General features: G+C 41.2%; 5 protein-coding genes across 12 annotated transcripts; all 5 read left to right on the top strand.

Annotated features, from left to right (window-relative positions):
- The first annotated feature begins 32588 nt into the window (after positions 1-32588).
- On the top strand, positions 32589-36082 carry LOC133059150 (actin-binding protein WASF1-like). 3 transcript variants are annotated; one of them, XR_009693485.1, is made up of 4 exons: positions 32589-32850; positions 33319-33447; positions 34022-34226; positions 35420-36082. XR_009693485.1 is itself a non-coding variant. In XM_061146185.1 (2 exons), exons 1-2 carry the CDS (start codon positions 33936-33938, stop codon positions 35660-35662), a joined length of 534 nt encoding a protein of 177 aa, XP_061002168.1. In that variant the 5' UTR covers positions 33854-33935; the 3' UTR covers positions 35663-36082. The 3 variants fall into 3 exon arrangements, 2 of the variants coding, with proteins under 2 accessions (XP_061002168.1, XP_061002169.1); XM_061146185.1 differs by lacking the exons at positions 32589-32850; positions 33319-33447 and having other exon boundaries at positions 33854-34226; XM_061146186.1 differs by lacking the exons at positions 32589-32850; positions 33319-33447; positions 35420-36082 and adding an exon at positions 34855-34930 and having other exon boundaries at positions 33854-34226.
- A 15128-nt stretch (positions 36083-51210) lies between these two features.
- Positions 51211-52417, top strand: LOC133059149 (PRELI domain-containing protein 1, mitochondrial). Its single transcript, XM_061146184.1, has one exon. The coding sequence runs from the start codon at positions 51375-51377 to the stop codon at positions 52032-52034; it is 660 nt and encodes a 219-aa protein (XP_061002167.1). The 5' UTR covers positions 51211-51374; the 3' UTR covers positions 52035-52417.
- A 42800-nt stretch (positions 52418-95217) lies between these two features.
- On the top strand, positions 95218-95748 carry LOC133059148 (large ribosomal subunit protein uL24). Its single transcript, XM_061146183.1, has one exon. The coding sequence runs from the start codon at positions 95258-95260 to the stop codon at positions 95693-95695; it is 438 nt and encodes a 145-aa protein (XP_061002166.1). The 5' UTR covers positions 95218-95257; the 3' UTR covers positions 95696-95748.
- An 18343-nt stretch (positions 95749-114091) lies between these two features.
- On the top strand, positions 114092-417843 carry CARMIL1 (capping protein regulator and myosin 1 linker 1). Of its 4 annotated transcripts, none has more exons than XM_061147460.1 (38): positions 114092-114491; positions 118582-118679; positions 244270-244320; positions 249469-249528; positions 257734-257855; positions 265244-265341; positions 265683-265753; positions 265995-266068; positions 281481-281556; positions 287183-287271; positions 288644-288738; positions 299033-299119; positions 308905-309008; positions 311431-311508; positions 311644-311720; positions 314692-314796; positions 320252-320321; positions 326256-326337; positions 327206-327305; positions 327408-327462; positions 332640-332812; positions 334388-334456; positions 337321-337414; positions 343738-343836; positions 356134-356262; positions 357146-357277; positions 364753-364928; positions 368455-368542; positions 371350-371499; positions 389381-389447; positions 389672-389868; positions 398213-398325; positions 403181-403616; positions 405359-405440; positions 407110-407313; positions 408491-408631; positions 411047-411193; positions 416826-417843. In XM_061147460.1, the coding sequence occupies exons 1-38, from the start codon at positions 114452-114454 to the stop codon at positions 416960-416962; spliced, it is 4266 nt and encodes a 1421-aa protein (XP_061003443.1). In that variant the 5' UTR covers positions 114092-114451; the 3' UTR covers positions 416963-417843. The 4 variants fall into 4 exon arrangements, with proteins under 4 accessions (XP_061003443.1, XP_061003442.1, XP_061003444.1 ...); XM_061147459.1 differs by having other exon boundaries at positions 411044-411193; XM_061147461.1 differs by lacking the exon at positions 411047-411193.
- Positions 417844-445766: 27923 nt separating this feature from the next.
- On the top strand, positions 445767-499433 carry SCGN (secretagogin, EF-hand calcium binding protein). Of its 3 annotated transcripts, none has more exons than XR_009693484.1 (11): positions 445767-446097; positions 447000-447070; positions 457408-457500; positions 463238-463327; positions 474462-474518; positions 474945-475022; positions 487586-487641; positions 491651-491722; positions 491944-492003; positions 493102-493170; positions 498888-499024. XR_009693484.1 is itself a non-coding variant. In XM_061146181.1 (11 exons), exons 1-11 carry the CDS (start codon positions 446016-446018, stop codon positions 499014-499016), a joined length of 777 nt encoding a protein of 258 aa, XP_061002164.1. In that variant the 5' UTR covers positions 445768-446015; the 3' UTR covers positions 499017-499433. The 3 variants fall into 3 exon arrangements, 2 of the variants coding, with proteins under 2 accessions (XP_061002164.1, XP_061002163.1); XM_061146181.1 differs by having other exon boundaries at positions 445768-446097; positions 463292-463327; positions 491651-491696; positions 498888-499433; XM_061146180.1 differs by having other exon boundaries at positions 445771-446097; positions 491651-491696; positions 498888-499433.
- Positions 499434-504999: the final 5566 nt, after the last annotated feature.

Genomic DNA, 504999 nt, shown 5'->3' with positions numbered 1-504999 from the left:
ACCCTCTAGGGTTCATGTTTTATTGCTGGAGGTTGCACGGTTGTGTATTTATTACATGCTTAATAAATTCTATATAAGCCTCACTTACGGAAAGGAGGCAGGAAACCACCAGAAGAAACTGAACATGACATGCACAATTGCTGAGGGAAACCACACCAACTGCCAAGAGGAAATTACATTCCTGTTTAGAAAAAAAGAGAGAGATCAAGAACAGTGGGGAAAAGTCAGCTGTCAGAAAAAAATAACAAATTGAGCAATTAGAGCAAAGATATCTCTCCCCAAGGTGGATTTTGTAAGAGAAACAAGAAAGGGCTTACACCTTTTTCATTAGTATGTTGAGGCACAAAATTGTCAGTTTAACAGCAGTGTCAACTTAAAAAATATTCACAACCTAGAAGTTGAGAGTTAGACTTTCTTCAGTGAGAATTTTTAGGATTTCAATCCCAGGAGGCAGCATCTCAAGTAACCCTAGGAGGACTGCTCTGAGGACGTGATGGGAGAATCAGATTATACAGAAGTTTTGCAGCAAAGGTGTGGTAGTCTGAACATCGAAAGATATTGTTAATTAAAGGAAAACCAAATATCTCAAGTTGAGGGATTAGCACTTTTCTATGTATGGGAAGGTGCAAGAGTCTGGGCTTACTGAAGTCATTCCTCTGATACGTACCTCACCCATCTGGAGCCAGTATCCTGTGTTTTCACATCCTGAGTTTCCTCAGGGCTCACTGTGGAGTGTGGTTGCAGTCTGATGGCTGCTAGATGGCAGGTATTCTTTCCTTCCTGAGTCTCCTCAGGGCTCACCAACTCACCATCAGTGGTGGCTACTATGGCTAATGACTGTAACATCCAATGTTTACTGACATGGCAGGAAATATTCATATATCATCAGGAACCTGAATTCGATCCACTGAATATTCTTAAGGAGAGAACAGATTTGTTGTATTGTATTGTATTATTCAGTCACTAAGTCATGACCAAGTGGCTGAATGACTGAACAACAACAAAACTTCAGTCAGTAAGTCATCTCTGACTCTCTGCAACCCCACGGACTGCAGAACAGGCTCCTCTGTCCTCCACTATCTCCTGGAGTTTGCTCAAATTCCGATCCATTGAGTCAGTTATGCTATCTAACCATCACGTCCTCTGTCACCACCTTCTCCTCCCACCTTCAAGCTTTGCCAGCATCAAGGTCTTTTCCAGTGAGCCAGTTCTTCCCATCAGGTGACCAAAGTACTGGAGCTTCAGTTTCAGCATCAGACCTTCCAGTGAATATTCAGGGTTGATTTCCTTTAGGATTGACTGGTTTGAGCTCCTTGCAGTCCAAGGAAGTCTCAAGAGTCTTCTCCAGCACCACAATTCAAAGGCATCACTTTTTCAGCGCTCAGCCTTTGTTTTGGTCCAACTCTCACATCCATACATGACTACTGGAAAAACCATAGCTTTGACTATATGGACCTTTGTCAGTAAAGTGGTGTCTCTGTTTTTAAATACCCTGTCTAGGTTTGTCATAGCTTTCCTTCCAAGGAGCAAGCGTCTTTGAATTTCATAGCTGCAGTCAACATCCACAGTGATTTTGGAGCCTAAGAAAAGAAAGTCTGTCACTGCTTCCACTTTCCCCCCATCTGTTTGCCATGAGGTGATGGGACTGGATGCCATGATCTTAGTTTTTTAATACTGAGTTTTAAGCCAGCTTTTTCACTCTCTTCTTTCACCCTCATTAAGAGACTCTTTAGTTCCTCTTCCCTTTCTGCCATTCAGTTCAGTTCAGTTCAGTTGCTCAGTTGTGTCCAACTCTTTGCGACCCCATGGACTACAGCATGCCAGGCCTTGCTGTCCATCACCAACTCCCAGAGTTGACCCAAACTCATGCCCATTGAGTCGGTGATGCCACCCAGCCATCTCATCCTCTGTCATCCCCTTCTCCTCCTGCCTTCAATCTTTCCCAGCATCAGGGTCTTTTCCAATGAGTCAGTTCTTCGCATGAGGTGGCCAAAGTATTGTAGCTTCAGCTTCAGCATCAGTCCTTCCAATGAATATTCAGGACTGATTTCCTTTAGGGTGGACTGGTTGGATCTCTTTGCAGTCCAAGAGACTCTCAAGAGTCTTCTCCAAGATCACAGTTCAAAAGCATCAATCTGCATATCTGATGTGATAGTTCTCCTGGCAATCTGAATCCCAGCTTGTGATTGATCCAGTCTTGCATTTCACATGATATACTCTGCAAAGAAGTTAAATAATCAGAGTGATAATATACAACTTTCTCATATTCCTTTCCCAATTTTGAGCCAATCAGCTGTTCCATGTCCTGTTCTAACTGTTGCTTCTTGACCCACATACAGGTTTCTCAAGAGACAGGTAAGGTGGTCTTGTACTCCCATCTTTTTAAGAATTTCCCACAGTTTGTTGTGATCTACACAGTCAAAGGCTTTAGCATTGTCAACAAAGCAGAAGTAGAGGTATTTTTGGAACTCCCTTGATCTTTCTACAATCCAACAAATGTTGGAAATCTGATCTTTGGCTCCTCTGCCTTTTCTAAATCCAGCTTGTACATTTGGAAGTTCTCAGTTCACATACTGTGGAAGCTTAGCTTGAAGGATTTTGAGCATTACCTTGGTAGCACGTGAAATGAGCACAATTGTATGGTAGTTTGAACATTCTTTGGCATTGCCTTTCTTTGGGACTGAAATGAAAACTGATCTTTTCCAGTCCTGTGGCCACTGCTGGGTTTTCCAAATTTGCTGACATAGTGAGTACAACATTTTAACAGGATCATCTTTTAGGATTTTAAATAGCTCAGCTTTGTTGGTAGTAAATTCTGTAAGGCTTCCAAAGGCCCACTTGACTTCACACTCCAGGATGTCTGGTTCTAGATAAGTGACCACACCATCGTGGTTATCCAGGTCATTGAGACATTTTTTGTATAGTTCTTTGGTGTATTCTTGCCACCTCTTCTTAATCTCTTCTGCTTCCGTTAATGTCCTTACTGTTTCTGTCCTTTATTGTGCTCACCCCTGCAAGAAATGTTCCCTTGATATCTCCAGTTTTCTTGAAGAGATCTCTAGTCTTTCCCATTCTATTGTCTTCCCCTATTTCTTTGCACTGTTCACTTATGAAGGGTTTCTTACCTCTCCTTGCTATTCTCTGGAACTCTGCATTCAGTTGGATATAGTCTTTCCCTTTCTTTCTTGCTTTTCACTTCTCTTCTTTCCCCAGCTATTTATAAAGCCTCCTCAGACAACCACCTTGCCTTCTTGCATTTCTTTTCCTTTAGGAAGGTTTTGGTCACTGCCTCCTGCATAATATTACAAACCTTTGTCCATAGTTGTTCAGGCACTCTGCATACCAGATCGAATCCCTTGAATCTATTCATCACTTCCACTGTATGATCATAAGGGGTTTGATTTAGGTTTGGCACAGGTTGTAACAGGTTTGGCAACACTTTTTTCACTTATGTATTGACAAAGAAACAAAGGAAAAAAGGATACAAAAGAAGGAAATTCTTCGACTTTGTTATTTTGGAGAATGCTCAGATCCTTAAAAGAAAAGTAATTCTATTTTTTTCTCAACAAAAAAATAATACACTTATTGGAGAAAATTCAGAAATTACAGATAAAAAAAAAGAAAATTAAAGCCACTGATAAATTTCACTACCCAGAGTCAAATGACATTAACATTCTGATATATATTCTTTTCTCTTTCTATGTGTTGATATATATCTATATATGTATATAAGTATATGAATGTATGTGTATACATATGTATTTCTACATATAATAAGAAAGATCATATCACTTACCCTATTTGTAACCTGATTTTTCTCCTAACACTATTTCCTGAACATTGTGCTATATCATTAAATGATGTTCCCCAATTAAAAAAAGAAAGAAGTTCTTAAACTAACACAAACAAGTGGTGAACGTGGGTGGTAATAAGAGAGACAGGATGGTGGGGGTCATTCAGGAGGACATGACCATCTGTTGATTCTCAAGCTGGATGGGCAAAGGAAGTTCATCGCCCCTTCCCTGCCTTGAATACATATTTGCCCACCGTCCCCTCAGTGGGAGCTGTTTCAAGTCTGTAGCCTCAAGACCATCTGGACTAATGTTGAGACCATCTGGGCTAATATATGACTGAACCCAGTCATATTGGTTTGATGAAAACCCCCTGTAACAGAACACTTTATTCCCCAAAGAAGCCCTCTAGCGTTCTGTAGTGGAAGATTCATAATCTGCCGGCACTCACTCACACAATACCCTTTGTCTTTATACATACTTTAGATTTCCGGTGGGCATGTTTGGAGACCTACTCATCAGGTATGGAATTGGGAGTTAGACTTTTTATTTAATCTGCAAGGACAGGGTGACATTCAGGAAGATGAGTAAATGAAACAGGAGGTATGAAAAAAGAGGGGCAATAGAGAACAAAAAGTTCAAAAATAAATAAAACCATGAGTGTTCAAACAAAACAAAATCAGTAGTGATCTGAAGTAACAGCATAATATGACAAAAACCAAATCTAAAATCTGTGACAGAGGAAATCAATTTAAGGCATCTAAAATAACAACAACAGAGAAGAGAGTGAAAGGGAATGAGAAAGCGAGAGAGAAAAAATATGAAAAAATATGAGGAAGAAAAACCAATGATAACTAATTTCTGTATAGCAGTAAGTCCAGGAGAAAAGACAATAAACGAAGAAGAAATAATCAAGGAAAGAATAGAACTTCTCTGAACTGAAGAAAAAGTTGATTTCATATTTAAAGAATCTAACGATTTCAGGAATACTGAAAAAAGGCATCCTATAGATAATCTGATGAAATTTACAAACGATTAAAAAAAAAATACTTAAATCCCACAAGCTTCCATGCCATGCCCCTACCCTACCCTACTCCCTCCACCAAAAGTCACTCCCAAATTAAGAAGCAGACAAGGGAAAAGAAACCTGCTGACATCCGTCCTTTCATTTGTAAACTGAATGCCTGGGGACCACCTGGAAGCATATTTACACAATTTTGAGGGAGAATTCTACAGCCTATCTGTAATCCAAGCAAGGTGATAAAATAGAGCTTTTTTCAAACTTACAAGGACTTAGAATACTCATTTTTCAACTACGCCTTCAGAAAATCAGTTCCACAGTACCCTAGTTCTCACAGCCTCAAACTCTTTGGTGAAAATCTCCTTTAACAGAACACTCCATTCCCTAAAGAAGACCTCCAGCCTTCTCTAGTGGAAGATTCGTTATCTCCCGGAGCTCACCCACAACAACACCCTTTGTCTCTAGGCCTCTAGTCACTGTCCTAATAAAAGCCTCCCTGGGATGTCCCTAGTGGTTCAGTAGCTAAGACTCCTCACTCCCAGTACAGAAAGCCCAGGTTCTATCCCTGGCCCGGGAACGAGATCGCACATGCCAAAACAAAGAGTTTGCATGCTGCAACTACAGACCCCGTGTGCCACAAATAAGACCCAGTGCAGCCAAATAAATAAATGAATGTTCAAAACAAAACAAAAACAAATCAAAAAAAAAAAAAAAAAAAAAAAACCACCTCCCTGAGATGATAACATCTTTCACCAACTATCCTCTCTCTTTCTCCCCATCTGCCAAGTTTCTTGCTACCCTTCTTTCTCCTCTCAGTTCTCTAACTTTATTCTTCCCCCATGCCATCTGGCTTTTCCCACCAATCCACTAGGACAAAGACCATCAGTAGCTTCCACACTGTGAAGGGTAACGAGCAGTTGTCAGTCCTTATTTCATTACTACCTTGACCTCATTATTACACCCAGTACTGCTGCCTACCCCCTTCTTGAAACTTTACTATTCTCTAGAAATCTGAGAATGAAATACATACTCTCCTGGGTCTCCACTGCACTCTGCTTTTGTTTTGTTCTAGCTCTTTGGTTTGGTTTGTTTTTCTCCTTCTTTTCTACCTGACCTTAAATGCCCCTGTTTTCCAGGCTCCCTTACCTTACTGACCTCATTACAGAGACTGTCTGCCTCATTCATTTGTTTCCAGACAGCAAAACCTCAAGTAGAAGGGGGGGATTTGCTGTGAGGATCCAGCAAATCTCAAAGAACCCTTCTTCTCATGTCAGGATAGGGGAAAACACATGTCCCACTTCTTGTGTTTCCATGGCATACAAGAGAAGGGAAAAAGACTAATCTGAACAACCAGATACTGGCATTTACAGGATCAAGTTCATGAGTGGGCAAGACCACCGAGGAATGGTCCAGTGATGAGGGGAGGCCTGGGGTCCTTTTCTAGCCTACTGGCTGGACTCAGAATCCCCTCCGCAAGACCAGTAATATCTCTGCAGACACACTGGGATGTGTGAGTCCTCCAGCAGAAATCTAGGATGGAAGACTAAGGACCCTGCATATATACGCCTCTGTCCTCAGACATGTTCTGCAATCTGGCTTTTATCAAAAAAAGTCTATACTGGGATTTATAGAGTACTTGTACTGAGTAATAAAATCGTTCTTTCTCCCCTTTTCCAAGGAGGTCCTTATGTGTATGCCCCATTTGCTAGAACCTAAAGAACTCTCTCCCCGAATAGTATCAGTGAAACTTGAATTCATTCTAAGACTGTGAGCATTCTAGATTATGAGCTCCAAAAGTCAAGCAGTATCTTTTTTTTATTTCCCATATATGGAAAGAAGAACCTAGGCCAGGGGCACCCTGTAAATTTTAATAATACTGGTTCAACAAACAGATCCTCAGAATATTCCCTTCTTAGAAGTATTAACTAGTTTGCTTCTGTAACCAAATCCATATGTCTTTTTCATCCTGCTTCCATTTCCCCTTCCTACAAAACACTAAAGCGTCACTTCCATCTCCTTTTCTCATTCCTGGGAGAAAGTCACATAAATATCAAACATTTTGAAATTTCAGGAAAACAAATAAATATGGGATAACATTTGCTCATCAATGTTAATGGCATCCCTGCCAGTAGAGAAGAATCATGCTAATGTAATTGCTTCACTTGAATTAGTTTAACGTCTCAGTTTGTACAAGATGTAAGAGAAAATGTATGGAGGAACATTAGAGGTCAGCTATTTGTTGTTCTGTTCATAGTCTGAGCAAACAGCTATATCCCAGTGGTGAAAACAGGACTCCAAAGGAGCAAGCATTGTTGCTTTTCCTAACGATTCCTGTGCAATCCTGCTGTTAGATTGTTCTCCTTTTCTGGACCTAGGAGAAAACCAAGATGGAGGGAGTTATTTTTATTTTTATTTTTTTATTTTTTAGCTATTTTTTATTTTTATTTTATTTTATTTTTTAGCTATTTTTTATTTTTATTTTTTAGCTATTCTTGATTTGTATGTAATAGATTGCATACAAATAGGTTTTTATTTTTTTATTTTTTAGCTATTTTTTATTTTATTTTTATTTTTTTATTTTTTAGCTATTTTTTATTTTTATTTTTTAGCTATTCTTGATTTGTATGTAATAGGTTGCTCTTGATCTCCCCTTGATTAATTTCAGCTGAGGCCTTCCCATCAGATATAAACCCAAATTATTAGCCTCATAACTGGCCAGACAACTCTGCCATTCCACAGCTCTCAGTCATTTAAAAAAATCTATTTCAAAAACCCACTCTCAAGTTGATCCCAATCCTTTAAGTGTCAAGGCGTTTAGTCTGCACCCTTAAAGGAAAACATCTATGGTCTTCCTACCACAAAGGACTCACAGTTGAGCTAAACACGCACAGGGCAACTTTGGACTGAGTGCTGGAGATAGAAAATCAAGGAAGGGAAATTCCCTGGCAGTCCAGTGGTTAAGACTCCTCACTTTCACTGCCAAGGGCATTGGTTCAATCCCTGGTCAGGGAACTAAGATCCCACTAAATGCAGCCAAAAAAAGAAACAAACAAAGAAGGCACATCCCCTGATTTTCAGGAGATCACAGCCTAGTGAAGGAGACAGACATCTAATCGGAAAATGTCAGCAAAGTTTGACAAGTGACCAACCTCTCCACCTTGGCTCCAGAATTCCTCCTGCAATCCATAATCCCAGGAACCTTTGGCTTTGTCCCTTTCTTTCCTAACCCTTCCACTCTCCCCTCTACCTGCTACTCCATTTATGTATATTTATGTATATACAAGGCTTCCCTGATGGCTCAAGTGGTAAGGAATCCACATGCAATGCAGGAGACTGGGGTTCGATCCCTGGGCGGGGAAGATCCCCTGGAGGAGGAAGTGGCAACCCACTCCAGTGTTCTTGCCTGAAAAATCCCATGGACAGAGGAGCCTGGTGGGCTGTGGTCCATAGTGTAACTAGTCTGACTCTGCAAAGAGTCAGACACGACTGAGCACAAGCACCTACATACACATGTATATGCAAGCCTCTCCTAGTTTGAAGTGTCCGTTCTTAACTCACCAGTATCTCCCAGCAATGAGTCTTTCTCTTCCCTTTCACAGCCAAAACAGTGAAAAATAGTAGTCACTCACTGTTTCTGATCCTCCTTTCTCTTTACTTTCCATTGGCCCCTTGAGCCACCCCATATGAATTTTACCCCCTTCACTCTACCTTAAGGCAGCAATATCTTCCACATCATGAAATCCAAACAATGCTTTTTAGTCATCCCTTTACTGGATAGCTCAGCTCCAACTGACAGTGTTCTCCTGTTTGAAACACGCTGCTCTCCTTAGGGCCTTCACAGAATCACTCTTGCCTTTTTGCCCTCCCTCCTCCCTCGATTTCTAAGAAACATCAAGGCCTGTCACCTCCAAATGAACAGAATGCCCTGGTCCAACCCCATATCATTCTCATCCAACTGCAGCAGGAACATCCTAACTGAGCTTTCTGCCTCTTCTCTTGCCAACCTGCCTTCAACTTACTTGCTACATTACAGCCAAAAGAGCTTTGTAAATGTCAGATTTAATCTTCTTTTCTGTCTTAAACTCTCAATGATTTACAACTTCCTTGAGGGTAAAGTCCAAAATACTTAGTATGACTAATGAGTTGCATCCTGGTCAGACTTGTGCCTGCCTCTCCCATCTTTTCTCCTACCACTCTCTTCCCTCTCTCCACTCTGGCCAGTGTAACCTTATTGTTCTTCTAACGTTCAGGGGACATTTTCCCTTTCAACTGTTTCTTCTGCTTGAATGTCCTCCTTCATCATCTTTGCCTAACTCTAACTCAGATTTCACCTTAAATGTCACTTCATCTAGAAATTTCTGATACCCACAGGTTCAGTTAAAAGCCCATATTACATCCTACAGTGGGACTTCCCTGGTGGTCCAGGGATTAAGAATCCACCTGCCTGCAGGGGACATGGGTTTCATCCCTGGTTGGGGAAGATCCCACATGACTTAGGGCAGCCAAGCCAGGGTATTACAACTGAACCCACACGCTGCAACTACTGAAGCCTAGAGCCCGTGCTCTGCAACAAGAGAAGCCACTGCAATGAGAAGCCCATGAATGGTAACTGGAGAGCAGCCCCTGCTCACCACAACTAGAGAACGCCTGCACACAGCAAGGAAGACTCAGCGTAGCCCTCCCCAAATTAAATAAATAAATAATAATTGAAAAAAAAAAGATCCTATAACATGCAGAACTTTGCATTTCTCCTTAATATCCAGCACACCTATTATTATTTATTCAAAAATCTGTCTTCATCCCTAGACATTAAGCTAAGTGGAAGCAGGGGTCATGCTTGTCTGTCCATTGCTATATCCCTAACATCTAGAATGGTGCATATTTTTGAATGAATGAACCGATACACTGAATGCTGTAAAAATAACAAAGAGGGACACTAAGCCTGTCTTCAGAGGGAAATGAGGGCCAGTTCAGTTCAGTTGCTCAGTCATGTCTGACTCTGCGACCTCATGGACTGCAGCACGCCAGGTTTCCCTGTCCATCACCAACTCGCAGAGCTTGCTCAAACTCATGTCCATTGAGTCAGTGATATGATCCAACCATTTCATCCTCTGTCATTCCCTTCTCCTCCTGCCTTCAATCTTTCCCAGCATCAGGGTCTTTTCCAATGAGTCAGTTCTTAGCATCAGGTGGCGAAACTATTAGAGCTTCAGCTTCAACATCAGTCCTTCCAATGAATATTCAGGACTGATTTCCTTTAGGATTGACAGGTTTGATCTCCTTGCAGTCCAAGGGACTATCAAGAGTTTTCTCTAACACCACAGTTCAAAACCATCAATTCTTCAGCACTCAGCATTCTTTATGATCCAACTTTCACATCCATACATGACTACTGGAAAAACCATAGCTTTGACTAGACAGAGCTTTGTCGGCAAAGTAACGTCTCTATTTTTTAATATGCTGTCTAGGTTTGTCCTCAGAGGGAAATGAGGGCCAAGACACTTCTAAATCTATATTACTATAATTTCTAGGGGAAATTCACTCAAAACCAGAAGAAGTCACTTCTGGTTTCTAGAAACAGCTGGATGTTTGTGAAGGGTGAGTATATTTGTGGAAAACCGTTAAGGAGTGCAAATGGTTTTAAGAAATCGATTGTTATTCTGAAGTTTTATAATATGAAATACATCTCCAGTGTGGCAATATCCTATAACTCTGGCCAGTAGTATGGTTCATATCCTGAGGGTATATTTGTTATATTATATAAACTCAGGGCACATATTTTGAGCTAAACAGATGTATGACAGGACAGACATAAACAAGAGTTTCCGGGATGAAAAAAAAAAGAAAAAGAATTTCTGCGATGAGACATTTGGCGTTAGTTCATTCCACAAATCTACCAAGCCTGGACCTATTAATAGAATCAAGGCGTTATATAAAAATTTGATCTAGAGAAAAAGAAATCTACAAAAGTTAAAAAATCATAGATGCTTAGAGCTGAAAGAGACCTTACAGTATCCAGTTCAACCCTCCTGCTCTTCTCCCTCCCATGCTGGATGGGGTTAAGTCACTTTCCTAAAGTTTGGTGCACAGTTAGTGGCAAACTTGGTAATGGAAACCCAGTTTCTATATCCATGAAACTGAGTTCTTTTTCTGATTCTTGACTCAGAAAAACTCTAATGTTATGGAATTTATAAGCCTTCTCGAGACTATGTCCTGAAAAAGGTTTTCTGGAAACCCTTGCCTTCCTCTAACCTGATCCTGATTCTCCAAGTAGCATCCCCTGCATAGAGAGACCTATTAGGTCACCTCACCACCCATACTGCTGAAAGACTCAAGAGATGGTAAGAGGAGTCACTGAAGAACTCTGAGGAACTCCTCGACATCACGTCATAAAGGAGAACTCAAGGAGTAAGTCCTCTATGGCGTTCTATGACATTGTTCTCATCTTTCTTTTCTGAGTGCTGGGACAATCAGTTTCCTTGCCATCACAGAATATTTGGAGAACATCTCGTGTTTTAAAAACCTATGATCCAGCAACTCAGTTCACAGGTATACATCCAAACAGCAGGGATTCACACAGATACTTATATACTAATGTTCTTAGCAGCATTATTCATAATAACCACAAGGTGGAAACTACCCCAGAGTTCATCCACAGATGAGCTGATAAGGAGAAGGTGGTATATATACAATGCAATATTATTCAGTCATTAAAAAGGAATGAAATTCTGATACATGCAACCACTTGCAAGAACTTGAAAACATTATGCTAAGTGAAATAAGCCAGACACAAAAGGACACGTATTGTACAATTTCACTTAGATGAAACACTGTAAAACAGAGGTTCCAAAGGCTGGAGGGTAGGAAGTTATTGTTTAATGGGTACATAGCTTCTGTTTGAGTTGATGAAAAAGATATTGCTTAATGAATACATAGTTTCTGTTTGGGTTAATAAAAATGTTCCGGAATAGTAGTGGTGGTTACACAACCCTGCAGATGTACTTAATGCCACTGAGTGTACACTTAGAAATGGTTAAGATTGTGAATTTTATGTTTTACATGTGTTTTACCACAATAGAAAAATTATTCAATGAAGCTCTCAGTTCCAGTCAAGATGAAATCTAAAACATGTCCAAGCAACAAAAGGAAGGTACACAATGAGAAAGCAAGGAACAAAAAAGAGAGGAAACAAACAAAACAAAAACTAGAATGCAATATAGAAGCTCTAACAAGTTAATCATTACTTTTGGGACTTCCCGGCAGTCCACAGGTTGGGACTCCGCGCTTACACTGCGCGGTGCACAGGTTCAGGGGGCAAGGTTCTAACCCTGCTTGGGGAAGTAAGATCCCACAAGCCACGTGGGTGGCACAGCCAAACAAACAAGCAAAAAACACACAAACAAGAAACACAAACAAATTAAAAACAATTACCTTAAATATAAGTAGTTCAAATACAGTAATCATAAGACAGAAATTGGCAAAGGGAATAAAAAGCCATGAATCAACAATATGCTGTCTGTAAGAAATTCATTTCAGATACAATACAGGAGAGGTTTCCCTGGTGGCTCGTGGTAGAGAATCTGCTTGCCAAAGCAGGAGATGCAGGTTTGATCCCTCATCTGGGAAGATCTCCTGGACAAGGAAATGGCAACCCACTCCAGTATTCCTGCCTGGGAAATGCCACGGATGGAAGAGCCTAGTGGGCCATACTCCATGGGGTTGCAAGAGCCAGACACAACGTAGGGACTACACAGCTACAATACAGGAAGGTGGAAAATAAAAGGACAGGAAAAGATATATTACTACTCGTTAAACAAAAAGAGCAAGAGCTGACTATGTTAATGTTGATGTAACCAGTAATCATAAGTTTTGAGCCATACCTTAAGTATTCAACCTGTGGATTAAAAAAGTTAAAACTTAAGGCTAAATGGATTCCTATTCCTATTTTTCAAACAAGCCAACATCAATAAAGCATATTACCTTATTCAGTTTCCCTCTTAATAAAGCACCAGGGGTGCCCTCTTCCCGTGATGGATGCATCAAGATTGAAACATACTTGGAAGAGGACACACATTCTCTTCCTCTGTTGTGACACCTGACTTCTGAGAAGTTGAATGCTGCTATATTGAGCTCTACTAGCTACACGCACACTTTGCTGGCAGCTGCAGGCTGGCCAGAATTGACTGGATCATCATCACTGTGTGTGCTGGGGAATGGAGCTAGACAGTACCTTAAAGGAGAGTGATGACACAGACCTGCCCTGCTGTTGATGGAGTGAAGGGCAAGTTGAAAGAAATCATCTTTTTTTAAGTTGCAGAACTGTAGCCCTAAAGAGCAGAAGTTTGCAGTTAGTTCTTTGAGCTCCTCTTCTCCTTCAAGTTCAAGACCAGAGTTTCTTGAACTGACCCCCTGATCTGATGCATAGGGCCAGGGGCATCTGGCACATGAAGATAAGAGCACTCTTTCTCAGGTCTGAGAACGTAGGCTCCTCCCCCTTGATGCTGTGAAGACTGTGGCTCTGGGTTTTATCTCCATTCCTTCTGAGGCCTGTTTCATTTCTACTTTCCAAACTGCCTAGAACTGAATTTCTTATGTAAATATGGAGAAGCAGGATTTTCTGTTTGAAAAGGGTAGATGTTGTATACTGTAACTATATTTTCCAGGATCAGAAACTCAAGTCAAGTTATAAGGGGGGAGAAAAAAAACCAAAAACCTGATGCATACATTCTTTCAGAACTAAACTGAATGAAGAATATGTGACACTGACTACTACTTAAACAATACCACTTGCAAGAAATGTGCCTATCCTATTCAACCGGTTGGGTTTTGCATCAGATTTGACCTCGCTTGTAGCCACTCATCTTCCTGGTGACCATCCTAAGTACTGAGAAAGTACCAAGAGGAATATATTAACTTTATGTAGAGTCAGATTTCGGTCAGTAAAGGTCATAATAAATATAAGGGAAATCATTTTTCTTAAGATGTTTACTTTCAGGGCAGCTACAATAAATGAAAGATATATGATTAAATAGTTACTAGAACTAGACTCTAGGGAGATAAATGTGTGATCCCCCCATCGTTTCAGCAGGTCCAATCTTCTATTACATTTTTGGGGGGTGTACGTGGCCAAGTCTTTGCTGCCCTGTGGACTTAGCCCACCAGGCTCCTCTGTCCATGGGATTCCTAAGCAAGAATCCTGGAGTGGGTTGCCATGCTCTCTTCCAATGGATCTTCCCAACCCCGGGATAGAACCTGTGTCTTGTCTCTTACGTCTCCAGCATTGGCAGATAGGTTCTTTACCACTAGCATCACCTGGGAAGCCCATATTACATTTTTCTGTGTGTGTGGGAAATATCTGACCAAGTATCTTCCAGTTTGGAAACTGAAAGAATGAGTTTCCAGGAATTAGGGAAAGTGGTACGTTTGTATTTCCGAAGATGACAGCATCTTCCCACGTGGCTGTTCTCACAAGGTGATTGACATTCCTCTCACGGAGATTCGTGTTCCCTCTGGTGGCATCTGGGTGGGAGCTTGGGACTGCTCCAAACAACAGAGCACATGACAGATCGGTGCTTCGTGGCTTCTGAAGCTGGATCTAAAATCCTACAGCTGCCACCTGGCCCACTCCTTGGAGCCTGTCCTTGGAAGCCAGTAACCATGTTAGGAAGAAGCCTGGGCCACATGAAGGAACCACATGCAGTATCTGGCCACTCTAGCTGAGGACTCAGGCTCCATCCACCCTGGGCATGTGAAGGAGTGAGCTTTCCAAGGGCTCCATCCCCCCATCCCACCGCTGCTCAAGTCTTCCAGCTGGGCTCCAGACATCATGTTGCAGAAAAAGCCCCTGCCGCTGTGCCCTGAGAATGCCTGACCACAGAGCCTGACCTATAGGCTCTGTGAGCATAACAAATGATTGTTTTCATTACTGGGGAAAAAAAGTACTCAAGTGATGCTTAAATTAAGTTTCTGTTAGGAAAATATTACAGATCTTGTCAGGCTAGGAGGCTACAGACACACAGCAATAGCCCCACACAGTCCAGTTAGAGAAAATTTATACAGAAGAAATAAAACACATGGAATCCCCCAACTCTCACTGGGGGGACTACCTGGGCCAGGTAGAGACGGTCTGCACCCACCACAGCCAACATGCAGCCAAGAAGGGCCAGCCTCTGAGAGCAGTCTGGATTCACAAAAGAAAGGACTTGACCTCACACCAAAGATGTATCCACATGACACATTTAGGTTGTTGCAAATATAGGTTAACCTATGGAATACTTGGGTTCTCTCGACAATGGGAAATGAATGACAGGATTTCTAGGTCCAAGAAGCAGAATAGGGAGAATGCATGCTGAGGGCCTGGGTCCACACTGAAGGTCAAAGTCTGCACGTGGAAGGCCCTGGAACAATCTTGAAGTGCTTCTGTATACCCAGAATGCTAGCATCAGCCAAAAGCCGTGCTGCCCCTTTGCAGATGGCTCTGGTCAGCTCGGCCTGGCAGAAGGAGATGGGTACCCAGGCCATCCAGATTTGTCTCCCAACAGATTTAAAGAGAAGAAAGGGAAAATCTCCCCTAACCTTCTCCTCTGCCCTCCTCCCATCAATTAAAACAAGATTAAGTTATTTCTCACTCTTTAGTTTGACAGAATTTTATTTTTTTATCATTTATTTTTATTAGTTGGAGGCTAATTACTTTACAATATTGTAGTGGTTTTTGCCATACATTGACATGAATCAGCCATGGATTTACATGTGTTCCCCATCCCTATCCCCCCTCCCGCCTCCCTCCCCATCCGATCCCTCTGGGTCTTCCCAGTGCATCAGCCCCGAGCACTTGTCTCATGCATCCCACCTGGGCTGGTGATCTGTTTCACCCTTGATAGTATACTTGTTTCAATGCTATTCTCTCAGAACATCCCACCCTCGCCTTCTCCCACAGAGTCTAAAAGTCTGTTCTGTACATCTGTGTCTCTTTTTCTGTTTTGCATATAGGGTTATCATTACCATCTTTTAAAATTCCATATATATGCGTTAGTATACTGTATTGGTCTTTATCTTTCTGGCTTACTTCACTCTGTATAATGGGCTCCAGTTTCATCCATCTCATTAGAACGGATTCAAATGAATTCTTTTTAATGGCTGAGTAATATTCCATTGTGTATATGTACCACAGCTTCCTTATCCATTCATCTGCTGATGGGCATCTAGGTTGCTTCCATGTCCTGGCAGTTATAAACAGTGCTGTGATGAACATTGGGGTGCACGTGTCTCTTTCAGATCTAGTTTCCTCAGTGTATATGCCCAGGAGTGGAATTGCTGGGTCATATGGAAGTTCTATTTCCAGTTTTTTAAGGAATCTCCACACTTTGACAGAATTTTAAAGATGAATATTATTCACTGTTGATGAGCACCTTGGGAAAGGTGTATGCACATAATAGTCACAAGGATATAAACTGGTAGCTTTGGGAGGAAATTTGACAGTATCTAGCAAATTTTAAATGTGAGTATCCTTTGATTCAGCAATCCTGCTTCAAGTATGATTTTGTTTTAAGAAGTGCTTTAGCATTTGTACAAAAAAATGTCTGTTGAAAACAAAATATTAAAAATACCCATAGAGGAATGAGCAAATAAATTAGGGCACATCCTTCTGTGAATATGGCAATTAGACATAAAGTAGATTTATGGGTGGGGCTTCCCAGGTGGCCCTAGTGATAAAGAACTCACCTGCCAATACAGGAGATGTAAGAGATGCGGGTTTGATCCCTGGGTCAGGAAGATCCCCTACAGGGGAGCATGGTAACCCACTTCACTATTCTTGCCTGGAGAATCTTAGGGACAGAGGAGCCTGGCAGGCTACAGTTCATAGGGTCGCAAAGAGTCAGACACGACTGAAGCAACTTAGCACCCACACGCATGCTGATTTATGGGTACCAACATAAATAGGGCTGTACAATACATTGTTCCTTTACTTCTTTTGATTTGGAGTGTGCAAAAAAATCCTACTTGTAATTCAGTTCAGTTCAGTTCAGTCACTCAGTCATATCCGACTCTTTGCAACCCCATGGACTGCAGCATGCCAGGCCTCCCTGTCCATCATCAACTCCCCGAGCTTACTCAAACTCATGTCCATTGAGTCAGTGATGCCATCCGACCAGCTCATCCTCTGTCATCCCCTTCTCCTCCCGCCTTCAATCTTTCCCAGCATTAGGGTCTTTTCCAATGAGTCGGTTCTTCACATCAGGTAGCCAAAGTATTGGAGCTTCAGCTTCAGCATCAGTCCTTCCAATGAATATTCAGGACTGATTTCCTTTAGGATGGACTGGTTGGATCTGCTTGCAGCTCAGGGGAGATCACCAATACCACAGTTCAAAAGCATCAATTCTTCAGCACTCAGCACTCTTTATAGTCCAACTCTCACAATTACTTTGCTTTAACATTAGTATCCACTTTATTAATGCTACAAAATTGCTACACTATTGCTGGGAGTGAAATATGTTTGCTCACCACCAGAGGAAGCCTGGAACATATTGATTACATTTGAATTTCCAGAAGCTCTTTCAATCTAGTACATTATAGTTACTCAAGAACTGTTTAATCAGTGAATGAAACAGTCAGGCCAGCAGCACCAAGGTTCCTCCCAGATCCAGTTACTTCCTGGATTCTACCTAGAGAAAAAACTGTTTTTATAAAGTGGTCATGATAATACCTACCTAAAAGAGCTACCATGCTGAGAAACAAAATGTGCAAAATTGAGTCCTAAGTTGTAATTTGCTGTACAAATTCCAGGAGCTATTTTGTGGTTGGTCTTCACTGGATAAAAATTACTTCTCTGTCAAGTTCAGAGTCACTCTGGGAAGTTGCAGAGAGCCTTATTTCAATTGTTTATGTAAGAAGAGAGAAGGGGCATGAAGGAGTAGGAGGAAGGATCAAACAGTAAAAACAGTGGACAGTTGAGGATGAAGAGGAGGCTGATGACAAATGCCAAGTCTGAATGCTAGTTATGTAAAAAAAAGAAAAAAAGTAATGGTAATAGTCAGGAAAGGCTTTATATATGTATAAAGCATTAAGCATACACTGCATTTAATCCTCATCACCAGGAAACTCTTGAAGTTGAGCGGGGCCCCCAGAGATCTTCTATGGCAGTTCTCTCACCTGACTGGTTGGTTTAGTTGCTAAGTCGTGTCCAACTCTAGTGACCCCATGGACTCTAGACTGCCAGGCTCCTGTGTCCATGGGATTTCCCAGGCAAGAATACTGAAGTGGGTTGCCACTTCCTTCTCATCTCACCTGATTGTTATTTCTTAATTATGCCTGAAGGGAAACAATGGCAGGCTTTTCAAAATTATTGGAGCAGAAAGAGTCTCCAAATTTGGTTATGAGCTTCTTAGAGCTGTCATAACTAAGCATGCTAAACTGGGTAGCTTAGGATAACAGAAATGTATGCTTTCACAGGTCTAGAAGCCAGAAGTCTTAAATTAAGGTATTAACAGGTAGGTTCCTTCTGAGGGCTGTAAGAAGAATCTGTTCCTGCCTCTTAGCTTCGGTGCTGACAATCCTTGGCAGTTCCTGGCTCATAGATTGTCCCTTCAGTCTCTGCCTCCATCTTTAAATTACCTTCTTCTCTGTTTCTCCTCTTCTTGTTGTGTGCTTTCCTGTTTTATAAAGACATCTGCCATTGGGTTCAGAGTCAGGTCTACCCAGACAACCCAGGATAATCTCACCTTAAAATTCGTAACTTAATTGTATCAACAAAAACCCTTTTCCCAAATAAAGTCACATTCAGAGGTTCCAACTAGACATATCTTTGTGGGACAACCAACTCACCACAGTGTGTTTGTGTGATTTTACTTTTGGAAGAAGACTTCTAGAAGAGAAATATATTCCAAAGGGCAGTAAAAGCTAAAGCTTTTTTTAAAAATTCACTTTTCCTAGGCAGTTCCTAGAAGACGGATGTAAATGGTTTGCAGTATTCTCTTCAAAATGTTGCAATGTTCTCTTTCAAAACTGGTCCCAGCTAAAAATTACTAAAACAGTTACCACATGCTAAAGCCTTTCACCATCCCAACTTCTCTTTATGAAAATCATACAAATTTTCTCAATTGTAGTGTCCTGAGAAATATAAATACTTGAGAGGGAAGAATGCATAAATGAGCAGCCTAACAGAGTTTGATGTGCTACCCACTAAATTTAGAGTCTCTTTCCAGTGAGGTGGTGAGTTAAATACTGAAAGTACCCTCCTGCTGAAAACAACTAAAAACAGATAAAAACCTTAAAAGAGTCAATGAGCTGTCACAGAAGAAGTAAGTGCTTCTCAAAGCAAGGACTGAGTGATATAGAGGGAGCACTCCAGCCATTTACCAGACAAGAAGGGAAGGGGAAACGAAGATTCAGCTTTGAAGTCATAGCCTCAAAAAGGCTCTAGAGACACAGCCCAGAGCCTGCCCAACCTGAGGGATCTAATACATCTTCTCCCCAAAAGTTGGTATCCCAGTGGGTTAAACCATCAATTTAGAAAGGAGAAAAAAATAAAGAACTCAACTTTCATCAACATTTTCAGCCTGAATTCACACTACCTGGGAGAACTGGAGAATAATTTAATTTTCAGTGATCCTAGACTAGAAGTTCTCATAAACCTGGAAGAAGCAAATGAAGACCCTCTGGAGAGGACTCCACTTCTAATCCAACTGAAGACGATTCCTTCAGGTAAAATTCCAAAGTATAGAACAGCTCGTAGTACAAAAGAACTCACCTTTCAAAGCACGATAAGCCAACGCAACACCATAAAAAAGGTCCATAGTAGTATCATTAATTCAATTCTATGAACTGAAACATGTCTTTTCCCATACTTACACATATGTCACCTACGCCTCAAAGAGGTATCAGGCAAATTCTAACCAAGAGAAAACGGACAGAGCCACACTGACAATAGAAAAAGAGTAGTTTAAGCAATAAACATTGCCAGAGATATAAGGATAAACGGTTCATCAGAAACCGTCTGAGCCTCCAGGGAAGCCCCTTCAGAAATCTTAGTTAGCTTAAATTTGCATGCACTCCTAACAGCCTCAAGAATACTGACAAATTCTGAGGAAAAAGCAAGTTCAAAATCAAAATAGACGTGTAAATACTTCCTCAGCAACTGAGAGCATAAGCAGATAAAGAAATATATTTTAGCGGTTAGTCGCGAGTGCGCAGGCGCAGCCGGCGGCGCGCTGAGGGCTCTGACGCGCCGGCAGCCGGCGAGCGAGCGAGGCCTCACCTGTGGCACCTGACGAAGGGTGTGCGGGAGGCGGGCGGGGGGCCTGAGCGGAGGCGCCCCCGGAGACGCAGGCACAGCAAGAGTCTGGCTGCACTCGGAGGGGCGGGAGGGAGAGGCACCAGAGTCGAGGGAAGAGAAAATAGGCTCCCCCAGAGAGAGGTGCCTGGCTGGGGACCGCGTGGGGACAGGGGGTACCTTGTGGGCGCGGCCCAGGCGGCAGGACCTGGTCCTCGCGAACGGTGCCTGCCGTCCCGTTACCTCGGGAAAGGCTCCTCCCCGCCGCGTCACCGGCTCCTGACGGCTCGAGGACATCTGGGAACCCGCCCCGCACCCTCCGCTCAGGCGGACGGTCCCCCGGGCCTTCGGCGCGCGCGGGGCGCTCCCTGCCCCCACTCTCTCTCCACCCGGACTCTCGGGGCAGCTCCCTCGCGGGGCTTCTTTTCCCTCGAGGGGTAGCGGGAACTTAGCTCCGGGCATGGCTGGTCTTCAGAAAGAATTTTATCCTAATGATGGTTCCTGTGCAGCTTCCAGACTCTCTAGAGCCACGGTCAGAACACTGGTAGCCTCCGAAGGTACATGTTGGGGTATGTCAGGGGGGAAAGTTAGTAAGGATGAGGAGGGTTTGAATAGTGCAATTTAGAAACCTGACCTAATGGATGTATATACCTACATATGGCCAGTGAGCACGTGGAAAAGTACCCAGGATCATTCGGTATCAGAGAAATATGAATTAAAACCCCAAACGAGTAGGAGATGAAAGTATCAAAAATGATTCATGTAATTCCACTTTTGGTCAAGATGGAATAGTAGGGACCGGGTTTACCCTCTTGTTTGAAACAATCAAAAAATAAAAAATAATTGATATATACATGTACACATATATACAGATGTATATCCTCTATAGCATATATAATGTGATACTTTAGATATTATATATATTATTGTATGCAATGTCTCTATTCATATATAATGCTGCTATATCATGTATAACATATACAAGATGCTACATATTATTTATGATATATAATACATAATTTTATATATTGCCTCTATATGATATGTATAACATGTATCATTTATAACACACCACTCAACAACTAAACAATACACATTATTTTCCTGCACATTTGTTACAGTTACCTAGATGATTATACACAGGTTGAATGTCAGCTAATTTCAAAGGGATAATATTACACAGAGAAATAATATTGCATATATTATAATACAACCTAGGTCAGAATCAAAACAAAAACATTAAGTAGTAAAATTTACTTTTGGAAATTAAATATTAAAACAAATTGTGTGCTATACTGAAGTGAAGTGAAAAGTATAAGTGTTAGTCACTCAGTCATGTCCGGGTCTTTGCCATCCCATGGGCTGTAGCCTGCCAGGCTCCTCCATCCATGGAATTCCAGGCAAGAATACTAAAGTGGGTTGCCATTTCCTTCTCCAGAGGATTTTCCTGACCCAGGGCTGGAACCCAGGTTTTCTGCATTGCAGGCAGATTCTTTACCATCTGAGCCACAAGGGAAGCCCCCTGGCGCTACGTTGGTCAAAAGTAAATCATAATAGATGAGAAAATATTTAGAACTAGATTCTAATGAAAATATACACAACAAACCTGCAGGATTCATTGAAGCAATATTTAAAGGTAAATGTTGACAGTGGAAAAGAAGAAAGTCTGAAATATAATGAGCTAAATATGAATTCCAGAAAGAAAAAGAACTGCTAAATAAACAGGGAAAAAAAGAGAAAATAAAGAGCAGAATTTAATAAGATAGAAAATTAACATACAATTGAGATAACCTATTCAAAATAATCTATTCAGAAATTAATTCTTTGAAAAGATCAAAACAAAATTCAAAAATATCTAGTAATATTATTGGTCAAGAAAAAAGAAAAGACATAACTCACCATTATAGGTAAGAAAGAGGATATACTATAGATACTGAAGACGTTAAAAAGATAGCATAATATACAAATCTTTGGGGCTCCCCTGATGCCTCAATATTAAAGAATCTGCTGCCAATGCAGGAGACATGGGTTCAATCCCATGTCCAGGAAGAGCCCACATACCACGGAGCAACTAAGCCCGTGTGCCATAACTATTGAGCCTGCACTCTAGAGGCCAGGAACCACAACTGTTGAGTCCACACACTTCAGTTACTGAAGCCTACAGGCCCTAGAGCTCATGCTCTGCAGCAGGGGAAGCCTCCTCAATGAGTAGACTGTGCACCACGACTAGACAGTAGCTCCCACTTGCCACAAGGAAAGACAAGCCTGCATAGCAACAAAGACCGGCACAGTGAAAAATAAAGTAAATAAAATTATTAAAATCTTTGTACCAATAAATATAAATGTATAGATTCAATGGATAAAGTCCTAGAATGATATTACATCCAGTATATTCCATCAAAACTTAATTATGAACACTAAAATAGCAAGGGTAGGAAGACTCAGTTTTTAAGGTATCAATTCTCCCAACTGATCTGTTGATGCAATAGATTTGATGCATTTCCAGTGTCAGTCTCATTACAGTTTTGTGTAGGAATTGACAAGTTTATTGTAAGATGTATATGGAAATACCAACAACCTAAATAGCCAAAGCAATCTTGAAAAAGAAGAATAAAGTTGGAGGACTTAGACTGTTTGACTTCAAAGCCTTCAATTAAGCTCCAGAATCAAGACCAGTGCTAGTAAAGGACTGAGAGATTAGGTTGATGGAACACAATGGAAGCCATTTGTTATCTTTCAACAAATGGCACTGAAAGAGCTGAGTGCTCAAGTGTGCTAAGTAGCTTAAGTCATGTCCAACTCTTTATGACCCTGTGGACAGAAGCCCTCCAGTCTCCTCTATCCATGGGATTCTCCAGGCAAGAATACTGGAGTGGTTTGCCATGCCCTGCTCCAGGGGATCTTCCTGACCCAGGGATTGAACTCATGTCTCTTAACATCTCCTGCATTGGGTTCTTTAACACAAGCACCAACTGAGAAGCCCGGAGTGCTCATATGAGGGAAAAAATTAACCTTTATCCCTACCTCACATCATACACACAAATTAATTTGAAATGAAACATAGACCTAATCTTAATAAACTATGAAAGCACAGAAAATAAGTTTAGGACTTGGAAGTACACAAAGATTTCTTAGAAATGGCACAGAAAGCATAACCATATGAAAAAGAAATTAACAAATTAGACTTTATCAAAAAATTTTAAACTTCTGCTTGAAAAGATAAGGAACCCAATTAAAAAGAAAAAAACAGGCAAAAGATTTGAATGGACATTTCATCAAAAAAGATAAATCAAGGGCCAATGAGCACATGAAATAGTGCCTGACATCACAAGTCATCAGAGAAAGGCGAATTAAAACCAAAAATGAATAAGAAACAAAAGCATCAAGAATGTCTCATATATTTCCACTTCTGGAAGATGAAGTAATAGGAACCAGATTTACTCTCTTGTTTGAAATGATCAAAAGTAAAGGATAAAATATATGAAAGAACAATCAGATAACAAAGAATGGTGATCTCCAAGAAAGAATAAACAGACAATGTAAGTCAAATGACTTCTCCAGCTTATTAGTCAGAGAATTTCCTGGTCACAGAGAAGGAAAGGGACACCTTTTCAAAAGTCTCCCAGTGTTGGGGAAACAGCTGTGGGTCTGGAGAGTTTGGGGCAGTATTCCAAACCTTAGCACTTAGAAGGTTTCCAAAAATGTCCGTGGAATTGAACTGCTAACTTTCAGTAATACATTTCAACAGGTCAGAGTCAACTGTGTACCAAGCACTTGGAGCCATTAATGTCCCCTGACCCCCTTCCCTCCACCGTCCCATCCCATAGACAAAGTGTTACTTAGGAAAAGTTTAACTGTTAACCTCTCTGTAGTCTTCAAAAGCTCACCACCATTTCCAACACTGCCCACCCCAGCCCCAACAACTCTCCCCAAGCCCCATCCCCACCAGCTTCAATGTGCTCCTCCTAGCCTGCCATCCCCAAGTCCTGAGGTTTTTCCTTACCGCTGTGTTAGTCGCTCACTCTTTGCAACCCCATGGACTGTAGCCAACCAGGCTCCTCTGTCCAGTGGGATTTTCCAGACAAGAATACTGGAGTGGGTTGCCATTCCCTTCTCCGGGGGATCTTCCCAACCAAAGGATCAAACCTGAGTCTCCCACATTGCAGGCAGATTCTTTACCATCTGAGTCACCAGGAAAACCCAATATATGATAAGCTATGAATAAAGTGCTTTTATCCCTGGAGCTCTCTCCAACATCCTTCCTCTCTTGGTATAATGTATTTTGTCTGGTAATTGAAATTTCCTGAAGACACATCTTAACCCAAGAAGAGCTGCAGTGGTAGAAATTGCTACCATTCGTGGACACAGAGAGGAAGAGTTTGGAGCAAGCAAATCCTGACCATGCTTCTTAAATCTCAACTTCTTTTTTCTCTATGTAGGGCCCACCCCTGAGAAGACTCTTAAATTGAATATTCAGAGCATCTCAGAGAGTATTTCAGCAAGGTAAAATCCCCAGTGTGTTTGGGGAAGGAATGATAGGAAGCAGGTGAGAATACAGAGATTTCATTCAGCAAATATTAATTGATTCCTACCTACTGGGTGCTGTTCTAGGTTTTGGGGATAAAGCAGTGAACAAATGTTTTTGTTCCCTTTACATTTAGTTCAGATCAATTCAGTTCAGTCGCTCAGTTGTGTCCGACTATTTGTGACCCCATGAATCGCAGCATGCCAGGCCTCCCTGTCCATCACAAACTCCTGGAGTTTACTCAAACTCATGCCCATCGAGTCGGTGATGCCATCCAGCCATCTTATCCTCTGTTGTCCCCTTCTCCTTCTGCCCCCAATCCCTCCCAGCATCAGGGTCTTTTCCAATGAGTTAACTCTTCGCATAAGGTGGCGAAGTGTACTGGAGTTTCAGCTTCAGCATCAGTCCTTCCAATGAACACCCAGGACTGATCTCCTTTAGGATGGACTGGTTGGATCTTCTTGCAGTCCAAGGAACTCTCAAGAGTCTTCTCCAACACCACAGTTCAAAAGCATCAATTTTTCTGTGCTCAGCTTTCTTCACAGTCCAACTCTCACATCCATACATGACCACTGGAAAAACCATAGCCTTGACTAGACAGACATTTGTTGGCAAAGTAATGTCTCTGCTTTTTAATATGCTATCTAGGTTGGTCATAACTTTCCTTCCAAGGAGTAAGCGTCTTCTAATTTCATGGCTGCAATCACCATCTGCAGTGATTTTGGAGCCCAAAAAAATAAAGTCAGCCACTGTTTCCACTGTTTTCCCATCTATTTGCCATGAAATGATGGGACCAGATGCCATGATCTTACTTTTCTGAATGTTGAGCTTTAAGCCACTTTTTCACTCTCCTCTTTCACTTTCATCAGGAGGCTTTTTAGTTCCTATTCACTGTCTGCCATAAGGGTGGTGTCATCTGCATTTCTGAGGTTATTGATATTTCTCCTGGCAATCTTGATTCCAGCTTGTGCTTCTTCCAGCCCACCGTTTCTCATGATGTACTCTGGATATAAGTTAAATAAGCAGGGTGACAATATACAGCCTTGACGTACTCCTTTTCCTATTTGGAACCAGTCTGTTGTTCCATGTCCAGTTCTAACTGTTGCTTCCTGACCTGCATACAGGTTTCTCAAGAGGCAGGTCAGGTGGTCTGGTATTCTCATCTCTTTCAGAATTTTTCACAGTTTATTGTGATCCACACAGTCAAAGGTTTTGCCTTTACATTAGTGGCCCTCAAAATTTCCCCACCATAGAAATAATTTACCCTGGAACTTTGAGTTTATGCTCTCAACAAGATCCCCAGATTATTTTGATTATCAGCTACTTTGACGAAACACTATTGAAGCAGCAAGTTGAGATGGTCCTTATTAATTAAAAGAAAGCAACCTGTACAATCCCCTGCTGTTGACTTTTAGAAAACAGTTTTGTTAACTATTTAGGTGCTACTCTTTCTTCACATGTTACACATGCATCCAGGATCTGCCTCAGGCAAATGTGAGGTGGATGATGTTGGCCTTTACTGTCCTCCCAATTCCTCCCCAAACACCCAGAGGTCTCCTGATACACCCATGACTTGTGTAATCAGGTGCCACCTGCAAATTCCCAGTGTTTATTTACCCCCTCATGACCTGACCCTCAATTATATTTGAGACTATATCATGTATCAAGGACTTTTGATAAACCAACGTGTTCTTACTGATTTACAAATATTTTACTATGTAATCATAAAAACTACACTATACAGTAGGTGTGATTATCTTTGTTTTGTAGATGAAGAAAGAGACCCAGGGATAGCATACAACATGGCCATTGGTAAAAGAGAGAGGTCATTTTTCCATCTTAATGAGGCTTGCCATCTCTCTACTGTGCCTCCATTATAATGGTTAAGATCCCAAAGTTTAAAACTGGGGAGGGGGGGGATGGGAAGGGACAGGAGGGGAGTTGGGGAAGAAAGAGGAGGTTCAAATCTTCTGTTTCCACTTTATTCACTGAAGGACCTTCACCTCTTTTTTTTTTAATTTATTAATTTTTAATTGAAGGATAATTGCTTTACAGTATTGTGTTGGTTGCTGCCAAACAGCAACATGAATCAGCCATAGGTGTACCTATGTCCCAGACCTTCATCACTTTAAGCCTCAGTTTCCACATCTGTGGGCTTCTCGGATAGCTCAGTTGGTAAAGAAGCCACCTGCAATATAGGAGACCCTGGTTCAACTCCCGGGTCAGGAAGATCCGCTGGAGAAGGGAAAGGCTACCCACTCAAGTATTCTTGGGCTTCCCTTGTGGCTCAGGTGGTAAAGAATCTGCCTGTAATGCGAGAGACCTGGGTTCAATCCCTGAGTTGGCAAGATCCCCTAGAGAAGGGAAAGGCTACCTGCTCCAGTATTCTGGCCTGGAGAATTCTGTACAACTCATGGGTCGCAAAGAGTTGGACACGACTAAGCTTTTCTACATCTGTAACAGTGAAATATTCTACCATGCCTGCTTCACATAGATTGTGGAGTTACTGAGCTTATGGATACAAAGCTCCTACTATTGCATTTGCCACAGAGTAACCTTTTAATATGTGATCATCAGTAGCACTCCCATAGCGATCTACATACCCTGCTTTGTTTTTCTTCAAAATGTATATCAGTATTTGACATTATATGTTTGTATATTATTATCTCTCTATCCCACTAGATCATAAACTCCTTAACAGAAGGAATTCTGCTTTGTTCACCTCTCTCCACAGGATTTATAATAACACTTGGCTCCTAGGAAGCACCACAAATATTTATTGAAAGAATGGTTGTTATGGCTATAATTACCTCTGTCACATCTCACTGCACACACAGTAGCTGCCCTTTAAATGCTTGCTAAGGGGTTTGCGGCAAACAGAAACAAAAGCGTTTACCATCATACTATATTGCCTCCCACCACAGGTAAATTGAACGAATAAATGACCTCCTGAATGAGATAACATATTTGAAGACACAGATCACAAAAACAAAGGGAGACTCTTATATAAATTTGTCACAAATTATGTTGTGTGCTTTCTACCCTGGCTTCTATCAACAAAAGTTAAATGCCACAGGCATGCAAGAAAGCGTAAGTAACATAAGCACATTTTTTTTACCCCCTTAATTTGTTATATGGTGTCCCCAATCCCTGTTAGATCTGGCCATTTGGACAAGTAAATTATAGAGCCTCTGAGTGGGTGGGGAGTCTCTGGCTCTAGTCCTTGACTTGGTTTCCCCTGGCTCTACACTCATTTTCTAAAGTCAATTTATGCCTCATTAATATGAACTATTTGATTTTGTATATGACTCAGAAATATATCATCACAAGGCTTCAAAAAATGCATCAGAATTTTACATGTCAAAACATATGATGCTCTTTCATTTCAGTGACTGTTATAAAAATGCTTTTGCTACTTTAAGAACTGGGTATTTTTGATCATCTGAGTTAAGTTAATAGACACAAAAAGAAATTTTTTTTCTTAAACTTTATATAATATAAAAGTACATACATATTTATTGTTAAAAGAAAAGACTGTAAGATTATTTAAGAAGAAATCAAATCTCCTCTGCTCCATCCTTGTCATTCTATCGCTAGAGGCAGCCACCAATGACCATTTGGTATTTATCTTTCTAAACATTGTGAAAAACAGACTTGCCTTGATCTACTCTCCTCCTTTGTGAGATGTGACACTAAAGAGCCACTTAAAAATTATAACCATTCTTTTTAAAAATGTTCTACCACTGAGAATCTCAAATACACACAATAGTAGACAAAATAATATGACCTCTCATGTACCCATTACCTAGCACAACCATCAACCCACAGCCAACCCAGGGCCCCAGCCAAACTCCCGTTCATTTCTCTCTACCCAGTATTTTTTTAAAATAAATCCCTTATATCCATGTATTTATATATAAATCTCTAAAAGCAATGACCCTTTTTAAACAAAACTGTATGCTGATACTACATCTGAAATATTCCTCACTAGTATTAAGTAGTTAGTGTTCAAATTTCCAATTGTCTCGTAACTGTCATAAATGGAGATTTTTTAGCATTAAAAAATTTCAGGATCTAAACAAGCTTCCCGTGTTATGATTGGCTGATGTATCTTTTAAGTCTCTTTTCATTAGTAGACTCCCTTCAGTTTCCTTTCCCCTAAATATGTGTTTGTAGAAGAAACTATGTTTTTTGATCCTCAGAGTTTTACACCATCTGAATCTTGCAGATTGTATCCCCATGGAAAAATTTAACATGTCCCTCTGCCTTCTTATGTATTTCCTCTAGTTGATTCTAGAGACTTGATTAGGTTCAAGTTCAGTGTTTCTCTTGAGTGTTCCATAAGGTAAAGCTTTGTTTCTTCTATCAGGATGCCCATGATGTCAGACTTGCTTTTTTTTCATTGTTTATTGAAGGAATTTAATATACTAATATGCACTATGAATCATCAAGAAAGAAAGGATACTGTGTTCCACATTCCCCAAGCTTATTTAAGATGAAAATAATTTTTGGCATCACAGCTAATAGAGACAGAATTTAACACAACACACTTTGAGAAATGTTGCGCTATATTAACTGATGAAAGCTTTTTCCCTCTGGAGAAGTTAGGCTCTGTCTTTTTGTAATGTCTCCAACCTTTGATGTTTGGTTTGGAGAAGGAATAGGCAACCTACTCCAGTATTCTTTCCTGTGAAATCCAATGGACAGAGGAGCCTGGAATGTTACAGTCCGTGGGGCCGCAAGAGTCAGACACAACTTAGTGACTAAACCACCACCACTGTGGTTCATTATTTTATTAGGATGTTCAAGATGGAGACCTGTTATTCCTTTTTTAAAATAAATTAACTATAATCCTTTTGTAAGATGTTTCCCTTTATTGACTAGTTACCTAACTGTATAGTTTGTAAATGAAAGGGAGGATAAATGCTTGATTCTTTCCCCAATCCTCCAATTTCTTTTTAGTACCATTTGAATTCATTGAGTTAACATATTTGATGAATTTTAATCCACACCATTAATCTTAATGCTCAAATAAGTTCATTTTGGCCAGTGGGACTCTCTTCAGATTGACTTCTGTGAGTCATTTTGAGATGATCCCAATGATATTTGACAGCTCCTTGCCTCTTGTATGATAAGATATTCCACATTTATCTGGTGGTTTTCCTGCTCCAAATTTCAAATCTGCTATTTCTCCTAAAAGCTTTGGCTTCTTTTGTTGGAAATAAATGTCTGGAAACCACAATTCAGGTGCTAGAGCTATGACCACCTTTAAAAGATGTCAATTTGCTCACATGTTTTGGATGTTGCAAAGAACTTTCTGCAAGCCGTATATAGTCCTAAAAACACTTGCTTGTTTAAGAATAAATTATCTGATAGAAAAAAAAAGAATTTTTTAATTAAATAAAAAAGGAAGAAATGAATTATCTGAATCTCCTGCTTCTTTTTTTTAAGATATAGCTCTTTTATTTTATTTTTAACTTTTTATTTTATATTGCAATATAGCTGATTTACAATGTTGTGATAGTTTCAGATGTACAGCAAAGTGATTCAGTTATACATATATATGTATCTATTCTTTTTCAAATTCTGTTCCTATTTAGGTTGTTACATAATATTGAATGGCATTCCTTGTGCTATACAGTAGATCCTTGTTGGTTATCCATTTTGCTTATTTTTGAAATAATTTTATTTGTTTATTTAATTTTTACTATGCTGGGTCTTTTGCTCCTTGGGCTTTTCTCCAGTTGCAGGCAGCAGGGGCTACTCTCTAGTTGTGGTACATGAGCTTCTCATTGCGATGACTTTTCTTGTTGTGGAGCACGGTTTCTAGAGCACAGGCTCAATAGTTGAGGCACACGGGTTTAGTTACTCCACAGCACGTGGGATTTTTCTGGACCACGGATCAAACCCATGTCTACTATATTTGCATGCAGGTTCTTTACCACTGAGCCACCAGGGAAGCCCTATCCATTTTAAATATAGCAGTGTGTACATGTTAATCACAAACTCCCTAACTATCCCCTCCCCCATTGCTTCTTATAATTGCTTAATGTATCTGTGTCCTTTCTGAAGCTAACAGTTTTAGAACCATAACTGGTCTCAGACCCAAAGTTTGTAGCATCCTAGAAGGCAATGGCAACCCACTCCAGTACTCTTGCCTGGAAAATCCCATGGGCAGAGGAGCCTGGTGGGCTGCAGTCCATGGGGTTGTGAAGAGTCGGACACGGCTGAGTGACTTCACTTTCACTTTTCACTTTCACGCATTGGAGAAGGAAATAGCAAAAAAAAAAAAAAAGAAGAAGAAGAAGGAGAAGAAGGAAATGGCAGCCCACTCCATTGTTCTTGCCTGGAGAACCCCAGGGACGGCGGAGCCTGGTGGGCTGCCGTCTATGGGGTCGCACAGAGTCAGATACGACTGAAGCAACTTAGCAGCAGCAGCAGCAGCAGTCACTCAGAATATATACATTGAATGAGAAAAATCAGGCTTTAAGTGCTGAAAGAAACTACCAAAAATGAGTTTCAGAAATCTGAGGAGATATAGGTACATCATTAGATAACTCAGTAGTCTCTGAAGTCATGATTTTAATAGGTTTAATTTTCTTGGATGTTTGAGTTCATGTCAGTTCAGTCATTCAGTTGTGTCTGACTCTGCAACCCCATGGACTGCAGCACACAGGCTTCCGTGTCCATCACCAACTCCCAGAGCTTACTCAAACTCATGTCCATTGAGTCGGTGATGCCATCCAACCATCTCATCCTCTGTCATCCCCTTCTCCTCCTGCCTTCAATCTTTCCCAACATCAGGGCCTTTTCCAGTTAGTCAGTTCTTCGCATCAGCTGGCCAAAGTATTGGAGCTTCAGCATCAGTCCTTCCAATGAATATTCAGGACTGATTTCCTTTGAGATTGACTGGTTGGATCTCCCTGCAGTCCAAGGGACTCTCAAGAGTCTTCTCCAACATCACAGCTCAAAAGCACCAATTCTTCAGCTCTCAGCTTTGTTTATAGTCCAGCTCTGACATCCAGACATGACTACTGGAAAAACCATAGCTTTGACTAGACAGAACTTTGTTGATAATGTCTCTGCTTTTTTCTTTTTAATTTATGTATTTTTATTGAAGGATAATTGCTTTACAGAATTTTCTGTTTTCTGTCAAACCTCAACATGAATCAGCCATAGGTGTGTGTGTGTGTGTATATATATATATATATATATATATATCCCGTTTTGAAGCTCCTTCCCATCTCCCTCCCCATCCCACCCCTCTAGGTTAATACAGAGCCCCTGTTTGAGTTTCCTGAGCCATACAGAAAATTCTGTTGGCTCTCTATTTTACATATGGTAATGTGAGTTTCCATGTTACTCTTTCCATACATCTCACCCTCTCCTTCTCTCTCCCCATGTCCATAAGTCTATTCTCTATATCTGTTTCTCCATTGTTGCCCTGTAAATAAATTCTTCAGTACCATTTTTCTAGATTGTGTATATATGCGTGCAAGAAGGAATTCATAGGGCCTGGACTCCATCTTAGGCCTGTTCATGCTGATCGTGCTCGGCCACCTCTCCAGTGGACTCTGAACTCTGTGTTCAGTGCCTATGGAAACGACAACAGAAGGATAAGACCCGCTCTGGACACGGGAACCTTGAAGATCGTATCCAGGTTATTCATCACCTAAGAGAAAACATACTCTAATCACCCCTGCCTCTGGATAGGTCATAAATTGTTTCTGTATCTATCGGAATGTAATCACAGGCTTATCAATTATTAACTGGTTGGAATGTAACCACGGGCTTATTGATTATTAACTGTTTGAACACATAACACATGATTAATGCGGTTATTGTGATTGTATTTACCCTTCTTTTGTTTATGTAAGTCTCAAGGAATTTGGGATGGTCGGTTCAGACGTCCGGGGTACTCCATACCCCACCCACGTACACATGGGGTATAAAAGATTTTCACAAATGCTGGTCGGGGTCCTTGGCTAAGAGGAGACTCTACCTTGGGCCCGCCGGTGTAATAAACTGCACTCCACTATCTGCATTGTCCTTCTGTGAGTTTGTTTCCCAGAACGCGTGGCTACAACATTTGGTGCATTGGCTGGGAAACTCCTCACTTTGAAGAGACAGGTCTCATTTGAGGCCACCCCTAGGCTTTGTGGCTTGAATCTCCTAGAGGGGAGAAGGCGCCTTGCCCCTCTGGAAGAATTCAGCCTTTCAACACCCGGTTTCTTCACTTTGGCAGGTAATGAACAGCAGAGGAACTGAGCGCTCAGGTGGGGAGGAGCCCACCCAGCAGGATGGAAGAGGGGGTCTGATCACCCCCCTGGGAGGGACTAGAAGGAGCGGGGACCCACAGGAGCCTGGAATAGGCAGGTGGCGATTGCTTGGTACACAGGTCGACGAGCGTGCTAGGGTTTAGGAAGGAAATTTGTGAAGGACATTTAGGAGGTATGTCCACGCCATCTCGGAGAAAATTATTACCATACCAGCGATCACCAGGGGATTTTTTAGGATAGGAAACTGGTCCTTGTATGCTCATATTCTGCCCTCCCCCAGGAGGTGTCCCGTCTGCTGTGAAATTCTTGACCCCCTCGAAATTGTTAGGCTAGAAGGAGGGGGATACATAAGTGAGTATGAACTGGCTTTTCCGGAGATGGCCTGGGACATGGGATATTTAACCCATCTGTGTTTTTGTCCGCACCTGATCAAGCCCACCAAGGCAGAATGGACTTTGAAAGTTAAGGGAGAAACAGTCTTGGACCATGTGGTGTTCTGGTTCGGCCATGCTGACTGGCAGGTGAAGACACGCCGATTCCCCTTCTCCCTCTGGGATCTGGAGGTAAGGCTCTTCTCACCCCAATTAGAAAGGAGGCACAATCGCAATTTAAGTGTCATTGAGTGGAAGTATCAGAAGTACATAGGGTACTGAGAACTTCGTAGACAGAATGAAAAGGAAAAGTAGAAGAAGGTCCGAAAAAGTAAGCAAGATGGGGTGAAGTGAATCTAAGGCAACTGTATTGGAGTGCATGATTAAAAAGTTTAAAAAGGGATTAGGAGGAGACTATGGGGTGAAGATAAAGCCTAACCGCCTGCACATACTCTGTGAGGTCGAATGGCCCCCTATGGGAGTAGGATGGCCACTAGAGAAGACCATGAACTTAAAAATAGTGGAAGCAGTCTATACAGTAGTCACAGGAGAGCCAGGTCACCTGGATCAATATCCATATATTGACTCATGGCTAGGGTTAGCTCAAGACCCTCCTACTTGGACAAGGTTCTGTATCCAGAAGGGAAAGGGAAAAATATTAATGGCACAAAAATTGACTGATGATAAAAAAGGAAATTCAACAGGATTTGGATGGGGATGACCTGACCCGTCCCCCATGCTGGTTAATGACGCGCCCGCCTCCCAGTGCTCCACCAGGACCGGAGGCCGCCTTAAGGCCAGATCCAGGGCCAGGTGAAGTTCCTGCAGCAGCCGCTGCTCTTCCGCCAGCTCTCCCGGAGTTCGTAGAGCCGCTGTTTTGGCAGGCTCCCGTCCTGGTGACAGAAGCCTCTGGCCAACATTTTCAGGATCCGGGTCCAGCCGAACCCCCCAAGCTATACCGGCTTCTCCCGGTGAGTATTGACAAGAAGGGGAGGGAGACGTTGGAATTAAGCATAGACTGCGCTCTGCCAGAGAGCCGGAGGGAACGAAAGAGAACAGAGACTTAGAGTGCTAGCTGCTGCTCTGGGAAAGCCTATCTCGGGCCCTCCGGAAAACCTCCTCTGCCCCAGGGGCAGGACAGTCCTTCAACCAGTCCCAATGGAGGCCCCGGGCCCTGTTACAGCCAAACCAGTGTGCCCGGTGCCGAGCTTTTGGCCACTGGAAGACTGAATACCCTAAGGCAAAGAAGGAAGAGGAAGCTCCCGCAGTTGTGGGGCTTGCTGACTTGAAAATTAAATAGGGCTGCTGGGGCTCAGAGATATCAGGTCCCTGAGAGCCCATGGTAACCTTAAAATTGGGGGACCAAAACATTGACTTCATGGTGGATACAGGAGCAGAACTGTCGGTAGTAACAAAACCTGTGGCACCACTGTCCAAAAAGACTACCGCTGTAACTGGGGTATCGGGAGAAGACACGTTTAAATCGTTTTGCCAGCCCAGAAAATGTCAGATGGGGGGGGCACCAAGTGATTCATGAATCCCTCTACATTTCTGAGTGCCCAGTACCCCTATTGGGAAGACACTTGATCTCCAAACTAGGAGCACCAGTGACTTTCTCCCCTGAGGAGAGGCCCACCTTCTGGATGGACACTATGACTTATTTGCTGTCTCTCTCAATACCACCCCAAGGTGAGTGGAGGTTGCATGAGCCTCCAAAGGAAGAACCAGGTAGGCCGAAAGAGCATGAGAGAGAGCTAACTCAATTGTTCCCTGAGGTCTGGGCGGAAGACACCCCCCCCCACCCCGGGCTGGCTAAACATCAAGCCCCAGTGATAATAAAACTCAAACCAGGCACCATCCCAGTTAGAAAGCGCCAGTGCCCGCTACCAATAGAGGCCTGGGCTGGCATACTGCCCCACGTCAATAGATTGAAACAAGTGGGCAAAAAAAAAAAAAAAGAAACAAGTGGGCATTCTAGTAGAGTGCCAGTCGGCTTGGAATACGCCGATCCTGCCAGTCAAAAAAGAAGGAGGACAGGACTATAGGCCTGTACAAGAGCTCAGGCTAGTCAACCAGGCTACTGTGACTGTACACCCCACTGTTCCAAACCCCTACACCTTACTTAGCCTCCTCCCGCCGAGGACTAAAGTTTATACTTGCCTAGATCTCAAGGATGCCTTCTTCTGCGTACGCTGCACCCCAGTGTCACAGCCCATCTTTGCCTTTGAATGGGAAGATCCAGTCAGGAGCACCAAACAACAGCTCATCTGGACTCCCCCACAAGGGTTTAAGAACTCCCCAGCCATCTTTGGGGAAGCCTTGGCTTCTGACCTGGACTCATTTCATCCGGAAGGGTATGGATGTTGGCTCCTACAATGCGGGTATGAGACCTGCTGCTGGCTGCTGAGAAAAATGCTGGAAAGGGACAAAAGCACTGCTCCAGCTGCTGATGGAAGCAGGTTACCAGGTGTCGAAGAAGGCGCAGATCTGCAAGGAGGAGGTAAGGTATCTGGGTTTTGTTTTAAAGAAGGGCTCAAGGTTCCAGACCCTAACTGGGTCCTATATACTGATGGCACTAGCCTGATGAAACAAGGACAATGGCTGTCAGGTTAGCCAAAGCGGAAAGGGCCATCAAGACTGAAAAGAGATGATGGGAAGTGCCAAGTGGCAAATTACTGGTACTGACAAACGCACCAAGCGACCCACCTAGGCCATGCTGCCTGCTCACAGGTTAATGCTGCCTCTCAGGTATTCAGACAAAAACCTCCGGGTATTCAGCTGAAAGGTACGCTGCCCTTTAAACACCTGGGAGTGGACTTCACTGAAATGAAACCTCACCGACAGTACCGTTACCTGCTGGTCATGGTATGTACATTCTTGGGATGGGTCGAAGCTTTTCCTACCTGGACTGAAAGAGCATCAGAGGTAGCCCGGTGCCTGCTTAGGGAAATAGTTCCCAAATTGGACTTCCTACCAGCATTGGTTCAGGCAATGGCCCGGCTTTTGTAGCTGATTTAGTACCACAAGTAAGCAAAACTTTAAACATCAAATGGAAACTGCACACTGCATATAGACCCAGAGTTCTGAGATGGTGGAATGAACCAACCAGACACTTAAAGAGACTCTCCAAGTGGATCATAGAGACTGACTGTTCCTGGGTGGACTTGCTTCCGACAGCTCTGCTCAGACTCAGAATGACCCCACAGTCCCAAGGCTATTCTCCATACGAAATTGTGTATGGGAGGCCCCCTCCCATAATAAAACAGGTGTCAACAAATTTGCCTCAGGTAAGGGGGAGATAAGATTTCACAGCAGATGGGACTGGGTAAGGTAATAAATCCAGTAACTAAGTTTGTACAAGAAAAGGTGCTGTTCACCCTTGGGGAACAGATTCATGAGTTTACGCTTGGTGACCAAGTATGGGTCAAAGATTAGAAACAAGATTCGCTAGCCCCTCAGTAAAAGGGCCCTTATGTTATTCTAACTACCCCTACTGCAGTTAAAGTTGCAGGTATTGTCCCTTAGATCCATCGTACAAGGGTAAAGAAAACATACCACACAGACCCAAAAAAAACCCTGAGTGGACTGCACAGAAGGACCCCACTGACCCTCGAGAGACTAAGACCATCCTTAAGAAAAAGGAAAAAAAGATCCCAGAAGAGCCCCTTCAGGATGAAGCTGCACAATCAACTCCTGCTGCTTGGCCTCATCAACGTGATTTTGAATTTAACTTCTGTTTCAACTCAGGACAATGTTTTCATCTCATGGGCACATTCCTACGCAGACTTTCACAACACTTCCAACTGCTGGTTACTTGGGGCTATGCCTCTGTCAGTGATGGATGGACTTCCTTGGTGGGTGTCACCACTCTGCCAAGGAGATTTTAAACCACTCTGCTCTTTTCTAGGATGACAAAAGGAGACTTTCCTCTCTCTTGTCAATCATAACCTCTCCTTGCTCTCTTGGTGTATGACCTACAGTCAACAGTCTCGGGTCATGGGGTTACATTTGATATAAATGCCAGTGTAACAAAAGCCTAACCTACAACAAGCCCCGGTAAATCTACCTTATTTACATGCTAGGTGGACAAGATCTGTCTTTCAATGGTATAAGTATATTGCTGCCTTATTCGTACCCTCTATAGGGACAACATATATTATGATTAAAATAGAGGCCTTGACTAATTTCACAAAACAGACCCTCCTAGATAGAACAAAAGCCACCCAAGCCTTAAATGAAGAACAAATTCAAATGAAAAAAGCAGTAATTTATAATAGAATGGCTTTGAACATACTCACAGCTGCTCAAGGGGGGATCTGTGCTATAATTAAGGTTGAATGTTGTGTATGCATTCCTGACATATCTGGCAATGTATTGACTGCTTTAGAGGACAGGTAAAACCAGGTAAAAGGAATGTTAGATGAAAACATTCCTTTCTAGACTTCAGTCCTATCTTGGGTGAAGGGCGATTTGTGAAAAACTATTTTACCACTGTTATAGTTGCCTTGATAGTTCTGCTTTGTGGGCCCTGCTTCTTACAATGCCTTGTGAATTTTGTAACCCAGAGGTTGACAGTGTTCTCTCATGTGGGTGGCTGGAGGGCTAGGGTACAATATATAGCTCAATAAATGATGCTTGTTACAGAAACTAAGAGGGAAGAATAAAGAAGGAATTCACAGGGCCTGGACTCCATCTGAGGCCTGTCCATGCTGATCATGCTCGGCTACCTCTCCAATGGACTCTGAACTCTGGGCTTAGTGCCTATGGAAATGACAACAGAAGGATAAGACCCCCTCTGGACAGGGGAACCTTGAAGATCATATCCAGGTTGCTCATCGCCTAAGAGAAAACATACTCTAATCACCCCTGCCTAATTTTTTCTGTATCTATCGGAATGTAATCACAGGCTTATCAGTTATTAACAGGTTGGAATGTAACCATGGGCTTATTGATTATTAACTGTTTGAACACATAACACATGATTAATGGGGTTATTGTGATTGTATTTACCCTTCCTTTGTTTATGTAAGTCTCAAGGAATTTGGGGTGGTGGGTTCGGACATGTACACATGGGGTATAAAAGATTTTCACAAATGCTGGTCGGGGTCCTTAGCTAAGAGGAGACTCTGCCTTGGGCCCGCCAGTATTGTTAACTGCACTCCACTATCTGCATTGTCCTTCTGAATTTGTTTCCCGGAACACGTGGTTACAACAGCATTAGAATACGGTATTTATCTTTCTCCTTCTGACTCACTTCACTCTGCATAATAGGTGCTATGTTCATCCACCTCAGTAGAACTGACTCAAATGCATTCTTTCTATGATTATTACTCAGCCAAAAAAATGTCTCTGCTTTTTAATATGTTGTCTAGGTTTGTCATAGTATGTTTGTTTAAAAAGCAACCACTTGTCAGGCCTAGATTCTGTTTTTAAAGGAGCACTTCTGCGAAAAGATACAAGTCTTAATTTCCTACTTCAGGTCATCTTCACCTGAATATGTCAACCTAAAATAATTGTCCAATAGAGACAAACAAGGGTGAGGCAGGTCTGAGGGCTTGGCAGGGGTGGGGCAGGGATGGAATGACTGGTTGGTTGATGGGTGGGGAAACACATGCAAGGGATGTGCCTGTGAAGTTGCAGATAGGCCCTGGGCAGTTTGGAGGGGTAGGATCTGAAGTACAGGCCACAGTAAGAAGCTGGTTCAGTTGAGAGGTGGATCTGGCTGTTGCTGGGACAGGGAAGGGATGTAAAAAATTTAGCCTTTCTTCCTTTGTCTCCCCCTCCTTCCTCTTGTACCTTTCTGCTGAATTTTGCTCCCTCAAGCCCCATCTTTCTCTGTTTCCTACAAAGCTTCTTTCTCCAAGAATCTTTAAGCAATCATCATTTGGAATAAAAGAATGAAAATTTTTGCTTGCTAATGGGAAAACCCAACACTGGCTACCTCCACCAAATGAGCTATTGTGAAGAAATGGATAGCTCTGCAAATCAATAAGAAGCTAAGAGAACTTGCCTTGGAAGTTGGCAGGATCCTAGGTAGCTCTGGGAGCAAAAAAGAACTAAAGGATCTGTTTCCTGGCAGGAATGCTCTTCCAGGATGTCTGGGATAAGCCAGTTGTCAGAATCTCAAAAGAGAGTTTGCTCTGCCAAGGTCATGAGAGAAAGTTAGAGACAGCCCACTGGACTTACTCTCCCATCAAGGCTACACATGATGGGGGAGAAGTGCTTGAAATTGGCTGTCCTGTTAGGAAGAGGGAATGAATGCTAGTCAGTCAAAAAAAAAGATGACTTTTTAAACTCAAAGATATTGACTTATTATCATTTCTTTGAAAAATGAATATGAAAAGTGTTAATATTATATCCACACTATCAGGCTGCAGTTTTTGTTGTTGTTGTTGTTAGCTAGTTTCTTTTTTTTTTTAATTGGAAGATATCTGAGTTACAAGGTTGTGTAACTGCCAACTGATATCTGCCATGCAACAACTCGGATCAGTCATAACTATTACTTTTAATCTATGTGCCAAGAATTATGCCATTCATCGTCAATGTTTCTATTTTTTACAGCAAAGCTGTAAGTTTGGCAAGATGTTCTGCCTGTAACTGATACTCAGAGAGGTTAAATGTGACATTACATCTAGCAACTGGCAGAGAGGAGATTTGGATCCAGACCTACTGACCAAACAAATCACTGTTTCATGCTGTTTGACACTCCCACCCAGATCAGGAGTAATTTCTCTCTCCTTTAATCTTTAAGATCAATTTTGACATCACTTTATTTACCACTATTTGCAACATTAATTTTTCATACTGTTCTTGGGTTTCTCAAGGCAAAAATACTGAAATGGTTTGCCATTCCCTTCTCCAGTGGACCACATTTTGTCAGAACTCTCCACCATGACCTATCTTGGGTGGCCCTACACAGCATGGCTCATAGTTTCATTGAGTTAGACAAGGCTGTGGTCCATGTGATCAGATTGGTTAGTTTTCTGTGACTGTGGTTTTCAGTCTGCTGCCCTCTGATTGAGAAGGATAGGAGGCTTATGGAAGCTTCCTGATGAGAGAGACTGACTGAGGGTGTAACTGGGTCTTGTTCTAATGAGCTGAGCCATGCTCAGTAAATCTTTAATTCAATTTTCTGTTGATGGGTGGAGCTGTGTTCCCTCCCTGTTATTTACCTGGGGCCAAACTATGGTGGAGGTAATGAAGATAATAGCGACCTCCTTCAAAAAGTCCCATGCATGTACTGCTACACTCAGTGCCCTCAACTGTGCAGCAGGCCACCACTGACCCACACCTCCACCTGACCTGCTTCTTGACATATCTGCATGCAGGTCAGGAAGCAACAGTCAGAACTAGACATGGAACAACAGACTGGTTCCAAATCAGGAAAGGAGTACGTCAAGTCTGTATATTGTCACCCTGCTTATTTAACTTCTATGAAGAGTACATCACGAGAAATGCTGGGCTGGATGAAGCACAAGCTGGAATCAAGATTGCCAGGAGAAATATCAATAACCTCAGATAGCAGATGACACCACCCTTATGGCAGAAAGCAAAGAAGAACTAAAGAGCCTCTTGGTGAAAGTGAAAGAGAAGAGTGAAAAAGTTGGCTTAAAACTCAGCATTCAGAAAACTAAGATCATGGCATCTGGTCCCATCACTTCATGGCAAATAGATGGGGAAACAATGACAGACTTTATTTTTTGGGGCTCCAAAATCACTGCACATGGTGATGGCAGCCATGCTTGCTCCTTGGAAGCAAACATTCTTGCTCCTTAGAAGAAAAGCTATAACCAACCTAGACAGCATATTAAAAAGCAGAGACATTACTTTGCCATCAAAGGTCCATCTAGTCAAAGCTATGGTTTTTCCAGTAGTCATGTATGGATGTGAAAGTTGGACTATAGAGAAAGCTGAGCCCAAAGAATTGATGCTTTTGAACTGTGGTGTTGGAGAAGACTCATGAGAGTCCCTTGGACAGCAAGGACATCCAACCAGTTCATCCTAAAGAAAATCAGCCCTGAATATTCATTGGAAGGACTGATGCTGAAGCTGAAACTCCAATACTTTGACCACCTGATGCGAAGAGCTGACTCATTGGAAAAGACCCTGATGCTGGGAAAGACCAAAGGCGGGAGGAGAAAATGATGAGATGGTTGGATGGCATCACCAACTCGATGGACATGAATCTGAGTAAACTCCGGGAGTTGGTGATGGACAGGGAGGACTGGCGTGCTGCAGTCCATGGGGTCTCAAAGAGTTGGACATGACTGAGCGACTGAACTGACTGACTGCAATATTAATTTGGGCATGTTTATTTCTCATTCATTGTTATTACTGCAGATTCTTATTCAAATTTTGTGACTTCTTTCTTGAATTTTTAAAGGCAATGCTTTCTCTTTATTTAAAAGAAATCTTTTAAAATTAAAAGCTTATGTCCTGGTTTGCTTTCATTTCCTCCCATGAGTCAGTGCCCTTAAAAATAAAAAGTTCCGGCGGGGAGCGCCGGCGCCGTTGGCTGCAGGGCCGAGGGGACGCGCGGGCCGTGGCGTCGCCATGTCGCACGGCCACAGCCACGACGGGGGCGGCTGCTGCACCGCCGCACTAAAAAAAAAAAAAAAAAGAATAAAAAGTCCCATTCCCTTGGACTAAGGCCAGGGGAATAAAATTCCATTATTAGTACCAATCAACTCTGATAAAGTGCCCTTTTCTCACCCTACATCCTTTCACAACTTCTTTCTGCCTCCACAGGCATAATCAGTCATCAAGGCCTAGTTGTTTTTTCAACTTCTCACAGAAAATTTCACAATATACAAAAGTAGAAAGAATGATACCATCAACTCCCTTAATCCAATTTATATAATTTATTCACACACCCTCACACATGCACATTTATAGGCAATTCTTTAAAAAAAAATTTTTTTTTTAATTGAAGGGTAATTGCTTTACAGAATTTTGTGGTTTTCTGTCATACATCAACAAGAATCAGCCTTAGGTGCACACTGTCCCCTCCCTTTTGAACCTCCTTCCCATCTCCCTCCCCATCCCACTCTTCGTCCTGTCACAGAGTCCGTGTTTGAGTTCCCTGAGTCATCCAGCAAATTCCCATTGGCTACCTATGTTACATATGGTATTGTAAATTTCCGTGTTACTCTCTCCATACATCTTACCTTCTCCCTCCTCCCCTCCCCCATGTCCATAGATTTGTTCTCTATGTCTGTTTCTCCATTCCTGCCCTGAAAATAAATTTATTGGTACCATCTTTCTAGATTCCATATATATGCATTAGTATATGATATTTATATTTCTCTTTCTGACTTACTTCACTCAGTATAATAGGCTCTAGATTTGTCCACCTCATTAGAACTGACTCAGATGTGTTCCTTTTTATGGCTGAATGGTATTCCATTGTATATATGTACCACAACTTCTTTATCCATTCATCTGTTGATGAACATCTAGGTTGCTTCCATGTTCTAGATATTGTAAAGAGTGCTGCAGTGAACATTGTGGTACATGTGTTTTTTTCCATTTTCGTTTCCTCAGTGTATGTGTCTAGGAGTGGGATTACTGGGTTCATATGGTGGTTTTATTCCTAGCTTTTTAAGGAATCTCTATACTGTCTTCTATAGCAGCTGTACCAATTTGCAATCCCACCAACAGTGTAAAAAGGTTCCCTTTTCTCCACACCCTTTCCAGGATTTATTGTTGGTAGACTTTTTGATGATGGCCATTCTGACTAGTATGAGGTGGTATCTCATTGTAGTTTTGATTTGCATTTCTCTAATAATGAGTGATGTTGAGCATCTTTTCATGTGCTTGTCAGCCATCTGTATGTCTTCTTTGGAGAAATGTCTGTTTAAGTCTTTTTCCCACTTTTTTGATTGGGTTGTTTGTTTTTCTGATATTGAGTTGTATGAGCTGCTTGTATATTTTGGAAATTAATTCTTTGTCAGTTGTTTCCTTTGCTATTATTTTCTCCCATTCTGAGGATTGTCTATTTACCTTGTTTGTAGTTTCCTTTGCTGTGCAAAAAGCTTTTAAGTTTAATTAGGTCCCACTTGTTTATTTTTGTTTTTATTCCCATTACCCTAGGAGGTGGGTCATAGATCTTAAGATCTTGGTTTGATTTACGTCATCAAGTTTTCTGCCTATGTTTTCCTCTAAGAGTTTTATAGTTTCTGGTCTACATTTAGTTCTTTAATCCATTTTGAGTTTATCTTTGTGTGTGGTGTTATGAAGTGTTTTAATTTCATTCTTTTGCACATAGCTTTCTAGTTTTGCCAGCACCACTTATCAAAGAGACTATCATTGCCCCATTGTATATTCTTATATAGACAATTCTTTCCTCCCCAGCTGAATGATTCTGAAGCTAACTCCAGACATCATGATTTTATCTTCGAGGATCTCAGTGTGTATCTCTGAAACTTGAGGATTCTAATCAACATAATTATAACATCATGACCAAATCTAATGCATTTGTTTAAAATCCTTTAATATCAAGTATCCAGTTGGTAGTCAAATTCCCCCAGTTGTCTCATATATATTCTGGGTCAAATCAGGATCCAAACCAGGCCAAATTTTTAAGGAGACATCAATCACTGTACAACCTTTTACAATCTCAATTTTGTTTGAACACAGCCTTTTCACTTCAGTTTTCTTTTAGAAATCAGATTCTGATTGGCTGGTAGTCTAAGCTTGCCTAACCTTGAAGTTGCTCCTGGAGGCAAGTTGCATGAGTCAAGCTCTCTCAGCCCACATCTCCAGGTTAAGTAAGTCTAACTCTCAATTTAGGTAAGAGAAAAAAGCCAGACTTTTCTTTATTTATTTTCCCCCTTTTCATGCTTTTATCATTTCTCCTAATGTAGTGAAGAAAGCAGGAACCGTTCTCTAAAATGTAGCATTCACTGGGACTTCGCTGGCAGTCCAGTGGTAAAGACACCACACTGACAATGCAGGGTCACAGGTTTGATCCTTGATTGGAGAACTGGGATCCCACATGCTGTATGGTGCAGCGAAAAGACTTCTTAAAAATTTTTAAATAAAATGTAGAATTTACTTATGGGAACCCTGTCTATAATAACTTCGCTTTACACCTAATCCAAATGTTCATTAGAAGGGGCTTGGTTAAACAGGCTAAGGCATGTCCAAACAATGGGAAGCCAACTCTCATTTTAAAATATGAGGTTGCCCTACATGGAATGACATGGAAATGCCAAGTGCCAAGATATATTAGTGAATGAACATGAAACAATATGGGTAATGTGATCCACTTTTTCTTTCAAATTGTGTATGTCTATATATGCATAAAGAAACCTAAAAGAATAAGCACAGATCTTGGAGGGAAGATGCAAAATTATGGAGGAACTTCACTCTCTATTTTTTATATTTTTCTATCATTTAAATACTCTTAACAGTGTGTATTAGCTTTATAATGTGAAAAAAATATAAGTTGAAATATCATATATGTATCTTATGTACATATTTTGAAAGTGAAAGTGCAAGTTACTCAGTGGTGTCCAACTCTTTGCAAGCCCACAGACCCATCAGGCCCCTCTGTCCATGGAATTCTCCTGGCAAGAATACTGGAGTGGGTTGCCATGCCCTTCTCCAAGGGATCCTCCCAATCCAGGGGTCGAACCTGGATCTCCTGCACTGCAGGCAGATTCTTTACTGTTTCAGCCACCTGGAAAACCCATACATATTGTGAATATTTTCTATTCATAATGTATGAAATATGAACATTATGAAATATAATGCATATATTTTATATAAGATAATATATAAGTATAGTTCCTTCTTTCTGTAATCTTTCTTCAATAATCAGGAATAATTTAGATTTTTCTCTACCATAGATATGCTATGTTTTCAACTAGAAGAATATTTGAAGATACAACTCAGTACTGTCTTCCTTTAATCACAGCAACAGTATTGAATTATGATTCTGTGCCAAATACAGAAGTAAGTTTTAGACACATTATCTCATTTAATCTCTGGAGTAATTATTTGGTGTAAATATTGTTATCTACATTTTACATGCAAAGATAGTGAAACTTTAATTGGCAAAGTTACTTGCTCAAGTCATAGTTGGGCTCCTTATCTCATGCTTTTCCATTCTAAGGTCTATAACTTTACCCCCTAGAGCACATTGATCTTACCTTAATAAGTGTAATAAATATAAAGACGATGGCAATTCTCCAAAATGCAAGACCATCATCTTCTCATGCTCCTCTTATACTTTTCTTTTTATCTATTTATTTGGCTGCGCTGATCTTCGTTGCTACGCATGGGCTCTCTCTAGTTGCAGAAGTGGGGATGCCCTCAGTTGAGGTGCGTGGGCGTTTCGTTGTGGTGGCGTCTCTTGTTGCCGAGCATGCACTCTAGGATGCTTCAGCAGGTGGGTTCAGTAGTTAAGGCACACGGGCTTCGTTGCCCCAAGGCATATGGGATCTTCCCAGACCAGGGATCAAACCTGGGTCCCCTGCATTGGCAGGCAGATTCTTAACCACTGGACCACCAGGGAAGTCCCTCATGCTTCTTTAAATAAGCCCAATAGATCTTCCAACTGTGTTGGAAGATTTCAAGACCATGCCCAGATTTGATAATTTGTTAGGAGGACTACAAGACTCGGCATATATTCGACCTTCTGGCTATGGTTTATTACAGTGAAAGAAGGCAAAGGAAGATCAGCAAAAGAAAAAGGTATGTGAGGGGACGTCCAAGGGGACCAGGCACAAGCTTTCAGTCCTCTCTCAAGGCAGTCCCTTAGGATGCACTTAATACCCCCAGCAGCAAGCTGTGATGACACAGATAACTGTTCCCAAACAAGAAAGCTTATTAGAGAGTCAGCACCCAGGGTTTTTATTGGAGGCCAGTCACATAGGTACCCCCTGTTTGGTATATGGCCAGATTCCTGACTCCCAGAAGAAAATCAGGTGTTTGATGTAAACCATACTGTTTGTACAAATGATTTGGGCTCAGTGAGCCCATCTTACCAGTTAACCATGGGAACCCTTCCCAAATTTAAATTCCCAATTGCTAGCCAAGAGCCAGCCTCATAAGTCAGCTTGTCAAAAGACGCTATTCAGACTTGTTAATTCTATTCTGCACAGCCATGAAACAATTAGGAGTCAAATGCCCAATAAGAATAAAGTTACATCAGCAACCTCCAGTCTACTTTTATGATGAAAATGGAGAGGCCGATCAATACCTCTTTTCAGGAAATCACATTTTCCCTCCAGAAACCTGAGAATACAGTGCAAAACCCTAGTATCACATGCCAGACAGCCCTTTGACATCCACTTTCTGTGGACAAAGGCACGGAAGTTCTTATCCCTTTCTTCACTTTCCACATTTTTCTTCATCTTCCAAGAAATTTTAGAAAGAATTTTCCCTGTAACTATAGGAGTACCCATTCAATTGCTCAACACAAGGAAGGTCTTTGAAAAGCGCTTTGTTTTTGAGCGTCTTAGTCACTATTATAATCTCTTCAACAGCCACTTCCAAATCAGGTGACATGTACAAAGAATGCAGGCTGAAAAAGAACCTAGCCAAGTACCTGTTCACTCAGAAGGTACTGTCCCTCTCAGGTTAGTTTGCCATACACACTAGGGAAACTCTAACTTTACTTTTAGGGTAACTTTTGCCCTATTTTTTTTTTACATGAATTATTACACTTTATACATCCAGGTACTCGAGATATTATGGATGGTGTCAATTAAGGATATGCTATCGTATGTAGGTCATGTGTTCAGAGTTCAGCAATTTGAGGACTGTCTAAGACTAGAACAATTTGTCCTGTCCGAATGGAGCTCTTTCCTTGTTTACAATTCAGTCTCCACTGAAAATGATGGAAATGGAGGGTTGGGAGACTGCTGCGGTTATAAAATCTGAGTTGAAAACTTTTAAATTCAGCTCAGTTCTGGTATCATTTATGCATGTTTTACTTAGATACATGGAAGGCTATATTTCCTTCTTCACACTCAAACCAACTTGTTATAGCCATAACAAGTCAGATATTTGCCTCTTTGGGTTTGGAAATCATTGAAGTTACACATCTGCTAGTATATCCCTTCCAAGTGATATAACTCTGAATAACATAATATTTGCGTAAAAATAAACAATACATTTGGGGGCTTTCTGTGCTTTTGTGAATTCCCCCAAAGGGAAATTTTAGCAAATATGTTAGACAATGTTCTTTCTCTCTGTTTTAAAGTGTATATAATATATCTGAACTTGCATTGAATCAAAGATATTCAACTACATTCACTAGGTATGTAATTTCTACCTATGAGTAACTGGGAACTAGCATATCAAAAATTTTCCATAAAAACTTAGAGGATTTTGTCTACTGTTTTCTGATTCATTCTGTGATCACATAGTGCTTATGACATCTCTTTAACTAACTAATAGTTTACCTCCTCCATTTTTGTTTAACACATCAGACCTTTGTCTGTTCTCCATCAAAGTTCCCTGAAAGGGACTTCCCTGACGGTCCAGTGGTTAAGACTTTGCCATCACTGGAAGGCAGTGTGGGTTTGATCCTTGGTCACGCAGTTATGATCCCACATGCCTTGCGGCCAAAAAATCAAAACATAAAACTGAAGCAATATTGTAACAAATTCAATAAAGACTTAAAAAATAGTCCACAACAACAAAAATCCCCCTATAAGCAATGACTATATTTTTATTAATCTCTGTATTGAGCCAGGTATGGGAAAGATAGCTGGTACTTATTAACCTTTTATTGACCGGGTGAATGCGTAAATAAATGAATAGGTTGTAAACGCCTGAAGAATATGAGCTACCTTTTCCAGTATCTTCCCATAGTGTTTACTAGATAAATATTTGTGATCCTGAAGGGGAATCTGAGTACTGTTGCAAAACCAGACAAGTGGATGTGCCTTGCTGCTTCTCCAAAACTGAAAATTCGCAAGTAATACTCATTTCTTGGAGATACATGCCAAAAGATTTATGAATGAAAAGACTTGGTGTTTATGACTTGCTTCAAAATAATCAGGGAAAATGGGGCACAACACACAACTAAAACAAGATTAACCAAGAATTGATATAAAGTTGAAGTTTAGCATATGTCTGAAGGTTTTCATAATAAAGTTTCATAGTGAACTTTGCCTGAACTTTGCCTGAGATACGGCTAACATGTTTATGTATCCATTCCAGTTTGCTAATTTTTTTCTGGGAAAAAGAGATTCTATTTACTGATTACCTAGATAGCAAATCTTTGTCAAGCTTTCTGGCAACTTTTTAGCATCTTTAATTTATTTGGATAATTCCCCACCATTTGAATCCTTGACTTCCCCGCATAGAAACCAGAACTCACTTTTCCAGCCTCCTTTGTGGCTGGGATACACACACACACACACACACACACACACGCGCGCGCGCGCGCACACATAGGACTTAGAGTCTGTCAGTCAGGAATACCCAGAAAAATCACCAGTTTAGAAGAGTGACATGAATAAGGAGATTCCAGAAAGAATTGTTTCTGATGAGAGTGGTGTGGAGGCATTCAGCCTACAGAGGCAGAACTGACCAGGAGTCCAGCAGTTGCATCTTCTCTCCAGAACTGTGTCCAGTCTTTGACGTGTTCAGCATTATAATCTGGGCATTGTTACTGGTTCCTTAACCTCCATGTCTGACTTTCTGGCCCTGCTAGACACTAATATGTTTTAACAAATTTCTGTACTGCTTGCACTAACTAAAGTAGGTTTGCAACTAAATTCTCCAACTGAAATATCTACCTTATATTAGGTATTCGATATCTGGTATCTTATTGAAGTTGGAAGCTACCTATTGAAATTTGAAAAGAGGGTAGGGGAATATTATGAAAAACCTGTTGGAATGTATCAGATATACAAAGGGAGCCCTTAAATGTCACTTAGAAAAGGAAGAGGGGGAGCTATAAGGTCAGTGGAGGATAGTTTGAATTTTCTCAGGACTTTTTCAACCAACATAGAGGAAGCAAAAAAGAGTGGCAGCTGTGGCCAAGCACAATTATTCTAGAATGCCTCTGCAAAGTATAAACAACCTACCTTTGGCTACCAGTGGGCATGGCTAGCTCAGGTCCCTATCTCTCCCTAATGAGCAGTTTCTGTGTGAGCAGGCCCAGCCCACCTACACAAAAATCAAGAGTCAACACTCCCCTTTCTCATGGTAGAAATACATCTACAGACCACTATGGAAAGTCACACCAGCCACCTACACTCATCAACCTTAAATGTAGATGAGCTTTCATTTTAAACATAAATGAGCCCCTGTGGGAGGCAGAATAATGACCCCCAAACATATTTATGTTCTAATCCCCCTGAGGAACTATGAATAAATTCATTTCTATGGCAAAGGGAGGGCCTTCCCTGGTGGCTCAATGATAATCTACTTGCCAGTGTAGGAGACACTGGTTCAAAATCTGGGTCAGGAAGATCCCCTCGATAAGGAAATAGCAAGCCACTCCTGTCTTCTTGCCTGGAAAATCCCATGGACAGAGGAGCCTGGTGGGCTACGGTCTGTGGGGTCACAAAAGAGTTGGACACGACTTAGCAACGGAACAACAACAAATGGCAAAAGGGAACTAAAGTTGCAGATGAAATTAAGGTCCATCAACCTTAAGATAGGGCAATTATTCTAAATTGTCCAGGTGGGTTCAGTGGACTCACAAGGATCCGTAAATATGGAAGAAGGAGGCAGAAGGGGAGTCCAGAGTGATGGGATGTGAGGTGAACTTTACAAGCTGTTGCTGGCTTTGCTGAAAGAGGAAAGGGCCATGAGCCAAGAAATGTGGGGCAATCTCTGAAGCTAGAAAAAGCAAAGGAACAGATTCTCTTTCAGAGCCTTAAGAAAGGAACACAGTCATAAAAAAAAAAAAAAAAAATAGAAAGGAACACAGTCTTGCTAACAGCTGGATTTTATTCCAGGGAGCCTCATGCTGTACTTCTAACCTACAAAACTGTAGTAAATCTGTGTTGTTTTAAGCTACTAAATTTGTGTTAACTTGTTACACCAACCAAAGACATGTAATATAGCCCCCAAGGATGAAAACCATGAGTGTGGGAGACCTAGCGTGATCAATAAACAAATGCCCACTTAAAGAATTCTGATCTGAGAGATAGACATGTAAGAAGTGCCCCTGACTGATGAGTATGGATACTAACAAGCACAAAACCCAGCTCAGAAAAGACCTGGCATGGACACTTAACAGGTTATGAGATCTTAGATTACCAGCCTCTCCAAATAAAGGATTGGTTTCACCCGAAAAGATTCAAAGGGAACTTCAATAGCTAAAATAATCCAGGAATAAATTTCCTATTGTTCACACCAATAATGCTAGAAGACTGGGAGGAAATTAATAATAAATATAATAAAAATCTTTTGTAATATCATTCATACCTCTAGCATGCTACAGGAGGATTTTGGTAAATTTTTTTAAAGCCAGACTTAAGAAGTGGAACTAGTCTGTTTAGGCCTCAAGAGGTCAAATGAGGCAAAAATTCTCTGCCAAAAGTCCTGTATTTGGTGAGAGTTTAGACGAAAAGCCATGATGGAATCTATAAGAGGAGTTGGAGCCATTACAAAACCAACCTCTGTATGTGGTCTTCATTATCCACAGGAAAAGCAGAGGAGGGAATTAAGATGGTTCGATTAGTGTTTTGCCCCTATAGCCAGGTCAGATGACCGATTTACACATCAGTGCTGCTACGGACCTCCAGCAGAGTTTCCTCTGGCTTCGCCCTGTCCAGTCATAGTTCACCATCTTTCGGGTCCTTTAAAGATGGCTTAAAACTTAACAGTCAAAAAATGAAGATCATGGAATCCGGTCCCATCACTTCATGGCAAATAGATGGGGGAAAAAATGGAAACAGTGACAGACTTTATTTTCTTGGGCTCCAAAATCAATGCGGACAATGACTGCAGCCATGATATTAAAAGACGCTTGCAAATTCCTCATGGCGGCGGGGGTGGCGGCGGCTGGTTGGGTGCGGCGCTGCAGCGACTGATCTGCTGCTAGCCTGGCGGCCGAGCGTCGAGCTCCAGCCCGGTCTCCGCGTGCCCCTCGGGCTCCGCACCCCTGATGCTGCTCGGGCGCTGAGCCCGCCCCGGCCGGGACGATGGTGAAGTATTTCCTGGGCCAGAGCGTGCTACGGAGTTCCTGGGACCAAGTGTTCGCTGCCTTCTGGCAGAGGTACCCGAATCCCTATAGCAAACATGTCTTGACGGAAGACATAGTGCACCGAGAGGTGACCTCTGACCAGAAGCTCCTGTCCCGACGACTCCTGACCAAGACGAACAGGATGCCCCGCTGGGCTGAGCGACTGTTTCCTGCCAATGTTGCTCACTCAGTGTACATCCTGGAGGATTCTATTGTGGACCCACAAAACCAGACCATGACCACCTTCACCTGGAACATCAACCACGCCCGGCTGATGATGGTGGAGGAACGATGTGTTTACCGTGTGAACTCTGATAACAGCGGCTGGACCGAAATCCGCCGGGAAGCCTGGGTCTCCTCTAGCTTATTTGGTGTCTCCAGAGCTGTCCAGGAATTTGGTCTCGCGCGGTTCAAAAGCAACGTGACCAAGACTATGAAGGGTTTTGAATACATCTTGGCCAAGCTGCAAGGTGAGGCCCCTCCCAAAACCCTTGTTGAAACAGCTAAGGAAGCCAAGGAGAAGGCCAAGGAGACGGCACTGGCAGCTACGGAGAAGGCCAAGGACCTTGCCAGCAAGGCAGCCACGAAGAAGCAGCAGCAGCAGCAGCAGTTCGTGTAGCCGGCCCAGGCCCCGAGGCAGCAGCCTAGCAGACTACCGGCGCCAGTCCGTGCCCCCGCCTCCTGTACTTTATCATTAAAAGCCAGCTTCTAGCCCTCTCGACTGTCTGGGTGGTGGGCTGAGGGCAGGGGCCTTGTTTGGCATCTCCAGCACAGCCGGCCAGTTCCCTGTGTCTGAGCTGGGCCTCCCTACTCCTGCATCGGGTGGCCGAGGACAGAGGCAGTGACTTGCCCAGGGTCACTGCATCCAGATGAAGTGGTCGTAAATGCTAGACTGGGAGCTCCATGAGGGCAGGGACCGTTGTTTTATCCTCTGATGTGTCCCAAGTATCTGAAACAAAATCTTGCGTGTAACAGGCACTCAATAAATACTTGTTGAATTCAGTCGGACCCCCCCAAAAAAAAATAAATAAAAAAAAATAATAAAAGACACTTGCTCCTTGGAAGAAAACTATGACAAACCTAGACAGCATATTAAAAAGCAGAGACATCACTTTGCCAACAAACGTCTGTATAGTCAAGGCTATGGTTTTTCCAGTAGTCATGTATGGATGTGAGAGTTGGATACTATAAAGAAATCTGAGTGCCAAAGAATTGATGCTTTCGAACTGTGGTGCTGGTGAAGACTCTTGAGAGTCCCTTGAATAGCACGGAGATCAAATCAGTCAATCCTAAAGGAAATCCTTCCTCCTACTCCTTCATGCCCCTTCTCTCTTCTTACATAAACAATTGAAATAAGGCTCTCTGCAACTTCCCAGAGTGACTCTGAACTTGACAGAGAAGTTAATTTTTATCCAGTGAAGACCAACCACAAAATAGCTCCTGGAATTTGTACAGCAAATTATAACTTAGGACTCAATTTTGCACATTTTGTTTCTCAGCATGGTAGCTCTTTTAGGTAGGTATTATCATGACCACTTTATAAGAACAGTTTTTTCTCTAGGTAGAATCCAAGAATTAACTGGATCTGGGAGAAACCTTGGTGCTGCTGGCCTGACTGTTTCATTCACTGATTAAACAGTTCTTGAGTAACTATAATGTACTAGATTGAAAGAGTTTCTGGAAATTCAAATGTAATCAATATGTTCCAGGCTTCCTCTGGTGGTGAGCAAACATATTTCACTCCCAGCAATAGTGTAGCAATTTTGTGGCATTAATAAAGTGGATACTAATTTTAAAGCAAAGTAATTGTAAGAGTTGGACTATAAAGAGAGCTGAGTGCTGAAGAATTGATGCTTTTGAACTGTGGTGTTGGAGAAGCCTCTTGAGAGTCCCTTGGACTGTAAGGAGATCCAACCAGTCCATCCTAAAGGAAAACAGTCTTGAATATTCATTGGAAGGATGGATTCTGAAACTGAAGCTCTAGTACTTTGGATACCTGATGCGAAGAACTGACTCATTGGAAAAGACCCAGATGCTGAGAAAGATTGAGGGCAGGAGGAGAAGGGGATGACAGAGGATAAGATGGTTGGATGGCATCATTGATTCAATGGACATGAGTTTGAGCAAACTCTGGGACATAGTGAGGGACAGGGAGGCCTGGCATGCTGCAGTCCATGGGGTCACAAAGAGTTGGACATGACTGAGCAACTATACAACAACAACTTGCAATAAGAAATTTGGAATGTGGTTCAGTGGCTCCTCCCATGACCTCACAGGAAAGTTTTCAGTGAGTTTCTTGCTTTTCATCAGCTAAAAATAATACAAATCAAACAACAAGAAAAGTTTTGCAAGAAAAGAATGAGCTGTGCTGGGAAGAGGTTACTTTTTCTAAGTTTTTTACCACTGAGATGGAAAATGGACATAGCCTATGTCAGCCAGCTCCTGGACGTGACACTGATGGTGTTTTCCTTCTTTCTTTTCCTCTTTCTTCCCAGCTCTTTTCCTCTCTCCATTTCTTGTCTTCCTACCTTTCTTTTTTCCCTTGTCTTCCTTCCTCCCTTTCTCTTAGTTCTTGGTCCAGGGATTGAACCCAGGCCGTGGCAGTGAAAGCGCTGAGTCCTAATCACTGTACTGCCAGGGAATTCCCCTCCCTTCCTTTCTCAGTGAAGAAACTCAGCATTCTATCAAACATTAGAACTCAGATCAAGCCCAGTCATCTTACCTGGGAAGTTTTTTTAGCACCTGGTGACTTAGCACACGTGATGCATGCATCCATCTCTATCAAGTGTCTCAGTGGTAAAGAATCTACCTTCAATGCAAGAGATGCAGGTTCAATCCCTGGGTAGGGAAATCCCCTGGAGCATGAACTGGCAACCCATTCCAGTATTCTTGCCTGGGAAATCCCATGGACTGAGGAACCTGGTGGGCTACGGTCCATGAGGTCACAAAGAGCTGGACACAACTGAGCACTTATGTACGCAGGCACGAAAGCAGTAATTGGCAAGATAATACTATGCCAAGTAGGAATGGTAATGACCTAAAACATGAGTCAATTGGTCCAGCTGAGGAAATAAACCAGATGCTTTCTGGAGATCATGTAAGGTTCTTTCCATTCTATAATAATGGTGACTCAGACAGGAGTAGGAAAAATGTAAACCTCGATTTTTAAGATATCAAACATATACAGTGTAATAAGGAATTTTTCTGAACTGACTTTCTAGTGAAGATGTCATCTGTTGACATTAAAGGAAATCCTGACTTGCGTCCAAGATTCTTTTTTTTTTTTTAATTGAAGGATAATGGCTTTACAGAATTTTGTTGTTTTCTGTCAAACCTCAGCATTCAGCCATAGGTACACACATATCCCCTCCCTCTTGAACTTCCTTCCTACCTCCCTCCCCATCCCACCCCCCTAGGTTGACACAGAGCCCCTGTCTGACTTTCCTGAGTCACACATCAAATTCCCATTGGCTATCTATTTTACATATGGTAATATAAGTTTCCATGTTACTCTTTCCATACATCTCACCCTCTCCTCTCTCCCCATGTCCATAAGTCTATTCTCTATGTCAGTTTCTCCATTGCTGCCCTGTAAATAAATTCTTCAGTACCATTCTTCTAGATTCTGTCTATGTGCATTTGAATACAAAATTTTCTTTCTCTTTCTGACTTACTTCACTCTGTATAAAAGAGTCTAGGTTCATCCACCTCATCAGACCTGACTCAAATGCATTCCTTTTTATGGCTGAGTAATATTCCATTGTGTATATGTACCACAACTTCTTTATCCATTCATCTGTCAATGGACATCTAGGTTGCTTCCATGTTCTAGCTATTGTAAAGAGTGCTGCAGTGAAAAATGGGATAGATGTGTCTTTTTCAATTTTGGTTTCCTCAGGGTATATGCCTGGGAGTGGGATTGCTGGATTATATGGTAGTTTTATTCCTATATTTTTAAGGAATCTCCATGCCATCTTCTATAGTGTTGTACCAATTTATATTCCCACCAACAGTGCAAGAGCGTTACCTTTTCTCCACACCCTCTCCAGCATTTATTGTTTGTAGACTTATTGATGATGGGCATTCTGGCCGGTGTAAGGTGATATCTCATTGTGGTTTTGATTTGCCTTTCTCTAATAATGAGCAATGTTGAGCATCTTTTCATGTGTTTGTTAGCCATCTGTATGTCTTCTTTGGAGAAATGTCTGTTTAGGTCTTTTTCCCACTTTTTGATTGGATTTGTTTTTTTGGCATTGAGTTGTGTGAGCAGCTTGTATATTTTGGAAATTAATTCTTTGTCAGTTGTTTCATTTGCTATTATTGTCTCCCATTCTGAGGGTTGTCTTTTCACCTTGCTTATAGTTTCCTTTTCTGTGCAAATGCTTTGAAGTTTAATCAGGTCCCACTTGTTTACTTTTGTTTTTATTTCCATTACTCTAGCAGGTGGGTCATAGAGGATCTTGCTTTGATTTATGTCATCGAGTGTTCTGCATATGTTTTCCTCTAAGAGTTTTATATTTCCTGGTCTACATTTAGGTCTTTAATCCATTTTGAGTTTGTCTTTGTGTATGGGGTTAGGAAGTGTTCTAATTTCATTATTTTACATATAGCTGTCCAGTTTCCCCAGCACCATTTATTGAAGAGGCTGTCTTTGCCCCATTGTATATGCTTGCCTCCTTTGTCAAAAATAAGGTACCCATAGGTGCATGGGTTTATTTCTGGGCTTTCCATCTTGTTCCATTGATCTATATTTTTGTTTTTGTGCCAGTACCATACTGTCTTGATGACTGTAGCTTTGTAGTATAATCTGAAGTCAGGAAGGTTGATTCCTCCCACTCCATTCTTCTTTCTCAAGGCTGCTTTGGCTATTCGGGATCTTTTGTGTTTCCATATGAATTCTGAAATTTTTTGTTCTAGTTCTGTGAAAAATTCCATTGGTAATTTGATAGGGATTACATTGAATCTGTAGATTGCATTAGGTAGTACAGTCATTTTCACAATATTGATTCTTCCTACCCAAGAACATGGAATATCTCTCCATCTGTTTATGTAGTCTTTGATTTCTTTCATCAGTGTCTTATAATTTTCTGTGTATAGTTCTTTTGTCTCCTTAGGTAAGTTTATTCCTGATATTTAATTCTTTTTGTTGCAATGGTGAATGGGATTGATTCCTTAATTTCTCTTTCTGATTTTTCATTGTTAGTTTATAGAAATGCAAGTGATTTCTCTGTATTGATCCTGCAACTTTGCTAAATTTACTGATTAGCTCTAATAATTTTCTGATACTATCTTTAGGGTTTTCTATGTACAGTATTATATCATCTGCCTACAGTGAGAGCTTTATTTCTTTTCTGATCTGGATTCCTTTTATTTCTTTTTCTTCTCTGATTGCTGTAGCTAGGACTTCCAAAACTATGTTGAATAATAGTGGTGAAAGTGGACACCCTTGTCTTGTTCCTGATCTTAAGGGGAATGCTTTAAGTTTTTTACCATTTTGAGAATAATGTTTGCTGTAGGCTTATCATATATAGCCTTTACTATGTTGAGGTAGTTTCCTTCTATGCCCATTTTTTGAAGAGTTTTAATCATAAATGGGTGCTGAATTTTGTCAAAAGCTTTTTCTGCATCTATTGAGATGATCATATGGTTTTTATCTTTCAATTTGTTAATATGGTGTATCACAGTGATTGATTTGGGTATACTGAAGAATCCTTGCATTCCTGGAATAAACCCACTTCATCATTGTGTATGAGCTTTTGATGGGTCATTTTTTGTATCCATTCATGCAGTCTGTGTCTTTTGGTTGGAGCATTTAATCCATTTACATTTAAAGTAATTATTGATATATGTGTTCCTATTGCCATTTTCTTAATTGTTTGGGGTTGATTTTGTAGATCTTTTTTCTTCTCTTGTATTTCTTGACTATTTAAGTCCATTTAACATTTGTTTTAAAGCTGGTTTGGTGGTACTGAATTCTCTTAACTTTTACTTGTTTGAAAAGCTTTTTATTTCTCTATCAATTTTGAATGAGATCCTTGCCAGGTACAGTCATCTTGATTGTAGATTTTCCCCTTTGAGTACTTTGAATATATCCTGCCATTCTCTTCTGGCCTGCAGAGTTTCTGCTGAAAGATCAGCTGTTGAGCATATGGGGTTTCCCTTGTATGTTACTTGTTGCTTTTCCCTTGCTGATTTTAATATTCTTTCTTTGTGTTTAGTCTTTGTTAGTTTGATTAGTATGTGTCTTGATGTGTTTCTCCTTGGGTTTATCCTGTATGGGACTCTTTGTGTCTCTTGGACTTGATTGACTATTTCCTTTTCCATGTTGGGGAAATTTTCAACTATAATCTCTTCAAACATTATCTCATACACTTTCTTTTTCTCTTCTTCTTCTGGGACCCCTATAATTTGAATGTTGGTGCATTTGATATTGTCCCAGAGTTCTCTGAGACTATCCTCTGTTCTTTTCATCTTATTACTTTATTCTGCTTTTCAGAAGTTATTTCCACCATTTTATCTTCCACCTCAATGATTCGTTCTTCTGCTTCAGATATTCTGCTATTGATTCTTTCTAGAGTATTTTTAGTTTCAGTAATTGTGTTTGTCTCTGCATGTTTATTTAATTCTTCTAGGTCTTGGTTCATTGGTTCTTGCATTTTCTCCATTTTGTCTTCAAGGTTTTGATAATCTTTATTATCATTATTCTGAATTCTTTTTCAGGTAGTTTGCCTATTTCCTCTTCATTTATTTGGACTTCTAGGGTTTCTAGTTTCTTCCTTCACTTGTGTGGTATTTCTCTGCCTTTTCATTATTTTTTTTAACTTATTGTGTTTGAGGTCTCCTTTTCCCAGGCTTCAAGGTTGAGTTCTTTCTTCCTTTTGGTTTCTGTCCTCCTAAGTTTGGTCCGGGCTTCCCTGGTGACTCAGAGGTTAAAGCGCCTGCCTGCAATTCGGGAGACCTGGATTCAATCCCTGGGTCTGGAGAAGGAAATGGCAACCCACTCCAGTATTCTTGCCTGGAGAATCCCATGGACAGAGGAGCCTGGTGGGCTACAGTCCATGGGGTCGCAAAGAGTCGGACACGACTGAGCGACTTCACTTTCAGGGTGAGATTTGTGCTGAGTTTTTGTTTGCTTGTTTTTCCTCTGATGGGCAAGGCTGAGTGAGGTGGTAGTCCTGTCTGATGATGATTGGGTTCGTATTTTTGTTTTATTTGTTGTTTGGATGAGGTGTCTGCACAGGGTGCTACTGGTGGTTGGGTGATGCTGGGTCTTGTATTCCAGTGATTTCCTTTGTGTGAGTTCTCACCATTTGATACCCCCTAGGGTTAGTTCTCTGGTAGTCTAGGGTCTTGGAGTCAGCGCTCCCACTCCAAAGGCTCAAGGCTTGATCTCTGCTTCCTAATGTAGTGGCAGGGGCTTCCCAGGTGGCTCAGCAGGAAAGAATCTGCCTGCCAGTCAAACATCTCCGCAGAGAATATGAGGCTCTTCCCCCACAAGTCCTTGAGCAGTCTCTCCAGTGGCCCCAAGCATCCCAGCTGCTATCTGTCTCTTCATCTGAATAAGTGTTTCTTAAGGTCTCTAAGGGCTTCCTTGAACAAAATAGCCATAGCACAATAGTCTTTATCCACTCCTGAAAGTTTATATTAGGGTGCATGTGTCCTTTGGAATTAAGCACAGGAAACTCGGCTCAGCTGCTCTGTGATGACCCAGAGGGGTGGATGGGAGGTGGGGGTGGGGGGATGAAGGTCCAAGGGGGAGGGGATACATGCACACCTAGAGCGGATTCACTTCACTGTACAGCAGAAACTGTTACTGAGTCCAGGCTGACTCAGCTCACTGCAGGACAGGCCAGCAAATCCGAGAGATGAGGGGTTGAGGCAAGGAACAGATTTTAATTGGGGAGCCGGCTGACAAAGATGCTAGGCTAGTGCCTCAAAATAACCATCTTATCAGGGCCTCGTTGCCAGGTTCTTTCATACAGCAGAGATGGGGGCCAAGATTCTTTTTATAAGTGTACCTTCATGTGCTCAGATCATCAGCAACAACAATCTTTGAGCCTCAAGACGAGCTGCAGGATAGCTAGTTCAGCTAGCACCAAAAAGGTGGGACAGCAGCACTGATTCAGAAAATGAGGCAGAAAAAAGTTCATGGCAGGCTTGCAGATTGGCTGTCTAACCAGTCCTTGCCTTTCTGTTGTCTCCAGCAAGACCTACAACAGCCTTTCAGACTTCCACAGCACGAATCAGAATTTCCCTGCAAATCTAAGTTTAAAGCTCTGCCTTCTATGTTGATGTTTGGCAGAAACCAACACAATTCTGTAACACTATTACCCTTCAACTAAAAAATAAATTAATTAAAAGAAACAAGTAGAATTAAAAAAAAAACAACTATGCTTTCTACACCGAACTTATTCTCTGAAATCAGTCCATGTTACCCCAGCATTCTAAGTTTAGCCCACTGGAATTTCCTGTAGGAAGTTTTGAACCATCACCCAACTTCTAACTAACAAGATTTTGTCCATTGCTTGTAGGTTTCTATATACTATTGGATCATGACATATCATTATTAGATATATTATTAGATCAGTCATTAGATCATTGACTAGGATCATTAGATCACTGTCATGTCATGACATGTCGACCATATCATTAGATCAGTGCCAGCCAGAAACTCAACTTCAGACTCACCAACATTTAAAAGGTTTCAAACAGGAGGAGTTTTCAGTGAAACATATCTAGCTGAATTAAATAGTGTAAATAACGCACAGTCATGCTCAGACTATCACTAAGGATAGTCTGACACATCACACTTTAACTGTCACACATTTTCAGTCTCTATTATCCATCAGAGATCAGGCATTTTCCAGAATAATATCCAGTGAATGTCTCTTGCTCCAAACCCAATTTTCATCTCAGCTTTGGAATGCTGCTTAAGTAAGATTGCAAAGTGATAAAACTGAATGTTTGATGCCAAGAAGTTTAAAGGGAGGCATTGATATACCCTGCTTTTATTGTCATTCCAAACCAAACTGTAATTTTTGATCTTAAAAGACAATTCAAAAAATCTAGTATGTATGTTGTTGTTGTTGTGTTAATTGCTCAGTTGTGTTCAACTCTTTGTGACCCCATGGACTGTAGCCCACCAGGCTCCTCTGTCCATGGGATTCTCTAGGCAAGAACACTGGAGTGGGTAGCCATTCCCTTCTCCATGGGATCTTTCTGGCCCAGAGATCTGGCCAGAGATCTGGCCCTGGGTCTCCTGAATTGCAGGCAGATTTTTCACCATCTGAGACACCAGGAAGTCCCTAATAGAAATACATCAGTATTAAAATAGAAACTGTGCTGCCTCAAATAGTAATATACTGCATTTCACCTTATTCTGAGCATCACATCGTATGACTTTTTTTTTTTTGAGAGGAAAAATGAGCATGTCAGATGCCTCTAAATAAGACAAAATTTTCTCTTTTATTTCAAAATTTTCTCAAATTTAAATTTGTTGTATCAGACTAATGTCCCTTCCCACTCCTTCAGTACAAATATTTTGTCACTTCTGCTATAGTTCATCTTTGACCCATGAATATTTGGGAATTCAGTTCATCTTTGACCCATGAATATTTGGGAATTCAGTTTTAAGTTTCCAAACATTTAGACTATATCATCTTTTTATTGTTTATTTTCTGATGTTATTAATGCAATATGACCAGATAATATGGTTTATATAACTTAAAATTCTCAAAATTATGACTTCTTGGTTGTAAGTTCTCTTTTGCCTAGTTCTAATTTGACAGGCCTTTTTCTTTCTTTCTTTTTCTTTCTTTTTCTTGTTCTTTAAAATCCCATTCTCTTTTCATTCCCATTTTAGTACATTTTCTGGCTAAATTCACTTAGCTCTTAAAGAAGCATGTCTAGTTCTGAGATCAAAGCTTTTCTTATTCTGAGGATCCTCTAAGTTCCTCTGAGGATGCATTTTTCTTCTGACTGCTCAAAGCACAAGAAGCTCTTCTTTTACTTTCTTCCTCAAGGAATCGTGTGTGTGTGCTATGCTCAGTCATGTCCAGCTCTTTGCAGCCCCATGGACTGTAGGTTCCTCTGTCCATGGCATTTCCCAGGCAAGAATCTGGAGTAGATTGCCATTTCCTTCTCCAGGGGATCTTCCTAACCCAGGGATCGAACCCTGTCTCCTGCATGGACAGGCAGTTTCTTTACCACTGCTCCACCGGGGAAGCCCCAAGGAAGTGTATGCTTTCCCAATATCTTCTCCCAAGTCTGTGCTGAAGAAAACCCAGAATGTCTGCAGCTCTGTACTCACAGGGTGTCAGTCCGGAGCCATATTGTAGGGGCGGGGGTGGGGGTCCAGGGAACCAGAGAGTGAGGGATAGATAACGTTTAAGGAAATAACATAAGTCATAAGATCAATAATTTTTGACCAAAGTAGGCAAGAAAAACCATAGGAAGAGTCAGAAGAAAATACAATTGTCATCATCACGATTTTGAAAAAATTGCTCAAGTTGCTTAAATAAAACTGGTACCAAAGGATCCTACCTTCCCCCTTTGTTATCACCAAGGTAAGCATGGTCCAAAGTGAGCTGAAAACCCACCAAGGGTGACTCTCCATGCCACGGGGGCTCCTGCACCGGCTCATCACTTGTTTCCCAGGATTTCAAAACAAAGCCCCGGAACCGAGCTCTCATCAGTCAGCCCCCAGGCTGTCCTGCTCTATGAGCCCTTAACCGTGGATCAGTGCTGCCTCCCACTGCTCTGCTTCCAGAACTTACTGACAGCACTGCTGGAGAGAAGTCCAGCCATGGGAATTAGCTTTTTCACAGATGTATAATTGTTCGTCTCATCAGCTCAGTTCAGTTGCTCAGTCGTGTCTGACTCTTCACGACCCCATGGACTGCAGCACGCCAGGCTTCCCTGTCCATCACCAACTCGCAGAGCTTGCTCAAACTCATGTCCATCGAGGCAGTGATGCCATCCAACCACCTCATCCTCTATCGTCCCCTTCTCCTCCTGCCTTCAATCTTTCCCAGAATCAGGGTCTTTTCCAAGGAGTCAGTTCTTTGCATCAGGTGGCCAAAGTATTGGAGCTTCAGTTTCAGCATCAGTCCTTCCAATGAATATTCAGTGTTGATTTCCTTTAGGATTGACTGGTTTGATCTCCTTGAAGTCCAAGGAACTCTCAAGAGTCTTCTCCAACACCACAGTACAAAAGCATCAATTCTTGAGCGCTTAGCTTTCTTTATGGTCCATCTCTCACATCCATACATGACTACTGGAAAAACCATAGCTTTGACTAGAGCCTTTGTTGGCAAAGTAATGTCTCTGCTTTTTAATACACTGTCTAGGTTTGTCATAACTTTTTCTCCAAGGAGCAAGTGTCTTTTAGTTTCATGGCAGAATTCTCAGTTCAGCTTGTCCAGTCCCTTTCCCTAAGAATCTCTCTTTCTCTCTGTCTCCCTTTCTCTCTCCCTCTCCATCCCCCTCAGGCCAGTATCCCCAAAACTTCTTCAGCTCTCTGTCTCTCCTAGAATATCTCAGTCCCACAGAAACTATTGAGTCCGCAAATCTTCATTTCCTCTCGCTCCCATCCCACCCTGCATAAATATGCTCCAGCCCGTAAAGGCTCATCTTCATTCTCACGTATTCTCACCTCCTGCCCCACAAATGATAAGAAATAAGGCAGCTGCCCTCCCATCTCCTCCAAGTGTCTCCCAGCACTTCACTCCATGTCTACATCTCTGCATCCCTATAAACCCTCAATCCCCAGATCGCTAATGTAATGGGATAGAGAATAGTTGGATCCTCTTAGCAAATGGCCTGAAAGTTCCTGTTGAGAATTTGTTAGAAAAATCAGTGGATAAGCCCATAGTGGCTGCAGCTGAGACTTACAGGGGATTGACTGTGGGAGCATTGCTCTGCTCTAGACGAACAAAGTCGTTCCTTGCTCTAAAGGAAAAGGAGCAAATTGGGGCGGGGAGAGGAGGAGTCAGCTGGATGACAGAAGGCACAGATTTGCAGTTAAGCCCGAGGGAACACCTCCAATTTTCTTGTAAGTTTTTTAACTTATGATCTTTTGATTATATAGATTACTAGTAATGGGAATATGTGTTATCTCTGTCGAAACTGGGGAAAGGGCTAAGATTTCCAGTGAGGTGACATGGGATAGACCTGAGACCACATGTATGGATGTGCAGGTGGACAGAAGTATGAAGGAGCAAGCTCTCAGGTCACTGAAATCAGGGCAGGGAGCCCTGGGCCATGGCCTTGGACCAGGTTTATCTAAGTCTCTCAGAGGCTGGGAGGTCCCAGCCAACGTTAACTTGTTCACGTTTCTCCCTTTCGAAACAAAAGCCTCTTCTCCCTGAGCTCTTTGTAGCTCCTTTTTTTCCTCTTTCTCCTTCTCTCCTTATCCAGTCTTTTGGAGATATGGTCTGTTTGTGATGGCAGCTTCGCCATCTTCCGTTAACTTCTCAACCCTGTGCTCTCTGGAAATGTTCTAACCAAGGTTGTAGATGATGTCCTCGTGGAGAACATTCTCAGTGCTTAGCTTACAGGACATCTCTTCCACAGGAGGAACCACTGATAACTTTCTTGGTACCTGCTGTCATTTTCTGACCTTTCCTCTGGCCTTCTCCATGGGCTGCTCTTCTTCTTTATAGCTTAAATGTTGGCCTTGGCGTCTGAGGGGCTGCAGTTCAACCAGCACCCAGAAGGATTCTTATGTTGCTCCATTAGTTGATGGGGAAGGAGTCTGTTGAGTTGAATTTGACCACAATTCAGTCATAAAGTGGATTGTGTGAAAAAGAAAGGAAAAGTTTATGGAACCCAATAAGCATTAGAAAAGGGGATCAAGAATATTATTTTCTAATATTTATTTTTATTTATTTCTTGGTTGCACAGTCTTAGTTGCAGCACATGGAATCTTCATGGTGGCATGTTGGGTATTTAGTTTAGTTGCAGTACGTGGGATCTAGTTCCCTGACCAGGGATCAAACCCAGGCCCCCTGCATTGGGAGTGCAGATTCTTAGCCCCTGGACCACCAGGGAAGTCCCCTGTTGAGGATATTCTTGAGAATACTATTCTAAAAATGCAAGGATGCAAAGTAGGTATGGAACCCAAATTGCAATACATACAGAGAAGGTGATATTGTGAGAGAGAAGATGCAAGTGTTCAGAGACAGGAGAAATAATGTTATAAAAATGAAACTGTATTTGGATAATTTAATAGAAGGTAACATAGCTGCTTGACAAGAAAGAAAAATGGGAAGCACTGTGCTATATAAATTCTATTTGGAATGTGTTATGCAGCCATTTATCATAACCCATCAGGATCATTGAGGTACAAACGGTGTCCTTTTTATTAGCTCTGGTAGGCTTCACCTTCAAAAAACATTCAGATTGTGTTGGCACTACAGCCTAACAGGAAAATCAATCAGTTCACTAGATGAACATTAGCAGTGAAACACAGTAGAGTTGCCAGGTGTAAAACGTACCTGGTTTGTTAGACCAGATTTTCCTCCCTTGTAGATATATGACTCTTTTTTGGGGAAAGGTCTGTCCTTATTCGGCTTTCATTCATTCGACTACAGTAGCGTTTCACTGCAATCCTATTTGTTCTCAGAATTTAGGGTCAAAAGTTCCATCTTGCGATATGTTCAAGAAAATGAGTCAAGAAACTGCCAGAAGAACGAAATGACAACATTTTCATTCCTGTTCTAAAGCCCCATGCTCTCCAGTATGGAAGCCATAGCCAGTGTGTCTATTTAAATGTAAATTAATTAAACTTTAATAAAATAAAAAAATTCAGTTCCCCAGTTGTACCAGCCACCCTTCAAGTGTTCAGTTGTCACATGTGACCGCTTTATTGAAGAATACAGATATAGAGCATTTTATTATTGCAGAAAATTCTACCGGGCAGTATTGCCCTAGACACACAAACACACACCATAGTTATCAGTCAAGACAGCAAAGCCAAGAGACCCCGGACCCAGGAGAAGCACCACCACCCTGGTACCCCAGGTGGTAAAGCCAACGACGCCAGGAGCAGCAGGGCACCCACGACGCTGGAGACACAAGCAGCGATGAGGAGGTGGTGGACTGTGGAAGTGTTGACTCGCGATAATAAGGAGGCAGCGCAGGGAAGAGAAAGACAGAACGTGTGCTGTAGCATCACCTGCTGGAGAACAAAAGAAAGGCGTCTAATTTCTAACGATTAGAATCAAGTAATATTAAAAAAAAAAAATCCTTACCGCTACTGGTGAAGAACCTGCTGCCAATGCGAGAAACATTTAGAAAGATGGTAACGATGACCCTATATGCGAGACAGCAGAAGAGACACAGATGTAAAGAACAGACTTTGGGACTCGGTGGGAGAAGGTGAGGGTGGGATGATTGGAGAGAACAGCATTGAAACATGTATATTACCATATGTGAAATAGATCGCCAGTCCAGGTTCGATGCCCGAGACAGGGCGCTCAGGGCCGGTGCGCTGAGATGACCCTGAGGGATGGGATGGGGAGGGAGGTGGGAGGGGGTTTCAGGATGGGGAACACATGTGCACCCATGGCTGATTCATGTGAATGTATGGCAAAACCACTACAATATTGTAAAGTAATGAGCCTCCAATTAAAATTAATAAATTAATTTGAAAAAACAAGACAACAACAACAAAAAACAAGTCAGCTCACTGTGGTATAGCAGGAAAAACACATCATTTTCTCTTCCTGTTAAGAAAGAAAGGGAAAAGTTCTTAAAAATGAGTGGCATTTCATGCAGACAGGCACAAACAGTAGCCTGTCACATGTACATCACATCCTTTTGGCATCACTGGGGTTTATGTCTGTCAATTTTCAATCACAAGGAAAAAACGCAATAGATCTTTTTATATAAACCACAAAATGTGTAGAAGTGAGGGGAATAAAGCTGTTGACATTAAAAAAAAAAAAGAAAAGTAAGAGATACAGGCTTGAACCCTGGGTCAAGAAGACCCCCCTGGAATAAGAAATGGCAACGAACTCCAGTGTTCTTGCCTGGAGACTCCCATGGACAGAGGAGCCCAGAGGGCTACAGTCCATAGGGTCGCAAAGAATGGGGCACAACTGAAGCGTGCTTTTACTGCTGAGGCCTGGGTTGGAGAACTAAGATTCCACAAATTGTGTAGTGTGGCCAAAAAAGAAAAAAAAGGAAAGGCATTCACTACTTCAAATGTGCTGGCAGAGAAACAACTCATCAAGCATCATCAAGAACCACAGTAAGAGTGTATCACAAAAAAGAAAATGATGATTTTCTAGAAACCAAACTTAAGGTCACAGAATGTTGTGATCTATCTGAGATTTCAAAATAGCTGTCATGAAGAAACTCGACAAGCTACAGGAAAACTCAGGAAGGCAGTTCAGTGAGTGCGGGAATGAAATTAATGAACAGAAGAACTACTTTACCAAAGTGATTGAAACTAAAAAAGAACCAACAGAAATTCTGGAGTTGAAGAACTCAACAAGATGAAAAATGCATTAGAAAGTTTTGGAAACAAAACAGATGATATGGAAGAGAGAATTGGCAAGCTCAAAGATAGAAATCTTAAAGCGATACAGGTAGAAGAGGAAAGAGAACCGAGATCCAAAAAAGTAAGGAAATTCTACGGGAACGATCCAAGTCTTTTAGGGCAGTATTAGGATAATTGGTATTCAGAGACGAGAGGGAGAAGGGTGCAGAGAATTTATTTAAAGAAATAATCACTGAGGACTTCCCAAACCTAGAGAAGGAACAGGATATATAAGTTCATGAAGCTAAAAGAACAACTAGTTACCTCAATGCAAAAAGACCTTCTCCAAGACAAATTATATCAAAACTGTCAAAAGTCAATGACCAAGAATGAATTTTAAAGGCAGCTGGGGGAAAGGGTGATAACCTACAAAGGAACCCCAGTTAGGCTCTATGCAGATTTCTTAGCAGAAACTCCATAAGCCAGGAGAGGATGAAGTGACCTTCTCAAAATACAGAAAGATCCTGGAAACCAACAGAAATCCAGGAACCCAAACCCAGGACAGAATAATTCCCTTGACCACATCTAGTGGAGAACAAGTATTTATCGCTAGAACGTGCTGCGTGTAATTCATGCTTGAGTTAAGAGTTTAGGAAATTGTACCTAGTTCTCCTCCCATGATATATGTTCACTGTCAGTGAATGGCAGTAACATAAAATTTATGAAATCCTGAATTAAGGAGCACTCCCTTTCTGACTAGTAAGAACCATGACCTGCTCAGCTGACAGTAGTTGGAATTCTAGTGCCTAGAATGCGCAGACTAGTCAAACGGCATAAACCCACTTAAGCACCTACTTAAATCAGAATCATCTGGGGAGCTTGTTAGACACACAAATCTTAAGGACCCATTCCACAGCCGCTGAGTCTGGGTTTAAGGATCTGCTTGTCAGCGACTTCCCCAGGTGGCTGAGAGACAAACAACCCCGTGGGTAGGGCTTATATTTCATAACAAGTAAACAAGAGCATCCCCTCTAAAAAAGATCCTAGATTCCTGACCTTCCTAAAAGGGATGCGCAGGAGCCTCTGCCCTGGATCCTGCCCTCAAGGCTCCAAGAGCCCCAGAGCTGATCTCTGAAGGTCTAGGTCTTAAGCTAGACCCTGGGTTTTCCCAAATAGGTGGAAGAAAACATGCTTCCACCAGGACCTTGGCATGACCACATGGAGGCCCCAAGAGCTCCAGTCTTCAGATTTTAGCCCCACCCCCAGGAAGAAACTCCATGGCTAGAATGCTGGGGAGATGGCCCGGGCCTCCCCACCACCCTGCATGATGGGAATGCCCTCTGAGACCCTAAATAACCCTCCAGATGTATTACTGAAAATGCTCGGGGATGGAAGGACCTACTTCAAATGCCGGGGAACAAGGCTTCCTATGGAGTTCTTTCTCTTTTGTTGTTTTTTTAACTTATTTATTTGACTGTACCAGGTCTTAGTTGTGGCACTCAGGAGTTTAGTTGCTGCATGTGGGATCTAGTTCCCTGACCAGGGATCAAATCTGGACCCCCTGCATTGGGGGGCTCTGAATCTTATCCACTGGACCACCAGGGAATCCCTGTAGTTCATTCTTTAGAACGGATATGACAGGAGCATCTAATTAACTGCCTTTTCTATCTCCTTGAGGGAGCCACTGGCCTGCACCCCCTCAGACATCTGAAACCTCAAATGTGTGTTGAATGTTTTTATAGTAAAGAAAATAGTTAAACATTTTAGTTAAAAATAAACAGATAATAAGCCAATGTTAGTTTCTTAGTTTTGACAAATACTCTAGGTGTAGGGTCAGGCCACCCAAGATGGCTGTTCTTTTGCTCTCTGTACATCCCCTGCCCAACCAGCACCTGCTTCACCGACACTCCATTCACTTGACTGACCTTTCTACACACTTGCCCCAGTCCCAGCTAATGGCTGTTCTAGCTTTAGATCAGAGCTCTCCACTATGCTTATCAAAGGGATGATGAGGTGAGGGGCGTGCCCCTCTGCTGGTTTCTCTGGTAACTGATGAGCCAAGATGACGTCAGTTCCTCCCTATAACTGGTAACCTCCCCCACCACCCCACACCAAGACTACTACCACGTCCTTTCCAGCCATCCTCTACACACGATGGGGTATTGCTCGAGGACTTTGCTCCACTAAACCAGTGATGTTTCTGTTGTTCACTCTGGGCTCTGTCTTTGGTCTTGAAGTTGGGCAAGTACAGGGCTTGTAAGCCTGGGTTGGTGCATGGCAGCCCAGCACCGTAGTAATGTAAGATGTCAACAGTGAGGGGAAATGGGTGAGAGGTATAGGAGAACTCTCTCCCTTTGCAGTTTTAAATTATTCTAAAATAAAACTTTGAAAAAAATAAATAAAAATAAAAGTTTGTTAAAAATAGATGGAAACCACCTGCTAGAGCCTGCAGGGCTCCATTTGGGCCTGTCTTAGATCCCAGCCCTTCTGCAGGGTCTGGCATCTCTGACGGAGGCTCAGCTTCCATGACCTGGGTTTCTCTTATTCCATCATCCCTTAGGGTGGTGTCTCAGCCCTGCTCTCCTCATGGACTGGGTGGAACGTCTTAAAAAAACCTCTACTAAATCCTTGCTACCAGCCCATCCAAGCCACATCCAGCAGTTTCTTCCAACCCGGCACCCCGAGCCCGATCTCCTGGGAAACTACTATATTATTTCCATCTAGCTGAGATCATAAGGTTGAAATGGTGTGGAATTAATTTACCTGCATCTAAGATTTGGCTTGAAATGTATTTCCTCTATTGATATTCCTTGCATATGTACCTCCTATAAAAATGACATGAGACACTGTAAGTGGGAATGGAAAAGAAAATTGGGAGGGTTCATCAACTTTACTTGAAATACTTTTAAAGGGCACATTTTAACTTGTAGGGAGTGGCCAGGGATGAGAGTGGATTTTTTAAAAATCATGCTCCAGCATGCTTATTTTAGGCGGTAACTCTTCAGAGGGACAATTTTGAAAAAATTTACAGTGAGCATTGGGCCCTTTTGAAACTCTCAGTTATAAGAATATGAAGAAAGTAGGGGGAAATATTCTCTTTGTGAGGTACTCTGAATGGAATGCATTGTGTGAGGCAAAAAGAAAACTTCATTTGGGTAAGATTCTAATTGTATTCTTCCTTATCACCCAGGAGAAGCTGACAACCTGTATTTTACTCCTCAAAAAAGAAAATAAAAGGCTTAACTCATTCAGGTGGGTAACTCAGGAGTGTCTAAAAGCACAGTGTAATGAAATGTTTCCTTTTTATTTTCTCTTTTGAAAACATTAACCCATTGTTTATTCCAAAAGTGTGATGTGGCCTGCAGGATCCTGGAACACTGACTGACCATTTATTTATCAGATATATTAAGCATGCAAAGCTAGGAACTGTTCTCGCCTGGAGCTTTGCAAGGTGTGGCCCTTGCAATGTTCCATCTAGAAGCATGGCACGAATTAACATACCTTCAGAATGAGGCAGTGGTTCTCAGTTGAGGGTAATTTTTCTTTCCACCGCCCCCCCCACCCCCACCAGACGTTTGGTCGTGTCTGGAGGCAATTTTGATAGTCCAAGCTGCAGGTGGGGATGGGGATGGGGAATGAAGCTGCTGGCTCTAGTGTATAGAGGTTAGGGATGCTGCTAAACAGCCTACCATACATGAAACAGCCCCAACGGCAAAGTATCCCGTCCGCAATGTCAATAGTGCCAGGGTAGAGGTGGTGTAGTGGTAAGGAACCCGCCTGACAATGCCCAGAGACACAGGAGATGCGGGTTTGATCCCTGGGTTGGGAAGATACCCCTGGAGGAAATGGCAACCCCCTCCAGTATTCTTGCCTGGGAAATTCCATGGACAGAGGAGCCTGGCGGGCTATAGTCCATGGGGTCAGAAAGAGTCAAACACAACTGAGCACTCACATGCACAGAGCAATGCAAAAGTTTCTTCAAGGTGGAAAAAATATTATAATTACATTATAGTGGTATTAGTCTAGAGCTCTGAGTCAGATACTAGTCAGGTGCTCCAGAGGAGCAAAGAAGGAAAGATCAGGTCCACTTGGGGTGATCAGAGAAGGTTTCAAGCCTTCAAGTGGATTTTCTGTGGTTCAGGGTACCTCATTTCTCCTGTCTTTGGACCATCTAGAGTCCCTAAATCTTGTATTTCTGTATTTCAGGCAATAAGTACCTGGCAAAAAATCCTTGCCTGGCCAAATAATTTGATTCTCTGTGCTGGAAAGTGACAGGATTCATTCAGAAGCCCCAAGCTTCCTCCTGGCTTGAAGTAAGTGACAATTCTTTCTCTGACTCTCTACTTGGTGACCCCAAACCCCATAAAATATGATTCTCTGTCTTCTGTGGTTAATGTGTTCCTGTATCTGTCTCTCCCAGCATGGAAATACAGCATTTTGTTTATAATTTCGAGGGATCCAGAGGTCCCCAGAAACACATCTCTGAACCTAAGGGTGCATGGGACCCAGAATAAAATATTTTGCCCCAAAGTTTACTGAGCAACAAAATCTACTGGGTCTGTGAGAGCCCTTGGAACCTGAGCTAGCTGTATTTCCAAAATCGACAAGCTCTTTCTCACATGCCACACTCATCTGTCTCTTGTTTTTCTATCATTGAATTATGTTTGATTTTGCTACTGCTGCTTCATTAAAGTCACTTTAGCTCATCTCATGACTTGTCAAAATCCAACTCCCATAGGAGATGTTCTAACCCACAAGGATGGCTTTCTCTCAATCCTAGAGAATATTTCTGGTGGGTTCCCTTAAGATAAGGGAACTGCTAGTGAGTGTGTCTGTGAAGTCCTAGAGGAGGGGATCTTTGCTTGAAGGAGCTTAAGAAAGACCACCAGCAAAGTCTGTGGTCAATACACAAAATATTGCTTCAGGGTGAACAAAAAATAGCCTGACTCTACCCAGAAGAGAGGTGCCAGGCTCTGCGTTGCTACCGTGAACATGCCTGAAGACCCAGCTGATGGGTCAGCGGCAGTGCATGCGTGCTCGGTGGTGTCCGACTCTTTGCAACCCCAGGGACTCAATGGACGTGAGTTTGCACAAACTCCAGGAGATAGTGAAGGACCCAGAAGTCTGGCAAAGCAGCAGACAGGACTGTGACTGAACAATATCAAAGGTAGTCAGGCGTGACTATTGAACTTTGAAATATGGCTAGTCCAGGGGACTCTTTACCCGCCTCTCAGTGTCGATGCTAGGAGCTTTGTACTTTCCTCCTCTTCAATAAATCCTGTTCGCTTGCTACCATGAGTGTCTGCATGTTTGTGGATTCCATTCTTCTGCTCCACGAGCAAGAACTCCGATTCCAGTCTCCAGAGCAGCCCTGAAATATGCACTGAGCTGAAATATCGCCTTCCAAAGGACCTGTGTGTTGTTCTGCTGCCAGGAGATGGGGAAGGCTGGTGCCCTCCAGTCTGCTGGGGAACCCAGAGCCCCACACATCCTCAGCTGGGTGGGGAGAGCCTGACAACGTGTTGGGCATCAGAAAATAATTCGTCAAAGAGAAACCGGTTCCCTCTCTCTGAAATATGGCTAGTCCGTAACAAGATGTGCTGTCAGTTTAAAATATCTCCAGATTGTGAAAATACAGTATAAACCAGAGATATAAATATTTCATTAATAATTTTATGATGATTACATGTTGAAATCATGATATGTGGTATATATTGGGTGAAATGAAATAGATTATTATAGTTAATTTCACCTATTTCTTTTTACTTTTTAAATGTGGGCTTCTTTAAAACCTCCTTGAGATTGCATTTGAGAGTCTCTTTAGAGTTTACATCAGGATTTCTTTTTTTTAAATTTTTATTGGAGTAGAGTTGCTTTACAATGTTGTATTAGGTTCTACTGTACAGCTAAGTGAATCAGTTTTACGTATATATATATCCCCTCTTTTTTAGGTTTTCTTCCTATTGAGGTCACCACAGAGCATTGAGTTGAGTCCCCTTTGCTATACTGAAATGTGGCTTTTAAGAAATTTCATATTATGCTTGTGTATCAGATTTAGGTCTGTATTATGTTTCTATCAAACCCTGCTGCTCTAGAACCTCATGTACTTCCTGAAGGCCAGTTTTAACCTCTGTGGATTCCTTTTCTATCAGACTAAATGACCTGTTGAAGGGCTGGTACATGACCCTGAAGAACCAGCTCAGATCCCTGGAATTCCTTAGATTAGGCTAGACTCTAAGGTCTAGAATATAATTTTAATTGTTTAGTACATGGTCTCTTAATGGGTGCTGTAGATTGAATATTTGTGTCCCCCTCAAAATTCATACCATTGCAACTTAATACCTAACATGATGGTGTTAGGAGTTGAGGCCTTTGGGAGGTGTTGAGGTCTTGAGGATGGAGCCCTCATGAGTGGGATTAATATGCTTATAAAAGAGACCCCCCACAGAGCTCCCTCAACCCCTCAACTATGTGCATGCGTGGGTGCTCAGTTGTGTCCTACTCTTTGTGACCTCATGGACCTTAGCCTGCCAGGCTCCTCTGTTCATGGGATTATCCTGGCAAGAATACTGGAATGGGTTGCCATTTCCTGCTCCAGGGGATCTTCCCAGCCAGGGATTGAACCCGAGTCTCCTGAATCTCCTGCATTGGCAGGTGGATTCTTTACCACCGAGCTGCCTGGGAAGCCCTCTCTACTATGTGAAGACACAGCAAAAAGATAGTCATCTGTGAGGAAGTGGGCACTTCAGTTCAGTTCAGTCACTCAGTCATGTCCGACTCTCTGCAACCCAATGGACCACAGCATGCCAGGCCTCCCTGTCCATCACCAACTCCCGGAGTTTACCCAAACTCATGTCCATTGAGTTGGTGATGCCATCCAACCATCTCATCCTCTATTGTCCCCCTCTCCTCCCACCTTCAATCTTTCCCAGCATCAGGGTCTTTTCAAATGAGTCAGTTGTTCGCATCAGGTGGCCAAAGTATTAGAGCCTCAGTTTCAGTATCAGTCCTTCCAGTGAATATTCAGGACTGATTTTATTTAGGAAGGACTGGTTGGATCTTCTTGCAGTCCAATGGTTCAAAAACATCAATTTTTCAGTGCTCAGCTTTCTTTATAGTCCAACTCTCACATGACTACTGGAGAAATCATAGCTTTGACTAGACAGATCTTTGTTGGCAAAGTAATGTCTCTGCTTTTTAATATGCTGTCTAGGTTGGTCATAGCTTTTCTTCCAAGGAGCAAGCGTCTTTTAATTTCATGGCTGCAATCACCATCTGCAGTGACTTTGGAGCCCAAAAAAATAAAGTCTGTCGCTGTTTCCATTGTTTCCCCATCTATCTGCCATGAAGTGATGGGACCAGATGCCATGATATGAGTTTTCTGAATGTTGAGTTTTAAGCCAGCTTTTTCACTCTCCTCTTTCACTTTCATCTAGAGGCTCTTTAGTTCTTCTTCACTTTCTCCCATACGGGTGGTGTCATCTGCGTATCTGAGGTTATTGATATTTCTCCCAGCAATCTTGATTCCAGCTTGTGCTTCATCAAGCCCAGCATTTCACATGATGTACTCTGCATATAAGTTAAATAAGCAGGGTGACAATATGCAGCCTTGATGTACTCCTTTCCCAATTTGGAAGCAGTCTGTTGTTCCATGTCCAGTTCTAACTGTTGCTTCTTGACCTACATACAGATTTCTCAGGAGGCAGGTCAGGTGGTCTGGTATTCCCATCTCTTTCAGAATTTTCTACAGTTTATTGTGATTTACACAGTCAAAGGCTTTGGTGTAGTCAATAAAGCAAAAGTAGATGTTTTTCTGGAACTCTCTTGCTTTTTCGATGATCCTGTGGATGTTGACAATTTGATCTTTGATTCCTCTGCCTTTTCTAAATAAAATCAACTTTTATTATTAGCCATGTTGATCCTCAGCAATTCACGCTCAGTGGTGGAAATACACAGGCTGAGACTCTGGGGTTCTCAGCAAAGAATGAGACTGATTTCCTTGGGAATGCCTAACTTTTCCCTACTGATTTTCATGCAAAGAAAACCTGTACATATAATGAGCAGAAACCAAAATATTTTGTAGGAAGATACTCTGAGGCTATGTAAATGTCAGTTTTTTAACCTGTTATTTTACCATTCATTGACATTTCTTGGCTCATTTCATTATTATTTACATGGTTGCCAAATGGTGATTTTTCAATTCCAACATTCCTTCTATTTACTAGTTGGAATTCTACTGTAAGGAAAACTTTGTCTCTATATTTATTTATAGTAGTATGGACTCTTGGGTTACAACTTGTTACTACCATTTATTTTGAAGGTCAAATCATCCCAGATTTCACCAGTAAAAGCCCCAGAATCTTGTTGCACAGCTGCCCCAGCTGTGGAGTCAGCCACTTACCTGTGAGGCCCTGGCTCATTTTAGTGAAGAGTGGTATTTGAATACCAAGGTCTCGGCACTAGTGTTCTCATAGGTTTTGGGGTATTGCTGCTGTTTCTAGGATCTCTCAGTGACAGAGCTAAGGAATATATGTGTGCATCCATAGAATACATACTGACATCTTTATTTCTAGGTACAGCCAAATGTATTTTGAAAACCATACATTCACGCTAACTACAGGTTCTATCCAATAGCACAGGGTTCACTCTAGTTTTCTACCTTTTTCATATTTATAACTCCCTTCTCCCACAGTGAGAAACTTGGCTCCCATTATACTATATTTTGGGTTGGCAAAAAAAGCTCATTTGGGTTTTCTGTAAAATGTTATGGAAAAACTGAAATGTACTTTTTGACCAACCCAACATTTACTTATTCCCCTACTGTCCCTGCTACACTCCTAATCTCCCATTGGTGCTACGACCACGATTCCCCAGTCTCATATGGAAACTGAAAGTTAAAGTTGCTCAGTCCTGTCCAACTCTTTGCCACTGTGTAGTCCATGGAATTCTCCAGGCCAGAATACTGGAGTGGGTAGCCTTTCCCTTCTCCAGGGGATCTTCCCAACCCAGGGATCAAAGCCAGGTCTGCTGCATTGCAGGCAGATTCTTTACCAGCTGAGCCACGACCTCCTAAACCCAGGAGGGCTCTACCAGCCTGTGTGAGGCCACTGCCACACCCCCATGTCGGTGTTCTCCTCACCCCTCATTGGCTCTGAGACCCCACACTGGGCTGCTAGTGAGATCACCACACCCAGACACAGAGGCCTTGCTCCTACTAGTCTGCTGCCCATCCCCATGCAAAGGCCTGCCTCACTCTGCCATCCAGGTGACTTGACTAAATTATTCAGGAAGGCAGGCAAGCAGGCAGGCCTGAGTCAGTTAAAATATCTGAAACAATTTGGAGCATAAGCTAGCCTGTTATATAGCTCTTTAGGACAGCCTACAACATTCTTTACAATCTCATCTGGTCTATTTAGAGTAGACTCAGGTGAAGACATTGTAAGAGTGTGGTCTTAATGCACAAGTATATACTTTTAATTTGCAAGAGATACCCTCCTTGAGGGCTCCTTGAGGGCTGTCTCTAGAAGCAGAATATTTACTGTCATGTTGATTTATAGTCTTGTGAAAAGGAACCTTCTCTGTTTGTTAAAGTCAACGTGATGTTTGATATCAGGGGTAAATTTCTTCTCAATGAAATCTCAAATAACCTGAGTTCAAATCAGAATAAAGACTGATGAATCTTGCCAAGACGGCCCATGATATTGTAGAGGAGCAGCTGGGTAGAAAATATCCTTTCTCTGGCATGAACTACAAGATGAGGCAACACCACATCTAATAGAAAAACACTGTAAAAGAGTCTCAAAGCACTACTAACACATGGAAAGTGTTAGTCAAATGGAAAGATATAAGAACGAAGAATTAGAAGTCTAAGTGGCAATGCATGAAACTATTTCAAGATAATGCATATAATCATTTATGACAATGGGTCCCCACCATATACGTAGACTGAGCAAAAAATATAAATAACATGTGCATATGTATATCCTCCACAATGCATAGAAACAATATTTTGAACATTCACTTACTTAAATTAAGAGACATTACATTAAAAACAATAGTTGTGAATTTCTTGTTGAAGTATAGTTGATTTACAATGTTGTGTTAATTTCAGTTGTACAGCAAAGGGATTTAGTTTTATATATATATATATATAATTTTTAGATTCTTTTCCTTATAGCTTATTACAAGGTGTTGAATATAGTTCCTGTGCTGTAGGTCCTTGTTGTTTATCTATGTTATACATAGTAGTATGTACTGTTAATCCCAAACTCCTAATTTATTCCCCTCTCCCCCTTTGGATACCATAAGTTTGTTTTCTATGTCTGTGAGTCTATTTTGTAAATAAATTCATTTGTATCTTTTTTTAAGATTTAGATAGTGATGTCATATATTTGCCTTTCTCTGTCTGACTTCAGTTAGTATTATAATCTGTGAGTCCATCCATGTTGCTGCACATGGTATGATTTCATTCTTTTACGGCTGAGTAATATTCCATTGATGCTAGGACGGATTGGGGGCCGGAGAAGAAGGGGACGACAGAGGATGAGACGGTTGGATGGCATCACTGACTCGATGGACACGGGTTTGAGTAAACTCCGGGAGTTGGTGATGGATAGGGAGGCCTGGCATGCTGCGATTCATGGGGTCGCAAAGAGTTGGACACGACTGAGCAACTGAACCGAACTGAACTGAATATTCCATCGTATACGTATACCACATATTTATCCATTCATCTGTTGATGAACATTTAGGTTGTTCCCATATCTTGGTTATTATAAATAGTGCTGCAATGAACACTGGGGTGCATGTATCTTTTAATTACAGTTTCCCTCTTTTCCAGATAGATGTCCAGGAGTAGGGTTTTTGAGTCATGTGATAATCATCTATTTTTAGGTTTTAAAGGAACCTCCATACTGTTCTCCATAGTAGCTATGCCAATTTACATTCCCACCAACAGTGTAGGAGGGCTCTTATGGGTTTTTCCCTGGTTATCCAAGTGACATATATTCACTGTAGAGAATATAGTAGAGCACAAAGAAAATAGCAGCACTTACCTGTGTAACTACCACTCAGCCTTGTGGTTTAGTTGCTAAATCGTGTCTGACTCTTGCGACCACATGGACTATAGTCCGCCAGACTCCTCTGTCCATGAGATTTTTCAGGCAAGAATGCTGGAGTGGGTTGCTATTTCCTTATCCAGGGGATCTTCCAGACCCAGGAATTGAACCTGGGTCTTCCGCATTGCAGGTGAATTCCCGCATTGCAGGTGGATTCTTTACCAACTGAGCTACGAGGGAAGCCCTACCACTCAGGTTTATCTCTTTATTAATATTTTGGTATATTTCCTTTAGATCATATTGTTTGTTTTTAAAATGGGATCATACTATACACACTTGTATTTTTTCACAATGATATATGTCACAAACATTTTCCCATAACATTGATACTTCATGACATAAATTTTTCTTTTTTAATTTATTGAAGGATAATTGCTTTACAGAATTTTGTTGTTTTCTGTCAAACGTCAACATGAATCAGCCATAGGTATGTGTATATCCCCTCCCTTCTGAACCTCCCTCCCATCTCTTTCCCCATCCCACCCCTCTGGCTTATGTAATATTTTGTTGTACAGAAGCACCATAATTTATTTGACCACTTTCTGTTGTTGGGTATTATAGTGGTTTTCAATTTTGGCTCTTAGGTATAATGCTGTAATTAACATTTGTATCTAAGTATTTTCTCACATCTATGATTATATCTTGAGGCTAAACTTTTAGAAGTGGAAATTGAGTTGCTGGAGAAAAGTGTTATACAAAATTATGTTGCTATCATAATTTAAATTACATATAAATCAATAGGATATGAAGAAAAGAATAATATACTTTCATGAAATATGTGAGAGATTCTTACAAATTTAATTGACATATTTTTTTTAGCATTTTGGTTGGACTGTGTGCTTAATAATCCCTGGGAAAATTAAAGAACAAACTGTCCCTCAACAGTCTCAGAAAAGCAGAATTTGCTAGTTCGATCCTAGTTCCAAAATCTTCCGTTAGGCTTTTTGTGGTAATGAAGGAATTGCTGCCTCATATCACACCGGCAGAGCAAAGAGTAAAATATTTATTTTGAAATATCTTCTTTCTATCTGGCAGGGATTTGGAATTTTAAAATCTTCTCTCAAATATTTCAGAACTACAAAATACAATAAGCTTCGAATTAAGAATTAATTGGACTTTTGTTTCCCCTACTGTTTGTTCAATTTTTAAGAGCAAAAAAAAAAAAAAAAAAAAATGCTGCACAGAATACAATTAACTCTTAGCCTCGAATCATTTTAATGTGTGCTGCTGCCTAAAAGTTGGGGAATGGACCAGATGACTTCTTGAGATCTTTTTCGGCTCACTATATAAATCCAACTTTTATATTCAATGAGCTTTATCTTGGAGAACTTATCACCCCCTGCTCAGCCAACCCCTCTCCTCTTTACCACACATTTTCTTGGTGCTCTAATTTCCCTTTTATGCTCACAGAGGGTGTCTGCCAACCACCATTGTTGTAATTATAGCAATGTTTTTACATGAGCATTAATTGAACAATGAAGGCGAAATGCACAGAATACCAAGTTCAGCAATGCTTATACAATCATGAGCATGGAACATTCTTAGAACATTAACAAAGATGTTGAAGTATTGATTTAAGATCTGATGTAATACGATTATACTTGAGAGTACAAGTATAATGCTCAAAAGCATAATCCTTGAAGTGCAAAGGAAAGTCAGTGCTCTTTTTTATACAAGCCCTTCAACAGGAAAGATGAAAGAAAACCCATCACAATGTTATATGTTATTTATCCTCTTTGGTCCACTAAACTATAGTTTTGCAATTTAGCACAGTTTTTGTCTTCAATGTGAATCTCTTGCTCTAAAATACTCTGTAAATGATTTATGTTCATTCCTTTGGTTAAGCTTTTAGTTGCTGCTAGCTGAGGTGTGTGTGTCTGTGTGAGAATCTGTGTTGAGTATTGTGGTGATCACCTGTTGGCTGACCCCCCAGTACCCATGCCCCACTGAATCTTTTCCAATAGTCCCCACGTCCACTGGAGATCCATCGTTACCTTCAAATATCTTTCTTCAGGGCTGGAACAAATGACATGTACTGACCCAAAGAGGACATTCTCTCATACTGACTACATTGATTAGATCAGAGATGGCCTTAGCCTTTGTCTTGGCCTATAGCAAATTTCAGAACTATTACTGGTACTTCTGAAACTCATTTCTTTCTTTTGTTGTAGTGTAGGATGTAAAGTTAGGGGTTTTTTTTCTTTTTTTGGTGGGGGGGAAGGTAACTAGTTCCAGGTACAAACTCCCGGATAGCAGCAGGTATGCTGCTGCTGCTGCTGCTAAGTCATATCAGTCGTGTCCGACTCTGTGTGACCCCATAGATGGCAGCCCACCAGGCTCCCCTGTCCCTGGGATTCTCCAGGCAAGAACACTGGAGTAGGTTGCCATTTCCTTCTCCAATGCATGAAAGTGAAAAATGAAAGTGAAGTCGCTCAGTCGTGTCCGACTCTTAGCAGCCTAAGCAGGCTCCTCTCTGTCCATGGGATTTTCCAGGCAAGAGTACTGGAGTTGGGTGTAAAGTTAGGGTTTTATTGTTACTTTGCCAACATGTAACATGCTAACCTCACAATCAATCCAACACACCAAGAAGGGAAAACTGAGAAAAATTAGAGAACTGTAATTATGATTGGGCCACACCTTAACGAATGTGTTACCTTTGTTGTGTGATCCAGTTTGAATTTCTGTTACTTGCAACTGAAAATGCCCTAACTGATGCAGAATCTCTTAAGTGGTTATGGCCTTGGGGACCATGTAGGAAGCCAAATGGTTCTGTCCTTCTTCTAGAACCCACTGGTTAAAGAAAAGATTAAAAGGAAGTATGGAGAGATAAGAAATCAACCCACTGTGATGGTTAGTTTATGTGATGACTTGATTGGGCTAAGGAATTTCCAGATGGCTGGTAAAGCATTGTTACTGGGCCTGTCTGTGAGGGTGTTTCTGGAAGAGATTAACATTTGACTTGGTAGACTGAGTAAAGTGCTGCTGCCGCTGCTAAGTCGCTTCAGTTGTGTCCTACTCTGTGTGACCCCATAGACGGCAGCCCACCAGGCTCCCCCGTCCCTGGGATTCTCCAGGCAAGAACAATGGAGTGGGTTGCCATTTCCTTCTCCAATGCATGAAAGTGAAAAGTGAAAGTGAAGTCACTCAGTCGTGTCCGACTCTTAGCGACCCCATGGACTGCAGCCTAGCAGGCTCCTCTCTGTCCATGGGATTTTCCAGGCAAGAGTACTGGAGTGGGGTGCCATGGCCTTCTCCGCTCACCAGTGCAGACGGGCCTTATCCAATTTGTTGGGGGCCCGAGCAGAGCAAAGCGTGGAGGAAGGATGAATTTGCTCTCTTTGCCTGAGCTTGGACATCCCTTTTGTCCTGCCCTCAGACACTGGCAATCCTGGCTCCTGGACCTTCAGACTTGGACCAGGACTTGTGCCATTAACCCCTAACCCCTGATTCTTGAACCCTTTGGATTCAGACTGATACTTGTACCATCGGCTCCCTTGGTTTTCAGATCTCTGAACTCAGACTGAATCACACCATTGGCTGGTTCTCCAGCTTGTAGATGGCTGACCAGGGATCTTCTTGGCCCCCATAATTGTATAAGCCAATTCCCATGATAAATCTCTCTCTCTACACACACTCATACAAAGGCTAGGTCTGCTGTGGCTCATCCCTTGTCCTTAGACATGTTTCTACGTGGCTTTTGATTAAGAGCCTGGCAGTCTTTTTCTCCTTAGTCCTGAAACAGAGCAGTTCATTCTGCTCTGCTGTTTGGAGATTCTGAGCTCACCTGTTTAGCGTCCTTCTCTTGAAAGCTGCCAAGTGTAGAAGATATCTTGAAGGGGAGACCAGCTCTAGAGTTAAGATGGGCTCCTTTCCTCCAGCAGGAGTTTTCCTCCTTGATATGTGGAATGTAGGCGACTTCATTCTGCTGGTCCAAACCCACTCCCTGCTTCCTTCACACAACCCCAGACTCAACAGATGTCTCCTGGGGAAACCAGCCACATTGCTGCTCCTCAAATTTTCAACCTGTCATGCCAGCTGTGCACAAAACTTCCCTGGTTTCTTTCCTCCAGCAGTAGACCCACTGTACAGGCTAAACCCAATCATCTGGTCTGTATTGGTCTCACAGCTCTCTGGTAACTAAAAAAACATGCTTTTGTCATTTTTTCAGGTTTTCTGATGCTGCCCAGAAACACTGCGCAGCCATGACCTATTTCATTTCTACTCGAAAGTGGAAGACGGCTTGTGGATAACATCTTAATGTATTTAAGGTGGGAGCTCAAGAAGCGGTCCTTGAATTTCTGTCCTAGTAGCTACTTGACCTTGGCAAATTCACTTAACATCTCTTAGGGATGATAATGGCTACTTCTTTGGATTCTCACATGGATCAAGAGAAATAATATTTATCCAAAACACTTTTAAGGAAAAAACGTGCCTTAAATAAAAGGCAGTCTTTTAAAAATTCATTTATACATTCATTCAAAGACATTTATTGAATACTTAATACTTTCCAGACATTCTGCTAGGAGCAGGTGGGGGAAAATGAATGAGTTGGACTTGGAAACATGGTCTCACAATAAGTTCACAATTCTAGTGGGGCAAGTGATTATGCAATAATTCAGTAACAGAACTGTATCACACAGTTATAGACATAAGCATAAGATAAAATGACCTAGAGAAAGGAATAATTTATTATACTCTGCAAAGATAGAGACTTCCTAATGAAAGACTTGCCAGAGAATGTGAGGTTTTAACTGAGTTCTTATGTTCACTAATAGTTTACAGAAAGAAAAAGAATATATCTCACTTGGCTCTTGTGTTGTTGCCTCTTATAAAGTCATTACTCAAAAGCAGTTAGAAGATTATATAATAATTGATTTAAACTAATTTTAAGTAATGATTTTTAAAATGTCAAGTCTATCAGTCCATACAGAAATTGAGTGCAGTGCAAATGTTAAGATTTTAAAACAGTGGAAAGGACTGTGGAAATGAGACTATCATCTTCCGTTAGTTCCAGAGCATACTGGCAATATTGATTGCAGTTGCATTGAGAGGCTTTGCGTATTAAAGAATATTTTGTTATCCAAAATCGCTTGAAATAAATGATTCCCAGAAAGACATCTCTTCAAAAAAAATTTTTTAAGCTATATCATGAAACTGTCAATGAAATATAGTAGTCTACCTCACAGCAAATTTGAAAAATATGTGAAATTCCCTTGCTGAAATGTCTAATGCTGTTTAAGAATTCTTTGCCCTTAAGCAATTCTTCATATTGCACAAGAATATGCCTTGTATTCTTATGAAGAAAAATGACAGTCATTACCAGAAACAACAAACAGCAAATGCTGTTAATTTGCCTGAGATTGTGTTTTACAAGAAAACATTTAAATGTGTGTGGTTCTTATGTTGAAGTCTTCTAAATGTTTTTAAAGTAAATAATAAATATTAATATTTTGTTCACAGAGGCATTAGGTAAGCAAAATATCATAATTATTAATAATCTAATATATCATATCAATAACTGTTAAAAATAAAAACCATCATATTTCTGACCTGATATAAAACATCCATGACATCAGGGTTGTACATTCATATAGAATGCTGTGGCTGAAATTAATTTCACACAGTTTATACTCAACTAATTTTGGTTTCTCTGATTTTCTCCAGAATCAACAAGTCATAAATGTGTATCAGTGTGAAATAGGTGAAAAATTCCTTTGCAGATGCTTAACTTGAAACATTTATGAATTTAGCTGACTTTTTTACTCACTATTTTACTCTATGCAGATCTCTAATATCTTTAGTTCTGTATCAGTAGTTTCTTTTTTTGATTAGATTCACGATGTATAACTTCTGCTTTTTTAAAAAACGTTTATATGGAAGAACATTATCTGCACAGGAAGATCTCCATGGTATATTAAGGAGAATTATTGGGCTCTGAGCTTATTTTGTGAAATATATTATGTGAATGTGGAAAAGAAGTCTAGGGCAGATACTAGTTGCACAGAATAAATCACCTGGGGAAACTTTCAAAAACATCCAGTGACCAGACCCCACTTCAGTATGATTAATTCAGAATCTCTGGGTGGGGATCCCAGAGCATCTACTCCAAAACTCCCCAAGTGATCCTAATATACAGCCAAGAAGTTGAGAGGTACTGATTTAGACACACACACACGCTTGAAGCAGAGCTACCCCATGTGGATTTGGGAAACTGTATATTCTTCTTTTGCTTATCTGTGTTGTCTGCAATAAATATGTACATTTTCTACAATAAACATGTAATTGGATAAATGTAACTTTGAAAAGCAATAAAAATTGGATGGAATGATGGATAAAGGAAGGATGAGAGGAAGCAGGTGGAGAAAGAGAAAAAGGAAGGAGGAAAGAAGGGAGGGAGGGAGGAAAGTTTTTAAATTGAACTTAACCCTGCTTCGACACGGCAATGACTCGGGGCAACAGGGAGGCAAAAGACCTGGTGTCCTTCTGCTGTCATCACAAGTGGCTAAAAACGCTTCAGGAGCATAAGAGTGAGTGGAAGAAGGAGCTGTCATCTGCTGAGTGTCATGTGTCAGTGCTTTATTTTTTATCCCATTTAATCTCAGACCTACCCTGCAGGGTTGATACATCGTCCTTCTTTCACAGATGGGAACATTGGCTCTCAGAGAGGTGACATGTTGCACTGAGTCTTGTATTTGAATACTGGGCGAGCCCAAGCCACTTTCCTGCTCAAGCCCAGCTTCTGCAATGAGGAAGAGAAGATAGTTGAACACAAGATAGTTTTCCTTCATTTGTCTGAGAGCAATGACTCTTGTTTCTTTACTTCTGCGGGGAATTGATAGCTGTTCAAAGCTTTTTAGGTGTCACTTCTGCCAAGTCCCACCTCCCATTGCTTACTCTTAGATGACCACAAATGCTTCACTGGGTGGAGCTTGACAAATGGCTTTGTTAGACAAACTGTCCTGACCTTCTACTGAAGAACAGTTGGTGCCATTTCATAATTATGCCCCAACAATACATTAAAAAACCCACCAGCTTTCTCTGTAAACATGACTGGGCCATGTGTCACTGTGTGCACAATAATTTGGTTTCCAGCTAGCAGGATTTGACAACTGCCAGCAGTAGATGATAAACAACAAAAAGAAAAAGAGGATCTAAGTGGAGAAAGTTACAGAAGCCAGAGAGTCGCACAAGAGAAAGATATAATTTAGATATGACAGCTCTAATAAGTAAATTAGTCATGTAAAATAGTATGCCTATCAAGTTTTTAAAATGAATGAACCCATGGAACTCAACTCTCATTTTCACATGCTTTCTAATGCCAGTGCTACACACATCTACATTTCACTATTGTGTATTTTTGATTAAAAGAAAATGTTCATGTTTAAAATGAGAGCATTCTAATTTCCTCCTGTGTTCTTCATTGCCTCAAGTTTCCATTAGACAAAATCAAATACAATTAAAATTCACCATATTTATTAGCTTGCTTTTTTACTGGTTGGTAACCCCAAGTAACTTCAGAGCACAGTAAAAGTAAAAGTAGAAGTCGGTCAGTCATGTCTGACTCTTTGTGACCCCATGGACTGTAGCCTGCCAGGCTTCTCTGTCCGTGGAACTCTCCAGGCAAGAATGCTAAAGTGAGTTGCCATTCACTCCTCCAGGGGATCTTCCCTGACCCAGGGATCAAACATAGGGGTAGCCCACATAACATCAAACAATCCCAAATGCTCAAGATAGTGTCTGGTATTTTGGGTGTAAGCATCTTCATTGTAGACATCTTTGCTGCAAGGATTTTTGCTGCATAACACTGGCCATGAGGCAATTTTGTCACAAAAGGTAAAATAAAAAATAGAAGGGCATTGAAAAGGACATAATGAAACATGAAAAATGAATAACAAAATGTAAAAGACTTTATTCAAATATAAGACATTTGAGTACCTTTAAAATGTGTGTTGATTCATGGCAATACCATACAAATAACTGATTTGATTTTGTGGGTTATTCCTAAGCATTTATCTTCCAAGTCTTTTATCCAGAGTAATTATCATATATATATATATGATATATATATCATATATATATATATTTGGCTGGTTGAATTTTTTCTCTCATTCTGAACTGTCCATTTTCATTTTCACTAAAATTTCTTCTTTCTTTAAGAGAGGTGTAAGTTTCCAAACACTAGGATGCATATCTAACTGAGATTTGTATTGTGTTGTGAAAATAGCTACATTATTGTTTGTTCTTTGTTTATTGTCACATGTCCATTGAGAGGCATTCCAAAGTTTTATGAGAAATGTGGGTTCATTCGATTCTGCACCTTTTGAGGTTCTCAGCTTCTTTCTCCCCCAAAACAGTGTTTCAAAATAAACAAATTTGGGGGCAAACCATTAACATCTGCCTGTTCAATAAAGCTGTCAATGCATTTCAACTAGTTGAAACCAAACTGCCAAACCAAACTGTTAATCACTTATTTATTTAATCTTTTATGGCAAAACTGACCTCTGGCAAATTAGTTACATGGCTAAAATGTTTGCAGCAAAAATGCTTGGGGCAAAGATGTCTACAGCAAAAATGCTTATGGGGAAGGTACCTAGAACCACTTGATAGTGTCCTCAATCAATTGACCTTCCCTCTGAGCACACTTGACATGTGTCTTCCAAGTGGTTTTTCTTGAACAGGATGCAATGAAAGTATGTGTCACTCAGTCATGTCTGACTCTTTGCAACCACATGGACTATAACCCACCAGGCTCCTCTCTGTTCATGGGATTTCCCAGGCAAGAATACTGGAGGGGGTAGCCATTCCCTTCTCCAGAGGATCTTCCTGACCCAGGGATCAAACCCAGGTCTCCTGAACTGCAGGCGGATTCTTTACCATCTAAGCCACCAGGGAAGTCCATGGAATGAACAAGAGAATATTAATAGCTCGGGAGTCAAGTGTTCTGAGTTCGAATGCTTTCGTTGTTTAGTTGCTCAGTCTTGTCCGACTCTTTGTGACCATCATTGACTGCAGCAGACCAGGCCTCCCTGTCCTTCACTATCTCCCAGAATTTGCTCAAACTCATGTCCTTTGAATTGGTGATACCATCCAAGTATCTCATCCTCTCTCATCCCCTTCTCCTCCTGCCTTCAATCTTTCCTAGCATTAAGGTCTTTTCCAATGAGTTTGCTCTTCCCATCGGGTGGCCAAACTACTGGAGCTTCAGCTTCAGTATCAGTCCTCCCAATGAATATTCAGAGTTGATTTCCTTTAGGATTAACTGGTTTGATGTCCTTGCTGTCCAAGGGACTCTCGATAGTCTTACACAGCACCACAGTTCAAAAACATCAATTCTGCAGCACTCAGTCTTTTTTATGATCCAGCTCTCATATCTGCACATGACTACTGGAAAAACCATAGCTTTGACTATACTGAACTCTGTCATCAAAGTAATGTCTCTGCTTTTTACAATGGTTCCTAGGTTTGTCATAGCTTTACTTCCAAGGAGCAAGCGTCTTTTAATTTCATGGCTGCAATCACCATCTGCAGTGATTTTGAAGCCCAAGAAAATAAAGTCTGTCACTGTTTACATTGTTTTCCCATCTATTTGCTATGAACTGATGGGACAGGATGCCATGATCTTTGTTTTTTGAATGCTGAGTTTTAAGTCAGCTTTTTCACTCTCCTCTTTCACCTTCATCAAGAAGCTCTTTAGTTCCTCTTTGTTTTCTGTCATTAGTGTGATATCATCTGCATATCTGAGGTTATTGATATTTCTCCTGGCAGCCGATTGATTCCAGCTTGTGATTCATCCAGCCATGCACTTGGTATGATATACTCTATATAAGTTAAATAAGCAGGTGACAATATACAGCCTTGACATACTCCTTTCCCAATTTTGAAGCAGTCCATTGTTCCATGTCCAGTTCCAACTGTTGCTTCTTGACCTGCATACAGGTTTCTTAGGAGGCAGGTAAGGTGGTTTAGGATTCCCATCTCTTGAAGAATTTTCCACGGTTTGTTGGAATCCACACAGTCAAAGCCTTTTGTGTAGTCAATGAAGCAGATGTTTTTCTGCAATTCCGTTGCTTTTTCTATTATCCAACAGATGTTGGCAATTTGATCTCTGGTTCCTCTGACTTTTCTAAACTCAGCTTGTACATCTGGAAGTTCTTGGTTCATGTACTGTTGAAGCCTAGCTTGAAGGATTTTGAGCATTACCTTGCTAGCATGTGAAATGAGTGCAATTGTGCAGTAGTTTGAGCATTCTTTGGCATTGTCCTTCTTTGGGATTGGAATGAAAACTGACTTTTTCCAGTCCTGTGGCCACTGTTGGGTTTTCTAAATTTGCTGGCATATTGAATGCAGCACTTTAACAGCATCCTCTTTTAGAATTTTAAATAGCTCAACTGGAATTCCATCACCTCACCTAGCTTTGTTCATAGTAGTGCTTTTTAAGCCCCACTTGACTTCATTCTCCAAGGTGTCTGGCTCTAGGTGAGTGATCACACCATTGTGGTTATCTGAGTCATTAAGACCTTTTTTGTATAGTTCTTCTGGAGGACATGGTTTAATAGCCTCCAGAATGCTATCATTACTATTTATTGACTATGTGAGCTTGATAAAGTTGTCTAGTTGCTGTGAGGCTTAGTGTCTGTATTTTCAAAGTTGGGATAAAATGTTCCCCATGTTCCTCTTAGGAAAGTTTCAACAGTGAGTACCTATCAAGTTCCTGACCTAGTACTTAATACAGGATAGGCTCTTAACAAATTTTAGCTCATACCCACATTTGATTATTACTAACATTGCCTCCAACCCACTCCAGCCTATAGAATATTATTATCATCATGTTGATTCTCTCTGAATATTATACCATGTCTTCCAGGAACCTACATGCTCACTGGAAGTGGGGACAATGCCCAGTCTTTTATAAAGATCCCATAAGCATGAACTCCAATGATGGACAGTAACCAAAGTTCTTGACTAACCAGTCTTTCAACCAGGTGTAATTTGGGTGTATGACTAGGACAGGTTTATCAATATCAGTTGGCTATTGATACACTGTGTTCAGTAAACCTGGTGATGGCTATTAACATTTTTTAGTTCTAGCCAGATATTTTCCAATATTCATTAAAAGCATAGAATTTTAAACCCGTTGAAATCAATACACACTATGAAGCAACATTTGAAAATATACATTCTGTTAAGACAGAACATTACTTAAGAAAGATTGTTGATCTCTTATTTGTAAACACACAAGCCCAGGCTATGCTTCAGGAAAGTGTCATGTGGCCCATCTGTAGATAAGACCATATCAGTTTTGAAAATGCATTTTTTTCCAATAAAACTTTATTTACAAAAACAAGCAACAAGCTGGATTTGGTTCATGAGCCATACTTGACTGACCCCTTCAACCCTCCACCAGTCCTAGATTATCTCTTTGTTTACAAAATATTTCTTCAAAAGGATTCAATATTATTGTTTTTTCTACTAACTAAATCTTAATTATGTTCAAGTTTACCCTCCCTTAGTTTGCACCCAGAGCACCATGATGAGAATTTGGGATCTTTCTAAAGCTCCAAGCCACAGAAAATCTCTTGGCTTACTACCATAGGTGCTTGTCAGGTCCATTGTGCAGAATTCTGTGTCATTAAAAAAATGTCTGATGCTTTCTTGGATGGGATCCAAGACAAACATGCCTTAGAGTCTGTTGCCCCCTGAGTCTCACAGTCTTCCAGATACAATATGTTGTTTTGCAGTCTTTGAGATAATTCTTGAAATATCTGTCACCTGAAAATATTCCCTGATCTATCATATAAAGCAGTGTGTGCCTTGAGGAGATCATTCCTTATTCATCTCAGCAGCCTTTGCAGATCAGAGTATACAGTACTGTGAATTCAGTAGGCGCTGAGTAACTGTGGGTTGATACTGAACGAATTAGAGCAAGTATGTTTCAGGGAAGGAAAAATTAATGGACTGAAGAAATACTTTACTTCTCACATTTTGATTTTTAGAAGTGATTCTCGTCGCCTTACTGTAGCTGAGAGCCAGTCCTGAGCACTAGCTGATCTCTTTCATGGCTGGGATAATTTCTACCAGTTAGAAAGCTTGTTAACTATGTGTGGAGCTTTGGATAGAGTTGTGCATATTTCAAGTCAAATTTCTCCTAAATATTCTTGCCTGTGAATATTTCTCCCCCAATTACTTCTTCAGTTTCAAACACTTCAAAATATTAATACCAACAGAGTTTAAATCAAGCTGCAAAACCATAGACTATAAACTAGCATTTGGAAAAGACAGGCTTCTTCATTTAGGCGTCAAAATAATGGAATCATTAAATAACATTCCAAATGGGAGTCATCACCTGTTGTAAATTAGATCACTTTAAGATGTTTGCCAAAAAAAAAAAAAAAGAAGTTTGCCAAACATCTCATTTAGTGGACTAGTCAAGAGGTAAATTAGATACATTGCTAATTACTATGTTATCCTATAGCTGGAAAAAATAAAAGCCACAAGTGAGGGAACCATTACTGCCTGTTGAATTAAAGGGAAAATCTAAAAAGCTGTGATATTGAATGCCAGTAGAGTTTCAGTAAAACTGGCATTCTCGGGCACTGCTGACAGCAATAAAAATGATACGTTTCTGGAAAGCAATTTGGGAAGCCACAAAAAGAGTTCCTAGCTTCTGATCCAAACTTCTGGGATTTTATCCTGAGAAACTTATCCAAACATGAAGAAAAGTGATCTGCATGAACATGTCCACTGCAGTGTGATTCATACTGAAAGGAAATGAGAAGTGACAATAACGCAATGTTGAAGGAAGTCACAGGCTATCTCCTCTGCGGAATGACAATTTTTAGAACAATTATGGAACCCATAGCAATATCCAAAAAATGCTTGGAGAATGTTGAATTAGAAAAAAAAATTGTAGGGACTTCCCTGGCAATCCAGTGGCTAAGACTTAGCACTTCCACTGCATGGGGCACAGGTTCCATCCCTTATTGGGGGAATTAAGATCTCACATGTGGCAAGGTGCAGCCAAAAAAGAAGAGAAAATTGTAAAATATGAAGTCTCATTGTGGTATAGCAACAGCTATGTAACAAGAGCACATATTCCAAAAAGAGTAGCCATAGATACACCAAAAGTAGTGACAGTTGCTTTGTTAGAAATATAGCACTATGAGAATGTAGACAATTTATAAGTATTTTCTATTTCTTGAATACCTATTGTGGTTGCAGTTAATAAATTAAAAATACGAAATGAGATCTTCAGAGATGAAAATTATAGTTTCCTTTTTCTCCTTCCAGTAAGTAATAAACTTAGGTGTCAGTAAGATCTTCCTTAAATTCAACCCATATTTCCCATGCTGTCACTTCAGTATATATATATATATATTTGTTTGAATTAAGATTTCCATCCTCTGTATTTGTTATTTTAGTCAAGGGCACTGTAGTTCCATGGTTAAATTGTTTCAGTTATTTCTACTTCCTTGAGGTTACTTATACATGTATTTGGAAAAGGAAGTTTAGACCATAAATGTATATGTGTGTGTGTGTGTGTGAATACTGAGTCCCTCAGTCATGTCCAATTCTTTGTGACCCAGTGGAGCCTGCCTGGCTCCTCCGACCATAGAATTTTCCAGGCAAGAATACTGGAGAGGATTGCCATTTCCTTCTCCATGAGATCTTCCCAACCCAGGGCTCAAATCCACATCTCTTTCTTGGCTGGTGGGTTCTTTACCACTGCACCATCTGGAAAGTCCACATACATGTATGTTTAATCTAATGAAAGACTTTCATTTTAAAATCTTATTCAACTATCAGCTGGTTTAGCTGCAGTTGAATGGCTGTTCATTGTAATTCTAAAATTACGTGGTTGTTCTCTACTCTCTTTCAGGGCTTATTATTCTAAAGAGGAAATTACAAAATAGTTCCCTTCAAGAGTAAACCAGGGGCATGGTCTTTCTTGTACTGGAGTGCCCTTTCTAGTTCCAAGAAAAAGAAACTGATGTTACTTCAGCTTTCCTCATGTGAATTTAAAAAATTCAAACTTTTATGGTTGTACACAAGAATGTCACCAAGCTCCCTCTTGCCTTTTGAGTTGTGAAAACTTGAGCTATGTTTGAACACAACTCAAATATCTAAGACTTATCCTTTGGGGACCTATCCCAATAGTGGCATTTGCTATGTTGTCCATGGATGTCTCTTCTGCTCTGCAGAAAAATGTATCTGACAATGATGGTTCAAGATGTGTTCTTCAGTTGTCACATGTGCACTTACATTGTATAATTAAGAACCCAGGATCAAGTACTAGTTCTTTCACTTACTAAATAGATGTATTGTTGTTCAGTTCCTCAGTCATGTCCAAATCTTTGCGACCCCATGGACTATGGCCCGCCAGGCTTCTCTGTCCACAGAATTTCCCAGGCAAGAATACTGGAGTGAGTTGCCATTTCCTTGTCCAGAGGATCTTTCTGACCCAGGGATCGAACCCATGTATCTTGCTTGGGAGGCAGGTTCTTTACCACTGAGCTACCTGGAAAGCCAAATAGATGTGTACTCTTTATCAAACAAAACAAAAAGCTCTCATTTCCCCTCTCTCGTTAGTCAAAATGAATAGATTATCTAAGGAAAACAAAGATTACCTAAGGAGGGTGATTTTTTTTAAGTGTGATAATAGGTTTTGGTGCTTTTTTAAAAAGTTTATGATGAAGTGTTCTATGATATAAAATGTATTATGTAAATCCTATGTTATATTAGTGTGTGTATCCAAGACGTGAATAAAAAGATGATGGTTATACAATCAATTGTCAGGGACATATGCTGGTTCAGCCTCACTATGAAACAGCCACAAGTCTTAAACATCTTAACAATTGCTGGCTATGAGTCTGTGGGGTCATAGAAATTGTATGGTCGGTTGTTGTTTGTTTTTGACTGCGGTGAATCTTTGATGCTGCATGCGGGCTTTCTCTACTTGTGATGAACAAGGGCTACTGTTCATTGCAGTATGTGGGCTTCTCATTGTGGTGGCTGCTCTTGTTGCAGAGTACGGGCGCTGGGGCTCACGGGCTTCAGTAGTTGGAGTGCAGGGGCTCAGTAGCTGCAGCTCCTTAGCTCTAGTGTGGATTCAGTAGTTGTGATGCACAGGCTTAATTGCTCCGCAGCATGTGGGATCTTTCTGGTGCAGGGATCAAACCTGTGTTCCCTGCATTGGCAGGTGGACTCTCAACCACTGGGCCACCAGGAAGGCCCTGAAGGGTGTTTATCTCATTTCTTTCTTGAATGGTATTTATAAAGTCATAAGAACACTTAGCCTAGAGAATCTCAACTATCACCCAGTGAATAGATATTAAGTATATTAACATCTTGATCCCCTTAGCTCTCAGGGCAGCCAGGCAGGGCCTGGGAATGTGCTGGAGGCCCCAGAAAGACCCCTTTCTGTTGAGAGCTGGCTTATCTGTTCATGCAAGTGTGCAGGATAAATACAATCATTTTCTATGTGTGCATATCAGGAAAAGGGTCAGGAAGCCTGTGATAGAGCGTGGTCTCATTTGAGATCATTTGTGCATTTAAGTGTATACTTCTGTGACTTGGCTTGACTCTGGAGCAACAAAGTAGGGACAGCTAGAAGGGAAACTAATACAAATTATTTATTCTTTTCTGCACAAATACTGCTGCTTTTTCTAAATGTGGGGTGTCCAAGGACTGGAACACCCGTTAAGAAGCAGCAAGTTTCCTGGAAATGTCTGAATCTGCCTGGAGGCATCATAAAACGACCTTAGATCTATGACCTAGAGCTAGACGAGACAAGAAGGAAAAGTCGAATCCACACCAATTTCATTTAGGAAACGTGGAAATTTTTCAGGAGAAAATTAAGCTAATCAAATAATGAAACAATCTCAATGGACTTACCCAACTGAACCAGGCTCGACACTGTATAAAGCGTCCCTTGGTCTCATTGGACTTGGGATGTGAGTGGATCCCATATAGACAACAAAACTCAGACACTAACTTACGTAACCTTCACAGTGTCCAGCATGTAATCAAAGATTCTCAGGCAAAGAAGCAAGAGAATGTGACCCAAAAAGCAGTAATCAAAAGAAAAGCGTGTGTGTGCACGTGTGTGTGTGTATCACAAGTGCATCTAAGCAAAACAAAAACAACAAAAAAGCAAGCAAATGATAAATCTCATATTTAGCATCAAGCTATCCTTGGAGGGAAAGGCAGTAAGATGGGATAAGAAAGAAACGTTAAGGTAGATATATTTACTAGTTGTATTCTGGCCCTGGGTTGGCTTATGTCCATCGTTTTATTAAATAAGCAATGCTGTGACTGGATCAATGATGGTGGTATGTACTCAACCAGAAGTTATGATTAAGCTGATTCTATGCACTTGTAGCCCAGTGAGGGAAGTAAAACAGTAGGAAAAGAAAATGACACAGGATGTAAGAAGGTTCTAGGGCAGGAAATGATATAACTTTCTAGAAAATAGAAAGGGCCAATCTGATTGATACATTGAAAATCAACAAGATATATCTCTCAGAGTACATTCTCATTGACCTGTCCTACAGAAGGATGTGTTTAAACAAGAATTCAGTTCAGTTAAACAAGAATGCTCATTTATGAAATCATGATGTGAAATACAACAGTCATAAGATCTGGAATGCTTAGCCCATTTATAGCAGGGGTGGGAAGGGGGAGGAAAGAACATATAGCAGCACTCATTAACTGTCAGTTCACATCCCCTTTATAACTATAAAGTTCTGTATAAGGCAGTAGATATTAGTATTTGCTTTTCATTGGGAGAAATCACATAGAACAAGAATGATATTGTGAAAGAACCCTTAAATGAGAGTCCTAGCTCTGCTGAGTGATATTAAGCAAATTGTTCTCACTCAGTTATTGTTATCTGTAATAACTGCATATGGAATATTGGCACTTTCCAAATTGAGTTCCACAGAAGACTAACATTCCTTGAGACATCAACAGGAGCTTAATGTGAAAGACTTCTGTAGTCAAGTACATTTGGGAAGTGCTGGATTCTATATTTCCTCTTATAGAAAACCGTCAGGCACAGTAGCATATTAATTACTCTGAGAAGTTCTACAGTGAGGTAACCAATGAAACTTCATTTATTTGCATTGTTTCTGAAACTTATTTGCCTATGAAACATTCTTTTATCACCATCTTTTGCAACAGGACTTAAAAACTAGTCAGGAGCTCTTCCCTTCTGTGGCCATCGCTGAAGCGCCGGCGGCCAAAATGAAGTTCAATCCCTTTGTGACTTCTGACCGAAGCAAGAATCGAAAGAGGCATTTCAATGCGCCTTCCCACATTCGCAGGAAAATTATGTCTTCTCCTCTTTCTAAAGAGCTAAGACAGAAGTACAACGTTCGATCCATGCCCATCCGAAAGGATGATGAAGTTCAGGTTGTACGAGGGCACTACAAAGGGCAGCAAATTGGCAAAGTAGTCCAGGTGTACAGGAAGAAATACGTCATCTACATTGAACGAGTGCAGCGGGAGAAGGCTAACGGAACAACTGTCCATGTGGGCATTCACCCCAGCAAGGTGGTTATCACCAGACTAAAACTGGACAAAGACCGCAAAAAGATCCTCGAACGTAAAGCCAAATCTCGCCAAGTAGGAAAGGAAAAGGGCAAATATAAGGAAGAAACAATTGAGAAGATGCAGGAATAAAGTCATCTTGTCTACAGCTTTCATTAAAAACTGTTAAAATGAAAAAAAAAAAAAAAAAAAAAAACTAGTCAGGACTTCTCAGGTTCTTTTCAGTGCTAAAACTAGATTCTTTCTGAAATCTATACAGTATAAATGGTAGAGCTGGATTTAAACATAAGAGTGAGACATAAGTGATAAGCTTGGTTAAACCAATGAAAGGAGAAATGTGTATATAAACACAGCAGTGTCATAGTTGATGGAGTGAACAGTTACAACGGTACCATGGCTTATGTGGGGGTAGTCTCCATATTCTTTCCGAGTTTGGTTATTTGCAGAGTTAAAATACAGAACTTGAGAACTTTTATTGACCAAAATTCTCCTGGAATCTCCCAGAATTCGTTTCACAAATTTTGAGTGTCTACTATGTGTCAGGCATTGTTCTAGACACCAGCATGATAGATGGCACCAGTGTGTGTCAGAATCACTTGTAAAACCATAATTCAAAAAGACATATAATCCCCAATGTCCACTGAACACTGTTAGAATAGTCAGGACATGGAAGCAACCTAAACATCCCTTGACAGATGAATGCATAAAGATGTGGTACATATATACAAAGCAATATTATCCAACCATAAAGAGGAACAAAATCGGGTCATTTGCAGAGACATGGATCATTTGTAGAGACCTAGAGACTGTCCTACGGAGTAAAGTAAGTCAGGAAGAGAAAAACAAATATCACATATTAATGCATATATGTGGAATCAAGCAAAATGATATAGACGATCTTATTTGCAAAGCAGAAATAGAGACACAGACCTAGAGAACAAATGTCTGGATACCATGGGGAATTGGGGGAATGGAAGGAATTGGAAGATTGGGATTGGCATATATACACTGTTGATACACTGTTGATACTATATAAAATAAATAACTAATGAGAACCTGCTATATAGCCCAGGAAAATACAGAATGCTCTGTGGTGACCTAAATGGGAAGGAAATCCAAAAAAGAGGGATATATTTACATGTACAGCTGCTTCACTTTGCTGTACAGGAGAAATTAACACAATATTGTAAAGCAACTATACTCCAATGAAAATTAATTAAAAAATAAAAAGAATCACTTGTGCCCATAGTTCAATTGGAGGAAGAGCAATTCAGCTAGTTGCCAGCAGATGGCAGCAGTAGTCAGCTGTTTAAGCAGTACATTGGCTTTAGGAATAAATGGAAATAACCACCTTCTTAATAATAATTAACCACCTTCTTAACCCAGCCTGTAAATCAGAACTTCTCTGTGGCGTTGATGTGTGACCTTGGGACAGTCATTTAACCTCTCTGGGGTGAAGTTTCCTTATACGAATAAGAGAGTGAGTGAAGAAATGTTCTGAGGATTGGATGAGATTTGAATTGCTCAGCATGGAGGAAGTGTGAGGGGGAAAACACTGACTGAAATTGCCCACCCTGGCCAGGCATCACAGTAACCCTTTTCATGAGTTATTTTATAACAGGAGGCCCCGGTAAGGAACGCGGAACTAACAAGCCACCACCGACCGGAAGAATTCAGGAAAGGACAAAAGGAAAAGCCATGTGTCCTACAACCTCCTAGAATCCTTCTCGCAGGAAATCATCTTGGCTGAGCAATGCATGTGCCACCAGGAAGGACCCTGAGTCAGAATGATTAATCAGAGACAACCCAGAAACTATTAACAATCACATCATCGTAAAATCCGAGACTGTAAGCCTCTTGCCAGGGCAGTCCTCCTGGGTTCCCTTACCCTCCTGCTCTCCACCTGGGCGCCCAATCCCAGTAAAGCCTCTTGCTTTGTCAGCACGTGTGTTTCCTAGGACAAATTATTTCCGAATGTCAGACAAGAGCCCACTTTCAGGCCCTGGGAAGTGTCCCCCACTTCCTGCAACAGTTCAGTCGCTCAGTCGTATCCGACTCTGCGACCCCATGGACTGCAGTACACCAGGCTTCCCTGTCCATCACCAACTCCTAGAGCTTACTCACACTCATGTCCATTGAGTCAGTGATGCCATCCAATCATCTCATCCTCTGTCATCCCCTTCTCCTCCCGCCTTCAATTGTTCCCAGCATCAGGGTCTTTTCAGATGAGTCAGTTCTTCACATCAGGTGGCCAAAGTACTGGAGTTTCAGCGTCAGCATCAGTCCTTCCAATGAATATTCAGGACTGATCTCCTTTAGAATGGACTGCTTGGAGCTCCTTTCAGTACAAGGGACTCAAGAGCCTTCTCCAACACCACGGTTCAAAAGCATCAATTCTCCAGCACTCAGCTTTCTTTATAGTACAACTCTCACATCCATACATGACCACTGGAAAAAACCATAGCTTTGACTAGATAGACCTTTGTTAGCAAAGTAATGTCACTGCTTTTTAATACACCGTCTAGGTTGGTCATAGCTTTTCTGCCAAGGAGCAAGCGTCTTTTAATTTCATGGCTGTAATCACCATCTGCAGTGATTTTGGAGCCCAAGAAAATAAAATCTCTCACTGCTTCTATTGTTTCCCCATCTATTTGCCATGATGGAACCGGATTCCATGATCTTATTTTTCTGAATGTTGAGTTTTAACGTCCTGCAACAGAAGGATTCATAAAAGTATTTATTCAGTATGGTCTATAATGTTTTCACACCACTTGACAAAATGCTGACTTATAAAATCAGATGGTTAAAAGAAGTATTTCTCCATAGAGCGATAATAATATTAACAACAGAGAAATCTTAACAATGGAGAAATAGGAGATATAAATAACTAAAGATGTAATGGGGGGGGGGGTGCAATATACACTTAAAGTAATCATTTGAAAGAAAGCCAGAAAGTGGGCAGTTACTCTAAAAGTCATCTGCGAGAAAAGCTGCACTGGGTTTTTGTTGCTGCGTGAGGGCTTTCTCTACTTCCACTGCGCAGGCTTCTCACTGCAGTGGCTTCTCTTGTTGGGCGCTCGGACTGGAGTAGCTGCAGCTCACAGGCTCAGGAGTTGTGGCACAGGGGCCCAGCTGGCCCGAGTCATGTGAAATCTTCCCCGGGCCAGGGATCAAACCCGTGTCCCCTGCACTGGCAGGCAGATTCTTCTCCACTCGACCACCAGGGAAGTCCGGGCAGATTTTCTAATTGCTGCTTTTCTCATAAAGAACTTTTAGAGTTTCTTGGTTGTCTGATAACTCCCTAGGTGTAAGAACTCAAGGCTCGGTGAGGCTGTGTGTATGTTCAGTCGTGTCTGACACTTTGCCGCCCTACAACTGTAGCCCACCAGGTTCCTCTGTCTATGGGATTTTCCAGGCAAGAATCCTGGAGTGGGTTGCCATTTTCTCCTCCAGAACTCAAAGGAGCTGTGAATTACTTGTAGATTTCCTCTTTATCTGAGGAGGCAGGAGGTAGTTGGCTTGCTGATGGAGCTCTTACCTAGATAGCCAAGGGAACCCCAGGGCTATTAGAAAGTGAACAGTTTGACTTAAGCTTATTGTTTCCTGGACAAAGGAGACAATTGTTTCAAGACCTCCAGACCTCTGGAATGACTCAGTTAGAAGGAGCCGGAATTCAGAATTGAAAAGCCTCAGAGTCAGCTTACTGCACTTCTAGAAAAGATGTGGGGGAGAAAAACTGGGGAATGAAGTCGGGTTTGAAAAGTGTGTAGGAGGGGATCCTTTTATATGCTTTTGAGAACTGCTTAAACAGCAAATGTTCCCCCAAACAGGAACAGCTATTTCTAGAGATAATCCAGATAGGCAAAGAGAGGTGTTTATTGAATGAATCCATCCATATGGAAATGATTAAGATGCTACAGAGAGGGATGATTTCCTTACAATCTCAAGAGTTCAATTAAAGAGGCAAACTGTATTTCTCCTTGCAACCCAAAATGTCCCATAATTTTTCTCACAGCAAGATTATTTTGGGAGGGAGATCTCAGCCTGAACTGATGAGCCACTGAGCAACAATAGTCTCATTTTTATGAAAATTCACATGATGAAGCTGAACAAGTGGAAAATAGAATATAAACAATGCTGATGAAATATGTCAAGGGCTTAGCATCATTAAAGGGCAGTTATTAGTACTGGTATTATCCTTTTTTTAAAGCAGACTTTATTATTTTTTTTTTTATAACAGTATTAGATTCACAGCAAAATTGCATGGAAGACACAGAGATTTCCCACATACTCCCTGCCCCCACATATGCACAACCCTTCCCATTATCAATGTCGAACACTGGAGTGGTTATTTGTTACAGTTGATGACAGACCACCACAGACCACCACAGACACATTATTGTCACCCAAGGTAACATGGTTTACCTTAGGGTTCACTTTCGGTGCTGTGCATTCTAAGGATTTGGACAAATACATGATGAAATGTATCTACCATTATAGTATCAAACAGCCTAAAAATCCTTTGAACTCTTATGCATCTCTTGTTGTTGTTGAGTGGTTGAGTCTAACTCTTTGCAACCCATGGACTGTAGACCACCAGGCTCCTCTGTCCATGAGGTTTTCCAGGCAAGGATCCAGGAGCGGGTTGCCATTTCCTTCTCCAGGGTATCTTCCCAACCTCCCTCCTCTCAAACTCCTGGCCACCATTGAGTTCTACTGTCTCCACAGGGTTGCCTTTTCCAGAATGTCATATGGTTGAAAATATACAATATGTAGCCTTTTCTGATTGGCTTCTTTCATTTGGTAATACGCATTTAAGATTGCTCCCTGTTTCTTATGGCTTGTTAACTCATTTCTTTTTAGTGCTGAATTCCATCATCCAGATGTGGTAGTTTATTTATCCATTCACGTACTTAAGGACATCTTGGTGGCTAGATTTTTTTTTTTTTTTGGCTGTGCCACAGAGCATGTGGAATATTTCCTGACCATTGAACCTGTGCCCAGAGTACAGAGTCTTAACCACCAGGGAAGTCCATTAGATTTTTTTAATTAAAAGAATTTGAAAAAAAAAGTCGCAAATGATCTTCTAACTTATTTCTTACTTCCAGTTCAAAGACCCCTTCTTGAAACACTTCTTGATATCAAGTTATCTCCAGAAGATATAAGCAAAATAAAGGCCAAGCCTGAGTACATGGATATTAACTGAAAAGAAAAAGAGTATGAAAGATACTTAAATTTGCTGATAAAAAGAGTTTGGTATCCTTACTTGACTTTGTGATGGACCAGTATGCCGGGAGGGAGAAGGCAATGGCACCCCACTCCAGTACTCTTGCCTGGGCAATCCCATGGACGGAGGGGCCTGGTAAGCTACAGTCCATGGGGTCACTAAGAGTCGGACCGACTGAGCGACTTCACTTTCACTTTTCACTTTCATGCACTGGAGAAAGAAATGGCAACCGACTCCAGTGTTCTTGCCTGGAGAATCCCAGGGCCGGGAGCCTGGTGGGCTGCTGTCTATGGGGTCGCACAGAGTCGGACACGACTGACGTGACTTAGCAGCAGCAGCAGTGTGCAGGGAGAGATATCAATCAGATACGCAGATGACACCACCCTAATGCCAGAAAGCAAAGAGGAACTAAAGAGCCTCTTGATGAAAGTGAAAGGGGAGGGTGAAGAAGCTGACTTAAAACTCAGCATTCAAAAAATGAAGATCACACTTGATAATATACATGTTTAATCCATGGCTGATTCATGTCAATGTATGGCAAAAACCACTACAATATTGTAATTAGCCTCCAACTAATAAAAGTAAATGAAAAAGAAAAAAAATGAAGATCATGGCATCTTCACCTGTCCTATCACTGCATGACAAATAGATTGGAAAAAAAAATGGAAACAGTGACAGACTTAATTTTCTTGGACTCCAAGACCACTGTGGATGGTGATTGCAACCATGAAATTCAAAGACACTTGCTCCTTGGAAGAAAAGCCATAACCTAGACAATGTATTAAAAAGCAGAGACATCACTTTGCCGACAAAAGTCTGTATAGTTAAAACTATGGTTTTTCCAGTAGTGATATATGGGTGTGAGAGTTGGACCATAAAGAAGGCTGAGCACCAAAGAATTGATGCTTTTGAACTGTGGTGTTGGAGAAGACTCTTGAGAGTCCCTTGAACTGCAAGGACATCAAACCAGTAAATCCTAAAGGAAATCAACCCTGAAATATTCTTTGGAAGGACTGATGCTGAAGCTCCAATAGTTTGGCCACCTGATGTGAAGAGCCATCTCATTGGAAAAGACCCTGATGCTGAGAAAGATTGAGGGCAGGAGGAGAAGGAGGTGACAGAGGGTTGAGATGGTTGGATGGCATCATCGACTCAATAGACATGATTTGAGCGAACTCCAGGAGATAGTGAAGGACAGGGAAGCCTGGCATGCTGCAGTCCATGGGGTCCCAAAGAGTCGGACAGGACTGAGCAACTGAAGAAACAACAACAACATGCTAAAGATAAGCTCCCCCCACACACCCCTAAGTTCAGTAAAACAAGGCAAGGTAAGACAAAACAAAAAAGAGTAGAGCCCATCCGTCTGCATCTGCAACAGACTTTGTTAAAATTTCCTCCTAATTATTTTTCTCTAAGTTTAATTCCAGCTTTATCGTGGTAGCGGAATTCTAAAATTACCCCAAATAACCCGTCCCCTTGTACATTCCCTGCCCTGGAGCGTGGAAGGACCTGAGATATGATGGGACATCACTGCCATTATTAGGGTATGTTATACAGCACAGTTGACTGAAGAAAAGGACACTGTGTTTGGTGGGCTTGATCTAATCAGGTGAGCTCTTAAAAGGAACAGGTGTCTGGGGACAAAGGAGATTTGCAACATGAGAGGGATTCAATGCCAGTGATTTTAGCTTGGCCGGCATTGAAATGGAGATGTAGCAGGGGGCACCTGCCAAGGAATGTGAACAGCTTCTAGGAGCTGAGAATGGGTCCTGGCTGATGCAACTTCTCTAGAAATGAAGACATGGGTCCTACAGCTGCCAGAAACTAATTTCTGCCAACATCCTGACTGTGCTTGGAAGCAAATCTTCCCAAGAACCTCCAGAAATGAAAATCCTAGTAGTATATTTTAAAATTCTGAGAGCTCTTTTATCTTCTCTGATTTCCAAAATAGAATCTCCGTGGACTCTTTAATTTTCATAGATGCAGTGATTTTTTTAAATATATCTGATGATGTAATTAATAGATATTTTAAGAGCTTCCCTGTTATCTCAGATGGTAAAGAATCCACTTGCAACACAAGAGACCCAGGTATAATCTCTGGGTCAGGAAGACCTCCTGGAGAAGGGAATGGCTACCCACTCCAGTATTACTGCCTGGAGAATTCCATGGACAGAGGGGCCTGGTGGGTTACCTTCCATGGAATCACAAAGATTCAGACACAACTGAGCGACTAACACTTTCAGCTTCTCACTAACAATGTATGAGAGTTTAGTTACTCTGTATCTTTACCAACACTGTCAACCTTTTTTGTTTTATCCATTCTAGTGGGTGCAGTGATATCTCAGTAGGTTTGAGTTAGCATTTCTGTGATGACTAATGTGTTTAGCTCTATTTCACATGCTCATTGGCCATCTGTATATGTCTTTGGGAAAATGTCTGTTCAAATGTTTTGCCCATTTTATTGAGTTGTGTGTTGTAAGTATTGTTTGCATATGTCATATATCATCTTTTGCCAGATGTATACGTATCAAGAAAATGTCCTTCCTTCTCATTTTTCAATAGTCATTCAAAGGGCAGTAGTTTTTAATTTTGATAAAGTTCTATTTATCATTTTTTTAATTTGATGCTTATGCTTTACATATAGTATACAAGAATTTTTTGCCTGCTTGAAAGCCATGAAGACTTTTTTTCTATCTTGTGCTCCAGGAGTTTGTATAGTTTTAACTTTTATATTTAATGTTTGATCCATGAAATTAATTTTTGTTATGGCATGAAGTAAAGGTCAATCATCATTGTTTTCCACTTGGATTGCCAGTTATTTCAGAGCTGTGTTGTGTGTGTGTGTGTGTTCAGTTGAGTCTGACTCTTTGCAGCCTCATGGATTGCAACCCACCAGGCTCCTCTGTCCATGGAATTTTCCAGGCAAAAATAGTGGGTTGCCATTTCCTACTCCAGGTTATTTCAGAATCATTCATCAAAGAAACTGCTCTTTGACCATTGAATTACCTTAGCAATTTATTTTTTAAAAAGTCAATAGATCAAGAATTTGTGTGACTATTTCTGTACTTTCTACTCTGTTCCACTGATCTGCAAGTCTATTCCTGTGCCAGTATCATACATCTTAATTATAATAGCTTTCTATTAAATCTCAAATTTAGGTAGTGTAAGTTCTACAACTTTGTTCTTCAAAATTGCTTTGGTCATCTCAGTTTCTTTGAATTTCCATAGGAATTTTAGAATCATCTTGTTCTTTCTACAGAAAATACTGGTATATTATTATTGAGGTTGCATTACCATCTCTGTTTCAATTTCAGGAGAAGTAACACCTTACTCACATCATATTCTAATCCATGGTTATTGATGTATTCTCTAATTATTTAGATCTTCTTTACTTTCAGGAATGTTTTGTAGTTTTCATTGTACATGTCTTGCACACATTTTATTAAATTTATATTTAAGCATTGGATATTTTTATACTATCATAAATGATCATTTTAAAATTTCAATTCCTAATTTTTCATTGCTGGCATATGGTAATGCAATTGATTATATATTTACCTAGTGTCCTGCAGTCTTGCTAAATTCACTTATTTCTAGTAGCTTTTTTTGTAGTTTCCTTAGGATTTTCTATGAACACAATCATGTTGTCTGCAAAGCTTTTTATTCCTTTCTGATTACCATGACTTTCATTTATTTTGATTGCCTTATTGAAATAACTAAGGCCTCTAGAAAAATATTAAATACAAGTATGAAGAGTAGATACTCTCATCTTGTTCCTAATTTTAGGGGGAAAGCAATTAGTCTTTTAGGGGGAAAGCATTAGGTATAGTTTTTTCTTTTTTTAATAGATGCCTATTATCAAATTCATGCCATACAATTGTGCTCACATCACAGGCTAGTAAGTTTATGCTCACAATCCTTTAAGCTAGATTTCAGCAGTATGTGAACCTAGAACTTTCAGATGTACAAGCTGGGTTTACAAAAGGCAGAGGAACCAGATATCAAATTGCCAAGCAAGGAAATTGCAGAAAAACATCTACTTCTGCTTCATTGACTATGCTTAAGCCTTTGACTGTGTAGATCACAACAAAATATGGAAGATTTTGAAAGAGATGGGAATACCGGACCACCTTACCTGCCTCCTGAGAAACCTGTATGCAGGTGTTTCATGTGTTTCCACTAAATTATCTAATTTATTGGCATTAAGTTGCTCTTGGGGCTTCCCTGGTGGTTCAGATCGTAAAGAATCCACCTGCAGTGAGGAAGCCTTGGGCTTGATCCCTGGCCCGGGAAGATCTCCTGGAGAAGGAAATGACAACCTGCTCTGGTATTCTTGTCTGGGAAATCTCACGGATAGAGGAGCCTGGTGGGCTACAGTCCATGGTGTGGCAAAGAGCTGTTCTTAGTATCTCCTTATTATCCTTTTAATGTTTTTAGAGAGGTCTCATCTTTAATTCCTCATATTGCTAATTTGTATCTTTTTGTCTTGGTCAATCCACCTGGAATTGTATCAGATTTATTGATTTGATTTTCAGTGCAGCTCCCTCCTCTTGGAGCTATACACGAGACAGACACCTTTGTCTCTCCAAACTCCACATCTCTTTGACCCAGTGGACTGAGTTTCGGGTCCCCCTCTTTGCATCCATCATCTACCTGTTTCTAGGAGGAAATCTGGGGGCATTCATAGTACTTACTTTGTTTCCCTTCTTTCAAGGATCACAGTTCAATGTCTGAAAAATAGCAGTTCCGTATACTTTGTACTATTTTCTAGTTTTTGAAGGAGGGAAATATCTACTCTCTGTTATTACATCAAGACCACGTCCAGAAGTTCCATCATTCTGGATTCTTAAGTTTTCTTTTGTTCTCAGACTCTTATGTTCCTTGTTAAAGATTTTTGTTTTTTTGTTTTTGGCAGCACTTCAAGGCATGTGGAAGTTCCCCAAGCAGGGTTTGAACCTGTGCCCCTGCAGTGGAAGCACAGAGTCTTAGCCAGTGGACCACCAGCGAAGCCATGTTAAGGTTTGTTTGTTTGCGTCTCTGGCTTTCATGATAGACGCTTTCCTCAAATATCAGTGTTCCTTGGATTCTGTATTAACAGTGAGGCTTAATAAAGCTGATCTGAAGCTCTACATGAATGCGTGGTTCTTATCTATTGATGGGGCTCCATTTAGGACTATGAGCGTGACCTGGTCTTTTCACTGGCAAATCCATATAGATCAGAATCCCACAGTTTTTTCTTTTAAGGATAGTCAGTGATCTAGGAGAGGAGTCTGATGCCTAGGATTATAAACCCTGATGTTAAAGACTTCTAAGAATCAAACAGAGAAAGGATTTGTGGGGGCTTTATACAGGAGGTAGATTTTTCTCTAAATCCCTCTTTTCTGTAACGGCTTCCCGTATTTATCTTCTGCTATTTCAAGCACAGGTCCTTTTGGTTCAATCTCTCCTAAATCTCCAATCTCAGGCAGTGAGTGGTTGATTGTGTGAGAGGAGGGAAACCATAGGTGTCTAACTCTTCCTTTTCAAGTCTTTACCAAGCCTCCTGTTTTTTGGTCATTCTGCACCTTTTTTTTTTTTTTTTTTTGCTTTCGGTTGCTCTGGGTCTTCATTGCTGCGCCTGGGCTTTCTCCAGTTGTGGTGAGCAGGGGTTACTCTTGGTTGCAGTGCAGGGGCTTCTCACTGCAGGGGCTTCTCTTTGTGGAGCACAGTATCTAGATGCTCAGGCTCAGTAGTTGTGGTGTGTGGGCTTAACTGGCCTGTGGCACGTGGAATCTTCCCAGACCAGGGATCGAACCGGTGTCCCCTGCATTGGCAGGCAGATTCCTATCCACTGTACCACCAGGGAAGCCTCATTTCTACACTTCTGCATTCAGAGGTCATTTGTATCTCCAGTTACTGAAATTTTTCTTGGGTTCTGCTGTAGAAATTAGCTTGCTTTTTATTTGCTGTGTCCCCTCTGGCTTAGAATCTGTGTTTCTCTGGTCTGTTAAGTCAGTTACCACTGACTTTCTCTGTTTCCAAAATGTAAAAATGTCTACTTTTCTACTCTTTCCCCTATTTTCTTTGTTCTTGTGGCTTTATGCATTTTTAATATGTTAAACTATTTTTAGAACAGTTTTGGATTTACAGAAAAATTGAATAGAAGGTACAGAGAACTTCCACAGAACCCCTCACTCTCCAGTTTCCCTTCTTATAACATCTTACTTTGGTATATTTGTTACAGTTGATAAGCCAGCATGGATATAGTGTTATTAACTAAAATCCATTGTTTACTTTTAGGGACTCTGTATTTTTTTTCCTTCTACTCTTACTGGAAAGAAGCAGAGTTATATAAATGCAAGTATTAAATCCTCAGTGCTTAATAGAAAATCCCCTATACAACCTTTTGGCTACTCCTCTAATTTTATTCTCCTTAGTTTAGTATCCCCCATTCTGGAGTTATCTGCATTTTTTCTATCCTTTTCCATCTCCTAATCACTCTTCAACCCATTGCAATTTATCTTCTTCCCCCATTATCCTACTAAAATTGATCTCTCCAAAAGCAAAGCAAACCAGTGTTTCCCTTATTGCTAAATTCAAGTACATGCTACCTTGTCACATTTGACTTTTTAGCAAAACATGACACTGTTAAACCATTTCTCCCTCTTGAAATGCTATTTTTCATGTTGTCCCAGCTTAACATCTTACCTTTCCGGTTTCCTACTACTTCTCCACTGGTTGGTCCTTCACTGACTCTTTAGTATCAATTTCCCAAGATCCCTCCAATGATCCCTACTTCTCAGTATTCGAATTTTTGTGTAGTCACCTTCCCCACTGACCTGGGATGCTTCCTTGATCCATGTAGAATACAGCAGAAATGCTGGTATTTCATTTCCAAGATTAAAGTTATAGAAGGCATTGCATTTTCTGTCTCTTCCTCTGACCCTCCTGCCCCCATCATTCACTCTGGGAGTCAGTCATTCTCCGTGAGGACACTCAAGCAGCCCTGTGTTTCCTGAGGAACGGAGACTTCAGTCAACAAAAAGTGAAAGTGAAGTCGCTCAGTCGTGTCCGACTGGTAGTGACCCCATGGGCTGCAGCCTACCAGGCTCCACCATCCATGGGATTTTCCAGGCAAGAGTACTGGAGTGAGTTGCCATTTCCTTCTTCAGGGGATCTTCCCGACCCAGGGATCGAACCCGGGTCTCCTACATCGAAGACAGACGCTTTACCGTCTGAGCCACCAGGGAAGTCCATCAGCCAACAACCAGTGAGGAACTGACATCTCGGGAAGCCCCAGTCAAGCCTTCAGTTGAACACAGACCCACCTGACAGCCTGATACCAGCCTCATGAAAGACTGAGCCAGAACCACTCACCATAGCTGCTTCCAGAGTCCTGACCCACAGAATCTTCAACACGCTAAATGTTTGTTGTTTTAAGTTGCCAAATTTTGGGGGATTTGTTACCCTGCAATAGATAACAGCTACAGTCTCCTTTGCACCTCTTCTTTACCAGATGCCTATAATTCTTGAGTTCCTTTCCTTTTCACATTCCGTACTTGCTTTCTTAGATGTCACTCATTTCCTGAGAAGAAAATTCCCTACAATAATCATGTACCCCCCTGGTTGCTCAGACGGTAAAGAAACTGCCAGCTAATGCAGGAGACTGGGGTTCAATCCCTGGGTCAGGAAGATCCCCTGGAGGAGGAAATGGCAACCCATTCCAGTATTCTTGCTTGGAGAATCCCATGGACAGAGGAGCCTGGCGGGCTACAGTCCATGGGGTCGCAAAGAATCTGACACAACTCAGCACACACAGACACCCCCCACCCACCCTGGTCATCTAATCAGAGAGGCTAGATTTTCCTACTAAATCCTATGATTTCCTAAGCCATATGTTGATGAATCTTGAGTCTACATATGAGAATGTCTCCTGAACTTCAGGCTTCCATATCCATATCCATCCTTCTAATGGACATCCCCCCTTGACTGTGCCACAGTCCCTCCACCTCTTCAGGCCAAACTTGAACCGCTCATCTTGTTTCACCACATATGCCCTCCTCCCTTTTCCAGTCAGTGACCACCACCTCCAGCCCATTCACCCACCCAGACCCCGAGCCTCCCCTTCTGCACCACCATCCTGCCACACCTGCCCACCTCACAGCTCTCAGATCTGCACATTCCCCATCACTACCCTGGCTCAGACTGCTATGCTTTTTTGTTTGTTTTGCTTCACTTATCACAACAGCCTCCTAACGTCTCAATTTCTAGCCTCCTAACTTCTGTCTCTACTTCTAACACTCTTGCTTCCCTTCCAGTCTTTTCGGTTGTTCCCAGCTAGGTAATCTTTCTAAACAAGATCTGGTTGTGACACCGCCTTACTCATAATCTCTCAAGAATCCCCCCTTGCTCCTCAGATCAATTCAGGCTCCTTTAGTGGTTCATGAGGTCCTAGGTGGTACAATCCTTTTCTCTGATCTTCTATTCCTACTCCATCTCTATTCATCAAAACCCTCTGAATTTATTTCTGCGTCTCCATGTTTTTATCTTATCTTCTGGCCTGTGCACATGCTGTTCCTGCAACGTGGAACATTTTCACTCCCTTTCTTTCCTCTGCCCACCCCCTGCACTCTCTCATTCCCATAACTCTGTTTTTTCTCACCTCAGCACTGACAGCAATTGCCTGTCTCTTTCTCTCCCTCTCCTCCTACGCCCTGCCCTGACAGATTCTCGAGGTTCCATGAAGCATCTGTTTAATTCACCATTAGGCTGCTGTTTAGTTGCTTCAGCCATGTCCGACTGTGTGTGACCCTATGGACTGTAGCCTGCCAGGCCCTTCTGTCCATGGAATTATCCAGGCAAGAGTACTGGAGTGGGTTGCCATGCCCTCCTCCATGGGATCAAACACAATCCTCTTGCATTGTAGCGGATTTTTTTTTAAACCATCGGAGCCACCAGGGAAGCCCAAGAATACTGGAGTGGGTAGCCTATCCCAGGAATCGAACTGGGGTCTCCTGCATTGCAGGCAGATTCTTCACCACCTGAGCTACCAGGGAAGCCCATTCACCATTATATCCTCTGGCAAATAGTAAGTGCTCCGCTCACACTGGGGCTTCCTTGCTGGCTCAGCTGATAAAGAATCTGTCCACGGGTCACAAAGAGTTGGGCTGAGGGCACTGAGCACTACTCACGTTTGTTGAGTGATGTTATAAAGGCAACTCTCCTCCTCCTGCTCCCTCCCCACCACCTCTATGAATTTCTCTAGCACTTATTGAACAGGTCGTTTGGCACCTACCTAGCGTATTTTGTATTTATGTTATTATTTTTTATTTTCACTTAGATTCAACTAGCTCACCACTTACTGCATGGCACTCGACTAGTTGCAGGGCAATCAAAGATCACCTGAATCTTCCTCCTGGAGGTGGAGCTCCTTGTGGGCGGGTGGGGCCCAACCTTGGCCTTCTTCACACTTTACATGGAACACAGACCAAGGGGCTGGTGAAGTGTCAGTAGTAAGGTGAACTTTGACCTGGAGATCTCAATTCTAGGTTCACCCTTTGGCTTTAATAGCTATGCAACTTAGAGCAAGTCACCCCACAAATCTGAATTTATGTCCTCATTGTTATAAAGATATAGTAATTACACTTTCTAACCCAAGGGGTCACTGGGAGCTCAAATAAGACCTAAGCTCTTATTTCCTCACTTGTCAGAGGTTGTCAACTGGTAGATGTACCAGTGATTCCATAGCAGATTTTGTATTTGTGTTGGGGGTGGGATGTGAGAAGCATGCTGTAATTGTCTGTAACAATTATAAAATACATTCTGATTTCATTATCATTAAAATGAAAAAATTGCTTCTTTGAAACACAGCTCTGTGGTGTCTGTTGAAGTGCTCTGTTCAAGTGTTCTGATTTATGGAAAGCTGTTGTGCTATGCGTTCTGTTGATAGCACACTCAGATATTTTCTGCATTAATGACTGAGTTAACTGTCTTCCTTCTCTCTTGGTCATATCTGCAAGGATTTGCTCTGATTGTGATGATAATTAAAAATTTCAACACACACATGAAAGTTAGAGCAGTGAATTCCCAGGTACTCCATTATCTAGCTACAACAAAATCAATACAAGGTCCTCCTCAGTACCCCACCCCACTTCACAAACACCCCCCTCTCCCATGGATTACTTTTCAAGCAAATATATTATATCACTTGTAAATATGTTAAAGGAATATATAGTCCAATGGAAATTTACCTCTCATTGTCTTCTACTAAAAAATAAACTAATTTTTCCTTGAGGTGTTTGCTAGTATTTCATTGTGTAGTTTCCCCGAAGGTCTAATTAACCCAGTTGAGAAACACATACCTCATTAAGAAGACCCCAAACAAATTGTAGTTGCTAATGTGGGAAGTTGGTCTGCAAGTGACTGCTTGGTTGGTGTAGTGATGTCATTGGTTCCCACATAACTGAATCTCTTCCAGTGTTAGAACCAGTTCTCAAGGCAGTAAGAAAGATCAGAAATTTATATGGGTAAATAGTGGAGTTTTTGTTGCTGTTGTTAGTTTGCTGATTTATTATTTTTTCGTTTTGTCTCCGTGAGTTTATTCTTTATATGATATGGTTCTAATGATAGTGTGTTAGACTATCATAGACATCAATAGTGTATTTTCTCACCACAGTACACTGCAAAATATACTACAGATATGAATGAATATTTCGGAACTAAAAGTATGTATAGTTTTCCAAAATAATTTTGTTCCTAAATTATTGCAATTGTGTTTAACAATTTAAAAGTATAGATACAGTAGATTCTCTGAAAAGTTGGTTTTTCAGAAAAGCTTTCTTTCTGACTAATAGATTTCAGTTCATCAGTGCTGGTTATAACACTTAAACACAGCCACATATAAAGATAAAGCTGTAGGTAATTATGTTTATAATGGCAATTAGTTTCAGGGAGTTTAACCACTCTCTTGATCAAGACCACAGGGGCAGGGGTAAACTTAAAAGTATGGAAGGTGGAGGGCAGGGGTGTGAGGAAAGTCTGCAGCGCTGGAGGGGTGGGCAGATTTCAGTCAATAAACACACACTTCAGATTTCAAAATGTATTCTCTAAGTAGACTCCCTGGTTGTCGTTTGCTGGGGACATTTACTACTTGGTGGATTTTATAAACAGTGCTTTGTGGAGTTCTTTGTTTGCTATTCTGAAGCATATTTGAGTTTTGCTCCAAATAAGTAAATGATTTTCATTTCCACAGTCAGTCATTTTTGAGTACTGAGATAGCAGATTCATTTTACTCCATGCCTTCAACGTAGGAGGTGTAGGAGTCAATCAGGATCTTATTCCAGTGAAAAAACCTGATTCTTTATTGAAACCTCAGCTGCCTTTAAAAGGCGCCAAGGAGCACTGAATTACAGAAATTCCATATAGCCTGTCCTTTACTCTCCCCACCACCCCAGGCCAAAGGGGGAAAAAGTTTTGTCTTTATTTTCACAGATACCACATGGTGTGGAACCTTCAGGGCTATTTCTGAAACTTCCTGGTAAGTGCCAGAAAAATCCTTCTAAACACACACGGTTGAATGGAAGATGGTTTTGAGATGTTAATTTCCATTTATTGCATAAAAAGATATTAACTGCGTAAAGAACAGGTCTAGCTTAAGTCGCCAGCATTTGAGAAACAGTAGGGAGTCAGGTCCAAAGCTCTAAAACCAGTCAGTCAACGAATGTTTATTTCACACAGGTCTGCTGAGACGGTTCAAAAATCTGAAATTCCCACCCTTAAATCTCCTACAGTCTAGCTGGGCAGACAAACTCAAACCCAGGGAACAATGCTGGGGTTAAAGTAGTGAAGCTAGACAAATACGCAAGTAATGAAACAAGGCGCTGTGTGTTTGGGCTTAGAAAATAATGTTTCAGCCAATAACATATTCTAGTGGTTTTGAATAGAGGGGTCACAGTGATCTGAAAAGCCCTGGAAAAGCTTCACAAAGAAGGTACACACTGGGCTGGAATTGAAAACATAGATAAGGTCTCCTGCATTGCAGGCGGATTCTTTACCGTCTGAGCCACCAGGGAAACACTAGATAAGAATCAGATAACCTAAAAAGAAGGGAAAAGCAAACAGCAATTATTAATAGTTTTGGAGAGTCAGGTTGTAAGAGTGAGGAGCTGGAGAGGTTAGAAAGGTGAGAAGGGGCCAGACGGGTGAATGTCTTCATTGCTAACTCCTGGCAGACAGGCTTAAGATGATTTTTGGGGATCCACGGTCGACAGCAGTGTTTAAAACTAGACTATCACTGCGTGGGGTTCCCTTTCTTCCTCCCTCCCCTCCTTCTGTCCTTTAAAAACAGAACCCGATGACAGGCATTCACTCCCAGCCGACCAGGCACTAAGGCAGCAATCCAGGAGCTGCAAAGCTTCTTGCCCTGAAGTTGTCTCTCCGGGGGTGGAGCCCAGGGAAAGTCGGCTAGGTCGATCAGACCAATCAGCAGGTTCATTCTGGCTTTTGTGAATTACTCTCAGCTGCCCGAAAATGCCCTGGCTTTTTAAAAGGAGGTTCCAGCGCGAGTGAAAGGGTTTTGTTTTTTTTTTTGCGTGCGCTCTCCGACTTCGAATGTCTGAGATGGCAAACGGCGGCGCGCCCGCTGAGCACACACATAAGTGTTTTCTCACCATATGGTTCGTGTTTACAGGTTTCGTCTAGCTCCTACTCCCCAGAAATGGAAAATTAATAACGTCGAGGAAACGCCAGCCTGTCACAGGGAGGGCTGAAAAAGGAAAGGGCGCAGAGAGGTCCCAGAAAGACCGGGTTTCCGCGCAGACCGGCCTGCGGAACGTGCGCGGGGTCTGCAGCCTCGCATCCCCTGGCGTCCTCGGCTCGCCGGCTGGTGGGGACGGGGAATCGGGCTGCCCAGGTCCACCCGGCCGTCCTCCCCAGCGGCCAGCAGATGGCTCTCAGGCTCCCTCGCCCCTTCTCCAGACGCAGGGCTTCGGCGGTTCGGGAGGGAGGCCGCGAGGAGCCCCCGGTGCCCGCCGCCGCAGCCTCGCGCTGCCCGGCTCTGCGGCCAGCGCCGGGGAACGCGCCGCCGGGCTTGGGAGGCCGGCCTGGGACGCGTGCGGAGGCCGGGTCTCGCGAGGTGAGGAGGAAACGCTGGAGGAGGAGAAGGAGGAGGAGGCAAAGGAGGGAGGAGGAGCCGCGCCGGAGCTGCCCCCGCCCCGCTGGAGCCCGGCTGGAGCGCGAGGACACCCTGGCCCCCCGCCCCGCGCCGCTCTCCCCGCCTCTCCCCACGCCTTCCGCCTTCACCTAGGGCCGTAGGTGCGGCGCCGGGAGCGGGCGGGAGCTGCCAGCGGCCGGAGCCGGGAGCCGCGAGCCGGAGCCAGCCCCGCAGACGCCCGCGCACCCCGCTCCCAACCCCGCCGGGTCTCCGTTCCGCCGCCGGGAACTGCAAGGAGGCGTCATGTAGCAGCAGCCGCAAACCCACCTCGGATTTGCAACTCTTTTTTTTTTTTTTCCCCCCTTTGGTGTGGCGGGGGACGCGGCCAAATTCTATCTCCGTCCCCCCAACCCCCTTCACACCTTCTCGCGTTTGCGAGCTGCATCTGCCTCTAGGAAATTGAGGGACTCGGGGGAGGGTGGGGGCCGTAAATCAGAGTTGGACCTGCAACATTCCCCGCACCTAGAGGGCCATGGCCGAGGAGAGCTCCGAGGTGCCCGGGGAGTTGATAGGTAAGAGTTGCGCGGTGGTTGATTTTCTTTCCGCCTCTGCGGCCCCCTCGCCTCCACCTCCCATCCCACCTCTCCCCTCCCGCATGTCCCCGCGCCCCTGGGGTCGGAGGGGTGTCGGGCAGGGTCGCTGGGGGGCGCCGGGAAGTTTGCTCCCGTCTGACCGCAAGAAAAGCTGTGTCCTGAGGGCCGGCTTGGGAGGAATCGGGAGCCCGGGGAGCGCTCGCCGCGGCTTTGCTGGCGGCCCCCAGCGCCTCCTCCCGCGGTGACTCGGGGTCCAGGTTGGCGGAAGAAGGGGGCGGGCTGCCTGGGTCTGGGGGGTCCTGCAAGCGAGGAGAATCCTCTACAGCGGCCGGTCCCGCGTCCCCAACTCGGGATGTCCCGGAAAGCGACACGAACGGCCGGCGAGCGCACAGTAGGTCGCCTCCGGCACGTGCCAGGAACTCCACATCCCACCCCCAACCCCGGTCCCCAGAAAACTCTCGGCCAGAGGTGCCCTTGTGACGTAGGGCTTGGGGGAGGGGGCACTGGTCGGGTATAATGACTGAGCCTGGCAAGGCGTGGTTTCGCATCGCGAACCGGGAGCGAAAGGGTTACAGGACTGACGCAAACTTGCGCCAGGAAACTGAGGGTTAATGATAGAAGCCTTACTTCGGTAATGATTAACCTGCCAATTCTCCCCATCCCGGATCTCTTAGGAAACCTGTATGTGGTACCCTGTGCAAGGTGACCCATTGTTTGGGTCCCTTGAGGGTTTTGGGGGGGGCGGGGAATGTGTGTGTGTGAATATTTTGTCCTGGGGTTTAAATTATGTGGAGGGTTAACATGGCAGGACTTAAAATGAGGTTTGGGGGAAAGAGTGTTCTGAAAACCAAGCGCTTAAGCTTGTGTGTGCCTGCGTGTGTTTGTGTGTGTGTAGCATGTTGTTCTGTAACAAGGTGTGTGTTGCTGTGTGCGTGTGTGTTTTGAGCCCCAGTGACCCGTTTCCTTACTGTATCACCCTTGGCACACTACACAGCCTACAGCTCAGAAAGATGGTGGTTAATGGGTGCTGACAAGAGTTCTAACCGCTCATGCATCTGCATTTGAGGAATCTGCCCCTCTCTTTCACCACTTAGAGGTAATACTTTGGAGGAGTTAGTGTGTGTTTCTTCCATTAGCGACTGTTAACTCAAGCAGGTGAAATTTGATGTAAAGAAGCTAGGCTAATATGGAAGATGGAAGCTTCTGGTTTTGTTGAATTAAAAAAAAAAAAAGCCAAACTCTTGACTATATTTAGGGTATAAAGGCCTTTCCTCCTCCCCCTCCTCAGTCCTGTAGAGTCCACTGGGAAGGAATGGTCCATCCAGTTCTGGGAGCAGGAGATCTTGGCAAAACCCTACTCAGAAGAGGAAACACATGCCCAGAACCTCTGAAGATGCCTCCAGAGGTCCTGAGAAAGAGAATTTAGGGGAGGGTTTGCATCGCTGGCCAGGCGATAAGGATAACTAAAGCAGGTGGCAGATACTTTTTTTATTTTATTTTATTTATTTATTTTTTTTTTCAGATACTTTTTTTAAATTGGGTATCCTTGAGCCTGGTGATGAAAAGTTTAGGTAACTAAACTTTGTTATTGCTGTTTAGTCACGAAGTCACGTCTGACTTTTTGCGGCCCCATGGACTATAGCCCTCCAGGCTCCTCTGTCCATGGGATCTTCTAAGCAAGAATACTGGAGTCGGTTACCATTTCCTTCTCCAGGGGATCTTCTCGACCCAGATATTGAGCTCCGGTCTCCTACATTACAGGTGGATTCTTTACCTCTGAGTCACCAGGGAAGCTGCAGTTAAACTTTAGGTTTAGGTAATTAGACACGAGATAAAGAGTGATGAAGGATAGGATGGTTTTCTATTGATGGTCCTCAAAATGAATTCTTTGTATATTTTAAAAGCTGAATTTAACCCTTATCTAGAGATGGAGTTTTTGTGTTTATCGAGCTGTGCCCATCTTACATGTCTCTCAAACAAGGGACACAGGTTTTTGTGATAGGCCCAATATTCTTCTGGGTTTTCAAGTGGTCTGATTAGCCTGGGTGAGGGGAAATTCCTGTGTCTGCTTTAGTCTCTTATTTCAGTGCTCACAGGGGTTCTCTTCTCATCAATTCAAAATGGCAACCTTGTGAAAACCTCAATATATTTCCTTAAGCTAATCCCCCCAAACATTTAAAAAATGTCTATCTTTCTGATTATTAAAGTAATGCAGGCTTTTTATTTAAAAGATTCAGAGAAGAATGAGAATATGTCACTCATGTTACCACTCCAAGATAGCTATTTCTGACCTATGACTATATAACTTTTCCTGTCTTTTTCTTTGCGTATATTTTAAGTCAATTTCACTTGCTCGTTTCCCACAGTCCTTCTGTAGGGGAGAGACGAGTAGCCTGTACCCGTTTTGAGTGCTGATAAGATAGGAGCTGCCTACAGAAGTCCCCAGGCAGTGAGGTCCTCCACTTGTTCCCTCCCCCTTCCAACATTCTACCTCATTGCTCTTCCCTGGACAAACTGTACTTTCTCATGTTCTCATGCTCTTCTCTCTGCTGGCAATGTCCCGTCCTCCCCTCCTTCACTCTTCTTATCTGAGTGGCTCTTAAACTCATTGTGGTGGGTTTCTAATAAGAATATTTTGATCATCCCTTAATAATACATGAATATACTTGTTGAGTTGCATGCATATTTCATTGAGTATGTGTAATCTAGAACATAACACTGAAACACAGTGTAAATAAAAGTAAAAATGCTACTGTTTTCTTCCTGCACCCCAGTGGGTTGTGTTGTACACTGCTTTGGAAACCGGTGGTCTGTTTCCTACTTCTTCAAGATTCAGGGCAGGGGTCCCCTACTCCCTGAAACCTTTGTGTGTCGTCTTGTCCACGATCTCATGGTAGTGGGTGCACATTCGTCTAGTGACATTGATCCCTGCCCTCCACTAGATTGTAAGCACCTGTGGAAGGCAGGGGTCATCTCTAGTCCAGCACCGAATAGAGTAGTTGGCCCACTAGGTATGTTTGTTGAATGTATGAATAAATCAAAATCATTACAATAGACAGCTCAGAGTGATAGGGTTATAAAGAAATTTGCTGTGCTTTGTAGAATCTAACCAGGAGGAGAAAAGGGAAAGTGTGTGCTGAGAAGTTAAGCTGGAAAAACGTGAAAGGCCTTTTGTGGTGTGCTGGAAGGTTTGGATTCATCCAAAAATGACTGTGAGTCATAGTCACTGCACAAGGGACAAGATTAAATCCGTGGCTTTGGAATGTCCACTTTGGTTCTGGGGGCTGATCGGTTAGACGTGTTGGGCTAGTCTCAGTGAGAGATGCTGAGGCCCTGAATACAGAGTGAAGAGCAGTGCTCAGGAACTGTTTCGGAGGTGGTCCTGGGAGAATAGGTGACTGACTCTCTGAGAACGGTGTGCGTGCTCAGTGGTGATCTTCCCGACCTAGGAATTGAACCCATGTCTCTTGTGTCTCCTGCATTGGCAGGCGGATTCTTTACCACTGCACCACCGGGGAAGCCCATGAGAGAACGGAGTTGGAGATAAAGAAGATTTCTAGCTTCATGAAGGGCCGGAAGAGGAGCAGGGAAAATCAAATCAAACTGACTTTGATTTGGGACCTGTTCAGTTTGGGGGTACTCAAGGAAGGTCCTGCTAGCATTCGGCTTTTCAAGCTGGGCGCTGCAGATAACCAGGCAAAAGAGAATTCTTGTGCTTATGGTCTACTCACGAATATAGTGCTCTATGCTACTACCTGACATGGCTCTTCTTTTTCTCCCTGGTGTGTGAGTATCCTCCTTGCCCAGCAAGGTTATGCCATGCCTTACTTGCGTAGACTGGTATTGTATCAGATGCTTTTATATTTGCCTCAGCATCTGAGCACACAGTCCACGGCCCAAAATAGGCGTTCATTAAATACTTGGTGATTGATTACTATCAAGCTTGTTAAAATAAGCAAAAAAGAAAAAAAATAAAAACAACCAAAAATGCTCCTTCAAATGTTCTATCCTCCCCGATGCTTTTCTCTTACTAATAAAAGAATCTAATGAAACTATTCCTTTCTTTCAGAAAGCATAAAGGATGTTCTTGGCAGAAAGATAAAGATTGCATTGAAGAAGAAAGTAAAGCTGGAAGTGAAGGGAGACAAAGTTGAAAATAGAGTGCTGGTAACTATTAACTTCTTTAAAGTTTGGAAGTGAAAATGTTTTGCCCTCTACTGTTGATTGCCTAACTTTCATGCAGTGCTCATGCTATATTTTATATTTTGTTCAAACGTTCTGATGCCCATTTTCTCCTAGGTGAGCTGGAATATTTGCCCACTGAAAGTTAAATTTTAGGGACTGAAGTTTTAAAATATATTGTCTTTCTTAAAGTTGTAAAAGTCACCCTCCTCTCAGTCATCTCCTAGAGACCATTTTCAGGTTGTTTGTTGAAAGTTGGATGTTACAGGGGGTTTGCTTTTTGCTTTTGCTGTGGCTGAGTATCTGATCCTGAGGACTTTGAAGGCGTTTTTAGAAAATTCATCTCAAGTCAGTTTAATTACTAAATTTTCTCAAATGTTATATCCATGTCCATGCAATATCTGCATCCGTTGGTTTGGGGAGCAGAGTGCCAGCTTGATCTTTGCCCTGGTTTCAATGCTTTCTTTGAGTCCTTCAGGGCTCTGATAAATGGTAATTGAGCAGATTTGCAACTGCTAAGGCCCATGGCACTTTGGATGAAATGTAGCTAAGATGAACCGTCAGCCAATATGCGAGTATCACTAGTCCAGTGTCTTAGGTATTTAGTATGTCTGCTGGTGCTGATGGAACTTGGGGGGCTCCCTTCAACTTGGGAGAGGAGTTGCTGGGGGGCTTGAGTGATCAGCCCTTGTCCAACACAGGATTGTTAGGGAGTTGTCAGCGCCTGAGTTATACCTTTAGAGAGGTGGAAAGTCTTCTGTGATGTTTTAATGGTTTCTGTGTTGAAATTGTGGCAAACCTTAAGCTTAGGTAAATAGCCCTTGTTTGTGTTTTTGTTAGAATATTCTGTTTACTCTTGTTTATCTTTCTATCATTAGAAATTGTCAAACATATGCAAAAGTAGAGAATAGTATATTGAACTTTGTATCCTTTTCATTCAGCTTCAACAGTTTTTAGTATTTCAAGAATATTGTTTTACCCTCCTCTCAGTTTTCCCCCCTTCCCACTTCTGGAGTATTTTAAAACCTCAAGCATGTGTCATTAAAAGAATATTTTTAATATTCTGTTTCTTCAGTTGAAGTTGCCACAGAATTTGAAATATCTTTCCCATAGCAGCTGTCTTAAGAATCTTTTAAAACATCTGACTGCCTTCCCCTGTAGATGGAAGGATTATGCTATTGATGGATGAGTTCTGTTTCTCTGTATACAAGTCAGGATGGCAGAGAAATTGAAGTGGAAAAACTTGATGGACTGACTTTTGCCCTGCAACAAAATGTGTTTACCCAGACTGTATAATTACGGTTATCAATAGCAGAAGTGATTGGTATCATCATTCTGCTTCAGTTTTGATAAAGAGTAAATTTCCTTAAGGTATGTTTTACTTAATATTGTTCAGCCAAAGGGTACAGGTATGTTTTGGCAGTGGTAGGGTAGAGAGAAGAAATTTTGTTCCTGCCACTTGTTGTTTTACATGTTTACTTCATAAGATGGGTTCACCTTTTTACAATTTAAATATCAAGTTGTGTTTCGTGCAACAGTCTAACATGATATGTGGTACTAGTTGGTATGGACACTATTCATCAGCATAAGAAACCCATGACCTGAGTAAAATTTGCAAAGACAAGTTTAAACATCAAAATAATGTTAGCACCCTTAAAAATTAGTTATGATTTGTACTTACTGTTAAGATTTTTTTTTGGGTGGGTGGAGTTCATCTTAACATTAGCTGGAGTTGATTAAGGTTGTAATCAAATTACAAATGTATTTGAATTTAAGCATTTATCTCCCCAAATCTGGAATCTAAGCAGTTTCTAGTAGCTTAGGGTAAACTTGTTTTAGCTATTCCTTACTTGCAGGGGCAAGAATTGTTCACTGAAGTATTCAAGGTTTGACAAGCTTCAGGTGTGAGCAAGATGGTCTACGAATTCACCTTAAGTTGTTGATTTTCTGAATTTAGAGAAATTCAGTTACTTAAAACATTGGGGGAATCCCCTTATAATTTGTATTTCTGACTTTCTCTTGGCTGTCAGTTCAATAAAATAGGGCCTACATGAATTGGCTTGACTCAGCATTTCTTGATTTTTATTTCTCATTTCTTTTCCCAGTGCCCGCCTACTCTTCGTGTCCTTCCTTCTTGTAAAGCTGAGAGTGACTTGGTTCCTTGTTTTTACATTTAGAGACTTTATGCTGTTTCCAGCTTATTTTTCATAGAGAGTTTATTTTCATCCTCCTCCTTCTCATGGTCATGATAGCTGACATTTGTACAACATGCTCTGTTGAACACTTAGTTATGCATTGCCTTATTTGCTTCCACAGTAGCCCTCTGAGGTGGGCCCTACTTACATGTGCATTTGCAGAAACTGAGATTTGGAAAAGCTAAAGGAACTCGTTTCAGGTCATCCTGCTAATGAATGACAGAGTCAGGAGTTGAACCCAGGTCTGTCTTATCCATTTCACCATTATACTAAGAAACCAAAACAAACAGTCCTTCAGCTTGTTGTTTGGTGGTTGCAAACTTTCACAAAGATTTGGACTTTAGAAGGATTAGAGCTCCCTGTGTGGATTTGGTTGGTTGATACATTATTCATTGTTTGGTTCCATACTTGCTGAGCATGAGCCAGACACATGGTATGTACAAGATTGACGTCGACTCTGACTTCATGGGATTCAGAGCTCAGAGTCTAGTTGGGGAGGTAAACATCTCAACAGGCAATACTCTGAGATGTGCTATGAGCAGGATGTCTGAAAGCACATGGAAGGAACCCCTGACCCAGGCCTGAGGGTCATGGAAGACTTCCAGAAGGAAGGCAAACGTAAGCTACCACCCAATGGATGAACAAGAGTTACTAAGCGGAGAGAGTGGAGACAGGTTCTAGACTAAGAAAACAGAACATGCCTGGAAGCCAGAGAGCTTAGTGTGTTAGAGACATATTAAGTACAGTGGGAGCGAGAGTTACGGGGTGGAAAATGGCCAAGCCTAAAGCAAATTCTTTTTCTTGAAGTTGGGATTAAGTGAAAATTCACTTCAGTTCAGTTCAGTTACTCAGTCGTGTCCAACTCTCTGCGACCCCATGAACTGCAGCACACCAGGCCTCCCTGTCCATCACCAACTCCCAGAGTCTACCCAAACCCATGTCCATCGAGTCGGTGATGCCATCCAACCACTGGTATTGTTTAAATATGTCTCTTCCTACCACCTGTTTCTAATGACCACCATGTGAACGTTATCCTTCTCTCCCTTGGGAGGCCATTGGGTCCAGCGGTTAAGGCCTTGGACCTTGAGTCACGCCTGGGTCACAGGTAGCCCAGCCACTTTATAACATTGTTCAGCCTCAGTTCCTTTCTCTGATGAAACAGGCCTTATAAAAGTATCTATTTGTAAATAGTTTCTTTTATTCTATTTTTAAATTTAAATATTACTTTTTTTTTTTTAACAATGTGTGTTAGGTGAGAAGTTGCCATGTAGCACAGGGAGCCCAGTCTGGTGCTCTGTAAATGGTTTCTTTGTAGATTAACTGGGATGGGTTTTAACACTGCTCCTTGCCGCGCCTAGTACATGATCAACAAAGGTGAAAGCAGAAGGAATCAAAGGGTTCTGCATTCTGTGTTCCCAGTGGCACAGATGATTTCAGTGCCCAATTGTTTGTGTTACCTTTAAAGCAAGATGGAAGGCAACTGATGAAACCTGAAATTCTAAAGGTGTGTGCTGGTCCAATGAAATCAGAAATGGTAAGGATATTCAGGGGGAGAGTGTCTTATGGTCAAACAAGTTTGGCAATCAAACATTTAAACAAAGATCAACCAGTGTCTTTACTGGATGACTTTGACTCAGAGACTTTGGCTCTCATGTGCATAGTAGATTTCTTCAAATGAGATGAAATATATTGTCATTCTCAAACTTACATGGCCAGAAACCCTACTGACCATATTTGGGAAACTGGGATGGAACAATTAAAGTGAACATGGAACAGACTCTCTGTCATTTGGAGTGGCCTCCTAGGGGAGAGTTCTTTGGCCTGTACTTTAATGAAGGGCTGGGCAGGTCTGCTGCAGGCCACACACTGGCACTGCGTCATCTGTTTCTGTGATACTTTCCTGTCTTGTCTTTCGAGGATGTTATTAGGAAGTGATTCTGTGTTAGATGGTCAGCCTTTTCCTCCCATCTGCTAATTGAATCTCCACCCAATTTTTCTAGTACCTGGATTTGTAAAAGTGGAATTGCATTTTTACACATTAAACTTTGCAGTTTTAGGCAACTGTAGATTTGCATGCAGTTATAGGAAGTAAGGGAGAGAGATCCTCTGTATCCATTATCCAGTCTCCTCTGTCTTGCAGAATTCTGGGACATGACCACGGGTTGCTGACAGTGATACAGGAAAATTCAGAACATTTCCATCACCATAGAGATCCCGCGTGTTGCCTCTCAGGTCCACAACTACAGACTCGCCACTGCTCTGCCTGCTGCTAGCCAGAATCTGTCTTCTGTCTCCATAAACTTGTCACTTCAAAAGTGTTCCATAAGCATAATCACACACTATATGTGTCTTTTGGGGACTGGCTCTTTTTGCTTCTACTTAATTGCCTGGACATTGACCCAAGTTGTGTGTGTCCACTGCACCTTTTCAGCTCTTGTTTCTGAGAAGAGTCTGTGGTAGGGACGTACCACGGCTTGTTTCCCCACTGACGGAGTTGTAGGCTATTTCCGGTTTGGGGCTGTTAGGAATAAAACTGGTATAAACATTTGTTTACAGATTTTGGTGTGAAAATAAGTCTCCGTTTCTCTCTTTGAAATGCCAGAGAGTGTAATTGTGGATTTGTATAGCAATTGCCTGTCTCCTTTTAGAAGAAGCTGTCATTTTTCGTTTTCCAGCACGGTTACATCATTGTGTAGTCCTGTCGGCAGTGGATGTATGATCTAGCATTTGGTATTGTCGGGGAAGCAAGGTCTCTCACACCCTTGCCCCACCCTCTTTCTGCTGTTGCTCACCTGGGGGACAGCAGTGTGCGCCTCTCTCTAGAACCGTGCCTCTGAAGCATGTGGAACGTCCATTCCTGGTCTCAGCTGTGTTTTTTCCTGTTTCACTTTGGGATTTGGGTTCAATCATCTTTGCCAGTCCCTTTTTCTACCACGTCCCTCTTAAGTGGGGACAGAAGCAGGACTTCCTTTCTTAGTAGACTGAGCAGGTTGAGGAAATGACGGGAAACTAACCGTGTTGTTTGTTCACCTGTTCCCTTGAAAACACTCCATTGGCTGTTCACTTATTTAGTCTTGAAAAGTTAACCTGGAATCTCTGTAACGTATTTTCTCTTGTTTGGCTATTTATTTACAACTTTTGAGCCTCTTAGGCTTGACTGGAATACTGTAAGTTAACTTTTAAAATGAGGAAAAGTAAAAGGACATTATTTGGGATATCGTTAAAGTATCTTGATGGCTGTGGTGTCTTTCATTAAAACATAAGCTCCACTCACTCCTGCTTATTTTAAAAAATTAAAAAAAAAAAAAAAGAATAAAGCTCACCTAAGAGTTTTGTTAGCATCTGGCCCATCTAATGAATTAATGAAAACTTCAGTCTCTGATATGGAAAGCATTGCTCTTCTACAAGAGGCCATACTCACTTTGCATGGCTAGTCTGTTTAACATTTTCCTAATTCCCCCATCTCCTAACACCTAACTTGATTCAGCAGCATGACCCATGGTGTAGTCACTTCTCAGACAAATATTCACACTGGAATTTTTGTTTTGTAGCCACTTTCAGGTGATACTAACCTTTCCAGACTTAAAAAAAAAAAAAACAAAAAAAACCCAGTTGTACCGTTTAAAAGCACATATTTTTTCATGGAGCCAATAAAATAATGCTATTTTAGGAGTTTGTTTTGCAAGTTTATCGTTTAAAATCCAGATAAATCCAAATAAACTAACAAAATCCAAATAAATCCAAAATAAATGCATTCAGTGATTTCCATGAGGCTGTTTGTTTTTTAATTTTTCCTGAGGCTGTTTTGATGAACATATCTCAGAAATAGAGGGGAGATTAAATTATGTTTTGGCTGCTTAGAATAGAAAGTGTCCCTATTTACCTGTTAAGTAGTACAAATATCACAGTTTTTATAATAGCTAACTTTTGCAATCTCAGGATGCTTTCCAAATAGAGATGGGGGTGCTTTATCCTGAAAATTTGGAAGTTGTAATCACTCAGTTGTGTCTGACTATTTGCGACCCCATGGACTGTAACCCGCCGGGCCCTTCTGTCTGGAATTCTGCAGGCAGGAATACTGGAGTGGGTTGCCATGCCCTCCTGCAGGATATCTTCCCGACCCAGGGATCGAACTTTTGTCTCTTGTCTCCTGCATTGGCAGATGGGTTCTTTACCTAGTGCCACATTTATCCTGAGCGCTGCACAAAAGTGGAATATCCTGACAGCAAACTTTACCTCATGGTTGATCGCTAATAAGTTAAATGTGGTATAGCATCAAATCACGTGTTTGTGTTTTTCTCCTAGCAGCTGTAAGAATGAAATTCATGTCAGATGTTTGTAGATTGCAGCGGCTCCTGAAGAAATGCTGTTGGAAAATCATTGTTCTTGGCCCCCGGGTTTACTTCCCTCTGCAGGAGGCTCTTATACCAGTTGTTGGGTAATTTGAACAGTTCTCTTTGTGGAACTGTTAGGAGTCTCAGCTTTTAAGGATCACTTACAATTCAGTGCACAGGTAATTTTCAAAGCACCTGGGTGAAGTTACATGCCTCTAGAAAATGGAGCTTTAGAAAATGGCAACAGCATTGCAATGATCTTCAGGAGTGGGTATCAGAGAGTGCACATGGTTGCCAAAGGTCCTGGCAAAACTTCTGGGAAACTCAAAATCAGAGAATCCGTATTTGAGTGGTTTGGAATTTACCTGGAGTCAGAGCTGGGGCTCCCGCTGATCTCTGGGCAGGGGGTTGGAGGCAGGCTCTGGCTCTGGGCATGTGTTTCCAGGAGGTAGTTCTGGCCAACTTGAACTTGTTACCTGAGCTGCGTTTACTTTCTACTTTTCTCATCTGCGTCTGCCCCAGTTTCTTTTGTAGTTGAGTTAGATGAGTCAAATGACCTTGGGCAAGAAGCTGTTGAACATACCTCAGCCTGGTGTAACTTTTCATTGTTCTACTTTCTTCCAGCCTCTGGGATTTAGACACCCTGGGAAAGGGCATTTAGGTCCACCCTGCCGGAGGGGAGAGGGGAGGGAGGAGAGGTGGTATTGGAGTCTTTTTCTTTTTTTTTTTTTTTTTTTTGGTATTGGAGTCTTGTGAAGGGGGGCACTGTGGACAAGGAGGAGCCGGGAAATCTAACCAGCATATGCAGCAAATTGGGAGAACTCCTTTTTTTCTGGTTGTGAAACAGAAAACAGAACAGGCTTTAGTGAAAGGTTACTGTAGCACCTTTATGTTTCATTTCATCAGAAACACTGTTAATATCTGTTGTTAAATGGAAAATGCAACTAAAATCTGAAGGATAGAACTTCTTTCTTTTCTGGTCACCCTCCCCTTTGATAAAAAGCTTGCTGTGTTTTAATAGAATACAAGAATTTGGATTGGGATATACGGGGCCTATTGTTGTCTGAATCTTTGTTCCTGTGCCCCAGTAGACACACACACACACACACACTCTCTCTCTCTCACTCACTCAAAATATCACTTTCCTCAACTCTTTAAGAAAAGAGGGGTAAAAGAGGAAAGAAGGATGCCTGGGGAGGTGTGTGTGTGTGTGAATGAAAGTGTTCACTTTGACTACTGTTCCTTTCCCTCACCTTGATTTTGGGAGAGCATTTTTCTTTTCTGAAAACATTATCTTTAGCTGCACGTTGGCCAGCAGCTCTCTTAGTCTCCTTAGACTTGCTAAGTGCTCAGCAAGTGCTGTTAGAGGTAGAAGCGGGGACATACAAATGCCTTGAACTGTACTGAATGACTGAAGGCGGGAGGAGAAGGGGGCGACAGAGGATGAGATAGTTGGATGGCATCATCGACTCAGTGGAAATGAGTTTGAGTAAACTCCGGGAGTTGGTGATAGACAGGGAAGCCTGGTGTACTGCAGTCCATGGGGTCGTAAAGAGTCGGACACGACTGAGCAACTGAACTATACTGTGAGAATCTCCAGTCTGTGGCAAGGGTTTGATATGACTGTGCCAAGTCCCCACTAAGGAGGCAGATGTGTGTCAATTCCTACTGATCCTGGGCTTTAGGGGCACAGGAGACAATCTGGTATGGACAGACTGGCTTAAGCTGACCCTGGGAAGTTTGTTCAAACCTGGCCCCAGAGGATCTTGAGGCTAGAGGACTCTTGGTAGCCATCTAACCAAGCACCCTGGCCTATGAGAAGTTGCCTGTGGAGCATCTCTGATGGCTGGGTATCCACTTTTTGCTTCATTATCTTGTGATGGGAAAAGCAAGAGTCTCAGAAGGCTCTTTCTTAATTTGGGCTGGAATCTGCTTCTCAATAACTTCTCTGAATTCATTCTAGTGTAGTCTACTGGAAAATCACAGGACAGTTTTGCTCCCTCCTACATGAGTGTGGGTCAGAAATTTGAAGACAGAGACCATGTTTTTCCTTGGTGTTTTAGTCCTCAAGTGAAATACTCTCACTTTCTGCAACTCTTAATCCTTGGAGAATGTTGTTTTCAGATGTTTCACTGTTCAGATCGCCTTGGTCTAGACCCATCCTACTTTATCAGTGAGTCTTTTAAACTCTAGGTGTTTGTGGATCACAAATGTTGGGCATACACTGTCAAACTGAATTAAACAACCTTTCTCAGAGTCTTCGATGGCCTTTTGTGGATTGTGCCTCTTGAAGGGGGGCATGTGGTGTGTGGCATCAAGAATCTGTTCTCCAAAAAAAAAAAAAAAAAAAAGAATCTGTTCTCCAGACCCTGTAGGAAACATTGATCTGGGTGCAGCTGACCAAGTGAAGGATACCAGCGGCACATTGCTTTGGTCAAATAAAAGTTTTCTTCTTGTTGTTTTTAAAATTTTGAAAGTATCTATGCTATTTGCTTTACTAACAAGTTATAAAATAGGAAAGGAAAACTGAAGCATCACTGTTGCTACTGCTACTGCTAAGTCACTTCAGTTGTGTCCGACTCTGTGTGACCCCACAGACGGCAGCCCACCAGGCTCCCCCATCCCTGGGATTCTCCAGGCAAGAACACTGGAGTGGGTTGCCATTTCCTTCTCCAATGCATGAAAGTGAAAAGTGAAAGTGAAGTCGCTCAGTTGTGTCCAACTCTTAGCAACCCCATGGACCGTAGCCTACCAGGCTCCTCTGTCCATGGGATTCTCCAGGCAAGAGTACTGGAGTGGGGTGCCATTGCCTTCTCCGGAAGCATCACTAGTCCTATCAATTTACATGTAATCATTGGAAAAAAAATCAGTATTTTCCACATTTTTCTATGTAATATACATCAATTATATGATCTATTTTAAAAATGGAATCATAAATCCTATTTTGTAATGTACTTTAAAATTTTACTTTTTGTGGTCAAAACTTTCCATGACAATAATACATACATATTTATGTTTTAAATTTCTGCCTGGCCCTCCATTAGCCCATAGTTAGCTAACAGTAATTATGAGCTAGTTAGGTTGCTTCCAGTATTTTGCCTTATAAATGTGCATATCCTCACATTTATTTTTCTTGGATAAATTCCTGGCAGTGGAATTGCTGGCTGACAGACTTTTTAAAGGATGTATTTTTCACCTGATTGCTATTCAGGAAGTCTCAATAGAGAATAATTCCCCCACCTCATTAGTTTTATTGTCTTTAGAAAGGTTTGCTTAGCAGAGTGGCTAGTTCTCCTTTTTTAAGGTTCTTATATTTCTTAGGCGAGGGCTTCTGAGGCAGACTTCTTCCTTGCAGTTTAGGGCCCCTTCAGGTCTGCCTGATGTTTTGTCTCCTGCTATAATATGTTTGCGGGCATGGAGTCCCTGTGGCTCTGGTATTTGCTGGTGGCGGCACATGGGGTTCTGGAGTCCCAGGTCTTGGTGGACCCTGACTTGGCTTCTGCCGAGTCAGCCACAACTTTTTCTTGGCTGAACCCCAGCTCAGTGTGAGACTGTGTTACACAATTTAGATCCTTGATCTTTGTCCTGGTTTTAAGAGTTTCTTACCTTGAGTCCTCAAGGGCTCTGATTAATGGTAGTTGAGCAGGTTTGCAACTAATAAGGCTCGGGCACTTTCATTGGATGCAATCAATATAGCCAAGAAGAACCCTAAGCCAATATGCAGGTAAGCCAATAAGTCCGGTGTCTTAGAAGGTATTTTAGTATCATAAGAAAAGCAGACATGGCTTTTTCTCTGGGACAGTTCTGAAAGCAGTTGACTTTCCCTCTGTAGCTAATAGTTCAGTTCAGTTGCTTAGTCATGTCCGATTCTTTGTGACCCCATGGACTACAGCACGCTAGGCCTCCCTGTCCATTGCCAACTCCTGGAGTTTACTCAAACTTATGTCTGTTGAGTCGGCAATACCATTCAGCCATCTCATCCTCTGTTGTCCCCTTCTCCTCTTGCCTTCAATCTTTCCCAGCATCAGGGTCTTTTCAAAAGAGTCAGTTGTTCGCATCAGGTAGCCAGAGTACTGGAGTTTCAGCTTCAGCATCAGTCCTTCCAACATCCATCTCTTAAGTGGCATGATCCTTCCCCACCCTATCCCCAGCACCTGTAGAGTAGTTCTTGCTTCTCTTCTAATTCCTCACCCTCTCTGTGTCTCCCCACCCCTGAGGAGGCATGCCCAGGTCACCAGGACCTGTGGGCTCTCCTTCAATGAGCAGCTCCTCCTGGAGCCCCATCTTCCCAGGTGAGTCCCTCCAGCGTTCAGCATTCAGCTTGCATTTCTTTCGTTTCAGTGCTGCCCTTGGGTGCCGTGTTGCCTGTGGATGTCTTTCCTTCCAAGATGGGCAGGCGGGATGAGGGTCCTCAGGGACCTCCTTATTTGCTTCTCAGAAAACAAACACATAGGACCCCTTCCATTTTCAGAGTTACATGTTCCATCCCAGTGTGAAACAGACAAGGGTAAAACAAAACAAAATCAGAGTTCTGGAAGTTCATAAGAGTTAATAATGTTAGTAAAGTTTTGCACAGTCTCTTTTAAGACCACTACTCTGCAGTTTGATTCCTGACTTCTGGTCCTAAGGGGCCCAGCAACACTCCTGTGGAGTCTGAGCTACAGTATGGCTAGTGAGGTCCAGGCTGGTTGGTTAGGTGTTACCAGGGGGCATTTTCTGTTTCCTGAATTCATCTGTCTGAAATCAGTTCTTCCTAGCAACCAAAAGAAGATGATTGGATCATCCCTCATAGGCATGAGAATGAAATGAAGACCTGGAGAGAAGCATCTGTAGTTTGTGGACAAATCAGTTTGGTACTTGGAAGACCTCAGCTCTTTGTCTTTTAAGTTGCCACCAGCCAGTTTCTGCTCTTTGCCTGTGTCCTTGGAGAAGCAAAAATGTTGCGGTCTGGGGAAACTTTTTGTACAATTTAGTTCACTGAATCACAGGTACTGCTTGTGCTGATGGAAATCAAAACCAGCCGGCAGAGAAGGCAGAGAAAGGCTGTAGTTCATTTGGCACTCAGCTTGTTTGTGTGACTGTTTCCATTTAAATCTCCTGGGCATCCTGCTCCTTATCGGAACTTCTATCCCCTCAAAATTCGTCATTGCTGAATAAACTGTGAAGTTCTGGGAGCTGTTGCCTTTTCAACAGTTTGCCTCTCTAGAAAAAACTCTTGAAGTTCAAATAGCCCTTAACCCTCCATTGTTTTATACTCCTCCAAGTGGTCTTTGTGAGGAACATGGTGGGTTGTCTTGGTTCAATATTTAATATCTCTCTTTCTTCACAAGTACTGGATGCAAGAAGTCGGTCCAGTCCTTCCCTGTCCTGTGTTGCTAGTTAACAAAGCACTTGGAGCAAAGGGGAGGCTATTAGCACTTTGTCACTTGGGGTTTAAGGGTCCTCCCACTTGTGAGCCCTCGATGCAGAGTTAAGTCTCTGCATCTGTCTTGATGCTGACAGCGTGCGGGTTGTTGGTGGAGCTGAACAAGGGTTGTCAGCGATGCTGTGTGTTCAGGGAGCCTTCCTGCCGTGTCCCTTTTGGCTGGCTCTTGTTCTCCGGGAATAGCCGGTTTCTCTATCCACCAGAGAAGGGCTCCTTATCTTCATATTCTGGAGAGCTTGTGGAGTAGTTAACCTGAAATTCAGGGATGGCTTTTTTTTCTTTTCTTTTTAAATGTCTTTGCAGACACTTTATACTTCCCACTCTGTTAGCAACTTCCTCTGTGTTAGGGCATCAGTCTGCCTGGGTTAGAATCCTAAAACTACTGTCTCTACTGTCTAATGATGGGTAAGCCATTTAACTGAAGTCTGTGCTTCACTTTTCCCATCCATAGAATGGGTGTAATAATAGAACCTACCTTGAGACTTGTTTTTCAAATTAAGTAAGACATTCCATATATAATATTTTAAATAGTGACTAGCATAAAGCAAGTCCTCCAGAAGGCTTAGCTCTGGTTACTATTGTGAGGGCTGCTACAGTGCACCATGCTGATCTGAGAACCTGGTTATATATCCACAGTCATAGATAACTTGGGTATATTTTATATAAATTTCCCCAAGGAAGTACTTCTACTTTGCCTCTTTTCCTGGCTTTGTGCAAGATAGCTATTTTGATGTTTCTTCTGCTCAGGGCTCTTTAAACCCATATCAGCTATCTCCACAAATAGGTTTAGGATTTTTTTTCACTCTGCTGCTCTTAAAGAGGGTACATGGATTTTGAAAGAAAAACTTTCAGAAAGGATTTAGGTGTGTGCATTGTTGAGATATATGTCTCTGAAGACAGGACTGTACATTTCCTGTGGATACCATTTTGGCCTCCTTTTCCCTGTGGATCTGAATGTGTTCAGAAGTATACTCAAATCTTTCTTTCACTTCCAAGTTAGATCTCAAAAGAGCCCAAAGGTCAGTCGTTGCCCCCCCGCCCCCTGTTCATCCCTGGGGGGCTGCTGTGGGCCCTGCCACCTGTTCTTGGTGCCTCACTCAGATTCCTTCCTCTGGGGTTTTGGTTCTGATGGCTTTTGTTGGATGTGAGGGGCTTTATTGGGATTCATGGGCTTCTGTAGCTCTGCTTTTCCACACTTCTGGACTCCTGGGCGTGCTGGAGACTCAGTCCTCCAGGCCATGCTGGATTCTCACTTTCTGAATAACCTTTAGATCAGGGTTTCTCAGCCTCAGCACTGTTATTGACATTTGGGACCCGATAATTCTTTGTTGTTGGGGGCTCCCTTTGTGTTCCAGGGTGTTTACCAGTGTCCCTGCCTTTACCCACTGGATACCAGCAGCTCCCCTCCCCTCCCGGTTATGCCAGTTACAAATATCTCCAGACATTTCTCAGGTGTTCTCTGGGTGGCAGAAATGCCCTCAGCTGAGAACCACTGGTTTAGATCAGCCGGTCTCCACATGGCAGAGGGCAAATGCATACCTTATCATACTTAGCTTATAAAGTTATATCGAGGTCTGAAAATTCACAGTTCTATAGTACAGCTCTGGCTAATCTACTTAAAAATCCATACGCGAATGGATTTAAAATATTTTTAAAGTATTTATTTAAAAGACTTATTTTTAGGTATTTATTTTTGAAGTATTTAGATATTTACTCTGTATCTATATATACAACAGGAAGAACAGATGGCACCAAACAGAAATTTGCCTTCAGGTATCTAATCTTAAAACCATGGGTTTGACCAGTGGTTCTCAGTGTGGTCCTGAGAATGGCAGCTTTAGCATCCCCTGGGAGCTTTTTAGAAATGCAGATTCATTAGGTCCCATTTGTTTATTTTTGCTTTTATTTCCAATATTCTGGGAGGTGGGTCATAGAGGATCCTGCTGTGATTTATGTGTTTTGCCTATGTTCTCCTCTAGGAGTTTTATAGTTTCTGGTCTTACATTTAGATCTTTAATCCATTTTGAGTTTATTTTTGTGTATGGTGTTAGAAAGTGTTCTAGTTTCATTCTTTTACAAGTGGTTGACCAGTTTTCCCAGCACCACTTGTTAAAGAGGTTGTCTTTTTTCCATTGTATATCCTTGCCTCCTTTGTCGAAGATAAGGTGTCCATAGGTTCGTGGATTTATTATCTATAGTGAAACAGATCACCAGCCCAGGTGGGATGCATGAGACAAGTGCTCGGGCCTGGTGCACTGGGAAGACCCAGAGGAATCGGGTGGAGAGGGAGGTGGGAGGGGGGATCGGGATGGGGAATACATGTAACTCCATGGCTGATTCATGTCAATGTATGACAAAACCCACTGCAATGTTGTGAAGTAATTAGCCTCCAACTAATAAAAATAAATGAAAAAAAAAAAAGAAAGAAAGGCAGATTCATGGGTGTCCCATCTAGAGCCACTGACTCAGACTCTGGGAGCGGGCCCAGCAGTCTGCTGTAACAAACCTTTCAGGTGATTGTGATGCATACTGAAATCTAAGCAACACTGAGATGTTACTGAGATGTCTCAAGTAAGCTCCAACTAAGATAACTGTAGACTATGCCCTACTGAGAAATAATCATACTCCACCATATACACAACTTTGAAATCATTGTAGGAGAATGTCTTTTACTAGGCAGGTCATGCTAGATCCCTGTTGGTCATATTGGTGCCCTCCAAGAGCTTGTCACATCCCCAGCTGCCTTTCCAGGGTTTCTTTTCCTCAGCGTCCCTGAACCAGGGGTGGCTGTTGATTGCCAAGGCAATCCTCTGAAGGTCAACCAACAGTCTATATCTCTCAGCTCCGCCCAAGAGGACTGATCTGTAATGGACAGAGATTCTTCCTCTTGGGAGTCTGAGACGTGGAGAGAAGCAAAAACAGAAGAAAGCAGAAGGCACGAGGCAGAGAAAAAACCCTGTAGAAGTAGAAGCCATGGAGTGTTAAGAGGCTGTCAATAAACCAGTCATGGCAAGAATAGTAGGAGCAGGAAGAGGCTGACAGAGCCCTGGATGGCTGCTTTCGAAGGGCGATTCCAAAAGTTGAGTAGAGGGAATCAAACTATTGATCATATCTTGGAAGAGTATTTTTCAGTTTTCTGTGAGATCCAACTGGGCAGCTATGGTTGGGGTTTCCAGTCTTGCTGGCTTCTCTATGTATCCTCATGGTAGATCATCATTTGCTGTGGCAGCTTTAATGTACATCTATTCTTTGCCACCTGGATGAGCCCAGCAAATCCATACTTGGATTAGAAGACTGGGGTGGGGAGTGGGGGGGGTGGTCTCTGCAGACTGGCTTCATGGCCTGCTGCTTCTTTGCAGCAGGGATTCAGCCTGGCTGTGCCTCAGAAGCACCCAGGTGGCCCCCACCTCTTTTAAAACACTCTCCCTTTGGGATCCCAGTAGGATCCCAGTTGAGGTTAACCTTCCAGGAAAGAATGAGTGATGGAAGCTGTCTGGTTCAGCATGTTATCTGGACTTGCCCCAAAGAAACCTGCCTGGGGAATATTTTAGGAAACCTCAGGCCTGGTTTTCACTTCCTTAGGGTGGACCACAGATGCCAGCTCCCCATAGTCATTCCAAGGATCTATTGCTTTGACTCCAACAATGTTTCCTCTTAGCATTTCCTGTGAAGGTATCTCAGCACCATCTCTTTTGAGGGATATGCCAAGATTTAGACCGTTAAACACACACACACACACACAATGGAAATTCAGGCAGTAGAAGGCTGAAATGAACCTTGTGAATAATTTTCTAAAAAATCCAGTGGACCTATAGAAATTTTCCAGTTTGAACTATTGTCATCACCCCTGTATAGTTCTAGTGTCTTCCTCATCCCCACAGTTGTCTCTTCCTCCCTCTTTCCCATTAAAACCTGGGAAAGAATACAAGTACCTTCATGTAGCAAATCCATTGGATTCTTTCACACAAATCCCTCTGGAAGGGAGTGAGTGGAGAGACAGAATATTTTACATTGTTGTCAGAAGGTTGGCTGAGTTCCCTTAGGGTAATAGATTCTGGGAATGTAGGCCAGTGCTTGTTTTCAAGTCCAGCTTAAAACATTTGGGGCCTGACCAAGAACATAATCAGGATTCTCTTATAAATTAGTATCCTTGAGGAGGTTGTCAACTGCTCCAGAGCCTAGGGCTGTTTCTGTATTGTACTTGCGTATCAAGCTCCTCTACCTCTAATAGTGATCTTTTCATGGTAGACAGAGGAGTCGCCTAGTAAAGGACCCAGGCCTGGAGCACAACTCTCAAGCCCCAACTGGTTTTCTCAAGGACTTGGTATGTGTTAAGGGCTTCCCTGATGGCTCAAGACAGTAAAGAATCTGCCTGCAATCCAAGAGACCTGGGTTCAACCCCTGGGTCAGGAGGATCCCCTGAAGAAGGAAATGGCTTCCCACTCCAGTATTCTTGTTCTTTTCATGGTAGACAGAGAATAGTCACCTAGTAAAGAGCCCAGGGGCTTCCCTGATGGCTCAGATGGTAAAGAATCTGCCTGTAATCCAAGAGACCTGGGTTTGATCCCTGGGTCAGGAAGATCCTCTGGAGAAGGGAATGGCAACCCACTCCAGTGTTCTTGCCTAGAGAATCCCATGAACAGAGGAGCCTGATGGGCTGCAGTCCATGGAGTCGCAAAGAATTGGACACAACTGAGCAACTATCTCATTCACCCACCCACATCCACCTACACACAGGACCCGGGCCTGGAGCACAAATTTCAAGTCCAAACTGGTTTTCTCAGGGACCTGGTAAGTTTCTTTAATCAGTAGCCTTATCTGATGTAGTGCGTCTTTAATTTGGCTTTGTGTGGGATGCAGGGATTAATAACAGTGTTCCATCGACGTGGCGGGGTGGGGAGGATGGTCAGCTGCAGACACTGGGACTGGACTCTGCTTTGATCAGGATGGTGAGTGCAGTCAGGAAAGTCACGGAGTGCTCCCTGCCGCAGTCACTTGAGCTCTGCTTGCCATTATGCCGAGTTCCTAACCTGGGAGATGATGCGATACTTCAAGAGAAAGGTGGTCCCAAAAGAAAGGTGGTCCTGTCTCCCTGCTCTGCTGCTGTCTTAGCAATGTGAACCTTTGTGCAGATGAGTCATGCTTTTGTTTCTGTTCCTGCACATCATGTCAGAGAAGAGTGATTTATTTCCTGTTTGTGAAGGCTTGGTTTCATCAATTACATGGGAGAGAAATTGGATGTACTTTCAACTTTTGCTGGTTACTGGCTCCTCCTTTGCCTGGAAGGATAGTCTTTCTTTCCATTGTTGAAAGTTGTTGATGCCGATTCAGTGAAAGGATTTCTTTTCTTAGGCTTTCAGAGATGACACTTCATTGCTTTTGTGTGATGAAATTATAGTGTGCGATTTTTGTTATTTTTAAACAAGTAAAACTGTCATCTGAAAGTTCACCTACAGTTGTTGGAAAAGCCAAGAAAGCATCTCATTTCCTACTGGTTCTACTAACAACCGTTTTTAGCCTATAAACCTTGTATAGCTCCAAGACTATGTTTCCTAAATTGGAGAACAAATCCTGCTCCCAAGATATGAATAAGATGTGCTGACAGTGAAATGCTGCTGCTTAAGTACTTTGACCCTGTGTTCCCCAAACCTAAACAGATTCTCTTCTCTCTCTTCTCAGAACCATTAGCATTCTTACTTAATGTACATTGTGTATTTCATGAAGTACCAATTAACATCTCATAGGGCACCAGTGTTCCAAGGAACTCAGCAAGGCTGACAACTTATTTCAATGTTTTATCTTTTACACAAAGAACCTATATGTTAGAATTTGCATATCCTTTTGGACTGTGGTCGTGTCTGCTTCTGATTCTTTACAAATTAGCCAGTTGGGGGAAAAAATGTCAAGACACATTCATCCATCCTACTTTTTAGGAAGATTATTAAAATGTTTCATTTACCAAATTATTGCATGCCATCTGTGGGTAAAGGAGCTATATTTGAAGGAAGACAATAGTGCCTTGGGGACTGATTGAGTTAAAGTCAAAGAAGGAAACACTTGTTTCAGGAATCTTCTCAATTGGGTTTGATTTGAGGAAGAGAAGTCAGGTCAAATATTGACCGCTTATTGTAAATGTTTAGGGTAATTTCAGAATACTCTGCTTTAAAACAAGTTTTGAGAAATGGGGCAGGGAAAGCTCCCTTACCCACATTAATCTCACTGATTGTGTGCAGTTTTTATTATGGGGCTGCCCTTCTCTGGAGCGCGGAGGAGCCATCACAGAGAAGAGGGCATAGGTTTGTTTCTAGTCCTGAACCGGGGGCAATGGATAAAAATGACTAGGGCCTGAGGACAGTCTTGAAACTCAAAAAAATCTCCCTAACAGTCAGAGCTGTCTGCTGATTTGTGTGGCTGGTGGAGGATTGAGTTCCTTGGAACTGGACTAGTTCAAGTGCGGATTGCTTGACTTTGTAACTGGGATCTCCTAAACGACATTCAAGTAGACAAATGTGTCCTTTGATCTACGATTCCAGGATTCAGAGTTTTCACTCCACATTTATGATCATTTATATTAGGTAGAGCTTATTAAAGATTGTAATTTTACTGTTAAAAACTGAACACTTCTTTTATTGAGGCCAGGACGAAGCAGTTGCCAGGATCCCTCAAGTCTCACCCTGCCAGGAGAGATTGGCTTCATGTTTTCGGATTAAATACCCTGTATTACTTTGAGGTTAAAATCCCGTTGGGAAGTCTGGTCCTTTGGCCTGTGGTACATTTGCTTCTTTGAGTTCCAGTAGAGTTATGAGAAGCTTTGTTGAACATGTTTAGCAGGGTTGGATTCTGGCACTTCTGTATCTTCTTCTGAGCAGAATTCTCCCCCTGATGTCATCATGGCAAGAAAACAGGGGCACCGTGTGTGTGTGTCTAGTTGGGGAAAGGTGTGGGGCACTAGCAGAGCCAGTCTTGTGGTGGGGACTTGGGGGTCCTGAGGGTTCATGCTCAGGCTTTAGAACCATCCTTAAGGCTTCCCTGGTGGCTCAGTGGTAAAGAATCTGCCTCCCAGTGCAGGAGACATGGGTTTGATCCCTGGGCCAGGAAGATCCCACGTACTGAGGAGTAACTAGGCTCGTGTGCCACAACTACTGAGCCAGTGCTCTAGAGCCTGGGAACCTCAACCACCGAAGCTCTCGAGTCCTCGAGCCTGTGCTCTGCAAGAGAGAAGCCACTTTTGTGAGAAGCCTGCACACCGCAAGTAGAGAAAAGCCCGTGCTGCGACGAAGACCAGCACAACCAGTAAATAAATAATAAGTAACTAAAAATTATTAAAGGAAGTAAACATCCTTAGCTCTGCTGTTTCAGTTAATATGTGGGGATACAAAAGCCTTCTTCCGGGAATATTGTGAGAGTAAGTGGGAAGTAGAGCTTTTAGTATTTTAGGAGAAGAGGGCCCAGATCATTTAGTTAATAATGCATGAAGAGTTTTCTCCTTTCAGAGCCCTCATTTCTTTGCTTTTCAGAAGGTAAAATAATTCACCAGTCCCCCCCCCCCCCCCCCCAAAACCGCCACACTCTCCCAACTCCCCAAGGTGAGCTCTGGCACTTTGCTCCAAGTATTATCATTGTACGTCAACTGACATTCAGTTTGCTGAGTAGTTAAAAGAAGTGGCAGGTTGATGAGGCAGTTAGTGATTCTCTCATACGACCTGCTCTTTCAGCGTTGTTGCCCTCAGCCTCAACTTTGGACTCTTAACTTTTATCTAGTGAGTTGTACGCAGTGCGGGCTGTTGATAATTTTTTATTTTAAATTTCTTCTTTTTTTTTTTTTGGTGGGTAGTACCAGCCACTGAACTGGGAGCACACGGAACAAAGCAGTATGTTTCTCTCATGAGAACTTGGAGATCATTGTCCTCTTTTGTGACTGTGTAGCTTCGTGTAGGTTACTGGCCTCTAAGATGGGAAAGGGATGCTCGTGTCTGTCTCTACCACTGGTGACATGTCCGTTGAATCGTTATATGACTCAACCATTAAAGTTTTTTTTAATTAAAAAAAAAATGGTTAAAAAGACATCACATACAACTTACCACTTTAACCATTTTAAGTGTAAAATTCAGTGGCATGAAGCATATTCACAATCTAACCATCACCATTATCCATTTTCTGAACTTTTTCATCATCCCAAACAGAAACTCTAGTATACAATAATGTCTCATTTCTTTTTTCTCTTTGCACCTGGAAACCATCATTCTACTTCCTGTGTCTATGAATTTGCCTATTTAGTTACCTCCTATAAGTAGAATTTTACAGTATTTTTCCTTTAGTGTCTGACTTATTTCACAGAACATAATGTTTTCAAGGGTCATGCACATTGTAGCATGTACTGGAGCATCATTCTTTTTTATGGCTGGGTAGTATTTCATTGTATGGATGTTCCACATTTTATTTATCCATGCATCTGTCACTGGTCACTTGGGTTGTTTCCACCTTTTTTGTGAATAACGTTGTGAATGTTGATGTACTAGCCCCTGCTTTTGGTTCTTTTGAGTATATATCTAGGAGTAAAATTGCTGCATCATATGATAATTTTATGTTTGACTCTTTGAGGAACCAGCAAACTCTCTTCTAATAGTGTCCTGGTGATTTTATTTATTTATTTTTCCTGGTGATTTTTTTTTTTTTTCCCCTGGTGATTTTAAAAGTGGCAATAGTACCTGTGTTTGTAAGAAGTGTTCTCAAATGTTTATTAATCATTTGAAACTTTAAATTAGAAAACTGAACACTTGAAGTATTTAACACTTCATGTATTTCTGTCATGGAATGTCTCGATTTGTTGCTTGACCTGAGCTGCATTTTTCTATTGATGGCCACCGTTTTGGCACTTGATATTGCCATAATTGTCTGTTGCTATGTTGATTAGATGTGCAACATACTCTAAAGTATTTTGAAAAAGAGATGAGTTTTTAAGAAACACATTGGAGGTTTTTTTGAGTTTTATTTTGCCAAAGTTAAGATTTGATATTAAAGTTCTCTTGGTTGCAGAATGGGAAGTATTCCTGATATTAACATAAATGTGCAAGAAGGTGATAAAATAGAAATATTGGGGAGGAATAGGTATGGGGGAACAGCTTCCATCAGAAACTGAAATAGTGTGGGAAAGAATATTATTTAGGGTTAGTCTAGGTCATATTAGTTTTTATTTTGTTTATTTGGCTTTTTCTTTGGCCACTCTATAGGCATCTAAATTGGGAGTTTAAAGACTTTTTTAGAGATGGGGATGGGTGGAGGATTTTGTGTGTGTGTGTTTGTGGTTATTGGTTTTGTTTTTTTTAATAGGCAAACAGAATTTTCACCTCTTGGGTCAGAATGTTATCCACGTATTTATAGCAAGCTTGTGTTGTCATGGCAGGTGACTGGATGTTGTTATTCAGACACTGATAAGACTTTCAATGAAGTAGCTCTGCAGTTATGCTCAGGCTGAAAAAAAAAAAAAAAACGACTGTGTAGATGAAAAAACTCCATATTGAACATATATTTTAATCAAAAGTAGCAGTAAAAAAAAAATAGCAGTAGCACAAAACACTGCTTTCATGACTTTAGTTTCCCTGAGCCTTTATTTCTGGTCTCTTGGTGATTAACTGCCTTTTGTAGCTGAGCCAAACTATAATTTTATAGGAATTAAGCTTAACATCAGCAGTTTGAGGTCATAGTCCGCTGTGAAGCATGACATAAGTTTGAGCAGCATGGTTTTCAATGATCCTTTCTCAGTGTGGCTGAGAAAGCTGTTATTAGCCTGATTTTAGGGGAGATGCTGTGGCGGGTGGTGGAGGGCATACTGTTGTACTGTTGGACAACTTTTAAGAACAGTAGAACAGTAAAAATCCCTTCAGTTTGTAATCAAGGGTATTGGAACCTAGGTTATTTTGTTAGTGAAGGTGGAAGATTATTTAAGAAAAACAAAGCCCACTTCCTCCTTTGGGTTTTAACCTCAGGCTGACGTGGGGTAGAAGTGTCTGCCTGAGGAGAAAGCCCATCCAGGCCTCATCATGGAGTCAATTATTAATTCACTAAATAGTCACAGAACCTCTGCCATGCATCTGGCCTTGTGCCAAAAGCCAGGGATTAAGTGTAAGGGAGATAGATGCTCCCCTGCCTTATGCAGTATAGGCCACTTCCCAGGGTTTCCCCTAGACCCGTCTGTTATTTTTTAGCTGCTTTATTAAAAATATAATCCATATACTGCGAGATGTACCCATTTGAAGTATGTGACTCAGTATTGGTGACTCAGCCGTGTCTGACTCTTTGTGATCCCATGGGCTGTAACCCGCCAGGCTCCTCTGTCCATGGAGTCTTCCAGGCAAGAATACTGGAGTGGTAGCCATTTCCTTCTCTAGGGAACTTTCCTGACCCAGGAATCAAACCCAGGTCTCCTGCATTGCAAGCAGATTCTTTACTGTCTGAGCTACTAGGGAAGCACATGTAACTCAGTGGTTATTAGCATATTCACAGAACTGAGCATCTGTCACCACCACCAATCTAAAATCGACCTATAGTTTGAGACTCTAAAAGTCTGTTACCTGCAAAAGAAACCCCATTCCTTTCAGCTCTCACCCCAATCCACCCATCCCCCTCAGCCCCTGGCAACCACTAATGTACTTTCTGTTTCTATAGGTTAGCCTCTTCAGGATATTTCACATAAAAGGATATTTATGACATTTCATGTGTGGTTTACTTCGTTTAACAATGTTTTCAAGGTTCATCCCAGCTATAGCTTGTCAGCACTTCATTCATAGTTATGGCTGAATACTAGCCCATTGTATGGATATACCACATTTTGATTAACCATTCCTCCATTATGGACATTTGGGTTGTTTTTGCTTTTTGCCTTTGTGAGTATATCTGCTATGAACATATGTGTATAAGATTTTGCATGAACACAAGTGTTCAGTTCTCTTAGATCCCCTAAATCTCCTTCCCATTCCACATATCTGTTACATCACAGAGGGGTCAGCTAATTGTGGGAGCCAGGGAAAACTTTCCCTGAGCATACGATGTTCCAAGCTGAGACCTGAAAGTATGATTAAAAATGGTTTTCAAACTGTAGGTCATGCCCCATGAGTAGATTGTGAAATCAGTTTAGTGAATCATGGCTAGAGCTTTTAAGAGCTAAACTAAATAGAGTAGGAAATATCAGAGAGCATCCCTTGTGGGAAGGGTAAATATTGTGTAAAAGTAATTTTTGTCAGCTACACGTGAATGTATAGTGAATTGTAATATAAAATGTACTCTGCTCTCTAGGTCACAGAGAAGTGTGGAAGCGTAAGGATTATTGAAAAGGGAATTAGGTTATTCATCTGGAAGTCTAAATATGATCCTACTTGAAGCTGGAAAGACACAGAGTTAGAAAAGAGGATAACCTAAAAACCTGAAGATCCTTTGAAAGTTTAAAGTTCTGTTATCTTTATGCTTTTATTTTTATTTATTTAAAAAAAATCTTTTGGCTGTGCTGCATGGCATGTCATATCTTAGTTCCCCAATCAGGGATTGAACCCAAACCCCCTGCGTTGGAAGCAAGGAGTCTTAGTCACTTGGGAAGTCTCTGCACTTTTAGCATTATTCATTTATTAAAAAACATTAAAACATCTACTGTATATTTGGACTGTGCTAGGTTCTTGGGGTATATCGTAAGTGAGGTTTGTATGATCCCTCTTCTTTTGGCTTTTAGAATCTGGCAGGGGAGACATAGAAGTAAAGAAGCAATCACAATGACTCCTGGTAAAGCATGGTGGATTGAACACGTGAATATCTCGAGTCCTTCCAAAACACCTCTAAAATGAGAAAGCAAAGGAATAAAAGAGATAGAGGGCCACACAAAGGTGGGAGACTAGGAGACCATGGCAGATAAGAGCTATCAGCAGATTTTAGGAAGGAGAAGGAGGGGTCCCTGACTTGATCGAGCAGAGGCATTGGACTTGAAGGTCTCAAAGAGGGCTGCCAATGAGAAATGAGCCAAATAGCTCCACAGAACTCAGATAGCCCCAGGGTTTGGAAGCTCTTGGTCTGGCAGCAGTGGCTAGAGGGTGTGGAACTGAAAAGAAGGACGATAGCTGAAGGTCCCCACCTCCACCCATCAGATTCAGGTGACAGCCCCTCCTCCTATGCTAAAGGAGATGCCCGGGTTATACAGTGAAGCTGTAGATCATTAGCCATCAGCCCCCACAACACACGTGAGATAAGGCACTTCCTGCAGAAACAATGACACACTTGGGCGGTGCTTCTCCAGTGGGCTTGGGGGGAGGGAGGGGAAGAGGCTAAACCCATACGGATTTGTCAGAATCTCAGAGGGGCGGGGGATGTGAAGTGTGCAAAGTCACTCCGAGGTGATTCTGAAGGCCTTGCCTTCCCTCCCACGCTTGTTTCCCCGAGTCACTGGTTTTCTTCCAGGAGGCTTTAGGCGCCCGTCAAACTCCTGGTGCGTTATATATCCCTTGGTCAGTACGACTGATTTGAACATCCCTGGTATACACTGTGTGCCTGACCATGTGATGTGTCCTGTGGAAGCCAATAAATGCAACAGCAAAATTATCCCATGCCCATAGAACTTAAAATCTTAGTTATTAGTGATTAAAACGTTCTAAGTAACACACTTAAAATATTAGAAGACGTTTTGTCAAGGTGAAGGGCAAAAACCTTTTTCTGACCTCATCCTCTCCACGCCCTTTCATTTTGGATAAGCCCAAATAAATTTCAAGGCACCAAGGATGTATAGTGCCTTTTCCAGCAGCCTCACCAAGGACTGGGCCTCTGGTTTTTAATAAACCTGCTGAAATTTTGTTCAACTACTTGACTGCTTTAATATGAGAGGATATATCCCAAAGACAAGAAACCATCAGTGGTTAAGATCCCAAAGATGATTTCCAAATTTTAGGCGTTCTTTCTCTTATTCCACCAATTTTATTTTTCCTCCTGGGAAAATAGCCAGGATGATTGCAAAACATATGCTTTTAAAAAGACAAAATTTCATGAATATAAAAACATAAATTGAGGACCACACCCATAATACATGTGGAATTTTAATTCCAAACATCTTTTTTTTCCTCTAATGTGTGATAAGTCTTTTTATTTGAGGATACATTCTTGCTTGGAAAATTAATATTCTGATGTGGAAATTTTTTAGAGTTTACTTTCTTGGGAGGGGGATGGTCATTCAGTCTTCTTATTGGGATATTCAAATGACTTATCTTCTTTTCCCTAAGAAATTACTGAAGACAGTTGTTTGAAGTGTTGCCAGGTGGTAAGGAGATTTGCATTATTTGAGGAAACGGCTGGCAGAATTCTGTTATGTCCCACCTCTGTTTGTGCCAGTGCCTGAAATTTCCTTTGCATGACTCCGTTAAAAAAAAAAAAAAAAAGTCCAAGGAGGGGAATGAGTGGGGAGGAGAAGAAATCCTTGTTTCCTGTTCTGAGTTGCCAAGAGCTTTCATTTAATTGCTCCTGTTTCCTTCAGTGAAGCACAGTCTGTGAGGATCTCAAAGAAACCCTCCTCTCAGATTGGACCTGTGAGAACCCTGCAAAAGACGGTGTGTGTGAGCTGGGCTTGCCTCCTGTATTTTCAGTTGGAAAATAATTTTTCTTTTTCTCTTCATGAATGGAGTTATTTTCCTAAGTGTGGGGATGATTAATAGGAGAGGAAACACACTGTCCTTAAATTTACAAAAGGAGTGACCTGAATATTTGCTCAGAGGGAGAGAGAGGGGTCCTTCTCTCCTCCCACCCTTCTGTGCCGCCTGTAGCCCACCTGGGGGATGGCCTTCCTCCCGGGACAGGAGTTTCTGGCCCCCCTGTCCCGCTTGCCCACAGGCCCAGTTTGGGTGGCCTAGCTTGTTTCCCTGGGACTTTTCTTTCCTTGGTCAGGTTACTTCTTTAATCATTTTGTATTTTTAGTATCAGTGTGCTCTTGGATCTCCAAGGCTGCAGAGAGAGAGAATGGATAGAAGGAGGCTGGGGTGAGGGTTCTTGGCTGAGACCCATCTGGATGCATGGTGTTTAGAATCGAAAAGGCAGGATAAGCGGTGTAGCTTGGGGATGAGGGGCTGGGCTCCTGGACCAGGAAATGAGTTAGCAGTTGAGCAGAGAGTTGAGGACAAAGACCTGCTTGTGTTCACCACCAGTGCTAACATTTCTAAGGCTTTTAGGTCGTTACCCCGGGAAAACAGTTTTTTTTTTTGTTTGTTTTTTAAGGTTGTTTGGGAGAAACCAGAAGTAGTATATTTTAAAAAAAGATGCCTTGAACTTTCAAATAAATATGCTTTAGGGCTCGCTTATCTGCAGGTTGGCCAAGTCCTTCTGATTTCTTACCTTGCAATGATTTCTTTCACTCCTCAGAATGAGCATGAGAAACCAAAGAATGTAAAGCACAGAATGAATTTCGCTAAAGTGAGCCCCAGCATAACAAGACGTGGAAAAGATGATACATTATTATTGAGTCCAATGAGATTTTTAAATTATGTGTTCAGCTATTCTATGTTTTCTTCTTAGTTGGTCTTTTTCTAATTATAGTGATTCACACACTGGAATGTTGGGAGAAATATTCTAGGTAAAAGAAATAAAGAATCCTTGAGGATTCACACTACTATATATATAGAAGTAAACAAGGCCCTGCTCTGGAGCACAGGACATATTCAGTGTCTTATAATAACCTATAATGGAAAAGAATCTGAAAAAGAACATATGTATAACAATCAATTTGCTGTACACCTCAAGCTAACACAGCCTTGTAAATCAACTATACTTCAATTCAAAGAAAAAGAATTGTAGAGGAAGTCTAAACTGTTTGACAGGTCTTTTTCTGCCCAATTTTACAGCTAGCTTATTTTTCTTTAATGTGTGTATATATATATATATTTTAATTATAGTCAAAACCATTTTTGCTACTCCTCTCTGTCAATGTCTCTGTATATCCATGCTGATATATCTGTTTTCTTAATGGAATCTTCATTTTCCTTACAGATATTTATCAGCAGTCGAGCATATACTTGGCTTTATTGTAAGACCTGGCTATGATAGAGATGGCTGTAGTGTGTACAAATGTGCCGACATAACTTAGTTTTCTGATGCTTAGATTGGACTACATATTTAAGGTTTTGCTTATGAGTTGATTTGCTTTAGAGTCAGAGAAATAGCAGCAAAGCCTTAGAGGGGACTGAAAACAATCACTGAGTCATAGGATGTTCTAGAGGGGTTGGTGCTTCAGAGACTGTGTGTGCCGTTCCCTTGTTGAATGGAGAAAAAAGAAAAATGATAGAAGCTCCCATGTATTAAAGGTTCCTATTGGAGAAGGAAATGGCAACCCACTCCAGTGTTCTTGCCTGGAGAATCCCAGGGACAGCGGAGCCTGGTGGGCTGCCTCTAAGGGGTCACACAGAGTCGGACACGACTGAAGTGACTTAGCAGCAGCAGCATATGCCTGTATTCTATAAAGTAAGTGGTTGAAACTGCTCAGTAAAAGTACGAGGTGGATTCTCTTATCTTCTCCATTGTTCAGATGAGGAAACTGAAGCCAGGGAGTAGCCGGCCTCCCACATTTGCAGAAGTCAGGGAGGAATGTGGACGAGGCCATATATCTCAGATTATAAGGACAGTGCTCATTTCCCCCGCCTGAAGGAAAATTTTCCAGTCTACCCTATCTAATTCTAGGAATCCCGTGGTGTGGTGAGGTTTTCTCCCACACATCAATTCTAGCCTTGGCCTTGATCCTTCTTGTGTTCATTGCTCACTGTTTGAGAATGATGGGTACTCTACAGTTATGAACATTCCACTTGCAGAAATAGCAGCTGGTATACTGTTGCCCCCGCCACTGTCAACCTAAGGCCTCCCCACGTACCCGCTCTGTGCTGGAGGGTGCCACACTAGGGCCCTGGCTCTCCACAGCTTTCCTGAGAAGTACCACTTCCTGCCTTCTTTCTGTCCAGCTTCTTTTTTTTTTTTTGGTGTGTGTGTTTCCTTGAAGGCATATGATTTGGTGGTACCTGCCTGCCAATGCGGGAGACATGAGATATGGATTTAATTCCTGGGTCAGGAAGATCCCCTGGAGAAGGGCATGGCAACCCACTCCAGTATTCTTGCCTGGAGAATCCCATGGACAGAGGAGCCTGGCGGGCTACAGTCCACGGGGTTGCAAAGAGTCAGACATGACTGAAGCGACTTAGCATGCATGCAGGAAATCTTGTTCTCTGACAAAATGCAGGCTTTGCTTCACACCTTTGTCATACATAGGAAGGCACCTCTTTCCATGAACTAGGGATTGCTAGGATCTGATGCATTAATTTTCTAAGCTTAGTTTTTCTCTTCTCTGTGCTCACTCAGAATTAGATACAATAAACTTAGATAAAAGCAGATTCTATCTAGTCCCTTCCTACTCAAAGTGTGGTCCATGGACCAGTGTCTTTGGCATCACCTGGGAGTTTGTTAGAACTATAGAATCCTGGCCCCTCTCAGATCTACAGAACTGGTGCCTGCAGTCTAAGTGATAATGCGCACATAATGTTTAAGAAACACTGTGAGTCCGCTCTATATTTGTTCCTTTTTTTGGAAAGAAAAAGAAGGCTAATGTTCAGCCTTGGTCATAGCTGAAAGTCTTCAGTCTCATTATTAGTAATGAAGCTGGTGCTGATGAGGTTTGTGGGTGATATTAAATTGCAGAATGTTTCTTGACACAAGCTGAGAAATGTTGGTTACAACTCAGAAGGTAGAACTGAAAGTAGCCTTAATTAATTAGTGAAATGATTGCCCTAAACCAGGTTAAAAATCCTACAGGGAGCTGTGGCTGCCAGGAAGGGCATTGTGTGGTGTCTATAGTGAGCCCGGACAAGCGCAACTCAGGCTGTTTGTGTTTGTCAGGAAACACCATCCTTGCGGTTCTCCAGCTTGATGGACAGCTGGAGCACTGCTGTCTCCCCAGGGCCCGAGAGGGTCTCAGTTTTTATTTGTCTTAATAATTCTGAAAAAAGATGGTTCATGTGCCAAAGGGCTAATTGTTAAATCCTCACTGTGGCACAACTACTGAATTGCTACTTAAAGTCAGTGTGCCTGGAGATGTGGTCCTGTTGTCCTAGGGTGGTTTTTCTAGAAGCAAGATTTATCAGTAGGCCCTTAGTTTTTAATTAGGAAATTGAGCAGAAGGGAGCGGCTTGAGGACTGTTTCTGTAATTTGCAAAGTAAAAATTGTCACTGAGGACCCTGATCATTTTATTTCTTCTGTAAGGTATATTTTGAGAATTGTTTCTGTCACAGTTGAGTTAGGAAGGTTTTTTTTTTTTTTTTTTTTTTTCAAAATATCTATTTGCTCTCTTTGATTAGAGAATGACAACCATAACTCATAATATTGTTTTCATAGTCTTCATCCTGGAAGACTAAGTTTTGTTCACTCTGTACTAAAAGCTTCTCTTATAGAGCTTCTAAATTTCACCTGTCTTTTCCTCCTTATCTTCTTAATCTTGTTTTAGTTAAAAATGTTTAAGATCTGCATTTTAAGTCATCTCGTTCTTTCTGGAAGCAGTGAGGAAATAAATATTAACTTATATTAAAAAAGAAAGAGAAAGGGAGGGAGAGAGAGGGCACGAGAGAAAGAGAGGGAAAGAGAGAGAAGCCAGGAAGCACATTGGTTTTGCTTCTGTTATTAGCTCCCTCTTGCTCAAACATCTATACGCAGGACTGGGTGTGGCATGTGTCCGGCCAGGCAGTCTCTAATTTGTTCTGTCTGAGCCGAGGAGCTGAGGGGGTGTGGGGCAGGGGAAGGGTCTGCCTGGGAGTCTGCTATGGCAGCTGTGTGCACAGTGGGTCGGCGGGGAGCAGCAGGGCACCAGTTTGACAGCCGTCTGGGTGGTCCGAGACTGGAGCATCCGCAATGGAATCGGAAAGGAGGGGATGGGGAGATGTGAAAGACCTTCTGGGGACAGAACCAGCTGATCGGGGCTACTGGATAGATGCAGAGAGTAAGGAAAAGGGAAGAAATCTGTGTGACCTTGATGATCAGGCCTTGAAGTGACCTTGAGAAAATCCTCTTCAGATTTTGGTGTTCTTTTCTCCTCTTTGGGGAGCCTGATAAACTAAGCTCCAGGCTAGCACAGTTTGCTTTTATTTTTTTTCCATTTATTTTTATTAGTTGGAGTCTAATTACTTTACAATATTGTAGTGGTTTTTGCTATACACTGACATGAATCAGCCATGGATTTACATGTATTCCCCATCCCGATCCCCCCTCCCACCTCCCTCTCCACCCGATCCTTTTTAAAATCCTTTCTGAACTGTTTTCCACAAATCCTATTGCAAGAGGTAAGAAGCGTTTGTGGAAGGCACCTCACCTTTTCTTGTCCCCTTTCTTCCACCCCATGCCTCAAGTCCTCCAGCTCAAGGAGGGGTGGGTGGCCTGAATTGCCTAAGCAAGACCTTCTTTGGGGTCCCCGTTGTGTAAAACAACCCCTTGGGCTACAGTTCCCTGTTGAGGATGAAGCCTGAGGCAGTGTTTAGGAGGCTGCCACCCAGGAGGAGTGATACTATCTGGGAGAGGTGTTCCTGCTGCCCCGGTAGCACATGGGAGGTCAGTTAAGTGGGCAGCACCCTGAAGGGCCTGGATGTCAGCCTGGTCTTAATGACCTAGAAAACCCAGTCCTGCCTCCTGAAGGCTATTGCTCACCCAGGTTTATGAGGATGCCCAACAGGGAAAGTAGGAGTACTTTTTCTTTTGACCTGAAGTAGGATCTGGATACATCCCATTATTTAGTAAAACCTTACTCAGTAAACAGCAAAATCTGAAAATTTTTTTGTTTGTCTGAGGCTGGACATGTTGACATCCATTATTAGCTCTTTACTCACAAATTAGGCCACTTAATGTAGACACTGGAAGGTAAGTCACATGGGAAAGAGTTGCTGTGTTGGAAACAGCTAAGAATGTAGACTCCTTTTTAAGGGTCCTGCGCTAGTGCTGCAGAAGCCTGAGGTTACGTGTTGAGTAAACTAATTAGACTAATTGTGAATCATTCCAATTTATTCATCAGAGGAATCCTCCGCTTCGCAGCCTGTGCTGGGCATCGCTCAGCCCACTTCTTGTTCTAATTTCTGTGGATGTTTGTGAGTAATGAAATGACTTTTTATACTTTACACTTTAAAAAATTAGTGTAATAATTCAGGTAAGGTTTTATTTAGTGGCATGCTTACTTCAAAACTGTGCCATCTGACACTGAAAGTTCTGCTAATTTCAAAGAGTTACATTTTCTTAAAAGGCAGGGAGTATATAAATCTTATAGCAGCTAATTAAGGGAGGATGGTGACTTTCAGGAGAGGAGATGCATGCAAAGCTTATCCTGTGTTTATCAGACTAACTTTCCTAGTCCTGCTGGAATATGCATGCCAACTTCATCTGTATTCATTTTTCTGGGACCCATAATTTATTAGATTTTCTAAGGAGGGGCTTACCTCCTGAAAAGTAGGAATCTAAAAAAAAAAATCTTTTTTTAAATTTAAGTATAGTTAATTTACAATATTGTGTTCATTTCACGGGTAAAGCAATTGATTCAGTTACGCACAGGTATGTGTGTATATATATTCTTTTTCAGATTCTTTTCCATTATAGGTTATTATAAAGTACTGAATATAGTTCCCTTGCTAAATAGCAGGTTCTCATTGTTTGTTTGTTTTATATATATAGCAGTGTGTCTGTGTTAATCCCAAACTTCTAATTTATCTAATAGACTAGGTAAAATGTTTTGTGGAATAACATTGCTGCAGATTTGGGAAATATTCTTTACATGTACTCACCTCTTAAAAAAAAAAAAAAAAACAATCATGACTCCCTGAGTGGGTTAGTTAATTCCTGCTTGCCTGGCATATCTATCAACAAAGCCACCTGCACATGTTATATTCAAACACTAGTCAAAGAAGATTAATTATTAAGGTCTAATCAATGAAAACAGGCAATTTTCCCTGTTTTGCCAGTCCCAAAATATACCCGGAATATGGTGTTATTTCTCCTATGCTTGTAGCATTGCTGCTAAAGAGAAAAAGCACTTCAATTTGGTGAAATGGGAGCATTCTCCCTCTTGCCAACTCCTCTCCACGATTAGAGGCAGGTTTTAGAGGAGGGGTGAGCACCACTGGATGGTTTCTATGGGGTTTAGAGGAAGCAGTACCTCCTTTATTTGTGGCATCTACATTAGCAAAGCCATTGCCCTAAACTTGCAGCGGAGGGTGAGTGCCTTAAAAAAATTAAAAAAAAATAATAATAATTTTTTTTTTCTTTTTGCCACATGGCTTGTGGGATCTTAGTTTCCCTACCAAGGATCGAACACGTGCCCCCTGCCTTGAAAGTGCAGAGTCTTAATCACTGGACTGCTAGGCAAGTCCCGAGGGTGCCCTTTTGTTTTGTTTGAGTATGATGATTCCTCAGGTCTGTGCGTTTGCTCGTGTGACTGAATAATGAATGACACGGTGGACACGTCAGAGGATCAGGAGAATAAAACTGGCACTGAAATGTCATGATTTATCTTTGTCCCAACTAAACAGAAAATGATATTAATAGCTAACAGACATCAAGTGCTGACCATCTGCTGGGAGCTGTTTCTAAGCTTTTTTACGTATCATAACCTGTTTTATCCCCCCAACAAATGGTGTGCTTTGACTAGGTCTTGTGCAGAAATAAAAAGGAAGCGAAGCGTTGCAGTCAACAGTCTCTCCCTGTGGGCTGGTCAGACATTTAAGATAACACTTCTCCCACCGCCTGCACCCCCCTGCCCCTGCACCCCACAAGGTTGTTATATTCTTGGTGAAGCCATGGAGATGCAGCAGAAGCTCTCTCAGCCTCTCTGGAGCGCAGGTGGGAGGGGTGTGATCGGCCTCTTTCTCAGACTCTCAGGAATGGGAGGAACCGTAACCTAGACCTTCCTGTGCTATGCAGTTCTGTCTCCCCTACCCCCCCCCCCCCCCCCCCCCGACAGGTACACTCCCCGTTCTACACACACTAGTTACCTGGCCTCTCCCTGTCTTTTACGGAAATGTCCAGAATGGCAGCAGTTAGAATTACCCGTGGAGGGGAGGATTTACAGCACCTGGTTGCATATAATAGAGTCACTGGTCAATAGAAATGGTCATTGACAGTGTTCCTCTCTTTATTTAGCGCCCACCTACTGGGTTGCAGGAATTTAGGAGGCTCTGTGGCAAAGCAAGAAAAAAGACATTTGTACTCAATTTGTTACCAGACCTATGGAGGGTCAGGCGATCTAGGAGCTCTGGAGGTGAGATCAGAGCTCTGGTAGAGGCCACACCGAATGTTTGAGAAGCTTAAGGAGGGTGTGATTCAGCCTCAGTGAAACCAAGAAGGTTCCGGGGAACATGACACTTGAATGAATGAATAAATTAATGGTAAACTCGTCACCCTGTTACTGTAAACCTCAGGAATGTTCCAGCCTGGGCACTTTATGTAAACAGGAGAGGTTAAAGTGATTTTCCAAATAAAAGAACAAAGAAGCCTTCCAAAAATGAAGATAATGGAATCAACAGAACACAACCTACATGTTATGTTACATTTAGATATTATTCAGGAAAAGAAATTTAAGTATTTAATACTGTTTTAAGCCTTTCATTTCTTTCAGTTGTAAAGAAATCAGTGTTTTGATGCAAAGAAATAAATAGGATAATTGTTAAAGTGCTCTGGATTAAACACGCACATGCACACATACTGTTCAGGTGACATAAATGTGTGTGCAGGTTGGTGAATGCTGCATATCATTTTCAGCATTCTCTCCTGCTATGGGATTTGCATATTGTTGTCTGTTGAAGTACTCACACTTGATTTCTGGGTCAGAATGTATCCCAGAGCAGCTAGGACACTTAGGAGGAGAAAGCAGGAAGCAGATGAAGAGTGGTTTTCAGGTTTGGCCGGTGAAGTTGTGAGATGTGTCTGATGGTCTGGGGAAGCTTGAGCGGCAGCGGGGCTTTCCCCAAGCTGGCTTCAGTGTTCACTGGCAACGCCGAGCTCGGGTTAGTGCTGTGCTGATGACCATTTCTCCTCCAGGAAAGTAACTGCAGTTGACTCTTGAGCAGCACAGGCTTGAGCAGCATGGATCTACTTATGTGTGTGTGCTCAGTCATATCTGACTCTTTGTGACCCCATGGACTGTAGTCCGCCAGGCTCCTCTGTCCATGGGGATTCTCCAGGCAAGAATACTGGAGTGGGTTGCCACTTCCTACTCCAGGGGAATCTTCCCGACCCAGGAATTGAACCCACGTCTCTCGCGTCTCCTGAGTCTCTTGCATTGGCAGGAGGATTCTTTACTACTGTGCCACCTGGGATCCACTTATATGGTTATAGCACGTGCTCTTTCCAGTAGTGAATACCACAGTATCACACATCTGGGGCTGTTGAACCCAAGGAGGTGGAGGAGCTGCACAGTGTATAAGGAGGCCGACTGTATGTTAGATGTAGATTTTCTACTTCCTATAACTCACATTTTGTTCAAGGGCCACTGTTCTTTCAACACAGAGGTGTTGGCATTGGTTAGTAGCACCGCTGCCTCGTCTCACGTGGGAAGGGAGTTCCCTGGTGAGGTGGGTTGACCCCTCGACTGTGGACACCCCAAAGGTGGAGCTGTTGTAACCCACAGCACTCAGCACACCGTGCGGCCCGTGGACCTTAGTAAACACGTGAGAAGTGAGTGTCGCCATCACTTCTAGTTGTGGAAACCTTTCCATGTAAGTTATCAGCTGAGAGCAGAGAGAAAGTTGTCTTATTCTCCCTAAAAGCTGCACAGGAAAATGCCAGAAGTACGGTGAAGCTGCAGTCGGCCTTATTTAACTTCTTCCTCAGCCCGCCTAGGCACTCCCTCTGAGTTGCTTGGCCACCAGAATCTCCTGTTTTTCACCATCTAGTAACCTTTATTTATTTATTTTTTCTAGTAACCTTTATTAACACAGTCTCTCCATTATAACGATTTGAAAAAATGCTACCTCTATACTGTAGTGGGAAATTCCTTGGTCCAGCTGGATTTGGACAGGAATTACCTGAGTGGTAGTCTTAGGCTGACGCCCTCTAAGGAGCAGACTTTCTGTGAAGTTCTGATAACTTACTGCTATCACGTGAACTCAGTTTTGACATCTCTCTGCCCCTTCTTATCAAAATTCAGGTAGTTCCTCTCTCTGCTAAGTGCAAAGCTAGGATCTCGTCTTTTAATAGGTCACCGTTCCACCCGGTTCAGTGCCCCATCTCTTTGGCTGGATTGCTCCATTCAGCTCCAAAGGCAACATGATGACTCGTGGTCCATGCTACTGAGGGAGGAGACTTGGGGAGAGAGAGAGAAGTAATGGTGGGATTCATTCCCCGCCCGCCCCACCGGAGCACACTCTTCCCCTCTCCCTTTGGTGTTTTGCAAATATTCCAAGTAATTCCAACTTTGTTTGGAAGTTGTCTCTCACTGTAGCCTGCTGGCTAGGTAGCTCTTGAATTCCAACAGATAGAAACAGAAATAGCAATCTGTAGATGGATAGGATTAGAAGGAATGTCTACTTTGTGGATCTGGATCAACATTTGGAAAAGTGTTGGTAGGAAAAATATATTCTGAGTGAGACAGAGAAGGAATGGGTAAAAGAATGTGAACTAAACAGTATTCCTGAAGCTTGGTTGGTTGGCTTAGTTGAAGGTGACCTTGAGGAATTTGTTAATTGTTGCAAAGATTTTTGAAAACCATGGAAGTAGATCCTGGTTATTTTTTCCAGTTTTTGGGACAGCTCATTTTATGGATAGTCACCAGAGTGTACACTGTTGGCGATGGGGACTGTTGTATTCATCTTCACATCCCTGCTTTTGTGCAAAGTACAGTTTGCTTATTTGCTTGTTTGTTTCATTCCCCGCCCCGGTCAGCTATTGTTTTCACATATAAATGATCAAGTTACAAGAGGTTAAAAGATGGCTCAGGACCTAGGGAACTTTGTTTTTCTAGCTCAGAATAGAAAGATAGAAGGGTAGTGATCAGTTGTAGGAATTAATCATCATGGTGGAAGGAAAAGAGGCACAGAGAAAAGAGAAAAGCCATGAGTATCTGCCTGGCATCCCAAGTCAGCAGTTCAGGAGTGCCTGGCTCAGATAATCCTCTAACTAGTCATGGATTGTGAAAGTTTACCTAATATAACGTCCCACCAAAGAGCTGGTCTGTAGGGATGCCTTCTGCTGTCCTCAGCTGCTGCAGAGGGTAGCAGACCCCAGACTGGGGAGTGTGGAGGAGACTTGGGTCACCTGTGGAGGGATGCTTTCCTGTTGTTACTTAAAGACCTGGGTATACCCTGACCAGCAGTGTAGCAGCCTTAATGCAAGATGCTAATTATGCTGAAGAGTGTCACGCCTCGCAATTCAATACATTCTGCGGGCCCCCTATTGGTATAGGGGCTCTCAGAGCAAAGCTGTCTTAGTAAACCCACTGGTCAGAAGAAAACAAGAGGTGAGTTTCTGGTGTTGGGAAGTTGCTGCTCACTTTCGCAGGATGCTTCCGCGTGGCACAGCCATCCTAGGAGTGTGAAGTGACATGGTTTCTCATACTGCATAGGGCTGAATGTGTCTCGCTCTTCACGTATTTAACAAACATGTCAGTGTTTACTGTAAGCCGAGGACTTTCCAGGTGTTGGGAGTACAGCAGCAAGCAAAACAAGTCTCTGAGCCCTGCATTCTAGGGGGGAAGATGGACAGTGAGTGCTTAGGTAGATCAGCACGTGATAAAACATCCGGTAGTAATAAGGAGGAGGAGGAGGAGAAGGGGACCCCGAGGTGAGAGTGTGCTGTTTTAGGGACTGTGGTGGTTGGGAACTTGAGGACATTCAGTAGAGAACTCTGTAGTAGAGACATTCCAGCTGGGGATGTGAAGGAGGCCCTGGGGTGGACGTGTGCTCGGCCTGATCAAGGAAACACCAGGGAAGCCCCGTCATCTGTAGCATTTTATAGTACATAGTGTACAAGTGTATAGTATAGCAATGTTAGGTCTGTGCCCACTGCTTTGCAACGGATCTTGAGAACTTTCTCGTCCTGCAAAACTGAAGCTTTGTACCCACTGAATAGCAACTTCCTTTTCCCTGTCCCCTCTGTTCCTGGCAGTCACCATTCTACTTTCTAAGAGTTTGACTACTTAAGATTCCTCACATAAATGGACTCAGTAAGCCTGGAGCCTGGCTTATTTCCTTCAGCATAAGGTCCTTAAGGTCCATCCATGTTGTTGTGTATGACAGGATTATCTTCAATTTTAAGGCTGAATCATATCCCACGATATGAATATACCCCATTTTCTTTGTCCATTCATCCACTGATGGTTGTTCGGTTGCTTCTGCCTGTTGTCTGTTGTTCCTGTCTTTTGAACCGTGCTTGTGTCTGGCTCCATGTTCGGTGCTGGGATGGGAAAACAACATGGCCCGGATTGGACCCTCAGGGATGTCACAGTGTAGTCAAGGAGAAGGGAAAGTGTGAAAGTCACTCAGTCGTGTCCGACTCTTTGCGACCGCATGGCCTATACAGTCCATGGAATTCTCCAGGACAGAATACTGAAGTGGGTAGCCTTTCCCTTCTTCAGGGGATCTTCCCAACTCAGGGATCAAACCCAGGTATCTTGCATTGCAGGCAGATTCTTTACCAGCTGAGCCACAAGGGAAGCCCACCAATACTGGAGTGGGTAGCCTATCCCTTCTGCAGTGGATCTTCCCCACCCAGGAATTGAACCAGGGTCTCCTGCATTGCCGGGGGATTCTTTACCAACTGAGCTATCAGGGAAGCCCAAGGAGAAGGGAGAAGTCAAGTAAATGAACTGTTTTCATGGAGTCCAGGAAGAGCAGTGGTGAGAAGCCTAGAGAGTGGCACGTGGCCCACATTTGGGACACCACACTAAGTGCTGAGGAAGAGCTAGAATTAGTCAGATTAGGAGGAGATGGCCAGTAGAGGGTTTGCTGGGCAAGGAAATGATCCGAGGGGAACTAGTGTCGTTACAGAATGATAAGAGGAAGATCCGGGGAGTGGTGAGATGTAGCTGGAAACAGCAGCTGGGAAATCAGATCAGAAAGGGCTCACGTGCCACACTGAGGAAGGCAGTTTTTCCCAAAGTCCTCTGGGAGCTGTCGGAGGGTTATAAGCAGAAATGTGATAACAGAGTTTCTTTTTAGGGGGAATATATCAGTGGCATTGTGATTCAGAATACTGCTATGTATGCCCTTAATGTATTATTTGACTTCTTCCTCAACAAATATTTGCTGTATGAACAAGCATGGGATAGGCCTTCTATCAGGGATCAGAGATGAGCAGACACTATTTGAGAGGTTAGGGGTCCAGGTTCCTTTGAGCTTTGTGATCATTTGCCTGGTTTATTACCGAGTATCTATGGAGACCAGTTCCCTGAACTGTGCCCTGAGATGAGGTTTCCATCATCCACGTAGTGGAGAATTAGTTGAAACTTGAATATTTCCCATTATATGAGGCAGGAATATATATTCCTTGAAAGGGTGTTGACATATTGTCATATGCTATGAGCTGTTTAATCTGTAAGTATTTGTAAAAGTGGCATCTGCTGTGAAGGCTGACATTTAGCTATCTTAAAGGAAAAAAAATGTACTGGAAAAGACAGTCTACTTCCAGATTTTAGGGTTCTGCCATGGGTCTGTTTTCATGGAAATGATTTGTGTTCAGCTGTATTCCTCCCCCTCAACCCCCCACCCCATGTTTCTCATAGGTATTGTTTTGACTTGTTGGGAAGATAATTAATTTGTCTTAAAGAGACTGAATCAAATAATCTGGAAAGTGGTTTGATTATGTCAGAAATTTGAAGTCATTGCCTTCTCTTATTGTGAGGTTTGTTACTTATTCATTTATCAATCTATCCAATAGAAATTTATTTGGTATGTATTATATGCATACCAGGTACTGTGCTGAATATACAGCAGATATGACAGCTATGGCTTGACTAGCTGTCTAGGCAGTGAGGCAGACAAACATATGTGTGTGATATATATATGTACACACTAATTGTGGCAAAGCTAAAAACTGTCAAAAAGGTATAGTGATAGGGAATTTGGAGTGGGGTGAGGGGTTATGTAAGGTAGCTAGACAAGACATTTTTGAGGTGGTAACATTTAAGGTAATCCCTGTATGAAAAGAGAGAACAGTCGAGAGAAGAGTGAGGGGAGGGGCTTCTGGGCAGAGTCAACAGAATGTGCAAAGGCCCTGGGGTGGCTCAAACAGTAAAGAATCTGCCTTCAGTGCAGGAAACCCAGGTTTAATTCCTGGGTCTGGAAGATCTCCTGGAGAAGGACATGGTAATCCACTCCGGTAATCCACTTCTCTGGAGAATTCCATGGACAGAGGAGCCTGGTGGGCTACAGTCCATGGGGTCACAATGAGTCAGACATGACTGAGTGACGAACACTTTCACTTTCAAACAAACACTGAAGCTAGAGAAGCCATGCTGGACCACATACACTGTGGTAACTAAGGAGTTTGGATTTGATTTTCAACTAACACAATCTGATATGTTTTAAATGGTTACTGAGCCTTCGTAAGTAGACAACAGATGAGAGGGAGGCAGGATGGTGGGACAACCAGTAATTCAGGTGTTCCTGGGTAGGGAGGGGAGAGATAATGACTGGTGTAGGATGATGGTTCTCAGAGGTGTTCTCAGGATCAGCAGCAGAATCACCTGGGAACTTATTAGTAATACAGAATCTCAGCCTTATCGCACACTTGCTGGATCAGAAACTCTGGTGGGGGACCCAGCAGTCTGTGTTTTAACAAGCCCTCCATATGGTCTGATGCACAGGAAAGTGAGAACCACGGGTCTCAGGATGGCTGTGAGGAGGTGGCCAGAGGAAGACAGATTCGGGGATGTGTTTGGAATGTAGAAGTGAAAGGACTTGCATATGAGAGCTGAGGGGGAGAAAAGAAGAATCAGTGAGTGTGAGAAACTGGATAGATGGGGACCTTACTTACAGTGATAAGGGAGACTAGTGGGGGTGGAAAAGGGCCTGATGTCAGAACACTATGAGTTTGCCATGCCTTTGAAATGTTCAAGTGAAGGCAAGCTTTGGTGGCAGTGTGAGTGTATAGCCCAGGAAAGGTTTTATCTCAAGAAAGACATTTGGAAATTTGCCTGTGTCCCAGGGAGTGTCTGAAGTCATTGGAACAGGCATGATCCCGTGTAGGAAGAAAGGAAGAGAAAAGTGGTGAATGCCCAAGCCAGGAGGTAACGTAACATTCAGAGGAGCATGGAGCCAGCAAAGGGATAGGAAGAACAGCCAGTGACAAGAGAGGAGAACCAGGAGAATGGTGATAATTTCCAGCAGCATAGAGTGGTCATCTGTGCCTAAAGCTTCTGAGAATTCACTGTAGATGAAGCTGAGATTTGTAGTACAGAAATCATAAACCAGAGGTTCTATTTGAGTCTTCAGTGAAACTGTAATGAAAATTCAAGGATCAAAAAAAAAAAAAAAAAAAAAAAAGAAAATTCAAGGATCAACTTGATTTGCATCCAGTACTTAAAATGAGAAGAAACCAGAGAAGCACAGCCCCAATTTTCTATTTACTAGTTTTCTAAACAGTTGAGTTTTCATTGAGTTCTCTGGCTCCCCTCTGGCTGCTCTTTGCTGTGTACAAACCAACTCTGAATGAGCATTTTGTAGTTCTGAAAAGGAGTAGCATATGGGCTTCAACAGCCGGTCATATTTTCTTTTATTGCTATATTTAAAGCAAACATCCAAGATTTTTGAAAAAAATTCCTGGCAACTAGCATAACAGGCGGCAATAAAAATCATCACTGGTTGTTGATGTGGGCTACTGTGTGCTTTATATTGTGTCTTTGCATCTAAATTCTTGGAATTGACAGTTCTTGAGCTAATCTGTCCCTGAGCAAATTTATATTGATGAGTAAGAAGAGGAAATTGAGATTTATAAGTTGTGTATCTCTTCCAGCTTCTATTTGGTAGGGTCAATATTTCAGAATTTTGTACTTTTGACATTTAGGGTCATAAACTATAAAATGTTAGAGATGAAGGGGGAAGGGATAAGCAGAGGTAAGTTTTTATATACAGACTTGGATAAATAAGGTCCTCTGTATAGCGCAGAAAATTATATTCAATATCCTATGATAAACCATAATGGAAAAATATTTTTAAAATGTATATATACATATAACTGAATCACTTTGCTGGATAGCAGGAATTAATACAGCCTTGTAAATAAACTATACTTCAATGCAAAAAGAATTGGGAAAAAAAAGCAATGTTGGGGCTGAGGTTGGGAGACTGTGGGGCTGGGGAGAGAAAAGAACATTTGGGCATCATTTATGTTGGAACCATTGATTGTTATTTCTTCTAATCCACACTGTGAGGTAGGTGAGATTTCTCCATTTGTGAATGAGGAAGTGAACGAATAAAGAAAATTTCTGTTTAAATCCAAGTTTAAAATGGATTTTCTGTGCCAAGTTCATGGGGACAGAGTAGTTGTGAGAACAGAGTGAGGCAGTGGGGCTCACAGAGTGTTTGTTCAAGGTAAACCAGGGGTGTCCAAAACAGATAAAGGACTAAGGAGGTGCTTTAAAGAAGACTGAGCCACGGCAAGGCATTGACATTGGGTTTCACTGGCAGGCACCTCACAGAACAGAAAGGATTCTTTAGATGCTCAGCGTCAGGCTTGGTCATTAAAGACAGATCTGGGAGGTTTCTAGATAGTCCTGTGAATCTTTATGTTAAAGCAGCTACAGACCAGGAGCTTCTCTGAGCCTTTCATAAAAATCCTCCTTTCTGTTTTGATGGCATTTCTGTCATTCTTGTGTGCCTGCTTATTTACCTTTTCTTCCCTCTAGAACTGGAAGGACTTGTTCCTTTTCTGTGGCAGTTCCATGTCTCTGAGTTCAGCTATCATAGCCTCCTCACCCTTTCTCTCTTAGTTCCACGGTATGAACTTGGGGTCATTATCTCTTTCTCTCCCAGACTTATTTTGTTTTCTCTGGGTCTTTGAAACAGTTCCTTAAGAATTCCATTTGCCTTCACCTCTCCCCTGGCTCCTGGTAGAAACTAGTTGAAGTAATTCAGCTGAAATGTGGGGGAAACTCTCCCGGAATGGTGAGCTGCACACAACTCCTGTTGATTAACATGGATGTTTTAAACCAGCTGTTCTGGAGCCTGGGACATTGGGTGTTGGGCCCAACAACTGGTGCCAGTCTTAGGCAGGTCATATGTATTTCCAGTCACAAAAGATCTTTCTGTCACATTGGAGAAGACTGAAGTTTATAAGAATCAGTGGGCCATTGAAAATGACAACGGGTAGCTTAGACTGAAAGCAGATGTCACCAGCTAGTGGGCTGCAGCCTGTTCTGCTGTGCTTTGAGTACCCAGAGTTTAAAAAAAATGAAATTGGTCACCACTATTTACAGATTGAGAGGTTTTGGTCTGACACATGTCGATTCCATCTGCTCTTCAGAACTTAGACCTTGGAATCAGGCCCATGTCTGTGCCTGACATGGATCAGAAGAGCTGGTGACTGAGTCCTTCCAGCTAAGACCAGTCTCTCTCCAGTTTGCCTCAGTCCTCAAGGTGCCCTCAAATCCAGTGTTGGCAGCCATTTTTCATTGTCCTCAATGCTGATTTTCCATCTAGCCTCTTTTGCTCTTTTACAAGGCTTCCATGTACATCTGAGTTCCCTGACCCTTATCCTAAGTTATCAGGACGTGATGTGTTTTAAAATCTGTTATCCTTGCAAAAGCATAGGATGAAGGGTGCTCTTATCTAAGAGGCATCACTCGTGTTCAGATCAAGATACAAGTAAGAGGAAGCATGTGTTTAAATGGAGCGCATAAGGGATCCTTTGGAGAAGTTGAACAAGAGATCTGATCAACTCTTTAGTCATATCTAAGTACAATCCCTTCTTGTTTCAGGATAGGACTTTTCAAAGATAATGATGATATCTTAGCGGTTCTTGTTGCCTGTGTATGTTTTGAAAGGTAATGTTGAGAAAAGCAGTGAGAAGAGAAGGGATATTTTTACCCTAAAGTTGTTCAGACTGTTCAGTGTGTATGAAGGTATTTGGAAAGATTCAATTTTGAGTCTGGGCATTAGTTCTTTAATATTAATTAATTAATCTTAATAATCAAGCAGCCATTCTTTGACATGAGTTGTTTTAATGGTGAATTTGTGAGGAGCTTGTGGTCCCTTCAGCATTGGGGATTTGTGGTTAAAATAATCCATTTGTGCACACCAAGACATACAGTTTTAGGTCAGGGCATTGAAGGTCAGATGTAGAGAGGGAGGTTGGAGAACCCATTTGTGCGCACCAAGACATACAGTTTTAGGTCAGGACATTGAAGGTCAGATGTAGAGAGGGAGGTCGGAGAAGAGACTTTGATTCAGCTGACACCAGTGGACTACCTGTGATGTTTTGGACCATGTGCTGCTACCAGGGGTGAGAAGAAAAGCAAGAGAGAAGGAACATGGCAGACTTGAACAGATAATCTCAGTCTCACGTGGTGAGAGGTGTGCCCCCAGGGCTGTGGGTGACAGATTGGCCCTTGGCTTCACTCAGAACTAGAAGGATGCTCTCCTGGGAAGCTGATGCCTGAGTTGAGCCTTGAAGGCTAAGAGTTAGCCCAGTAGCAACAAATGGGGAAAGAATTTAATGAACAATGAGTAGTTTGGGATTAGCTCATGCAGGGCTTTCCAGAAGCTTTTGAGGGGCCTTAGAAGAAGGGGACATGTCAGATTTACATTCGACCAAAGTGTGGTCATGTGAGTACAGTATGGCAGGACTGGGGGGAGACCTGGTTAGTTGGAAACAAGTCAGAAAATCCTTGGTGGTTTTAGAACACGGGTCAGGTTGGGACCTGGAATGGCCTAGGCCACAGTCTACCTGCTGCCTTAGGTGAGGCACTTCTCAGCAATGCTGGCTCTTGGCCATTTTGAAGGACTGGCTTGGATGCTCCTTTATAGACTTAGCAAAATCAAGGCTGGTTGATCAGCCTTTTCGTTTTGCTGAGCTCTTAAGTTACGGTTTGTATTTCAAGGTTTTCTTTTCCTTTTTTTAACCCCTTTAATTGGGGAGAGAGAAGAGAACTTGTTGTGATACAGTTTTGCTAAAAGTTTTGTGGCAGTGAATCATGCTTATCAAGATAAATTGTATAAGAAGGTTGTTTGATGGGAACATTGTTTCTACGGGAAATCAGTCTTCAACAAGAAGCAGCCAGCTTCCTGGGAGGAGGCAGGCAGCTTACTCCTCTGCCCATGAGGACCCTGAGGAATGAAATCTTGCCGCTACGCAGGCTCTGAGACCAGTTCATCCCAGGCCTCCTCCAGCCCCTTGCTGGCGGAACCATTCTTTTTCTGTTTATTTTCATAAAAAACTGCAAAATTCACATGTTCTCTGCTTGTGCAAGGACCTCATTAGTGGATGGGGAGTGGGGATAACCTTCTACAATATACTCTGGGGCAGGAATCCTTGGCCCTGGGGCACCGTCACTGTCCCAGATGCCTCACAGGTGCGGCTGACCTGTTGAGGCTCTAGAGATTTTGTGGGTACTGAGTCCCATTAAATTATAGCTCAGGCTGTCATCGCCAGCTCTCCAGGAAAACTTCAACAGCCTCTTAACTCCCAGCCCCACGGCCTCACTCTGATCCTTCGTCTGCACAGTTGCCCCGGTGGTTTTCTGAAATGCAGATCCAAGTGTATCGTTTCCCCCTTAAAATCATTCAACCCCTTTCCAAGGGTACTCCATGGAGGCCAGAAGCCGACAGCATTGATCGTCTATCTGACCCCATGGTCTTTACTCATTATGCTTTGTGTCTCTGCTTGGCAGGACCCACCAGCCTGGTCCCCAGGTAGTCAGAGTTGAGTCCTCTTTGTGGTTAGATTTCTAGAAAACTGACTGGCTGGACCCTCTCTGAAGAAATGCCTTCACCACTTTAATTTTTAATGTTTGTCTTTGAATTTTAGCAAAAGTTGCTATGAGAAACTGCATGTGAAGGACATGTCCATGTGTTTGGTTAGAAGAATAGTCAGTCCACTTTCCTGTTCTGTGCTTCATTAAGGTCTCGTGAATATCTTTGATGCATGGGTTCTAGGCTAAATTGCTTTTAGCTTTTAGTGCCAGGAAAAAAACTTTCTCATTTAAAAAACTTACCCGCTTCCTTTTAAAGTCAATTAATTAAAAATAATGCTGTTTGCCTTTCACCTTTGTTGCTAGGAGTTTCAGCGCTAAAAGTTTCAGTCATAATCATAAAAGCCCAGGTAGCTGTTGAACTGACAACCTACTGTTTCTGTCTGCATAGCCCAGCAGCCCTTTCTCAGTTTCTCCATTTGTTTGCAAATATTTGTTGCGTGGTTGTCCTCTGCTTTCACGCCTACTGCTTCCTGTGCCCCCGTCCCTCGACCACAGTGATTAGTCCAGAGGCAGATATAAGACCCAAGCAAGAGTCCTAACTGGGGTCTTCGGAAATACTGCCCTGGAGAGGGGGAGAGAGACGGACAGACTGTTTGGTACCCCTTCAGCTGCCTGTGTCCTGATCCTGCTACATGGAGGCAGCCCTTCTGAATAGTGGAGGGTCATGTTCCCACCCAGGAAAGCAGAGCTTTGTAGAAAGACCCCGCTTCCTGCTGGGTTGTTACTTAGACACTCAGTCGTGTGTGACTTTTTTGCAACAACTCTATGAACTGTAGTCTCTGCCAATCTCCTCTGTCCATGGGATTTCCCAGGCAAGAATACTGGAGTGGATGGCCATTTTCTTCTCCAGGGGATCTTCCCAACCCAGGGATCAAACCCACGTCTCCTGTGCCTACACATTGACAGGCAGGTTCTTTACCACTGCGCCACCTGGGAAGCCCTCCCTGCTGGTTGCTACAGTCTGTCTCTTGGAATGCCTACGTTCCAAAGTATTAAGTGAATAGAACTTTATTTGGTCCAGCAAGTTTAAAGAAAGAGGTTTCTGGATGGCAGCACTTGCTAGAGCCTTTTATATTGGATGAACTTCGTGTCTCTTCCAGAGGAGGATTAGTGCACAGTAATTGCCAGACTTATTTGACTGTGGGTTTAAAATAAAGAACACCAACACCTGTAAGTATCCCATTTACAAACGAGGCAAACGGGAGTCCCACATGGGTTAGGAGACTTCCTGATGTCGTGCAAGTCAGGGCTGGTCTGGAAGGTAAACTCAGCTTTCCTGTCTTTCATATTCATTTCACCATCATGTGTGGGCTGCTGCTGTTTTTATCTGATGAAGTATAGGGAGGCTTGTTTCTGTGAACCATATGCCAAGGTCTCAATGTGTGTTTGTGTGTTTTTTTAAATTGCAGTTTGCCTTGCAACTTGTGGTTCTGGTTCTTCTATTATTACTCAGGCCCGCTCTGTGGGTGGGCATTAATCCTCGGAAATCTTGGAAAGCATGCCATTGTATTGATTTGATTTTGTTATAAGGAATGTGTAATAACTCCAGGTTCGTGGCTTTCAGTGATAAGGATGTGTTAAATTATGAAAATAATATGCAGTCTCAGGATGGTCCATGTTCTGGACAGTGTCATTAGGCAATTTCCATTTTGATATAATGTCTGTTAAAAAGATGTATTTTCTGAGAGGACGGTTGTGCTCTTATTTTTAATCTTTGTGATTTTTCAGAAACTGTTGGACTTGTTGTAAACACTTGTTGAAAATAATAAAGGAGGGAAGTAGGATGAAGCATTTTTACTGATTCTGATATGTCTCCAGCTGAGAAGTGGTGGGCAGAGACTCAATAAGACGGAGATGAATGGCTCATTTCTAGCCTGGTTACAGAGAACCGAGCAGCGAGCGGCCACATGAGCTGTCACAGTCGGCCCTCTGTGGGGTGACAGCGTGGGGGCTGAAGCCGTGCTCTGTGGATTCATGTGAAATGCTCTTTCCCTCGCTTTGTGGTGACATCTGTGTTTCTGTTCATGATCGCTAGGTTTCCACATCACCTGCAGGTAGTTAGAGTTTTCCCTGGTATCTCAGCTGGTGAGGAATCCGCCTGCAAAGCAGGAGACCCCTGTTTGATTCCTGGATCGGGAAGATCCCCTGGAGAAGGGATAGATTACCTACTCCAATATTCTTGGGCTTCCCTGATGGCTCAGGTGGTAAAGAATCCGCCTGCAATGTGGGAGACCTGGGTTCGATCCCTGGGTTGGGAAGATTCCTTGGAGGAGGGCATGGCAACCGACTCCAGTATTCTTGTCTAGAGAATCCCCATGACAGAGGAGCCTGGTGGACTACAGTTTCTGGGGTCACAGAGTCAGACTTTACTGAGGGACTAAACACAGTGCACATGAAAGATCTGCTCATCTTTTACATGAAGACTGTGCATGTCTAAATTATTCATTCCTGGCGGATCTTCATGTTGTCGTGTTGCTATGATCACTGATCTCTTGACCATTCCTGCCACCTCTGTTAGCTCCTTATCACTTTTCTTCTGAATTACTTCTCAGCTAGCCTCCTTTCTTCCTGGTTCGCCCCACCTTCTACACATCCTCCATGTTCCCAGGAGAAAAAACCCTTCACTTAGCCCCCTCCCCGCCTATAGCTTTCAGGTACTGTTTTCTGGCCCCCACTTCCCTTTCTAGCCAAGTCTCCTGCCCCTGTTGTGTGCATCCTTCGTCCCAGCTTTAGGAACTACTTGCTCTATGGACGGGAAGAGGTTTCTTGCTTCCATGCCCCTAGGTTACACCACTCTATGCCCCGAATGCCTCCCTCTCCCCATTTCCTCCACTTCATGCTTCAGGACTGAGCTCCTGTGTGTGTGTTTTCTAGGAAGCCTTTCCAGACATAGCTTCTCCTTCCCTCTAGTCTGCGAGCAAATATAACATGATGGTGAGCCGTGTGGACTGTAGTCCCAGGTGGCCTGGGTTCAGGCCCCTGCTGTACCAGCTCCATGCGGCGTGGCGTTGGACAAGTGACCTAGTCTGTCTGCCTCAGCCCTGTCATCTGTGAGGTGGGACTGGCGATAGTACAATATTTACCTCCTAAGACTTGTTAGGATAAATGAGTTAATGTATGTAAATCACTCATGAAAGCACCTATACTTAAGTTCTATTGATTATTATTTATATTTTCCATCTAGTATTATTAGCTTTTATTAGGAGTAAAAAAAAAAGCAGTCAACAGACCATCTATTTTAGTGTTGGTCAAGTTATGTCCAGCTATGTTCCAAAAAGGATTTATTTCTTTTATTATACTATTTATTTCTTTCACTATTTCTATTTTTATAAAGGATTTATATTCTATTTCTGTTTTAGATGCACCTTTTGGGGAACAATGTATAAGTGTAAACTTTAATATCTGTATCTTCCTCAGACTCGGGAGTCATTCAGAATTGCATTTTAAAATTCTCTTCTTTCACTAAAAGATCTGAAGTCTTGGATCAGTTGCCCTCTGAAAGACAATGTCTAGATAATAATAAATATCATGTTTAAATAAACTGTATGCCTGCTCTGATAAGTGAAGTGCTTCTTTGTAGAGGGTAGTCATTGTGTTGGATTATGGTGTTACAAAATTTAAAGAGGCAAATGCTTATCATGATTTGTGCCTTTAAAAAAAATGTAGAGATATTCAAATACATTTCTCTGCTTCCTTGTTATGCATCTCTATTTCTGAGTTAATGAATGACTTGCTGTGAGTCAACCATATATCTGTTCAGAATTCAAATATTGATGAGTCAGTATCCAGTATTTGCTCCAATATATTTGCACTTGATCTTATTTCTCCAGAGATATCTAAAGCCCAAATAACATTTATGAGCTAAGGGTCTTTATTTTTTACATTTCTGTTTCTTCATTTGTAATATAGAAATTGGGCACATTCCTTCTGACCATGACGATCTCACCTCTATTTTAAGGAAGCTGGAAAGAAACTGAGATCTGGACCAGCTCTAAAAAACTGAATGTCAAGTCAATTGTCTAATCACACAATGGTATAAATAGCCAATATCCTCTAAGAGATTCCATGCTCACAATAGCATCATTGACATTTGAACTGCGTGGAGTTGTTCTCTGAAAGGTGCTGTAGAGAAAACACAAGTGTGAGGGGTGATCGTGGTAGAGATGGGTCAGAGGCTCTTCAAGTGAACTGAATGAGGCCAGCTGCGAATGAGGACCATCCAGTGAATGATCCTTTTGTTCCACGATGAAATAAAATACTAGAAAATGTTCTTGTGACAAAGAGTGTTGTTTGCCACAAGTGGACATGATGATGTAGTGAAGAGCTTTTGAAAGCTTTCATTTGGTGACTAATATTTTGACCCGGTTAAAAAAAAAAGTATATATATATATATATATAACCATTTCTTTAATCACAAGGTCTTCGTGCATAAAGAAGGTAATTATAGTTATAAATACTCAGTAATGTTCAGTGTGACAGGAGGGTGCTCCACTGGCTATGACTGCGCTGCTGTGTTCTGTCCCCAGGACTTTTGTCCCCTGGGAGACTCGATCTTGAATATGTTACTTGTCAGATCACCGTCTTTTATTCTTTATGCATAGGATGATAATAGGGGCTGGTGTAGTCCCTTGATCGTCCTTGTAGTTCTGCCTTTATTATACTAGTTTTACTGTAAAAAGGTGGCTCTTTTTTCTATTTCTTGACTGCTTTTCTTAGAGTCTATACTTTTGGTAATAGGTTTGCCATTATGTCATTACCTATGAGCAGATATAAATCATTGCACTTACTTTATAAGACCAGTTCAGAGAATTTTATTCTGAGAAAATCTTTGTATTTAGCACTTTTCCAATAAGTGGGCCATTGATTGGCCCATAACAACCATTTTGATGAATGAGTTGTTCTGTTGTGAAAGGATTTCACACTTAAATCTTATTTATTCTTCGGTTGTGCTATATTTGTCTTTTGAAAGTTACTCAAAATGAAAGGAATTAGCACATAAGTTTTCTGTGAAAGTGTTAGTTGCTCAGTCATGTCTGATTCTTTGTGACTCCATGGACTGTAGCCTGCCAGGCTCCTCTATCCATGGGATTCTCCAGACAAGAATATTGGAGTGTGTTGTGAGTCTCTTCTCCAGGGGATCTTCCCAACCCAGGGATCGAACCCAGGTTTCCCACATTGCAGGCAGATTCTTCATTAAAGGGTGATTCCATTGTTTTAGAGTTTGTGTCTCCACCAGCTTTACTCCTCCCATAGAGGGTCCCTAGTGGGTGCAGTAGTTTTAGTGGAATTTATATATTCCAGGAATGAAAAACTGCAGAATTTCCTTTCTGTGATTTTTTTCCTACCCAAGGTCCTGTTTGTTCCCCCACCAATATAAAAATAAAACCATCACAACAACCTGGAGGTGAAAATGAGGTTGCTCCTGTGATAAACAGGGGAGTCCTGCCACCTCCACTTTGCACACACCCAGGATCTCTTAAGCTTGGTCTGGGAGCGGAAAATGTTTTCCCATCCTTAGCTGTTTGAACCCTCTTGGGAAGTCATGTGAGTCTGACTGCTGGCTGCTCTCGATGCCTGGCTGGCTTCTCACTAGTATATGAAGGTGGAGTTCGGTTTTCCCCACATCCATCTCCCTCTGCTTCCCTTCACTGGGATTTATGGACTCTTCCCTGCCAGGAGGTTATTCTCTTCATGTAACATTGGGGCAGGAGACCGTTTCTCTTTTGTGCAACCTGCCTGCTGCTTTTCTGGGCTTACTTTGATTCCTATCGTGGAGTCTCTCTAGATTTCATTACTCCTCCTGGTGTGGTGGATATTTAGGTAGTAGAAATCTTTCAGATGTCCTTCCTTAAACAGATCAGCAAGTCCTAGCAGCATGGCCATAGGCAGATTGGTGGACTTTGGGACCATGGTGTCCAGTGCTGGTAAAGCCACCAAACGAAAGTTTCTGTTCTCTGCAGAGTCAGGTCTGTCTCCGGCTGACAAGTGGGTGGCCAGATGCAGGAATGTGGTGTAGATGGAGGGCAGTAATTAAGGGCATGGAAAGGCTTCGGTGTTTGAGTCCCAGCCCTGCTCTGTGCCACCTTTTGCGTGTTACTCACCCTTGTTAAACCTCAGTAACCGCTGCCATTGGGGTTTTTATAAGGATTAATGAGGTATGGCATAAATACTCTTAGCACAGTCATTCACTGGCACATGATCAGTAAATGGTGAAAGTCATCATGGTGATGTTATTAAGAAAGAATTGGCTGTAGATGCTCCTTTCCCACTTTCCAAGTTTCCAACGTCATGTCCATTTAGCCTGTGTTCTTGTCAGACTTAAGGAAACTCTCAACTTCATTTTTTGTTTAATTCCTTATTACTTTCCCTTCCTTATAAATTTATTACTTATATTTTAAAATTTATTATCTAGTCTTGCCATAGTCAGAGACCATTTTCTGAATAGTATTAAATTGGAAATTTGATTGAGTCTCTGAATCTCTTCTCAACTAACCCAGGTGGGTAGACTTGCTTTGGGGGAGTCCTTTGGTTTTAAAGCGACTTAGTAAAGAAGCCGAGGGCTTTTTCTTTCTTCTAAAGTATGTTTCCATTAAAATCTTCAGTGTTCAATGTGTAGCTTAATGTCTTTTGAAAGGATAGCTATTTTCGAACCCGTGTTTACGTTACAACCTTTTGAGTGTAGGATATTCATTATCTTACAGACCCTCCACTTGTAGGACTTTACAAACTATCAGGAACAATCTATTAGAATTTATTGCTTTTGGCTGGAGGCCAAGAATATGGGCTTGTTCGTTTATGGTATGACACTTAAAAAGGCCAAAGACCAGGGATTTAATTCCCAGATAGGCCAATTAGTGTAGCTTTGTTCCATAACTTCAGAGTGAACCTCAGACCCCAGCCATCTGTCTTTAAAATGCCTGTTGTTGACCACAAGGCACCTTGGTCACATTGGTGGAGGATTGGATGGAGCCACAGAAGACCGTGAACCAACCACTCATTACGAGGAGAGATCCAGACGCCCCCTGTGTACAAGACGGTGAGTCAGTAGACTCAGCCTCAGAAATGAATGCTGGAGAACTCTGCCAGGGGAGCTATTGTTTTAAGAAATGTTTAATAAGAATTACTAAGTGATCCATCAGAGTCCAGACATCAGGAAAGTTAGAAAACTCAGTTATTTTAATTCTTACTGTGCATTTGTAAATGATTCTTTCATAGAAGATAAGGGGAAAGTACCAGAAGGAAGACGTGTGACAATATGGTAGTTTCCCGATGAGCTTAGATCTTAAAAGGAAGTACAGAAAAGATATAGGCCTGACTCTGACAGTCAAGGGGAACCACAGTGATAGTAGCTTATGTTTGCATACGAGTGCCAGGCACAGTTCTGGGTGCTCTTGTTTGACCACACTAGGACTTTATGAGGTAGGTGCTAGTATTTGTTGCCATTTTACAGATGAGCAGATTGAAGCACTGAGCTGAATACCTAAGTATATCTGTAGACCTACAGCTAGTTAGGTAACTGGGATATGAATCTAGGTGGTCTGATTCTAGAGAAACCTGAGACTTGCAGAAGATGTTCTGGATGATAGAAAAGTTATCAAAGAAATAGAATCAGAAGAAAATAAAAGCTGCATCTGAACAGAGGTGATGGACGGTGTGTGTCAAAGTGAAAGTGTTAGGCGCTCAGTCGTGTCCAACTCTTTGAGACTCCATGGATGGTAGCCCTCCAGGCTCCTCTCTCCATGGGATTCTCCAGGCAAGAATACTGGAGTGGGTAGCCATTCCCTTCTGCAGGAGAATGTGTGTACTAATGCAGGAAAACCCTTCAACCCCTATTATCTGTCTTTTTTTTTTTTTTGGTCTTTTATATACATATTAAAAAACCCAGAATGTTAACAGTATGTTTGGAAAGTAATAAGATCTAGTTTTTCTAAAGGAATTTAAGCCTCCCAGCCTAACAGAATTCCTTTTTGACATCCTGCAGACATTTGGGATAGAGGTGGTTCATCCACCTAAAGGTGATCTTTAGGGAATGTGGAGAACAGAAATAGTGCTGGACAGGTGTGTGTGTGTCGGGGGGGCGGGGGCGCAGGTGTGGAAAAGGGTGCCAAGCTCCACATCAAAGGAACTGGCATCTTTCAATATTTAGAGCTTACTGGGTTTCCAGACTTGCTCTGAGTGAGCTCATAGTAAGAAAACTAGAGTCCGAGAAAGAATGTTGAATGGGAGAAAGTTGGATTGTCTGGAGTCCAAGTGGTTTTCCTCATTGGCTCGTGAGTCACCTGCACTTGGAAGAATTCAGGTGTAAGATGGATGAGACTTCAGTCCGGGGATGTCTCAGACGTGGTGTAACATCAAGGGCTGATGAGACTGTTAGGTTTCCTCTGACCTGTTCCTAAGAGCACAACTTTATAATAAAATGAGGCCAGAGACTCATTTGTATCTTTGGTTTTCCGTCTGTGAAGAGGTCATTTAATCTCATTTCTACCTGAGGAAACCTGGGTTGAGAGAAGAGTGACTTGCCCAGGTCAGGTTTTGGTGACAGGCAGGCTCGACACTCAGCTGGGCTCTTAACCTGACTACACCTGTCATGATACTGGGCCATCCAGAGAGTCTCTGGGTGCAGGGCAGTTTTGGGGGTTGGGCTCACCTGGGTTCAAAGCCCAGTTCTGACACTTACAGTCATCCTTCAGTATCCACAGGGGATGGTTTCTGCACCCCCTTACTTCTCTGCAAATACCGAAACCCAAGGTGCTCACTTTGCTTACGTAAAATGGCATAGTATTTGCATATAATCTATGCACACCCTCCCATTTACTTTAAATCATCTCTAGATTACTTCTAATACCTAATACAATGTGAATGCTGTATAAATAGTTGCTTTAGTGCAGGAAACTCAAGTTTTGCTTTTTGGGACTTTCTGGATTTTTTTCCCCAAGTTTTTTCAATCTGTGTTTGGTTGAATCTGCGGATGTGGAACCCTCGGATCCAGATGACCAACTGCTCTGTAGCTTTCATTACTTCTTTGACTGCTCAACCAAAGAAGTGGAATTGTTGTGCAGATCAAGCGAAAAGAACATACTTGGCATCTAGTAAGTACTGAGGATATGTCTTTGTTCTTTGTAGTTAGGCTTGAAATCTATTTATTATTACTGATAAGTTTTCTAAGATCTCTCGAGTCATGCCTATGAAGGTTCATTTTTGCCTTATTTTTTCTTTGGATAAGGTGGAATTTGATAAGGGCATTTTGTATAGTTTCTCCATATGTGAAAACTTTATATCTTCTAGGGCCCTTTGGTGAACAAGGCCTTGAGCAGTTTTTACCCTCTCTGCAAGTATGTCATGTATTCTTTTTAAAAAAGATGCCTTCTAACTTACCTCTTTCTCCAGCTATGTCTTGCTGGTTACTGTGGCAACCACTCTCTAATAATCTTGTCAGGAAATATGATGTAACTATCTGTCTAATCTTATTTTCCAGACGTAAAACAAGCACACAGCTTCCTAAAGCGATCAGGGCCCAAGCACTGTTCCTCCTTGTTCTGATGTGTTATAAGATTATACGTACTTGTGGAAGAATGCACATCTTTGGGTGTTTCCTTGACTTAGAATGTTTACAGCACCCAGTGGTCCTTTGTGTCACTGTAAAGGCTTATGTGCTTTCATGCTCATTCTCCTATTCTTGAGGAAATTTTGGGTAGTTAAAAAAAAAACAAAACCAAGATTGTGGTTTCTAGAGGATTTATATTTATTTTTGGAACCTAAAAGGATCTAAGGTATTTGCTGGGATAGTTAGATCAAGTCAGTATTTTCATGTATTATCAAGAGGCTAATTTTACCAAACATTTTCCTCCTGGTCCAGGAGTCTGTACCTTCTCAGCATCACCTCCCCCTACCTTCCTCAGCGCCCCCTAACACACTCAGCAGGGGTCAATTAGGACCTCCAGCTCTCCGCTCCTGGTGATACCCCACGTGGCCAGCCTTCCATCACTCTGCCTTCCCCATCAGGACCACTCGCATTACACTTCCTGCTCCTGTGTGTTGTCAGTCACCCTAGGAAGCCTGGACTCCCAAGGCGTCCCCTTATTCCTTTGTCTTGTCCTCGTTTGACTCTTCGATTTCAGCTTTTAAAAGCCTGCCTCTCCCTCTGGAGTCCCCTTCCCGGGCGCCCTGTGCCCTCAGGATCATCAGCAGAGCTCCCCAACCTCCTGACTTGTCTGTGACCTTCCCCTCCTCCCTCTGGCTTTTCTGGAAACCTGGGTCTCCCCTGACAATACCGCTTCTCCCTCTAAGGTGGCTGCAGGTTCTTTAACCTTTCCTTGAACCATGTAAGGGAGGGGGGAGTATCCTCTACACAGTTTCTGTACCACATCCCCTCCTTCCAAAGAGTCTCAGGTCGCTGTGTGGCCCACTGGCCCTCCTTGTCAGTCACCTGCTCCTCCCCCCAGTCACTCCCCTCACTCCCTGGAGATTTCTGTTTCGGGTTCTCTGTCACTTTCTCCAAAGTGACTCCTGCTATTCCACCATTCAGGCCAATAATCCTCCCAACCCCTTTGTCCCTCCTCTCCTCCTAAGAGTGTATCTCCCTCCTTCCTCAATGGCTCCATTGCATGGTCATGCCCTTATTCTCATTGTCTCTGATAACCTCAGTGCCTCCGTAGCTCCCTCTGGGCATCCTGCTCCGACCACCACTCCCTTCCTTCTGGCTCATTCTGTGAGGTTCCTCCAACCTCGACAGTCCTTGAACCACCAGGACCTTCAGTTCGTTGCATCTGCCACCTCTTCGTGGTTCCACCTGACATCTCCCCTTTCCCAGGTTGATCATCCACTGTCATCACTACTTGCATCCTCAACACTCTCGTTCCTCTCACACTGTCATTCTCGCTTAACTGAACCACAATTCCAGGAGAATGCATCTCTCTGCACCTATTCTGCGCCTGCACCTGTGCAGCCAGATGTGCCCGGACACAACCGCACCACCATATTCACCACCTCGCTGTCAGCTGTGATCACAGATGCCCTTGATGTCACCTGACCGTCATGTCGTGTTGCCACTGTCTGTTCCCTCCCTTGCTCTCTCAGACAACCACTGCGCACTTTACACTTGCTGTTCAAACATCCATTGTCTCCGTACTCTTTACCACTACCTTTTTCACACAAACAAAAATGAAATTGATCAAAGAGAACGTCCACACGCTCCCCACACCACACCTCCCACCTGCCCGTCTGCGTCTGCGCCCGAGCCCGCGGTTCCTGGGCGGGGGGCGACATCCTATTTCCATCTCCAAATACCTTCTCAAGGGCATTGCTCCATAAAATTTCCCCTCTCCCTCCTGTGTCATCAGTTTTCTTCTCTCTACTGGATTCCCACAGGCATACAAGTTATTATTTTTCCCATTAAATAAAAACATCCTCTTGACTCCGATTTCCCCTCCAGCTACTCACCAATTTTCTTCCTTTCCTCTTTCAACATTTGGAGTGAGTCATCTGTATTCATCACATCTAATACTGATGCCCCCCCATCTCCCGCCCCCCATTCTGTCTGGAGCCCATACCGGGATTTTTACCCCTTGCTCAGACTCCACTGAGCTCTGTCAGCTCATCAGTGACATTTCATTGCTGCAGCAATGGTCCCAGGCTCCTCTTGTTTCACCTCCAGCAGCATTTGACGTGCTTGATTTTTCTTCCCCTTGAATACATTCTCCACTTGACTGCCTGGACACACCCCTCCTGGTTTTCCCGGTTCCTCTCTGGCTGATCTTTTTCAGCCTCCCTTGCTGGTTGTTCATCTCCCCAAACTCTAAATGGAGTGCCTCTGGGCACTTGTATTTCTTCTCTATTTAGCTTACGCTTTCAAGCTTGTCTATGCGATGAAAGTTGCTACATTTTCATTGGTAGCCCAGATCTCACCTGTGGACCTGACCACCCGCTGGTCAGCACTACTCAGATGTGTCCAATAGGCATTTCAAGCACAGCCTGTGCCCGCAACCCCTTAACGGTCTGTTTCACAGTGTGATCATTTCTAGGGGAGCCCCTTCTGGGAAATTGGATCTGGGGGATCGCACAAGGATGTGTGGACAAAATTAGGGCTTCAAGAGGCAAAGCGAGGGAGAAAAGACAGGTTGGGGGCAAATTTGGCTTCATAATTGCTTGGATCTTGTCAAAGTTAATATTGCTGAGAAGCATTAATGTTTTTGAAGGGAGGGTCAGAGAAGGTTGCAGGATGTGGAGATGGGTTTTGAAAAAGGTAAATGAGTGATGAAACCTCAGGCTGATAATGCCTTTTCTGAAAGGACTTGAGGCTATATCCTGTCGGTTTATTTTTTGATGATAAATTCAGGAATACTGGAATAAAAATCAACTACTTGAAATGCACAGCTGTTTTGCTAACATCTTCTAGTGCATCGGTTTTGTTCCAACTCTGTTGGAAGTTCAGGCGAGCCAGTAGACTATAACCCGCCAGGCTCCCCTGTCCATTGGATTCCCAGGCAAGAATACTGGAGTGGGTTGCCATTTCCTACTGCAGGGGATCTTCCAGACCCAGGGATCTAGTCCATCGGGGTGCATTATAAATACATTCAAATGCCATTTCCCCATGGAGTTTGGTGGGTAAAATGTTCTGGATAACTTGATTATCTGGGTCACTGAGTGTTAGCTAGGTTTCGGTCTTACTAGTTACTCGTTTTGTGATTTACCTGTTCAGCTCTGGTTTTAGCTGTTTAATGAACTTTGGAGAAAAGTTCTTTTGTTTTTTAAATGTTTTAGTGAAAATGGTGTGGCTGTTACTTAATCATTTCGGGAAACATGTTCAGCTAGGAATGTTCACTTAGAGAAATGTGTTCAATTAAAACCTCCTTCGTGAAAAAAATCAACTGCTTGAATTTAAAACAACAATGAAAACAGCATAGCTGTCCAAAAAGAAAATCCTTGTTCTCTGCTGTCTCCAATCTGCTCCCCACCCCCACCAGTCTGCCCCACCAGACTTTCCATCTCAGTGAACAACATTCCAGTCTTCCCTTAGGACAGAACATTTGGAGTCATTCTTGAATTATCTTTCTCTCACACCCTCTCAGCAAATCCAATAGACTATACCTTCAAAATATATTCAGAATCCATTTCTAATCTCCTGACTGCTGGCATGCTGGGCCAGGCCGCCATAATTTTTCACGTGGATTAATGGAGTGTTCTAACCGGCCTCTCTGCTTCCTGCCTGATCTCCTTCAATCTGTTGTTAAACTTGCTCAGATTATGTCTTTCCTCTTTCTATCTCATTCAGAGGGAAAGCCAGTCACTCCTGCTATTTCTAAGCTGCTATGTGACCCAGGCCGCCATTACTCTCTTATTTTCCTCCATTTACTTTTTTCACTTCCTTCATCCTGGCTGTTTCTTGAATCAGTCTGGGCCTGCTTCCCACCTCAGAGCTTTTGCATTTGATGGAATTCCTTTCCCTTCCGGTCCTGTGTTCACATGGCAAGACTCCTGCACATCCCTCAGATCTTTCCTCAAATGTCACTTATCTGAGAGGCCTGTCCTGCTTTCCTGACCACCCCTCTTAGCTTTCAACACCCCTGCAACACTGTGTCTCCTTTCTCCACTTTATTGTTCCTTAGCATTCAGCAGCATCTAGCAGAATCTGTATTTACCTCATTCCTTGTCTTTTCTCCCTTCTGCTAGAACAGAATTGGCACAGGCCAGAGGTCTTTGTTCTGCTCACTGCTTATTTCCAAGACTGAGCCCATAGGTTGCTTTGTGGTAGAACCTCACAATATGTGTTAAACAAGAAGGACTCTTTCTTGCCCTGGGCATTCTTGTGGCTTAAAGTTTTTCTAAATTTGTTTGCCACAAAGCACTAATAAAACTAATTATTTTATTTCATGTCTTCTATTAAGTATATTTACTATATGTGTCACATTGATTTAAGACCATAATAATAGGAATGGCAGACAGACTGCAAATTAGAGAAGAGTTTCTACAGCCTTTCATGCTGGTTCATTTCAGTGCGTCCCATTCATGGTACAGCTGTATCTATACATTGAAAATGCGTCAGCTTGTTTATGTCTAGGTATCCTGCCTTATTACAGAAGCAAAAAAAGGCTCAGAGGGGCTGGCTGGAAATGTGATGACGTAAGGTTGTTGTAACCTAATACGTTGCTTCAAGTGCTGGGTGATGGGAAAGTCTGGCTTTGTTTATGTTAATAATCTCATTTGCAAGAGACACCAGTCACTACCTTTTGTTGCACAGTTTGCATTATTCCATGCCAGAACTTTTATTACTTCAGTTCTGCTCCTCTCGTTTGGGTAATAATGTCCGCAGTCCTCCAGTTGTAAGTTAATTTGTATTCCAAGACCAAAAAGCTATTGAGTATTTGGCAACTTTCTCAGTTCAAATCAAACTAATGATAATTACCTAAATTCAGCCATTTGTTATCTTAGTAAAAGTCATTGATTCTGTGTCCCACTGGTTACTGCACATACAGTGCAGTATGTGTTACAAAACATACAAAACAAGGGACAGAACCTGTTCTGGTGCATTTTGGGTTCTCTTAGTCTGTCCGAGTGAAGATTCAAGGCAATTCTTGTTTCTGCTTACTTGCAAGTCTAAAAACATTCCATTTTAGAAATTAATGTAATATAAATTAATACTTTGGGTGGGGTAAAATAAGTTTTTAAAAAATTTATTTGGAAATTAGGTTTATGGAAGAGTAACCAAAATAGTTTAGAGAGTTCCCATGTACCTTTACCCTGCTTTCCCTAATGTTAACAGCTTAGTTGGCTCAGAGAGTAAAGAATCTGCCTGAATGCAGGAGACTGGGGTTCCATCTGGGTCAGAAAGACCCTGGAGAAGGGAACGGCTCCCCACTCCAGTATTCTTGCCTGGAGAATTCCCTGGACAGAGAAGCCTGGTGGGCTGAGTCCATGCGGGCCGCCAAGAGTCATGACTTTGCAGCTAACACTTTTGACTGTAGTAAACTCATCAAAGCCAAGAAATGAAATGAAGGTGTAACACTATTAACTACTGACTCCATGTGGATTTTGACCAGTTTTTCCACCAATGCCCTTTAATTCCAGGATTGAATCCACGATACTATGTTTCATGTAGTCATTTTTCTTCTAGTCTCCTGTAATCAATAGCATCTCTTTCAAAGTGTACATGGATGGAGAAAGTGAGTCAAGTTAAAGCTATAGGGTAGTTGTGAGAATTACAGGTTTAAGGGACTAGGTAAAACTTTGGAGATGGTCTGATCCAGGAACTATAAAGAGGTGGCCCTGCGAATTGAACTGGGCTCATACAATACTGGAATATGATTTGACTTAGTTGCCAACATTTAATGATTAGGAGGGCTTCCCTTGTAGCTCAGTTGGTAAAAAATCGGCCCACAGTGCAGGAGACCCGGGTTTGATTCCTGGGTTGGGAAGATCCCCTGGAGAAGGGAATGGCTACCCACTCCAATATTCTTGCCTGGAGAATTCCATGGGTAGGTTTTCCAGAAAAAGTGATGTTTTTCTTTCTTTTTTTAAGAAATCAGTGGCCCCTGCCACACCAGGTCTATTGACTGACTAGGATGATGGTGTGGTCCTGAGAGGTGGCCATCCCTTCTCTATGAGCAAGTAATTCCAGTCACTTCAGATTGTGCCCTTCCTGATATTGCTCTGGGCTAAACCTGCCCTTTACATGTCCACAAGATGAGTGTTGCGCTTAGTCCACCTGTCTTGCCTTCTTAGACCAAAAAGGAGCCGGACTCTTTTTTGGTCTAAGAGCTTGCAAGGCATGGTTTTGGCTCCTCCAGAGGATGACAAAGATGAAGGCAGAAAGACAGTGCAGTATAAATACCCAGTGAGGTCTAGTCCCACTCTTGGTTTACATGCATCTTTACTTGTGTCCCACAAATACCACAGTTTGCAAACAAGTCCCCTGAGACGACATCTGATTTGCTCCCACTTCCCGTTTAGCTGTTTGTGGTCACCTATTATGAGTCACTACCAGGTAAAAGATGATGAACCTGAAAATCCAGCTTTGTGGCTTCTCTTGAGAAGCCAGGTGACCAGGCAACGCCAGGGTTGCATTTCTCACCTGGCCTGGACTCAGGGCTGTGCCCTCAGCCAGGAATAGACTCTTCTGGCCCCCGCATGTCCATTGAGGGACCCCGTGGCATTTGTAGTGTGGGTCTTATGTTATTTATTGGGTCGGAAACCAGAGGAGCCCCAGGAGTTTCCTTTCATGTTGCCTGACCTTAGTTATTTTCTTGACAAGGAGGACGTCAGTAAGTCCTCCGAGTTGTTGAGGACAAGGGCGTTTGGCACAGGGACTTGTGATCGGCTCCGAGCCTAGCTGACAGTCTAATTCTGATTCTGTCTCTTGTGCCCTGACCCCTCTCCCCAGACATGCTCTCAGCTCCTAAGGTTTAATGATGCATATCAGTGTAGAGTGTTCTGTTCAGGAGCATTTTTGTTAAAGTAGCTCGAAGTACTTATTTAAAGAACTCAGCTGGGACTTCCCTGGTGGTCCAGTGATTAAGAATCCACTATGTAGTGCAAGGGAGACAGGTTTGATCCCTTGCTCAGGGAACTTAAACCCCACATGCCGCGGAGCAAATAAGCCCGGGTGCCACAACTGGTCCGTGTGCCACAACTAGTCTATGCGCTGCAACAAAGGATCGTGCATGCCACAAATAAGACATAGAGAAGCCAAATAAATGAATGAACGGCAATTGCATAAGGTGATAATTAAAAAAGAAAAACTAAGTGGAAACTACAGTTGTGAAATTTCAAGCAGTAGCTGGCCGGTAGCCCTGTAATCTCATATTAGGAGCATACGCATGCATATGTGCTCAGTCGCTTCGGTTGAGTCCGACTCTTTGTGACGCCATGGATTGTAACCTACCAGGTTCTTCTGTCCATGGGATTCTCCAGGCAAGAATACTGGAGGAGGTTGCCACGCCTTCCTCCAAGGGATCTTCCCGACCTGGGGATTGCTCAAATCTCCCTTCATCTCCTGCATTGCAGGCAGATTCTTTGCCCATTGAGCCACCTGGGAAGCCCCCCTAGGAGCATATACTTTATTTTTAATTTATTGTTTATTTTCATTAGGAATTGCGTAAAAATTTTATTTTATTGAAATGTAGTTGATTTTATAGCATTGTGTAAGTTTCTGCTGTACAGAATATATATATATGTATATATATATCAGTGATACATATACATTCTTTTTCATATTCTTTTATATTATAGTTTGTCACAGGATGTTGAATATAGCTCCCTATGCTGTACAGAGGGCCTTGTTTTGTATCCACCCTATATATAATAGTTGGCATCTGCTTATCCTAAACTCCCGGTTCTTCCCCCTCCATCCCACCTCCTAGCACACACATATAGAAACAAGGAGAGCATTCTCTTTTCAGATCATTATAGAAACATGGGGCCAATTATTAAAGGGGTTTTGTACCTGTGTGTAACTCCGAGGGTGTATATCTGTGTGGTCCAGTACGATAGCTGTGTTATATGGGGCCCCTGATGGGCTGCAGTCCACGGGGTCACAAAGAGTCAGGCGTGATTTAGCAACTAAACAACAACGGAGCACTTGGAGTGTGCTAGTCTGAGTTGAATTGCACTGTGAGTATAAGATACACACTGAATTTTGGATATACTCTGAAAGACAGAATGTAAAATGTCTCAAATAACTTTTTATATTGTCTACATGTTTAAATGATACTGTTTTGGATAGTTAGGTTAAGTAAAATAAGTTGTTAATTTCATCTTTTTTTTTTCTTTTTTTTAACTTAAAAAAAAAAAAATATGGCCAAAAGAAAATGTAAGCTTAAGGACACAATTCCTGTTAAATTTCTGTTAGACGTAGTGACTCTAGATTTTGCTGTATTGGATGGCGAAGAAGGGTGAGCAGCCTAGTTTCTAGGCCTTGGTAAAGTCAAGTTCAAAGAATAAGTGTGGACAGAATGGAACAGTAAATTGTTTTCATACCTCTTGGCTTTAATAAAATGTGTACTTCACTGCTCTCTTCAGTATATCTGCTGCATTTGGTTGGATACCAAGTTGCACTCTTGCTTGGTTAGTTGTACTGGTGTTGTGACATTGTTGGAAGTCAGAAAGATGCTTTTTGGAATTCCAAGCTTCTCTGCTATGTCCTTGAGTCAATTGTTTAACCTCCTGAGCCTCAAAGCCCTGCCCTGAAAAATAGGGACAATGGTGATCCACCCTAGTGTGTGAAAATTAGGGAAAGTAACACATGCAGAATAATATTTTTTGCATGTATAATATTGAGGATACAGTATTAGTATAGTAAATGATATTTCTCTTTGTTTTATTTCATTATTCTTGGTTGTATGAAAAATGTCTCATTTTATCACTTCTGTGTGCTAGGAGTAAGTGTTAGTTGCTCAGTCATGTCTGACTCTTTGCGACCCCATGGACTATAGCTCACCAAGCTCCTCTGTCCATGGAATTCTCCAGGCAAGAATACTGGAGTGGGTTGCCATTTCCTTCTCCAGGGGATCTTCCCGACCCAGGGGTCGAACTCCCACATTGTAGACAGATTCTTTACTGTCTGAGCCGAGGCTGCCCCACAAATCAGAAAAAGGCACTTTCATTGATTCACCAGAAAACATTTCTACTTGAGTTTTCTTCTATTCACTCCTCTCATGACAAAGGTTTTTTATTGTAAGTTGATCCGTCTTTCCAGTTGTTGATGTTCAATATTTATGAAAACCCAGCAGTGGACAGATACTCTGTTTTAGAGAGTATTGGACACCTTAAACTTTTATAGAAGCTGGAGACATGTGGGTACAATAGAAAGGAATGCATATATTATTACATAAAAGATCCCAGACAATTGGATAAGTGAGAATGGACAGAGTGATATATCCAAAACCATACCTTGGAGAAATACATAGCTGTTCTCCATCTGGTCCTCTCCCTTTGTGGTTGTCAAGTACACACAGGAGTACTATGTGGTTTTGTTTTTGTTTTAGGTAAGGCTTAGTTTTCCAGTTCTTCATATTCTTATTATATGCCTTATGGAGCTTATTTAACTTAGTGGAAAATGAATGTGAATAACCCTGGGAGCATCTGTAGGCATTAACTGCTAGAGAAACTCTGAATGGAAGAACAGAGTACCAGGAAGAATTGGTAGTTTTGCGTGGTTTTCAATTCTTTTCTCCTTTGTTCATTAAGGAATCGGGACCCAGAAGCTAGGAGTTTGGGACTCAGAAGGCCAGTTGGTGGCCTGCTTGCAGATAAAAATGTGTAGTTTTTTTTTTTTTTTTTAAGCTTATCTATTTTCCCTTAAATCAATGAAAGATAGTGCATTCCCAGGTGGCGCTAGTGGTAAAGAAAGAAAGAAAGTGAAAGTGATGTCATGTCCAACTCTTTGCAACCCCATGGAGTATAGCCTACCAGCCTCCTCCGTCCATGGGATTTTCCAGGCAATAGTACTGAAGTGAGTTGCCGTTTCCTTCTCCAGGGGATCTTCCCAACCCAGGGATCAAACGTGGGTCTCCTGAATTGTAGACAGATGCTTTACCGTCTGAGCCACCAGGGAAGTCTGCCTGCTAATGCAGGAGACAGGGGTTCTATCCCTGGGTCAGGAAGATCCCCTGGAGGAGGGCACAGTAATCCTCTCCAGTATTCTTGCCTAGAGAATCCCCATAGATAGAGGAGCCTGGTGGGCTATAGTCCATAGGGTCGCAAAGAGTCAATTAAGTATACATGCATTTTCCCTGAAATTGGTGAAAGGTACTGCATTAATCAATCATACTTTGGCTCACGTCCATGTCTCTTGTATTATAAAGGCTTGAATCTCTCACTTCTTTCCACAGATTGGCTTTGCTTGGCAGTAACTTTTCAAATGATAAGTCAAAGTCCTTCTGGCCAGAGTAACTCTCTATTAGCTGTGGACTGGCTTGTTTCATGCAAATTCCTCAGCTAGTACATACAGAAATGCTTTGTAACCAACAACTCCTTTATGATGTTTAAGTGTTGTTATTAACTGGAGTATGACCACTGGCCAGAAAATTTACTTGAAATCATCCACAGATTCCAGCCAACCCTCCTGCCACCACCTCTTGGTAGGTATGGAGGTGCTTTCCAAGTGGTCGTCCTATTATCCCACCTGGATCTCGGGCAGTATCTCACGGCCACTAGGAGCCTGGCTTTACCCACCAACTCTGGGTTCTGGTTGTCCTGCTCAGGATCTCAGAGCCACTCTGTAACAGGAGTCCTCTGATTCCTGATGGGCAGCTTCTCTTTCCTCAATTCTTATTATATTAATATATCATCTTATAGCTATACAGTAGCAATGGAAACGAGCAATTGCTTGCCAGAGTCCAGGGGGCAGGGCTGTCAGTAAGAGGATGTCACCTCTGGGACCCCTAAGCTGTTTGGTTTTCTACCTAGGCCTTCGGAATCAGTGCACATGTCCTAGATGCTTCTGCCATCATGACCCCATGAATGAGCCCAGGAAGAACTTTTGGTGGCTTGAGCACCCCCTCCCCCCACCTTTTGTTTGCTCTTTTTTGGACAAGATGTCAGGCATCTGCCTTCAATACCTTTGTTTTCTGTCCAGTCTGCAAGTAAAGAAGTGCTTCAAAACCTTTCAGATTAATAGTTCCTGCTATCATCTTGGTTTTCCTCCTTGGCTTTCTGGGCAGTGCTGGATGCTGCTTCTGCTAAAACTATTTTTTTTTTTTCCAATTTAAAAAATTATGATTAAAAACCACATAAAAATTATTGTTCTCTCTGGAGATGCACGGTTCAGTGGTGGTCAGTATAGGGACATGGTTATGCAGCACGTCTCCAGAGCTTTTTCATCTTGTCCACTGAGCATCCTTCACTGTGAGGTAGGATGAGATGTGCCATTGTTGGTTCATTTACTGTTTGCCCTGCTGCTTGTTCCCGTCTACAAAATACAGAATTCTGTTTGAACATCTCTTTTTCATAGAAATTGTGTCTATTTCCCCCTACTCTTGCTTACTCTTGGCATATCAAGTGGAATATATTAATAATGTGCTTGAAGTAGTCAGTATGTACCAGAATTTCTTCATATTGCTAAGTGAGCTTGTGTTGTTTGATGTTTTATTTCTTGGGATAGTAATTAACACTTTTCATATCATTCAACAAATAAATGACTATGCAGTGATTTTAAAAAAAAAAATGCTCCTATGAAGGCTTATATTAGATTGGCCAACAGTTCGTTTGGGGTTTTTCCACTGTCTATGAAAAACGAGAATGAACTTTTTGGCCAAGCCAGGTTTTTGGGAAAGAGGCTTCTCTGGCCGGACTTCCTTCCCGGTGAGACCGCTGGGCCAGCCATTCAGTGAATTTGCTCAAGCTGTTGTACTATCTTTACTTGCTATCTGGGAATCTAGGTAGAGATGGGATTTGAAAAGCCAGAAGTGAAGTAAAGTGAAAGTTCCTCAGTCGTGTCCGACTTTTTGCGACCCTATGGATTGTCCATGGAATTCTCCAGGCCAGAATAATGGAGTGGGCAGCCTTTCCTTCAAAAGTCAGAGATTTAGTTTAAAGATGGGGAATACTTAGGGCAGCAAGTATTCTCAATTGATACGATAGAAACCTCACCAAATACCTCGGCTAAAAAAAAGTATTCTCCGAGTTGAGCACAAGGTCCCAGCGTGGAAAGATGTACAGAGTTGTTTTTCCTGGCACTTTTCTGTCTCCAGTATCCCAGATGGTAGCTCCCCTAGTTCTTAACGCCCCCTGGCAGCCTTGCCCTTGTCTTGCTGGGCCTGAATCACAGATGTTGGGTGCTGTTGAGTTTTGAGTTAATTGGCCTTATTGCTACTAGACTCTTGTGTGGTTTCTTGAATTCATGAATTAGTCATTAAGTTGTGTTTAGCAGAAGGACACCCTGGGAATCTGTGGTCTGTCCAGCTGACCTTCTTTTAGAAGGATGCTGTGTGTGCAGACTATAGTAAATGATGGTGGGAAAAACAGAATTCTCTTAGGCGACCCTTTAACTGCAGCCTTTTTTTTTCCAACTCCTAACTTCGCAGGTGAGTTTATGCCTTACTTGAGAGTTTTAGTGGGATTATCTATCAGGAGACTGTGTTCTGAGGCTTAGAAGCTTTTGTATTATTTTTGTGTAATACAGCCCCTGAAAAGTTGAGGGACGTCAATTGTTAGATAAATTTTCCCCAGGATGAGTCACCTCTGAAATAAATGAAATTGGATAATTGGGATTTCCTGCTTGGGGCGGTCGTTGTCAGGGTCTGTTTGTTTTTTTTTTTTTTTTTTTACGGTTGAGGAAGCACTTGAAATTTCAAGGTCACAGATGTGTGTCACAAAACAACAATCTGAAAGCACATAGATATTTATGGTTTATTATTCTAATTACTTAATCTTTAATAATCTTTGAGAAGCTGTGATTTATGGTCTATCTTGGGTAGGGATAAGTTTCCCAGCTCAGGGTAAACACCCTGTGATTATGTGGTTAATAAGTTCTAACTACTTTCTAAAGCTGAAGTCCCTTTCTAACAAGTAGCAGGTAAGTGAAATGAAAGGCACAAGAATTTCAACTTTTATTCCCTAGGGATGGACTGATGTGGTGTGGTGGGCTCATCGTCTTTTGGTACATTATGAATGCTTCAGATTTCTAGGTGTGATCATCTCAGAGTTTGAAATCACATTCTGTATGATTTATGCTAGGGCAGGATGAACCTTTTTAGTTAAGTTGAGCTGGTTGTAAGCTTTTAACCTCCTGTCTTGGACCAACTTGTCTTGTTCACCGGTTTTCTCATACAAGGGTACCAACAGTGCCTGACATCACTTAAATCTTTTTATTAACAAAAATTAGTGTTGGTTTAAAAGAAAACATCGCTAATTCAATGCATGAGCCAACCATTTCTGAACTAAATCATGAACACAACTTATGTTGTGTCTTGGCTATTGCCTTTTAAAACATCAGCAGACAGTGTCGTATTGGTTGTGAATTTTCTTCCATGAAATAAAAGACGAATTTCACTTCTGGGTGAGGCATTATAGTTGCCTCGTACTTTCATTTCTGGTTAGATTAGGCAGAAACAAAGAGGCAATATGAAGATAGGAGAGGTATTACTTTAATGTGACATGTAGAAAAATATTTTTCTGGTTTTGGGGAGTATTTGCCAGAAATAAAAAGAAATAAAAGGAAATTTATCAGATAGTATGTTACCTGTTGAATATTACATTATCTGTAAAGCATATCAAAGGCTGTATAAAGTTGGGACATACAGAGCCAATTTATATGCCTCAGTGATAGCTGGGTCATTCAGAGTCGTCGTTATAAGGAAGTGATGTATCTCTGTGGTGGGTATGAGTAGTCTCTAGCTGCTTAAATGAGAAGCCATGAATTGTTTAAGGCTGGTCCCCTAGCAAATAGTGACAATGTGTACCACGCATTTCTGAGAAATAATGCCAGGAAATGTATGGCAAAACAATGAAGCTTAGTATATAAGCAGTTTAAGAAATACGACACAAGAAGGGTCCAATGATCTGGACAGCAATCATGTGTGAGTCACATGCGATTCATGTATACTGACATTGTGCTGAGAAATGTCTTAGGATGGCAGTTTTATGATATGGTCATTGTGACCAAGAATACTGATGGCTTTACCCAGTTCGGGAAGCTCACTGTGGATGTATAATCGTGCAGAGTTTGGTTTGTTCTCTGCTGGGTGTGCACTGATCACTGAGATCATGGCTTGTCCTTTTCTGCCACAGTGGACATTGGGCATCATGGTCACAGGCTTCTTGGGTGCCACAGAGGGAAGGCTCCGTCCCGCTGGGCAGAAGCCTGTGAATGCTGTCGAGGCCATAACTGTCCCACACTGACCAGAAAGGGAAGCCGGAAGGACTTGGACTCACTGATACTTTGCTGACCTCTTTCAGACCTGCTGCTGGAAGCCTTTAATGAGCTGGTGTTTCCAAACCACGTGGCAGGGCAGGCCGCTTTCTCGTACATGCACTTCTCGGATTGCTGGCTTCCCTTAGCTCACTGAAGCTCTTGTCCAGCCAGGAGGACCTCCTGGCAGGTTTGCCGCTGGCGCCAGGAAGGCAGAAGCATCGGCCATTAGGCTGGCCCAGGGCTCAGAGATAAACATGAAGGTGCTCAAGCGAGTGAGACCTGGGGGCGGGCACACAGCCTCTTGGCTCCTTCCAGCATTTTGGGCATGTGGGTTTGTGTTTGGAATTGGTGAGGAGGTGCTCTGTTGATCCAACAGGCTTAGAGATGCAGTGGCATACTAATTTCTCCCCACCCCCACCCCCGATGCCAGGATTGCCTTCCCTTGACTGTGAGTAGAGAAAGCGAAGTGGGAATCGTTTTCCGTGAGTGCCCTGATGTGCACAGAGCGGGAACAGAAGCCCTCCTGGAGGCTTTTGCTCATTTCTGAAGCCCTGAGCCTGGCTCTTCCCTTAGGGGTATTTGGGCCAATTGTTACCGCATTTCCCACTGCGTAAATGGAAGGTTTGGGCAAGTCTGGTTGAATGGTTCAGCCTTCTACAAAAACAAAAGCACTTTTTTTTCTTAAAGTGAAAAAAGTTTAACTTGTTTTTGAACCCAGCTTTATTGACCTAAATAAGCTCAGGCAGCTCTAAGGCTACGTGGGAGCACTTTGGCCGCAGTGAGGCAGGGCCTGTCACTTTGGGCGTGCATCAGTGTACAATTGAGGGCCCCCAGATAAGCCATCAGTCAGCCTCCCTGAGGGGTGGGGGAGCAGAGTGACACAGTGCGGTCCTAGGTCATTGTCCTCCCCTTTACATTATTTTGAAAACTGCACAGCATTTAAAATTGTATTGAAAGAACATTGGATTAGGGATAGAGTACCTAGGCTTTCCCTCCTTCCATAGTGTTAAAAGGAATTTAGGAAAATCACTGTTTCCTGCGTTTAAGCAGAGGGGAGGGAAAGAAGGAGGGAAGGAGACCACTTCTCTCCCTTTGAAATCGGGGGGAAAGCAACATCTTACAGCGAGACATGAGAGTATAAAAGATACCTGAGCTCCTTGTAAGAAAACTTTCATTGACCGTTAGAGGTTTCAGTTATTCAGCAGGCAGATTTAGAAATTTTCTATTGACTTTCTTCTCTCTCATTTGTTTAGTCTGTGGGGGTCCTGAGTTCTGGAAAGAGCTCATTGGAACCTCTGCTAAAACCATAGATGCTTCTCTGTTGTTTGTCAGTTCCGGCTCAATTACTAGAAGAGATTTTTTAAATTTTTAACCAAAATACTTAATTTTTTTGCCATCTTATTTTCTTGGTCAAGAAGAAGAGACAGACAGCCAAGGCAAAAGTTGCTCAAATAATTGTAGCCAAGGGGAAAGGGGTGTTTGTGTGATGCTGCAGGGAGGGGAGAACCGCAGAGAAAGCAGGGTGGAGGGCTAGATGGACACCTGTCTGTTGACATCTTAGTTCATCTGAAGTGTTATGATTAGACCTGGCCTCTTCATATTGAGAAGTCGATGTGCCTGACAGTCGTATTCCTGCAACGGGAAGATCATTCACTGCAATGGGACGTCTAAACCATTGCTCAGTTCTACACGGCAGCCTTGAAGACCAGAAATTCTTGGGAAGCCAGGGTCTCTTGGTTAAATTGAGGTTTTATCTGAAACCCATTTGGTTTTCAGACATGTTGGGAATGTTCTTAAAATGCATGAGTGTGCCTTGGAGTGGAATGCTCAGTGAGTTCACTTTATTATCCTTTGGTGATTGAGACATTTATCCAGGAGTGAGGAGTTCATGATAAATTCTGCCTTTCCAAACCTTTACCTAGAAATGTGTATAATTGAGCTAATTTCCAAGTATGTATTCCTGAAGGGCTCTGTGTATTTTTTAAGGAACTGTAATGTTTGTTTCATATTCATTTTTCTGATAAATTTCATTCTTTTAAAAACTACTAAAAAAAAAAAAAAACTACTGTGATTAATTCCTTTAATTTTCCAGTTGGTTTATGATTCTCCAAGTTGAATATGGGTTATTTCTATAAATGGACATGCGTAATTGTAAAGCACTGTCCCTGGCCCTGAGGGACCTGTGAATTAAATGAAGCTCATTTTTGATGATTTCTGCCTCACTTTCTCTTTCTCCTTCTGTCCCTCTCTAGGATTCAGGGTTTTTACCTTTGTCTTGCCCTCATCCAAGCCTAATCTCTGACATTTGAAATTCATTTCAGCTGAAGTCGCCTTCACGAAATGACAAATTTAACTCATTCTCTCACACAGAAATAATCACAGTTAAAGCCTTTTCTTTATTTTTGGTATGAAAGGCCCTATATGCTGCTAATGGAATTTCAGGTGCTAGAGTTTTGAGTACAGATTTTTTTTAGTCATGACCTTATTCCTTATACTGATACTGTATTGTAAACTGCTGTTTTAGTTGCCACTCAGGAAGAGACAAGTTTCTGGGAAACTTTCAGAAACTTCTAGAAAGGAGCACTTTTGTTTTCTCAACTGAGACTTAAAACAAAAATAGGAATTGCTACTTCTTCTACGCCTAGAGTTGTCATCCTGGAAATTGTTCCTGCATTGAATCTAATTTAGCAAACGTTTATTGATAGCCAATTGCATGCAGTTAAAACTACTGCCCTTAGCTGTAGAAAAACCACCCATTTGTCTTCTGAAGTACATATTGGGTAAAGAAACGGGGTAGTGAGTAGCTGACTGATAATGAATGATTTTTATAATTCTAGGTCTCAGAAGTATCTCTCAGGATGCCAGCAGGTATAATAAAACGGTTTTGTGAACAAGTAAATTTGGAAAATGATGAGATAGATGAAGGGGAGTCCCCTCCCCCAACTGGAGCTCTCACAGGGGAAAATGTGTATAGTATTTCCCAAATTTACTTGATTATGAAAATTTATTAAAAAAAATATAAAAAAAGAAAATTTATAATTATTATCATTAGTAGTAGCAGTAGTATTATTAGTCCCTGGAGGGAGAGGACTAGTGTTCCTTGGTTAGGGAACAGTTTGGATAATGCTAATCTAGTCCATGAAAATAAATTTTTCTCTCTTTTTAGAGAGCTGTCTTATTTCATTCTGTTTTTTCTTTTTGGTTTGGCTGCACGTCACGACTTGTGGGATCTTAGTTCCCGATCAAGAATTGAACCCAAGCCCCCTGCAGTGAAGCATGGAGTCTTAACCACCAGACTGCCAGGGAGTTCAGAGAGCTCATTTATATTAGTGTGTATGTATTTATTATTCAGAAATAGAAAACCTGTTCTTCAAATAGTGTGGTAAATGGATTCCTGTCCGTAAGTTTTGTTATGTAAAGGGTGCCTGTATTTCCCTTGGTTACTGGTGAGGTTTTAGAGGGCTGGGTTCCAGAGATGGTGGTGGTGATAAGCTGCACGGGATGAACCCTCACAGAGGGTTCAAGGATGGTGTTGAGTATTTCTTTTGGAATCTAAATCGAGAAGTAGGAACTTGCAGTTCCCGTTTATAGATGACAGATAACTTGCCCAATATGCCGCTTAGAGAGTTTTTATAACATGCCAGCCACTTTTTTTTTAAGGTGATGAGATTTTTTTTTTTTTTAAACCACTTATTTGAGATAATTGTAGGTTCATATGCAGTTGTAAGAAATGAGACCCTGTATTCCTTTCATCCATTTCCTCCGGTGATAACATGTTGCATAACAGTGTTATAGTTTCACAATGAAGAAATTAACATTGATACAATCAGCAATCTTATTTAGATTTCCAAGCGTTTACATACACTTGTGTGTGTGTTTAGTTCTGTGCAGTTTTATCATGTGTGACAATTCATGTGACCGTCACAGTCAAGATACTGAACTTCCTTCCAAGGATCCCTTGATGTCCCCTTTCATGATCATAGCCAGCTTTCTCCCAGCCTCCCACCCTCAACCCCTGACGCGGCTGAATGACTGGTGGACCACGGTGGGCATCCGTGTGTGCCTGACCCTCAGTCCTGGCTCCTCTCATCCACCCTTGACTTTTCTCTGGGGATTCACATTCTGTTCTTTCACATACACAGTTCTCCTTTTCTTTCCTTAGTATCCAAAATTAGAGTTCTTAGGCTTTTTTCTTTTTTTTTTTTTTTTTCAAAAAATTTGTAATTTTTAAGAAAGAAAATTGGATCACACTATTATTTTGGAAGTGTGGAGATCTGTTATTTTTTCTCCCTCCAGCTCTGTTTTGAGCTTGCCTCCATTTTTGGAGACTTTTTTTGCTGACCTCCCACTACCTTGACACCAGAGCACACACAAGGAGGATGGTGGTGACTTTAGGGGATAAAGGTAGAGATTTCTGTACACCATTCCTTCAGTTCATGTAAAGACATCTTTGACCGCAGCGTCTCTGAGTGCTGTACTGGCTTTGGTTGCTGTGACGCTAAACATACTCCCAGAGCCCTTGGGATTTAACTCACTGCAGACTAGAAGCTGGCAGCGTACCTGGGGATGCAGGGAAGCACAGCACATACATGTCTATGAATCACAGTTGTGTCAGAGGCTATATACATTTCAGAGAAAACTCCAAAACTGGAGACTGAAGTCTTTTGAAATCTCTATGTGGCATACAGTTTTAAAAAAAAAAAACAAACACCAAAAAAACAGAATTATGTAACAGTTAGCCAAATGTAGATTTTTGCTCATTGAACCCTCCAAGCATACTCCTCAGGGTCTTTGAACTCGCTGTTCCCTCTCTGCCTGGAAAGCTTATTTTTTTCCCCCAGAATTACACCTGGCTTGGCTCCTTCCCTCAACCTTCCTTAGGTCTCTGAGCAACGCTACCTTTTCCCTGTAGTCTCCCTGATGTTTAAATTATAACACCCAACCCCACCCCGTTCTCCTTACTTTTTCTCCGTCCCACTTTGATCACCATCTAACATGTCCTATGTCTTATTTATGTGACTGTATTCTTTTCGCCCTGGTAGAACATGAGCCTCCTGAAGGCAGGGATTTTTGCCTGTTTTGTGCATTGCTGTATCCCTAGCATCTTACAGAATAGTGCCTGCACATATGAGATAATGGATACTCTTCAGATGCATGTTTTCAAGAGTAAAGCTTTGTTTAAGTTGTAGGACACAAAGGAATAATCGTATCTGTGCAGGCCAGCTCCTGATAAAGATGCTCATTTAAAAATGTTGAGTCAGTTTAGTACAAGTGTATACTTTCCTTGCCTACATAAAACAAGTTTCTAGCAGTGACTTTTCTGTTGGAAAATGGTTGACTTTGGGGGAGCTCTTGCAGATATAAAGGAAATTAACCAGCCGATCTAGGTAATTGAACCTTGCAAACTATCCTGGAAGTGTTTATCCTTCTGCCAAATTGAAGCCTGAGTTCAGTGTTTGCATAACCACCTGCGTAATTACTCACATTAGCACTCCAACATGTATTTGGTGAGCTACACTCTTCAATTTTGCCATGAAAGTATTTGCACATGTTGGCTGCTACTGTGCAAAAGTGGGTTTTTGTACATTCCGGAAGCCTGTGTCACTGTTTTGATCTGGGGGGTGTGGTCTAGTGGTGGAGAGCCTTTGCTTTCTGGGTGAAAAGAGAATCCATGATGGAAGTAAACTTTTGGTTTCAGTTTTTCTTTGGGGGCTGTTTCTGTTAGTTATAGGAATGGAAAAAAAATAAATATTCCTCTAAAACTGAACTGAAGTAACTCAGTCATGTCCAACTCTTCCTGACCTCATGGATTGTTGCCTGCCTGGCTCCTCCGTCCACGGGATTTTCCAGGCAAGAGTACTGGAGTGGGTTGCCATTTCCTTATCCAGGGAATCTTCCCGACCCAGGGATTGAACCCGGCTCTCCCGCATTGTAGGCAGACGCTTTACCATCAGAGCCGCCAGGGAAGTAAATATTACTCTAGGGATACTTTATATAAATATATTGTGGTTGAAAAAATACAATGTTGTTTGTACAGCAACCCTGTAGGGTAGGGTGGGGTTGGAAGCTTCTGGGCCAGATGAAGGTCTGGTGGTTTGGGGAGCAGTTTGGAGGCAGGCACTGGCTGGGGAGCAAAAAGGGGATGTAATGCGGCTGGAAAACGCCTCCTAGGGGAGCACACTGTCTCCCACTAGTGCCTGTAGGACTGGGAGCTCTTTGTGGTGTGGCTGTGTGGGTGCTTCCTGTTACCTGGCCCTATATGAGTTAAGAATATTAGGAGAAAGCAGACACACTTATTTGGAAAGTTACATGCACCCCAATGTTCACGGCAGCATTACTGACAATTGCCAATATATGGAAGCAACCTAAGTGCCCATCGACAGATGAATGGATAAAGAAGATAGAGTATGTCTACACAATGCAGTATTACTCGGCTATAAAAAAGAATGAAATAATGCAGCAATATAGATTTGCAGATGAAATTTGCAGCAATATAGATGGACATAGAGATGATCATACTAAGTACGTCAGAGAAAGACAAATACTGTGTTTTCACTTACATGCAAAATCTGAAAAAGAAATCAATTAAAGCAGACTCATGGGTACAAACTAGTGGTTACCAGAGGGGAGAGGGCTGGCAGGAGGGGCACGATGGGGGAAGAGGTACAAACTACTCGGTTTAAATAAGTTACAGGTATGTAATGTCCATCTCAGAGAATATAATCAGTATTTTATAATTATATGTGGAGGATAATCTATAAAAACGTTGAATTACTGTGTTGTGCACCTGAAACTAACATAATACTATAAGACAACAATGCTTCAGTTTAAAAAATGTCAGAATAGAAAGGTTGGAGAGGGAGGAGTTAAGGCAGCAAGAAAGTAATTCATTTTTTTGAGACAGGTGCCCGCGTGTGAACACTTGGCTCCCAAACAATTGACACTTTCCTTCATTATCCGCAGACACCCCCAAACCACCTTTCACATACTTGATTCTGACTTTTTTTTTTTTTTCTGATTCTGACTTTTCTGTGTCAGCCGAACATTAAAGAAAATTCTGAGTACAGCTGGGAGGGAAATTCAGGAAGTTCAATCATTCAGTATGCTGAAAGCACAGAGTCCTGATGTTCATTCGAGCCGACTGGAACACCTTCCCTTTGTTAGTAAAGTTATTGCTAACTTTAAATAACTAATAGGGGTCAGACACCACTTAATTAATTTCTGAGCCTAGTCAGCTAGCTGTCCTTTCCCCAAGGGAAATAAGCTCAGTTGAGTTACTTAAATCACACTTTCCCCATTTCTTGAAGTCATTTCCATTACCCTGCCCTAGAAAAAGTAGGCGGCTGCAGAGAGAAGGTTGAGACAGAATTATAAGACTATTTGCGTTTAATGAGCTCAGTACATCACTCTTTGAGATCCTTGAGCAGACAGCTAACATCTCCTAATAAGCACCGGCTGCATACAGATCAAGGTTTTCCAATGAAACCAAAGTGGGCTGTCTGTTTGTGGAGGCGAAACAGACAAGACTTGATAATCTCACAGAATACTTGACGCAAAATGACGTGGCAGAACCAGGAACATGAGAACAGTCTGATAATCTGTGAATCTTCCCACTGAAGTGTGTGAATTCTGTAGTTTTACTTTTAAGTCCTCTGCCTACCCTTCAGAAATGGTCAAAATATGTAGATGTGGAGTTAAGGAGACTTCTGCAATGTCTACAACCTTATTTCACATATGTATATCACTGTCTTTTGTCCCAGACTCCCATTTCTTAACCCAAATTTTTAATCAGCCAAAATATGTTGTATGGACCAATATGTTACATGGGATGGTACAGCTACTGGATTATAGTAAGGGATTATAATAAAGCATTCTTTTAGGAGGGTTTTAGTTTTTTTTGCCATTTTAACAAGAAAAATTTCACATGGTCCTATTTGCTAGTTATTTTGGCTGAATTTTAAAAATCCTTACAAGGATTATACATTCTTTCTATTTTTGCTACAGTGGAGGAATTCAAGTAACATAGTTTATCTGAATTTTTAGGAGCCGCTTCTTGGGCTCCAATGCCTAAGCCTGGTGTCCATACAGGGCCTTTGGGAAAGGCTGGATTTAACTATTGGGTGGGTATGTGTTGGACCCTGTTCTGGAGAACTCTTCTTGCAAGTCTCAGGTGGGGGAACTCATGACAACCAGTTTTACCCAAAAGCCAGGCCCCAGGCTTAGATGCCAGTGGAGCAGGGCTTAGAGCCTTGGGTTTTAGTTTTAGTGGATGGATCATTCTTGCCATCTACCTCACAGTGAATATCATGCTGTATTTTGACCCCCCCCACCCCCGAGTTGTTTCAGAAATTACCACAGCTGCTTCTCGGGTATTCGAATGCTTAACACTCCCATTTCCACAGGAGTTGTTAACCCCACAGCTGTCTAGGGGCAGCTTCACCCCCACCATCACCCCGTCCCATCTGCCACCTCTCACTGCTTCCTCACTTGCTATACTGGGAGGGGCACATTCCCACATGAGCCGCTGACTTCCCGCCTTTACAGGGGGCTGGGCCTTAGGTTCATAGTAACTTCTTTCACTGGAAGGACTTTCTTTGGCTGGGACCCCCACCCTGGGGCGCTGCTGCCTCTCAAGACGCGCTTTGTGCGGCGGGTGTTTATTCTTCCACCCGGCTGGGAAACTTTTGCAAGGAAACTGAAAGGTGCCTTTAGCTTAAGCAGCTGTGGCTCCCCCTCCCACTCACCCCTCATTTTTCAAACTCAGAATCTTATTAGAACATGGGAAGGTCACAGTCAGAGTTTCATCCGTCTCTGAAGGATGTGGCTCACCTTGGATGCCTGTCTTCCCAACAGTGTTTCCAGTCTCGGGCCTTTTCCAGATGGGTAGGGTCCACAGGGAGCTGTTTTATCCTGGCCACCTCTTTTAAAGCTTAGCAGACTCTCTCTCCAGTGCTCTCTCAGCAAGCTGTTACAGTAAGCAGAGAAACAAGCCCATTAAATTAAGAATCCAATGCTGAGTGTCTCTCTCCTTGCCAACCTCATTAGAAAACAGCGATAAAGTATGGATGCATATAATTACATGATGCATATAATTAAACACTTGAAATCACTTCAAGAGGGGACCTTTTTAATGCTTTTCTAACTGTGGAATTTTCATGTCAGAGTGGGGAGCTGGGTGTCTCTGTTGTACTTAATCCCTCATCTCACTGGGGGTCGGAGGGAGGAGGTAAAGGAGAGGACAGGGTTCCTTTTGACCTCAGCATCCAAGGTCCCATCAGAGTCATTTTGTTACCCATGGAGTAGACTGGAACAGACCTACTCCCCTGTAACTGTGTTTATTTTTGACCGTGTGTAGTTTGATGATGAGCTCAGTCATCAGAGAGAAAGACGTTCGTGGCCTGGCTAGTCTAAAGAAACATGGAAGATGATTGTTAACTGTGTGATGTGGTTGCTCACAGGAATGAAAAATAGGGATATTTCAGTATTTTGTACCATCCTCATGGAGTCATGTGGGCGCCTAATTTTTGAGGGATGTAAGAGCACTAGGAGATTCATCTGTCTCACAGGTCTCCCACGCTGTGGGCTCTTCTCAGGTAGGAAGTGAAAAGACTAAAGGACTAGCTAAGGGTTGAACTAGAGTTTTGGTCCATGAACCAGGTTTCATTGAGTACTTTCTAGGTGAGAGTTGTTGCTCAGTCCTGTCTGACACTTGGTGACCCCATGGACTGCAGCACACCAGGCTGTCTTTCACTATCTCCTGGAGTTTGCTCAAACTTACATTCATTGAGTCAGTGATGCCATCCAACCATCTCATCCTCTGTCATCCCCTTCTCCTCCTGCCTTCAAACTTTCCCAGGATCAGGGTCTTTTCTAGTGAGTTGGCTCTTTGCATCAGGTGGCCCAAGTTTTGGAGCTTCAGCTTCAGCATCAGTCCTTCCAAGGAATATTCAGGGTTGATTTATTGGGGCAGGCATCACTAACTGACTGATTTGATGTCCTTGCTGTCCAAGAGACTCTCAAGAGTCCTCTCCAGCACCATAGTTCAAAGGCATCAATTCTTCAGTGTTCAGTCTTTTATATTGTCCAGGTTTCACATCTGTACATGACTACTGGAAAAACCGTAACTTTGACTATATGGACCTTTGTTGGCAAATTAATGTCTCTGCTTTTTAATATGCTGTCTAGGTCTGTCATAGCTTTTCTTCCAAGGAGCAAGCATCTTTCAATTTCATGGCTGCAGTCACCATCCACGGTGATTTTGTAGCCCAGGATAAGAAAGTCTGTCACTGTTTCCACTGTTTCCCATCGACTTGCCATGAAGTGATGGGACTGGATGCCATGATCTTAATTTTCTGAATGTTGAGTTTTAAGCCAGCCTTTTCACTCTCCTCTTTCACTTTCATCAAGAGACTCTTTAATTCCTCTTCACTTTCTGCCATTAGGGTGGTGTCATCTGCTTATCTGAGGTTATTGATATTTCTCCTGGCAATCTTGATTCTAGCTTGTGCTTCATCTAGCCTGGCATTTTGCATGATGTACTCTGCATGTAAGTTAAATAAGCAGGGTGACAATATACAGCTTTGACGTACTCCTTTCCCGATTTGGAATCAGTCTTTGTTCCATGTCCAGTTCTGACTGTTGCTTCTTGACCTGCATACAGATTTCTCAGGAGGCAGGTCAAGTGGTTTGATATTCCCATGTCTTTAAGAATTTTCCACAGTTTGTTGTGATCCACACAGTCAAAGGTTTTAGTGTAGTCAATGGAGCAGAAACATGTTTTTCTGCAGTTCCCTTGCTTTTTCTATGATGCGGTGGATGTTGGCAGTTTGATCTCTGGTTTCTCTGTCTTGGTTCGCATACTGTTGAAGCCTTGCTTGGAGGATTAACTTACTAGCATGTGAATTGAGCGCAATTGTGTGGTAGTTTGAACATTCTTTAGCGTTGCTCTTCTTTGGGATTGTAATGAAAACTGACCTTTTCCAGCCCTGTGGCCACTACTGAGTTTTCTAAACTTGCTGGCATATTGAGTGCAGCACTTTCACAGCATCATCTTTTAGGATTTGAAAAATCTCAGCTGGAATTCCATTACCTCCACTAGCTTTGTTCATAGTGATGCTTCCTAAAGCCCACTTGACGTTGCATTCCAGGATGTCTGGCTTTAGGTGAGTGATCACACCATCATGGTTATCTGGGTTATGAAGTCTTTTTGGTATAGTTCTTCTGTGTATTCTTGCCACCTCTTCTTAATATCTTCTGCTTCTGTTAGGTCCATACTGTTTCTGTCCTTTATTGTGCCTATTTTTGCATGAAATATTCCCTTGGTATCTCTAATTTTTTTGAAGAGATCTCTAGTTTTTCCTATTATATTGTTTTCTTCTATTTCTTTACATTGATCACTGAGGAAGGCTTTCTTATCTCTCCTTGTTATTCTTTGGAACTCTGTATTCAGATGGGTATAGTTTTCCTTTTCTCCTATATCTTTCACTTCTCTTCTTTACTCAGCTATTTGTAAGGCCTCCTCAGACAACGGTTTTGCCTTTTTGTATTTCTTTTTCTTGGAGATGGTCTTGATCACTACCTCCTGTACAATGTTATGAACCTCTGTCCATAGTTCTTTAGGCAGTCTTTCTATCAGATCTAATCCCTTGAATCTATTTGTCACTTCCACTGTATAATCGTAAGGGATTTGATTTAGATCATACCTGAATGATCTAGCGGTTTTCCCTACTTTGTTCAATTTAAGTCTGAATTTTGTAATAAGGAGTTCATGATCTGAGCCACAGTTAGCTCCTGGTCTTATTTTTGCTGACTGCATAGGGCTTCTCCATCTTCGGCTACAAAGAATATGTAATCATCTGATTTCAGTATTGACCATCTGGTGATGTCCATGTATAGAGTTATCTCCTGTGTTGTTGGAAGAGGGTGTTTGATAAGCCCAGTGCATTGTCTTGGCAAAACTCTGTTAGCCTTTGCCCTGCTTCATTTTGTATTCCAGGGCCAAACTTGCCTGTTACTCCAGGTAACTTTTGCCTTCCTACTTTTGCATTGCAGTTTCCTATGATGAAAAGGACATCTTTTTTTTTTTTTTGTTGGTGTTAGTTCTAGAAGGTCTTGTAGGTCTTCATAGAGCCATTCAGCTTCTTTGGCATTCGTGGTTGGGGCATAGACTTGAATTACTGTGATATTGAATGGTTTGCCTTGGAAATGAACAGAGATCATTCTGTCGTTTTTGAGATTGCACCCAAGTACTGCATTTTGGATTCTTTTGTTGACTGTGAAGGCTACTCCATTTCTTCTAAGGGGTTCTTGCTCAGAGTAGTAGATATAATGGTCATCTGAGTTATATTTGCCCATTCCTGTCCTTGTAGTTCACTGATTCTTAAAATGTCGATGTTCACCCTTGCCATCTCCTGTTTGACCACTTTCAACTTATCATGATTCATGGACTTCACATTCTAGATTCCTACACAATATTGTTCTTTACAGCATTGGACTTCACTTTTACCATCAGACACATTCACAACTGGGCATTGTTTTTGCTTTGACTCAAGACTCTTCATTCCTTCTGGAGCTGTTTCTCTACTCTTCTCCAGTAGTGTATTGGAACCCTGCTGACCTGGGGGCTTCATATTTCATTGTCATGTCTTTTTGCCTTTTCATACTGTTCATGGGATTCTTAGGGCTTCCCCAGTGGCTCAGGGGGTAAAGAATCTGCTTGCAATGCAGGAAACACAGGAGTCCCGGGTTCAATTCCTGGGTCAGGAAGATCCCCTGGAGAAGGATATGGCAACCCACTCCAGTATTCTTGCCTTGAGAATCCCATGGACAAAGGAGCTTATCAAGCTATAGTCCAAAGCATTGCAAAGGGTCAGACATGACTGAGCAACTACACACACATGGGGTTCTCAAGGTAAAAATGCTGAAGTGTTTTGCCATTCCCTTCTCCAGGGAACCATATTTTGACAGAACTCTCCACCATGACCCATCCGTCTTGGGTGGCCCTACATGACATGGCTCATAGTTTCATTGAGTTAGACGAGACTGTGATCCATGTGATCAGTTTGGTTAGTTTTCTGTGATTGTGGTTTTCATTCTGTCTGCCCTCTAATAGATGAGGATAAGAGGCTCGTGCAAGCCTCCTGATGGGAGGGACTGGTTGTGGGGAAAACTGGGTCTTGTTTGGTCTTGGGCCAAACTATGGTAGGGGTAATGGTGGTAATGGTGACCTCTTTCAAAAGAACTTACGGCAGCATGTCGTGCATCACGGGACTGTTGTAGTCAGTGCCCCTGACTCCACGGCAGCCACTGTTGACCCTCGCCTCCACCAGAGACTCCCAGACACACATAGGTTAAGTCTGGCATGGTCTGTTGTGGGGTCACTACTCCTTTCTCCTGGGTTCTGGTGTGCACAAGGTTTTTTTGTCCCCTTCAAGAGTCTGTTTCCTCCAGTCCTGTGAAAGTTCTGTAATCAAATCCCGCTGACCTTCAAAGTCAGATTCCCTGGGGATACTCAGTCCCTTTGTCAGATCTCCAGGTTGGGACGTATGTTGTCGGGCCTAAAACTTTGCAGCATGCAAGAACTTCTTTGGTATAATTATTCTCCGGTTTGTGAGTCACCCTCTGCCCCCATCACCAGTGGCTCTATAGTGGGGCTAATGGGGACCTCCATTAGGTGAGAGTTAGAGAATTATTTAAGGACCTTGGAATCAGACCCCTGTCAGAATCCTGGCTCAGCTTATGTGGTGGCCTCCAGCAAATGTAACTCTTTTGTCTTAGCTGCCTCATTTGTAAAACTGGAAAACGGTGATAATGCCTACCTACAGGATTGTTTTGAGAGTTGAATACAGTGATGCCTACAGAGCACTTGGCACAAGGCCCAACACACTTGAGTGCTATTTGTTGTTACTGTCTCTACTGACTTAGGTATGGAAAAAACATGTAATGTGAGTCCCGTGGAGGCATGAGACATATGTGTGGTTTTAGGAGAGGGAGAAGGGAGTGCTAACCTGCTGTGATGTGGATGGGAGAGACTTTATGGAGGAATTGGGTTTGGGGCCGCCATGTTGCACAACTCCATGAGTACCCTTCGTACCATTGTCTTATGAATGGATCCCTCTCTGAGTGGTACAGCTTTGCTGGTTGGGATTATGAATGGGACCATGAAGGATGGGTGGCATTTGAATGGATGAAAGAGGGATGAAGGTGGACATGATAGGAATAAACAAGGTTCTTTCAGAGGAAGGTGAGGCCTCCCAGCTGGTAAGAAAGCTGTTTGCATTGAGGATGAGTAGGCAGGTGGTGAGGTCCGACTTTGCCTCTTTGCAGTTACAGAAAGCTGGGTGGAGGGAACCTTCTGGTGTGACGGGTAGAGATCAGGGTGAAAACACCTCTGGTCTCTTCATACTGTCTTCATCGAGAGTTCCTTGTGTAGGGCTGACAGTCTCTGTGATAACCTTTTAGTCTGGATGAGCCAACATATCCAACCAAAACATTCCCTTGTTCTTGCTACCATTTTTGTTTGTTTGTTTTGTTTTTCTTTAGCATTAATCAGACCTCTTTCCCCTAAATACCATATTTGCTCCATCTGTGGAGAGAAGAAGGAGGTGTATGCTTTGTCCATTGCTTCAACTGGTATAGCCTTGAATTTCTTTTTAACTTTTCTGTGTAGTTTTTCCTTTCCTCTTCTTACCTCTGGAATTTCTTCTGCTTTTCATGGGCTCTCAAAGGCTTTATGTATATCATGGCATAAGTTAGAGGGCAAGAAAAAGTTTGCCTTATCATTAGGCTTCTATTTTTTTGAGGCATGTCTGTGGTGGATTTCAGTTTCGAGGATGTAATAAAACCATAGTGGCCAGAGGTAAACAGCACATTTGGTTAACTTGTAAATAACTTTAGCTCAGTAGAGTTTTGGAACTGTTTGAAGAGTCACATCTTATTGGATAGTAAGTATTACATGATGCCCTAATTTGTAGAGGGCAGATAGCAAATGTTTTAGGCTTGCAGGTCAATTCTCTGTGGCAGTCCTCAACTCTGCCTTTGTAGGATGAAAGCAGCTAATAAATAGGTAAATAGATGGATATAGCTTTTTGCAGTAAAACTTTATTTGCAAAAATAGATAGTAAGGCAAAATTTGACTCTCTGAAGCAGTCTGCTAACCCTGTCCTAAAGAAAAGAGATTTTGTTGGATTGGGAAGGTAAGTGGAAAATTAAAAATAGGTAAATCACAACATTTCTAGATAATGGATTCCACTAAAACCTTGAAAAAATTTTCTCCTAGTGTTTGGATTAAACCTGTTTAATAATCTTTGTAAATAAACCTGAAACTTCTTAATAGTTTTGTTTCTTTTTGCCTGAGTCTAGGATCTAAGGTTCAGAACAAGCCTCTCTTTATTAAGCAACCATTTATTGAGTGTTTTCTTTGTACCAGGCTCTGGTACATTGGAAATTCTGGTCATTGGAAATACTGGTCACTGGAAATTCGCAAATACTTTAGGCACAAACCTTTCCTTCAGGGAGCCACAGTCTAGACAGGGCATCATTGTTGCCAAATGTGGGCCCATGCCTTAAACCACATCAAATATATGGCTCAAGGTACCAAGGAACCTGCAACCCCATAGAGACTTTTGGGGGGGCACTTCTCTCTCTATTGTCTATCCATGTGGAACTTTCGTATTTTTCTTTCTTTTTATGTATTGTTGAGAGAAAGCCTGTTCAAAGAACTTACAAGTGGTGAAAATGTTTATTTTAGTACCTTCATTTCCAGAACTGTCTGTTTCGATGATTCAAGAGGTTATGTGTTTTCCTGCCCTTTGTAGTTTTAACTTAGTCACTTTAAATCATTTTTCAAATTTCTGTCAGCTCTCCCCCTCAAACTATAGACTGGCCCCACCTGATTGCAGAGACTGATAAGCTAATAGTACCGAAATACACAGGTATAGAGAATTGTGTCTAGGCACCTTTCCAGAGTGTTGTTTGGACCTGAGCCATGCTGGCCCTTGGAGACTGGGTGGAGTTGTTGGGCAGATCATGAAGGAGGAGGCTTTAAAGTCCAAATGGGTGTGGAATGTGAGTCCTCTGATTGCATTGGAGTGGGCCCATTGAGCCTTGTGGGCTGGTGCACTGGGACAAGTGTCTGATTCTGATAGAGGAGGACCTAGAGAGCCCCGCTAAAGTTTACATGTGATGGAACAGAAGAGCAAGAGAAGGTTGTTCCCTAAGTGCAGGAATGGTAGGAGGAGCTGAGGCATTGGAGGGTTTGTTTCTTTCATCGGCAAAATGCAAGAGGGATGGAGAGAGGAGGAGGAATGGGACTTCAAGATGAGAGAGATCTGTGCTGAGGTGACTTAGGGAAAGCCTTAGGAAGGAAGAAGGCTTTCATCTCTTTCTGCTTTACATGATTATAAAAGTATCCCCAAGACCTGCTTTAGTATAGTTTGAGGTGAGAGGAAGCACTTGGGGTTGAGAGAACCTCTATTTTTAAGAATAGAAATAAAAAGATACATTTTTACAAATACAGTTGGCACAGCATGTTGATGATGAAAACATGATGAGGGAGTGAACATAAAATATATATGAATGGCAATCATTTATATATTTCTCTATAAAAAATAGAGACAAAAGGCACTCCCCGCCCCCTGCCCCCCCCCCCCCCCCCCCACCCCGTTTTTGATGAAGTGGCTTGCTTGAAAGTAGAAATTCTACTTTGTCCCTTTGGGGTCATGAAGGGTTAGCTGGTGGGAATACAGTGGTCTCAGATTGTGACATTTGAGGGTACCAAGGACTGTCTGTGTAAGATGTTAAACATATATATATACACACACAGAAGAAAAGCATCATGCCTGTCTGAATTGCTTTAGAAATGAAAAACAAAAGTTTCCACAAACAATTTCCACAAATATATAACAATCCATAGAGAAGAATGTGATCTGCTTGTGGTGACATGGAGTCACCCTGTAGCAAGTGGGATGAATTCTAGATTTAAATCTATTGTCCTTAGTATTTTGGCATTTTCCCTCAACAAGATAATCACTTACTTTTTTGTGTGTCCCAATTACCTTAGAAAGTCCTGCAAATTATAAAAATTATGACTTCTATATCTATAAACCTAATATAGAAAATTTGAGCAAATTATTATGGGAAGTTTTAAATAGCTGCTGAGAAATCTGTATGCAGGTCAAGAAGCAACAGTTAGAAGTGGACATGGAACAGACTGGTTCCAGATCGGGAAAGGAGTACGTCAAGGCTATATATTGTCACTGGGCTTATTTAACTTATATGCAGAGTGCATTATGAGAAATGCTGGGCTGGGTGAAGCACAAGCTGGAATCAAGATTGCCAGGAGAAATATCAATAACCTCAGATATGCAGATGACACCACCCTTACTGCAGAAAGCGAGGAAGAACTAAAGAGCCTCTTGATGAAAGTGAAAGAGGAGAGTGAGAAGGCTGGCTTAAAACTCAACTCAAAAAATGAAGATTCTGGCATCCGGTTCCATTACTTAATGGCAAATAGATGGGGAAACAATGGAAATAGTGACAAACTTAAGGTTTCTTCTTGGGCTCCAAAATCACTGCAGATGGTGACTGAAGCCATGAAATTAAAAGACATTTGCTCCTTGGAAGAAAAGCTATGACTAACCTAGACAGCATATTAAAAAGCAGAGACATTACTTTGCCAATAAAGGTTCATGTAGTCAAGGCTATGGTTTTTCCAGTAGTCATGTACGGATGTGAGAGTTGGACTATAAAGAAAGCTGAGCGCCGAAGAATTGATGCTTTTGAACTGTGGTGTTGGAGAAGACTCTTGAGAGTCCCTTGGACTGCAAGGAGATTCAACCAGTCCATCCTAAGGAAGATCAGTCCTGAGTGTTCATTGGAAAGACTGATGTTGAAGCTGAAACTCCAATACTTTGGCCATCTGATGAGAAGCGCTGACTCATTTGAAAAGACCCTGATGCTGGGAAAGATTGAAGGTGGGAGACAACAGAGGATGAGATGGTTGGATGGCATCACCGACTCAATGGACATGAGTTTAAGTAAACTCTGGGAGTTGATGATGGACAGTGAGGCCTGGCGTGCTGCAGTCCATGGGGTTGCAAAGAGTCGGACATGACTGAGCAACTGAGTTGAACTGGGCAGCAAGGAGATCCAACCAGTCCATCCTAAAGGAAATCAACCCTGAACATTCATTGGAAGAACTGATGCTGAAGCTCCAATACTTTGGCCACCTGATGCAAAGAACTGACTCATTGGAAAAGACCCTGATGCTGAGAAAGATTGAAGGCGGGAGGAGAAGGGGATGACAGAGGATGAGATGGTTGGATGGCATCACTGACATGATTGACATGAGTTTGAGTAAACTCTAGGAGTTGGTGATGGACAGGGAAGCCTGGTGTGCTGCAGTCCATGGGGTCACAAGGAGTTGAACATGACTGAGCGACTGAGCTGAACTGAAATATCTGCTAAAATAGAGCAGCATAATGAACCTCCCCTCTCTTTTCTCTTTTTAAGATACAGAATTTCAGAAGGTTTGTTTTCAAGAAGTAAATGGCCGTTTTTCCCACTACTGTGTCTGGGGACAGAGCCTGAAGGGCAGGAGCAGACACGGTGGGACCTTCCCTAATGCAGCTCAGATGTAGCAAAGACAAGCTTTCTTGTCTTCTGTCTGTTTTTTTGCTAGTGTTGACATTCAGGTCCCCCTGTAGCACTTAGCATCTGTGCCAAAGGTGACCCCTCAATTAAGACACCAACCCCAAACTTCTGGCCAGCAACCCAGTGCAAGCGAAAGTTAGACTAAATTCTTCAGTGCCAGCCCAGTGCACACCAGGTACTTGGGCTTCTGTTAGCTTCCTCTTCTACAGGAAGGTGGGTTTGCACTGGTGTGCTCATGGGTTTGATGGTCAAGGCTGCGCCAAGCCAGCCTGCATTCTCTCTGCACCGAGGGGAAGCCATGTGCCTGCATGGCACTGCAAGGACTGGCTTATTTTTCCTTAGCACCGGCTGGAAGTCATTGCTGTTTTTAGATCTGCTTTCAGAGCATTACCTCTGAAGCAGGGAATCCACAGATGTGTAGTTTAGGGTTGCCTTGAGAAATGAAGTGAAAGTCTTGAACATGATGAATATACATTCTGTAATCATTGCTAATTATGGGGAGTATTTTCTTGTGTAATCCATTTATGGTTATTTTCACTTCTTCCTGGCAAGTCTGAAATTGTCATCCTCAAGAGCATGGCTGCCTGTGATTTTTATGAATAGACATAGTACTGTTTGATTTTGCCCATCCATTCATCCACTCAAGCATTCAGTACACATTTATTGATACCTGCTGTGTTTTGAATATTTTGGTAGATGCTGGGGACACAGTGATTACTAGGATCACCTTCCCTTAAAGAGTTCATAGACAAGAGGCGGGCAGTTAGATACCAAAATAGTGAGTAACAGTGAGCTAAGTGCAGCGATAGAGATATGTGCAGCCTTTCAGGAGAACACAGCCAGCTAAGGCATGAGGTGGACAGAAGGGAGGAGAGGACACCAGGGGGAATCTCACTCTTGTTAAGGCCAAGAGCTGTGAGATAACAGGACAGAGATGTAACACGGCTGCTCTGTAGCCGTGATAGACAGGGTCGGGTCTATCAGTTCGGCTTGCCGATGAGGTGTGGGACAGTCTTTGAAGGGGATTCAAGCAGTGGAGCAGCAGAGATATCTTTGTATTTATGTGCAGTGTGGTTTTCGGGAGCCAAGGGCTGGAAACTCCAGGAATGCTGAGATGCCTGAACTATTCATTTGTGCATTTCACTAAGTAAACCTAGGAGAGTGAAAAAGCTGGCTTAAAACTTAATATTCAAAAAATGGCATCCGGTTCCATCACTTCAAGGCAAATAGATGGGGAAACAATGGAAACAGTGACAGACTTTCTTTTCTTGGGCTCCAAAATCACTGCAGATGGTGACTACAGCCATGAAATTAAAAGACGCTTGTTCCTTGGAAGAAAAGCTATGACCAACCTAGACAGCATATTAAAAATGGAGACTTTGCTGACAAAGGTCCGTATACTCAAAGCTATGGTTTTTCTAGTAGTCATGTGTGGATGTGAGTGTTGGACCATAAAGAAAGCTGAACACCAAAGAATTGATGCTTTTGAACTCTGATATTGGAGAAGACTCTTGAGAGTCCCTTGAACTGCAAGGAGATCCAACCAGTCCATCCTAAAGGAGATCAACCCTGAGTATTCATTGGAAGGACTGGTACTGAAGCTGAAACTCCAATACTTTGGCCACCTGATGCGAAGAGTTGACTCATTGGAAAAGACCCTGATGCTGGGAAAGATTGAAGGCAGGCGGAGAAGGGGATGACAGAGGATAAGATGGTTGGATGGCATCACCAACTCAGTGGACATGAGTTTGAGCAAACTCTGGGAGATGGTGAAGGACAGGGAAGCCTGGCGGTGTTGTAGTCCATGGGGTTGCAAAGAGTCAGACAGGACTGAGCGACCGAACAACAACAGAACCTTTATCGAGTACTTACTGTGTGCCCTTCTCTATGCTAGGCACTTGGAATATTCACTCACATAGAAGAACAAAAGAGAGAAATAGTAGTAAGATTTTGGGAAATTATTAATGCTAAATTGTATAATTTGCTATTCATGATCATGCCAGACTTTTGAATACATGCTTTTTTTGTAAAGGAATACATTTATTTGGGATATTTTATCTTGGATTTGGGCCTCTTCTATGGTGCAAATTAGTGAAGATTTAATAAATCAGATCTCAAGATTTAAAAAATTGGTTATTCTAGTCTATAGATTATTTTAGGCTGTAGACTCTCATTTTTCTGCTCATTAGCACCTCTGCCAGAGGCTGGGGAGAAAGGCGGGGAGTATAACTTCAGTCTCACCTGGCACTTGTTAGCAGATTTGGTAGAGAAAGTGAGATTTATATTTCATATAAAAATTGGATTGCAAGTTGTCTATGCGCTTGTTCTAGTCTATGGTTCTCACTGTCTCTGAAGCCTGGGTAACTATATGTTTGGATGTATCACACTGGGTGTGAGATTAACCCTGGGAAATTTGGTGTAAGCAAATAGCCTAGGAATTAATACACTTTATTATTTTAGTGATCATATGAATCATTTGCAATATGAAGTAAGTTACCCTGGTCTGATATAAGGACATAGAATTTATTTTGTTATTCCTCTGATCCTTATTTTTATTTTGCTAGTTTAGGAGTAGGAATTTAAAAGCAAACATCAAACGACCGCTCCCTGAGGCCTTGGAAAGTAATAGTATACATCTTCTAGGGTTTAGGTGAGGTTTGTATGAATTAATAGAAGCAATGAATAAGGTCTTTCACATGGTAAATATTGTATAAATATTGGCCATTATTGATCTACTTTTGAAAAACCAATCAGACTTTGCATGAAATTAATAAGCAACAGGTGAGAATCATGACAATACTAGGTGATATACTATCCAGACAATAAAATGTGAGGGTTAGATAATATGTCACCCTTACTTCACTAGCAAGGGCAGACTAGATATTTAATAAGGCTTAGGTTCAAGGAAAGTTGAAAGTGTTTATACTTGTCATTTGAAAAATTCTTGTTATAAACTAAGGAACAGGCAAATATGCAGCATTTCGGCTGTGACTTTTCAACAGTCCCTGAAATAGTAACTGTGAAGAGTGCACGCAAAAGCATAAATGTCTGTGACTAAATAGATAGCTCAGTTTATTGAGCACTGTGCTCATGAGCCTTATTTCAAGACAAATGAAACATTAATGTAAATTGTTCTGAATTTTCTAAGAGATCTATACGTCCTTAAGAAGAGGATGTACAAACTCTTAAATAGCAATATATATTCTGCAATCCAGCAACTTTTCAAGCTACGATTTTTATGACTGTCTTTTGCATTTGAAGATGCAGAATTTGAAATTTCTACTTCTGCTCAATTCAGCAAGCCATTCTTGAGATGCAACTGGCGAAGATATTGAGCACAAGGAGAGGGAGAAATGGAACCTAAAGTGACTTGTTTCTTGGCTGCAGTGACTTCTAAGCAAAGCAAACCAGCTATAGATCTTCCCTGATAGCTCAGTCAGTAAAGAATCTGTTTGCAGTGCAGGAGACCCAGGATTGATACCTGGGTCAGGAAGATCCCCTGGAGAAGGGAGTGGCTACCCACTCCATTATTCTTGCCTGGAGAATTCTGTAGACAGAGGAGCCTGGTGGGCTACAGTCCATGGGGTCGTAAAGACTTGGACACGACTAACACTATGCTTATATAGCTCTGGATGGTGATGACTTTATAATTACAATTAGAATAGTTTTAGTACAAGAATGAGGCCTTGGGTCAGAAGAACATAAATGTGTAGTCATTGTACGAGCTGGGGAATAATCACCAGTTGTGACTACGGGCCTTTTTTCCAGTGGGTTATAACTTCTTGGCCTCTGGCTATGAGTTGGCAAATGGATTCTGTCATTTTGGTTATCTTTTGGAAGAATGAAAAGGAAACAGGGGAAGCATGTTTATAAAAAACCAAACAAAAACCCCTTGAGGGGGTTGGGAAATGGGGACAAATGTCCCCAGGCCTCCAGACCTTTTGAATCATGCTGGTAATTTTAGCATCACACCTGTCACGTGTCTACTGGTATTTGGAAACAGTCTTGACGTCCACGAGCTCATAAATGTCACATTTGGTGGTGTTCTCAAGAACTCCAGAGTTAAGGCTAGAGAGTATCGAAAGGCCAGTGTTCCTTATGGTGATGGCTGCCCTAGTTGAAAGAGCTGAAGGTCTGTGATAGGAAGGAAGTTTCCTGTTTGTATTAATACTGCAGATTTCCAAGGTATTTAGAATGGTGTTGTATTTTCTTCTTGAGATGTTGATTTCTCCACTTACTAATGGCCAGCTTTACCTCCCATGTAGGAACAACTAGCTGAGGGGGAATTCAGCTTCCATTGTTATGGCTGGGGATTTCTTCCCTCCACAGTTGGGGAAACCCACACTCCCATGTTTGCAGTTTCAGCATTCCCAGGCATTTCCAAGTGCCTGGAACGGTACCGTGCACTTTGCTTCTCTCACCCCTGGATACCCTCTCTACTGAAAATGCACTGATCTTAATTCAGACGACAAGAGGAGGATTTGCATTCCTTATGTAGAGTCTGTGGTGGACTGAATGTGTTCCCCCTAATTCACTTCTTGAAGCCCTGATCCCCATGTGATGGTGTTTGTGGGTAGAGCCTTTGAGAAGTAAAGAGGGTACAAGCCTCATGATGGGGTTAGAGTCCTTAGACTCTAGCTTTCTCTCTCTCTCTCTGCCATGGATGGATATAGCAAGAAGGCATCCATCAGCAAACCAGGAGGAGGGCTCTTATGAAGAATGAAATTGGCCAGTGCCTTTAGCTACTACCCTCAACCTCTGAAAATGTGAGGAATAAGCATTGTTGTTTAAGCTGCTCACTCTAGGGTATTTGTCATATCAGTCCAAGAAGACTAAGATGGGGTCTTTGGGCAACTCTAAAGGAATCTGTCCTTAGCCTTTCATTAAATGTTAAAAAAAAAACTATGGTACTGTTCATTCTATATGATAATGTCCATTCTATATGGTAACTATGGTGGCGCTACTGGTAAAGAACCCACCTGGCAATGCAGGAGGTGTAAGTGACTTGGGTTTGATCCTTGGGTCACTCTGGATCAGGAATATTTCCTGGAGGAGGAAATGGCAACCCACTCCAGTATTCTTGCCTGGAAAATCCCATGGATAGAGGAGCCTGGCGGGCTATAGTCCATGGGGTCGCAGAGAATCAGACACGACTGTGTGCCATTCTATATACTTGTTTAGAATCTCAAATTATCGTTAAGTCAAGTTTTAAAAAAATGTTAACTGCTTAAGTCAGATTGGAAGTAATTGATCATTTCAAGTTGAAAATGGGATCATTGCTAGAGTTGAACACCAGTGTTTTTTATTCTAGACACTCTGAAACGTGAATGCTGGTACTTGAGTCAGCATGTGAAAAAAAAGGCAGTGAGTTCAGTGTCTGCCCAGTGATCAGAGCCAATTAAACAGGGAAAGGCAAGCTAATGCTGGTATGGGCAGCGGCAGCGGAGTTTTCGTCTGCCTTGTTCTCTGGATGCAGGACTCATGATAATTACCAGTGGTATGCATCATCAGCAGAATGCAGCTCAGGAATTAAGAATCAGCAAGCTGGCATCTGAGTTTTCTGCATGGGAGAATTTCCTCTGTGAGACTTGCCAGTGGTGATGTGTTTTATGCGAGGAAGCCATCCACTCAGCTGTTAAACTGATGATTGACTTGTAATTTGTAAGATTTTTCTGGTGGCCATTGCCTATAATAGTTATTATGTCCCACATATGCTGTGAACTTTTTCCTAAAAATAGCCCTTGTGATAAGTTCCCTGCCCTTTCACATTTGCTGTTTGGGGATCTCATTTTTCAGTGCTGTAATGATTGATATTTCTAATATATGTTAGTAGATTTGTCCCTAAGTTTCTCTGAAAGCTCTGTAATATGCCTATTATTAACATTATCTGGCAATTTTTCAAAAGGGACTTTTTCTAGACTCTTCACATTTCTTAAACAACCTAGATGACTCTTTAAAGAGTCATCATTTTTGGCTTTTATGATTTGTATGTTTTCAAACATGTGAAAGAGCTTTTAAGATTGGTTGCACAATTTGCTTTGAAATAAATAAAACTAAAAAAAAATCCAATGTTGTATCTCATGAGAGATATTTAACTAATTTAATGGTAGCTTTTTGTACTCTGCAGGGAATCTTGTATTTCTGTGATGTTCATTAGTTACTCACTATTTTTCACAAATATCTCATTAATAATTCACTAATGTCTTCATATTAGGGATAGGTCACTGGTGGTATTACTGGCTGGTGATATTTCCCATAGGGCATTGCACTTTCAGGGTCATTTTTCTGGAGAACTTTGATAATTGCACTACCATTCTTGAATATGGAACCCAACTCTGGACATGAAAGGATAAAGGGCCACTGGGTTGTTGATTCCAAGATAATATGATATTGTAATACTGTGTGTGCTCAGTCATGTCCAACTCTCTGCAACCGCCAGGCTACAGAGACTATTCATGCCTCTCTCTGTCCAGGCAAGAATATTGGAGCAGGTTGCCATTTTCTTCTCCAGTGAGTCTTCCTGACCCAGGGATCAAACCCTTGTCTCCTACATTGGCAGGTGGATTCTTTAATGCTGAGCCATCTGGGAAGCCCTATCCTAGGATATTGGAGGGATGTCCATCAGATAGGCAGTAGCTGGCAGGAACCCTAATCATCTTCTGTAGTTGGGCCTCAGGATTTCATCTCTCTTCCTTCTCACACAGCTGCCTGTATGGTATTGAGACCTTATTCAGGATGATGGGTTGGATGAAGTTGATTCGGAATTTCACTGTCTCCTTCAGAGGTGTTCAGGAGTCATTAGAGCTTGACTCTTCAACACAGTAGCCACTAGCTACATGTGGCTGTTTAAATTTAATAAATTAATTACAATAGGATAGAATTACAATTGTATTTAAATGAAAAATTCTTCTGTTGCACTAGACACATTGCAAAGGCTCCGTAAGGAACCTGTGGTGCGTGGGCTACCAGAATGAACAGCACTCCAAGTTCTTTGGACACTGACATCTATGGAGATGCAATGGTGTGCCCCAGGTTCATAGCTAGTTAGTGCAGAATCAGGAGTTTCCACTAGTTTAGCAATTAAAAAAAATGTATATATCATGTGATTCCCTCAGTTTTGGGGGATCATAAGTTGAACGAAAATGTTTGGCCCTGGGGACAATCACATCCTTCTTTGAAAGTCTGTGAGGGAGACTCAATAGCAGAGTTAGAAATTAGTTTTTACCTTATAATTCTAGCTTCATAAATGTTTGTGATTCATCTTAGGCTGAGTGTGTGTGTGTGTGTGTGTGTGTGCGCGCGTGCCCATGTGTGTACAGTGGTAGTTTGCCACTAACTCTGGTCTGTATGACGCTCATCACTTAGGTAGACATGGGGGTCTAGAATCACAGGATATTGGACTTGGACGGCAATTTGAAGGTATCTAGTTAAACCTTGGAGAAGGCAATGGCACCCCACTCCAGAACTATTGCCTGGAAAACCCCATGGACGGAGGAGCCTGGTAGGCTGCAGTCCATGGGGTTGCAAAGAGTCGGACACGACTGAGTGACTTCACTTTCACTTTTCACTTTCATGCATTGGAGAAGGAAATGGCAACCCACTCCAGTATTCTTGCCTGGAGAATCCCAGGGACGGGGGAGCCTGGTGGGCTGCCGTCTATGGGGTCGCACAGAGTCCGACACGACTGAAGTGGCTTAGCAGCAGCAGCAGTTAAACCTTGCTTTTGAGTTTCTGAGGTGGAAGTGATCCTTGGAGTAGCTTCCTCCTAGAATTATTCTAAACCTTATAATCAAAATGGTCAGTCAGTTTCAGTCACTCAGTCATGTCCAACTCTTTGCAACCCCATGGACTATAGCACGCCAGCAGCCAAAGATGGAGCAGTTCTATACAATCAGCAAAAACAAGACTGGGAGCTGACTGTGACTCAGATCATGAACTTCTTATTGCAAAATTCAGGCTTAAGTTGAAGAAAGTAGGGGAAACCATTAGAACATTCAGGTGTGACCTAAATCAAATCCTTTACAATTATACAGTGGAAATGACAAATAGATTCAAGGGATTAGATCGGATAGAGTGCCTGAAGAACTATGGACAGATGTTTGTGACATTGGACAGGAAGCAGTGATTGAGACCATCTCCAAGAAAAAGAAATGCAAAAAGGCAGAATGGTTGTCTGAGGAGGCCTTACACATAGCTGAGTAAGAAGAGAAGTGAAAGGCAAAGGAGAAAAGGAAAGATACACCCATTTGAATCAAAATGGTAGAACACAGTAAATGACCATGGCCATTATTGTTGTGCTATCCTCGTTGGTACTGATTAATAGCACTTTTTTGGAGGGTCGAGTGACTGATCTCACATGTTAATTTCTCTTTTTCCACACATTCCTTCCCCTTATCCAATCCTTTCACCATTTTATTATGAGACTTTCCAAACATGTGGAAACGTTGAAAGGCTGTTAAAGTGAACACCCACACACGACCACCTAGTTGCTGCCCTTTGTGCTTTACTCTGTCTTGCAGTCTCTCCATCCCACTGTCATTACCCAGTATTGATGAGCTTGTATTCATAGAGCATGAAGCTTGCTGGTTATTTTCTCTGGGAATTGGAGCCCTTCCCAGCATAGTTTTGTCCCTCTTCCCCACTGGGTTGAGGTAATAAGGGGTTGAGTGGTGATGATGGTTAGGGTGTTGACATGGTATTCAGTACAAAGTACTACAATTAACTCGTTTAATCTTGATAATGATGCTGGTGGACAAGTGCTGTCATTAATTTCCATTTTATAGAAGGAGACACTGAGGCAATGAAAGATGAAATGATATGTCCCAAGTCACACAGCTAGTAAGGAAAAAATGAAAAATTGGGCAATCGCTCTGGTTAGGCTAGGTTTAAAAATTGTTTTTTTAATCTATAGAATTAATGGGAAAAAATGGAGATACCATTTTATGATCACAAAAAATAACCTCTGCATTTGTTTTAAGCTGCTCGTTCATGGCAGCTGCTGTGCCAGGAGCTGGGGTCATGCAGGTGATGATGACATGGTCTCCTCCTTGCCCAGCCTAATGGACAAAAAGCCACCGTGAGTTGTTGGGAGGATCAGTGTTTTAATATAAACAATTTTCCTGGAATAGTTAGAAATGAAGGATTTCAGTAATGGAAAGTTACATTATGTATCTAGTTTTACTTCACAGAAACCTTTGCACAAATACACAGTTGCTTTTTGCGGGTGTTTGTGACAGGATAAAGGATTCCAGCGAATGAACAGTACCTTTTTGGAAATGTCTCGCCATTTACAAACTTATTTTCTTTTGCCATAGCAGAGGAAAATAATTTGGGAAAAATGCATTCAAGGATTATTTACTTTAACCATAAACCATATTCAGATTAATGGTATGGTAAAAATGTGGGCTTTCCTGGTGGCTTCGTGGTAAAGAATCTGCCTGCCAGTGCAGGAGACATGGATTTGATCCCTGTCCAGGAAGATCCCCTGGAGAAGGAAATGGCAACCCAGTCCAGTATTCTTGCCTGGAAAGTTCCACGGACAGAGGAGCCTGGTGGACTGCAATCCATGGGGTCGCAAAGTGTCGGATACAATCTAGCGACTGAACAACAATAATGTGTACCAAATTACACTTCCCAAGGCATCTTATCACTTTAAAAAATATTGTTGCTTCAATATTTTTTCAGTTTTATCTTTTCCAACATTTTTTGTTTCAATGTACCAGCACACCACAAGGAATGCAAGTTACAACCAGGCCCCTCAGGGGGCCTGGAGCCTTGCCCAGGTGGCTCACATCACGTGAGTGTGTAGACATGTTTCTCTGCCCTTCTGCCCCCAAGCCCATTGCCTTAAGAACATGGACTGTTGTGGCGGGGGTGGATGGGGTGAGGAACTCATTAGGAAGGGTGTACAGGATGCAGAAACAAGTTGCCACCATGACACCCAGAATCAACATTGGTTGAATGGCAGAGTAAGGAATTCTTACACATCAAGAACAAAAGCATCCTCTGTGATCAATGTTTAGCATTATTGAAAATTTAGAAACTCCCTGCTCTAGGCTCCTTGTCTTCTTTGGGTAAGGTAAGGCTTCTTTAAATTAAAAAAAATTTCTAGGCTAAAATAAACTATCTTCAGTTGACCCTCCTTGGGGCCACTCCTTGATTAATATCTCTGTGAATAAGATGACTAATTGAAGAATGCCTCTTATAGCAGAAAATGAGATAATGTGAGGGCCTTTGTAGTTTTGTTTTCATTTTTCCTGTTAAAGCATTTAAAAATGTATTTTTATTTATATATAAGTAATAATTTGAGAACCTCCTCAGTGATCACTCATATATTGTGATTTAGTTTTCTGAACCAGTGATCTACCTAAGCACTGCAAGTCATCCTTATTAGCATTCCTGTAAATGTGCTGTTATAAATGATAATTTAGAGAATAGAGGAAATCAGATTGCATTTGTCGTCCTGTTGAGGTGAGTGCAAGGGGAAGATAGTTTCCAGCAGAGTAATGAAGCCTGTGGTTCTTGCTGTGGTGTTGACTTTTCTCCTGCCTGGCTACCTTGACCGTGGCGGTCCTTGTGACTTCCATATGTCACAGATTCTAAATGCAATTCCGAGCCGTGTCTTCCTCCCAGAGTCTTTCCCCCACTGTAGTTATTTCTTCATTGATGCGTAATATTCAAGCTCTTCTTTATTCAAGACATCCTCTTCAGGGCTTGCGGATTTATTTTGATGGCACTTCCTGGAGGACTTGCTGCCATTTCTTTCCAGAAAAAATTAAAATTGTCCTGCCCCTACCCTTTTTAAAAACACTGAATATTTCATAAGAGCCACAGAATTATAAACAACTTAATAGGATTGTTAACATTGTTTTGAAAAGTCCTCACTTGGTCACAGGACTACAGAACTGAAAGAAGGAGGTCTTCTGGGTCACCCACCTTCTTGCTTCCTGAAGCCCTGGGAGTAAAAGCGTCCCAGGAAAATCAGTAAATGTCACATCTTAGTCTTTAGGTGGCTTCAGTAACTCATAGTTACAGAGTCTGTTTTTTGTTTCAAGAGGAAGTTAAAGGAAGTTCTTCCCTGACCTGAAAGTTTAGAACGATGTGGTCACAGGGTCCCTTCTCTTAGAAGTAGTCCCGGTCATTTTCAGCAGAGTTGAAGAAATGGGCGCAGCCAAGCTGAATGGCTCACTAGCATGGAATAGCTCGTTAACCACTGCTGGTTTTGGTAATGGTTGCCAGTTAGTGCCTTCTTCGCTCCATGGAGCCATTTACTTCAAGGTCTCCGGTCCTTGCCTGATTAACAATTTTCATGTAAATGGTAGCTGATGAAAGAGGCTGATGAGAGGTACTTGAAGAGATTGTCATTTAGCAAATAGTTTTGGGAGGATGGGTTACCACGGTAAAGATGATTAAGGTTACTGGGATAAAGATGATTAAAGTCTATCCTCTAAGAGCAAACAGTGCATCAAAGTGTTTTCAGGGATGTCCTTTGTGGCTCAGACGGTAAAGAATCTGCCTGTAATGCAGGGGTCCTGGATTTGGTCCCTGGGTCAGGAAGATCCCCTGGAGAAGGGAATAGCAGCCCACTCCAGCATTCTTGCCTGGAGAATTCCATGGTCAGAGGAGCCTGGTGGGCTACAGTCCACGGGGTCACAAAGAGTCTGACACGACTGCACGACTAACACTTTCACACTTTCGCTTTCCCATCTTAAAGTTCTTTCTAGCCCAGTGATTCTAGATTATTCCCCCTGCCCCAAATTTTGCTATTTTTGCATCTCCACAGAAATGTGCCTGGTGGTTAAACGACCATAGAAGGTGGGATACCAAGTTGTAGTGTATAGAGTCTAAGCGGGGGAATGCAGGCTGAGTGATCCAAGTTCATGTCAAGAGAGCATCATCAGATAGATGGTTGGAGTAGAAATCTGGATGGTTTGGGGGTAATGGCAGCAAATAGACCTGGAGGCGAGGGCAAGCACTCAACAGAAATGGGGCCGTTCTGAGTAAGGGCTAGGGTCGAGGGTGAGTCTGAAAGTCGGAGGCTGAGTGGGGAGACTTGCAGTTAAAGGCACCAACCAAAGAAAGGGCCCTTTTAATGTGAGTGTTCCTCCTCCAGAGGAGTCACTTTTGGGCACACTGGTTTTCCATCAAGTGCGCCGCACAGTATTGACTGGGCTGCTCAGACAAGTGCTGTTTATCTGGGTAAAGCCTGGCTTGTCATCTGGCTGATCTCCAGTATATTGGGGATGGGCTGTCATCTCTTTTCCACCTAATGTATTCTTAGACCTTCCCTACGCTATGGTTTTCCTGGAGCATTCATTAAGTTTGAAATCTTACTTTAGGCACTTCAAATTACTCATATATCCTTGCTTTAAACATATGCACAAGTTTGAAGTAAGTTCAGGTTTATTTTCTTTTATTCATATAGCTTTGTGGGGTGCCATGGGGGAAGAGATGTGTCTATCTTTTCCTGGGTTATCATTTAATATTGATACCATCTTCCAGTGCAAATCTGGATGTTGTAAGAGCATTGGGAGGAAAAGGATTCATTTCCTAAGCAATCCGAAGAGGGGTCACGTCTCTGAAGATTGGCTTACTGCAAAAGAGGCATGGCTGGAGGAAGAACTGTTCACGAATTAATGACCAAGACAGTTACAATGTTTTTTTCTGATGTGGATGGAGCTTTGCATCGCTCATAGCGAGACCCAGTGATATTCATGACCAGGTTCTGTTCCTCCAAGAGCTTCAACGGGGGCAGTTAATTTGTTTGTGCTCAAAATTCATAGCCTCACATGCCTCTTTAATGACTCGGTGGTAAAGGGATGCACAAATATACATAAAATAGATACAGAACACCGACCTATTGTATATAGCATAGGGAACTCTACTCAATATTCAGTAATAACTTACATGGGTAAAGAATCTGTAAAAGAATGAACTCATATATATACGTATAACTGAATCATTTTGTACACTTGAAACCACCACTAACTGGCATTATAAATCACCTATGCTCTAATAAAGTTTAAAACAAATGAAAGAAGAACACACAAGTAGAGAAACCAGCACATACATTAAAATAATGTGTACTTCTCTCCTCTCACAGAAGTCTCCCTATGTAGGAGTATCAGTCCTGTCCTTAATTTGAGTTAATCCTTTTCTTTATGTGAAATGCTTAGGGTGATAGACTGGTGCATCTTTCAATTGCTGACTAGCCTGTTATTGAGTGGAAAGAGGCTGGCTTTTGAAAGCTTGATGTTCGTGAGGCTCATTTATGTGATGGTCACATGCAGAGGACACAGGCTTGCTGTCTTCAGGTTAGGAGGGGGGAGGCTTGGATCAGGCAGCTGCCTTTGTTCCGCCAGACCCTGTGCTAAGTGAAGTGTGATGTGGACAAGCTCTTCGAGCTGCATGGAAATTGTTGCCCGACATGAGAAGACTGAGGAGTAAATCAGGTGACCCGTGGGCCAGGCGCCATAGCTTGGTTTAGGGTGGCGATGACGAGCTCTGATAGAGGCTTACCGCACAGTGGGGACCACACAGGTGTAGAAACTGATGGATGAGGCTTCAGCTCTAACTCCTTTCAGTGTCGTTAGGGCAAGTTAAATTAAACCTAAGTTTCCTTATCCATAACAAGGGTTATGGTACCTTCTGTACAGGGTTAAATGCAGTAAGCTAAGGGCTGCAGACTTCACAGATACCTCCCTTCCTTTCTTCTTCCTCCCAGGTAGTTCTTAAGATGAAGAATAGTTGTGACCTACAGTGTTGGGAGAAGTCATATCTTTAGATATGGATATGAAAGATGCTATCTGAGTGGTCCAGAATGGAAGGCCAGTGTTTATGGCTAGAAATAGCCTGGGTTCCCTGCTTGGACAGGTATAATATGGATGACAGTGGTTGCCCAGCTCCTGGGGCTGTTGTTCCAAGTATATCTGCTCAGGAAAGATTCTGGGCTTCCCATCTTTACCCTGTGTGCGAATGTGGGTGTAAACTGGCCCATACACCAAAGAGGACCGTCGGCAGCAATGGCCCCTCTGACCCAGGGATGCTGATAGGAGTCCTGAATAGGATGCCACATTTTATTGGGGACTGGTGTGTGTTTGGAGACTGGGTATGAGTTGACTTTCTGAAAATGGTTGCAAATTGGCAAGTTTTGTAAAAAAATGTCAGAGATAGGGAAACCAGATATCAAACCAGCCCTTGAACACTCAGAAAATAGACTGGCTTCTAATGAGTGGAAAACAAAAGTTCTGTTAACTTATTAAATTTGAAAAGAACACTAATGAATGTATAGGGATGGTTTGGATGGAGCCTGCTCTGGGTAGGTCCTTCATGTAATCATTAGCGATTTCATAAACCAGATTATGCCTGAGGTGGGGGGGTGGTTTATATCCAATTCAGATGACTTGGTCTGTTACAGAAGTTAAAAAATGGTTTAGTGTGGCCTTTCAGAGAGGTATTAATACTGTGCTTTTTGTGTGTGTGTGTGTGTGTGAGCATATTCAGTTTTATTGTTATAAGTTGCTGAAAACTATTTCCTTTGTATTTTTGAAAGTTTAATTTTGACAGTGATATTTTTTACTAGAAGAGAAATTTCTTCCTAGTATCATTTCTTAAAGTGAAGAGTTATTTTAAAGCTAGGTATTAATAACATTATTATGGTAATACTTCATGGTTTATAGCCCTTCAGATGTGCTATGCTTTCACAAGCACATTATCCTGCTTGAACCTCACAACCCCTACAAGTCAGTATTGTTTTGCCTTTTTTAAGCTGTGGGAAAAGCTTGAGTGAAGCCATATAGTTGAATCTAAGAAAAGTCTTCTAACTCTGTGTCTAATATATCTGCTGGTTTTCTACATTGCCTTTTTTTTTTTTCAGAAGCACTAAATCTAATCTTTTTTTAAAATTTATTTTTAATGAGAGGAGAAATTACTTAACAGTACTGTGCTGGTTTCTGCCATACATCAACATGAATCAACTATAGGTATACATATGTCCCCTCTCTCCCATCTCCCACACCACCCCACTTCTCTAGGTTGTCAGCACTGGGTTTGTGCTCCTTGGGTCATGTAGCAAATGTCCACTGGCCATCTATTTTACATATGGTAATTGTATGTTTCATTGTTACTCGGAGAGGTGTTATTTCTGCGTGAACCATGACTACTCTTATTGTCATTAGACAGCTAATATTGAATTGATGTAGTTGGCCAGGCTCTGGGCTGAAAAGCTCTTACATAAATCCTCACATCTCATCTTCACAATACTCATATATAGGGAGTGGATACTGTGTTGTAACCATATCCAGTTGAGGATGTGAGCTGTAGGGAGATTAGATCATTTGCCCCAAACACGGCTAGTAAGCAGAAGAGCTAGCTCAGACATGTCTGTCTTGAGAAGCACTGTAGCATCATCTAGAATTAGGTCTGTAGGAATTGTCTGACATGTAGAATTAATTCATGGGGTATGTCTGTAAGCTTCCATTTCTGGTCTTCTGTTCCTCTCTGTCTTTAGTTCTTTGCCTTAAAATCTATGTGTAAATCGTGCTAATTTAGCACCATCTGTCATGACCCCACTGTGACTTGGCTCTTCCAGTGCCCCTTCTGATTGCTTTAGATCAACACACATCTGCCTGGAAGCTTTGTCTTTCTGCATGTCTTTGGAAGAATTAGAATCAGTCTTCCTGCCATGAAGGTATCTCAGGCAATCCAAAAAAAAAATTTTTTTTTTTTTTTTTTTTTTGTATGATGACTGAATTTTGACTACTTCTCCTTTCTTGTAAAATGCTTTGCATAAATTTTGTCCCTGCTCCCAGCTGTACTTAATGGTATTGACCAAAATAATTTTCAGAATTAAGATGAGGAATTTTTTTGGACTCATGTCTTGAAGCTCCTTTCAAAACTTATAATTTGGGGGAAAAAAAAAATCTCTTATGAAGGAAACATGTTTTTCTGTTGCTAAGCCAAGTGATGCGGCACAGCTGGGAACCTTCTGGGCAGGGAACCCTTAGAAGAACAGAAGTCTCCTTCCTTCACTTAGAGCATTTAAAATCATCCACCATCACCATCCACATCTTCATTGTCATCTGGCAACGTATCTGTGAAGTCCCTGCGTACGTAGCATTTTGCATATCACTAAGATGGGGGTGAGGGAGTTTTTGAATGTCTCTGCTCACTGAAAGGAAACATCAGTTTGGATTAGACCAGACTGCATTTTAAAAGACCAGGGTAGCCCAGCTGTTCTGAGGAGGCCCTTCCCGATTCCAAGAGGCATAAATTCCAAGATTTATGATATAAGTTGTTTTAATTTTATGCATTTCCTAGATATTGAATAGTAATTTTGGCTTCATTTAGGATGTACTTAGTATATTTATGCTTATTTCATAGGAACTAACACATACTTGAACAATCTTGAATTATTTTAATGTTTTGTGTTTGTTTTATCTTTGCTTTTATAACATTGTTGTGTCTCAGTTCAGATTTAAGAATGCTGATCCGGGGCTGTGTGTGTGAGTGAGTGTGCTCAGTTGCTGAGTTGTGTCTGACTCTTTTGCAACCCCATGAACTGCAGCCAGCCAGGCTCCTCTGTCCATGGGATTTTCCAGGCAAGAATACTGAAGTGGGTTGCCATTTCCTCTTTCAGGGGATCCTCCCAATTCAAGGGTCAAACCTGGGTCTCCTGCATTGCAGGCAGATTCTTTACCATCTGAGCCGCTAGAGAAGTCCATTAAAAAAAAAAAAATATATATATATATATATATATATATATAAAATGTTATTGTTATATATATGTTATGGACTTTGCAGGTGTCTTAGTGATAAACAATCTGCCTGCCACCGAAGGAGACACAGGTTCCATCCCTGGGTTGGGAAGATCCCTGGAGGAGGAAATGGCAAGCAGTATTCTTGCCTGGAAAATCCTATGGACAGAGGAGCCTGGCGGGCTACAGCCTGTGGGGTCGAAAAAAGTCAGACATGACTCAGCAACTAAGTATGCACACATACATTTGTGTTATAACATATAATAGATAACAATGATTATCCTCAAATCTGTAGTGTCTAGAAACACATTGGAGTTAAAAAGTAAGGTTAATCGACTTCTTTTAACTGATTATGGGAGACATAGCGCCATATTAGTTATAGGTAACATAGAAACACAATCTTGCTTGCTTGTAAAAGGAATACACTTTTGTTCTTTGGCAAGTATCACAGTGTCCCTAGGATTTAGTATCCTCATTCTCAAAATGAAGGAACTGACAACTTCTAAGGTCAGCTGTAAATGGATTGAATTGCCCTGTTAATCTCTTGGGTCATGCAATTTAGTGATATAACTGGGGTTAGCCTGAGTGTTTCAAAAGCAAGATTACTGGAAGCTCATTCTCCAGCTGTTGGATTTAGAGATTATTCAAGAATGTTGCCCTGTCATTTGGATCTGGTTTGCTGAGGAATAAGCCAGCATCATTATATGAGGCCACTTTGCTAATCGAGCCCCAGCCTAACAATTGCATCCTCTTCACCATTCGGTTGGGGAGCCAGCATCTTGCTTCAGGTGCATTGCTGGACTTCTGGAAAGTCTGAGTCAAAGGGTCCTAAGGACAGACACAGGAACCCTGTTCATCTAGACAGTATTTTCTAGACCCAGGTTTCAGCTCACTTGAATTTGGCAACCAAGGATTTACATGTAGTCTTTTTTTTCTTTCTTATTTTCAAGTGATTTCTTTTTTTATGTCTTCCTAATTTCTGCTCTTTTCTAACAAAACTATAGATTTACACTGTACAATGTTGTTGTTTAGTCGCTTAGTTGTGTCTGACTCTTTGTGACCCGGTAGACTTTAGCCTGCCAGGCTCCTCTGTCCATGGGATTTTCCAGGCAAGAATACTAGGGTGGGTTGCCATTTCCTTCTCCAGGGGATCTTCCTGACCCAAAGATTGAACCTGTATCTCCTGCATTGGCTGGAAGATTTTTAACCACTGAGCAAGTAGGGAAGCCCTACAGTGTACAATGGGCTGCCTTTCATATTCCTCTGCCTTGATTTTCTCAACTGGAAAATGGTGATACTAACTTCAACCCCTTCATCTGTTTTGGGAAGAAATATGAGATAACCCATGCCATAATGTTCTTTTTAATTTAGAGCAGGAGGGAAACTCAATTATAATAAGAATCTTGTATCTTTATTTTTATGGGACATTTACAACGTTAACAATGAATACCTATCAGGCAGCGAAATCTCATTTTGAATGTTGTTGATAGAATGATGGCCAAGAAGGTATTAGAGGTACATGCAAAAGCTAAGAAAATGTGTTTAAAAATGATGAACACCAAGCTATCTAATATTTCTTTTCCAGAAGGAGAATTAGATGGTGACTGTAGGGTATTAAAAAAAAAAAAGAGAACGTATACTTCGGGATTTTCCAAATCTATTTTGTATATATCCTTTTAATTTGATTTCAAGAGTAAAGGTGTTATGTAATAATGTTCAGGAATGTTTCGCTGTGTGGGGAGATCTGTATGGTTCAGTATGGTAGCTACTAATGGCAAGCAGCAACATTTTAACTGAAATTAACTAGAATTAAATAAAATTAAAGTTTTAGCTACTCAGTTACACCAGTCACATTTTAAGTGCTTAGCAACCACACATAGCTAGTGGCTACAGTATTGAAAGAGTCCAGATGTAGAGCATTTCCAGAAGGTTTTGTGGGACAGTACTCCTCTAGAGAAACTGAAAAAAGGGAAAGAAAATTCCCTTCTTCCTCTTCCCTAAAGCTGCATTTTATAATCTCTGGCCTTATTATATTGTAAATGCACGGTTGAAATTTTATGAAGGGACGCAAAAATCCTGGAACCAGTTCTTTGCTCTCTAGTTGCATTTCTTCCATAATTATTTTCTTACATAAGTAACAGATTACCTAGACCAATCCAGTAGTCCTCAAATCATGTGCCACATTCAGTTCTTTTATAATTATTTCACAGGCATAAAACAAACTGTTGCCTCTAACAAAATAACTAATATACTCCAAATCCACTCTGTCCACAAATCCGTCCGGGCTCTACCGTCAACATATATCCAGGATCAGGCCCTTTTTCTCCACTCCACTCATCACTCTGGCCCCAGCCATCATCACCTCTCTTGTAAATTATTGCTGATGCTCCCTGACTGGGTTCTTGCTTCCCCTCCTGCCCTTTCACTCACTTTCAAGCCTGTTCTCAACAGAGAGATCATTTTAAATATCAGGTCACGTTACTCTTGTACGCAAAATTTTCTGGCAGCTTCTCCTTTTATTCCAAGTAAAAATGAAAATCTGGACAGTGGACCGTAGGGCCTCACGGGTCTCATGGCCCCCTGTGACATCACCAGCACTTACTCCCCTTAAGCTACATGAGCTCTTCTTTCTTCTCCAATTCCCCAAAGTATATTCTTGTCTTGGGCTTGCCTGGCAGCTCAGGAGTAAAGAATTTGCCTGCCAGTGCCAAGAGATGAGGGTTCAATCCCTGGGTTCGAAAGATTCCCCTGGAGAAGGAAGTGGCAACCCACCCCAGTATTCTTGCCTTGGAAATCCCATGGATGGAGGAGCCTGGTGGTCCCCAGTCCATGGGGTCGCAAAAGAGTCAGACATGACTTAGCAACTAAGCAAAAATTCTTACCTCAGGAGTATGCTGTTGGCTTTTGCCATTTCCTCTGTCTGGTCCACTTGTTCAAGATGTCCACCTGACTCATTTCTTCACTTCTTTTAGCCCTTTTCCAACATGATTTCGTAATCAGGTCTCACCAAACTATTAAAAAGTGTCACCAACACCACCCCTTCTCCAGTCCCCACACAACCCTCATTCTTTGCTTCTCCTACTAGGTTTTTCTCCATAACACTTAACACCATCTGACATACCTCATTTTGTGTGTGTGTGTGTGTGTGTGTGTGTGTGGTCTGTCTCCTCCCAGTAGAATATAAACTGTTTGAAGGCGATGCTTTATGTCTTTTTCATCTTTAGTGTCTGCAAGGTAGACCCTCAATGATAATCTAATGAATGAAAGAAAGACTTAAGTAAATGACAGTTATGATAAATCATGGGCTTTCCAGGTGGTGCTAGTGGTACAGGACCTGCTTGCCAATACAGGAGACATAAAGAGACTGGGGTTCGATCCCTGGGTTTGGGAGATCCCCAGAGGAGAGCATGAAAACCCTCTCCAGTATTCTTGCCTGGAGAATCCCATGGACAGAGGAGCCTGGCAGGCTGTGGTCCATAGTGTTGCACAGAGTTGGACACTACTGAAGCAACCTAGCATGCACATGATAAGTCATACCAAGAACAACAGGATAGATGCATCTAAAAGAGTACTTTTTGGGAACCAAAATGTGCGAATTTAATGAGATTCATTTTAGCAAGAGACAGAGAAACACAAAGACACACCGTCCGGCATCATCTTTCCTCCACCCTGTTCCTCTCTGAGAGGGCTCTGGGATGAGGCTCTGCTCTCTGCGGGCTCTGCCGGGAGCCTATGGACTTCTCCTTCCCACTCTCGAGGGGCCACATCGAGGAGAGTTTGGACCAGGGCTGCAGGGGTTGTATGTGGACAACTTCAAAAAGAAAAAGAACTTGGGGCTCCAGCTGGGCTGATCCTTCAGCAGAGCAACCAGTCCTTTGAGATGACCATGAGACTCAAAGAAGGCAGGGAAAAGGGTCCTTCTTGGCTGTGGAGCTGAGTGCCATGGGTGTGTGTGTTCTGAGGAAGAGGGAACGGAGTGGGGAAGGGGCCAACCATAGTTTGCTGCCTTAGGAGGGAGGTGATGAGCTATAGAAAAAGAAATCTACAAACATGGAGGCAGAGAGTTCCCTTCCTGCGCTGGGAAGCTGGTTGATGCCAGACTGGGGCACCGGCCTGTTTTCTGGCATAGCTGGGGAGAGGGGAAAGCTTGGCAATGGTCGGGAGCAAAAACAAAAGAAAAACATTAAAGGGATCACTTACAGTTTGCTGGTTCCCACTGAGGCGGGGAGGAGGAGACACCCACAAGCAGAGAGTCACTTGCTCATTTCTAGTTACAGGGCGGAGCAGTAGCAGTGTTCAGGGGAGGCCAGCTCTTCACTTCCTCCCATTGTGCAAAGACTGGGTTTAGCTTCAAAAGCTCTGCCCCCAGGTTTTGCTTTATCTTGAAACTTTGAGCCTTTTGGCACAATGCTCAGGTGGGGTTCTTTGAACAGAGGAGTGATATTCCTGTGTTCCCAGAGCAAAAACATTTCTCCATATAGCAAAGTTCATTTATCTGAAGCTTCAAGAAAGAAAAACATGCTCTGTTTTTTAAAAAATAGATTTCCTCTTTTTGCCATGTCCTTTCATTAGGCACTGATTTTTTAAAGGATAAATTTTCTTCTGTTTAAATGGTCTATTAATTGTCACTAAAATAACAGGTGATTTTTCCCCCTATATTCTGTGTGAAATCTGTCCTGTCAGTACCCCGACCCACCTTTTGTAAATTGTTTAGTTTTGTTGATTTAACTGTTTGCTCTGTTGGCACAATCAAGGGCAAAATCAAGATCTAGAAAGCCTTAGGACACCTGAAATCATTTATTAGAATGGATTTTGCTTTCCCTGCTAGCAATGGCATCGCCAGCCTGTGGGAGCTGCAGAAGACTAGAGTCTTTCTGGAGTCAATTTTTGAGTAAAGAAGTTCTTTGAACACAGTAGGCAAAAGGAAGGGAATGTCAGCATTTGGCATTTCTACAACTTTCCTCTGTTTAGGTTATCCTTTTCTTTTTCTTTTTCTATTTCTCTTTCTTTTGGCAGCTGAGTTGGGGATTAGCTAGTGTTAATATATCTGTTTGAACTGGGTTGAGGTGCGCTGCAAACAACAAATTTTCAGGTACTTTCCATATAGGATATGACTATTAAATAGGAAGGATGTGTCAATTACATGGTAGGCATTAGGAATAATGAGGCATAGCTGAATTTTTATAATTGGATTCACAATTATAGCAAATTTTTTTTTTTTTTTTAACCTTCTGAGATCTTGAGTTTTCATAGCTGGAAAGAAGGTAAGGAAGAGGACTAAACCCTGACTAAGACAGATATGGTCCCTGCTCCCAAGTACCGTACAGTCTGGTGGGGATGGTAGATGTTAAATATATAACTCCACTAGTAATTAAAATTGTGATAGGTATTACTGAGGAAAGGAGCAAATACTGTGAGAATGTATGATTGGGAGACCTGCTCTAGTCTGGACTTTGTTAGGGAAGTTCTTTAGGTGGGTGGGGCGCTGAAGGATGAGTAGATGTGATCAGGGGAAGGTAAAGAAAAGAGGCAGAAGGAAGAATGGTTGGAGCAGACGGAGGGACCAACAGAAGGCCAGTATGGCTATAACTGGAGGGGATGGGGGTCGGGAAGGAGAGGGGGTGAAAGGAGGCTGCAGGTGGAGGCAAGGACCAGTGTAGTCATGCGGGGCCACTAAGGAGCTTAAGTAGAGAAGTGACAGGATAAATGTTTGGGTTTTAGAAGATCAAGATACTTTATGGGCCTTTGATTTGATGAGGCAAGATGGGTCTGTGGGGAGGCTGCTGAAAGTGTTACAGGAGCAAGATGATGGTGGCCTGGGGTGGAGTCATTGTATTGGAACTGGAGAGAAGTGAATGGATTTAAGAGATGTTTCAGTTGCATTGAACTTGGTGAATGACTGAGATTACTTTGATGATGCCTGGATTTCTGGCTTGAGAAGCTGTATGGATTGCCATGGCTCATTACTGAGCTCAAACTCTTAGTGAGGAACAGATTCTGAAAGAAAGATCACATGCTGAGTTTAAGGGTTGAGGTGCAGTTAGAGCTGATGATCTAAGACAGGTCTGGGCTGCACAGGAACTTGGGAGTCCTCTGGGACCCACTGAAGTCATGGGAAAAAATGGAAGGGAGCAGGGAGTGGGGAATGGACATGACCAGGGAGGTGGGTGGAGAAACTAGTGGAAAAAAGAGTTCAAGCACAAGGGGCTATATCAACATTAAGGCGGTATCTAGTTCAGCTGTGAAATCTAAGTCAGTTCTGCCCATTACTAAGGAGAAATCTCATTAGGAAGTGCTGAAAACTATATGTGGGCCTTAGCAATAAAGAGGTGGTTGGTATCTCAGGGGAGCTGTGGGGACAGAAGCCAGTTTTGAACAGTAGGATGCATTCGAGGCAGAAAAATGAATCAAGTACAGATCCTTTTTTGAGAAGTTAGGAGGCGGGAGGGAGGTAGATGGAGCTACAAGAGGGGTGTAGAATCCAGGATACAGATCTAGATCTTGGGAGCCCTGTATCTGGACGTTTAGATATGGAACAGAAGACATAGTTACATAAGCCTCTGCAGATGTGGGCAGGGTGTAATCCAGAGGTGAGGGAATGGGCATTTACCTACAGTGGTTCAGAAGGAGGGGACAGGACAGATGGAGCCTCAGGAGCAGGCAGGTGGGGAGGGTTGGAGTGGGATGGTCAGGGAACCATTCTGATGAAGTCTGTGTACTCATTGGCGCAGGAAGGAAGCGGAATCAGCTTGTAGGCTAGCTCTGTTGTCCAGCTCTGCCTGGAAGCCACCAGGGCAAGCCTGGGATAGGCAGATGGGTGGGTTCAGCCAGGGTTGAGGTTTTTCCTCTGTGGGTGTAATGAAAGGCCAGGGAACACACAGGCCGAAGGTATTAACAGTGGAGGAATGGTTTCAGTGGGGTTTTAATGGGATGAAGATGGCTGGGAGGGTGTAGGATGGTCAGTGATCAGTGTTGGGGAGCGGGCACAGCTGAGTGTAGGAAAAGACTCATGTACTTTGCCAAGTGTGCAGTGTGTGATGACTCACCTGAGGATCTTATTAAACTGCAGATCCTGATGCAGTAGGTCTGGACTCCCAGATTATGCATTTCTAACAAGCTCCTAAGTGCTGCTAGCCCCTTTGGCCCTTAGATCACACTGAAGGAGAAATGAGAAGGTGGTGGTCCAAGAATGGGATGCCTGAGCTGGGAATCATAGGGTGGACAGATAGCACAACCCAGGGAATGACTAAGTGGGCCAGAAGGTCAAAGGATGAGAAGGCCGGCTGGTCATCAAGTCTCTGGAGATGCGTGACAGTGATGCTAGCTCTTACTGTTGGCAACACTGTTCTAGGCACCTCGGGTATAGTCTGTTGTTTAATCCTCACAATGGTCTGCCATGCGGTATTGTTACCTATGATGATCCCTTATTTTACAGACTAGGAAAGTGAGACCCAGAGAGGCGTTTCCCCAAATCACCCTCACTTGTGAGTGGAGGAGTCAGGATTCACACTGTGGCCATAAAATTCCAGAACATCTTCAGAGTCCAGTGCCCTGATGTGAATGGATGCATTGCTGCCCTCTGATGATGGAAGTTGGAGGGGGGATGGTATATAGACATTTTTAGCCAGGTGTTAGCATCATCAGTGAATAAAGTTAAGAGAGTGCTAGGGTTTTGGTTGGCTGTCCCTTTTAATCCTCACAACTGTCATGTAGAGCCATAACCATTTTACAGGTAAGAAAAATAAGACTCAGGTTACGTAGTGAAGTGGGAGAGATGGCAAGTGAATTCAAATTGGTCCAAAGCCTCTTCTTTCTCTGTATCAGTTTTCACTATATCACCACCCAGACATGGAAATTCTTTTCTAATTCTCAGATAGGCTATAGTTACCATGGGAATAATCTCTTCCTGCACTGAAAGCTGCATCCTGGAGATGATGCGTTGTAAACAGGTGACTGAGTGGGATTCAGGGCGTCTGGGCTTGACTCTGTCTCTGACTAGCAAGTGTGCACATGTGTCTATAGCTCTCAGTTTTTCTATCCATATGTATCGCTTTCAGAGCTATATTCAATAAGTATAATGTCAGTTAAAATGACTCCTTTCATACTAGTGTTTACCATAGACTTAGCACTTGATAACTTGATAGGTAATCCCCGATTCTTACACAAGGATAAATATTGTCTCTGAATTAGAAGTGAGGATACTGCAGCCTGGAGACTTACAGGAACCTGCCAACTTCCTCTCTGCCTACAAAATGCTGAAACTAGGGTTTCTCTGAGGTTTTTGAATCCAAAGCTCATGTTCTTGCTATCCAAGCTTGCTTCCTCAACCTCTTCTGTATCTGCCATGAGGATCATGCTTATGGGTGCAGATGGTGCCATTCGCCAGCTTTATCAAACTTTCAATACCTGGACCCAGAGAAGAAATGCATTTTATGTTGATTTTGAGAAGCAACCCTCCATGCATGCACATTAGCATGCACACACACACACGCACACACACACACACACACAGACACGTGTACCATGCGCACACTGATACCTCTGAAACAAAAGTTTCATGAAGCAATGCTTATGGTTTGTATTAGCAATGCACTTAATTTTCTTTTCACTTCCAGTTCAGTTTAGTCTATTTTATTAATATGCTTGTTAAACTCTACCGAATTGACTTAACTGCCTACCAATGGGCTGCAGCCCTCAGTTTGAAAATTATGTGCACACCTGGATTTCTCAATATAATTACTCCAGATCTTTTCCCCCTGACTCTCCCTGTTTCTTATTGTGGTGTGTAATGAAAAATATCTCTCAACCTGATAATTTCTCTAACAGTATTAAATCTAAATCAATGCCTGCCCCCACCCATATGCCATCCATACATCTGCAGAGTGGAGAAATATTTCATATATTTGCTCTGAGAGCAGGAATGAAAATGTACACTGTTTTTCTTGCTGAAAATACTAATTAACAAAAAGTGAAGAATAAGTAAGTGACATCAGTCCCTCCTGGACTTGAGAAGAAGGAGATAGAAGAACCTCTCTTGTGGGCTGATAAATTGAAAAGGTATAGGGTGGTGAGGGACCGCAGCATTAGAATTCTGGTAAATGATGAGTGAAACTTACTTCATGTTCCATCTGTGCCATATAGCTGTCTAACTACTATTACCATTGAACTTGTCCAAGGCTGTATGTGTATTGGACTCCTTTATGCATCAGGTCTTGTTCTGAGAACCTCACCTGTTATCTCAGTAGCTGTATTGTCTCCATGTTTTTACAGGTGGGGAGACCAAGGGGCGGAGAGGTTAAGTAACCTGCCCAAGGTCACACAGCTAGCAGGGATTGGTCTGGTGGGGTTCATATCCAGGGAGGCTGCCCCTGGAGCCCATGGTCTTTACCATTAAGCTGTAACTGTCACATCTTTCAGGTAATTCTTTGTTAGGCACCATGCCCAGAGCAGGGTTCTCACTTCTGGGTTTTGAATCATAAAAGGAATCACACAGGGAAGAAAAATGGTTGGTGTCCATTCATTCCACAAGGGCTGCCAGAAGGGACTTACCACTTGAGGGAAGAAGAAGTTCTTGCTTCTCAAATTGGTAGAGTTGATTTAGTTTCTTTCTCTCTTGAGCTCTGGTTTTTAATTTGAAAGAAAAACAACAACTTTCAAAAAAAAAATGAAGGCTACCCATTTCCTTTAAATAAATTTATTTGTGCTTAAAATTTCACTGTCAGAGAAAAAAACAAAAACGGGAGCTCTGGTAAATGCAGACAGTTGTTTGATTCTTCCTGGTCTATTTTCTCATCTTTAAGATAAAGGAATTGCACACGTCCATCCCTGGATCCCTCTTAATTGTGATCTTTCGCTAGAATTGGGTGCTAGTGACTCATGACATGTTCAGGAAGAGACCAGCTGGCCCTGTGTTAGGGAAGCAGGAGAAGGTTTGTTAATGTGACCTTTGCGTTCATGTTGTATGTTTTCTATACTTTTTGTATGACTGTGATTCTACTGTTGGTGAATTCATTTAAACCATAAACCTAACAGTGATGGCTAGCAGAGGTTTCTTCCCAAGCATGCCCCGTGCAGACCATGGAGACCTCAGTGCTGAGAGGTCCGGGCAGAAACTCTGTGCCAAGTGAGTACCTTAACGTGACCTTCCTGGACCTGGCGCTAGGAGTTAGATTCATCTTTACTCTTAGCCTAAGAGGTGGTCCCATTCCAGGGATTATGATCACGCCACTATTCTGCCTTTAAAAACATGTCATTATCAAAGAATCAGTGCGACCCGTTCCAGAGTCTTATATCAGACAGTGCTTTGAAAAGAAGATCTGAAATGTTAGTGACATCAAGAAGTCTTGAAGTTGTTTGAAAGTAGCCATGTGTTCGTCCGTGGGAAACAAATTAGAGATGCTTGTTTTCTTTCACGCTTTGATGAAGCCTTGCAACTGGCAATAAAGGGACTGAAGGAAGAATGAAGCAATTGTTTCTGACAAGCTGTATGTAAACATTGCATTTCTGCATAATGGTGTAAATAACCAGGTGAAAAGAAATGGCTTTGCACAGGTTTAGAGTACAAAGGTTTCCCCTGAAACTAGACATCTGAAGACAAAAACCCACTCCAGTGGCTCTCCCCTGTTACCCGCCCCCTGAATTGAGGGAGCATCTGTCCTTCCTGGAAGGAGAGACCCATGGAGGAATTAATTCCTCTCAGCAAGTATTTGCTGGTGACTTACCATTCCTGGCAGTCCATGCAGAGCAAAGAGAAGCAGGGTCTGAGAACTGGGACAGACCCACAGTGGGTCTGAACTGTAACCCAGAGTGTAGGAAGGTAACTCAGATGTCTGTTCCAACCCCCTTATTTTAAGCTTGGGTGACTTGAGGTCCACACAGATAGTTAACTTGTTCAGACTCAGGTCATTTGTCTAGCTTGAGATAAGACCCAGCCTAAATCTAGGAGCTCTGTTCTTAGTATAATTGGCACGAATAATATTGTTATAATATTGTAATATAAAAAGAAACACCGGTGCTTTCCATATGCTGGCCCTTTCTATATGTTCTCAGTACTTTACATATGTTCACTTATTGACACGCAGTGACTCATTTAACCCTCATGGCTCCCTGAGGTGTACATCGTTGCTTCCATTTTACAGAAAAGGAAACTGAGGCAATGGGAAAGTTAAGTACTTTGCCCCAAGTCACGCAGATAGTAAATAGTGAAGTTTGGATCAAAACCCAGGCAACCTGACCCCAGAGTTTCCCCTCTAAACCACCAGGTAAGGGGTCAGCAAATCTTTACTTTCTGTAAAGGACCAATCAGATAGTAAACATTTTCGGCTTCGTGAGCCATAACATCTCTGTTACATCTGCTCAGCCCTGCCTTCATAGCGTGAGAGCAGTTGGAGACGACCCGTTAAATGAATGGGTGTGACCATGTCCCAATAAAGCTTTATTTATAAAAACAGGTGGGGTTGGATCTGTAGCTTTCAGATCCTACACTGGACTATGCCACCTCCTAGGGCACGCTTATAAATGGCATTAGGAAAGATACAAATGCCTGAGAAGTGTGGTGATCTGATTTTATAAGGCATTTGGGGCCAGAAATTGCACTAAAACTGTGGTGTTTGTATTCCTTTTGGGTCTAGTGTCCTGCTTTGGCCAGAGAGGGTAATGGTCATCAGAGCCGTGTGCAGTGGGTTGTTAGGAGGCTGAGAGTCAGAAGAGGCTTTTTATTCTCCCTCAACTTTCCGGGTGGCCTCGAACAACTCCCTCAGCACCTGTCACTCGGAACTCCCCCCCGGTGGTGATAACGTTCCTTGCCACCTGCCCCTCTTCCTCCCTGAAGCGTATGTCGTGGATTAATGAAGTCTTGTCTGAGATGTACTTGGATGGAGCTGGGAGTTTGGAAGAGAGGAAACATAGTAAGTGACAGTCATCATTTAGCTTGCTTGCAAATGAGCATTTTGGGGATATGAGACCATAGGTCTTACGTTTGCCAGGAAGAGCCCAGTTTTAAAGGAAGGGCACTTTTGGTAATGTGCAGGAGAGAGTGTGGATGTAGGGGCCATAAATTTATGTGTTGCCTATGCAGCGGTAGACTTTAGGTAATGGCCTTCTTTAAGAGGGTGAAACATACCTATTTCTGTTTTTAGCAGGTATGCAATGAGAGGGTTCCAGGGCCTACCTCATTATGTATCATCTCCGTAAGGAAATTTGGGCTTCTCTGCTAAGCTGTGCGTCTTAACACGAGGGAGGATTTTTATAAATGTTTCCAAGTGAAATTTTGAAGTTAAAAGTTGAACCAAGAAGCCTCAAAGGGAACCAGGCTGCTGCTTGCATTTCAATGAAGGGGAGAGGAAATTCACCATAGAGGTTGAAAATGTGGTTTGCATGCTAAGACTCTTGTGGAAGAATGGGCCTCCCAGACTGGGTGGGGGGAAATTCTAGTTTCCCCTTTGTGGTTAAGGTTTCTTGGCTAAGTACACATAGACCTTCTAATGCTCCCCCTGCTTTTCTTTTTTCTTTTTTTTTTTTTCCATTTTTTTAAGGCTTTGTAAGAATATTCTTCTTCAAGTTTAAAGATACATATTGAACTGCAAATTTCAGCTTGTCTCAGAATCTTTGTTTTTTTCCCAATCGTTTGTTTCGTTCTGTTGACAAGAACTATTTAAAAATTCAATAGATGTTAATCTTACTTTGGGAATCTAAACTTAAGATGCTCTCGCACCAATTATAATGATATATTCAGCGGAGATGTTCTTGGTAGTGGGTTAGGTCTTTATTAATATGGTTGTATCTTACTGTAAACAACAGCATCAGGCCTACAGAGCCACATTCTTCTGGTTCTACAGGTGAGCAAACTGAGAGGCTAACTGACTCTGTCGGGGTGAAACAGCTAGGAAGTGGCAAAGCCATAACTGGACTCTGCCTTCCTAATTCCAAAACCCCAGCAAGTAGGGCGACCAAACGTCCCAGTTTCTGGGATGCAGGATTCTCGGAGCTAAAACTGGAAATGGAGATGTGGTCACCCTGCCCAGAAAAGGCTTGCTATCCCAAGTGCCAAGGGAGTGCTCGCTCACTACCAGGAAGCACTTGCTCACACACCACAGAGGGGTTTTCCTCTGTGATGTCTCCCCTCACCTACTGGAAGCCACGTGTGTGCACCGCAAGACCTCCAGGGCCACAACTAGGTCATCTTGGCTCCAAAGAGGAAACCTAGGAGCTTGAGTTCGTTGGGATTTCCAGCTTGAATGTAGCCCCATTATTTGGACCAATTTGGGTTAACAGAGCAAAAGGCACAATTCTTGGAATGGTAGCATCTGTAGTTTTGCACACATGCTTCAAAATATTGCTCTGCTCTTGTGCTCACAAGTGGGCCTATTGTTTGAAAGGCTGGGTTAGCATTGGAGAATTTCACCCCTTCCATTCCATTTCCTTCCAGGCTTTCTAAGGACAATTCTTGTGCTTTTGGGGATCAGAGGTGACCACCAGAAATGGGGACCAGCCAGCACAAAGCTTCTCCCCTCAAAGCCTGAGCGTTTCTTTTCAAGCAAATGATTTTGGCCTGTGTCCAGCTGCCGAAGGACACTGTGTGCTTAGGCTGCCTTTAAAATATTTCTAAAGAAAGGTTGGCATGCAGGGCCATAGATTGTGAGTGCTGTTGTTGCCAGATGAAAGCAGAAGTGATCATTAGAACATCACGCATCTACATATGGTCAAGAGATTGCTGTTTAGGCAAAAGTTGAATCCGTGTGAACACACTGGGTTTTTTTTTTTTTTTTTCCTTCTGTTTTAAAAAATATCCTGAGCCAGTTAATACCCTGTCAGTGGCCCCTGGAAACCCCCCTGGTGACTTTCCGGGAAAGGACAGATTAAAAGCAGGCAGGGAGGTCACTTGATGCTTCGGCTGCTTGTGGGAGATGTTATTCTCCAAAATGCGAAGCTTGTAAATGTGTGACAAGGCCAGCCTGCGCCTCCGTGCTGGGGAGGCCGCGTGTCAGTTACATGGGTGCCTGTTTTAAAATTAGTTTTTAAGACTTAGTCATTAGATTCACACAGGGGACCTGGTAATCACTTAATCACCAGTGTGCTTGCTGTATAGTAATGTCAAAAGATGTCTTGTCATCTTTACTTCATGTTTTGTTCAAGTTTCTCTGTGACTATGTCCCAAATGAAATACGCGTCAAGAACAAAGTATTTCTTCTGTGATGGGGGCCTGTTTCTGGGAGAATTAAGATACAAGCTCTCATTGATGAGCAGAGAGAAAAAGTCAGGAAATGAGGGCAGAGTGAAGCGGGTGGGAACCAGAGGAGGCGGGAGAGAATGAGAAGCTGGGATGGGGTGTGGTGGGCATAGCGGTGGCCACAGAAGAGAGGACAGGCTGGAGGGAGGGTTGGGGAACAGTCCAGGAGACGCACAGGTGAGCCGAGAGATCCACACACAGAATCAGGTAGACAGATCCGAATAGAGACACGAAGAGATTAACCCATCATCAGAGGGAGAGAGGGAGAGATACAGAGAGACAGAGGGACACTGGTCTGCTGGTCCTTGTTCTTATGTTATGCAATCATCCCTCATCTTATTGATGACACTTTTACCTGTTTGCTTCTTTCTGACTTGAAAGCTCTATGACTCATCTGTGTTTGCGTGTGTGCAGACTATTGAGGAACCCGGCTCTTAGACAGGTGAGATTTGAGAGCCTCTGTAAATTATTAGCATAATCTCTGGGGCCAGACCATCTGTTTGAATCCAATCCCTGCCACCTACTTACTTGGTAACTCGGACAAGTAATATAATCTCCGTGTCTCAGTTTCTTCTTAAAATGGAGTTAATAATAGTGTCTACCACATTGGTTGCTGTGAGGATTAGAGGAGATGATGTATGCTAACCCGTGGGAACATGGTACCCCACAAGTGTCGGCTGGTATTACTACGGTGCTTGTAAAATTATCCTGGATGTTGTCGTACCAATTTTCCTCAGAGCATGTTCACAGAGGGAAGTATGCTCTTCTGGCTACTGAAGAGGCTTCATGTTCCCATCTGGGGCTTTTGGCACTGACCCTTATTGCCATCTGAGGAGAGAGTGAAAAGGTAGTCACACGCTCTGAATAAAGAGTTTCAGCCTCTAGTCCAGCTTTGGCATGGACTAGCTATGAGACAAGTTTCTATCGATCTCTCAGATTATGGTCTTTCACTAGGTGATTGATATTGAATCCTTTCTGGTGTGTGAGTTTTATGATTTGGGTATTATTTTACTTCTATGCAAAGGTTTTGTGGACTTAAGATTCTTGAAAAGATTGGGGATTGATCATACAAGAACCCCTGGAAGGAAGAAGTGTGTGCTGCAGTATACTGCTGAACCTTGAGCAACATGAGTTGAGCTACACATTATATGCATATATATTTTAGTACTTACTAGACAATCTATGGTTGGTTGAATCCTCAGATGCAGCCAAATGGTATATGCAAAGGGCCCACTCCACTATAAGCTATATACAGACTAAGCCCTGAATTGGTCAAGGGTTAACCATAGATAGATAAAGGAAAGGATGAGAAATCTGACTTCTGTAGTCATGCTGTTCATCATGACTGTTGACATTATTTCTGTTTTTAAACCTTTTCCCCTAGAGGGGGAGCAGAGTTTGAAAAGGTGCTACATCAAGATGTGCTGTGGAATGGAATATTATTTAGCCATAAAGAGAATGAAATATTGCCATGTTTTAGCCACATGGATGGACCTTCAGTTCAGTTTAGTCATTCAGTTGTGTCTGACTCTTTGTGACCCCATGGACTGCAGCTTGCCAGGGCTTGCTGTCCATCACCAGCTCCTGGAGTTTACTCAAACTCATGTCCATTCAGTCACTGATGTCATTCAACCATCTCATCCTCTGTCGTCCCCTTCTCCTTCCGCCTTCAATCTTTCCCAGCATCAGAGTCTTTTCAAATGAGTCAGTTCTTTGCTTCAGGTGGCCAAAGTATTAGAGTTTCGGCTTCAGCATCAGTCCTTCCAATGAATATTCAGGACTGATTTCCTTTAGGATGGACTGGTTGGATCCCTTTGCAGTCCAAGGGACTTTCAAGAGTCTTCTCCAACACCACAGTTCAAAAACAATTCTTTGGTGCTCAGCTTTGTTTATAGTCCAACTCTCACATCCATACATGACTACTGGAAAAACCATATCTTTGACTAGACAGACCTTTGTTGACAAAGTAATGTCTCTGTTTTTTAATATGCTGTCTAGGTTGGTCATAACTTTTTTTCCAAGAAGCAAGCGTCTTTTAATTTCATGGCTGCAATCACCATCTGCAGTGATTTTGGAGTCCCCCAAAATAAAGTTTGTCACTGTTTCTGTTGTTTCCCAACCTATTGGCCATGAAGTGATGGGAACAAATGCCATGATCTTAGTTTTCTGAATGTTGAGCTTTAAGCCAACTTTTTCACTCTCCTCTTTCACTTTCATCAAGAGGCTCTTTAGTTCTTCTTTGCTTTCTGCCTTAAGTGTGGTGTCATCTGCATATCTGAGGTTATTGATATTTCACCCGACAGTCTTGATTCCAGTTGGTGCTTCATCCAGTCCAGGATTTCTCGTGATGTACTCTGCATATAAGTTAAATAAACAGGGTGACAATATACAGCCTTAACGTACTCCTTTCCCAATTTGGAACCAGTCTGTTGTTCTATGTCCAGTTCTAACTGTTGCTTCTTGACCTGTGTACAGATTTCTCAGGAGGCAGGTCAGGTGGTCTGGTATACCCATCTCTTTAAGAATTTTCCACAGTTTGTTGTGATTCACACAATCAAAGGCTTTGGCATATTCAGTTCAATCGCTCATCGTGTCCGACTCTTTGCGACCCCATGAATCGTAGCACGCCAGGCCTCCCTATCCATCACAAACTCCCGGAGTTTACTCAAACTCATGCCCATCGAGTCAGTGATGCCATCCAGCCATCTCATCCTCTGTCGTCCCCTTCTCCTGCCCCCAATTCCTCCCAGCATCAGGGTCTTTTCCAGTGAGTCAACTCTTCGCATGAGGTGGCCAAAGTATTGGAGTTTCAGCTTCAGCATCAGTTCTTCCAATGAACACCCAGGACTTATCTCCTTCAGGATGGACGGGTTGGATCTCCTTGCAGTCCAAGGGACTCTCAAGAGTCTTCTCCAACACCACAGTTCAAAAGCATCAATTTTTCTGTGCTCAGCTTTCTTCACAGTCCAAATCTCACATCCATACACGACCACTGGAAAAACCATAGCCTTGACCAGACGGACCTTTGTTGGCAAAGTAATGTCTCTGCTTTTTAATATGCTATCTAGGTTGGTCATAACTTTCCTTCCAAGGAATAAGTGTCTTTTAATTTCATGGCTGCAGTCACCATCTGCAGTGATTTTGGAGCCCAGAAAAATAAAGTCAGCCACTGTTTCCACTGTCTCCCCATCTATTTCTATGAGGTGATGGGACCAGATGCCATGATCTTAGTTTTCTGAATGTTAAGCTTTAAGCCAACACTTTCACTCTCCTCTTTCACTTTCATCAAGAGGCTCTTTAGTTCTTCACTTTCGGCCATAAGGGTGGTGTCATCTGCATATCTGAGGTTATTGATATTTCTCCTGGCAATCTTGATTCCAGCTTGTGCTTCTTCCAGTCCAGCGTTTCTCATGATGTACTCTGCATATAAGGTAAATAAGCAGGGTGACAATATACAGCCTTGACGTACTCCTTTTCCTATTTGGAACCAGTCTGTTGTCCCATGTCCAGTTCTAACTGTTGCTTCCTGACCTGCATACAGGTTTCTCAAGAGGCAGGTGAGGTGGTCTGGTATTCCCATCTCCTTCAGAATTTTCCACAATTTATTGTGATCCACACAGTCGAAGGCTTTGGCGTAGTCAATAAAGCAGAAATAGATGTTTTTATGGAACTATCTTGCTTTTTTGATGATCCAGCGGATATTGGCAATTTGATCTCTGGTTCCTCTGCCTTTTTCTAAAACCAGCTTGAACATCTGGAAGTTCTTGGTTCATGTGTTGCTGAAGCCTGGCTTGGAGAATTTTGAGCATTACCTTACTAGCGTGTGAGATGAGTGCAATTGTGCGGTAGTTTGAGCATTCCTTGGGATTGCCTTTCTTCAGGATTGGAATGAAAACTGACCTTTTCCAGTCCTGTGGCCACTGCTGAATTTTCCAAATTTGCTGGCATATTGAGTGTAGCACTTTCACAGCATCATCTTTCAGGATTTGAAATAGCTCAACTGGAATTCCATCACATCCACTAGCTTTGTTCGTAGTGATGCTTTCTAAGGCCCACTTGACTTCACATTCCAGGATGTCTGGCTCTAGGTGAGTGATCACACCATTGTGATTATCTGGGTCATGAAGATCTTTTTTGAACAGTTCTTCTGTGTATTCTTGCCACAGAACACACAGTATTCTTCTTCGCATATTATGCTTAGTGAAATAAGACAGAAAAATGATATCACCTAGATGTGGAATCTAAAAAATTATATAAATGAAAGTATATGCAAAACAGAAACAAATTCACAGATGCAGAATGCAAACTTGTGGTTACCAATGGGGTTGGGGGGAGGAGGGTGGGACAAGCTAGGGATATGGGATTAGCAGATACAAACTGCAGTATATAAAATAAATAAGCAACAAGGATGTGCTGTAGAGTACGGGGAGTTATACTCACTGACCTGTGATGGTCTATAATGGAGTAGAATCTGCAAAAATTCTGAGTCACTGTGCTATGTACCTGAAACTAACACAATTTTGTAAGTCAACTGAATTTCAATGAAAAAAGATGAACGTGGGGCAGGGTCTTAGTTCACAGAAGGTGAATTTTCATCCTTTAAAGCTGAGTCCTGATCTTGTAATTTAGCACAGGTAACTTGTTTGTTAGACCTAAGCGAGTGACAACAACAGGTGAGTGACTACGCCTGTTTCTGACGCCTTTTATCTCCCTTTCTATTACTGTCCCGGCTTTTTCTGACTGTCAGATGTTCACCACGGAACCCTTTGTGTCTCAGACAACAAAACTGCCTCTTGCCCTTTCCCTAAGGCAGCCAAACTCTTCTTCCTGCTTCCCTTCCTGGGTAGTGATGCCAATGTGGATGACTGAAAAAAATGTAGCTCTCCAGGTCATTCTTGGATTTGAAAAGAGAATTCCTTTAAACTTGGAACTTTAAGGAAGATACTGTTTGAGCTGGGAGCTCTGAGTCTCCTCCCAGTCACAGGCTGCCTGCTGGGCTGTACCTTTCTACCCCAAATCTAAGTAAATTGTCAGGATCTAGAGTACCTAAAGGTATGATTGGATTGGGATGTGTAAAGGTAGCCTAATGGCCAAGAACATAGGCTTTAGAGTTGACAGACAAAGCTAGGTAGGAATCCAACTTTTGCCCTTGGTTACATCAGAGTCTCAGTTTATTTGTCTGAAAAATGGGGGAAATAGTGACAGAGAATATCGTTATGGAGAGGATTACATGTATTAACATATCCAAGGATGTTTGCCCATTTATGGCACATAGGGAATGTTTGTATATGGTAGCAATTACTCAGGGCTAGCTTCCTGATCTCGTGACCTATACAGTTGCACAAGGCATCCTTCTCTGGGGGGCCCTGTGCTGGGGTTAATGCTTTCTGACACTGTCTTAAAATTCCTCATAATTTTGAACAAGGGCCCTGAAGTTATGTAGCCAGTCCTGCTACTCCCGGGCTACTTTTGACCTCTGCTCACTCATCTGGCCCCACTTATTACACACCTCTCCCCTTTCTATTGCTTGTTGTTTTCTTGGGCCTTAGGAAAAGATCTTTTCTTTGGGAAAAGAACTGTGGTTCACAGCCTATGGAATATTCACATACAGATATCTTTTGTTGCCTCCACTTTTAGAAGTTATTAATTAAAGGTCTTTTAGAGCACATCCCCTCTAAAATCATAGCAAAAATGTCCCCAGGTAGAAAAGAACCCTGTGAAGACGTGTGATTGAAGACATCTGGGTGGAAAGTCTCGCAGTGTGCCGTGTCCCTCCCCCTCTGCCTGCCCTGTGCTCATTATCAGGCTCTCCCAGCCACTGCCGGGCTGTCTCCCTTCGTCATTTTTCTCACAGAGGGTCCTGACTTGGTTACTCCTCATAGTGGTGACCTATGATTATTCAAAGCAGTTTTCTAGAAAATACACTGTTTCTGTTTGGAATTGGGAGACTAGAGAGAGGCACAGAGCAGGCCACAGGCATACCCATGGATTCACCTTCTGTGTGTGGATGAACAGGATGAGCCTTGGCTTGAATCTGGATAAATTCTGTAACAACTTGGTCCTCAGGTTCCCTGACTTATAGTTTCTAAGTGTGGTCACTTAGTCGCATCTGACTCTTTGCAACTCTGTGAACTGTAGCCCACCAGGCTCCACTGTCCATGAAATCCTCCAGGCAAGAATACTGCAGTGGATTATCATTCCCTTCTCCAGAGGATTTTCCCAACCCAGGGATTGAACTCAGGTCTCCCACAATGCAGGCAGATTCTTTACCATCTGAGTTACCAGGGAAGCCAGTTTTGTCCAAATCTAACATTCTTAGACTAGCCCATGTGCATTAGTCACTAAATATCAACTTAGGGACAGGGGAGTTCTTTGGAAAATCAAAGACAGGTCTCCCATCAGATCTTGAGAAGTGTTGGGGTCCGCTTGCTTTCTTTATTGCAAAGACCGACCCCCCTCCCAGGCCTGCCTGGACCTCTGGGTTGCAGAGCAGCACATTTGGACACTAAAAGTGGTGGGTGGCCTGGGAGCTCTGCTTCAGGTGTGAACTAGGAGTTCAGATTATTCCCAGCCTTAGTATTCTCTAGGGCACCTGCTAGGCAAGAGGTACCTATAGGTATACGGGACCCCATGGGCTGAGAATTGGAATGGAAGCTTCCATAAATGTGCTCTCTAGGACTAAGACAGGCATAGCAGAGAAGCAGAGTCAGGGTTGACTTCTTGGAACAATAGCCTGTTTTGCTGCCTGTGCATTATATAAATGTTATCAGCTAGTGGACAGAGAACAGAAAGCAAGTGGGCAACCTTGGGTGGCAGTTGTATTTTGGAAAGCTGAATGAGTACTTGGCTTTTTCATTAAGTTTGCTGTTGAGATAGTGGGGCTCCTGGTATGCATAAAACATATGTATTTTAGTATCTCTGAGCCCTGTCTTGCTTCCTCAACTGGAGTAATCTGTGGCTCTTTGGGGCTGCTGACTGGTTGCTTGTCTTGAGATTTGGCAAGTGATCTGTTCAATTCAGCCCTTCATCCAGTGATTCTTAGGATAAAGTTAATAATCCTACAAGGTTGGTAAGCTGTCCCAGATCACTTAGTCTTACATGAAGCCTCGGGAGCCCAGCCTCTCCAGGCTATAGTATCTAACGGCCTGTGGGTCACACCAAAGCCCACCAGCCCACTTTCTGGTATCTATACTGATGCCGCCACGTCTGTCTTACAGGTGCTCACGTCATGCCGAGCCTTCCTCGTCACAGCGCGAATTCCCACCAAGGTGAGTGTTGATGAGTTTTCTCCTTCCAGCACACGCACACAGCCCAACACAACACACACTCGCTTCTAAGTTGCATAGACTTACGATTTAGACCAGTATGTCCAGAGCTCTCTTTGCACAACCTTATTTTCCCTCCTCCTCCCCCGAAAGCACCTGCATATCTCCTTTGTCTCCCTATCTGTGTAGAGCATCCAAGAAAAGCAGTGAAGCATTTCGTGCTCTGTATCCTCAGGGCTGGTGAACTTCAGTGATTTTCCTCTCAACTGGGGCAGGGTTTACACTTTCTTCAAGTCTGGTTCTTATTTCCTTGGGTCTAATAATGGCCCATTTTTCTAAGGCTTTGACACATGGGGAATAACCGTCCTAACTCATAAAGAGTGTATGACCGGAAATGTAGCCACCCAGTCCTCCTCAGTGGAGGAGTCTGGTGTTGCCTCTAAAAAATAACTAAAAATATAGTTTTAGAGGTGTTGCCTCTAGAAAATAACAGGATACCACTTGGTTCTTTAAAAAAGACTAACATTTTCCATAAGATGTCCTTCATTATAGGGTGCAAATTAGCATTTGAACTGATAACTTGTGAATTAGGCACCATAATCACTTCTTTTATTTTCTTTATGATCACAGAAAGGTTTTGACCCGTTTTATAGGATATGAATTGAATGGTGACAAGAAATTGGGATTTTTTTTTCCCTAAAAAGATAATGATAACTACATTTATTGAAAATTGTTTTAGTAAATAAGATGACCTCCCTAAAAACAAATTATGAAAACCATGTGGTAGGTCTGATTATTCTTCTTGTCTTGCAAATGAGGAAACTGAGGCACAGGGAGGGACAGTAGCTTGCCTGAGGTCAGGCTTACACCGGTTAGTGACAGGTGCATGGTTCTCATCAACCATGGGAGTAGGGGCTTTGCGTCCCTAAAACTACATTGTTATCACCAGAATTTAGTTAGTTATCTACCAAGTATATTTTAAGTACATTATCTCACTCAATTCTCACAGTAGCCTTGTAGGTGAGCTATTAGAAAAGAGCTCAAAGACTACAAAGCTGGCTTATCTGAATATTTGCAAGGAATGAATGGGAAAAGATTTAGACTCACTAGCCTCCTCTTTTCAACTTTATACTGAGCGGAACTTGCCTCACTTGCTGACAAACCCAGGAAGATGGGGAAGGTTTGGAAGATGCTTTCAGCCTCATTGGACTATGATGTTTGGGTTGCATCATGTTTCTAGTCCTTTCTTTTTAAAATTCAATATTTAGCCACAGTCTTGTGAATACTTTCTTATGTGCTGGACACAGTGCTGTCATGAAGTGGACCTTGCAGGACTGACAGACTAATGATTTGCATGATTTCCGCTGAATTTTGAGAAGGTGCCAACCCACTATTTGCTAATCAAAGGCTGTGGGTACCTGATGCCTTTTTTCTTTCTAATCATGCAAATGTTAAATTTTACACAGTTTCTCTAAGGAATGAGACTTTATATTATCCCACCCCTTTTGATAATACAGAGTGAGGCTTTATGTTTATAATGTGTTATAAATGAAATCAGTTATTATGTAAATGATTTTGGACTAAATTACCTGTACGCTAAAGTGCCTGAAGGCAGGATAGAAGGAAGTGAGTTAACCATTATCGTGCTGGTGAAAAGTTAATTGTGGAAGGAAAATAGTCAAGCAGTCTGTTGACTGGAAGGCTCCTGAATGATATGTTTACCCTAATTAAAAATGTTATGATGCAGCAGGAGGGGTGTCACCTCTTGAAGAGTCATGTGTCTCCCTTCTGTTGCCCCTTCCTTGCTCTGCTCTTGAGCAAATGGCCACTTTCTTCCCATGATATATATAACATTCACACTGGCCTGGCTAGGGCAATTTGGACGTTGGTTCTGATGTCTGATATTGTCAGCATCACAAAGAAAGAAAGGCAGGCCTTCTCTCAGAGTGACCCGCAGGCAGGCTGCCCTGGAGAGGAGGTTGGTTTTCATGTGTCACAGCATACCTTGGTTAAGAAGCAGAGCCAGTGTCAATGACATTCATTTTTCTGGGGAAATAATTATATTCAGAACAGTAGTGTACAACAGCCTCTGGTTTTCGCACAGGTTTCTTCTCTGTTCTTCAGGACTGATTAATTAAACATTTTCTTTTCTCTCTTTATAGTCAAATGTACCTCATGCGCAGTCAAATGTGCAAAATAGAAATGTGCATCTCTGTGATTAATCACCGAGTGGAGACCTCTGCAGTCACACGCAGATGAAGAAATAGAACTTTGCCATTCCCCCCAGAAGGCCCCAACTCTGCTTAGGGGGATGGGAGTGGGTTATTGTCAGGGGAGCGTCCGCAGGGAAGCTGGGTTGGAAGATGACCCCATGTCAACCAGGCAGTGGAAGGAGTCTGTTACTGCTCAGAGGTTTACCAGTTGACAAGAGCACAGTGCATCTGGGGAGCTGGGGTGAGGGCCCAGGACTGAGGAGGCGGCTCTGGAGGAGGGGAAACTGGCCAGAAAGATGGGCAGTCACGACATGGGTCACTGCGTGCAGAATAGTGGGAGTTCCCGCCGGAGCGTCATATAATCATGGTTAGATTCGCTCTGCTGCCTGTCTGGTGGGGCCTGTCTTGCTGGGAGTAGAGATGGGGTGAGTGAGAGGATGGCGAGAGAGCTGTTGATAGTCTGGGCCCATTCCTTCCTTTTCCCTAACCGATTCCTAGTGTCTGTGGCTCTCTCTTAAAGATGCCCCAGGTCTCCTGCGCCCGCCTGTGTCTCCGCTTCCTCACTAGTCCTGCTCCTGCTTAGTGGTGTTCTTTAAGCTGTCTTCAGGGTGGCCTGGAGTCAGGGGCAGGTCAGCGACAGGGGTTGAGAGCACAGGCCTATTAAAAAGAGCCGTGGGTGAGATTAGAGAGAATGCCTTGGAGCTGGTAATGACATCAGTCCGTATGTCTCAGGGACTCCCCTCCTCACCATTCATTGATTGTTAAGATCAATAACCCATGACTGTTATGATCAATAACAGACTCAGCCTGTCCTCCCTTCCTCATCCCCAAAACTGCAGAGTCTCCTTTCCATTTCAGCCTTGCCCTTGTTCTCTGAATCCTTCCGTGCCTTTGCAGATTCTTTTTCTTCTGCCTGGATTTCCCTTTTCCATTTTTCTTTGTTGGACACACTTGAAGTCATTCTTCAGGGCCTAGCTGGAATGTCTCAGTGCTTTCCTGGCTCTCTGGCACTTGGTTTATTCCAGGGACAGCCCTGAGGGGCAGCAGGAACATCTTTACTGACCTCCAGCTGACCTCTCCCAGCCAGACTGACCACAGCTGCCCATGCCAGCCCCAGTGATGCTGACCGCTGCCAGCTGCATCTTCATAGCTGCCAGGTTGTAAGAGAGTGCAGGTCCTCTCCAGACACCTGCCCCCAGTTGAATGAGATGCCCACTAAGAGTCCGTGGTTTGTTTCCAAACCTATTCAGAGCAGTTATAATTACAGTTTTAAATTAAAAATATATGTATTTCACATATCCATGAAATAGGCTGCAAAAAGAGAGAGCATCTGTGAAGTATTGAATGTTGATCAAATAATTCACTTAAAATACTACTGTCATGTTAAGGACCAGGCATCTGTTAATGGCCAGGGGCATGGAGAATATAATAACCTAGAGAACTTACACCCTCGTGTTGCTTTCCCTTGTCTTCCAAGTTCTCACTTCATTTTAAAGAGCTTCATTGAAAGTTGGGTGCTCTGCAGTTCCAAGTGTGGCCCACAGAGGAAATGCCTTTGAGGGGCCAGCCCAAGGGGCTTGACTCAAAGAAGAAACTTTGACACTATGTCCAAGGCTGGCAGATGAAAATATGTTAATAAGATTTAATTTGAAATACATGGGAAGGTAGAGATATGCTTTATTTAGAAACTAATTCCCTGCTTTAAATGAGTTTTCAGACCTCACCAAGTATTGATCTTGATAACGATAGGGAAGAAGACATCCACTCTAATCGAATGTTTAAGAGGTGCCTCCAAGACTGCATTTAACTCTGGGAGGACGAGATAAATGTGTTATTTCTCTTGCCCATCTTGGCACACAGTAGGCCTTCTGTAACTATCTGTTGGTTCAGTGATGTCAATGATGAAGCAATGAGTTTATCTTTCTACCTCCCGCCCTCATCTTCATACTTCAAAGCATTTAACTGGAGATTCAGGGGTCCTCTGTTCTAAAATTGATCCTACCAAACGTATAAAGGTACCAGCAGGCAGAGCTATGGGTCCTATGGGTGTGGTTCCAGATTGGTTCTTTCCCCATTATTTTTCTAGTTTTAAAGCAAGAGAGTGAAATAAACTGATCCAACTCAGTTCTGCCCATTGTCTTTAGTCCTCGGTTCTGTGACTGTTTGCTGTATTCAGATGAAACACTGAAAAACTGGGAGAAAGATTAGTGGCCGTTTTCCAGGAAAAATAGGCAGAGAGAGACTGGAGATATTTTGAAGAAAAAAAAGTGCTGATTATAGGAGAAGTGAGGAAGGAGCATGTGTTATTAAAATAGGAAATAAATCATAATTTATGCATATACAGAGACAGAAGAATTTTATTTATTAATAACTGTGTTTCATTGGGGCACAGATTAAAATTCCTAAATACTGTGTTTTCCTAAATCCATTTAAAATAGGAACTTTAATGAAAGATAGTGGAAAGAATGATGACTCCAATAAGTGGTCAGAATGTAACCCAAAGGGGTAAGGGTTTAGAAAGAAGGGAAAACCAACAGTGTCTTTATCCTGATCTGACTTGCTAAAGCAACATCTTGAAATAAGAGAAAAAAGTCTATTTAGATGGCTCCCTTCATAGTCATTCCTCAGTAAATAAATAATGGAGTAGAAGTACAGAAACTTTCCATGGGGTTTGTCCTTGGATGAAATTTTAAAAAGTCAGACTTGGCATTTCCTTTTGGCCCTTTAGGAAAGTTACTAATGCTTTTTTTTAAAATACGATAGGTCAAAGGTCACATCATATTGAATGAATGGAGATATTAAACCAGCCTACCTTCAGAAGATGCCCAATATTTTGTTTGCACTTGGACTATTTCTAATTGTAGCATTTTTTACTTTGAATTATAGGTTTAAACACCCTTATTACAGGTCTGTCTTTCCTCTCCCTCCCTCAATGCAGCTCGAGGTAACATTCAGCTATTTGGAGATTCACGGTGTCATCTGCAGCAAGCCAGCTCAGGTGGGTATGAACAACCTGTTTGTCACTATTCCAAGGTCAGAACCTTTCTTGAGTTTCTGAAACCAGATAATACCTTCTGTTTGGTTCACTAATGAAAGTTTCTTGAGATAATGTGGAAAAACAAGATAAGGGGAAATGGAGTTTTTGAAAGAGAGACTGAACAGGGGCTGGGTGGGCGGAGGTCAGGAGTTTGTGATAAAAGGAAGCAGTTCACTCTCCTAATTTAGTGTGGAAAGACCTAATGAGCTCTTATGTTACCTGGCAATGTAGATGTGAGAGTACTGTTCCTTAGAAATGTTGTACAAGTTTTAGCACTAAAATTTCATAGCTATTCCACAATACTATGTAAGATCTTTCTGGGAATAGAGTGATTAAGAGAATTTTTTGATATTAATAAAATATAGATTTTAAAGGATGGCTTTATTGAAATGTAACATGCAGTCAACTGAAGTGTGCAGTTTGATAAGCTGTGACATGTGGACCCATGAAACAATTACCACAATCAAAATACTGAACATATTCATCACTCCCATGCATCACTCTCATGCATCTTAGTAAACATTTCCTCTTGCCCCCCCTCATCTGTAATCTTCTATAGGCATCTGCTCTCAGCCACTAATTTCTGAAATATTATATGAGTAGAATCATAGTGTGTGTGCCTCCTCTTAGCCAGTGTATTTATTTGGAGAATGATTAATTTTGTTGCATATCTCAATGGCTCATTCCTTTTTATTGCTGAATAGTGTTCCATTGTATGACTGTATCAGTTTGTCATCTAGTGATGGACATCTGGGTCATTTCTAGCTTTTGGCTGACAAGCAAAGGTGCAGTGGGCATTTATTTACAAGTCATTGATTGGACATTGGCTTTTAGTTTGTGTGGGTAAATATCTAGGAGTGGAATGGCTGAATTGTATGGTAGGTGTTTGTTATCTTTTTTATGATGCTGCTAAACTGTTTTCCAAAGTGGTTGTACCATTTTACATCACCACCAGCATTGTGTAAGAGTTCCAGTTCCTTCACATCCTCCACAATACTGGTATGATCAGTGCTTTAAATTTTAGCCATTTTAATAGATGTGTAGTTTTTTAATTTGTATTTTCCTAGTGACTAAAGATATTGAATGTCTTATCTGTTTATTTGCTGTCATGTATCTTTAAGTGTTGGTTCAAATCTTTTGCCATTTTAAAAATTAGGTTCTTGTTCTTTTACTAGTTCTTTGTATAGTTTGGATACAAATCCTTTATCAAATGTATGATTTGTACATATTTTCTTTTGGTCTGTGGCTTGTTTTTTAATTTTCTTTACAGTGCTTTCCAAAGAGCCAAATTTTAAAATTTTGATGAAGTTCAGTTTGTTTGTTTTCTTTCGTGGATCATGCTGACATCATATTGAATAAATTCTTGATTAACTTAAGGTCACAGATGGTCTATATCTTCTCAGGTGTTTTATAGCTCTAAGTTATACATTTAAGTCTATGATCCATTTTGAAGTATTAATAATTTCTGTATACAAAGCAATATGTGGATCAATTTTTTAATGTATATATTTCTACTCATTCCAGTAATGTCTGTTTGAAACTGTCATTTCCCCACTGAATTTTCACTTTTGTTGAGAGCAATTGTACACATAAATATTGGTCTTTTTCTGGTCTCCTTGGTCCCTTTAATCTTGTCCCTCTAGTCTGTTTGTCTGTCCTTGTGTTGATCCTGCATTGTCTTGATTACTGTGGCTGTTATAGCAAGGATTGAAATCACACAGTGTTAGTCCTCCCATTTTGTTGTTCTTTTTCAAAGTTGTTTTAGTGATTCTATGTTCTTTGCATTCCTTATGAATTTTAGACTCAGCTCAGTTTCTACAAAAAGGCCTGCTGGGATTTTGATTGGGATTATATTGTGTCTATGAATCAGTTTGGAGAGAACTGATGTCTTAGTAAAATGGAGTCTCTGATCCAAGAAAATTATTTCTCCATGTTGTTAGGTCTTTTAAAATTTATCTTGGTAGTATTTTGTTGTAGCTTTTGGTATACAAGTCTTATATATCTGTCAAATTTACTGATATAAAGTTGTTCATAGTATCCACTTGTTAGCGTTTAATTATCTGTAGAATATCTTTCATGATATTGATGATTTGATTTTTCTCTCTTTTCTTTTCCATAGCAGTCTGGTTAGAGGTTTATCAATTCTTTTGGTCTTCTCAAGAAACTTGCTTTTTGGTTGTATTGACTTTTCTCTATTGACTTCATTGATTGTTTTCTATTTCATTGATTCTTACTCTGATGTTTTTATTTCCTTCTACTTAATTAAAAAAAAAAACAGCTCTAAAGAAAATGTGTGTGTGTGTGTGTGTAGTTTGTTGATAACACTCCTAAAAGAAATTGTCGAAATTGTCACTTTATGTTGATTGAGATTACATACAAATCCTTGGAACTTTTCCATAGTTCATCTTAAAGCAATGTTTTAGCCTATGTGTTTATCATTCTCCAGGAACTGGAGTTTGGAAGGAAAATTACAGCTCCATATGTTTGTCCAAATGGGCAAACATATGCAGGAGTGATCACTCATGAATGATGACATAGCCAGGGCCTTCCTGATGGTCTTAATTCAGGAATGTTTATGTTTATGATTTTGGGGTTGTGATGGGAACAGAAGGGTGCTATTGAAATATCAATGCCAAGGTTATATTCAGAATATGATTAGACTGTGCTATTTAATTATGAGAAAGGATGTTGATACAGCAAGACGAATTTTCGCATGTGGCTGCTGAAACTGATCTTACCATGCTCACGGTCTGCGCCTTCAGTATGTCCAGCATTCGGAGGAATGAGGGTTAAGGCAATCACCTCAGCCCCATGGAGCTGTTCTGTCGCTGTGAGTACCACAACGGCAGCGCTGCAGCATCACTTCAGGCTGACTTTATGCACGGTGTGGACCTGGAAAATAAAATCACTATATAGTGCAACAGTGGGACTGTTTTCACGAAGGAGCTAGCAATCCAGACACTGGCAATATGAGTCACTTAGTGGGATTCAAGATTTGATGTTTTAAAATTGCCTGTGGTGCTTTTTAAAAATACTGATGCCTCAGCAATTGGGTGTAAGACAGGCTACAAGGATGTGTTGTACAGCATAGGGAATATAACCCATATTTTCCAATAACTGTAAGTGGAGTGTACCCTTTAAAATTTGTATAAAAAATGAAAAAAATGCACCTCCAGCAGCCGCACTCCCTCCTCTGCCACATACACACACACCCACGTATTCACTCACGACACTTAGGATTCCATATGTCTGAGGTGGGGATTTGGTTCTGTTGTGTCCTACAGGTTGAGAACGAATAACCTGTGTTACCTCAGGACCGTTGATGTCTCTGGATTTTTTTTTTTCTGATGTGAAATCATAAGAATGATGGCATCTGCCTGACTGGCCTTGAACAGAACATTTTTTTTTAGTGTTTTCTGGGATTTATTAACTTTTCTGTCACTGCAATTTTATCATTTAATTATAGTAAATTCTGATAAGATGCAAGGAGATATATACATTTCATGATATATTAGTGAGAGTGAGTGAATTTGGTGCTGAGTTTGTGAAATGTGACTTTTACTATTGTTCTTTTCCTCCTTCTTGTGAAAATGTGGGAGAGCGTCATCTTATTTTGCAAGTCTCCTTGCCATAGCACTGATGTTCAAGTTTTCTTTCTATCATGGTCGATAAATAGAGATCAGTGGTTGTATAGTTTTATAGTTATAGAATTTTTGGACCATTTTTTATACAACTGAAGTAGCTGCTAAATTTTTTTCCTTTTTTTTTTACATTGTAAGGTTGTTTGCTGTGTCACAGAATGATTTTGATAAACCACCTATAGCTATTTCCGTTGCAAGAAAAACGCTTCACAGATCTGTTGGTTGGACTTTAGTAAGAACATTTTTCTTAAAGATGACTCAGGTGGGTCTAAGCAAGAGGCAGAGTGGGGTTAGAAACTTGAACCTTAAATATTAATAGGATACTAGTGTTTATAGTGCTGACTGCTATTTTAAATGTGTATTGGACTCAGGGAATATATTCTGCTAGGTGTCAAAGCAATAATTGTTTCAAACATTCTGTTTTACCCTCAACTGAAGTAGGAGGGCGAGGGATATTTGAGAGGGAGTTCATTTTTCTGATGAAGTGATTTACTGTGTTGGTCTCACCTCTATCACTTTGTTGTCATCTTCACATTATGCAAAGGTGGTGACATATTATGCAAGGTTGGATGAATTCTTTTATGTGAGGTTGAATTCGAAGGCCTCAATTCTTCCCACCTGTCACCTTTTTTCCTTCCCTGTCATTCTATTGAATCTTGTACAATTAAGGATGATTAGGTGTTAAGATTAAGTGGAATTAGAATAAGCTAGTTCCTAATTATCCATACCCAAACTATGAACTGAATAGATGTGCTAGATGTGATGAAAGAAGTAGTACATTATAGTGAAAAATATAATTACCTGTTGTGGGAAGGTTGGGGGTGGGGTGTGGAACATAGACAAGGAGGTTGTATCACAGAGTATCTGGCTTTTTATTTTTTTAATTTTTTTTGAGTATCTGGCTTTTTAAAACATACGTATGCCCGGATAGGTGTGTGTGAAGCATCAGCAGCTTTAGCCTTACTCAGGACATATCACTGAAGTGTCACATCAGTAACTACCTCCACGTACGAGATTGCTTGCTGCCTTTTTTGGGATAAATATCTCTTGGACCAACTTCTGCAAGACCAATGAAGTCTTTGTCTAGAGAATTTCAAAGGCAGTGCTGTGGTGGAAATTGGGATTAAAAAAATGCTTTTTATACAGGGAGCCAACTAATTGTTACAAAGCTGGTATGTATTAAATACTTGTTAACAGATTCCTCTAAGGGTACTTATGAAAAAGTAACATTTAGGGACTTAAATTACTTAAGTCTTTTTCTTTGATTTCATTTCGACAAAGAAATTGGGTTGCTTTTTCTTTTAATATAAGCACTTTGAAATACAGATTATTTTTTAAAATTCAGCTGATTTTTTTGTTTTTGTTCAGTTGCTAAGTCATGTCCAAATCTTTGCAACCCCATGGACTGTAAGCCCGCTAGGCTTCTCTGTCCAAGGGATTTTCCAGGCCAGAAATACTGGAGTGGGTTGTCATTTCCTTTTCCAGGGGATCTTCCTGAACCAGAGATAATTCTTTACCACTCAGCCACCAGAAAGCTAATTTTAGGACCACCTAAATTCCATGGACAGAGGAGCCTGGTGGGCTACAGTCCATGGGGTTGTAGAGTTGGATAGGATGGAGTTGCACATAAGACCACACACACATAGAGCGAATCTAGAAGCTTCTTTTAAATCCAGTTGTTTAGTTGCACATTAAGGGTAGAGTTTCCCCATCATATTTTTGTACAGATTAAGTAGCAACAGGGAGTAAATATACAAGGATATTTTGATGCAGTGATCATCAAAGGGATTGCATTTTACGTTAATATTTTTGAGATCTAAGATAATGGTATCTTTTTACCCTTAAAAAGAAGTGACTTGAACAACTTTTTATTTGGAATGTGTTTCTAATCAGTCTAAGGTCTCTTTTGTGACCTACCCTTTTCTATCAGGTTGTTTTATACTTATTTGTAAGCCTAGCTATATGAACTCAATTTAGCATTTTGGTATAAGTTTTGGACATCTCCAGCAGATAATTATAGAAATGAGTCTTCACCTAGCATGAATTTTATTAACCTTGTTCCCTTTGTACAATCCCTTCTAAATATCCTCTCTTAGAAAAGTTGAAGCTTTTATAACACGCGATTTTTCTTTTGTTATCAGGGAAAAGATTTTACCCTTTTACTTAAATATCTCATGATGTCTTGTTTTTAAAGCATGTTTTCCAAAAATGGAACTACCAGCTTGTCCTCCTGTACTCACCAAAGGAGGTATTCTTACTTACACTAGATGGTAGGGATATAACAGACTTTGTAAGTCAAGGTAAAATCTTGGTAAAAGGAGAAGTCACCCACAAATGTGGATATTCACTCTCCATCATAGAGGGGATCTGTTTGAATCTGCAGTTTGGCCCTTAAGAGACACTTGCTTCAGTTTCTGGCTATTTCTGACAAACTAACCACTCTACCCAGACAGTTCTTTGAGTCTTAAAATTAAGAGCATTATTTGAAGAAATTTCCTCTTAAAATCTGGTATTCTATTAGTATATATCCGCGTGAGCACAGAAGTATCCCGTTGTGCAGAGTTTCAGTTACCCATGGTTGACCATGGTTGGAAAAGTGGAAATATCTGGAAATAAATAATTCATAAGTCTCACATTTCATGCTGTTCTGAGTAGTCTGACATACATGCTGTTGAAGCATGTATGAAATCTTGCACTGTCCTGCCTCATCCCACCCAGGACTTGAATCATCTCTTCATTCGGTGTTGGTCACACACTAGTCACATGGTAGCCAGCTAGGTTATCAGACCAACTGTCACAGTATTTCAGTGCTTGTGTTCAGGTAACCCTTATTTTATAATGGCCCTGAAGCATAAGTGTCATAATATTGGCAATTTGGATGTGCCAAAGAGAAGCCACAGAGTGCTTTAAATGAAAAGGTGAAAGTTCTTGACTTAATAAGGAAAGAAAAAAATTATATGCTGAGGATGCTTAGATCCGTGGTAAGAACGAATCTTCTATCTGTGAAACTGTGAGGCAAGAAAAAGAAATTTGTGCTATTTTGCTGTTGCATCTCGAATTGCCAAAGTTATAGCCAGAATGTGATGACTGCTTAATGAAGATGGAAAAGGCCTTAAAGGAAACCATTGACAAAGCAAAAAGAGAATCTAGTGAATGAGAGAAAATATTTGCAAATGATATGACTGATAAGAGGTAAATATCCAACATATATAAGCAGCTCATACAGCTCAACATCAAAAGAACAAGCAATCTTATTAAAAATTGGGCAGAAGTGAATAGGCATTTTTCCAAAGAGGAAATGCAGATGGGCAAAAGGCACATGAAAAGATGCAAAACATTGCTATCTTTAGGGAGATGCAAATCGAAACTACAATGAGATACCACCTCACACTTGTCAGAAAGATTGTCATCAAAAAGAACACAAATAACAAATACTGGCGAGGAGGTGGAGAGAAGAGAACCCTCATATATGATTGGTGGGAATGTGAATTGGTGCAACCACTGTGGAAAGCAATATGGTGATTCCTCAAAAAACTAAAAGTAGAACTACCATATGATCCAGGAATTTCACTTCTAGGTATATATCCTAAAAAACCAAAATAATAATTTGAAAAGATCCATGCACCCCAGTGCTCATAGCAGCAATATTTACAATTGGCAAGGAATGGAAGCAACCTAAGTTTCTACCAACAGGTGAATGGAAGCAAAGATGTGATATGTACACACATATGCACATGCACACATAGTATACTACTACTTAGTCATAAAAAAGAATGGAACTTTGCCATCCACAGCTATGTGGATGAACTTGGAGGGATCATACTAGGTAAAATAAGAAAAACAAATACTGTATGGTATCATTTATGTGTAGAATCTCAAAACTACAGCAAACTAGTAAATATAACAAAAAAGCAGACTCACAGATCTGGAGGAGAAACTAATGGTTACTAGTGGGAAGGAGAAGGAAGAAGGAGGGATGGTATGTGGGTAGAGGACTAAAAGGTACAAATATTAGGTAGAAAATAAGCTACAAGGATATATTGTGCAACACAGAATATAGCCAATATTTTATAATAACTATAAGTGGAGTACAAACATTAAAAGTTGTGTCAGTATCTTAGATACCCATAACATATAATACTGTACTTCAGCTATGCTTCAACTAAAAAAAAAAGATGGAAAAGGCGTTAGGATTTGTACAATAAGATGTTTTGAGAGAGACCACATTCACATAACTTTTGTTATAGTCTATGGTTATAATTGTTTTATTATTAGTTACTGTCAATCTCTTTAGTGTGCCTAATTTATAAATTAAGCTCTATTATGGGCATGTATGTATAGGAAAAAATATAGCATATATATAGGCTTCAGTCCTGTCTGCTTTCAGGCTTCCACTGGGGGCCTTGGAACGTTTCCCCAAGGATAAGGGGGTGCGGCGCTACTGTATATAGTTTACAGTTTTTAAAATAAAGAAATGTAAGGAACTGGACTCCTCCTTAAGCAGTGTCCCGCCCGGCTGTTGCAGATGGTTGTGGAGACTGAGAAGTGCAGCATCTCCATGAAGATGGCATCGCCCGAGGACGTGAGCGAGGTGCTGGCCCACATCGGCACCAACCTGCGCAAGATCTTCCCTGGCCTCTCCCCAGTGTGAGTTCTCCCGGGGCCCTGGCTCTCCCTCAGAGTGCAGACAGCCTTCCTCTTGCCCTTCATCGGCTTCCTCTCTCCTGCTTCCTTCCTCTTTTACACGTTACCCATCAAAACCCTGGCTCAATCCTGTGTCGTAGATTTTCTATGTGACTGCTCTTTAAAGAGCCGGAGTGAGGAAGTGATGTGAAGTCGCTCAGTCGTGTCCGACTCTTTGCGACCCCGTGGACTGTAGCCTACCAGGCTGCTCTGTCCATGGGATTTTCCAGGCAAGAGTACTGGAGTGGGGTGCCATTTCCTTTTCCATGGAGTGAGGAAGGAGTTTGGTATTCCTTTAACTTCTACTGCTAAGACTAAAACACAAACTTAAAAAAAAATTATTTTCTTATTGGAATATAATTGCTTTACAATGTCACGTTAACTGCCGTGCAACCAGGTGAATCAGCCACATGTATACATATATCTCCTCCCTCTTGGGTCTCCCTCTAGGTCATCACAGAGCACACAATCTGAGATTTACCCTAGTATGAATTTTCCTCACAGCTATTAGCAGAATGTCTGGGGCTGAATGCTTTATAGGGAGGCATCAAGTATAATGTTAACGAAGAATTTTATTTTCTTCATTTTCCTTATTATTATTATTTTTTTTTCTGTTCAGTGAGAGGAAACTTACAAACAAAACTGAACATCAAACAGCCTCTTTCATTTTCTTCACTTTTCTGAAATACATGTCAAGGCTAGAAGTACATTTCGCCTGGACATGCCCTCGTATTTTTTTCTCAAGCATTTTAAACCAGGATTATGTGCTTGGGTAAGAGAGTTTGTACTTAGGGAGTACATGGGTTGTTGGAAAGGGGGAGTTAGATTGGCTGAGGTGAAACAGCAGCTTTCCTACCCAACATGCACAGTTAGCCTGTCAAAATCAACTCTGAGTGTCTTGTGACTTTAATGTTCTGCCTGTACTTGTGAAGTTCCTTAATTGTATTCCACACGGTTGGCCTGGGAAATGTATAATTCTATTGGTGTTGGTTGTTGTGATTAGAAAGAATTGAAGAAGGGGGTATCTTTTCATCTATGTTCCCAGTAGTCAATGTTGTCAGGAAGGGAAATAGATCCTTTACATAAATAATATAGAACAGCAAAAGAAAATATGTCCCCAGTAAGGTCAAATGACCCACTCATAGTAAGTTGGAAAATATGAAACTATACTTGGAATGCTCAAGCTTTGTTTGAGTTATTTGTCCATCAAATGTATCACCTGAGCTCATCATAGGAACTTTGGGTCCTCAGCCCTCACCTGCTTCCTTGCTCAGGTAGAGGTTGATCATTGAAGAAGAGTCTGAACAGGTATTAGGAACTGGCCGAATCAGGACAAACACAGCCAGGGCCTCAGTTCACATAATCCGTTCTTGAATAATCTAAGGTTGGCTATGTATAAATGAAATGATACCTGCCAGGAACTGAATTTCTGGTTTTACTTAAATCTAGTTTTGAAAATAGCATCCATGATCAAAATCAAATATACAGGGCTTCCATGGTAACTCAGTGGTAAAGAATCTGCCTGCCAATGCAGGCAATGTGGGTTCGATTCCCGATCTGGAAGGATCCCATATGCTGTAGAGGAATTAAGGCCATGCACCACAACGATTGAGCCTGTGCTCTAGAGCCTGGGAATTGCAACTCCTAAGCCCACATACCATAACTCCCCATGCTCTTGAGTTTGTGCTCTACAACCAGAGAGTCCAGCTCAGTGGGAAGTCTGCACCACAACTTGAGTAGTCCCCATTTGCTGCAGCTAGAGAAAAGCCAGCACATCAGCCAAGACCCAGCACAGCCAAAGTAAATAAATAAAATTAAATTAAAAATCAAACATATAAAAATAGTACAAAAATATCTATAAAATTTGACCAATTCCCTTGAGTATATTCAGAATGCAGGTAGGGAAAAAAATGAAGAAGTTTAATTAAAATTAAGATTTTGCATCAGAATCTCTGCTGTATATATATATATATATATATGTGTATATATATATATATATATATATATATATATATGTTTCCCTCTTCCTCTTTCCCTCCCTTACATCTCTCCTCGACTTCATTAAATAAGCAAAATTTAATCTTTACATAAAATAAAGAAGAAAATTTAAATTTAAACATCAAATCACTATTAGCATTGTTTTGTCAACATTCCATCTTTGCTGTGTGATAGTCACTATCATTGGAGGCTTCATCTCTATGGCAATGATATTGGGAAGAAACTAGGGGAAATATTTGTAGCCTAAGTGTTGTTTAATCCGTTTCACAGAGATGCTTGTAATGGAATTTCCCTTCAGGAAGTTGTTTTGTGTTATGGCCTTCAGGAACCCTGGCTGTTCTCTAAAAATTTAGGGGTTTTTTTTTGTTGTTGTTTTTGTTTTGTTTACAGTAAATTAAGTCATTAGGATGAGTTAGAACTAATTTAGAAGATGTTTACTTGAGAACATAGATGAGTGAAAAACATAAAGAAAGTGAACTATCTTCAGATTTCAGAAAGGAAAATCTCATTTAATTTGGGATGTCAAGAAAATAATGTTTGATTAATGTCTGTTTTGATTTGTTTGAGCTTCTCTCGGGGCTCAGACAGTAAAGAATCTGCCTGAGACTCGGGTTTCATCTCTGGATCCAGAAGATACCCTGAAGAAGGGAATGGCTACCCACGCCAGTATTCTTGCCTGGAGAATTCCTTGGACAGAGGAATCCTGGCGGTCTACAGTCCCTGGGGTCATAAAGAGTCAGACGTGATGAGCAACTAACATTTTCACACTTTTTCCTCTTTGTTTTGAGAGGTTGGCTGTTGTTGGCAGTGGGCCCCAGGGAGAGTTCTGTGGGGGAAATGGCAGAGGTTGGAGGCTGGAGGCAGATGCAAGGGCAGGTGCAACTGCAACTTTGCTTGCCTTAGGAGGACAGCAACCAGCCTCTTGCAGTTAGAATTGGGAGACTGCAGATATCACTGTGAGACAAAGATAAAGCCGCCTGGAGAGAGCCCAGATAAAAGCCTCTGGGATTGGCAGTAGGGAGCTAGTGAGGGCTTTTCAACTTTAGAATAAAATGACAGCTACTCTTAAGGGAGAGGCAGTCTTGTAGCACTGCTTTATGATCCTGGGGGAAGAGAGCCCCAAAATGGAACTGAAAGGTGTCAGATTGTCTGAATATTTTTTTTGGGGGGGGGGTGAGACTCTAGGCAGATTAATGTACTTCTCCATGCCTCAGTGTCCTCTGTAAAATGGGAATAATGATAGTCATGCAGTTTTGTGAGGATTAACTTAACTCCTGTGACTGCTTAACAAATGCTCCCCAAATCTCAGCTGTTTGGCCTGCTATTGTCTTTACCCGGAAGCACCAGGATGAAAGCCTCCACGTTGGGAAGGAAATGGGTGATGTTTGTAGGGAGATTCTTTGATGTTTATGAGTTTTTAAATTATTTTATGTTTGTGTGTAAATTGATTGCATTTCTTTAATTTGATTTTTTGTTGTTAAATGTGGCAAATACACCCTTTTTTAGGTAAGACAACAGTAACCTCCTAACATGATTTTCTTCTCAGGCTTTCAGCATATTGGATTATTCTTTCATATACGTGACAGTGTGGAAGTTGGCTGGGTAATAGTGTCAGTAAGTTAGGACAGTGCGTCTTTACTACCATGATAGGAATGATATTGCAAATCCCTCTTCAAGTCAAAAGCTGGTTAAGTTTGAAAAGGAAAAGGAAAGTGAAAGTCACTCAGTTGTCCTACATTTTGTGACCCCGTAGACCATACAGTCCATGGAATTCTCCAGGCAAGAATACTGGAGTGGGTAGCCTTTCCCTTCTCCAGCGGATCTTCCTGACCCAGGAATCGGACCAGGGTCTCCTGCAGGCAGATTCTTTACCAGTGAGCTATCAGGGAAGCCCTAGGTTTGAAAAGATGAGGTTATTGTGAAGAGAAGTGGCAAAATGGGAGTTAATGGGTCAACAATGGAAAGGTGCTTTATAGACTCTGGCAGTTTCTATACTTTTCTAAAGAAGTAGGTACCCCTTTGTGGTGTGGTTTGCATCAATAAAACATGTCCTCTTCTGGAGACAGCTACATGTTATATAGGGTGAGCGCTGGAAGTAAATTTTTGATAAACCAATTAATTAACCTGATTAAAATAATTTGTATATTTTTTCCCATGTCAACAATGTAAGTGTGAGGTTTGCATAGAGAGCAGGCATACTTGTAACTGAGTTCACTATTCTTGCCACGTAAACTATTTTCTGACTCTTGTGTAAATTAAATGCACATAATCCCTGTTGACTCAGATGGTAAAGAATTCACCTACAATACAGGAGACCTGCGTTCGATCCCTGGGTTGGGAAGATCCCCTGGAGAAGGGAATGGCTACCCACTCCAGTATTATTGCCTGGAGAATTCCACTGGACAGAGGAGCCTGGTGGGCTACAGTCCGTGGGGCCACAAAGAGTCCAACACGAATGAGTGACTAAGCACACACGATGTAAATGGAGTTGGTTCAACTGCCTAGGTGCCACCTATTAGTAAGTGGTAGGATGTATTATACATATCCGCTTGCTAGGATTTTGGTTTACGTGTTATGACATTTCTTCTGACAGCAATTTCATGTCTGTCTTTCTGTCAGACATGCATGGTGTGTGTGTGTGAGCATATGTGAGCGGGTGCCTTGTGGTGCATACACAGATGGCTCTTTGCTGTTACTTTGCTGCAGGCATAACTCATGTGGGGTAGATTTTTCCTTTCCTCATTTTCTGTGTCTCGTGTTAGATACAAAAGAAACAGTTCCTGCCTTCTGGATGTTTAGTTCTTATGAGTTTCTCTCTTGTGTAAATAAATACACTTGTTTCGTGAGACTCCTTTAGTCCCTGATACCTAATTTTTTTTTTTTTCCTTTCTGAAAAAAAAAGAAAAATGAGAACTGTTATAGGAGGAGAGCTACTTGGTAAAGCTCAGACAGATACTTTGGGAGAGTGGTTTTGAAGGTGAGGGAAAATGCCAGGTGTAGCCTCCTCAAGCAGGAAGCCTTTCACATGGACGTCTACACTAGCTGCTTCCCTCACCCTCCAGGTGATTTTTTTCTGCCCCCAAGTGTGACTTTCTATGTTGTTTTGGGAATAAAATTAGACTCTGGTTTCTGAACCAGATTAGTTTATTTGCCACTATAATCCTAGGCTGCCATCTTCCTATATCTAATCCTTCCAGCTTCCTGCCTTTTTTTTGGTTTTTGACTAGCTTAATTTCCTCCTGTGTGTCATTGAAACAACATGCTCTACAGTTCAGCTAAAATAAAGCAAGATTTTAGAAGACAAATGTGATCTCAGTTAAAGCCAGACTTAAATCTAGTTTAGTGTGTCCATGGTTTACTTAATTCATCTGTGTAATCGCTTCTGCTTCCAACTGCTCCACTCCATCTTTGCATAATAGCTGGCTTTGCTTTCTTGTAACCAGAAAATACCAGAATGATGGTACTGAACCAGGGTGAACCATTCCAAATTGCCAGATTCTGTCATATCACTTTCATTATGAACATCTTCTTAAACCCACAGTTGCCCCCAAATTAAGAACTTTCAGAATGGTGGGAGTTAATTGCAGATGTGTTCAGGTGAAATAGAGAAAAATTATGCTGCATTTAGGGGATATCATAATTTACCCAAGAATTTGAAGGGATTACTGGCATTTGACTTCAGTTGGTTATATCGTCATATGTTTCAATCATAAAGATTATAAAGAAGTAGGAGTATTTTTCAATGCTAGCAGAATGCTTGTACTTAAATGTTTGGGTAGGTATTTGAGGTTTTCTCTAGGAGTAGAACAGGACAACTAGGGAACTTGTTAGACTCCAGCACATTTTATCTGGAATATTCATTCAATTAGAAAATGGAAGTGACTGGGAACATTTTTCTCTACAAGGTGATTGGAATTCATAAGGGTGAGGATTATACACATATCCAGCATTTTTTTTAACTCATTAAAGATTAAAATAATGTTCAACTAGCTTAAAAAAAAAGATTAAAATGATGTTTAGTATGACTTCATATGTTTATTTCACACTTTGCACCCAGGGCCTCTCATGGTCCTGGGTGATTCCAACCTGCCGACAGCCTTCCTCACAGCCTCTTCCCTCCTCCCCACTTTACCCTTGATGGACATATCCTCGGCCTGTCATCTCCTGGCACGGCTTCTCCTGGGGGTGAAATCATTATTTTGTCATCTTTCTTGAGCTACAGTCCCTAGTCTATGTCATTTTCTCTTCGGTGGAGGTACCCATACTTGGACTTTTGGGGGGCCTCCTGGCCGTGGATCCCTTGACTTTCACCCTCTTTCCACCTCCTTTCTGCCTTCCCTTCCCTTCCTGTCCACCAGGCCCCACGGTGTCCATCCCTTCAGCGGGGCCCTGTCAATATCCTCCACTCCTCCTGTCCCCACTGTGTTCCTGGCTCGCCTGCCTGGAAAGCCTGCCTCACTGCAGCAAGCAGTCTGCCTTGCCTCCAGCCCGCATCTGGGCAGCCGGGAGGTGCAGGAGAAGATCCCACAGCTGCTCAGCTTGCTGCCACCAGCATTTCAGAACTTTCACTCTCCCTGGGCTCTTAACAGTCTCAGGAGGTTCTTTTTCATTTCTCAAGTTATTTACTCTCTTTATTTCCAAAGTTTGCTCCAGGCTTCTCTCTGACCCCTGTACATGTTTGTTTCCAATGCTGTCTGTTCATCTCACACTCCTTGTGCAGTCTCTATGTGGCTCCTCTCCTCGTTGCCAGGAGAATGAAACCCCCACCCCTTCGTTTGACCTCTGAGGTATCCCTGTGACCTGGTTCCCACTTAGCTCCCAGCCTTCTCTGTCCCCTCCTCGCTGTCCCACATGATTTGCTAACTGATTTGAAGTGCCTTCAGTCTGGTAAGCACAAGCTCCCTGGGATTGTAGTCCAGAGGACAAGAGAGCAAAGAGGACAGCTCTTCCAGGGTGCGATGCTCAGGTTCTTGATGGATGTTTGTCCTATTGAAGGACAGAAGAGGAGACTTGTGCTTTAGTTCCTTGAAAATTAGTAATTTATATTTAATATATACATAATTCATAAATTATTATTATTAGATAATTTATTAAGTGGAACACACTAGTTTTTAACTACTCTAATAAAATTAATGTTATGAAGGAACTAAATAACATGGAGAATATTTGCCTTGTTAGACACCTCCAGCTCCCTAGTCTCAAAAAAAAGATGGAATTATATTTACCAAAATGAAAATGATACCCATTCTTTGTTTAAAAATGAAAAAAAGGTGTATCACAATATAAACTTCTGAGTGCAGTTCGGAAAACTTGATTTTTGAAATGTGGTGGTGTTACCATTGTTGCCCTTACAGAAGAATCATGAAAAAAGTCTTCATGGAGCCATCTGAGCGACTGGCCAGCCTCCAAGCTCTGTGGGACAGCCAGACTGTGGCCGAGCAGGGCCCCTGTGGTGAGCGTGCCTTTTAAAACCAAAAAATAAATGGTTGGATGGATGCCCTTTTGCCAGGAAGCTAAGTCTGTCTATTCCTAGTGTGCTACTGTAAAGGTACAATTACTTTTAAGGTGTAATTAGCACTGCACAGACTTTAGATTGGTGGACAAACGTCCTATATTTAAGCTGTATTGCATCCTGCTATGTACTTACTATAAAACACGGGGTAGAATCTTTGCTGTTTTCCCCAAACGGAAAGAATAATCAGCATTGTTAACGTCGGCCATATTTAAGCTTTTAAATTTTACCTTAAAAATCATTTGGTCGAAAACCTGTCACATTTGTATTGTCTGATTCAGGTGGATTTTCTCAGATGTATGCCTGTGTTTGTGACTGGCTTGGATTTTCATACAGGGAAGAAGTACAATGGGTAAGTGTATCTGTATGCATGCATGCATGCACACTGTCTCACACACACCTGGAGAGTATTCCAATATTTGGCTTATTTCTCCTCCCCTGCCCCCTGACCCCCATTCATTGCTTGCTTAAAAATCTTCCTTCTTCAGATTATATAAAAATCTGCCTATGGCATTGTCTGATTCTCTTTGTATCTCTCTTGCATCTCTGATCATTTGCGGGGACTATTTACATAACTAAGTTGTTTCAAATAGGATGTGGATACAATTTATCTGACACAAGACACCAGGGAATTGAATTTACAAGACTTCAGTCATCTTGACCACAGGTAAGCTACTTATTTTTTCTTTCCCTTTTTTCACTCCTGATTGTGCTTTCAGAGCTGACCTTGTCTGTCAGTACTTAACTGTGTTCATTATCTCCAGAGACTCCTTTCCTGAGGGGAATCAGGAGAACCTAAGAATCTCTGAATTTTGTTTTTTCCTGTTTCCGATGTGTTCATCACTATAAAGAGTTTGGAATGGGGGTGTATGAGTGTACCTCAACTTATAAACTGTGGAAACAATTTAATTCTTGGGTTCTCATGCCAGCCCACAAGTCTATTTAATCTACCCTGTATATAAATTCTCATACTATTTTGCCTAATAACCATTTATAACATTTTTCTATGAGGGAACTTTGTGCTGAAATCCTAACAAATGACTTTTAGTTTACAATTTCTTTGTGTAACCAGGATGGCTAGGGTTTATATGTATATATTGGTGGAAATCAATTTTCCAGTATCTACCTTAATCATAAGGTAGATATCAACTAATACCTGGTAATAAAACCATGAAATGTGTTACAAGTTATTTGAGAGACTTTAGGTTTTAGGACATTAACTTTAATATATTTAGGACTGTGGTTTGTGCGATCAGACCTCAGAGAACCCCAGAGTAGTTCCCCCTTCTCTCTGCAAGGGCAGACTCTGCAAAATGATTTTGCTCCCTGACAAAGCTGAGAATCTGAGAATTGTAAACCTTCCCCTCCCCTCCCCAGACCATATCTGGTCATTTATACCAACTTATCTCAATCTTCTCAACCCTAGAGATGGTGCTACCTATTTTTTTGTGTGTGTTAGTCGCTCAGTTGTGTCCAACTCTTTATAATCCATGGACTGTAGCCCACCAGGCTCCTCTGTCCATGAGATTCTCTAGGCAAGAATACTGGAGTGGGTTGCCATGGGCAGATATGATAGCCCCATTGCAAGGAATCCCAGCTAAAGAAATCGTTCCTCTCTGTTTGGAATGGAGAGAGAAATCTGAGACTCCATCTGTATTTTTTGTGTCAGTGGTCCCCCACCTTTTTGGCACTAGGGACCAGTTTTGTGGAAGACAGCAGTTTACCCTCCTGCTATATGGCCCAGTTCCTAACAGGCCACAGACCACTCCATGGCCCAGGAGTTGGGGATCCCTGTTTTATGCCATTTGAACAATTGGAATTGTAAAGAGGATGATTTCCTCTTTTTACTGCTAGCATCTAACCCCCAAAATACCAATGCAAATTATTTTGCCACTTACCTGTCAGGAAATCCAGAATTGTAGCAGGGTCCCTGAAGCGTTGTAGCCAACTGAATTGAGTAAAGAACTATACTGGGTGGATGTGACCTGTCTCTGCACATCCTGGCCGCTGGAGGACAGTGAAGCAAGCTCAGCTGTGTCTGTAGATATGGCTGAAATGCCTGAAGCCCCCAGTTCTCAAGCTTGGATATGACTGTATTTTTGTGGAATAGGCAGTTTTCTCCTGCTTAGAGCCATTCTCCCTCTTCCTATGTTTGCGGGAATGTCATACTCCCCATTTAGGCAAGGTGTTTTCTGTGTAGCTTATGAAAACGTGAACTGAGAAACAAAAAGGGAAGATATTTGACTTTGTATTCTTTCAATAAGAATGGAATAGAGCATATAGACTAAGATTAAAATAGGTAGGCCTACAGTATCCCATCTCCATGTTTTTGGTCCCAGGATCTCTTTATATTCTTAAAAGAGTAGTTGCACTTTTGTTTATGTGAGTTTTATCTTTTGGTACTTGTCATATTGGAAATTGAAACTAAAATAAAAAGGTTAAGCCTTTTAAAAATAACATGTTAGCATACAATAAGTTTATGTTAAACCTATTTTATTAAAAAAAAAGTTTTAAAAGTAACTTTTCTGCTAACATAGATACCATTTTTTATAAAAAATAACTATATTCCATAACAGAAATCAGTCCTCAAGAAAGGTGGCATTAGTTTATCTTTTGGCAGATGATTTTGATTTCTCATTTAATAGAAGGCAGCTGGATTCTCATATCTGCTGCTGCATTCAGTCTATTAGGAAAATTTGTTTTGACTGAAGAATTAGGAAGAAAATCAACCATATGCAGATGTGCAGTAAGGATGGAGTATTTTTAATCACTGTTTCACATGATTACTTGATGTTCTCTTTTGATACTTTACCACAACTCAGCAAGTGTTGGAATCTGAAACCATTATCAGTGAACTTCACTCTTTTAGAAACTAATTGGTTTACTGAGTTATGCATTGCAATCAGATATTTCACTGTTGTACGATAGTGGGGAGATACAGAGGCATTTTAAAACTATCACCTCTGATCTTAATAAAAAAATCTTTAAGAATGGCAAACCTTGTCATGCTCATAGTGGCAGATAAAAGTTTCCCACAATTCAAATTTTTGCTTTAAAGATATAATTTTACTGTTGGAAAAAAGTGCTATCAGGTGATTTCCTTGCAGTGACTGGCTAACTTCTTACGTGTTAGAGAAAATATCCACTAACTCCTAAGTCTGAATAACCATACTTTGTCATTTTTTTCCATGGTGTTCCATGAAAAGAGAGAGCTAGTTTTGCTAGTAACACTAACATTGAGTGTAAAGAAAATACTTTACATTGAGACAGTTATTACTTTGGTATATAGAGGAAACAGGTTGTGTCAACTTCTGTTTTGTTGCACAGAGTATTTAAAAGGCATGTAACATGTAACTCCATGGCTGATTCATGTCAATGTATGACAAAACCCACTGCAATGTTGCGAAGTGATTAGCCTCCAACTAATAAAAATAATTGAAAAAAAAAATAAATAAAATGAAAAAAAAAAGAAATAATGAACTGTTACTTAAATAAAACATTGGATTCTCATTACCTGTAAAACTAGACAATCTTTCCTGTTTAAAGGACGGTTCTTCTAGGTCTTCTGCCATTGGTTCAGTAGTGGATACAGTTGACTTAGAAACTGTGCTGCTTCCTAAAACTGACCTTCAGCAATTAAAAACAATATTATTTATTCATATGTCCTTATGGGCAATTAAATTATAAATGAAAACTATCAGATACAGAGAAATCAAATACACTAATCATATAAGCAAAAGTGATAAAAATAAAGTTATTCTTTAAAAATTAAAAAAAAAAAATAAAAGGCATGTAGTCAGGGGCTGAGATTTAATAAAAAGAGTACTTTTTACTTCTTCATCAAGGACAGTTTTATAAATATTTATTTATTTGGGTGCACCAGGTCTTAGTTGTGGCATGTGGGATCTAGTTCCCTGACCAGGGATCCAACCTGGGCCCCTACGTTGGGAGTGTGGAGTCTTAGCCATTGGACCGCTAGGGAAGTCCCTCATCAAGATCATTCTTAAATGATATTAACCTTCATTTGTGTGGTAGTGATGGATATAGTGACAACTAGTACAGCTTGATGCTTCTGCCTTGGTTTGTGCTAAGGCACCAGCAGCTTTCGCCACCGTTGCTTTTGCACCATCCATGCAATATCAACATGTGGGAGTGGACACATTTGTTTTAGTATTAGTATGAAGATTTCTTTGAACTTGTGAACCTCTGAGTGAGTCATGAGGTTCCCGGAGTCTGTGGACCATATTTGGAGAACATCCGGTTTGTAGGAATAAAAACATGTAGGGCAGCCTGAGGTGTTTCTTCAGATTTCGTTTATTATATCATTTGTGATTTTTACACTGTTAATAGATTATGCATAGCATCAGTGCTAAACTTTCCAGTTAATCCCCTGGGCTTCATTTGGTGATTAAACTACATCTAACTGCTGTGTAGTGTGTGCTTGGTCATGTCCGACTCTCTGTGACCCCAAGGACTGTAGCCTGCCAGGCTCCTCTGTCCATGGAATTTTCCAGGCAAGAATACTGGAGTAGGTTGCCATTTCTTTCTCCAGAAACTGTATGTGGAGAAGCTACCAAATACAGTTACTTGAAATATGTAGAGTACTATCCAAATCAAGACTCTTGGTCAAAACTTAGAATTTTTCTGAGTAGATTTTTCCTAATTCCTTAGCTGGAGAATTGTTATCTCACCACTAAATATTGCATTAATGGGGTGAATCTATAGAACTTCCCAGGTGGTAGAGTGGTAAAGAATCTTGCAGCCAGTGCAGGAGGCATAAGAGATGTGGGTTCCATCCCTGGGTTGGGAAGATCCCCTGCAGAAGGAAATGACAAACCACTCCTGTATTCTTGCCTGGAAAATTCCTTGGACAGAGGAGCCTGGTGGGCTATAGTCCATAGGGCTGCAAAGAAATCAGACATGACCGAGCACAAGTCATCCTCTACTTTTCTTACTTGCTTAAGGGCTTGAAGGACTTTTGTTTGTTCCCGAGACTCTTAATTAGAAGTTGGAAACGTTTTCTATAGAAGGCCAGATAGTAAATGTTTTAGGCTTTTTGAGGCAAACATTCACTATTGCCGTTATGCATCACAGCTGATATAGCTTGAAACAGTTCTAGACACTGTAACTGAGTGAGTGTGATTGTGTTTCAATAAAACTTTGCAAAAATACATGTTGTGGACTGTAGCTTTCTGATTCCTGCTGTAGATCCAGTCTTCTGATGTGGGATGTATATAACCAAAGGAAATGCAAGATGAGCTGCAAAAAACATTATTGTTGACTCCTTCTAAAGTTTCTTCTCTTAGTTTTATAACATATACAATCACAACTGTATATGTAGTATATAATAAATATATTTAGAGTTCTTAAAATCTTAAAAATTTTTAAAAATCTTAAAAATTTAGAGTTCTCAAAGCTTTTTTAACCACAGTGAACTTGTTTAATAAAAATGGAGACCACTGCTCAAGACATCATCTCTCTGGCTAATGCCTAAGTACTTGACTTTTTTCAGAGTTCTGTCTTAATCACTCTGATCACTAAAATTTATGCCCTCTTCTTGAGGATTTGATTTTCCCCCATAGTTCTTACTGTTAAAATTAGAGCCAGCCTCTGTACAAGAGGCTACTCCCAGTCCTGTTAGATGGCTTGTATTAACAGTATTTTTCTAACCAAGTTGCAACAGATTGTTTCGGATGAACATTTCTCTGTATTAGAATGAGCATACTTACTCATGAAGGAATAGTCTGTACTTAAATGGCACAGTAGTTTGGAAGAATTCATAATGGCAGAATTTGAATGTGATATGGGTCATTTGAGAGGTTTTACAACAAGCCATGTTGGTACTTTTCTCATTTGGGTATCAGTTAGGGAGAAGAGAATGGAGGAGTTAGAGGTGCAAGAAGAAAGATTACATGGGTTGTGTGTTCTGGAGTTTGTTAGAAAATAGGGGCAGTAGTTACCAAATGAATCAATGAATTTTCCACTGTGGCAATCAGCTCCCATGTATCTCTATTTGATCATAATTCAGATACAAATAAGCAGTTTTGTTTACAATTTACATTTATTTAAATGAGATTCTGTATGCTTTTATACATAGCTGCCCCTGAACCTGATCATTCCAGAAGCTGACTTCCTTCTGGAAAGCCGTACACCTGTCATATAGTCAGTCTGAATGTTCTCCTGATTGTCCATCACTCAGTTTTTTTTTCTCATCCCATTCTTTCTCCGCATTGCATTTGGTTATCAGAGGTAGAAACATCCATTCTTAAGAGTCCTTGAAATCATTAGTGCTCCCATGATGCTTGAAGTTTCATGGAGGCTGGGCTTTGTCTGTCTTGTTCACACCGTATGACTTGATGCTCTGAAATCAAACCAGTGGTTCAAGGAGGGTTTTCAAGGGAAACTGAACTGCTTTTGGGGAGTAGATCGGATCCTGGGAGGCTGAAGGGATTAATTTTTTAAAAGTCCGTCAGATTACTCAAATACCTTCTTTGCCATACTCAAGTTGATCATTATTACTGTCATGGCATTCTTCAGCCAGTTTTGCTCTATGTTACTTACTGCAGTTTAGGGCTGAATCCTGTCTAGATTCCTATACAATTCTGTGTGTTTCTTTCAGTTCACCCACCCAGGTCATTGTCTTCTTGCACCCAGGAATTTGTAGCTTCCTTTTTCTAAGATCAACTTGGATCCAGAGTGGGAGGTCTGGTTGTTGTGTGTGGTACTGATGTTAATGCTGCAGATCTGGTGACAGGGAAACCAGACATGGTATTGGCAGCTTTATCATCTGGAACACAGGATGGAGGAAACAGTAATCCCTATGTGACCCCATCACCACTCGTAGGAGATGGATTTGGAAGAAGGTGTGGGTCTAGGGATGGGGTGGTGCCCTTGTCATTATTCTCATCAGAGAGACCTTATTGATGTCCTCACCTAGGAGCTTCGCTTCTTCAGACATATGCCCAGTGTTCTGATACATGTTATATCATGTGACTTATAGAGCCTCATGAACCAAGAAGAAGCATATGTATCATATTGAGGCTTCCTACGAGTCAGCATACTGTCCATTCTTTTCACTGTAGACCAACCTCTCTGCTCCTGTGTATTCTCCTACCTTACCAGACCCCTTAGGGTCTGCCCAGGAGCTTCAGGTAGATTTATAAGCAACTGGAATGCTATAATTGATTAATGAATTAATTGATTCTAACTAAGGAACTATCAGAACTCAATGTGAACTTAATTTTAAGGGAAGAAACCAACGTAGAATTTCTTATACATCTAAATACGCACATGTGTATATGTATATGTGTGCATTTCTGGGAAGGACAGTGAAATTTTGAAAGGGCTTGAAGGAATTTCCCATTTTAAAAGTATTCCTGTGTGTTATAATATATGAAATTAAAAAAATTAAAAATCACAAAAGAAACAAGACTTTACTGGCCGTATCATGGGTAGAATTTGATCTAGAGCATTAAGATATCTAATGAAAGAAAGTCTCAGTTTGATGTAAGCTGGCCAGTCATGGGGATTCACTGATAGCTCAGTTGGTAAAGAATCTGCCTGCAATGCAGGAGACCCCAGTTTGATTCCTGGGCCAGGAAGATCTGCTGGAGAACGGACGGGCTACCCATTCCAGTATTCTTGGGCTTCCCTTGTGGCTCAGCTGGTAAAGAATTCGCCTGCAGTGTGGGATACCTGGGTTTGATCTCTGGGTTGGGAAGATCCCCTGGAGAAGGGAATGGCTACCAACTCCAGTATTCTGGCCTGGAGAATCCTATGGACTTTATAGTCTATGGGGTCACAAAGACTCAGACACGACTGAGTGATGGTTAGTCATGGAAGCCTTTACAGGAAAAAGTCATGAAGTTACTTTTGGCAATTTCCATCCAAGCATTGCCCGGGAGAAAAGGACACTAAGCCAACAGACTTTCAGTATATTAACTCCTTTGTTGATAAACCTATTCCTATTTTAAGATGAATTCATCAGCTATTTGAGTCTAATACCATTAAAATTTGGATTTATCTAAAAAAAAACAAACAAAAAAACAATGTAGGACCAGAGACCCTATTGTTGCTGAATAAGCATTCAAGTGTGAGGATGACAGCGATCATGCCGGATCCAGCCAGTCAGTCTCTGGAGAAGAATAGGAATTAGAAAGTGCTTGGAAAATGTCCATTCAGTTATTATTTGTAGCTTCCAAAATTTTATTTAAGCACATTCTTAAAATTTGTTCTAGTTTAGGTTATCAGTGGGCCAAAAAGACGCATAGATTGAAGAAGGCTTTGTTATACATTTCTCATGGGTGCTCTCAACGGTCTGTGAGCTGACATGTTAAAAATGTAATTACACTGTAATTTGGAGCGGCAGGGAATGATGAGGGTAGAGGTAGTGGTGCTGAAGAGAAGAGAATATATAGCTTTAACTACATCGATTTTTCTTGTTCCCTGAAGATTTTGCAGAGGAGCTAATCTTATCCATCCTCTAAAGACTCAGCGACATGCATCATTGAGCTTCAACTTGGCTCATGAGAGCCCAGCCAGCAGTTCATCCCTTTCAGACTCATGTTTTTGTGTTGTCATATTTTATACTCATCAAGGTGACATTCACGCGCCTGAGACTTTCACGGAAGAGTTTGGATTAATGTTTGGCAAGGTTGTCCTGAGGCACTGGTTTAATCTTTCCTAATCTAAGCTTCCTTGTCTTTATTCCTGCTCTCATTTGAAAAAGGAAGAAATTCTGCTTGGAGTGTGGAATCAGGTGTGAAGAGCCTTAGCTTCTGTTTCCATTCTTAAATTTCTATAAATAATTCTGTAAAACAGTGTGGACTCCAGCCTGGGTCAGATGGACTGTGTGGTGAACACAGTTGATGATAGAGGAGGGTGGAGAAAGTAGTAGAACATATTTTATGCTTATTTTGTTCTTATCTGTTTTGTGTGTGTGCATGTATTTTTTTTTTTTTTTAACTGAGCCCCTCATTGGCTTAGTGGATAAAGAACCTGCTTGCAATGCAGGAGACACAGGAGATGCGGGTTCAATCTCTGGGATGGATAGATCCTGTGGAGGAGGAAATGGCAACCCACTCCAGTATTCTTGCCTGGAGAATCCCATGGATAGAAGACTATGACAGGTTACAGCTCATAGGGTCACAAAGAGTCAGACATGACTAAAGTGACTGAGCGCACACACACTAATATATTAGTACAGGAGTGCATGTATGTAATTAACAGATAAACACACAGATCTGGGGGAGATGTGTGCTCAAAATATTGAGTTGGCCAAAAAGTTAATTTCGGTTTTTCTTACAGAAAAACCCAAACAAAGATTTTGGTCAACCTGATACTTTCCAGTTAGGAGGGAATGGTCAAAAAATTTAGAGGCTACTCGTTTAGGCCTCTGGCATTGTCTTCATCTATAAACTGTCTCACATTGGCACGTCCTTCACAGAGTCAGTGAGTGGTCCAATTTATCATTTAATAATCCATAGGACATACTTCTATATAAATTAGAGTATCAGGCAGGATTGGTGTTCCATGACATCTACAATTTTTTAAAACTCTCTAACTCCCAGTTTCCAACTAGATATAAAGGAGAAGAGTTTAAATTATCCCCAGAAAGATTATCAAATGAATATATCAGGAAAATATGACTGTAGTTCTGAGTTTTACCAGCCTTTCTGGAAGAGAGTATATTTCACTGTGTGCATGCAGCAAGCAGGAGAGAGTATATTTCACTGTGTGCAGGCAGCAAGCAGGAGAGTGGCCAGACTCTGCATTCTTGCATGAAGTACCTCCTGCAAGCTTTTAAACATTTGTAAAGTTTCCTGGGGGGAGCTCTTCCATTCTGCGGTGCATGGATACACTATAGATGATCATGATTTTATTCATTGGATTTTTACTCTCTATCTTTGTGCGTTTCTCACATCTATTTTGGGGCTTGCTGGATATCTTTCAAATATGTTCGTTGATGCTGTCCTGGACTTTTCACACTATTTAAAAGTCATAGTGTTTTTACAGTTTCAACGAGGAGAGGCAGGCAGTGGGGAAGAAAGACGAAGGAGGGAAATCTGGCCCCAAAATAATAACTGGAAAAATTAAATTCTTACTAAGTCATATAGATCAGAAAGATTAGAAATTCTAATTCAATAGATTATCGAGAATCGCAGAGAAATTTAGCAAGTGATTTAGACTCTGCCAGCTTCTTTTCTTTTTGCATTTTGACTTCTTTTAGTAGCCCTCAAATGTGAGTTTGTTTTTGATGTCCAGAGGAGTAAGGACACAGTCTTTTTGAGACATCGCCTCAGAATATGTCTTAGGATCGGCTTTCAAACAACTAAGTGGTTGTCCAAATGTGATGAAAGGGGTTTGGAATTTTTGATCTGGAAACCCCTGGATATAACCACGCCGGATTCCCCTGCAGAGTAGATTGAAGACTCTTGACAGTATGACAAGAAGCTGACTTATTAGTGAGATGATAACACAGTGGTTAAGATAATCAGGTCATAGGTTACACTGCCTTGAATCCTGTCTCTTTCCGGACTAAACTTTGTGACCAGCTCTCTAACCTCTCTGTGCCGTGGGAGAAGGAGAGTGGGTCTCCGTCTGTGAAATGGTGTTATTGACAACGCCTCCCTCCTGGGGTTATTGTGAAGGCTACATGGATTAGTAATGTATGTACATGCTAGTACATAAAAATGTTTAATGAATGCTTTCTATTTTTATTTCCTAAAAGACTTGCCCTGTTTTTAAGTTTCTAACTAAGTGACTAGTTTTCTTAACTGAAAGGAAAAGTTTTAGAGTTACAAAACCTTTTATTACAGAAAATCTTTGATGTTCAGAGACTGTATTATGGTCTTTTCTGTATTGCTTCTGTTTTATTAGTTGTATGCTGGTATTTTCTTCTAGAAAGATATAAGTGAAAAACTTGGTTCTTTTGAGTTTTAAGGGAATGTTTGGATAATGTGAGGTGTCAACTGCGATGAGAAGTAAGAACCCCAACTTTTATTACCAACCCCAGCTAGTAGCTGGGTTGACAACACCACCACACCAACTCAGTATGTAGTATATTTACATCAGGAAAAAGTTAGGGTGTAGGAACTGTCTTGTCTCCACTCAGCAGAGTATTAAGAAACAGTTCAGCCCCATGACCTCAAAGGATAGTCACACTGGATCTTCCTTTTCAGTGTGTGCAGTCTTAAAATGTTTTTGCTCCTACTTTAAGAAGGGTCACATAAGATCATACATGAAAACACTATTGCCAGGACTCATCAGAGGCGTCCCTCAACTGCTGTAACTCTTCAAGGCTAACTTCAGATCAAAAGCCACATGGTAATGAAGAATCTCTTAGAAGGTCAAAGCAAAACATAGTGGGATACACAATAAAAGGCACGAACTGATGGTAAAAAGCTGTTAACCGCATCCCCCCCTGAGAAAATCAGTCAAGAAAACCAGCCCAGGTGTGTGGAAAACTTTCTATGTTATGTAATATAATCAGTACATTATGTAATATAATCAGTATGTAGTAATAAGCACTACTTAATGAAAACATAGGAAAGGATTGGTTCTGAGCAACACAGATGCTGTCAGGGAAATCCAGGGAGTTCTTGCAGTGAGGTGATACCAGTACAGCATGTGAATGCAAATTGAGTTTTTATCCAAGATTTGCTTCTGTGCTCACTTATAACTGTGCTCTAAGAAAGCCATCCTGGAAAATGAACTCTCAGAAATGAAAGTAGTTACATCACATCTTGTGTATTTTCTGTTTTAAGTGGGACATGATCAGAGAGTGAGGGAGACAGACACAGGGAGGGTGGGCTGGCAGCCGTCACAGGATTACATTGTCTAACCTGGTGTCACGCGGCGACACTGGTGGACATCTCCATCTGTGTTGTTTCCAGCTTTTGACAACTATGAATATAGCTGTTATGAACAATAATATATACATTTTTATTTAAATAAAAGTATTTCTCTTGGGTGAATACCCAGGATTGAGATTGCTGAATCATGGTATGTCTTATTTTTGTCGTTCAGTCACCAAGTCATGTTCGACTCTTTGTGACCCCATGGACAGGTGGTTCTGTGCTAAAGAATCCGTGTGCCCATGGGGAGATGGGGGTTTGATCCCTGGGTCTGGAAGATCCCCTGGAGAAGGAAATGGCAGCCCACTCCAGTATTCTTGCCTGAGAAATCCCATGGATACAGGAGCCTGTTGGGCTACAGTCTATGGGGTTGCAAAGAGTTGGACACAACTTAGTGACGAAACAACAATGGTGAAAGTGTACATAAAACTTCATAATAAGACGTCAACCTGTTGTCCACCTTGAGCATGCCATTTGCTTTTCCCCAACAGCAGTGTATGAGGTTTCATTTGCTCTGCACCCCAGTTAGCACTTAATATTGTCACTTTTTAAAAAAAAAGCAATTCAGTAGGTTTCCAGTGGCATCTTATTTTGGCTTTAAATTGCATTTCCCTAATGGCTAATAATTTTGAGCATCTTTCATGTGCTTATTTACCCTCAGTGTATCTTGCTTGATGAAGTATCTGTTTTGATCTTTCTGCTCATTTAAAACACTTGAGTTGTTTCTCGTTACTGACTTCTGAGAGTTCTTTATACATTTTGAGCATCAAGTCCTTTGTCAGAAATGAGATTTGCAAATATTTTCTCCCAGAATATGGTTGTCTTACCTTTCTCTTAATAGCATCTATTACAGAGTAAAAGTTTTTGATTTTGATAAAGTCCAGTTGATTTATTTTTTTCTTTTATGGATCATGCTTTTGGTGTCAGATCTAAAAACTCTTTGATTAAGCCATACCTTGCTCTGTTGACCATCTCTTCTGGGATGGTAATGTATTTCTCATCTAGAAGTCTCACTCACTTCCTATAAGGATCTTTCCTGACTGAAGACTTTTCATAATTGTTTCTCTTATTTGCACCGTAGCGCTGCATATTCACCCTATAGCAGAGGGGTTATTTCACTCTATTATAGTTGCGTTTAGTTTTTGCTAAGTTGTGCTAGGTGGTGAGTATCACAAGGGGAGGGACCTTGCCGTGTGCATCGTTGCCTCAGTCCAGTGATTCACGCACCGTGGGTGGCACTCACTGAACAATTGAATGGAGTTGCTGGGCATTTTCAGGTTCCTATGCCTTTGCACGTTGTTGTTGTTATTGTTCAGACACTCGGTCCTGTCCGACTCTTGTGACCCTATGGACTGTAGCCCCCCAGGCTCCTCCTGGGATTTTCCAGGCAAGAGTACTGGAGTGGGTTGCCATTTCCTTCTCCGGGGATCTTCCTGACCCAGGGATCGAGTCTGTGTCTCCTGCATTGGCAGGTGGATTCTTTATTGCTGGGAAGCCTGCCTTTGCACATCCTCTTCCTAATTACTTACGATACTCTATTTCCCTTTCCCTGACTGGTTGGCCCCTCCCTATCTCTCAGGCCTTGCAGACCCTTCCCCATTTGCTCTAGGCTACAGTAGTCATGTTTTCCAGTGATTTTAGGGTACTTGGAACATGCTCGCTTTTTCTGTGGTGCTGCAGATGGCTGAGGTCTTTCCACCATTGGAAGACAAAGAGTTGCCTGTACTTGTCACTTAACCCTCAGAGCCTAATATCCCTACCCAGGACTTAGTAGTACTAAATAAATGTTTATTGAATGAATTATGATGTATATTTGTCTTTTTCTAATTTATTTTTGACATTAAAACGCCTAGGCATTAACATAATTTAGAGAAACATTGTGGGCAGACCATGCCAACATGCATGAGCCCCATCATTTTTGTGGACAGTTTTTGCTATAACAAAGTTTTATACCATCTGTAGGACATAGTTTTATAATTCTTTTAGGTTATGAATATGGATCATTATAGACAAATTTGAAAATATAGTACAAAATTTGTGTTTGAAAAAATTCATATCATCTTTATTGCTACCACCCAGGCAAGGGATATGTATAACATCTTGCTGTATTTTTCTTTTTGGGGAAAAAAAAGTGTCTATATTTGTGAGCATTTATTTCTATTATTTTATATATCAGTTTTATCAATTATGCTCATTGACTTTGATCACACAAATATGCACCTGGAATGCTGTGTATTTTTAAAATTGAATCTTGTACTCCAAACATTTCTGGTATCATTAAGAATTGGATTTGACTTTGAGTGTACCAGAATATTTTCAAGGTTTTTACATGTCCTATGTAGGATGATGCTGTCCTACCCACTGCATTAACGTGAAACCTGATCCTGTTAATGACGTGCCCTTCAACTCCTGAAAATGAATTCATTATGACAAAAGCCCCTGTACTTCAAATCTCATCAGGTGACAGAACACACAATAAAAAGGTTCTGAAGCTAATCTCTACTTGACATTAAATCCACAAAAGGAGAGGCAGTGAGAATGATTTGCCATCATTCCTGAATGATGAAGTAAGGGAGAGGACTCTCAGATAACATGGGCTTTGAGGGCCCTGTATTAAAGGGTGGAATTCACTCTGAGAGAAACTGCAACTGTCATTAGACATCAGTGAGAAATGCCGAGACTTGTTCTGAGCAATTGGTTGGTGGAGAGAGATGAGAGGGTGGAGACCCTAAAACAACTATGGCAAGGGTAGTTGTTCTTGTTTTTTAAATCTGGAACTTGTTTTTTTTTTAAATGTCAAACTTAGTAAGCTTAATAAAGAGGCTTTTTGCTGGAAAAGATGGCATATAATTCCTTGGCATTTTTTTTTTTTTTACCACCTGTGGATGCTCATTTCACCTTTTAAAGCAAATCTGATGAAACTATACACACTTCAGAAGGTGGGTTTTGACTGTAGTGGTGTCCAAAGGGACCTACAGTTTCACTGTAGGTCTCTTAGCATCTGTTTCTTCATCTGTAAAATGCAAACAATAATACCTTCTAAGATTGTTTTGAGGTTTAAATGAGTTGGTCTATGTAAAATGCCTAGCATGGGGCCTGGTACCTTGAAGCTTGAAAAAATAGTGATTTTTCAGCTCTGTTTCCACCTTCTGCCTTTCATTTCTGTTTCAGTAAAAAATTGTGCATTTACCACTTGTCATGCCCTGAGGATAAAATTGATATGGCTTCCCTGTAGCCAAAAATCTAAAGAAGACAGGGATGTGGCTTTCAAAGAACTTACAACCTGGGGTGATAAGAAGTAGATGTTTAAACATCAAACTATACTATAAGGCAGAATAAAATAAATGCTAAATAGAGATGTAAATAATGTGCTGGTTGTGGTGACCTGGGGAACTTAGAGAGGAGAGGGTTATGACAGAGGCCTTGAAGGATACATGGATTTTCATAGCTGAACACAGCAGGAAAAGATAATTCTGATTGTGAAACTGCATGATATGTTTGAGTAGTGAATTGTCTGCTTTTTGGCTTGAGCATGAGTGAGGGGCATGTTGTGTAGAGGTCAGGCAGGAATGATAGTGTGGTGGCTGATCTCTGATGCGAATAGCTTCACTTCACAGCTAAAGAACTTGCATGAAGCGTAAGACAAAAAAGCAAAAAACGAAGCAACAAAAAAACACTTGGGCTATCTCATGTGTATAATCAGTACTAAGAACTGTAAGAAAGATACCAAATGGTTGTAGGATGCTTGCTAATAAGCATTGGGGATCCCATCTGATGTGACTCATAATAAGACTGGTATTGTCCTTGCTTGCCATATAAACTCCCCTAGCCAGAGAACATATGATATACTTGATGATTAAAGGATTTATGAAGGAGCAATGTAAAGAAATAAGAGTTGTTAGTATGGAATTAGACATAAGATATCTCTTAGAGCAAGGAGGGTCTCTAAGCAAACACTGCTACCAACCTCTTTTCCTTTGGAAATAGGAATCAGAGTCCATAGAGGTAATTTACCTTCAAATTTAAGGAGTTCTGTTTACATCATTCTGAAGATCTGTCCTAAAGTATGTAGTTGTTGTTTAGGGGTCGAAATAGATTTAGCTGAATGTTGTGTTTGTAAATAATAGAAATTAACAAGTGAACTTGGATGTCATGGATTAAAAATCAGACATCAATATGGCTATTGTAAGAGATGTTCATATATTTTGTTATTTCTGCTTGTAGGGACTTAATACCTATCATTGCTGCTCTGGAATACAATCAGTGGTTCACTAAGCTGTCCTCCAAGGATCTAAAACTGGTAAGTAATTGAAGATGCTGCTTAGCTTTGCTGAATTTCAAAAACCTGAAAATTATAAAAAACAAAAAACAGATACATATTTGTTTTTCAACCATACTGGTGAGCTGAATACATGTTATTTCTTAGGGAGATATTTTCTTATAAATGATCTGCAGAACATTTTACAAAGTTTGTAATGGGAGATGCTTCAGAAAAGTACTTCCTCATGTTTTCAGCTGCTTCAGGCAATTTTAGATGATGCACAGAAAGGCACATTTAGTGGAGCCTTCCGTATACCCTCATTCCACTGGCAAAAACTATTAAAGTTACATTTGCACAGCTGCAAATAGCAGATTTTATGTTCCTATCTTGCATTCCATCTCCACAAAGCTTCCCTTCCTGAGAATTTAGGAAAACATTACCAAGGTAGAGTTGGTCTGGAGTTATGACAGTTAACATTAATTTTTTAGATGAGGTTTTGGGCAGATTTATATGTAAGCAAAATGAAATCAAAGTGAAACCTGTTAGTTTTTATAAGACACGGGGAGCCAAAGTTTTGGTCTGTTTTATTAGTAGAAATGAGATGCTCTGTTGATTTGCCTTTGTTTTTTTTTTTTTGGTCCCCGCAATTTCAAAGCAGCCATTTGGACAGAAGCTTATACGTGAGTTAGGTTTCTGCTGCTTCATTTGAGCATGAGAGATAATTTAGATGTTTTAATGGAGACTCTTATATTCAAGTCTCCAACTTTCAGAGGTCATAGAAACTGGGAATTTAAGATTTTCTGAGTGATGGACATCTAGGTTGCTTCCCATGTTCTGTCTGTTGTAAATAGTGCTGCAATGAACATTAGGGTACATGTTACTTTTTGAATTATGGTTTTCTCAGAGTGGCATATGCCTAGCAGTGGGATTGCTGGGTCAGATGGCAGTTTTATTCCTAGTTTTTAAAGGAATCTCTGTACTGTTCTCCGTAGTGACTGTATCAATTTAGATTCCCAACAACAGTGCAAGAGGGTTCCCCTTTCTCCATGTCCTCTCTAGCATTTATTGTTGTAGATTTTTTGATGATGGTCATTGTGACTGGGGTGAGGTGATAGCTCACTGTAGTTTTGAAGGAATGGAGATGGAGACATAAAGCTTTTGTAGATATAGTGGGGGGGTGTGGAAAGAGAGGATGGGATGATTTGAGAAAGTAGCATTGACATATATACATTACCATGTGTAAAATAGCTAGCTAGTGTGAAGCTGCCTTATAACACAGGGAGCTCGGCCTGGGGCTCTGTGATGACCTAGGGGAGTGGGCTGGGGAGTGGTGGTGGTGGGTGGGAGTCTCAGGAGAGAGGGGAGATGCTTATGGTTATGACTGATTTGCATTGTTGTATGGCAGAAACCAATACAACATTGTAAAGCAATTATCTTCCAATTAAAAAATTTGAAAAAAATTAAAAAAATTTCCAAGTGAAGAGATAGGATTTGGACTGGATCTGTTGAAAGTGAAAGGTTGAGATTTGCTGGTGGCCAGGCTCAGCAGGCTGGCCTGCGGTGTGAGTGGCTTAAGGCGTTATAGGTATAAACTTGGGTGGGACTCATTTGGGGATTATTAAGAGCCAGTGTGGTTGACAGTAAGAATGTGGGCTTAGAAACAGAAATCTGGGTTTCAGATTCAGACTCTTACTACAGGGCTGTGTGACCTTAGATACATTACTTGATCTTCCAGGGCCCCTATTTCCTATATCCCTGTTACTGTGAGCTAATTGGAACTCATGTCTTATTTATCTCCATTCAGTGCTTATCAAAGTACGTGGCTCATAGTAGCTGCTCAGTAAAAGCTGGTTTAATCAACACATGTCAAATGACTTTTGTTGAATGAATGAATGGGCACAGCAATGTAACTCATTTGCAGGTTATTGAGATGAGTAAATTATATATGTAAATATATAAAATTATAAACTTTATAACTATATATAAATTATTATAAATTATATATATATATAGGTGGTACTCAGTTGTGTCTGACTCTGTGACCCCATGGACTGTAGCTGGCCAGGTTTCTCTGTCCTTGGGATTTTCCAGGCAAGAGTACTAGAGTGGGTTGCCATTTCCTCCTCCAGGGAAGCTTCCTGGGATTGAACCTGTATTTCTTGCTTCTGCATTGGCAGGCAGATTCTTTACCTCTGTGCCACCTGGGAAGCCCAAATAATTTATATGAAAGTTCTAACACAATGTCTGACATACTGCAGGCATTTCACAACTGTCAGCTCTTATTGTCATCCTCACAGTCAGCTTAGCAAAGAGGCTGAGAAGTGAACAAATGGAGGAGCATGAATTATGGAAACTGTATCAGCTAAACAGGGGGGTGTCTGAGATCAGTGATGATGGAAGTATGGATGGTGACCCCCAGGGAGTGAGTGAGCAGACAGCCGTGATGGGAGACCTGGGAACAGAAGCCTTTCATTTGCTGTTTGCAGGGATGGGGACCGCTTGCAGGGCTGAGCCAACGGAGATTGCAGGGGTCCGAGGGGAGCCATTCGAGGAATGAGAAGTAGATTAGCCCAGGGAGTGTGGGATCAGAGAGAACAATGCTTTGCTACCAAGTCAGTTTTCCTGGCTCATTCAGACATTCACCTAAGCCCGTGATTTTCAAAATGGGGCACAAGAGAGCTCTGAGGAAGTTGGACATCCCTCTTTTGGAAGTTATCTCAAATCACTAATATCAGGCCACTGGAGCTGCTGTTCCATCATTACTCCTCCCAGGCAGCATCTCTTTTTTAAATGCCTCAGGTATTTAGGAAAGAAAATACGCACGTAATTATTTCGGTCTTGGCCAGACAAAGCATGCAAGTGCTCGTGTGCCTTTTTGGATGGCCTGGGATGGTGGGAAGTGGAGGAGAGACAGGATTTCTCTGCTTTTCTACTAACAGATTTAAACACAAAAATGAAAATGTGTATATTTTTAATGTTTAGTATTTAAAAATGAGAAATGCTCTTTGAGATATCTCTCTGCAAGTTTTCAAAGAGATTAGCAGTTTTTCCATGTTTGTTACCCAAAGTTAAAAAGAAATGATACTTTGCCTTTGATGGCTACTGGGATATGCAATCTCACATTTTATAATACTTGGTTTATTTGAGGCACAGGAAAGCTTTACACCTTCCTCAGGTTTTTTAAAACACAAAGTGTAAAAAGAAGGGACTTCTCAAGTAATATGAATTCTCTGGGTTGTTAAAATTGCTTCTCACACAACAGAAATCTCCTGTGCTTATGGTCCCATAGGAAAAATGTGACTTATATGCTTTATTCTGATGTTATGAAGTCTGTTAGCAGTCACTATTCCAAATTTAAGTAGAGGGATAGAGGGTTTTTTTGCCAAATACAAAATTAGGCCCAAGATTTTGGACTCATAAAATAGCAGTAGAATTGGGATTTTGCTCAACTCTCTGTTTTATCATTTAGGCAAGTCAGTGAGCATCATTAGGTTAGGCAAGTCAGTGAGCATCATTGGGTCTTTTAAAAACTTTTAAAAATTATGTGCTTGGACCAGATACGGTATGTGGTTCCTCTCAGTTTCAAACTTCCATATTTGTTTTATTTTGGACTAGTTCATTTGTTATTTTATAGTGATTTCTCTAGTTTTCATGCTATACATTTGATTTTAAAATAAATATAAGCTCTTAGAGAGTTATAATATTAATTTGTTAAAAAAAATAACTTTTCCTTAAGTCTGTAAACAAAGTGTTGAACATGCAATAAGACATTTGGGGAAGACTACTAATGGTAACATTTTCTTGGTATCCAAGTTTGTGTGTGTATCTCTTTAAGATATCCATCCATGTATATTCTTTGGTGTAGCAAATAACACTTTTCATGTAGTTGGCATTTAATAAAAGGTAGCAAAATTAATGCAATCATGAACGACTTGTCACACCTCTCCCCTACTGGCATGTTAAAGAAAAGTTGGATACACTTTTCCTACATTTTCTTGAATAAATTTTAATTACAGTAATAATTTCCAATGAGTAAATGAAAGCCTTGCTTCACAACTCAGCTTTGGTAAATTACTTTTCTGGATGTGCTGAGGTAGCCTTAGAAAGGTGGTGATGATACTATAGATTATTTCTGGAAATTAGAATAATCTTCACAAAAACATGTCTGAGTAATCACTTTTTATCATAACACAGAATAAGATCAGTTCCTCTAGTTGTATATTGTAAGGTGAAGAATGGTACTAATAAGGGGCCACCACTTTGAAAATCACCACCATCAGCATAATATAAATTGCAGGCATTGGGTCACTTGGAATTAATTTTCCTCTCCTCTCGTCCATCTGTGGGTCACATTAGAAACCCAGGAATAGTATGAAGGCAACATTAAAAACCCAAAGGAACCAAGCAGGACATGAGAATTATAAAAGCTTTAAATGCTGTGCCACTTGGTGGTTTTCCAAGTCAGTTTTCTAAAGGCTACTTGACTGGAGAATTTGTGCTACATTTTATACTTTTCCAATAATGGTAAATTCAGTTGGATATTTATGATCCGATAAAGAACTATAATGTTTAATGTAGTATTTTAAGAAAAGAAACTGCTCTACTGTATGTTATACCACACAAAATGATTTCTCTCTTTTTTAATAACATAAAAGATTTAAAGAGATCTTAAGTTATGATGACATTTAAAAATCACTTTTCAATGTCTGAATAATTTTAAGGTCAGAAGCTACCTTAAGTTAGTTTTGGAATAAGGCAAGATATAAATAAATATAAAGCATTAATAAGTAAAAATTTAAAAGAAAAAATTATGCACAGTTCTACCAGGGCACAACTCTTCATTTTTCATAGTCCCCTCAAGACTTTTCAGTTGCATATATTAGCCATTTCAATTGTTGTAATCTTTATTAAACACTTCTTTTAATTATGCATTTTCATTTAACATTATATCCTAAGCATTTAAAATATTTTGAAAGATGGGAGTTTATGACTACATAATTTTTTAAAACATGAGGTTTATTAACATGAGATGATTAATTATTAAAGTCTTTCTTATTCCTTACCTTAGTTTAGAGATTACTAGTAGCAACATTGTAATACCTAACGTTTATCAAGTAGTTATTCAGCCTCTCTTTAAAGTACATGATATCTTTAAATGTTATCTATAAAAAGGGAATAATAATACTTAATTAACAGCTTTATAATGAAACACACATAGAGGGCTTAGCTCAGGGCCTGGCACATGACAAGAACTCAGGAAGGAGAGTTTCATCATCAGCCTCATCACCATTTTCACTACCGCTCAGTCTTTGGTTCTTTATTTTGGGTATCACTTTCTTGGGGATTTCTTTTGGTTTTCCCAGGATTGCATGAAATCTGTGTGCCTGTACCACTACCGAAATGCCTATTTTCCTGTTGTAATTGTGTATTTCCTTCTTGCCTGATTGCCTTCTGGGTGGTATCACTCTTGAAGTCAGGGACTTTGTCCTTGTCGTTGTGTTCCCTGAATCTTCATCAGCAGGATGTGTAGGAGTAGTTGTTAACTCATGGGTTGTTGATTGAATGAATGATTTATTTAAAGCTTTGTAGCTGCAAGGATTTATGATGGTGAAGTGAGGTCGTGTTTTGACTTACGAAATGGTCAAAAGAATATTTTCTGTTACAGTCCACTGATGTCTGTGAACAGATCTTGAGGGTGGTGAGCAGGTCCAATCGACTGGAAGAATTGGTGTTGGAAAATGCTGGACTTAGAACGTGAGTATTTTCCTGAATATATGAATGTGTTGCTTTAAAACATTTTGCCCTTTCTTCTAAAATTAATATATGGTTTTGAGAAAAAAATCAATGCCATCACCTGTATAGTGTTTTCTTGTCTTAGAAAAAAGTCCCTGTGATCCCCATCATTATTACAAAGGTCAAGGATTTTATCATCTTTTGTGGTATGTCACATGGTATCTTTGAGGATAAATAAGGATAATGTGTAAGAGCATGGACCCTTGGGTCAGATGCCTCAGGTCTTTGGGCAAGTTGGTTCAGTTCTCTGTACCTCAGTCTCTTCATTTTTAAGTTGGTGATAATAGTGCTTGCTTTATAGAATTATGGTTGTAAAGATAAATGAATTAATACATGGAAAGTGTTTAGAAAAGTTTCAAAATCTTTTGTATTAGAGATGCTATGCGTTAGCTTTTACTAGTGCCATTAATCATAAATCGTAGTCATAGTAATGGCACATTTCATAGGATGTTATTATTTGGCTTTGACCTGTTTCAGCCATTTCTCTCCCTTTTCAAATTCACACTTAAATAATCTTCATCTAATGTGGTTCAGTAACAATACCCAAGCCTTACTAGGGGCATGAGACTTTGAACCCGCCGGAGTAAAGACATCACTACTACTAAGTGAGGAGGCTTGGCAGTTTCATAGTCATAGCACTTAACACACTTAAGTTAAAAACACCTAAAATAGTGCTTTTGACTATGAGGTGGTTGGATGGCATCACCGACTTGTTGGACATGAGTTTGAGCAAGCTCTGGGAGTTGGTGATGCACAGGGAAGCCTGACATGCTGCAATCCATGGAGTCGCAAAAAGTTGGACACGACTGAACAACTGAACTGAACTGAAAATACAGTGCTAGCAACTATAGCCTTCAAATTCAACAATTAGGGCAATCAGTTCTGCCTTCATGAGTATTGCATGAAATTAAAACTGATATAAGGAATAGCCTATTGCAATTTTCATTAAAAGCAATTCAACTCAGGATTTGTTTTTTAAGTCATAGAAGGGCCAAAAGTACTATTAATAGTATCCTTCAGTGTGTCTTTAAAGGAACAATTATACATTTTTCTTTGGAATGAGGTTTGGACTGATCAAGATGAACCATATTCTAGCTATGACTTTATGGATTCTCTAATGAGGATATGTACTTGTGAAAATAGATTGATTCTTAACAAATAAGATATATAGATTAATGTTGTAGAGATAGATTGGTTCTTAACAAATATGATATATAGGTTAATACTGTAAAGGCTTCTCTCTGTTTTAAAATTTCACTCTAGCTGTTTTGGCATTAAATTTTCTAATTGAGTCATTTTACACATTGTGTCTTACTGTTCTGTTTACCTGCAGAGATTTTGCACAAAAACTGGCCAGTGCTCTAGCGCATAATCCCACTTCAGGGCTGCACACGATTAACCTTGCTGGCAACCCACTGGAGGATCGAGGTACTGTGGCATTTACATGACCGTTGATGCCAGAACTGTAAGAGGATTAGGGAGTTTTCATTTAGCCATGCCTGAAGAATAGTGTCAGTCTTAGTTGTAATTATATTATAAATGCTCTTGTTGGCTTAAATATTTTCCAGCCTCTGGTGAACATACTCATGCTCCTGTATGATCTTACAGAAAAACCCAAACAAGGTTTTTGGCCGACCCAATATGATTTTTATCAGCTGACGAACAGTTTTTGAAGTGATCCAAGTGGAAAGGAGGATATTATTTTTAAATGATTGTATTGACTATTTCTTGCTGGGTAGCAAATGACCACAAACATGGCAATTTAAGGTTACCTAGATTTATTATCACACAGTGTCTTTGGGTCAGTCTGGGTACAGGTTCACTGGGTTCTCTTCTCGGTATCATGAGACTGAAGTCAAGTCAGCTGGGGTTTATGTGATCTGGGGTCTTCTCAGGCTCACCGGTTGTTGGCAGAATTAAATTCCTGAGGCTGTAGGACTGGGTCACCATTTTATTGTTCCTTGCCAGTCCGGGAGCACTTCCTATGCCTGAAGGCTGTGCTCGGTCCTTACCATGTGGTCCCCTCTTCTCCCAACTTCACCATCTGCCTCGCATTCCAGGCCAGCAGAAGCACAACTCTCTGATACTTCACTTTCTTGTAGACAGGTCACCTGTTTGAGTCAGACTCCTCCAAGACAGTCTCCCTCTTGATTAATTCAGAGTGGACTGATTAGTAGCCTAATCACATTGTGATATCCCATCATATTCCTTTTTTTCCCAGTTACTTATTTTGTAATGGGGTATAGTTAACAGTGTTAGCAATTAACAGTTAACAATGTTGTGATAATTTCAAGTGAACAGCAAAGGGACTTAGCCATACATATGCATGTATCCATTCTCCCCTAAACTCCCATCCCATCCCGCCTGCCACATAACATTAAGCAGAATTCCCTGTGCTATATGGTCAGTCCTTGTTGGTTATCCATTTTAAATATAACAGTGTGTACATGTCCATCCCAAACTCCCTAACTGTCCCTTCCCTCTATCTTTCCCCCGGCACCCATAATTCATTCTCTGTGTCTGAGTCTCTTTCAGTCTTTTAAGTTCACTTGTATCATTTCTATTTAGATTTGTGATAGATAACCCATCATGTTCTTTGGTCTACCCAACACACTTAAAGAAATTATATAGGGTGTGTTTACCAGGGACAGAAATCTTGAGGACCAGCTTACAATTATGACTATCACAGATGTCTTTTAATTTTTAACGAGATTTGAATGTAAGAACAGAGAGGAGTTGAAGGACTAGATTTCATGAGGAGGCAAAAGAAGGTTTCATTAGAAAGTGAAGCCTGAGAGTTTGAATTCTCAGTAGGAGAACACTGATGGATGAGATTAAGGAGAAGTAGCTTTATCTCTGGAGGGGATGTTTTGTTTTCATTGTGTATTACAGATGTTTTCCAGCGTTGTTGACTAAGGGCCTTTCATCTTGGGATGTTATATATTTGATGAGGGTTCGTTATTAAACTGAGCTGAAGATCCTGGTGTAGACACTCAGTTCTGCATTTTTATTCCTGATACTGACATTGTTCTTCATTGAGAAAGATACCCATGTGGCATCCAAGGAAACATTTGAAGAGGAACTTCTAGCATCTGAAATAGTGAATCTAAAGGAAGGTTGAGACTAAATTGAAAAACTAGATCACATGAAAGGCACTCTCATAGGTGTAAAAGGCAAAGCTGAAAATAATGGAAACATAACTCTGAAATAGGGGTTTCTCTGGGGTTTTAGTATTTTCTTTAGGAAAAACAAGTGTTCTCTCTACTAGTCAAATGCTACGAAGAGGTGACTATAACCATGTAGATCACCTTTTATAGATAGGAGGGCTGTTTTGCTTTTGTTTTTAAGATGGAAGGAACTCAAACATGTTTGTCTACTGACTGGACGGAAACAATGGTTATTAAGTGCTGGTCGCTAGGGATGTGAAACTCAGAGTATAGTAAGGGACATTCCTTGGTCATCAGGAAAGCGCAAATTCAAACCATACTGAGATACCACCTCACAACCAGTAGTTCAGTTATCATCAAAATAAGTGTTGGAAAAGATGTGGAAAACAGGAGCTTATGTGTTACTGGCACGAGAGTACAATGGGGCAGCCTCTTTGGGTGCTGGTTAGCCAGTTGCTTCAAAAGTCAAACACAAATTTACTCTATGTCCCAGCAGTTTCACTCTTAGGTGGTCCCCAAGAGAGATGAAATGAATGTCTGCTCAAACACTAGTGAATGAGTGTTAATAGAAGTTCATGGTTGCCCCAAAGTGGAAACCCAAATGCTTATCCCTGGTGGGGGGATAAATAAAATGTGGTATATCTGTACTGTGGACCCCTGCTCCACAGCACAAGAGAACGGGGCACTGGTCCTGCTGTGACACGGGTGAACCCCAAAAATATATTTAGGGAAAGCAGCGAGACCCCAAAGATCTTTCATATTATTTGGGCTTAGGAGGCTGAAAGTGAAGTCACTCGGTCATGTCTGACTCTTTGCGACCCCATGGACTGTAGCCTACCAGGCCTCTCCACCCATGGGATTTTCCAGGCAACAGTACTGGAGCAGGTTGCCATTTCCTTCTCCAGGGGATCTTCCCGACCCAGGGGTTGAACCCGGGTCTCCTGCTTTGTAGGCAGATGCTTTTAGGGGAAGATTGAGTCTGGAGCTCTTCATCTTTCCTGTGGTGTGCCTCGTATGCCCTGAGGCGCAGCCCTGCTGGACAGCCTTATCTGTTGACTCCCTCACCTTGGGTTTGAACTCCTGAGATAGCCGTTCCTTCATTCTGTTGCACTGGAATTAGATATGGATGTCTCTGTACCAGCCTTACTGCTCATCCCTCCTCCTTGTCCATCATTCTCTCTTCATCTCCTAAGACACACCACACCTAGCCCAAGACCTTATATGCAATCAATAAATATTTTCTTTAAATTGAATTTCATTTCACAATAGAATTCCTTTTTTTGTGGCTTTTAAATTGGAATTGAAAACCATGGTGAAGTTTTATCAAGATTCCTTTGTGCGGAGTCAGAACCAGTGTGGAGAGATGACGTGTCTCTGCCTTTTCCTCCATTTCCCTACCTGTGTGACCTGATCCTTGTGCATTGTTCACCTATCTGCATTCCCAGGTGTGAGAACCAAGAATCATTCCAAGGATGTTTGCCAGAGCTTCACGTGTAGATGCTGACTCTCCAGGGTGTTTTCTGCTCACTTACACTCAAGCCTTGACACTTCTGGAAATATTTTCTCAAGGCTTTCTATGTTTCTGCCCTTTCTAGATTCTATCGTTGCTATGTTTGGCCGGAGCTCTTGGAAAACTGCCAGCACCTGTATTCCCCACCTTTTTTTCATTCTTTGGACTGAGCCTCCGGAACACACATTCTTTACAGGCTTTTTTTTTTTTTGCTTCCATCCAGGCTAAAGATGATTGGTAGCTTTTCTGCTCCTGGATGGGAAGTCTACAAGAAATCCAACTGAGTGTAAAATATTTATAGAGACTTCAAAATAGGGGAAAATGGTCATGACTTTTGTTTCTGAGCTTTCCCCTGAAAAACAATAAAAAAGCATGGGGGGAGGAGCGTACAGTTGAATTGTTTAGTCTGTAAAAGAGGCCAAGCCCAGGAAGATTATTTACAAGGACATGCAAAGAAACACAAGGCACTTTGGCAGCCCAGAATGCTGAGGAATTTAAGTACCAAGTAGAATTTGATTTTTGCACCTGAACCATCCTCTCAGGGCCTTATTTGGAAACTCTCAGAGCGGAAGCTTGGCTCCTTGCGTTGTGATATGAATGTTGATGCAGCGAAGCCCTGATATTTACAGCTCAGCCTCCCCGTCAGGCTCGTGCGCAGAGGACAGGCAGCCTTCTGTTGTTAAGGGGCTGGTGGTGGAGGAGGGTGAAGTATGACTTAGTAGGAGGGGGGTCGTGTGTCCTGGCGGTGCTTCCGATGCAGGAGCCCCAGCAAGGCAGTGAACAGACCACACGCATTCACGAGCCCTTCGTGTCCCAGTTGCGGGGCCAGCCAGTTCCCCAGCTTGCTCTTGGCCTCCTAATCTTGTGTGTTTTCAGACTGTAGGTCAAGACCTGGTAAGCATTTTAATAAAAAGAAGAAATAGATCACAATAGAAAATAATCAGAGTGCATTGCTCAGGAAAACTGGGGTTTTAGTTTTTGCTTATATGTCTATGTGCTTATTTTGGTATGAGCTGCCTGCACCACGATGTCAAATCTCTCTCTGTGTGTGGGTCATGGTAGAAAAGGCTTGAAACTCCCTGGGCTTACTGCACTGTATTAACTAGTTCTGTGTTGAGTCCTCTGGATTGACCTAGTGTCTGAACCAGGGTGTTCCGGTCATCGCCTCCTGACTAATGCTTTGGATCTGATGACTTTTGGGATTAAAGTGGAGTGTTCTGGGAAACAGAGCTCTCCTCTCTCCACTCGTTTCACACACTTTCCTTCCCTAAATGTCACAAGCTCCGTGTCCCAGTCTCCCTGGTTACCGTTCCCAGTTACCCTCGATTTTATGATCTTAGCCCCGTCAGGAATGTCTGTCCTGATTTCCTCCCCTCACTTTATTCTAAATCGGATTATTTTGTTTAAAGATGATTTAGAATCCCGTCTTGAAATGTTTTTCTTTTGGAAATGTTGACCTGACGCACCCAAGTTTTGTTTTTTGCTGACCATCTGGTGGTGGCTCTGATTTGGTCTGAATGAGACAAGACAAATGGATTCTAGAAATGCTGCTTACATTTGAGGGCGGGGTAGATCCTTCATATCTCATTGTATATCAGTGGGTTTTAGAGTTAGAATACGTGGGTTCAAATCTGAGTTTCTCCACTTTGCATCTGAGTTTCCTTGGACAAATTACCTAACTTCTCTATACCTCAGATTTCTTGAAAATAATAATAGCACCTCCCACACAAGGGTGTTTTAAGGATTAAATGAGAATATACATAAAAGGCATAGGAATAGCAATGAACTGTGTCACATACTGTGCACTCAAAACATGTTAACTTTTAGTGCCACATTTGACTCAGAGCAGCCTTGTGAAGTAAAATAGTGCAAATGTTGCTCTCCTTTTATGGATCAAAAAGCTGTGTTTACATAATTTGGAAGAGCTTACAGAGTCATACCTAGTACTGATTGTTCAGACTATTATCTAAAATTTCATGAGTGATCAGTCAGTCAGTCTCTTAGACTGTCTTTTGGACTTTCTGATTTGGTTGTCTCCATTTCCTATGGAAGTAGAAGGAAATATTTGTGTATGAGATGTGGAAAACATTGGCTTATTCCACAGCGTGTCGATACATTTTCTTAAGCACTTTGATATTTAACAATGCCAGGATTCTGTGTGATAGCCACACAACAGAAAATACTTTTCTTTAGAGTCATGATTTAGCCATATTTAATTGATATGTTTATGATTACACAGTGTAAAGCAATATTTTAAAAACTGCATAGATTTGGATTTTAGGGCATTCAAAAGTTAAGTGTATTGACTGTTTTTTCTCCAGTAGTCTTTTATTCCTATATTCCTAGTTCTTCAATCTCTTCCTCTCAACTTCATCTTTGAAATGGAAATACTTCATCATGTTTTATTTATCTTAAAAAATATTTTATTATTTATTGTGTTTATCTTTAGCTGCGTTAGGTCTTCATTGCTGCACGCAGGCTTTTTCTAGCTGTTGAGCAGGGGCTCCCTTTGCTGTGGTATGCAGGCTTGGCACTGTGGGAGTTTCTCTTGCTTTGGAGCACAGGTTCTAGGTGTGTGGGCTCAGCTGTGGCACACAGGTTTAGTACCTCTATGATATTTGGGATCTTCCTGGACCGGGAATGGAACCTGTGCCCCCTCTATTGGCAGGAGGATTCTTAATCACTGACGCCTCAGGGAAGTCTCTTATGTTTTATTTATTTAGTTAGTTTTCTTAGTGTTTCTGAACTCTCCAGGGAAGCCATCGAAATTAGTAGAAATCTAAAGATTTTAACTTTCACCTGTGATCTGACATTACAGTGCTCAAATCTATATGCTTTCTAACAGCCAAGAAAGAGTCATTTGTTTCCCTGATCATATTGCTAGAACTCCATGGGCAGAATTTTGTTCAATTACCAATATTATGCTTTCAGTCAACAAGGAGAAGGGGACAACAGAGGATGAGATGGTTGGATGGCATCACCAACTCAATGGACATGAGTTTGAGTAAACTCCAGGAGTTGGTGATGGACAGGGAGGCCTGGTGTGCTGCAGTCCATGAGGTTGCAGCGAGTCGGACACAACTGAGCGACTGAACTGAACTGAATCAACAAGGACCAACCTTAAACCATTTTTTCCTTACCATGTGAATCACACAAATTCTAGGATATCAAAGTTTTAGAGTTTTATAGTAATTGGGTGACACTAGTGGTAAAGAACCCGCCTGCCAATGCAGGAGACCTAAGAGATGCAGGTTTGATCCCTAGGTCAGGAAGATAGATCCCCTGGAGGAGGGCATGGCAACCCACCCCAGTGTTCTTGCCTGGAGAAACCCCATGGACAGAGGAGCCTGGTGGGCTACAGTCTACAGGGTTGCAAAGAGTCGGACATGACTGAAGTGACTCAGTATGCATGCTTGCATGCATGTTATTGTCATAGAGTTTTAAGTACATGCATGATTAATGGAGTAAAACAGCAATGTCAAATTTAATTTCCTGTCTTTGTGAGTTAATAACTTCTGATTGCAAATTAAAATTCTAAACATTTTATAGTTACTTTTTATTATCATAAATATTTTGAAGCAGAGGGAGCTATAATGGTTTCCATTTTGAAAGGAGAAATAAAAATTAGACCTTTTTTCCTTCTAAACTTGACGCAAACTAAAACAAAAATAAATTACAAGAAGGGTTATTCATCCAGTAAAGTCTCCAGATGAAAGCTTTTGGTGATAAATTTTGTTTTAATTCATAGCTCCGAAGGCTGTGTGGCTTTATTTGGGGGACAAAATTGAATAGTTTTGGCCAGAAGTTAAAAAGTCTTTTCTGTCCTTTCTTTGTGGGGAAATATTTTCTCGATGATCATCTTCTTCCATGGCACTATTTAGTAACTAACTTCAGGAAATACAAGGCAGGTGAATTTTTTTTGTTTTTCCTGAGAGATTTTAGCTGCCAACCACTCTCAATTTATTCTTGTTGCTAAGACCCCATTTCTGAAGTCTGCCAAAGTGGAGGACTATTTATTAAAAATGAATTCAGTTCTTTTATTTTTGAAAAACTGAACAGTAACTGACCTCATTTATGCCTTTCATTCCATTAGCACTTAGCAAGGGTATTTCTTAAAAGAGGAAATAGAATGTATTTATGATTTGTGGATGACTAGGAAGCTGAAACAAAACATTTTGTAGAGAAAGATGCTAGTAAAACTTAGTCTAGAATTAGAGAAAAAAATACTTTAACCAGACAGTCTTGTGTTTGAGTCCTCTTTTACCTTTAATCCTGCTTTTTAAATAAATGATCAAACATAACTTTACTCATCTTTATTCTAACTTAGGAGCTTCACCTTTCATTGCTTTCATTACTTAGGGTGTGATAGTTCTATTTCTAGAGAAAAGTAGTATTGTATTATTTATTCCTTTTTGTCTACCTTCATTTTTAAAGGAAAGTTTCTGATTAAGGCTTGAATAGAGTGGTGGGTGTCCTTGCATTTGGTTGTAGGCATTTGCAGTTTTATGTATTGAGTAGAGTTCCATGTACTATAGAGTAGGTTCTTATTAATTTTTTTTTCATGGGTGATTTTTATAAATTGGAGTATAATTGCTCTGCAATGTTGTAGTTGTCTCTGCCATATATCAGCGTGAATCAGTCAAAATTATATACATTTCCTCTCCCTTTTAAGTCTCCCTCCATCACCACTCCACCCCTCTAGATTGTCACAGAATGCCAGGCTGGGCTCCCTGAGTTAAATAGCAGCCTCCTGCTAGTTATCCATTTTACACGTGATGGTGTCCTTTCTTAATTTCTCCTATAGTTATCTGTTCTCTATTGGGTTGGTCAGAAAGTTTGTTCAGGGTTTTCTGTAAGATGTTATGGAAAAACCCGAAGGGACTTTTGGTCAACTCAACATACGGCAGTGTGTATGTATCAATTCCAATCTCTCAATTTATCTCCCCCTTCCCCCTTGCTAAATATACAGAAATTTTAAATTTTAATGAAGTCCAACTAATCAATGATACCTTTCATGGACTGTGCCTTTAGTGTAGTATCTAACAAGTCATTGCCACCCAGTCGTCTAGACTTCCTCCTCTGTTATCTTCTGTACCTAAGTTTTCTGAAGTAACTTGTATTCAGTGAAGTATAATGCACAGTCATAAAGGTCCATAAGTTCCAAGTTTAGATCTTAGTGAATTTTTCCGAAGGGAATGCTGTCACACAACCACTATGAAGGTCAAGAAATAGGACATGATGAAAATTCATGAACTTGTCTGTGTATTCTGCTTCTGTTATGCCTGGAACTTCACCACTATAGAATTATACAATGCGTACTCTTTTATATTTGGCTTCTTTTGCTTTTCGTTGTGGAGAGGTTTTTAAATAATAGATTTATTATTTTCTTAGATAGGGGATGTTATTTCTTTAGGTTTTGCTAAGTTGTATTTTTCATAAGGATTTCTTCTACAGTGATACATTTTTTGATCTGTAGACTTTTTTTTTTTTTTTTAATACCCTTCTGTTCCATTTGTGGTGTCTGTAGGATCTCTTCTGGTGTTCTGTTTTCATTTCTGATTTTAATACTTTGATCCTTCACTTTGTCTCTCAAAGTCTTGCTGGGATTTATTAATATTATTAGCTTTTATTTTTTAAGAACATACTTTTAAAATTTATTTTATGACTGCTTTCTATTTAATTGAGGTCTTCCCTTTGTTATTTCTTTCCTTCTGTTTATGGAGATGAAATGGGGATTAATTTATTGTTGCTTTTTAGACATCACGAGATGGATACTTTGATTATTAGTTTACAGTTCTTCTTTATTCACTTCTGTATTTAGGAGTATAGACTTCACTCTAAGCATGGCTTGAACTGTACACCAAAATTTTGATGTCTTAATTTAAAATATTTAAATCAATTCATTTCACAAGAATGTATTGACTAAATATCAGACCTCTCCCCTCTTTGCAGTTAACACTATGGTTTAGCATATTCAAATCTCTAGACATACTTTCAATTAAAAAACCTTTTTAACAGTACTTAATCCAGTGATTGTCAAACTTGTTTGGGAAATAGTGTGGGAGACAGGCAGGGTCTCCCAGTACCTACCATCCTTGGGGAAACACCCATCTAGAGACTTAATCAAGCTGAATGATGTTTAGTTTATTTCTAGAGTAGTACTTATTACTTGGTAAAATTTATATTTAATTGGGGGTTATGTGATAGGTAGCAGGCTAGCACAGTAGCTCCTTACCGGTGGCTGGGGTCTGAGAACCAGTCTATGGGACCTTCCAGTTTTAGGATGTTTCTCAAAACATGCCTCTCAGGAGGTCGTAACTCAGGTGAAGCAGGGGGTTGGTTGAAGGTCCTGTAGAACATACATTGATTGTTCATCTGTTACTTACTTCCTCCCAGAAAAGAGTCTCCACTTATTGTAATCCTTAGGCGAGTGAGGGAGTTTTCACAGTCTCACACTCTGACTGTTAAATTTAGAGACCACTTGATTTTTAATACTGTAAATTCCTTGGGAGTTATTTTATGTTACCAAACCTACCTTCAGGAAGGTAGGTTAAAACATCCTCTGATGCTTTGTCTAAGGTTGTTAGCTGTAAGCCAATTAAATACTGAAATTCATCGGCTTAAAGTAAAGCTGTTATCTGAATAATGCCACATTGTGTTTCTTGACAATAATTAAATAGTATGCATCCGCTGACCCAGAAGAGTGATCAACTCATTAAGACACAGGTTAAAAAGAAAGGCGGGAAATTAGATCACTCTTTTCAAGACTGTTTGCATTTGAAATAGCACTATGAAGAGAGGATAACACTTTGTCCAAAGAAAAGCACCTCTAATGGTAAAGTTTTGGTAATTATTATGCCTTTCTCTTACCCTAGCTAGGAGAGAAAGTAAAGGAGAGGGGATAGTAGATGATTAGAAAACAATTAACATTAGGAAAAATGGGCACTTAAATTGGAATCAAACTTCATTTTCAGGCATTGTAAAACAAATGCAATCCTGACAACTTAAAAATTCTAACGATCCCTTTCTTTCCTTTCTTTCTCAGGTGTGTCCTCTTTAAGTGTTCAGTTTGCCAAACTCCCAAAGGGGTTAAAGCATTTAAATTTGTCTAAAACCTCATTGTCACCTAAAGGTACAGTATATCTTACTTACTTAACTTTGTGTCTATAATGTATTTACTGCCCCATGCTTCCTAACATGGTTAGAATTATTACTCAGTTATGTATCTGCCTTTAATAATGTAGTTGATCCTTGAACAACATGGTTTGAACTGCCAGATCTACTTACATGTGGATATGTTTCCATAGTAAATGCTACAGTACTGCATGATCCACGGTTAGTTCAATCTGCAGAAATGGAGGAACTGTGGATACGGAGAGCTGGCGATTAGTTATGTGCAGTTTAATCCCCGTGTTGTTCAGTGGTTCACTGTATGTGTGTTATAACACTCTGGCAGTTTTAATGTAAAGAAATTATCTGATTGAAATTCTGGTGTTGTAAAGTGAAATGCTTTCAGTATGGAGAATAATCTGAATGTCCACCATGCAGTCTTCAACTTTTTAAACTTTGAGTCAAGGAATATTCACCTGGCAGCCTCCTGTTCCTAAAGGCAGCTGGTTGTGTTGTGTTCTTGTTGTTTTGTTTTTGATTTAGCGATTTTTTTTTTTTAATGAAATAGTTACAATGCTCTGTTAGTTCCAAGAGCATAAGATTGTGATTTGATATTTCTGTATGTTCAGTTCAATTGCTCAGTCATGTCCAACTTTTTGAAACCCCATGGACTACAGCATGTCAGGCTTCCCTGTCCATCACCAACTCCCAGAGCTTGCTCAAACTTATGTCCATCGAGTTAGTGATGCCCTCCAACCATCTCATCCTCTGTCATCCCCTTCTTCTCCTGCTTTCAATCTTTACCAGCATCAGGGTCTTTGCCAGCCAAGTCAGTTCTTTGCATCAAATGGCCAAAACATTGGAGTTTCAGCTTCAGCATCAGTCCTTCCAATGAATATTCAGGACTGATATCCTTTAGGATGGACTGGTTGGATTTCCTTGCAGTCCAAGGGACTCTCAAGAGTCTTCTCCAACACCACAGTTCAAAAGCATCAATTCTTCAGTGCTCAACTTTCTTTAGACTCCAACTCTCAGATCCATATATGACTACGGACCTTTGTCGGCAAAGTAATGTCTCTGCTTTTTAATATGCTGTCTAGGTTGCTTCCAAGGAGCCAAGTGTCTTTTTATTTCATGGCTGCAGTCACCATCTGCAGTGATTTTGAAGCCCAAGAAAATAAATTTTGTCACGGTTTCCATTGTTTCCCCATCTATTTGCCATAAAGTGTTGGGACCAGATGCTGTGATAATTGTTGACTGAATGTTGAGTTTTAAGCCAGCTGTTTCACTCTCCTCTTTCACTTTCATTAAGAGGCTCTTTAGGTCCTCTTTGCTTTCTGTCACAAGGGTGGTGTCATCTGCATATCTGAGGTTATTGATATTTCTCCTGGCAATCTTGATTCCAGCTTGTGCTTCATCCAGCCCAGCGTTTCTCGTGGTGTACTCTGCATACAAGTTAAATAAGCAGGGTGACTTATACAGTCTTGATGTGCTCCTTTCTTGATTTGGAACCAGTCTGTTGTTCCATGTCCAGTTCTAACTGTTGTTTCTTGACCTGCATACAGATTCCTCAGGAGGCAGGTCAGGTGGTCTGGTATTCCCATCTCTTGAAAAGAATTTTCCACAGTTGATTGTGACCTACACAGTCAAAGGCTTTGGCGTAATCAATAAAGCAGAGGTAGATGTTTTTCTGGAATTCTCTTGCTTTTTCTATGATCCAATGGATGTTGGCAATTTGATTTCTGGGTCTTCTGCCTTTTCTAAACCCAACTTGAATATCTGGAAACTCATGGTTCATGTACTATTGAAGCCTGGCTTGGAGAATTTTGAGAATTACTTTGCTAGCATGTGAGATGAGTGCAATTGTGCAGTAGTTTGAGCATTCTTTGCCATTGCCTTTCTTTGGGATTGGAATGAAAACTGACATTTTCCAGTCCCATGGCCACTGCCAAGTTTTCCACATTTGCTGGCGTATTGAGTGCACCATATTCATAGCATCATCTTTTAGGATTTGAAATAGCTCAACTTGAATTCCATTACCTCTGCTAGCTTTGTTCATAGTCATGCTTCCTAAGGCTCACTTGACTTCACATTCCAGGATGTCTGGCTCTAGGTGAGTGATCACACCATCGTTATTATCTGGGTCATGAAGGTCTTTTTTGTATAGTTCTGTGTGTTCTTGCCACCTGTTTTTAATATCCTCCGCTTCTGTTAGGTGCATACCACTTCTGTCCTTTATTGTGCCCATCTTTGCATGAAATGTTCCCTTGGTATCTCTAATTTTCTTGAAGAGATCCCTAGTCTTTCCCATTCTATTGTTTTCCTCTATTTCTTTGCATTGATTCTGTATCTTACCAAGTGATTACTACTGGTTGTGTTTTTCTTGGTTCATCCTTGGAAAGACTTCTTTGCTATCACATCCCCCCCCGCCCCACCCCAACACACACACAAACCTGTCAGATGGACTGTCTGCTATACAGAAAATGGTTGGGCCCACTGCCATTACAGCCGTCACTCTCGCTGTACCCGCTCTGTTTCCTGTCTTGGAAGTTGCCTTTCTTTCCCCAGGTTCTTTCCTGACTCCACTCACCATCCTCCTAATATTTTCAGTTCTGTTCTTATTTTGCTACATCATCACCTTTATAATACTACCTCTACTAATTGAAATCTTCCTGCATACATCACACCTTTGTACATGCTTGAAAAGTTTTTATTTCATCTTGTATCGGGAAAATCTCCATTCTTCCCTCTGTTTCTCTGTGTGTCTCCTTTACTACTCACACAAGACATGTCACTTCTGATATTTCTGGTCACCAGATATGTGGACGTTTCCCGCCCCCCGCCCCAACACACACACACCAGGCAGCTCTCTGCGACACCAGCCGGGTATCCTGTAATTCAGCTCAGTATCTACCTGGAGGTGACATCAGATCCCACAAGTTAAGGGCTCGGTCCCACGAGACTGTTGTGCCCCCAGCACCCTCCTCCCCCGCCATGCCATTTACATGCCTAGTGACAAGCCCAGGTTATCAGAGGTTCTGAAGTCTCCCTCCTTGAATTTGATTAATTTGCTAGAGTGGTTCACAGAACTCAGGGAAACACTTATTACACTGACTAGTTTATTAAGGGATATGGTAAAGGATTCAGATGATGAACAGCCAGAAGAAGAGATCCACACGGTGAGGACTGGGAGGGTGCCAAGCACAGGAGCTTCTGTTCCTGTGGATTTGGGGCATCTCACCCTCCATGTGTAGATGTGTTCATCAACCTGGAAGCTCTCAGAAGCTCTCCAGAGCCCATGGTATGTTTATGGAGGCCTTACCATGTAGGCATGATCAATTATTAACTGCATTTCCAGGCCTTCTCCCCTTTCTGCAAAAGTGTTGGTGGGTGGGAGTGGGGATGAAATTCCAAACTTGTCATTGTGGCTTGGGCTTTCTGATGACTGGTCCCCACCCAGGAGCCCACCCAGAGTTGCTGCATTAGAACAAAAGATGCTCCTACTGCTCTTATCACTTAAGAATTTATAGGAGTTTTAGGAACCCCAAGGCAGGGTCAAAGACAAATATCAGAACAAAAGATGTTTCTAGTGTTCTTATTGCCTAGGAAATGACAAGGGTTTGAGGAGCTCTGTGCCAGGAACCGGCAAAGGGGGCAGAAACCAATACATATTTTCTCTTATGCCACACATCTCCAAATATTTTTAGAGAGCTTCAGTATACTTTATAAAACCCTCATCTGTGGTCATCTCTTCTGGGATGTCTTCCCTATTCCTGAGGCTTCGACAGAATCACTTACTCTTTCCTTTATGTCACTTCTAGATCATATCTAACATCATTGTGTGAATTTCGTGTTTGCCCTACGAGAAGGGGGCTCTCTTTGCCACGCGTGTGTGTTTCTTATCTCCATCTGTCCAACACCTGAGAGAGTGGTGCTACCAACCCAGTGTGGGTGTTAAATGAAAAGTTTCTTGAGTAATTTGCCACTGTCTTTTGAGGGTAATATGTGTAGTGATTGCCAGTTCTCCAGCAGATCGTCTAGGCTTGAGTCCTAACATTTCTACTTAACTACAAATATATGAATACATCTCAGTCCCTTGGTTCCTTAGCAACCTCATTTATAATATGGAAATTTGAGTCTTTACTTCATCAGAGGTGGTGGAATTAAATGGGTTCAAACGCACTGTGTCATTTTTGGCACAGAGTGCCATGTTCTCCCTACCACCATCATCTTCCTCCTTCCCTCCCTTCTCTTTCCTTCCACCCTTCCATCATATAGTGTTTTTCCATCATGTATTTTTATATGTTCCTATTTTGCCCAGGACACCCTCAAGTGTCCCCACCCACAAATCTGGTGAATTAGTGCCCCTCCTGGAAGATTCAGCTTCTATCTCCTTTTCTCTCTGAAGTCCTTATCAGACAACCTCCTCTCACCACCCCCTGCAGAACTAGATGCCCCTTTCTCTGCATTCCATAGCCCTTTGTGAATCCCTCCACTTTGGCGCATTTCCCACTGTGTTCTGGTTGTGTCCTAGCCTGGAAGGTTCTAGCTGGCAAGGCTGTTGTGTTCTTCATTGCCGTGTCTCTGACATCTGGTGCTGCAAGTTCTCACTGACTGTGTCATGGGTGAGTGGGTAAAGCAAAGTGGTCCCGGAATGGTTTTCTATCCATCCATTCCTACTTTATTCCGACCGTGCAGTCACACTGAGTGATTTGAAATTGGGATGAGTTCCATTCATGCCTGATTGTATCCACATGTTTAAGATGAAGGGACAAAAGTAACTTTCCAAAGGGAAACAATTCACCAGGAGCAGGTGTTTTCTGTCCTGATGCCTAAAGCCATCTACAGATCTAAAAGCTAAGATGTAGTCCCTTTCTGTTCTCAGTATTCTACATCAGCAAATCAGTTTTATAAAAACCCTTTTCCTGATGATTATCAATGCATTACGTATTTATGGTAAAGACTTAGAAGATTCTGAGAAGTATAACTAAGAAAGCAAAAACTACTTGCAATACTAGTACCAAGTCTTTACAAGATTGTCACTGTTGACACTTTGGTACTCTTTTTTTTCCTCACTGTTTTGTGTCTGTAAGTAGTTTTTTTTTTTTTTTTTTTTTAATATAAATACCTACAAAAACCCACATATGTATATATGTAATTATACTGTGATTACTATTTTGTAAGTTTTTCCCTATCCCCCATAGTAAATTGTGATCATTTGTGTCAGTAAACACTTGGTCACTTTCAGTGCTATGTGATTGCCCAGTGTATGCAAAATGTCCCCTCACTTATATACATAATCTAATATTGTACATTTAGACCATTTAAAATTCTTCAGTAGTGCAGAACACCCTATTATGACATCTATATCTAATCACCAGTCATGAGTTAACTTCTTCTTTAGGATAAAATTCTTGTAAGTAGAATTGTGAAATCAGTGTTTGTCCAATTTTTAAAAAGCTGTTTCTGATATGTATTGTCAAGTTTGTCCTCCAAGTGTTTTGTATATCGGTGGGTATTATTCTCTATTTTTTATTGTTTATCAAGCATATGAACAAAAGTGTAATGATATTTTAATTTTAGTTTCTTCAGTTATTGCTTAGGTGGCTTTTCCCCCTTGTTCCTTAGTCAGCTATATTTCTTTTGGAGGAAATTGCTAGGTCCCCTCTTTTGTTACTCTTCTATTTAAAGTGTAAATTTTTTTCTTATAAAATCATTTATCATGTGCTTCTTTTTTAAGGTAGAGGTTTTTTTATTTTAAAACCTTGATATTTAACATATTTGTTAATTATTATTAATATGAGACAGATAGAGGGATGTAACAATCTTTGATCCTTCTGAGGGCAAGCTTGGGTTGATGCCCTGTCCCTCCCAGTGATGGGAGCGGGCAGGTTCTTCAGCTTCCTCTGAATCAAGACAGCCCCATGTGCCCTCCACCCTTTACAAATGAGGATCCATACCTTTATCTTTTTTCTGCAATAAAATTTGTTTGAGAATTAATATTGTTTTATATTATGTAACCCAGAGAGTTTTAAGTTATCCTTCCTAGGATGTATATCTTGAAATGTTGCCTTTTGAAAAATTGATTTCTTAAAGGTTTCCAGTGTTCTTGCAGACTGTTACAAAGGATCTGAAAGGTCTGTGGATTTAAAATAACTCAGATTAAATTGCACTTTCAAACTTTTGCTGAATTTGACTAACATATTTTATTTCTGTGAAAACATTTATATTCATGGCTCTATAATTCAAGGCAGATTTTTTTTTTTTAAATCTCCTCATGACATCCACACTGTGTCCAAATATCCTTTCTCTTCCTCAGATGTGAGCTAAGTGATAGTTTTCTGGATTTCTAGTAAATGTCCTGCTGGTTGCCAGATTATGTCAGTGCAGGGCCATCTGGTACCACCTTTTTCCAGCTGTAAACACTCCAATAATAAATATGAAGTATGGTCAAAATCACTAGATAGCCAGAATTGAGAATAGCGTGAAAATCTGTGTGTAGTTTAGGTTGGAAGCGCCCTGATTCTTTCCATCCTATATTTTTGTAATTTCCTGCCATTACTGTGCTTATTAACCCAGGCCTCATGTGGAATGGGCTCAAGAGGTAGGGGAGGAAATCCTCCATTCTGTCTCAGTAGCTTGCAGCTGAGCTGATAACACAATTCTCTCCCAATTCTAATCAGACATTGGCCAACTGCCAAGCACCCATATTTGTCAAGGAGTGTTTTGCTGTCAAGACTAATTTCACCTTCTAGTTTCAGAATTTATTTATTGAGTTTTGTTATACCTCACTAAGGACATAATTTTAAAAATGATTTTCTTGATGAAAGTCTGGTGTTTTCCAAATGTTTGGACTCAATTATGCCATTACAAAATACATTGATACTACCAGTAGCAGACAAATTGAAGAAAGCTGGTCATTTGAACAATCATAGAAGTTACCTCCAGAAATCAACCTTTTCTAGAGGCTATCGCAAGTTCCTTTTGTCTAACATTATCAAATCTCCACCTCCTTCACTGCCAAGCCCATGGCTCTCACCTCTTTGATAGTATTCAGTTCAGTCCAGTCGTTCAGTCATGTCTAACTCTTTGCGACCACATGGTCTGCAGCACACCAGGCTTCCCTATCCATTACCAACTCCCAGAGTTTGCTCAAACTGATTGATTCCAGCTTGTGCTTCATCCAGCCCAGCATTTCACATGATGTACTCTGCATTATGAGAAACGCTGGGCTGAAGGAAGCACAGGTTGGAATCAAGATTGCCGGGAGAAATATCAATAACCTCAAATATGCAGATGACACCACCTTTATGGCAGAAAGTGAAGAAGAACTAAAGAGCCTCTTGATGAAAGTGAAAGAGGAGGGTGAAAAAGTTGACTTAAAGCTCAACATTCAGAAAACTAAGATCATGGCATCTGGTCCCATCATTACATGGCAAATAGATGGGGAAGCAGTGGAAACAGTGGCTGACTTTATTTTTCTGGGCTCCAAAATCACTGCAGATGGTGATTGTAGCCATGAAATTAAAAGACGCTTACTCCTTGGAAGGAAAGTTATGACCAACCTAGATAGCATATTGAAAAGCAGAGACATTACTTTGTCAACAAAGGTCCGTCTAGTCAAGGCTATTGTTTTTCCAGTGGTCATGTATGGCTGTGAGAGTTGGACTATAAAGAAAGCTGAGTGCCAAAGAATTGATGCTTTTGAACTGTGTTGTTGGAGAAGACTCTTGAGAGTCCCTTGGACTGCCAGAAGATCCAACCAGTCAATCCTAAAGGAGATCAGTCCTGAATATTCATTGGAAGGACTGATGCTGAAGCTGAAACTCCAGTACTTTGGCCACCTGATGTGAAGAGTTGACTCATTGGAAAAGACCCTGATGCTGGGAAAGATTGAGGGCAGGAGAAGGGGACAACAGAGAATGAGATGGATGGATAGCATCACTGACTTGATGGACAGGGAGGCCTGGTGTGCTGTGGTTCATGGGGTCGCAAAGAGTTGGACATGACTGAGCAACTGAACTGAACTCTGCATATAATTTAAATAAGCAGGGTGACAATATACAGCCTTGATAGTATTGACCTCACTAAATTGTGATTATTCAGCTGTCTTTGTTTCCCACTGGATGGCCTTTGAGAGGGTAAAATATTATTCTCTGGGTCTCAAAAGCCCTTGCCTGCTATACAGTAGCCTTTAAATAAAGATTTGTTGCATTGGATAAATCCTTGTGTATCACTGGCTTTTCATCCTGGAATTTATTTAGCTTCTTTCCTAATGGTCTTTGAATTTTCTGAGGGCAAAGAATGGGTCTTATTTACCCATACCTCCCAATCCCCAGCATTTTATAAACATGTTATGAGCACTTAATAAATGCTGAGTTGATGGGCCAAGAAATTCTTCCATGTACTTAAGTAAAATATTTTCCCCATGTGCCTTAAAGTCTTCTCTATACAAACCCAGATGCACACTCACCATCAAGAAGTGGCTCAGTAGCCTTTATCGGACACACACTGGAGTTGGTTCTTTGTACCTCTCCAAAGCTGAAGGATAAGAAGATAACCTCTTCATCAGTGCCACACATTCTAAAGTTGGAGCAGAGAACTGCTCTCATGTGGGGCCATAGTTGTAATGCTCACCTTTTTTCTTTTTTTCTTGAAGTGCCTCTTGGGGTTCTGCAGTCATGACCAGTTTTGGCCTGACCCTTGCCCCTTATCTGATGAAGAAATTATCCATGTCTGGACAAAAACCCCATGCCCTATTTTAGGGGGCTAAGACAGCCTGGGATTTTCAAGAAGAATTTTAGTGAAAAAGCAAAACAAAATGATTTATGATAGTATACCGAAGTTAGAAATACTTTTCTTTCCAAAATATACAGTTTCGAACAATGGACTTTCAGTAGAAACAGAAAAAGCATTGCAAAATCCCACATGCCTATTATCTGAAGAATAATCATCAGTGATGATTGTGTGTATTGACCTCTTTAAATATTAGGGAGCGACTAGTCCTTTCTGGGCTCACATTTTGAAGTGTCCTGATGAAAATCTACCTACCACAAGGTGCTAACAGACCTGTTTCAGTTCCTATTACCCAGAGATAGTAGACCATACCTCTCTCTTTGCAGAGCAATCTTGGCTCCTCATATATTCAGCTTTTTTTTTTTTTTTTTTTTTTTTTTTGAGGTGATATTAGCTTGAACCACTTATGCTAGAGTTGACTTGAATCATTTATGTTATTGTATATAAATAGTGTATAGAGTGATAATTATCAGTTTTTCCTTTTGATTGCTTGTTCCATTGTGTACAGAGCATTTTCTTTTTGTAAAGTCTGTTTCAATCTAAATTTTGCCTTGAATATAATGCATTAAGCAGAGCAGTACATTCCTGTATTAACTTCCACATACTTTCAGTAGTCTAAAGTATCTGACTCTGAATCTGCATCCTTTTAATACTGTACAATAAAGCAAGAATCACCTAGCAGGATTAAGAAAGGGATAAAAATGATCAATTAGATTGTTTGCATCATTCTAAGACTTCAGAGTAAAATCTTCTCCCTCTACACCATTAGAAGTGGAGCAGAAAGAAGCTGACTCCATTTCATTCTCCTCAGGGAGTTGGTTGTCTGTGACTGACTAACCTGTTCTTTTAGAGATGTCAGAAGACCAACCTCAAGCTGCCTTTTGGGAATGGTGCTTATGGTTAACCTCAGTCCTGAATGTTGATGGGGCTGTTGGACCCTTTAAAGAAAAATCACACAACTCATTTTGGTTCCTGGAATGGAAACTAAGCTTTGTCTTGTCATTGATGCAGGGGTGAATAGCCTTTCTCAGTCACTGAGTGCCAACCCTTTGACAGCCACCACCCTTGTCCATCTGGACCTCTCAGGGAACATCCTTCGCGGAGATGACCTCTCGGTAGGTTTTCTTTCCCTTACTACCATCTTCCATGAAACTGTACTGAATAAGCCTGGAATAATTTCTCAACAGGGCTTTGTAATGTATTTTCCCACGTCTCTTTTTATCATGACATCTTAAAATCATTTAGTTATGAGCTTATAAGTGTTTTAGAGAAATATTCAGAGCCTGCCTTCATTAAATGTAATCTATCTCGTAGATTTTTTTTTTCCTTCTCTCACTTAAGGTTTTTGAAGTTTAAATTCTTTCTGTAAATACTTAATCTGAAGAAATTTTTTCTACCTTTCAAAGCATTGTTGCACCTGTTAAAATTGCCTGATAAGAAAGATTAGAGGTGTAAAGTGAATTAATTTATCATTGAATAATATTGCTAGGAAGACTGGTGGCTTTTAAAAACATCGTTTGTGGTGGAAAAGGATATTGGGATGAATGAATACAATAAAGAAGGGAAGGGTTAGGGGTCAAACTGGGGTTACTCTTGAAAGTTTGAGTGTGAAGGGAAAAGTTTCCCTTTAATAATAACAAGGTTTTTCATGCCGCTGAATCAGTAATATCAATGTTTGGCAGATCTTGTTGATAGAGTGAATTCGTAATCATCTCACTGTCAGATGGGGGGAATGGTCCCCTTCCCTCTGGTCACCAGGATAGAATTTAGAATAAATGCTCCTTTATTAAGGGGGCCTACAGTACCTGGACCTCTTCAAAGGACCTTGATTTACATCTCATTGCTTTATGGGAGTGAAAAACAACTGTGACCTATATTCCCGTTTTTCTTCTGTTTGCTTTCCTTGTAAGACAGGGAATGTTGCCACAGTCCTTTTTGTAGTTATTTGCTCTCCCTTACACTTGAACTCATTTACATTATATTTGCTTCCTGGTGTGCCATGACTTTTTCAGTGTGTTGTCCAACCTGAGTTGTGCCTTTCCCTGACGATTCATAAATCTGCTCCCTGCAAACATGAAACCAGGGGTCTGATGTGAAACCACCAAAACATTAGAGTGGTACAGTAGCAGAATCGAGAGGAAAATTAAAGTAGAGCCTGAAGATGAAACGAGAAGGCTGCTAACATAGGGGCATTCACAGTCACCTCAGCCAGCCAAGGAGCTGGCTGGGAGTCCTATCGCAGCTGGGCTTCTGGGGGAGGGCAAGTGGAGTGATGAGGTCTGAGTGGCAGTGGGCTTCTAGCCCCTACGTGCTGAGGTTCTGAGAGCCATTCAGCTGGTGCTTCGGGGGACACCCCAGCCCAGCAGGGCCTGCTGGAGGTGTTGGCCAAGTAGGGTCTTGTCGCCACTTGAGGGTGATTAGAGCTCCCCCAGCTGGTGGCCAGGAGTAAAACCACAGTGCCAGGCAAAGAGAATCGGATCTTCGTTAAGTGAGAAGAAAAAAATGATTTTTCTGAATCAGAACTTTCATAATACAGTACATTCTCTGTGTCTGATTAATCTAAAATACTTATAGTCCAGCCTGTTGCTCTTCTGAATTCCTTAGTAGAGAGGAATTTTCTCAAGTATCTAGAGCTAAGTTGCTACACTCATGCGTCTTTGCCAAGGACTGGGACGTCTCAATGTAAGCTTGTTGGTTTTTTCAAGTGTCTCGAGGCATCCACTGAAGCAAAGCAGGGTTTAGCTATTTGCCTGATGGCAGGAGCTTGGATTTGATTTGCTGTTGGTGGCTGTTGGCAGTTGCCACACACATAGGCAATTAGAGAATAACAGGGAATTATTAATTTTATTGTTTTGATAGCCTTGTACGGGGATGAGGGGATCACTTATGCATTGTGACCCCCTAGAAGCTGAAGCGTCTTAGCTGTAAATGACATTTTAACCCTCCCTGCCCAACCCCCGCCCCCCCCCCCCCAAAAAAAAAAAAAAACTAATAGTGTTGTCAGGCACTTTCTTGTTAGATTTTGGAGGTAACTAAGGATAGAAAAATTGTTTTGCTGACCCAAAGAGAGAATATATATTCTGAAACTACCACCCTTTGTTTCAAATTCAAATTAGTGGCTCCTTGAACACTTTCAAAAGTCATTAGTATTTTGATAGGGTGGCTGCAATTCAGGTCGTATTTCTTTCTCAACAGTTAAAATTAATTAGTATGGTCCCAAAATAATATAATAAAAATAGAGCTAATCAGAAAAACTAAGTCGTATGTAGCAAAAGGGGGTTTGGTAGCCAAGACTCCATTTGGCCTTTTTTGAAAAACTTAAATATAATTTAAAATATTCTTTGGATTTTTGCTCTCAGGGAAGGTAACAGAATGACAGAAAATTCTGCTGATCCTCTTGGGAAGAGTGAAGAATGATCCTGGGTGGTTTTGGGGCAACTTTATTTAAAATATTAACTTGCATTGTGTGTGGGCATGTGCCTGTGTGCGTGTGTTTTCTGGATCCTAATATATTTGGTTTTTATTTTTTATTTCAAGTCCATGTACAGTTTTTTGGCCCAGCCAAATGCCATTGCTCATCTGGATTTATCCAATACTGAATGTTCCCTGGACATGGTAATATTTTTTTTATATTGCTCAAGGGGTCTCGGAACAGCTATTTAGATGGGAAACAATGGGCTTTCTCCGCAATAAAATATTCTCTTAGTCTTAGAAATATTTGAAAATAAGAGTGCCTTGTTTCTTTCCCAGGTCTGTGGAGCTCTTCTGCGTGGCTGCCTTCAATATTTAGCTGTGCTCAATCTCTCCAGAACTGTGTTTTCTCACCGGTATGACGTCATTCCTGCTATTATTATCATCTTTTAGGAGTGTCTTTCTCTCAGAGAACACTGTAGTAAGATGAAAACAGTAATAAAGGGTGCATGTTGTATGTGAAAGAGGAGATGGCCCTAAACCATTATTGATGAATAGTAGACCTTGTAAGCTCAAATTTTTGCTATGTCTTTTCTTCCTGCATGACAAGGTTCTTATCAAGAACTCCAGCTTGCTTATATGAACTCTATAGAAATGTACCATTTCTTGTATATGGACAGGCATTCTCTCTTAATACAGTAAAAATCCTTTTAGAAACGTCTGAAGGTGTTTCTCAATAATGCACTTTGAAGTAAGTCTCAACTGTGTCTGGGAGGCAAAGAGAATAGTCAGCCCAGAGCTCTTGTATTCTGATTTGTGGAAGTGGAGGGCCAGCCTCAGCGCCTTACTTCTACCTTCACGATGTAAGATTGTTTGCCAAATCAGGCGGTAGGTTAGAAGTAATAGATATTCACACACAGCAGAAGCAGCAGCTTAGAATGGGAGAATGCAGAAGAATGATGAAAAGTACATGGGTTATTTTAGATTTGGTATTCTACTATCATCTAATGTATTAATACAATTCAGCACTCTGCATTTGTTACCATAAGTCATAAACAATATCTAAGTTATGATATGCTCTTTAATAACACAGAGGACTACCTAATATTGTCTCCTCTTTTATTGGCTCACGTTTTAAAGCTTTATATATTCCAAGGGATAATAGTCACTTTGTTGGAAAAAATCAGAATTAAACGTGCTTTCTTCTACATTTATGCCTTATAAATAAGTTATTCTACATTTTACAGTACTCGTGGTCCCTTACTTTAACAGTGATGTAAATCTTTATGATAGCAAAAATATGCCACAGGTACCTCAACCAGATGTGATCAGAACGTGTAAAGTGTAGGAGATAAAACAATGGGAGAAGTTGAGAGTTTTCTTAGATACTGTATTTCAAAGACCTTAGAAGGTATTAAGCTGACCGCCCCATCAACCCATGTATTTGAAGAGAGCTCATGAAACCATGCTTTGGTGGAGCTATGATAGACTGAGGAATTGGGTTAGAAATGATATCATAGACTATAAGGATCTTCATCTAATCAGCTCTTTTGAGTTCATAATACTGTGAATTCTGTGATGATTGGTTGTCAGTAGAGCTATTAAGCTTGTAGAGCGAAACTGTGCTAACAAATTGCCTTGTCTTCCAAATGAGAGGATGTGATTACACTGTTTAATACCCACTCCCTTACCTAGATGTAATCATAGGAAGCCCCTAGTAAATTATGTCAAAATTGCTGCATTTGCACTGAGTTGTAGATTGTTAGCCAGTCTGTTCATACTGTGGTTCACGGATAATTTCAGAAGTGTAACAGTCAGGATAGGTCAGGTTGTTCCACTAACAAATGATTACCCCCAACCCACCACCCTCTCTATAGCTTTCCGCAACTGTGACCTTGCAACATGTCTATTATGGGCTGGCCGCATCAACTTCGTGCTGGGAGGCAGAACAGCCTCTTTCTAGAACATTGACAATCACATAGCAGAGGAGAAAGAAGGATGGTAACACACACACTGGCTGGTAAACCAACTCTCTGGAAATTGCACACATCACTTCTGCTCACATCCCATTCACCAGAGGGGCTGGCGTGGCTAAGCCTGTCCTTTGTGGGGTGACTGATCATCATCCTTCAGAAAGGGGCAGTGAGAATTTGGAAACACTAGAACAGTCGACACCAATACGATGTAACAGAAAGCAAACTATGTTCAAATAAAAAATTAACATTTGCTCGTCAGAAAATGAACCTGAGTGTTCAAGCTTATATCCTTCTGATATCTGAAACTGGAGTTGTTTGAAACGTCTGGTATGTATTCTACCAGAATTCTCTTTCTTCTTGAATTTATTTTTCATCCTCTCAAATAGAGACTCTTGCTGCTTAGAACAGAAAAATAGCTATTTTCTTCTCAAATAGCCCGAAATTGCCCTGTTTTAAAGCCTTTCTCAAATATTGACAGGCTTCCTAGACCTCTGTGCATAGAATGTTGTTGAATAAGACATGGTTGAGCTAGGCTTCTAGGATGGCTTCTACCCTGAGATAGTATGATTCCCTCACAGAATATGAATAGCTGTCATTAAATGAGTGTTGACAGTGCATCAGGCTAAGTGCTTTACTTAGTCAATCCTTTCAACAATTCTATCGGATGGAACAAAACAAGCTAGGCATTGATATTCCAATTTTGACTTTGGAATTTCAGTTTTCTTAAACCCTCATATTGTGGTGTTGACTCTATCTTCTTGTTGAGTTGTATGATTTGATCCGCTTCCCACCTGGAATAGCAAGCAAGGGGATATATTTGGAGGTTATGGCCATTTCCTTTTGGAGTTTTGTCTTTTTTCTAATATTTGGCCTGAAATAATTAGATTTGTGGTATAGATACAAGAGCCGAGTAGGATATTTGTCATGCAGGCTTCTTGCCAATCAGACTTGATCTCCAGTCTCAATCTTGGTGCATCTGAGACCTCCTGCATCTGAAAATATTGCCAAACACAGGTAGCAATCCTTAACAATCTGATGTCATCCAGAGGGAAGGCTCTTTAAATTGGTGAGAAATATGTGTTTTCTTTGACTTATTTCCTAAAAACTCAAATATGGAGTTTCCTAGAGATCTAGAAATAGAACTCAATGAGTTCCTTGGCTATGAAGAATAGAAATAAAATGTTTTAAAATTTAAAGACATTTCTTAACCTCTCTTACATCATTTTAAAAAGTATACTGAATTTGCTTTCAGACTTTTTTTTTCTTTTTACTTTTAAATTTCTACTGAGGATACAACTGATTCATGGATCATTTCACAGTGTCTGAATTACCAATGAATAATTTTGCCAATGTAGAAGTGGGTTGTGGAGATGGAAATTTAAGTGTCTGACTCTCATGATTTGTTTTTCAGGAAAGGAAAAGAAGTACCCCCGTCTTTCAAGCAGTTTTTTAGTAGTTCTCTGGCTCTGATGCAAATCAACCTTTCAGGCACAAAACTGTCTCCTGAGCCCTTAAAGTGAGTGGTTAATTCATTTTCTCCAGAGCTTTTAAAATTCAATTTGTTATTATGAATGTGTTTGAGGGAAGGGAAAAAAGACATACAATCCCAAGATAGTCAAGGCAGATGAAAATGCCTTTTACTTTGGGTCACAAAGGAAATCAAATTCTTTTCGAGTACATTGTGTGCTATTGATATTATTGCATCTTCTAGGGGAAAAAAATCTTCCTTTGGTTTGTGACCTTGGTATTGGTCACTGATCTATAAAAGTTGTGCTGCTGGGTACCATTGTCTTTATACGGACCTCTGTTCGGGCCATTTTACGTAGACTCTTGTGTGAATTCTAAATATTTCTACTAACAGTAATAATCAAACTATATATGCTTGTGTGTGCAACAGAACCAATTTTTAGGTGCATTGCTTCCTAATTACCTGAGTAGCGGTCTGTTTGGGTATTTTTACTTGGCGGGCAACTTATGTTATGGATGAATAGCCCCAGTGGAGGAGTAGCAGTGAAGTTGAACTTTTTAGAATAATTTGTTATCCCTGAATTTCTGTTCACCATTGCCAGAAATAATGAAAAGGGCTGTAGAATCTAATTTCTCTTTGAACACATTTTCAATTTTAGTTGTGAATACCTATATTATCAGTTATGTTCAAATGTGCAAACAGATTTCTCCTTTCCCCACCTAACATGTACACCAGCATTCAGTTTCCCCCTGTAATTTGTGTGAAATGTTAAAATCAATGTCTGCTATTCATTTTACTGAAAAATTTTGTCAAATTAACTTGTAAGTTGTCTTTTTGAGAGCTGTGAAATTCTTGATTACAGTATTCTGCAAAGTGCTGTGTGACTAAAACAACAGAGGCCTTGAGAAAGAGTTGCTAAAAAAGAAATTCTGATGTTACAGCAGGCCTTTGGAAAAGTCAAAAAAATTTTTAAACTTTTTGTTCTGTGTTAGGGGTATAGCCGATTAGCAATGTTGTGGTAGTAGTTTCAGGTGGATAGCAAAGGGACTCAGCCGTACATATACATTTTTCTCTTCTCCGGCAAACTCCCCTCCCCATCCAGGCTGCCACATTACATTGAGCAAAGTTCCATGTGCTATACAATAGATCCTTGTTGGTTATCCATTTTAAAAATAGCAGTGTGTTCATGTCCATCCCAAACTCCCTAACTATCCTTTCCCACTACCCTTCTCCCTGGTCTTTAAAAAACAAAACAAACAAACAAAAAAACCCAGAAAAAAATGGAATCTGTATATTAGAGATCTCTAAATATAACAGCTGCAAATAGTAAAAAACCGTATGATTAGGCTGTTTGTGTGGATATGAATAAAGCTATGAGAATCAATATTCTGAAGGGGAATCCCTTATAACTTAAACACACTTACTCATTTGATTGATATTTATCAAGCATTTATAATGGACTGCGTACCGGGGGGCACTGAGTAGAAAGCATAACCAGATTTGATATTATCATATCATATCAGCATGAAGTTAGCATATTCAAAGTGGTTTTAGTGATAGGTGCATGGTAATTAGGTGCATACTAATTCTTTCAATGTTTTTGGCCCTGGAGAATATAGAGTAGTTCTTCACTGATCAGGGCAAGTGATTTTATAGAATAATCCTCACCACAAGAACATGAATTTACTTGTACTTTATTATAGATATAGGCTTATAAACATTTATATTTAAAAATTATTTTGTCAGTGTTAAATCTTGTGACCTCTTCTTTTTATGTGAATGTTTAATAATAAATCAGTACAGGCAGACCTCAGAGATACTGGCAGGATTGGTTCCAGATTCCTGCAATAAGGTGGCTATTACAATAAAGTGAGTCACATGAATTTTTGAGTTTTCTGGTGCATATAAAAGTTATGTTCATACTATACTGTGGCTTATTAAGTGTGCAGTAGCATTATGTCCAAAAAATGTCCATATCATAAATAAGAAACACTTTATTGCTAAAAAAGGCTAGCTATCATCTGAGCCTTCAGTGAGTTGTAATCTTTTTGCTGGTGGAAGGATTGAAATATTGCAAGAATGGGACACAGAGGCGAGAAGCAAGCAAATGCTGTTTAAAAAAATGGCACCAGTAGATTGGCTTGACACAGAATTGCAGCAAACCTCCAATTTGTAAAAAAAAAAAAAAAAAATGCAGTATCTGTGAAGTGCATTATGATGAGGTATGCCTATGATGAGGTATGCCTTCAGGTCTGGGTTTTACCCTGTAAAATTTTTTACATGTAAAAGATTTTACATGTAAAATCTTCATGGCTGAAGATTCTATAAATAAAATTTCATATGTGCATTTAATGTGAAACTATAATTTGGAAAGAGGTGCTTGGGTTTACCTGTGAGAGGGTGAGGATGGAAGGGAGCTTGCAAAGCACTGCCCTAAGCTGGACGCAGAACTGGATATATCTCCACAAACTGTCACCTGCCGTGTTGACAGCAGCCGTGGGAAGGTGTCATCCCTGTTTTACAGCTGAGGAAATTGAAGCTCAGAGAAGCCAAGTTCTTTGTCAAACTCACTGTCACAGGTTGGGGTTTATGGGAGCAGAGTTCGAGATGAAAATTCACCTGTAGGATTTTATTAGGAAATAATTTTGGAATCCCTCCTGTGGGGTGCAGGGCGGGCGGGAAGGAGCTGGGATGAGACAGAGGGGAGGTTGAACTGGGGCTGTCACTGTGAAGCCGTCAGCCAGCCCGATGGCAGCTTTGTTGTTGGAATGACCCTGAGCTGGGTGACGGGGCTAGGCCTTTATACCCTTGTGTTGATCAGTCCTTGGATACAGGCTGCTCTTGGAAGCAGATGTGACCTTGAGCGAGACACTTTTCTGCAGCTGAGGCAGCTCCCACAGAGGACCGATGGTCAAGGGGGCTCTGGACAGGAACACTGCAGAGTCCAAAGAAAAACACAACTGTGAAAACAAGCAATTACTCTCTTTGAGCAACCACTGGCTCAGGCCTGTTCCTAAACCACATTGCATCCCTGTGTCCCGGGTGGGTGTAGCCGGGTGGTGGGGGGGAGACCCTCATTTCTTACAGGATGGGGAATTAGTAGCCATAAGAAAGGTAAAGTAAGGCCCCTTCTCTTGAGAGTGACACTTTAAGTTTGGACATATCTATATTTTATAGAACTTTCCCACTTAGTTTGAGATCTGTCAAAAGCGATACAAAGAGAGTAACTGCTTTTTTTTTCACAGTTGTGTTTTTCCTCGGAGGCTGTTTTACATCCACATTACAGTATTTTAAGGGGTTTTAAAGAAGAGGATGACGCTGTTCCTTTAGTGTTTCCTAAAATCTCCGGAACAGAGTGGTTCTTTTGTGTCCCAAGCCTGGTTCCTGCTCCAGCATCCCCCCCCAACCCACATTTACTGCTCAGACATCTTCTTCCACACCCTCTCCCTTGCCCCTTCCTCCCTGGACCACCCTCCCTCCCTGCCACGAGGTCCCCCTTTTGCCCACCCAGTAGCCTTGGCCGAGTATTCTCAATAAAGCCATTAAAATGGAGGGATGTGCTACTCCGAAATTATAACTAGTGTCACATATCCAGAGCTGTGGAGATGAAATACAAATCCTTCTCTTAACCAGTTTTGCACTAATAACTGAAGATCAAGAGGATCAGACCACAAAGGCAGTTTACACTGGGTTAAAAGAAACAACACGTCTTGTGATGAGACTTTTCCCCAGTGCCTGCTATGCCTTGCTGTAGTCGTTCTCTTTTGCTTCATTTTACTAGGGACCGTTTCTGTGGGTTATTTATTTTCACTTGTCTCATGCGTCGTTACTGCTTAATCAGTGGCCTTCCATAGTTAAGTATGTTAAAGGACACCATTTATTTTCTTGGCCTTAACCTACATGTCAGAAGTAGGGAGAATTTCCCCTCCATCTCAACATTACAATAATACAATGTTAAAATATGTGGCTAAGTCCTAGAAACTTAAAACTTAGAAATGTAGGGACCTCTTTGGTACTGTCCTCACTCTCCGTTTGCTGATGAGAACCCGAGACACAGAAAGGAAAAGCGATGCCTTCAGGCCACCTTAGTGATAGGGTCGAGACCTGAGGACTGGCCTTTTGGTTTCACCCTCTCAATACCGCCCCCAAGAACAGGAGATAAGTTCCTTCTGAGGAAACGAGAAACACTTGAAGAAGTGATTGAACAGAGAGGCATGCCCGCAGATGAGATGTGCCCAGCCCTTTTTCATAAGACAGTGTTTGAGAAGAAGGGACAGTGAACTGGATTAAAGGAATAAAGAGACACACACTCCCTTCAGCCTTCTTACCCACAGGGGTTGTTTTCATGGCTGAAAGTAGCCAAGTTCTTGTGCTCTGTCCACCTCGGGAATTTTCTCTCTCGGAGGATGAGGCCAGAGAATCACTAAAGGGGGAAAATCTCAGATACTCTCACATGAAATAATCTCCTACCTTCTCACCTCCTCCTCCCCTGGGGTGTTTTCGAGTCACTGGAACACTAATAACGGGTAGTCATCCCCCCAGGTGGCAGTTGCCGTGGTTCTGCTCTCTAGTCACCCCCAGGTGGCAAATGCTCTCTAGCATTTACGACTGTCCGCCTTGCATTATGGTCATTCACACACACATTTGTTTCCTTTGCTTGAGAGTGGGACCCCTGTCATACTCATCTTTATGCTCCTCACCAGGCCTAGTTGAGGGTCTCTCCTGCTTTTGGTATAATTAATGGAAGTGGGTGCATGTGTGAAATTTTTCTGTCAAGCCTATTCAGTGGTGTTGGATTTTATTGAACTGACTTGTGAAAGTGGAGTCAATTTATCCTCTTACTTATGAGATCCACAGGATATGTCCAGTCTCCTCCATAAGCAAGTAAGAAAATTCCTTTGCAGAGTGGCAATGGGGTTTATCCTGTGACCCACTAGTAGAATAGACAGACAGGATTCTGTTCTCAAACTCAAGGTTTGTACCTTATCTCCCATGCCTTTACACCCTTTCCCATCCCACCGGTCACATTCCAGTCACTTCCCGGAATACGGTACAGCCTGCTTTCCCCATTAACATAACACTTAGGGAAACCGAGCTTCACTTTGCTATTCTAATAACAATTGCCTACGAATATTCTAAACATAATTAAAGGTGTTCTCAAGCAGATGCAGAGGGGAATTTATCTGTGATGAACACAATTTACTTTCAGTGTACAATTAGGAGCACTATTGGCTTATTTGCATAGGGATGAATAGCAATTCTATCAGGTTTTGCATTTATAAGGGACCTGCTCCATGTCAGACGGAAGAATGTGGCTGTGTCATTTTTATCAGGGCTGTCGGTGGACATGCAGCTGGCATTTTGAAAAGTGAGATGGTGCCTGGCGCTTGACCCATTATGATTCAGAAAAGTCCTTCTTTCTCTGGGCTTTGTTCAGTGTGCTTACAGATTTTTAGAGCAATGTGTGGGATTTTTATCTAATGTGTGTGTTTCCTCTTCCCAGAGCGCTGTTACTGGGCCTGGCTTCTAATCATAACTTGAAGGGAGTTTCTCTTGATCTCAGCAACTGTGAGGTAAGAGCACCTTTAGACTATGTACTGGAATAGATAATAGTCTGTAAATTGCTTTGTCTTTTTCTTGGAAAAAGTGTAATTCTGTGATTCCAGAGGGTATACATGAAACGGGAAAATACACCTTATAGAAGTTTCTGACATTCTGTGTTTTGTGAGTTTTATCCACAAATAGTTATGGAACACTATTCAGAGAGCACTCAGATGTGCTTTTAATGACCTTTTCTCCCTCCCCTTCTTCTTGCCAGTTGTTTAAGTATTTTGTGATGAAGCTTTGAGTTAACAAGCATTAAACTAGCTTTACTATCAAGAGAAGTATACCATGAAGCATTCCTCACAGAGGCCAGATGGGTACAGCCTAACTTGGACTTGGAGAATGTGAAAGGGAAGGTCTTTTGTCATTAATTTTGCTTTTTAATATCTTGATTTTAAAACAAGAAAGTTAAGGTGCTTATCAACATTATAATAACTCCAAACACTTTTCCTATCCACCTACACACAGAAGAGAATTGAGGCTAAAAGCTTCTTACATTTTTAGAGTGTACCTGAACTTTTCCACTGTCTTGAACCTTCTAGTTTGTGTGGAAATTAGCAAGAAAATACCTCAGGACAGACTGTCCAGCCTCTTCAGAGCCACGCTTTACCTACCATGTCGAACTTGCTGTCTTTTCTCAGGGCTAGAGATGGAAGGCTCTTCATTCCTCTTCTTGGGTTTTTACGCCCACTCTTTTCTCTTCGCAGTACATTCCTGCCATGTCCCTCTTCTTCCCCAAGGCTTCCCTCTCTTTGAGCATCTAGTTCAGGTCCAGCCTCCTCTGTACCTGCATCAGATGCGTACGACTTGATCCTAGTTTGATCATAACTAGCTATGCAATCCTGAGTGAATTAGTTGATATCACTACCTCTCAATTTCCATGTTTGAAATGAAGACAATATTTGTGCCTCTCCTAGTAGTTTGTTACGAGGTTTAAAGAGCTCTTCTTTGAAATATGCTGCTTAGAACGTCTAGTACCTATGAAGGTTGCTCACTGTTGTTGCTTATCTATCTGTAAATTTCTTCCCTGACTGCTTCAGCACTTTGGGGTCTTATTTTTTCCTAATTGTCTAGTACTTAATGATGGTGACATGCATTTGGACACTGAACAACATAGTGTCTTGTACAATTATGAAACTAGCTCCTGTATGCTTTCCCAGCTAGGTGGTGACTTTCTGGATGGCAGTATTTGTATCTTACCTTGTTTGTGTTTCCCTTAGCTGCTAACAAAATGCCGAGCACCAAGCCAAGTCCATATTGAAGATGAATGCTTTCCCTCTCTGAAAATTCTAGAAACTGACAAGTCTGAAATCAGCCATATAAATTGTTAGTGCAGGATTTTTTTTTTTTTGTGATAATTTTGAGCTGGGGTGAATGCCAACTGTGTGTGATTTACTAGTCTTTTTGTCTGCTGGGGTGAAAAAGAAGAAAAAATCCTAAAAACCTAACTTGGTATTGTGAAATTTTCATGTGTAAGTCTGTGTTCTCTTTTGTTTTAAAGACAGACCATAAAACAGAAACCATCTCTGGTAATATGAATTATTTCCCAGCACATTATTAAGGCATGCCAATAATAAAAATTTTTTATGAAAGAAGGAATGAGAGCAATGGGGATGGAAAGGGTTATTCTATCAAATAAAAAACAACTTGTATAACGTTGCTTGCTCTGTTAGGTTAAAATACTGAATTGGCAATGACCCATATGCTTCACGATCCTGATTAACATTTGTGATTGCTACCGATACAACATCATTCATTTAATTCTGTGATCAAAACTGGAAAGGACATAAGTGATCATCTGATTCCCGTGCTTATAGATGAGGAAACTGAGGTCTAAAGAAGCTGAAATAATCCAACTCACTAAAGACAGAGTCCTAATGAAAGTATGCTTTCCTGATTATTGTTAATACTAGTAATTATTAGATTATGTGATTAGGCATTTTCTTCTCAAATAAGTTGATAAGTACCATATGAATGAAGAATACTGTGTTAGATTGTTACACAGTTTGTTGCTTAAACTCCTTTGTGATCCTATTGGAAATAACTTTCAAAGACAGTTGTATTTGGTGAACCATATAAAACTGACATTTTTGTAAGTCAAAAATGGCAAACTCTTGGCAGTTTCATATAGATCCACCAAATGGCTAGTAACCTTTTTTCCTTTATATATTTTTCTTATTAAGGCAAGAATCAGATACTGATGGTAGAATTGGCTATTAATTTGATGATAATTCCACCTTCATTTTGGCCATTCATTTATGCATTATGCAATAAAATTGTTGTAGCCACGCGTTCTGGGAAACAAACTCACTCAGAAGGACGATGCAGATAGTGGAGTGCAGTTTATTACACCAGTGGGGCCAAGGCAGAGTCTCCTCTTAGCCAAGGACCCCAACCATTTTTTGTGAAACCATTATATACTCTAAGTCTACGTGCCCAAACCCACCTCCCTAAATTCCCTGAAACTAGTCTGAACAAAGGAAAAGAAAGATACAATCAAAGTAAACCCGCGATTCATATGCCTTAAGCCTAGGTAGTTAAGAGTGGACAATTATCAATAGGTCTGTGGTCATACCCCAATAAGCATAATAGAATTTATGATTCTATTCAGTTACACAGATAATCAAGGTATTGTTTTAGGCGATGGAGAGTCTAGGTATGAGCCTTTGGGCTCTTCCATTCAGAGGGTCTGTTTTTCCAGTTGGTATGTCGTTTCCATAGGTACTGGGCATATAGGTCAAAGTCCACAGTCTGGCCCAAGATGGAGTCCTGCTTTCAAGAAGGAGCCTGTTCTGTCTGTTTCCTCCTTCAAAATGATACTACTGACATGAGGACCCATTAATACTACCTTAGTGTCCATGTTCTTCCACTGTCTTACAGTTAGAATTACAGTACTGGTGACCGTGTTTGTCAAGTCACATGTTATATTGCTTCTTACAGTAGTTAATGAAACACAAAATTACAGTCGACATTTAAACAACACGGGTTTGAACTGCCTGGGTCCACTTACACATGGCTTTTCCCCACTGAATCCCTATTTCAGTACTACTTAATGGTTGGTTGAATCTGCACATGGGGAAGGAACCTTGGATACCGAGGGCCATCTGTGAAGTTTGTACTTGATTTTTTGATTGTGTGGAGGGTTGGTTCCCTTAAGTCCCCTCATCTCCCAAGTTGTTCAAGGGTTAATTGTATATATCTCTCTTGAAAGTGAAAGTTGCTCCATCATATCTGATTCTACAACCCCATGGACTATATAGTCCATGGAATTCCCCAGGCCAGAATACTGGAGTGGGTAACTGTTTCCTTCTTCCCAACCCTGGGATTGAACCCAGGTCTGCTGCACTGCAGGTGGATTCTTTACCCGTTGAACTACCAGGGAAGCCCCTATATATCCCTCTTAGGTTATATCTCTGAAATGGTAATTTATATATCACTCTTAGGTTCTAAATTACCCTTTGGCATCACACTTGCCAGCAAGGATATATTGAACTGATCATGTCAAACCACATTTTGTCCTTGGAGAATCCTGCAGTATTCACAGTTTTATGTGAGGATTCCCAGGATTGAAGTTATTTTTTCATTAAAAATAAAACCCCTGGAGAAGAAAAGTGACAACAGGGGGGCGGTATTTTACATTTAAATCTGTAATATTTGCCACCTCTTTTTAAATGGCAAATGTTCTTGAGGAAAGAATATGAATTATTAAAAGTCCTCTAGATTTTAGTTTCCCTTGCTTCTGTCCCCATTATGAATGTTTTTGTATTAGAACTATTCACTTAAAACTATGAGTAACAGCTGAAATATTCCTCCTTCCTTGAGACCACACTTCTCTCTTTAAAGAAATGGGATTTTATTTTTTAACATTTTAAGAAGTATTCAGTTACATTTACTCCTCTTTGATCTTGCATTCTTTTAAATAGTGCTAGTGTGTGGGATCCAAATGAGGGTAATTTAAAAACCAGTTTTACATGCATACATGCAGACACAGCCTCTAATTATGCAAATTCATTTAAAAGGATTTTCATTTACAGTAATGGGAAAGCTTTTACTGTTTTGGGAAAGCTTTAAGCTTTGGAGGAATTTTAGGCATCTAATAACCTGTGAATTCAATCGAATGTTCTTGGCAACTGAAGATCAGTTATTTTCTTATTTAAGTTTTAGATTTTTGTTTTGGGAGTATATTTTAGTTGCACTGTTTTTTTCTCACTCTGCTTTTTTATGTTGTGTGTTGATAGAGACTTCTGCTTCTCTGTTCTTATTCTGCTTACTGCTGATAACATTTTTTTGTTTTTTCTCCTTGGGCTTTCCTTAGCTTGGCCACTGTGTAAGTACTTTATGAATCAATAAATTAGGATATGTTGACAGTTTAGTACCAAAAAATGTCAGTATTATGGGTTTATGCTACATACATCAGTCAGGAGTATTTGTAAAATAAACAGAGTTGAGCACTGAAATCTCACCCTCATTCTATTGTGTGTTTTCACAAATGGAATATTTTTTCTATATATTATAATAAGTAGAGATTTTCTTGTAGAAGTTTGACTTTTCAACAGAGAAATCAGTAACAGCAAATAATGAAATTGTAAAGACTCATGCTTATCTCCTCAAAAGCATGATTTTTTCATATTCTGAAAAGCAAATTATGTTCCTTTGAAGTGTTTGCCTAAATTGTTTCTTGCCTTAACATTGATATGGTCTGCATATAATGTTCACTGTGACTTGAAGCAGTGTTTCTTAAATCTATTTGTGAAGAACCTGGTTGTTGTTGTTTTTTAATTTCCACTCTATCATAAGGCAATACTTTGGCAAAAAATATAATAAAAATAGCCTTAGTTCCACTCACTGTGTTCACAGCGCTTCAGCTGTGGATTTGGTTGGTCTTGGTTTCCTTGGAGGGTGTAGACCAGCCTCCAGGGAGGTCGGCCTCTGTGTGACACTCCCCTTCAGAGTTCACATCAGGCACCTCACAGTGATCTGCTGTCACCTGAAAAAATAGAAAAGACTGAATGTAAACACCCCTGCTAAAAAAACTGAATCAAGTGATCCCAAAGATCTGTGCAAAGTTCTGCTTAACATATAAGCAGCCAGGGATTGGCAAAACTCTGGTTTTGGTCCAGAGGTCCATAGACATATTGCATCTAAAATAGTGAAATAAGGATTCTTTAAATTTTTACATCAAAATGTGAACAAGTAGAAAGTGTTATCAATTTGGTATAGAATCTTAAAATAAAATTTCATTTTCTTAAGTGAATAGAGAAACTACCACGTCCTTTGGCCTATAGTAGGTTCCCAATACATGATAGTTTCTCTTATTAGATCGTAAGTTTCCTGAACAGAGGGCCACAGCTTGGAAAACTGCACCCTGCACAATGTTTTAACACGTAGTAAGAACTCAGATAGTTGCTGAATGGGAAACAAAAAGATATTCTGACCTTGGTAAAATATGCTTTTGGTTTTTGGGAAAAAGATGAAAATGACTTTTTAGGTTTTTATTGTCTCCTTCTGTTGTTTTGCTGCTATATGATGGAGATTTATACCTGAAATCTGTAGTAATCAGATATAACAGTAGTGATTTCTCATGTATAAAGGTATTTGTCAGATTTCCAAGAGTCAGAAATGAAGAAAATTCTTGTGGGTTGACGGAGACGGTTTTACCTGTGGTGATGCAGGGTGACCTCTGTCTTCTGTTTCTTTTTCTAATGATTTTCAGACTTATGTGTAATGGGACATAATGACTAGTGGTTGGCTCTTTGCATTGATGATTTTTTTTTTTTTTTTGATAAGTTTTCTCTTTTTCTTTGGTGCTAATAAGTTCCAGGCTGTCTCTCCTATTTTTAATTTTTTGGTTTCACCCCTCCAGTAGGTGACCACTTTCCCCTGTTTGGTTTGTGTTTCTCTAGCTGAGATCTGGAGGTGCGCAGGTACTAGAAGGCTGCATTGCTGAAATCCACAACATCAGCAGCCTAGACATCTCCGATAATGGTAAGTCAGAAATTAGAGAAGAAAACACATAGAAATATTATTTGAAGGAAGTTAGTAAAGGGAAAATAGTCTAATCCAATCTAGATGACACCTTAATAAAACTGATATTTCACTCCTTGATTAGAGGACTATTTTTTCTTTTTCCACGATTTTTATAAGTACTTTCTTTTTCTTTTTTTTCATGATAATTATAGCTATTTATGTTTTAAGAGAGTATATTTATGGAATAATTTCATGTCAAAGTCTTAAGTTTGTTTCATGGCCAAAAAGTGAAAAGTCTATTCAGTAAAACAATTTAGTTTAAAAAAAAAAAAAAGACCAGCAATATGTTGATAACAATCTGAGTCCAACCTTTTGTGTTGGACTTGGTGGTAATAAAATTGAGGCCTTATTTATTTATACAGAAACCTGTTTCATTAGCTTTATTTCTACTGGTTATAGTAGCATGTGAGTATGAACCTGCACAGACAAGCATGCTGTATGAATTTGCATAGACAACTTTATCTGCAATCACCTTCCAGTCAATAGTATGTCAGAATCTTCTCTCACAAAGGGGTGGGGAGAGATGAAACTTTCTACCATCATGTATCACCATTCCTTACTGACTTTATTTAGCCCCTGGTTGCATAAGAGATTTGGATACGTCTTTGTGGAGAATGAATTTATCCCTATGAAATAATAGGACATAAAAAGAGGGCAAAAAGTTCCTTTGTTGGGGGGGGGTGGGGGTGGAGATTAGAATCCTAGGGATTTCAGGACAGTATAGAAAGTCATCCAAATGCTTTGCACCTTTGTTTAATTGTGTTCCCTCTGAGAATTTATTTATCCACATGTGTGTTGATTTTCCATTTACTCTAATTCTTTGCAGGTTTAGAATCTGACCTATCTACCTTAATAGTGTGGCTCAGTAAAAACAGATCAATACAACACCTGGCGTTAGGCAAAAATTTTAATAATATGAAATCCAAGTAAGAGTTTTTTGCATTTTTTATATGACAATGATGAAAATAACCAGCCTCCTGAAAGCTTTTGATTTGATTCCACTGTCCACATCTTTAAAATCTCTTTAGAAATCTGACACCTGTGTTGGACAACTTAGTACAGATGATTCAAGATGAAGAATCAGTGAGTATTATTTTCAACACTTTTGCCTAAAACCTTTCTTTCTGTTGCTGTTCTTACTAATTTTGTCCAGTGGGTTAGTGCTAATATGCTTTCAGATAATATTATCTTTGCATACATTTTCTATTATTTTTATTTTTAAATGAAGTAAATATTCATGTTTTAGCACAGTTAGAGTATACTTTCATTTACTTACTTTTCACTTTATTCAACTAATCACTAATTAAAGGAAGATTGAAACTAATAGGTCAAAAGAAATATACATTTACTCCTAAGCCCATCTTTCAATAAGCTGTATTACTTCCTAGCTTCAGCTAATATACTAATCTTCAGGTATGAATTTTTACTCTCTAGTTGACTTTGTGAGCTAATCTCATGCTGAGAAACATCATATTGCTAATTGGAATTTCATCCAGTAATTATGCAGAATTATAAGAGACTAAGAAAGTTGTTCGCCATCTTAAATTGTGTCTAGAGCTCTAATATTCCTTATATTTTTATCCCCTTTAATTGTCCCTGGCTATGACTCTGTTCAAGGTAAAGAAATTTAATTTCAAATAGTATCATATTTTGCTACCCTTAGACATGCATAAGAAAAGATATTTTCTGGACCAAGTGAGAAGCACTCTACTATTAATTCCTTTCATTGAAACCTAGTGTATCACACCTTGTATTTTACTGATGCTTTTTAACATTTTGTCCATTTCCTGTCTTAGTCTTCAGCTACCAAAGAGCTTATATGGTTCCTCAAATCCAAATCAATTTGTATAATGAAGATTCATATTATTTGTGTTGGGTGATAGTTGCTTTTGTAGGTCTTAGGAGTAATTTCCTATGTTAATCATGTGAGATGTGTCACATTTTTTGGAAGTATGATTTTCCCTTTTGAATTCCTATAGGATAATAGCAAATTCTGCTAAAACTGTATAAATTTTCAGAGAAAGCCATGGGGTCAGGAGAGATGGAGGCTGGTGCTTTTCCTTGCTTGCCTTTGCCCACATCTCTTTGTGGGGCTGTGATCTGGAGGGCAGGAGAAAATTCTGCTGTCCTGCCTCTTCACTGTGTGAATATAATTTCCAACCTGTGGGCTAGAAATGAAACTCATTATTATTTAATGAATTCAAGCACTGCTCTTTGTCCTCATTTGCCAATAAGCCCTATATTTTGTTACTGTTATACTGGGTTATTAAAGTTAGAAGCATAATTAGAATGTAATTTATACTTTTCAGAATTTATGCAGTTTGTTTTACATATTTAATTTGACTTTCCACCACCTTGCTGTATTTGAGATTTTGATTTCCCAAAGTTGGCCCAGTTTTAAAAGATTGGAGAAGCCAGTATTGTAGAATCTACAGAATCGTGTTTAATAATCATTCCCAAATATTTGTTTCTTAGCACATATTTTAGGAAAATTTATGTTAATTTCATGTTTTGCATATTACACAAGGGTCTTTAAATTCTCTTCCTATAATTTTCAAAGTCTCTTGCTCAAAGATAATCTTGATATTTAAAGCACACCTAAAAACATATTTGCAGATGGTAAAGTTTGATACATAAATGTGAATTCTGTCAAGTTATAAATTTGAGAAATATGCTGCTAATAACATACAGTGAAAAGCCTTTTATGTTCGTGTCATAGAAAAGTAGGTGGCTTTTTCAAAAAGCAATTACCTTCTTTTTTTTTTTTTTTTTTTTCTTTTCTCCTACTTCAGAATCAGTAGTGTTCAAAAACAATTTGAAATGATTAGGAGTTAAATCTTGTGACTATAAAAATTCCACCCATAACTGGCACCACTGGGCTGATTTTTTTAAAGGTCTTTACATATAAAAAGGAAACTCTTTGCTTTTTATATTGTGACCTTGTTTCTGTAGAGCTTGTTCTTAAACAGCCCGTGGAATACTTTATTCGCCCAGTATTGCACATTATGTTCACTTAGAAAATCCAGACATGCAGGTTCCAGTGTTGCCTTCAACTCTAGACAGTGGTTGTCAGGCTGCAGCAACCACAGTCAGGGGACAGTAACATTGAGGGATCAAGATGACAGAGACTTTTGTTTTGAAGTATTACATACAAATCCGTGCTATGACCAATAGAACAGTATGTGTTTGTCCTGGGAGTGCCTGTCGCAAGGAGACAGATTGTCAGATTAAGCATGTTCAGCTCTGAACAGGAACAGTAAGATTTCAAGTAATCATGTTACCTGGAAGTGCAGTAAATCAAGAAGGGATGACCTTATAAATATGCATGCAATTCTGGCTGTTCTATTCACATTAATGACTCTGCCTATTATTTTTAAGTGTTAACTGGGGTGTATTAGAGTTTGAATATAGTACTAGAAGTGGTGCTCACCAGCTTGGAGACTTGGCAGCTTTCCAGTATTAGGAAGAAGCTATAATATATCATTTCTGCAGAAGTTGAATAGAGCTCATTGAAATGATGGGATTACAGCTTTTTATTAAAACACCATTGCTTACGTTTTCATTTAAAACATGAAGTTTCCTGAGTCTGAAGCATTTTTTGTTAAGTTTTTTCCATCTACTTGAATGTAGAATCTTAAGAAAATTGAAGCCACCTCCCTAAGCCTACCTGAGTCTAAGATTATTTAGGCTTTGGGGCTGAGGTTTTAATTGCCTTAGCACTTCCTATGTCATTTAACTTGAAAAAAATTGATTCTAACTAATATTAATACCTTTTGATTTTAGTATAGATATATTACTTTTAGAAAACATGGTCAAATTTTGATAATAAGGACAATCACAAATTTTGATATTAAGTACAGTCACTCAGGAAAAGTGTAATCAAATGCATAATGCCAGTTTGTAAGTGTATGGGTCTTTAAACTGTCAACACTGTCTTCCTGCCTCCTGGGCCTTTCGGTAGATGTGCCTTGAACATGTGCTCTATTAGAAGTCAGGGGCTTCCCAGGTGGCCCAGTGGTTAAGAATCTACTTGCTAGTTCAGGAAATGCAGGAGACCTGGGTTTGATCCCTGGGTTGGGAAGATCCCCTGAAGGAGGGAACGGCAACTTACTCCGGTATTCTTGCCTGGAAAATTCCATGGACAGAGGAGCCTGGCGGGCTATAGTCCATGGGGTTGTGAGAGTCAGACATGACGGAGCATACGTGCATGGGAATCAGTGTTTATTGGATGAATGGACGTGAATACACCCCAGGATTTGTGGTGGGGGATCCTACAGACCACCCAGGCACATCTTGATAACCTGAGTCCCATGGGCCGCCATGGAACCTGGTCATAGATGATCCTAGAAGCTGCTTCCCAGTAATGTCAGAACTGCTTATGGAGTTAGCATATTGAATTGTTGAGTATAGTGGGGCCAACCTAGACCACCTCAAGCAACCCGGAAGACATCCAGATCCTCAGGCAAATCTTAGTTCTGACTTTTAGAGCAACACTGGTTTTAAGTCCAGGAATTCTCACCATCTCATTAATTCAATTATGGCTGAAGATGGGGATTGCAAATTTAAATGCCCACAGTTCTAGGAAGGTGACATAAACAAGTAAGTGTGAGCAGGGTGTAAGTAGGGAGCACCTTTCTTTTTTGGTCAGATTCTATGCAGACCATGCAAAACCTGCCTCCAGGCTGCGTGGCTTTTGTGCTCAGTAGCTAGGTCGTGTTTGACTCTTTGCAATCCCGTGGACTTGTAGCCCACCAGGCTTCTCTGTCCTTGGGATTTTCCAGGCAAGAATATTGGAGCAAGTTGCCATTTCCTTCTCCAAGTTGCCATCTTCCTGACCCAGGGATTGAACCTGCATCTCCCAGGCAGATTCTTTACCGTTAAGCCACCTGGGAAGCCCCGAGTGATTTTTAGTCTCTGGCTTGAATGGACAATGAGTGGTTGGGTTGGGTTCACTATACAGCTTATGGTAATGAAAAAGTCACATACATTTGACTTTTTAAAAAGAATTGTAGGTATGCTTTTTGATTGGATCTTATAAGAAAAAGTTAACAGGGAAGATCAAAAAGATGCAAGAAAAGCCAACAGAGGCTTTGTGTTGTGAGGAGTTAAAAACACAAAATTGGCAAACAGACTGGTTCTTCTTCAGCTACTTTCTGTGTGACCTTGGTTGAGTCACTTAATCTTTGTATTTCTTACTTGAGAATAGGGGTAATAATACCTAGTATAATATTGGGCTTCTCATGTGGTGCTAGTGGTAAAGAATCCACTTGCCAATGCAGGAGATGTAAGAGACACGGGTTCCATCCCTGGGTCAGGAAGATCCCCTGTCAGAGGGCATGGCAACCCACTCCAGTATTCTTGCCTGGAGAATCCCACGGACAGAAGAGCCTGGTGGGCTACAGTCCATAGAGTCACAAAGAGTTGGACACGACTGAAGTGATTTAGCATGCATAATAATACCTAAATATTAGATTATTGGGTTGATTAAATGAGTAAACACAAGTAAAAAGCTTAAATAGTCATTAATCATAGTAAACATTCAATGAATGTCAGCTATTACTGATCCTGGTTGGATTTTATTTTACATTTACTACTACTAGTAATTTAGTACCAGTATTCCTCTATTGGGCTTCCCAGGTGATGCTAGTGGTAAAGGACCTGCCTGCCAGTGCAGGAGACATAAGAGATGAAGGTTCGATCCCCGGTTTGCGTAGATCCCTTGGAGGAGGGCATGGCAACTCACTCCAGTATTCTTGCCTGGAGAGTGCCGTGGACTGAAGAGACTGGTGAGCTACAGTCCACAGGATTGGAAGGGGTCAGACACGACTGAAGTGACTTAGCACGCATGCATCATTCCTCTGCTAGTATTTTAAGATGTCATTTTACCTTGCCTAGAAATAAAATGGATCAAATAGATAGTGTTGCCATACTGAAGCACAGACATTTTTGTGCAGTATTTTTATTTCTTCCCATCCTCCACTTCAAAAGAGCTGGCATCTGCCACTCTGGGTATCTTTCACAGCTTCCCTTAGGGGAGGAGTGGGTGATATTCAGCATTGACGTAAGCTCGTCATGTTTGACTCCCAAGGTCCAGAACCCTTGGATCCCATTCACTAGTGCCTTTTAGCCAGAAGTTTCCAAGGTTTCCACCTTGGGCTTGTCAGTAGGTCCCGCCCTGATGGTTTTCCATGAAGCAGGGCCCCTGAGCAGTGGCAGCTCTGATGTGACCGCGTGAGTGGTATCTGGTGTTGCTTCCACAGCCTCTGCAGTCCTTGTCCCTGGCTGACTCGAAACTCAAGACTGGGGTCACCATCATCATCAACGCCCTGGGTAGCAACACCTCCCTGACCAAAGTGGACATCAGTGGGAATGGCATGGGGGACATGGGGGCGAAGATGCTGGCCAAAGCGCTGCAGATCAACACCAAGCTCAGGTATGCAGGCCGGGCCCCCGGCCCCGAGGGGTGGATGCTGGTTCTCAGGAGGGCCTGGAGGGGAGTCTGACCCGCAGGCGTTGGGGACCTGGTGTCCGTGTGAGTTTCTAAGGAGGCCAGCTGGGGAGCAGAGACGACGGCTTCAAGTCTTCTGTCAAAATATAGAGGAGAGTGTTCCCAAATTTAGACACAGTCGTTCCTTCACACTGCTCTCTTCAAGATTTCCATTGTGAGGCGAATCCAACTGAGAACCATTGCAGTTTCCTGTTTCACAGAAGCATTGACAGCTGACAGATGTGTTGGGAAAGGAGGGGCTTGGGGACAGTGCCAAACATGCAGAGCTGGGAAGACCGGAGGAATTACACCAGGGGCTTCCCTTATTGGTTGTGAGCCCAGCGTCTTATCTTCCCTTCCCACTCCTGCCGACATAAAGACCTAAAACCCAAGGGGTCCAGGAAGTCCACTGGGTCAAAGGTAGGTTCATCCTGGAAGCCAGCTCATCTGTTCATTGGTTGTCATCTGTAGTACTTCCCAAGCCTGGCTTTTCTTAAGGATAAGCCATGCAGTAGCCACTTCTCTTAGGGACCAGTAATGTGGTAACCGTATTACCATCCATCATTTGGAGATTTGGTTGCTACCTAGCCCAGCAGTCTGGTGAAAGAAGAGTTAATAATTCACACTGTTCCTCAAGGGCTCTTTCTTGCTGTTTCCGTGGCTCTCTGGTATAAGTCAGAGCCTGTACCTTCTGTCTAAATTGAAGGCAAAAGCCCCAAACTGCAGCAGTTTCTTTGAAGGCCAGTGTGCATGTGAGGAAGGTCATTGAGGTTAGGAAGAGAAAGCAATTAAAGGCTGTGAGTCTGGGAGCGTTCAGACAAATAAAAAGCCATTTCATGTGTCAGGTGCATTGACAAAGCCGAAAATACTTCTGAAGTATTCACATTCTGAAAGGAAAGTAATACTTTTCTTCCAAAATAGATTTTGTGTTTAAAAAGTAAACAACCTCCTAAGAGTACCCGAGGTTCTGCCAGCAGAGTGAACTCGATTGCTGGGACTGCTGGTCACACCACATCAGGGCAGTGATGAAACATCAGAAAATACCAGATGGTCTTTCTAGCTGTTTAGAATAGGAAAAAACATCTCAGTATCTGAAATTCTTTATGTTGGACGTGAGACTGTGTAGCCTCTTATATAAATAGCTTCAGCCTCAGACTTCAGCACTAGGATGGTATTTGGAGAATATGTTGGGAGAATATCCGGGAAGTCAGGATTTAGGGTTTTCTGGCTGGTTGGGCATTAGGTGATATAATGGTAAGTTAATGTGTGTGCTGTTGCTTTTAAGTCGTTTTTTTTTTTTTTTTTTTTTGCCATCCTCCTTGAGCAGAGAATGGCTTTGGAGTCTAATATTGGGGGAAATGCTCATCGTTGCTTTGTTTGAAAGAACGCTGAATGTTATTCCTAGCTCACTGTGCTAAACTACCGAGACAGTGTTGCCTATGAGAGATGTATCTGCAGTGGGAGAATCATTTCCTCTATTCCTAAGTATCTGATTGTCTTTGTGATTTGGTTTCCAAACAGGACTGTTATATGGGACAAGAACAACATTACTGCACAAGGCTTTCAGGATATAGCTGTTGCCTTGGAAAAGTAAGTTTTACGTGGGACTTCTTTCTAGAAAAACAGAAAAGAACCAGTGGTGTTTGTGTTATCTATGGGGTAATACAAGGAACAATAGATTAGCTCAGACCCAGACTGTCTGATTCTCAGTTTACTGCTCACCAGCCATGACCCCTGGGAATACGTTGACTTTCTTCTGGTGTGAGTGTCTTCATCCATAAAATGAGGGCATAGATGCTCATTCTGCCAAAGTCACAAATATCATGGTGTAGGCCCACACAGTGCTTGCCTCGCTTCTTTCTCCTTATGGTTTTAAACTTATTTCCACAGGATCTTGCTTTCTTGCCCAGATGACAACTCTGAATCCAGTGGTGAAAAAAAGCTGGGCTCCAGAAAATAAAGTCAAAGTGAAAGTCACTCAGTTGTGTCTGACTCTTTGCAACCCCATGGAATATACAGTCCATGGAATTCTGCAGAATACTGGAGTGGGTAGCCTTCTCCAGGGGATCTTCCCAACCCAGGGATTGAACCTAGGTCTCCTGCATTGCAGGCAGATTCTTTACCAGCTGAGCCAGCAGGAAAATAAAAGTGAACTTGAAGAAGTGGCAAGGGCAAGGCTTGCTTGTCTCATTTCTCTTAAAGGCTTTTTTTATTACCTTTATAACTAAAGTCTGCAATTATTATTTATTGTCAAATTTACTGCCCCAGTAAATTGAATGTGGAAAGAAGAATACAACCGTGGCTGGGAAAAAAAAAATGCTAGGGAAAAAAAGCTCTTTCTGAGCTTTTCAGCCTTCATATTATATTCTAATAGCAGAAATGATCAAAGCAGATGTATAGCATTAAAAACGAGAGGTTGCAAAATGTAAGATGAAAATTGGGGGCCGGGGATATAGGAGTTGGTGCCCTGGGGTGGGGAAGAGGATAGGTTTTCCCAGGTTTCCCTCCATGCACGGCCCCTTCTGTGGAGCTCTCATGCCCAATATGATGACCTGGATAAAACCCTAGGCCTGGAATTAGGAGTTCTCCATTCAGTCCCCAGTTCTGTCACCAACAAGCCTATGATCTTGAACAAAGCATTTCACCTCACTGATTGATTTTTTTTTTTATAAAGTGAGAATTCAGAGTAAATTGTCTTTAAGTACCTTCCAATTCTAAATCCTGTGGTTCTCCTTTAGCCAGAAGGTAAAAGTTGCTGCCACCTCCGACAATCACTAAACAGGGATAAGGCAGCTTGTACCATCAGTCACCAAGGCTACCCTTCCTGGGAGCCTCCTGTGACTGCACAACCTCCTATAATTACACCTACTGCACCACAAAACCTTTGAAAGGAAACAGTTATTTACCAGTCATTGCATGTGGGTGCTAACAGCACGGCTGCCACACTAATGATGTTGCAGACCGCCAGCCAAGACAGGTCTCTGAGAAGCCGAGAGTAGGGCTCCCTGGATTACAGTCTCATATATTCTGTGGTTCAAGATGCCAATGGTGTGAAACCACATATGGTTTAAGTAAACCATGCTGGTCTGAAGCATGATGCAAAGTGGATGAGGGAAAAGAAAATCTTCAAGTGTGTCTTCCCCCACCCCCCCAAAAAAAGACATATTGTCCCTTAGTTTCAGTTGTCTGGCTCCTCTTAAGTCAAACAAAAGCAATTTTGCTCAAGCAAAGTTAAGGTAAAAATGAAAGTTACAGAAATAACAGCCTTGTCTTTGCTGGTTATTTTACTTTAAAGTCACCCTGTAAATTGGACTGGATGAAGAACAGTTTTTTTTTTCCCCATTAGGTAGCCATCCAGATGACTGCTATTATTAAGATGACTGTTTATTTTCTTTATTATTTCTTCATTATTCATACCTGTTTTAGGAGTTAGTTGTTAATTTATTCTTCCAGTAGAAGCCATCTAACTAACCATAAGAATCACACCTCAAGTGCTGCTGAAATAAGCCAGCTGAGTGAAGCCTATGCCTCAGCTGCTAACATGTGGCCTATAAGGTCAAAATTCTGAGTGTCTTGTGGTAGAAACATATGCATTTGGGGTGGGAAAGAGAAGGCACCCCCAGGGCTTGAGTTTGTGGTAGGGGAGCAGGTGTGGACATTCATCCAGACCCACAGTACTTTGTAACAAGGTCAGGGGCAGAGGCCAGAGTGCAGCTTCAAGTGTTCTCATGCAAAAATGACCCACCCTTGCATTCCTGTGTCAACCGGTCAGCAGCCCTGAGGTCATAAATAGACCCAGAGTCCCACAGTTGCTTTGCCTGGGGTTCTCGGGCTGATGTGGGGTGCAGACTGCCAGGCCCTCAGAGGTCAGGGTGTTGAGCCAGGCAGGAAGGTTTCCTAAAGACAGTCACTGGTCTTGGACTTGCTTATTTAAAGGAGCCCAGAGCCTGAGCAGACTGTTATTGTGAATGCTCATGTCCTTGGCTTGGCAAGCAAATATTTTGGCTCTATTTTGGGGTTTTTCTTTACTGTTCGGGGCCTGTCATCCATCATCAGGGGTGATCAAGGTACCTTCAGATCCGTTGGTGATTGAAATCCAAGTGAGTGAGTTGATCCTGACATTTCCCCCTAGCCTTTCTCTCAGTCCGTCTTCTGCAGTTTAAGTTTGAAAGTCCTGTCCTTGCTATAATTGAAAACCAAAAGCAAAACAACAAAACCAGTTTCCTTCAAATTCTGTCAGTTTTGCAGACAGCGTGACAAGGGCACCCGTGGTGTTGCACACGTGGATAGGAAAGAGGCTGACCCTATAATCATGGGGCCTAAGACGTTCCAGTAGTTTAGAATTTTCTAAGACACTTTGGCAATTCTCTTTTCAGATTTTTCAAAAAAGACTGAGAAATTAAGGTAATAGGAAGTTATTTTTAATAAACATACTATTTTCTCCTTTTTTTTAGGAACTACACGTTGAGATTTATGCCAATTCCTATGTACGATGCTTCTCAGGCCTTAAAAACAAACCCTGAAAAGACAGAAGAGGCTCTCCAGAAGGTACTGAAGGATCAATAGCTTAATTATAATAAATTCACATTTGAATGGAATTATGTGAATGATAATTCTGAACATATGAACAGTGCTTTGTATTTTACAAAGCTATTTTCATATTAGTTTGTACTCTTGTGACCTTGACTGGCATAATGCATGACTGGGAGAGGAATAAGATAAGAAAGATTAAAACTTGTGAACGTTAGATGGAGTGAAATAACATTCTCATAACATCAGCATGTCAGAGCTCAGGCATGGATAACTTCCTGTTTATCCTTTGGAGAATGGGTAGAAATCCATGTCAGCTAACACATCCTTCATCCTCAACAGCCTGAACCTTCCCTTCCTTCTTCATCTAGAAACAGGGTATTGTTGAGATCTCTCTTTGCCATCTTTTTCTATAAATGTGTCTGAATCCACACCCTTTCCCACTTCCTTTCTGGCAACCCCAGAGGAAGGTGGGCGCTTTCCCTTCGAAGCCCAACCATCCATGATGCCTTTGACCCCAGCATCTCTGCCCTTTGCTGGTAACTTGCCCTGTCAGTCATTCTTTCACTCTTTCATATCTTCATCCTTCTCTTTCTATGGTTATGGCTACCTTTGTATCTACTTTTAGATGTGCTCAAATACTTCCTATCTGACTCCACATTTGTTATGCTGTTATTTGGGAAATCTCCTAAATCTTTCTTCCCTCTTTGTGCTTTCGTCTGGTGGTACCACCCTCTGTCCAGTCTCCTACGTTTGACTTCTTTTCCCCTGTGTCGTCTGCAGCCAGTCCATCACCAAGTTTACTAACTGTGTAGCATAAATCTCTTCATTTACTCTCCCTCCCTCTATTCCTGTAACAGATGGTTTTGTTCCAGCCTCATCTTCTCTCACCAGGATGGTTACATCCTTTTGTCAGTTTTCCATGCCACAGTCAAAAATAGCCGTCTTTGTTCTTGGTGATTTTGATCAGACTAAAACCTTCAATCCAGTCCTCCCCAGAGGCTTTTAGGATAAAGCCTAATCTCCTTAGTTTGGCAAGAATTTCTGCCCAGGATCTGTCTCCTATTCACTGTCAATTTCATCTCTTAACCACCCCTTGGTCTTTGTTTTTCTCTACTTCAGGGAAGTTGATAGAAATGCAAATTCTTGGGCCTCAGAAACTAGGGCAGGACTCAGCCATCTGTGTTTTTCTGAGCTTTCCTGATGCTGTAACATTTGAGAATCACTGCTTGAGTCTAGATGGTACTCGTGCTTACCTCACTACTGTACACGTCTGTTGAGACTGAAATCCAGGGTCAACCCATCCAAGAAGACTTCTCAGAGTCCCTTTCCCCCACTAGGTAGGTGGTTCTTCACTGGCCTTGTGACAGTGTTTTAAGTTACCTACCTCCATTTTTTTTTTCTCCCAGCGACTGAGCTCTTTGAAGGCAGAGCCTGCGTTTCACATCTTGTTTTATTCTCAGAAGCTAGTGCAGTACCTGGTATGCATGCTTAGGTGTTCTTCAGACGTTCAGTGAATTAAGGGAGTAAGGTTGGGAGTGGAGGAAGAGGAAAGTGTGGGGTTGCAGAAGAAACCATCTAAGATTTGTGTTCAAAAGATCCAAGTCACACTCTTCCCAGCTTTGTAAGTTCTGTAAGTACTTAGTGTTTTTGAACTTTGGTTTCTTCATCTATAAAAAAAATAAAGCTACACAATAACAGTATTTGCCTGACACTTAGGATATAGTTCATCCTGGGTGCCTGACACTATATTAAATGATTTACATAAATTAATATCTGTCAGTTTTAAAGTAAATCCATGAGTTTGGTTCTATTATATCCTCATTTTATGGATAAGAAAACTGAAAGTGTGTCTAATTTGCCTAAGGTCTCCATAAGGATCAAATGAGGTGGTGTACATGAAAAGCAATTTGTCGACCATAGAGCAAAGTACAAATGTTAGATATCTTTATGCTTTCCTAAAGGATATTATTCAGCTTATAACAGAAGACATATTCTATAGAGATGAGGTTTCTGATTTCACATTAGACATGCAGAGTTTGCAAGTCATCTTTCCCATTCTCACAACAAGAAAAAAGCTTAACAAACAGAAAATGAGTGACTTTTCTTAGATCTGCCAGAGAATTGAGGTGACACTGCAAACTGTCACCCCGGAAATGGTAATACAGAAAATCAAAGCTGGGATCAGCTTACCAGGAGCAGAAGCTAGTGGAGCCAGTAACTCAGAGGAATGCTTAAACAGCAATTGATGAATTATTGCAGGCTTAGTGTGGACTAATTTGAGAGCTAAAAACTCTTAGAGGCTCAGTCTTAGGTAGGCTCTGACCCTTGCCTGGGTTTTAGTTATAAGAACCCCAACATGTTGTCACAATGAAGATTGGAGAATAATTCGCTCCTGTTTCTGGCAGGGGGACGGGGAAAGGGAACCATTTTGAAATACACTCAGAACATGCTATCCTCTGTAACAAAAGCCAACCCTCAAGAGAAACTATCCTATGAGAGCCTTACCTGACCTAGTGGAAGGCAGACCACTGTATCCCCTTCCAGCCTTTTGTTTCACATAAGGAAGGGGGAAAAAAAAGAGGGCAAAAAATGCGTCTAAAGGTAACAATCCAGGGACTGAGACCTAGTTTTTTTTTTTTTTTTTAAGGCCTAAATTTAATCTTAAGATTATAGAATGTTTCCCCTCCCTATTACATTACATCACACATCAACTATATTAACAGTGAATTACAACTGAGCAAAGCTGTAAGACACTATTTAAGAAGGCATTTCTAGGGAAACCCCAAAATAGCAGGAGAGACGTAAACAGGTTGATAGAAGAACTTAAAGCCCCTGACATACACAGTTATAGCAGACATTCAACACAATCCAGTTTCTAACTGGATGAACATAAAAACTTCACATTAAAAGACTGATGACCTCAGTGCCTATTACTAGATACATCGTATCTGGCTTTCAACAAAGAAGTACAAGGCATGCTAAAAGACAGGAAAAAACTCAGTGTGAGGAGCCAAAGCAAATATCAGAACCAGACTCAGATATGACACAGAGTTTGAAATTATCAGGCAGGTCATTAAAACAATTATAATCAAATATGTTAAGGGCTTTAATGGAAAAAGTAAAAAAAAACATGCAAGAACAGATAGGTACTAAAAGCAGAGAGAAACTAAGAAAAAAATTAAGGAAGTGCTAGAAGACAGAAATGCTGTAACAAACAAAAAAGTGCCTTTAATTAGCTCATCAGTGGGCTGGAGACAGTGGAGGAAAGAATTATTGAATTTGAGGATATGTCAGTAGAAACTTCCCTGAGAAAATTTTGCCAAACATATTTTTTTCTAAAATATTCCCTCCAGATTGAAATGCAAAGAAGAAAAATAGAATAGGAGGAAAAAAGAACAGAATATCCTAGAACTGTGGGAAAAATTACAAAACATTGAATAGCCTTGTAATGGGAATATCAGAAGGAGAAGAAAGAGAAAGAACCAGAAGAAATAATAACTGAGAATTTTCTGAAATGACAGAAACCAAACCACAGATCCAGGGAACTCGGAGAACACCAAGCAAGATAAATACTGCTTCTCCCCCAAATCAACATGTAAATAAGCACATCATATTCAAACTGCCGAAAATCAAATCAAGGAGAAAATGTTGAAGGAGGACAGGGGAAAATGCTTCTTGCATATTGAGAAATAAGGACAAGAATTATATCAGACTTTGAGTCAGAAATCATGCAAACAAGAAGAAAATAGAGTGAAATATTAAAGTATTTAGGGAAAAAAACCCAGCAGACTAGAATTCTGCATGTAGCAAAATATTCCTTCAAAAATAAGAAATAAAGACTTTCTATGTGGTGTTACAAGGGATGAAAGGAGAAATTGGCAATACTGTCATTAATGTATCTGTACCACTTGTGGAATGGACAGCCTCGGGGTTAATCTGAGTATAACTTAGAATTGGCCCACCTTATCTACATCTATGGACTCAACCAGCCATGGACCGTGTAGTGCCGTAGTATTTACTATTGAAAGATATCTGCTTACAAGCATACCTGTGCAGTTCAAACCTGTGTTGTTCAAGTGGCAATTCTAGTGTTATTTGAAAGAAGAGTTGAATTAATTGTAAATGTATTTTGCAGACACTAGGGCAACCACTAAAATATTTATAAATCTCTAAGAAAGGAGAAAAAAGTGAATCATATATAATGCTTAAAATCAGAGAAGGCAGAAAAGGAGAGGATGAAAAAAGAAAGAACTGAGTATTCAAATATGTTAATTATAAAATTTGTGTTTTTTAAATGAAAATTGTTGACTTTAGAGCTCATCTTTATTGTTTTCTTTTCCTACAGTATTTACTATTCTTTTATATATTCCATTTTTCATTGTCACAGAACCCTGTCCTCTTGCCCTTTAATTTTAATCTACTGAAGAGCAATATTGTGATTCTGTATTCAGTCTTTATTATTTTAAAATATAAGACTCCTTTATTAAAACACATTGTTTTCTGCCTATGTGCCGCTGTTTTCAGCAGTGAGACTGAGGATGTCTAACGGAGTCTAGACTGTCTCCCAGGTCACTGCTGCCCAGGGGTATTAGTGATGTGATAATGACACTCTTGGCTCTTCCCCTTGCCATTTGACCTGAGTCAAGCCCCTGTCCTGTCCTGGTTCTCTGTCTTGGCCCCTAAAAGTGCATAGAAGGAAACTTTACCCTGTTAATTCAAGATGCAAATACTTTTCAGTGGTGATGTGTACATGACTGTTTTTAAAGACACTGAGCATTGTCTTTCTTCTCTCCCTGTACTAGCTTTTAGAAATAAGCTTAGAATATTAATTTTTTTTCTAAAATATCCCCTCCAGGCCCAGTCTGTGAAGCACGGTTGGTGCACCGGGGCAGTCCTGGAAATGTGTGGGCCTGCCTCGGGTGCACTGCCTGTGTGAGCGGCGCCTCCTGCGTAAACAAGCTGCTCTCAGAACTGGCCCATGGCCAGGGCTCAATGAGGCCAAATGTCGAACAAATAACCAAGCAGAAGTACCCCAAACTGGGGGGCAATGTGTGTCTGCCAATTTCAGGCAAGAACCTTTTTTTAGCAAAGACATTCTACCTTGATGGTAATGTCACCTTGGAAAGAGATGACTTCTTGGGAAGCAGCAAGAGAAAATTAACGTAATATAATGTCATGGTATTAACGTGTCACTCTAATGATGCTCCAGTTCAGGGATCTTTTTGTTTTTTTTAATTTCTTCATTTATGTTTAGTAAAATGGTACATTTTGCTCTGCTTTGTAGTTTCCAGGGATGATAGTAATTATAGTCTGTTTTAATTGTTCCTAATTGGTATTAAATAGTAGTTATTTTAGCATATGCAAAATTAAAATGAAAATGGAATAATGCTGAAAGCCTCATAGTTATTAGAAGTTCTTAGGGAACTATAGTGACAAATTAGAAGCCAAATGCTTAAGTTGCATTAATAAGACAAATAAAAGCAACAACTTAAAAAAATAGATGGCATACTTAGTCATCTCAGATCATTCTTTAAAAAAACACCTTAATAGGTATTCATCATCCCCAATAGTTTATCCTACATTTTTTGCCCAATGTGTATATTGTTCTTCTTAAATACTTTATTCCAATCTAGTTATCATTTATATTTTTGAGTTTTTCATAAAACATTGTCTATGTATAAAAATATAGATTGTCAAGTAACTTTAAGACTTTTCATTTTCTGTAGGAATCCATTTTCTAATTTTTGATAATTTTGCTAAAATCATTCCTATTTTTAAAAATATGTGTAAACCTGGTAGATTAAGGCAATTAGTATATAGCTTTGAGATGGACCAACCTGTATCCTTCCAATTTTGTACCTATTTTTTCCTTTAAAGAATTTTCTGAATGCTGGTGGATTCTACCCCTGGAATAAGGCCAAGTGGTTCAGAAAGGACCACCCATACTCTCTAGGGGTACTTATTTAGCTTTTGAACTGTTTATTGGTTAAAAATTTGTGAGCGAAAAAGATTACGGTCATGTGCAGGAAAGTGATGAAAAGGCAGTAAATGGGGTGTCTAACCCTGCAGGCCGTTAAACATTTGCTCGTTTTTGTCAACTACTGAGTTACATAAAAATCACCCCTGTTACCTGCAAGTGAAATTTCTAACTAAGAACACCTGTAATGCATCTGATATTCCAGTCCCCCATCTCATACATTCTGTGGGGTCAGGGCCCTGGCAGGATGTGTAAATCAGTTGCTTGGGTCTTCACTTCAGCAGCTGGCTGTTTCACTGATGACTTTACTCTCTGCTGAGTTGACACGTGTTCTTGAGAGACACCTGTGCTTAATTTCCAGATAGAAAACTATCTGCTCCGGAATCACGAGACTAGAAAATACCTTCAAGAGCAGGCCTATCGCCTCCAGCAGGGCATTGTCACCAGCACCACACAGCAGGTAAGAGGGGGCCAGTCTTCCCCCAGCGCCAGTCCTTCCTCCTGCTTATGCTGAGCTGACCCTTCTAAGAGCCAGAGACCAAGGATTTCTATCGTTTGAGTCATTTCCCACGGGACAGTAAGAACCCATTTCTGAAAATGACAACAAATGTAAGTAGAGTTTGGGGGAAGATGCAGAGGGAGGAAAATGTAGGTTAATTCTTACACTAAATATATAGTTTTCATTGTTGACGATTTTGTGCTTTTTAAGACTGTCAGTAAGGTGATGTTCAGTTGCTAAGTTATGGACATGATGACTCTGTGACCCCATGGACTGCAGCATGCCAGGCTCCTCTGTCCTCCACTGTCTTCCAGAGTTTGCTCAAATTCATGTCCACTGAGTCGGTGATGCTATCTAACCATCTCATCCTCTGCCGCCACCTTCTTCTTTTGCCTTTAATCTTTCCCAGCATCAAAGTATTTTCCAATGAGTCAACTTTTCGCATCAGGTGGCCAAAGTATTGAAGCTTAACTTCAGCTATAGTCCTTCCAATGAATATTCAGGGTTCATTTCCTTTAGGATTGACTGGTTTGATCTCCTTGCAGTAAGATGTGAATTAGATTTATATATAACTATTAGGAACCCTAGATTACAGATGATAAAATCTGAGGGTAATCAGATTTAATACTTTGGAGACCTTCTGTTCTGTTTCTTCTACTCCATTTCACTTCTCTGAGTAGGAAAGAAATTCCCAAATTCTTCTGAATAATTTAGAATTTGTTGAATATTAATGACACTTAAGTGCTGAAGAGAAACTAAAATGTTCTTTTCTTTTACTTCATTCCTTTTCTCTCGACTCAACTTTTAAAAAGCATGAAATATTTTCCTCCAAAAACATAGCCAAACCCAAGGATCATAAAATATTAGAGGAAAATCTATATGATGTCAAAGAAAGAAGATACACCAAAGAACTGAGCTCAGATGGTTCAAAGTAGAGCAGAGAACTTAATTTAATAACTTCAGTGGGACTTTAGAAAATATTATATCCATAAATAGGAATTAGTATGAAAAGGAGTAATTGGAGGACAGGAAACAATGCTTAGCAATTGAAAATACGGAAACTGTAATATAGAATTAAGTTAACTGATAGGGCACAAATTAAGCTAATTCTTTGGTAGAAAGCAGGGAAAATCTTTATAACATGTAATAAGACAGATGAAAAATATGAGAGAAAAGTAAGTCAAAATAGTGAATAGATTAAAAATGACCAATAGCCTTCTAATCGGAACTCCAGAGGTTAAAAAGAAACATCATAGAAAATGTTAAAAGAGTAAAAATAATAGAAAAGCATTTCATATGAATGTTGGAGTTGATATAACCTATTGAAATTGATCTAGAGGGATGAGCAAAGGACCATACTTGGTCAGAACACTTAGAATAAAGAAAAAAACAAAAAACACCATCTTAAAGAGTTCCAGAGAGAATACACAGGTCATCTTACAAGGGAACTATCCTAGAAACAAATGAGGTTCAGCCATTTTATCAGAGAGAGGGCAGAGTAAAATTATATTTGGACAGGGAATCAGAAGTTTTACCCCCAATATTCCATATGAAAAATTGATTTTTTAAGGAAATTCTCCAGCAAATTGGAAGAAAGTATCAGTTCAGTTCAATCGCTTAGTCATGCACACCTCTTTGCAACCCCATGGACTGCAGCACACCAGGTCTCCCTGTCCATCACCAACTCCCAGAGCTTATTCAGACTCAACGTCCATCAAGTTGATGATGCGATTCAACCATCTCACCCTCTGTCGTCCCCTTCTTCTCCTGCCTTCAATCTTTCCCAACATCAGGGTCTTTCCCAATGAGTCAGTTCTTCGCTTCAGGTGGCCAAAGTATTGGAATTTCGGCATCAGTCCTTCCAATGAATATTCAGGACTGATCTCCTTTAGGATGGACTGGTTGGATCTCCTGGCAGTCCAGGCGACTCTCAAGAGTCTTCTCCAATACCATAATTCAAAACCATCAGTTCTTCGGTGCTCAGCTTTCTTTATAGTCCAACTCTCACATCCATACATGACTACTGGGAAAACCATAGCTTTGACTAGATGGACCTTTGTTGGCAAAGTAATGTCTCTGCTTTTTGTTGTTGTTGTTGTTTTGTTTTTTTATTTTTATTTTATTTTTTTTTTGTCTCTGCTTTTTAATATGCTCTTTAGGTTGGTCATAGCTTTTCTTCCAAGGAGCAAGTGTCTTTTTAATTTCATGGCTGCAGTCACCATCTACAGTGATTTTGGAGCCCAAGAAAAGAAAGTCTATCACTATTTCCATTGCTTCCCCATCTATTTACCATGAAGTGATGGGACCAGATGCCATGATAATTGTTTTTTGAATGCTGAGTTTTAAGTCAGCTGTTTCACTCTCCTCTATCACTTTCATCAAGAGGCTCATGGCTTTCTGCCATAAGGGTGGTCATATGCATATCTGAGGTTATTTATATTTCTCCCGGCAATCTTGATTCCAGTTTGTGCTTCATTGAGCCCAGCATTTCGCATGATATACTCTCCATATAAGTTAAATAAGCAAGGTGATAATATACAGTTTTGACATTTGAAACCATACAGCCCAGTTTGAAACCAGTCCATTGTTCCATAGCCGGTTCTAACTGTTGCTTTTTGACCTGCATACAGATTTGTCAGGAGGCAGGTAAGGTGGTCTGGTATTCCCATCTCTTGAAGAATTTTCCACAGTTTGTTGTGATCTACGTAGTCAAAGGCTTTGACATAATTGATAAGGCAGAAGTAGATGTTTTTCTGGAATTCTCTTGCTTTTTCTATGATCCAATGTATGTTGGCAATTTGATCTCTGGTTCCTCTGACTTTTCTAAATCCAACTTGAACATCTGGAAGTTCACCGTTCATATACCATTGAAGCCTGGCTTGGAGAATTTTGAGCATTACTTTGCAAGTGTGTGAGATGAGTGCAATTGTGTAGTAGTTTGAACATTCTTTGGCATTGTCCTTCTTTGGGATTGGAATGAAAACTGACCTTTTCCAGTCCTGTGGTCACTGCTGAGTTTTCCAAATTTGCTGGCATATTGAATGCAGCACTTTCACAGCATCATCTTTTAGGATTGAAATAGCTCAACTGGAATTCCATCACAACCACTAGCTTTATTTATATTGATGCTTCCTTAGGCCCACTTGTCTTTGCATTCCAGGATGTCTGGCTCTAGTTAAGTGATCACACCATCATGGTTATCTGGGTCATTAAGATCTTTTAATGAAAGAAAGTATACAATATGAGATATAAATAAGAAACTGCCAGAAATGAAATCATCAAAGTTATAAAAGCTGAAAGAAAGCTTTAAAAAATTGCCACTTTGGGGCAATCTGCTTTGAGCTGCAGAATTAAAAAATATCTGTTACATTTATTCCTCTATGAATTCCATAATCATAATTCTGTACTGTGCATTTTAGTGGATTTAAAATTTTAATATCAACTTAGACAAGAAGGGAACACCTAATTATTATTATACTAAAAATATGTAAATGCTGGAAATCTTAATGTAAAAATAATGAAACTAAAGTTAGGTGTTGAAGAGGGAGAAAGATGAGTCTAGTATAAGTATACTAAAGTTTTACTTTTTGTTTTACTTCTTATTTATAAGTATACTAAAGTTTTACTTTTAGGATAGTCCTCTCAAAAGTCAGAAATACAGATGTAAATCTGCTGTTCCAAAATGGAAGTCACCAAAATAATTTAAAAACAGAGGGTTTTAAAAATTGTTTATTTCAAAAATGTTCATTTCAGTAGATTGAGAGGAACCAACTGGTAGGAAAAGTTTTATTACTTGAAAGTACTTTTTATGGTTTATTCTATTTTCTTACCTGTACAAATATCATTTTAATTTTTGCAGTGTCTTTGGTTTTGGCATCAGGGTAATGGCTAGTCTCAGAGAATGACTTCAGAAGTGTTTCTCCTCAACTCTTGGGAATACTTTAAGAAGGATAAGTGTTCTGTCTTCTCTCAGTGTTTAGTAGAATTCACATGTGAAGCCATCTGCTCCTGGACTTTTGTTTGTTGGGAGGTTTTGTTTTTTTTTAATTGCTCATTTAATTTCGTTACTGGTAATTGGTCTGTTCGTATTTTTCATTTCTTACTGATTCAGTCTTGGGAGAGTGTATGTTTCTAAAAATTTAGTTCTTCTAGACTGTCCACTTTATTTGTGTATATTTGTTTGTTGTTGTTTAGTTAAGTCATGTGCGACTCTTTACAACGCCCCCATGGGTTATAGTCCACCAGGCTCCTCTGTTCATGGAATTTCCCAGACAAGAATACTGAAGTGGGTTGCTATTTCCTTCTCCAGGGAATCTTCCTGACCCAGAGTTCAAACCTGTGTTTCCTGCATTGGCAGCTGGATTCTTTACCATAGAATCACTTGGGAAGCCTGTATTTGTTTGTTGTAATCTCTCAGTGTCAGACTTTATTTTTTTGGGCTCCAAAATCACTGCAGATGGTGACTGCAGCCATGAAATTAAAAGACGCTTACTCCTTGGAAGGAAAGTTATGACCAACCTAGATAGCATATTAAAAAGCAGAGACATTACTTTGCCAACAAAGGTCCGTCTGGTCAAGGCTTTGGTTTTTCCAGTGGTCATGTATGGATGTGAGAGTGGGACTGTGAGGAAAGCTGAGCGCCGAAAAATTGATGCTTTTGAACTGTGTTGTTGGAGAACACTCTTGGGCCGCAAGGAGATCCAACCAGTCCATCCTAAAGGAGATCAGTCCTGGGTGTTCATTGGAAGGACTGATGCTGAAGCTGAAACTCCAGTACTTTGGCCACCTGATGCGAAGAGTTGACTCTTTGGAAAAGACCCTGTTGCTGGGAGGGATTGGGGGCAGGAGGAGGAGGGGACGACAGAGGATGAGATGACTGGATGGCATCACTGACTCGATGGGCATGAGTTTGAGTAAACTCCGGGAGTTTGTGATGGACAGGGAGGCCTGGCGTGCTGCGGTTCATGGGGTCGCAAAGAGTCAGACATGACTGAGCAACTGAACTGAACCTCTCATGACCCTTTGTATTTCTGTGATATTACTTGTAACTTCTCTTTATTTCTGATTTATTTATTTGAGCCCTCTTTCTTTTTTTCTTGATTAGTTTGGCTAAAGATTTATCAGTTTTGTTGATATTTTCAAGAAAGACAACAAAGATATCTTTTCAACAAAGTTATTTTTAAAGAACTGCTCTTAGTTTCATTAATCTTTTCTACTTTTTTTTTTTTTTTTTGGTCTCTATTCCATTTATTTATGTTCTGACCTTTAGGATTTCTTAATATATCGTGTTGGCCAATACTAACTTTGGTTTTGTTATTTCTCCTTTTTCTACTTTTTTTTTGTGTAAAGTTAGGTAATTGAATTGACATTGTTCTTGTTTCCCAGGTTAGGCTTGTATGGCTATAAACTTCTTTTTAGAACTGTTTTTGCTGTGTCCACAGATTTTGGGTCATTGTGTTCCCATTTTCATTTGTTTGCGGTTGTTTTTCTTTTTAATTTCCTCTTTGACTTCTTCAGTCTTCCATTTGTTGTTTAGTTGCATGTTGTTTAGCCTCCACATGTTTGTGGGTTTTTTTTTTTTCTCCTTGTGGTTGATTTCTAGTCTCCTTACTGTTGTGGTCAGAGAAGATAAGCTTGATTTTATTTCAGCCTTCTTAAATATATTGAGAATTCTTTTGTGGCCCAGCCTGTGATCTATCCTGGAGAATGTTCCATGTACTTTTGAAAAGAATATGTATTCTGCTGCTTTGGATAAAGAACCATTTCAATTTTTTGTTATTCCTTTTTCTTGAAAGAGAATGAAAGAAAGGTGTCCATAATAAATTTGTCATGTATGATCTTTCAAGTAGGTAAAATTATATGGATGACTTTGTATACATAGAGATTCATGAGTGTTCACCAAAATATAAATAATGGTTATCTCAGGTGCTGTGATTAGGTTGAGTTCTATTGTCTTCACAGTTTTGTTTGAATGCTTTATAGTAAGCATGTATTATTTATATAAGGAAAGTACAGCAATACTGTCAAGAAAAACATTAATTATGAATATTAGTGAAGTAACAGGGAGTTTGGGGGAGGAAAATATTATTTTTGACCTTACCAATGCCTTAAACATCTAAATTTGTTCCTATAAGGGACTAATATTAGCTTTTAGTACTTTATGGTTTACTATTATTTCCTGGTTTTAGTGTTTAACATTAAAAGCAGTGAGAGAGCTAAAATCTTACACTTTGCCTTTGGTTCCTTTATGAGCTACCATAACACAGGCGTTCCTGAATTCAATATCTTTTTAACTTTTTCCCTCATTCACAGGGGTTTTGTTGCTCATCCAAAAAAATTACTGCTGCAACCTTTAATGCTAATTTTTAAAAGTAAGTTTCATCTTCTCAGTCGAGAGGAAATTATACACAGGAGGCATATACAGATGTTTAATTCTGTAGGGGTGACATCGCTCTGAATTATTCAAGTCATTATGTAGTAGGTATATTGCCACCTTTTCACTTTGGGGATTTCTTAGGACATGATGATTAGCAGTTTTCAGACTTTAATTGTTTCAGTCACCTTAGGAGAGATTTATCTCCTCCTTATTGAAACATCTTATTGAAGTTTCCAGAAATAGGAACACAGAAAGAATAGGCCCTCTGTGACTACTCCTGCTAACCGCATAGGCAGTCATCATTCCCAGGTGACACTGAAGGGATTAAAATGTGTTTTAATGAAACATTGAAGTCTCATAACAGTTCATATATTTGTTTTTGTCTCTAGTCTTTGTTTAGGAAAGACCTTCACAAGACTCAACACTGCACCTATGCTTTTGATCTCTTATTTTCATCTTATAAATGCTCTTAATCAAGAGTCAGCAAACTTCCATAAAACATCCAAATAGTAATTAGCCTTTACAGTCCATATGGACTCTTTTGCAATTGCTCAGCTCTGCTGTGATAGGGTGAAAGCAGCCATAGACAATATCTGCATACGTGAGTGTGGCTTAGCCAATAAAACTTTATTTATAAAAACAGGCTCAGAATTGCCTATAGTTTGCCAACATCTGCTATGTCTTCTCATTCTTTTTTTTTAAGACAATTTTATTGCCTAGAGCTATTTACTCAACACATTCTCTTCCCTTCCTTTCATGTGCAGGTTTTTATACTAGCTTTCATGCCTTCTTGCTGCCCATCCACTTTACAACCTTTTGGAATGTGCCGTCTGTCCCTATCTGTCTGCTGAGATGAGACTCAATGGACCTGGTCACCAAGTCCGAGGCCTTTCTCCCTCTTATCTTTTGGTGAAAGGAAGCTGTATGTGTAGTGGTCTGACTTGGGGTCTCAAGTCAGATGACCTGGTTTTAAGTACAGATTCTGCTATTCCTTCTTGGTTGGAACTGGTGTTAGTCACTAACTAACCTCTTTAAGGCTTGGTTTCATCTGTAAAAATGGGAAAGGTGACCCAGAAGGTGCTCAGATGATTAAATGGGATAATGTGTGCAAAGTACTTGGCTCCTAACCAGTAGACATTGTTTGTTGCTGCATTTTTATTATCACAATTGTCATCATTATTATAGACCATCTTATCTTTCTTGAGATACACTTTTTGGTTCATCCTGTAGTATGCTGTTCTGAATATCATTTTGTTCTCTGTCCTCCTTCCTACACAACTCTTTCTCCTTTCATCTTCCAAATGCAGTCCTTTTTCAAAGTTTTGTACTTAGTGCTAGCTAATCTACTTCTACCATTTTAACTCTTGTGTGGATATCTCCTAATCTATCTCCTCAGTCCCTGTTTTCTGTAAACAGAAATTCCTGTTTTTCAGCTGTTTGTTCAGCATCCCCATCCAGATGGCCCTCTATAGCAAGGTGAAAGACCAAGCTCATCCTTTGGAACAACTGATTTCACCATTTCTCTCAGAGACATCACCATTCACTGAGAATAGAACTCCTGGAGTCATCTTGGATGCCTCATTTGCTTTCTTCATTCAGAGTCACTATTCATTGCCCATTTATCTTCAAAGTGTCTTTTACAGCTTTTCTTTTCTTTCTATTTCTACTGCCTGACCTTTTGCTAAGGCTTTTGATTAACTCCTTCCTGTGTCTTTTACAAGCACTGTAAGAACTAGTTAATCCATCTTCCATGTCTCATTGTGCTTTTTTTTTTTTGTTTGCTGTTGTGGTTTTTTTTTGGTATCTTTGTGCTCTTTACAGCCCCTTTTCTTTGTCAGGGAAGCTGAGACATTGTGAGTATTAAGGGATTTTGAGGTACTCACAGTGGGAGGAGCTGGGGGAATAGATGCTCTGTGGTTTGCATGCCGTGGTTGAACTCTGTAGCCTGAGCCTGAGTCTTACACTATCTTGTCTTAGCTTAACATTCCAATCTGATCTCCCACAAGAAAATGCCTCTGTTTCTAATCTGGAAACAGGAATCCCAAGTGTCCGAATGTGCCATTGCTTACGTTCATTCTTTTACTTAAAATGCCCTTTTCTTTTCTCAGTTTGTAGAACTGTTTCAGGACCCAGTCTAAAAGCTACCTTCAGCCCCAATTAGTTGTAATCTCTCCCTTGACTGAAATCCTTTAGTAATTCTCATCACCCATTTATTTATTGAATAAACACTTATAAGGGTTTGTGATGTGGCAGGCACTATTCCAGGAGATGAGGCTTTGATAGTGAACAAAATGTGTCTGTGTGGATATTACATATGCAAACTTTATATCTTGTTATGGTTAATTGTGAATATTTCTTTCCACCTCCAGGTTTTATGTTGTTTGGTGGCAAAGGGTTTATCTTATTTAGGACTGTATCTCATTCAGTGCTAGGTGTTGAGTTTATTTCTCCTCAATCAAATAAAGAAATAGACATGGAGGAAGATAAAATTTTCCACTGAGTAAGCTATTTGCTTCCCAGATGGTAAAGAGTCTGCCTGCACTGCAGGAGACCCGGGTTTGATCCCTGGGTCAGAAAGATCCCTGGAGAAGGAAGTGACAACCCACTCCAGTATTCTTGTCTGGAAAACCACATGGACGGAGGAGCCTGGCAGGCAAAGCCCCATGGGGTCACAAAGAGTCAGACACAACTGAGAGACTAATACCCACACAGTAAGCTGTTTGCTGGAACTGAGGACAGTTGTGACAAATTACAAGCAACCAAAGATGGCATTTTATGGCTAATGGTTCTAAGTTCTGCACTTGGGCTCTATAGCTCACTGTTTTTGGAAAAGCCTACGTGGTCACCATCAAGTAAGAGACACTCTATGATTTAGTTGCCAAAGAAGCCAATTTTGATTTACACCACATTAATGAAAGTATACTTTGTACAGTAAGAAAGATGATAGCCCTGTTACTGTGTTACAGTCTGTTTTATTTACCCTCATGTTGTGTGAGGGTTTTAGATAGAAAATTCAGGGGGGTGCATGGGGGAAGGTGTGAGTCAGAGATCACACAGTGGTGTCACTTTGGAATGGTAAAAGAAACTGGGACTGTTAAGCCTGAAGAAGAAAGATTAGAGATGATAAAGAGAGCTGTAATCAAACAGGAGCATGATTGTCACAGGGAAGAGAGCTTGTAACTGTTCAGAGTGTTCTCAAGGGGGAGATATGTGACCTGTAGAAGGCCATGGGGAGACAGATGAGGACTTAAAGAAGACCTAGTCCAAGAGTGATTGAATACATTTCCTTGGAAGGAAGTGAGCAGTTAGCAACTTTCCTGGGTTGCTTTAGAAAAATGGAACACTTTACTAGGATAAAGTAGAGAGTTTAAAATGAAGAGCTCGAGTGCCGTCATCTACCTTGAAGTCTTTGATGGGCTAGCCCAAGAGATGACTGTTTCAGACTGCAGTCTGCTTTGTTTTTCTACATTTGTGTACCATCGGGACTTGAATATGAACTGAGAATCTGAATCCTTTGTTTCCCGTTTTCAAAATTTTCATTTATACTCTGTGTAATCTTTCTGTGTCATCTTAAATAGTTTAACTTTTCTGGGCCTTGGTTCTTTAGTTGTAAAGTGTCTGAATGTGATCTGTTGGGCTGTGCCAAACCTTAGCAAGTATGTGTTCAGAAGAATCTTGGAGACTTGCGAGATTTTATGTCTTATTTGAGTCAAAGAATGAAATGTTTCTGTGTTTTGGATGTGATTTTGAAAGTTCCACTTAAAGACCATTTTGCTGAGTTCATTTAAACCCCCTCCCCTTGGTGAGTGCTTAATGGCTCACTTGTCAGGAGTCTCTGGTCTCTCATGATTATTAAAGATGATTAGTTTTATTATAGTGCTGCATCGACATACCTCTCAAATTAGTCTTTTGTGGCCTCAGATATGTATCAGTTCACTTCTTTGTGTATCAGAACCCAAAATGTGGTTCATTTTGTCTCTTGAAATTACGTATTCCTTCTTAGTGAAATATGAATTATTGATGACCCTTTTTGCTTCAGGAAGCACAGATCAATACAGTAGTTGGAAGAGTTGGAATTTATATCAATTAAGAAGATTTTTGAAAGCATACATTTAATTCTCTACAGGGCAAAGTAAATGCATAAAGTTAAAATGTGAACCCTGCCTACAAGCTTAGACTTTGGCCAGGGAAGATAATTATTCCATGAGATACATTATTCATGTCACTTCTTTTTCCTATAGGAGTTCCAGATAGTTCACTTATGTAGCCTCAATACATTTTACAGTCATAGGAGATGTTCTTCATACATAAGCATTAGTATTACTGACCCTTTGTCACGAAAGTAGGTGCTTTGAGTGGTGGTATTTTACAGGAGTGTCTTCATTATACACTAAAAAGGAAGATGGGGTAGATGTAATGAACCTGGTTTTGTAAAGGAGAGCTGGTGATGCTCTAGGAAGTAGACACGAGCTCTATCATCAGACCATCAGCCTGCTAAGCAGTGTCATAAATTTTCTATTACTGTGGAATTTGTGGGGGATGGAGGGCTGATTTTGGCTTCCTATAGTTGTTATTTCAAATAATTCAAAATAAATAGAAAAGTGTGAAGTTAAATAAAAATATTACTGGATTGTCACCTCTGCCAAATCTGCCCTTCTTGATATGATAGGGCCTCTGGGGGATAGATATAACTCAGCAGTTGTTTTACTTATTTATCTTTGGCTGGCTGGATCTTCATTGCCACATGGGCTTTTCTCTAGTTGTGGTGGCTACTCTCTAGTTGCAGGGCATGGGCTTCTCACTGCAGTGGCTTCTCTTGTTACGGAGCACAGACTCCAGGGGCATGGGCTTCACTAATTGCAGCTCCCAGGCTCTGGAGCACAGGCTCAATACTTGTGGCGGGCTCAGTTGCTCTGTGGCATATGGGATTTTTTTGGATCATGGATCAAACCCATGTCTCTGGCATTGGCAGGTGGATTCTTTACCACTGAGCCACCAGAGAAGCTCCCCCCACCCCTTTTGTTGAAGAATAAGACAACCTGCAGCTTTCATCAAAATACTGGAGAAACTTTTAAAACCACACCATAGTTGTCTTTCTCTTTAGACGTCTTAGCTTTGTTCATGTTTGTCTCTATACATACAAATACCATAGAGCATAATCTTACCCTTCTGTACTAGTTTTTGTCCACAGTACTGAGCTGCTACTTCCCTTTGGGTTTTATGGTTAAATCCATGAAACAACTGAGAGTGATTCAGATGTAATTAACCTGGGAGAAGGACCTTAAAATGATAGAAACTAGATGTTATTAACTTTATTATTGCCTATGTTAATATAATAAAACTTCAGCTTATGCTTTTATGGTGGAAAATCATGTGATATAATTGAACTAATTAAAAAAATTAAATTTCCAGGGATGTTCTGATTTCCATAATATTGGGACCAACTGGCTGTGGGCATCATTTTGTCATCATCTCAACTACCTCAGAATTGTACATCTCCCTTTTCTGTTTTTTCAATGCTGAACACCATGTCTGACTTGTAGAGGGTACTCAATAAAAATCAATAAAGGAGAGTTACTATCAAGCAAAAAGTCACTGAGTAGCTATGAGATTCTGAATCATCAAGAAATAATCAGTTTTGTTTTTTACGCTGCATTTCCTAAGGCAGTTAAGGGGACCACAATCCCTTACATGTTTATCCAGAGTTAATGTTGCTAGAGGTTTCTTATAGAAACAGACAAATTAATAATTGCTATAAGCTGCCTTCTCAAAGGTTCCCAGTTAGGAGACATTTTCATCCTCATTCATTCTGTGATTCCTTCTGTCTGAATATCGGCTATGCTGACTTGGGTGCTTGTTGTCATTTTTATGGTGTGGAGCAGATGATTGACAGAATGTGTGTGAAAGTACAAGATCATCTCAACTCCTTACGAAGCTGTGAGGGAGATGCCATCCAGGAAGATTTAAAATCAGCAGAAAGACTCATGCAGGATGCCAAGAACTCTAAAACGGTGAGTTTCACTTCTGGCTACTTGAGAGTCTTCTGTAATGAAGAAGACTTTTAAACTTCAGTTTTAGACGCTACTTCTAACTTGCTTTACCTTTCTACTCAGCTTCAAGGTTACTAACAGGTGGCAAAGTGAGTTAATCTTCACCTCCTTTCTGTACCCCCATGCTAGTTACTAATAATCAAAATACATTCGTCCCTTGGAATCTGCGGGGGATTGCTGCCAGGACCTCTTGCAGATACCAAAATCTGTGGATGCTCAAGTCTTTTATATGTAAAATAGCATAGCCCAGATGGGCCTCCGTATCCAGGGGGTCTGCAGCCTCTGATACAGACGGCTGGCTGTATAGAATTTACAGCAGGGGGCGCTGTGACTCACAAAAGGTGTAATCAGGTCCTGCGTAACCTCAGGAAGGTGGCTGGAGTTTCAGTGAGTAACAACTCCTTGGCAGTGTATTGCCAAGCTGATAGCATGCAACTCCCTTCTGTCTCCTGTAGAAGGAAGCTTCTGTCAACTTAGAATTTTTTCCCCAAGTGTGACTTCATAGAGAAAGGACTAACTGGGAATCAGAAAGCCTGGGATCTGGTCCAGGCTCTTCTATTTGAACCACACAATCACTGAATTTTATTAGTAGGAAGAAAACTGTGGAGTAGTCAGATGCTCTCACACCCCAGATGAAGACACTAAGGCACAAGCAGGTAGGGTACCATTCCTCTGGTCTCAAAGCTGGACCGCAGTGTTTTGATCTGTGTAAAGGGTCTTACATCAAGACTATCTTAGATTATGCCTAGTATTTCTTCACCCTTTTTACTAACTATGCAGTGATTTTGGTGCTTATTTAAATCGTTATTTAATTATGGAGAGGTTACTTTTATTTTTCTTACAGCTGTTACCAAATTTATACCATGTTGGCGGTGTATCTTGGGCGGGAGCCAGTGGCTTGTTATCCAGTCCAATTCAGGAGACCCTGGAATCAATGGCCGGAGAAGTTACAAGAGTTGTTGACGAACAACTCAAGGTTTGTGGTTTCTGTTATTTTGGAAAGTGACATTGTTATGCCTTAAGTGTGCATGATAGCATTTCATACCATGCTACCCTATATTTTATAGATGTATGTGTAGTAAAGTTGAATACTATGTCTTTTCCAGCTTCATTTATAATTTTTGGAATAACTTTTTTGCATAATAAGATCAAGTAAAACCTATCACATTCAATTTTATTTTTGATGGTAAATCTCTAACTGTGTTTCACATATGACAGGTTGCCACTGATAGGAGAAATGATTGATTTCTGCTTAGAAAGAGAAGTCTGATTCATGAAAAAATATCTTCTGTTGTTATGTTTGATTTAGAGACTGGGAGAGATGACAGGTGCTATGTTTATAGCACCAAATTGCTGCTTGTATGGAAAGGTTACCACTAGGTAACTAGATAACAGTCTTTGCAAAGAGCTGCTTGAAAGATTAGGAAAGGGAATTAGAATGAAGTAACAAGGCACCGGAAGTAGCAGAGACTTGTCTAGAGGCTCAGAGACTGAAAAAGCAGCCTCTGAAATTTAAGTGAAGAGAGTAACGTAAGGCCAGTTTTTTCTTATGGGAACTTCAAGAAACACCTAGAGCAGCAACATTTCATTTTCAAAAAGTTTCATCGTTTCCAACCTGCCTGTTCAAGGATGCCATAAAAAGACCTTGTCTAAATTTCTAGTTTATTTGTTCCATTTTCTTCTGAGAACACAATTGCTATGACTCACAGGGATTTGATGTGCAACTTAATCATAACTTTGTAACATGCCACTCTGTTTATAAATTAAATTAGCACAGGAGAGAATGTTGTGGATTACTTAGCCATTTAAGCCACTGTCTTTCTGTGTGCATAATACAGAGAGACTCTTGAGTGTTATTTTTATTTTCTTTGACGGTGGTTATTGTGAATACATTCTGAGCAAAGACAAAGGGGTAGAAAAACAACTGCTTGGATGGTACAGAGTTCTATCAGGTCAGTTGTTACCTAATAGCACTCATTTTATCCTTCATGAAGGATCAGATATGTTAAAAGGATACTTTCTTACACATTTAAAATAAAGTCATCTCTGTTGCTTAGTTACTTCTAATTGTAAAAAATGAAACTACTCATTGTGAAACATTGAAAGAATAAAAATCACTTGAAATCCCAGAGATAGCATTATTCTTAATATTTTGGTGACTTTGCAAACATTCTCTGTCTATACACAGTTTTACATATATGTGATCATACTATACACACAATATCAGGAAGACACTTCTAGATCGGTGAGTACTCATCATTTTAGTGGCTGCATGGTATCTCATTGCAGAGACGTATAAGTGCCCGGGAAAACGGCAAACCTCCTCTGTGTCTTTCCCTTCACGCAGAACCCCACATTTGACACCTCTGGTCACCAGATGTGTAGGTGTTTTCCCCAACCCATCTGGGTGTCCTACTGTTTAACACCATTCAGACACTATCTACCTAGAGATCCCACTGGTTAAGGGCTCAGACCCTCAAGATTGCCCCCATCCCACTTCAGATGCTAACTGGGAGTCCAGGTTGTCACCAAACTCCTGACCAATTGGTGATAAATCCGAGGTCCTTGTAACCTCACTTCCTGGTCCATTAACTTGCTAGAGTGACTCCCAGAACTCAGGGAAATGCCTATTTATGTTCACCAGTTTATTAAAGGATATGATAGAAGATATAGATAAATAGACAGATGGAAGAAATGCTCAAGGTAAGATATGTAGGAAGGGACTTGGGGCTTTTGTGCTGTCTTGGGGCGCACCACTCTCCCAGCACCTCCACTGGGAGCATGTGTTCACCAACACAGAAGCTCTGAACCCATACTTTTAGGATATTATGGAAGTTTCATCATGCAGGCATGGTCTGTCATTAGCTCCATTTTTAGCCCTACTCAGAAGGGAGGGTGGGACTGAAAGTTCCCAGCTTCTAATCATAATTTGGTCTTTCCAGTAACCAGTCCTCATCCAGGAGCTACCCAGAGTTACCCCAATAGAACAAAAGACATCCCATCATCCAGGGAATTCCAGTGGTGTCAGGAGCCTTGTGTCAGGAGCCAGGATCAGAGTGCAAATATTAGAACAAAATATTGTTAGTGTTCTTATCACCAGTGTGATAGTTCATATCTCCTAGTGTTCTTATCACTTAGGAAATTACTATAGTTTCAGGAGCTCTGTGCCAGGAACTAGGGGTAGAGACTAATATATATTTTCTATTATCTCGTAGCCAGCATAACTTATTTTCTAATTTTTGATTAATCCTATTAGAATAGATTCATATAGTTGATACATTCCTAGGTCAAATGGTACACACGTTTTATACATTTGTGTATATTCACAAACTGTTCTCCACGAGTGTACCCAGCTGCTTGTTTTGCCACATGTCACCCCTACTAAGTGTGTTAACCTTTTAATATTTGTTAGGGTAATGGGGTAAAAAATATCATTTTGTCTTTTGCATTTCTTTAATAACCAGTAATACATCAAATAATTTTATTATCCATTTGTATTTCTTCTTTTGTAAATTACATATTTGTATCTATTACCTAAGTTTTTCCTTTAAAGTACTGGTAAGAACTCCTTATAGGCTAAGAATGGGCTGGCATTTAAATCAGCACCAATCATGGCAACTGGAAGTTTCCCATCACATGGCTTCTTAGGGGCACTGGTTTCAGTTGGTCTAGGCCACGAGTTATTCCTTGAAACCTGGGCCCATTTCCTTCCCAGTGTACTGAACGGTTGGAATTGACTCTTGCCAGTCATTCTTGGGAGGGAGTAGAAGGCAGAGGTCTAAACCAAAAGGCATTTGAATTTTTAAAAGCCTGAAATAATAACATTTTTAAGACTCAAAATATTTTTCTGTAAATAGACATTCCCCACATTTTTTGAGGCTGACCTTTCTGGCCCCTTGTCATTGTCACCAGTGTTCTCCGCTCATCACAGCTTCCTTATTTGCATGTGCCATTGCCTGCTTTGCTCATTCTCAACTATCCCTGAGGTCCCAGGCTCCCGGATGCCCTGTTTTTTCTATTCCCCACTCCCTTGTTTTGTTTACTTTCCGCCGTTTTGAGTTGCAAGTTCCCTTCCCTTCAGGGACTTCTGGCATGAATGGAAGCAAATCCTCATCACAGCATCTTAATTAAATGTTACTCATTAATCTCCTTTTCACTGAGTTCACATGCAATTTTTAATACTTTCAACAGACAGTAGGCAGTTATTTTTCTTTTTTTTCCCTTTCAGTTTACCTGGCAAGTGAACATCATTTTACAAATAAATACTCCCCATTTGTCTATTGATAAAGCTTTCTAGCACCTTGATTTTCTTAAAACTATGTAGGGAAAAATGCGTTTTTACTACAGTCAATATTCAGCTTCTTAAACAACTATATTCTTATTTATTTCACTAGTAGTACAATATTTTACTTGGTTAAAAAAAGAATCCTTCCTCTGTTTCTGAAATTCTCTTTGAGTAAAATGTTATACTAGCAAAAGCTAAAGTGAATGGATTATTTTGTAAAAGTATGTTTTTACTATAGTGAATTAAAAAAAAAAAAAATGGGACTAGCAGGCCTGGATTTGTGACCTGGGTTTGCTACTAGCTATCTGCTCCAAGCTCGTTGGCACTAACCTTCCTTGTGCGAGACTGTTTTGTTGTCAACATAATTAGGGAGATTTTATCCTTAATATTTGCTCATCCTGTGTCTTGCCATTCCCTTCTCCAGGGGATCTTCCCAACCCAGGGATCCAACCTGGGTCTCCCACATTGCAGCAGATTCTTTACCATCTGAACCAGCAGTGAAGCCCTGTATCTTGGCCAGTGGTACCCATTTGAATTCTGAATGAGAATAAGTTCAAACAGCTCTTTGAGCCATCTTTCAGAAAAAAAAATATTAGTTCAGAAAAGCCAAAGAAAGAACCGGAAGAGCCAACTTTCTCAGCAAACTTCCTGGAGGAGGAAAAAGGCAGGAAGTGGGGAGAAAGTCCTTCTTTGAAAAGAGGTGATATTTTCTCTGAACTGGTCTCTTTTAGGTATTTTTAAATGACAGCTCTCCTCCTGTCCCCCACCCCTTGTTTTTGATCCTAACATTTATTCCCAGGGTAATCGTAGGTGAATAAATAGGATCTGAATGTTTTAACATAAGGAAACTTTCATTTTTCCCTTCTGGACTTAACTTTTAGAATGCTTGTTTTGGCCTTGAAAATTCTTCATTTCCCGCAGAGTTTCAACTGTGAAATACTTCCCTGGTAAATATCAGGTTTACTGAGGAAATGAGGCCTGAGGGGCGTAGGTTGCACTTTGGCAAGTACTAACTCAGTTTGCTGGGAGAGTTCTCTGAGTTTTCTTCTTTTCCTACACTTTATATTTTCCAATGCAAAAGAAAGAGATTTTAGAGCACTTCAGTGTGGAAGTTGTATTAGCTTGTAATGAATGACAGCTAGTCCTTTGCTCACTGCAAGAATATGTGCGTGTAACTGCCATGTAGAGGATATTAATCCAGTTTACTTTACAGATATTCTAGAGGATTTCTAAGTACCATTAATTGTTTACACAGTTAAGAAATATAGACCCTCATGTTGGGAAGATACCAGCAAAATGAAATCTTATGGTTGCATTTCAAATACAAGGTCTGCTCATTCAAGTTGTCTGAAGGGAGTACACACTGACTGACAAAATAGAGAATATGTAAGAAAAGTTAAGAAATGTGGAGAAAGTGAGAAAATTTAACATAAGCCTGCATTAGGTTTCTACGAGGAAAGAAAAGATAAAGCCATGGATATTGAAGAATATAGTTTGGTGTGCAGAGGGCCACAGGACTTGAAAGGAGATGCTGTTTAAGCACCTAAGCTGGGGGTTGGACACAAAGAAGTGGTCAGTGGCTGCATTACAAATTTATCCTGTGATCCTCCCCGCTCGCCTCTTTTTAAAGCTTTCTATTTATTTATTTGGCTGTGTTGGGTCTTAGTTACAGCACGTGAGATCTTTGAGCCAGGCAGGATCTTGAATCGCGGTGCGCACTCTCTCTAGTTGTGGCACTCAGGCTCACTTGTTGCAGCCTGCGGGCTCCAGAGCATGTGGACTTCAGTAGTTGCAGCTCATGGCTCTCTAGTTATGGCACCTGGGCTTAAGTCGCTCTGTGGCATGTGGTATCTTAGTTCCTTGACCAGGAATTGAACCCACGTCTCCTGCAGTGCAAGGCAGATTCTTAATCACTGAGCTACTAGGGAAGTCCTTCTTTCTCCCCTTTCTACTAGCTTGTCACCAGAAGGTCCACCATGCCTGCCTTTAGGTACCATTGACTCAAGGGAGCAGGGGATGAAAATTGTAGGTAATGAAGAGAGAGGAAGGGACGCTCCTGTGGGTAGTGGGAAGGTCATTGGGAAAGGGTGGCTAGAGTAGGAAACAGAAGTACAAGACAAAAGGCTTGAGTCCCCATATCACGTGTTCCTTGAGCAAGTCTCCTCTGAACCCTGATTTTATCTATAAAATGAGTTTGCTAAAATCTGCAACGCCCCCCACCCCACCCCCACCCCAGGATTATTATGTGGATCAAAGGAAGTCATGGATGAAATTACTTTGTAGAGCATAAAATGCTACATTATATTGTTGGCCAATGTGGGACTAGAGGTGGTGGTAGGGAGCTAACTGTAAAATATCTGTCGAACTGGATGCCCAGGACAAGATGAAATTCCTCTCTGTAGGGCCAAAGTCATGTGACAGTTGATTTGTAGGGCAGAAAGAGACTTTAGAAATAATTTTGTAGGTGAGAAAGCAGAGATCAACAAAGATTATTCATTTAATGCTACTCCCTCAATATTCCATGGAAACTTCATGTCAAGATCTGCATTGGAACCAGGCTTCTTCTCTGGAGTTCATGCCAACCGAATAGTATCATCATGCAGGGGGACCTTTCAGAGAGTCATGGTTGTGTTAATGAACATGATGGAAGGCAAACAGCATATTGATACCAGCGGTTATTCTTATCAGGAGTGCGGGATTCCATCTGGAACAGAATGTATTAATTTTAATGCCAACGATGAAAATGATTTGTCTTAAACTGACTCATTTGGCATCACTCGTAGCTGTCTTGGAATAATGTACTAAAGTCAGTGATTAGTCAGAGTTCTAACAGGGACAGAGCACTGTCAGCATACGAGTGGCTTTTGGAAATTTCTCAAGTGGCTGCCTCCCACCTCTCCTCTCCTGCTTTTCACAAGATCTCTATAAACATCCTGCTGCTCTCCTGTTCATCGTATGGTGTCATGAGAGATTTTACTGTTGGGATTGTGCTCTGCAGGTGAAATGAGCATAGAGACTAGGCTTTCCATAATGATGCTCCATTAGTCCCATTCATACTGAAATGGTAATGGGATTAAGCTTAACTTTCAAAAATCAAGATCTCATCATGAAGATTAGCATCTTTGAAAACAGATTAAAGCATTATCTGTGATACACTGAACTTCTATTGTATGCTACACATGATATTGTTCCCTTTACATATATAATATCATTTAATCCTCAAAAATCCTATGAGACAAGAACTTTTTTCTTTGCCATTTTATAGCTGAGTAGAGTAAAACTGAGAAATCAATAACTTGATCCAGTGTCACTCAGCTAGGATTCAAATTTAGGACTCACGCTAACTTGCATGCCTTTTCCATACTTATCAGCCATTTTATCCATCTCAAGCAAATCGTTTCATTTCCCTTAGCTCACATTCTTCAGCTATAAAATGGTGATCACATGAATAGCTTCTCTACCCATCTTCACAGATGTTGGAAGGCTAAAATGTGCAGAAACATTAAAAAAACTCTGAAGTATTTAAGTAGGTTTTTAAGTGTAATAATTACTAATGTTTATGAAGTGTTCATGAATATTTTTGTCTATTATTATTCATTTTTTGATTGTTCTAACAGCAATTATACTTTTACCTAACACTGAAGCTTTTCTTTTAAAAGAGGAAAACGAGCAGTGTTTAGAGTAGTTTGCTACTGCTGCTCTTTTGATAGAGCTATTAAATGATTGACCCTGATTTGAGGTTTCTGTGATTTATGAAATTGCACAGGAGTTCAAACTTGATATATTTTCCAAGGACATCTGTAACTTTGTTTGCTAATACCCAGGAGGACAGTCTGGTGTGGGTAAATTGGTGTGTACATGTCTTTCTAAATCTTAATTATGAATGCCTCTGCGTTAAGTAAAGCTAGCACACTGTCACACTTCAGATGCCAGCACGAAGCCTGAGCAGATCTGCCAAGTGTCTGATTTAAAGTGATTGCCTGAGATCAGTGATCACCGGCAGTCACAAGTCACCCCGGGACAGCTCCGAATGCCCAGCCTCACCCTGGACTCCGCTGTGTCCCTGCCCTCCGAGAGCTCGGCTTCGTATAGAGCCACCTTTCAGTTTTACGGCGGGCGCCTCCGGGTCTGTGTCCTCATCTCTCTCCACTTGTGCTGCATTGCAGGCGTTGCTCGAGTCCATGGTTGATGCTGCCGAGAATCTCTGCCCCAATGTGATGAGAAAAGCCCACATTCGACAAGACTTGATTCATGCCAGCACTGAAAAGATTTCCATCCCACGTACCTTTGTTAAAAATGTCCTGTTGGAGCAGTCCGGAATTGATATCCTTAACAAAATTAGGTAGGTTTATAATGTTCATAAACCGAGGCGCTGCAGTGTCTGTGAATGCCATTGAGGCAGCTGTGAAGGGTGTCATTGTTGGCTTTATTCATACAGAATGTATGTAGGCGTGTCTAAGAGGCAGTGACTGTATATAGAGATAGCCATGCATAAATGTGAGGTTTTATACGTTTCCAAAATTAGGTGACTGCAGCTATGCATTACTGAGGAATAGAGAGTTATCTACCCTTTTTTAAGAGTTTTATTTTAAGAGATCGGTGCATGTTTGTAAGCCTTCCCTGCCCCTGCCCCCCCACCCCCGCCTGCTTCTGAAGCTTATCTTTCACTTTGATAAATCTAACTTTTGAAGACAGAGATCAGTTTGCTTTCTACCACCATAATATTATGAACCATGCATAGCCCATAAATAGGCAAAGAGGCCCACTAGGACATCACCATGTTTTCTTTTGGTGGGTCTGTGATACTATGCATGTGCTAATGGTGCTCTGGAGTGTTTACATAGATTCCTGCTTGATAAAATTTGAAAAATATGCCAAGGTATAAATATTTAGAAGGTGTTGATCACCAGCAAACAACTTTCCTGGATTTTTACTTAAGAACTCTGAGATGACCACCAGTATTACATTATACAGCTCAGGTACTTCTCATTATATTTTCTAGTTGGAAAATCAGAATGTGAATACATTCAGAAGCATTTAAAATTTCCCGTTTTAATCACGTCCAAATCTTGATAAGAATAATTAGATATAGAAAAAATAACAGCTTCTACCTGGAGAATTGAGAGTGGTGCTGATACGTAATTTAGCTCGATGACAGCTGGCAAGAAAAATAAGAGTTAAAAACAAAATATGCAAAAAAAAAAAAATCATCACAAAGTAGATGTTGAAGGCTGATAACCTTAAAGTTAGACCATAGAACTTTGAGGGTTTTAGAATTCTGCAGTAACTAGACAGTCTCAGGGCTAAGATGCAGCTGTGGGGTATGTGTGTGTGTCTTTTAAAAAAACAAAGACTGTAATGCCTATTCAACTGAACTGTAAGACAGTTGGAACGACTTGAGAAATTAAGGCTTTCAGAGGGTTTTAGACTCCACTGATTAGAGATTTTATGAACTCTACCCCAAGTATGCTTACCTATTTCTGTAACCTCTAGTTTCAGAGTTTTTATTGAAGCTCTTTAAGTATTGAGAATAAAAATCTATTGACTACCACTTTTTCATAATAGTGGATTGAACTACCAATAGATCATATGCAGCATTTCTTGGACTACCAGATTCTGTCAAATATGCTCATTGCCCTTGAAAAATGGGCAAATTCTAAAAGTTGAATAGCAGTACAGAACTCCTTACTTCAATGAATCAGTTGTATGTCCACCAACTCCTTACTTGGCTTTTTATATGCTTTATGCTGAGTACTGATAGGATGAAAATATGCACATGCAGACTAAGTTGCATCATTTCCTTTTAAACATTTTACAAACTGGAAATTCAGTCAAGAAAGAAGTAGAGCATCCAGTAGCAAAACAATAGAACGGTCCTGAAACATTAAAAAATAGTTGCTTTTTTAAAAAAAAATTTAGGGGATGGTGGAAGGGAGGGTCAGGAGAGAGGAGATACATGCATGATTATGGCTGATTCATGTTGTTGTACAGCTTAAGCAACATTGTAAAGCAGTTATCCTCCAATTAAAATTAAATTAAAATTTTTTATTTTATATTGGAGTATATTTGATTAGGGGGTTTCCCTGACAACTCGGTTGGCAAAGAATCCACCCACAATGCAGGAGACCCTGGTTCAATTCCTGGGTTGGGAAGATCCGCTGGAGAAGGGATAGGCTACCCACTCCAGTATTCTTGGGCTTCCCTTGTGACCCAGCTGGTAAAGAATCTGCCTGCAATGTGAGAGACCTGGGTTCAATCCCTGGGTTGGGAAGATCCCCTGGAGAAGGGAATGGCTACCCTCTCCAGTATTCTGGCCTGGAGAACTCCAGGGACTGTATAGTCCATGGGGTCACAAGGAGTCGGACACGATATTTGTGTTGGTTTCAGGTGTATAGCAAAGTGATTCAGTTATACATATATGTGTATCTATTGTTTTCATTTTAAGAATTGCTTTTTGATGTTATAATTTGAAAATAATTTGAAATAAGCTATCCCTCCCAACCTCTGAGAGGCAGAGGGTAGGAAAGAGAAACAAACTACTGACTCTATAGTCTTGGGAGGAAACAAAATTCCCAAATATGCCTAAAAGCATCAGAGGAAGTGCTTGTTAACAGTGAATTCCCAGCCTTCTGGAGGTTTGGGGTGGGACCGAGTTATCTGTATTTTTAATAAGAGACCTGGGTGAATCTTACCAGTGGACACCTCTGGAGAATAATAGGGTATTAGATAAACCAAATAGCTAGGGAGATCTTGGTTCAGAGACAGGAATGAAAGAAACATTCTTTTATCATTAGCCCAGGGCAGTTTTTTACTGTTGGCATCAAAGAGTTGGTACTTCCCCTCTGCTCTGCCATCAGAAATGTTTCTGAAGAGACATGCAACGCAAATGGTCGCCTTTCAATTAGGAAGGTTTTCCCCTGTTACACAAATATACTTTCAACTTCAGTTTTAAGATTAAATCATCTTATTTTGATAACTCTTTTCCTTGATGAACAATTTTTAGTATTATTGACTTCAAAAGTAGAGTGATATTATGTGACAATGTTGAAACGTGGGTATATATCTCTCCAGGACACTTACTTTCAATGTATTTGTGCATTTATGCACATTGGTGCATCTGTGCCCAGGTAGGGTTATTTAGACTGAAGACACACGTGGAAGTTGAATTCTTGAGAATACCAAATAACTAAAATGCTAGCCCTCTGATGGAAACCTCAGTGGCTGAGTAATTTATTAGTAAAAACTATAAGCTGCTACTTCCTGTCTGGGCATCAAGAGGCACTAAAACTAAACATTTTGATAACTTCTGTTCTTAAAAGGCAAGGGAACAGTGAATTTGTAACTTTTCAAAGTACAGTGGCAAGTCAAAGCAGAAGCATTTCAATAGAGTACCATTTGATTGGGTAAAAAGTTGTTTAAAAAGTGAGGGATATACATATGAAAGAAATAACCAAAGCTTCACAACCAGACTAGATTTTCTTAATTTACTCCAGCCCAAGTTTGTTTTCATTTAATTTCATTTATGTCAATGGATGAATTGTTCTCACTGCATGGTACATATGGTTTCCATTAAGTTTGTCTTTATCCAGATGTTTTTCATTCCTACCATAAAATCTCGAATTTTGAAACTGCAGAGGCAGGTTGACATTGGTAAAGAAAGTCTATTACCTGTGTGTTTATGGCAATGTATAAGGCTGATTTTTGGAAATCTTTAGCCCTGTTCACACATTCTTGTATGCTATTTTCAAAGACAGAAACAGAATCACACTTGACCTTATCAATATAGCATCAAGGGTGGTGACTTTTTTTTTTTTCCTTCCCTCTTGCACAAATTAAAATGCCACTCCATGCTTTTGATTTTCACATAGTGAGGTGAAGTTGACAGTGGCCTCCTTCCTGTCTGATCGAATCGTGGACGAAATTCTGGATGCACTTTCACACTGCCATCACAAACTGGTGAGTGCTGTGGTCATTTGTAGGGGACAGCTTGGTGCATTCTGTGATGATGCAGGGCAGCCTCCAGCGTGGGAATGTGGCTGATTTTCTGCATTTTATTCCTTTGTAGCTTTATGGGTTAAAGTCCTAGTTTTCCTTCTTCTTCTTCATTGTTTCCAGCTGTTCTAGAGCATGTTAGAATTTCTCCAGAGGGAATGGCAGGGCAGAAGGGATAATATCCAGAATTGTTGTTCATGTATAATAAACACAGGTCAAAAATATGATGGGAGATGATGTTGGGATTGAAGTCTAAAATTGAGAGCTTCGTTTTAAAGGTTACAGTTGACCCTTGAACAGCACTGGGAGCTAGGTGCAGAGACCCTCCCTGTTGTCAAAAATCCATGTATAACTTACAGTTGACTCTGCACATCTGAGGAGTCCACCAACCCGGATTGTATAGTATGATAGTATTTATTATTGAAAAAAATTCTCATGTAAGTGGGCCCGCATGTGTCAAACCCGTGTTGTTCAGGGCTCACCTGTATTTAATTTATCTGTGCTTATTGTTCTCTGATATGATTATTTGATAACAGAATATTCTTAAAAACATGGCAGAAATGAATTGTCCAAAGAGAGTGAAAGAATTAAATGGACATATTCTAGTGAATGATAACTATCGAGTGTCTGACTGGGCCTTTGGATATAACCAAGGTGAAAAAAAATTTTCTTCCTCTACAGACTGGTTCCACATCAAGGTAGAAATACGGTAGAAGTATTTCCGCTATCAGTGCATATGAAAAATATATCAGAAACCATGTTTCTCAAACTCTGAGGCACAGATGAAAGTTTTATAACTGGCTATGTTTTGTGTCTCAAAAATACTAGCAATGTGATGCAATAGAAATCTCCCAAATAAGTTATGACAGTGTTTTCTCCAGAGAAAAATTTCAAGTTAATTGTGTAGGCTGAAGATACTCAGTTTTATGGCAATGAATTGTTGAGTGATGGTGGAGAACACTGGAAATAACAGGAGCAGCAACAGCTTCTGAGGAGGAGGCAAGACAAAAGGAGTATTTTGAAAAATTCATTTGGGAAAAATATATGACTCTTCTCTAAAATCTAAAAGATAAGATAGACATCTCTAGCTATTCAAAGTATTGCCTGTGGACTGGAGCTGGCCTGCATAGGGTTACTAGTCCATAACAAGGTAAGTTCAGAAGCTAAGAGGAAGTGTGAAGAAACTTCTAGAGCAATTTGATGTAGCAATAACATCCAAACACGTTATTTAAAATTTTTTATTAAATGTTTTTTATTATCAATTTTTATCAATATATTGGCTTATGGCAAATTGGAAGTTTAAAACTGATTCATCACCGAGAGATTTTAAGAAGCTCTAGTTTGTAGTTCATGGCATGATAAAGAGCTATAACCTTGTCAAGAGATCATAATTCAAACTTTTTTTTTAATAAGCAGAAACAAACTCAATAAAGCATCCTTTATAGAAATAGTTTGTTGATAACCATAGCTCTAGGGACGGCCTCAAAATGCCTCCTTGATGACAGAAATACTAGATGTTGTATCAGTGTGGCTGCACATGAGAACTACACTGAAAGTTTGAATTTTTTTCACTGTTTTTGCTTTTGTCCTTTGAAGAAGTTGGTAACTCAAGAGTATTGACATTTTCTTTGCATAAGCGAAAAAGAATTGTGTGAATGCACTTTTGTTTTGAATTTCTTACTGCTGATTTGGATTGTAAGACGAGCTTAACTGCTAAAGTGAAAGAAATAGTATCTTCAAAATGAAACACTACTTTCAAAGACAGTCCAATAACATTGTTTTCTCCAACTTAAGTTTAGAAATGTTCCCAAAGGTTCCATGGAATTGTCAACTGGTTCTCATCTTTGCAGAGTTCCTGGTGATGAATCAGCTCAGCACTAGAGCTTATTAATTTCAGCCCAGTTTATTTCATCTCTTACCACTTTTTTAGGTTTATCTAAAGCATAGCATTGGTAATTAATGTCACATAAAATATGATAATTATTACATGAAAACAAAGAAAGTTAGTAATAATTAAAAATTTGTTAGTTTCTTTCCTTTTGGTCCTTTTATAATAAGGGAGGTTGGAATCATTTTATTTCTCCTCATTATGTACTTTTGAGCACTAAACATAGAAATTCTTTCCAAGGAAATATGAAATAAAAATGAAAAGAACACTTCCTATTTTCTTTTGTACTGAGTGGTCTCATTTTCCCAGTGTAAGTTATTTTTCTGGTTTAAATTTCTCTTATATTTCCACCGGTAATGTTGATGGCAGCAGTATTATACTTCACTTTTTAATTTACTTTATGCTTATCATAAGAGCAAATTGACTAGAACTGAATCTTCTGTATGCTGGTAACACTGTATAAATAAAGGTAGCTTCAGTGTACAGAAGGCTGGAGGGCCTCCTGATGGATCTAATTTTATGATTGTATTGAATATTTAAAGTTGAAAAATATCACAGCAGCCTCCTGCAAATGTTCGTAGTACATCTTTTGGAAAACAAAAACATGTGCCTACGTGGTGCATATCTACACGAACATGGCAAAGATATATGAATTACCTTTCAAGTAAAGCCTCAAAAGATGTTTGGAAGGAGGTTTTGTCATTTCTTGTTTAAAATACTCCACCGTCCAGAGAAAGATGATAAAAGAGGTAGCTTAACTCCAGCATGAATTTATCGAGTTGCCACTAACCAGGTGTAGACATTACTCTTCACAGCGCCCTCTTCTGGAAAGTACCTGCTAGAATTCAGTTGGCCTGTCTTCTTGGTTATCTTGACTCTCCAGGCTGACCATTTTAGCAGACGTGGCAAGACCCTTCTTCAGCAAGATTCCTTGGAGATGGAGCTTGCTGAGGAGAAGCCGGTTAAACGCTCCGTCATCATGGTGGAGGAGCTCACGGAGATAGAGCGTTTGGAAGATCTGGATACCTGTATGGTAAGACACAGCCTTTGGCCACACCATCATCTGCTTCACTGGATTTGCTACTGTCTTTAAAAAAAAAAAAATCTCACCTTTACACACCAGACCAAATAAAACTTCCCTGCAAGGACAATTCTTTCAAGAACTTGTTGCTGTATAGGGTCTGGTCTACTAATAAAGTCGATAAAGCTTAAGCCTTCAGCTTCCCACGAAGGTCCTCTAACTCACTTTATTTGTAATTTTGTAAAACTTTTCTTAAAGCGTACCCCTACCCACCCAACCACCCCCCCACCGCCCCCCCAAAAAGAAAAATTGTGAAAATTGCAGTGCACGTAAAAGTTGGATATCTGTCCCTGTAGCCATCAGTCGGTCAGTCAGTTCAGTCGCTCAGTCGTGTCCGACTCTTTGCAACCCCATGAATCACAGCACGCCAGGCCTCCCTGTCCATCACCAACTCCCGGAGTTTAGTGGGACAAAATTCCTAAATTAGGAGAAATCATTTATTTACCTTTTAAGAGTCATTTGTGACAGGAAAATATCTTTAAATAAGCCTTCAACAAAAATGTGGGGAAGGACTTTTTCCCAAATAAAATATGTAGGGTGACTATCTCTTTGTTGGTCCTATAGGTTTTCATTTTTTTTTTTTTTAATGTCTTACTTCTTCCTGTTTTTTCTTTATATAATTTTGGGGTATACTCTTAGATCTGCATTTCCTGTTCAGTTCCTATTCTCTGTCATTGACTTGATAATATTTTAGAAGCTGGAATATGGTGCGTTTGCTGGGTGCATCCATCTGGCTATAAAGCTAGAGTATTCAGTTTTATGATATCTCGTTTTTCTGGGGACAATTTGATGTCAGTTCTTATGTTACTATTGTAAAATTTGTATTGTTAGTATAATTCTCATTTTACCATTCAAATAGTTGTATATACCTCTGTATTCAGTATGTTTTCATTTTCCATATTTAGTGTTTTTATGTTTTACTAAAATACTCGTTTTTAGTAATTTCTTATAATCCAAGAGGGTGTTGGTGAGACTAGGTTTGGTCTACTTATGTGCCCAAATGTTTCTACATCAGCTTCTGATTTTAGTAATTTTTCAACATAGCCAGAGTAAAGGAATCATGCGTGCATGCTAAGTCGCTTTAGTCATGTCTGACTCTTTGTGGCCCCATGGACTGAAGCCCGCCAGACCCCTCTTCTCTGTCCATAGGACCTTCCAGACAATAATTCTCGAGTGGGTTGCCATTTCCTTTTCTAGGGGATCTTCCCGACCCAGAGATTGAACCTGGCTCTTCTGCATTGGCAGGCAAATTCTTTACCACTGAGGCACCTGGGCTTCCATATACACAACTGTTATCATCTTTTAAAATCTGTGAATAAAATAGTTAAATGCCCTCCAGATAAAACCTTATGATATACAAGGAGACTGGCAAGGAAAGCCTAAAATGTATCTTAGATTTCAAGTAACATTCTAGTATAACTAAAGATGATAAATAATTTTCCATTTAACTGTATAAATATATAAATATATTTGGTCTACGTGGAGGGAATTACACCAATTTTTAAAAAGTTGCTTGTCTAGTATGTTATAAAACGTAAGTTTAGTAAGTATTTTAAATTTTGTTTACATTTTGAGGCAATAAACACTATGTTGTCATAGGGTAATTATTCTAGAAAACTCTTTGCTGCTGTTTAGTCACTAAATCATGTCTGACTCTTTTGGGACACCATGGACTGTAGCCTGCCAGGCTTCTCTGTCCATGGGATTTCCCAGCTTAGGCTAACCCTAAAAGAAAAGGAGTAATAGGAAAAATATTTGAATTAAAAATTAACTCTACATATTATGTTTCCAGCCAAAATTATCTGGTTCTGTGTGAGTTGGAAAGGGGTATAGGAAACATGAGTTAGTAAAATGTGTTTTGTTGAATTTAGAAGTTATGTGGTTTTGGATGATGAAGTATTGGTTAAGAAAGATTGGCTTAGCTCCTGTAAGGATGGTTTTAAATTGTATTAAGTTTGATTTTTGTATAAGTTTTGTTTTTGTTTGATTGACTAATTTGCTTTTGTTACTTGAAAGGAAAAGAAGTTGTTCTCCTTAAGTAAAGTGGGTGGGGTGAGGGTGAGGGAATAGGTTCATTTTTTTAAATTTAATTTTATTGAGATACAATTGATTTGACATTGTATTAGCTTTAGGCATACAACCTAATGATTCAATATATGTATATATTGGGGGATGATTATCACAGGTTTAGTTGACATCATCTCCACATATAGTTATAATTTTTTCCTTGTGATGAGAACTTTTACAATCTATTCTGTCAGCAACTTTCAAATATGCAATTCAGTATTGTTAACCATAATCACTGTGCTCTACTTTATATCAGCAGGACTTGTAACTGGAAGTTTGTTTGTACTTAAAAAAAAAAAAACACCCCAGATGCATGACCACCATGTAAGAACGGTCTGGTTGCCATGACACAGAAAGAAGCAGGAGTAGATAGAGATCTCTTTGTCCTTCACTCTAAGGATGACCCAAGTTAGAAGGGCGGTATTTTCTTGATTCAGGTGGCTAGGAGGCAAGCAGGTAGGGCCATTCCTGACATAAGCGCCTGTTGAATCCTAGGACCAGAAACAGGGCTTGTGGTGTGGAGTATCTTGTTGAGACAAGGCAGAGCTCTCTATAAAGAAAACAAATACTTGGGCAGAATTTTTAAGCCATAAAAATAGCCTTTTTTTCCAGTTCTAAAAATTGTGTCTTTAATCATTGTTTTAACAAGGCTAATGAATTGGTAAGTAGCCAAAAACCAGAGCTAAGTTTGGTGTTGTTTAATGAAAAAGAACATTTTTGTGTAGAAAGTGCAAGTGAATGGATTTTGTGCTGTAAAGATTTCCTTTCTACTCTCAGCCTAACCTTTGGATCTAAGCCACCCAAAGATACTCCGTTTTCACAGTGGCAGTTATCCCAGGTGCAAGGATCAGTATTCTGAAGAAAATCAACTTGCTAAGCTCTAGAATTCTTACCCTGAACCAGTGGTACAACTCACAGCTGATTGGAAAAGAGTAGAGCTTTAGATTTACCTTTTTAAATTGTTTGCACTTCCACCTTTCATAATCAAAGAAACAAATCATTTTTGTTTCTTATTGACATCTACTACCAAATATGTCAAGTTGTGATCCTCATGTAGTGCCACTAAAAAAAACCAAAAAAAAAATGAAGTACATACTGTGAAGGTAGAGACATTGAATTGGTGATGCTTTTCTAAATGAGCCTGTACATTTTCTTTGGCAGCATTTAGATAGATCTTAAGTGATCCAGGAAGTTGGGACACAAGATAAACTGTTGGCTAGAAAATTCTCAGGAGCATCTAAGTGCATGCCTACAACCTTTCCCCCATGGAATTATACGTTCCTGGCAGGTGGAAATTGTGCCCCACATGGAGCTAGAGCACTGTTGAATGTGACTGCTCTGGGAGATGCTGTAACTTTATTACCTAAAATGTTTGTTTGTAGCCTACAGCCCTGAGATATTTCCCCCAGGACATTCCAAAGTAACTCTGACTCATCACCAGCCTTCCGCTTATAGTTAACAGATTGTTAACAGATCCTGGCATTTTCTGTTTGTGATGTTCATGCTATCTACTATATCTATTTTTGAACATTTCTTTAACAGACATAGTGGAGATTCTGGGCGTCTCTCTCTCTCTATTTTTTCCCCCTCTTCCTGGATATCTTTATGTTTTCTTCCATTTCTCCCTGGTCTAAAAGTCAATTCCATTTCAGTGTGTAAGTCTCTTTAAAGAACCAATAGTTACCATCACACGAGGGAAGGTTCAGAGCTGTGAATTAAACGTTGAAATGCATATTAGAGTTTAAGGATTGTCTTCGTGGAGGTGGAAGCAATGATTGATCTCTTAGAAGGAAGTTCTTCACTTAGTCAACATCTATCGAACTTGCACTTTGAGGGCTGAAATAGGAGAGATTGAATGACTTGATGAGGCCTGTTATCTGTGTGGAGGATGACTGAGACTCAGCTTCTAATCAACCTTAACTTCATAAAATCGAAGAAAAAGGCTGTTTAAACAAAATGGCAGAAAGAAAAATCATTTCTTAAAACTCAGTCTCCAAATAATTCATTTTTTTCCTTTTAACTAGAAAGAAATGAAGAGGTAATTTAGTTTACCTGGTGGGGAGGAGGGTCGGGTAGAACAAGAACTATAGAATAACTTGCAAAAATTTTCAACCTTTGTCCATTCTCATAAGTCCCAGAGATTCTGATAACCCTTTAACTCCAGGGTTGAGAATCACATGGCTTGAAAAATCTCCCTATTTATTTATTTTGCACTTACCTAGCACCTATGACATGCTAGGCATTGAACTCTTTATTAATAGTAACCAGCTTAATTCTCATGACAACCTGTGAATGTTGTCATGGTGGTGGTGTTAATACATTTTGTTTAACAGATGAGGAAACTTAGGCATGAAAACATTAACTTGGTCGAGGTGATCTAAGGTCACCCTGCAGCAGGCTGTGTGGGATTGCATGTTCAACCAATCTGCTGTAATCTATATATTGATTTCATATCTATATTTCTCACAATCAGAATTAAATGCCAAGTTAGATTTAAAAAGACAGCATTGTTTTATGCAAAATATCTGCTTACTGATTCTATACTAAATTAATGTGAACAGAAACAAAGAAAAATGTGCGTCATTTGCCCATAAATGTAAGCTTATAGTTTTTAAACATTACTGGAAACAATTGTGTTAAAAATCTGACTCTCTCAATTGTTATCCAGTTGTGAGAAATGAATCTGTGCACTTTTGGCTTACTTTGAACATTCTGTGCCTCTCCATGTGTAATTTTGTTGGTGACAGTGATTAATTAGTTTTCCTATATGCCCCTTATCATTTCAGCACACACGCCTTGTGTGTTAAGCTGAAATGTGTATTTACTTAGAGTCTTTATTGTCCATAGACCATCTGTTCTTTTCCTGCCATCAGGTGCTCTTAGGAAATCACTATTCCCCATCCTATCTTTCAACTGTGTTGTCATTGGCCTTTGGGGGTATTAAGGGATACAGTTCTCCTTCTACTGATTGGCAATCTCTACATATTTAATTTGTTGCTATATATAGTTTCCTACCTTAAAAAATTGCAGAAGTTTTAGGTTTCAGATGATGTGCCAAGTGGTGAAGAGCCAGTGTCTTCTCCTAAGGCAGAACTAGCTCACTAATTATATGTGCTTCTTTCAATTATTTTAATGAGTGTCATACCCATTTTAAATAAAAATATATTCATAGAGAGGAACAGGTAGTCTGCTTACTGCTCTTTCCTAGGAAAACAATTTTAAAAGACTTGAATTGTTACAGAATACATCTTGTGAATCCTTGCTCCAATGACAAAATAGCAATTATTTTCCCTTAACAAATTCAGCCTCAAATATCCATATATAATTTTAAGCTTTTTAGCATAGATTAAAATTCAATGAACATCCATTTGTCTTGGTCAACATGCCATTTTGTTTTTAAACAAATCGCCTCATTTTCATGTACCAACAGTTGTTAATTGATTAGCAGTGTTGCCAAGCACAGACTATTAAGTCAATATCTCATTTAAAATTAGTTGCTCTGATGTTGTGCACAGAAGGTCGTTCAAGTCCTAATTGTTTGTTTCCTTTTATAATTTTACTTTATTCTGTAAAGTCCTTTTCATAGTGATACCACTTTGGGGAAATGGAGGTTTAGCTTTTTAACTACTAGAAAGCAATGTATGAAAACCTCTTAATTTCCAGAGTTTAAATTTCAGCACTGTGATACCATCTGTGGTAGTGGGGGTGGTGGTTTAGTCGCTAAGTTGTGTCCAACTCTTGTGACCCCATCAACTGTAGCCCGCCAGGCTCCTCTGTCCATGAGATTCTCCAGGCAAGAATGCCAGAGTGGGTTGCCATTTCATTTTCCAGGGGATCTTCCCAACCCAGGAACTGAACCTGGGTCTCCTGCCATTGCAGGCAGATTCTTTCTCAACTGAGCTATCTGTATAATCCAGCTAAAATATACGTTCCGTAAAGTTTCTAGTAGGTTTTTTTTTTTTTTTTTTTTTTCTTTTGACAACCCTTTGAGGAAACGCCAGAAGCACATTCTGGATCTCACTCCTTTAGGACTGAGTCTAGAAGGGCCTGCACAGAGATACAGGTGTGGTGTCCTGGAGGGTCTCTGTAGACTCAGCCCCTTTGTTGCCTATTATTTTGGGTCTTACAGCATCGCTTTCACTGTGGTGCTTCCGGATCATGTCAGTGACTTTCATGAAGGGCAGCTTTAATAAATATCCCTATAAAACTCACTACCTTATGTGCTCTTTATGCCATCTGTACCACTGTTGCTGGCACTGTTCAATTTCATCCCCTGCTGCCTTGTTGCACATCTATGCAGAAGAAATTGCAGGGCTTTATCAAGAGGAGTGAACACCCGGAGCTGTTAGTTTGCTGTGTCGCATAGACACGGTGAATTCTGCTATGACTTGTGCCTGCCTTTTGTTCTGTAAGTTGAGAGGCTCAGAGCCCAGGGTGCATTGACATATTTAAAAGGGTTCGGAGCCTAAAGAAGTATAGGTTGTGGGATTCAGCCTTAATTCTGGCTTCATTTCCTCCCTTCTCTATCCAAGTTTACTCATTAAACACATGCAGCCTCCCTGGTGGCCCAGTGATTAAGAATCCGCGCTTCCATTGCAGGGGGCACAGGTTCAGTCTCTGGTCGGGGAACTAAGATCCCACATGCTGCTACAGCCAAGAAATAAAAGCAAAACAACTACAAAAACAACTTGCTGCTCTGCATGAGCCTCCTCTCCCTTTTGGATTGAGGTGAAGTGAAGTCACTCAGTCATGTCCGACTCTTGGCCACCCCATGGACTGTAGCCTACCAGGCTCCTCCATCCATCCTACCAGGTTTTCCAGGCAAGAGTACTGGAGTGGGTTGCCATTTCCTTCTCCAGGATTGAGGTGGCTTTCCATTAATACCGTGAAATGTGAGATATGGTGGGAAAGGGCTCTGATAGGGATGTGCAGGTTGCTATGGAAGCACAGAGAAGGGGTGTCCCGCCCAGCCTGGGGGAGGGGTGTTGTCAAGGAAGGTTTCCAGGAGGAATTTCTAAGCATCATGCTTGGCACATAATAGACCCTTAGTAACTGATGATATAATAAGAGATGGTATTTGAAGGAGAAGTTGGCTGGGAGGAAAATGAGTAAGTAAATTTAGCAGCGAGAACACGCACAGAGGCTCGGAGTGAGGAGACAGCATCACGATTTGAGGAACCGTTGTGGGATTATGGTACGATGGGAATAAAGGGTGGTGGAGAGGCGAGGCGGCTGGAAGCCATATTGTGAAGAGCCTTATGGAGCTTGCTAAGGGTTTACTTGTTTATATATTGTATATGTATTTTTAAGGCAATACTGAAGGTGAGGAGTGTGGGAGAAAGGGCAGATTTTGGCGGAAAAGACATTAGTGAGTTCTGTTTTGATCGTGTTGAGGATGAAGCGCCTGCAAGGCCCGGGCTGAGACATCCACTTAGGGAGTCCTAGAGGCGTCTCTGGGCCTCCGTAGCCAGGGCTGAGTTGGTGGGTGAGCCAGGCACAGGCCTGGCACAGAGGCACTCACCAGACACTGTCCCTCAGGTGATCGCTGCCCCTTCAGCTGTGTAAGCACTTTTCTTCTCCTACATTCATGACATTTACCTCAGTTTACCGTGAGCTACAGACTTGTATATTCATCTGGCTATTGGTCATCTCAGTTGTCCACTGTCTATCTAAAACAGAAGAGAACCGCTGAGGTTCTGTCAATGAGAACGTTATAGATTGTGTCAGGGATCTGAGCTCTCTGAAAACTGTATAGGAAAACGAGGAGAAAATCATGTACCTACTCTGTAATGCACTGTGCTTTGTCCTGACAGCCACATCCCGTTAACTGTTTTAACCCATTTTTCAGATGAGAATCCCAGAGCTTAGAGACATTATTACACTTGCCTCGTATTATCCTCCTGGTTTAAGGGTGGTCACAATGGAGGGGTCAACTCCAAATGATCCAGTTTCCAAGCCCTCACCCTCTCTGCTGTATCCCTGGTCTTCGGGATAGACCAGGTCACTAGAAGGAAAGGTCCAGGGAGGGTTGTGTTGGGGAAGAGCCTTTTCATGGAGGGTTTGCACCAAGAGGGAGTTCAGTGTTTGGTGTGTCTGACTGCAGGCGAGCCTGTCCTTCGAGGGTTTTACTTTTCCTCTTAGTGAACTGGGAGGGATTCTAGTCTATGGTAGCAAATCCACACCTCTTCAAGCACTAGGGTAAGCAATGACTAGAGTTGTAGGTGTCTGAACTGATGGGAACAAGCAGCAAAACGAAAAGAGGGCTTCTGCTTCTGGAAGCGATGTATAGAGAACACACATGATCGCCATCAATTCAGTTCTGCCTACTCGGACCATGCTCCTGGCCTTAACTTTCAAGTGGACAGTTTTCTGTCTTGACTAGAAAAATTGGAGGGTTAGCCAAATACCTCCTGAAAATCAAGGCTTGCTGAGGAGGGAATGAGTGGGTTGGAATGTCTCAGGCTGAAATCTGGCAATGACAGAAGTGACTTAAAATCTAAGGTGAGTAAGGAAGGAAAAGGAGCACAGAACTCAGCCTCAGATTTTGGATTATCTAAGTAGAAGTTGGCTAGACTCGAGAGCCTCAGTGATTTAATCTAAATCTGTTAATTATGCTAGTGATAGTTTAGAAACACTAATTGGAGTTGGCATGAGTTAATCTTCATTCTTTAGCTCATGTGTGGAAATTCAGAGAGGAAAGTGAAAAGTGAAAGTCACTCAGTCATGTCCAGTTCTTCGCGGCCCCATGAATAGTCCATGGAATTCTCCAGGCCAGAATACCAGAGTGGGGTAGCCTTTCCCTTCTGCAGGGGATCTCTTGATCCAGGGATCAAACCCAGGTCTCTCGTGTTGCAGGTGGATTCTTTACCAGCTGAGCCACAGGGAAAGCCCAAGAATACTGGAGTGGGGAGCCATTCCCTTCTCCAGCGGATCTTCCTGATCCAGAAATTGAACCTGGGTCTCCTGAATTGCAGGTGAATTCTTTATCAACTGAGCTATCAGGGAAGCCCTATCCAAGTTCTCAGTTTCCCTAGACGTACCTCAGGGGAAACCACTGTCACTGCTGGAATTTGATATGAAGGATTTCTCATCTCAGGACTGAGGGGAAACCTTTATCACAAGCCTATTCTTTAGTGAAATCAAAACATAAAGTATGTGGTTTAAATATATATATGTCTGTGTGTGCTCTGAAGAAAATCACTCTGCACTTCATATTGAAAACCACACTTGGAAATGAGACCAAGAATTTAACTTCCATGCTCCACATATGACTGCCTTTCAAAATAATGGATCTGTAATTTAGAAAGTGTTACTTCGAGAATCCATTCAGAAGGGATGGTAATCAAAGGCGTTAAACTGAGCATGTTCCAAGCCAGAATAGATTTTTCAGAGTTTGAGTGGTAATAAGTCTTCTTTATCTGAAGGTCTGTTTAAATTCGAAGGGTTAAGAGTTTCCTTCCTTCTATCCATCTGTCCATCCATGAGATCCAGTGAGAACCAGACCTCCTGATTACTGATTGATTACTACAGCCCTCTAGTCGGAATCTTCTCAGGGTCTGAGATCCTCCTCTAAAGTCACCATCCATTCTTTTTACCTGGTGCTACTGGAGTTTACCTGACTCAGGTTTTTTAAAGCAGTAAGGCAAATTGTTGTAGGATTTAACCTGGTTTGTGGTGGTTGGACTTGGTGTTAACTATTTTTGTCATCTGCCTGGAGCTGATGTTCTGTGTACAGAGCAAATGCATTACATTAAGCATTTTAAGCTTATTTTGATTATTCATCATGATATCACTGAGCTGGTATCCATTCTGAAGGAGAGCATTTTTCTCCTGTCTTCCTCATTCTTGCCTTCCATTATGATGTGGATTTTCCAAAAATCTAAACTTAAAATATCTCTTTTAAGTCTAATACTCAGTGGGATTTTCCCCCATAGTTTATTCTTTTATAATAAAGATTACTTGAAAATATTATTCAGCTTTTTATGACTATTGGAATAACATTATGGTTAACGGGTGCAATTAAGTACTTAAGATACTTTCCCACTTTCTCTCTTATTATAATGCTACAAGGGGCACGTACCAGATGCTTGTGTTAATAAGCATTGTGCTTCTGTGCCCATCAGCGCTAACACTTGGTCTCCAGGTAAGAGATTTGCTTCAAATTGGTACCAGGTGGTTTCATTCTTTGGCCTACTCGTAAGAAAAATGGATTAAATTATATCCATTTTCTAAAGAAAACATTCAAGTGTGAAATTTCACTTTCCCGTCAGTTGTAAGATTAGTTAAATGAATAGAAAGTGAGGTGTTTCCTATTTCCAGGAGAAAACATGACAAAAGATAAAGATTTAATTTTCTTATATTGAAAAAAAAATTGTGCCGATCTAGAAAATAAGGAAATGAGCCGTGTTCATTTAAAAATAGTACTTGACTGTCATCTTCACAGCAGTTTCTCATCAGTACAGCTCCCCGAATTGTTTTTAACATCATGAGGCCGTTTTAACTTTTATATGAAATGAAATTCGGGATATAAAAGTTAATGAGTGTGATGTGAATAGCTGGATTTAATACCACGTTCAGTAGGAAATGTGGCACCTCAGTAAATCTCTACACATCCTTCCTCCTTTTGTCCATTGATTTATTGCAGTTCTCTCAGAGTTATGGCTTCTGTATACCTACTCTTCCTAGATATTAAAGATTGTTGCTCTCCAGCAGTCATCATAGGAAGGATTAGGTATCTCATTTTCTCAGTAAGATTTATACCGCCTCAAACTTTAACAAGTAGACTTGCATAAAAATTGCTTTTTAAACCACAGACGTGATGATACTGTTTGGTTAGATATTTGAGGGTATATATTAATAATGACTGAGTTTGGATTCCCCTGAACATTGATGCATCTGACAATCTGGTAGGAAATATTTAATTATTATAATCTAGTTCATCAAACAGGGATTACCCTTATCCATTTTTAAAGTGCACAGGAAAGCACAAGATGACACTAGGCTATCAAAAAACAAGGATTGGCTCTAAACCCAAATCATTGCAAAGGATACAAAATCCAGATCAAAATGGCTTCTGCTGGGATACTCCCTGCAACAAAAAAATGACAGTAATAGTTTAGGATACTTTGAATTAATTAAAAAAAAAAAAACCAAAACGCTTAAGTGTATAGTAATACTAAGAAAAAGAGAAGATGGTACAGAGGATTTAGAAAAGGGAAATTTGATCCTTACAGAGGAATGGCACCTAAAATGTAGGAATAATGTTAAAAGTAGAAAGTGACCATTGTATAGCTCCCTTTGTATTCATTCGTTCAGACCAGGATTGTCAGTGGTGTTTACAAATGGGCTCATCCGCATAAATTGAAAGTATCACCTTGTAGAATTAATATTAATTATCAAGAGACAAAGTACCTTTACAAAATACCAAGGGACAAGGTACCTTTACAGTGGAAGAGTCGGGAGGTTCCCGCCCTACTGAAGTGATCAAATTTAGTGTCACTAACAAAGGAACAACTTGACCTGGATACCACCTGTTGTCATTCAGTCATTCACAGGATCATTGATCTGGCATTTGTGTTTTAAAAAAAAAAAAAATCATCTACCTGAATCTAATTATGGGGAACAACCAGATAAATATTGAATGTGGGAGAGTCTGTGAGACAATTGGCCTGAATTCTTGCAGAAAGTCAGTGTCATGAAAATGGTTTTCATTTGCTTGTTTAACAGGCATTTAGATTGTTCCCAGCTTTTGCTGTTATAAGTCTAGTGCTTAGGAGTGCTCCCTCTCCCCTCAGTTTTTCTCCTTGGGAATAGAAGAATGAAAACATGTTACTAGCATTCATAATCTCTGCCAGTTACTGAAGCCTGGGGGGGGGGCATTGACTGGCACTTATATGCCAGGCTATGTGCTGAACACTTTATATTCATTATCTTATTTAATCTTCACAACTGTTTATTTCACAAACTAGAAAATGAGTTCTGCGTTTGCCAAAACCTTGGCCAAAGTTCCATTCTGGCCATCGAAGCTCCATGATTGGAGTTCAGTTCTTGGATGACAACACCTTGAGCATGAGATGCGCTCTTGGGCAGGGTGACCTCTCTCTACTCACTAGTCTTCCCCTTGCCCTGATGGGGAGACACTGAAGTCAGTACAGGTAAACGAGTTCCAAAAGCTCTGCAGGAGGAGTGGAAAACTGATGATTTTTATTCCTTTGAAAAGCTGACATGTCTGTTGCTATGGTTTCCTTCTTCATAGAAACATTTTTTTGCTTCCCTGTCATTTTAGAAGTTGAACCAATTGAAAGGTTCCTCACCTTCACTTATAATGATCTTTAGGGGGATAATTGGGACAGAGCACTTGTCGTGTTGAATTAACCTTTCACACAGAGGAAGTCTAAAATTACCTATGGGGCTTAACCATCAGCTACAACTCTTGCACTGTATGTATCTAGTGTCACGCCTGTTAGGAAGCTTTTGAGGGGATGTATAGTTAAGACAGGGGCAAGAGTCTTTATTTTGGGCAATTCAGGAATATTTGAAAGTACATTTTTACCTTTTCTCCTTTCATTCAGCAAGGATGTTTTCAATCTAATTTAAGGTATCATAAAATGAGGTATATTTGAAGAACGCTGCCTAACAAAATATGACATTAGAAGTCTGAGGATTGAGACTTTCTTGGGATCTTGCTGATGGAAGCCTTTCTGATAAATAATAGTGATGATGGTAAGAATAATGGTGGTGATGGTTACGGGAAGCTTTTTGCGCACCACCCAACTGTTTGCATTTGCAAGTTCAGGAGTCCTGTATTTTCATCCAGCTGCATGTTGAAAACAACTGACAAACACAGAATAATGAACTTGAAGGGAAAAAGTGAGCCCTAGGTTGATGGACTGACTAGGTGTGTTTTCAGGAAATTTGGAAAAGATTCCTCCCATCTTCATAGGTTGTTTTCATAAAGCCTGACATGCTGCAATAGGGCTTTTGGGGTTTTTTTATGTTTTTAAAACTTCTTTTATAAAATTTCAGAATGCTAAGATGCCCTAATGACTGTTATTAATGATGATCAATGAGGTTTTAAAATTATTTGAGAGATTTAATGTGAAATGTAAAGTGACCTAAATTCACACTAAGGTATGAGGTACTATCAATGTTAATGACACTTTAGGTAGGTAACTGTGTGAGACCCTGGCATCAGATTCTTGCCTAAAATGCTTTGGTGACTGAGGGGGAGAGAGAACTCAAAGCTGCTGCCTCACAGTGGGCAGGATATAATGATGTAAAGACACCCCCAAGAAGGGAGGTTTTCACGTACTGGTGGGCACACTCTCCACACCTTGTTGCTGGGACCAGCCCTGTGGCTTAAGAACCAAACCCTGCATGGCATTTGCTAATGTTCATCCAGCATTCCGTCCACCATATGCCTTTGGAGACATGATGTCTCCATTTCCCAAATGGGATTAATACCTTACACGGTTGGTAGATGGCATTTTGCACGCACTTAGCAAGAGGTAATATCTCTAAGAATTTTCTGCAGTTTTCAAGCTGTAATTATGCTTATAAAGAGCTATGCTTATGAAAAGCTAGCCTTACGCTAATGATAGTTTGGCTTCATTCTTGCCGCATTCCTTTGCTATGAAGGCTTTTTATGTAGCTTTTCTGTTTGTGTATGGTGTCTCTCCCTCCCCCTTCCTTGTAATGCTGCTGCTGTATCTCTCTTCCATTCATATATATATTTTTTCCCTTTCTTTTCGCTGCATGGAGACTCTCTGCTGTAAAAGCGTAAGTACTTGTTGGCGGCTCTGCAGCTTCTGGTTCTGTTAGTTTACACGCCTGTGCTCCCCTTGCTTCCGTGCCGCCTGGCTGATCTCCCAGGAGACTGTAGTGTCGTCATCCATCTGCGGATCCGGAGTAAAACAGGCAGCGATTTAGAGACCAGACTGGATTTTACAAGACGGTTCAGCTTTAGCAAAACAGGCAGTGAATTTAAAAATACTCTCAGGGATGTGCCTGAAAGCAAGCAGAGTGTTGATGAAGAGGGTATGAACATTGAAAAGGAGAAAAGTGCTTATTCCATTCATGTTTTAAAAAAAATAAATCATGAGTACTTAGACTTCTAAGGTTTAAATTTCTAATTCTTGTCATATTACTTGTTTCCCAGATTCATAGAAAATTGGCATCATGATACCTTCTTGTGACAGAAAAATTTTACTGATCTACTTTACAACTTTTAAAAATTTTCTTTCTTTTTAACCTCAAGGTAAAGAGAAGTAATTAAGGGATTCTTGAGCTTGGAGTGAGAGTGTGTTTTTTTTTTTTTTTTAATTCTTTGCCCAAACTTGGTAAAATAAACACAGAAACTACTCCATCCTATTTTTCTGGTGATAGAGACAATTTAACTCTCATTAAAAAAAAATTAGCATGTCTAAGAATTATGTGTTAAATATGAGTTTAACAGGAAAAATATGTGGTGGTGTTTATAAGGTTCTAACAGTAATCCTTAACGTATAGTAAAAGTGGGTATTGAATTACATGGAGAATAGGTATAAATCCATTATAAAAATTGGATCAAATGAGTAAGATTTCCAAGCAGTACAGGTATTGTGCTGCTTTTTTTAGATGCTTTGAGAATAGAGCCATTCATTTCATTCACTGTCTGCCATGATGGGGATTTATTGATATTTACACTGTCAGAATAAGTCTATGTTTAGTCTTCCTTCTAAATTACATTGAAAGGGTTTAACACATTGTTCCTCATATTTCCCGTGGATGTAAATGTTGAAAATTGCTTATTACTCTTAAAATTCACTTTTAAAGACAAAGTAATTTTGTTTGGGCCTGAAGTAATAGTTGGCCGTGTTAATCATACATTGATTTGTGAAGGATCCATTTGGCGTATGTACCTCTTCCGCTTTCACTGTTGATCCCCTTTATTTGTTGGGCACTTTGTGATTTCTCTGATCAGACAATACTTAGGCACTGATAAATGTCCAGGAAGGGTAAATGAGGACTAAGAAATAGTCTGAGAAAAATAGCCCTTTTATTTTGGTCCAAAAATGGAAGCGAGTAAATGTAAATCCGGATGGTAAAACCAGTTTTTTTTTTTACCCCAGGATTCAATTCATCTAACCAACAGGTGTGAGGAGGAGGAGGCAAGGGTTCATAGAAACCATGTTTCTGGAGAAACATGCAATATGTGTTCCTAAATGTACACTTAGGTGGATAATTATAGCTCATTCTTACATTCCTCTTGTTTTAGTTTATATGTAGTAGAACCATAGGAATAAGCCAGTAAGATTCAGCAAGTCCATATTGTCCATTAAACTGTTAAGGAAGAAACAGTTACGAAGAAAAGAAAGAAAAATATGTAGAAATAAATTTCCTTTTTTTCTTGTTATACTTAAACCCATATTTATTCTTTCTCATGAAAGGAGATGGTAAGAGTTCATCCATCAGAAGAAATGTATAAAATCAGGTTGTATTCTTAACACCGATTGTAGAAACCAGCTTGATTGCAAACCCTACATATTTTAGCAAAAGGCCATCAGCCTTGTCCAAACATGGCAGAAGCTTAGAACTCACAAATGTGTCAAATATAAAGAGTTTTATGCGAAATGCAATGGAAGTTATATTCTCTTGTAAAAAGCATATGAAATAAAGCAATGAAAATGCATTAGAATGCATGCTTCTGATATTCAAATTTCATAGACTAGGTTTTGAGGTATTGCAAAGCTACACCAAGAAAGGCAAACTGGTTCCTTTGATTAATGTCAACTATCAGAAATCCTAACGATGATTTTGTATGTTTCTCAGTATGTCTATAAAATTAGATTGAGTTGAATGACCATTTATAGTTTGGCATCAGTTTGTAAATGAGTTTGTCTATCTTTGCTATCTATTATATATATGTATTCTAATATGTAATTCCATATTTCTTTTATATATTTAAAAATTATGATATATTTGAAATGCTATTATTATGTTTTGCGTGTATTTGGTATTCATTATAAAAGTTAAATGGGGAAACTTGACCCAGATTATTTTTGCCCACAAACTCGCTTATAAATCTAATCTAGAGTCAGAGAAAAATATTGGAAGACATCTCCATGCTATGCATATTTAAAGTACTTTCCTATTTATCTGTGACTATGTAAGTGAATTGGCTGGAAATTATATCCCAATCTACTTCTTGATCCTTCTGCCTATCAAGGTTGTACACAAAGTGGATAGAATACTAAAGAAGTTTTCATGACTAAACACAGCATATTTTTTGATAGTTTGTGTCTCCTTCAAAATTATTTTTAGAGATTTCACTTAAGAATAGACTAGTTTTGAGGCTGCCTTCAGCTCACTGCAAGGCCAGTTTTGGGGAGAACTACCTTGAAACTGGATGTATTTCTATTGAACTTATAAAGCCTGATGCTTTATAAAAAGATATTCTTCTGATTGTCTGCCTTTAAAAAAGGAGGGGAAAAAGAACCCTTGAAAGGACCAAATCAGCTAGTTTCATTGTGTATTTCAGGAAGACCAGTCTAGATTTAAATTCTATTGCTCATCATTTTCTAATCTCCGTTTTCTCTCAATAAGTAGTAGCAAAAGTTTTATTATTAAAACTGGCATAGAATCATCAAAACTGTAAAGCTCTTTGCTGTAAAGATCAACAAGAAAATTTATTCTTTGAACTGAAGAAAGGTTATCAACCTTGTGGATTTTTTTTTTTTTTTTGAGAAAGCTTTAGATGACAGCCTGCTAAGTGAAATGAAAGTCTACAAACTAAGTTGTTTGTTATCTCTCAGTTTTCACCAATACTAGTTTCTAGTATCAAACATGTAACATTCCTAAAAGCCATCCATCTGTATACTGTTAACAAGTGGTGAGGTAGGAGGGATGCTGGGCTGACTTTTATAACTGGCTCTGTCCCGGGCCCTGCTCCTGTTCCCTTGAACGGTGGTCTTTATCATCTCTGTGACGCAGTTTCTTCATTAGAATTTGTTTGTGGCGGTGATGACCGAGGTCCCTTCCAGCAGTGACAGGAGTGATTCTGTTGAGGGAGATGCTGAGGTCTTCCTTGGATTTGACTTTACACAATCAACAGCTGACACCCACGCTGGAAAAAATGCTCTTAAGAAATTTCAGCCATGGTTTGGGTTTTTGTCTCTCTCTCTCTTAAAGAGCAAGCAGGATCAAAGATGAGAAGTGACAGCAGATACAGACATGGCAACTTTCTTTGGTTTTTATGGTCTTTACCCATAATATAAAGATCAAAATTTTTGTGGTAGAAATGTGAACCAAAGCAGTTACATAACTTAAATCATTAAAATGACAGAGTCTGATGTTGTTCACATTGCTATTGCTGTGATAATGAACAGTGAATGGTCATGCTTTCAATTTTTAGCAACTGATTTTTACAGTCTTCCCTTCTTATTCATTGTATCCGTTTTAACATCCTCATGTGAAGCTGGGAGTTAAATTTATACTGTTCATTGTTCTTTTCAGCGATAAAAATAGAATTTAACTGATTAGGCCTGGGGGAAAGAAGAAGTGGACTGTATATCATTTGAGAAAATGACAAACATTTAGAAATGTCTCAGCTTAGTCTTTGTAGTCAGGCTGTCAGAGGTCACTAGCCATCCTCTAAAAAAATAAAATACTGAGCTTAAAACAATTGGTCCCTAATATTACTACCCTGCCCTATACCTGCCAGATGTTTCTTAAGTTTGGAAGTCAAGTTTTCTGGGAAAACTAAGTATTTTCTTTATTTTATTGGTAGATGACTCCTAAATCCAAAAGGAAGACTATCCACAGCCGAATGTTGCGGCCTGTTTCCAGGGCTTTTGGTGAGTATTCCGTTTTGTCAGTCATTTTCTTATAACTATGAAACACCCTCAGCAAGGACCTTGGACCACTTCAAGGATACTTTTCAGGGATGCTGTAAGTTAAGAGGGTTAAGTGATTTGTGAATGGGTATTTGCTCTTCCCTAATAGACTTAAAATTACTTTTAGCAAATTTTTATCCATCTTCATGCAGTAATTTTCAGCCTGGGGCTTTGCTTTCTTTTAGAAATGGAATTTGATCTAGATAAAGCCCTAGAAGAAGTGCCCATTCATATCGAAGACCCGCCTTTTCCATCCATCCGACAAGAGAAGCGGAGCTCAGGGTTTATCTCTGACTTGCCCTCCGAGGAAGGAAGGAAGCTGGAGCACTTTACCAAGTTAAGACCAAAGCGGGCTAAGAAGCAGCAGTCCACGCACCCAGCGGTAGGTGGGCTGGTAGCCCCTCACTGGCCTCCTCCAGGGAAAACTGCAGAATCTTATAAAAGTGCCTTGTATATGTGAAAGCTTGTAGTTAAGGAGATTAGAACCTCTACGTATGTGTGAGATTCACGCAAAATATCTCACTTGGTGCTCAACATTTTCAGAAAAGAGAACGCTGGAAAGTTTTCAACCCTTTGGAACAAAGTTGCCCCCTTGAAATCTTTACGAAAATATCAAACAGGCTACTCTATAGTTGTATAGTGTATGGGTATGAAAAGATGGAAAATAAGTACCAAAGAATTGATTTGTGATTAAAAATTGCTTGCATTTGATTTTGGAGGGCCCCCGTATACTCCCCCACCTCCATGTTCTGACCTGCTCTGGCCCTCTGGCTTCTGATAACCCACAAACTGGGAGGTGGAGAAGACACCTTACTGGGAGGACCGTGCGAGTGGTGTGCCTCTCAACACCCTGCTCTTTACTCAGGGGAGGATGGAATTGTTTGTGCTAATGAGGCTTAATGCAATTGACCCCATGGCTCTCTGGTTAGTCTTTCCTCTCCTTTGCAGACAGACTCCTTGGAAAAATTGGTCTGTGCCTATGGCATTTCTTCCTCACCTTGCCATCACTCTACAACCAACCAAAGTCTGCATTCTTTACCTCTCCACTCTGAAACTGCCCTGCTAAAGGTCACTCTTGACCTAACCCTGTGGACACTTGGCAGCTGTCAGCATGCTTGACATCTCAGCAGTTACTTGACCCAGAAAGCTCCATCCTTCGGGGCCTCTGAGCATCACTGTCTTTTCTGTTCACCTCTCCAGTGATGCCTTTGCTGCTTCCCTCTGCCTAGCCTGTGAGCGTATTATTTGGGTGATGCCATCTGAACCCATGGCTTCAGTCTCCCTGTTGTTGAACCCTGCCCCCTCTGCTGAACTCTAGCTTCAGATACTCACCTGCCTCCTGAACTTGAATGTCCCAGAACAACTCACGTTTAACAAATTCAAAACTAGGAGCCTTTCTCTCTGAACCTGCCCTGCTCCAGAAGGAGCATCACCGGTGAACAAGCTAGAAACCTGGATATGATCCTGATCACCATCTCCCCACCGTCAGCCCCACCTGCTCCTCCCCTTCCTCCTCGTCATCCCTGTAGTGCTTGCTGTCATCCTGTGTTTCAAGCCTCTAGTGATCCAGCCTTTTGGTCATGGCTTCCCCTCTCCCCACTCCTTCACCCCCCACCCTTGGCTCCTAGATGGATAACTAGCTACTCATCCTGTGGACCTCCAATGAGGCACGACTTCTTCCAGGAAGCCCTCCCTGCCTCCACCTCTGTACTCGCGCAGAGATGAGGGTGCACGGCTCTGCAGAAGGCTGTTCTCACAGGCTGGCTGTGCAGAGTGCACAACCTGAGCAACCCTCCATGGACGCCCCCCCCCCCCCCCCCCCGCCCCAGTGCCTGACACTTTTACCCTGTTAGAGCCCTCACTGCACAGTGATTCCTAAGCATGGGCTTCTCCTTGTGTGTAAGCTCCATGTAGGAAGTGTGTGGTTTATCATCTTTAGTTGTGTGTTGAGCACTTAGCATGACTTGAGAACATAGCAGGCATTCAGTACTCACTGGATGATAGGTGGATGACTGGAGGAGTAGGTGGAGAAAAGTCACAACCAGTTATCCATGTGGTCAGGCGTGTGCTCATAGCAGATCCAGGCTGCTCATATTTGGTTGCTCTATCATTTGATTCTGAACAACTTGACATGGTTTCAGAAAAGCAAAGAAATTTCAGTGAATTGTTTTCTTTTCCAACTTACTTCTTAGCACACTTTTACATAGATATTCTTTGAGGAATAAATGACTCTCTCTTTTTTTAATAAGGGAGAAACCTTTTCAGATAGGGAAAAGACACACCCCATACTCCACATTCTACTTGGTTGTGGAATAAATGGTTCCTTTGGCTCTCTCCTTGTGGAGAGTCATTAGCAGTACAACATATATGTGACACAAGGTTTAACTTTCCCCTTATGTCAGTGACCCCGGGAAAGAGAGTGTTTTTTCTTTTACTCATTTGAAAAATGAGAAAGAGGGAAGGGAAGAAAGCTATGGCAGAGTTTTGGTGGAGGAAGGTACTCAGGTCTATTCTAGAGATATCTTGACTTTGTCCACAGGAAAACTAGGATTTATAGGGTCAGCACACCCCAGGGTGCTCCATCCTAGGGACGCTAGCACAGGATGTGTCCTCGGATAATGGGTTATGGTCCTGGGTCTGAAACGGATCTCGCTTCTTCCCAGAGGCTTAGTGAGTGTGCACAGTTTGCTCTCCCTTGGATGCACAGTGAAAATATACTGTCTAATGGTTGCATAGAGTTTGCAATTTTCAAAGTGCTTTCACATTGAACAACTCTGCGAAGCTGCCACAGAGGCCCCATCACCTGCATTTTCCAGTGGAGAGTGAGAAGGTTGCAGTATTTAGTGGCAGCAGTCATTTAATATTAGTGTTGTTTTGGTTTTGTTTGGATAGACTAGGTAGCCCCAGCCCACCCTAAGTCAATCTTAGCTTTTCTAGAGCTTGTCCTTGATGCCTAATGCCCCAGTGGGCTTTTCTGGATATCAGAATTTTCAAAGCCCAAGTATAGAGGCTGTTTTTACTTTGAACATTTCTAATACTGAATGTGTGGGTTTTTCCTCCTACACTGATTAATTCTTCAACTCTCTGTACACAGCTGGCTGTCTACAATTCAATTCAATTCTGACTCCTCAAGTGAAGGGCTCCAGGGTACCCTCACTTCAGATACCAGTCCCAGGTCGTCTCCTATACTACTGACCAAATGTAATTTCATGGGAGGTTTCCATGCCCCCTTCCTTAGCTTAGATAATTTGCTAGAATGGCTCACAGAACTCAAGAGGAGATTTGGCTTACTATTACTGGTTTATTATAAAGGATACTGTCAACTGAAATGAAGACACAGCGTGAGACCTGTGAGTTTCAGTTCTCTTTGGAGTCTTACTGAGGACTGTAGCCTGGGGACAGCTTCTGAGAAAACTGCTCACAGAGGTGGAGGTCGGCAGCAGTAGGAGGTTACTGCTGGTCATGAGGTGCAGATATCTTAATGATTTCAGTACTTTTCTAAGTAGGGGAAGATGCATGAAATTAGGTTCAGAAAATTTTCTCTTGAAAATATTGAACTGTCTGAAGTCCTATTCTGCCAGTTTTCCTGAATCACAGAGAGCCTCATTCCTGATCTGCATCCTGAACTCCTTTCAGGGTGTGTTAAAGGGCAGTGACTGCGGTGGTTAATGGCTTAATTCCTATAGAACCACAGGGCCAGGAGCAATCTTAGTTGGCAGTTGTTGCCCATACTGACTAATGGGATGTAAATCAGAGATTCCCATGATCCTTCTTGGGTATGATTAATTTGTTATAGCAGCTAACATACACATTACATACTGAATTACCCATTTATTACAAAAGGATGTAACTCAAGAACAGCAGGCTAAGGGAGAGATGTAGGGGAGGGGCTCAGCGCTTCCACACCCTCTCCAGCACATCACACTCCCTGCATCTCCACATGTTCACCCACCTGGGAGCTCTCCCAACCTTGTCCTTTGGGGGTTTTAAGGGAGACTTCATTATTCAGTCATAATTGACTAAATCACTATCATTGGCAATGATTAAACTTCCAGACCCTCTCAGCTCCCTAAAGTTCAGGGGCTGGGACTGAAAGTTCAACCCTCTAATCACGTGGTTGGGTCTCCTGGATATCAACCCCCATCTTTAGGTGGTTCCAAAGTCACTTCATTAACATAACCAAAATACCTTTATGGTATTTTGGAAATTCCAAGGGTGTAAGAGGTCTTGCCAGAAATGGGGACGAAGACAAAGTATGTATTTCTTGTTATAGATCACTACATCACAATTATCTTCATAAAGTTAGTTGAGGACCTTTCTCCTTTCTTTTTCTCCTCTCCTGTTCTCTGGAGCAGAGTTTGCACGTCATATAGATTTTCTGTTCCTCTCCTGGGAAGCCACCTGGGCCTGATGTGTTACGTGTGCATGTAATGCTCATAGGTAGATTTTTTTTTTTTAAACTAGGGATTTGATTTGATTTGTTATAGATCTGTTGACAAAAAAATCAACAGTCAATCTAAGAAAAGTGAAAAATTTTATTTGCAGCAACCTGAGATTATAACTTGGGAGACAGACAGTCTTTCAGGCCTGTTCTGCTGTTAGAGGTCAGAACACAGTTACATAGGTTTTTGAGACAAAGGGTTATATGTCAGATGATGTACTGACAGTTCACACAATCCAGGTCTGCCATGTACAAAGTGAGAAGTGGGTCATTCTGATTCCTTCTCCTAAGCAGGTCTGATTAAGGTAGATTAATAATACACTCTGGAGGGGAGAGAGGAGGTCCAAATTGGCAGAGAAAAATTTTGTTTAAATTTTCCTTGCCTTACCATAATATATGAATTTCATTTCATCAGATCTATTCTGATTACCTTATTCTCCTTGAGACCATTTTGGTAATTTCTATTTTTCTAGGATATTGTCCACTTAGTTCATTTAGTTGTTTCTAGAATTCTTATATGAGTTTTTAATCTCTTTTGTATCAATAGCTCTGTCCCAATTTCATTTCTAATGTATTTTAATGCTTCTATCCTAATTTTACACAGTCTCATTTACTAAAAGTGAAAGTGATAGGGTCACTCAGTCATGTCCAACTCTTTGTGATCCATGGAATTCTCCAGGCAAGAATATTGGAATGGGTTGCCATTCGCTTCTTCAGGGATCTTCCCAACCCAGGGCTCGAACCCTGGTCTCCTGCATTGCAGGCAGATTCTCTACCATCTAGGAGTCTTTTTCAAAGAATTAGCTTTACTATTCCTCTCAAGTCCATTAATTTTTGTTTTTGTTTTTTTAAATTATATTTATTTTACTTCCTTTTGGATTCCCCTTTTCCTGGCTTGATTGCTTGGCTCTCTTAATGTTTCTTACTGTCTAATACATGTGTATCAGATTTCATGATTATTCAACTCACTAATTAGCACTCTTTGGGTTTTTTGTTCAGAGTCACTAATGTACCTAATTGTTCTTGCTTCCTGCCCATCTCTCTCCATCCAGCCTGTGGAGACATTAGGAGAGATCTGACAGCTGCCTTGTCAAAATCCAGGTGCATCTCCTCCGGTGTTGCCCTGGTGCATTCATCTTAATAATCCAGGCAGAGGGAGAACAGAGGGTGGTCTGAATTGTCTTTAGTCTTCATAAACACCGGCTTATCTTCTAAGCATTCACAAATTATCCTTTTAGCATTTACTTATATATACACAGGCGATGAGAAATCTGCCCTCTTTCTTTCTCAGACACCGACAACAACCATTTCTGATTTTATTTGCAAAATCCTTCCTCTGAGCACAGATGCAGTGGGTTCCAACCAGCACAGGGATAAGGTTTTCTGTACTCCCTTCCCACCAGCTCTGCTTCCCTTTTTAGTCTGAAATTTATAATCCTTGACAGAAAAGACCAAAGTCAAATGGAATTTTGAGAACTTCTGATGTCTGTATGTCCTTTCTTTTCATTCCCCTGGAAATCGAGCTAAAACAGCATGTGTGTTTGGCCTTGAACTCCTCTGACGAGCCACCTGTCATTTCAGTCTTCAGTTTTCCTGCTGCCCTTCTTACAGGTTGCTGACATCTCTTACTTTTAACAGGTGCATTTTCAGCTGCATCTTGCTCAAGGTCTCCCAGTGATATTGGACTTCTCAATCTTTCTACTCCTAGTCTCTTTATTTCTAAAGTGATGGAGTTGGACCGGGGGTCTCTAAGGTTCTGTGTAAACTGGCTGGCCCTGCAAGATGGAAAAGCAGACTGCTTGTTGAGCTCACCCTGCCTTCATCTCTGAAACCTGCTGATTGTTCATGTCCCCAGAGACCTTCTGTGCTAGCTGTGAATTGTTTCAAAGCAGGAAAAAAGAAAAGGGCTGAAAGGAGAAATTATACTCGTAAAAAAACTTTTTTTACCCCCTCAAAATTGGAAGAGGAATTTGAGAGGCAGCCTCTGAGGGGAAGTGAGGGTGCCGTGGAAGGATGTCCCAGGTTACGAGCATGCATTCTGGGGTTGCACCCTTGTCATCCATCAGTCGGGTGACCTAAGCAGGAGCCCCTCACACTCTGAGCCATGGTTTGATCTGGGACTAACCACAACCCAGGATAAGACTATCTTTCCTTTCCAGTTCAAAGGGTAGGTATAAAGATAACAGTAAATGATCAAGCACTGTACAAACTTAGGGAGCGATTATTACTGTAGAAATTCCAGTCTTCTTTTACAAAAGGAAAAATGACATCCAAGCTAGTTCTGTGCTACTTTGTCTTTTGTAATCAAAACAGAAGTTATTCAATGAGCTGCTTTCCCTCCATAACTGAATTATTGAACTTGGCTGTTTCTCTGCTCTCCTGCAATGCACAGGAAAGCCTGGCTCCACTAAAAAGCACCATTCAGACGAGAGGTATAATTATTTTCACATTTCACAGGGTTCTTGGTCTGTTACCTGTTATCTGCTCACTTTTCAGCATTTCACAATCGTGAACTCAAACACACAGCTCATTTCCGTAATGGACGTTGCCAGTGAACGGAGCGGATGGTTGTTTAAAGCTAATCATGGGTCTTTTTTTTTAAATAATGCCTGTGCAGACAAGAGCCAGCTTCCCCTAGAGGCAGCTTGAGACTTGCAAATCAAGATCACAGAAAGGAGTTTTCCCACCGCTCTAGGGCGAGATATCCAGACCAGATATCACAACCACATGAGAATCTGTCCGTGCCCAAGAGAATGGGCAAGATACATGCTCTTTCTCAATGGCCCACAAACTATCTGTGTGAAATATGAATACACTTTCACAGACACAAAACCAAGCATGTTGTTGAACTCACTGTGAATTGTCCATTCAAAAACAAAGGCTAGAGTGCTAAATGACTTCTTTATAGCTCCTCGTAGCTTCTGTTCTGAGACCTAAGCTTTAGGCCCCTACCCCTGGATTTCCACCGCACCTCAAACAACACTGTCTGACGTTACATGCAGCATCTTCTTCTCAAAGCAGATCTTTGAACTATGTTCCCTAGAATCACGCTGTCATCTACCCAGGCTGGAAACCTCAGCCTCATCTTAGGCAATGTCTTTTTCTTTCTTTCTCATTTCCCTACTACTCAGTCCCACACCTTCCTCCAGATTAGACTAAACAATCACAGAAGTCTTTCACTGTGTTCTTGAATAGAATTTATTCTATTCTCCAATATACCCTTCATGTTGCCCCAGAATTATCTGACCAAAACAGGTTGGGTCATGACACTTCTTCAGGGCTCCCTCTCACCTGCAAAATAAATTCTATACTCTTTAGCATAAGATTCAAGGCTGTTCACTGTCAGACCTTGTATTATTAGTTGGAAAGTATTCATTTATGAATGAGAGATATGAGAGATGCTGAACTGGAAATGACTTAAGCCATGAGAAATACTTATTTTCTCACTTAACAAGAAATCTAAAGTCTCGGGGTCCAGGACGGGTTTATTCAGCACAGCATAAGCACCCAGGTAGCTTCCACTGTTCTGCTCTGTCATCCTCAGCATGGTGGCTTTTATCCTCAGGCTCAATTCCTCTTCAACTCCAGGTGATTGCTGTGGCTCAGACATCACACCCTCTCTCTCATAACCATGCAAAAAAATACATCCCTTCTTCTGCAGGAAAACCTGCCCATGAGCCCCCTTATATCTCACTGGCCAGAACTGTATCATATCAGTCACAGGCAAGGAGATAGAAGTACTGTTTAAGTATTCATGTTTTGAAATCAGAGTTCTTTCAGCAAGAAAGAAAGGAAGCAAGTGTGGGGGAGGGGCGGGAGGGAGGGGGTGTTTGGAGTGGCCACTTTTAGTATCTGCTAGGGTTTACACTCTGTCATAAGCAGTTAACTCTGTCCATAAGCCTCGAGCCCCTGATCACTGGAATTATTACTTTTCTCAAAATTGTGTCATTTTTTTTCACGCATTCTCCTGCCTTACCAATATGCCCGCAATGCCTTCCTGTGCTTCAAGAACACATGACTCTTCACAGCCTGTTAGGTTCCAAGCTGCTTCCAAGACAGCACTCACTCAGCCTCAGTCCTTCAGCAGGTTTTGGGTTTATAGGGCATTTCTCACTTTGGTTTCTTTCTACCCTTGTTTCTACATTTGACTTCTGTTCTGGTAGAATATAGGGCTCTGTTTCCATCAGTCTTGTCCTTGCCATGGCCTTTATCACAGTGTCTTAAATCTAGTGATACATGTTGAATGTAAATTGATAAATTAATATCACACCTGTTTGGTTTGCAGGGCTGTGCTACCAGCATAGTCTCCCAAGATGGTGAGCAGAACGGTCTTATGGGGAGAGTGGATGAAGGTGTAGATGAATTTTTCACCAAGAAGGTGACCAAAATGGATTCCAAGTGAGTTCAGAGTCATTTCACTAATCACACCATTTAATTCACACTTAAATTACTAACAGTTATAATTTTAAACTTAGTATGTACTAAGGCTCTTATTTCATAAGTGTATAAAATAGACACATTTGACCGAGGATTTACTTTCCTGGTGGTTTGCAGGACCACCATCAATTGGGAACTTGTTAGAAATGTGAATTCTCAAGCTTGTACCCCAGACCTACTGAATCAGAAACTGGAGGTGGGGGGCTGACAACCTGTGTTTTAATAAGCCCTCCAGGGTATACTGAGGCACACTCAAGTTGAAGAATCACTGTAATATCTAAATCAGACCACAAAATGTATCTCCCCAAGGGTTTTTTTTTTTCTTTTAGGGCTTTATTACATTCATCTGGATGTATCTCAGACAATGAGATACATTTGGCAGGCTGAAATTACTAACAGTGGACCCTTGAACGATGCAGGTTTGAATGACTTGGGTCCACTTATTTGTGGATTTTTTTCAATAGTAGATACTTTGGTACTACACAGGCCTTGGCTGGTTGTATCTGTGGATGTGGATAAACTCAGATACTAAGGACTGACTCTGTGAATTAATTCCCTCATTACTCAGAGGTCAACTGTATTTTTAAATTCCCCAATGTTTATAATTTGATATGTCTGGGAGCACACATCATTCATTGCTAAGTAGCACCGCTTTACCAGAGTCAGAACGACAACAGAATTAGTAAAGAGGCTTCAGATTTAGCCTCTGAAAAGTTCTGTCTGAATTTTCTTATTACCAAGATGGAGTTTCCTTAGAAGTCAACTCAGTGGTACTTTTATTAACAGCTTAACTTGAAACACTCCAGCCTTTAAGCATGACTTGTACCGAGTTGTTTAATCTCCAACTAAATGCAGATCCATTCCCCAGTACACTCTGAATAAGGATTTGTGTCGGTGAAGTGTTCTTCACCTGAGATATCAAATCCAGGAACTAATTTAAACCATCCTGATAAATGGAGGGTGGGCAGGCTGGGCAGAGGGAAGGAAAACTGGTCCATTCTATAGATTGATGTGCCTTATCTTGCCTTTGCAGGATGGTGAGGTGGGAGCAAGTTAAATTTTTATATCCATAACAGTATAACTTACTGAATGTTATAAGCTTTAGGACCCAATTATTTATCTCCTTTGACACTAGCCTTGAAGCTTGACATACTGGGGAAAATTCTATTCTCTCCTTCAAGATTCAATGTAAATATCATTTATTCTTTGAAGCTTTTCTCTGCCTCATCTCCTCCCCAATTAACAGCCCTTTGTCTATTGCTGACTTGACACTTTTTTTCTTTTCGTCTCCTGTATACATCTGTTAGAGCAACATAATCCCTTGAGGTTTTTTTTTCTTTTGTTTTTTCTTTTTTACATTGTGGGGAATGGATGAACAAAGTCTCAATGCAAAAGATTCAGGAAGTACCAACATAAACTGAGCCAAATGGGGAAATCCCTCTTAATGATTTGTTTTCAAGTCTTTTCTTCCTATAGAATACTGTCCTTCACAAACAAATGCCTGGGTCTGATTTTTCTTTATAACTTCCGTGTCTCACACAGCCCGTAATGTATAATCTGCCCTCAGACACTCTTGGTTGAAAATCAAGACAATCTTGACCTGTGTCTGTATAAACAGATAATACTGTAGGCTCTCCTCGTCCCCAACTTTTGATGTTGAAATAGTGGAGCGGTCTGTGCATATTCAATCCGGATCATATGTGTCGTCATTGCTGGGGGACCTCCTCTGCCCTTAAAGTCACCTCCTCCTCTAATAAGCCCAGTGAAAGCTGGGCAAACTTTATAAGGTGTAAAACCCACTTTCTACAAATATACTGCTTTAGGATGATTCTCTTTGTGTTCCGGTACACAAATAGAACTAGGGGCATCAATTTTCATCAAATAATGGTGGAATCTACTAGAAGTTGTGATTTGTTTCGTTTCTTTTTGTTTCTAAAAACAGATCGTTGTCAGTTTGCTATGTAGAGGTCCAGGCATAGGTCAAACCATCAAGTAGTATGAAGGAAGTTTGAAAATCAAAGTTCCACATGCTCCTCATAGTTTAAAATGTCAGAGGTGTTTTAAAGTGTTTAAGAAAAAAGAAAGAAAAAAAAGACCTTGTTTCTTTCCCTATTCCCCAGAGGCAATTAATTTCTATTCCTTTAGCTATTTTTTAATTTTGTTTCCATTGTTCATAATAACTTTTTTGTTGTTGCTATTTCTTTATTTTTCAGTTTTAAATAGTGACCATAACTAGTGGCTTCTTACTATAGAGGATGATAATGTAGCTCCTACATAGTCTGACCCTACTGTCCCCCAAATGCATGAAGGCAAACACACACACACTTTTCTATTTTTTCATCTTTTTCTTATCCCTCCCTGCCTCAATTCTGAGATTTTCTCAGTCTTACCTTCCAATCTTGAGTTTTCCATTTCCACTATCACATTTTTCATCTTAGCTATGTCATAATAGTTGGTTACATCAGTATGTAATGTTTACTTCATTATAAGCATGTAAATGTTCATAGCTGGGTTATATAATATGCAGTGATTATATTTCCTTTCCTTTACAACTTTGTATTTTCCCTGGAGTTAATAATTGTCCCCTTTTGCATTTGCTTAGTTTTCTGTATCCCTGTCACTGACATACCTTCTAAATCTCTGTAAAGATATGAATGTTCTCTCAATTTCCTCCCATCTTCTCAGTTTCATCTTCCTGGGCACGTACTTCACTACTGTCTGACCACCCCAGCCTGGGCTTTAGGTCTGGTCCCTGTTGTCCTCCTGGGATCCCCACTTCACCATCTGCTGGGGGTCTCTCCTCACTTATTCCTGTGTCTTTCCTGTTTCCTTTGGCCGGATTATCCTCTTCCTTACTTCACTCTTGTTTTGGGGCAGCACCTCCTCTGCTTACTTGCTGAAGAAGGAAGCACAGGAGGTGAGTTTCTGAAACTCATATGTCTTGCATTTTGGTTAATACTGTGACAGCTACAGAACTTTGGATTGGAATCCATCTTTCTTTAGAATTTTGAAAACCTGGTCCCCTTATCCTCTTACTTCTAATGTTGCTCTAAGAATCCAATGTCATCTTGAGTCCTCATCCTTTGTTTGTGGCTTGCTTTTCTGCTTCTCAGAAAGTATTTGGGATCTTCTCTCTGTTCTTGGTATATTGACATCTTATGATGATGTCATAAGATCATGTGGGTTTTTTTAATCTTGTTTTGTTAAAACCCATTTGTAAGGCACTCATGAGCTATTTCAATCTGGAAATTTGGGTCCTTTGGTTCTGGAATTTTTCTTGAATTATTTTTCATAATTGCTTTGCTTCCTTTTTCTCTGTATTCTTTTACTTAAACTTCTATTATTCAAACTGTATTTCTTCTCTTTTTTTTTAACTGTTTCTCTTCTGTTTTTTCATCTTTTTCTTACCCTTCCCTGCCTCAGCTTTCTGGGAGATTTTCTCAGTCTTATCTTCCAAACTTGAGTTTTCCATTTCTGCTAGCAGATTTTTCTATTATTCTTGTTTCATGGAGTTTATTAACACATATACCTCCTGTATACATGGGAGATACCCAGATACACTGAGTAACTCCTTGAAATGGCCCACAGCACCACATTAAATACAAACTTCAGCTAAAGACGGAAGAAAGAGTTTGGAGAGGTTATCGTAAACCAGGAAAATAAGGGGTAAGGTTGTTATTGCAGGTTTAGGTCCCGGCCCTTCTCTGTGGATAAATTTCTAGGGATCCTAGTCATCCAGCTTCTCCTGGTTTGGAGAGGTACACACCCTTACACATGGTGATTTTCTGTATAAATGTGTATTTCTCTTACAGAAGAGAAATTTCCCCTGTGTCTGCTGTTTCTTAAAAATAACCAGCCTAAAATGATCCTATGCCACAGGCATATTATGGGATGGCACATTCTGTTTCGCTTCACCTGAAATCCATTTGCTTCTGGGCCTTCCCAACTAATACTTCAGGGGTCAGCTTTCCCAGATTTATGAAGTCAGTTTCCACTCCTAACTGTTTTGGCTTCCAAACTATTGTTTTTGCTTTTTCTCCTCTCTGGGGCTTAGGCCTTTTTCCTTTTTTAAAAAAATTCTCCTGCTGGGATTTTCCTGGGGACTCAGAGGAGCTACATGGGTACCTTCCAGTTCTAAGTGAAAGGTTCTCATGATACTTTGCATTCAGCCCAAATCATTTACTTTCCCCCCATCCATTTCCCAAGTTTCTGAATGTCCAGAATATTCTGAAAAACCTCTCCCAAAGCTCATTGGCTGCTTTTTCATGTCATTGCCTCTTTTCGTGGTATTACATTTCTTTTGGTTTTGAATAGTGCTTTTTATTTTTATAATTTATTTTTACATTTAAGCAAGGATCTGGATCTTGGTTTGAGTTGAGCACTTAGGGCAGGATTTCAGATGTCATCTAATGATTGTGGAGGGATTACAGGCACTTAAGGGGAAATCTGGGCCTTTCCAGCGCCCTCCAAATTAAATAAGGCAGTCAGCCATCTATGCCGTGAGTGGAGCTACCTCTTCTAAAAGTTCTTATGAGTGGAGAGGCACTTGACTAGAGCATTTAAACAGAAAAACTCACCTCTGCTCTCAGTCCTCCCAATAATACCTTCAGATTCTCATTCTTAATTTTTATGTGCGTCAGTTTCCTCACCCGTGGATATGATGATGATATTCAACCTTCCTATTTCCAAGTCAAGTTTTTAAAATGTTTCAGTAATTGTTGCTATATAAGCAGCCATCTCCCTATTTCTATTTTGAGTGACTCTTGCTGAAGCTTTAATTACAGTAAACCCAACAGGATTTTCTTTTGAATCACAGGCGATGGTCTGCGAGGGGCTCAGAGTCCCACGAGCTTAGTGAAGGAGGAGATGAGAAGAAAAAACGCGACTTTCGGAAAACTGGCTTTCTCAATTTAATCAAACCCCGGACCAAACCTGAGCGGTCCTCCACACTCTTGACAACAGAAGAACTCTCCTCCCCCAAGGCGGGAGTCAGAAGTCCAGGTGTGGATGCCCCCAGGAAGGACACGAAGCCAGCCGAGCACAACGGCAGTGCTGATCGGACGGAGGAGATCAAAACACCCGACTCCCTGGAAGAAAGTCAAGGGGAAGACGTGGGGAAGGTGGACCGGAGTGACAGCAAGGGCAGCCCCCAGGGCGGGCGAAGGTACGGGGTCCAGATGATGGGCAGCGGGCTGCTGGCGGAGATGAAAGCCAAGCAGGAGATGAAAGCCAAGGCCGCTTGCTCGCTGAAGGTAAGGGAGGGGGTCTCTTGACTTGCTTGCCTTTGTCATTTTTGTCTCCACGCAGTTTTTATGGGCAAGACAGGTACAGGAAAACAGCCTATGAGTTAAATAAAAATCCCCAAACCAATGGCTCTTTCCTAAAGGACGCAGAGCACAGACAGGACCTGGCCATGTTTTTCTACTAGCACTAGGGTCATGCGCCCCTGAAGAGCCTCAGGCTTGGGAGGTCGGGCAGCAGCTGAAGGTCCAGGTCTCACCTGCCCAGGTGCTCCTGTGCCTGTCACAAACACGTGACAGGTGTGCCAAGGACGTGCTCCACTCTGGGGAAAGTGTAGAATCCAAACAGAGACCCAAGGGCCACTGGAGATAGCAGAACTGACAGGCAAATAAAATGATTGAAACCAGATTCTAGTTCTATCCAGGGAGATGTTTTCCAGTTATTTCCAGAGTTTATGTCCTTTTCCAAACCTGAAAGTTCTTTGCTAAATTCAAGGTTTAAAAGGCAAAGTATTCTGTTAGAATTAATCGAATACTTGACCATGGAGATGTGTTGCTATGAAGACACATTTTATCATTTAAAAACTGCTGAGTACCCCCAATGCGATGGACGTGAGTTTGAGTAGGCTCCGGGAGTTGGTGATGGACAGGCAAGCCTGGCATGCTGCAGTCCATGAGGTCGCAAAGAGTCGGACGTGACTAAGCGACTGAACTGAACTAAGTACCCCCAAATCTGACTTCATGCATTACTTATTTCTGAACCTCTATTAATATAAAGTGTAAGTTGTGTATTTTTCTTCCCCTTTTTTACCTCTATATTTTTCCTGTCCTCAGCTACTTGAGGGTTAGGCCCTTATCATGATTAACAATTAATTAAGATGAATATATTCATTTAACTCAGGTTTTGGTGTCTGTGCACTATTTTGAGCTCTTTTATGTTTATAAAACTGGGTTCTCCAACTTTATTTGAAGTATCAGAATAAAACAGTTCATCTTAATGAACTCATGATTTTCAGAAAGTAAGTGGTTATACCAGGACACGGAGGGCTTGTTTTATATTACTTCTAAAGATATTGATTATTGTTTCACTAAATCCTGCATTCCACATGATTTTACAGCTGTTCACCGTAGTTCTTCCACCAGCACCACCACCGTTTTCTAGCAATTTTCTACTTACAGGTCCCTCCTAACTCACTCATTAGCTCTCAGAAGAGAATTGGGATAAAACTATATTCTGTTAACTCAACAAGGGAGGCACGATGTGGCCTTCACTGGCCAGAATTCTGAGTAAATACTGTGACCACATCTTTGGTGAGTCAGATCCCCTAGGAAATGTTTACATTTTAGTCTGTTTTATAGACTTTCTTTACAACAAGGAATGTGCTGTTTTGACTAATGAGCTGTTTATCACTGTTTCCATCGATGAACATAGCTGTCTTTTGGTAGAAAAATGGGAAGTGCTGGAGGGTTTTTCTTCCTTGTGCGTTGGATTTGATAAATAGATGGGCTCCAAGTGACAAAATTCTTATGGTTTAAGTTGCTCAAGACATACACCAGTGATCTTAGAGCGCCATCTAGTGTTTCCTGTAGTGTTGTCTCAGCAGCAGAGCCTCAGGGAGAAGTCGGGCACAGTCAATGTCATGGCAGGAGAGTTAAGGAGCCATTATTTGTTACCACTTATGATCTGCTTTGTTCTTTCTCTTGACACTTTAAATAACTATGCACTTTTGTGGTGGCGTGCTTGAATTTTTTAGAAACTTGGGAACGATGCCGTCTCCTCGGATTCTTCCAGCCTGGCCTTGAGCAGCACAGAACGGTCGGATGGAAGTGGGGCTGGTAAGCCAGGCCACTGCCATCACCCCCTTAGGACAAACTATTACCTTCTGGTCCCAGGAGTCACATGTGATTGACAGAAGGAAAATAAAGATGAAGAGCAAGAATGGACCTTGACTTGCCATAGAAGACCACAGCCTTTCACCTGCCCCAGCTCCACTTAGGGGTGCATTCCCACCACAATAACCTAGCACCTAGATAAGGCACCTTTCCTGATTCCACAAAGGGAAGAGATTTCACTGAGACGAACTCCTAAACTGGGGGCATTTGGGGAGGGGAAAAAGAGAGGGGGCATGGCTGATGAAATTTATTATTATTGTTGTGGAATTGACTTAGACCACTGAGTTAGTTCCAGGTGCACACCATGGTGATTTGATATTTCTATTACAAAGTGATGATCATCACGGCAAGTCTAGTTACCATTTGTCACCATATGAAGTTATTACAATGTTAGTGACTGTATTCCTTCCCCAGGCTGTACATTTCATCCCTGTGGTATACTTATTTTGTCTCTGGAAGTTTATGTCTCTTAATCTCCCTCACCCCTCTACCCCTCAGGTAACCACCTGCTTGTTTCCTGTATCCATGAGTCTGTTTTGCTGATGTCTTTTTAAAATAAGCCATATATAGTATGTAGCATGGAACCCCTTTAATTGACATGAGGGAATGCTCTTTTCTCTCAGCTTGAACATCCAGGAATATTCAACATCCTTTGTCCCTTTGGCTTTTTAGGTGTACTAAGAGAATAAGAGACTTTAGATGGAAACTGGAGAGTAACTTGTTAATTGTGCGGAAATCACCTCATTTTGCTGTTTGACGTTCTTGTGTTGAACTTTAGCATTTTCATAAGGAAAGAGTTAGACTATAACACACGTTCAGCCAGTTTATATTTCCCTGTTATCTGGATAAATTAAGGCAGCAGAAGGGGTGGAGGCAGGGCAGGAGATGATGCTCCTGGAGTAGTTCTCATGAAACCTGAGGTTTGGGGCACAGTCCTCCTCCCCCAGAGCCTGCATCCCGACTCCAGAGTCGTCCAGAACAGAGGTGCCTATAGTTGGTTATACTGAACCTTGTGCCGGATCTAAGGAAGATCTGAGTGCTTCAAATGCGTTGAGACCTGCTCTTGCCCCTGTATGCCCCTATGGGCATGTACCCTATTAAACATGAGGCTTGTCATCCGTGGAATAGTCAGAGGTGATCAGAAGAGCGCCATCGAGTTCACTGTTTTTCTACCAAGAATCTTAGTTTCCACCAGCATGTTTTGATTCTAAAAACGTGCTAGAATAGCGTGTTTCTGTTCTAAAATATCTTTGGTGACAGATACAGAAAACAAACTAACTGTTACCAGTGGGGAAGGGCTGGGAGGGAGGGGCAAGACTGGGGAAGGGGATGAAGAGATACAGCCTGCCAGGTACAAAATAAGATAGAGGCTATAATGTACAGCATAGGGAATATAGCCAGTATTTTATAACTACATTATATGGAATATAGTCTACAAAAATATTGAATCACTATGTTGTACACATGAAACAAATATTGTAAGTCAACTATACTTCTATGAAATAAAACAGCTGAGAAATTATAAACAACTATAGACGTCTCTAAAGGATTTGTTTCTTTCATCTTTGAGTTTTACAGTAAAGTGTGTTTTTTGTGCCCGTTTTCATTTTAGTGCCTAAAGCACATCCAGAGAACCGCTTCGGTTTGGGAACCCCAGAAAAGAATGCCAAAGCTGAGCTCAAGGCGGAGGCGGGCTCGAGGCCCCGGAACTTTTCCAACAGGCCCACCAGCCCGAAGCCCCTCCTGCAGGCCCCGAAACCCAACCTGGCGGCACGACCCACCATTCCGCAGAAACCAAGAACTGCCTCGCGGCCTGGTAAGGACTGGTTTTTGCTGGTCGGGAATTAACCCTGTGACCAGGTGGCTTCCCAAGTTGGAGGGCCTGGGCCTCCACAGGTGGTTTCCAGGGAGTCTGGTGAACATGACTAGGGGGTGTGTCTGCAGGAGAGGGCCGGGAGAAACTTGCTAAAGTGACCGAGGCTGAAGGGTTCCTTCATTCAGCAACCAGCGCACCCACTCAGGGACCGTCCTTGCACTCAGGGCTGTGGGTCGAAGGCAGGATGGGGGAAGCACCCATGTGTGCCGCTCGCCCCCTGGCGGTGCTCGGCGTAACTTTCTGCGGGCGGAGTCCAGGTGCTCGGACCCTTCAGAAAGCCACAGTTTAAGGATGAGAGCCACAATTAGGGAAAGCGTTAAGTTGCTCTGTTTTTATCCGATATCCTGTGAAATATTTAGGGTTTAGAACAGGGCTGGGCAAACTATGGGCCTGATGTTGTAAATAACATGTCAGAGGCACACAGCCCCCACTGTCCGTGTGTACACACATGCACACACGGAGAATTACCTTGCTGGTGATAGAGAAGAGAAAGGGAGTGCAATTCAGTTTTTCCTTTCAATTAGACTGAAACAGGACCGCCTTCAGAAATAAGAGAAGAGCTGTTTTGCCATCTTTTTATCTTAGCAGGTCATTTATTCTCTCCAGTTGTACAGTGTTCATTCACCACAGGCCTTTCTGGTCCTCAAAGTCCATGATTTTAAGTTATTCTAACTGATCTCAGTATGTATATGTAGGTACATGCATCCCCACTCCTGAAAGTACAAATCTATGTTATATACATATGGTGACCACTGTACTGGATTGGAGAGCAGGTAAAGTCAGTGGGTTATATAACCATCACTTATTTTAAGAAAATCAAATGGCCTTTGTGTTTGAGGCAGGAGTATTTAGTTCACCTACAGTCTAATTTTCAAGTATCAGCTCATTGAAATTCTGAAACTGAAATTCTGTCCGCAAGGTATATTCATATCTGTAGGCTTTTAACTCTTTGTAAGTTTTTTCTTTCTATTGTTTGTTACTTCACTGGGCTATGAAACTAATTTTTGGCCAGAAAAACTATGATGTTTTTTAACAGATTATTAGTCATTTGTATTTAAAGACTGGCCCAGCTTATGCTTTAGAAATCTAGTTTGATGGGTGTCTTTTGTCTCCACAGAGGATGTCCCAGACTCTCCATCCAGTCCGGGTTCTCCTAAAGTCGCTCTTCTTCCGCCCGTCTTGAAAAAAGTTCCTGCAGACAAAGAGAGAGATGGCCAAGGCAGCCCACAGCCCAGTCCCAGGACCTTTTCCCGGGAAGGTAAGATATTTTTTCTCTGCATTAGCTCTCCCGCAAGGAGAGTCATTTCTAGAGAAAGGAATTCATCTTGGTTAGAGTTTGTCAGTTTCTTGGATTACATTTGGATTACATTTTGGAACCAGAGCAGACTCGATTCAACATTGTTGGTGATATTGGGTCTTAAAGAGTTACACTTTTACTCCTTGTATAGCGTCACTCAGCCCAAAGGTCTTTGTAATAGTAATCTCTAGCTGCTCCTGAACTGACCCCTCGTGTATTAGGAATGCCAACAACAATGTTCTGTGACTGTTTGGGGCTACCTATAGGTTTCTAGGGTCCACTGTTTCTCAGAAGAGCTCCCCCTGGTGGTCAGTTTCTGACACTATGGTTCAGGAGTGGCTCATACAGGCCTGGGAGACCCGGTAGATGGTTAGCTTATGTAAGGTCGGGAAGTCAGGTGCTCCTCATTCTCAGATGTGTCACTTGCATGGGTGTTCTCATAGCATTGTCATACCAGTATGTTTCTTTTACTTTGCTGGGGTGGGAGCAGAGCAAGATAATCCCAGGGCTTGAATGCTGTCTCCCAGAATCAGATCAAATATTGTCGTCTGTGGAGGCGAGGTGTGTTTGGGCTGACTTTTGCACCCCACCTTGTCTTTTCCCACTTCTCCCATTCTGTTCAATGTGCAGTTACGTCTGTCTATCATCAAGTGTAATTGCCAACTCTAAGCCCCACCTATTAAGAAATTATCTGGAGCCATCGTCGCCCATGTCCAGATAGCTCTCAGCGTGGTTTGGGGTTGCTTGGTTTTATTTTAGATTGTTTGATGCTTTAGAATTCTTTCATCGCTCTGATTGTGACATCTTCCTACTGTGGCACACTTTCTTTTGGGTTGAAATTAATGGGAAATGTTTCTGAGTACTGTCTGAGAGTCTCATAAAAAATAGCACAGCCTGCTTTCTTATCTCCATTCTGCAGATTTATTTGATGTGAACAAACTTCACTTACCTACTGGCTGTAAATTAAAGAAGGTCGGGGGTGGGGTTTGACCAAAGCTGATAAACTAGTCTGTCAAACAGAGAAACTAAAGTCATTGAATGATGGCTGCCACTTAGTCATTTCACACTGGGTGATCAATAAATACAGGACTCAGTATTATAGCCACAGCCTTTGAAAGCCTTAGTCTAGAAAGAGGAATTAGTTGTTGTGTCAGGTCAGAGTGACTGCCTGCTCAAACCACACAGTCCCTTCCCCATCCTACCCTCATCTTTCCCTTTCTGCAACCGCTATCTTTGTGTCTTTACTTACAAGGAAGCTTTGAAAAATGTCTGAAAGAATTTTGTTGGTGAGAAATGGGAAGGCATGGAGGAGTAGTAAGGGTAAGTAGGAATGTTCATCTTGTCAAAAGCAATTGGAAATATGGATGGATTGAAAAGAAAAGGGCTGAGGGCTGAACAAGAAATAACTGCTTAACATTTTTGAAAAAGGACATTTTCTAAGATGCCTAAGACGAGGCCCAGAGTAACCCACCAGCCTCCTGAGTAAAAGAGCGTGTACCATGGCGCCTCTAGCATTAACCAAGAGGGTGAAATACTGGATGCTACAGGCAGGTCCTTGGCTGCTTTGAGAAAGTTAGGTGTTCTTTCCCTAGGAACTTAGGAATGAATGTGTTGCTTCTCAAACATATCAGGGCTTCACAGGTAGATGCTTGATTCCCTTCCCCACACCCCCCATCTTTCCAGCTGAAGACTGGAGAGCTACAGAAATCACTGCTTTCCCATCTGGGATCCAGGATAATCTCTGAGATCATTCTGATGGTGTTCCCTGAAACTGAAATTGGACTAGAAAATATACATGAGGTCTCAGAACAGTTGGTATATGTGAGAGGTGGTAATGTTTTGACTTCAGTTTATTTTTCAGCCTGTCCACTAAGCTGGCCCAGGAATGAGAGCCACTTGCAAGCCCTCTTTTCCTTTAGAAAACTGTTCCTGTTGTCCCCATTCCTACTTTCTTGTACATTATTCATGCTGGTTACTTCATTTCCTTGTTCTGTGCCTCCCTCTGGACTAGCGTGCCCAACTCATTTCTGAATCAGGTAAACGGCTGTGCTTCTTCCAGATTATTCCATAGTGAATGTGAATTTTGTTAATCCATCTTGGAATTGAAACAGTAACGCGGGGGCCTTTCTGTTAGTTATATTTTGGGGGCAGACTCGGAGCTCACCTCATTTTGCACGACATTTCCATAATGTTGGCTGTTGAATTCTGTAGATAATGGTGTGTCTGTTCAGGACCAACACTGGAGGTACCTTGAATCTTAAGCGGGGTGGGTAAGCTGATATTTAAGTTTTAATATTAATATTTTTTAATACTAATGTCAACACGTTGATGTATTTGCTACTATAAAGGGTAAAATGGATCCCTTTTCCTCAGTAGTGCAAAGAGGAGATTATTACAAAAGGCATTCAGATCATGACAGTGGCAAGCCTTCCGGTAGAGGGAAAAGACCTTCAAAACTGTACTCCACCATTGCAGAAGAGGAAGTGAATGCAATTGGGCACAGGAAGTCACAGCCAACAAATGGTTAGAGTCTTCACTTATCATCCCTCACTGTCCCAAAGCTTATGAACTGGCACTAACAAAAACAAACTTTGAGTAACTTCTATCCTGGGACTGGGTCAGGGATTGATCATACAATTGATTTTTTTTTTTCTAAATGGCAGCAGGATGGTCCTTCCATTGGGGGGCAAAAAGTATTGCCTTAAAAAACTAAAATCAGAAATTCTTACGAGGAGGACCAAGTTACTTGGGATTATGGTGACTTGTCCTTTCAAATTTTTGTGATCATGGAGGTTGATTTTTATATTTGGGGTCATGTCTCCTATTCTCTTCCTTTCTCTCTTTACTCTTCTAAAGAGCAACACAGTTACCTTTAGAGAATGTTAGCCAAACACCTTACCTTGCACTCTTCTAGCAAAGGATACAGGTAATCTTTCAGTGGACACTTTGTAACCCTGTAAGAAGAAAGGAAAAGTACCAGTTTACTTTTGAACCTCATATTATTTTACAACAGTTACCCAATAAGTGTCTTCCAATTTTGACACTGTATACATCCTGTAAAGTTCTGTTCAGGTGAGGACGGTCCCAGGCAACGGATTTTAAATCAGCTTTTATCTCCATTGGGAAATTTTAGAATAAGTACTGCTGACTGAGAGAGGAAATGGCTTTTCTATGACTAAGTATTCATCATCTCCCTGGTTAATCGCTTTTTATAAATATGACTTAAAGTCTTTTAAAGAAAGTTTTAGTATCATAAAAGAGATATTAAATATTTTGATATCTGAAGCTTGTTTAAGGGATTTCTTCCCTTGGAATAGGCTTTCCCCGCCCCCCCCCCCCCCCGCCTCCCTGTTATACCATCTGATAAAGTAACATATGAGGGTAGGTGGCTCCAGGGATAAAGTGTCCACAGTCTAGCCATAATCCCACACTCCCTTACCGCCTCTTCAGAAAGCATCACAGAAGGCAGGTCAGTGGAAGTGAACTTAAAATAGGGATAATTTCTGTTTATTGAAAAAGGCTAAACCATTCTCAAACCTTTGACCTACCTTATAGCTTAGTAGTCCAGTGAGTTATGACGTCTCAGTAGGAACTGTTGTCTTTGAGGACTTTCCCTGACACAGTTAAAAACAAGAACAACGGAGCAAGCATCTACCAGTCTCCCACCAGCAACAGCATTGGAGTCAGCCTTCTTGACCAGATACTGTGAGATAAGCCATGGCCTCTGACTTGCCTGGTGGCCCAGCACACACTAGCCAGGTGATAGGGTGGCGTTAAGGATGTGGCCCACTGCATAAAGAAAGCCGCCTTCTGTTTGGGCCGGGCAGCACCTGCCCTAGAGGAAAACAACTGACTTGTTTCTTCATTTTAAAATATTTTCGAGAGAATCTGTTATCTTCAAGTCATAAATTACAGTAAGACATTTTATGAAAAAAAGAATTTATATTAAATCAGAAGCTCTATATTGCCTCTTTTGATAAGGACACCCAAGGTTACCCAGATGTTGCTAGATTTTGGAAATTTTCATTTGAACTGTTGCATCAGTTGACTTATAATCATTTGTTGTTAACAAAGAACCCTTCATGCAGTGTAATGTTCATTTTTCAAGAGACCACCAACAGCTGTTTATACAACACGTGGATGAAGAGCCCACTTGCCATACCACACGGGTCATCCAGTGAGGTTCTGAGTTAGAGTGAAAATAAGATGAAGCCAGAGAAAAGCCAGATCCTAGAGAGGCAAGAAATTCTCTCTGATTTCTTTTCTTTTTTTTTTTTTTTTTTGATGACCTCTTTGGTTTAAAGCTCTCATTGTGATGGGCTACGTCAAATTTTGATGGAATTCAATAGGACCATCTTGATTTGCTTTCCTGCCTAGATTTCTTGAGATATGAACAGGAACCAAAAGCATAATTTTTGGAGGAGCTTCAGTTAAAATAATCTGATGTACAATATTTGAATCTTGTTTTGTTAGTGCCGATTCCCAGCACTTGTCTTCACCCCTGAGAATTGCATAGCAGTCTGCTTTCTGAATAGTTTGTTAACGAATGCATTTAGCAGAGCAATTCTGTTAAACCACAGTGTGTAGTTTTAAGTATTTTAAGAGCAGCTTTGTTTATGCTAAAACAGCTTTCTTACCTTCCTAAATCATGTCTCTGTGAAACAAACAGAAGCTATTTGTTCTCAAAGCATGCTGCCTATTTTTATCATGGTTATTATGTGGCTATTTTAATATTGACTTGACAGGTAAAATGCTTAGTTTCTTTTCCTGGAAGTATTTGTAATTACATCTTTCGAATTTCAGATCATTTCCTCTCTACGTTTAATATAAGCTGTGATGTCTTCATTAGAGTATGTCCTATTTTCTTGAAGAAAAGAGTTGGTTTTGACTTTGTATGCACTGTAATGTGTCCTGTTTGGACAGGCCATCCTATATCTGAGATTCCTATAGTGTATCACTTGCTTCTTCCATAATTCAGCCTAAAGCCAACAAATATTTGGTTGTAGCTAATAATCTGTAACCCGGTGCTATGTTCCCCATTTTTCGCCACATCTGGGTTCTACTACCCCTATGTGAATTCTTCGAAAGGAATTTAACAGTTCATTGACACTCAGTGCTTGTCAGAAAATATTTCAAAAAGGTCATCATGTTTTTCTCCTGGGAAATATGAATGTCAGTGGAGCTGAAAATAGAGAAAAGCTCAAATTTTTGTATCAATCTCTAATTCTGAATTTATATGCACATTTCAGATGCTCTAAAATTAGCATATATATGTATTTGCATATATATATGCAAACTCAGATCATCTTCAAGAATGACAGATTTCACATTTGAGCCTCTCTATCAGTTATCAACACTGAAGACAGGATATGAATATACATGGAATATTTCTGTTGAATAAATTGCCTGTTTACTTACTCAGGTATCTTTTATAATTTTAACAGTACCTGGAATGGTAATAAATGTGTATAGACACATAGAGAAGCTCTTGAACTTTAATGTATGAATTATTGCATTAAAGTAGTCAAACAGTCTTTCAAACACTGTTACAATTCAAGCATTAAATCAGGCTGCCTAAGAGAAAGTTTCTCTGAGTTAATAAGAAGTCTGAATTCAGAAATACTGAACCTACTTAAATATAATTGTAATTTTGTAATTACTGTCCTAATTACATGCAATCAAGTAATGCTGCCTAAAGGCTGGAAAACAAATAACAAAGAACACACCTCCTACTAAGGTCGTTTGCACTAGCAATCTGGACTAATACCAAGTGCTTTGGCTTTCAAACTCAAACAAGTGAGTTGTGCACACAGTTCCTTGATCTCACCATGCCTCAGTTTTCCTGTCCAAGAATGGTGCCTTACTTATGATACAAAGAAAATGTCAGCCTGGTGCTATATACCCATTATCACATTCACAACTGGTAGAGTTAAATCAGTGAAAGTGAATATTTTTAGAATGAATTTTTAAATAATGTTACCACCATAGTGAATTGCATTGACAGTCCTCCAGAAACAGCATATCATTATTCCTCTCAGTGACTATGCCAGACAAATTAGAAGTTTTGCTCTCATGACTGGTACCAGGTCAGCTCTATGTCACCAACTCAGCCTGTTAACTTGCGTACACCCCCGCCCCTTCCCGCCGGCCTGGAGGACTCAGAAGTTAGTGTCACTTGGATGGAGACTGAAGGACAGTCTTACTTTTTGCAGGAAGAAACCTGTGTTGGATTGGTACTTAATTTCGGTTAGTCCTGGTCCAGGGTTCTTGGTTTTTATCTGTGACAGAAACACATTTGAGTATAGGAATTTCTCCATTTTTAAAGGGTATTCTTGATGTCATATTCATATCATATGACGTCAATGAGACCTGGGATTCTGAGGATGTTATAACTATTGGGAAGAATGAAAGGTTTTTTAATCTAAGAACACAAGCTAATAGATAAACAAGCAATATATCAGCATACTTCTTCCTTTGGATTTGTAGTGTTGGAAATTTGAGTAATACTTAGTTTTAAAATGAATAAGATTTTCTAGCTGATTTCACTAGTAATGATCTGTTTTGAGGTTAGATTATTGCAAAGTATTTCAAGATCAAAATACAATAAATTTTCTCTGCTAACCCCTGCTCATAGTAAACACACACAAGTTCAGAACTTAAATATTATTAGTATCAAATTAGTTTGTGAGAAAGGGAAAATTATTTATAGAAAATTGCTTACCTTTTTTCCCCAAGTCAAACTAAAAAAAATAAACTAATCAATATAATATTTATTCTTTGCTTTTCCCCTCCATCTGAGAATTTGCTCAAAACAGTTGGGTAAAAACTCAAAACTTTTTTAAAAATTACTTTTTTATCATGAAATTTTATCCTTCTATAAGAATTTTGAGTAAATTCAATATAATTAAAATTTAAATTTTTATTGTCTAGAGATCAGAATCTGGCCCTGACAGCAGGATTGGCAAGAGAAGTACTTTATTATGTTTGCGTTTTGCCTATTAGGTTTCATGAGTTTTCACTTCCTAAAACAACATTCTTTAGCAGATGAAACATTTAAAAAGCCAGTTGCTGGCAAGATGAGTTTTTTTTTAACATAATGCTAACATCAAAATGATTCGAAGCATCAAATGAATCCTCTTGCTTTTCCAGGACTGTGTTCCTGGTTGGATATTTAAACTTCTGAGTAGTGAGGTAGCTGCACTCTTTCAAGCTACACAAAGTGCCTGGGCTTGGTATTTTTAGCTTTTAAGTGATGTCTCTACAATAGACTTGGTGAGTAATATTTAATAACTCTTAACAGCCACGCTGCATCTGGACCTTTCCCAAAGTATAGTAGCAGAGAAGCTATGACTTAGTTGAAAAGAACATGGGTTTTGGAGAAAGATTTAATTTAAACCCCGATTCCAAGTTTTACAGAACCTACCCAGTAGTTGTGGAGAGTAACAGTGATAACACAGTGCCTGGCAGGACGCATCACAAAGGCTCAGCCCGGCATTGTTCTCTCGTCACTGCTTTGTAGATTCCCCCATCTTCACATGTGGTCAGAACTGGCAACAAACATGGCAGATTTGTTTTTTTTTTTTTTTTAAACCTGGAAGCTGTTCCTAAAGGATTGAATAGAGGCAGCATTAATTCATTTCCACAAGACTTTATTCCATTTCCTAGAGAGTGAAACTGAGGTTTTCTGAGACACAGAAGGGCCTCCTCATATCCTGTCCTTGAAGCAGGATGGCCAACCCCAAATGGTGTGCAGAAGGCAGCGGATGGAATACCTGTCCCGCAGTGCCACCTCCGGGCTCTGTGCCGCATGAACGGGCAGCTGTGACCGAGGAGGTCCCCCGGGACAGAGTGGCTTCCGCGTGCTCCCACCCCCACCCTCCCCTCCTGGGGTCCTCACCCTCAGATGGTCAACCGCATCTATGAGAGGCTCACCCTCTCATAGACTGGGGTTTTTATGTTTTCTGTGTTGTTTTGTTGGTTGGTTTTTAATTTCTGTTTAGAGTCTTGAAATGTACTTGGAAAATTGTTTCTGAGAAAGTTCATCTCAAACCCTCCCACACGCTTCAGGGCCCCTGCCTATCTCAGCCCCTTACTGCTCAGGCCACCAGCATCTCCTTGTTCATCAACCGTAATGACTTTCTTCCCTTCCTTTCAGTGTCCAGGAGGAGCTGGAGCCAGCAGGCCCAGGAGTGTCAAGAACAAAAGCAGTGGGCCTCCAGTAAAGACGGCCAGCCAGGCAGCAAGTCCAGCGACTCTGGGGAGGAGGCAGAGAGAGAGTATATTTTTGTGTAATGGTCACCCACGCAGAAGTCTTACCATGAGGGGTGCTTTTGTTAGCCATCAGAGAGGAACCAAGGGCAACATCTCTTTCTTCTAAGCATTTGTCTCTTGGTGCTTTTTTCTTTCTCCTTTTTTACTCGAGAACCAAAACAAATCCATTTCTCGGGAATCAAAGCACAGGTTTGACCTTTCCCAACCCTTGGCATTTGATTTCTATGCACTCCTTCATCTGCCTTCAACGAATGCCAGCATTATCCCATGGGCCCTACTTGAATTTCTCTGAGGCAGCTAAAGGTTGCCCCGTCAGGTGAGTTTGGGGAGATAAATGAGGTCACTGGACACATACTCCTGAGTGACTCCATCCAGCTGACCGTGGGGTACTGCTGCATGTAGCTGTGTCAAACCTGCACTTGACTCGATAGAGCGGTTTATTCTTGATGTATGCAATTGCACTGTAATTAACAGAGCACACTAATAGTTTGTATAAATTATATATATCAGATCTTGGGGATGGTTTTACATTCTCCCATGGGGAACTTCTTCCTTCCCCATGTGGAATTGTACATTTACATTTGGTACGGTGACCTTTGTGATACCAACAAGCTAGTTAAGAACCGAGTTTGAAAGGCCCGTGGCGGATTCTACCATGCACCCAGATTAATGTATATAGTTGATTGGAATGAGGTTTTTATGAATATTCATGTTTTTTGAAGGCCTTTAATTTCTGTTCTGCATATTAGCTTTTAATGTGTGATTAAGAGAGATACTTTGACACCTGTAAAAAATCAAAATACTACTTTTTAAGACATTTCACAAATATTCACTTACATTACAGGCTGAGGTATTTTATTCATATGTATATTTATACCAATAAAATGATTTTACAAGTGGAATTTTGACTTTCTCCAGTGATTTTTTTAGTGAGGATTGGCTTGTGGTAATGAGCTTTGTTTTCTAAAAATCCAGAATAATTACAGTTCCCAGATTATCAAAAACCTATTACATCCTAAATAAATGCAACTTGCTGATTTCATGGCCTGCTCTTAGCTTTGGGGAAAACATGAAATTCATCAAAAGGTTATGAGAGTCCACGAGAGCCCAGATAATGGAGTCGGGGCTGGAGTCTCTGAAAAATCCCAAGACGCTGTGAGATGAGCAGGACGACTGCTGGGAGAGGTCTGGGAATCTTCACCAAATGAGAAGTTACAGATCATGGTTTTCCTACTGGTGCCATGTGCAGGCCCTTAACTAAGAATGAGGCTATTGGTAACTCACACCCCGTCTCAGGTATACCAAACAGGGGCTCAAAACCCAGGAATCACTTTGTTTTGAGGATGCATTCTTTGTCTAGTTAGACTGGGCAGGCTGACCTTTCATTTTCCTTAGTTCAGCATTGGATGGTCTGGGTCCCCATAGCACCTGCTGTTTGGCTAACGATTGGTGAGGCATGTGTCGGGTGTTGGAAAGAAGTCAGTGCAATTATAAAACGGCCACTGAAAATTCAGGAAGCGGGAAACAGACAGCTGGTTAATCAGGTGGGGCGATCCGCCCTGGGGCGGGAAAGATGTCATACGTTGACCCCGCCCGGAGCTGGCCCATTTCCCAGGTGCTCCAGGTGCTTCTGTTCGCTATCCACCTTCTCTCACACTGTTTACAGAACACTGTTCCCAGAGAAAATTTTGCAAGCTTGAAGGGAAAATGATGATTCATTTTATCTTTGCAAGAGAAAATGTACAGAAAAATTACAACAGAAAATCGCAGGAGGCAGGACAGCCCTGATTTTTCAGTGTTACACCCATCCTCGATCCCAAATGTGTGGACTTACCTGGTGGTCCAGTGGTTGAGACTCCATGCTCCCAATGCAGAGGGCCCGGGTTCAATCTCTGGTCAAGGAACTAGATCCCACAAGCTGCAAGTAAGATCTCATACGCTGCAACTAAGACTCAGCACAGCCCAATTAAAAAAAAAAAAAAAAAAAATTCTGAGTGGACAAATCCTAAATTGAGATGGCCATGAAAAGATTTAGACTTTTTTGCTCTGGATTAAAAGCACTGCCCACGTGTGACCCAGCAGTGGAAATCACGTGGTGGTCATTTTCATCCCGTCCCTCTTTTTCTTCAGAGCAAGAATGTTAACCAATGCCTTCTCTAGCTTATTGAAGGAACCCAGTGGGAGGTCTTGGTGGAAGGTTGTAGATTGAGTCTGACCCTCATTTCCACTGTATAAGGTGCTAAGAAAATGGAGGTTTCAGACCCTCAAGGTTGTTACTACAATGTTTGGGGTTCCTAAGGTATATAATCCACTGGAAACCAGTATTCCCAACACCCATGTCTTTAGCCCAGAACCCAACCTCTTGGCCAAACTGCTGAAGACCAGAGTAGGAGACAAAGGAGGGAAGACAAAACGGAAGGATGAAGAGTGTGGTTTTTTTCCTCTCTTAGATTTTGATTTTTCTTTTTCTCTCCTAAGTTTTGACTGGACAAAACAAAACTATAGAATCCATGGTATGGTCTCTTCAATAAGTGGTGCTGGGAAAACTGGACAGCTGCATGTAAAAGAATGAAATTAGAACACTTCCTTATAATATACACAAAAATAAACTCAAAATGGATTAAAGACCTAGGTGCAAGCCCGGATACTATAAACTCTTAGAGAAAAACATCAGCAGAACACTGACATAAACCACAGCAAGATCTTTTTTGAGTAATGAAAACAAACCAAACAAATGGGACCTAATTAAACGTAAAAGCTTCTGCCCAGCAAAGGAAACTGTAAACAAAACAAAAAGATAACCCACAGAATGCAAGAAAATATTTGCAAACAAAGCAACCAACAAGGGATTAATCTCCAAAATACACAAACAGCTCATTCAGCTCAAAAAAGCAAACAACCCAATCAAAAAATGGGTGGAAGATCTACACATTTCTCCAAAAACATACAGATGGCCAAAAAACACATAAAAAGATGCTCCCAACAACACTAATTATTAAAGAAATACAAATCAAAACTACGATGAGATATCACCTCACACCAGTCAGAATGGCCATCATCAAAAAATACATGCTGGAGAGGATGTGAAGAGAAGGGAACCCTCCTAAACTGTTGATAGCAATGTGAATTGGTAACAACCACTACAGAGGGCAGTATGGAGGTTCCTTAAAAAACTAAAAATAGAGCTAGCATATGATCCTGCAATCCCACCCCTGGGCATACATCTGGAGAAAAACAGGGTCTGAAGGGATACTTGTACCTCAGTGTTCATTGTAGCACTGTTTACAATAGCCAGGGCACGGAAACAATGTAAATGTCCATTGACATAAGGGTAAAGAAGATGTGGCACGAATATGCAATGGAATATTATTTGGCTATTAAAAAGAATGAAATAATGCCACTTGCAGCAACATGGATGGACCTAGAGACTGTCATACTGAGTAGTTAGAGCAAGGCATAAAACCACTGCCTGTGGTCCCTGACCTGGCCTCAGGACCACACCGCCCAGCCCCCTGCAGTCCTCACAGTTGGTGCTAAGTTCTGGAGAGGCCGTATAACAGCAGGCCTCAGGGTGAGCGGAATGGCGCCCCTCTCTAGCGGGGGGCCTGGATTACTTACCTTAGTCCTCTTAGGTGGGGCGGGGGAGGAGGAGACAGGTGAAACCTGTTAAGTCCTTTTCTAATCCTCTTTGCCACAAGGTGGCAAACCCGAACCATGGGGACTTAGCTGCCAGCCTCAGGGCCACTTTATAATGTGCTCTCCTGGGGTAGATACTGTGATGAGGACAAAAGTGTTACTGTCCTGACCAGTAGCTGGCAATGGTCCTTCGGTAGTCAACTGCTGAACTTGGATGGTGTTGACCAGTTGCCTCTGCGTTACCATGGCGTCAGCACTGTGACCGGCGCTCCTGGGAGGTGTCCACACGATGAGGGAGGGGGTTTCCCATCTCAGCTGCTGAAGCAGCTCATTCACAGCCCAGCAGCAGTGGGTTTGGGAGGCAGGGGGAGATGCTGGTGTGCGTGTTTCTCATCAGCCCGCTCCTGAACTTCACGGCCAACAAAGTGGATTCCCTGGTTACTCCTGATGTCCGTGGGGGTCCTGTATGTTGCGCATCCAGCACTTCTAGCCCCCAACAGTGTTTTTATGCCTTGCTCAACCACCTGGGTGGGCGTTTTGTAATGTCTTCACCTCTTGTGACAGAGACGTCAATGGTATATCAGTCAGGGTAGCTTACGCATCTGAAGCCATGTCCTGGAGCAACAGCCCAACTGTGTGGGGTGGCCAGTGAGCAGGACAGGACAGCAATCTTTGCTATGGAGGGGTGGGGTGGGTGGGTAGGCTGCCATTTATAGGGGGAACTGACATCAGATCGGCTCATCCGTAACCAGGGAAACCAGCAGGCGGGGTGGGTGGGGGGGGGGGATATGTCCTTCACAGCCCCTCAGGAAATTTTGTTTCTTGTGATAAGGACATTTATGATTTACCCTCTTGGCAGCTTTCAAATATGCAATGCAGTACTATTGACCTCAGTCACCATGCTGTACATTATATTCCCAGGAGTCTTAGGGGGTCTCTGTATTAATCATGTCTTTTTATTTTTCTAAGACTCCTGGTTGGAGGGGTGGTGCACGCAGGGAGGTCTGCTTCTACAGCTTCCTATGAGAGCAAACTTACAGTCCCTTAGCAAACACCCGAGCGGATGGATGGGCTGGGCCTACAGACCCTGATGTCCAGGTGGAAAATGAGGCCTTTGGGGGTATCTCCCCAGCCCCCTGGTCTTTTCTCGCCCTTTTCTTATCCTTTGGCTAGTGGGTGAGAAAGGGGTTCAGTGTGCCTGGGTTTGTGGGTTCTGTGGACCTCAGAGGCCCAAGGAGAGCAGCAGAGGGTTTGAAAGGAGCACCCCTAGTGGCCTGGGGTCTGAGGGCCATCCTACCATCCAGGAGGGACCCGAGAGGCCTCGGGGATTGAACCTGTCCAAGAAGGAAAGCAATCAACTCAGCCCTGTTGCCGAAGAACTGCCCACTCTGGGAGGATCGCCCTATAGACAGCACATCCAGAACAAGCTTTGTCAGCCACTCTAACCCTTGAATAGCTTAAAAAAAAAAACAACAACCCCTCTGTGTCACTAATGAGTTCAGTTGAAACAGGGAGGAGGAGATAAAAACAAATAGTTCAGGGAGCATGAACATGTTAATGAGATTGATTCTTCCTGGAAAGGGCAAGAGGAAGAAACTTCCACTCCGCTAAATCCAATTTTATTTAATTGAAACCTGGCCTGAAGTTTGCTTTCCAATCAACCCTGAAAGGCAAACACAGCAAGACCCTGAGGTGAACAAGGGGAGGTCGGCAGATCCCAAAGTCCTGGCACCAGCAGTGAGGCACAAGGAGCCACAGTGACCGTGACCGACACAAGAAAAGCAGCAATAACCCGTGTACCACGTGAGTGTTTTGCGAATTTCACACCGGCATCTTGCTTTTGAATTTCCAAGTATTCAGGCTGTGGGGAGCAGGAGTAGGTGACCACTAGCACGTAAGTGGCCCCCTTGAGGGAAGACAAGGCAGCGGCAAGTGTTACTACCTACAGCAAGAATCGTCGTGGATTAAGAAGAAAGAATGAAATGTACCTTATTGTCTCACTCCCATTCCCAGGGAGGCCCAGCTTGGATGAGGAACCACGCAAGACACCCAGAGACTGGAGGGACGGCACATCCCCGATGACAGCGTCAGACGCTGCATTTCCACAACCCAGTCTGTCTCACTGATTCCCCAGGTCACTGGTCCCATGGAATCTGGCTTCAGAGCATATTCTCTCCTCTGTGTCCTGACTCCTGAGAACATCTGCAGTACTTGACTGGCTTCTTGCTACCAGGGATGGCTTCTCATTTGGTTTTTTGTTCAATATTTTGCTGAGCACTTAGCATGCAAGGAGATGGTCTGGGTGCTTACCTGTTAAAACAGCTCCCATCCTCTGGCTCATGGAGCTAACAATCTAAAAGACAAGACAGAAAATAAACAATGAAGTTAATGAATGATGTCATGTCTCATATAAGTGCTCTGTATGGCAGGGGAAAAGGCAGTGATGGGAAGAGAGATTTCTTTTCTTCTTACCCTATTGTTTTTCTATTAATTTACGCTCCCCCATTGTGGTGGGTGCTACTAGCACTACCCAGATCTCCTTTTAGGAGTAACAGATTTATGACTTTAGCTGCCAGCTCCTTGGGGGCTTGTCCCAACTGAAGAGAGCTGACTTGCCCAAGGTCACCCCCTTCCCTGGTGGCACGTCTGGGGGCCAATCAGTGCAGGAGCATGAAGGCCCAGCCTTTCCAGCTCAGAACAGCTGTGAAAAGTGACCCCATCTTCAGACCCCTCCACAGGGTGGGCTGAGGTCTTCACTGAGACAGCATCACCGCTCCGAGTCTCCCTCTGCCCCATCCTGGTGCCGTCCCTCCTTTGATCCCAAGAACACTTCCCAGTAACCCTCCAACACACCAGTCTCCATCCTGGGGTCAGCTTTCTGGTGAACCCAATCAGTGACAACTTTGAACGAGATGAATTTAAAGTACTTCGTAGTTACGTTGAGCTTATTTAACAGAACATACGATAGTTCACATCAAATATTCATGGGGTGGACCACAGAGAGGGCTTCCCTGGTTGCTCAGAGGTTAAAGCATCTGCATGGAATGCGGGAGACCCGGGTTCGATCCCTGAGTTGGGAAGATCCCCTGGAGAAGGAAATGGCAACCCACTCCAGTACCCCTGCCTGGAGAATCCCATGGAGGGAGGAGCCTGGGAGTCTACAGTCCATGGGGCCGCAAAGAGTTGGACACGACTGAGCAACTTCACTTTCACTTTTCAGACCACAGAGAGCCTCTAACACCTCTGGGCCTGTAAGCCTGGGTTCCCTCCCCTGCAAACACTAGCATTCTATCTTTTTTCCAGGAGGGCTGAGAGACTGGAGGATCTGCTCTTCTCACTCAGCCTCTTGGCATTTCCTGGCCTAAGGGAGGATTCTCTTGGCCCCTACAGTTCCTCTAGGAGAGCAGCCCCATCTTCCAATAGCAGAGGCTGCATAACTTGGGTTCTGGAAACATCCAGAAGTTCTCTCTCAGCTTCTCTCTGGGGCCACTGCTGTCTCTCTTTTCTGCCTTGAAGAACTGGGCTGTGAACTCTTCATTAACCATTAACGAATAAATACTTACAGGGCGTCTGCTGTGTGCCAAACACTAGGCGATGAATCTCCTCTCTCCTTGGAAACCACACCTGGTCCTCCATTTCCAGAGTCACCCAATGTGGAGGTGCCCCCAGAGAGCTTAAGCCTCCTGGGAACGTTTCAAAGTGGTTGGCATTGATTGAGGGGCTTTACTCCCTTTATCATGAGTCTGTTTCGTTTCTATCCACATCATCCCCCCTTATCCACAATAACTTCCTCTTCCCACGGGCTTCCATACCTCTCGGTTTGCTTATTACCCTCTCTGCTATATGCCAACATGATGGTCTTAGTGCTCCAAAGTGTCTTGCCAAAAAAAAACCTTTACAAACACAGAATAATTCACAATTTGTAGATGGAGAAACCGAGAAAGAGAATACTTAGGGACCTTCTGAAATTCCCTCAGAAAGATGGAGAAGATGATAGTAAGAAGTGTAAATATTAACTGAGTTGGGCAATATGCCGGGCATTTTACGTGCCTTGTTTTGTTTAGTTGCTCAGTCATGTCCGACTCTTTTGTGACACTATGGACTGTAGCCCGCCAGTTTCCTCTGTCCATGGGATTTTCCAGGCAAGGATACTGGAGTGGGTTGCCATTTCCTTCTCCGGGGGAGCTCCTTGACCCAGGGATCAGACCCAGGGATCAGACCCAGGTCTCCAGCATTGGCAGGTGGAGCGACTCTGTGAAGTACACAGCATGATCATCCCTAGTTAAAAATAAAGAATGTAAGATTTAAAGAAGCCGAGTAACCTACTGAAGGTCACACGCTTTGTGATCCATTCTAACACTAAAATCACTTCTAAGCACCAAGCTATCTACCAAGGGGAAGAGCCCATCTGACTTCCGTCTGGAGTTCTAGAAGGCAGGGGATGAAGTACTGGAAGTGCTGGGAAACTGGCTGCATAAGTCCCAAGGTTTGCCCCACTACACTGATGTGAATAGGGCATCCTATCTGTTGCCTCCCACCATCCCCCCCACCCCCCAAAAAACCCTTCTTGCCTGGAATTAACTGATGAGAGAGCCCAGGATCCTCCAGCATTCCCTCTATGGTGAGATCACCCTGTGGAGAGGCAGAGGAAGCAAGGCCCCACTCCAGAAAAGGGGTTATTTATTTCACTACAATCAGGGGCCCCAGGAGCCCAGAGCAGCCAGTCTGGTAAAAGCACTTACACAGCTTTAATGCCAGTCACCTGTAGGGAAGTAGCATTAATTAGCTGAACACTCTCTCCCCAGGAAAGTCAAGGAAGTGGCTGGCCCATCTGATGCATGCGGGCAGCAATCAGAAGAGCCAGCCTTTGATTTCGTCCCCACCTCCACCCCGCAAGGCTCAGCCTCACCCCTCTTTGTGATTAGGTTCAGACAGCTGGGGGTTGGGGGGAGCATCAAAGCTCTTCAGCCTAGGTTGTTTTATAAAGTGCTTTTTATGATGACCTGGAGAAAAGGTTGCAAATGTATATAGTTTCTTAAAAAAAAAAAGAAAACCCACGGTGCAGGTAGTCTCTCCCCCTGACTTTTCAGGCCCACAGCCCAGGACCAGTGAGCAGGGGAGCCAGCAGGGCAGAAGGGACACCACGTGGGCACAGGGACCACGGCTGGCTAGTCTGTGGGGCTGGAAGAAAAACTTTGGCTTTTCTTCCACATGTGGAAGGTGTCCAGAGTAAACTGGGCATCGAGCAGCTCTGCGTGCCCAACAGCTCTGCCACCTGCTCTCGGCACAGTCCAGGTCCAGGCTCTGCGAGCCGGGAGCACAGCGTGGCCAGTCCGTGCACGATGGAGCCACTGTATCGGCTCTTCTCGCTGATGAGATGGCCGTCATGGAGGAGGTGGTGCAGAGCCCTGAAAACAGAGGGTGGAAAGAAAGGAGGGCCCGTAGGGATCAGGGACACATGGAGAGTTTGGGGGCAGAGATGTGATGGAAACTATGCTTGTCTTACAAGTGGAAGGAGAGGTGGGAAGGAAAGCAACATGGGGGTGGTTCCCCCCACCCCCAGCCATTCCACCTAAGTGCTACTGGATCTAAATTCACAGATGAGTCTCCTCACCTGGAAATTAGGGGTACTGATTACCCACCCACTAGGGTAATTGCAAAAACTGAATAAGAATTTTTAAAAAGTGAAGCAATGTACAGGAAGGACCTTTGAATGTGTCAATATGTAAAAGTGCTCCTTTTTTTTTTTTTTTAAATCACCACCAGATGCCCACACTCCACTCCTGAGCCTCAATTCATTCCATCCCAACACTGGCTTAAGGATGACATAGGATGGAGCAGGGCTCAGCTACTTTATTAAAGTACTGGGTTGGCCAAAAAGTTTGTGAACCCAAACGAACGTTTTGGCCAACCCTAGGGAACATCTAATGGCTTGCTTTTAGGTTATATCAGGTGGTATGACATGTGAAAACAACTCAGTCAAAACAAAACAAAACAAAACCCCATGACTGCTACAACAGAGACCTCACTCCTTACGCTGTGCAATCAGAAGCTCTAACCAGGAAAGGGTTTGGGTCACTATCATGGGAATCCAGGCATTTTAGAATGGGAACTGCTTATTTTTCCTATACAGCTTAATGTGGACCCAGCATACTCCAGCATTTAGGAAATTTTCCTTGTCCATAATCATACTGAAGTCTGAAGTGAGACAATGCAAACTCTCTCTACCCCAATTCACAGATAACAAAGCTGAGCTGCTCTGCTAGAAAAATCTTCCCAGCCCGTAATGCCCAAAGGGCAACTCTAGACCTTCTTCCCTAAATGACTGAATCAGGAGTGAACATCTGACCCACAGAAAACCCAACAGGTTCTCTTGCCAACAGTTTGGGAAAATGAAAAAAAATTAGTTCAGGAGTTGGCAAACTATTGCCCATTAGCCCAATGTGGCAACACCCACTAGTTTATATGTTAACTGTGACTGTCTGTGGTTGTTGACAGCGATCTATGGATCCAGAAAGTCTAAACTATTTACAGTCTGTCCTTTACAAAGTTTTCCACTTCCTGAAAGAGAAGGTCACACAGACATGGACGCTGTGACCACCATGTAGGGGTGGGAGGGTCATATGCATTCCAAACAGAGGCAACTGTGCTCAGAGACTTGTAGGGAGGCGGGAAAAGACAGAGACTGTGCAAGAGAGCAGGTAAGGGCTAAGCATCTCAGAGGAGAAAGGGCAGAATGGGCCTGACAACCTTCCAATATCCATGAGACACATAGGTCCTGCTTGAGACCCATGCTCCCTCCCTGTGATAACCTTATATATCCTAAAATAAACCTTTTTTTACCTAAACTAGTTTGACTGTGGTTGTTTCTTTCAACAAAATGAGTCCTAAGTCAGCTATAGGGGCTAGCATGTGACTACAGTAAGTATGGACCAATTAAGCTCTCTGAAACCATTGCTGACTCCCTTGAGAATCAGTGGGACACCTTTATAGTTGCTTGGAAACAGAAAGTGCATTCCCAAAGTCCAGGTTTATGAAGTGGTAAACAGTTCTGTGGAGGCCAGGAATACATCAGTGAAGGTCTTCATCATTGTGGACTAGCAGAGCATAGAGGCCACCTGGTCCTGATGATTATTAAACAATATCTATTAGCTACGAAGCCCTTGACAACAGAAAATTGATTTATCGCACAGTACAGTCTATGGTAGGGTCAGCAAAAGGACAGGAGGAACTGTACAGGCCCAAGATGGCATCAGTTAAGCTAATAATCATATGTTATATAATAGAAACAACCACATCACTTTGAAGAAGTAATAAAATCACAAAATTATGTAGAGTTGGTAAATGGGAAGGTTATCCAATAGCTCATGAAAGTGTGAGTCGCTCAGTCATGTCTGACTTTGCAACCCCATCGACTGTAGCCCATCAGGCTCCTCTGTTCATGGGATGCTCCAGGCAAGAATACTGGAGTGGGCAGCCATTCCCTTCTCCAGGGGATCTTCCTGACCCGGGGATTGAACCTGGGTCTCCTGCATTGCAGGCAGATTCTTTACCATCTGAGCCAAAACCTTCATTTCTCACCAAACCAGAAGACAAAAGAGAAAAATCTAATAATTCCAATTCTTACTGGCATTAAAAAAAAAATCTATGTCAAAAATGACCATAAGAGAAAAAAAAAAAGTGGCAAACTGAAAAAACTGTTTGCCACTTATATCACAGACACTGGCTACATCACTATTTATTTAACTGAATAGTGTTACTGGTTTTCTCATCCTAAAGAAGAAATCACTGTTGACTTTTTAAATTAATTGCTAAGGTTTTCAGGCATGATTTTCAATCGGAAAAGCAGCTGCAAATGGCTGGCAGAAGCCAGGTTGTAAAATATAAATTTTGTTGTTATTGGGAAGAGATCATCACCAGAACTTCAGACTAAGATAATGAACTGAGCTGATGTGGGAAGCCTGCCCTCTTATATTAACCACACCTAACACCCAAAACCCAGGAACCAGAAAGGGGTCTACCTTTCCATGTATGTGTATAAGAAAAACACTTCCTTGTTGGACTGATGGGTTATCCAGTATGAAAGACTGCCTCCATAAACTAAGGGGCTTGCATGGGACTCCTATCAAGATGTGCTCACAGGCAAAAAAGCAACAAGGAAACTCACCACCAGTGACTATAAGCAATCTGAAGGGGACTTAAAATAAGGATGTCAAAAATTTGCACATATTGAAAAAAGAATCCACAAGACAAAAACAGGAATTTAAAGAACAGGCATTTTTCTCAAAGTCAGCAAAATCATTGTAGGGCTTCCCTGGTGGTCAAGTGGTTAAGAATCTGCCTGCGAATGTAGGGGACATGGGTTTGATCCCTGCTCTGGGAAGATCCCACATGCCAGGGAGCAGCTAAGAGCCTGTGCCACAACTACTGAGCCAGCACTTTACGAGGCGCACCTACTGAGCCCATGGGCCACAGCTCCTGAAGCCCGTACACCCTAAAGCCCGTGTTCCACAAGAGACGCCACCGCAATGAGAAGCCTGTGCACCGCAATGAAGAGTAGCCTCTGCTTGCTGCAACTAGAGAAAGCCCACGCGCAGCAGCAAAGACCCAGTGCAGCCAGTAAGTAAATAAAATCTTTAAAAACAAACAAAAAAGACTGTTGTAGAGGATAAAGGTGGCTGTAAATGTTTACAATGCCTCCCTTTGAAAGACACAGTCTGGGCCCACCTTGCACCCTATTTTGACAGATAGCATATGGCAACAGTGATGTTATATAACTCCTGAAGCTGGACCTTTAGGGATTTGTAGCTGCTGTATTTTTCTCTTAGGATGATCCATTTTGGAGCCCAGGTACCATGCTAGGAGAAACCCAAGTGAGCCATGTAGAGGAGAACTGAGGCATCTCGGTAAACAGCCCCAGGTAAGCTGAAGGCAATACCAACTACCAACCACGTGAGGAAGGCCATTCTTTGGATTTTTCTGGTCCAGTCAGGGTGATCTCACCAAGAATGGCAATAAGCCTCTTTTGATAAACCTAAGGCCAAATAGTAGAATTATAGTAAATGACTGATGCTATAAGTTTTGAAGTGGTATGTTACCTAACAACAGAGAACTAAAAATACCACCATGGAGAAGTCATAGATCAGATGAAAAGATGAGACTTACCTCCACTGCCGAGTTTCTTTGGGTGAGCTCCAAGGCAGATATCAGGCAAACTTTGGCCGGACGGTTAAAAAGAATGTTACCCTGGAAGGGAGCCCTAGATGGAACACAGCATGACATACACAGTGCTGAGTAGGGAAGTAGCTGGCAATAAGCAAGAGAGTTGAAAATGAGTTCTAAGTCAGTCCATTAAAAAAAAAAAGTTTCAATGACCATTGTTTTGTATCAGAAAGGTTTATCATTTTAAGTAATTAACTTGGATTTTGTGCTTTAGTATTTGAAGCTTCACTTATACTACGTGCTGTTTGCAGGCAAAAATTAATCAAACACTAAATATGCTACTAAGTTAAAAAAGTTAATACTTTTGCAGAGAATTCACAAATATGTAAATCACATGCACTATTATCTGCTTCTCTTGGTTACTCCTTGAGACCCAAACTCCTGGGCCACAAACCTTAAGTCATCTGTTTTCAGTTTGGTCAGATTATCTGCTGCCAGCCACTGTCCTGGACTGCCCTGCTAATTGCTCAGTACGAGGCATTCACTGGGAAGGCAACAGATGTTTAAAGAATTGAGCCAAATTGTCTTCTTGAACAAAGGTGAGTTCCTAGGGCCTTAAGGGCTCTCAATAGAACAAATTTTCCTCATGCACAAGCTAGGAACTTCCCTGTAACTCAGTTGGTAAAGAATCTGCCTGCAGTGCAGGAAACCCTGGTTCGATCCCTGGGTCGGGAAGATCCCCTGGAGAAGGAAATGGCAAACCACTCCAGTATTCCTGCCTGGAAAATCCCATGGACAGAGGAACCTGGCAGGCTACAGTCCATGGGATCGCAAGAGTCAGACGTGACTTAGTGACTAAACCACACCACAGGAATAAATTGGCCATTTTTAAAAGCTCCATGAACCCAGATCACTCATGAACAAGAATTAAATCACCCCCAGTTAGAGATCAGGTGTTATAACCAACTACAAGTTCTCTATAACTATTAATGATAATATGGTAGAACTTTCACTAAGAGGTGAGCAACAGAGCAAACATCTACCTCCCTAAGAAGCCCGGCTATCAGGTCCATTAGCCCTTAGTCAGGCACCAATGCCTGGCCCTAAGTTCAGAGCATGGAGGGAAACAAGTCAGTCCATCCATGGCTGCAGTGGCACCTGACTCTGCTCTCCATGGTGATGTAATGATTGAGTGGTGGAAAGATCTTGTCTAGTCAGACAGCTGGAGAAGTGAGCCCAAGCCCCTGGCAGAGTCCCAAGCACCAGAAACTCAGCAGAGTGGCCTGGGGACCACTTGGTCCTGTTTTTTGTGTGTGTATTTAACCTAGATTTGTGTGTATATAACCTAGAGTTGTTTAGACTTGGGTACATAACCTAGATTTGTATATATAACACCTAGATTTGTGTATATAACCTCAATTCATATAGATTGTATGGATATAACCTAGATTTGTGTATATTTAATCTAGAAAAAGAAAAAGAGTAAGGAGCTAAGAGACAGCCATCCTTAAATATCTGGAAATATGCCAAGTAGGACAGGTTTCTACTGTTCTTCTTGGTATATTGGGCGTGGCTTTATGGGAATGGCTCAGGGCTCTGTGTGGAGGCAGCAGGGCACTGACTTGACTCAGTCCAGTTTCCCAGAGTCAGGGCTCTCCAGACATGGAGTGAGTGGTTGCCTCAGGGGGTAGGAGTTTGTTCCTTGGAATTTCAATCAGAGGCTGGTCAAAGCACCTACTGGGGACAACTAGAGGGAGATTCCTAAGGTGGGCATGTGAAGGACGAATGCTTGCTCCCATCTCTGCACATGTCCACAGAGAAGAAGTGATTTCCACTCCAGAAAAAATACATTTCTATACCCTAAAAGGAGAGATATGAAAGAAATAATTCCAATTTCTCTCCAGAAGCACATGTATTTCCTCTCACCTGCCCAAAGATGAATTTAGTGACTTCACCAATTGTTGAATTTAGGGAAGAGGCTGTATTAGTCCACTTAGGCTGCCATAGCAAAGTATCACAGACTGGATGACTTAAACAACACATTTTCTCACATTTCTGGAGGCTACAAGTTTAAGTCAACCATCAGGGTTTGCTTCTGGTGAGGGCTGTCTTCTCACTGTGCCCCCATAAGGCCTTTCCGCTTTCCTCTTTGTACACTAGTCTCTCTTCATCTTCTTATAAGGACACTGATCCTGTGGGATTAGGGCCCCACCCTTATGATCTCATTTAACCTTAATTACCTCCTGAAAGGTTGTATCTCTGAATATGTATCATTAGGGGCTAAAACTTCAACATATGACATTTTTTGGGGGGGTTCACAATTCTGTCCATAAAGGGGGCTGAGCATATGAATGCTACGGCTCTGCCTACCCAAAGAGGGATACACTCTGTGTGCTTCCCTACCGCAGGATAAGCTCAGCAGGGCAGATTCTACCTATGATGCGGAAGCCTGTGAATGTCCAGTTCTTCCTGCGGCAGGTAAGTACCTTTCATTTGGAAACTGGACAATGCTAGGAAGTCTGTTGTGCCCACATCTTAGCCACATCCTCCATTCTAGCTTTTATCAATAATAAGGCTGGTATTTTTATCTTCACTTGCCTGACTGCATCTTACTTTTCAACTGGGGGGAAAAAAGGTGAGTATTACTTAATGAATCCATAAAACCAACAAGGTAGGAAATTAGAAACAGGAATTCCATCTTAAAGTACACTGTATTTTATATCTAAGTTTTAGTTCCTCCTGTCTATCTGGAGAGAAGCCCCTCAGAGCTAGGGTTTTAGACACAAAATAAATTTATGCTTGAAATAAAGATTTTTTTTCATTGATCACACTGCCATTTCTTTTAGAGCTATCCTACAAATATTTGGTATCCAGCTTTGCTCTGTATCAAGGAAATTATCAGTTCTAGTGACGTCAGTAAAAGAACTGAAATCTCTCCAGGTAAATATTGACATATCTCTGAGCTTCCTAAAAAGGCAATCTTCTCAGCAGTGCTTATCATCTCATGAAGTACAATCTGTTCAACTTAGAGGCAGATACTCCACAAAAAACAAATGAATCCTTGTTTATTTGAGGGGCTTATTAAGTCTGACTCTCCCACGGAGTTTTGGGTAAGTTTCCAGGAAAATATTAAACTTTCCCTGACAATAGGCTTGTTTTCTTGATATTTTTCCCCCAAATGCATTTATTCATGGGAAGATATCAGCTTAAATTAGGTACATTAGTTTAGAAGGCTAGTCTTCCCGTGTATGGACAAAATCCTTCCTTTCCTTAGAAGAGCTCCCTCAGTCCTTCCTTTCCTTAGAAGAACTTCTTGGGCCCTGCTGTGTACTTAGCGCTGGTTCTGGACATAGACGATATACACTCATCTTCAATCCTATGCTCTAAAGCCTCTTTGTTGTTGTTTTAGGCAATAAGTCATGTCCAACTCTTCTGTGACCCCATGGACTTAGACCGCCAGGCTCCTGTGTCCACGGGATTTCCCAGGCAGGAATACTGGAGTGGGTTGCTGTGCCCTCATCCACGGGATCTTCCTGACCCAGGGATCAAACGCACGTCTCTTATGTCTCCTGCACTGGCAGGCAGGTTCTTTACCACTAGTGATACTTGGGAAGCCCCTAAAGCCACTTACCTTTCTCTAAATGGATATCCCCATTTTCCCAGAGCATGAGCCTTGGCAGGCATTGTGACGTGCACCCAGAGGCATCACAGGCTGGAGAGGACTTTACGTCCAAGGGGCCCTCAGCTGGAATGGGACAGACACTTGAAGAAAACAACCAACCAAGGGAGACCCTGTGATCTTCATCCTTTACCCAAGGAATTGAAAACCAGAGTCATGTGTTTACTGGAATTATACAAGAGCTTCTTCAGGATGTAGACTCTTTATTGCATAGTCCTTGGTTGGCCTCTTAACTTGCCCAAGTGCCAACATGTGCCCAGTGCTATGCCTGGGCAACTGGAGGCAGACGACACATGTCAGTTATTTTCCCTCTCCCTAACCTTCTGTGGACATAAAGAAAAGGACACAAGTCAGGAACCCTGGGCGACCTTAGGCATCCCATCTCTCTGGGTCTCATTTTTCTCAATCAGTGTTTTCTGGATGATTAGACTCTCCTGAGTAGTTTCGAAAATACAGATTCCAGGCTCTTGTTCTAGGGATTTTAATCCATCAAGTCTGGATACGGACCAGGAATCTTTATATTTAACGAGCACTCTTAAGCCAAATTACACTATGCTTAGGCAAAGTCTAGAAAATACTGAACTAGATGCTATTAAAATCACTTTCCCCATCTGGCCATGGAAGTCTTAGGTGGATCACTTGAAGTCATCATGAGAGTTGCTTTCAGTCCAACCCTTCCCACCATTAGCCATTCAGAGGACCTAACTGTGCAGAGCACACCAACAGTCACTTTTTCCTAGTGGGGCTCTGTTAATAGCAGCAATCAAGATACAGTCATCAAAAGCCCAGATTACCCGGTAACTACTTATTCCTTCTGGTATCTTAATCCACCAGCTGGTTTTATCCAAGTCTTCAAAGATTTGCAAGAATGTTTTATCCTGTAATAATAGTTCTGAAATTCAAGGACAAAAAAGATGAGAGACTGTTATGCATACATCATTATTCATGCTTTTATAAGTATGTGTGACAAACACACTTTATAAATTTTCTCTTCTCCTTTATTTAATCTTTTTTATTTATTTACTTTCATTTATTTTTATTAGTTGGAGGCTAATTACTTTACAATATTGTAGTGGTTTTTGCCATACATTGACATGAATCAGCCATGGATTTACATATGTTCCCCATCCTGATCCCTGCTCCTGCCTCCCTCCCCATCCCATCCCTCTGGGTCTTCCCAGTGCACCAGCCCTGAGCACTTGTCTCATGCATCCAACCTGGGCTGGTGATCTGTTTCACCCCTGATAGTATACTTGTTTCAATGCTATTCTCTCAGGACATGCCACCCTCGCCTTTTCCCACAGAGTCCCAAAGTCTGTTCTGTACATCTGTGTCTCTTTTTCTGTTTTGCATATAGGGTTATCGTTACCATCTTTTAAAATTCCATATATATGCATTAGTATACTGTATTGGTCTTTATCTTTCTGGCTTACTTCACTCTGTATAATGGGCTTCAGTTTCATCCATCTCATTAGAACTGATTCAAATGAATTCTTTTTAATAGCTGAGTAATATTCCATGGTGTATATGTACCACAGCTTCCTTATCCATTCGTCTGCTGATGGGCATCTAGGTTGCTTCCATGTCCTGGCTATTATAAACAGTGCTGCGATGAACATTGGGGTACACGTGTCTCTTTCAGATCTGGTTTCCTCAGTGTGTATGCCCAGAAGTGGGATTGCTCGGTCATATGGCAGTTCTATTTCCAGTTTTTTAAGAAATCTCCACACTGTTCTCCGTAGTGGCTGTACTAGTTTGCATTCCCACCAACAGTGTAGAAGGGTTCCCTTTTCTCCACACCTCCTCCAGTGTTTATTGCTTATAGATTTTTGGATAGCAGCCATCCTGACTGGCATGTAATGGTACCTCATTGTGGTTTTGATTTGCATTTCTCTGATAATGAGTGATGTTGAGCATCTTTTCATGTGTTTGTTAGCCATCTGTATGTCTTCTTTGGAGAAATGTCTGTTTAGTTCTTTGGCCCAGTTTTTGATTGGGTCATTTATTTTTCTGGAATTGAGCTTCAGGAGTTGCTTGTATATTTTTGAGATTAATCCTTTGTCTGTTGCTTTGTTTGCTATTATTTTCTTCCATTCTGAAGGCTGTCTTTTCACCTTTTGCTTATAGTTTCCTTTGCTGTGCAAAAGCTTTTAAGTTTCATTAGGTCCCATTTGTTTATTTTTGCTTTTATTTCCAATATTCTGGGAGGTGGGTCATAGAAGATCCTGCTGTGATTTATGTTGGAGAGTGTTTTGCCTATGTTCTCTAGGAGTTTTATAGTTTCTGGTCTTACATTTAGATCTTTAATCCATTTTGAGTTTATTTTTGTGTATGGTGTTAGAAAGTGTTCTAGTTTCATTCTTTTACAAGTGGTTGACCAGTTTTCCCAGCACCACTTGTTAAAGAGGTTGTCTTTTTTCCACTGTATATCCTTGCCTCCTTTGTCGAAGATGAGGTGTCCATAGGTATCTGGATTTATCTCTGGGCTTTCTATTCTGTTCCACTGATCTATATTTCTGTCTTTGTGCCAGTACCATACTGTCTTGATGACTGTGGCTTTGTAGTAGAGACTGAAGTTGGGCAGATTGATTGCTCCAGTTCCACTCTTCTTTCTCAGGATTGCTTTGGCTATTCGAGGTTTTTTGTTCCTTTATTTTTGTTTTGGTTTCAGGCTTCTACTCTGTACTGTCAAACAAAAATATCACTGGGTAGAAGAATTTTATAAAGTTGAAAAAATTTAAAAAGGAGGGAAGAAAGAATGAAAGAAGAAGCTACATCAAAGCTTTTCACCACTGTAAGCACTGAGATTTAAAAAATAAAGTTTCACACTTTTTAATTTAGGATTTATTTGGAGAAAAATGGAATTCTTTATCAAGAATCTTGGCATTAAGAACTTCTTAATGATTCCTGTTTTTAATAATGTAGATAATATATGCTGAGTGACCCACACTTTCAGACAAATGGTGAGTTTGCTACCAACAGACTTCAAAAAAAGTGATATTAAAAGATGTACTTTGGGAAGAATAAAATTAATCCCAGATGGAAGTTTTGAAATACAAGAAGTATTAACCAAGCAAAAACAATGACAAGTTATAAGAAAATCTGTACAAATTTTGGCTAGAAAAAAAATTATAATATTCTATACATTAAAAATACACTTAAAATATGCAATAAGAATGGCATGTTAGTTGGAATGGGAAGAAGAATTCTAAAATGTTCTAAAGCTTTTGTGTTGTTTGGGAGGGCTGCAATTTATTAAATTTTATCTTAATAGGTATGCATGTTGTTATATTAAAATCTATGATAGAAAAGAACTACTACAGAAAAGGAATGTATAACTTCCACATGAATAAATGGGTAAAAGTGAATGAAGTGGAAAAAAAAATTATCAACTTAAAAGTAGAGAAGAATGAAAGATAAGCATACAGAAGGCAGGAAAAATAACAAAATAAATCCAAATATATATAATTATAATAAATGAAAATAGCTGAATGTTCTATAGATACATCAAGAACACACAAGGTGATGAAACTAAATGGAGGGAGATAGCTACTTCAAGCAAATACTACCAGCAAAATGCTGATGTGCCTATATTAGTATTAGATAAAATAGATTTTAAAAAAGCAAAAAAAAAAAAAAGAGAGAAAAAATCAGTACATAATAAAAAGGATCAATTTGCCAAGAAGTGATAATAATTATAAATCAATATTCACCTAGGAACATTCTCAAAATGCATAAAACAAAACAAAAAAAGGAAATAACTATAGAAAGAACAAATTCATCACCAGAAGATTTTAACATACATCTTCATAATTTTTAAATGAAGGAGCCAAAAAAATCAGTAAGTATAAGTGAATCTGAACAGCATAATTATCATATTTAATTCAATGAACATACATAGAACACCACACCCAAAACTGAGAAATTTACTTTTTTAAACATATACCTGGATAATTTATGAAAATTACTTTACAAAGGGCCATAAAGCAAACCTCAGCAAATATTAAAAGATGGGGATTATAGACCACATTGTCCATCTACAATGCAATTAGATTAAAAATATGTAACAAAAAGGTAAAACCACATGTATCTAGAATTTAGGAAACATTTTAAGACATGTGTCAAAAGATATGATAGTGGATATCAGAAACAAAATGTATTATTACACAGAAACCTACAGCAGTACTTAGAGGGACATTTACAGCTTTGACATGATTAAATTAAAAAGAAAGCTGCAAATTAATAAGTATCTATATAATCAAGTTAGGGAAAAATGCTTATTAAGACAGCAATGTTTTGTGAATGAAATTTACAAGCCATTTGGGAAATAAAGTCAACTCTGTGTGGTCACCTGGACTTAGCTATGGCTGTCATTGATTCAGTAGGTACCAAGCATCAGACATGATACTAGTGATAGAAAACCTCTGTAGTATTTAGGAATGTAAACTGGAGGGGAAGAAGTGAGAAACAAAAAAGGTTTAAGAGCTGCACTATGTTTTTGTGCTATTTAATTTGTAATATACTATTCTGAATAAGTAGAAAATGTTGTAGTCCCAGTTTATTTGAACAGATTTGGAGATTTTAAAGAGCTGGCTTTACTCTATTTTACAGGGTATCAAAGTCTCCTATAATTTAGTGATATCCAACACATTAAGAAAATGTGGTATTATATAGTGTGACATAGAAATATTTAGTCACTGTCAGCAGACACTGTGACTGATGCTGTGTGTTGGGGGTCAGGGCAGAGAGGGAGCCCAGAGATTCTGATGAGCCATTTGAGTATCACAGACTTTAACCCACAGCCCACTGTTAATAAATCCTAAACTACCTAAAACAATTATCATAAAATAACTATTAATTGCTACTTTAGAATTATTCCCATTTAAAGATTTTTGCTTTTATTGTTAATACGGGGGTGGGGGGGCAGAGTACACGTTTCCACTGTTTATAGCAGAATAAATTGGTAAAATCTAGATGGAGGAGGTCTTTTTAATACTGTATTAAAGATTTAAAATGTTATGTATTGTTCAGCCCAGAACTTCTGCATTTGAAATTTTATCTTAAAGAGATAATTACAAGAGCATGCAAGAATTTAGCTGTCACAGCACTGACTGCGATATTGATAACCTAGAGATAACTTAAAAATCCCTAAAGAGGACATTAGTTAAATAAATTAGGCAATACAGATACAGACAGAATGAAAGGACAAAATAGGTGATCCACTAGGGGGATTCTAAGTAGAAAAATAATGGAGACCCATGTAAGTTAATGATTACTCGAGAAAGCAGGCTTGCTTAGCAACAAATCCAGGCTGCAGTAGCACGGGACATGCCCCAAAGAATAAAACAATGGTGGCAGGAGTCCCACATCCTGCCCAGCGAGCTCAGTAAGTTAATGATCCCTAAATGCTCTCTGAACACATAAAAAGCAATCATTTGTGGACCAGCTTGACCACCCAGTGACAAGAAAACTCCCCTACTCAACCTGGAGGAGGAGCTGATGATGGAAAGAAAACCAAAGGTCTTTTCTCCTCCTCCCAGCTTTTCCTTTGATTATAAAACTGCAGCCACTAAGTTCTCAGAGCACTGTGTTTCTCTCCCGCTTGTCAGCCTCATAAGCGTCCTAGTCTAATAAATCACTTCTTATCTACTATTTTGCTCTTGCTGAACTCTTCTCTGCACTGAGACAAAAAGGACCATGGTATGAGAGCTCCTCAGAGCCCCCCATGAAATGATATTAATCAATTTAAATGACCCTTAAAATGACGTCATTCAAGAAAGCTTAATGACATGGAGAGGCATTCATAATAGTGAAACAAGCAAGTTACAGAGCAGTGTGATCTGATTTTTGTACACATTAAAAAAAAAAGATTGGAAGGATATACACTAATATCTTATTATTCTTAGATATCTCTGGGTGGTGAAATTATGGGGGAATATTTATTTTCTTATCATTATTATTAGAATCTGTATTAGTCCTGTAATTAAAAAGAAACAATAAAAGGTATATATCTTTAAAAAGCATTAACTCTTATTTCCAGCATTTTCTTCCTGTCAGATTTCTTCTAGTTGACTTTTTTGTCCTTTGGAGCTGGTGTAGCATCAAACCAAGGCAATCTCTTTGAATTCTAAGGTCTACTATAGTCTGTGAGATGTCTCCCATATTTGAATGTTTAATAACTATTGGGAGACAATATCAAGGAAAGCATTGTTCATATTTCCCACTAGAAATTTCATTTTGAGTTTGTTGAAAGATTCAGATATTCTAACTCAAAGTTTAATGCATGCATCAGGGTTAAATAACTGTTTCAAATTAGAAACCACTGATGTTTCTTGTACAACTAACCATCAATTAGCTATGCTAATGAGAAAAGCAGGAAATGATTGCAGGACAAAATGAAATCAGCAGCGGTAAAAAAGAAAACAACTCATTGCAGTCCTTTGTTTCAGCCATCAGTTGTTAAAACTTATCAGAGTGACACAGGCATTTTTTTTTTTTAAAAGAGATGGCGTATTAAAAAAAAACAACAACAAAAAAAATCTAATTCCTTAGAAGTCTTTCTCTTTTCCAGATTGTCCTTCAGAAAAGTCATACCTAAAGAATACAATGACCAAAATATAAGCAGCAGGAAACTTAGAGACAAAAGGCTAGTTAGCAATTCTAATCTCTAGGGGAGTTTTTTTTTTTTTTAAGTATCAATGCAGAGTCCTTGATGCAGACCATTTAAATCAGAATCTCTGTGTAAAGGGCTAAATTAATCTATAAGTTGCATAATTTATATTTCGAGTTAATTCTAGCTGTTTTGTATTTGTACCCTGAGTTCTCTGGTTGGACAGTCAGGGACTCAGGTAAATCATCTTTGGTTGTTTCACCTCCATTCCCATCACTCCAGTCCCAGAGAGAACCTTTTCAGTGAGAAAGTCTTAAAAGTGACTTCTGCTGATCCAGTATCTTTAAATACCTTCCTAATGACTCTCTTCCCTGTCAAAGATTTGGAATATTCCCAGAAGGAAACCTTTACTTGAGAGAATGCAAAGTATCACTGCCATGACTGCTATCTGGGTACAAAGAAAATGAAAATAAGTCACTGAATGGAAATTACAACTCCCCAGAGAGCTTCACATACCAGGCTCCTGGAAATTGGTTTGAGTTCTGTTTGTTCTTCAGTTCCAAGAACAGCAGACCTTGTAGCTGTACTTCTTTCTCTAGATATCACTTTTACAGCTTTCAAAAACTATGTTTGAATTACAAGCTTCTGTAGAAAGTTTTAAAGTAGAATTACAAATAACAAAATTAAAATCACCCATGAGTCTCCCTTTTCCTCAATCTAGACAGAAAACATTTACATCATTAGTGTACATTCTTCCATTTTTTTCCTGTGTGTAGAAATGTACTTATTTTAAAGTACATTTGGGTCATGAAATATGTGCATTTTTGTAACTTTTTAATCTTAAACCTATGTTCTAAGCATTTTTGTATGTGTCATCGAGCATTAAGTTTTCTGTGTATGCAGCAAAGCCTATCATTGTGATTCACCATCATTTATTTAACCATCCACTGTATTTGACCTTGATTATTACATCTGACATTTGCTTTGTTTTCCCTTTTTTCCTGTTTACCAGAAAGCAAGATCAGTCACAAACCTGGTGAGTCCATTCTTGTATTTCCTGACTGATGTTTGACACTATATCCAATAGTTTCCCAGGACCACAAATGATATGAAGATATATGACACTAAATCCCTTAATCTATCCTCCTGCATTGCTCTCCGATTTTTATATCCACCATTTTCCCCAAGTGTGATGATATTGTTTTTCCTCCTTTAACCTAAACCACACTCCTAAAAAATCCTGACATTTACATCACCATCTTCCAAATGTGTATGCAGAGAAGATTCATCATTTTAGTATCTAACCCACACTGAATGTTTACTCTGTTTTCCTTGCTAAGAGGTGCATATGTATTTTTTCATTTAAACTTTATAACAGTAATATAAAGCAAATCCTACTATTATCTCCATTCTGCAGGTGAAAAAGTGAGGCTTCTTTTGAGTAATTCGACTAACATCACAGCTAGTAAGGCAAAACTGGCCCTAAACTCAGACCTGTTTGCTTCTACATAATTTATCATTAACTAACATCCATATTTATTCAAATTTTCTTATTTTTTACCTAATGCCTTTTCTATTCCAGGATCCTAACCAGTATACAATGCTACATTTAATTATCATGTCTTCTTAGACTTCTCTTGGCTCTAACAGTTTCTCAGACCTGCCTTATTTTTTCTAAGCCATTAAAAAAAAAAAAAAAAAATATATATATATATATATACACACACACACGCACATATATATATAGCGACCTCGTACTCTATAAGACCACAGCAATTACAATTTATTGCACATTGTTAGGGTTTCTCCTCATAGCTCAATTGGTAAAGAATCTGCATGCGATGCAGAAGACCCTGGTTCAATTCCTGGGTTGGGAAGATCCATTGGAGAAGGGATAGGCTACCCACTCCAGTATTCCTGGGCTTCCCTGGTGGCTCAGCTGGTAAAGAATCCACCTGTAATGTGGAACACCTGGGTTTGATCCCTGGGTTGGGAAGATCCCCTGGAGAAGGGAACGGCTACCCACTCCAGTATTCTCGCCCAGAGAATTCCATGGACTATAAGTGTCTCTATAAGTGTCTTCCAGTTGAGCTATTTCAGATCCTAAAAGATGCTGCTGTGAAAGTGCTGCACTCAATATGCCAGCAAATTTGGAAAACTCAGCAGTGGCCACACGACTGGAAAAGATCAGTTTTCATTCCAATCCTAAAGAAATGCAATGTCAAGGAATGTTCAAACTACCACACAATTGCACTTACACTCAAAATTCTCCAGTGCTCAAAATTCTCCAAGCCAGGCTGCAATGGTACGTGAACCATGAACTTCCAGATGTTCAAGCTGGATTTAGAAAAGGCAGAAGAACCAGAGATCAAATTGCCAACATTTGCTGGATCAGAAATTCCAGAAAAACATCTACTTATGCTTTGTTGACTACCTCAAAGTCTTTGACTGTGTGGATCACAACAAACTGGAAAATTCTTAAAGAGATGGGAATACCAGACCACATTACCTGCCTCCTGAGAAATCTGTATGCAGGTCAAGAAGCAACAGTTAGAACTGGTCATGGAACAACAGGCTGGTTCCAAATTGGGAAAGGAGTATGTCAAGGCTGTATATTGTTAACCTGTTTATTTAACTTATATGCAGAGTACATCATGTGAAATGTCAGGCTGGATGAAGCACAAGCTGGAATCAAGATTGCCGGGACGGGAATCAATAACCTCAGATATGCAGATAACATCACCCTTATGGCAGAAAGTGAAGAATTAAAGAACCTCTTGATAAAAGTGAAAGAGGGGAGTGAAAAAGTTGGCTTAAAATTCAAAATTCAAAAAACTAAGATCATGGCATCTGGTCCCATCACATCATGGCAAATAGATGGGGAAACTATGGAAACAGTGAGAGACTTTATTTTGGGCTCTAAAATCGCTGCAGATGGTGACTATAGCCATGAAATTAAAAGATGCTTGCTCCTTGGAAGAAAAGCTATGACCAACCTAGGCAGCATATTAAAAAGCAGGGACATTACTTTGCTGACAAAGGTCTGTCTAGTCAAAGCTGTTTTTTCCAGTGGTCATGTATGGATGTGAGAGTCAGACTATAAGGAAAGCTGAGCACCAAAAAATAGATGCTTTTGAATTGTAGTGCTAGAGAAGACTCTTGAGAGTCCCTTGGACTGCAAGGAAATCCAACCAGTCAATCCTAAAGGAAATCAGTCCTGAATATTCACTGGAAGGACTGATGTTGAAGCTGAAACTCCAATACTTTGGCCACCTGATGCAAAGAGCTGACTCATTTGAAAAGATGATGCTGGGCGAGATTGAAGGCAGGAAGAGAAGGGGACAAGAGAGGATGAGATGGTTGGATGGCATCACTGACTCGATGGCAGGCTCTGAGCAACCTCCGGGAGTTGGTGATGGACAGGGAAGCCTGATGTGCTGCAGTCCAAGGGGTCACAAAGAGTCGGACACTGTCAGGAGCCGCTGGGGTGCACCCAGTCCATGGCAAGGTCATGGGACGAGAGAGGAACCTGCAAGGCAGCTCTTCCTCACATGGGGCTGCCCCGGGGGCCCAATATGTCCCCTCAGGAACCGCCAGGATGTGCCCAGACTGTGAAAAAGTCACGGGAGGAGAGAGGAGCCTGCAAGGCAGCTCTTCCCTTCAGGGTTGTCCCGGGGGCCCAGTCCCCTTCCTCTTTCTGTCTTACTGTTGTTGGGTTTTCTATTAATTCTTGGAAATGTAACATACAGTGATCAGGCCTCGCTGGAAAAGTCCAAGCCTATTTAGAAATGCTCATGATTGCTCCAGCCCAGGACACGACCATAAACATCAAGTCAAAAAGGAAAAGGCCACAGGCATAGTTTGGCTGCTTGCTTAGAAGATTATAATGTTTTAGATTAGAAAAGAGTAGAGACATTTAGATTCAGAAGTAGATGTACTGTTTCAGTTTACTTGCTCCTTGGTTGAGAGGGTTTTCATTATTGCTATTTCTATGCTGCTATTTGTCCATTGTTTCCCTTCCTTTAAACAACATGGAATATTACGGATATTTTTGTAGAATTAGAAAACATAGGATTTCAATAGAAGATTTATATTTACCAGCCTCACTGCCATTACCTCAATGTTAATAGAGGTGTTTTGCTGCTTCATAGTTAATTATTGTAGGCTGAGGTTTTGTGGTTTCAGGTAAAGAAAAATATCAGGGTTTTCACATGCTACTATTCTCAGAAATGTCAAACGTGTTTTTATAACCCTTCCCATGTATTGTTTTATTATCCAAAGAATTCATACTATATCTGGAATCTATGGAACATTGTTTTTGTCAGAGTGAAAATGTTAGGCCATTGAGGTGAGAAGACTAATGTACGGGACATTCAAGAAAAAAACCCTATAATCGGGAATGTTCCAGATGAATATATAGGGGGAAAAACATGGTGAGAAAAAATATTGACAGAAGCATGAAACCAATATCTGATGTAATATGAGGTGACTTAAGGGGGGAAGAGGTAATGTTCATTCTATAAAGACTGAGCTGTCCTAAAAATAAAAAGCTTTTTCTTCCATGCAACCTTTTGTGTGTGTCCGTCCCCTTCCTTGCCGACGCCACTCATCCCTTGGGTACTCTTGGACCCGCTGGGGCTGGACCCCGGCAGGACACGACTGAGCAGCTGAACTGACTGAACTGAGTAAGTGTCTGTGGTTCTCACAGAAACCTTCTGAAGCTATTAAATTCTCATTTTATAGATGAGAAAACCGATGCTTAGAGAGATGAAATCCTTTGGTGCAGGTCACAAAGCTAGTAAGAGCTGCAGCTGGGGTCCTAACCTGGAACTGTCTGATCAGGAGTGTCATTTTTTTTTTTAAATATACTAGTTTATGTGGCTTATGCACATGTGCTTTTAAAAAATAAAATTGAATGAATGTTAACATCAGAGTTAGAACGCCATAAAGATCTATATTTGGTCTAAGTTTATTACACAGGTTCATTCTAAAGATTTCTCAACAAAAAGTTCTAAGCATATGGCCCAAAGCCATCAGTGTCACTCAGCTTACTATTTCACAAAGCATCCAGTCAAGTTTTGAACAACTCTGACCATTAGAGCTCTGCGCTCCTTGAAATGGCTTTTTGTCTTTGGTCTTAGAGTTTGGCCCTGGGGTGCCAGACACAATCATCTAAACTTCTACCCCAGAACTCTGCAGTTGACCACCATGTCTCCCCCTAGAAAATCTTTTCCTGGAAAAGCATGGCATAGTACGAACTTCACTCAACATCCTAACATCCTGATTTAGACCACAGTTCCTTGTAGAATCTTTATTTAGATCCAAGTCTTTATAGTGCATTTTATCTCTGCAATGTGCATGTCCTACACAACCTAAGCTCAGTAATTGCCTTTCTACGGTCTCCTTGCTTACTGGTAATCTATCACCACCACCACTATCACCCCTCTCTCTCCACCTCACCCCCACACTACATTTCTAAATCAGGTCCAAACACCAGCTCTTCAAATGGGGGTCTCTCTCTAGAAAACCGCTTGAGACACATGTTTGGAAGATAGTCAAACTTAAGGGGGATGCTTTCTCTGAGCGTGACACACAAGTTAAAGGGCAAAGACAGTGAACCATGGACACCCAGAAACAGCTTTCTCCCTGACTTCCCCTTAGCGCTAGGCAGACAAGAACTCCCGGGTGGATCTGCCCGGGACAGACAGCACGTGGGGCCGGGCCACGCACGAAGAACAGGGCGGGTTCCAGGCAGCTGGTTTCCCTGAGCGGTGTCCGCGGTGGGGGCTTGGGCACTGCACAGCGTCACCAAGGCGCCAGCAGCCACCCTGCCAGCTACCCTCGTGCCCGCCCCGAGACAGATGCTCAAAGCAAACCAGAGAGCAGAAGCAGTAAGCGAGGGTGTCAGACGATACAGCAGAGGAGTCTTGATCAAAGTTCCCTAGGGGTTCCTTTCCAGCCGGTGCCCGCGCTTCGTAGTCAGTACCATGGACAGCGCCCGGGAGCCGCCGCAGGGGCGCTTGGACGCCGCTGGCTTCTGGCACGTTTGGCAGCGCTTTGATGTGGAGGGTGAGTAAAGCAAGCCAACTGTTCAGTCTTGTGAAAGGACCTAGAGTTCCCCCTTCCCCGTACATCTTCCCTGCAGGAAAAGTTGTCTTCCAGTGCGGTTAATGCAATAAACCTCACACTGTATACCTAACAGACGTTTGGCAGACTGCAGTTGTACATCTAGATATCTTGCGAAAGTTCAGGGTGGGAGGAGAGACTTGAATCCCACCACTCTTTCCCAATCTGTGTGTGTGGTGATATAGAGATCACTGTATATATTAGAGGCTTGGGGACTGACACCCGGGTATCTGAAGTCAGTTCTGACTTGTTTCTACTCCAATCTTCTCATTGTCACGCAGTGACTATCTGGGTAACCTCTTGTTTCTTAAAGAGAGGGTGAATTTTTAAAAAAATCAAATTTCAAAAAGATGCTACCTCCACTCCACAAAAAATGTATTTGAAAAGTACTACTTAACATTTGCTTTTCCCTCATTAATAAAGAAACATGAAAATATCTAACGCATAAAAGAAAAAAAAAAAGAAAATATCTAAAGCATGTGTTTTAACCTTGAAAACTAACATTCAATACTTACATCTCTTAAACTTTTTGAAAACTGCAAAAACCTTGGGTTAGAATTTATTCTAAAACTCATGTTTATTTGTGGATTAAAATTAATGAATAGCTCTTTCCCAAATATTTATATGAGCCCCAGCACAAAGCATTTACTCTTGAATGTGTTATTTGCTATTTAAATCCATGTCTTCTAGAGTAGATGCTGCCACTTAAGAGTTGTAAAAAAGAAGATCCATGGGGATTTTATAAATTTGGTATCGAAAACAAATTTAGATGTTAAATGTTAATTACTAAATGCCACATATTATATGCAAGTGACTACTATTTATGCACATCTTTTTGTATTTAGAAAAAGGTTACATAGAAGAGAAGGAGCTTGATGCTTTCTTTTACCACATGTTGACAAAACTGGGTGTTGATGTAAGTATACTTGAGCCACTAAGAATTAATTTCTCAGTGAGTTATAAAAAGCATCCAAGTCATATGTTGATTTGTACAATACCTATTAATCCCATCTGACCTCTTTTCTTCCTTGCATGTAATTTTTCTCCCTCTCCTAGCAACATGGAGGGATTTAGGTAGGTTTTATAAGAGGTTCAACTGCAGCATTAGATGTGCTGGCCACTGACTTCTAGTGTGACATCTGTCATCCACTATTTCAACTGTAAATTAAAACAAGTCTGTTTTGAATGTCTCCTTGGTTATGTCACTGCTAATGGATTTAAATCTAGAGATAAGGTAGCTCACTTTGTTCAAAAAGGTGGAAAAGATGTTGAAAGTGTTAAGGTGCTGAGGGTTTAAGTGCATTAGATATTACTTGGATAGCAAACCACAAATAAACTATTTAGAGTAATTTTTTCCATTATTCATTGTTAGAAAAGGTTACAAACTTATGAAATGGCAAACCAGAAAATAACATACTCAGAGCCCAAATATAAATGTGAACCAATCTATCCAGCATCTGTATCCTTCCCTGATGGTAAATCTGGCCTTGAGAGAGGCAGATTAACTTTTGATAAGCCCTCTACCAAAGCAGAGGAGAAACACACAAAGAGACACACCAGCATGGGGTTGGGAGAACCTGGTAAAGACCATCAGAGGATGCGCGGTAAGGGAAGCAGCTCTGGAAACAGTAGCATTTAAAATGAATTGTGGTAATAGCTTATCCTCAGATATAATTGTTTACATGGAAGAGTACTGGAGTGCATGACACTTTCATGTAGGAGCCCAGTGAGGGGAACAAGCAGCTTAGAGATGGTGTTTCTGAGTCGGAGGGAGGGCAGTCAGCTCAAGATAAACAAGGCTGCCATCTGCCTCCAACAGCCACACAGAGCTCTTGCTCTCTCTCATTTTCATCTCTTCATCTCGGTTTCTCTCCTCCAACAGCCACACAGAGCTCTTGCTCTCTCTCATTTTCATCTCTTCATCTCGGTTTCTCTCATTTTTCTGTCCATTTCTATTTCTTATCTGTGTTTCACAGCCATCATCTGCCATCATCTCTTGACTTTCTCTGTGATCTCTCTGTCTCTCATCTCTCTTACCTCTCTCTGGTCTTTATTTCTCATATGTCTCTCCAGTGGTCTCTGTCTCTTTCTCTTTATTTATCCTTCTGTCTTCAGTCTGTTTCTCAAGCTCCCACAGTGCCTTTCACTCCCTCCCTTTTTTCTTCTCTTTACTGGCATGTCTCTTCGTCCTTCATTTCTTTCATCAATATTTTCTCTCCTTTTCTCTTTCCTTCCCTTATTTCTCTGCCTCTCATTTCTGCTTTGCTCCCGCTTACTGCTGGCTCAGATGGTAAAGAATCTGCCTGCAAAGCAGGACACCCAGTCTCAATTCCTGGCTTGGGAAGATCCCCTGGAGAAGGAAATGGCAACCCACTCCAGCATTCTTGCCTGGAAAATCCCATGGACAGAGGAGCCTGGCAGGCTGCAGACCATGGTTGCAAGAGTTGGACACAACTGAGCGACTACACATACTACTATAAATGCAAAGGTTTGTGGCATTCCAGAACCTTTGATACCATTCTGATACCACTTTGTCAAACATGACAGAAGTATTTGAGGAGAACAAAAGGATGAAGGCAAAACCATTCAAAGTCTCAGAATAAACTGGATGGTGAAAAAAGAAAAATAAAACCCCAGAGACTTGGAGAAAAAAGTCACATCTTGTGTGTGTGTGTGTATAGCTGAGTTTTATCAAAGTAAAAAAAGGGACAGAGAAAGCTTCTGATATAGACATCAGAAGGGGGAATGCTCCCCCCAGCTAGTCTTATCAAGGCCTTATATATCTTTTTTCAGACCCACTCCCACAACACACACCTCAAAATTAACAAGATTAGAACTAACAATAGAAAGATCTTACCAGACCCACTCCCATAATATACATTTTAACATGACAGGATTAGTCAGAAGGTTCTTGTTAAGGAGAAACATGTCCTTGAGCAAGATACACTGTTATATGGAACTAGACAAAGAAATGTAGGAAGAACTTTTGTCCTTTCCTTCTCCTTGAGAATTCCAGACCCCCATCTCCACTTCAAGAGCCCCAGACTCCATTTTCCTCCTCGGGGACCCCAGACTTCTTATCAACTTGCCTAGGAATTGACTCTCTCATTCCCCCTTTTTGTTTTAGGAGAAATATGTTGCCACGGGAAAGGGGTGTCATTTTCATTCCATAACTTCTTCCTGATGTTGAGGGGTGTGGTCCCTAAAATGTTGAGGCAACATATTCTCCTAATCCTCATATTGAGGGTCTCTGATCCAGGGGCACCAAGTAATAGTTGGAGGAGGTTGTGGCACTCGCAGGAACTTGGACAAACATTTGTAACTTAAAAGCTTTCAGACGGTTAGAAACAAACCCCGTTTTACAGTTACAGATGTAAGGCAAAACAGTCATTAAACCAAGTTAAAACCTAAACAAAATGAAAAGTCACATTATGTCCATAGTTAAGGTACAATATGTGATACCAGTCCATCTTAGGATTGTGAGATGTCATCACAGAGTTGAAGAAAGTCCTTTCCTTAGAGCAGAGAAACCCACCATGGGAAGTCTTCAATTGATGAGGAGGGGAGTGCTCTGTAGACCCAGCAATTATGTTGATTGTGGAATGCTTCGTAGGAATGAGCCCAGGACAGGAAGGCGTTGTCTCAAGGGTCAAACGGCAGACTCAGGACTTTTGGAGCCACCAGAAGCAAGCCCAAGTAGACTCTCAGGCCCATCTCGGTTCCTGGCTCACAGTGGCTTGTCTGACTCAAAGACTGGGTCAGACGTTAACCTCCCAATAATGTCTGTTTAAAAGCTAAAAGCTGAGTCACATAGTTAATTTTAAGGCTGCAGGATCTATGACAATATCTGTGCACAAAAACAGTCTGTCATAGAGACGTCCCTTCTTCTTAGGGGCAGTTCAAGCCCTCATTAAAGCCATGGGTAAAACTTTAAGTCAACTGTCTTGTGTTTCCTGACTTAGCTTAAACAGATGTCTTTTAATGTCATTAGCTTTTTCAACTGTTTCTGAAGATTGGGGTTTCCAGGAACAGTGTGATAGTCTATTCCTAGAGCTTTTGACACCCCTTGAGTTACAACAGCTTTAAAGACTGAGCCATTGTCACTCTGAACTTTATTTATTTATTTTTATTTTTGTCACTCTGAACTTTAAAGATTTCACTTACATCATGAGAAGTCAGTACAGTAAGATTTTGCCCATTCATTAACCTTGGGCTTTAGTGAATACTGCCTTTGATGTGAGAACAGGTGAGGGTCACTGAGCTTGATAATGAGAGGAACAGCATTTTGTGCTCAATCCATAGTTTTTCCATCAGACCACAGTCTAGGATTTACATTTTATTCAATTAGTGGGAGAGAAAGAGCAGGCTCCATATTCATGAAAACAGAGGTCTGGACCTTGCTCAGCATATCCCTCCCCAGAAGGGGTGAGGGAGACTCCGGTATGAACAGAAACCGGTGAGAAAACAGCACAGAGCCCCAGTTGTTGCTTAAGGGATGACTGACATAATAATGTTTGGCTCATCCAGACAGCCCCATTACGGTAGTGGATCAGGAAGAAAGCGGGCCAGGGGCTTCAGTGAGCACAGAAAAAGTTGCCCCCCGTGTCCAAAAGAAATCGACTGATAGGCCCTCCACAGTTATTAATACCTCGGGTTCCTCAGGTGTAATTAGGACAGGAGCTTGTGTGGGGACCCCCTGGGCACCTTCAGTCCTAATTGTCTTGAGAGTCCGACCCCTGGGGCCTACACCTTGGAGGGCGGTCTCTTCTCCAGTATGATCCTTTGCAGGCCTGGAGCTGGAGGTGGATTAGATGCCTGAGGGCAATCCCGCTTGAGATGCCTCTCCTTTCCACAGCAATAACAAGTCTATCCCCTTTTACCTGGATTCCTCTGGGCATTTTTCCTCAGGCTATTTCAGAGCAGATCTAACAGCCACTGTTGGGGCTGCAGTCTTTTGCCTGGTTCTTTTTTGCCTCTTATTTTCCTCCTCATATTCTCTACCATAATATGCCGTCTGGGCCAGCTGTAACAGTTTTTCTAAAGACTGATTTGGTCCAAAAGCCTGTTTTTGTAACTTACGGCAGATACCTACAGCTGACTGAGTGGGAAATCTACCTTTTAAGATTATTCTTCCTTCTGTACTTTCAAGATCAACATCAGTAAACTTGTGGAGAGACTCCCAGATTCTATCTAGGAATTTACCAGGAGTTTCCTTCTCTCCCTGTTCTATGTCAGCCAACTTAACATAGTCTAAATGCGTGCGCTTGAGTCCTTCAAGAATACATCTGGCTCTGTTATTGGAATCACTTGGATCCCAGTAGGAAGGAGGGCTATTTTGTGTTCCCTCTTTCCCCTTGTCTCATGTTCAAGCCATTCATCTCCAAAAGTAGTTCAGTTCAGTCGCTCAGTCATGTACAACTCTTTGCGACCCCCTGAATCGCAGCACACCAGGCCTCCCTGTCCATCACAAACTCCTGGAGTTTACTCAAACTCATGTCCATCGAGTCATTGATGCCATCCAGCCATCTCATCCTCTGTCGGCTCCTTCTCCTCCTGCCCCCAATCCCTCCCAGCATCAGGGTCTTTTCCAATGAGTCAACTCTTTGAATGAGGTAGCCAAAGTATTGGAGTTTCAGCTTTGGCATCAGTCCTTCCAATGAACACCCAGGACTGATCTCCTTTAGGATGGACTGGTTGGATCTTCTTGCAGTCCAAGGGACTCTCTAGAGCCTTCTCCAACACCACAGTTCAAAAGCATCAATTCTTTGGTGCTCAGCTTTCTTCACAATCCAACTCTCACATCCATACATGACCACTGGAAAAACCACAGCCTTGACTAGACGGACCTTTGTTGGCAATGTAATATCTCTGCTTTTTAATATGCTGTCTAGGTTGGTCATAACTTTCCTTCCAAGGAGTAAGCATCTTTTAATTTCATGGCTGCAGTCACCATCTGCAGTGATTTTGGAGCCCTCAAAAATAAAGTCTGACACTGTTTCTACTGTTTCCCCATCTATTTCCCATGAAGTGATGGGACCAGATGCCATGATCTTAGTTTTCTGAATGTTGAGCTTTAAGCCAACTTTTTCACTCTCCTCTTTCACTTTCATCAAGAGGCTTTTTAGTTCCTCTTCACTTTCTGCCATAAGGGTGGTGTCATCTGCATATCTGAGGTTATTGATATTTCTCCTGGCAATCTTGATTCCAGCTTGTGCTTCTTCTAGTCCAGCATTTCTCAGGATGTACACTCTGCATATAAGCTAAATAAGCAGGGTGACAATATACAGCCTTGACATACTCCTTTTCCTGTTTGGAACCAGTCTGTTGTTCCATGTCCAGTTCTAACTGTTGCTTCCTGACCTGCACATAAGGTTCACAAGAGACAGGTCAGGTAGTCTGGTATTCCCATCTCTTTCAGAATTTTCCACAGTTTATTGTGATCCACACAGTCAAAGGCTTTGGCATAGTCAATAAAGCAGAAATGTTTTTCTGGAACTCTCTTGCTTTTTTTTGATGATCCAGCGGATGTTGGCAATTTGATCTTTGGTTCCTCTGCCTTTTCCAAAAGTAGTAGCGTCCCCCAAAACTCAAGTTTTTGAGTCAGGAGTCTGTCCCAAGACATATATTACATCTCACCAAGTAAGGTCATAAAGTAAAGTTAGTCCTGTAAAGTATTCTATGTACTTTTTGGGTCCTCTAAATAGTCTCAACCACAATTGGGACCATTTGAAATTCTACTGAGACTGAGGCAACCCCTCCTAGAAGGGTTTCATGATTCTCAGCATGTTCAGTTGGGAGCCCCAGATAAAGGGGCAAAGTAAGAGAACAGGAGGGAGCTGAAGGTTTCACACCCAAATCTGTACCCATAGGACACAGGTTTGGTATGTCTTGCAGAGAGAAGAATAACACATAAGACACTGTCCTTGTTTTCTACAGAACTAGTCTAATTGTAGAACAGTAATAACTGAGATCTTTCAACAAGTCAGCATTCCCCGTCTTCCAAAGAATACTGTGGCCATTCAGTATCACAGAAGAAGATTAAACATGACCTTTTAAACTCTGGGGATCAAACTTGTACCAGCATTAAAAAAAAAAAAATACATTTTAAAGGAGTGGTTTTGGAACTGCCAGCTCCCATCTGTAAGAGAGAAAAAAAGCGGCATTCATAGCCGTGCCTTTTTTCCACTGGAAGCGTCCTTCCTTGTTCTAGGTGGGGATGTAGACAGACTCTCTACCAAAGCTTTCCTTCCCTTGTCAGTCTGTCCCTTACCAACGCCGGCATCTTACTCATCCTTCCCGATTCTACCACCAAGATGGGGTGGAGATGCCCCAGGGGTAGACCTGATGGCATCCCAGATTGATGTCCAGTTCTTCACCATTAGGACCTTTGTCTGATTTTCACTCCTCCTCTGATGCCACCCGGGGTGGAGCAGAGTAGCTTTCCCAGAATATTTCCCAAGCTAGGACTACTAGGGGGAGCATCCATCTTCCAAGTGCCTGTGCACATTTCTGAGTACAGTCCTAACTGCAATAGAAGCATTGAGTTATAAGGAGATGAACAAAAAACCCAAGATGTCTCTTCTGAGTGTTGCCACACCAGTATATGTAATAGCAAAAGAGGTAGTGGAGGGTCAGCCACCGAGGAAAAAGTGATTTTGTCCTCACGCTACTGGGGCCAATCCTTCCAGTTCATTCCCCACAGATTCCACAAAAAGAATATCTAGGGAGTTGAGACACAAGCCATTGGAGAGCTTTCTCTGGCCTGCTAAGAGCTAGCACTACCAAAGGAAGAAGCCCACTGTACTTCTAAGCTGACCAGATCTTGCAATTCCTGATCTGTGTCTTCAAAAACCTTATGGTCACCAGCAATGCCTCTACCCACATAGATCAGAGGCACAGCCATGACAAAGACTTACTTTTAGGACTCTGGCCCCTGAAGCAGGCAGCCAAGAGAGTGACCCTCTAGCCTGAGAGACATTCCTGGAGCTAGAGCTCCACCTCGCTCCTAAACGTGCTCTTGTAACTTTCTAGCAAGGCTTGCCTAGTCTAGCAAGGCTAAGCGCTTCCATACACGGGGTCTAAGTAAAAGCACATAATAACAGCATGGATCACAAGTCCCTTGAAAGTCTATGACCCAACAGATTAGGTTAGTAGTTCTAATTTCCCATGCAATTATGAAATGACCAAAGAGACCAGGAAAAGCTGACCGAAAAAAGAAAGTTCAGTCCACACGCTTTGCCCATTTTTGGTCGCTCCCCTCGCAGGGACCTTGGGTGTCTCTTGGCACTGGCAGGTCGGTATAAGCCCCTGACAAGATTCCCCTTTTGGGGGCTGCCTTCAGCCATTACAAGACACTGCAAAACCACAGAGCGGGGCTCATCCCTTGCTTCACTCAGGGCATGTCATTCATTCGCACAAGCACACCGAAGAGTTAGTCAAGTAAAGCAGAGAACATGTATACTGAGAAAGCAGAGAGGCTAGAGCTCTGAGTGTTCTTACCTTGTCCTGAAGATCCTGGACGAGCCCCCAAGATGATAGCTTACAGTGAACAATGTCAGATTTGTGATCGCCGAAGAAGATTTAGCTTTGGGACCAGGGACCAGGCTTGATCACTCAAGAGCTTTTGTGTAGCAGAGTTTTATTAAAGTAAGAAAACAGAGAGATAAAGCTTCTGACATAGACATCAGAAGGGGGATGGAGAGTGCCCCCCAAGTCACACCCTTTCAGAAAGCTTCTTGCTTTAGTGATTTAAGGAAGAGGAAAGTTGCTCTCTTTTCTGAATACTGAAACTAAATACTCTCAGTACTGAAATTGAAAGTGTCTTATTTTCAGTCACGAGGTGAGAGGTAGGACTACTCAAACACTAGGATCTGCTCTAGGCTGAGGACACGGCTGTCTTCTTCTGGGGCTTTGCTGACTTTAGAAGTACTGTTCCTATTAGTGAGGGAGAAGACGGATGCCATCTCCCATAGCTCACCCCTGCCTCAGATCTGGCCCGGGGCCTCACCTTCTCACACATGGACAGGCATGGTCCTCAGAGCAAAGAAAACAACAAATGACTTGCCAGTGTCCTGGGCAACTGTGTGCCGTGCAGGCGTTCCTGAAGCCAGAGGCGGAGGGGCTGGAGGTTGCAGAGTCCTTAGGCTAGTGGAAATAAAATTCTGATGTGCTTAAGAATTACATTTATTTGTTAATATGCAAAGCCCCAGGTCCCACCTCTTAGGTATTTCAGTACACTTGGGGTCTGCTTAGGATTTTGCATTTAAAAGCACCCTAAGTCACTCTGCATCCCCTTTCACCCTCTGTTCCCTTTAGGGATAGTGATTACCTGTCAGAGAGGGGGCTGTGATATAATCAGGCCAGTCCTGCTGAGCTGTGGCTGTAGCCCCAGGCACCTGTCCTCAGCTCCTGGCAAAGGAGAGGGCTTTTGGAGCCAGGGGATAAGCTGTTAGTTAGAAATGCTGTCATCTGCCATTGTTGCCTTTCAAAATGCAGAGGCATCCCCCCAGGGAATATGGCTACAGGGACCTTCACTGGACACTCCATGCTACTGGACCAACCATGATTCAGAAAATTGTTCCTAATTGTGGTCTTTTTTCTTCTGAGAAATGAGTAGGCCCTAAGTACATCCTTAACAAGAGGGCGTGTTCCTCTCAGCTGAGGGACAATCACCATGTGTGACACCTACTTCTAATCAGTGATGCCCCAGTGAGTCCAGAACCACCAGCAGGGAGGCCTCCATGACTAGGCAGCCGCTCACTCTGAGGTTTAGACATTGGCAAGCAGTTCATCAGATGCCTGACTAGGGCTACTTTCCTCCCTTGATTAGTGAGTCACACAGACCTTGGGAGAAGGAATTTTAAGATTTCTTAACAGCAAGCTGTGTGCAAGTCAATCTTGGAGAATAAGCAACTTGTAATGACCTGCTCCTCACAGCTTCTGAGGGGACTGACTTCATGGAAACATCAGTCACTCTTGCTGTTGTTTGTTACTCATTATACCCACCTCACTAGCCCCTCCAACTTTTTTTCTTTTCAAATGCTCAGAACTGCCTCTGAACTAGGTCTAGATCTAGCTAGTCTGTTGCAGAGCATCACTTCTGGGGGCTGTGTGCACATTCTTCATGTACAGATTGCAACCCATGCTGAGACCCTTTCAAGGCTCCAGAGATGCTAAGTACCCTCTTGGGACTTAAGAGGCTCAGAGAAGGTGGATGGGGTGGGTGCTGATTGGACATAACAACAGAGGGAACCCTAGATTCTCGTGCTTTAGGTTCAAGGGATAGTCATGGATTTTGGGGTTAGAGGTCTGAGAGGACAAGTCAAGTTCTGTGCCTTCAAACTAAAGGTAGAAGACCAAGCTGAAATTCAAAGTGAAGACCCACCTTCTTAAATGATTTCTCTGTACGATGCATATACATACACACCCATACAACAAACCAACCACACAATCTATGGTGCCAAGACTAAAGAGGCTAATCTCTCTGTACTTAGAGGAGTGTCAGATAAGGAAACTAGTTGACAGGAATAGTATGACAGTATTAGGGAGAGTCAATTTAGTGTAACTGATCTAGTCTGGAGTCTAGAAATCTGGCACTGTTTGGGAGTGTCTGTGACTCCCAGCCTCTGCATCAAAATTCATCCTCCACTGTTGATTATACATGTCATCTCTCTTTGTAATAACCCTGCAGTCCACTGATGAAGAGTAACTTAATGTGTGGAAAAAGCTGTACAAGGAAGGGATATGTCACATCTTTGGTAGTTCAATGATCACTTTATTTCTTTAGTTTCTTCTTTAATTATTTTCCCCTTCTAATTTTTTTTTTTTTCCGAGAGTCCAAGATTAAGAGAATAAACTATGGCAAACGGAAGGCCCAAAAGAGCTGGAATTTTCACTTAAACATAGAACAAAATGTTCTTGGAAAGAAAGTTTGTATGTTCATTACAATACAGTCTCTCATCACAAAAAATATAGAAAAATGTTCAAATGTATTCTGTCAACACTCAAAGTTTCTCTTCATTCATATCTGAGGATCTCACTAGCTGTGCTACCTAGTTAGGATTCTGATTAGTGGTTATTTAAGAAGTCTCCATCACCTCTCTTTTGTCTGCAATTCGTGAGATCTCTTTCAATGATTAGGTAACTTGGTTAGACTAATGTAATTATCAGGCTGTATACTCTGAATATTTGATATTCTAACTACATTCTTGGAATCCCAGTGGCTTTAATGTGGTTTTATTTGGCCCACTGTAGGATGTGGTCAAAGAAGAAAATGCACAGAAGATGAAACAACAATTGATGGCTGCCCAAGATGTCCCTAAAGACGGTTGCATACGGATGAAAGAGGTATCTTTTATGACTGTACCTTTCTTGACGATACCTTCTTGGGCTTCAATTTTCTCTGCAGGATAAAGAAACTTCTATATTTGATTGGGAAATTAGAACCCTCTGCAAGGCAGTTGGGTTGGATAACACTTTTGAAGTGCTCATTTTTCCTTCTTCATCAATCATAGTGACAAGAAGATCATTTTATTTAGGTCAATCAATATTTATACTTATTTTATAGTTGGGTAATTGATATGCTGGAGGTTTTTCAGTTACTTGATCTAATATTTGTCTCTTTACACAGTGTCCTGTTCAAATTCAACCTTGACATAAGGAAAAGCTTACTGACAGTAAATGAGTTTAAATTTCATCATCAGCTTCCAGGGGAGACTGGAAAGATCTACCCCTGAACATCATGAAAACAAAACAGACAGCTGGTGTCTTGATTTCAACTCAACCCACACTTACTAAGTACCTATTAAAGCAAGGAACCGCATTAAGCACACAGTGCCTCACATAGCCTGTCTTTTAACCTGATTATTTTCCCTTTTAGTTACAAAAAGATTCACAGTTTAGACTTTCCACACATATTATGTTACTCTAGAGTAACATGTTGTATTGTATATTATTGTATTGTATTGTACATTGTATATTATGTTTTGTAACAGTAGCTACAAAAATAGTCATCAAACATTATCCTTTTTTTACTGATGAGGAAACTGAGTTAACCAGCATCATATGGCCAAGAAGTGGCACTGGTTTAAGTTATATGTATGAATCTATACAGGTTTATTCTATAGAGTTATGAATCCAGACATAAAAATAAGCTGCTATGAAAATAAGATATTTATTTCATAGTCAAAATTGCCTGCTAGACATATTATCTGAAATCTGAAGAGCTAGTCTCTTGATGCTGTTATTCTTTGTCAATATTACTGATGAAAATAGTTATTTTTCTTCAGAAAGTTATGATAATAAGGATAATGTCTTCTTATAAAAAATAGACATGTTCACTAGAAGGCTGCCTTCTCAGGATACAAATAAGCTAAACTTATGAATGTAGTTGTTTCCCAAATTTCCACTAAAAGGCAAAAAAATTATATAACCAATAATTGCATTGCAATTGGTGTAGAAGTAGCAATGTATTCATTAATGGAAATATAATTGCAAGTTTCAGGTAAAAATGTCAAAGTATTCATAATGACATGTTCATGGTTGCATCCTTCTGCCTACAGAACAGAGCACAGTGCATAGGGGTGCTTAGTAAATATTTGTTATGTGGGTGTGCCTGCTCAGTTGCTCAGTCATGTCCACCTTTGTTTGACCCCATGAACTGTAGCCTTCCAGGTTCCTCTGTCCATGGACTTTTCTAGGCCAAGAACATTGGAGTGGGTTGCTACTTCTTAATCCAGGAGATCTTCCCAACCCAGGGATCGAACCCTTGTCTCTTGCATCTTTTGCATTAGCTGGTGGATTTTTTACCACTGCACCACCTGGGAAGCCCCAAATATTTGTTAATAATAAATGACTGAAACATGGCAAATAGTGAAAAACTTTGCCATTATCTGTCTTACCAATTCCTAAAGCAACTGGGAACCTGGCAACAACTGTGACACCCATGCTAATCATTCTACCATGGAGTCCTGCTAAGGGGCATCATTGATACTATTGTAGAGAAGCTGATAGTATAGGACTGTTCTGGTCCCAAAGCCCCTTAAAAACTCCTGAGTCTGTGAGTATTAAGAGTTGTAGCAAGGTCTCTCCTACTGCCTCCAGCTTTTTCATTGACTATTATGGTTACTTCAGTTACGGGTAGTTGTGACATAAAAATCAGCCCATCAGCACACATTTTGGGCTTTCCTGGTGACTCAGACGGTAAAGAATCTGCCCACAATGCAGGAGACCTGGGTTTGATCCCTGGGTCGGGAAGATCCCCTGGAGAAGGGAATGACGACCCACTCCAGTATTCTTGCATGGAGAATTCCATGGACAGAGGAAAAGAGCGGGGAAAGAGAGATGAGGTTCCATATGTAGAGGCGTTTACACTATTGCATCAGGAGAAAAAGGAGTCAGAGGACTATCTTATGATGTGAAGATTTGAGAGAAAACCCAGTGGGTACCTAGACAAAAGAGCCTAAACAAGATTCAGGAGACAAACTGAGGATCCATCAGAGTTTCTAGAGAGGATTTATCAAGCTTATAAGCACTACACAGATAAAGACTCCGAAGCCCTTGGGAATATAGATGATAAATATGATCTCCATTTGGCAAAGTGCCCCAGAGATTAAAAAAAATTATAGAAATTAGATGGTGTATCTGAAATGAATCCTTAATCAGTAGATGTTGTTTTTAAACTATTCAACAACAGAGAACAATGATAGCAGATGGAGATATGAAACAGAATGCAGCTTTTTTGGTAGGAGCGTTGAAAGTAAGTAAGCTAAAGGAGGGCTTCCCAGGTAGCTTAGTGGTAAAGAATCCCCCTGACAATGCAGGAGATCTGAGTTCAATCCCTGGATCAGGAGATTCCCCGGAGAAGGAAATGGCAACCCACTGCAGTATTCTTGCCCTCCAGGTTCCTCTCTCCATGCAATTTTCCAGGCAAGAACACTGGAGCAGGTTGCCACTTCTTACTCCAGGAGAATTCCATGGACAGAGGAGCCTGGTGGGCTATGAGCATTCACGCACATATTTTCAATATTTTAGCACAAAATAAAATGAGAAAGGAGTCATAAGTAAGAGCCAAAGTGAGGCTGGAGGATGATCTATGTACTTGACTTGCCCAGGGCTCCTCTGTGCCATTCCAGACAAATTGAAGACAGAGTGGGTTCTAATTAGGGCCAGTGAATTACATTTTAATTTGGTTTCTCAGCCTGTGCCACTCCATATGAAAAAACACTTAGTCCTAAAGAGCAGTTCTCAGTTCCAGTTGACCTTGTGTGGGTGGGTAGGAACAGCACAAAGTCAACACGGTGAAATATGAAACCTTGGGCCAGTGACTTCATCTCTGTGAGCCTCAAGTTCATCATCTACATCCACAGTGCAGTTACCATTGACTAAATTTTTAATAGGTACCAGGGACTCTGCTAAACAGTTCATAAATAGTGCCTCATCTTACTCTCAGTCTTCACATAAACACGAGGATATAAATATTATATCCTATGAGGTGGCTGGATGGCATTACCAATTCAACGGACATGAGTTTGAGCAAACTCCGGAAACAGTGAAGGACAGGGAAGCCTGGCGTGCTGCAGTCCATGGGGTCACAAAGAGTTGGACACGACTGAGCAACTAAACAATCACAAAAAAACTGAACATTTTACAAATGAGGAAATTGGGGCACAGAGGCATCAATTAAATTGTCCAAGATCAAATAATAGGTGATGACAGAGAAAGAATTTGGATCCACATGAAAGCCTACCACATCCTGCACTGTGCTGTCTCCCATTAGTAAAATGGGGGATATTCCTATTTACCTGAAGGACTGGCATGAGAATTTAATGAGATGATAAATGAAAAGCACATCACCAGTGCCTGCCAGGTAGTACGTACTCAATATATGACAGCTGTTGTTCACATGCTACATCCTTCAACTGACTTACATTCAACTAGAGAATATAAGTGGGAGTATGAACTAATTATTCCTACAACCCACCCGAAGTATTTGCTCTGGAGTCCCTCTGTGGCGTTAAACAAGGTGCCGAGAGAACAATGATTATAGAATGAATGGCTGTGGTTTATAAGGGAGAACTGAGAACTCAATACACACTCAAACACCCTCTAATACTGCAACCCCATGGACTGTAGCCCACCAAACTCCTCTGTCCATGGGATTCTCCAGGCAAGAATTACTGGAGTGGGTTGCTATTTCCTTCCCTAGGGGATCTTCCCAACCCAAGGATCGAACCTGTGTCTTTCAATTCTCCAGCACTGGCAGGCAGGTTCTTTACCACTAGTGCCACCTGGAAAGCCCAGTAAGATATCCTAGATTTGGCAAAGAACCCAGTCACACATGCTCATGTGCTGAAACAAGTGTTCTAATCACACTGCGGGAGATAATGTTACCTATGTTCATGGGAGTAAGGGAAGTAAATCAATAGAGCTGGTGTTCATATACACAGTTACATGGTTAAATTTATCACAAGTGAACCAACTTTTGAAGTATCGTACAGATACTTATAATATAAAAGAGTATAAACCTTAGCCAACACTGAAGAATCAAGTCAGATAGCAGTCATTCCTGCTTTTCCATGGGGTACCAAAGTCATCTGGATACGCCGCATCTCTCCAGCACAGACTTCCCTGGTAGCTCAGACGATAGAGTGTCTGCCTACAATGCAGGGGACTGGGGTTTAGTCCCTGGGTTGGGAAGATCTCCTGGAGGAGGAAATGGCAACCTGCTCCAGTATTCTTGCCTGGAAAACCCCATGGATGGAGGAGCCTGGTAGGCTAGAGTCCATGGGGTCACAAAGAGTCGGACACAACTGAGCGACTTCACTTTCTTAAAGTTCTGACACTGCCACTCACTACATAATTATGGCACGTCCCTTGTCTCTGTGCAGCCTGGTTTCCTTAACTAATAATGATGTGTTACGCACCCTATAAATTGTTAGGATTAAATGAGTTAGCATTTGTAAGCATTTAGAACAATTCATGTGTGTGTGTGTTAGTCATTCAGTCGTGTCTGACTCTGTGCGACCCCATGGACTGCAGCTCACCAGGCTTCTCTCTCCATGGAATTCTCCAGGCAAGAATACTGGAGTAGGTTGCCATTCCCTTCTCCAGGGGATCTTCCCGATCCAGGGATCGAATCTGGATCTCCTGCATTGGCAGGTGGATTCTTTGCTGTCTGAGCCACGAGGGAAGCCCACAGAACAATTCATAGGACATATCAAAATTATTTGGGGTACTTCCCTGGAAGTCTAGTGGCTAAGACCTCACACCCCTAGTGCGGGAGGCCGAGATTTCACATGCTGCTACTAAGAGTTTGCATGCCACAATGCAGAGAGATCTCGAGTGCCACAACTAAGACCCAGCACTGCCAAATAAAGAATATATATATATTAAAAAACAAAACCAAACCCTGGTGGTCTAGCAGTTAAGAATCTGCCTGCCAATTCAGGGGACACAGGAAGATCCCACATGCCATGGGGCAACTGAGCCTCTGCACCTAAACTACTGAAGCCCTCGCTGTTTACAACCCATGCTCTACAACAAGAGAAGCCACTGCAATGAGTCTGCACAGTGCCAGGAAGAGTAGTTCCCCAGCTCACTGCAAATAGAGAAAGCCTGCACAGCAATGAAGACCCAGCAACCAAAAATAAAGAAAAATGCCAGTTTACTTAGCACAGTGCCTGGCTTGCAGTAAATGCTCAATAAATATTAGTGATTGTTAATTCTAAAAAATTATTTGGTATTTTTCGTTTCTAATATGTGTAGTTGCTAATACTGGAGCTTCTAAGATAAAGCGTGGAACATTTTAAACACTAACACATTTATCATTAAATAATGACGATGATTTTGGATTGTAAGCTCGTAGAAAACAGATACTCTTAGTGTTTCATATCTAGTAAGAGTGCACAATACTTCTTGAAAGAATCAATGAATCCAAAATGACAACTGAGGGCACAGGACTGCATGTTGAGCTCACCATCCTGAGAGTTCTAAGCCCTTCTGCCCTCTAATATGTTGCTCTGTGCCTTTTACCCGGGGAGCACTGGTCAATGTCAACAACTGCTATTTCTCCCCTTTTCTTTAGCTTGCCGGCATGTTCTTATCTGAGGATGAAAACTTTCTTCTGCTCTTTCGCCAGGAAACCCCCTTGGACAACAGTGTGGAGTTTATGCGGGTGAGCATTTGGTTGTATCTCTATGGAGGATGAGGCCAGGATCCCAGGCACCTGTGGTGGCTGCCATCTCCCCTGCCCACTGCCCCAGGGAGAGCTGCCCATGGGACCAAACCAAGCAAAGAAGCCCTTGGTGTTGAGCCTGGACTGTGGCCCCCAGTCTCAATGTGCTCCCTCAGCGGGTTGGCCTAGACTGCTCCTGAGCTAACAGACTTCTTAGTCTGCGCTAGAGGAAGGCGGGTATCTGAGGAATGTAATGGGAGGGTAGGGTGAGGACTGTGGAGCCTAGTGAGTACCAGCCTGCCCACAGCCCTGTGAGTTCCAGAGAACCGCTGCCTTCTGAGAATGCAGGTTAGACATCCAGACTCCATGGGCAACTTTGTTGTTGTTTAGTCACTAAGTCACGTCCCCATAGGCTGTAGCCTGCCAGGTTCCTCTGTCCATGGGATTTCCAAGGCAAAAGTACTGGAGTGGGTTGCTATTTCCTTCTCTAGAGGATCTTCCCAGACCAGGGATTAAACCTGGGTCTCCTGCATTGGCAGGCAGGTTCTTTACCATCTGAGTCACCAGGGAAGCCCCTATGGGCAACTACTTAAGTTTTAAATGTTGGTAACTAATTCTAGATTTGAAGGCACAGTATGGCCAAAATATAACTTATCAGAGGGCCAATCCAGCCAGCAGATGTCTCTTTGCAATCACTGTGCCTGAGTGAAAACTAAAGGCAGAATCAGTGGCTCCTCTTAGCTTCTCTTTCAGCCTCTAGGTTGTCATGGTCTGGGCATGGGTTGGAAAAGAATTTCAAGATATGAGACAGAATGAGTGAGAAATAAAGATTATTAGAGTGGGAAATGCTGTTAGAACAGTGGGCCAGCTCAAGGGAGAGCGGAAGTTGAACCGGGGTCCTTAGTCCACTTTTATACCCAGGGTACAAGGAGTGGGACAGGGGTCTTGTGGGTCATTTGCTGATGGGATGAGGCATGTATACTGGGTGGGGAAGAGGAGGGCAGAAACCTTCTCCCTATGGGGTAGGAGGGGAGACAGGTTATACTGTTCCACTATAGTTACAACATGGGGGAGGGAAGGATGCTAAGGGTCTGGTTCTTCGGTTCCTGCATTCTAAGACCCTCCTTGGTTTTATCTGCTCTTTCGTCCTTGGGTCACCACATTCCTCTCTCTCTCTCTATTTTTAGGGCCAATTCTTTGGCTCCTTTTGATACCCTGCTCATGTCTATCTATCTACCTATTTCCCTTCTCAGGCATTTGGGAACCTAGTCTCAAAGGAAAAGGGGCGATGACCACTCTGACTTCTTCAGGCTGTACAGGGGTGTCATGGGGCTCTGGGTTCTCTATGCCTACTCTCTGTCAGGATGCATTTACAGAGGGAGATGAGAGTCCATGGAATGATAAGGTGACTTGTTTCAGCATTGTCTAGGTGTTGGTCAGGGAATATTCTTGTCATACTACCACTGGGAGATTTGTTGTATTTTAGAAGAAATAAACCTAACAAGAAAGTTAGAGGTACGCGGCCCAAAGATTCATAGAAGTAGAAAAGCTGCTCAGGGGCTACCAGGAGAACCAGGACCAGGCATTGGTTCGTGACATTAGTGTTTCTCTAGGTATGAGAAGATGCAAGGATTTGGGCTCATAAAATCTTTACCTGAAAACATCTAACTATCTGAAGGCTGGTTCTTGTGGGTTTTTTCCAGAGCACAGAGTGCCTTATTTCTGATCTCCACCCTGAACTCCTTTCAGGGGATGTTGAAGGTCAGCAGCTTGCAGTGGTCATGAAGTAATCTTTGTAGAGGCAGCTGGCAAGTGACGACTTCCAGTCAGCAGGGTCCCTTCATAACCATATATTTGACCATGCTTTGGGGGCATTTCATGGCCATTGTGTCCTGCGGTCCTGGGAAGGCTCTTTCCCAGGTCTAACAAAGATTCCATTGACAGGCCACTCAATGTGCTGTTACTAGACCAGGCCTTGTGAGTAGCCAAATTCTCTGGACCATACCTGTCTTACTAGCCTCTTGTTCCAGGAAAATATTCCCTCTTGTTGCCTCTTCCCGTATCTAGAGTTACTTTGTTACAATCACTGATCTCATATGGAACTACATATCAGCATTTTATCACACTCTCAGTTACACATTTGGTAACATAAAAAACAATCTTCTGAAACAAGTGACATAGAAAATAATATAATGTAAGCCAGAAAGATAAAGAACATTACAGCATACTAACACATATATATGGAATTTAGAAAGATGGTAATGATAACCCTATATGCAAAACAGAAAAAGAGACACAGATGTACAGAACAGACTTTTGGACTCTGTGGGAGAAGGCGAGGGTGGGATGTTTCGAGAGAACAGCATCGAAACATGTATATTATCTATAGTGAAACAGATCACCAGCCCAGGTTGGATGCATGAGACAAGTGCTCGGGCCTGGTGCACTGGGAAGACCCAGAGGGATCGGGTAGAGAGGGAAGTGGGAGGGGGGATCGGGATGGGGAATACATGTAAATCCATGGCTGATTCATGTCAATGCATGACAAAACCCATTACAATATTGTAAAGTAATTAGCCTCCAACTAATAAAAATAAATAAAAAAAAAAAGAAAATAATATAGCTTGCAGTTATTAATAAGGTACAAGCAAGAATTTAAGTCAAGAACTTTCATTAGGTATAGCCCAGTATACCCCAGGTCATCTGACTTCATTTGTTAAGTGACTTATAGCCTGATGTTAATCTCCTGGTTGTACATCACGGAGTGTCTGATCTTTATCTGAAGACTGGTTACTGAGATAAGCTTTAGAAACAAACTTAGAGTGTCTTTTTTTAATAACTTAATTAAACCTTTTAGCAATATAACATAACAACAAGGAACTACCTCAGAAGTGAGTCTTAATAAACACTAGACCTTAATTCGGAGAAGGCCATGGCACCCCACTCCAGTGCTCTTGCCTGGAAAATCCCATGGACGAAGGAGCCTGGTAGGCTGCAGTCCATGGGGTGGCTAAGAGTCGGACACGACTGAGCGACTTCACTTTCACTTTTCACGCACTGGAGAAGGAAATGGCAGCCCACTCCAGTGTTCTTGCCTGGAGAATCCCAGGGACGGGGGAGCCTGGTGGGCTGCCGTCTATGGGGTCACACAGAGTTGGACACGACTGAAGCGACGCAGCAGCAGCAGCAGACCTTAATTAACAAAACTAGAAACTTAGTTTAACAATTAACAAAACTTAATATTCAATGAAACATGATATTTTCATTATGAGGGCATTAACCCTGTAGCCAGGGAAGGCTTTAACCCATCAAATAAAAATGAGGTTTGTCAGCGAGCCAGGAAAAGCCATGTGGCTGTCTTGGATTTCTCATAGCCCTGACTCTCTGATTTTCAGCTACTGTTCACGCATTTTTAATTCCCTGATTTAGGAGTAGACTGTTGCCATGTTTAAGGACATCAGGATAGCAAAGGTCTTACAGTGAGGGCTTATTTTTGTAGAAGCAGAATGAGCTGTGTCTACATGTACCATAAACTTAAATAATGTTTACTTAGTTTACCAAAGTAACAAAAGATTTTAAAAACAAATATAAATCACTTAAATGCAAAGAAATTCATAATCTGTTATTGAAAACTTCATTCTAAAACTTTGTTCTCTTAACAGAGAAGAGACTAAATTCTAGTCTGTTACCAGTTTACCAGATAACAAAATTTATTAGTTAATCTTAGAAAAGTCTTTTTCATAAATCTTGAAGAACTAGCAGTATTCTTCTAAAGGCATGAGAGTGAAACCATAGAAGGCATGTTTAAAATCTAATTAAATTGCAATTGATTTGCAAATCAAAACCACAATGAGGTACCATTACACGCCAGTCAGGATGGCTGCTATCCAAAAGTCTACAAGCAATAAATGCTGGAGAGGGTGTGGAGAAAAGGGAACCCTCTTACACTGTTGGTGGGAATGCAAACTAGTACAGCCGCTATGGAAAACAGTGTGGAGATTTCTTAAAAAACTGGACATAGAACTGCCATATGACCCAGCAATCCCACTTCTGGGCATACACACTGAGGAAACCAGATCTGAAAGAGACACGTGCACCCCAATGTTCATCGCAGCACTGTTTATAATAGCCAGGACATGGAAGCAACCTAGATGCCCATCAGCAGATGAATGGATAAGGAAGCTGTGGTACATATACACCATGGAATATTACTCAGCCATTAAAAAGAATTCATTTGAACCAGTCCTAATGAGATGGATGAAGCTGGAGCCCCTCATACAGAGTGAAGTAAGCCAGAAAGATAAAGAACATTACAGCATACTGACACATGTATATGGAATTTAGAAAGGTGATAACGATAACCCTATATGCAGAACAGAAAAAGAGACACAGAAATACAGAACAGACTTTTGAACTTTGTGGGAGAATGTGAGGGTGGGATATTTCAAAAGAACAGCATGTAAAAAAAAAAAAAAAAAAAATTGCAATTGACAAAGTAGCCTGGTCATTACTGTGACTTGTAACAGTCTAACATGATAACTAGAATTATAACTGACAACATTTAACCAGGACATATCAGATTTTCAGGAATTTCACATAATTTCTAGGATATCCATATAAGTAATATCAACCATACAACATAACTTGAGAAAATTCGTCACTTCTCCAACAATACGTCCCATGTAATTTAACATGTCAAATGAACTCAGGTAATTTAATAGCACTTTTGGATGTCTCAGGGGCCCTCTGAGGCATCCCAAAGTTAGCTAGAAGTCAAGTTATTTAGGAAATTTTGTTGATAAATATCAAAAGGGTTATAACACTCAAACAAATAGGATCATATAGATCACTGTGAAACAGTATATTCATTTAGCCAAAGTAAAAAAGAAGATTTCAAAGGTAAACATAGAACAGAGCACTTCAGAGGTAAAGAAACTTAAAATCCATTATCAAAGGCAGTTCAGCATCTCAAGAAAACTTGTCTTTATGCACAAAACTCTTCCCTTTGGGGTCCACTTTCCATAAAAACTTTCTTATCATGTTCTGTACCCATTACTTTGTTCTGCCATCCTGAAACAGCCACCTGTAAGTCAGACCTACTTCCTTTTCCCTTCAAAAAATGTAATTTCATTTCTCATACCTTCTTGACTGAAAACACACATCCTGCTTTCCTTAAGCAACCACGAATTGACCTTATATATATTAGCATTCTATAGATTGGTGAACATAAATACCAGTGATAATTTCTGAAAAAAAAAAATTCTAGAGAACTTCTCAGGATGGCATTAAATATTATTCATTAATAGTCCAAAATCTCTTTAGTTTTTGTGTAAGAGGAAGTTAGTGTTCAGTAACGAACTGTTTCAGAATCTTATTTTATTTGGAAACGACCTAGCTATTCAGTAAACTTTCATCACTTAGTTTAGCACAACCCTAGAAATTCAAGTTACCCCAATCTGGAGAGACTATTTTAGACAGACATTCCTAAAGTATACTTATTCTTAATAGTTTAACTAAAAGCTCTTGTCTCATTTATATTTTTCTTTTTTAAAAGTTTCTTCACTCGAGTTACCTTCCTTGCTGACAAACTTGTAACAGAGATAACAATATAACAATATTTAACTTATAATAAAACTAGGCACAATGAAAATAGTATGCTTAATGTTAACAACTCTTAGACATGTCTATATTAGATTAGCAAACATTTATACTACTTAATATTGAATATTTTCCAGTTCATGTGAATCTGAAATTCGTTTAGGTTAATGTCTCTTGTATTTAGAACTGTCTGATTTGTAAGTGCTTACTTTTCTTTAGGCCAATTAAATTAGAACTCATTTACAACTTCAACAATATTACTAAAAAAAACCCCAAAAGACACACACTGAGACATACATAAATCCAGACAGAGATCTCATAGTTTTCTGCTTGAGATTTAAAATGTCTCTGTGACATCCACTCCCCCACCTTTTTTTTTTTTTTGAAGTTCTAATTTGCCCAAGGCTGAGGTCTCAGGCCAAGTGGGCTGTGTATTTCAGGGACATGGAAAGGGTTAACTTCAAGCTTTTCCTTAGGCAGGCTTTTTAACAAGCTAGTTGTTTTTAATTGCATGTGCAAAAAGAACCGGTTTTGAAGTATAGAGGAGAGTTTTTGATCCTTCAGGCTTTTGAATATAGGAGGAAGACCTGGACCAAAGGGAACCTCAGAATCCTTTCCTAGAGATCATGTGAATAGGAAAGGTCGAGCAGGGGTTGTCTAGGAAATCTGATGGAGAGAGACAGAGGGCGGTGGGAGATAGGGAGACAACAGAAAGACACGTGCGGCATGAGTCCCTCAAATCCGGATTCTGACTGAGGGCCATGAAGGACTGAACGTAAGGAAATTCTGAGTCCGTCCCCTGCTTTTGGTAAAAGCTAGTGTGCCATTCAGAGGCCACTTTTTCGGGGGGGGGGGGGTTACCCCAGTTTGTAGTGCGGCCAGGCCTTTTGCAGGGTCAAAATTTTCCATTTTCTGAGAATATAGCCTAGACTCATATAGTGAGTCTGAGAGAGGCTCCCAGGACGTCCCAGAACCCACTCTTAGCCTACCTGTCGTAGAATGTGAGTCACCAGCTGACAGAAAGGCATCCCTTTAGTCCCAGGGATCTCTCCTTGTGACTAATGGCACAAAAATGGCCGACCGTCCCAACAGTCGCGTCTGACAGTGAGCAGTGACCTCTGAGAACCATGTGGCTAGAGCGCCATGAGACCCGGGCAAAGAATGACAGAGATTCCTGGGAGCAACCGGGTGAGTCACCATTTGGCGAGTCCCTGAAATGTAGAAGGCACTCTTGGGATGGCTCAGAGGCAACACCTAGGCTCCTGTAAATCAATCTGGACCGAAAGGGAAAGAAGTGAAAGTCACAGGGAAGAAGGCTGAGGAATCCGCCTTACAATCCTATCGGGGAGGTGGTGGCCAGGGGACGATGATATCTGTTTTGCTTCAACCACTATGTGCCTGCCACAGGGCATGGAAGTTGCCTTGCTGGGGGCGGATGCCCTTGTGGCCTGATCCATTCTGTGTCCCCCTTAGCCGCACATGGGAGTCTTCATGTGGCAGGCGCCCTCATGGCTTTTAAGTGCCTGAGCCGTGCTCACACACTATTGGTTGGCTTAGTCCTCAGTTAGAAAGGAGTCTAAAGGAGAGACCCTCACCCGTTTGGGCGGCAGCTACTGGGGAGCAGTGAGCAGTGGGGCCTTTAGAACACACCGGAGGGTAAGCCTGGCCTGAGTTCCTCAGTTGCTTCCACAGCACTTGCCTGTTCTCAGAGGGTCCCTACGAGAAAGGAGAAGTGAGGAGGTGGGGGAGGAGATCCCAAGGTCCCCGTACAGGCCACCGAAAATGTCGTGGTCTGGGCGTGGGTTGGAAGAGAATTTCCAGACATGAGACAGAATGAGAGGGAAATGAAGTTTATTAGAGTGGGAGACGCTGTTAGAACAGCAGACCAGCTCAAGGGAGAACCGACGTTGAACAGGGGTTCTTAGTCCACTTTTATACTCAGGGTACAAGGAGTGGGATGGGGGTCTTGTGGGTCATTTGCTGATGGCATGAGGCATGTATACTGGGTGGGGGAAGAGGAGGGCAGAAACCTTCTCCCTATGGGGTAGGAGGGGAGACAGGTTATACTGTTCCATTATAGTTACAACATGGGGGAGGGAAGGACACGAAGGGTCTGGTTCGTTCCTGTATTCTAAGACCCTCCTTGGTTTTATCTACTCTTTCATCCTTGGGTTACCACATAGGTGTTACTGTCTGTGGGTGAAAAATAGGCCACGGAGGACAGAGCAGGGCATCTTAAAGGCCAGAGTGGTAGATTTAGGACAGCTACTGCACCCAGGGCCCCATTCCTGAAAGAGTTTCCAAGTCCCCATTTAGGAGATAATAACTTAGCACCCTTTTACACTATTTTATCTTCTGGCCAAATGGAAGTTATGAGAAACTGAGCAAGCATTTGCATAAATAATTCACAGAAAAAAATCTGAGTAGACAATAGATATACAGTGGTAGCCAAAGAAATGCAAATTAGAAACAACTAAGTTTTACTAAAGTGGTAAAAATTTTAGAGGGATTAACAAAAAGATGAAGCACTGGCAAGGAAGCACTGAGACTGTTGCTCATGCTCTGCTGGTAGGCATGCACCCTGGGATAATCTTATGGAAAACAATTTTGCAAAAATGTAATCAGGATCCACTAAAATTTCATCATCCAGAGTTAATTCTAAAAAATCTACCTTTTGACTTAATAGTCCTACTTCTCCAAGCATCTATATAAGAATATAATCAGAGATGTAGACAAGTTTTCAATGCTATGATGTACATTAAATATTCCAGAGTTACTTAGTATAGTTAGAACTGAAAATAACATAAATGTCTAACAATGAAGGAAAAATGTAAATTATGATATATTCATACAATTTACTCATTCCACAAATACTTATGAGCACCTGAATAATGCTGGAAACTGTTATAGGCCTGGAGATTCAAGAAAGAAAAACCCCATTGTGGAATTTACGGATCACTGAGGATCAAGTTTTCAAAGAATATTTAATGACAAGAAGGAAATGCATTACAGTGTTATGAAACAAAATTATATAAATATGATCTTAATTTTGCTTAAAAAGTTATTTACCCTTAGCAAAGGTAATGGGTAAATACATGCAAGATAAATATTGGTTGTTTTAAGGGATAAGATTTTAGATGAGCTTTAAATTCTTGGTAATTTGCATTTTCCATCTTAGAATCACAATTATTTATAAATTATTTTAAATGACATTTTGAAACTAATTTCAGTTGTACTTAAAAATGCTCACAGGAAATTTTAAATGAAAAATAACAGACCACTGAAGTATATAGCCTCTATGACCTCCCCTTCATTATGTCACGTATATAATAGAAATATAATGAAAAGGAAAGACATAAAAATGGTAAGTCATCATCTTTGGGGTGGAAATTTCTGAATATTAGAGTTTTCTTCTCTTTGTATTTCATTAATTTTGTACAACGAATAAGATTTCATTTTATAATCAGTAAAAAAGTATTAAAATGTTAGGCCTATATAGGCTTGAATAATCTTGAGAAATGGGAAAAGGAAATAGCATTATGGAAACTTTTTTTTGTTTAACTTTTTCCATTTTTCCTCCCTCCCTTCTAGTTTGTCAATTTCTTCTGGATAGAGAAAGAGAAGCTCTTTCTCTATCCAATTAAAAAAAAATATGTTGGATTCCTGAATTCTTTTTTTAAAATTAAAAGTTATAACCTATTACTACCACACATATTTTAAGAAATTCTACCTTAATATATTTATATTCCCCTTGAACTATAGGACCTTAAGATACTTTAGTGCTAGTAAGTATCAATCAACTCACTAGCCATTATCATCCAGAATATTAGTTCAATCTTGTTTTCTTTAATCCCATAAATTTTAAGTTAACAAGATTTTATGTTGCCATTTACCCAAGTGTTTCCCATTGTCTTTGTACACCATTCCTTTTTTATCTTAAATTTTCCTTCTTTGAGTTCTTCCTTCCTGGAGTATATCCTTTACCAAGAATCTGCTGGTAATAAACCCTACTTTGGTTTGCTTGGAAACCTCTTTATTTTGCTTTCATTCTTTCAAGATGGCATCTGTAGCATTCACATAAAGATCTTTGGTCCTCCAATAGTTCAGTTGTAGTGAAGTTACAAGATAATTTAGATGGAAAATATTTGGTGAACAGCAGAAAAAAAGCATATAAACTTTTTATTATTTGAAATTCTCATTCTTAGTTCTGGTATATTCATACCATTAAAATTAGGATATAAATCACATTTAACCAGTTGATTTTCTAAGCCTGGCTAGATTCAGGCAGAAATGTTGGCAACAGGGATTGAAAGGAGCGAAGTTTCTGAACACTTCCCACGGAACATCAGCATCAGTAGCTCCTACTATCCTCGTAGGATATTTAGCCAGGCCCCTGCCTGTGGTCTAGAACTAAGGTCTCTGCAGTTGGTGACTCAGGTAACCCATTCCACATCAGTGGAAAAATCTGCCACTTAAAAAAACAGAACAAAACACCTTAGTGCTACTTTTTCATTTTGTATAGGAGTTAGGGAACTTGCCAACTTGTGAGGCTTTAATACGCAATAATTAGAGGTGGTCAAAATCACACCATTTACTAAAGAAAGCAGTTCAATGAGCTCTTCAGTCTTCCAGTTTAAGTAACTGTATCTTCAGCTGGATGAATGCTGTTATTGAACTAATGTAAGGGTTGGCTTGTTACTGGGAATTTTCAGAGACGTTTTACTCCCTTTACCCAGAGCCAAGACCACACAGGCAAGATTCCTTAGGGACGTTTTCTGCCATGCAATCTTTTAGGGGAAGTTCACATTTTCATTATGGTTATTGCTGTTTGGGGTTTTAGTTTTATTTAGGTGTTTCAGTTTGACTTCCCACCTTGGGTGGTCCCCGGGATTTGTCTGCTGTCTGCCTTGAAAAGAATCTGTCTGCCAATGCAGGAGATACTGGTTTGATCCCTGGGTTGGGAAAATCCCCTGAAGGAGGAAATAACAACCCACTCCGTTATTCTTGCTGGGATAATCCCATGGACAGAGGAGCCTGGGGGGCTGTACAAACACTACCTTGTGTGAAGTATCCTGATAAAGCTACAGGCTACCTCATCAGAGATCAGTAGATGTACCCAGGACAGACTTTAGTTTCTGTCATCTCAGTTTCTTGCCAGCTGAGCTATATATTTAAAGAGTTGTTTTTAGAGGGCTCTGCATCTTTAGGAATTTGGTACAAAGATTTCTTACTCTGCCAGATTTTCTCCCACTGAAGGCCATTCCTTCATATCTTTCCACTTCAAACTTCCCAAGAGCTCCCTTTCAGTGAGTGTGCTGTGGTCCTCCCCAAGTGGCTCTAAGTGAATGCAGGGAGTCATTTCCAGTGAGTTCTGTCCCAAAAGAGCTGTCACCAAAGAAAGCCTAAACTTCTCCACATAGTTTTATTTGCACCCAGTTAAGTACTGTTATCAGATGCTGAACCCTAGTAGACATCAGCATAACTTGAACCCAAATTATTTGAGGATAAGTGGATTATTGGCTTTTGTGTATTTCAGATTTGGCGCAAATACGATGCTGACTGCAGTGGCTTTATATCAGCTGCTGAACTTTGTGTAAGTGTTGCTGGGAGCTGTCCTCGGGCGGACGGCGGGTTAGCTCATTCCTGGGAGTTTGATGTGTGTGTATCATGAGCTTGATTTCTGTGTTTCCAAGAAACATGGATATGAATTTGCTAATTTTAAAAAACTGATTCGTGTTTAGAAGGTTTAAAACTGTAGGTGACACTGATTGCTCTCTCTGGGAAAGACATAATTGAGAATTTATGACACCTTTTTATGCTTCGAACTGTTCCCTGGGTTCTGTTTAAACAGTGCTCCCTTCAAACTGTGACAGCCCTGCATTTTGGACTTCTTGCTTGATAAAAAGCATCACATTCCTTCCCTAAAACAAGCAGATGACAATCCTTCAAAAACAGCTTCTTGAGATTTCTAGGTTTATTTGTCACTAGATAAAATGCGGCTTTTCTCTTGATCTCACAGAACTTCCTCCGAGACCTCTTTCTCCACCACAAAAAGGCCATTTCAGAGGCTAAGCTGGAAGAATATACTGGCACCATGGTGAGTAACTGAGCAATGCGATCTCTATGAAGACAGCTTCCCCACCATCTCCCCAGGGCCCAGAAACAGCATTTGGCACAGAATTAAGGGCTCTGTGTTTGCAGACTAGACAAATGCATGAAAAGACCTTCAACTCTGGGAAACAGTGACTGAATCTGAGCTACTTTAGTCTCTCTCTTGGGATGAGAATGCATGCATTTGGAAGAGAGCTGCTCACCTATCCTTAGGGAGACCTGGAAAGTCCAGTTAACATCAGGTTACTAAGCACCAGTCAGTAATCTCAAGTTACTGAGGTTAATCCAAGTCACAAAGAAACAAGGAAACGTGAACCTAGACAACCAGGACCAAACACATGGGAACCCCCCCACTCACTCCACCCCTCCTCCCCCCATGGATGATTCTACTCATTTAGTACATTCATTTAGGGCAATGGAGAGTCAGAAAGCTGGGAAATACATATTCCACCTTTGCCAACTATAGGTATGACCTTGAGAAATGGTCTATTGTTGTTTACTTCAGCTGAAAAATGGGGATTAATAATACCTAATTGCTGCAAGGGCAAATGAGTGGATGCATATGAAGTGCTTTGCAGAGCATCCAGGAAATAACCAACATTCAATACATGTTAGCTCTTCCTGTAGCGGTTGTTGTAGTCCTTGTTGTCATTATTTCCTTTTGCCACTCATGCCACTCATGAGATTATTTTAGCATCAAAGCTCCCTTGAAAATGGTGAAGTAGGAGAAGTTGCCTTTGGTGAACTCATTCTCACATTCTCATTCAGCTCCTAGCTTGAAGCTTTTCTCCCAGAGCTACTCTATAATAATCTGTACTGAATCTAATCTGGCTTCTCAACCTTTTGTCTCCCCTAAGTCCCTTCCCATCCCCAAATTTGTGTTTCATTCCAATCAAACTCTGCAGGTTTCTTAATTAATAAGCAAGAAAACTACTGGTAAAGGTTTAATTGCTTGTACAATTGCTACACTTACTATAGACAGGGTTCTTAAACAGACTCATCTTACTGAACCTTCCTGTGAATCATCAGGGCTGCATATCACGGAGAAAAGTAATGGATCCCTGTTAAAATGTGTACTACAAGGTTGACCTATTTAGGCTTTTAATTGATGCTTCCAAATACTGTATTATTTCTAACAACTCTTCTATAGCCTTGGCATTGTTCATGCTATTCTGTGTATCTGATGGTTGAGGCTTAGAAAGGGTAAGTGACTAAGCTACCACCAAGTTGATTTCCTAAACTCCTTCTAAAAATCCGATTAACTGGGAAATGATAAACTGTCTAGCCTAAGGCACCAGTTAAACTGGAAGTTGGGCTGCCTGGCTTTCAGCCCTGGATCTTCTGGCTCTCCCTCTGTATTCCGACTACCCTGAATGCTGTCCTCAGCCAAAGGCACAGGCCCTGGGAAGGAAGAATGTGGTCTTGACCACGACAACTTAGAAATGGCCTGGATGGGAGCTAAGCCGATCCTCAGGACAGACTCACACCCCAGACCAGGAAATAATTTGGCTTCCAATTATGTTGACCTGTTTTAATAACACGCATAGTACTGTTTGAAATCCTTTGACAGGCTTAGCACTAAAGAGTGAGTGGGAAATCCCTGAGAAGCAGGAAGCAATTTCCCACCTACCGGTGCATCTCTGGTTTCCTTTTGTCCTAGGTTCCTGTGAAACTCTCTAATAGCATGAATACTCCGAAAAAGGAAATTAAGACTGAAACTGCCTGGGAGAGAGAAAAATAAGGAGATTACTCTTCCAGTTGGGCATTTTTTTCAACACTGATTTAACATTATGTTAGCTCTGGCTGTGTTACCTTGATTTTATTAACTTATAAAGCAGACCTTAGGCAGTGAAATGCTTGCACTAAGAATCCCCAGGAGATTTCTAGTATTTCTTTGAATACCTTTGACTCTGAGGAGCTTCGTCCCACCTCCAACTAGAATGCTAAGCCACTACTTTCTGACTTTTAAACATAGCTCAGCTATTTTTTCCTTACTTTTCTCCACCTGGTTCTTGCTCATCCTTCAAGATTTAGTTAGAAATCATCTTGCTCTCTTCCATCATCTTCTTCTATAGAGGCTCCAAGTGCCTCTCCTCTGTGCTCCTATAGTATCTTGTGTATTTCAATGTCTTAACATCATAGTCATCTGTTTAATTCACTTTGCAAATATTCATTGAATACCTGCTACGCCTCCGGCACTATTCTAGTCAGCAAGGATTCAGCAGTGAGCAAAACAGAGACTGACACTAATGATAAACATAATAAATAATAAATTACATTGCATGATAGAAGGTAATGAGTGTCATGGAAAAAATTAAACAGTAGACCAGATAGTGCCAGCAGGGCAGCTAGGATGGGAGATTGGGGACAAGGTGTGATTTTCAATAGGGTGGTCAGGGTGGCCTTTCAAGATGATGCAGCTTGAGAAAGGACCAAAGGCGCAGCAAGCAGGGCCCCTGGGTCAGGGGTGTGCCTAGGATTTCCAGGAACAGGAGACCACCAGTGTGGCTGGAACAGAGTAAGTAAGGATGACACAGAGGCCAGACCAAGTCAGGCTTTGGGGGCCATTGTGAGAACGTGGGCGTTTAGTTGGAGGGAGATGGAGGGTTTGAAGGAGAGGATGCCATGAGCTGGCTTTTGTGTTGAAAAGCACCTGAAACAGGCAAGGAGGTAATCAGGAGGATCTGTTAAGAGGCCACTCCTTCATCCAGGTGAAAGGATGGCAGCTTGGATCAGGGCTGGGAAGCAGAAGAGATGAGAACCAGATCTGTTTGAAGATGGAATCAGTAGGATTTCCTGATGAAACAGCTAAGAGTCAAGGGCGACGCTGACACTGTTTACAGATCTTGCACTCCACTAGCTGTGATTCATCTGGGGCAAGGTGGCATCTTATCTGCATGTTCTTAGCCCTCACATGGAGCCTGGGACACAGTGGGCTCCCTAATGAATTCTGTTATTACCTAACAAACAGCTAGGAATAAACCCTGACAATATCAGTAAACTTTGCCCTTGGGATCCTCCTGCTTCTCTTACGTGTGTTCCTCATGACCCTCCAGCCCCAGCGTGATTCCTGCTCCCTCTTGGGGTGTCTTCCATACTACATACTGCTCATGGCAGCATTTTGCACCGACCTGACGTTCCTCCAGCAGTGTTTCATGTTCTGAAATTCTCCTTGTTCTCTTTTTTAAAACCAGACCTTCCAGAGCAGAACCAGAAAGGGTGCCTGGGAGTGCTGGGCTCCATCCTTAGGTGTCTCACTGGGATCCTTCATCACAGAGTCATCCAGAGGGACCCCAACCAGAGAGTGGGTAGGAGCCACGCTGAGCCCAGTGCGTGGAGACAGACAGGGAGATGGGAGCCCCACGCTGAAGATGGCAAGTAGGAGCTATAGGAGTAAGGGCTAGAGCTGGAGGCAGCTGAGGAGACCGAGCAGAGCTAATCCAGAAAAGACAATCGGAGCAGGACAAGCCTAGGATTTGTCCTCATGGACTCGGGAGTCACGTCACTGTGTCCCTTTTCTTGAGTTTGAAGTGGTTTTTCGGGTCTGAGGGGTAGGGTCTCACAGTGACTGAGAACACCCGCTCCCTCACCAAAACCCCCACTCTCTCAATGCTTTTCTCTCCAGTTAGAATGTGATCCGGTAAACTAGTTCACACAAAGATGTGAGTTCATTCCTTCAACGACTATTTAGGGACAACCTACCAAGAAAGATACAGTCTCTGACCTTATAGTTTTCAGTTGGGAGAAAATTTGATTAAAAAAGCAAAGGGAAAAGGAGCAAAAATTCACTCTGGTCCCTCCCTTCCATCCCTGCTGTGCATGTCACTGTGATACTGTATCTACCGGTAAGTAGCAGCCGAGTTCAATTTTCCCTTCAGTCCATAAATACGTCGACGTCACCTTAAAATGCAATTAAACTATTTTTTAAAAAGTATTCCTGATTAAAAGAAAACAAAAACAAGACGCATTACAATGAAGCAGCAATTCTAGAACTTTAGCAAAGGCAGGATGAGAAAAGTTAGGTGGTCAAAAGGGAAAGGCCGGGGGAGGGATAAATTAGGAATTTGGGATTAACAGATACACACCACTATATATAAAATAGATGAACAACAAGGACCTACTCTATAGCATATGAAACTATTTAATATCTTGTCACAACCTATAATGGGAAAGAATCTGAAAAAGAATATATATACACATACATATGTATAGCTGAATCACTTAGCTGTATACCTGAAACATTGTAAATCGACTATTCTTCAATTTTTTAAAAAGAAAAGGTAGGTGAACAGAATGAAAGTTAAATTTTTAAAAGACGTTTTCTTATCATGCAGTACTTTATTTTCATTGAAACACTGCCAGTGTTTTCTGGTACTAAATATCTTAATCATAATAATTGAGACTTCCTTTTGTGCTAGGCCCTGTGCAAAGCACTTTTCAAACATCTCATTTGATTCTTACATGAACTTTATGAAACAAGTATTTAAGTAAATAACCTATTTTATAAATGAAAAAACTGAGGATTACAGGTCAGAGATAATAAGGATGGAGCAGAAATTCCCAGACCCCAATCTATCTTCAGACTGTATTCAAACTGAAACATTTATGACTGAAAGTCTAAGTGCTGAATTATAAAACTGAAAATTTTCAGAAGAGGGAGGGTTAAGCTCTATGAGAAATCAAGAAGAGGTACAAATCCCTACGAATAAAGTGAATAGCAAGGTGAGGAAAAGGCCATGTTAGGAGATTAGGATTCTCTTAATATTTTTATAGATAAGATAATACAGGAGCTCTGACAGCCAAAACAGAATTTATGACCCAGAAAAATTGATTTTTCTCCTCATGAAGGACCTAAACAATCCTGCGAACTGACATCTTATTAAACACCAAAGAGGAAATAAAGCAGTGAAAGACAATGGGGAACAAGAATGGGTTCTACAAAACTGTTCTGGAGAAGAGAGGAACACTGACTGATTAAACTGGGGAAGGGAGGGAGGGAAGAAGAGTGAACTGTGGCTGCAGAAAGCCCCAGGGGTCCCCCTCAGCCAAACACCCCATCACAAGGGGTAGGAGCAGGCAGGGAGGAGACATGTAGGCTGTTTACAAAGCCGATACTTGGCTGCAAAGAGATTCTGCCCATCACGCATCAGCCCTGCAACCCTAGTTGCCCAAAGCTCTTTTCTTCACAGTCTTGTGGTTTACATTTAAGAAACCTCAGGCTGGCAGCCCTTACAATGGAACGCCCTGACCTGAGGAAAATCAATGAAATGAAGAAAGAAATGGCAATGTACACTTTTGATGACTTTGAGCTTTGATCCAGAAGTGGAGAGTCCTGAGAGGCAGCTGAGGGGAATCCGAACGGTCTTAACCAACTTTTGAGTGTCTAGGTTGAAAGATGTCCATGGACCAAGACTGTCCTGTTACTCATGTTATGTGTCTGTTTCTAAACAGCTAAAACCCCGAGCTGCTTCTGCTCAAGCATGCTGCAATTAAGCATTTATTTTTATTCCAAACTGTCCCATGAGGATAGGACCATGATCAATCAAACTCCAGATGATCCCTCATTGGTCCTTTATGCACTGGTGAGATAGATATGTGCTCAAGAATCTAGTGCGAGTTTCCACCCAAGGATCTGAGTTTGCCCTGAAAATTAGACCAGTTTAATGAGATTCAGGCCCATCTATTTCATTTTTCTTTCTTAAATTGCAGAGGCAATTTATACTTTTCCAATGAATAGATATGGGAACTGGGCTACAGTTTTTTCTTTTTTTTTTTTTTAAGGCCTTTTACATTTCCCTAAAGACTTTTGGGTACACGGACTTTTAGAAACTCAACCCTTAAAAAAAAGACTTCTAGGATCTGAGCTTTAACTAAGTGATACAGCAAGTGTGAAATCACTTTACTGCTGCTTTAATGGCTTTTTACTGAGCAATGGACACAGTCAGAGCAACATTGCATTAAAGATGTGGTTCCAAGGTTTAGCATTAAATGCTTTGTTTGGATATAACCTACTAAATGAATTCAAATTGACCCAAATAAGGATTGGCGTATTTGAAAACTGTTTGAAACCCGAACAATGAACAAGTCAAGGCAGAATATCCAATCAGAAGAGAAAAGTTAAGGTCTGCAAACTTGTCTCACCTAAACTCCTAATTAATGTTCTGTACAAGGAAGGAAACTATTAACAAATTCCAATTATTACACCTAATTAAGAGGGGCTGCCAACACCTGGCAGAGAGGAAGATTAGCTGCCTGAATAGAATATTATTAGGTAATACTGAGCTTTTTAAAATGTAAGCTCATACATGTGGAACATACTAAACTCATATATCTAATTAGAGCATGGAATGTGAACTATTGCAAAAACAATGAAATCTGAGAATGTGTCACACAAAGAGAATATCCCCATCCTCTACCCTGTCCAAGCTCTCATCCTTCATGCCTGGATTAAAGCATCTAACTTCCAGTTGCTTCCTTCCCTAGGTCTCTGATCCAAGCCAACCTAAGACATAAAACTGGGCTTTTTTTTTTTGAATTTTTATTGGAAGACAGTTGATTTCCCTGTTGGTTTAGACAGTAAAGAATCTGCCTGCAATGCAGAAGACTGGGGTTTTATCCTTGGGTTGTGAAGATCCCCTGGAGAAGGGAATGGCTACCCACTCCAGTATTCCTACCTGGAGCATGACATGCACAGAGGAGCCTAGTAGGCTACAGTCCATGGGACTGCAAAGAGTTGGACACAACTGAGTGACTAACACTTTTGTTTTCACAATATTTTGTTAGTTTCAGATGTACAGCAAAGTGAATGAGTTATACACTCTTTTTTTAAATTCTTTTCCCATATAGGCCATTAGAATACTGAGCAGAGATCCCTGTGCTATACAGTAGGTCCTCATTCATTATCTATTTTACATACAGTTCAGTTGCTTTGTGACCCCATGGACAGCAGCACACCAGGCCTCCCTGTCCATCACCAACTCCGAGAGTTTACTCAAACTTATGTCAATTGGGTCGGTGATGCCATCCAACCATTTCATCCTCTGTCATTCCCCTTCTTCTTCTGCCTTCAATATTGCCCAGCATCAGGATCTTTTCAAAGAATCAGCTCTTCACATCAGGCGGCCAAAGTACTGAAGTTTCAGCTTCAACATCAGTCCTTCCAATGAACACTCAGGACTGATCTCCTTTAGGATAAACTGGTTGGATCTCCTTGAAGTCCAAGGGGCTCTCAAGAGTCTTCTCCAACACCACAGTTTAAAAGCATCAATTCTTCGGCGCTCAGCTTTCTTTATAGTCCAACTCTCACATCCATACATGACTACTGGGAAAACCATAGCCTTGACTAGATGGACCTTTGTTAGCAATGTAATGTCTCTGCTTTTTAACATGCTGTCCAGGCTGATCATAATTTTCCTGCCAAGGAGTAAGCGTCTTTTAATTTCATGGCTGCAGTCACCATCTGCCATGACTTTGGAGCCCACAAAAATAAAGTCTGTCACTGTTCCCACTGTTTCTCCATTTATTTGCCATGAAGTGATGGGACCGGATGCCATGATCTTTGTTTTCTGAATATTGAACTTTAAGCCAACTTTTTCACTCTCCTCTTTCACTTTCATCAAGAGGCTCTTTAGTTCCTCTTCACTTTCTGCCATAAGGGTGGTATCATCTGCATATCTGAGGTTATTGATATTTATCCCGGCAATCTTGATTCCAGCTTGTGCTTCATCCAGTCCAGCATTTCTCAAGATGTACTCTGCATATAAGTTAAATAAACAGGGTGACAATATACAGCCTTGACGTACTCTTTGCCTATTTGGAACCAGTCTGTGGTTCCACGTCCAGTTCTAGCTGCTGCTTCTTGACCTGCATGCAAATTTCTCAAGAGGCAGGTAAGTTGGTCTGGTATTCCCATCTCTTTCAGAATTTTCCACAGATCCACACAGTCAAAGGCTTTGGCATAGTCAATAAAGCAGAATTAGATGTTTTTCTGGAACTCTCTTGCTTTTTCGATGATGCAGCGGATATTGGCAATTTGATCTCTGATTCCTCTGCCTTTTCTAAAACCAGCTTGAACATCTGGAAGTTCACGTATTGTTGAACCCTGGCTTGGAGAATTTTGAAATGGAGATATCAAAATTACTAGCGTGTGAGATGAGTGTAATTGTGCAATAGTGTGAGCATTCTTTGGCATTGCCTTTCTTTGGGATTGGAATGAAAACTGACCTTTTCCAGTCCTGTGGCCACTGCTGAGTTTTCCAAATTTGCTGGCACTTTCACAGCATCACCTTTTAGGATTTGAAATAGCTCAACTGGAATTCTATCACCTCCACTAGCTTTGTTCGCAGTGATGCCTCCTAAGGCCTACTTGACTTCACGTTCCAGGATGTCTAGTTCTAGGTGAGTGATCACACCATCGTGATCATCTGGATCATGAAAATCCCTTTTACAGTTTCTCTGTGTATTCTTGCCACCTCTTCTTAACATCTTCTGCTTCTGCTAGGTCCATACCATTTCTGTCCTTTATTGAGCCCATCTTTGCATGAAATGCTCCCTTGGTATCTCTAATTTTCTTGAAGAGATCTCTTTCCCCTTCTATTGTTTTCCTCTATTTCTTTGCACTGATCACTGAGGAAGGCTTTCTTATCTCTCCTTGCTATTCTTTGGAGCTCTCAACTTATATACAGTACTGTGTCTATTTCAACTCCAATCCTCATTTATCTCTCCCCTGCCAGGCTCTCTTGATATCTCTTCTCCTCCGTGTCCACCATTATGCTACTGATGACCTCACCCAGTCTCATGGTTTTAAATACCAGCTAATGGTGACCTCCTCCAGTTTATAGCTCTGACCGAGAGTACTTCTCTGAGCTGCTTGCACATAGTTGAATGTATGTCTCCACTTGGATGCCCAATATGCCTCTGAAACCTAGCATATCCAGAGTTGACTTTCTGACCTTCCCCCACAGACCTGCTTCATTGGGATCTTCCTCAACCCAGTGAATGTGAACTTCACCTTTCAAGCTGCCCCTCCTTCGGGACTTATCTGAAGTCCCATCTCCTTTCTCAGTATTCTTCAGCATTCTAACATGTTGTTCTGTTTCTTTGTCTCAGTGGTCAAGGAGATAATGCTGAACCTTATTTCAGATATTCATTTTTGCTGCTCCAATTACACTGTAAGCTCTGAAAAGCCTGTACCACCTTCAAGATTTTTGAGAGTCTCTCCCAGTGCCTTGCATGTTGTTAGACACATGGTAACTGTTCAACATTTGTTGTTGTTTAGTCGCTCATATCCGACTCTCTTGTGACCCCATCGACTATTGCCTGCTAGGCTCCTCTGTCCATGGGATTTCCCAGGCAAGAATACTGGAGTGGGTTGCCATTTCCTTCTCCAGGGGATCTTTCTGACCCAGGGATGGAAACTGCGTCTTCTGCATTGACGGTGGATTCTTTAGTGCTGAACCACTAGGGACGCCCAATTATTCAACATATAATTCTTGACTTAGTAACCTGGGAGGGGGCTCTAAATCCTTTTTCAGAGTATACATGGCAACAATATACAGACTTTTTAAAAATGAGAATCTCTTTTTAAGTAAACAAAGAAACAAAAACACCTGTTAAGGGGTGATTTCCAAAAATATTGCTTAAAAAGCAAGTTACAAATAATACATAGAATGTGGTCTTATTTGTTCAAAAAAAAAAAATGGAGAGAGACATATTAAAATGTTTAAAAATTTTCTGGAAGGATAAGTCTGTGAATGGTAATTATCTCTACAATAAGGACGGGAAGGACTTTTACTTTGTACTCTTTGCTATGAACTATCTGCATATTTTTGACCTTGCACTCTATCTCAAATTATCAATTAACAATTGTTAAAAAAAAAAAAAAATCTATGGACTGTAATCATACCTTGGATCTACTGTTTCTGGTAAGAAGTTATGATGAACCCAGTAATGGTTTTAAAAGAATTTGTATTTTACAATCACTATGGCATCTACTGGGGCTTCCCAGGTGGCTCAGTGGTAAAGAATCCACCTGCCAAGCAGGAGACATGAGTTTGATCCTTGGGTTGGGAAGATCCCCTGGAGAAGAAAATGGCAAACTACTTCAGTATTCTTGGCTGGGAAATCCCATGGACAGAGGAGCCTGGGTGGGTTACAGTACATGGCATCACAAAGACTCAGACACACCTTAACGACTAAACCACCACCAGATGGCTCTATATGGATCTTAAAATTTAAGATAAAGCTATTATTAAATCTTAGGAGAATGCTGGGTATAACTACAGACTCTGAGGGGTCTCTTGCCTAAGAAGGGGACCTGCTGACCTACAGAATTTTAAGGAGTTTGTCAGTTAGTCATTGTGTTCCATTTCAAGAGACTTTCTAGAACCTTTCGTGTACTTAGTACTGAAAAATGTGGGGATGAAAATGGAATTTTTTTTTTTTTTTTTTTTTTTTTACTATTTGGCCTTGTTGGGTCTTACTTGCAGTATGAGGGATCTAGTTGCAGCATGTGGACTCTTAGTTGTGGCATGTGGGATCTAGTTCCCTGATCAGGGATTGAACCTGGGCCCCCTGCATTGGTTACATGGAATCTTAGCCATTGGGCCACCAAGGAAGTCCCCATAATGGAATCCTATCCCCACCGCCACCACCATGAACCACCAAAGCCCTCCATGAGTGACTTGTGCCATGAGCAAATGTCCACAAAGGTCAGAGGAAAACTCACATAAATTTTTTTTTTTTTTTTGATTTCTCACAGAAAGAAGGGCAATCAGAAAAAGTAAATACCACATCTCTATGGCATCTCTTAATCTATGGCACCAGATGTTTTCTTTCATAACCAAAAATAAAACATGTACCACATTTACCATGGGATGTCCAGAACCTGTAAAACTAAGAGCCTGGTTTATGGAAAGAGTTCTTGTGACAGATAAGCTTGGATTCAAATCTTGCTACTTTCTTAGACAAATTAATCTTGCTAAATTCCAGTTCCCTGCCTGTATGGCATGCAGCTATTTCTTCTAAGAATGTGGTGACGATTAAATGAAATAAAATATGAAGTGTTGGCTGCTCTACAAAAGTTCGCTATTAGAGTTTTAAAAATTAAGAAACCTTTATGTCCCCTGCCTGCCACAGAAATTGTCAAACACTCAAAATTCACCAAATGTACTTCCATGAGTTAGTACAGACCTATTTACAAACAACTTTCTCAGTTACTGAGATCATGAATTACTAGGAGCTTACTCTTCCCTTCCTCTTATAAACTGGTCATTTTTTGAGACCTTTCCATAATTGAGTTTGGGGAGGAAGAAAATCCTAATAAATTCATATAACCAGATTAGCAACTATTCTATCTTTTCAAGCTGGCTTCTGTGTTTTAATAAATTTTATAATACACATTTGTGATGTCAGGGTTTTGGGAGAATGGGATTTCAAATTCACTTCAAATAGTAAAAATAAATTTGATTTAGAGAGTGAGGAGAGATGAAGGAAGGACTCATATGTTTTTAATGTAAAAATCTGTTAGATTTATCCTCAGATTATCTCACTGCTGCTTCTTCCCTGTGCAGCCTCGTCATAAGGATATATTTAGAAATATTCCACACCACCAAAATGTTGCTAAGTCACAAAATCCACTCCTAGTACAACTTAGATATATAAAAAAAATGTGTCTCCTCTATCTTGCCTAAACCAACCTAGTCTTCCCCATTTTAATTTTTAATCCAATCTTGTTTAAAGCTTAGTCTGATCTAAAAAATTTAAACAGCCTCTTTGAGTAAGGAAAAACTCATGGCATCTTAGACTTCTCAGCCAGACCCTTCTCTAAAAATGACATCAAGGTGGGTAAGGAGAGAAAAGTGGCCCTGAGAACCTCATGGTGAAGGGGAGGAGTCCAGGGCCCTGGATACAGTGCTCTGGTTTCCAGGGTGATGCCTCCTGACCACACAGTTGCTGCTACCTTGCTGACACTCATGGTTGAAGCCATACTTTAATTCCTGCTGAATGCAGACCACTAATTCTCTGCCACACCCTCCTTGCAGCCTGCTGATTCAGTGACCCACCCCCACCCTCTGATCCACATCATCTCCTACTCAGCTGGCTCCATGGAAGGCCTACTGGTCCTTGACTCAGCATCCAAATCCTTGGGATCTCAGAGTGTCCGGGGAAAGTAAAGCCACGGCAACTCTCCACACTCAGTGTTGTCCTCCCGTAGCCAGTGCTCTTCTCCCTCCAGATTCCCTTTCCTGTAGAGTTAGCTCACACATCTGTCTACTTCACTCATCTCTGCCTCACTGTCTCCCTTCCTTCCTACAGTCCTCTGAGGCTTATAGAGGGAGACTTTCTCCTGTATCATATCCTCCTCAGCTACTTTTGCCTTCATGGAAAAAAATATTTCTTCTATCCTCTGTAGGAAGAGACCTTATGAGTCAGCCTCAGCCAATTTAAATATATAATCAGAAGAACAAATTAGCAAAGCACTTTAATGACTTTCAAAATGAATTCCCATTACACATATTCCTTACAGTCCTTTCCCCTTCTGCATTCCAGATGAAGATCTTTGACAAAAATAAAGATGGCCGGTTGGATCTTAATGACTTGGCAAGGTGAGTAGCATGGAAATGGTGTCAAAGATTCAGAAACACGTTCCTAGGAGTTTAATGACAGCACACTCTCCTTTCTGAAAGGTGAGACTTGATCTCCCAGGACCAGTGAATATCTTATGTTCCATGGCAAAGATAATTAAGGTTGCAGATAGAATTAATGTTGCTAAGTATCAGACCTTAAAATAGACTATTCTGGAATATCTGGGTGGATGCAATATGATAACAGGGGTCCTTTAAACATGGAAGGAGGAAGCAGAAGATCAGAACCACAGAGAAATTTGTTATATTGCTGCCTTTGAAGTAGAGGAAGGGGCCATAAGCCAAAGAATGCAGGCAACTTCTAGAAGCTGAAAAACGCTAGAAAAGAGATTCTCCACTAAAATCTCCATAAGGAATACAACCCTGTCAACACCGTGAAACACCAGTCAAATCCATTTCAGATTTCTGAGTTCCAGTACTATAAGATATTAATTTGTGTTGTTTTAAGCTACTAAGTTTATATAATTTGTTACAGCAGCAATAAGGAACCAATTCAATGACAAAAAAGTCCTAAAATATTTATTCATGGGAATCTTCTTTCTCTATCCCTAATTCTGAAGTGAAGCCCTATTACTCTATACACAAGCTCCTTTCCAAAGGAAAAAATGTCTAAAAACTGTCTAAGACATGATGCCAACAAATAGATGAGAACAGTATTCCTTGCCGAGTCCCAGGATGTTCTACCCTCTATTTGGCTTAATTTAATTCTCTCTACCCTGGACATCCAGAGAAGCACAATTTTCCAAACTGTTATGATATTTTTTCTACCTTTCCCTATATATACACATCCATGATTATAAATACAACATAAATGCAAGGTTTTAGTCTTTTGAAACTGACTCAATTCCACTGAAGTACAATTGAAATTATGCAGAAAAGAGAAATAGGTAACTTTTATTGAATATAACATATATACTATATAATTCACCCTTTAAAAAAGTGTACAATTCAGTATATTTTAGTATATTCCTAAGGTTGCTTAACCATCACCACTACTTAATTCCAGAACATTTTCACTAAGGCAGAAAGATACTGCATAACATTAAGAATTATTATCTCCTCCTCTCTCCCACCAGTCCCTGGCAACCACTAATGTACTTTCTGTTCCTATATATTTGTTTATTCTGGGCATTTCATATAAATGGAATTATACAATATGTGGTCTTTAGTGTCTGGCTATTTCACTTAGCATAATGTTTTCAAGGATCATCCATGCTGTAGCATGTATCGATATTTCCTTTTTATACCTGAATAATATTTCATTGTATGTATATATTGTTTTGTTTATATGTTCATTGGTTGACGACCATGCAGGTTATTTCTTCCACTATTGCGCTATTATGAATAATGAGCCTATGGACACCTTTGTACATGTTTCTGTGTGACCATAAGTATTTGATTCTCTTGGTTATATACCTGGGAGTGGAATTTGGGATTCATATAGTATTTCTGTGATTACTTTTCTGAAGAACTGCTAAACAGCTTTCCAAAGTGGATACGCCATTTTACATTCCCACCAATACTGTACTAAGGTTTGGTTCTAAGTTCTCCATATTCCAATCAGCATTTATTGTTGGCATCATCCTAGTGGGTGTGTTCCTCACTGTAATTTTGGTTTGTATTTCCCTGATGACTAATAATTTTGTACATATTTTCACGGCCATCTGTATATCTTCTTTGGAGAAATGTCCATTCAGATCCTTTGCCTACTTTAAAATTGGGTTAATTTTCCTTTTATTGGAAATTAAAATATGTAGCAATATGTGGCAAATCTTTGTAGCATATGTAGCAATATGTAGCATATGTAGCAATTCTTTACATATGCTGGATACTAGATAGTTATCAGATACATGATTAGCAAACTTTCTCCATCCATTGTACACATTTCCCTTTTTACTTTTTTGATTATATCCTTGGAAGAACAAAAGTTTTTGATTTTGATGAGGCCTAATTTATCTAATTGACACTTTTGAACTGTGGTGTTGCAGAAGACTCTTGAGAGTCCCTTGGACTGCAAGGAGTCCAACCAGTCCATCCTAAAGGAGTTCAGTCCTGGGTGTTCATTGGTAGGACTGATTTTGAAGCTGAAACTCCAATACTTTGGCCACCTGATGCAAAGAGCTGACTTATTTGAAAAGACCGTGATGTTGGGAAAGACTGAGGGCAGGAGAAGAGGACGAGAGAGGATGAGATGGTTGGATGGCATCACGGACTCAATGGACATGGGTTTGGGTGGACTCCGGGAGTTGGTGATGGACAGGGAGGCCTGGCGTGCTGCGGCACATGGGATCGCAAAGAGTCGGACACTACTAAGCGACTGAACTGAACTGAATTTATCTAATTTTGCTTAATTTTACAGAATTTTGTTTTGGTTGTATTTGGCTGCTTATGTTCTAGGTGTCATATATAGGAAACCACTGCCAAAATCTAAGCTTCTGAAGATTTATCCTTATGTTTTTTTCCTGAGTTTTATAAGTTTTTACTTTTAGGCCTTTGATACCTTTTGGGTTAATTTTTATATATGGTATGAGGTAGGAGTCTATGTGGATATCCATTGGCCACAACACCATTTCTTCAAAGACTATTCTTTCTCCATTCAATGGCCTTGGCAAAAATCAATTGACCATAAATGTATAGGTGTATTTCTAGGCTGTCTTTTCTACTCCATTGATCCACGTGTTTATCCACGACAGTGCTACATCTTATGTTGTACACTCCACCTTATCTTGATTACTGTTGCTTTGAGTAAATCTTTAATCAGGAATGATTTTCAAAGGTTTGTTCAAGATAGTTACGGCTATTCTAAATTCCCTTGCATTTCCGCATAAATTGTAAAATCAGATTATCAATTTATATAAAAAAGGCAACTGGGATATTTATAGTAATTGTGTTGGATCAACAAATAAATCTGAGGCATATTGCCATCCTAACAATATTAAGGCTAATTCCTGATCACGGATGTCCTTCAATAATATTTCAGTTCAGTTGCTCAGTCATGTCCGACTCTTTGTGAACCCGTGGACTGCAGCACGCCAGGCCTCCCTGTCCATCACTAACTCCCAGAGCTTACTCAAACTCATTTCCATTGAGTCCATGATACCATCCAACCATCTCATCCTCTCTCGTCCCCTCCTTCTCCTGCCTTCAATCTTTCCGAGCATCAGGGTCTTTTCCAATGAGTCAGTTCTTTGCATCAGGTGGTCAAAATATTGGAGTTTTGGCTTCAACATCAGTCCTTCCAATGAATATTCAGGACTGATTTCCTTTAGGATGAACTGGTTGGATCTCCTTGCAGTCCAAGGGATTCTCAAGAATCTTCTCCAACACCATAGTTCAAAAGCATCAATTCTTCAGTGCCCAGCTTTCTTTATAGTCCAGCTCACGTCCATACATTACTACTGGAAAAACCATAGCTTCGACTAGATGGACCTTTGCTGACAAAGTAATGTCTTTGCTTTTTAATATGCTGTCTAGGTTGGTCATAACTTTTCTTCCAAGGAGCAAGCGTCTTTTAATTTCATGGCTGCAATAATATTTAGGTCATCTTTGAAAACTATAGATCAATGTTGAAAAAAACCACTCTCTAAGTCTTAGGGTCTCTTATACTTTTTCCTAAGAATTTTATTATTTTTGATACTATTATAAGTGGAATGGTATTCTTGCTTTCTTTTTCGGATTGGCCATTACTAATATATAGAAAAACTGAATTTTGCACATGACCTTGTACATGCAACCTTGTTGGAATTTTTAAATGTCTATGGTGACTACTAATTCCTGTGAAAGTCTTTCCCTTCTTTAATTTTTGTACTGTATAAAGTCCTGTTTTCCACGCACATATCCTATTCTGCAGAATAACTTGGAAATTGCCTGTCCTTTCCTCACACTTGAATTATACATTTTACTTGTAATTGAGAGCTGAAAGATCATCACATGGATTACGTTTTTTGTTTTTGGGTTTTTTCCTATTTAGGATTCTGGCTCTTCAGGAAAATTTCCTTCTCCAATTTAAAATGGATGTGAGTAGTGACACTTCTCTAGACGGGTTTGTATCATTCATGTTTCTCCACAGATTTCAGAGGGAGGGAAGATGGGCATTTAATTGTCTTGCCTTCAATTTATTTAGAGGCTGACAAAGCTCAGTGCTGGGATTAAGAGATTATGGATTGTTGACTCAAAGTTTATAAAAGTTGCCTATGACCCTGGAGGAATGGTACAACGGAAGTTTCACATTACTGACTGACATATTACTTTCTCCATACACAGGCTTGCTCCACTGAAGAAAGAAAAAGGGACTTTGAGAAAATCTTTGCTCACTATGATGTTGTAAGTGTGCCTTTTTGATATACTATGCTGGCCATCTTCAGGTAGGAAGCTTGTTTAGTCCCTATGTGATGTCATCCTACTCACAGACCCTAACCTTAGGTGATGAACAGCAATCACACATGTGTATTGCTGTGTCAAGGCCCCTTAGCTTCTCTATAATAAAACTTCTGAGAACTAAGTATAAACAGACATAGGAGTATTGATGGAGAAGAGAATAAAGTTGCTTTTTTTTTTTTTTTTTTCCCTGTGCCTTCTATCCAAACTAAAAGAAAGTTTCACCTTCTTGGTCTCTATATTAGTATGCTCAAATACAAAAGCAAGTAGTCATACAAAAAACCACACCCAATCTAAAGCAATACGGGGAAAGTGAATTCATGTTTGTAAAGCTCTTAGAGGAGTTCCTGGCATATAACAATTACTGTACTAGTGTCTGGGAAAACACACTAAGGAAATGGATTTTTAAAAAAATGTTATGATAAAGGTTCAGGATTAAAAAACCTTGAAGAAAATGGATGACCTGTCATAACTGAAACTTTAGAGAAGAAACTGAAATATTTTAGTACGTATTCTATTTTTATAGGCATTCTTATAAAATGGGTATTTTATACATGAACCATATAATAATTCTAATATGCTCACTCAATCTAGTACCTCTTGAATTTAAAATGTGTTTTGATAATAATTAAATCATTGCTAAATCATTAAGCAAAATCTTAAAATGGCAATATGTCCTTCAAAGGGTCAATGAATGTGTAATTAGCACTAGTCTGAACTGAGTCCTGGTATTTGGGAAGTAAATAAAGTTGGTATAATCTTTAATGCTATTTGTCACAGTAAGGAACTCAAAACTACTGCTTCCATCAAAACTACTGCAAACCATTCCATTGATTACATGACAGAAGTTACTTAGAGTGAATTCTTTTGATTTATGTGGAGCATGCATGTTCTCTCCTACACAGACAACATGTTAGAACATGCCATTTCCAAACTTGTTTGCAGTCACAAAAGAATACTGATTTGCTCTATTGTGTAACTTATTCTTTAAGCTTTTTGACTTAAGAAAATTATATTTGGCTGATTGGATCTTTTATCTTTCAGAGTAAAACTGGAGCCCTAGAAGGCCCAGAAGTGGATGGGTTTGTCAAAGACATGATGGAGCTTGTCCAGGTGACTTCATGAGACTGTGTAGATAGATCATTCTCACCAGGAATTGGGGCTGCTGTTTTGATTCCATTGTTTATTTGGGGGGAATCAGTAGGGCCAAAGAGTAATTATGCAGAAAATCTAGGGATGCAGCCTATTTAACAAGCTTTGATCATCTGTGCCTGTGTGCTAAGTCTCTTCAGTCGTGTCTGACTCTTTACAATCCTATGGACTCTAGCCTGCTGTCCTTGGGATTCTCCAGGCAAGAATACTAGAGTGGGTTGCCATGCTCTCCTCCAGGGGATCTTCCTGATCCAGGGATCGAACCTGTGTTTCTTATCTCTCCTGCACTGGCAGGCAGATTCTTTACCACTAGCACCACCTGGGAAGCCCTTGAGCATTTGTGAAACTCAACAAATCTCTTCTCTTGAGATCAATTGTAGTTCTAATTAAGTAAAGCCCCCATAGGAACTTCTTGTTACCATCATTTGAAAGTCATCCATTTTACCAAAGGCTGTTTTTGGTAAAACAGCCATTTTACCACTTTGCGGTTTCATTTTTTGATTACAGAAAGTCTTCCTCCTATGGACTTGGTTACTAAAATAACTAAAACGTTTAATTTCATGTAATAAATTCCATACTTGGGATTTTCTTTCTTCCTTTTTTTTTTTGTAACACAAAGGGGCTGCTCCTGTTTGACCATTTCTAATTTCCCTTGATTCATTGACCTAACATTCCAGGTTCCTATGCTACATTGCTCTTTATAGCATTGGACTTTACTTCCATCGTCAGTCACATCCACAACGGGGCGTGGTTTTCTCTTTGGCTCCATTTCTTCATTCTTTCTGGAGTTATTTCTCTTCTCTTCTCCAGCAGCATATTGGGCACTGACCAACCTGTAGAGTTCATCTTTCAGTGTCCTATCTTTTTGCCCTTTCATACTGTTCATGGGGTTCTCAAGGCAGGAATACTGAAGTGGTTTGCCATTCCCTTCTCCAGTGGACCACATTTTGTCAGAAATCTCCACCATGACCCATCCATCTTGGGTGGCCCTATACAGAATGGGTCATAGTTTCATTGAGTTAGACAAGACTGTGGTTTATGTGATTAGTTTTCTGTGATTGTGGTTTTCATTCTGTCTGCCCTCTGTTAGGAGAGGCTCATGGAAGCTTCCTGATGGGATAGACAGACTGTGGGGGAAATTGGCTTTTGTTCTGATGGGCAGGGCCATGCTTAGTCAATCATTAATTCAATTTTCTGTTGATGGGGAAGGTTGTGTTCCCTCCCTGTTGTTTGATCTGAGACCAAACTATGGTGGAGGTAACGAAGATAATGGCGACCTCCTTCAAAAGGTCCCATGCACGCATTGTTGCACTCAGTGCCCCCAACCCTGCAGCAGTGTGCTCTAACACCTAGCCTAAGATGGCTATTTTATGTGGAAAGGCATTGCAGTGGTTCGGATTGATGTAATTTAGATCATATCTACATCGCAGAGCTGTTCCATGTAGGGTAAACAATGTTTGAAAAAGCAATATCCTCTGAGATCCTGATGAACAGTATTGACTAGCTGCACGATCCAGGAAAAATCCAGATATTTTCAATTCTTACATGGGTGTTTTCCTATGTGGCTGTGTAGCTACTGAATTTAGTAGTTTCATATCCTTCAGTTCAGTTACCCAGTTGTGTCCGACTCTTTGTGACCTTAGGGATAATATCCTTACGGATTGCTTTTGAGGTTTGTATAGGACACAAGGATCATCTCGACTGGCCTAGATGGCAATAAATTAGAGTGGCAACAATTATTAACTGCTTTTGGAGTCTCAAACCTTCTTAAAAATCTGATTAGAATTATGGGGTTTTGCAGTGGAAAAATGCCCAGATACCAATTTTGGCATAAATCTCCAGAAAGTTTACATACTGTAGTTAAGCAGGTATGGATGAGACATTTTTTTATTTCTGAGGTCTTACGAGGATAACACCTAACTCTTATTAATCCCACTCAACTGGCCCCTTGCCCCTTCTTTGTCCCCTTCACATGTTGCTCCTGTTGGAGATCTCACCAGTGTTTGCACAGTCAGAACAGGTGCTGGGTGCTGGTGTGGTGTTACCTTTTGCACGCTGATTGCTAAAGGAAAAATCCCATTTCACTCATTATCTATTTAACACCAGGATGATTTCTGCCATAGAAAGTGAGCAGTTATCTATGGGACATTAAAGCTGCACAGCAGAAGGCCTTGTCTAACTGGAGTTTTAATTTGCTTTTGCTAGAATAAATGGGATTGGGAACCTGTTTTCCAGAGCTGTGTGGCCTCCTCTCTGCAGTGGAGCCAGGGCTCCTAACTGCCTGTCAAGCCGAGGCTTCAGATCCTTACAGACTCTTTCAGCTGTCTCTGGGTTTAGCAATGGCTTCCAAAGGTTAATGCGAGACCATGGAAGTAAAACCTAAACCAGCAACAGAACAGAGAATATAATTTTCTAAAGAAAATTAAAGGAAAAAATTTGAGACCATCTAAAAACCTGGGCTGAAGCAGAAGTCTGTCTCACTCTTTAATGGACTCATAGTACCTCTATGGGAAATCAGAAGCACCCCATCATTTCTGTCCTTGCCACTCTATTTCTGTTGGGCTATTGGAACTTCTCCATGTTAGTACCAGACAGCTTGAGATAGCCGGTTTCTAAGGACTGGGTCAGACTGGTCCGTAATACAAAAGCAGTTTATAGGAGCTGATCTCTTGAGCTACAATGTACACAGCAGTTACTAATGTTATTCCCAGAAGCCAGGTGATTGAAGGCGCCTATCTTTATTGAACCTGTTTAGTCTTCCATGTTGCTTAAAAAAATATTCACCATACTATTTGAAAGATGTAGTCAAATATGACCATTGGGTCATTGAGACCCTGACACTGAGACCTGATTTTTCTCAGCTTCATTAGCTAGAGCCATCTCCTGTGAATTTTCTTTATTTTCATTTTATAAGAAAGGGCCACAAGGCAATGAAGCCAATATCTGTAACTTATTTTAAAAGCAATTTTCACATCATGCCATGGAGTCAGCAGGGGGCTGGCTCAGTTTCTAAACATACAGTTCTGGACAGAATCCCTGATGTTTACAATAATCCTGAAATGATAACCCACTCCCGTATTCTTGCCTGGAAAATCCCAGGGACAGAGGAGCCTGGCAGGCTACAGTTCATGGGGTCGCAAAGAGCTGGACACGACTGAGCGACTTGAGCACAAGCTTGTTTTATAGCTTTTTAATTCTTGTACAGTCATGTATGACATATAGGTTGAATTTGTGTTAAAAAGATTATCTGATTACCAGATCACCCTTTTCTTTAACCTCTGGAAAACGGTACCCAAGCCTGTTCTCCATCAATGTGTTGAGACAGCAAGTCCCTGAGGGAGCAGACACCGTAATTTCTACACAAGATTCTTCAAAAGACTGTAGCTTACTTAGCAGAGCAAGAAAATCAACACCAACACAACAGTCTACATCCTAAACTAGAAAGTGGGAAGGCAAGACATTCCAGATTCTAAGCACAAGCACCCACCAAGAAGTAGACATGTGAACAATAATGTTAGAAGCCAAATAAAAGGGATGCCAGAGGTGTCTGCCTGGAGACGATGAGGGGTCCTACCCCCAGGTCTCAACAGTTTATTCTCTTCCCTGCTAGATACACCATCTGCTTTTCTCTGTTGACAAGAAGATGGTTGGCAAAAGGGGACACATAGAGACCTTAGAAAGGAAAACAGCATGCATTTATATTGGCAACTTGTTCTTCAAACAGAGGCCCTCAGTGGTTTCAAATGATTTGTCCTCTGTGATCCCAAGCAGTTTTGAGCAGTGTCATTCGGTTCTCCTGACTCCTAGTAAGTTATCAAGCATTAAAAACACAACTCAAAAGGTCCAAAGAAACTTCCTTCGCATACCCACATTCATACCCACAAGTGCCTCCCCAACACATACTTCCACACATGCAAAAATATTTCAACTCACTTAAAGGAAATAATTCCTTTGCAGGAAGCATGTTAAGGGGAAAAAAGCGCTTAGAATAGCCTGGCTATTGCATAAATACCTTAGCAAATTAATTTTTGCTAATATGTAAATGACTACCACCTGAGTCTTTTCAAAAGAGTGCTAAAAGCATCCTGAGACAGGGTGCCATTTGCTGCAGAAAGGATTGTAGCCAAAGTAGTTTAAGGATACTGAAGACCAAACATCCCTGCCTTGTAACTGTACAGCAAACGAGCGTTTAATATGGAGCCACAGAGGGCAGCTTGCTGTTTTCAGGACCTCTTGGCCACATTCCCTGGGGCCACTTCTACACCTGCTTGGCACTGATACCCAGGGAGCTATACTCAACAAAGAGAACCCAAAGACAATGGGTTACACCTTAGCCTCTTCGTCCAATCACTCAAGAGATTCTTGGCAGGGAAGTGAAGTCCACCAAGTTTAGCTTCTGGCCCCCAATTTTCCCCTCCTGATTCTCCCAGAATCCTGCCCCACTCTTAGTTTTTTCTTCTTGCTCTCTGCCATCTGGCTCCCAGTTCCTGCTGTTCTTTCCCCTTCTCCTGTTAAAACCTTCTATCAGGGTGAATTTGCTGTCAGTCATTTACCCCGTGGGACAGTGCCAATTAGCTTGTCTTAATATGGCTGTCTAGTTGTAGAATGAAAGGTTTTGTTTCCTATTGCAGGTTTCCTAGAACTTTCTTTGGAAGTGAGGAAACCTTGGGGTGAGGTTAGGTGATGGGAAATGTTTCTGAGAATTCATGAAATCAAATCCTGCAAACCACTGCCTGCACTCTTTACTCATTTAGTCCACTAAATGAAGGGTTTGAAAATCAAAGGGTTTGGAAATCTGATTAGTTGGTTCTTCCATTCTCTTCAGAGGCTGGGTTTTAAATTTAGATTCATCACCATTCATTTGGCTTTCATTAGGCCAGCTATTCCCCACGAGAACAGTGAGAACTGGTGAAATGAGCACTTAATTGGAAACAAAAGACTTGGGATCAAAAATGCTCCTGCAACTTCTGGCATGGCAAGATATCTCAGTTCTTTCTGAGCCTCTGTGTTCTAATCTGTAAACAAGGAGTAACCACTTACCTCCCAAAGTTATTGTGAGGGTTAAATAAAATAACCTAGGAAGAATCATTGAGTTCCACCATTGTTCACTTTTGCAGGTCTTCAAGTTTAGAACATTTTCCTAGCTGACCTGCATCACAATTCCTTCTTAGCCCCTGAAATATTCCTTGGAATAAATCTGATGGGGTCTGTCTGGCTCAACAACGTAATTCTTTAGATTTTAATTCATTGCTACCCTTTTAAAAACCAGAGGGGGATGTCAGTATCTCTGCAGGGAATTAATAAATGTGCCTTCTCTCATTAGTATAGTGAGACAGAATTTTGGTGACAATCCTCTGCTCTAAGGCAAAATATCTTTATTGTGGTTGCAAAAAAGGCAGGCTTTCTGTACAAACTGCAGATAAGTGATGTAGGAACAGACATTCTCTGACCTGAAGGGACAGGATTAGAATTGAACCTGGTGGCAGAAAACTAGTCCTTGGCAATATTTGGTGGGATGAAGAGATGGAGTCCTCCCTGGAGGCCTGTCTTCAGGGAGGCGCTCCCAGAAGGCTGGGTGTCCCCTAAGTTTAGTAGGCATGGAGTGGGGGCAGGGCGGCATGAAAGGGTGGGACCACCACCGACTTGCCTACTGACATGTTATTTTTTGTTGTCCTCAGCCCAGCATCAGAGGGGTGGACCTTGATAAGTTTCGGGAGATTCTTTTGCGCCACTGCGACGTGAACAAGGATGGAAAAATTCAGAAGTCTGAGCTGGCTTTGTGTCTTGGGCTGAAAATCAACCCCTAATCCCCAAACCACTTCACCTTTTGCTCTTAGCATGTTTCTGAGCTCCTGCTGGTAAAATTCTATCTGTTCTTTGCTACTGGGGACAGTAGGCAAACTTTCTAACAAATGGTGTGGCGTTCTTAGGCAAGGAGAGGGATTGGAGGGTCTTCGTTTGAATGGCATGGTGATTCCCTGCCTTTACTGGAAGCTCCCCACGCAGGGTTTGTGTTATTTTCCCCTTGACCCTGGGCTTTTCTGTCCCCCTAAGGACTCAGCTGACCTCCAGGGTCTGCCTGGCTTGTCCGCCCCCCGTCTGAGGAGGTGGGGGCAGCTGAGTCCATCCATCTGTCTTCTTCTTGTGGGCTTTCTACTCAATAGTGTGAGGCACCTGTGGCAGTCTCGTGACTTCTACAAATAGATTTTGAATTGAAAATAAACCTGCAGCTGGAAACAAAGGTGCAGTGATAACTTATTGTGTTGTGACCATTGGAGGGTTCTACCTGACGGTTGGATGGAGGAACCAGTTCTCTAACTTGGGGTGGGGGGAGGGGAGAAGATCCTGATGGGAGCCACACTACCAATCCTTCCATTGTTCTCAGGTGCCCAAATGAGTTCCAGTCAACAGTAGGATTTGCCAATAATCACCCCCATCTCACTGCGTGGGGAAGACCTGAACACTTGTCCTGGGCTGGGTTTCGCTCTTAAATGCTTTGTGAGCTCACCTGGCCAGGCAGGTAGGAACACAAGAAATTTGGAGAAAATCTTTTCCAGGTAACCCAAGCATCTGTTACCCCCTCCAACCATCTCCTTTCCAACAGTTTCCTCTGGCAAATCTGGAATGCCTGAGGACTTCTCCTGTGTTTGTGACTATTGGGGATCTCTCTGCAGGCTCTTGGCTCCCCCACGGACCAAAGCCTCTGCCCTTCACTCCTGGAACTCTGACTCAGTCCCCTTGAGAGGGAGCTGTTCTCTCCTGCGGCAGAGGCAGAGAGTGATTCCTTGACTGTCCTGACACTATTTTCCATAACACCCCTAACAGACTCTGCAGGAATTTCATGTTTAAGGAAGTGTTATAGGTAATTCAGAAAAATTACAGTTTAGATGCTGATCATAACCCAAGAAATTCTACTACTCAAGAGATTCCCCTCACTGGCACACATTGGTCACAACCTGGTTCCCTTTCTCTTAGGTGTCTCTTCCCTCCAACATACAGATAATTAGTATCAGTAATTATTACTGATCAATATGCACCAAGAACTTCTGGGTGCGTTCTATACCTTAAATAATTCAGTCTTCACCAAACCCTGTGAGGTATATACAATCATGACACCCACCTCAGAGATGAAGAAACTGAGGCAAATAGAAGCTAAGCAACGTGTCTGTGCTTGTACATTTCAGAGTTGGGGATTTAGCGAGTAATGGCCAATTTTCAAATGATGCGACAGAAGAGGGCTTTATCTCCAAAATACACAAACAGCTCAAACAACTCAACGACAGAAAACCACTACACCCAATCGAAAAATGGGCAGAGGACCTTGATAGACGTTTCTACAAAGAAGACATACAGGTGGCCAGTAGGCACATGAAAAGATGCTCAATGTCACTAATTATCAGACATGCAAATTAAAACTACAACAAGGTACTGCCTCACACCAGTCCAGAATGGCCATAATTAAAACTGACAAACAAATGCGGGAGAGGATGCAGAGAAAAGGGAACCTTCCTACACTGTTGGTGGGAACGTAACTTGGTACAGCCACTATGGAAAATAGTATAGAGGTTTCTTAGAAAACTAAAAATAGAATTGCCATATGATCCAGCTCCCACACCTGGGAATATGTTCGGACAAAACTGTAATTCAGAAAGATACATGCACCCTGTGTTCACAGCAGCACTATTTACAATAGCCAAAAGATGGAGACAACCTAAATGTCCATTGACAAGGAATGGATAAAGATTTGTTGTGTGTGTACACACACACACACACATATGTGGTCAGTTTTCATGTACCTTTCAGGAAACCTTGGCCCCTCCCCAGAGGTTTGGTCTCACTGCGGGGTCCACCACATCCCCCAGCAGGACATTTCTCCAAGTCTGGATCACTCAGTGTGGATTAACCCTTCATGGGAGCTTAAAGAGAGTCCAAGAAACAGCACAGAGCAAGCCGAGCAGACAGACTTCTCCTCATTGTCCAAATGTTGAGTAACTGTGTACCCAGACATCCTTCAAAGAAGAAACATTTCAAGGGTTGAGATGATCTCAATCCACAAGATGGGGGGGGAAAAAAAAAAATTGGACCCAAAGCTGACCTATATTCATTGAATTCATGACTTTCCCTTTTATCTGCATGAAGACCACCTTTGAGGTTCACTGCTGCAACCGTGGCTGTATAAATTCTTAGCTGAGGGTCCTTAGTGACTTTCTAGAGATGACTGAGGTGGAAATGAATGGGGAAGAGAAGCTTATTCTTTTAAGGGTAATTTGTTAAGATTCATTAAGGTCACTGAGATTCTATCAGAAGCTCCCAGGCTTCCTGCCCAATCACAACCTTAGGTTCGAAAACCTTAGGTTTCTTTCCCAGCATTCAAAGAAAGGACTGGTAGAGATCTTAAAGTTCAAGAAAGGTGGGTTTGCACCACTTAAGGAGCGAGTTCACTCAAAGACGTTCTCAGTAAGTTTGAGTCACGTGTTCTATAGGACATTGTGCTGGTGTGTTCATTAATGGGGCTTCCCAGGTGGCGCTAGCGGTAAAGAACCCACCTGCTAATGCAGGAGATGTAAGAGATGCGGTTTGATCCCTGGGTTGGGAAGATCCCCTGGAGGAGGACATGGCAACCCACTCCAGTGTTCTTGTTTGGAGAATCCCATGGATAGAGGAGCCTGGCGGGCTACAGTCCATAGAGTCTCAAAGAGTCAGACAGGACTGAACTGACTTAGCACACATGTAGGACTCAGTCCACTCTGGCTACTATGACAAAAATACTATTGAGCGGGTGGCTTAAACAACAAACATTTATTTTTCACAGTTCCTCCAACAGTGAAAGAAGCAATGAAGCTCTCTGTAGTCTCTTTTATAAGGGAACTAATCTCATTTATGAGGACTCTGCCCTGTGACCTAATCACCACCCCAAAGCCCAATCTCCAAATATAAAAACATTGGGGATTAAGTTAGGGAAAGGTATGATGGAACCCCTGAGAGCTGTGCTCCATGCCAAATATGCTTGTTCATTCACTCCAAATCAGAAAGGAAGAAGTTAAAATTGTCTGTTTGGTAATGATATAATCTTATATACAGAAAATCCTAAAGATTCCACCAAAAAACAGGTAGAATAAATGAATTCAGTAAGGGTGCAGTATACAAAATTAAAATGCAGAAGACTGCTGTAACATATAGCAGTTTTATATACTAACAACAAAATATATGAAAAACAAAGAAAGCAATTCCATTTACAATACCATCAAAAATAACAAAATAGTAAGGAATAAATTTAACCAAGGAAATAAAAGATCTGTATGCTGAAAACTAACACTCCGATGAAAGAAATTGAAAAAGTCACAAATAAATGGAAAGATATACCATGTCTATCATTTGGAAGAACATTGTTAAAATGCCCATACTACCCAGAGCCATCTATAAATTCAAGGCAATCCATACCAAAATTCCAATAGCATTTTCCATATAAATAGAAAAAACAATCTTAAAATTTATACAGAACCATAAAAGATCTCAAATAGCTAAAGCACTCCTAAGAAAGAAGACCAAACCTGAAGATATCACACTTCCTGATTTCAAACTGTTTCTAGAAAGCTACAGTAATCAGAATGGTATGGTATAGCATACACAACAGATACATAGACCAATGGAATAGAACTGAGTGGCCAGAAATAAACCCTCACGTGTATGGTCAACTAACATTTGACAAGGGAGCCAAGAATACTCAAGAAAAAGAAGAGTCTCTTCAATAAATGGTGTTGGGGAAACTGGATAAGCACATGTAGAAGGAGACTGTAAAATAATGTTACCCACTATCTAGTTCTGTAAGAATCAAGTCATCAGCCATGCGGTCACTGACATAATATACCTGGAAAGGACTTCAGGGCAAAGATCAGGATGAGATACTCTGTGCTCTGGGAAGACTGACAGAATTGGCCCTGAGGTAGATATTTTCAGACTTGTGACCCCAGTTTTTCTTGCATCTTCCCATACTTAGAAAAGCACTAATACTGTTCATTAACTAAGGTATCCATTTCTCAAAAATAGTAAAATCTTCTAAGATGAGTTCTTGATTGCACGTACCCTTTGCTAAAATCATTTATGTACTGGCCTCCCCCTTCATCTCTTCAGAATAGTTCTCAGAGCTCTCAGAGAGACTGTCTCCTGGGTTAAACTCCTCAGTTTGGCTTGAATAAGATTTTCCACTTCTTTCTTAGGTTGATTATCAATTGTTTTGGTCGACACCAGGACTGATTAGAAACTTAAAGTATCACTGTGTAATGCGAAGAGCCTGAATTATAAGACTACATGTAGCCTGGCATTTAATTCTAATTCTGTCTGTTGCCAGGAAAAGATCCCCTAGTCTCTCTACACATCAATTTCCTTGTCTGTAAAATAGTCATGCTGACTTTCTATGAAAATGATGCTGTATGTTCAGGCTTTGAGCACATCCCTTCCCAGGCCACCATTCCAAATGCATAGCAGTGTCCCAGCAAGCAATAATAATACAAAGAAGACTTCTAAAAATGATGCTCACAAGCACAGCAATCTTCCTGTAAGATAACACAGGGTCTGAGGTCTTGCCAAGCTCCTGATTCTAAGGCAAGAGGGTTAACATCAGGCATTAAAAGGGACTGGAAGGCAAGAGCTGTTCTCACCGCTTAATACCAATGGCTGGTATTAAATACACAATACAATATTATTAACTATAGTCACCCTATTGTATACTACATCTCCAGGACTTTTTATATAACTCGAACTTTGTACCTGATGACCAGCTTTGCCTAAAGTATAATCACTGAGACAGTATCAATGCAGGAAATAATTTTTGACTGGTCACAGTTGGAAGTAATTAGTGAACAGAAATAGAGCAGATAATTCACAGAGAAAGTCACATAGAGACTTACTGAGATAACAAATATGTAAAAGAATAAAGATAGTAGCTATATTGAGTCCACAACACATCTGACAGCAATTCCAAACAAAAACAGAAGGAAGGATGGATAAATAAAACCTGAAGAGATAGTGGTTGAGAGTTTCCAGACAGGAAAACAGACATGAGTCCTCAGGATAGGAATACACAATCAATGCTAAATCTAGTAAATAAAAATAAACTCACATCAGACACCTTCTAGCAAAACTGTCAAAAATAAAGATTAAAGTGAGAAACCTCAAAAGCTAGCTGAGAAAATAAGAATATTTATGAAGTTATTATTGTAAGCAGATTTTTTTTTTTTTTTTAATCAGCAAGGCTACATGCTAAAGACAATGGAGCATTTCCAAGTAAGCTTATTGCCTAATCATTTCAGAAAATGCCTTTGTGGTAAAAAGTTTTCCCATTGTTTATTCTTCATACTTTCCTGACAGTAGAGAACGAAGGTAACTTTTTTTCTCCAATAAGTCTTTTACAACTTTAAAAACTGTACAAAGATATTTCAGATCATGGAGGGCATAAACAGGAAATGACTAACGGTAGACTGGAATGAATTAGGAAGTATTTCCAAGCAGAGATCGATGATTCAACCTTTTAGAAGGAACATTCAGTCATCTAGAGACATTCTTTAGACAAAAGAGAGCAATCTGTCGTGACTCTAGTCCATTATGTCACGTTACTAGGAAATACTCCCAACTCTGTGGAGATTGACAGTGGTGATGTGAGAAAGCTGGGACAATGTTGAAACACACTTCATGGCATTTCCTCTGATATTCCTCCACCCAGCACTGCGTCTTGTCACAAAACTATCCATTATCTTCCTCTTTAAATAGTATTAGCACTTGTCAAATTGGTCT

This window comes from Dama dama, chromosome 7 (genome assembly GCF_033118175.1).
Source record: "Dama dama isolate Ldn47 chromosome 7, ASM3311817v1, whole genome shotgun sequence".
NCBI lineage: Eukaryota > Metazoa > Chordata > Mammalia > Artiodactyla > Cervidae > Dama > Dama dama.
Note: the sequence above shows the minus strand (reverse complement) of the source record. Positions and strands in the feature narration are given on the sequence as shown.

Excerpts from the sequence above, each read along its gene's own strand:
- LOC133059150 (XM_061146185.1), top strand. The coding sequence starts at position 33,936 with ATGATAAAAAAGGAAATTCAACAGGATTTGGATGGGGATGACCTGACC. Across the intron at positions 34,227-35,419 it reads AGCTATACCGGCTTCTCCCG|ATCTCAAGGATGCCTTCTTC; the intron begins GTGAGTATTGAC and ends ATACTTGCCTAG.
- LOC133059149 (XM_061146184.1), top strand. The coding sequence starts at position 51,375 with ATGGTGAAGTATTTCCTGGGCCAGAGCGTGCTACGGAGTTCCTGGGAC.
- LOC133059148 (XM_061146183.1), top strand. The coding sequence starts at position 95,258 with ATGAAGTTCAATCCCTTTGTGACTTCTGACCGAAGCAAGAATCGAAAG.
- CARMIL1 (XM_061147459.1), top strand. The coding sequence starts at position 114,452 with ATGGCCGAGGAGAGCTCCGAGGTGCCCGGGGAGTTGATAG. Across the intron at positions 314,797-320,251 it reads CTGTCTCCTGAGCCCTTAAA|AGCGCTGTTACTGGGCCTGG; the intron begins GTGAGTGGTTAA and ends TCCTCTTCCCAG. Across the intron at positions 371,500-389,380 it reads AAGATCTGGATACCTGTATG|ATGACTCCTAAATCCAAAAG; the intron begins GTAAGACACAGC and ends TTTTATTGGTAG.
- SCGN (XM_061146180.1), top strand. The coding sequence starts at position 446,016 with ATGGACAGCGCCCGGGAGCCGCCGCAGGGGCGCTTGGACGCCGCTGGC. Across the intron at positions 475,023-487,585 it reads AAGAATATACTGGCACCATG|ATGAAGATCTTTGACAAAAA; the intron begins GTGAGTAACTGA and ends TCTGCATTCCAG. Across the intron at positions 487,642-491,650 it reads GATCTTAATGACTTGGCAAG|GATTCTGGCTCTTCAGGAAA; the intron begins GTGAGTAGCATG and ends TTTCCTATTTAG.